The sequence below is a fragment of the Podarcis cretensis genome, assembly GCF_951804945.1.
Source record: "Podarcis cretensis genome assembly, chromosome: 1".
In the NCBI taxonomy this organism is placed as follows: Eukaryota; Metazoa; Chordata; class Lepidosauria; order Squamata; family Lacertidae; genus Podarcis; species Podarcis cretensis.
In genome coordinates, this window is record NC_137170.1 from 121,077,758 (window position 1) to 121,490,364 (window position 412,607).

At 44.4% G+C, this 412,607-nt stretch overlaps 4 protein-coding genes across 11 annotated transcripts; all 4 read right to left on the reverse strand.

The window, feature by feature from the left end:
* Positions 1-1,191: 1,191 nt before the first annotated feature.
* GAD1 (glutamate decarboxylase 1) lies at positions 1,192-63,166 on the reverse strand. Of its 4 annotated transcripts, none has more exons than XM_079978637.1 (17): positions 62,810-63,166; positions 60,518-60,679; positions 55,713-55,775; positions 43,758-43,916; positions 38,421-38,663; positions 31,959-32,049; positions 21,702-21,814; positions 18,849-18,964; positions 16,420-16,499; positions 16,179-16,233; positions 15,650-15,766; positions 14,528-14,592; positions 11,490-11,568; positions 10,144-10,293; positions 8,736-8,843; positions 6,010-6,099; positions 1,192-5,381 (listed from the first exon to the last, which is right to left on the reverse strand). In XM_079978637.1, exons 1-17 carry the CDS (start codon positions 62,874-62,876, stop codon positions 5,208-5,210), a joined length of 1,932 nt encoding a protein of 643 aa, XP_079834763.1. In that variant the 5' UTR covers positions 62,877-63,166; the 3' UTR covers positions 1,192-5,207. The 4 variants fall into 4 exon arrangements, with proteins under 4 accessions (XP_079834763.1, XP_079834764.1, XP_079834765.1 ...); XM_079978638.1 differs by lacking the exon at positions 62,810-63,166 and adding an exon at positions 62,269-62,787; XM_079978639.1 differs by lacking the exon at positions 62,810-63,166 and adding an exon at positions 60,905-61,069.
* Positions 63,167-69,929: 6,763 nt separating this feature from the next.
* On the reverse strand, positions 69,930-93,448 carry ERICH2 (glutamate rich 2). 4 transcript variants are annotated; one of them, XM_079982551.1, is made up of 14 exons: positions 93,304-93,447; positions 93,139-93,187; positions 87,984-88,017; positions 85,402-85,438; positions 82,395-82,428; positions 82,111-82,159; positions 80,517-80,553; positions 79,799-79,882; positions 78,438-78,520; positions 76,027-76,119; positions 73,124-73,314; positions 71,730-71,787; positions 70,464-70,535; positions 69,930-70,074 (listed from the first exon to the last, which is right to left on the reverse strand). In XM_079982551.1, the coding sequence occupies exons 1-14, from the start codon at positions 93,309-93,311 to the stop codon at positions 69,950-69,952; spliced, it is 954 nt and encodes a 317-aa protein (XP_079838677.1). In that variant the 5' UTR covers positions 93,312-93,447; the 3' UTR covers positions 69,930-69,949. The 4 variants fall into 4 exon arrangements, with proteins under 4 accessions (XP_079838677.1, XP_079838678.1, XP_079838679.1 ...); XM_079982552.1 differs by lacking the exon at positions 93,139-93,187 and having other exon boundaries at positions 93,304-93,448; XM_079982553.1 differs by lacking the exons at positions 82,395-82,428; positions 85,402-85,438; positions 87,984-88,017.
* A 15,008-nt stretch (positions 93,449-108,456) lies between these two features.
* SP5 (Sp5 transcription factor) lies at positions 108,457-112,345 on the reverse strand. Its single transcript, XM_079988522.1, has 2 exons — positions 111,232-112,345; positions 108,457-110,520 (listed from the first exon to the last, which is right to left on the reverse strand). Exons 1-2 carry the CDS (start codon positions 111,820-111,822, stop codon positions 109,411-109,413), a joined length of 1,701 nt encoding a protein of 566 aa, XP_079844648.1. The 5' UTR covers positions 111,823-112,345; the 3' UTR covers positions 108,457-109,410.
* A 3,233-nt stretch (positions 112,346-115,578) lies between these two features.
* Positions 115,579-409,702, reverse strand: MYO3B (myosin IIIB). Of its 2 annotated transcripts, XM_079981556.1 has the most exons (37): positions 409,679-409,702; positions 403,185-403,227; positions 368,773-368,956; positions 366,208-366,342; positions 357,863-357,967; positions 357,474-357,573; positions 347,934-348,010; positions 333,535-333,680; positions 311,049-311,114; positions 292,434-292,589; positions 275,379-275,475; positions 271,560-271,676; positions 270,547-270,651; positions 266,406-266,489; positions 265,091-265,293; positions 263,739-263,837; positions 261,748-261,862; positions 261,340-261,466; positions 260,854-261,064; positions 259,822-259,969; positions 258,130-258,283; positions 253,800-253,888; positions 253,000-253,129; positions 230,365-230,444; positions 226,563-226,583; positions 224,106-224,183; positions 223,020-223,225; positions 208,535-208,646; positions 206,693-206,855; positions 203,465-203,545; positions 191,217-191,331; positions 180,130-180,193; positions 178,630-178,765; positions 138,306-138,412; positions 137,852-137,898; positions 134,549-134,709; positions 115,579-116,225 (listed from the first exon to the last, which is right to left on the reverse strand). In XM_079981556.1, the coding sequence occupies exons 3-36, from the start codon at positions 368,917-368,919 to the stop codon at positions 134,583-134,585; spliced, it is 3,948 nt and encodes a 1,315-aa protein (XP_079837682.1). In that variant the 5' UTR covers positions 368,920-368,956; positions 403,185-403,227; positions 409,679-409,702; the 3' UTR covers positions 115,579-116,225; positions 134,549-134,582. The 2 variants fall into 2 exon arrangements, with proteins under 2 accessions (XP_079837682.1, XP_079837681.1); XM_079981555.1 differs by lacking the exons at positions 115,579-116,225; positions 134,549-134,709; positions 137,852-137,898; ... (21 more) ...; positions 403,185-403,227; positions 409,679-409,702 and adding an exon at positions 379,817-379,864 and having other exon boundaries at positions 275,374-275,475.
* Between the last annotated feature and the right edge of the window lie 2,905 nt (positions 409,703-412,607).

Genomic DNA, 412,607 nt, shown 5'->3' on the forward strand with positions numbered 1-412,607 from the left:
CCAAACCTGCTCATTGCGGCGGCTGTGGGCTTCACTGTAAATGAGCCACATCCTGCATAGATTTGCCATTCTGCCTAATCAGAATCTACTTGGTAGGTTACAGCTCATTCAGTAGAGACTCTTGATCAAGCCTCACATTGGGCAAAATATTTCTGCATTGCTGGGGGTTGGACCAGGTTACCCTCGCGATCCCTTCCAACTCAACAATTCTAGGATTCATCCGCAAAAATGTGGTGTATGGATACAAGAAAGCTCCATGAAGGTTTTTACTTGAGAAGTTGTGGTGAGGTTCAGTTCAGCTGAAGGGGAAATAGAGTTGACTCCTCTAATTGGTTTTCTGTGTTAGTCTTTCTAAAAAAACAACTATCTAAATCAGCAACATATATGTAGGGAGAAGGAGGGAGTACCGCTATAGCAAGTTAATAAATACTCATGATAGCAGTCTCAGGAGAAGCCCCAGAAATTAGTTTGGGATGTCAATTACCACAGTAAAGCTGCAGTCCCTACTTCACAGGATCTCAACAGGAACGCAGAAAGATAATCCACTAAATAATCTTGAACATGTCTAGTACCTCATCAAACGTATCCTCAAATGAGTAACTCTTACCTTCCTCATACATTCGTTATAACCAGTGTTATTTTTCTAGAAAAAGAGGTGCCGGAGCTCACTATGAACGCCTCCCTTGTTCTGTTTATAATGGCAATGGTACCCACCTGAGAGGGGTCAGAAGTGAGTTCTGGCTAAAAAAATGTCCTGATAATAACATGTTATTCAAATGGCAATTATTGTGGGGCTAAAAATGTAATCATAAGATGGGAATGATTAGAATCTGGAGGGTTCTGAGAAATGAAGGAGCTTGGAAGCTTGGAAGAGTTATTTCACAGTGGCAGCCAAAAGCAGGAAGAGTTTATTACAAGCCTCAGAAAATGCCATTATGGAATCTCCTTAAGTTAGGGAGAAGAGCTGGTCACAAATTGTTAAGTTAGGAACTCTGTAACAGCCTATTGCTGATTTTGCACTGAGGAACCTGAGCTCTACTACCATGGCAAAATGCCAATATTCAAACTTCTTGTGCCGGTTCACTTATTATTGTTCCCTTGGGGCAAGTGTCTTCTGCACAATGACTCTCTTCATCCGCACCTCAGTAGCATTTACAGTAGCTTTTACTGTGAAACAATGACATTATTGGCTTTAAAAAATGAATTTATTTTATTTTATTTATTTTATTACATTTTTATTTCACCCTTCCCCCAAGGAGGATAGGGCAGCATATGCAACCCCCCTCCTCCCTTTTTTATTTTTGCCTCACAACAACCCTGTGAGGTAGGTTAAACTGCTGAGGGTGTGTCAACATCCTTTGACGAGCATCATAGTTGAGTGAAGATTGGTACTTGAGTCTCCCTGGTCTTAGTCCAACTCGCGTTCCTCTAGGTCTTCGCCACAGAGGACTCTTTGTGCTCCTGTCTGGAGATGCTTTGCTGTTCCGCTAGACTTGCCTCCCAACTGCTGCAGGACAGGTGGGCAAGCTGTCTTCACACTGACTTTGGGTGGCGGGGCAAGGGAAATTGCACTATAATGCAACTATGGGAAAAATCTGACACAAGGGCCTTCTTGGCAGTGGCATCTTGTGGAATGACCGTCCATCAGATGTCAAGTAACTATATAACCTTTAGAAGACATCTGAAAGCATCCCTCTATAGTGAAGCTTTTAAATGTTTTATTAGGTTTTTATATGTTGGAAGCAGCCCAAAATGGTTGGGGCAACCCAGTCACATGGGTGGGGTACCAGTAATAGATTATTTATTATTATTAAGGGCCACCAGGTTTCCACATTTGGTCTGTGAGGCTCTTTTTGGACAAGCCACGCGTACCTGCTCATACTGGATGCCATATATAATGTCAGGTTTCTGGTAGATTGGTGATGCAGCTGCGCCAAAAGGGATTTTTCCACCTTGCACAGTGCTTTGCAACTGCAGCCCATCAGCTGTTCCTCAGAGCTTTCGAAGCACCATGCATGGCCTAAGGAGTTTTGAAAGGTAAGCAAATATCTACATGGTGGCAACGTTGGAACATTTGACTAGAGTCAAAAAAATATGTCATCAGTCAGTTGATTGGCATGCCAACCTTTTGCTTGGCAATTAGAAAAGAAATCAAAAGCCTAAGAAGAAAGTCTCCCATATTTCAACCAGAAGAAAAAGCTAGTATGGGCGTCACTGCCGATGGTTACCTGTGGTAGGTGTTCAGCCTTTGCACCACTGAGACTTGCACACAAAGTCCCAAGTGTCAAAGGAAGTTAGGCGCTACTAACAACAAGGCTTATTGACTTGTGCTTCCTTGTTTGTAGCTGAAGATCAATATAACTCCAAGTCTGAACACTGTGCAGGTAGATTGTATCTAAGGACTATAAGGAAGTGGTACCTGTCCTGTGTTAGGAGCTGCGTAAAACAAAATGATGGTTCTGAAGCAGAAATAGCAGGATGTCTACTGCACAGGACTGCAGAGTGGTTTTATGATCACTACGGCTCTGGATTAGATAACAAACATAGATCATCTCCTAGATGTTAAAGTCAAGATGCAAGAAGGGGGTCATAGAACAGGAAGAGCCCATTATCTTTACTGCACTGTCTTGGAAAGATTAAAGAGGGGAGCAGGAAGTTCCTTCACTAGAAACAGAACGAGAGACCTATCACACCGTGCCTAAAAAATTACAGATGTGGCTCTCTCTTTTTCATTTCAGAGCGAAACTTTCTATATTTGGAGATTAATTAGAGGCAGCAGATGTTAAGACTCTTTGCAAACGGCTTCTCTGTTGTTCCATCCAAATGCTATTAAAAAATACCATATGGACATTTAACACATTTAGGGCAGTCTAGACACATCTCGATCCAGGAGCGCTGATCGCAGAAGAAAGAACCAACCAGAGATAGAGAGCAAGAGAGAGGGCACCCAAAGCAGAGGGGGGCATGGGGGTGGGGAGCAACTTTAAAATTCTGTTCATTCCACACTTGGAAACCAAAAAGGTAAAAGCTACACATATGCCCACAAACATTCGTCGAAATATTGCTAATGTTTTCCAACAAAGCAATTGCTTGCTTTGTTTTAATCCAGGCCATAAAGTTACCTGTGCAAAACTTCAGTTGACGTATATACATTCCACTCCTTTCCATGGGACCCGCGTGTTGGTAACTTGGTGCAGGGCTGTAGTCCTTAGCATTTATTATGTGCTGGAAAAGCGAGGCCTTAAAACTGAAGCTAATAGTCATAGCAGCATATTTGGGAAGGCTCTTCAGTCAGAAGATGTTGCTTGAGTCAAGTTACTCTGTTGGCAGATAGTTTTATCGGTTCTGCAACTTTGTTAGCTCCTAGAAGGGCAGTTGACTGAGAATCTGTAATACTGACTACCTAGCAAATAAAATCTGAGGCAAATCTGATATCTTTAACAATGTGGAAATCACTGTGGCAAGAGAGCCATACATACGTGAAATATCCTGTGGCAAGCTTTTCCTTCTCTCTTATAAACTCCAAATGATGATGTGGTACCCTTCCGAGGTTCATGAGATCTGAGAGCATGTTCACAGAATCATCACCACTCTTTGGGTATCTTGCCACAGAATTTATCTAAATAAATTACAGAGTTTGGCCCTAAACTACCAGGAGTATGCAGCGGCCTAATGTAAGCATTCATGATTCACTAAAAAAGCACCCAGAACACAGAACGTACAGCCAGACTACAGTACAATTAGTAAAGGCGACAATTCTATTAAAATGAAAGTATTTCATTAGGCTAAAGTCTATATACAGTGTTAGGATTCCTTATAGACAGTAAAATCATCTATTAAGTTATTGTTTTAAGGGCACTATTATATAAACGTTTTGACTAATTTTTAATCTTCTCTTTGGCTCACAAATACACTAAAATACCAATAAACATTATTTAGAACTTTGATAATTATATAAATAGGATACATTACAAATGGAAGAAAATACAAGACAGCTCTTTAGCATGGTAAATCTTTGCATATAAAGAAAGCAAACAGTTCATATACCGAGAACTGAACAGTTATCTTGCTGGAAAACTATTACATTTAGTTCCTCCCTCCTCCCGCGGTCTAACAGTAATGTATACAATCTACACAAATCAAATTCTAAAAAATACAACAATAATATTATGGCCTATCACAACATCTCAGCTACTACTATCCCCTGATATGACAACTAATGGGGGCATATATACATCTAGTAGGTGGTTCTCTTTAAGAAAGCATTGCTGTTTCTTTTATACATCAGAGAAGCACCAGCAACAAAGTTTAAATAAGGTTAAACATTACTTCCTAAGAATCTACATCTTTAAAAACGTTTCCCCCATACATACCTAATTTCGTCTGGGATATGACGTTAGCCCAGTTATTGCATGATTTACCTTTTAGATTAAAACATTAGCTTCCTCCCACCCCAGTCCTAAATATTTGCACATCCTGGCCATGATCCAGTCAAAGCTAAGTCCTCTTAAGTTCCATTGATTCCAGAGGGGATTAAATGCTCACCTTTGGCTTGACTGCGCCCATTAAAAAATCAGGAGAAATTTAGGGAGGCGGATGGTGCCCAGTGCTATCCATTCAAACCAAGGGAGGTAACTCCCTAGCAATGAGGGTGGTGGGGTATAATCTTCCAAGCAATGCTCTAGTCAAGCATCATTAATTCAAATGGAGCTGTATAGGAGCGGTCCTTGACTGAGAACACCTCTGCACTGGAAAATATACTGTGAATTACTCTTCGGCTCACCACCCCTTTATTTATAATATATATATATATTCATTTATTTATATATTATATATATTACTGTACACATCTGTTGTGCAGAGTTCTTAATTGTCTACCTTAATACTATTAGCTTCCTGCTAACTAGATTTGCCAGGCTTTTAAATAAGGGCGGACAATGCATTTTAAGATAATATATTTTCCCCTTTTGGTAAAATAACCTACTAATACACATATATGTTTCATAATATACAGGAGTTTTTTCGTCATGGTTTTTCTTTTCTTTTTTAAGGAGGGTGTCTCAGAAGAATGGAACATTTAGAAAGGGATTACCTTAAAATGTGTTCCACAGAAGTGGTTACAAAAAAACCCAAACAAACCAAAGCCAGAAGAAGCCAGTACTGGAAAATAGTGCTGTTAGAGAAGTAAAACGGGTCATTTGAGGGGATTACAGATCTTGCCCCAGTCTTTCTATCTCCTCAATGAGGAAGTCAATGTCAGACTTGGTAGCTGCAGGGTTTGAGACAACCATTCGGAAGAAGTTTGCTTTATCTCCCTGTGGCTGATATCCAACCATCGTGGTACCTGACTCCATCATCAGCGCCTTGATTTTGGGTGCGACCTTTTTGATTCAAATAGAAAAAGGGAAATGTTTAGTCCTTTGTTTCTTTACTGGAGTAGCCACGTGAAAAATCTCCTTCCTTATAAGATTTCTCAGAAACTTATCTCTGGATTCTCACAGAGAGCTAGACCTCTGGCCTTGGCTTAGAGAAGGTTGAGCCATCTTCACAGAGGTCAACTATTGCATGGTTTTCTTGTATTTGTTTTACTGTGAGGACTTGCCCTGAAATGCTTAAAGGTAAAGGTAAAGGGACCCCTGACGGTTAGGTCCAGTCGCGGGCGACTCTGGGGTTGTGGTGATCATCTTGCTTTACTGGCCGAGGGAGCCGGCGTTTGTCTGCAGACAGCTTCCGGGTCATGTGGCTAGCATGACTAAGCTGCTTCTGGCGAACCAGGAAATGCCGTTTACCTTCCCGCTGGAGCGGTACCTATTTATCTACTTGCACTTTGACATGCTTTCAAACTGCTAGGTTGGCAAGAGCAGGGACCGAACAACGGGAGCTCACGCCGTCACGGGGATTTGAACTGCTGACCTTCTGATCGGCAAGCCCTAGGCTCTGTGGTTTAGACCACAGTGCCACCCGCGTCCCTCTGAAATGCTTAGGAGTAATTAAAATAGATACGATTACCCTATGTAGCTTTTCTCTCCTCTCCTCCGAGTCCGGGATCCCTCTGAGACTTGGTGGAATGTACCAGAAGCAAACATTTGTGTGTTCAGGCTATAAACACAGAAATGAAACAAAGCAAACTCATCAAAATTGTAGGTAAATGAAATACTAACACAAAAATTCAGATTTCTTTTTTTTAAAAAAAAAAATCTCACCACACGCCAAACACTTTGGGTGATGTACCCCAGTGTTACCCCCTGCTCCCCAAAGTTTAGGGATTTTAGGATTGGGAGTTTGGCTGAGCATGCAAGCGAGGAATAGGGAAGCTTGGATCAGGAGCTGTTGTAAGTCATCACTGTGAAAGGAACCTCCTCTCAACAACAACTGGAAATTTTGCTTGTTAATAAATAGCAACAGCCAATAGATGCAATTCTATATGTAGCTACCATGTTAAGACTCTCTCTCTCTCTCTCCAGATCTTTTTTTACATTAGTTCATAATGAATATGGAATACAAACAGCCCATTTAGGACTAAGTGGATGAGAACACATTCCTTCCCTCCCATCACTCCTGTGCCAGCAAAATCCTCAGTATATACAGAAAGGCACTCTCTCCTGTTAAAAGACAGAGAATCAGGTTTTTTTTAAGTTAAATAAGGAACTGGAGCACACTCAAGTGTCCAATCAGCCAAAGTTTATGAAGTGAAACCACCAGAAAGCACCAGTAGCAGAATTAACAAAAGTAGCAACCTTTGCAGCACAGAAAATGAAGCGTGGAATCTCAGCTAAGAGCAGATTACTTTAGGGTTGCCAATCAGTTTATGAGCCTTATCTTCCTAAGGAAGCGTGGCCTTTGGTTGCCAATGCCATTCGTTCGACTTGTGGCACATCACAATATCTTTTGAGGCGAAAGAGGGGAAGGGAAATCCACAGAAGGTGCTTACAAAAGCCCAGTGGATTTTCACACTTTGAACTTTCCTATTTGGTGGCTATGCAGGAAGAAGCACAGGATTCCTGCCTCTGTGGAATACTCTCCAATGGTCCTTAGAACGGGCAATACTTCTTTGTTAACTGTTTGTGGTGGTGCATAAAGCCCACCCAAAAGTGACTCCAGATCAGTAGTGGATAGTGCAGTGGGGCAGACCTCCCGGTGGTGAATCACTGGCTTACTGGGAGCAATTGGCTCCCCTCGTGCATTTGCGCTGTACCCCGCTACCTCACGGCTCCCTGTAAGCAGCAGCGACTCGCCTCCCAGGTAGTCAGGTAAGTGCTTCACCACCACCATGCTGTCAGCTACTGCTTGAGGTTTAGAGCATTGCAACGATGCAGAAATTCCACACATCCCTATGTTCATTTAGTAGCAGCTCCTGTATTTTCCAATATACGTTCTCTGTCACGTTCCAGTTGTTTACAGCCGAGCCCCACCCATATTGCAAACTGATTCGCCACCAACACCAATTTAAAAAGCGTTTTGTCATGTGGCATGGTGTCCTATTATTCGGCAAAAGGAAGTATAAAATCCTTCTTGGGCTCATGGAACTGGTTCCATGGTTTTTGGATTGTTGGCTTGTACATAGGGGTCACCAACATGGTACCTGCCTTCTATGGCATCTGCAATATCTTCTCTGCCTGCTGGAATTAGCCTTCTGTTATTGACAACAGAGCAAGTTGTGGGATGTGTGTGTGTGTACAGGGCCAGATTTAGGTTTGATGAGGCCCTAAGCTACTGAAGGTAATTGGGGCCCTTTATATGTCCAGCTGTCCTTTGTCAACAACAAATTGTCACTGTTTTTTGTGTTGAATATATGCTATATGGTAATTTATGGATCTAACAGGTATCTAAAACCATTTGCACATAACAAAATATGTATTTTATCAAAGTAATTGTTGAACTGAAATACAATTAAGAAGTAGTATATTAATAGTGAAATAATTATTAAGCTCTAACTTAATTTTTTTAAAATTCATAACAAACTTAATAATGCAAACGCATTAGCTGCATGCTACACATTGCCATGCAAGCAGTCCATGCAGAATGTAGGCACCCTATATATAGAAATGAGCAAACCAGTGATATTTTAGGGAGCAGGCTAGCAGGCGGGGCCCATTCCTTACACCATAGGAGCCTACACAACACAAAACACTGTTGCCGTTTGTAGGTTTTATTTTATTTGTTTTTTAGCTTATATTTTGGAAATGTAGATCCAGTTTTTTTCCTTTATTTTTTTTTTTGGAGCCCCCAAGAGAGTGGGGCCCTAAGCTATAGCTTGTTTAGCTTATACGTAACTCCGGCACTGTGTGCGTGTGTCTACAATGGTTTCTCCAGTTTTCAAATGTGTCCACAGACCCCAATAGAGTCTACATGCAAGCATCGTACAGTTCTAGTTGCAGCTAAGTACTTATACTACAGTTTTGTCCTTTAAAAGCAAGCAAGCAAGCAAGCAAGCAAGCAAAGAAAAACAAGTGACCATTTGCCCAGTTAGCTGAAACTGGGGTTGGGGCGGGGAATTACATTTCAAGGCTTTCGTTGGCAAAGGGTGCACGAAAACTTGGGGCCTGCCGCGAGCGAACCAAAGTTCAGCACTTTTACACCCCATTGACTTCAGTTGGTGAGTCAAACATGTAGTTAAATATCCCCCACTGAAAATAACACTGGCTTTAAAATACTTAACTCTGGGCTGGATGGTGCATTTTCTATTCCCCAAATGCCCATTTTTAATTGAAAGTATTTTGTGGCCCATTGCTTACCTCTCCTTCGAAAACCATCTCAAACTCCTCTCTGTTCTTAATTTTATTATAGAGGTATTCTGCTAATTCAAGACATTTGTTGATCTGACTTTCGAATCCCACTGTACCCTGTTTTGAAAAAAAGAAAGATATTTTTAAATTTCAGTTCTGTACTCTTCCTTGCACATAATTGCTCTGGTTAGCTTTGAGTATAAAATATTTGTGTTCAACTATATTTATTTTCCATGTTATTCTTTTAAATTCTGAAGGTTGCTAAACTGTGGAATATTCTTTTGAAATTTTGAAGTTGTATATCTTCATCTTTAGGGTCTCTATAATTTTTAAATTTTGAATCCACTATTTAATTTTACAAATTGCACCATGTTTTCTAGCCTGTGTGAAATAAAAATCTTTAAAAAATGAACTATAAATAATATGTCCTTCAAGCAGACCCGAATTTTCAATATATTCCTTTTTTTAAAGAAATACAGGTTTTGAAAATAGACTTACAAGCATATACACATATATTTAGTTTTACTTGAACAAAAACAACCATTAGTTTAAATGCCTTTACTTATAAGCATTCTTTTGTTGTTTTATTTTCCTGTTACAAAATTGTACACAAATGAATAATAAACAAGACCAGATAAAAATTAAATTCTTGTAAGCATTCTATTAAGCAATTGCCAAAATCTGTATTGGGAGAAGTTAGGGTTCTGGGGATCAGTCTATCCAAAAACAATCTTGTGGAAAGGAATGTAGTTTTGCTAAAAGTTTCCAAAAACCCCTTCCTCCCCCATCTGTGAAGATATAAACATTTAGGACTAACAGATTTGGGTTTCTGGGAACTTAAGGCTACAGTGATGAACCCTAATAATAATAATAATAATAATAATAATAATAATAATAATTTTATTATTTATACATCGTCCACTCTGGGTGGCTCCCAACAGAATATTAAAAATACAATAAAACACCAAACATTAAAAACTTCCCTAAACAGGGCTGCCTTCAGATGTCTTCAGATAGTTGTTTATTTCCTTGACATCTGATGGGAGGGTGTTCCACAGGGCGGGCGCCACTACCGAGAAGGCCCTCTGCCTGGTTCCCTGCAGCTTCACTTCTCGCAGTGAGGGAGCCACCAGAAGGCCCTCGGAGCTGGACCTCAGTGTCCCGGGTTGAATGATGGGGGTGGAGACGCTCTTTCAGGTATATAGGGCCGAGGCCATTTAGGGCTTTAAAGGTCAGCACCAACAATTTGAATTGTGCTCGGAAATGTACTGGGAGCCAATGTAGGCCTTCCAGGACCAGTGTTATATGGTCTCGGCGGCTACTCCCAGTCATCTGTCTAGCTGTTGCATTTTGGACTTAGTTGAACTATCTTCTCACATAAAACTGATATGCATTTTTCTGACATTTTATTGCTTACCTTGGCTTTCCACATCAACCAGAATTTGAATATGTCCACATGGCGACCACACTGTATTGCTTTATCCCCAGTGTCATAAGTTATATCGTATTGCTTGTCTTGTTGGAACAGATATCCTGCACACATCTGGTTGCAACCTTGAAGTATGCCCTGTTGGGAAAACACCCTCTTCAAATGTATGAAATCAGGCAGTAGATAAAATATAGTGTGTCGCATGCACAGAATGTATGTGCATGGCATTCCACTTATATGCAGCATTTCCCAAGGGAATCTAAGCTCGATTTTTCACGCCCATCTAGATTTTCTTCGTCCTTTCTCACTTCAGCAACTCCCCTCGTTGCATGGCCTGCTCATGGCTGCAAAACAGAAAGCAGCATCTGCTGCCCATGCAGTCCTTTTTGCATGCGTATTATTAGTTCTCCTGGATCTCGGACCAGTTTTGTGACTATTAAGCATGTAACTACAAAAACCGATGGCAGCGACTAACAGTGATCTTCCTATCCATGAGTTACATCATTCGGACAGGATAAACTCACCCTTAAAGCCCTCCACACCAGCAAAATGCGGCACTGCGCCAATGTGAAATATTACAGTGGCGCAGCAACGTCCTTGTGCCATCGGGAGATCTTCAACATGGCAGAAAAGAGGTGAATGGTGGGTGTAAAATGTGGCACAGTTAATGTATGGAGCCCTTTAAAAGCACATTGACTACTGTGGAGTCAGTTACACTAGACAACTCTACTTATTTGATGTTCCTTGGTTATCCTTTATAGTGGAGTTTTAAGTAGGCAAGAAAGCACAGTGGAATCACCAAATCCCATTTGGCAGCCATAGGAACCAGTTGTACCTACATCAACATAAGGCACTCTAGGTGCCACCAAGACTACAGGTGTGGCCTGCCAATGCCACCTGGAAACCTTGTTGAAGGGTTGGAATAAAAATACTTTAAACAAATAAATCCAGGGCTTTTTTTTTCAGCCCAAAGTCGGTGGAACTCCATTCCGGCACCTCTCAGGTGGGCGCCATTGCCATTCTAAGAGAATGAGGGAGGTGATTATGGTGAGTTCTGGCACCTCTTTTTCTAGAAAAACAGCACTGAATAAATCCAATAGAAAGAAGAGAAGAGTGAAAGTCTTTGGCCTTGTAGCTATAACAACCACAGACTTAAATTGGTTTAGTAATCAGGCTTTTTCCTCCAGGAAATCCTAAGGATTTGTAGTTCTTTGGGAGATCTCTCACAGAGTCCTCAGCTCCCAGGAATCTTTGGGACAAGCAGTAAAGGTAGAAACAGAACATAATTGTGTTTGCTCTGTACCATTTAAAAAGAAATTGACATGCAAGCAAACCTTTTCCCGAAGAAGAATGGCAGAACATTGTAATAAAACCCCCATCATCTTGTGTGGATTCCATGTGACAGAGTTGGCTCTACAAAAGAAAAGAATGTGCTTAGAATTAATGGAGTAAGAGATTTAGCCTTGCTGGATCCAGAGCAGGGCCATTTCCCAGAGCCTGGGCCCCAGTGGGACTTACTTACTCTTTGAGATGGTTGGGACAAAATATCTCCTGGGCTTACAAATACATCTCCTATCTGCAATATGCAGTTTGGGGCATATTTTCCCTCACTCCGATGTCAAGACCCTGCACCACCAGGACTAATAAGGTGAGAATGGTCTATACTAGGAATACGAGATGACAAAAATTGCCAGTAGTCTTATTCTGTGGGGCAAGCATTGCAGCCGAAGGTTGGAATTGCACTAAGGGAAGCTGTCTTTTCAGGATTAATGTTACTGGTAAAGAGAGAATACTGAGAAGCTGATAGCGTAATGAATGGTAATTAATTACTGTCGGGTCTATGCTGATTAGCTGATACTGTAACTTCATTCCTGAAAGAGCCACCTTGTAGAAACAGCAGCGTGAGAATTTCTATAAAAGTTTAGGCAAACAGGATATTCAGCTATATTTCCCACTAATTGTCCCCCCCCCCCTTCTAAAAGACACCATAGGCTGGTGTTTGAAATTTCCTGAGATACGTAATCCCCACATTATCACCAAGATGTGCTAGCAAGTGATATGCAAAATCTCCTCTCTAGAAAACCAGAAATGGGCAAAAGGTGGATCAGGAATGGCTGGTAGACCGGTCCCCTGAGAGACTAGCAGTACATCAGCAAAGGTTTCTGACCTCCAGTAGTTTAACAACACCAACAGTGTCTCTCTTCACCTCTTTTTCTGGCTGTTGAAATGAAGAAAATTTGGGAGAGATTTGGGCATGTGTTAAGATATACTCGGTGTCCTTCTTTAGATTTGAGTTTATGTCCGCCCCCACTAAGCTACTATGCAAGCACATCACACAAATTGGTGGGTCTCAGGGATATAGTAAGATTAAGTCGTTCCCACAAGTCTGGACTCTGCCGATTCCTGCTCTAAATAAACTACAAGGTGCAGTGAATGTTGTTCAGATATAACAGCTTCTGTGAGAAAGCTGACATTATGATCCTTCAGTTCTGTAGATCCAGCCTGTTAAAGATATGAATCTCATGCAATGACCAGGGCATTAAAAGTGTACAACAGTGGGACTGCTTCGTTGACCAAGATGATCAAGGGTCTGGAAACCAAGCATTATGAGGAACACTTGAGGGAATTGGGTATGTTTAGCCTGGTAAAGAGGAGGCTATGGCAGCCATCTTCTAACATCTAAAGGGATGTCACATGGAGGATGGAGCAAGATTGTTTTCTCCTGCTCCAGAGGGTAGGGCCTGAACCAATGAATTCAAGGTACAAGAAAGGAGATTCCTACTAAACATCAGGAAGAACTTTCTGACAGTAAGAGCTGTTCGACAGTGGAAAAGACTCACATGAAAGGTGATGGACTTTCCTTCCTTGGAAGTCTTTAACCAGAGGTTGGGTGGCCATCAGTCATGCATGATCTAGCTGAGATTCCTGCATTGCAAGAGTTTGGACTAGATGACCCTCGGGGTCCCTTCCAATTGTACAATTCTGTGATTCACCATTATTGGCACATATTGTTTGTGAGCATCTTCTTGGTCTTTCCAAAATTGGCAAGTGTTGCCTGTGGCAACTCTAGTTAGAGAGTGTGTGCCCTTCCCAACACACATAGATCAATGCAGTCGATTAATGCAAAAATATCATAAATAGCAGAACCACTGGGGCCAGTTATTGCCAATTACTGATGACAGCTCCAGCCTTGACCAGGGTGGAAGGCAGGCCACAAGCTGAGCGCAGTTCACAGAGAGTGTGACTGTGAAGTGACACAAAGCTAACAGCTGATGCAGGTCTCGCTAATTTTTGTCCCAAAGCATCTCACTCATGAGACATTTTATGGGCAATCTATCTGGAAGATAAATTGTATATCGAGGAGTTAGTGATCTAACATGGTTGCCCTACTTGCCTCTGTTCCTTCCCCTTCTTATCTCTTGTTAGGTTATTTGATGGCATGAGAACAGCCTTTAATGTCCTAATCAGTTGGGAGGAAGTGATAGTGCTAGGTACCTTCTTTGATGTTGAACATTGGTTTGAGAAAGTGGGAGTGAGTGGCTAATGAATAATCCGCACATAGCCAGTAATGAATGATCTGCATGTAGCCAGTCGGGCAAGCCACACAGGCTTGTTGTTGTTTAGTCATTTAGTTGCGTCCGACTCTTCGTGACCTCATGGACCAGAGCACACCAGGCACTCCTGTCTTCCAGTGCCTCCCCCAGTTTGGTCAAACTCATGTTATTAGCTTTGAGAACACTTTCCAACCATCTCTGCCATCCCCTTCTCTTTGTGCCCTCAATCTTTCCCAACATCAGGGTCTTTTCTAGGGAGTCTTCTCTTCTCATGAGGTGAATCGGATGGTTGTGGGCAGAGTTTTGGAGAAGCTCGTGCACAGACTGATCGGCCACAGGGCCCTACAAACTGAGGCTACCTGGGGGAGTCACTTTGCTGCCTCTTGAGGGCTTCCAAGTGGCAGATGGAAGTGCTTGCTTGGTATGTATATATTGCTTGCTGTTTTGAATAAAATCTTGAATCATCTCACTCACTTGCGTTTTGTATTACTTCTGACTCTCATGTTAAAAGAACCACCTTGCATTTGGCAAGATAGGCAACAAAGTCTCTCTTGTTTCATTCTGGTACGTAATGTAAATGTGAAACTTACACTGACATGAAAATTCTATTTTGCATAAAACTGCTTCTGTTCTACATGGACACATGGAATATTCCCCCCTCACATTGGACCTTTTATTCTTGTCAATTGCTCTTTTAAAAAAATTCTATAATATTTTTAAGATAGGGGTTTATCTTCCCTAGGTATTTGCAAAAACGGCATATGTACCATGGAGAAGTTGCTAACTAAATAAACATGTAAATGAGAATGATTCAATACCTTTCTATGCCACTCAGCTTATGACGATGCTTCCTGGACATTAGCAATCCTCCGCCCCAGGCAGCCTGAAAGTGTTGGAAGAAAGTTCAAAGGCTTAGGAGGAAACCTCTAAGTATCTGACACTCCACAGTTAGCAAAAGGATCAATGCTGTCAAAACTCTGGGCACTAAATTTCTGATGAAAACGTTCATGATTTCGCAAACAGGCACTCTTCTTAATTTTGCACTTTCACACAAGGAGAAGTGGCCACGTGTTACTACAATACAAACACTAACAAGCAGAGTTGCTAGGAGGATCCTCTTTTCCACTTAAAAATGGTAAAAAAAATCAATATTCGCAGTGCAATCCTAAATGTGTTTATTCAGAAGTGCTGCGTGTGAAGACCCCCACGACCTCTCAAAGAAAGACACAGTCGACACCAATATTATTTTAAGGTTATTGGACATAATTTTGGCCACAACTTTATTGATTACAGAATGTGAGTGGTTTGCTTAGGCATTGGTTGACTAGCTGCACCTACACCTCTGGCAGGGCAGCACTGATAATTGGACACCGACAGAAGTCAGTAAAGGTAAACAGACTGGGGGAGCACTGGTCCTACCACAGACACAACCTCACCCCAAAATGCTCCCAGGTGCTCTGGGGTGGCCCGAAATCCTGGAAGGGGATTGGACAAAAGCATGACGAGCCCCTGGATTCCTTTAACAGAATACCCTATCACACATTGGGAGGGGCAGGTGTGACAACCTCCCCTCCACCACACTTTGAACCAATGCCTAACCGCCAAACCTTACAAAGTTGTGATGATTTGCTACGCGGCAGGCGGAACCCAAGTGGCACCAGCCAATCAGCCGAATGGGAAAATTTCTACCGGGCCCCTGCCCCAACAGCCAGAGTTGCCCCAGCAACCCATTGGCCAGAATTGCCCCAGCAACTGAGGGACCCAATCGGGTTGTTGTGGCTATCCAAACGATCCCACCCACACAAACAGCGAGGCCAGTCTCACTGCAACACGTGCCCTCCGTGGTGAGGACATGATTTGTGAGTCCTCCTGCTTTCACTGAGATGTTATTCTTTGGCAAGTGTGTGTGTGTGCATAGGATTGCAGCTCGTCTTACTCACGTCCACATGGAGCCAAAGGTTGTATTTATCGCAAATGTCCGCCATCTCCTGAATTGGATCAAAGGCCCCATAAACTGTTGTGCCAGCAGTTGCATTCACATAAAGGGGAACATATCCCTATGAGGTAAGACAGAGGATAAAGTTCATGAGGAAACAAAAATGTTGGAAACCGAAGCTAACTTCAGTTATTGCAACTGATTAGAAGTTCTTTCATTAACTTTTCTGCCATGCATATTTTTTAACTGTCACACCTTCTTTCATTGGTTCCCCCAAAAGTCCATTTGAGGAGTTGATGCAATCACCAGTGGATTATAAGTTTCTCCCCTTGCTGGGGGCCTGGGGGGGGGCAGCGGAGCTCCAGCAGCAAAGGGTTAGTATTGCACTGTAAATTAGTTTATTATTTCTTCCTTAGCTTGTCTTACACTGTGTGGTATGCATTTATGTAGAAGACAAAATGTATGTTACTTATGTTCATCTAACTAGGAAATATATTCAGTTTTCCCCCCTAAAAAACAAACGTCAGGGTTACCTTTTGTTTGGCTTCCAGAATTTTGGCTTCCAAATCAGCTGGTATTATTTTGCCTCTGCAGTCAACGTGAAAGACAAAAACAAAGAATATTTTTAAACAAATGAATAAAGACCAAATAGAAGTGAACACTAACCATAGTTTAATTAATTAAACTGATCTAATTAGTAACAACATTGGCATCTTGTTGCACAGTACAAAAAACAAACAAACTCAATACAGCTAGTTTGCTATGGGAGCAGACCTTTCGTTGCACTTTATTAAAATCACATTTTCTGTTCCAAAACCAAGCGCAGCTCCAGCTTTCTTTATTGAGTAGTGACTCTGCAAAAACAACAGCAACAAAAACTTGTCAGTCCTTTTAGAAAGGAATGAAAGAAAATGAAGTCAAGTTTAGTTGTGTAGTAGCAACGGTTGCCAGCAGGAGATGCCCTAGCCGCTCATTGCAAGTGCCACATACACAAAAAAGGCTGTTATATACTTTTCTGTGGCAGCTGCTTCCAGGCACAAACCAACCATTTAGAGCAGGAGTCGGCAACCTAAGTCCCATGGGCCACAAGCGGCCCATGGGGGTCGTTTAACCAGCCCATGGACCCTCGCCGCCTGCTTGGTCGGCTCCCATGTGTAAACCGGCGTGGAGCAGAGCGGAGACCGTCTTCTGTGACGCTGGCTGGCTTCTCATTGGCTGCAGGAAGCTCCTGCAACCAATGGGAAGCTGCGCAAGCCTCCTCCACATTGGAAGGAGCGCTGGAAACAATATTTGTGCATGTGTGCTTGCGCGTGCAGACACTCCGGCCCACTGCGGCGCCTGCGGGACCCTGAACCGGCCCAAGCCACAAAAACTTTGCCGACCCCTGATTTATAGGAAGCAGTTTGAATGCAGAGGTAAAAGTCAGTGGGAATGGTCAGGAATAAGTGCTGAAATAAGGGTCAGACATGCTTTAGGAGCACCACAGCAAGCTATAAGCTCTAAACATTCCAGAAAATAAAATAAAAAATGGAAGAGAAGAAGCAACCCAGAATATTATTACAACTAGGTCCCCCAGCTTGCTATGCAGAAAGGTAGGAGCAGTGCCTAAAGATTAAAAAGAGAGATACAGTGGTACCTCGGTTTAAGAACAGCCATGTTTACGAACTATTTGGTTTACAAACTCCACAAAACCGGAAGTAGTGTCCCAGTTTGTGAACTTTACCTCGGTCTAAGAATGGAAGCCGAACGGTGGAAGGGCACTAGTGGCGGGAGGCCTCATTAGGGAAAGCACACCTCGGTTTAAGAACGGTTTTGGTTTAAAAACGGACTTCCGGAATGGATTAAGTTCGTAAACCGAGGTACCACTGTAGATACCAGGAATCAGATCTGTGGGGTGGGCGATTCTGTTCCTTGATTCTGTGCGGACAGGCACTTTGTACACACGCACAGGCATTTTATTCGTTATGTAACATTGCTATGAATGCTTCAAAAGGGAGCAGGGAAAGTGTTAATTAGTTGAGGACGTGGTAAGCTCTAAACAGGGATCAGCAAACTTTTTCAGCAGGGGACCGGTCCACTGTCCCTCAGACCTTGTGGAGGGCCGGACTATAGTCTGAAGAAAAAAAATGAACGAATTCCTGTGCCCCACAAATAACCCAGAGATGCATTTTAAATAAAAGGACACATTCTACTCATGTAAAAACACGCTGATTCCCGGACTGTCCGTGGGCCGGATTGAGAAGGCGATTGGGCCTCATTCGGCCCCGGGGCCTTAGGTTGCCTACCCATGCTGTAAGACAAATTAAGAGATATTTGGGGTGACTAAGCTTTGTAAATAATGTGAGGTATCACAAGCAACCACATCAAATGCTGCCAAGTAAATAAGACATCTTTTGTCTTCCTTACAGCCTCCTTGTCCCCAACACTGCGCTACAGTCTGGTTTGAGGAAAATCTCTGTCAGAGTGCGGCGAGCGGTTTTGTCACAATGAAACATTTGCAGGTGTGTGTGGGGGGGAATGTAAAACCCACTTCTGTGTGGCGGCCATGCCCGGCATACTGCCTCCAAAGTGAGCTTAGTGACAGAGACAGTGGCTAGAACCAACTCTAGGAAACAACTATCCTCCTGCTCAGCGGCGTAGCGTGGGTTGTCAGCACCCGGGGCAAGGCAAGTAATTTGCGCCCCTAACCCCTAACCTGCCGCCGCTGCCAGCTTCTTCTTGCTGCTGCCTGGTCTGGTCTGGTGTGTTTCTCTCCCGCGCTCAACACTGTGCTGGGCGGCCGCTGCACTGTCCCTCCCCCAGATAGTCCCTCCCTCGCTCTCTCTCTGCTCCGCACAGTGGGCGGCGACCCGGCAGCTCGGATCGGATTCGCACAGCCAGCACTGTGAGAGAGAGTGAGTGAGCCAGGTAGGGGCAGAGAGCTGCGAGTGCGCCCCCCAAAATGTTGTGCCCGGTGTGGCTGGCACCCCCTGCACCCCCCACGCTACGCCACTGCTCCTGTTCAACAGAACCTCCATCTAAAGTAGTTGGAGGTCATTTTCTGCGACAGTTTTAGGGCCACCCCCAAATATGCAACTGGTGGTGTTGAAATCAGGCAGTCGTGCCCCTTCAGAATTGGGTTGACGGTGATGGAATGGCATCTTCCTTAGGCCCCGCCCCAAACAACTGCAGTAACAACAGTTAATTAAGCTTGTTGAGCTCACATGTTCTGAGGTAAAGAGGACCAGTTTAGGCACTGCAGCCATGCCTTTGGTTTTGACTTCTGGGAAATATTTGTAGCGGGCAGCCATGATGCTATACATATTAGATATAGCACCACCTGTAACAAGAGAACATGATAATAGACTGTTAGAAAAGAGATAAGAGGGAGGGCAGGAATAATAATAATAATAATAATAATAATAATAATAATAATAATAATAATTTATTATTTATACCCCGCCCATCTGGCTGAGTTTCCCCGGCCACTCTGGGCGGCTCCCAATCAGTGTTAAAAACAGTACAGCATTACATATTAAAAACTTCCCTGAACAGGGCTGCCTTAAGATGTCTTCTGAATGTCAGGTAATTCTTTATCTCTTTGACATCTGATGGGAGGGCATTCCACAGGGCGGGTGCCACTACCGAGAAGGCCCTCTGTCTGGTTCCCTGTAGCCTCACTTCTCGCAATGAGGGAACCGCCAGAAGGCCCTCGGCGCTGGATCTCAGTGTCCGGGCTGAACGATGGGGGTGGAGATGCTCCTTCAGGTATACAGGACCGAGGCCGTTTAGGGCTTTAAAGGTCAGCACCAACACTTTGAATCGTGCTCGGAAACGTACTGGGAGCCAGTGCAGATCTCTCAGAACCGGTGTTATGTGGTCCCAGCGGCCACTCCCAGTCACCAGTCTAGCTGCCGCATTCTGGATTAATTGCAGTTTCCGGGTCACCTTCAAAGGTAGCCCCACGTAGAGCGCGTTGCAGTAGTCCAAGCGTGAGATAACCAGAGCATGCACCACTCTGGCGAGACAGTCCGCGGGGAGGTAGGGTCTTAGCCTGCGTACCAGTTGGAGCTGGTAGACAGCTGCCCTGGACACAGAGTTAACCTGCGCCTCCATGGACAGCTGTGAGTCCAAAATGACTCCCAGGCTGCGCACCCGGTCCTTCAGGGGCACAGTTACCCCATTCAGGACCAGGGAATCCTCCACACCTGCACGCCTCCTGTCCCCCAAAAACAGTACTTCTGTCTTGTCAGGATTCAGCCTCAATCTGTTAGCCGCCATCCAACCTCCAACCGCCTCCAGGCACTCACACAGGACCTTCACCGCCTTCACTGGTTCTGATTTAAAGGAGAGGTAGAGCTGGGTGTCATCTGCATACTGATGAACACCCAGTCCAAACCCCCTGATGATCTCTCCCAGCGGCTTCATATAGATGTTAAAAAGCATGGGGGAGAGGACGGAACCCTGAGGTACCCCACAAGTGAGGGCCCAAGGGTCTGACCACTCATCCCCCACCACCACTTTCTGAACACGGCCCAGGAGGAAGGAGCGAAACCACTGTATAACAGTGCCCCCAGCTCCCAGCCCCTCTAGACGGTCCAGAAGGATGTTATGGTCGATGGTGTCAAAGGCCGCTGAGAGATCCAGCAGAACTAGGAAACAGCTCTCACCTTTGTCCCTAGCCCGCCGGAGATCATCAACCAGCGCAACCAAGGCAGTTTCAGTCCCATGGTGAGGCCTGAATCCCGATTGGAAGGGATCCAAATGGTCCGTTTCCTCCAGGCGTGCTTGGAGTTGTTCAGCAACCACCCGCTCAATCACCTTGCCCAAGAATGGCAGATTTGAGACTGGGCGATAGTTGGCCAAATTGGCCGGGTCTAAAGATGTTTTTTTCAGAAGCGGTTTAATGACCGCCTCTTTCAGCGGGTCTGGGAAGGCTCCCTCACAGAGGGAAGCATTCACCACCCCGCAAAGCCCATCGCCCAGCCCTTCCCGGCTCGCTTTTATCAGCCAGGATGGGCAAGGATCAAGGAGACAGGTGGTCGGTTTCACTCGTCCAAGCAGCCTGTCCACATCCTCGGAGGTAACAGATTGGAAATGATCCCATATAACAGGACCAGACAGAACTCTAGCACTCTCCCGCCCTGGCCCTGCTCCCACTGTGGAGTCTACCTCCTTCTGAATCTGAGCGATTTTATCTGCAAAAAACTTTGCAAAAGCATTGCAGGAGATCTTGGGGTCCCTACCAGGCCCCGGTGGTACAGGTGGTTCCGATAAACTGCGAACCACCTGAAAAAGTCTCCTGCTGCTGTTTTCTGCAGATGCAATGGAGGCGGCGAAGAAGGCCCTCTTCGCCGTCGCCATTGCCACTTGGTAGGCTCGACGTTGAGCTCTAACCCGTGTCCGGTCTGATTCAGAATGAGTTTTCCGCCACCGGCGCTCTAGCCGTCTCAACGATTGTTTCATCACCCTCAGCTCCGGGGAAAACCACGGGGCTGTCCGGGCTCCATGCAATCGGAGAGGGCGCTTCGGAGCCAGACAGTCAATAGCCCTGGTTAACTCCGCATTCCAGCGTGCCACCAGGGAATCAGCTGAAAGGCCATCAACTTGGGATAAAGCATCCCCTACCACTCTCTGGAAGCCAATTGGATCCATTAAGTGGCGGGGGCGGACCATCTGAATCGGTCCCACCTCCCTGCGGAGGGGAAGGGTTGCGGAAAAGTTCGGTATTGCGAATGGAGGCAGAAAAGCATTGCTGCTGAAACGTGCTGTGTACATTTCATACAGGCATGGCGGAATTTGGAGCTGTGATGCAACAGAGTTGTTTGTGGTCTGCCCTCGACCCCCTAAGTTAGCCTGCCGCCTTGCTCTGCCCAACGGTAGGACCAATTGTAGGACTAATTGTTGTTTTTAATTGATCCTCTTAAAATGGCCTGGCAGATAGTGACTTTTAATGCTGTTTTTAAACAAAGTAATAGCATACAGTTAAAAGCATACTTGCTCAGCAGCTAGTTGTATTTTTGCAGCCTTAACCGACAACTTGGCATTTAGGGCAACATGTCAAAAATGGAACTTACCCGGTGAGAATATTCCATCTCCATCTTTATTTGACCATCCAATAATCTCTCTCATTTTTCGAAGCGTGATTTGTTCCATGAGGACAAAAACAGGTGCAATTTCGTATGTAAACCTGCGTATGTGAATAGACATTTGCAAAAAATAAATAAATTAAATGCCAATACCTGTTTCACAGGAATGAATATAAAAATGTTTATGCTTTCTGAATAGATATTATTGCTTTTACAACCACCGGAGCACGATTTCTGTTCTCATCCTAAAGCAAAGTTCTTAACCCAAGGTACTATTTCTGGGTTAGCGGAGTCTGTAACCTGAAGCATCTGTAACCTGAAGCGTATGTAACCCGAGGTACCACTGTATATGTATATGTATATGTGTATGTGTGTATAAAAAAAATGTTTTCTTTTTGAAAATATGAAAAAAAGAAACTCTGGGATTTATTGCTGCAAAAGCAGGGGTCAGCAAAGTTTTTCAGCAGGGGGCCGGTCCACTGTCCCTTAGACCTTGTGAGGGGCCGGACTATATTTTTTTTTGGGGGGGAAATGAACCAATTCCTATGCCCCACAAATAACCCAGAGATGCATTTTAAATAAAAGCACACATTCTACTCATGTAAAAACACGCTGATTCCCGGACCGTCCATAGGCCTGATTTAGAAGGCGATTGGGCCAGATTGGGAAGCGGGTGGCGCTGTGGGTAAAACCTCAGCGCCTAGGGCTTGCCGATCGCATGGTCGGTGGCTCGAATCCCCGCGGCGGGGTGAGCTCCCGTCTTTCGGTCCCAGCTCCTGCCCACCTAGCAGTTTGAAAGCACCCCTAAGTGCAAGTAGATAAATAGGTACCACTTTATAGCGGGAAGATAAACGGCGTTTCCGTGTGCTGCGCTGGTGCTGGCTCACCAGAGCAGCTTCGTCACGCTGGCCACGTGACCCGGAAGTGTCTCCGGACAGCGCCGGCCTCTGGCCTCTTAAGTGAGATGGGCGCACAACCCTAGAGTCGGACACGACTGGCCCGTACGGGCAGGGGTACCTTTACCTTTACCTGGGCCAGATCCGGCCCCCGGGCCTTAGTTTGCCTTCCCATGATCTAAAGATTGTCCTGGAAAGAACTGTGTAATGGGGTATATCAGAGTTTCTCTTGCCCCCTGATAAAAGCCACATTTGAAAAGAACGTGCAAAGGCAGCACCTGCTATTTACTGGAGCTTTGTTTCATCTGCCCTCTACAAGTTTTGAGGCTCAGGATTTAAAGCAGTCCAGGTGTGTGTGTGTGTGTGGAGCTTTCCTACATTAAGGAACAAATAGTCGGTTCAAACAAAGACCCCAGTCTTAGAAATGGAAACTGGCAAATGCAGTAACCAGGGGAGGGGACTGGCCCCCTGGGTTGCAAAATACAACTCTTGTATGTTCTCCCATGATTTAAACAATCTATGGCCCTTTAAATTGTAGGGTAGGGGGGGTGTTTGTGTTTTTATATTGTAAACTGCCTGATGATCCTTGGACGAAGGGTGGTACAGATATTTAATAAACAGATAAATAAATATCAATTAATCTGCGTTTGTCTTGCTCACAGTTTACACATAAACAGTAAGGAGGAGACAGCCACACCGAAGAAACCTTTTCATTTTTGGCAGCAATTCCTTCATCCAGGCAGACTGACAAGAGTCTGTCATGACCTGGAATACAAAAGAGCTGGGAGAAAGCTATGAAGCTGAGAGAGTGAATTGACTATATCCAAACCAGCCAGAATAGCTTTCAAATGAAGAGCAGCAGTGCGTCCAGGCTTGCCAAATATAAATCGAAGAAGGTAGGACTGAAGTCGTTCTAGAGGGAGATTTAAAATATGGAAACCAAGCAGGTACTCCAAAAAGAATCTGGGGTGCAATTTCAGCTTTAAAAACACAAGAGGCCACTGGGATAGATCTGCCACACTTTGCACAACGAAGCAAACAACTGTGTTCACACTCTGCTCTGCATTGGCTCTTGGCAGTTTCCGCTGTTGCTGCATCCAAAAGGCTCATGAAACGAAATGACCAAATTCTTTTATGAGACAACTTCATTGACTACAGTGGTGCCTCGGGTTACAGACGCTTCAGGTTACAGACTCCGCTAACCCAGAAATAGTACCTCGGGTTAAGAACTTTGCTTTAGGATGAGAACAGAAATCGTGCAGCGGTGGTGCGGTGGCAGCAGGAGGCCCCATTAGCTAAAGTGGTGCTTCAGGTTAAGAACAGTTTCAGGTTAAGAACAGACCTCCGGAACAAATTAAATACTTAACCCGAGGTACCACTGTATAGTTATCTGGGACTCATCTAAACATCTGACATGGTTTTGGGTGTATAAGGATTGTTGTGAGGATAAAAAGAGGCGAGGTGGGGGTGGGACTGCATGTTTGCCAACTTGAGCTCCTTTAAGGAAAGGTGCAATATAAACATAATTAGAAAAATAAAAATAAAACTTAAGGGGCAATTCAAATCCCTGGGGCTTAAATGAACAATGCACCCTTATCATCCCTGCTGCTCACAAGGGCCTCTGCAGAAGGTGGGGGGGGGGGAGCCTCTTCAATACACCACATCTTATGCTACCATAGCAAAGAACCTTGAAATTTGCCATCACATGACACTCAGAAATTCAGTGGATCCTAAAATCGTGATATGGAATTCTGAAAACACCGACGACAAGAGGCAGGACTATGATGATGTGGAAAATGCTTTGGAATTCAGACCAAATTAAGATTACAATTTGGAAGACAATTGGACTTTTTTATTTTAGTTTTTTTTTATTGGATTTGATTTGATATGTTCATTGGATGTTCTTATTGGAAAATGAATAAACACTTTAAAAAAAAATAATTCAGTGGATCCTCTGCCAACTCAGCTCTGAACCCTATTTTGGGGGTTTCTTCTGGCTATCACTACCAAGGATTCTGCCCACCAGCCATTTCAGAGGGTGCAATGGGGCAGGGGTCCTTCACTGACAGAAGCTGGTAGGTCCAGGAAGGGATGGACAGAGGATTACATACACCCCATCCAACCTCTGTCCAGCACAGTGCATTATGGATCGGGACTTCTCTGTTTAGCTATTTTTATATATATATACTACTCTATGATTCTATGACTTCTATATATAAATAATTTATAAAAGTCAATTTAATAAATAAGATAAAGTTCCTTGAACACCCCCTGCCCCCACAAATATCCTTTAATTTGTTTTCCAAACTTTTAAAAATTACAGTGGCCGAGGCATTTTGTGATTATACCACTTAGCCTTAGCGATTATAACTATATTGCTGATGCTGCTGCAAAGTGTTTTATTTCAAAGAGTGTCTTATTCCTATTTGGAAAACATGTAGCCAGAACGCAGAGAGAGGCTGTGAAAACTGTAAACATCAGAAGGCTTCTCACAAAGATAATTAGAAATATTGAACTTGAGCTTTAAGAAACACCAAAACCAATTATTTGTGTGGATTTATTCTGCATATACTCCCCAAGGACAACTAATTATACCATACCACACAATCAATACCTGTCAAGAGTAATTAAAAAGGATGATTTTCTAATTACCAATTACAGATAACAAGAGAGCAGTCCATGGCTTTAGCCATTTAATGGGAAGCAAGAATCACTGCATGTTCCAATTAATGCATTTCTGCCCCCGTGTACTAAAATTTCAAAGCATGTTCTATTCTTCTATTTCAGGACAAAGAAAAGTCTAAAGCAAAATTACTATTCACATCAAACAGGAAGTTGTTCCTTCATTAAAGTTCCCAGCAAAACTCTTCACTCCTCCACAGTAAAGGAAATAAACCCAAAGAGAATTATAGCTAACTGCCACAATAAAATTCTTCTACTGCAGTGGTTAAGACCAGATAGATAACTGCAAATTTTCTTGTAGCCCAATCGCATCAGTTGCAATAGCACAAGCTGCAGCGATTTGTGCCCAACAGCTAACTAACATGGCATCCCACGTCTCTTCCTCCTTCTTTGGCGACCACTCGTAGCTGAGTAAGATCGTCTTCCATGAACACAGTCTTAACAGCGAGTCCATAAGTGACTGTGGAGGCCAATCCTGGATCCACACATCCTTCCACAGTGGGGACATAGGTTTCCAGGCGGGAGTTGATCAAGGTGAGGGTTTGCCAAATTTCCCTTCTTCTTAGCTTGTTTTTCCCTTTTGTCCTGAGTTCGAGTGTCTTCAAAGTCCACGACACCTTTGGTAAAGGCTGTTCTCCAGTTGCAGTGCTCACAGGCCAGTGGTTCCCAGTTGTTGGTGTTTATACGTTCTTTTAGATTTGCCTTGAGAGAGTCTTTAAACCTCTTTTGTTGACCACCAAGATTACGCTTTCCATTTTTAAGTTTGAAATAGAGTACGTAGTTGCTTTGGAAGACGATAATCAGGCATCCGAACAGCATGACCAGTCCAACGAAATTGATGTTGAAGAATCATTGCTTTGACGCTGGTGATCTTTGCTTCTTCCAGAACACTGGAATTACCGTAGTTTGCCTGTCTTCCCAAGTGATGTTTACATTTTTTCAGAGACACCGTTGATGGAATCTTTCAAGGAGTTGAAGATGGCATTTATATGTGGACCATGTTTCACAAGCGCACATGTAGGGCTTGAGTTACTTTGCCTGGCTTGTTCCCCTGTCAAAAAAACCCAAACCCCTTCTCCTGCTACACTGAGGCTGGCTTCATACGTTTCAAAATGAATGTAGTGCCAAGATGGCATAGTGGTTCAGGTATCAGACTAGCACCTGGGAGACCAGGGTTCAAGTCCTCACTCAGTCATGAAGCTGAGTAGGTCCCTTAGGTCAGCCACCAACTACTGGTCTATCCTACATCAGAGGGTTGTTGTGAGGATAATATGGAGACAGCTCCTTGGAGCAAAGGTGAGATATAGAAACAAGCAAGCAAGCAAGTTGGCAATCAAATCAATCAATCAATCAATCAATCAATCAATCGTTTCTGTATACTACATGTACCTATTAGTATATCTTGTTTCGCATATATGTGCAGGCAACAGGGACCCCCAACCAATTTTATGCACTCATAAGGGAAGCAAAGGGAAAAGAGAGATAAATAATTAGCACTTTTCCATGTTTCGGAAAATGCTACGCATATACAGAGTAATTCCCATGGTGTGCCTGTTTTGATATCTTACCATTAAACAATTAATCAAAATATTTATACCCTGCCTTTCCCCCTGTACACATAGGACCTCCAGCACAGACCACAATTAAAACTGATAGAATGAAACAATAAAAAACAGCATATAAATAAAGAGCAAAGTAAAATGACAGCAGATAAAAGAGCATAGAAGCCGTGGGTAACATGAAACAAACAGGGGAGAGAGAGAAATAAGAGTATAGCTTTGTTTTAGCATCTGAAAATCAGCAGGGAGGGAACTAAGTGAACTGCCTGGGCTAGTGAGCTCTGCTGACAAGGTGCTACCACCAAGAAGACCCTATTTCTTGAGACCACTGGCCAACAAGGACAAGTGATTCCAAACATAGGTTCTGGTCAACTGCAGCATTCTGTACCGGCTAAAATGTCTCAACACTTTTCAAAAGTATCCTTCAAAGAGTGTGTTGTTTCTGTTCCGCTTGGACGTGACCAAGTCTCTGGAATACCCACGGTCTTCATAATGAGTCATAGAATCATAGAATCATAGAGTTGGAAGAGACCACAAGGGCCATCGAGTCCAACCCCCTGCCAAGCAGGAAACACCATCAGAGCACTCCTGACATATGGTTGTCAAGCCTCTGCTTAAAGACCTCCAAAGAAGGAGACTCCACCACAGTCCTTGGCAGCAAATTCCACTGTCGAACAGCTCTTACTGTCAGGAAGTTCTTCCTAATGTTTAGGTGGAATCTTCTTTCTTGTAGTTTGGAACCATTGCTCCGTGTCCGCTTCTCTGGAGCAGCAGAAAACAACCTTTCTCCCTCCTCTATGTGACATCCTTTTATATATTTGAACACGGCTATCATATCACCCCTTAACCTCCTCTTCTCCAGGCTACACATGCCCAGCTCCCTTAGCCGTTCCTCATAAGGCATCGTTTCCAGGCCTTTGACCATTTTGGTTGCCCTCCTCTGGACACGTTCCATTTTGTCGAGAATGTTTCTGGGGTCTTGTGAACAGTTGCATTCTAAAAGCAATAATTTGTTTAACTAATGCACTGAAGGACTTTTAAATGGATTTTTTTTTGGCTGAGATTGTCAAAACGTATTCAAAGGAAACACGAGCCAAGGGTCTGGTGCTGAGGATCCAACTTCCTTTCTTCAGGGAATTCCTTGTACAAAATCTTACTAAACTTAGGTTACTATTAGATGCATTTTCTTCTTCCCTTCAGGTATTTTGTGTCAAGTACATCGCACAGACTTTAAGTACCATCAGCGTGAGAAACAAAAAGTTTGGAATTTGTATAATAAATTGAATTTGTATAATAAATTGATGAGAAGATGGCAATCCATAAACTACCTTAGGTAGCTGATGTGCTAGGTATGCTATCCTACATAGTTTGTGGATTCTGATCAAAATAAGTCAAGCTATCTTCACCTGTACAACATCCAAGATGTGAAATTTTCCAGGGATGGTACATTTATAGGCTGCATGTGCATTCACCAAGCAGCTGGGGCCCAGAAAAAGACAGCTAAACAGCTTGAGTCATTAATTTGGGAGTCTATACCAAGGTCTGCTGAAGGCAGTGGGAGTTCTTCCATTGGCTTCAGTGCATTTTGGATTAGAGCATGAGTATCTGTAATGAATATTTGAGTATCTCCTGATCTTCAAACTACACACTACAGTGACTTCCCAAAAAGCCTCTGTTATTGTCAGGTGGCTGTTGCGGTTGCTCGAGAGTAACCATGCAGGACTCTGACCTGTGTTTTACAGGATTTATTTTGGTGCAGACCACAGAGCCTAGGACTTGCCGATCAGAAGGTCGGCGATTCGAATCCCCGCGACGGGGTGAGCTCCTGTTGCTTGGTCCCTGCTCCTGCCAACCTAGCAGTTCAAAAGCACGTCAAAGTGCAAGTAGATAAATAGGTACTGCTGCGGCAGGAAGGTAAACGGCATTTCCGTCACGGTCCTTCGTGCGCCAGTAGCGGTTTAGTCATGCTGGCCACATGACCCGGAAAGCTGTCTGTGGACACAGGTCGGCTTCCTCGGCCTGAAGTGAGATGAGCGCCACACCCCTTAGTCACCTTTGACTGGACTTAACCGTCCAGGGGGTCATTTACCCTCTACCATTATAAGTCAAGTGATCTGGGTTGTCACCAATATGTGGATGACACCCAGTTCTTTCACTCCTTCTGAACAAATGTAGGTGAAACAATGGGTATTATGAATCAGTACCAATAAGCTGAGATTCAACCCAGGCGAGGGAGAGTGAGTTCCATTGCACAACTGAGTAGTGTTCAATCTGTTTTGTAGGCGTTGCACTTCCAGGGTCATATAGGTTACGAACTCCTTTTAGGGTTGCCATATTTCTAAAAGTAAAAACCAGGACACTCCCAAAGTTGTTGAGCTTCTTTGTACAAAAACACCAAAACAACAACAACACATGATTTTTCAATTGACTCGCCTAAGATCCAGGACAAAGTGCAGCCTTTCGGAAATTTCCCCGGCTGTCAATTCTGTCTTTGAAATCCTGGTAATGTCCGGGGAAACGTGGACGTATGGCAGCCCTATATTTGATCCAGCTCTTCCTAGAGGCATAGGTAGCCTCTGTGGCTTGGAGCATTTCTCATCAGGTTAGGCAGATAAATTACCGGTACGTAGTAGGGAGCCACAAAAATAGCCTTGCTACCGTTATCCATGTTCTGGCATTCTCTAGTTTGGATCATTGCAATGCATTGCATGTGAGACTACACCAAAGTATTAGACCAGTATTTTGATGTCTGCAGTGGCTTCTAGTCCATTTCCAGGCCTACTTCAAAGTGCTCGCATGGCCAAAACTGGCCTGGGGCAAGATTGCTTGAAGGAGATACAATACACCTCTCTGGACCTCAATATTGTCTTCTGTGGCTGTTCTGTGGGTGCTTCTACCAAATGAGGGGTGGCAGGTGGCTATGAGAGAGAGGACCTTCTCTGTGGTGGCTCTCTGGCTGTGGAAAGCCCTTCCTTGGAGTGGTTTGCCTGGAAATGTCTTTATGATCTTTTTTACACTCGGTATTTCCATTTGAAAACATTCCAGAGCTTTGTAGAGCCATTGTATAGATGCCATGTTCTGCTGCTGATTTTACCCTGGTTTTATTTTGTTGTTGGAGTTTGTGTTTATTATGCATGTTGATTTTTTTTTTACTTGCAAATTGATGAGAGATTATTTGTTATTGGGCAGTATATAACAAACAAGCAAGGAATGACAGATGTTTAACTCTCCCATTGAAACCAACAGAGCATTATCAGTGGATGGTGCAAATGGCAGAAAGTTCGCTTTTCCATTTGCAGGAAAAGCTCCTTCATGCGTTGTCATTTTGCCCACAATGAACTTGCTTTTCCATCTGGTGAGATTTTTCAGCTGCTTATGAATGTAGTCATCACTGCACACATCTAACAGTGGTCTGAAATAGAAACCTGCCTTTTGATCGCTGATGAGTATTCGGAGTACTCTCATGTCACACTTTCTAAAGCCCATGCAAATCAATACACAATTTCAAACTGCCTCCAGGCGTGTCTCACACCCGCTTTCCATCCCTTTCAGTAAGTCTGGGGGCTGATACCAACAATCACCTTGAACTTCATTTTAACTCCCCCCCCCCCCGCAACCTCCGTATCAATAAAGATAATTGCATTTCATAAAATGATGGAATCTAACGCTAACTACAGTTGCAATTTCCTCCTCTGCTACTGAAAGTCCTTCTTTGCATTATGTTAAAGCATAACACGAAGACTAATAATTCAGCTGAGTATGTAATCATTCCACTTTCTGGTTCTTAATCCATTCTGCATCAATGAAGAGCATCTTACCAACTACTTCTATGGGTGATTAAAACATAACCTTAAAATCTAGTTCTGGTCTCTCCTCACCTTTTGAGCACAATTTTTTTTTTTTTTTACATCAATTCCAGTGGAAGGTTTTGATTGTAACTCAACTTTAGCCCTCCTTTTAATACAGAAAATATGAAAGTGTGACTCCTCCAGATATTCTGGTTATCTTTAAATCAATCAGTCAATCAATCAAACAGACAGACAGACAGACAGACAGACAGACAGACAAACAACTAGTTTCAGGTTTGTAGCCAGCACGCCTTCTAATTCCAAGACTTTGAACAGGGGAATTCCAAAAAGAAATCTTAACCACCCCACAACAACATTGAATATACTCAGGACAACTTCAAAGACAGACAGAGGTAAACCTTGAGCCAGGTTCAGATAAATGTTAATATGCCTAGGTTGTGTATTAGTTTAATTTCTCATGTGAAATGAACCTATCAAAGGAACCAGGAGAAATTTCTAAAAGTGGAGAAGATGGATCAGCTTTTCCCTGATTATCTCCCAAGATGGGGGTTAGCAGCAGCAGCAGCAGCTAGAGTGCTTACGCTACTTTTCCTAATGTGTGCACAGCAAGCAGTTTCAACCTCCTATCCATTTGTTGTGAAGATAAATAGATGATGCACCCAATGAATTTCTAGAACTATTTATTGTGGATATTTAACTCTGCTGCCTGTTTTCATCCCTCCACCTACCAACCTCCCATAGATTTATCCACACCATAGAACATGGGTGTAGCCGGGGTGGGGGTGGGGCAGATGTTTTACATCAAGTAAAACAATAGAAATACTTAACTAACTGACCAATCACGTTGGTTCTGCCCCCGCAAAAGTCCTGCTCCCCTAACAAAAATCCTAGCTATGCCCATGTCATAGAACAGCATGGCCCCACAAGTCCCTTAATTTTCTTGATATGGTCTAGGTGCCACAGTATCACAGAAGTTAAACCCCTAATTAATCTATCTACATACGCATACACACACCCTTAAATATCCTTGTCTACTTAGAACAGAGTCCAAACCCAAGAGGAGAAAAAAAAATAAACAGAGACAGTCTAACCAATCCATCTGTCTTTGTTTTTAGCACACTGAAGTGATGCTCTATCCCAAGGATAGCTAAGCCTTGTGCCCTCTAGCTTTGTTGGACTTCAATTCCCATCGGCCCCAGCCCACAGAACATGGTCAGGGACGATGGGAACTGTAGTCCAACATTTACAGGACTTTGCCTTCTCACCATACTGCAGAGAGAAAAGTCCTAAGGTACTTACATGTTTGTATTAGCAGTAGACGTCAGCCATTCTCCAGCCAAGCCAATGATATCAAGCCCTGTAGAAAGCTGGTTGAAAAAGCGAGGGTGACCTAGAAAAACAAATGACACCATCTAAAGGAGACATGCATATTATCTATGCATCTGCATTGCTTCTGGTTCTCTGAGGTTTCATATTCTTTTATCAGTAGCCCCCCCCCAAATGATTTTGCAATATGTGTTGCATAAAGTTATGCCTTCAGACTAGAAATGCTACTGTTTGTTATTACTATTTACAATAAGGAAACATGTTTATAATTTAGGTAGGTGGGAAATGGGAAATGCAATAGTTAACTCCATGCATTCATCTACTCCTTTTCAGAGAAGTGTGTTAATCTAGAATGCACCAGCATTTGATTAATATGCATTAAAATTAAGTCTCAATAAATAGGGATGGATCTGTGGATCAGGTTGCTTATTGTATAGTAGTTATTTCTTTACCTCTGCTCTTCTTTAAGACTGAAATCCCACACCCACTAATCTTGGAATAAGCACCATTATATTCAATGAAACTTACTTCCAAGTAGACATGCATAGGGTTGCATTTGTAGCCCTACAGGCAATGAATGACAAAGAGGTAGAAGCAACTCTGGGATGCCTCATTTTATATTTTGACTGCAGTTCTATAAATATTTTAATTATTGTATATCTTCTATTATTACTAACAAATTCAAAAATATAGCAGACACCTATCACAGCATCCTTTCCCTCTAGCGTCCTATTAGGAAAACATAATTTTGAGACCTTCCATTCAGGATGGCTGATTGCATATTTATTTAGCAGCTGATTAAAAGACTGCCAACCCCTTTCTTATAGCCAGATCATGGAAGCAAAGAGGCCCGTGATCCTGACCCACAATTTAAGGAGTATCTTTTGTTTCCTATTTTCAACCAACGAGCTTTATTCAAGTGACCTTCAGAAAGAAAATTAGTTTTTAAAAAGTATCAGTTTTGAGAGTGAGAGACAGAAGGTAATTCAGAAAACGTATTTCATGCAAAACCATGCTGACAACCTAATGGCTTGTTCTGACACAAGTTCATAAAGCTGCCTGATGCCCAGTAGCAGAGAAGAACACTGTCAGATCATATTAGGACTCGCATTAAGGTTTGATGCACACACTCAAAAGGCCCTAGAAAAATCTAAATCTAATCACCGAACTATTGTTTCATGACTTCAGTGAAAACAGGTATTCAGCGGCCACATCATCCCTCCCTACTAGCAAGACTTAACCCAAACCTGTTCATTCTGTAAGTATTGCAAAATTAAATCCTTCATACTGTGATTAAAACAACAACAAAAAACAAAACAAAACTGAACAACTGGATTCAACTAGCAAGACATAATGTTTACTCCAAGGAAATCAACATCTGGAGGTAGTCCAAGATGATATGATGCCCAAGGTTGAAAATCCAAATGGTGTTGCACCATGATGGCAAAAAAAGAAAATATGAAAGTAGAAAACTAGCATCAGGCATGCCCTGAACCCAGGACTCTCTTCCCCACAAATCTGATCGCCTGGGTCACCTGACTTTAAATAGGACCTTTGAACTGAGGGTGGTAGGCATGTCTGACTGGCACTTATAGCAACACAACAGTTGTCTTTTCAACAACCTGTTATGAAAGCAAAGCACAAGGTCCCAATCCAACTAAAGTCAGTCACACATAGCCAGGGCATTTTCCAGCCAGAACTTACCAGAACTCAGTTCCAGCACCTCTCAGGTGTGCGCCATTGTCATTATAAGAGAACAAGGGAGGTGTTTGTGGCGAGTTCTGGCACCTCTTTTTCTAGAAAAATAGCACTGCACATCACTTCCACTGCAACCAACCGGACTCAGTCAGTCACAACTAATCTGTCCTACAGGTACAAGTGCTTGTTGGGAGTTAAAGTATTCTAGGAACCTTGCCGTTCAGAACTGTTGTGTGTGATGGAAAACAACTTTTCCATTTGAACATGTGGCCCTCCCTATGTTCTTGGACTACAACTCCCATAATCCCTGCCTGTTGCTCAACAGCATATGAAAGGCCACACAAGTTATCTATCCCTGCATTAAATAATTGTGAAGGCTACAACTTTACGCACTCTTCCCTAGGAGTTAAGCCCCATTGAATACAGTGCGGATTAATTCTGGGTAAACATGTGTTGGTGAAAGCAGTGGAACATGTAGTATTGTTTTTAAAGGTCCATGATCTCTCCTTGATCTCTCCCATGACAGAAAAGACAATAACTAATGATTTTAAATTATGGAAGTATTGATTTTAACTTAAATATTAGGAAATACTTTCCATCTGCAATGGGGACAATCCATGGAAGGAGACGGTGGGATGTTCTTGTCATGTGACAAAGACACATGAGAGCAGAAGCAGCAAAGCAGTCTGGGAAGTGCTGGGACTGTACACTCATTTGGGCCTACTAAAGTTATTCAGGCCTAACTGCTAACTGTTGAGTCATTCTGACATGTGAATTAGCAGCCAGTTTCACTTTGTGCTCTCTGTAGGATGTCAGTGAGAGTCAGTCTGCTTCAGTTGTGAGCAGAGTCTGTACGTAATCTCAGTCAAACTGTTTGGAACCATGTTGTTTATGAAGAAGTTTATTTTAACTCAGTAAAGCTTTTATTCAATTAAAAACTCTGCATTATTAATTTACGCTGTGCGTCAGTTCTTTCACAAAGGTAGTCAAGTAAAGTTTGGGTAACCATCCTTCTGGGATTTATGTGTATTCATACAGAATGCAGTATGAAGCTATATTACATCTGGTAACTGCTCAGCTGCGAATACCCAGGTCTTAAAGGAGTAACAGCATGGAGAGTGTGCAGTGCCAATCTAGCCATAGCAGCAATGTAAGGCAATGGATAGGCCCACCATGATGTGCTGCACTGTATTACCTACCCATTTTAGCTCCCAACTATCAAATATTATTTGATCCAATGGGAGCTGGTAAATCCATCAAAATGGCAGGTGGCTGAGCTGCCTCATGTGATGTTCTGTTTCAGTGCTGAGTAGCATCATATGTGTTGACAGTGGCTGATTTCAGCCTAGGGATTCTGGCATGCTCTGCTGTCATTGCACTGTGTCATAATATCCAGGAAAAGGCACATGAGACTACTGCCATCTCACCAGACCAGGTCTAGGTTTGGTTATTACTTGAATAGACCTCCCGAGAACCATGTATATACCACCGTGGGTTCCATGATGGAAGAAAGCAGGTTATAAATGAAAAAAGTAATAAATACTGGAGCAGAGTATGGTAGCTGTTGCCCTTTTTCTAACACCTATTCTGTGATAAAAAGTAGTTTCCAGCTCAAAAATTACTTTTGCTTCCTTGCTCCACTGCTCTTTATAAAGAGTTGTAAAAGTGCATAGGACAATCTACTCAGGCTAAGTTCAGGGCATAGAAACATCATTTTGCCCCATTCTTTCCTGAACAAGATTCCCAAGGAAGAACTTTGAACAACTGGCTTTTAAAAATAAATTAAAAGTTGATGCCCAGACTAACTGCAAGCCTCTACCAGAGCCAGGCTGTAAAGGGGTCAGGGCACCCCAAGGGAGCCTCTGAGATTACACTCCAGCCAGAGTTCTTTCATAATGCACCTCAACTGGACTCATTCCTCCAGCTCTAGCTTCTTTGTGCTTATCATCAGAAACAAAAACGAAAATGAGTCCAAACAGTAAGGTAAAGGTAAAGGGACCCCTGACCATTAGGTCCAGTCATGGCTGACTCTGGGGTTGTGGCGCTCATCTCGCTTTATTGGCCAAGGAAGCCGGCGTACATGCTGTGGCCAGCATGACTAAGCCGCTTCTGGCGAACCAGAGCAGTGCACGGAAACGACGTTTACCTTCCCACTGGAGCGGTACCTATTTATCTACTTGCACTTTGAGGTGCTTTCAAACTGCTAGGTTGGCAGGAGCTGGGACTGAACAATGGGAGCTCACCCCGTCACGGGGATTTGAACCACTGACCTTCTGATCAGCAAGTCCTAGGCTCTGTGGTTTAACCCACAGCGCCACCCGTGTCTAAACAGTAGCTCATATCTAATGGCACAGCCCTCTTCTGAATGCATCACCTTAAGTATGATTAAGATCAAGGCTTCACCAAGAAGCGTGGGGTAGCCTGGCTCACTACAGAAACCCTCAGCTGCTTCCTGGAAGCTGCTGGTGTAACTGCTTCATGACTCCACACTGGTCTCCTGGACAGTTCACCTGCTATTCAGCACCAGAACTTGCTTGTGAAACTTTGCTGACTCTGCTGGACAGCTCCCTTGTGAGATTTAAAACACTCACACACCCCTTCTCGAAAATTACATGTAAATTGGCCTGAGAAAAACTCACACTCACAAATGAATAGGGGAAGATTACATTTGATACCTTTATTGGAAAAGACCTGGAAACCGGAGACTCCCCTTGCCCGATGAATTATCCGAAGGGCGGCCAGGTATTAATGATCCCAAGAAACCAAATTCTCCCCCTTTCCTTTCTTTGCTTTTTGGCATTAAATGTCTTGGGAACATAAAGAAGAAAAACTGCAAATTCACTGTCATTTATGCCCTCATTTACCTAATGATATCGTTCCCCCGAGATTCACGCCGCTTGCATTTCATCAAGTGAAAGGGATTACGACTTTTCAAATGTGCTTGTCTGCGCTGTCTACACCCAACACTACAAAAATGCCCATCTGAGTGACAAACGGAACTGCCAACAGTCTGCCTACTGCAGGCAACAAGGCAAGAGTCACTTCAGTCTGATCCTATAGGGAAGCCGTGTTGCCATGGTGGGCGGGTTTCCTTAGTCTGACAGGTAGGGCGGTGGGGTGGGGAGCCAAATTCACAGACAAATTTGAAAGCCTGCTTCTTGCATATATTCAAGTTAAGCAGCGGGGGGGGGGGGGGGGAAGCAGTGCATTTTAAAAGCATTTGCCACTGCTGCTTTTGATATGCTTCATAATATACCCAGATTTATAGACATTCCTGGAAAATAATGTAGTCAGAAATATAGGCGGGGGGGGGGGAACCTTATCCCCTCCTCCTCTCTCTGTAGTGCTCCTGTCAGAAGCCAGTCCCTCTGAGTTCAGAAGGAATTGCTCTCAGGAAAGTGTGCCAGCTAGGATCACAACCAGGGCCAGCTGAACTATGAGGCAAGGTGAAGTGACCGCCTCGGGTGGCAAGATCTACAGGGGCAGCAGATCCAGCCTCCAAGGAATGCACTGCCCACTGCCCCAGTATACTCAATGGAAGTTGGACCTGCTGCCTCCTTGGCAGCCCCCTGCCCAATACCACCTCCACGGTGGCTTTTTGGAGAATAGACCAGGCACTGCTGGTCTCCTCCCACCCTTGTTCCCAATGTAGATCTTTATTTCTCCCTTGTGGTTTACCCCAGGAACCAAAATGTCTTGGGCTGACCCTGATCACAGCCATTGCACTTTTACCAAAGTCCACAGAAACAACTGTTTGGTCCAGACCACCTCTCTCCAGCTAACTCGCACCCCAATCTTTAACATCTTTCTTGGAAACCAGGAAGAAAGGCATCAAAATTAAGTTCACTCAGTATGAGAGCATAAGACTCTTTTTCTTTCCTTTTTGGAAGTATGTGGGATAAGAGAAGTGTTTTTCTTTTTCTTTTCTTTTTTGACATTTATATTTGGGCATTTCTTCCATGATGGAACTGAAGGTGGTATATACAATACTTTTCACCCCATAAGACGTACCTGACCATAAGACGCACCTAGTTTTTAGAGGAGGAAAACAAGAAACAAAATATTCTGAATGAAACAGTGGATGTATGATTTTTGTGGTTCATGCTGTGGCCACAGGCATGATATGTGATTTGACGGTCAGTTTGGGGTAGCCCAATGCAAAAATCCTGCAAATCCATGTGGATCCATGCCATTGCGGCCCCACGAAACAGTGGATGCATGATTTTTTGATGCAGGCTATAGCCATGGACATGCTATGTGATCTGATGGTGAATATGGGGTGACCCAGTGCAAAAATCCTGAGGATCCATGTGCTTTTACCTCCCCCCTCCCAGGCAGCCTCCTTTATATCTAGAGTCCCTTATCCCTCCCAATCGCTTGCCGATCAGCTGCTCAGCGGTTTTGTTTCAACACCCCCTTCCCTCTTTCTTTAAAAAAAAAAAAAAGGCATGATCTGCTTTTCGCCCCTGGGCAATTTGGCTCCAGGGACCATGCATTCACTCCATAAGACGCAGAGACATTTCCCCTTACTTTTTAGGAGGAAAAAAGTGTGTCTTATGGAGCGAAAAATACGGTATTTGGCTCCCTGGTGGTCTGTCATCTGGGCACTAGCCAGACCCAGATGCTCTTGGTTTCAGCCAGGATGCCACAACTTGTGTGCCTTCAGACTCTGGCCTGGCAGAAGCCCTTGCCCACATATCCCTCACTTCTGGACAGGGCTCCAGGGCATTCTCTCACCTGTCCTGACTCCGTATTTCAGTGTGTCCCTGCAGTCCACCAGGATCTGCTCGAGTGACTCTGGGTTGTCAGACAGCTCAAGGTTGAAGCCTTCCATGCCCTCCAGGAGCTGGTGTGGGTGGTGGAAGTCCAGGACTTTGGTGGACCTGTCGAAGGTCTTCCTCACATACGTCAGGAGAATGTCCACCACCTCCAGGAGGAATTGCACCGTCTGCTCCTCACCATTCTTAGCTGGCAGCAGATCTGAGGAAGGGACCGATAAAACAACAACAATAACAGCCCTGTTAAGGGAGGCCAACAAGAGGGTGTGCAATATCTCCCCACCCCCCATGTCATCCTCTTTTGCCAAGCTACTCCTAAGTGCATGTTTATTGACAGAGTACAATTATACCCTGGTTTTCCTTCAAGGAGCTCAAGGAAGTACACAGACTCTTAACAAGTCACCTGCACTATCTTCACAACAACCCTGTGAGAAAGGAAAGACCAAGAGATGGAATGAGTGGACCCATGTTGCACCTCAAGCTTTTTGACCAATTGGAACTTTGAATCTGGGTCTCCCCAGCGGCCAACACTCTTTTTATCGTGTTTTTTAAATTATTTTTTGGATCAGCAAAACTATACAACTAAGAAGAAACAGTGCAACATGTTGCTGACCGACCCTCTTAAATGCAACACCACACTGACTGTCTTTTGCTAAAGGTAAAGGTAAAGGTAAAGGGACCCCTGACCATAGGTCCTGTCATGACCGATTCTGGGGTTGTGGCACTCATCTCACTTTATTGGCCGAGGGAGCCGGCATACAGCTTCCGGGTCACGTGGCCAGCATGACTAAGCCGCTTCTGGCGAACCAGAGCAGCACACAGAATGCCGTTTACCTTCCTGCCAGAGCAGTACCTATTTATCTACTTGCATTTTGATGTGCTTTCAAACTGCTAGGTTGGCAGGAGCAGGGACACAGCAATGGGAGCTCACCCCGTCTCAGGGATTCGAACCGCCGACCTTCTGATCGGCAAGCCCAAGGCTCTGTGGTTTAACCCACAGCGCCATTGGTTAATCCAGAATAGCTCCCACTAGCATACCAATATGCAAACTTAAGACCACTAAAGCCCTTCACCCTCTCTGTGCTCAAGAACAGGGTAGCTAAACAGGAAAATAGATGGAATTTCTGTGTTCTTTCAATGCATGCTTTGGGGAGATGTGAATATTCTGATCCGTGTTAGTACACACACATGTGAAAACAGGATGTGGTGCTCTGGATTATTTCCTCCCCCCTCCCCCCGGAAGCAAGAGTGTCCTTGTCTCCATACTCACTCTCCTCATCACCGCATCTAGGGAAGGTATCTCTAACCTATTTAGAGCCAGGGCCCACTTAATCCCAGGGTTGTAGCTTCAAGCCCCCACGTTGAGTGAAATCTTCCTGCACTGCAGAAAGTTGGACTAGGTGACCCTCATGGTCCCTTCCATCTCTACAATTCTGGGATTCTAGGAAGCTGCTCTATATTAAGTCGGACCAATGGTCCAGCTAACACTAGTATTGTGGGCACTGACTGGCAGTGGTTTTGCAAAAGAAAGAGAGAAAGTAACTTGCTGGATTTTTGCCTGTCACACAACTGTTAAATGCACTAAATCCCTAGATGAAAAGCAGTTAGTACACCTGTCTCAAGGCCCCCCCTCCCCAGGAAGGTAGCCCTTTAACTGGAGAAATGCAAGAAGGGTAGGGAAGAAAAGGATCCCATCTCAGTTCTCAGAAAGGTTGGTGAACCCTGATTTAATGGGGGGGCGGGGGGGGGGGGGCTAGCCAAAAAAGAAGAAGTGTGGTGTGAACCAAAACACACACAACTCTGCCTGCTTTATATGACCTGGGACTATGAAGAACTATGCAGAACAACACTTTGTGGCATCTTAAAAACTAACAGATTTACTATGGCATAAAATTTCATGAACTAACCAGAGCCTGCTTGGTCAGAGGCATGAAGTGTTATCCTCACTCTGTCAGATTATATTATATATTATATTATCTGGTGGGGAGGTGGCGACGGAGGATGATGAGGCCACTTGCTGAATTTCTGCTTCTAAGCAAGCTATTAAAAATACAGGGACCCGGTCAGAATAGTTACACAGGCTGTTGCTCCTGTTGAACTCTGGCCCCATTCTTTTCAATATTTCCTTCCATACTCAAGAACAGAACAAAGATAATATGTGTCTGATGGTAGAGTTTGAAGCCCACAAAACCTTGTGTTGTGACAAATCTAATAGTCCTCAAAGTGCTTCAGGCAACTAACACAATTGTCTCTCTGAAGAGCAAATGTCTCCGAGCATGTACAGAGTGCCTTTCCTGCATCACTGGGCAACTATAAACTATCCCCTTGTGTGTTGGTGGTTTACTTCCAGGAAGGTCTGTGCCTCTTAATGTTAGAAATTACTGAGCTCTTTCTATCTCAATCTCCCCTCCCCCACAAAAAAACCACTCATTCAAATACATTTATCTTACATTTGGGGTGTATTAACATTTGGGGTGTATTAACAGGTGGCGCTGTGGGTTAAAGCCTCAGCGCCTAGGACTTGCCGATCGAAAGGTCGGCGGTTCGAATCCCTGCGGCGGGGTGCGCTCCCGCTGCTCGGTCCCAGCGCCTGCCAACCTAGCAGTTCGAAAGCACCTCCGGGTGCAAGTAGATAAATGGGGACCGCTTACCAGCGGGAAGGTAAACGGCGTTTCCGTGTGTGGCTCTGGCTCGCCAGATGCAGCTTTGTCACGCTGGCCACGTGACCCGGAAGTGTCTCCGGACAGTGCTGGCCCCTGGCCTCTTAAGTGAGATGGGCGCACAACCCCAGAGTCTGTCAAGACTGGCCCGTACGGGCAGGGGTACCTTTACCTTTACCTTTAACAGCTTGCTATATGTTTTATATCTTTGGAAACCACCCACAAGCATGAATATAACTAGCTTTAGTGCATCTTTGCTTATATATAGTAGCTGAAGGCTCCTACTGTGTGGATTCAGATCTGCTGATTGCAGTGTGTGTTTCTGAAATTCATAAATTTAACTCCACATGGCAAGCGATCTGAAACAGTCTTGAATAATTAATGTCTACACCTTTTCAGTGTACATGTAGAATCATGACTGTGGTCTTTCAGCAGCTTCTGACCTACCTAAATGGTAGTTATTGTGGGAAGCAGCTTCTTGGACACCAAAAGCACATTGCCTGCTGCAGTCAGAGGCTACAGTATGACTGGCTGAGTTTGCTGTTTTATATGTTCCTAGGGCCCCAATAAAGGAAGAGGAGTACAGGAGAAGTGGATTGGAGGTAAAGATAAAGGTAAAGGGACCCCTGACCATTAGGTCCAGTCGCAGACGGCTCTGGGGTTAAGGCGCTCATCTCGCTTTACTGGCCGAGGGTGCCAGCATACAGCTTCTGGATCATGTGGCCAGCATGACTAAGCCGCTTCTGATGAACCAGAGCAGCGCACAGAAATGCCGTTAACCTTCCTGCAGGAGCGGTACCTATTTATCTACTTGCACTTTGATGTTCTTTCGAACTGCTAGGTTGTCAGGAACTGGGACGGAGCAGCTCAAAAGGCCACCTCCAGCCTTTGATTTTACATGCTGCTCTGTAGGAGCTCTCCTTGGTGCTGAATTTGAATTCAGCTTCGTCAAACCCTGAGCTACACAATCTGCATGCATGACTCAAAGCCGGAAACGCCTGAAAAAGATAGGAATGCCTCTGCTTTCGTACAAAGTGTGTTTCCTTTCACTTCTATGGAGTCATCACAGTATTACTGTCACGTCTCAGCTTAAATGGGGGCTGCTAGCTAAGAGCCCTGCTGCACCAGAATTAAAGCCTTCCTAGACTGGCAGATGAAGATGATGGATTTTTCAGAGCTAGCCGACCTGAATGGAAGAGTCCGTGACCAGAAGGAGGAGGATTACCAGGAAGAATGGAAAAAAATTAAAGACTATTTAGTTAAATATGTTAAGTTAAATTAATTGGAGATGCTTGCAAATAATAGATAGGCTTAGGATTTAAACAGGTAATGTGTTTAATTAATATGTTTAATGCTGAATTGGAATGAAAGAAAGATGTTAAGTGATTAAGTTAATTTTAGAAGAATATTGGTTTTGGAAATCCGTCAAAATGATATACATTGAAATTCAACCAGGGGGACACGAGGAAGTCACTTAACAATGTTACTAAGTTTGGTTTTAATACGGTTGAGATTTATGTTTGTTTGTTTGTTTAATTTCTTTTTGGAAAATTAATTTTAAAAAATGGGGGGGGGGAATGAAAGCTTTCCTAGCCTAGTGTGCTGTTACCAGCAGAAGCCTGTTCAGGCAAGTGCCCCTGGAAGCCCATATAAGCAAGTCATGAAGGCAACACTTCCCACACACTGTGTACTCTCCCCCAGCAACTGCTGTTAATGTCTCTGCACATGGAAGCTTTATATAGCTATGGTGGCTGACAAGCCATGAATTTTGTCCAAATCCCCACTATTATAACACCATCTAAAGCTGCTACGCTAACCCCACTTACCTGGGAGTAAGCCCCCTTGAGTTTAATGCAACTCACTTCTTGAGTTGACTCTAATACATTAATATACTTGGGATAGATAAAGACTCCCTTTTGCCTGTATTGGTGATTCTCCTGTCAATCAGCTTCAGTGGACGACTCCCATTTTAAGTTGTGTGAGAAAGCGTGTGTGTGTTGGGGTGAGGGGACACTTCTCTTTCTTCACTCTGTGCATCATTCCCCATCAGCGCAATCCCAACCAGAAGCAATCCTACTGAAATCAAGGGGGTTTACTCGCTGGAAAGTGGAGTTAGGATTGCAGCCTTTGACCTCTATGGACCATCTCTCTCCTCCCCCCTGTCCCCCCCCTCAAATATTAGGGAAGGGCCATAATTCAGTGGTGGGACATCTACTTTGTATGCAAAAGGTCTCAAATTCACCCAGCCCAGCATTCTCCAGGTAGGGTGGGAAATATCCCCTTTCTGAGATCAAGGCCAGCCAGGGCAATCACTGAGCTACCAATGGGCCAATGATTCTCTTAAGCAATGTGCCTGTATCTTTAGGAGAAGGGCTATAGGTTGAGAACTGTTTTCCATTAAGAAAGTCCCATGTTCAGTCCTCAGCATCTTCAGGCGGAAACTCTGAAGAGCCTTGCTAGTTCAGTGCAAGTAGTACTGAACTAGGTGGACCAATGATGTGACTCAAGATCAGACAACTCAACGCTTCCCCTTTTCTTTTGGGAAAGGAGCCCCTGTTAGTGGGAATGTGCCCTACCTGGGAAAGAAGAAGAATTAGCAGCAGCAAGAAGAAGAAGAAGAAGAAGGATTTATTTACCCCGGGCGTAGAGGTTTGAGAAGTCCGTCTCGGTCCTCCGGAACCGGGTTTCCTTCTCGCTGTTCTCGCAGGCCAGCAGGTTCTTGGAAGATTGCCTTTCCTTGAGCGCGCTCACCAGCCGGCTCTTGTCTTCCAGGCTGTTGTTCCTTTGCAAGAACCCTACATCGTTATTACAAGGCGGACAGGTCAGAGGAGGCTTGATCTCGCTTCCCAACATCTTGGCTTAGCAAAAGAACCACCGAGCCGCTCAGGAGAGTTAGCAGGGAGGGGAGAACGAAGGAGACCCTCCGTGCTGCTGATAACCCCACCCAGCAAAGCACCCAGCCACACCTGATCCCCCCCCCCCAAACTGGTTCCTGCTTTGCCAGACCCCACCGCCCGTTCCCGCAGTGGGGCTGGTTCTAGAGGATCTCCCCTATCGAGGTCGGAGAGGGAGAGTATTTATGGGGAGAGACAACTCGCCCCGAGGAAGGAGCGCTCAAAGGACATCAGCTGCAAAAAGCCAGTCAGGCAAGAAAAAAAGGACGGGGTGCGGGGGGGGGGGGGGCGGGAGAGAGACCGCGCGCGCAATTTTTCGTCATTTAGTGCAATGGCAAATCCTTGTTAAATCGATCGGACAGATGCCACTCCTCCAAAAGAGAGACAGGAGGGGAAAGATCCGGACGAAGTCAGTGGCATCCTGGCAAGAGGCTCCCACCTCGTCCCAACTTTCCTTCCCCAGGGGTGGAAGTTTTGTGGACTTCAGGCGAAAGGGGCCCCGTCCGGACTGCGTGGACTGTGATAGGGGCCACGGGCGGCCATCGAAGCCAAGCAAACGAAGAGGGGCTTTGTTTTTTGGAATACCAAAAAAGTAACCTCTCCGAAACAGCAGAATCTGGGAAACGCACACCCCCGCCGCTGCTTTTAAGCCTCTCTGGTTTCGTAGTCAGTCCTGGAACACACAGCTGGACGTGAACTTCAGTTTTCGGAAGTGATTTCCACTGCAGTCATACAGGGGTCTGTACGCACTAAGCGCAGAATCCCGAACTCCCTTGGAAGGTATGGCCTGCAGTCTGGCTTTTCCTTATCCAGGGTACACCACCACCAGTGAAACCGGCCCCATATGAACCACCTCGGACCCTGTGATCCTCATCTGAGGCTTTTGTGTGCTCCCTCCTCCAGAGGCAGGGAGGGTAGAAGCAGGAGAACAGGGCCGTTTCTGCAGTGCCTCCTCGTTTGTGGAATGCTCTCCCCAGGGCGGCTCGCCTGGTGCCTTCATTATGCACCTTTAGGCGCCAGGCGAAAACGCTCCTCTTTAACCTAACCTTTGGCTGATTAAACAGTCTATGGCCTTTTATTTGACCAAACTGCGGGAGGTAGTGGAAGACAGAAGCGCCTGGCGTGCTCTGGTCCATGGGGTCACGAAGAGTCGGACACGACTAAACGACTAAACAACAACAACAATGGCATTTTAAAAGCGTTTGTGGGAGGGTGTGTGTGATTGGTTTGCTTTTGTTTGGTCTTATTGTTATGCATTTTGTGTTCTTGTTTCCTAATTTTATGCGGTGAACCGCCGTGTGACCTTGGGATAAAGGGCGTATACAAATTAAATAAATAATAACAACTACTACTCCTGGAAGGTGGAGGATTGTGTGGCGGTGCTCGTTTTTCAAACCCGGGAAAGCAGAACTGCGAAAGGTTCAGGCACACCGCTGGCAACGGGTTGTTCTTATTTAGAAGCCAGTTGTATTGATTTCAAAGGCCGATCAGCAGCGCTGTTCAAATCGATAGCATTCAGCCTACGGGAGAGATATTGCGGAGGTGTCTATCGGACGGTTTAACAGTAAAGGGCCGCCTCTTTCTCTAAGTGTCTCTAAGACCCACTTTTCTGAATAAAGCTTTATTTCCATGTTAAACTGCAACCCTAACCCCATTTCCCCGAGAGTTGCCAACAAGGGTCCTTATAGTTAAAGCTATGGCTTTCCCAGTAGTGATGTATGGAAGTGAGAGCTGGACCATAAAGAAGGCTGGTTGTCAAAGAATTGGTGCTTTTGAATTATGGTGCTGGAGGAGACTCTTGAGAGTCCCATGGACTGCAAGAAGATCAAACCTCTCCATTCTGAAGGAAATCAGCCCTTGGTGCTCACTGGAAGGACAGATCCTGAAGCTGAGGCTCCAATACTCTGGCCACCTCACGAGAAGAGAAGACTCCCTGGAAAAGACCCTGATGCTGGCACAAGGAGAAGGGGACGACAGAGGACGAGATGGTTGGATAGTGTTCTCGAAGCTACCAGCATGAGTTTGACCAAACTGCGGGAGGCAGTGGAAGACAGGAGTACCTGCCGTGCTTTGGTCCATGGGGTCACGAAGAGTCGGACACCACTAAACGACCAAACAACAACTAAAAGCCCCATTTGAATTGAATTCTGTAGCACTTCTTCCTTCAGGGCAGAAACGGTTAGGATCGGAGCCTTAGCATAACAAAGGAGAGCAGCCTCACTGAGATTTCTTCTTCCTTGTTGCTGGAGGCATCGATTTAGGGGAAAGGTCCGTGACCCCCCCCCCAAAGCGGAGGAAAATGAGTGTGTGTGTGGGAAGCTCAATCCTCATCAAATGTGCTCTGAAACTGAAATGAGTGCGGCGCTTAGTACTGCGCACGCTTTGCCAGGGAGCGAGTCCCACTGAGATTGGACTAATTTCTAAGCTAACAGGCACATAGGACCAGACTTTAGGATGTGGCTCCCCATCAGGAAATCTAGTTCGGCGCTCGCGCTCTGAAATCCACGGCGAATGCGCGTCCGTCGGTCCCCGGCGGCTGCTGATTAATCGGTCTATGATTCCCGGCTCCAGTCAGACTCTACCCCAGCTTTCCGGGTTTGCTTTTCGTTGCCATGGGAACAGATGCCCTATTATGCCTGGCTTCAATGGGACCACCTCGGAGGCTAATCTATATGTTGGAAGGCTGCGCTCGCTTCACATCCTCCGAAAGAGAATTATTTCCTTCGTGGGAAGGGGCGGGGGTAGGGGGCGTGAATGAATGCGTGTCCCCCCCCCCCCGCCGCATCAGTTCGTCAGTATTAAGCTCGCAATGCACATAACTGCGATAGATTTCGACGCAAACGAATTCAAAATAAAAGGAGAACGACCTCTACTCTTGTTTTTATATAACCTTAAAAAAAAGAGACTTTCCGAACAGGATTCTCTCATCAGTTTGGTTACTTTTTTTTTTTTTTTAATTAAGACATAAAGATAAAGATCATGTTTAAGGCTCCCAGTCTTCATTCCAGAATGGAAGAATAGTATAAAGATGTGTGCGATATAGCTATTAATGATAAATTAACATGTGCCATTAAGGTAAGACGGGGGATATGCAGGAGAAATGATTTTGAGGAGATATGGAGGGTGTTTGTAGAATTTGTAGTTAAAACGGAAAGGGGTCAAAATCATCGCAAGAAGTGTTGAAATTTTGGGACGTTGGATAGTTGCAATGGAATGGTCTCCGGGAAAGGGGTGCACATTTTTATTCTTATTTATTTCTGATTATTACTTTTTTAAAAATCTATAATCATAATAACCATAATCAAGGCTTCCAACCTATGCACACTTCTACCTAGGATGAAGCCACTTTCAGCATAGTGCGATTTACTTCTGAGTAAACGTGCGTAGGCTGGCACTGTAAAAGGGGGATGGGGAAAGCTCCTCTGAGATCATAAATTAAGTCATAACGAAAGTTAGCTCCTATTCAGAAACGTTTTAGGTGCAAAGAAACCCGATGGAGGAGCAGGACACCCCACTCCTGGGAAACGTTTAATCCGAAGCAAGTCCCACTCGTGAGTGTAGAATGGGTGGCCCTGAGCCTGTAGCTCAGCGGCAGAGCCCCTGCTGTGCATCCAGAAGGTCGTGGGTTCAACTCGCAGCATCTCCACGAAGGGGATGGGAAAGAGCCTTTCCTGAAGTCCCAGAAGGCAGCAGCCAGCTCGTGTAGACAAGACAGAGGAGGTTAGATGTACCGATGCTGTAACACGGAATAGACACTAGCATTGTATGTTTCTGCCCAAACAAGGGTAGGGCTATTGAAAATAATGGGCGTTAGGTTAGTAGACTGGAGGGTCTACTCTGAGCATAGCTAGCAACCATCAGGCCTGATTGGAACCAAGTGGTTGCCTTCTCTGCTGTTGCCTTTTGTGGGGAGCCCGTTGCACGGATCCCATAGCTTCCTTCGAAGAACTGCGTCGTCAGTCGAAGAGGAAGACGTGCGTGCAAGTGCCGGTGCGGGAGGGGAAGCCCCCCAAAGCAGTCGCTATTTCTGTCTTCTCCTGTCACTTTGACTCAGGCTCACGATTTTGGGACGCGCTTCCTTTTCTTCCGGCTCACTCACGCCCTCGCGGTTCCTTCCTCGTGATGACAGCCAGGCCTCCCCCCCCCACCCCAATTTAAAGGAGTAGCCCAAGGCAAAACGTCCCGCTGACTTCAGTGGGAGGCAGGAGAGGGGGGGGGGTTTACAGAAAGGCACGTGTCAGCAGGCGCTCCCTTTCAAGGCGAAAGCACACGGTGCTAAGAATAAACTTGGGAGGTGTTGCGTCTTCGCTAAAGCGCGCGCGCATCGGACCGAAGAGAGGGGGGAGCTTGCTTTTTAAAATAAAGTTTTCAGCCGAGGAAGGCTGCAAAACGTGACTCCACTGACTCATCCACCAGAGGTCCCCGCTTGTGACAGGCAAACTCCCGCAATCTTAATTTTAGATTTCTGCTCAAAAAGCGAGAGAGGAAGGAATGCGCCGCATTTAGCAGCGATCGGGAAGCTACAGGTCCTCCCAATGTTTCTGGAGTACAACTCCCATCCACCATGACCCATTTGGCATGCTGGCTGCAACCGATGGGAGGTGGAGTCCCATAAATTTCTGGAGGAGCCACAGCTCCCCTACCTCTTGCTCTAAAAGTGGTCAGAGAGGAATTCTCCCCACAAAGTGACTGGGGAAACCCAGACAGATAAGCAGAGTATGGATAAAATAATGCTAATACTAATAATAAAGCCCTGGCAAAGGGAAGCTCAGGATCACCCCGTGAGTGGGGAAATTGAACCTAAGTCTCCCCCTATTATTTATGTCTCTCCAAGTTCAGTTTAGGTTTTTTTGGTGCGTAAAGAGACAGGAAGGGGTCGCTGTTCTCCAAAGAATACGGTTCCATGAGTGCGCGTGTGCTCTGTGTGCGCGCGCTTGATGCACTAGAGAGGACATCAACCTTCTTCAATTCCAAAAGGCACTGAGCTTGCCAACAACTGAAATAATGATAACGGGGGTCCCTTGAGCTGAAGCCCCCACAAAGCGTATTGGAATGGGGTTTGGCCTTTCAGCAAAGGATTAAAATGTGGAGCAACGCGTGAGCAATGGCATCGCGTGGTCGTGGCTATAAAGAAGGACGCAGGTGGCGCTGTGGTCTAAATCACTGTGCTTTTGGGCTTGCCTATCAGAAAGTTGAGGGTTTGGATCCCCGCAAGATGCTGAGCTCCCGTGGCTCTGTCCCAGCTCCTCCCAACCTAGCAGTTGGAAAGCACGCCAGTGCAAGTAGATAAATAGATATCGTTGCAGCAGGAAGGTAAAAGGCATTTCCGTGCGCTCTGGCTTCCCTCAAGGTGTTCTGTTCTGCCAGAAGCGGTTTAGTCCTGCTGGCCACATGACCCAGAAAGCTGTCTGTGGACAAACGCAGCTCCCTCTGCCTGAAAGCGAGATGAGCGCAGCAACCCCATTGTCCCCTTTGCGCTTAACCGTCCAAGGGTCCTTTACCTGTTTACCTATAAAGAGCCGAGAATTCAGCCAAAGTCAATCACTCTCAGATGGACTCCAGGAATTAAAGGGGGCTTCACTTCGTTAGATCGTGGCCCTAAGAATTTAGTAGACCCGTCGGTCTCCTTGAACAAGTGGCACAGATAACAGGAGCGTCCCTGTCTGCCGCATTGGATTTCTTCTATTTCTCCTTGGCGAGGCTTACTTGATAACCATCAACTGTACTAGTTGTGCTATTCTTTCCGTCCTTCGGTGCATCCAGAAAGGAGGGCGGGAGTCCAACGCTGCTCATTTCCAGAAAAGTTAATTAAAACGAGATCTAGCGGGGCCTGTCTAGAGCCAGCCAGGGCTGGCCCTCCCCTTTCCTCCTCCCATTTAAAGATTTAATCAGTTATTCTTGTTTTAAAAAAACAAACCAAATTGAACTTCTGTGAGGATGATGTATCAGGAAATCTTCAGCTAATAAAGTTAACCAGGTTGCTGCATCCACGCGACGTTGAAGTAATAGGTACAAATTGGGCAATTATTTTACAGTAGATTGTCTCTCCCTTCCCCACTCTCCTAGAAGGTAATTCGACTTGATCTGACGCTACTGGGCATATAAAAGGAAGCCAATTATTTTCAGGGCAAGATTTAAAGGCCTTAGAGAAAATAGTATTAAACTACTGAGAGGCATAGTTATAAAAAAATGGCAATTTGTGTGTTTGTGTGAGCGAGCGAGCGAACGAGAGAGACTCTTTAAACACAGCTCATCCCATTCTGGATTCGAACATCGAAAACTATAAGGTGTTTATTTAAATAATAATACTGCTCTATAGTCAAAGGGAGGGCTATGAATTTTGACTACTAGACCAGTCTGTCTCCATTGGGACCACAGGACTGGGTTGCTCATAAGATAGAGCGGAAGCAGGAAGCATAGCTTTCCCTTTTTTAAACGTTTCCCTTTTTAAAAAAAGGCAAATTCCCTTATTCCGAATAGGATTTCCCTTAAAAAAGGGGGAAAGTTGACAGCTATGGCAGGAAGGAATAACAAAATCCCAGCTCCACTATAGAGCTCTCTGACAGACCGCCCCCTAGCTTAAGGTCTTCATGGACCACCTTTGAGAGCAAGCGACCCAACCTTCCGCAGCCTTTTCGTTTTCGACCTCGCTCTATTACAGCGGCCGTGAGGACTAGAAACGAGAGCGACTGCGTTCTATAGTCCGCCCACCCACCGCAGAACCCCCGCAGAATTTTTGTGAATGTTCTACTGAAGCCTCATTGGATAAATCCGAGCGCGGCTCACATTACATAAAGGAGAGCATAGCCAATTAGGAAAGGAGTCCTACTTCACTCTGATTGGCTGATGGGGAAGGGCGTTGGGTTCGCTTCTTTCTAAAACAAGCAGCCTATTCCTTCCGGCTGCGAGTTGGGTCTAAGAGACAAAGGAACACGCAACAAAATACCAAAATGGAAGAATGGCAACAAAACGATTTGAATACTCGAATTAAATAATTATACCGGAAAAACAAGCACTGGGGGCAGCAGAGAATAAATTACTTTCCACTCTGATTCGCCTCAGAATAGAGAAGTTTCCCTAGTCTTTCTGTACCTTTGAACATAAATTGAACCAGGCATTTATTTCCATTGCGCATCATGAATGAATGCGAAACACCGAAACCGACCCAAGGGCACAAGCTTGGATGGTACTGAAAAGTTTTAAGAATCTAAACTTGCATAAAAGGAAACAGTTTTATGGGTCCTAAACCTAATCGCTCCCGTAAAACGCTTTCTATTAGTGTATAGCTTCTGGGATGCACTGTGGTAACTTTTGCGGTAGTTTTAAGATCTCTGCGGTTTCTACTGGGCTGAACAGAAGGGATATGTGTTGTGTGTTTCTTTTATTTTTCTTGCTTTGGACACTTCCGAATAAAAACTCTTGTGTCCTTCGAGAACTTCCCTAACTAGGTGTCAGAGTGATGTACCAAGCGGGGAGGGGCGGTTCAAATCTCCTTGACGTCTTTAGGGGACAGGTGAGATATATAAAAATACAATATGGCCTCATGTTCCCTGTTCTGTTCTGTTCTTTGGCACCGTCGCGTTTGGCAATTCTTCATCCTGCGCGCATTTACTTAGGAGTGATTTCCACGGGACGCAGCGCGACTTATTTCCCTGAATAAACATGCCTAGGCGTGGTCAGCATCGATCAAGCAGCACAAATCCTAAACCCGTTATATTTGGGGAAAATATATCCCGCTGGATTTCGGTGGCCTTTCTTCCCAATTGTGCGGCAATCCTTTGCACTCTTACTTTGGGATAACAGCGCAATTCTAAACATGTCTCTTCACTCAAGAAGCAAGTTCCATTGAGTCACAGTTCCAGGTAAAGGATTGCAGCCACCTAAGTCACACTGAGTTGGCGGTCGCAGTCTTGGCGAGACGCCCCTTTATCCAGACTTCGCGTCCCTGGAAACTCCACGGGGAGAAATCGGAAAGTCCGCTGAAATCAAAAGAAGTTGAGGCGAGGCCGCTTTGCATTTACTTACTTATTTATGTGAATAACTATTTTCAGAGTTCCAGTTACAGATAGGTAGCCGTGTTGGTCTGCCATAGTCAAAACAAAATAAAAAAATTCCTTCCAGTAGCACCTTAAAGACCAACTAAGTTAGTTCTTGGTATGAGCTTTCGTGTGCATGCATACACATACACACATACCTGAAGAAGTGTGCATGCACACGAAAGCTCATACCAAGAACTAACTTAGTTGGTCTTTAAGGTGCTACTGGAAGGAATTTTTTTATTTTATTTTCAGAGTGCGATCGCCCCCGCCAGGGTTTGTAGGCGCTAAAAGACAGTCAAGGCAAGGGAGCAGCGCTGTCTGACAACAAATGCTTTCTCAGAAGTAAATCGAATTCTGTAGGATTTGATCTCAATTCAGATCTCTGAATGACTTCGTCCCCCTGGTGGGATCCCGAGATCTCTTGCCCCTCCCTCTTTTTGCAGACACCAAAGGAGCTTGAGGAACCGGGATCCTCAAACAGAGTTGCTAGTTCTCAGGGAGGAGATTATAATTCACCGTAGAGGTGAGGAACCGGCAGCCCTCCGGAAGTTGATGGACCCAAAAGCCCATCCGGTAGTACGGTCAATGGATGATGGGTGGATGTTAGGCTCCAGCAACAGGGAGCAGTGCAGCAAGTTTTCCAGGCCTGGTTTATATAATATCTCAAACGGAAAATCTTGTATCCACGGGTGGTGTGGGCGCCGGAAAAAGAAATGCGAATATTCCTGCGCTTAAATACAGTAATTTTCTCACTTCTTCTGCCTTTCCGGTTAGACCAAGATGCACAGCATCACCTCCATAATAATTTATTCACGGCTGGCTTAAAAAAATAATAATCTTCAGTCCGCTTTTCAGTTAGGTCTGCCTTTCGCGAAAGTTACTTCGGCGTTGCACAGACATCTGGGTTAGGTGCCTCAAGTCCGGCGAGACGCCTTCACAACTCTGGACAAAACGGGTGATTGGTCCCCTATAAGTCGGCACGTTTTTGCTCCAGGAAGCATCCGCCAGCCAGCGCCTGCCTTGAGAGACCATAATACTCGCTTTGATGGGCTGGCTAATTAACTGATCAATCGCGCAGGGTAATCGACTTGAAAGTCCTTAATGGTCCGGCAACCGGCGACGTTTGCAAGCGCCAGACGCAGCGAAGGGATTTACATACACACACACGATGGAAATTTGATTCCCAACTATGAGAAATCAGACTCTTTTGAATTTAATATGGAAAGAATTAAAGTGGATCTAACTAATCTGCGCACACCTCACCCTGCCCTTTCCTCATAGGGAAGCCTGAAACCAACGAACAAATCTAACAGCGATCAAATGGCTGCAGCTTAAGGAGGTCCCGTTGTTTAAAATTTCTAAAGCAGCTTAGAAATGCATGTATTTTATTAAGTGGGAGGATGCAGGCGCGCTCAACTCCCCCCCCCCCCAAGCAAAAATAATAAAGACACGCAGGCCACAAAAAACTACCACGAAACGAGTCTGGGGACACCTTAAAGACTAACTGCTCTAAACCACCAGCTGGACTTTGCGGCTCAGTCCAAAACGTTCTATACGCTGCAGGTCTGGATTTAAAGCCTTTAACAGCTCGACCGGTTTGGGGATCGCGCTGTTGCCCACCGTGCTGCATTGACAACGGTCGTTGGGAGAGCGCGCAGCATTTTCAGCGGTCTGTATTTGTTTAGTGGTAGCAGAAGGGTTGCCCCTCCATAAACCCCGGTAGTCTAGCAACCAGAGGCAGCGGCGCGTTACTTTATCAGTTCTGCTTGCCGAGCTAAATTAAAATGATGATGAAAAAACCCTCGCCGCTCCAGCCACTGAAGGGACCAGCAAGGAAACGGCCCATTAAGCCCAGATCAGGAGCTATTTATAGAAGAGGAAGAAGTTAATAGCAGTCCTTGCTTCGGCTCCAAGGCAACCTCTGCTGGGCTGGAAGGGTTAAAGCAACCTCGGCGATGGTGCTTTTCAGACGCGCCTTAATTCCGGCTCCAAACTCCCGCGTGTTTTCGTCGTCTTTAAAATAGACCACCACCCTCTGGCATGCTGAAATATTAGTGAAAAACGTGTGAGTGAGTGCTTGCGTGCATGCAAGTGCATATTTAAGTGCAGCCCCACACACGTGATTTGATGAAAGCGCTTCTCTCTCAGCCTGATCCTATGTGTGTTTACCCAGAAGCAAGTCCCTAACCCGAGCCTTACTCCCAAAAATAAGCGCGCAAAGGGCTTCTGTTGAAAGGCCGGGAGTTTGTGCGTATTTTCCTGGGAGTAAACCCCATGGAGTTCAGTGGGGTTTTCTTACCAGCAAGCGCACACAGGATCGGGCTTTTGTTAAACGCATTTAAAACCTCCAAAAGCAAAACATGGACCAAGGTTTGGCTGGGCTTAGGCGACCCCGCCCCCTTCTTTCCTAGGCGTTATAAAGAAATCTAAAGAGAGGCAGACAGTCTCGTTATCCGCAAATGAATCTCTTGCTGTAGCGGGTGCAATCTGACGGCATATTATTTGCTCGCTTTCCTCCTCCCTTCACTTCAAGACACCCGAGCGCTGACTGGCTGCCAGCCTCCTATCTCCCGGACGCAGCAGCCTGACGAATGGCTCTTTAATAAGGCTCTCGTTAATCTTTCTCCCCCAGGAGATCCGTATTTTCTGGGCCGATAAGGTTGAAAAATTTCAGACAGTGAGATGTGGCAAAGGAGACCCAACTCGCCGCCTGGCAAGCTCTCCCTTCCTCCTGCTGCTCGCTCTCGCCTTCGGTCGTACGCCGCCGCCACACCCCCTTCCCCAGCCTTCCTCGACGGCCCCCGTTTCACAGGGTCGCCGGAGGGAGCTGGATACCCGGAGGCTTCAGGAGGAGTTACCCCCTTTGAGGTGGACAGGAGGAGCAGAATCGCGGAGATGCCTTCTTCCTAAAGCTAGCCCTGTTTAATCTACCAGCAGCATCGCACGCGCAAAAAGACCTGCAGTTCTTTTTGGACAGAGGATCTGCCGTCTAAGGAACCTCTTGCAAATGCACACAGGTGTCGCGCTATCCATCTGCTAAACGCCCATCTCGCTCCAAACGCCCTGGGGGGGGGGAGGCCTGTGGTGTATTTCCAGCAGCCGCAGTTGTTGTTTTCTAGCACCAGTAGGTCAATTTAACGGGGAACCAGTAAATTCTACCTCCAGCTGCGCTTTGCCCTGGCGGCTGACGGTCTGTGCTTGCGTCGGACAGTAGAGGGCGCAAGAGCCTCTAGCACAGGATTAGAGAAAAGCGCCAATTTCGCTCTTACACAGACACACAGCCCGCCCATCCCACCACCTCCTTGAAAACGAATTTGGGGTATTGCTGATGGTTGCCTCGTCGCACTTCTCCGTGGGCGGAGGAAGAGGGGAGGAGAAACGTTTCTTTGCGGGTTCGTTCCCGTTTCTCGCGTTTATCTGCAGATCAAAGAGGTGGCCTACTTTTTCTCTGGTCGGCCAACCCAGTTGCTTCAGAAAGGGAGCGATGATGGGCTTAAGCAAGTGATAAAAAAGCTTCGGGGATGGTTATGGATTCAAGACAAAGCCTGAAGGAGGGAAGGAGGTGAGAGAGAGAGAGAAGGAAAGAGAAAGAGACACAGACACAGAGAGAATATGACCGGAGCTACACGATTTTTTGCGCGCGCATTTTTTCACTTACCACATATCTTCAGCCCGATTTTCTTCGTGCAGCCATGAGCCACACCACACCAAGTGTCATAAGCTGAAAGGAACAGAGACGAGAGGTTTATGGCCGTGGAAATGAGCGGCACAGCCTACTTTGCAATCCCCAGCTGCTGTGCTTCGAAGGAGCGGCAGACCTGGCTCTAAAAAATATACTGCAGCTCTCAGAACGCAAACGAAATATGTAGCAGCCCCACTAGCAGACCATAATGTTCTGCTAGACAAAAGAGAGAACGGGTCCCAAAAGGTGACTGACTGATCGCACTGGCGATTTGGGGTAATGGGAGGACGGCAATTACACTGGCATCTCAATCTTAATTTACCTTATTGCAGCAGATCCCACTCAAAAGGTGAATGGGCAAACAGTTTTAGCCGGCCATAAGCAGAGTGCCTTCTCCACTGTCCTAGAAGGGGTTATTGGAGAGGTGTGGTGGGAGCGAAGACTTACGCAGGACAGGGACTGCTCCAAGCGGAACGCATTTTATCTTTCTGTTTTCTACCCTCATGGCAGCTAGAAGGCTTAACTCTAAAACGAAACGTCTTTGGGATCATCAAGAATGCCTCCGGTATGAATGTGAGTGCTGGTGGCGGAAAATGGCAGGCCTCCATTCTCAGCGTAGCTACCTGAATCTTTTCGCACAGGTGTGTTTGCTTTACTTTAATGTCTCCAGGTCAACGCAAGGACTGGGAGACATGCAGTCGTTGGTCCAAACAAAGACATAGTTCCACTTCCCCTGTGATATCTGGTACGAGCACAACAAAAGTCTTTGTTATCTAGTCGCAGCCCCATTAGACAACGGAAATAAACCTCATGCCGCCGCCCCCTTCCCCAGCTTTCTGCTATTCCAAGTTCCCCATCAAGCCTCCAGTTTGTGATTTCCGTGGTCTTTTAACAAAGTCGAGCACGCTCTCCTTTTAAGGGAGCCTTTGGGGCCAATGAAGGAATCACGAGGTGGGTGGTGGGTGGGAGGGAATAGCAGGTTGAGAGCGCAGGCGAGTCAGTGGTGAGTCGCTGGCAGTATAGGTACCAGCCGGAAGATGGGAAGAGACAAAGCTGGAGGAGAGAGAGAGAGAGAGACCTGACTATCTCCTAATAATTTATTGGCACTGCTCCAGGAAAGTGGCAGCTTAAAATAAACTGGCATGAAATGGGGTCATGGAAGAGTTCAGGAATTAATTGGGTGAAAAATAGTATTTGACTAGATGATCAGACTTGCATGACTAGGTTGCAGCCGGAATGACGAGTCAGGGAGACACATTGAAAGGCCCCTCACGTCCTCCTGCTCCCCATTTTTCGAGACAACCCCATTCATACTGCCCGCAACCCCTATCAGGCAGTTGGAACACGCATTGCGCTGTCCATCCCAGGCGGTGCTGAAAGTGCGAGAGGCTACAACGACCTTCAATTAGGTTTAGGCAAGTGTGAGTTAGTTTGGGGCGCTAACTGAAACGAGAGAGGGCAAATAGAAAGGGATAAAGTAGGGGAGAGACAAAAACAACAACAACTCACAAACAAATCGCAGAAGGAAGGAAACAGAAAGATAATTGATTGCCAACCATCAAAGCCCCAGCGGGCCGAGAGACTTCAAGAGGCCTGGAGAATTGGAAACGGCTCTGCCACGGTGTTAAGGAATACAGTAGTAAGCCCCACTGAACTCAGGGGGATTTACTTCCGAGTAAGCCTATTTGGCAGCTGGCTTCCATGCCGAGTAACTGCGGCTCTGCCAATGACTAACCCGGATCCTAAGAAAGGATACCGTGTGAATGTAACCCAGAAGGAAAAGCGTATATTCTGACTCTTTAATCTCTAAAGCGCTAGTGGTATTATAAAATATGTTTTCAAGTTTAAAGGGTATGCGTGCATTATTCAGGAGGCGGCCTAAATGAAACCTAAGCTGCATGTCCCAAATCATGGATACTGGCAATGCCTGAAGAAGACAACTAGCTTGCCTGACTGCCGTGTATTTCTGTGAAATTCAACTTGAAATTCCTAACTGGATTTCCAATGTGCTTCCCCCCGCACTACTCCTGGAAGAAATTAGAAAGAGAGGGAAATGGAGGAGCCCATCCGAAGCAATTAATGGAGTGGCGTGGGGGAAGGAAAGAGAAAAAAAATCGATTGCCAATAAATATATAAATAAGCAAAACACGGTGGGTGGAGTTAAAACCCTGCATTAGAATTGTGGAAAAAAGCACACCCCATTTCTCCAAGGGACCAAAAGCTGGGCCTGTAGTAAAGTCAGTGCTAGACTGAGGGACGCAGGAAAGAAGGAGGGAGAATAAAGGTTTTAGCTAGCGGTGTATTACTTGGCCATTGTTTTAGGTCCCAATACAAAGGGGGTAACTGCTCCGGAGTTAAGGTTTATGGCCTTTGTAGCTGCATCCTTTCGGGACCCCCTGGTTCCAACGCAACTTCCTTTCAAAAAAGATCGCCAGGCTTTCCATGCGACCCACACCCCTTGAAAGCAGGTGTCCGTTGGCATTCGTGGAGCTCGTTTCCTTTTAAGCATGGATGCAACCACAGTCTCAAACCGGCATGTCGGAGAGGACAGCAAATCCTCGCCCCCCCCCCCAGCTGCCCCTTGGGGAAAAAAGGGACAGAAATGTCTAAATGAAAAGGCTGGGCTTTGGCTCCGCCCGCAGTGCGCGCTGGGTCTCGCGCCTTTACTACCACCCCTTCCACGCTGTTTGAAAAAAGGCGCCTGTAGGGGGCGCTCTGGCCGGGAGGACCAGAAGAGGCAGGAAGGCGGGCGCCAGAAGGCGCGCCCAGGGAAATGGTGGCGGGGTACAGAGCGCATTTGAAGGAGTGGAAGGCATAGCTGCCAACGTTTTCCTTTTTTGTAAGGGAAATTCCCTTATTCCGAATAGGATTCCTCGCAAGAAAAGGGAAAAGTTGACAGCTATGGGGAAGGGGGGAGGGAGATTCCAAGCTTAAGAGTTGGAGAGGTTGCTTGCTGAGGTGGGAATGTATGGCAAAAAATAAAATAAAATAAAAAATGGGGGTTGTTGTTGTGGTGGTGGTCGAACTGGAGCCATCAAGCAGAGAGGGAAAGGCGCAGGGAAAGAGAGCAGAAAAGAGGAGGGCGGCAAAGGGAACGGGAAGAAGACAAATGGCGCGGGTGGAGAGCCCTTCGAGCGGGTCAGCGGGCTGGAAAGGCGCAAGGACGGCGAGGAGGCAGCGGGAGAAGGTCGCCTCAGGTGAAAGGGAGGAGGCCGCCCGGCTGCCGAAGAAGGACAGCCGGAGAGGACGAAGGACGGGGCGCCGGGGAGCCGAAAGGGAAGGCGGGACCGGAGAGTGGCAGGCGGGAGAAGCAGCTCTGACAGGACTTTTCAGACGCCTCAGGCGAGGTGGAGCATGACCAGAAGAGGAGGCCAAGGGACACGCGACACACACACCATCTCTTCCATCCCTTCCCCTCAATCACACGCGCGCTCCCGCAGCCGGACCAGGAGGCGGGAGAGAGGGAGCGCGCGCGAGAGAGAGCCGTCGGGAAACAATAGGCAATGGCCGCGCGAGCGCGGGAAGAGGGCGCGCAGCCCGCGCTGCTCCCTACTGTGAGGGAACCTGACAGGAGGCCGCATTCCTTGAAATGGTCGCGGAGGGAAGAGATTCTTCCTGAGGAGATACACAACACACGCACACACATACACAACCCCGCGCTCGACCCTTCTTTTGTCGTGTGTGTCCCTCCCCCCAATAAAAGCCCGCCACGGGTTTTCCTTTAAACGCCTTGAAACCATTAGGCGAGCTTTTGACAGCTCTGAGGCGAGAGGAAAGAAAATCACCACACAAACACAAACAAACAGGCGCCAGGCCACCACACACACACACAAAAAAGCTATTTTCGCCCGGTGGGTTTAGCCTCCCCTCATGTGGCCCAATAATGAGGGGGGTGTCCATGCTTCACAACCCCTTCCAAGGGGGGCGGGGCGGACCTCTTCCCCGCTTTTTGCCAAGCTTCCATTTATCGCCCTCCCCGCTTTGGGTGATTATGTCGTCCAGGCTTCTTTCAAGCCGCCGCCGCCGCCGCGCCCCCTCCTCCCGCCTTCCCCCCCCCCTCCGCGGGTTTGCCGAATGTCTGTCTAGTCGAAAGCTATAAACCCGGCTCCTTCGCGCCCTCCCCTTCCGACTCACACCTTAATAACTCCAGGCAAAACACGGGGCAGTTAGGGACAAGCAATGGGGGGGGGGGAGGGAAAGCCTCTCGAATAGCCTCCATTGGCCCCCTGGATCAGAGATTACCTCAGGGAAAAGAAAAAGAAAGGGCGGGAAGGGACTCGCGCCCCGCGTCAGAAACCACCGGTGGAACTTGGCGCCGGCCGGGTCTGTCAGCCCGAAAAACGGTCGGAGACCCCGACCCGCCCCTCACGCCCCGCTCCAGCAGCAGCCGCGTACAAAGTCCTCCTCAGCGAACAGGGTTTTTATTCCTCCCGCCCTTGCCACCCCTTCTCTCCTTTTTGTAGCAATGGCCCCAGATTCCTTGGTTCCTTTGTTTTTCCCCAAGCCGAACCCACGCCCACCACCCCACGGTTTCGGCCCGAATTCGTGTGTTTTTTTTGGGTGTGTGTGTGTGTGGAGGGAAAGGGGTTTCTGGTTCGAAGGCGAGCTTCCATGTCGGTCGTTCTTGGTCGCGGTGGTTTTTGTGGCGAATGTCGAATTCTGTGGGGAAGCCACCCACCCACCCGCCCGCCGAAAAAGGACGACGACGACGACGACGACGCGTGGCCGCCACAACCGCGGCAGCAAACGAAGGCGGCGCGAGACGGGAAGGCGAGACCTACTTGTGGGTCGCAAGTTGCTCGGATTGGGATCCGGAGCCGTGTTGGACGAGGACGGGTCCGAGGTCGCCATGAGGTGCTGAGGCAAAGCCCTTGGATCCCGGGCTTCTTCTTCGTCTTCTTCTTCTTGCCTTAGCCTTCCTCCGATCCCAGCGGAATGATTTACTGCAAGGGAAGAGAAAGGCGGGTTTAGAGAGGGTGTGTGTGTGGTTGTGTGTGTGGTTGTGTGTGTGTGTGTATCTCGGGCTGTGACTATCGGTCCCCCCCCCGCCCCCTCTCTTTCCTCTCGCTTCGGCCAAGGCGCGACCAGAAGCCATTAAACTGGGCGCCAAGTCGCAGGCCGTCGGAGGTGGGGAGGGCAGGGCAGGCACAAAAGGGACCTTGTTGCACCTCCAGCGGGGGGAGAAGGAGAAGAAGAAGGATCCCTTTCTTCCTCGGAGGTGCGCGGATCTCTCGCCCGCCTCCTCTCCTCAGACAAAGCGACGTGGCTGGAGAAATGGCTGGAGGCGACGACACCTCGTTGGTTTTTATGAGGCAGCGCTCGCTGGCTGGGAAATGTCTGGACGGGGCTGGCGAGCCGAGCACGATTCGTTTTCGCCCCTGGAAGCAAAGCGGCGGAGGGGAAGGGCAGGTGGGAGGAGGGAGAGGAGGGAGAGGAGGAGGAGGATGGCCGCCGCCGGCCACTCACTCACTCACTCCCTCACTCGACGCCCCTTCTTGCTCAGTGGGCAGCGAGGGAGGCGACGGCTCGGAGCGAAGGGGGAAGCGGAGAAACACGTCGAGAGAGGAAGAGGCGACGGCTCGAGGAAGAAAGATCTCCGAGGGATCCCGGTGGTGGTTCCCCGGGCGCCTTCTCCCTTCGCAGCTTTACGAAAGGCAAACGGAACGACGTCGAGGGAGGCGAACTGGGGGGCAAATATTGCGGGAAAGGAACAGCCAAGCCCATCTATTCTTATAGGGCAACTTGCGCCTCTGAATGCGCACAAACGAAGCAGAATGGCACTTCAGCTCCACGCGGTTAAAATGCCCAGCATTTCGGTTTTCAAATTATACAATGAATGAATGAATGAATGAATGAAAATTGAGATGTTCTACAGTGGCTGGCCTTTCTGGGGCTAGCTCTTTCCACGCGTGTTCTTCGCGCTGCTTTGGGAAGACATTTCGTTGCGCGTCCAGCAACCCTCTTCCGGAGGTTCATTGGTCGTCAGGAAGCAGAGGATCGATCAATACATGATCAGACTCAACCTCATTCGGGAGTTTGGACTTCAAAGCTGTTTGGTCCACGTTATTTAATAATAATGATTTTGTTTTAAAAAAAATCAAAATCTAAGCTCACGGGAAATAGGTTTAATTTTGGTCAAGATTTAACACCTGTCACCGTGGCATCATCACTAAACGAAAAAAGTTATCGTGAATAAAGTGCACCTCGGGGTGTTGGGTCAGCGGGGTGAAGGATTGCATCCTGTCTACACGCGTTCAATTTCGAGTCACAAACCTGAATCTCAGGAGGTAGAGAAAGAACGAGAGAGAGAGAGATGGGGGATACGTCCTGGGCCAAGGTGGAAAGTGAAGTAACAGGTTATTCCTCGTAAACATCAGCTTTCCAATACCGAATATCCTTTCCTCAATTCTAAGTACGGAGACAGCCCTACCGTCTCGAAAGAAAGCCTCCAAAATCCTCCGGGAACCCAAGAACGGAGGGGCGAGTTCTTTTTCGTTGGGGAAAAAAATAAAATAAATCAAGAGAGACTTACCAACCCAGGCTCCAACTCCAGGAACCCAAACGGCGGAGGATGGAGAAATCTTCGTTTTGGAAGAACTTCGCCGTTTATAAACTCCGCCACGAACGACGTCGGAATATCAATGGCTTCCCTGGCATTTAATTCGAGATGACCTTAGCGCCCCCCCCCCCAATACTTGAGATTCGCTTTTTTTAAAAAAAGCTCGAATCGCCGGCTGATCTGTTGCGACGCAGGCATGAGTCACTGCTTCTGCCAGCGCCTCCACCTCGTTTCCTCCAAGATGGGAAGCCAAAGAGCTGGAGTTTGGGAGGGCAGGAGTGCGGGTGTTGACTAAGGCGGCGAGAGAGGGAGGGGGTGCAAGAGAGAGAGAGACAGAGAGAGGAATCACGCGCCTCCAAGCGTTGCGCCTTCCCAAGCGAGCGTGATTCACTCGCAGGTGTGCAGGCGGTTCCCCCAACGAAGAGCGGAGTGGAAGGAGCGCGTGTGGTTTTGCACCTCGATTCTGAACCCAGATCACGGCTGACCCGAGAAGGGATTCTGTGCGCATACTTACCGCACTCCGATTGCTGGAAGGAGAGGCTGTTTGCCTGTTCAGACCAAGGTGTTCGCGTGATCTTCATGGGTCCAGATCAGCCACGCCACACAGAGCCTTGCATTCCTGCTTCCACGAGGGAGTTTTGCCGTCCTCTCTCCGACGAGTCTTCTTTATAAAAGTTGGCTCTTTAAAAGCCACCTGCTCAATCCTAATTTGGGTTGATGGTCGCTTCTCTTTGATAGCAACCTTATTAGCGCCCGGAACATGTTGGTCCTACTGTTGAGCAATCGTCTTAAAAAGGAGGATTGGGGGGTGGTGGTGGTGTGTGTCTTCCCTTCTCAATTCATTTGGAGGAGCTTAGAGAATTTTTATAAAGCCCACCGTCCATTTATTGCCGTCTACGAAGGGGGCGGGAATCCAAAGCTTGAATAATTATTTTGGATCTGTCCACTGGGGGGCACCAAGGAATCAAAGACGGGATTGCTCTGCATCTAGTCCGTTACAAAGCCGCCTTGTTGTTAGAAGACTCCGATTTAGCAACAGACACATGAGTATCAAACTCGGTTTCTTTACTGCACCCATCCACTAAAAATAAAATTGAAGGGGAGAGTAGAAGCCTGTGTCCCCCAATAGCATCCGGAGCTTTAATAAATATTCCACTTTCTGCCAATACATGAAGGACGTTTTATCTACAGCGCTGGAAAGCGACTAGCCCAATGAAAAAACAAGCGCCTGTCTAAGGGAAAATATACAATGTTGTGGACACACACACACACACACACGTGCTACGGGCGTGAAAGATTTCTACCAGAGGCCAAACAGCAACACTGTAAAGGTGTCAGCCATATCTCCTTTCTGAAAGACTCCTTCGTGAAAACTAAGTTACCACCTTCACCGGGAGATCTGCAGAACTGAGGCAAGATGATGATGATGATGATAATAATAATAATAATGATGATAATAATGATAATAATAATAATTTTATGATTTGTAGCCTGCCCATCTGAATACACTTTGCTATATAGGAGAAATGTCTGAGCACTTGGAGCCCTATCCCAAGTACGTATAATTACATATAGTGCTTTTTATGTGTCAAAGCTAGTCTTCCGCTACACAAACCCGTGTATTCATAATTTCAGGGTGCCCTCCCACCCAGCCTGGAGCTTAACTTTTCTCAAAATACCAAGATAGAATCCTGCCACCAGCGTGGTGTGTGTTACGACAGGTTCTCGCTAGCATATGCCATTTAGCAAGTGTGCTCACGCAATACTGAGCCCTACTTATACAAATCAAACGATGATTATTTTATCGAACATTCCTCTCTTAAAAGGAAAAAAAGAGAGGCAAATAAGCCGATCCCCTGATGTTCATTCCGCGGCAGGTACCCAAAGATAATGGCCACCGTATGGCTCACAGCAGGCTATTGTTCCGAAAGATGCAGGGCGATTGCACAGTGAGCCATCGATTCAGCACCTCGGACAGCAGCACTTAGCGCAAAGGAGGTCTCGGTAACCAAAGCGACTCTGATTTGCCGAAGGAAAAAAAAATGAAAGCTACTCCATGGAAGGGGGTTTGAGACGAAGGTGGAGGCGGCGAGTGCTTAACCTTTTGCAAAAGCGGTGTTGATCCAACCCAAGGGCCTTCTCTCACTGGACATTTATTACTTAGGCCCGCGGTAAAATGTCACCATTTGTCATAAGGGTCCATTATGGGAAGGATGTCAGACCTCATGGATAGGAAAAAAGGAAAAAGGCCACGGCCAGAGAAGCGCTGCGGACACAGCCACAAGGAACGCCCGTTTAATACTAATGCATCTGCAGACGGAAAGCGCCCCACATGGTGGCAGCTGGTCCTTCGAAACCAGGGGTTGTGCTCAGAGCACTGAGAGACACCTCCTTATCAAAGACTTCACTCACTAGAATACAAAACAACATATGCAAGATCCCCAAACTGCTCCCAACTGAAGGCTGATGCCCCCTTCCAGATTTATTTGTCTTTTAACCATGGCAGGAATGGGACATTCAAATAATGTTACAATGTACTTTTTTAAAGGAGTAATTATTATTAATAATTTTATTTTTGTCCAGGGTAAACACATGACACTTTGGCTAGAGTACTCGCAGACTTAGGGAGGAGCATTAAGAAAGCAGTTCTTAGATGTGAATGGTGGCATTTGATTCTGCAGAAGCTTTTAACTTCTGAGTAAATGTCTAGGGAAGGCCACAGCAGCCTATGCAAATAATATCCTCACCTATGGGTCTCCCAAAATAAGCAATTATTATGAAAACGAAACACCCAGAAATGCTATTGATAATTACAAATCACTCTTCATAAATAACAGTTTAAAGCAAAGCACTTTTGCTGAAACAGATTTCAGCATAATCCACGATAAAAAGTGGGACTAAAAACCAACAGAACTATTATACACCCATTATATAAGAAATAAATTTTTTAAAATAGTGTTTTCTTAGACATGAGCTTTCCCCCAGGTGGCGCTATATCTCAATATCAGATTTTGAACTCCTTAAATATTTAATTACTGTTCAGAAATTTGCAATACATAAGGTCTTCAACCAATTTGAAACATTACATTTCTTATTGCTGGAGAGTGATGATTCCTACCTCTCAGATTCAGGCACTTGAATCACCCTGAACACCTTGTACAGACACCAAGGCCCCATTATGTCAATATAAATATGCATCAGGACTATGTGGTCCTATAAATGTTATGTCGCGTTTGACATTTCCCCCAACATGAATGCATCCATAATGACCTCTCAACTGTCACACGCTGCAAAAGGCATCAGGCTTAGCTTGTGCACACAGCACACAATAATTACTGATTGGAGTAGCGATAACCTTCTGACCCTGCCTATTTACACTGAAGCAAGGGATGAGAATAGCAATTGCTGGCATATTGAAACAAGTTAACATATGGATCTTGCACGTATGGCTTCCATATGGTCAAAAGGTTCCAGGTGACTGTAGCAACTATCTGTTCCAACAGCCACCTTCCCAGCCCTCTCTCACCAATGCCGCCTGCCTGTTTACTCATCCAGTGTTAAGACCTTGCAACACCACAGAATAACAGGTATCATTGAAGCTGCACCAAATGCAGCAACTTCCAGGTTCCTTCTCTCCTGTTCCTTTTTTAAAATATAATTATGTTGGATTTCTATTCCACCTTTTCTCCAAGAAGCTCAAGACAGAGCATTCGGTATCCCTCCTTGCCCTCACAACAATTCTGTGAGGTAGGTTAATCCAGTAGCAGTGGTGTCCAAACTTTTTTCAAAGAGGGCCAGATTTGATGAAGTGTTTTTTTAGGATTGAGGATGTTGAGCTTTTTAAAATGATTTTAAAGTTGTTGAGCTTTTATTGAGGGGGGAATGAAGTTGTTAAGGGCAAGGCAGTGTTCCTCATTTGTTTTTCTGATGCCAAATGTCCTCGCTGTTTCTGCAAGATGAGAGAGGCGCAGGGAACTCAGCAGCCGATGTGCAGAATGGTGGAGCCCATCTCTGCTCCCACCCTGCACTGAGCTCCCAGACATCTTGCCCCTCACCTCTCTTGGTAATTCACAGTGGCTTAATTCATCTATGCATTTATTCACCATTCTGTTTGTTTAACACGGTATCTCTCTTGGCTATCAAGATGCCACAACTTGGAATTGGTACACATGTTCTCCAGGGACAAGTCTACATTTCAAGTTCAATACAATCCCAATTCTAACCCCCAAGGATCCTTTAAGTAGTATGGGGGCTTACCTTAAGTATTGCAGTGAGGAATGAAAACTGGAGTCCAACCCGCCCCATTTTCCCTGAGAAATGTTTCAGAGTGCCTACTTGTATTACAGGAGGAGGAGGACAAATAAATATTTTAAATTCACTTTTTACTCAAGAAGAAAGTAATAGTCTGGGCCTAATATTTCCTCATACAGTTGAGTTCTCTGGACATTCAGCACCTGTATGGAGGGAACAAACATTCACTCTGGTAGTTGCTAGAAATATTTGTTACCTGTGTAAAAATACACTGAGCACAATGACATTTATTTCCTTAACAAGTATGAACAATACTAATAAGCAGCACCTCCAGAATTCTAAAAGAATAGCACGGTTGAGAAATTTTAGTTTTATGTAACTATAGGAACTTTCCTGGTGGATTTGTGATGTTTCAAGAAAAATGCTCCACAAACATCAAAGAATTACAGGACACTTCACCAGGCTTCCAGATCCCACGCTGATCTTACAGCCATAGAAGTAAAAATAGACCCTTTTTATTTGAAAACTACCTCTGGCACAACGGTAATGCAAAGAACGCCATGCCAGTTTAAAAGTGCCAATCTCAGAGCTGACATTAAGTACCCTTATGTTTTAAATCTGAACATTCTTTTTCTAAAATTAAGCACACATTTATAAGATGATGGCAGTTGAAAAACTTGTACAGTGGTAGGTAAAGGTAAAGGTACCCCTGCCCGTACGGGCCAGTCTTGACAGACTCTGGGGTTGTGCGCCCATCTCACTTAAGAGGCCAGGGGCCAGCGCTGTCCGGAGACACTTCCGGGTCACGTGGCCAGCGTGACATCGCTGCTCTGGCGAGCCAGAGCCGCACACGGAAACGCCGTTTAGCTTCCTGCTGGTAAGCGGTCCCTATTTATCTACTTGCACCCGGAGGTGCTTTCGAACTGCTAGGTTGGCAGGCGCTGGGACCAAGCAGCGGGAGCGCACCCCGCCGCAGGGATTCGAACCGCCGACCTTTCGATCGGCAAGCCCTAGGCGCTGAGGCTTTAACCCACAGCGCCACCTGCGTCCCTTGTACAGTGGTACCTCGCTAGGAGGAAATTCTAGATGATAGGCCTGGTCTTCTGGGACAGTATGATCCCAGTGCACTCATGATTGCCAAATTGCCAGTGTAGAAACTTCATCAGGCCACAGATCGGACTTGCCTACAGGAGCAGCACCATGCACAGGTAAGGAACCATCTAATTTACAGTGGTACCTTGGGTTACATACGCTTCAGGTTACATACGCTTCAGGTTACAGACTCCGCTAACCCAGAAATAGTACCTCAGGTAAAGAAATTTGCTTCAGTATAAGAACAGAAATCGGGCTCTGGCGGTGCAGCAGCAGTGGGAGGCCCCATTAGCTAAAGTGGTGCTTCAGGTTAAGAACAGTTTCAGGTTAACGGACCTCCGGAACGAATAATGTACAGTGGTACCTCGGCTTAAGTACTTTATTCGTTCCAGAGGTCCGTTAACCTGAAACTGTATTGTTATTATTAATGTTCTGTTGGGAGCCACCCAGAGTGCTTGGGGAAACCCAGTCAGAGTAGGGTGCTGCTCCTGTAGGCAAGTCCGATCTGTGGCCTGATGAAGTTTCTACACTACATCTAGAATTTCCTCCTAGCTTTCAAGCTGCCACTGCTATACAACAACATATAAAGCTCTTACAGGCTGAGAAATGGAACGTCCAATTAGAATCGAAGAATGGGCTAAGAACAGACCTGCTTCAGAATTATTGTACCCAACCTATCTAGGGAAGGGAGGAAAAAAGAAAAGCAAATCTACCAAAAATACGCTGTGGTTTATCAGTGCCTTAAGAAACAGATTATATTATATAGCATTGTATGCAGAGCACCCCTACACTGAGATAGGAAGGGGACTCATTTAATGATAATAAATCAGCCTTCCTCAAACTTGGCCCTCCAGATGTTTTGGTCTACAATGCCCATGATCCCTAGCTAGCAGGACCAGTGGTCAGGGATGATGGGAATTGTAGTCTCAAAACTTCTGGAGGGCCGAGTTTGAGGAAGCCTGTAATAGACAATGTCTGGAAAGAGATGTGCTTTTGGTGTTACTCTGATCAAAATCTTGATAGCGACTCCTTCACAGATAAAATAACAACTTTCTATTGGTATAATTTTGCTGCTTGATTAATTGGGGTAATATAACACACACACAGAGAGAGAGAGAGAGAGAGAGAGAGAGAACCAACTGAAGTTTGCAGCTCCATTTGTTACTCAAGGAAATACATTGCCTCGTTGATAGAAAACCTCAAATACAGACAAGCCCCAGGAAAACTGCTGAAAAATAATGTGATAATGGATACTGCAGTCTCCTGGATTCTCATAACTTCTTGAAATTGTTGCATACAAATGCCCCCACAGACCCAAATATCCACCCCTCTGTCAGCACTGCTTTTACAAATGCCAGTGCTTTAAGAGAGTAGGGCAGAGAGGGAAGAGGGCAGAAATGAGAGTAAGAGGATAGGTGCTGAGCTGAGTCGTTAAGAGACGTAGAAATCACAGCAAAAAGTTGCACCTGGCACCCTCAGGAGTACCCCATTTACTCGAATGTAATGCACACCGTTTTTGCCCAAATTATGTCACAGAAATTAGGGTGCACCTTAGATTTGATGGCGCATTAGATTCGATTGCAAGCTTGAAAAACACTGCTGACGTAAGAAAATACTTTTTTGGTTTCAAAGTTTTGAAAACTGAGGTGCACATTAGATTTGATGGTGCAATAGATTTTGTGATGGGATGATGAGCTGCTTGTGCGTAAAGCTTAGTCCCTCAGAGTTTGCTCAACTCAGCAAGGCTCTGTTTTTAGCGGAGCCCTTAAGCATGTCTCCCTCAGTCGCTGGCAGAATCCGACAGTGGGCGTTTACGGAATCTACTCCAGCATAAAAGCTCCTTGATGGAAACGCGTCGTCTAGATTCTCGGCGCGACAGTTTCCGGCGAGGAGTGGGTGTACCTATGGGAGGACCTGAGACTTCTCCGCTGTTATCGCTGGAAGACTCCCTGAGCCATTCCTTCGTCTCTCTCTCTCCCTGATCTCCCACTCTCCCCCTGCTGCTGCCTTCCGCCGCTGCTGAGTCTCTCCTGACTTCTGAGAGCCCCTCCACCGCCTGTCTTTCCGATGGCAGTTCCCTGACAGATTTGCATGAATACAGTACTTTCAACACCAATAAACCTTCGGTCCTGTATGGCCAGTAACAATAACAGCTTGATGGAAACAGGGGAGCACTGATAGCAAGGTTAAGCATGAAAAAAAAAAAGTATTTTGGGGGTAGGATTCTTCTAATTAATCCAGCTCATTTTAATATGTGGATTTCAAAGAAAAGATGATTAAGAACACACTCGTTTGTGGTATCTTTAAATTTCTAAGCATCTTTATCAGAATCTCCAGAACTGGCTTCACTTTCAGTGTCGCTTTTATCTGTGTTGCTATCCTCTTCACTGCTCTCTTCACTGGTTTCTTCATCTTCTTTAGCAGCCCGTTCGCTTTCTAACATGGAAATATAAAAGATACAAAGGTAAGTCACTCTTGCAACTCCTTTTTCGGGGAATAATCTGTGCATTTCCTGGCTTGCATCATGGGCTCCCATCTTCCTTCCTCCTTCTCTTTTGGGGACAGGCATCAGCCACAGCCCTTCTGCATGCTTCCCATGTTACTTGCTAGTGGTGCTGCTTTCCTTGAATCCAGCAAGTGTTTATATCTTAAGGGAAGAAGAAATGGACAGGGACCTCTTGGAATGACTTCTTTCAATAGTGCCAAAAGGAGCACAGGGACAGATTCCTTGGCTGGATCTACACTAATCTGTAAAAACGCTCAACAAACATAATATAGTTCTCAATTGTATAATAGTATCCAGTATTTACAGTTTTAGCACTTACCCAATACTAGTTTTTTCTCAATAAGTGGAAGAAACTGCAGGGCCTCAGGGTTTTCTGGTTCATATATCAGAACTGGAATTTGATAAGGAGAAGACATTATTGATATCTATAGGATGAAATAGAAAATAGGACTCTATAATAATATCTCGTCCTACTTCATAGAAGTGCAAATATATTTCTCATAAAAGTACGTCCGATTCAACAACAAACTCTGATCTGGAAGCACCCTAGAAATTACTTGCCAGTATGTTTCATCAAGGCAAACCAGATGACAACATGAAATATACAAAAGCATTTCTCTCTTTTCCAGAATCATGAATATGACATGCAAAGTGGGAGTTAACTCTTTCCTCTCCTGTGCCACAGGAGAGGGCAAACAGTTTGCGGGTGGCAATTTTCATCAAGTCTGTGGTGAAGAGGAGGGGGTTTAAAAACCACTTCCCCATGTGGCATGGTCATAATCTTCATCAGAGCCCCCGTGCTGCTATTAACTTTTTTATATATAAAAATGAGAATAATGTACCTCATGCTATTATCTAGTTTGGCAAGTTACCATTCTGTTCATTTATACAGGAAGTGGTTGAAACAGGAAAACAGAAGGAACAAATTCTCCTCTGTGCCTTTCACTTTTGATTCATCATGCTTATTCAGTATTTAAACTTCTTATACACTCGGTCCAAACATTCTTGTTATGCGTGTTTATTTATTTGGAGTGTTTACTTTGAGATTCCTCCCCCCAAAAAAGAATTCCTGTGGATGCAGAAAGACAATCATATCTATAGAGAGAGTATCATAGCCACAGGTTCTTGATCTCTCTATTGCAAACCATTCCAGAAAGAATCTAGGAGATTGCAAGTCCTTGAGTAGTGTGGCAATTTGAGAACTTGCTCCTACATAAACACCAGTCCAAAATATATCAAGAGAATAATGTACTGTCGGCTGGTGGGCTTAATGAGGCCTGGCATGGGTCCCAATTTGGCCCGCGAGGCCATCTCTCCATACCACACTCACCTGCTCCTCATCCAACATCATGAGGCCGCAAGTGAACAAATTATGCCTTAAAGTGTGCTCCTGGTTGTTCCTTGCCAAGCGAGGCATCTGCCAGGGCTTATGAACAACACTATGGAGTTCTTGACTGTGACTGTCAAAATGGGCTTCCTGTTGGAGAAGGTTCCCCACCACTGTACTAAATGAAATGTCACAACTTAGGAAACAGATTTGGAGAAACAATGCAGGTCAGAAAAAAAACCCCATTGCAGAACTTACTCATCTGACAAAGCTTTTTTGCAAGGCTGTATTTCTGCTCCATTATTGCCTTCAGAAACTATAAAGAAAACGTAAAAGTATGCAGATTAATACAAATACGAGCCAATATGACTCAACTTGCACTCAAGTCAACTCAAGGGTGTTGATCCTGCGATGCAAAGTCCAGTTTGAACAGCTTCAGCATGACAACTTTTTCACACAGAGGACACATGATGCACGACACCTTGTCACGTAGATCCATTCCTCCACGCATCGTATGTCATTACTAACTCATCTGCAGTGACCTAAAGCATCACAAAGACTGTGCATATTGCAGATGATCTATATCAGGGGTAGGCAGCCTAAGGCCCGCGGGCCGGATCCGGCCCAATCGCCTTCTAAATCCGGCCCGCGGACGGTCCGGGAATCAGCGTGCTTTTACATGAGTAGAATGTGTCCTTTTATTTAAAATGCATCTCTGGGTTATTTGTGGGGCCTGCCTGGTGTTTTTACATGAGTAGAATGTGTGCTTTTATTTAAAATGAATCTCTGGGTTATTTATGGGGCATAGGAATTCATTCATTCCCCCCCCCAAAAAATAGTCCACCCCCCCCTCAAGGTCTGAGGGACGGTGGACCGGCCGACGGCTGAAAAAGGTTGCTACAAGCATCAATGTAGCACTGGGAAGGAAGAGTCTCTTATGTTCTAGGCTGTTTTCTTCCAGAGGCTACTTATCTAGAGTGGTAAGTACAGTCATACCTCAGAAGTCGAACGGAATCCGCTCCAGAAGTCTGTTCGACTTCCAAAACATTTGGAAACCAAGGAAGCTCCTGCAGCCAATCGGAAGCTGTGGAACCCGCATCAAACGTTCGGGTTCCAAAGAACATTCGCAAACCGGAAGACGCACTTCCGGGTTTGTGGTGTTCGGGAGCCAAAACATTTGATTCGCAAGGCATTCGACTTCCAAGGTACAACTGTAATAATAATAATAATAATAATAATAATAATAATAATAATAATTTATTATTTATACCCTGCCCATCTGGCTGGGCCTCCCCAGCCACTCTGGGCAGCTTCCATAGAAACCAAAAGTACACTAAAATATCACACGTTAAAAACTTCCCTGAACAGGGCTGCCTTAAGATGTCTTCTTAAGGTTTCTTTTTCCCTTTTATTTAACCAAAAAACCCCCATTTTAGATGTATTAACTGTAGTCATGCTTATTATGCTCTGTTAAGTATCAGTCTTGTATGCATCTAACCTCTTTTACAATTACCGGTATCTAGATTTTAAATAATATTTTGGTCAATGTTTATCACACGGAGAAGTATTCAAAACATTACTCCTCCTGTAGGAAAGGCTAGTTTTGCCAGAACATCTGTTTGCTTAATGGGGGGGGGGGGGGGAATTTGTACCTCTCCCATTAACTGTAGTGGTGCAATTCTCTTTTCAACTTCACAGTCACTTTGTTCATTATTTTCGTCCTCTGAACTCTCTGGCAGCTTCTTGTCGGCATTTTCTTTAGCTATACCTTCCCTTTGCTTCTCAGTACTGACCTCACCGTTGGGTAGTTTTTCAACAACTGCGGAATTTTTCATCTTTTCATCTACACAAAAAATTGTATTATAGATGAAGAGGCATTAATAAACATTTCTGTAAGCAAAACTGTGACCAATTAGATTACCTTTTCCAAAATTTTCAGGGGCTAGGCATGCAGCAGGGGAAAGAACCAGAGGGTCTTGAGACACCTTAGTGACTAATTCATTCTAGCGTAAGTATTCATGGTTTAGCATCCCCTTTATGAGATGTTAGTCTTTAAGGAGCCATAAGGCTACTTTCTAAATGACTGCTATTTTTCTGTATCCTGTGTTAAATAATATTTCAGCATAGATATGATTAGTAGAATAAAGAGAGCGTGAACAGACAATGAAACCCCCAGGGTACGATCTGGTCAAATCCATGCATTTTTAGATCCCACTGATTTATTTTATCATATTTTTATTTTGTCCTTTCTCCAAAGAGGCACCAACCCTAAGGGTTGTGCTACTTTATCTCCACAAGAGCCCTACACTTCATGCTTGAATTTGAATCCATGCTTCTTCACCTCAGTTGCAGCAGTCTACCTACCGTTCCACACCTGCTTTAAGTAGGACAACCACAATAATTAAGGAGTTGAAACCACAAAAACTAGTGTGTTTGGGGTTATTTGGCTTAGAAACCAACAGCTGAGGAGAATATGATAGAGGTTTATAAATATATCATTGTGTGGAAAGAGAATATAAAGAGATTTTTTTCCTCCTCCATCCCCCCCCACCCGTATTTTGTCATCTTATCAACATTAAATGGCAGTAGATTCAGAACAGACAAAATAACTTTTATACATAACACCATTTAAATTCAATCCAGGATGTGTACCCCATTAATCCTTTTTAGATGCCTAGTAGTGACATAATCCACATAATCTCTATACAACTGCCCTGAGCCCTCTGGGTATAGGGTGGTATATCAAACAAAAAACAAACAAAACAACTTTCCTCCTTTCTAGACAGCTCTGCCAAACCTGTACTGCTATCTCTTCCTCCAGTCTTGATCATGAAATTCACATACCAAGTATCTTTGGTTCCATTGCTTTGCTACACCTCTGCCAGCCTAGTCAGTCCTCACATGACACTCCTAAATTTTAAAATCCACATGAGCCTGGACTTTTATTTAGTAGGGTTGATGAGCCACGACATCACATACAATTTATGACATGAGAGTTAGCTCACAAAGATGTAATCGAAGGCAGCAAAAAGGGCTATATGCGTTGAGCAACTGCACCTTAAAAGTCAGAATTTCCTTAAAGGAAGGAAAAACACACCACTTGCAACAGTTTACCTGCCAGCTATTGATAATGATAATAATAGAAGAAATAAAGGTACAGTGAAACTGAAAGATGGTGGCCCAATTCATGTATCCCCAGAAGTCGCAGACACCATCTTAGAGAAGGCAATCCGCTTCCTTTTTCACATACTCAAAAGAAGAAGAGTTTGGATTTGATACCCCGCTTTATCACTACCCGAAGGAGTCTCAAAATGGCTAACATTCTCCTTTCCCTTCCTCCACCACAACAAACACTCTGTGAGGTGAGTGGGGCTGAGAGACTTCAGAGAAGTGTGACTAGCCCAAGGTCACCCAGCAGCTGCATGTGGAGGAGCGGGGAAGCGAACCCAGTCCACCAGATTACGAGTCTACCACTCTTAACCACTACACCACACTGGCTCACTGCTTCTTTTAAGATAAAGCTCTTTGTAACATGTATTAAGCTTCCCTTTGTTTATGTCTGTAATTAATAACAACAATAACCAGAACTATGAAAGTTGAGGTGAGTAATGCCTCTATATTGATTTATCTAGCTGTGATGCTACAAGAACAGCTCCAAAAATAGCAATGTTGCTATGGGCAGACCAGAATCTCTCCCGCCATACCATAATATCTGGGGGGGGGGGGAATCTTTCCTACAGACCATACTGAGCACTGAGATCAGCAGAGGGTGCCTTCTTGGGAGTTCCTCAGCTCCCAGAGGCTTGTGGGGAGGGTGACAGCCCGGGAGAGGGCATTCTCTGTGGCGGCCCCTGAGCTGTGGAACTCCCTCCCCACAGAGGTGCATCTGACACCTTCACTGAACAGCTTCTGGCAAATGCTGGAGATCCATCTCTTTATCCTGACTTTTAACACCTGAGGTGTATATTTTTAGGACCCACCTTATTTTTGTGATTGTAAGTTGTTTAAACTGCTTTTAATATTGGGTTTTTAACGCTGTAACCCACCATGGGACTTTGGGGTGAAGTGCGCGTCATTAATAAAAACATTCTTGTGTAGACAAGCCTACCCAGATGCTTAGGAAGTAAATTTTATCTACTTTAGTATTTTAACTTTTGTATGTTTTAAAGTACGGTTGTGGATTTTTCTTGATTTTGCTGTTTCACCTTTCGTAAACTGCTTGAAGTTTTTTTTTTATGGTCCAGCAGTGTATAAATTTTATGAAAAACAAACAAACAACAATATAACAAGACTACATTTTGGGCTAAAGCATACTTTAGTAAGGAGATCAGCACCAATAAAGACAAGGTTAAAAGTATTCCTTAGTAGTAGAACCTTTCATTGAAGCTTACACTATATCCATGAGGTTCGAATTAAGATGAAACACACAAATTAATGGCATCTATCAATCAAGAAAATGCCTTTTTGATATTATGCTTAACTAAATCTAGACATAATTTATAGCCAAGGAAGCTGAAAGAGATTAATAAATGAAATATATTTTCTTTGAACCAACCATTGACTTCCAATTCTGTCTTCACCTCAGTTATCTTAGTTTCATGATTCAGCCTCTGTAAATCAGTTTCTAATTGTTGATCATTATGAATTTCTGGGAGAAGAGAAAGCAGAAGTAAGAGATAAAATGCACCGCAATTCAACAGCAACAATATTTCCCCCCTCAAATTTATGTCTTTAGGGTAGAGAAATCCATACTATTTCATATTTCAACAACATGTTTGATAGTCTAATGAAGCTAGCATATAGTAACAGAAATGTATTTTTCCCTGCCAAGAAAAAAGTGCATGATGTCAGCTCATATTGAATTCAACTCAGAAACTACAATGTCCATACAGTCCTCATCTTCCTTCATTGAGGTCCAGCGCCAAGGACTTTCTGGCGGTTCCCTCGCTGCGAGAAGCAAAGTTACAGGGAACCAGGAAGAGGGCCTTCTCGGTAGTGGCACCCGCCCTGTGGAACGCCCTCTATAGATGTCAAAGAGAAAAACAACTACCAGACTTTTAGAAGACATCTGAAGGCAGCCCTGTTCAGGGAAGCTTTTAATGTTTGACAAGACTACTGTATTTTAATATTTTTTGGAAGCTGCCCAGAGTGGCTGGGGAAACCCAGCCAGATGGATGGGGTAAAAATAATAAACAAACAAACAAACAAATAAATATTATTATTATTATTATTAGAGAAGCACTTGTTGAACTGCATGCTACAATCTATAGGCAATTAGCCTATTATAGTCTGTAAAAAATTTAATCTATAAAAATATAGAATAATTCATACTAGATATTGTAATATGGGTGTCTCAAAGCAAATTAATCATTGAATACTTAGCAGGTATGAAAACTAACTTATGAAGTAAGCGAAAGAAAAGGAAAGGAAAGGAAAGGAAAGGAAAGGTAAAGGACCCCTGGATGGTTAAGTCCAGTCAAAGGCGACTATGGGGTTGCGGTCTTCATCTCACTTTTCAGGCCGAGAGAGATGACATTTGTCCACAGACAGATTCCAGGTCATGTTGCCAGCAGGACTAAAATGGTTCTGGTACAATAGGACACCGTGACAGAAGCCAGAGCACATGGAAAAACCATTTACCTTCCCGCCACAGCGGTATCTACTTGCACTGGCGCGCTTTCGAACCGTTAGGTTGGCAGGAGCTGGGACAGAGCAACGGGATCTCACCCCGTTGTGGGGATTCGATCCACCAACCTTCCGAACAGCAATCCCAAGAGGCTCAGTGGTTTAGACCACAGCGCCACCCGCATCCTACTCCTGTCTGATGTGCGCAGAGCTTTAGTAAAGGCGAGGGTACATAGAATAGTGCTCTCTCACTCTCTGCAGAGATTATTAGGACACCGACACACTTAAAAATGCTTCTTGGGAGCATCACTGCCACTGGGATATGGCCTATCAATGCAGGTAGAGAGAACACAAAATAAATGGAACTACAAAATAAATGATGACAAAGAAAAGACAGTTGGCGAGGATACAGAATGCTTGTTGCTCACGTAGATTCCACTTTATCAAGATGAATCATGTTCAGCAAAGGTACTTTCAAGTGTGACGGGGTCAGAGCTCAGTGATAAAGCACATGCTTTGCATTCTGAAAATCCCAGGCTTGATACTAAGCGAATACAGGAAAGGTGGGAAAGACCCTTGACAAACCATGGGAAGCAGCTACAAATCACTGCCCTAGATGAGCCAATGGTTTGACTTGGGGCCCTTCTAGATATCTTTTCTATGGTGCACTTATTATGATTTGTGCTTATGGTGGTTTTAGGGCAATTATACACTATTTATCTTTTAATAATGTTTGCACCTGCGAAGGCTACCAGGTGGTATGCTGCTTTTGTTTCTAATCTGTGCACCTCCTGTAACTTCCTGCTGAAACCCTGCAACTTTACCTAACACAATTTTTCCTGGGTTGCTGTTTCTCGTTCCACTTTAGCTGCATTACAGTGCAAGACTGCCCTTCCAGATGGTAGTAATGTGATGACATTAGGGAGGCATCACAGAACAACTAATAAGGCAGAGTAATTTATGGACAGCCCAGTCTAACTCTACCACTGATGCATTATTGTTGCATTACTGAAGAATACCATGGCTGATGACATTGAAAGCCACTGAGAGGTCGAGGAGAATTTACAAGGACACATTTCCTTTGTCTCTCTTCTGACAGAAGTCATCATGACCAAAGCAGTTTCGATGGCAAAACTGGGCCTAACCCCCAACTGAAATGGATCTAGAAAACCAGTATTCTCAAACAGTACTTGGATCTGGTCTGCACATGGTTGAGGGATAATTTGAACTCTACTCTCCTAGTTTGCAGTCTAGTAACACAGAACTGCATAGGTTTTTTATATATATATATATATATATATATATATATATATATATAAACATATGCAACATAAATCTCACCTGTCTCTTCTTCTATGCGGTCAGGCAATCTTACACTCATCTTTGGATTTTTATTTCTTGCAATTCTTTTTAAAGTATTCCCCCTAAATATTGTGAGTGTTATCCAAGGGGAGACAAAAAAAAGAAATCATACATTTTTGAGACTACAGAGATAATATGCTTTCAGGTATATGCCAGGTTCAATACAGCTGGAGTGGTATCCAGTAAAAATAGTTATCTGAAAACAAAATTAGGCTTGATGTTAAAGGCATCATTTGCATTTAATATCCATGTTTTTAAAATGCAAATAATAGCTATTAGGCGGGCTGATAATTACTGGAATCACAGGAAGTAGGGGAGGGACTTCCCTCCTGTTGCAATCTTGAGATTGAAAAACCACCCTTTTGAAGCTATTTGCATTTCCTCTTAATGCAAATAGCAGCTCCAGAAGGATGCTTTTTGAAATAAATAGGGACTACAGTGGTGAGGCAAGGGTTAAGCTCCTTCTCCTTGCCTGCACTGGTCTCTTATAACTATCAACTCCCACAGCAGTAATTTGCATTTTCAAAAGTGTGCGCTTTAGATACAAAAATGAATTTAACATCATATCTAATTTGGTACTGAGCTGCCTGATTCTTATGCCAGTGCAAGCATGCAAATGATTCCCTGTGCAGAGAACAAGCTCAAGTTACATGGAGTTCCACAAATGCTAGAGACCGCCTCATTCTCTTCTACGCTGAAACAATCCTAAACAATTCAGAAAAAACAACTGAGACAGTTTGATGGCAAGCAAACCTTTACAGCGCCACCCAGCCATATGGAGCTCCTGGATAAACGGCATAACCTCTTTGTTATGACTTTTCAACTTAGCCTGCCTTCTCAATATTCTCTTTCAACTTTATCTTTTGCTCATCTGCTGCCAATTAATCTTGAGTGACAAGAACGAATTTCGTATTTCCCAGTAGCTGACTGCAGGCTGCTGCACGTGTTACATTTGCCATGGAGAGACCTCCAAAAATATTGTGATAAAGAGATTCCTGCCTATAACATTTGGAAGCCCATCCCATGCAGAACACACCATCAATGTAGTACGTCACCAATAGCTACAGACGATCAAGGTGCAAAGGCCCTCAGCATGGCAACTGAGCTCTGTGCTTCTAAATGTCATAGCTGGAGCAGGAATAATTCACCATGTGTGTGTGTGTTTAGGCGGCACCCCATGATGAGCAAAATAACACAGACCAAGCCACACTTTCTTCCACACATGCCTCAAGAACTTGTTGGGATCTACAATAGGACAGTGGTTGCTTGTTTGAAAAAGCTTGTCAGCAATTTCTTCTCATAATGAAATTAATTAAGAACGCAAATGAAGTGAGACTTACTTTTCTACGGATTTAGCTGCACGTAACAAGATCTGCTTTGATGGAGTGTAAGGTCTGCTTATAGATTCATTTCCACATCCCATGCTGCCTTGGTTTAAAAAAATAATAAAGGAAGGAAGGAAAAGAACCATCACAAAAAAGTTTTGACATCAACTGCAGAATAATAATTCCACTAAAATGCAGATTCTAACCAACTGCTGCAGCCTTTTATTTATTTATTCTTTTCTTGTATTCAAGTACATTTTGAGAAGCCAAGATCAAGGGCTGATTTTGAATTAGGAGCAAGTCAAATAAGAGTATGTGCATAAAATAAATGATTCAAGCTGGGGAGCAATCAATACAACGTCTTCTAAAAACTTATTTTAAAACATGCAGCACTATAGAGCAAGGATATGTTATTACAGAACCTCAGCTTATTTAACAGTGAAACTCAAACTGAAAGAATTTGATTCAGCTAACCAACAATAATCAGTATTGGACTGCATCATCTGGAATATACATCCATGTTGACAATCAAAAGGTTAAAGTAGAAATATATGTGTTTCTAGTTATTTAAATATAAGAGAGGTTGCAATCCCATGTATACTTACTTTGAAGTAAGCCCCACTGACATAAGTGAGTAAACATGCAAAGGATTGTGTAATCTATGACAAATAATTACACTATCTGACTGGTTAAGAAGGCAGTTCATATACAAGCTGCACAATAAAGATCTTACCGTGGAATTGTTTGAACGGGTTCAAGGACTACTTCTTCTAAAAACAAAATAAATTGAAATATTTGGTTCAACTGATGCACATTCAGATTATCCCCCCCCCAAAAAAATATATAGAACAATAATTTTAAATTTTAACTAAGCAATAAATGTAATATAGTTTCTCATTTTTTTCTTAACACCAATTAACAATTTACAACATCTCTTTGAGCAAGTGGTTTTGTTCTAGCCTGTTCCCCCCACTGCAAGGCAAATTTTCCTCAAAAAAAATCACATGGAAAACCCTCAATTTTTGCTCATTAGCCCAATTCTGATTAAAAGACTATTGGCTAAGGGCTTCCAGTCACTGCTGGGGCTGATCAACATATAACAGTTGGAATGAATAGGTTAGTCTTAATATTTATTTGGGGGAATGGAATAAGGGCCAAATTAGATGTGATCTTAATTGAATGAATATAATTAGTGTGCAGGCATTTAAAATATGTTTTAAAAAAGCAGCAGCAGCAGCAGCAGCCCCCTGAACGGAATTGGGATGCTAAGCAGCATGGGTGACTATGTAAGGAGGGAGGCATTTTAGGGGAAAGGGGTTTTTTTGGTGGGGGGAGGAACATAGCTCTTTCTCCCCACCTTCCTGATTCTATCGCAGCCCCACATGGTTATTTACTTACAAAATGTATGTGATAACAGTGTTCACACGACTAACATACCGTATTTTTTGCCCTATAGGGCGCACCGGCCCATAGGGCGCACCTAGTTTTTTTTTTGGGGGGGGAATAAAGAAAAAAAATTATTCCCCCCCCCCAGGCGCGGGGCTGGGGCGGGGGAAGCCCGAGCTTTCCCCGACCCCAGCCCCCAGAACAGGCTGCTATCCGCAAGCTTTGGGAGCCTGGTGGGAACTCCCGCTGGGCTCCCAAGGCTTGCAGACATCTGCCCGAAGCCCGGGGTGCGCTGCTCAGCTCTCCAGGCTTCAGCGAAAGCCTGCATTTGCCCCATAGGATGCACACACATTTCCCCTTCATTTTTAGAAGGGAAAAAGTGCATCCTATGGGGCGAAAAATACAGTAATATCTAGCTGTGTACACAGATCAGGCAACAGAAGTGGCACACAGGTCAGGAAGCAACTGATGTTCCAACCACCATTGCTCATCTATGACCCAGTTTCTGTGCTGGCTTCTGTGTCTCTGATGCCCACAGACCTTAAAAAGTGCTGTAGGCTGGAGCAGGAGGGCAGAGAGAAGAAACTAAGGATTCTATTCTAGAGCAAAGCCATGTACCAGAAAGAGCAGAAATAGCCACAAAGTTCTCCAAGGCATTATTTTATGTAAGATGCATTGGGGATTATCTAATTAATGAAATTAGATAAATCAACCAAATAATTTACTAATGCTTACAGAAGAATGCTTTCTATTCTTTAACTGGCAATTTGTTTTGACATATAAATAAAGACTAGCTTTGTCCCTGGTTTTAATTATGATTTTCTAAACTACTAGCACCTTTGTACCTACATCCAGAATTCTAAGAACCCCCCCCTCCAGCAGTGCGGTTTGAAAGCAGTGGTTAAAAATCAGTGCAGTTTTGAAAAGCTCAGTAGATTTACCTTTTGGACCAAACACATGCAACCTTCCATTTTGTCTGTTCTTCTGTTCCTGTAATTAAGACAAAAGTAAGAACCAACCACAAGACCTGCCATGTAATTTTGCCTAAAATTCTTCACCGTGATTTCTCTGACCGTAAGTTGCAATAAAACACTGAAACACAGATATGACTCTTGATCAGTACAATCAACTGATTAAAACCAAAACATCAAGAAACCATTAAATACCAATATATCAATTCATTTTAAAGATAAGCATATATCAAATTTGAAATAAAAACTTTTACCTTCATTACATCAGTCCTTCCTAAGCCACTATGCCTATATAAGACAATAAAACGAGTTGCATATATAAGGAGCAGATTATTCAAGATGATATAATGCTTAAAAATCAGCTTGAATCCCAGCCTATTTCTCATATTTGACATAATAGAGTATAAGAATTCATCACAACCAAAGCATTGTAGACTAGTCCAGTAAGCTTTGTTACACTACAGAACACCATGCTACTTGTTTTCTGCTCTTTTTTGAGTATTTCTGACCATGAGATCACAACCAGCAGTTCATTAAGCTTTTTGAAATCATATTTCTTAAAGTCCAAAATACGTATCCACTACACTCAGCTTTCCTCTTCCTACATATATAGTGAATCCCAAGAGGATGTGATCTCTTCCTCCTGTGGTTCTCACTATTTCCACCTCTGCCTAAATGAACTCCTAGGGCATGTATCACACATAAAATGGCCTTACTTGATGCCCTAAGTATTCAGGCAGGATGATAATGAGAAAAGGCAGTCTCTTAGGTAAACATGCCCAAGGCTGTTAAGGGCTTTATACACCAATAGTAAAACCTTAAACTTGGCCAGTAGCTAACTGACAGCCAGTGCAAATCCCTAAACAGTGATGTTACATGCAGCAGGTAGGTTGCTCTGAACAGCAGCTTCGTCACAGCATTCTGCACCGGCCTGTAGTTTGTGGACCAGCTTTATGGGTCTACACAGAGCATGATGCAACAATCCAACCCTGAGGTTATCATTGTATGGACCTCTGTGGACAAGCTATCCCTGTCCAAGGACGGTTATGATTGGCACACCAGCTAAAGCTGCTCTGAGCTACTGAGGCTGTGTTGGTCTCTAGTGACAAATATGGATCCTGGCTCACCCATAAGCTACGTATGTGGTTCTTCGGGACTCTGTTCAGAACAGGCAACTGACCTTCACAGCTTTTCTTTAAAAATAGTTTCTACATGTGCTGCAGTATTTTCATGTAACATGCACTCCGGTCTTTCAGCTGTAGTCATAAGAATACTTCCATATACGTAAGTTCCATTCGATCAGCTGGATTTAGGCTGTGCACACGACCATCCTCACTGCACTGCCCCACTAGGTTTTCAATCCATGCACACATGGAATTAGCAACACTCTAGAGCTATCCTGTAGTTTCTTGTAAAAATACTGCGCTTTCATGCGATTCATTGCAAGCTAGCTTCATTCCAATTTGAGAATGATAGCAATACTGAAAGTGTAGTGAAACCCAGGTGTGCACATTTGAGGCTGTGAGTTGGGGCTGGTTCTACAGGTCTGAGGTCAGTATGGGTAGGGGGAGTTAGAGAAGTCTCTTTCCTCTGACAAATCCTCTTTACCTGAACTTTATTTTAATTTAAGGGTTTTATTTTATCTCTCCCTGTGTGTAAAACATAGGTAAAGGTAAAGGTACCCCTGCCCATACGGGCCAGTCTTGACAGACTCTGGGGTTGTGCGCCCGTCTCACTTAAGAGGCCAGGGGCCAGCGCTGTCCGGAGACACTTCCGGGTCACGGGGCCAGCGTGACATCGCTGCTCTGGCCAGAGCCAGAGCCAGAGCCAGAGCCGCACACGGAAACGCCGTTTACCTTCCCGCTGGTAAGCGGTCCCTATTTATCTACTTGCACCCGGAGGTGCTTTCGAACTGCTAGGTTGGCAGGCGCTGGGACCGAGCAGCGGGAGCGCACCCCGCCACAGGGATTCGAACCGCCGACCTTTCGATCGGCAAGCCCTAGGCGCTGAGGCTTTAACCCACAGCGCCACCTGCGTCCCGTGTAAAACATACCTACTCATTAAAAATAGATACCCACTTCAACAGTATTTTCGCACTACCCTGTAGTAAAGACCGCAATGAGTTTTCTGGCACTTTAGATTAATAGCATGATCCTAACCATGCCTGCTCAGACTTGTTGAATTCAGTTGGGCTTACTCTCGGGTAGGAGGTGTTAGGTTTGCTACCTTAAGATGTACTCCTACCCTGCTTGAGAGTAAGCCTCATTGAACTAAATGAGGAGTACTTTTGAGTAGTTGTGTACAAGGCTCCACCATCAGGCTGATTTCTTAAGCTTCTACACTTAATTTGGAAGTAGGCTGCATGAGGATGATTTGTAGAGGGACAGGGTTGAAGGGAGGAAAGCTTCATGACTAGGAGTTGAGGGTGGGTGGAGGGGTGGAGAAGTCAGTCAGGTGAAGACTGTGAGGAGAATCAGAACTTACAGGGTTAAACAGTTCTGAGTGACGTCTCACATTCTGAGGCGTGGCTATGTTCACATACGGGAATGTTTCTCTCTGTGTGTGTTCTCTTCCGCTTTTGACGGAGAAGCGGAAGGATGCCAGCCAATTCGCCGGGCTGATTTATGTTGTTGTGCTACTCATTAAAAACTGTTGGAGATTAGAAAGGAAGCCTGCTTTCAGTCTGAATTTATTACCCACACAAGGCAACAGTTTTTCCCCCGCTGCGTGAACTCTGCTAAGACATCCCTCCCCCATCTCTGCCCACTGGTGTGGATGCACAGGGGGTGATGTGGAAACAAATCAAAGAGTAGTGATGCTCACAATGATGTGTAAATTTGAACTGAACTGAAATATATAGCATACACAAACACCAAAACCCCCAACTTCATTTAAGCTGGCAGTGTGTACATGGCCTTATTTTCAACTTGTAGAGATGGTCAGGAGGACAGAGCTGCTGGTGTCTTATAAAAGAATGCAGGGAAAGAAGAGACCAAAATATCCTAGGACAGGCTTCCTCAAACTAGGTGCTCCAGATGTTTTGAGACTACAATTCCCATCATCCCTGATCACTGGTTCTGCTAGCTAGGGATCATGGGAGTTGTAGGCCAAAAACATCTGGAGGGCCAAGTTTGAGGAAGCCTGTCCTAGGATATGCATGTAAGGCCACCACCTTGCTGAAACTGGGAAGGTTGGGGTGTGATCACAAATTCTCAGAGGGATAAACTGAACAATGGCAAGAACCCATCTTCCTTTCCTTACCTTGGCAAAGGCAAACGTGTTTCTAGGACAAATCCATCTAAAACAAAAAGTTTGAGTGTATTTTGCATGATCTCCATAAACCAAATCTGCATGTTTTTAATGTATAAATTCAGCATGAATTAAATTGATAAACTTTTGATAAACATTAAATTGATAAACTTTTGAGATGCATTTAATTTTTTAAAAAATTCTTAGGAGACATATTGTTTCCCTCCCTTACAAGTTTTTATCAAAATGCTCTCCCCATACTCTCATGCTCCATGTCATGGATCTCTTTACAGGTACACACATCCTTCACATTCAACGCTACTTCTCTTTCCTTCCTGTTTGGTCTATTCCTTTTGAATAAGTTATATCCCTCAATTACTACATTGCAGTCCTGTATCTCATCCCACCAGTTTTCAGTAATGCCAGAGCTCAAGTTCATCTTGTTTATTCCCCATGCCCTATGCACCAGTATAGAGAAAACGGGAACAAGTCATTCCCTCAAGCTGCTTCCTTCTTGGTTTTTTTCTGCCCATAAGCAGGTTCCTGTACACCAATAAAGTTATTATCTCCAGTATTGGTGTCCCCCTGTCCTCTGAAATATTGTCTCCTTCCCCCTTGGGATTCAGTTTAAAGCTCTCCTGATAAAGTTTGTGATATTCCTAACACATTTTTGCCAACTGCTGTCAGGTGCAAGCCATCTCTTGCCAGAAGTCCTTCTTCATGGAAGTGGAGACCATGGTCCAGGAAGCCAAATCTTTCCCAATGACACTATCTGTGCAGTCAGTTATTTACTTCCAGTATTTTTCTTTCTCTTCCTGGGCCATGACCTTCAAGAGGAAGGCATGATGAAATAACCACTTGTGCCACAGGATCCTTTCAGCTTCCCACCCAGAGTCTCATAGTCCCTTGCAACACATTGAAGACTGTGTCTGTCAGTATCATTTTGTATCCACATGGATCAAAAGAACGGGGTAATGGTCACTGGGCTTGATGAGAGTTGGCAGCCTCTCTGTCACATGTTGAATCTTTGCACCTAGAATAGGGATGTCCAACCGGTCGACCACGATCGACAGGTTGATCCCTGGTTGATAGCAGGGCTCATATTCCTCCGCGGGGAAAAGGAGAATCCCCCTCTTGCTCTGTCCTTCATTTGCGCACGATTATAAGAATGTAAGAAGGAGTTACCGCTGCTGTAATTACTACTTGTTTAGCAATTTATGGCACGCGCCCCCCTAAAAAAGCCCAACAACTTTGGCTTGACGTCCCTGACCTAGAAGAAAGCACACCTCCTGGGACATTCTATCAGGTCCGCACATCACTATCTCTGTCCCCCTCAGCAGAAAGTCACCAAACACCACCACACCTCTCTTCCTCCTTTGGGAAGTGGCAGAAATTCTTCTATCCACTGCACCTTCTGCAGTCACCTCTGTGCTCTCTGAGGTCTATGACTGGTGTCCCTATTCCTCTGACCCAGAATCAATATCCAAGGGTAGGAAGTGGAATTAACTGTGAAGCTCCAATGGCACAGTATGGTTCCTGACAGCCCTGCTCCTGTGTTTTATGTTCTTCCAAGTGTTTGCCTCCTGATTAGGGATGGGGGATATGCACAATTAAGCCACATTTTTTTACCTCCACTTCTCTTCTAAACTTTGCCATCCTTGGTACAGCTTGACTAATATATTCATGCCTACCATAGAAGCATAAATCTTTTATTTGTTACAATTTGTGTCATGAGGCTAACAGTACCCTGTGGCTAAAAACTAATTTGGGAAACTATGTATATAAACCCTGGCTACATTGCATTTCAATATATGGAAGTGACTTGGATGCAGGGGAATTCCTGTGATTTAAAACACAACACAGGATGTGTGGCTCTTATTTAAGAGAAGGACGATGAAACATTTGCTGTGCACATGTTTTCATTGAGTAGCACAACTCTCCAGAGAACAGGAATAGCAATTTCACAATTCACAGGTGAAAATGGGCACATTCACGCCAATAACTTCTATTAGAATGCAATCCTCTACATGTGTACTCAAAAGTAAGGCCCATTGAGTTAAACAAGGTTTGTTTCCAAGGCAGTGACTATCCAGTTGCAGCCTGCTATAGTTCTATACACACTTCTGTAAGTAAGCACCATTTAACTCAAAGCTGTGTACTCAGTCCCATTTGCTCCGCATGCACAGCACTCCCATCACTGGTTTGGAAAGTGGTGTGCACATGGTGTTATCCACATATCTATCTTGTCATTTTTTATGAAATACTGCATTTTGATGCATCCCCCCTCCAACCCAGCTTTGATCTGAATTGAGAAAAGTAATGACACAGCTGCTTTTTAAGTTGGTAATGTATACACAGCCTTAATGGGACTTACTTCCAAGTGGACAAGTATGAGGTTGCTCTCCTAGCTCTGAAATATCGATAAAACCATTAAGAACCAAAAAAACAACAACAAAAAACCCTATTAAGAATTCTTATGACTTTTTTTTTTTTAAGGAAAAAGGCTTAAAAGGAAGAAGGTAGGGTTTGTTTGTTTTTTAGAATATAAGGAGCTATAAGAAAGTACTTTCAAATGCATTGTTTAATGCAAATACCTTCAGGAGCAATCACTTCCATCATTCCAGAAACCTAAAAAGATGTAGAGAAAAGATTCCAAATGGCATTTTTAAGAAGCTTACTAGGAGCAAATAAGATGAATATATTATATACAATGAAGTATGGCCTGCAAAAGAAGCCCCAGAAAGTTTACAAACACTGTTTCTTAGTTGACTTGTTACTGAAACTAAGTAGGGAGCATTTACAAAAGGGAGAAATATATAAAAAAGACACATCAAAGTACACTAGTGGCCAAAATTGTGGAAACCTTTTGAAAAAAAGTGTATTTCTGAGGTTTGATGGCTCAGAACACCTGATGGCTCTCTAAACACCCATGCTCTTTGGCTACATTCAAATGAAGGGAAACTACTGCATATCAACCTAAGCAAGCTGTGCTTCATTTTCCTGGTTATTTGGCTATAACTTTTGATAGAATACAGATAACTGAACAAACGTCGTTGCATTACATTTTTCATTAAATTATCTTTCTACTGATATATCATTTTATGGTATTACTAAAAAGGGGGGGGGGGTTGTTATGAGCCATCAAACCTCAGAAATACACTTTCCCCAATTTTCCCCCACAATTTTGGCCACTAGTGTAGTGATGAATGCCTTTCTCTGCAAATTGTGAGTTCTTCAGGTATCAAAAAGACCTGACTCCTAATCTCCTCCCCACCCCCAGCCACATGGTTGTTAACAACGCCTTGCATCTGAAACAATATTATATTTTTTGTTTCTAAATGTGAATTAGGGAGTGCTGGAAATTTGGGTGCAGCTCAGCATGCAGAAGAAGGGTTTGGCATGGTTTAAGACAGAAAGGGTTAGGGACCTCCAGATTTCCTGAGCTCCCTCCATCTCTTCTGATGTTACATTTAGACTGATATTCTCTGGTTGTGCTCTGTTTTGCAACTTCCTGTTACTTTCACTTCTCTCTTAGACCTCAAAATGAGACATCATGCTGGAACCATCCTCCAAGGGAACAAAGGAGCCACCACAGCTGCCTTGTTCTACTACAGACTAGTTAAACTAGAATTAGGAACTCTTCTATCCAAGTACGGTACGTATTTCATACCATAAAGTCCTTTTTTATGTTTCTTACCTACAAGCATCACTCTGTGTGTGATTGCAACTGGTAAAGTCTGCTAGATTCACTCCCTTAATGCTGCCTTACTCAGCATACTAAAAGAGTTTCAACAGATAGTTGGAACCAAATAATTTCAGTATAGAATATATACCAATTTTTAAGATAAGGTTACAATCAACAGAATTGTGAAAAAATGTAACTGATGCTGAAGTGCTGACAGTACACTTACTCTATACAGATAATTACTGGTTGAACAGAAAAAGACATAAAAATATGGAATACATGTCATCCTAATGTCAAATGATTTCAGTTAATATCCTTGGTTTTATCTTTGACTTCCTTCCTTCCTTGACACACAATTTAGGCCATCACAATACCAGGTCAATTCTCTCTTTACAGCATTACAAAAACATAGTCCTTTCTATCTGCCTCTTTGACAGAACACTGAGTCACATCAAGCGGGCAATATATTTTTTTGCCTTGACTACTACAGTTTTTCTCCTCTTTGGTCTTTCATTATCTCACTTTGGCCCTCTGCTTCTACCAATTGCTCTGCTTTCAAAATCATTTTGTTCATCAGACCATGGAAAGTCTTTCCTGAAATTCCAACACTGGCTGCTTGGCATGCTCCAGGATTGTGCACAAGTTTCTTGTCCTTACCTTCAAATTCCTAAATTTCAACAGCTTTATCATTTTTAAGAGAGAGAAAGAATCATAACCAGAAATGGCCTACTTGTTCAGCATTGTAGGCTGCCATGGAAACACAAGTGACAGACAGTTGTTAATTTCCATATTTAATTTCCATATAATTACCATAGCTAGCATAAAATGTGGGTGAACATAGCAGTAACTAGGCTGTAATGTATGTTGCACTTCTTCAATAATGCAATTTGTGCCATTTCTAGTGTGAAAGTGTTTGCTTATGCCAGGGGTAGGCAACCTAAGGCCCGTGTGCCGGATACGGCCCAATCGCCTTCTCAATCTGGCCTGCTGACGGTCTGGGAATCAGCATGTTTTTTGTGAGTAGAAAGTGTGCTTTTATTTAAAATGCATCTCTGGGTTATTTGTAGGGCCTGCCTGGTGTTTTTACATGAGTAGAATGTGTGCTTTTATTTAAAATGTATCTCTGGGTTATTTGTGGGACATAAGAATTCATTCATTTCCCCCCAAAATATAGAGTTCGGCCCACCACATGGTCTGAGGGACGGTGGACCGGCCCACGGATGAAAAAGGTTGCTGACCACTGGCTTAAGCAAAGAAAATATGATTGATCACCTATATCCCAACTTTTTTGTATGTGTGTGTGTGTGTCTGTGTGTCTGTGTGTCTGTGTGTATCTGATATATAACAGATATATTGGAAACCTCAAACAGCAATAATGCTTAATATTCTATTTAAAACATAGGGAAATAATTCTGCACAACTTTTAAAGGGTAAAACTTATGTGTTAGAAGGTAAAATGTTTACATCTAAAACAATGGAACAGAAAAACATTTACTTTTGATGTATGGCTCCACTGATATATCTGCTTTGCGAATGTATACTATGCAGCGCTCTATGTATGCTATGTGAATGTATACTATGCAGCACTCATCTAAGCACCTCAATTAAGGTATAGCATGTAACTGCAGAGGCATAATTTTTGTAGTAACAGCCGAAACAGCTTTTGTGAATGCTACCTCTCTGGGGAATTAGCATATATTCAGGGAAAGATAATTCTAGGATCCACTTAGTGTCACATTGCTCTGCATGGGTCAGGATGTTCTTCAGGAAATCAGACTCCACTTTGCATTCAAAGTAGAAGTAACCTCATTAATAGTTTGGATTTGATATTCCACTTTATCACTACCCGAAGGAGTCTCAAAGCGGCTAACATTCTCCTTTCCCTTCCTCCCCCACAACAAACACTGTGAGGTGAGTGGGGCTGAGAGACTTCAGAGAAGTGTGACTAGCCCAAGGTCACCCAGCAGCTGCATGTGGAGGAGCGGAGACGCGAACCCGGTTCACCAGATTACGAGTCTATCGCTCTTAACCACTACACCACACTGACCTTCCCCAGCTCTATTGTCACATCAACAGGCAAGCCATAAGATCAGAACTCTTGGCTGTAAGTCTTCCTCTCTCAGTACAGTGTGTTCAGATTTAAATTTGTGTAGTATATAATACGGTGCCCATCACGTGTGCAACAGCTGTTATTTCTACAGGACACTAGAGCCTCTGCTAATCATCATATACATAATCTGAAATCCATTTAAGTTGGCAAACTGAATTCAGCAAGCCTGGCTTGATTTCAAATGGGAACAAGCCAACTTAACTGCTTTGTAGATCATAACCAACCTTTGATTAATGACTCATGCGGCCCCACAGCCAACATTTGAATAGGGTGGGGGAGAATGCGAAACAGGCACCACTAAGGGTATTCTGCTATGGAATGGTATGCAAGTCTAGTAAATCAATAAATGTGTATATGCTTAATATCACCACAAACATATCACTTCCTTTTGACTGCAGAAGGTTTGGCCATTATCCCTAAGTCCTGGATTCCAAATCCATAACCACTAACAGAATTTCCACGCAGCCCCCCTCAGCATACACAACTAATTAAGTCTGTTTTTCAATCTCAAATATTAAAATGAATGAGATTGCGAAGAGATTATTTCCCATTACCACCCTCAAAACGGGACGCAGGTGGCGCTGTGGGTTAAAGCCTCAGCGCCTAGGGCTTGCCGATCGAAAGGTCGGCGGTTCGAATCCCTGCGGCGGGGTGCGCTCCCGCTGCTCGGTCCCAGCGCCTGCCAACCTAGCAGTTCGAAAGCACCTCCGGGTGCAAGTAGATAAATAGGGACCGCTTACCAGCGGGAAGGTAAACGGCGTTTCCGTGTGCGGCTCTGGCTCGCCAGAGCAGCGATGTCACGCTGGCCACGTGACCCGGAATTGTCTCCGGACAGCGCTGGCCCCTGGCCTCTTAAGTGAGATGGGCGCACAACCCCAGAGTCTGTCAAGACTGGCCCGTACGGGCAGGGGTACCTTTACCTTTACCTTTTACCACCCTCAACTGTCAAATAAACTGATTTTATTAGCAATTGTGTAGAAAACTAAAAAAAAATAAGATGTGTTAGTGGTATCAAGCCTTCACTGGAGCTAGAGCTGCAGCTGCCCACATCCAGGGGTGCCTATTCTGGAATAACAACAACAACAATATATGTATATGCCACCCATTTGACTGGGTTGCTGCAGCCACATTACACACTAAAAGCTTCCCTGGACAGGGAAGTTCTACACACCAGATCCACTAGACCAGCCTTTCTCAACCTTGGGTCCCCAGGCGTTGTTGGACCGCCGCTCCCACCACCCCTGCCTGCTGTCCTGTCTGGCTACGGATGATGGGATTTGTAGTCCAACAATATCAGGGGGCCCAACGTTGAAAAAGGCTGCACTAGACATCTCAATGTTTCTTTTGTTCATCGCTTGCAGGGCTGCTGTGCTTCTAACAGGGAGAATGTGAACAGACGGCGGGAAGAACTCCTCAGCATGGCAGTGCTGCCAACAGAGAGGAGGGCGGCACTTGCTGAATTTATTCTGCTTGTTGCTACAATAATTAAAAAACGTGGCATTTTCCTTGGCGGTGGTGGTGCAGCAGCAGCCATTTCCCTCGCGGAATTGCACTGTTGTTGTTGTCAATAATTTGTTGTTGTTGTCGTCAATAATTTGTTGTTGTTGTTACAATAATTAAAAACACGGCATTTTCCTTGGAGGTGGTGGTGCAGCAGCAGCCATTTCCCCTGCTGAACTGAATTGTCGTTGTTGTCAAGAATTTGTGGTTGTTGTTATTGCTACAATAATTAAAAGCACAGCATTTTCCTTGGCGGTGGTGGTGCAGCAGCCAGCTTTCCCACTGAACTGCATTGTCGTCGTTGTCTATTATTATTATTATTATTATTATTATTATTATTATTACTACTACTACTACTATTACTACTACTACTATTATTGCAGCTTTTATTAAGAGCTACAGGTTAAAAAGGAAGGGCACCTTTAAATACGTGGGGTGGGGTGGGGTCTCCTACCTTGGGGGCTGTCGGCCTGGGTATCCCCTGGCCCAAGACAATATTAAACCTAGATAGGGGGCGGAGGGAAGAAGAAGGAGAGGGTTAGACTCTAGAGACGCGCTGCGCCATATCCTCGAAACCCCCTCGACGCAAAACAGAAAAGCAGTGCTGGTGCTAGGCTACCTGTTCATGGCGCGGCCGAGCTACCTGGGCTCATTCAGCTGACTGGGGCAACGCAAAGGACGCTCCACTGCCAGCGCCGACGGAGCATCCACAGGCCGCAGGCAGGCCGCGACGTCACCATAGCAACGCGCAGCAAGCGCCGCTTTGTCAAGCCTCCGGGCCGCCTGGAAAAGGGGGCCGGGCGGGAACGGAGGGGCGGGGCGAAATGGTTCCCACCTGACAAGCAGCGGCAAAAGCAGCGTTGAACTAAGACGACGGAGAGAAAAACCCCCCACTCTCGTTGCTCACATGTCCCCGGCTTTCGGCGAGCTGGGTGGGCGTACACGTGTAATGCTCGTGCATACTGGATATATATATATATATTTGAATTTTACTGGTTTTTTATTTCATTTTGAGCAAAGTACATGGTCCCTTCAAAAGCTGTATGACACATACAACTGGAAAGTTACCTCTTGTTGGCACTATGTTTGCCTCGCCGGTGCATGTATCCTACTAACCACCATTAAAAACAGCACAATAAGCAAATTCACAAAGAACACAAAATTTTTAAAAACCCCAGAACTAAAAACCTAAACTTTTTTTAAACATGCAACTTTTAAGTTTGTTGCATTGAACATTCTACCTTCTAAGCATGCAAAAAAAAGGGATGGTCTGCATTTTAAGTTTGTCTTTTTAAAATTTTGCAGGGCAGCCTGACATCACGCAAAACACACAATATACTACAGCATAGTAAACTGCCCGAGACGTTTTGCTGCACACAGTGCTCGCCCGCCTGAGTGCCTGGGACTTGAGTATTGTTCTGTTTGTTGTTATGTTATGGGTTTTTGTACTGTAAACCACCCTGGGCTCTTCAGATGAACGGCAGTGTATAAATCAATTAGATAAACAAATAATCAAGGCAGGAATTGAAATGGGTTTTGAAATATACTCAGAGTCGCAAAGTGATTTCATGCTCTTTATTCAGCTCATAGTGGTGAGGAGGAATGAATGTCCCCTCAAAGTATCTGCTTTATATACATTATTTACACAATGGGCTGCACATGATTGGCTAATTCCGGAATTCTACTGTAAGCCAATCAGGTTGTGGATTCACTTCAATCTGGAGCATGATTGGGTGGTTCCTGCCAACCAATCATACTGCTGCATTGTTCTAGGACCAATCAGACTGCTGCATTCTGAATCCTATTGTTCTAGGACCAATCAGACTGCTGCAGTTTGGATCCTATTTGACTCAGTACATAACAGGTTTGTTGCAGTTATTTTTAAATGGCAGTGGAGATTATGGGCCCCTTGTCCGTTGGGTGGATTTGAATTCAGGCATTGTTGAAGAAGAAGAAGAAGAAGAAGAAGAAGAAGAAGAAGAAGAAGAAGAAACAGGATTCACATGTATGACAATTTCACTAGATTTCTCACATGTCTGATAGGTCATGTCCTTCAACTCATATACAAGATTAGGGCAGCGGGCAATTTTTTTCACAAAAACAGTATTCATTCGAAACTGTGCTTAGATGTAGCCAGAGGTCCACTGTAGGAAACAAAGATCCAGCATCAGGATGAAATGAACGTTTTCATACCTAGAAAATGTCAAGACTCAATCTGACAAGCTGATCTCTGGCTGTATTGAAAATAGGATGTAGGGTGGCGTTGAGAATTCCCTGACCCCCATCAATGCACATGCACTGTGAGGGCTTGGGATAAAGGTTTCAACCCTTTTTACCATCTGGCTTTATGACCACATAAAATAAAAAATATGTAGACAATTTTACTTGCATAGCTCTACAATGCAGTTCTGCTGACTGCTATGTCCATATGCTTTGATTTGGGATGGGCTCAAATGCTTGTTTATTCAATCTTAGGTCCTCATTAGGTGGCATCTAAAAAGGTTAAGGTAAAGGGACCCCTGACCATTAGGTCCAGTCGTGGCCGACTCTGGGGTTGCGGCGCTCATCTCGCTTTATTGGCCAAGGGAGCTGGTGTTTGCCTGCAGACAGCTTCCAGGTCATGTGGCCAGCATGACTAAGCTGCTTCTGGTGAACCAGAGCAGCACGCGGAAACGCCGTTTACCTTCCCGCAGGAGCGGTACCTATTTATCTACTTGCACTTTGACGTGCTTTCGAACTGCTAGGTTGGCAGGAGCAGGGACCGATCAACGGGAGCTCACCCTGTTGCGGGGATTCAAACCGCCAACCATCTGATTGGCAAGTCCTAGGCTCTGTGGTTTAACCCACATTGCCACCCGCGTCACTGAGGTGGTATCTAGAGTTTTACAAATTGCTTAGGCTTGGACTTTGGGAATCGTCGTGGGAGAATTGAGTGGCAGTTTCCCAATTAGCACAATTATTTCAAAAATTGCTTGAGTTTGGTTCACTTTGCAAGGAAACTGTTTGAGAGCTGATGGGGAAAAGATAGCCTAAAGAGTTAAGTTGGTCACTGCAGTGGAGGTAACGGCCTTTTGCAACCCAATCAATATGATCCAAAATTAGTTGTAATATATAGTCCTCAGGAGAGGAGAACGATGCTCATATTTAGGTCTAATCAAACCAGCTGTAAAGTGAATAATACCCTCTATCTTTACAAAAGAAAATCCTCTCACTTTGACCCTGGCTCATACTAAGTATAGGAAATAAGGAATGACACTTCAATGTTGGACTCTGCTTTGAAGCTTTGATTTATATGGCACTCCAGGCTTCAATGCAAAAAGGGTTCATTTAGCCATTAAGTCTGTTGCTGAAGCACTCATTCAGATCACACTTCATATGCGGAATATCATTCATAGAATCATAGAATTGGACAGGACTCTGAAGATAGAGGATCCCTGCAACTCCCTGCATTGTAGGAATATGCAGCAGTCCCTGATGGGTATTGAACCTGCAACCTTGGTATTATCAGCACCACGGTCCAACCATCTGAGCGATATGTCCCAGCTAGATGTCTGAAAGCCAGCAGAACCCAGGGCACTGACTCTCCTGCTTCTCCTTCACTATATTTGGACACTTGACTACTGAAACAGAGGTACTCACTTGCCGCAGCTGCCTCAAAAGCCCTTTCAGGAGAAGAAAGCAGAAATGAAAATATTGGGAGATATACTTCAGAGGTTCAGAGTATGGGAAGCCCGAAAAAATAATAATTTGGATTGTAATTTGGCTGGTTTTTTATTTTATTTTAAATGTGATTACGATTTGATGGATTTGTTAATTGGATGTTCTTATTGGAAAACTAATTGTACACACACACACAGTGGTACCTCGGGTTACAGACGCTTCAGGTTACAGACACTTCAGGCTACAGACTCTGCTAACCTAGAAGTAGTACCTCGGGTTAAGAACTTTGCTTCAGGATAAGAACAGAAATTGTGCGGCGGCAGTGGGAGGACCCATAAGCTGAGGTGGTACCTCAGATTAAGAACAGGTTCAGGTTAAGAACGGACCTCCAGAACGAATTAAGTTTTTAACCCGAGGTACCACTGTATATAAAAGCCCTTTCAGGGTTCCACTACGAGCACATAGCGTATTTTTTGCTCTATAAGACTCACTTTTTCCCTCTAAAAAGTAAGGGGAAATGTGTGTGCGTCTTATGGAGCGAATGCAGGCTGTGCAGCTATCCCAGAAGCCAGAACAGCAAGAGGGATTGCTGCTTTCACTGTGCAGCGATCTCTCTTGCTGTTCTGGCTTCTGCGATTCAGAATATTTTTTTTCTTGTTTTCCTCCTCTCCTCCAAAAACTAGGTGCATCTTGTGGTCTGGTGCGTCTTATAGAGCGAAAAATATGGTACATTTCAGCATGCATGCAAGTTTTGTGCCATTTTGAAAAAGAAAACGTTACCATTTAGTATTGTTTTTATTTTGAATTACATATGGGGGAGCACCAGAATCTTTTCAGCATTTAAGAGCCTCTAAATGTCTTGATCAGTCCCTGGGTACAGGGTACACTTATTTTCAAGCATGTTTGTCACATTCATAGGGCAGCTCCATCAGCACAAATGGGTATGTACACAAAGAAAGTCATTAATGTGAATGGGAAAATGCACTTGTTCAGTAGACCTTGTTATCTACTTGCAGATCAAATGAAGGTGTGGAGAAAGTGAATAGTTTTTTTGGGGGGAAATCTAATTAATTTCCTGTAGTAGTAAGTTCAGCATATTTTTTGGGGCTGACTTGGTGCCTGTGTTTTTGCACACGTGTAAGAAAGCAGCTACAGTGACTTTCCAGGGAATGAGAGGCAATGCTGGGGTCTGGGGACCAGAAGGGAATCTTCTGAGGAAAACATACTGAAAACAGGAAGGATCCAAGAATAGCGTCAAAAAAAGAGAACTGTATCTCACAGATGCCAGGAAAACCAATGGGTTCTTCGTTTTTGTAATATGGCCAGTGTGTTCACTCACAAATGCCTTTGTCAAAAGATAATAACCGTTTGTACCAAACCTGAGGTGCCCTCCCATGAGATTTTGCCCTAACAAAGCAAAATGTTAGGAACCAAGTATAGTCTTACTTTTTTTGTGTCATGGCTGGCTTTGGCTTAAAATAGGTTTCCCATTAAATACTTAATTTGTACAGGAATTTTATTACATGTTGGCACAGTCTGAGTTTTTAGAGAATTTTTAATGTGTGATTTGGTAATTGTATAATAAAGGTCTCATTGCTATATTTTTATATAAGCCCTTGACTAAGACATTTGTAGCTGAAATGCATTGGGCATACTACAAGAACAAAGAATCAATCTTTTATTCTTGGCACCAGTGAGATACATTTCTCTCTTTTTCGTAAGGGAATCTTCTGAAAATCATTTTGAGCTTCCATTTGCCTATCTGAAGTACAGTGGTACCTCAGGTTAAGTACTTAATTCGTTCCGGAGGTCCATTCTTAACCTGAAACTGTTCTTAACCTGAAGCACCACTTTAGCTAATGGGGCCTCCCGCTGCTGCCGTGCAATTTCTCTTCTCATCCTGAAGCAAAGTTCTTAACCCAAGGTACTATTTCTGGGTTAGCGGAGTCTGTAACCTGAAGCGTCTGTAACCTGAAGTGTATGTAACCCGTGGTACCACTGTATACACTTTAGTGTACAAGGAATGTCTGTTTCGCCCCCGGACATTGTATATCTGTCATCAACTTTAGCTACCCATTGTTGGCATCTGTCAGTCCTGGGAGATAATAGAGGAGTGAGCCTTTGGGGTTGAAGTCACTGCTTGAAGGTTGCAGCATCTGTAGAGACCGATAAAGGAGAGACATGTTTTGTTGCAGCTGGGGAGATGAAGGTGTCCAGTTGTGCTGCTGCAGATGGACCATGAAGTTTCTTCTCTCTTCACATTCAGCCGTGAACATACATGCGTGATTCTCATGTTTAACAGTACACACTCAGTATTTGCAAAGAAATTATATCAATTAAGTAAAACTAAGACTAGAAACAAATATTCATAATAATAAACTTCTGATAATTAATAGTATTAAGGGCATCTGATAATGCTTCCAAGGTGAGAATGAAGAAGAAATCAAACCATTATTAAGGGCAAGCCACCAGATAGAACAGAAATGCATTTGTAGTCACATTCTTAATACTAGGCCATTGGTAGAGGGACACCTTCTCTTTGAAATAACACATAATCTTGTCATTCTTGAAAGACACAAACTTAGTATAGACAAGTGATAAACACTGGACCACTGTTTCAACATTATATGAAAAAATACTTCCCCAAACTGTCCAGTAAGTATGAAGGAACGTGAACTGTTTGCTTCTATGAGGCACATCAAATCATTTTGGAAACCAAAACTTCAAAATATTACTTGGATATTTAATACAAAAAACATGCATTCCCATAAGCTGAATATTGGACATACTATAAATCTAACTCCAAAATACAATAGTTTTCAGAATTTATATTTTAGTGCATTTCTTTTATTCACTACTATAACGGGAAAGGTTACCACCTTTCAGATCAGTCAGAATAGGTCAATTTGGATAATATTTTACAAGAGTTAGGAGCAAATTCGGAACACACACACACACACACACACACACAGAGTAATCGGTGAAGAAAATTGCCTTCTGTACCTTTGTAATGGCACCACTTTTCACACTAGGTTAAACATTAAATAGGCCTAGTTGATGGGAAGGTGATAAAACAGGAACAAATAACAGCAGATTCACCCTTCAGGCCTTCCCTGACCAAGTAATACTATAGACCAGTAAAGGAGCTTCCAGACTGTTGCTATTTTAAGGCACAATTCAGTATTGGCAAATTCACCTTGCACAAATATAACTGATTAGGAAGTCTTTCACAACAAACTCACTTCCCCGAAGGACTGGACTTTTTGCAATAAGGAAAGGGACAGGAAAATGGCCTGCAAATTGTGGGATAACACAGTGTCTAACCTCCCTGCAGGGACACGGGTGGCGCTGTGGGTTAAACCACAGAGCCTAGGACTTGCAGATCAGAAGGTCGGCGGTTCGAATCCCCACGACGGGGTGAGCTCCCATTGCTCAGTACCAGCTCCTGCCAACCTAGCAGTTCGAAAGCATGCCAAAGTGCAAGTAGATAAATAGGTACCGCTCTGGCGGGAGGGAAACGGTGTTTCCATGCGCTGCTCTGGTTTGCCAGAAGTGGCTTAGTCATGCTGGCCACATGACCCGGAAGCTGTACACTGGCTCCCTCGGCCAATAAAGCGAGATGAGCGCCGCAACCCCAGAGTCGGTCCCTTTACCTTACTTACCTAGTTGTCCAAAGGTGAACTTGTGTCCATGTCAAAATACTTTTATCAAGCGCTAGTTCAACTTAAGAGTAGACCCACTAAAATTAATGAACCTAAGTTAGGTCTTTTAATTTCAATGGACCTGCTGTTCAATTTGACTAGCATTGGATACAACCTACTTATTTGAGCCTCTAATTGCCACTTTCCTGAGCTTCTCTCCCTCGTCTCCTTGCTCCAAACATGGGAGCCCCTTCCTTGTGTTCAAGAAGGCGAGAACAGGGTTTCCAAGTAGAGAAGACCTTGAAAATACTGATAAGAGCGGATGGATCTTCTGTGCTAAACCACAATGTGGAGTTTCCAAAAGAGGGAAAGGGGCATGATAGTGTGATGCAGACCACAATATTGTGGCAATGTGGATTGCAAGATGGCTCCAAGTTGTCCCCTCCTCCACATCTTTTACACTTAATGGTTTTACTCACAATAATCTTGGTGCCCTTTTCCATGAGTTTGTTTCAACAAGGGTTTATGTTCAAAACACTGGACACTGATGGACGAAAGCCAACTTGGCATGGCAATCGACCCCCATATTGGTGGCCATAATGTATAGTAAGATTTCTGCTTCCTTCCCATTTCCTTAGGATTACCACTCGTGTGGTAACCAAGGCCGACCCAAGACATTTTGACACCTGAGGTGAACCCCCCCCCCAAAAAGTGCCCCTCTTTCCACCAGTGAAGAAGGAGTGAGGGAAGATCTACATCAAGAACAAGGCAGAAGTAAAAATTGACATGAGGATCATCTGGTCCTGGGCTGCTGCCTGAGGCGGTCACCTTGCCTCGCCTCATGGGTGGGCAGACTCTGGAGGTAACAATAGGAAATTAGAAGCAGAATTTATCATGTGGACACTGTTTCCAGTGAACACTGGAACATAATGTGTAGAAATTATGTCTACACAGTAGATAAGGAATCTACTGCTGCCTTCTAGAATTTTTTTTTTTTTTTTTTTTTTTTGTAATCCAGAATGGAGTGAGGTGCATTTAAGTGATTTGGGCTACACTGCACCCCACAGGCATTATTAGACATCACATTAAAAGCACATTTGAGCATCTCTCAAATCTGTTGTTAATGCAGAAAATCAAATGGAACAGAAATTGAGTTAGATCCTATACGGCCTAGGACCCTCGTACCTACGGGACCGCCTCTCCTGGTATGCCCCACAGAGTAACTTACGGTCTTCAAACAAAAACACCTTGGAGGTCCCAGGCCACAGAGAGGTTAGGCTGGCCTCAACCAGAGCCAGGGCTTTTTCAGCTGTGGCTCTGATCTGGTGGAACGTTCTGTCACAAGAGACAAGGGCTCTGCGGGACTTGACATCTTTCCGCAGGGCCTGCAAGACAGAGCTGTTCCACCAGGCCTTTGGCCAGGGCACAGCCTGACTCCCTCCTTTGGCAATCCTCACAGAACTCTAGCCCAATGGTTGCCATTAATCTGTTTTGAATTAATTTTATAATGAAATGATTTTAGAATGTTTTATCATTTTACTGTTGTTAGCCGCTCTGAGCCCGGCTTTGGCTGAGGAGGGCAGGATATTATTATTATTATCCAGACCAAGGTTGTTCCATTTAGTTCCCACTGAAATCAATGCAACTTAAGTTATTACTAACTTTTCCCAGTGATTCCAATGGATCAAAATACAATTAGCTTACCCATCTGGATTCAAACCATATAGTATTCTTTATAGGTAACAGGCTCTCCCATCAAAGACTGATTTAAGCACAAACCTTTCAAATATCACATATAAATATGCTAATTCAAAGGCAAGAAATATGGCCATGATTATGCATGCATTTGTAGAGGCTTCTAACATGCAATTAAATCTTGGAAGTATGACAGATGATGTTGATCATTTGTTTTTAAGCAACGTAGAGAAGAATATATTGTAAGCCACCCCTGAAGCTAATCTTGCTTCGTAAAAGTATACCTTGTTAACAGCAGAAATATCAAATGTGCAAAATGAAATATTTCAAGAGACTAATGGAAATTGTGCTTTAACAAAAGGAAATGATGGAATAGCAACAAGTGAATCCTTATGAGGCAGAACATATAAATTGAAAGTATCCCTTATAACACAAACACATAACTCTATACAGTATCCTTATAGAATGTATCATGGGGAAAAAAATTATCTACTGCCTTCAGTAAAAGCACTTAATCACCTGTGCTACTGGTATACAAGCTTTTAGATTATTTACATCTCCCTCAGTGCTCACTCAACATTAAGTAAATCACTTTAACTCTTTATAGAATTTTCAAAATATACTTTACCTTTTAAATGTTTTTCTCCTCTAATAAATAAAAGTTACAAATAAAGAGTTATCCAAGACTTACTGTGCAAAGATATTCTCTTTCTCCCCCCCCCTCCCTTATGCACACACATTATCCTCCAGTTATTAAGTGTTTTATAAATAACTATTCTGAATCCTTGCTACTTGTTTGGGCATATTAAAGGTAAAGGTAAAGGTACCCCTGCCCGTACGGGCCAGTCTTGACAGACTCTGGGGTTGTGCGCCCATCTCACTTAAGAGGCCAACTAAAAAGTAGTGGATTAGCAAGCAGAGAGAAAGATGGGGTGCAAAGACAAACAGCCTTGTTTAGTCTGGGTTGAGGGTTTCACAAAACATTGATTTCACTCCTAATTCAATTTTAGGAATCATTCCAATAAATACTGGATTTACTGGTGCTGATATTGTGGTGATTACTAGTATGAAAGCAACATAAGAGAATCATTTAGCGGCCTGCTTGTCTTTGGCAACGTCACACCAGAAACAGGATTCCCTTTGGAATGGTCTCAATACATGGCGTTACATTTCATATTATCAATTCATATTGCTCATATTGGTGGATTGGCAGTTCTTGCTGCCGGCTTCATTCTTTAGCTCAATTCTTTATCATCTTTCCTTTGCTGTGTGCCAAATTGAGAATTGGATTGTTCCCCTGAAGCTAGCAGTTCTATATGCAATGATGTTGGTTGCATTTCCTACCTTGAAGCAAGTTGAAGCAAGAAAAGACAGCTAGGAGATCTGAATTTCAATTGCATAAAAGCAAGCAGAAAATATATGTATAGGCCCTTTTTGTTCCAACAAAGTTAGACACCCCCAATACTACTGAAATCAATACCACTTGGCAGCCTTATCCTATCAGAATTTACTTAGAAATAAGCATCATCACATTAAGTGGGACTTACTTTTCAGTAAGAAGGCTTAGGGTTGTAGCTTTAAATAGGGAGTGGGTAACTTTTGGCTCTTCGGACGTTGCTTGAGTATAACTTCCATCATCTCCAACCATCGGCCATGGTGGCAGGGGCTGATGGAAGTTGAGAGTCAACATTTAGAAGGCCTTAGAAGTCAGCCACCTAGATTTGCTGGAATGTGTGTCTAACTTTTTCTGGGCTGAGCCCAAAACAGAAATACTGAACTCCTTTTGAATAATGTGCCCATTTCAAAGGTGCATATTTATTGATCTACACTGTAAACTCACTGCAGTTCTAAAATACAAAGAGTATACACATTCAGCACCAATGTTTCCATGGTATATAAAAAAGGGAGGATGGAGAGATATGAAGCATCTGAAGTATACTACAGGCTTGGATCCCGCAAAAGATGGTGGTGATTGCCAAGAATAATTTCTAAGTTTCTTGTGACTAACTTCTTACACTGGTTTCAATGAGAATGCAGTTCCAAGCTTGATTCCTAGGGAGTAAGTTTCCATCACCTGGTTTGCACATGAGGCTAGCCCATGTTTTAACATTAGTCATTTTTAACAAACCAGTGTTACATATTTAGGCATATGGCAGATGATCACATAAACCTTGGTTTATTGCAACATCCCCCTTTAAAGAAAACACAAGCCAGGGGGGCCACTAGGTGGCGCATCGGAAGATGGCTGACAATAACATCTCTCCGACCCACACGAGGTAATTTGGAGGCTATGATGGGGGTAATTAGCCTCCTTAACACCCCCAGGATTATGGGGGGGACGGCCCTTGCCTGCTGTGCCATATACCACCCCCGAATTTGTGGGGGTGGGGGCACTAGGCACAAAGCCCTCCTGTGGGATTTTCGGCACTCCTCGACGCCGTCCCCGATTCGCGCTGCTGGTTGCAATGATCTTTAAAAGAAATAATTTGGACATGATTAATTGCACATACATCAAGGAAAAAGGGGAGTAAATACTGCTGACAGAAGAGATCTCTGATAACAAGACAACAATAAAATACGAGAAGAACGTCAAGATACGGTAATGACTGAGGGGGGAGGCAGGGAAAAACCTGCCTCTACCTTTTTATGTGATTTAACAAGAATCCCCCTCCCCTAATGAGTCAGAAATTAAGGACTTAAGCTGTGGATTTAAGGCTGTGTGGAGATAAACTTTCGATCCAAAGCAATGTTTCAAGATAAAGCTGGAAAGCTAAGAGTTTTGGAGTGACGCAGTCAGGAAAAAATGCCGTTCGCCATTTTGTGAGGCATTGTGGGAGCTCTTGGGTCTGGGAGGAGAAAGAGAGAAATAGAGTTGTTTACATATCGTGAATCAACTCCTCGGTGGGACTTAAGAGCGACAAATGCCAAAATTTTCGATGGATAAAGTGATGTTATCTACGAAGGAGATATATGGAAACCATCTGGACTTAGTGAAGGAACGGGAAATCCACACAGGATTATTACACTTGCTATCGGCTTAAGGAGACTAGCAGAAGAGATCGTAAAGGAAAAAGAGAAATTATACGAACAAGATATGATGTGGCAACACCAAGATAAGACTGGATAGAATTATGAACTTTGTTTGGACTGATTGGGACTGATTTGGACATTAACGCAGTAATAAGAAGATGATCTGAATTCCCCTTTGGATCTTGAAGTATGGGTTCCCCCAACAAAATTTAAAAACTTGGCTTTGTAATTCGGAATTTATATGATGTGATTTAATTTGATGTGATTGGCCAGTTAATAAAAATTATTTAAAAAAAAGAAAGAAAAAAAAGAAAACACAAGCCAGGAAGAGTCACTTTTCACTTGCATCTTTGTAGCTTTTGGGTGATGATGGCTCCTTAATCAATATTAAGGAGGCGGTCTGGGTTCACACATTAACACTAGGCCATGGTTAATCTTAACCAAGTTTTATAAGCCCACTGCAAGCCTTGCTTTATGTGTGACCTATAACCATACTTAATAAAACTATAATTAAATTGCAGGGTTGGGTTCATGCATAACACTAAGCCGTGGTTTAATAAGCCATGGTTTAATAAACTATGGTTTAGCATTATGTGTAAACCTGGCCATTGTATTCATTGGACTTACAGCTGAATAAACATGCATAGGAATGAACTTCTAAAAGTCTTTAGCTGGAAGGTGATCTACAACTTTTGTGGATATGTAATCCAGGTCTGTACAGTGATTTCATTATAATCAGGACATATAAAACAATCCCAACACTTTGTTTGTTGTTCTATTAAAGACTTGACTGAATGTGAAAGTAACTACAAAATATATGTCATTTTCAGATGTACCATTTAGTTCAGGTTTCAAGTCTGTAAACTGCATTTTTAAAAAGTGTACCAGTACACCTTTTGAGGAACTCATTGTTGACACAGATCTTACTACATTGCCTGGTTTCTAATCATAAACTAAAGACGACAACAATTTGCATGTAATCCAGTTACCAAAACCCCCCAATTCACTTGTACAAGAACTGGAGAATTTATATTTTATATTCACATAGCACTGTATATTTTTTTAAAATTGGTGTACAATCCATCTTCACACACCTAAGACCATACTTAAATGCTTAAGCATGTTCTTCAAACTTCCTGTTAAAAACAGAAAGTTTTAAATGTGGTTAATTTTGGGCTCGATCATGTCACTAATGAGTGATTTCCAGCACTGCACAATTCAATGCATGTTTACTCAGAAATAATGGGGTCTAATCCCTAGTGTATACATTTAGAATTGTTACCTTAGGTCCATATAAACTAATTATGACAAGCGAACAGAAACTGAGTATCACAATTTGACTATATCAAAAAAATAATTCTGTTCCCCATCAGCTTTGAAAATCGATCAGTTAATCAATCACAAATCAAACCGAACCGAATTTTTGATCCAATTGCAACCCATCCTTTACTCTACAGTCAGATTAGGAACAGCTATAGTACTAGCTAATTGACCTATTTTATTTTTGTTTGATTTGGCACAAAAGAATTGTATCAAATTACTTGGATTGAAAAGGGCAACTGTCCAACAGTACAGCTAATCTAATTAATATTCTACTATAGAATCAGAAATATTGAGGCCTCTAGTCCACATATTTATTTCTCCTACTCTTTTTATTTTTTAATTTACAAAAAATACTGCATTCTCTTTAAGTGATGCATCATCTTTTCTATGTCTGCTATCATAAAAAAAATACAAGTACTTGTAATTGGAATAGGAATCCAGTTTACTGCTTTCCCCGACAGATTTCTAATTAAATCAATTGTTATTTATAACACAATCCAAAACATGTCTGCTTGAAAATACACTCTAAAAGGAAAGATCAAACTCTGCACAAAAGAAAAAGGATTTCTTTAAAGAGTTTGAATAAAAACCTGACTCACAAACTTCTTCATCTAAAATACACCTGCATCTGAGATGATAACAATAATTCCTTGGAAGGCAATGCTATAAAATAATCTGAAATTACCCAGTTAACCTGATGTACATACTAGAAAGGGGGAAATCTTAAATTCCAAGCAGAGCGACACCCACCAACAGCTCAGCTGAAGGCATTTTTGTTGCTTATTCCATTTTTTGATCACCCATTTTTTCAAGGTTAACTTCCATAAGCTTAAACAGACTGCATTTCCAACTTCCTATTAAATCTCATGTTGTGCATAAACTATATTGCTGTGGTTCAATTACTTAATAATTAATCCCTGAAAGCAGATCTGTAAAAGTTATAATCACTAATTACATCTATAGAATGCAATTTTTAAGATGTGCAGTTGCAAATAAATGCAAATCCAGAAACTCGATTTGACAACAGTATTCCTGATAAATTGTTTGAATCGACTGCTGCTTCCAATTCATAACTTGGGGTAGACCATCAATCCAGCTTCATACTGGCCCTTAAAATGTGACCATATAATTTAGATTTAAAAACACACCGTATATTAAATTACAGTTACATAGGTCCACTTCAGGTGGAAATTTCTAATAACGGTCCAACCCCAAAACAATTCACTTTAAAGTTTGTATCAGTAAAACTTTCCAAAGTACAGTACAAATCAACTCTAAAATTAATGATGCAAATAATTGCTTCAGAAAACTCAGCGTGGATTACCCTGAGTTATAAATGAGTATGCATGTAATTGCAGCAAATTCTTAATTTTAGAAGGTAGCTGACAAAGTATTTTTTTCAAGAATATGGAATGTTAGTGTTGTACGGTATTTATATTTCTGCAAATACACAGAATTCAGTTCTGCCAGTGAGCTAACACATTTCACAGCATCACTTCTTTGATAAATGTTTAGAATGCAGAAATAAAACATGCAGCCTTTAAAAGAGGTTGATGCTGCAATACTTTATCACACACTTATCTGGGAGTTAAGTCCCATTGAACCCAAAAGGGCTTGCTTCTGAAGGGCTGCACTAAGACATGAAGAGAACAATCCTCTATGTATCTATTCAGATGCCCCATTGAATTGAATGGTTTGTCTGTATAGCAATGAAATGTGAACAGTGGTTTTAGTAGGTGAAACCTAAAAGACACACGAAATTGATGAAATGGGTGTTTGACAAATTGCTATGTGCTCTTTTGCACACATCCAGTAGTCATATGCAGGTTGTAAACATTATTGAGCATTCCCTATCTGAAATCCAAGTCCCACCAAATTCAATGAAGGTTAAAGATACTAAAAAAAAACTTTTGTTTGATAGTTCCCATAGAAGTCCTGTTTTAATAAGACGGACAGAGAAATCCCATGCACATCTACTCAGAAGTAAGCCCCACTGAGTGGAGTTTACTCTCAGGTTAAGTGTACAGTATATAGGATTGCAGCCCTTGTGTACACTTTTTCTAAAGAAACGACTGTGATCATAGTTTGCATGTTTCTCCCTTTTGGAATACTACAACTCTTCGCTTCTGTTGCTATATGCAACTAACAGACATCGTCCTCTCCTGCTCTATTTGAATGTCATAATCTCTGATCAGTCAGAGCTTCCAGAAATAATGAATGGAGCCACAAGGAAGTCAAGCTCTACCCTAACACCCCGATCACAATGGGGAAACGCAAGGGATCAGTTGCAAAAACTGGGAAAATTGAATCATGAGATACAAATTACTCTGGCGAGTGTTGACCAAATGCAGGAGGATTTGTTTGTTTGGGCCAGAAAAACCCCTTAAAACAGAAACAACAAAAAAAGATCAAATGAAACAAACTCAGTTGGGTCTTCTCCATATGACCCCAGAGTTAATGTATTTATTATCACGCTGCAGTTGCAGGTTGCTTTACAGACACATCTCATGCTATGGCCCCCATATGGAGCCAAGAACAAGGAGGGGGAGGGGGGAAAAACATTTTTTAAAATTCAAACAAAGCTATTAAATAAGCTGTACACAAAAGGTTGGCCTTTCCCCCGAAGAAAGGCATAAAATTATAATAATGAAAGGAGCCAGGCCCTCCACAGACAGGCTAATGCTGCAGTTGCTTTTATTTAAAACCGTAATCCAGCCCACTTTGACCAGATGTTTCCAAAATGGTATTTTGTGTGTGTGTGTGTGTCTGAGGTTCTGCCCTCTAGTCCGAGGAACTGTTGCAAACAGTTGGCACTGTAAGTCCTGATCCTTTGGGGGGATCCTCACAGGTGACTGGATCTGGGAGTACCAGGAACGAAAACGTAGAAATCAAATAAATCCACATGGCGGGTTGACGTAAACGGACATCTCTGACCCCCAGAGCACACAGTTCCAAATCTTGTTAAGATGAGAGCCAGGATTCACCTGACCACTTCTGCTCCCAAGGCAAGGATCACATCCTGCATCTAGTCGCCTGGGGCCTGGAATCCTGTAGGAAGCGTCACATCGGCCTCCATTCTGATATGGGATGATGCACCAACAACTGCTCCAAGCTCACTGAATACAGGCAGCTATGTTCAAAGGAGGTGTTTTTGTTTCCCCCCCTTTTCCAGGCTGCCCAGACTTTCAAGGGTGGGTCCTGGGTTCAAGTCCTCCTCCCAGAAATCTCTTCAAAAGTGGAGTTCCCAAGACTCTCCCAGGCCTCTAAGATCTGCAAGGTGGATCTGGAGAGGGAACACCAGGCGCAGGCCAGGGCGCCTGGTGGCCCAGCTTTTCAGCCAGGGAGCGGGCGTGGGAGGGCAGCTCAGGCGCAGGTCGTCACATGTCCCTGGGCTCCTCCCTTTTGACGGTGGCACAGGCGTGTCCGTGTCCCGGCGCGGCGGCGGCGGCGGCGGCCTTGAGGCGCTTGTTCTGGTGCGTCTTGACGTGCTTGGCCAGGTGGTCGCTGCGCATGAAGCGCTTGCCGCACTCGGCGCAGCCGAAGCGCTTCTCGCCCGTGTGAGTCCGCAGGTGCCTCTGCAGCTCGTCGGAGCGCGTGAAGCTCTTGCCGCAGAAGAGCCAGTTGCAGACGAAGGGCCGCTCGCCCGTGTGCCAGCGCAGGTGCGCCTTGAGGTGCGACGTCTTGCCGTACACCTTCCCGCAGCCGGGGATGTGGCACACGTGCTGCTTCTTCTTGCCCGGCTCGGAGGAGGCCGCCCCGTCGGGGCCTCCGCCTCCCCCTCCGGCTGCCGCCGCCTGGCAGTTGGGGCAGCGGCAGCGCCGGCACCTCCTGGCCGTGGCCGCCAGGGGCGCCTTGGGGTGCAGCAGCGCGGCTAGCTGCGTCTGGTACTGCGCCAGCTCCGACGGCGCCAAGACCAGGCCGCGCTGCAGGTTTCCCGCGAAGCGGTGCGCGCAGCCGCCCGCGCCGGGCGCCGCCTGCTGGATGCTCCACCAAGGGATGTCGTCGGGCGCCGGCGAGAGCTGGGGCGCTGGCGGCGGCGGGGCCAGCAGGTTGGAGTAGCCCGGCGGCAGGGCCGCTTGGGCGGCGTAGGGCACATAGGCGGCGGGCGGCGGGGCGCAGCTGGACGGCAGCGCGCCCATGGAGGGCGGCGGCGGCGGCGGCGGCAGCATCTTGACGGGCGAGAACTCGTAGGGGTACGACGGGTCGGCCGGCGGCGTCAGCGGCAGCTCGTGGGCGCTGCCGAAGGCCGGCTGCGGGGTGAGGCCCAGGCTGGGCGGCGGCAGGCCGCCCGGAGAGTGCGCCGGCATGTCGCTGCTCCACGGGTGGAAGATCCTGGACGGAGAGCCCAAGCTGGCCTCGTAGGACACCTGCAGGAAGTCCGACGGCGGGCCCGATGCGCCGGGCTGCCCGATGCGGCTACAGGTGGCGGCCAGTAAAGCCAGCGGCGAGTGCTTGGCCACGTCGGGGGAGGCGCTCGGAGTGCGGTCCTGCGGGAGACAGACACGTCGTTAGTCGCCCGTCGCCCAGCTGCCTCCCCGCCCACCAACAAGCGGGCACCGGCCGCCTTCTGGCTCCCCAGCGGTCTCTCCCCCCAAGTTCAGCAGCGGCATCGCTTGCCCAGCACGTGGGCGGGGAAGTTTCCCAGGAAACTTCAGAGAGGGGGCGGGCTGGAGTCTGCCTCGATCAGCCTCCCCGCCAAAGGCTGCGACCCCACTTCCTCCCCTTTGAAACCGGTGCCACCCCGGGGATGCTGCTTCCCGCAGCGAGGAAGCAAACCTCGCCCTTCCCCCGTCCCCTCCAGCGTCGCCCTCCTTGCGAGGCTTGGCTGTAACCGGAGAGAGAAAACTTTTCCCTCCGATTCCAGGGCAGCCAGTCCCTCGAGCGAGCGCTAGGCGCGTATTCCCAAGCCAAGAAGTTTCTTCGCCAACCCAGAAGCCTCTTAACATTTCTACTTCATCAGCATCATAAACCCAAACGGGTATGGGAGAGTAGCACCTTACAGCTCACTTCCCCAGAAGGGGCGCACAGCGATCCTTCAACTTTGGGGGGGGGGGGGTTCCCCAGCAAAGGCATCCCCTCCCTCCTCTCTGCCTCCTTGCGCCTGGATGTTCAAAAAGATGCGCCCAGTTTTTCTGCTCTTTCTTTTTACGCACCCCTTTCTCCTCCCCTCCACCTCCCGGCTCGACGGGGCGACTGACCTGGAGAAACGCTTGCAGAGAGTCGTTCCGAAGGACGGCCACGGCGGCCATGGCTACCGCGTCCGGGGCCAGGCGAGGCCAGGGGGGCGACGCCGCGGCATGGAGTCGCCAGGGGGAAGCCGGAATGCTGCCCAGTTTCCTTCTTTCTCCCACCCACCCACCCACTTTCAGATTTCCTCGCCTTCTGCACCCCCCTCCACTAGGCAGGCAGCCCCGGCTCAGCGCGATCTCCGCGGACTGTCTGCCTGCGCCAGGATCACCTCCAAGAATTTGATAAGGACTTTGCTGGGCCGCCAGCCAGTCAGAAGGAAGATTTATGGCTTTGAAGTTTGCCGCTACCCAATCATCAAAGAATAGCGGCTCTTTCAGAAGCGAAAGCAAATCCTTTGAATCCACAAAGCTCCTATGGTGTGTTTGTTGGTCTGGATAAAAGAGCTGATTATTAGGGGGGATGGGAAGGGAGGAGATAAAGGCGGGACAATTAATGAAGTAATCACTATGTGGGAAATGTATATACACAAATAATTGGATTTTCTTGATCAAAGGGTCCTTTACCGCCTGGAGACCCCTCTCACTCGACTTGCAAGACATTGCATCTCAACCCCGCCCAACCCCCAGCTTCCCATCCCTCAAAAAAGAAAAGAAAAAGTATATTAAGATTAAGGATTTGTAGCAGAGCCCTAAAAGGGACAATACTTCTTCGTAATCTTCAGTTACATCAACGCCGGGTTTCCCTGTTCGACTACTGTATATCGTTTGCCAATAGTTTTATTGTCACCAAATGACTTAAAAGTTCACTTATTTGTAAATAACTTTTGAGCGCGCTGGCAAGTCGCAGCCCGAAAGGAAAAGTTCTTACACTTTGTGGGGCCTGATTTTCTGGAGAATACAAGCGAGAACAGGAACAATCAGCAAACACATCATTTTGCGCCCCTTCCTTTGCTCTTCTGGAATCGGGGCTTTGCCAACGCTTTGTTATGCTGCAAACAGCATGATTTCTCCCCTTGTTAAAAACTGAGAGTGCAAGACCAAAAGTGTCGGGTTTTTTTCTTTCTCCCCCTCCCCCCATACCCCAGTGGAATGAATTTGGTTTAATGAATACCTTTGGGGGAAGAAATTCCTATTTTCTATGCAGGTGATGTGGTTTCTGGTGGTCTGCAAGAACTCCAAAATATAAGTTGAGTTAATTAATTAATTTTATAATGAATGGTTTTAGAGTGTTGTTTGTGCTGTACTTTTGTACTGTTTTATTGTTGTTAGCCGTCCTGAGCCCGGCTTCAGCTGGGGAGGGCGGGATATAAATAAAAATTTTTATTTATTATTATTATTATTATTATTATTATTATTATTCTGAACAGCTCTTAGAGTAGGAAATCCGACCAAACTTTAACAGACCTGTTTCTTATACTACCCTCAACCGAAACACGTTCAATTACAGCTCTTTCTCTTTACCATCTCCTGGGACACCCAGGGAGGGGGGAGGGACTTGCGGCAGCGTCGGGGGAGTCGACGTGAAACGCAACGCAATTTGAAAGTTGCATTGGAAGCACTGGGTCTTGCGCTTCCTAGGTGGTACGTTAAGGCTGTAAACAGAAGCGCATAAGCTTGCGAACCATTCCCAGCCAAATCCTCCGGAGCCCCTTCTTCCAAACACTTTCTCAGAACCCGAGAGCGCTTGTCTTTATATTTGCCAAGGAAAGAAGTGGTGCTCCAAAGCCTTTTCCAGCCTCTCTCTGCAAACGAAGCCCAGAAGAAGCAGCCTGGTGGTGATTTTGGGCTGCCTTTTCTCTACTCGATCCTGGATCCAGTGGCGTAGCGTGGGGGGTGCAGGGGGGGGGGGCCGGCCGCACCTGCCGCAACATCTGGGGGTTAGGGTTAGGGGGCGCAAATCCACGGGTTAGGGGGCGCAAATTACTTGCCTTGCCCCGGGTGCTGACAACCCACGCTACGCCACTGCCTGGATCGCTTAAAAACCTGACACTTCTGATCGGGCGCACAGAGAGAGAGAAGTAGTTTAAAATCACCAATGCTTTTTTGGGGGGGGGAGGGAGGGGGGCTTCAAAAGTTTGGCCGTCGTGTGCAATTTCCTGGGCGTCTGCTTGAGAGCTGTTGGGTCTACCCGGCCTCGGGAGATCCCAAGCGAGATCCCTTGACTGGGGAGATCCATCTGATGCTTGGCCACGTGCCAAGGCGGGCTTCCCAGGGAAGGAGGGGCGGGTCGGTGGTGGGGGGTCCGCGTGGCCCTGCGCCTCCCCCTCGAGCTGGCCTTTCTCCCACTTCCCCACAGGTAACCCGATCCCGCCCAGCAGCGGGTTGGATGCCATTATCTTCGCGTTGCCACTGAAACCTTTTTCTTTTTTAAACGCCCCGCACAGAGAGATCTTTATCTGGCCTCCCCGTACAAACACAACCCGTGGCCTCTCCAAAGACTTCCAAAGAGTTTTGCAGGGCCTCCAAACGCATCGGTGCCTTTGAAGGGATTAAAGGGCCGAGCCCCTCTCCCACGGCTCCATATGGAGTCCCGGGGAGAAGGGGAAGCCCCCTCCCTCTCCACCCAGCCTCCCCGTCGGGCCTCCGCCTCCCTGACGACGAATGCAGGCACCCACCGCATAGCGGGGGCAGCCACGGCCCATCCTTGCCTGGTGACTTGTAATTGCTTAATCGGAATCGATACTCCGGAGATGCCGGCAGACGTGGGAAGAGGAAAAGGAGAGGCCGATGCTGCCTGCCCTCCTCCGCAAAAAAAGGCCTTTTATCCACAATCCCAGCAACCAGACAACACAGTATTAGTATTTGAAAAGTTATACGCCCTATATCATACCCTCCAACATTTCTCTGGTGAAAATAGGGACATCCTGTTCAATTATAATTATACCCCACCCATCTGACATATAAAAACTTCCCTATGCAGTGGTACCTTGGGTTACATACGCTTCAGGTTACATACTCCACTAGCCCAGAAATATTACCTTGGGTTAAGAACTTTGCTTCAGGATGAGAACAGAAATAGTGCTCTGGCGGCGTGGCGGCAGCAGGAGGCCCCATTAGCTAAAGTGGTGCTTCAGGTTAAGAACAGTTTCAGCTTTAAGAACGGACCTCCAGAATGAATTAAGTTCTTAACCTGAGGTACCACTGTACAAGGTTGCCTTCAGGTGTCTTCTAAAGGTTGTATAGCTACTGATCTCCTTGGTTTTGGGGTCACATTACTCCATAAAGCTAAAGGGGCTCCTGACCGTTAGGTCCAGTCACAGACGACTCTGGGGTTGTGGCGCTCATCTTACTTTACTGGCTGAGGGAGCCAATGTTTGTCTGCAGACAGTTTTTCCAGGTCATGTGGCCAGCATGACTAAGCCACTTCTGGCTAAACCAGAGCAGCGCACAGAAACACTGTTTACCTTCCCGCCGGAGCGGTACCTATTTATCTACTTGCGCTTTGACGTGCTTTTGAACTACTAGGTTGGCAGGAGCAGAGAGCGAGCAATGGGAGCTCACCCCGTCGCGGGGATTCAAACTGCCAACCTTCCAATCAGCAAGCCCTAGGCTCTGTGGTTTAGACCACAGTGCCACCCGCGTCCCTTCACATAACTCCATACGCTCCACCAATTATCTGATGAAAATGGGGACGATGAAAAAGTGGGACATTCTGGGATCAAATCAGAAACCGGGGCAGCTTTCTGTAAATCCAGGCCTGTCCTTGGAAAATAGGGACACTTGGAGGGTCTGCTATATTATAGAATTGCAGAGTTGGAGGGTCATCTAAGTTCAACCCTCTGCAATGCAGGAACCATTTTGACCCAACCTGGGGCTCGAACCCACAACCCTGAAATTAAAGAGCCTCACGCAATGTTTCTGAATGATCATGGAATGAATGGGCGTCCTTCAAACGGCTTCTGGAGAGGTTTTGGCTGCAGGTGTTGCTTGGATGAAACCGGGATTCCATGTTGTAGAAAAGCACAGCTAAAGATGATCTGTTTCATCCAAAGTGAGCATACCAGTTTCAGTGGGATTTACTCCCAAGGAAGTATGGATAAGTTTGCAGTCTTACAGTGCAATTCTATACCTGCCTATTCAGAAATAAAACCCACTGAGGTCAGTGGGACTTAGTACATAGATGTATAGGATAGCCTTGTAAAATAGGATGAATTGGTGTGTATTGGTGTGTGTGTGTGTGTGTGTGTGTGTGTGTGTGAATTGGGTGTCTGGGCTTTGGACCAAATCAAATGAGACAGAATACCTCAGGGTGGCAATCATTTGCTGCCTGTTCAGTTAGTTTTGGAAAATAAGTGCATTCCACTCCTCTTAAATAGGGTCAAAATTAATTGCTTTTTAAAAAAAGGCCTTAGAAGATCACAATGCTATATCTTTATTTCACAAATTTGTTTTCTGTCTTTGGGAGATACACAGGTGCATCAAGGCCAAATATTTGCTCAATATTACACAAAAGCAGGAAAAGAGACACAGCAGGAATTAAAAAATAATAATTAAGAGAACATCAAGAGCCCAGACAAGTAACAGTGCAGTCCTATGCATGTCTACCGCAAAGGAAGTCCCAGTTACCATAAGTGTGTACAGCATTGCAGTCTGAGCTTGCAATCGTCTGCATACTTTACTTGACAGTGGAACTGAGTAGGCCTTACTTCCAAGTAGACACGCATATAAGATTGTGATGCACATGCAAGAGAGGACTGGGAGCAACCTTAACTCCTTGTTCTCTGGTCTAGGATACTCCACAAGTAAACGGCAGCCGCAGGTTGAGGGTTTCCAACTTGGCCACAGAGAAGAGAAAGTTATCTAGAAGCCCATGTTGTTGTGGCCTCAGCCTGGGTGGGATAAGAGGACAGCAGCAAGGCAAAGCTACTGACCTGTCTCCCTAGAGACAGCAGTAGTTAGAAGGTGATGGGTTTAGGCTTCTTGGCAGTCTTCCCTTCCCTGAAGAGGCATCTCCACCCACTTTCTTCTTCTTTACCCCACAGGGAAAGGGGGACAAAGGCAACCTGGAGATAAGGAGAGCAAAGAGGTAGTTAATTTTCCCAGGTCACTCAGCAAAGAGAATTTGGAATACTGCCAGGAAATTCATACGCAGTGCTTTCCCTAAAAGCTCAAACTCTCCAGAGTTGTTGGGTGTTTTTTTAGCAGTAGCTTTTACAGTTTTCTTACATTTATATTCCATTTTTCTTCTATTGTGGAACCCAAGGCATATGTGGTTCCCAGGCTGACTCTCACCTGGACACTGAGCAGACCTGGACCAACTTACCGTATTTTTCACTCTATAAGACGCACCAGACCACAAGATGTACCTAGTTTTTGGAGGAGGAAAACAAGAAAAAAAATATTCTGAATCTCAAGTGCAGTGAAAGCAGCAATCCCTCTTGCTGTTCTGGCTTCTGTGATAGCTGCACAGCCTGCATTCACTCCATAAGACGCACACACATTTCCCATTACCTTTTAGGAGGGAAAAAGTGAGTCTTATAGAGCAAAAAAATACGGTAAGTTTCAGCCAGGTGGAAGCCTCATGCACCTTCAGACTATGCTCTGGGAACAAATAATCCCACCTATTGGGATGTTACAGTAGTGGATTTCCTGCATTGGCAGAAGGTTTCATTTCATTTCACTTTTAATTGGTGTACCGCCTTTGTATATTACTACACACAAGGTGGAGTGCAAGCTAAAGAGACAACAAAGATCACATCCTTTATTAACAATCTGATCCCATTCAAAAAATAAAATACAATAATAAAAAAACTCTAAAATAAACAACTTATATCAAATAAAGCAATATTCAATAATCCATTAGAATGTAAGAGTACACAATAAAATTAAATATCAGCAAATAATAAACAGTAAGTGTGGGTGGATGTTAAAGAATCCCACCCCCTCCACAATGGCAAATGCAAAATGTGAAAACTTCGCAAAAAGACTTAGACAGAAGCCAAATACCAAGCACTCATGAAGAATTCAACAAGCTAAGCTTTTTCGAGCATGAAAATACAATTACAGTGGAACCTCAGTTTTTGAACAGGTCCATTCCCAAACGTTTCAGCTCCCGAATGTCGAAAACCCGGAAGTAAATGTTTCGGTTTTCGAACGTTCCTTGGAACCCGAACATCCGACGCAGCTTCCGATCTGCAAAAAGCCTAGCTGTCAGCCATCGGAAACGGCGCCTCAGAACTTGAACGTTTTGGAAGTCAAACGTCCTTCTGAAACGTATTACGTTCGACTTCTGAAGTTCCATTGTATGGGAACAGCTTCACCTCTTTGCATTCTGTCTGCCAGACATTTTATTGCATGTGTGGCCTCTGATTTATGTTGGAGCCCTCCAACTGCAAAAGATGCATATGACACAAAGGAAATACAATTTTTATACAAATTTGTGTTGTCTTTTGCAAGTGGGTCAGAGGTCCCGATCTACATACAGTGTACTGGGCCCAGAAAATCCTGATTGCACCTCTGCATAACCAAATTCCCAATTACCGCTTGCAACGTTTGCTGGAATATACCCTGAGCATCCAATCTAAAGTAATGATATGTATCTAGAGATAATATGTATATACTTCATTGGACGGGTGACATTGTACGGATGCCTGATTATCGTCCTCCAAAGCGACTACTCTATTCCGAACTTAAAAATGGAAAGCGTAATGCCGGTGGTCAACAAAGGAGGTTTAAAGACTCTCTCAAGGCAAATCTAAAAAAATGTAGTATAAACACCAACAATTGGGAAACGCTTGCCTGTGAGCACTCCAGTTGGAGAACAGCCTTTACCAAGGGTCTCATGGGCTCTGAAGACACTCAAACTCAGGACACACTGGAGAAATGTGCTAAGAGGAAGGCATACTTGGCAAACCCTCACCGTGATCAACTCCCGCCCATAAACCTATGTCCCCACTGTGGAAGGACGTGTGGATCCAGAATTGGCCTCCATTGTTACTTACAGACTCACTGTTAAAACAGTGTTTGTAGAAGACAATCTTACTCAGCTTCGAGTGATCGCCAAAGAAGAAGACGACTTTTGCACTGCAATGAATCTTTAAAAAATTTTTTTTGCAAGGTTGACTAACCTAAACATAGGTCACAACTAAAAACAAGCTAAAAACTGAAGCTATTCTAAGAGTTGGATGTTTCTGTGTATTGAATTTGCTGACTGCACAGTTACCCAACTGATTCTGAATGAGTCAAACTTCATTATGAACCTTCAAGAAAACACATGAGGTTGTCTCCAAGTAAGTAATGCCCACTAAAATTAACAGACGTAAGTTGGTCATGTCCATTAATCTCAATGCATCTACTCTGAGTAGTAATAACACAGGCTGTAACCCTTGGAATTGTTAAAAAACCACAATATCCTATTATGGGTATGAAGTGATTTGCTCTAGGTGAAACCAAACTGCTGCTGTGGTGATGTCCTCTAGTTTCATTCACCAGAGGTTCCCTTAAGAGATTGCATTGCAATTCTGTGTTTCCTACACCTGTGGGAAATGATCAGTGTTGAAACTTTGTTCAGTTCACGGGCGTTTTCTTCCAAAGCACAGCTGATGTTGGCTAAGGAGAGGAGAGCAGCACTGATTTGCCTGAATGCAAATAATTATTAAAGTTAGCATTCTCGCTGCCGCATCAAATATTTGCAACGCAGCAAATACACACCTTGTCGACAAATGGAGCGTTTCAGAAGGAATTTGCACGTGGTACATTTTGAAATGAAAACTTCAAGGAAATAAACAACTATCTGACTTTTAACAAGACATTTGAAGGCAGCCCTGCTTAGGGAAGTTTTTAACGTCTGATGTTTTATTGTATTTTTAATATTTTGTTGGAAGCAGCCCAGAACCTGCCTCACATCTGACTTCTGAAAGCTAGTTCACAGTGCTACAGCATTCAACAGCTGGGAATGCCTTTGAGAAACCGTTATATATCCATAACTTAGTAGAGAAAACCTTCTGTCTACCCTTGCATGTGGCAACAATTGGTACTTTGTCATTTACCATATTTTCCCACCTTGACCGAAATGTGTCAGCGAGGGGCGGGGGGAGCCTTTGGCCATGAATAACAGTAGAGACCCTGCACTGAACTTGAAGCTTGTGCAGAAACAAGCTGTTTCCCTTACATTTTCCTCTCTTTATCACTTGGATGAATGAAGTTACTTTGTCGCTTGTCATAAACTTACCTCCACATTCAGAGCAAGAGCATTCTTATTCTGGAAAAAAAAACCCTGTTACTGGCAGAGTAATCTATCATCCATAAATCAGGAGATCTCCAAAGGAACCTCCTGCTTTTAAGCTGTCTCAGCAGAGAAACTAATTTTTAAGATGTTCAGAGTCTTGTTTAAGCAGCCCTCTGGCATAAGAGCAGAACAAAGCATTAGGTTTAAAGGCTTCCTTCAGATTACTTTATCTCACAATCAGTAGAGATGAGCAAACTTTCCACCTCAGCCTTTTTGCCACATTGCTTACCTCCTAGCAGGAGGGTCTTCTCTTCGTCTTGTGAATTTACAGCCATTATTCTGGGCAGGCCACCTTTTACTTCTTGCTCTGTATTTTTTTTTTTTATGGTCCTCACAAAGGCTCTGATGTCAGCACTCATAAAAATTAGCCGCCTCTTCCCTCCACTGCTCTCTTTGCAGGAGAACTAAGCTGAAAAGAGTCTCATATGTTTCTGACATAAGCTTTGTTTATGTTTGTTATTAACCTACTGCCTGCCAGAGAATTCTTGCTTCCCCCCCGTAGGTTTCTTCTTCCATTTGCTCTTATGGGAGATAATTATAATTCGGGGGCATCAATCCAAAGCAAGTTGGTTGTCCTTAACTTCCACCGAAATCAGTGAGGTAATCGCAACTAATAGGTTCTGTTGATCTCAAAGGAGATTTACAGTGCAAATTTGCTTTACTGAAATAAATGTTAAACGTACAGGGTTTGCACTCATTCCTGATATGCTTCTGGAGCCAATTCAGAGCTTGCTGTATAAAGCTTTGCATGACTCGATACCTGATGGAGTGCCTCTCCCAGTAGGGTCCTGTCTGCTTGTTGAGTACAGTGGTACCTCGGGTTAAGTACTTAATTCGTTCCGGAGGTCCGTCCCTACCCTGAAACTGTTCTTCACCTGAAGCACCACTTTAGCCGATGGGGCCTCCTGCTGCCGCCGCGCCGCCGGAGCACGATTTCTGTTCTCATCCTGAAGCAATGTTCTTAACCTGAAGCACTATTTCTGGGTTAGCGGAGTCTGTAACCTGAAGCGTATGTAACCTGAAGCGTATGTAACCCGAGGTACCACTGTACTGGAGAGGCCTTCTTTGACGTCTCACATCTGGGGCTGGTGCAACACATTCTGCGTTGATATGAGAATTGGCTCTTTCAGAGGTGACATTCCAAATATGGAATAACCTCCCTTTGGAAGTTCAGCAGAACTGCTATCCACACAGCACCAACTCAGTATTTATTTCCCTAGGCTTTTAAGTGTTGCGATTTTACGGAGCCATCCACAGCTTTTGTTGGCTTTATGAGTATTGGTTTCATCTGCTCCTCTTGTGACATGTATTGCTTTTGTTGTTTTTATAGGCTTCTAACCCACCCTGGGGTCAAGAATGTTGAATGGCAGGGTTTTTATTTTTAAAAAAGTAATAAAATAAAATAAATCCTATTCCTTTATTGGGAGGAATTGCAAAACAACTAGACTATTGGCAGAGAACTGACACTATGGGGCATAACAACAACAACTACTACTACTACTACTACTACTACTACTATTATTATTATTATTTTATTATGTCACCCATAAGACTGGGTTACCCCAGCCAATCTGAGAAGCTCCCAACCCAAAATAGTAAAAACACAATACATCAAACACTAAAAACTTCCCTGAAGAGCACAGGCTTCAGATGTCTTTTAAAAAGCACACAGCTGTATATCTGCTTGACATCAGCTGGGAGGGCATTCCACAGGGCTGGTGTGACTCCTGAGAAGGCCCTCTGCCTGGTTCCTTGTAACCTAACCTCTCTCAAATGGAGACATCAGAAGGCCCTTGGACCTGGACCTCAGTGTCCAGGCTGGACGACGGGGGTGGAGGCACTCCTTTGGGTATACAGGGCTGAAGCAATTAATACATTTATATATTAACAATTATTGTTAATAAGAGAGATGAATGGCTGATCCTTGAATTGCTTTCCAAGAGAGGTCCCTGGGGCTCATATAGACCAAAGGTGATTCATATAGACCAAAGGTGGCTAACTCCCAAGAGACTGCGATCTACTCACAGAATTAAAAACTGGCAGTGATCTACAGTTGAGCTTTTTTTTTTTTTTAGGAAGGGAAGCCCTTTTTTTGGGGGTTGGGGTTGGGGGGGAACAGACACTCTCCAACAGAGCGCTGGGGGAACAAATAGCCTCACTGAGTAAACTCCATCTTCCGCAGGTCGTGAATCAATGGAGAGCAGTGCGAGGGGGCAGGGCTGGATTCTGTTTTACCAACGCTAAGGAAAGGGACCCAGTGATCGACCACGATCTACCAAAACCTCCCAGGAATCTACCAGTAGATCACGATCGACCTGTTGGACGTCCCTGATATAGACCAAAGTGACACTGAAATTGACTGAACTGGGCCTTCCTGAATTGTGGTTAAATATGCTAAATAACACTGTTCACCATTTTAAAGCATATATTCTTTCAAATGGCTATATATTTCAAAGGGCTGTATATTTTCTTTCAAATGACTATCACTTCTGTATAACAAAAGACATGCCTGATGTGTACATACCATCATGTATAATGAGCACACACGAGTATTTCACTGCTTGGCCATTAAAGGTAAAGGTAAAGGGACACCTGACCGTTAGGTCCAGTCACAGACAACTCTGGGGTTGCGGTGCTCATCTCGCTTTATTGGCCGAGGGAGCCGGCATACAGCTTCTGGGTCATGTGGCCAGCATGACTAAGCCACTTCTGGCGAACCAGAGCAACACACGGAAACGCCATTTACCTTCCCTACTTGCACTTGATGTGCTTTTGAACTGCTAGGTGGGCAGGAGCTGGGACTGAACAACGGGAGCTCACCCTGTCGTGGGGATTCGAACCACCAACCTTCTAATTGGCAAGCCCTAGGCTCTGTGGTTTAACCCACAGCGCCACCCTTAAACGTGGATAAATAGCTAAGTGTGTGTCTGTCATGTGTGCGACAATATATGTACGGTACTCTTTATCCAGGTAGGAAATTTGTCATGTGTGATGTGGTCCAAGGAATTGTTAGAAACCTGTAGTTTGCAAACCTTAGCACACTGCGAGAAATTGCAACTCTGAAAGCTATCACCCTGATGTAATTCTGATGCTCCCAGGACACTTATCTGCCTAGGGAGCACCATTCATTTCAGTGGAGGTGGAAACAGATTCACACATGCAAAGGACTGCATGCATCAGAGGTCCAATTCCCATAAGCAGCTGCTGAGCTAAATATAAATAATTCTGGTGGCACCAGCTTTCTTTCATCTCAGTAGCTGGCACATTAAGTGATACCGCTATCTTTTTTTACTAGCTGAAAAATTATAAACACATTTCAGAGTGATCCAAATGTGTCTCAATCTAGAGGTAATTTGTTATAAAATGCAAACCACTTTCTGCAATCTGGGAAAGCCCATGGGGAAAATAATTTATCCCAGCTGAGATCTGTGGTTTGCCACAGGAGAATGAGCTCCAGTAAAGGATACTTCTGTTGCTTCTCTTAAGAAATTCCAACTCTAGACACTAGAGTTATTTACCTACAACAAATGTGCATGGTTTGGAGAATGTGAGAAAGTATAAATGTGCAGTAAATCAATGTGCAGCTTATATGCAGAAACTATCTTCCACAGGAGATGCATGGAGTATATTTTTTATACATGTGAACAATATGTTACAAGCTTATAAAAGCTGTCATGAATTGCTGGATAGCAATTATTATTATTATTGTTGTTGTTGTTGTTGTTGTTGTTGTTGTTGTTGCATTTCTATCCTCCCCTCTTTCCTATTGTAAACGTAAAGGACCCCTGGACTGAAGTCCAGCCAAAGGCGACTATGGGGTTGCGTCGCTCATCTCGCTTTCAGGCCAAGGGAGCCAGCGTTTGTCCGCAGACAGCTTTCCGGGTCATGTGGCCAGCATGATTAAACCACTTCTGGTGCAACGGGACACCGTGACAGAAACCAGAGTGCCTAGAAACACTGTTTACCTTCCTGTCGCAGTGGTACCTATTTATCTACTTGCACTGGTGTGCTTTCGAACTGCTAGGTTGGCAGGAGCTGGGACAGAGCAACGGGAGCTCACTCCGTCGCGGGGATTCAAACCGCCGACCTTCTGATTGGCAAGCCCAAGAAGCTCAGTGGTTTAGACCACAGCACCACCCGTGTCCCTTTGCCGTCTCTTTAAAGCAGCACTCTCTCACGAAACTACAGGGGAAACCCCAAAATTTTACAAGGGAAGTAGGAGCAGGCTTGGGGAAGCTCCATGCTTTGTAGGAGTCCTAAAAATATCTGCAAAAGGGAGAATCCTCTCTGAGCAGCCTAATGTGGACTGAGCATGCTCAGTGCCCAAAGAATGCTATCTCACTGATAGCATAACTGGCACAGGGAACAGGACAGAATCTTCTGAAAGATGGCATGGTGGACAAGTAGAGTTGCTGAGCAGGAGCCCTCTGCACTATAACAAATTATCGCAGGCCCCACTTGGGTTTTTCCATTACATATCCCATTTTCTATTACTATTTCTTACACATTTAACCTTTATCAGCCTGTTTATCGGCTTTCAACAGATTAACTAAATGCTTAACAGTGTTACACTAGTATACACTAGTGGCCAAAATTGTGGAAACCTTTTGGGAAAAGGGTATTTCCGAGGTTTGATGGCTCATAACACCACTTAGTTTTGGAGTAATACCATAAAATTATATATTAGTGGAAAGGTAATTTAATGAAGAATGGAATGCAACAAAGTTTGTTCAATTATCTGTATTCTATCAAAAGTTATAGTCAAATAACCATAAAAAGGAAGCACAACTAGGGAAGTGTGTGTGTTGCATGCCAAAGGTTGCGGGTTCAATCCCCTGCTACTGACAATCAAATAACTGGGTAATGAGTGTCAGAGAGACCCCTCCCCAAGACCCTGAGGGCCACCCAGCGTAGATAGATAATACTGGGGTAATGGTGGTTGAACTAGTTAATATGCCAAAACAGAATGCTATGCCAGAATTCAGGATTGCTTATCACCAAGGTGGATGCAACACTCATCAGGTGTAAAACCCATATTACAATCCTTGTACGTCTAAACTTCTGTTCTGTAAGAATAAATGGATTTCTGGCTTCCCCTGGAAAGGCACATAGCCACAGCAGCCACCATTAACTCATCAGCCTGTCCATTTGTGGCTGGCCATCGTGAGAACATGTTACAGGAATAGATGGGCTGCTAGCCTGATCAAAGGGAAGCGGGTGGCACTGTGGTCTAAACCACTAAGCCTAGGGCTTGCCGATCAGAAGGTTGGTGGTTCGAATCCCCGCGACAGGGTGAGCTCCCATTGCTCAGTCCCTGCTCCTGCCAACCTAGCAGTTCAAAAGCACATCGAAGTGCAAGTAGATAAATAGGTACTGCTCCGGCAGGAAGGTAAACGGTGTTTCCGTGCGCTGCTCTGGTTTGCCAGAAGCGGCTTAGTCATGCTGGCCACATGACCCGGAAGCTGTACGCTGGCTCCCTCGGCCAATAAATCGAGATGAGCACCAGAACCCCAGAGTCAGTCACGACTGGACCTAATGGTCAGGGGTCCCTTTACCTTTTTAGTCTGATCAAGCAGCCTTTTCTTTATGTTCTGATTCTCCTGGCTGTGAGGTAACAGCACCATTTACAATCCGATTAAAACCCTCAATTTTAATCTGGAAGGAAACAGTCTGATGATGGACGATTTCATGCGCCCAGCCTTAAAAATACCGCTTCATGTTGTAGCACATGACGCAAACCGTTGCAGCAATCGTTGCTTTTACTAGCCTAGACTAATGCGGAGTAACCAACGTAGTTCCTGGATTGCTTCAGAAGTGGTCGGGGAGCTGGGCAAACGAGACTTGCAAGTTTGCCTCTGCAGCAAGTTTAACTGTTAGGCGTTCGGCAAATATTGAGGGGGGAGGAATATGTGCTGCACTGCACCCCTAACTTGAAAAGGAGTTTAGTTGCCTTGCTGCTGCAGTTTATTAAGGGCAAACAATCTAGGGCTTGTAATAGGCCTGTAGGCAGAACAAAGCCCTTGTCAAATGAAAGGGGTGGCCGCTCAGCTGGGGAGCATGTAAATGTGCAAAAAGAACCGTTCCCTTCAAAGACACCAGACATGCTTTTTAAATAAAACATCTCTCACATAATTGAGACTTGCCACTTAAACTGTTGCATTAAGAATATTAATTTAAAAAGAAAAAAAAAAGACACACAGAACCTCCCTGAAATGTTATTGATGAAAAAGCATATGGAAGGCTATCTCACTAGTGTCATCACTGGAAATAAAGAGGTGATGCATCAAAACTCTCAGTAGCATCTGCATGCTCAGAAAGGCAAGGTCAGCGGCGTTTCAGATGATTGAGTCCCATGAGTTCATTGTAAGATCCATTTTTTCTCAGTTGGTTGCCTGAACCTTAAAGGAAGTTCGGTCTTATAGATAAAAATAGGTCATTTTTTGACTATTATTTTGTCACATGCTCATGCCTTAGCTACCAGCTCAATTTTTCATTCCACAGTTCATTTAAGATTTCTAATTAGACACCTCCTTTGCAAAGGCTGAAATTGAAATGACATATAAAGATAACAGTGTATTAAGTGTTTTCGTACACTGGCATACTGGGCCTTTATTTATCAGTGGAAAATAGACATTTGGAGTTGGAGGTGGGGAACCTTGATAAGCAGGGCAACATCCTCCATTAGATTCTTTCTCCCTTTTGCAATTCTTTTTTTTTATTTTTTTTGTTAAAGGTTGACTTTAATACTTGGCAAAGACAACTGGGACAGATTTCTCGATTTTTCCCCTCCCTCTCCCCTCTAGCCTAAAACCTCTCTGCCCCCTACTTCCCAAACTGCTACCACCAAAGAGTTTATTAAATGGCTGAAAAGGACAGCTGGTCGCGCCATCTGTTAAACTGCTTTTCATGGGCCAAATGGAACAGGTTACACCTTCAGCCAGTGCCAAGTTCCCCCAATACTGTTCCTGCCTCTCTCTTTCCTCGCTCCCCACCGCAACAGCTCCTTCTGATAGCCTGTGGTAGCCTAATCTGAATTTCACGCTCTGGTTTTGCTCTCACTAATGTGTGAGCTTCTTATGTGTGCTTCTCCTACAGTTGCCGATATTACTTTTCAGTAACAAAAGCTATCCTCCTTTCACAGCCGAGCTCATTTGCAATCAGCAGAATCCTGGGCTATTGGCTTTTCCTTTGGCAGATTCTGTATCATAAAGGAAACCCACAGAGAACTAATATCGGACTTAAAATTGGGGGGAGGCCCAGAGGAGGCCAGGAGCGATATTAGTGGTTTTGCCAATGACTTTTCTATAAATGCTAATAGAGGTAATTCAGATGGACCAACAAAGGCAGTGTCTGATGCGCTGCAGGTGTGAGAGGTTTGAAACAAAAGGGATGCTAACCCTAATGGTATTTCTGGTCATTAACAATTCTTTGATGTTCACACTCAAGGCTCCCTTTTATCTGGAAAGGGTGGGATTCTCCCACCCCCTTTAGTTAGCATGCAGCACAACCGAATCCTGCTCTTCCTTCTAGCCTTTAAAGTCCTCTGCAAAATGTTTACGCTAAGTTAGTTTCTGCAGCCCCTTTTTCTTCTTCTTCTGTGCAACGATTTACAACCAAGTAAAATGGGAGAAAGCGTGCAAAGGTTATTATTAAAACATCAGTAAGTTCTAATCATTAAGCCAGAGGATCAGTCGATAAAAAGGAGCACTTAATGTTACTTTAATAAGGGTGAGTTTCTTGCACCAGGTTTTGGGGATGCACTTACCAGTGACCACAGTGGCGACCCTAATACAGCAGCTCTGAGGAGGTGCATAGAATGTTTTCCTAGCTCTCCTTGAGGAAAACTAATTGCAAGTGGGTTTCACACGTTTCAGATTGATGCATTCCTGTATTACAAGGAGCTCGTAATGGAATAATAATGATGATGATGATGATGATAACAACAACAACAACAACAACAACAACAACAACATATTTATACCCCACCCATCTGGCTGGGCTTCCCCAGCCACTCTGGGCAGCTTCCAAAAAAATATTAAAATACTGTACTACATCAAACATTAAAAGCTTCCCTAAACAGGGCTGCCTTCAGATGTCTTCTAAAAGTCTGGTAGTTGTTCTCTTTGACATCTGGTGGGAGGGCGTTCCGCAGGGCGGGTGCCACTACCGAGAAGGCCCTCTGCCTGGTTCCCTGTAACCTGGCTTCTCGCAGTGAGGGAACCGCCAGAAGGCCCTTGGCGCTGGACCTCAGTGTCCGGGCAGAACAATGGAAGTGGAGACGCTCCTTCAGATATACTGGACCGAGGCTGTTTAGGGCTTTACAGGTCAGCGCCAACACTTTGAATTGTGCTCGGAAACATACTGGGAGCCAATGTAGGTCTTTCAAGACTGGTGTTAAATGGTCTCGGCCGCCGCTCCCAGTCACCAGTCTAGCTGCTGCGTTCTGAATTAGTTGTAGTTTCCGGATCACCTTCAAAGTGTCTGGCTTAAGAATGCTTCACTTTTAGCAATTGGACTTTTACTGTAATCTGCTTCTGATGCAGATTGAACAGCGACGGGGAACCTCCAGCCACAGGCTCAGCCAGGCTTTCAAGGGTCCCAATTTGGCCTGTGATGCTGTTCTCCCCATGCCACACCCACCTGTGGGGCAGGTAAAGTGGGTCTGCGGCAGCAGGAGGCCCCATTAGCTAAAGTGGTGCTTCAGGTTAAGAACAGTTTCAGACCTCCGGAACGAATTAAGTACTTAACCCGAGGTACCACTGTATCTGACTTTTAGAAGACATCTGAAGGCTGCCCTGTTTAGGGAAGTTTTTAATGTCTGATGTTTTATTGGTTTATTATCACCACCACCGCCGTCTTCATTATTATCATTAATTCTGTTTGTGAGCTGCCCAGAGTGGCTGGGGAAACCCAGCCAGATTCGCGGGGTATAAATAATAACATTATTATTATAGGATCTAGGTGGCATTTCTCCATGTCCATCTGACTACCAAGTATTGGAGTGACTTTACCTACCTGGGCTGGTTATTGGCTCTCCTGAACAGGATGGGCTATAAAGACTTCACGTTCAGAGCTTTGCCTGGGTAATGATAGTGTCTCCTTCCTTGTTAACTGATTCTGAATTTCTGGCTCGATTCCCTCAATACCAATCTTTGACTTGTCCCCTGGTCTTGACAGTTGCACAGTTCTGACATTTCTGCTAAACAGGACCAGCCGGGTGCTTGGAGATTTTTACTTGCAAACTTGTACTTAAACAGTTTACCAGTAACTACTTTCTTGACAGAAACACATTGCCTTCCCCCCTTTGTTTTTCCTTTCTTTAACCAAAGTAAGTTTCTTTTCTGTAACCAAAGTAATATAATGTATTGTGAAACTTGGTTTGACAAGTATCCAATAAAGAGATTTGGGAAGTGGGAAATAAAATAAAAACCCCTTGTACTTAAATATTTCTCTGTCCTTTTCCTGAGTGGTGGAAGACCAGAGCGGTGCTCCTCTTCACAAGGTCTTTGGGGAAAACAATCCGTTTATTTGCAAACGATAGGCTGAGAAGGAATGATAAGGAATTGGCAGTCGGCATTTGCAGTGCCAGTCCCAACCACAGGGATCAAAACGCCTCTGAGGCTGCTTTTCTCTAGCTGTTTGCCAGCAATTAATAGTAGTACAAAATTACATTCAGTACCTCCACCCTTTAACTTCCACAAAGTGTGGGTTTCAGGAAAATTTGATCCAGTCTCCCAGTCAAAAACAGGAAGACAGCAAACCACCTTTAACTGAATTGCATCAAGCAGGTTTCACTTTGATACCAATGAACCAAATGGAAATGGAATTCCATAGTGTACAGGACAATTCATGTCACTAGTCCGTACTGGGTGCTGCCAGTGACTCTAAAGAGAAAGCATACATTGTAATGGCCAGGGGTCAGCAACCTTTTTCAGCTGTGGGCCGGTCCACCGTCCCTCAGACCATGTGGGAGGCCGGACTATATTTTGAAAAAAAATAATAATGAACGAATTCCTATGCCCCACAAATAACCCAGAGATGCATTTTAAATAAAAGCACACATTCTACTCATGTAAAAACACCAGGCGGGCCCCACAAATAATCCAGAGATGCATTTTAAATAAAAGGACACATTCTACTCATGTAAAAACACGCTGACTCCTGGACCATCCGAGGGCCAGATTGAGAAGGCAATTGGGGCGCATCCAGCCCCCGGGCCTTAGGTTGCCTACCCCTGGTATAGGCAATAGGAGCCAACTCTAGGGTACCGTGGGTGCTTGGACACCCACAAGAATATAATGCCGGGGGCCGGGCACCCACAAAGTTAGCAGGCGGCAGCAGCACTGCCCCCAAGTGAGAGGCAGCCAGCCAACCTCTGCGGTGCTGCCCCTGAGAGAGAAGCAGTTGAGCTCTGTCCTCTGCTGCCATGGAGCAAGGCACCCTTTTTCAGGGGGAGGGGGTCCTCAAATGCAGAGTTTGAGCCCCTCCCCGTGGATAAAGGAAGAGGAGCTGCTACCACTACCAGCTGCTGCAATGTGGATGTGCGACATAATAATAATAATAATAATAATAATAATAATAATAATAATAATATTGTACCCCTGCCCATCTGGCTGGGTTTCCCCAGCCACTCTGGGCGGCTTCCAACAAAGATTAAAAATACATTAAAATGTCACACATTAAAAACTTCCCTGAACAGGGCTGACTTCAGATGTCTTCTAAAAGTCAGATAGTTCTTTATTTCCTTGACATCTGATGGGAGGGCGTTCCACAGGGTGGGCGCCACTACCAAGAAGGCCCTCCGCCTGGTTCCCTGTAGCTTTGCTTCTTGACTTGCAGGAGGAGGAGGAGGAAGGGAAGACAGCATGTGGAAAGAGCATAGTTGTCAACCGTCCCTTATTTGGCGGGAAACTCCCTTATCCCAGCGCCGTGTCCCGCTGCTGTCCCTTATTGATGATGTCCCTTAAATTTCCTGGGTTTCAAAGGAAGCAGCTCCTCTGCCGGCCAGGGAGGAGGGAGGCTCCAACTTTGTGGTTGGATGCGTTGCTCACCCAATAAGGAGTCTAAGAACGACTGGGGGGTGGAGCTTGCATGCCTTGTGCCAATCAAATCGGCTGCATTGCCTGGGGACTCGCCTTTGCTCAGTGCTTCCCAGCAGAGAGATGACGGTGGTTTTCCTTGCTGCATCCCCTTTGCCAGGTTGCTGCGCTGTGGGAACCACCGCTTGAGGCTTCGTTTGGGTGCTGGCTGGGCTTTCTGCCTTTGGCTCGGAGGGGCTCAGAAGTTGAACATACCTGTGCCTGGAAAATCCCTTATTTTGGCTGCTGGTCCCTTATTTTCAAATCTGTAAGTTGACAGCTATGTGAAGGAGAGAGGTAGGCAGGAAGGCAGACAGACAGACAGACAGAATGCTGGAGGAGGAAGTGGATGAGGGGAAGCTGAGCCGAGCAGACCTGACCCTGATGGCTGTGGCTGAAGTGTGAAAGGAGACGGAAAGCAAACGTTTGGAGTTTTCTGGTCCATGGTCTCTCCTGGCTTTGGAGGCCTGAATACAGCTCCTTGCCAAGGGTGCAAGGGAGCCTAGGTAGGCCTTAACACAGCCCCACCAATTCAATTTTCCCACCACTCATTAAAGCTGGTGCCTTCCCATTAAATCAATGAAAGCATACCATCCTTATTTTCCTAGCCCACCATCAGGAACTGACTATCAGGGCTAAAATCAGGAACCCGTAGTGGGCTCCTGTCCATTTTAGCTGCCCACTGTTTCCCCCATACCAAGGGGTCAGGAGAACAAGGCAATGCACACCACTGCCCATTGCACAGTTTGGCTGAAAGGCGACACATAGCAACCTGAGAGTCCACATGAATGGCACCCAACAACAGACCATATAATTTATTTTCCCGAGGTGCTACAAAGTCTAATGATTTCCAACTTTGCATCATAAAATGCTAAATCAAGCGATTCAGTAATAGGCTCTTAACTGTTCTACCGCTTAGGCTTTTTGAAAATGTGTGCGTGTTTCTCCTCTGGGGAAACAAGAGCCACATGTTCTATCACAAAATACCGTTTGACAAGATAACGTCAAAAAGCACGCATTCAGCATTTTGAACGCAGGCTATACTAGATTCCTCCACTGTGCTAATTATTCCTCGCCTTATGAATCTACTCCAGTTTTCAGAGTTCGGCTGTGTCTTAGAATGCCTCCTCCAGTGCTGTGTCATGTTTTGTTTACGAGGCAAAAGCTGCAAGAGTCACCCTAACTCGTGCCATGCACAGGAACAGAGGAAGCTGCTCCATACAGAGTCAGGCCCTTGGTCCATCCAGCTCATTACTTGCAGTGGCTTGCTGAGGTTTCAGGCAGGTGTCTCTTCAAACCGTACCTGAAGATGCTGGGACAGGGGTCAGCAAACTTATCGCGCCTCGGGCCGGTGTCTCCAGCGCCGATCGTGTGGCAGGCCAGAGGCCAGAGGGCAGGGGAGCACGTGCCCATACACGTGCACACATGCTATTTCCGGCACACTTTTGGGTCGGAGGAGCACCAGAAATAGCTTGTGTGCATGTGCACAAACTTACCGCGCCTCGGGCCGGTGTCTTCAGCACCAATCACATGGCAGGCCAGAGGGCAGGGGAGCACGTGCCCATACACGTGCACACATGCTATTTCCGGCACACTTTCGGGTCGGAGGAGCACCAGAAATAGCTTGTGCGCATGTGCACAGGCCTCCTCCGACCTGGATGTGCAAAGGAAATAACGCTTGCGCATGTGCAAAAGCTATTTCCGGTGCTCCTCTGACCTGGAAGTGGGCAGCCGCGCAGCGCAGCACCGGTAAGAGTGGGCAGTGGCAGTCGCTGTGGGCTGGATAAATGAGTCCCTTGGACCTTATCTGGCCCGCGGGCCTTAGTTTGGGGACCCCTGTGCTGGGGGGAGTGAACTTGCCACCTTCTGCTTGCAAGGCAGTTGCTCTACCACTAGGCTATGACCCCTCCATTCCATTACGGTTAGCAAGATATTCTGTTATAGAAACAAGCCATCACTTTGAGACAAGGCTGCCACTTTGATGTTTTGATTTACCTTTTCTTGCCTTCTCTTGGACTGCATACATACCATATATTTAAAGCAAGTCACCCCCCTCCATTAAGAATCCTGGGAACTGGAGTTTGTTAAGTGTGTTGGGAGTTTTAGCTTTGTGGAGGCCTATGCTACTGTTTACAAGACTCTTTTTGGGGTAAAATTGTGCTTTAAATGGAAGGAAGAAGAAGTTCCCACCAAAGACGAATGGATAAGCAAGGCAATGGATTACAGTGGTGCCTTGGTTCTCAAACGGCTTGGTTGACGAACAAATTGGCTCCTGAACACTGCAAACACGGAAGTAAGTGTCCTGGTTTGCGAATGTTTTTTGGAAGCTGAATGTCCGATGTGGCTTCCTCTTGAGTGTAGGAAGCTCCTGTAGCCAATCAGAAGCCGTGCCTTGGTTTCCAAACGGTTGTGGGAGTCAAACGGACTTCCGGAATGGATTAAGTTCGAGAACCAAGGTACCACTGTATGATGAACTTGCAAAGTTAAGAGCCAAAATAAGAAAACCTAATGATGATTGTTTTGTGGAAGAATAAAAGCCCTTTTCGGAATATTTAAGGAAATATTACAGTACAGTGGTACCTCGGGTTACAGACGATTCAGGTTACATACGCTTCAGGTTACAGACTCCGCTAACCCAGAAATAGTACCTCGGGTTAAGAACTTTGCTTCAGGATGAGAGCAGAAATTGTGCAGTGGCGGCACGGCGGCAGTGGAAGGCCCCATTAGCTTAAGTGGTGCTTCAGGTTAAGAACACTTTCAGGTTAAGAACAGACCTCTAGAATGAATTAAGCATGTAACCAGAGGTACCACTGTATGATGAACTCGTGAGAAGGATTTGAATTATGAGCAACCGAAGGATTTAGAGAATACAGTATTTTACCTACGGGACTGCCTCTCCTGGTATGCCCCACAAAGGAACTTACGGTCTTCAAATAAAAACACCTTGAAGGTCCCAGGCCACAGAGAGGTTAGGCTGGCCTCAACTAGAGCCAGGGCTTTTTCGCTGCGGCTCCAATCTGGTGGAACGCTCTGTCACAAGAGACAAGGGCCCTGCAGGACTTGACATCTTTCCGCAGGGCCTGCAAGACAGAGCTGTTCCACCAGGCCTTTGGTCAGGGCGCAGCCTGACTCCCTCCTTTGGCAATCTTTACAAAACTTTAGTTTATGGTTGCCATCAATTTTGATTTTAATTAATTTTTATAATGTTTTTATAATGTTGCACTGTATTAGTGTTGTTAGCTGCCCTGAGCCCGGCTTCGGCTGGGGAGGGCGGGATATAAATAAAATTTATTATTATTATTATTATTATTATTATTATTATTATTATTATGGGATAAGAAATCAAAGGTAGTGTGCAGCAGAGGGGGATAAATAAAAACACTGTGGAAAATGAGGTGGGAAGTGGAAAAAAAGATTAATTTATGATGTATTGAAGATTATATGTTAAACTTTTGAAAACTTAATAAAATTGATTATAGAGCGTGGGGGGGGGGAATAAAATAAAATTGTGCTTTAAATGTATAGTGTGTATGCAGGATACAGAACCATGGTAGACACCAGCATTTGTTGAATCTCTTCCTGTTCTGCCTATGTTGTCAAATAGCGTACGTCAAGGTGCTCCCAAAATATGTATTTAAAGTATGTAAAAAGGTAAAAGTAAAGGGACCCCTGACCATTAGGTCCAGTCTTGGCTGATTCTGGGGTTGCGGCGCTCATCTCGCTTTATTGGCCGAGGGAGCCGGCGTACAGCTTCCAGGTCATGTGGCCAGCATGACTGAGCCGCTTCTGGCGAACCAGAGCAGCGCACGGAAACGCTGTTTACCTTCCCGCCGGAGCGGTACCTATTTATCTACTTGCACTTTGACGTGTTTTTGAACTGCTAGGTTGGCAGGAGCAGGGACCAAACAACGGGAGCTCACCTCGTCACGGGGATTCGAATCGCCAACCTTCTGATCGGCAATGTACATACCACATGCACACATGTGAACCAGAAATGAGAAGCATATGTTAAGTTTCTTACCAGCATTGTACCAAAAGAGTTAAGTGGTAAAAGTTCAGCTCTGAAAGGAGACTCCTCTGGAAGAAGGAAGAGCTTGGAATGTGTTTTCCTCCTCTGTGATGGAATCTGCGGCTGACAGTGATTTGTAATACTCATCCTCCCAATCAAGCACTTTTATTTGCCTGAGGAAAAAGAAGGAAACACAAACCAATCTGAATGGCTCACCACATTTTTTTTTAGAAGTTTATGTTTACTGGGTACAAAATGTGCTTTCGTATGGGTGGTAGAACAAAAACAATCTTGTGCTTGATGATTGACTGTTGGCTGGTGAAGTTAGGGTTGCCATGAATTTTCTGGACATAGCTGGTATTTGGCCCTCGTAAACAGTGTCTGGGCGGAAATCGCTGAAATGTCCGGGAAAATCTGGATGTATGGCAGCCCGTGTCAGAAGTGTAGATTTTGGCGAATTTCATTTAAAATAGCTCAAAAACTCATTTTTCCGTTGAGATTTTGCAAATAAAGCTCAACAACTTTTGTTGATTTTCACTTTTTGAAATATGGCAACCCTAGGTGAAGTATTTGGCTTCTCTGGGCAGAGCCTCAAAGAATAATACATCCCGGCTGCAATCATATGCACATTAACCTGGGAGTGAGTCCGGCTGAACTCCATGGGACCTACTTCAGAGTAGACATGCACTAGCTCCCTAGAGTCACTGGGATCAATTTAAGGTGTTGGCTTTGAGTTAGGACTCTTCCAGGCTTTAAAACCCAGGAACATAGTGTGATGGGATGATGAGCTGCTTGTGCGTAAAGCTTAGTCCCTCAGAGTTTGCTCAACTTAGCAAGGCTCTGTTTTTAGCGGAGCCCTTAAGCATGGCTCCCTCAGTCGCTGGCAGAATCCGACAGTGGGCGTTTATGGAATCTACTCCAGCATAAAAGCTCCTTGACGGAAACGCGTCGTCTAGATTCTCGGCGCGACAGTTTCCGGCGAGGAGTGGGTGTACCTATGGGAGGACCTGAGACTTTTCCGCTGTTATCGCTGGAAGACTCCCTGAGCCATTCCTTCGTCTCTCTCTCTCTCCCTGATCTCCCACTCTCCCCCTGCTGCTGCCTTCCGCCGCTGCTGAGTCTCTCCTGACTTCTGAGAGCCCCTCCACCTCCTGTCTTTCCGATGGCAGTTCCCTGACACATAGCATGCTACTTCCTGCTTAGGAGCTGTGTATGAATCATTCGTCAATAATACAGTTTGGATTTACGGTGTTTCAAAGTTTCTATAGTGTGGAAAGCCATGATTTGGGTTTCTGTCAAATGATTCTTACAAATCCATGCCACACGAAGTCAGTGCAGTCCTTGTTTGTTTTTAAGTGATCAGCCATACTTCTAAAATAACCAAGATGCTTCCTGAATAACTCATAGAAGCTTCACACAATGAGAATGTTCCACTTCTGGTGGATAGTTGATCAATGACAAAAATCCCCAGCAATTAAGCTGTGGCGTCGTGCACATAGTCAACGGATATTCATGTAATGGAATAGCAATGTTACGTATTCAGTGGTCTGTGTTTGCCTGAACTTGAGTCTGGACTAAGGATTCTGAGCCCCTGTGTTTTGATTCGATACATGATATCCAATCACAGAACATTTCAGGATTTGGGCCTCTGCCATTGGCCCTTAAACTCTGAGTCATGATTCGCAGCTTGGAAGTTTAGACAGCCAATGGCATTGGGAGTGGGAGTGGCCCAGGCCTTCAGAAATGTATAGAAGCAATTGCTTTGGCCCTGTTGTCCAGTTCTGTTAGTTCAATAAACGTTCTTGCTGTTATCACTGTGTCTTGCCTCGTGGGAACCCACCTACACTTCAAGCACCACTGCTTATGGGTTGCTTAAACTTTGTGGATGGATCCTAAGAACTGCAAGGGGAATTTTACACACGGAAGGTTTCCTGCCTCCTCTTCCTTGCTGTGGCTCCTTGTTTCCCTGCCCCAAGGGTAGGTCAGGAGACGCTCTGAAACAGTGTGGGGTGTGATGGGGTGCTTTAGGTGAGAGACACACTGGTAGAAATTGGAGGCCTCCTCCCTTGTGTGAATGGAAGTGTTTTCCACTTGCTCAACAAGGGTCCCTTGATCCTGCCCTGAGTGGTTATTAAAAATTGCACACTGAGATAAAAAACTGTTCCTATATGGCACTAGGAGAAGGTAACTGCATTGCTAGCGTGATTCTCTATAAGACAAGATGTCGTTCCCAGACAGCATACACAAAAAGTAGTAGTAATAGTGGTAATTTGTCAAACTATTATTTGTAAACACACACACAAAACAACAAAGGATCATAACATACTAAAGGAAATCTTAAATGAATGTTCACAAACAAATTGGGTTGGATTCAGACTCAGCTGAACCTAGGCTGCAGTGAAATCAAGGGGGCAAATTAATTAAGACTTGTGTTTCATTGATGTCAATGGGGACCAAGCACAGCTTTCTTTGACTGTATCCATTCCCTCACAACACACTTTATTTGGATTTATATACTGCCTTTCTACCAAGGCGCCCAAGCTGGTTTACAATTTTAAAACACCAACACAAGCAAGTTATATAAAATGCAGATATGTCTGAATCACATATGAGGTTCAGAAGCATCATAAGGTTATTTTATCCGGGATGGCTTTTGAGGGGTCAGGTGGTGGTTGTTGCTAGCATGCTTTATAACTGCTGTACTCAGTGGCTATCTGATCTAGGGATTCACTGGAAAACAAGAACAGGACACTTCATAATTGAGAGTGCACATGATTTTCCCTTTAAGGAAACTGAATCTGTGTAAGGGAAAAGGAGTCGCAAACAAAGCAGTCCATAGCCAAGAAAGAACATGGACCGCCTCTTTTGAGGAACAAATGCTTTGTTTGCCTTTTCTGCCTTTTCTCCCTTCAGCTGGTCCATGTCAGAGACCAGGAAGGACTTCTGCATTTTACTGCCCCTCATTCTGAGCCAGTGCAGACAGTTGGCGGACATTTGCTTCTAGGACTCCCAGTCCACTCCTTCTATCAAACCCATTACAAAACAAAGAAAGAAAAATCAAAACTTTGCAGAAATTTCGTCAAGAAGAACCTGCCCGGTTGCCCTCAGTCTTGCAAGAGATGGTTGCCACGTTTTAACAGACAAGATTAGACGCCGTTTTCTGTTTGCTTCTGTAGCAGAATAGCCAAGGTTGCTATATTGAGTCTGGCTGTTTATTTTTAGAATTCTCTCCAGAAAGTTTGTGCGTTTTCTGTAATATCACAAAGGACCTTCTTCTGTTTACAGTTGCTTAGAACTAAGAAGATAGCTATTTACCCAAGTTTTCTTGGCTTCCTCTTGCTCCCTTGATATTCTAGAGCTCCCTGTGGAGAGGGCCAAGAACACACAGTCAAAGCAAGGCAGCAAGTCGTTAATTTTTAATTCAAAGTGATTTTGTGTTGAATGCAAGCAGATGCTGATAATATCAGAAGTCACAGCATAATTTTTTTGATCAAAGGGCTCAAGCGAGCCTGATGAAGCATGCATCTTGCTCGTCTTTGATAAACCACATCAATTATTCACCGTGAAGGCAGACATCCTGACATGAAAGCAACAGATAAAGAGCATAAGCACATGTTCAAGACGAGAGCTGAAGAACGTCAGGGTGGGGTGGGGGCAAGGGGGTGGGGGCGGGGTGGGGGAACTGGAGGGGTTGGAACAGGTATCAATAACAAAATTATTAACTGGAGACAAAGCCAGTAAAACTGCTTTATTGCCACTTTGAACTCACATTTAACTGGTTATAATACACGTTGTCCTCGGGGCTATTCAGCACTTTAGGCTGCTGACACCTTCGACGGGGCGTTTTGAGCTTCTGTTCGAGGCAGCTTGGGGAACCTACAGGACGACAACACAATTTAGATCTCTGCTACACCAAGTGCTGTAAATGTCTCAGCATATTTTACAATCAAAAGAGCTCTGGCTTCCTAATTCCAGGGTTGATTCCCCCGCAACCTGTGCTGTTCTATGTAGGCATGTAGAAACTGGGATACAGTGTTGAGTTTGGAATAAAACTGAGCAAAAACTTTGAATTGTTTTCTAATCCCAGGGTGTGGTCTGAAGGCAAGATTCACCACCTTGGTCCAACTATATGTTAAAGGTGTGGATGGGCTCCTGGGTAAGCTGCCCCCCAAACCACCTGGGGTTCGATACTGAATTGAACAGGGGGATGTAGTAATCATGGAGTAAACAAATACAAACCCTCTATATAGTAAGTATATCTTTCAGTGTTGTGGCGACAAGCTAAGATATAACTGCTAGTAGTGGTGCCTCGGGTTACAAAAACCTCGGGTTACAGACTCCGCTAAACCCAGAAGTAGTACCTCGGGTTAATAATTTTACCTCAGGATGAGAACAGAAATCACGTGCCAGTGGCAAGGCGGCAGCAGGAGGCCCCATTAGCTAAAGTGGTACCTCAGGTTAAGAACGGACCTCCGGAATGAATTAAGTTCATAACCAGAGGTACCACTGTAGCAGTAGCAGCTGTTGCATTCTCCACCTCCCCAAATATAAGATATTAGCTGAAAGTACCTGGCTCTGCCCATAACTTCTAAGAAATTGCTTCCGTCGGGGCCATAACCCCAATGTTGAAATGTGACTATTGCCACTGGAGCCATAACTGTTTGTAAGAGACTGACCAAATTCTAGCACAGGGCGAACTTGGGGGTGGTAGCTGGTTCTTCTCTGATCCCCCACCCCAGTCATGGAATCTTTCTGCCTTTGGGCTTATGCAGTCTTGGTCACTCCCTTTTTAATTCCTAGCAGGTCACATGTAGGTAAAACACGGGTGGAACAGACCCCTGCAGCTACCAGGCTTGCACCCAGCGCTCACCAGCTTATGAGTAGAGGTTTCAATTCTGCTCAGTTTGACTATCAGGCACAGGCAGGGCATTTTGAAAGTCCTCTTGCAAACAGCCCCTGGGCTGCCCTTTGCAGATCCTTGGCACAGTCTTAGAACCGTCACACCAAACTGGGTGATGATATCTCAAGAGGCATCCAAATTGGTGCAGTTTGGAACATTTTGCTTCACCATCATAGATGAAAACGGGCTCTTCCACCCCCAGGAACCCTTATGCAAGTTCTTTTTTCCCTTTTTAAATAATTTTTATTAAGTTTACATTTTATCATAATCACATTCCATTCCATAATCTCATCATCAAAAGCATTGCTCAAACTGAGCTTCGACTTCCCCCCACCCCTCTCTCTGGCTTTCATAAATATTCACTTACATCTTAGCATTTCTTTAGCCACTTATTTACCTTCTTTTTTTTCTTAATAAAATTTACCTCATTAAATGTAAGGTGAAGGTAAAGGGACCCCTGACCATTAGGTCCAGTTGTGGCCGACTCTGGGGTTGCGGCGCTCATCTTGCTTTATTGGCCGAGGGAGACGGCGTACAGCTTCCGGGTGATGTGGCCAGCATGACTAAGCTGCTTCAGGCGAACCAGAGCAGCACACGGAAACACCGTTTACCTTCCCGCCAGAGTAGTACCTATTTATCTACTTGCACTGGCGTGCTTTCGAACTGCTAGGTGGGCAAGAGCAGGGACCAAGCAATGGGGAAACCTTTTGATCGGCAAGTCCTAGGTTCTGTGGTTTAACCCACAGCGCTACCCGCGTCCCTATATTAAATGTAAACCAGCTCCCAATATTAATATTACAAAATATTTCAACTCAAACCTACAAACGTTTTCAAATGTTTACAATATTCTTTCATATATTGTGTAAATTTACTCCAGTCCTTTTCAAACAGTTCGTCATGCTGATTTCGGATCTTCCCATCAGCTTTGCCAATTCTGCATATTCCATCATTTTAGTCTGCCGCTCTTCCAATGTTGGAAGTTCCTGCTGCTTCCATTTCTGGGCCAAAAGTATTCTTGCTGCCGTTGTAGCATACATAAAAAATTTAACATCTTTTTTAGGAATTTCATCTCCAATTATACCTAACAAAAACACCTCTGGTTTTTTTATTAAAGGTACAGTGGTACCTTGGGTTAAGTACTTAATTCGTTCCGGAGGTCTGTACTTAACCTGAAACTGTTCTTATCCTGAAGCACCACTTTAGCTAATGGGGCCTCCTGCTGCCACCGCACAGCCAGAGCACGATTTCTGTTCTTATCCTGAAGCAAAGTTCTTAACCTGAAGCACTATTTCTGGGTTAGCGGAGTGTGTAACCTGAAGCGTATGTAACCCGAAGTACCACTGTATATTTAAAAACCTTTTTCAATTCATTATATATCATATCCCAATAGGCTTTCACCTTATTACACGTCCACCACATGTACAAGAAATCCCCCTCTTTCTCCTTACATTTCCAGCATTCTTTATCTTGATTTCTATACATTTTAGCAAGTTTGGCCGGTGTCAAATATCATCTATACATCATCTTCATTAAATTTTCCTTGATTGACATACATGCTGTAAATTTAATTGTTTTTGTCCACAATTTTTCCCATTTTTCAAAATCAATATTATGTCCCAAATCTTGGGCCCTTTATGTCAAGTCCAGTGATGATATCTCAAGAAGTGTCTGAACGTACAGACAGACAAGCCACACCCACACAGAAACACCCACACCCTGTTGTTAAGCGTCATTTGTGGTGACATACCACAATTATAAGGGATGTGGGTGGCGCTGTGGGTTAAATCACAGAGCCTAGGACTTGCCGATCAGAAGGTTGGCGGTTCGAATCCCCACGACGGGGTGAGCTCCCGTTGCTCGGTCCCTGCTCCTGTCAACCTAGCAGTTCGAAAGCACGTCAAAGTGCAAGTAGATAAATAGGTACCACTCCAGCGGGAAGGTAAATGGCATTTCCTGGCTTAGTCATGCTGGCCATATGACCTGGAAGCTGTACGCCGGCCCCCTCGGCCAATAAAGCGAGATGAGCACCGCAACCCCAGAGTCGGCCACGACTGGACCTAAGGTCAGGGGTCCCTTTACTTTTACCACAATTATAGAAGCAACTGCCACTGTCAGCCTATAAGGTTCTTAAGGCAAGAGGGGATGTCAAAAGACCTTGAAATGCTAAGCTAATCTATTTATTTCATTGCTCTGTCGTTGTACACAGTCCATTTCTCACCACCAGCTGGACACACAACTCTCCTCTAGCATCCTAGGCTATTTTAAAATTAATATTTATGTAAAAAAGTTATCTCATGCCTGTTTTCACAATGGATTCAAAGCGCCTATCGCAGCTATCTGCATTCTCAGACTTAGCAAAGCCCTTTGCTAGCTTTTCAGCTTGATACCATCACTGCTGCATGGCTCTTGGGTGGTCTGTAGCTTGCATCCTCCAAAGGAAATGCCCTTTCGCTGAGCCCATTTGTCTTCCTTGTGTAAGTAGCCTAAAATACGATGGGTGGGTGTGTGGGGAAATCTGGTAGCGTTTATCACAGACAACCATATCTGGAGGAAACCATATTAACATGTGCTCTCTGCTGTGTCATTAGACAGATTTTGCAAATCATTTTCATACGTTTTTATCCACTCATAAAATTAAGGTTACGGGTAGGTCAAGCAACTCATTCACCTCTTGGCTAATGCTTATTTAAAAGACTACACAAACTGAAAAAAATTATTAGCGCAAGTGTAATGCCTCAGGAGTGGCGCTGTGGGTTAAGGTGGCGCTGTGGGTTAAGCCACAGAGCCTAGGACGTGCTGATCAGAAGGTCGGCGGTTCGACTCCCCGCGACGGGGTGAGCTCCCGTTGCTCGGTCCCAACTCCTGCCAACCTAGCAGTTTGAAAGCACGTCAAAGTGCAAGTAGATAAAGAGGTACTTCTCTGGCGGGAAGGTAAACTGCGTTTCCGTGCGCTGCTCTGGTTCGCCAAAAGCGGCTTAGTCATGCTGGCCACATGACCCGGAAGCTGTACGCCGGCTCCCTCGGCCAGTAAAGCAAGATGAGCGCCGCAACCCCAGAGTTGGCTATGACTCTGAGTCCCCGAGTGCCTGGGTAGCCTTGACCTAGCTCCTACAACCCCAGCTATGTCAGCTATCCACTGATGGCCATCTCCTGTGGGCTTACTCCCATTTGGTCTCTTACTGACTCCTGACACATACACACACTCTCCCTGTCTCTCCCTCTCCCTCTCTCAGATAAACCTCAGGTCTGGAGTGAGACAAAAGTCATGGGCATGATCCCATGTTGGTGGCAAGGAAAAAACAGGTATATAGAAAGGAGACTTCCTGGGTGCCAAGATCCAGGTTTTCCGCAAGTCCTCTTTGGTGGGATAACCCCAGCAGAGATTTAAAATCACAAAATATGCAGCAAAGTAAACCATGGAAATACAGACTGTTAGACCTTTGAAATATGCCATTGTGACTTCCAAAACTCCCCTCTTACCCTAACATAGAAAAAGACTACACATTTAGAAAGTTAAAAATGCTTTACTTACAAACTCTTCAAAGGTCATGTTCCTGTGCTTTTCCATACAGCATTCAGAAATAGTTGCACAGGCTGTAGAACTTGGCTTAGTTACAGTGGTAAAAATTCCTAAATTATTGATATAGGAACATTAAGCTTCTCTGGTAGACTGGAGGGGAACAAAGTCTTGATTGCCTAGTCCCTCCCTAGGTGAGCTAATCCTAGCAGGACCGCTTAAAGGTAAAGGGACCCCTGACCACTAGGTCCAGTCGTGACCGACTCTGGGGTTGCGGCGGTCATCTTGCTTTATTGGCCAAGGGAACCGGCGTACAGCTTCCGGGTCATGTGGCCAGCATGACTAAGCCGCTTCTAGCGAACCAGAGCAGCGCACGGAAATGTCGTTTACCTTCCTGCCAGAGTGGTACCTATTTATCTACTTGCATTTTGATGTGCTTTCGAACTGCTAGGTTGGCAGGAGCAGGGACCGAACAACAGGAGCTCACCCCGTCACGGGGATTTGAACCGCCGACCTTCTGATCGGCAAGTCTTAGGCTCTGTGGTTTAACCCACAGCGCCACCCGCATCCTTGCAGGACAGCTTACTCTATGGTAATAACCCATTCATGCATCAATTAGACTTAAGGATGTTGGTTATATGAGGCTGGTTATCCCACAAGGGTCTTGTGGTAACAGATTTATTATGGCATAAACTTTTGTGGACCAGAGCCCACTTCACCTGGGACACTGTTACCCTGAAAATAAAGGGGGAAGGAAAAACAGTGGCTTCTGAAGGCCAGGAAATGCAAGAACACATAAAACAATGCAGAATTTTGCAGCACCTTAAAGACTGCCATATCCTCAGAACAGAAATGCTTTCTCGAGAGGAGACACGTGGATCTTTCACGTTAAATTAGCAATTGTTCATATCTTGTGGTATAAACTGGAATGGCTCTACATCAATGGCTGGCCATGAAAGCCTGTGATTGAGAAACTATTGTTGAGCGTTCATTCTAAAGATGCCTAGCTAGATAAGCAGTTTATACAGAGCACAGACAAACAGACCCACTCCTATTTCCCACCCCCCCATGAGGTGAACCCTTAGACTACCACTCTTGGTTAGCTAGCTCCAGACCCGCACAGATCATATGTGGCTATATTAAAATTTCTGTCTGAATTTGCTGTATTTTGATAGATTGAGAAAATCATGCACCCACTGTTGCCTGGGGCTGCAACAGCGCAAAAACGTCGTTACAAAGCACCGATCCACATGGATCCTCAGGGTTTTTGCATTGGGTCACCCCAAATTCACCATCAGATCACACAGCATGTCCATGGCTACAGCCTGCACCAAAAAAATCACGCATCTACTGTTTCGTGGGGCTGTAATGGCACAAAAACGTGGTTACAAAGCACAGATCCACATGGATTTTTGCATAGTGCTACCCCAAACTCGGGGTAGGGGTACCTTTACGGGCCGGGGTACCTTTACCTTTACCTTTTTACCCCAAACTCACTGTCAAATCACATGTCTGTGGCCACAGCATGATCCACAAAAATCATACATCTACTGTTTCGTTCAGAATATTTTTTTTTCTTGTTTTCCTCCTCTAAAAACTAGGTGCGTCTTATGGAGCGAAAAATACGTGAGTTTCGATACCATTGCTGTACAAGGATTACCGATTCTGGTGGCGTTTTAATGGGGGTCTGTGCTTCTTCATTGCTCACCAGTGCCTCTGATGATGAAGAGTAGAGCTATCCCTGTTCGAACCATGTGGAAAATGGAGAAGGGTGTATCTCAGGCATGTCCAACAGGTCAATCGCGATCTACCGGTTGATCGCAGGGGTGTCCCAGGTGGATCGAGGTTACAGTGGTACCTTGGGTTAAGTACTTAATTTGTTCTGGAGATCCGTTCTTAACCTGAAACTGTTCTTAACCTGAGGTACCACTTTAGCTAATGGGGCCTCCCACTGCTGCCGCACGATTTCTGTTCTCATCCTGAAGCAAAGTTCTTAACCCGAGGTACTATTTCTGGGTTAGCAGAGTCTGTAAACTGAAGCGTATGTAACCCGAGGTACCACTATATATGATTGTAGGAACTTAGCAAGCAGTTTTGCTGGTGCTGTGATGGTGCAACTCAGCAAGAAGACATTGGTGCTGAAGGCATTCTTGAGCAAAACAGGATTGCATGGACCTGAGACAGTGGTGGCTCAGATACACTCTTAAGAGAGAAGAGGGTGTGAACATTTGCCTGCTGGGCAAATGTTAACATTTTAGGCTGGCAGAGCAAGTCAGAACACCAAAGCTTTCTGTTTAAGAGAGAGAGAAATCACCACAGCCCTTCAGTTCAAAAGAGTGGTGGCGGGAAGAGCAAAAATCCTCTCTCTTTACACGACATCTTTTGCCTCTTTACTTGTTTTAGAAATATTAAGTTCAGATGAAAGTGAGGCCCTGATAACAATGTCTTTAAAAAAACATATCATACCCCTAAGTAACGGGATTAGAATTTTATTCTAATAATTGGGCAGGAGTCTTATTTTACATTTCCCTGCTGCCTAGAGAAATTCTGCTCCTCCCAACAGCTAAAAGCCTGCAAAGATAGCCAACGGGGAATGTTTGAAATTACTGCAGTGAGCTCTTGGGAGCCCTTCCCTGCCCCCTTTGAAAGAGGGCATCTTGAAACTGACAATGTTGCTGCACGGTTTCCACATTGCTGGGGTGGTGGTGTCAGGTCGCGAGTTAGAGCTGCTTTCCCCTCGAGTTTTTGAAGTAAGTTGACCTCTTTTGATAGGGCTTTTTGATGGACTAACTGCACAACCCTATATATGCCTGATCAGAAGGAAGTCCCATTGAGTTCAAGGGGTTTTGCACCTGGGAAAGTGGCTACAGGATTGCAGCCCAGGAGTATGATTAAAACAGCAACAGTCCTGATACTGTATATTCAGTTCCAAATAAAGTGGTACCTCAGGTTAAGTATTTAATTCATTCCGGAGGTCTGTTCTTAACCTGAAACTGTTCTTAACCTGAAGCACCACTTTAGCTAATGGGGCCTCCTGCTGCTGCTGTGCCGCCGGAGCACAATTTCTGTTCTCATCCTGAAGCAAAGTTCTTAACCTGAAGCACTATTTCTGGGTTAGCAGAGTGTGTAACCTGAAGCGAATGTAACCTGAAGCGTATGTAACCTGAGGTACCACTGTATACCTCATTGGGGTATGTTCACAGAATGCTTGAGAAATCCCTTTGTCACTTTCATGAAAGGCCTATTATTTAAGGGTGTGCTGCCTGCCTAGCACATGCTCCTGGGAGCTCATCATAACATTTCAAGGTCCAAGTTCATAAAAATTTAAGCAGTGTTTAAAATCATGTTAATTTGTTCTTTGTTTCTTCTCCTACTAGTCTAATTTATTTCAAAGTACTTTGGTTCTCAAGCTCAGATATATTGATCGTGCCTGAGTAATGCATTGTTATAGCCTAGGGAGAAGATTTTTGTAGAAGAAAAAAAATAAAACATGTCTTTGTTCTCCTTTGATAATTTATATGTATTTGTATGTATTTTGATGCTTTTGAGAATTTCCAGTTTCCCTTTGGATTGCATCTCTTCTTTCAAGATTTCATCCCCCCACCCCCTTGAAGTCTCAGGGAAATGGGGGGAAATGTACTTCTTCTGTCTTGATACTACAAGAATGAATGGAAGTTGGTCTAGCATGTTGATTCCAAAGGGGGGAAATATTTCTTCAGCACCATATAAGTTTCTAGGAAAATCCTGATAGCAGGATCTCACTTTTATGGGCACAGAAACAGAGGCAGCTTCCTTGAGCATCAAGGTCTTTGCAAAGTCTTTACAAAGTCAAACTAAGGGCCTGTAAGTGCGATAATTCCGTGGGTTTCTCATAAACCTACAAGGTAGATGCTGCTATCTTGAGGTACTTGATGTAACATCTCTGCTGTCACTGACTTATCCCAAAATGAGTGAGAAGTACAGTGGTACCTTGGTACTCAAACAGCTTGGCTTCTGAACAAATTGGCTCCCGAACGCCACAAACCCGGAAGTGAGTGTTCCAGTTTGCAAACGTTTTTCGGAAGCCGAACATCCAACATGGCTTCTGCAGCTTCCGACTGAATGCAGGAAGCTCCTGCAGCCAATCGGAAGCCGCGCCTTGGTTTTTGAATGGTTTCAGGAGTTGAACGGACTCCCGGAAAGGATTAAGTTCAAGAAGCTTCCTGCAGCCAATCAGAAGCCATGCTTTGGTTTCCGAACATTTCGGAAGTTTGGAACGGAATGGATTCTGTTCGACTTCCGAGGTACAGCCGTATAGAAAACCCTTGTGCCCTTCCTACCTCCTTGAACCAATCAAAACAGTAGTACTAAGTTTCAGTTTCCCAAGGAAAGGAGTTTCTTTCTACCCATTCCCTGAGCAACATGTTAGCCCTTTTAGTTCCTACTCTTGACCACTGCCTCTACCTGCCCCTCGAAAAGCAGAGCTGGGCCCAGCAGCACCCCCAAACCTTTCAGCTGATCGTAACAAAGCACCACAACTCCTTATATAATCTTTATGTTTCTAGGGTTTCCAAATACAGTGGTACCTCAGGTTACATACGCTTCAGGTTACAAACACTGCTAACCCAGAAAAAGTGCTTCAGGTTAAGAACTTTGCTTCAGGATAAGAACAGAAATTGTGCTCCAGCGGCGCGGCGGCAGCAGGAGGCCCCATTAGCTAAATTGGTGCTTCAGGTTAAGAACAGTTTCAGGTTAAGAACGGACCTCCGGAATGAATTAAGTACTTAACCCGAGGTACCACTGTATTACAACATTTGCAGAAGCAGCATCATTCAATCAGAAGCTGCCTCATTCATCTGAGCTGCCTGCTGGATCAGGAAGACTTCATCAAAAACGTGCAGAGAGTCGGAGTCCGGTAGCCACACTCAGTTGGAATTGTTTCAGAGATCACTCTAAACATCCTGTTGACAATCTGAATGTGTGTGTGTATGTACATTAATGCATACATTTAGGATTGGGGGTGGCTAAGTGCCCCCTTTGCCCCTCCCCACAGACACCCATGTGCCTATCTGATAACTCTGAAGCAGTCAAGGGGAAATGTTTTCCTTTTAACTTCTTTTTTAAACATTCCAACTTTTCAGCTGCTTCAAATTCCCAACAACAGCAGCTTTGTTTACTCAGATGGAGCACATTTATAGAGCCAATGAATGCTAAGGAAATTCATTAGCGCAGTTGCTTTGATGTCACTTGTATCCCAGAATCTGTAGCACACACTCTACTACAACGGGGAGAGCTGCCTTTTGTTTATAACCTCTAAACAGAACCATTTGAATACACACTCGCACACATGCTCTCTGAAGGCGCTCATAACAGAAGCCATGCATCTCCCTCCGTGTGGTTTCATGACTTATGGTTTCACTTTGGACACCAGTTCTGTGTGGAATCACATGCTTCAAATTACAAAGATCACACATTTTTCAAGGTCCTTTCTTTCTATAGGCTGTTTCATACATGTTTATGAGGAGCCAAGGTGCCACAAGATGCTTTGTTGTTGGCCTCCATGTTTACAATTCTCTCCTATACACGGACATCTCCATATGATCTATTTATTCATCATTCGTCCCAATTTGCTTGCACAAAGCTTTCGTGGCTGTTCTGTTCAGTCTGTACTGAGCATTCGTTCTGATTTGTTTACAGGGCAGTTATACAACAACGAGCAATTCCTCTTGATATGCTTGTGGGGTAATCATACAGCTTCCCATTAATCGTTTGTTCATCCCATACTTTTCAGGGTATTTCGCCACCACATTTCTAATGGTAAAAAGTCCAAAAATGAAAAGTGGATTTATTGTGCTGGGGTGAAAGAGTGGTTTAATCCACCTTAATTGCACAAACCTAAATTTCAACCCCTCTCTCAAAACAGTGACAATCTGGAGGCACAATATGCAAAATCTACCAGTTGAGGATTTGATAAAGCTCATGGCGTGGGTTCTAGTCTACTAGCTTGGCTGTCAGTGGCAGAGTGGTAGGCCTAAGCCTGAGATTTGTCTGTTGACTGGAATAAGACACATGGAGTCTATGTAACTGACCCTATCATGCAAGTTACAGTGGTACCTCTGGTTACATATGCTTCAGGTTACATGTGCTTCAGGTTACAGACTCCGCTAACCCAGAAATAGTACCTCAGGTTAAGAACTTTGCTTCAGGATAAGAACAGAAATTGTTCTCTGGTGGCGCGGCAGTAGCAGGAGGCCCCATTAGCTAATGTGGTGCTTCAGGTTAAGAACAGTTTCAGGTTAAGAACGGACCTCCGGAACGAATTAAGTACTTAACCCAAGGTACCACTGTACAATCACGAGGCTCCTATACTTTCTCTAACGGAGTGACAACTTTTACTGGCCATTCTCCTTCTTTACCTGTAACAACCGGTTCATTTTAAGAAAAGAACAACAGAAAGACATTAGAAATAAAGTTCCCAACTTTTCCCTTTCCTTGCCTACCTGTCAAATTTGCTTTAAAGAAGAAATTCAGCAGGTGAAGCACACACACCGAGCTCCCTAAATCTCCCTTTCCCCTGTGCCTTCAAAAGTTGTCTGTCAGAAGTCCAGGGATATTTTCCTTATCGCCTCCATGTCCCTCAAACTATTTTTACACATCTCCTGTGATTTTTGCACCTTGTCTCATTTCATAGCCAACTTTGAACTTCTTGGCCCACCTGAACTGTAAAATGCTCATGGCTGAGAAGCCTAGTTTGGGAGTATGTCGTTTCTCTCATCTCCCCTCTTTCCTTGCCATTTTCTGGGTCTTACACAGCCACAATCTGTCATCTGCCTGTCCCCCAATGTTTTATTCCATATCTCTCCACTACACTCAGCCTGCTCTTACAATGGGCACCTACTGAGCATGTGCAGGGAACACCCTTATAAATCACACTGGCTAACACTGGTCACAAAACTGCCTTTCAAATTAAAAAAACGACAAACACGTCACGCAACTCATGGGTGATGTACATACTAGATGTCGACCCAACACAACAGTTTCAGAAAAGACAAAGTACAAATGGATAAATCTTTATCCCCAAAAAGGCACCCTTCCCTAAATCTAGGGAATAAAAATGCACACACTTGTTGACTTGCTGGAATCAAATGTCAAGCGTTTAATTCATTTCAAAATGGCCCCCTAAAAAGGGGGGGGGGACTGAAACTGCCTCGGCTCCTAGGAGCGGGCACATATGCTTGACTGTGGTGGTGGAATTGTCACATATTTCTGTTAAAGAGATTCTGCTTGCTATCATTTGAAATAAGAAGTTGATCTTAGGAAATGCCACTGTTGTCATTGCATGAATCTTGCAGAAGCAAGAGGGAGAAGGTATTTCTTGAAGGCCTGGCTTTACCTGTCTAAACACAGGATTATACTTTCAGTCTCTGATATCACACTGTGACCCCTTCCTACCAGGCCCATTCACTGAGTGCCTTGCCTTGTTTAGATTGAAGGCTTTGAAGATAGGGCCTGTTCTTGTCCCTTCATTTTATGTACAGTAGGCTCTCTAAAGGTAAAGGTAAAGGGACCCCTGACCATTAGGTCCAGTCGTGGCCGACTCTGGGGTTGCGGCGCTCGTCTCGCTTTATTGGCCGAGGGAGCCGGCGTACAGCTTCCGGGTCATGTGGCCAGCATGATTAAGCCGCTTCTGGCGAACCAGAGCAGTGCATGGAAGCACTGTTTACCTTCCCGCCGGAGCGGTACCTATTTATCTACTTGCACTTTGATGTGCTTTCGAACTGCTAGGTTGGCAGGAGCTGGGACCGAACAATTGGAGCTCACCCTGTTGCGGGGATTCGTACCGCCGACCTTCTGATCGGCAAGTCCTAGGCTCTGTGGTTTAACCCACAGTGCCACCCGTGTCCCTTGTAGGCTCTCTAGATATGAATAATAAACCCTTATATGGTAATTGGTTTCAATTGGATTTAAGTTTGCTTCATGTTTCTTTGGATGTATGCATTGAAATATACGCTCAGATACCCTTTACTGGGGATAAGAGCGGAGAGTTATTTCATCATTTCCATTTATGAAAGCTATCCCACCCTTGACTTATGTTCTTGACAACATCCTTCCTAACCATCCCTTCTAAATTCCAAACTATATTAGTCCTTGAAATGCAGAAAAGGCTTTGCCAAAAGTGGAACAGTTTGAGAGCTATTCATAACATATAAATGCTATACTTACACTTTGCTAGTATGCCATATTGTATTAATAACCACCCAACAAACTTGGCATAATTTAGTTCTCAGCGGTATCTGACAGTAACCAAAGGCTGAAAACAGAATGCTGGCAGCGGTAGCACTCTATTGTCTAACCATATCTGTCAGAAAAAGCCATAAATAAAAGATGACAATAGTTGCTTGATTTAATTATTAGTTTGAGCTTGGCCAGTGACATCATGGTAGATGAACCTATTGGCGTGTGGTTTGGTACTGTCAACTATCACATCAAGATATTGACATGTGAAGTCTGAGAAATTATCAGAATCTGAGCTGAGAACACATAAATTCATTTGTGAGACCACTGGGATTTTGAAACTCTACAGATAACAAAAGAAATCATCAAGCCAAAGATGAGCGCTTAAGATGGCAATCCCACTTTCTGGAGAGTAAGTCCCATTGAGCTTAGTTGGACTCAGTTATAAGCAGACATAGAAGAGTTTCACTGATTTCAGAAGGAGACAACTTAACCCTCTCCTTGAAATGAGTGCAAATGAATTTAATCAGAGGAAAGTCGTGAACGTTTGCTAAAGATTGGAAACATCTCATAGAGTTTTTATGTGAAAAAGGAAATGAAATAATGACATTTGGAACTGGGGATTGACGATAATGTTTGATTATAGAAAGTGGTTTAGTTGGGTATTGTATTAGAGTGAATTAAGTAAGTATTGTTTATTTTCTCTTTAAACTTTTTTCTATTTCTTCTTCTTCTCTCTCTTTTCTTTTCTTCCTGTTTCTTCCTCGCTATGTTTTTGTCTTATTAGACGAAAGTTGGATAAAAAAAGATATTTGATATTAAGTCTTGTATTGTTCTCTATAACCTCTAATAGAATTTATTTAAAAATCTGAAATCAATAGAATTTAAAATGCTTTACTTTGGTTGGGTTGGAATCAGAGAGTTTACCTTATTATGATGCCTAAATGGATATAAAATATGTATACTTGGATATCCAATCCCATGTCAAATCTGACTCAGTTCTTATTGAACATGATATATGACATCTTAGTGTAATCGTAGATGTTACCAAGCCTGTGGCTGCTTAATCTGCTTTTAAATGGAAAGATGTACGTTCTACATTGTAGAGAGGCAGAATAGACCAACTGAGATCCTTGGTTGGATGGTGACAAATGGAAGACACAAAGGAGAACAGCAGCAGCAGAAAACAAATCCTATCTCTTTAAAAGGACAACCTTCTTCCAAGCAGTGGAAAAACTAAATAGAAAGGTTATGCCTTTGTTAGGGCTGCCATACATCTGGGTTTTCCTGGACACATCTGGGAATTGTGCTCCAAAAATGGTGTCCGGGCAGATTCTTGCTGAATCAGCAAAATGTCTGGGAAAACCCAGACATATGACAAGTAGGGCAATTTTTAAAATAAAATAAATGCTTAAAAAACTCAAGAAATATGGCAACCCTAGCTTTGTAAGTCTACTTTGTACTTTGTACTTTTGTCTACTTTGTAGACTTACAAAGACCCAGAAGATGCACTGTTATGGTTCAGTCAAAGGTACAAAGTTAATTCTAATAATAATAATAATAGTAATAATAATAATAATAATTCATACCCCGCCCATCTGGCTGAATTTCCCCAGCCACTCTGGGCGGCTTCCAACAAAGATAAAAAACACATTAAAACCTCAGTCATTAAAAACGTCCCTAAACAGGGCTGCCTTCATAAAAGAAGAAGAGTTTGGATTTGATATCCCACTTTATCACTACCCTAAGGAGTCTCAAAGCAGCTAACATTCTCCTTTTCCCTTCCTCCCCCACAACAAACACTCTGTGAGGTGAGTGGGGCTGAGAGACTTCAGAGAAGTGTGACTAGCCCAAGGTCACCCAGCAGCTGCATGTGGAGGAGCGGAGACACAAACCCGGTTCACCAGATTACGAGTCTACCGCTCTTAACCACTACACCACACTGACTCATTTTCCAATGACCAGTTGTAAATGCCCTCAGTACAACATGATGGCCTATCCCTGCATCCTCTGCCAGGGGCGAAGGAACAGGAGTCCGGTGGGTATGGATTGCCCCGGGTGCCACCACTGAGGGGAGTGACAAAATTCAGGGCGGCACTAACCGCAGGGCCTGCAGCACACCCGAGCCACACGTCTCTCCTGGGGGAGACGCAGTGGCTTGGGCGTGCGCAGGCTCCTCGGTCCACCTGCTGCCTCCCCACCCCCAGGTGTAGGGTGGCTGAGTGGGAGGAGACAGGCAGACTCTGGGGCCCCTGCAGTGCGCCCCGCCCCGAGCGGCTTCCTCCGCCACTGTCCTCTGCATATCTGGTTAACAAGCAGGATGCACAGGGGATAAAACTATTTCATCGTATACAGTGGTACCTCAGGTTACATACACTTCAGGTTACAGACTCCGCTAACCCAGAAATAGTACCTCGGATTAAGAATTTTGCTTCAGGATGAGAACAGAAATCGCGTGGCAGCAGCGCAGTGGCAGCGGGAGGCCTCATTAGCTAAAGTGGTACCTCAGGTTAAGAACAGTTTCAGGTTAAGAACGGACCTCCGGAATGAATTAAGTACTTAACCCGAGGTACCACTGTACATGGCTTGGAAGGGACGAAGGGTTAAATATCCCATGTAAAGTTTCTTGTTTTAAAAAAAGCAAAAGCATTTCATAGCATTCAAGAGTTTATTTCTTGAGAATAATAGACATCTGGCTTGATTTCTCGCCACCATTCATTCCCACTGGCGTAATTAATAAAAGTTATGCATAAATCACAGGGAGATCATTAAATCCACTGGCTCACACTGTTAAATAATTGCCAAATGCACACAGCATATAAAAAACCAACAACATAGCCCATGTATGCGCTGACTTGAAGATTTAAGAATGCTTGAGGATTTTGTTTCTCCTTTGAGAAACCAGTTCCTCAGAGCTTGGTTTTTCTCATGCTGATCCTATGTGGCCAGCCATGTAGAAGGAGAATCAGTTATTGAAATCTGTTCTGGCTGCCCTGGAAGCAGGGGAGGCACGCTGCTTTATTTTCAAAAACTGTTCCACAATCTCGAGGGGTACCCTTTAAAAGTATAAATCACAGGTAGATGAAGCCAGAAATGGCAGGCTAAAAGATGACCTGGGAAAGAAAACTTCTTAAAGAAAGGATAATAATGGTTTGTTTGTTTAAAAGGCAACAACTCTGGAAACTGAGAGCCAGCAGTTGAGAAGATGAAGATGATGCAATTCGTCAAGGAAGCCGTAGTTAAGTAACTACCGCTTGTATACCTAAGTTTGGAAAGGTCTCAGTGACTAAGTACTATTGTTCAGATTCTTTCAGTGGTGACACTTTCCAGTGAAGAAAATGACTCTCTTGTCAGGCCAGAATGCTGTGTCCTCAGTTAAGAAGGCTGGAGTCACAACTTTATTGTTTACATTTCAACTGCCCATGGCCACTTGCAAGTCCTCAAATTTCTTTCTTTCTTTCTTTCTTTCTTTCTTTCTTTCTTTCCTTCCTTCCTTCCTTCCTTCCTTCCTTCCTTCCTTCCTTCCTAATTTGTTTTTTCTTCAAAAATATGGAAGCAATGAACAGATGAGTAACTCACGGTTAAAACTCAAAGAAACCTAGCAGAGCCAGTGTTCAAAGAAGTCACAAAACTCATTGAGTCTATATCTCAGCCTAAACCTACCTTGCAGAGTTCTTGTGAGAATAAAATGGGAAACATTTATCCTCCCACTTCCTGGTCAGTGAAAATGCTGAGATACAACTATGCTTACATCTTTTAGTTTTGTTGTTTTCAATTTGAAGTATTTGTTGCATACTTTATATTAGTAAGGTAAAGGGACCCCTGACCATTAGGTCCAGTCGTGGCCAACTCTGGGGTTGTGCCGCTCATCTTGCTTTATTGGCCAAGGGAGCCGGCGTACAGCTTCCGGGTCATGTGGCCAGCATGACTAAGCCGCTTCTGGCGAACCAGAGCAGTGCACGGAAATGCCATTTACCTTCCCACCGGAGAGGTACCTATTTATCTACTTGCACTTTGACATGCTTTCGAACTTCTAGGTTGGCAGGAGCAGGGACCGAGCAATGGGAGCTCACCCCGTTGTGGGGATTAGAACCACTAACCTTCTGATCGGCAAGTCCTAGGCTCTGTGGGTTTACCCACAGCGCCACCCACGTCCCATATACTTTATATTATTTATTATTATTTTAAATTGCATTTTTTGTTTATCACTAATCTTTTATACAGCACCTTCAAGGAAGCATGCAAGCAAGCAAGCAAACAAACAAACAAACAAACAGACCAAGCATACTGAAGTGCAAAGCTTCTCTTTAGTGCTGCTATTAGACACCAAAGCATAAAAATTCTGCATTTTAAATGGCACAAAGAAATTAACATAAGATGCTGGGAAAGGATGTTCTCTGCAGAATCTGCTGGCCAAAGCCTCTGCTTCATGTTGCTGTGTGTTGAGGCTGGCCCCAGCCACTTGTACTAGACTCCTCTACAAGGAGAATAGAGAATGTTGCACAATACCCTCAATATATTACGTATATATAATGTAGCATAGACGTTTCTGGAAGGTAACTGTCCTAATACAATTCAATATACAATGGCTTGGCTCCTGTGAACTGTGGGAGGAAGGTCCCAGAAAGTCATTTTCCTGTCCTTCCTCTTCTGAGAGAGGGAGAAATAACCCCAACCAGATAGAGGTACCTGCATGAGAGGCCAGGGGTTGCAGGGGGTGCGACTAGGACGTGGGTGGTGCTGTGGTCTAAACCACTGAGCCTCTTGGGCTTGCTGATCAGAAGGTTGGCGGTTCGAATCCCCGTGACGGGGTGAGCTCCCGTTGCTCTGTCCCAGCTCCTGCCAACCTAGCAGTTTGAAAGCACACCAGTGCAAGTAGATCAATAGGTACCACTGCGGTGGGAAGGTAAACAGCATTTCTGTGCGCTCTAGCTTCCATCATGGTGTCCTGTTGCGCCAGAAGTGGTTTAGTCATGTTGGCCACATGACCCGGAAAGCTGTCTGTGGACAAATGCTGGCTCCCTCGGCCTAAAAGCGAGATGAGTGCCACAACCCCATAGTTGCCATTGACTGGACTTAACCATCCAGGGGTCCTTTGCCTTTTTACCTTTTACCAGGGGTTTGGGTACTCCCGTGGTGCAAGCCTACTTCTGCTCACAGTTCCTAGGTCCCAAGCCAAGACCTTAATGGAGACCCATGCGATCCCTAAAATCCAGTAACCAGAGAGTGGCCAGACAGCAAATATGGCTACTATAGGCCTTTTGCGTGTGGTCGGGGTCAAACTGCCATGATTACATTCACTCCTGTTGGATTTCCATATTCTGTGTTTTGACCCGTTGTGCTAGGTATGGTGTTTCTAACCATGCAAGAAAAGGGGATGCACAAAGCATGGTAAATAATGCTTCTTTCCATTTTTTGTTCTGTTTTACGTCGAGTTTCTTGCTGGAATACCGAAGGAAGGCAGAGAGACTGCTGTTTTGCTGATGTAAGCAGAAATGTGACGGGAGAAAAGGCCTGGCCTTCTCTAGTAATAATAATAATAATAATAATAATAATAATAATAATAATAATAATTGTTGTTATTTATTATTATTATTTGTACCCTGCCCATCTGGCTGGGTTTCCCCAGCCACTCTGGGCGGCTTCCATAGAAACCAAAAATATACTAAAATCACACATTAAAAACTTCCCTGAACAGGGCTGCCTTAAGATGTCTTCTGAATGTCAGGTAGTTGTTTATCGCTTTGACATCTGATGGGAGGGTGTTCCACAGGGCGGGTGCCACTACCGAGAAGGCCCTCTGCCTGGTTCCCTGTAGCTTTGCCTCTCGCAATGAGGGAACCTCCAGAAGGCCCTCGGCGCTGGACCTCAGTGTATGGGCAGAACGATGGGGGAGGAGATGCTCCTTCAGGTATACTGGGCCGAGGCCATTTAGGGCTTTAAAGGTCAGCACCAATACTTTGAATTGTGCTCAGAAATGTACTGGGAGCCAATGTAGATCTTTTAAGACCGGTGTTATGTGGTCTCGGCGGCCGCTCCCAGTCACCAGTCTAGCTGCCGTGTTCTGGATTAGTTGTAGTTTCCGGGTCACCTTCAAAGGTAGCCCCATGTAGAGCGCATTGCAGTAGTCCAAGTGGGAGATAACCAGAGCATGCACCACTCTGGCGAGGCAGTCCGCGGGCAGGTAGGTTCTCAGCCTGCACACCAGATGGAGCTGGTAAACAGCTGCCCTGGACACAGATTTGACCTGTGCCTCCATGGACAGCTGCGAGTCCAAAATGACTCCCAGGCTGCGCACCTGGTCTTTCAGGGGCACAGTTACCCCATTCAGGACCAGGGAATCCTCCACACCTGCCCGCCTCCTGTCCCCCAAGAACAGTACTTCTGTTGGTGGTTGTGCATTTCTGAATATATAGCAAGCATGGGGGGGGGGGAGATGTTGTGAAACTGCTCCTCTCAGACAACTTGCCACTTACCAGTGCAAGGAGATCTGTCATCACAATAGCCAAATTTTCTCCACAGACTGTCAGGATGGAGAAAAGTATTTCCAGTTGAATTCCTGGCAGACTTTCAGTACCTAACATTGAAATATTTGTTTTTCTTGAGACAAAACATTCCAAATTCTGTCAGACAGTCTTCACTGTGTAACATCTTCACTCGTCAAGCAGTGTTCAGATGGACACTGAATGACCCATGTTTACTACAGTTCTACTGTAGTTTATAGTCATATTGCTTAGGCACACTAATACACATATGAGTGTATGTCTACATCTATAATACACACACACACACACACTTCCATCCCTCAACTTAGCACTGGATATTTTAGAATAGCTTTGGGGCTGGAGAGAAAATCATCCCTTTTCTACATTTAATATTTGGAAATGCTCTAGGGTTTGAGGAAAACATTTTCATTAAAATGTTTGATGTTGTAAAAGTGCTCCAGGGCAGTTAGATTGCTTCAGTCAACATTTCAGAATTGCTTCAGGACTGGAGCAAAGATTTGATGAAGTGTCTCTGTTTTAATTTTTTCCAGCTGGAGAATATATATATATATATATATATATATATATATATATATATGCAAAAGAGTTTCATACGAAAAGAAAAGGGATAAATGAACATAGCAATATTAAGCATCACTCTGTCTTTAACCAACCAAAAGGAAGGAAAAACCCCAAGAGAATTTTTCTTACCATTGATTTCTATATTCTATAAGTCTATTCTTACCATTGATTTCTATATTCTATAAGTCTTCCTGAGGAAATTTCAGGATTAGGAATGCCCTTTGGAAGAATATGAGAACAGAAATTTGTTTCCCAGAGGACATTCCTGGAGCATGTAGGAAGGGATATTCTAATTGCTCCTCCAGCAGTTGGGGCTGCCCTAATTCCTAGACCAGGCTTTTATACCCCAGGGATAACAGGGAACAGAACATGGGTACACTCTCTAGAAGATGAGACCAGCTTCTGGGGAGGGTAGGAGAAGACCTCTTGGAGGAGTGGGAGCTTCAGGTCCTTTTACATTTGTAGGGTTGCCATGTTTTGAAGAGGAAAAAAGAGGACACATCTGCCGACTTCTACTTCTACTTTTAAACAGGGACGTGGGTGGCGCTGTGGGTTAAACCACAGAGCCTAGGGCTTGCCGATCAGAAGGTCGGCGGTTCGAATCCCCGCGACGGGGTGAGCTCCCGTTGCTCGGTCCCTGCTTCTGCCAGCCTAGCAGTTCGAAAGCACATCAAAATGCAAGTAGATAAATAGGTACCGCTCCGGTGGGGAGGTAAACGGCATTTCCGTGTGCTGCTCTGGTTCGCCAGAAGCGGCTTAGTCATGCTGGCCACATGACCCGAAAGCTGTATGCAGACTCCCTCAGCCAGTAAAGCAAGATGAGCACCGCAACCACAGAGTTGTCCGCGACTGGACTTAACGGTCAGGGGCCCCTTTACCTTAACTTTAAATATAGGTTGCTATGACGACTCTACCCATGGAAAAGAGGATGTATCCTGGAAAAAGAGGACATATGGCAAACCCTAACATTTGTGTTTGGACTTTCGTTCTCTTGCATGCATGTTCCTCCTTCATTTCAGCTCGTGCTTCTTAGAGAAAGAGTGAAACCTAGGTGTCAGGGAACGGTCTGAATCAGAGGATTGGGGAAGGCACTCTCAGGCAGAGCAGCTCTTCTCTGAAGAGGAGCTGTAGGGGAAAGATTTGTTTCCCCCTTGTCTCCAGCGGTTTCAGAAGCAGGGAGAGACACAGAAACCAAGCAGCTTCCGCAGGAGTTACCTAGCTATGAGATAATGGAAAGAGAAACAGAAGGGAGGGAACAGCCAGCAGAGACATCACTCTCCCCACAAACTAGGAGGTCCATCCATATTAGAGAACAAAGAATGCAGAGAGGAGGAGGAACTTTCCATTGGCGCCCAGGTTGTTGCTGGGGACAGAAGGGGGAGGATTTAGAGTAGCCAGCTACTCTCCTTGTGGAGAGTTGTGGATCTTTGCTTGCAACCAGATTAAATAAATAAAAAAACACCCTATAAATTATAAACTGCTCGTTAATTCTTGTCTGTGAAGTCACTGAAGGGAGGGGAGGCACGCCTGGCACTAGGACTGCCCTTAACTCCCAAAAGCTGTTTCTGGCAGAGTTGCTTGAATCTGCCAGGACACAAGCATCTATGCTTGAAAATGAGTCACTGTCTCTTCTCCTGAGAGATCTGGCACCAAGGGCTGAGCATCTGCTTGCACCCTCAATGGTCAAAGCACTACCAAACCCTTTGTCAAGTGAATGCAAAACTGAACAACACACACAATGTGACAGGCTGTATATAATTATATGAATTCTATTTTTAAATTCTTATTTAATTCTTTTTAAAAAAATTTTAAAAAAACAATTCAACGTGTCATATCAAAATATGTGGTTCCATAGACCAACTTATCATATAAATAAAACATACTATGAGAAATTAGAGTCCAGCAGATTGACCAGGAAATACAATCTATTCCATTCTTGTGCTAGCAATATGCATGATGTGCAATTCTTATATCAATCTTGTAATGTTCCATGTGAAGATGCTTTTAAGAATTCTAGCGTTCTTTGTATGCAGGTTTCAGACGAAAGACTTAGAAGAAGCCCAGTTGGGTGAAACAAGGAATTATCCTGGAATCCACGTCTTATTTTGGGCATGTGCCATTCTCCTCATAATATGTTTTGTTTATATGATAAGTTGGTCTAGGTAAAGGTAAAGGGACCCTGACCATTAGGTCCAGTCGTGACCGACTCTAGGGTTGCGGTGCTCATCTCACTTTATTGGCTGGGGGAGCCGGCGTACAGCTTCCGGGTCATGTAGCTAGCATGACTAAGCCGCTTCTGGCGAACCAGAGCAGTGCACGGAAACGCCGTTTACCTTCCCGCCAGAGCAGTACCTATTTATCTACTTGCACTTTGTGCTTTTGAACTGCTAGGTTGGCAGGAGCAGGGACCGAGCAATGGGAGCTCACCCCGTTGCAGGGATTCGAACTGCCAACCTTCCAAACAGTAAATCCTAGGCTCTGTGGTTTAACCCACAGCGCCACCCACGTCCCAAGTTGGTCTACAGAACCACTTATTTTGATATGACGTGTTGAATTGTATTTTAAAAAGATTTAAAAAAGAATAAATAAGAATTTAAAAATAGAAAACATACAGCCTGTAAGCTTGTGTGTGTTGCACCCTCAATGGCACAGTCCACTCTACTGCCTCGTTTTTCTGGCACCTCCTTCACCTGCATGCACAGATCAGAACTATGTTAACTGCGATATGCAATGTGCATGCCACAATTCACAAAAAGGCGTTAAATGACAGTTGAATGGGAAGAGGTTAAGAGGCAGCTTGAAATGGGTGGTGGGGTGGGAGAATCAACCTAAAGTGGGGGGGGGGGAGGAGGAGGGAGGAAAATAAGTATCCTAGCAAGGGTACAGCAACTGACTTAATTGTTTTACATCTATTTAACTTATATTATTGACACTTTATAACGTACTGTGGTTTAGGCACTGTTTGAGATCCAAACTTCTGTTTTGGATTAAATTTGTTAATTTTGTGAAACTCTCAACAAGTAGAATGCATTTTTGTAAAAAAACACACCCAGATGTTAAGATTTTAATCAACTTATTTGTATTATCTGTGCAAGACTTTTTTTTTAATGGAACGTGCATTTCCTTTAATTAGTATTTGATACAGTATTAATATTCCTATTTATCTTTTATATGCCATATGGATTAAATTCTCATTACTTTTGATCTCAGTACTTTTAAAATATGTAAATCAGGAGGCATCCTCTTTAAAGCAATATTTGCTTACCACATCCATTATTGCCTTGGGCTACAGGAAAATATCTGAATTGCTAAAATTCCAGAGTTTCACAGAAAACCGAGATACCCAAGCATTCAGACGACTCATCTACACAAATAACTAGCAGGATATTGTTATGAGTATGGGCGGGGGGGGGGGGAATCCCCCTAAATGTGTTATGAGTTTGTACCAGCTCCTCCCCATAATTATTGGATTTAGTAAAAGTGAAGAATTAAGTAGGGTTTGATTAAGGTAAAAGGTAAAGGTAAAGGACCCCTGGACGGTTAAGTTAAAGGCGACTATGGGGTTGCGGCGCTCATTTCACTTTCAGGCCAAGGGTGCCAGCGTTTGTCTACAGACAGCTTTCCGGGTCAGGTGACCAGCATGACTAAACTGCTTCTGCCGTAACGGAACACTGTGATGGAAACCAGAGTGCACGGAAACACCATTTGCCTTCCCTCCACCGGCGCGGTACCTATTTATCTACTTGCACTGGTGTGCTTTCGAACTGCTAGGTTGGCAGGAGCTGGGACAGAGCAATGGGAGCTCACCCCGTTGCGGCGATTCGAACCACATACAGTTAGAGCTTAATAATTATTTAACAACAATAATAAACTTTTACAGTGGTACCTCTACTTATGGATGTGATCCGTTCCGGGGTGCCATTTGCACCCCAAAAAGTCAGTCAGTAGAGTGCCGCTTTTGCGTGCGCGTGTGACGAGATAGATTGCTCCTGCACATGCGCGAAGTGATGAACCCGGAAGTAAACACTTCCAGGTTTGCCATGTTCATAACCTGAAAGAACGCAAGGTGAAGCAAACACAACGGTATGACTGTATTTGTATCCTGCCTTCCCCGGCCGAGACTGGGCTTAGGGCGCCTAACATCAAATATATAACATTGGTATAAAATCAAACAATAATTAAATTACCTCCTAAAAACAAGTCAGGATCAAATTAAAATCTACTTAGATGGCTTTCCGCAGGATTAGGGTTGGGAACAGTACAGTAAGGTTGGGAAATAGTAAATTTCACTATTAATATACTTCTTCTTAATTGTATTTCACTATTAATATACTTCTTAATTGCATTTCAGTTCAACAATTACTTTGATAAAATACATTGTTATGTGCAAATGGCTTTAGATGCCTATTAGGTCCATAAATTACCATATAGCATATATTCAACACAAAAAACAGCGAGAATTTTGTTGTTGACGAAGGACAGCTGGGCATATAAAGAGCCCCATTACCTTCAGTAGCTTAGGGCCTCATCAAACCTAAATCCGGCCCAGAATACCATAGAACACCAGAAATTAACAAATCCTGCGAAACACAACCTATGTGAGTACAAAAAAGGTATTTTAATCTGCTGAAAGTCTTTCTATAAAGCCACTTCTTCACCAAGCACCTGAATGAATAAAATCAAGGGAGGGGCAATCTGAAACACACCTTACTTGCCCTTTCCTCTCTTTCTCAATGTTCAACCAAGCTTCCACTCAGATGCTGGGATAAGACATATATCACAAACACAGGTGCAATAACAGGCTTCCTCAACCTCGACCCTCCAGATGTTTTTGGCCTGCAACTCCCATGATCCCTAGCTAGCAGGACCATTGGTCAGGGATGATGGGAATTGTAGTCTCAAAAAACTGTGGGGTGTGAAACACAAGAGTAGTCCAGTACAACATTCCTAGAGTGAACATATTTACACATGGGGAGAAATGCTTGTCCAGCCAGCAGGTAAACTTCCTGTTTCCTTCTGGGCTGGGACAGACTTCCTCTGCATGTGACTAGAGGTGGGCGTGGCCTCACCTGTGCAGGTAATGACAAAAGCACAGGGCAAGGCAGCCATCTCTTTCTTTTTGACTACATGCATCAAAGAAGCAACATCTGCTTAGCCAAAGATGCTGTCTTGGCTCAGCCAAGAGAGGACAAAGGGACTGTCTTCTTATGAGATAATTTCCAGGTATATGTTACTTTTCTAAGCTAAGTCTGCCTTCTGGGATCCTATTGTGAACAGAATGATGTGTGAGTAAACCTTTTTATACTTTTATAGAAGACTGTGTCGTGTCTTATCTTTTATGAGGAAATAAGGGGAAAATACCAGAACAGTTATTATAGAGGCTTTAGCGAGCCTGAGCAAACACATCCGCTGCAAGTTTAAAAAGGGGAATGTTACTCTGCTAAATTGTAAACTTGTTGGAAAGGCTATTATCAGACAATATATCCTCTCCTGCATCCCTGAACATTCCCACAAAAACATCTGGAAGGCAGAGATTGAGGAAGCCTGTGAAATAAGCTACTCAGCTGTCACATGTGCGCTCTTAGGGCTAAGCTAGACAATCTGTTAGCTCCCTTCTCATGTGATCTTTATACTGCTCCACTGCAGTGTACACTAGTTTGACTGCCCTCTCCCTCCAGCTTTAAAAAAAAGTTTGGCTCAAGGAATGATCATGCCCTTTGCATTGATTAATGACATATTGTTAGTAATTGTGAAGCAGATAATTCAGGACTGGGTTTGCAGAATCTTTACTGCATTATAATTTTATAAAGATTAATTACCTTTCATAATACATTTAATATATTATCTATACAGGTGCTGTCTTCTAGCAACGCACAACTCTCAACGTAGGCCAGGCCATCAATGGGCTATTATCATTCTTTTTCATAGCTGCGTGTGATTATAGATTCACCGACGAGTGAAATTCTATATAGCAATTAATTCAGGACAGCTGAGAGTAAGGTTGGCAACATGCATAATAGCTTGGAATAAAGGGTGCCTAATAGCTCAGAATATGCCACAAATACGCTTTGTGGAACACAGGACTTGCAAAAACTTCCTTATGTATTGGCAGAAACAACTTAGAGGTTTTATTTATTTACAGCAAAATTTGATAAATAAATGAATAAATCGAAACAAAAAGATGAACATGAGATTTGCAAACTTGTGGCCTTCAGGCTACGGGAAGTGCATTTGGGACTAAATTTCTGAGTTTATTTTAGTTATTTATTTCATAAAATTTGTATAGCAAGGTAAAGGGACCCCTGACAGTTAAGTCCAGTCGCTAACAACTCTGAGGTTGCGGCACTCATCTTGCTTTACTGGCCAAGGGAGCTGATGTTTGTCCGCAGACAGTTTTTCCGGGTCATGTGACCAGCATGACTAAGCTGCTTCTGGCGAACAAAAGCAGCATACGGAAACACCGTTTACCTTCCCGCCGGAGCGGTACCTATTTATCTACTTGCACTTTGACATGCTTTCGAACTGCTAGGTTGGCAGGAGCAGGGACTGAGCAATGGGAGCTCACCCCATCGCGGGGATTTGAACTGCTGACCTTCTGATCGGCAAGCTCTAGGCTCAGTAGTTTAAACCACAGTGCCACCCGCGTCCCCAAAAAATTGAATACCACTTTGTAAAAAAACCATCAAAGAAGTTTATGAAAAGAATAAATGAACAACATTATCTATAGGTAAAGGGACCCTTGACCATTAGGTCCAGTCGTGACCGACTCTGGGGTTGCGGCACTCATCTCGATTATTGGCTGAGGGAGCCCGCGTACAGCTTCTGGGTCATGTGGCCAGCATGACTAAGCCGCTTCTGCCGAACCAGAGCAGCGCACAGAAACGCCATTTACCTTCCCGCCGGAGTGGTACCTATTTATCTACTTGCACTTCGTGCTTACGAACTGCTAGGTTGGCAGGAGCAGGGACCAAGCAATGGGAGCTCACCCCGTCGCGGGGATTTGAACTGCTGACCTTCTGATTGGCAAGTCCTAGGCTCTGTGGTTTAACCCACAGTGCCACCCATGTCCCTTTAACAGCTATAAAAACAGTCAAAAACAGCCATTTAAAACATTCAAGTGATAATTAAAACCAGCAATAAGCGAAAAACAGATTAAAATACATGCAAATGCCTCATATATCTGTAGATACACACACTACATATCTGCGTAGGCTTGTCTGAACAAAAATGTATTTAGTAGGCAGTGGACAGTGAAGCTGCCGAGTTAAAAGATCAGGGAATCATGTTTGATATTAATTGTAATAAAACTTTGATATAATCCCTATGGCGGTTCATTTGGTCATGAGATTTCTAAACTTGAAAAAGAATTTAGTTTAGTTTGCTGGTTGGACCCAAATAAATTGTTGCACTTATAGGGTGACGGCAAATGGAAAAACCCCAGGGGAGGTTATGCTTCCACTCACATGTTTTAAAACGAGCCTCCTCTGGTGAGCCTTAAATTTAGCAAAGGCTTTTCCTAATATTGATTATACTGGCAAATTTCCCTCAGCTGTAAGAGTAACCCTAACTATTATTGACTCATCAGCCTGCCTGCTCTGGCTGCTTGGGTGACCTCTGAAATTTATGCTTGATTTTTGCTTCAGAAACTAGAGGATGGGTAGGCAAACTAAGGCTGGATCCGGCCCAATCGCCTTCTAAATCTGGCCCACGGACGGTCCGGGAATCAGCATGTTTTTACATGAGTAGAATGTGTCCTTTTATTTAAAATGCATCTCTAGGTTATTTGTGGGGCCTGCCTGGTGTTTTTACATGAGTAAAATGTGTGCTTTTATTTAATGCATCTCTGGATTATTTTGGGGGCATAGGAATTTGTTCATACCCCCCTCCCCAAAAAACATAGTCCGGCTCCCCACAAGGTCTGAGGGACAGTGGACCGGCCCCCTGCTGAAAAAGTTTGCTGACCCCTGAACTAGGTTTGTATTGGTCCCCAGAGTACCAAGTACCACTGACAGATAATAACCATCATTTTCCATTATGTCATATTATAACTAAATATATTCATAACACCAAACACCAGGTCTATGAGGTCCCCCCCCCCCCGCACCTTGCCCATAGCCTCTGGCAGTATTAACAGGAAACAGCTGTGTGCATTTGTGTGTTTGTGTAGCTGATCTAGTTTGGCTAAACGTTTTGAGGATTGGTTTTTGCCTACCCAAATTCTGCTTTTAATTATGACTCTCCACCTTGTTCTAGGGACTTCTACCTGTGCTTTTGCGTTGCCACAAAAGTCAATCACGTATATCCTAGGCATCCTCCAAATTTATAAATACTGTATATAAATCTGTACAGTGATTTAAAGCAAGTAGTTGCATTTGTTGGCTTTACGAGAACATAAAGAGAAAATATTCTACAAATGGAAGATTGGGAGACAAATACGAAAACGCCAGTCTCTTATCTCTAATCACAAAGGAGCATGATTAAAGGAAGCTCAGATCTAAGGTGACTTGGCAGACAAAGAGAGCACAGATAAAAACCATCCTGCAATTTTAATAATTTCTTCAGCAATACACAAGCTTAAGCAAGCTAAAAGAGAGAAGTGAAGAGAAATTAATTGGGGAGGTACAATATTTCAGTGAGGGGACCGTCAGAGACATATGCAGCTGTTCTGGAGTGCTCACAGCAGTAGCTAAGCATTGGCAGAAAAGCTGTCAGAGGGATTCACAGAGGATATTTAGGAAAACTTTGAGCAATAATAACAGCACAGCGAGGTACAGTACGATAAAAAGCTTAGCCCATCAACAAAGACGTGGTAAAGAAAAAGAAGTACTTAGTCAAAGGCTCCATGTCAGGGATAGAAAATGAGAGAGAGAGAGTGGGGGGGGGGAACCCCACATAGACTGGAAACCGGTTAGAAACAAATTGCTAGTAACTTTGATTTCAAATGTGAAAAAGCATTTCTTTGCTACAATATTTTATGCATAATTGCTGCGCAAGTCTTCCTGAACATTTTAGTCTTTCTTTTTAACGCCACGATAATTAAATCTAATATTAAAAAGCACAATACTTTCACCTACTCTCCACCCCAAACCCCAAGGTTCAATTATATTTCTGCATGTTTTACCATCGCTAGAAGACCAAAAGGGATTTTTTGTGTGTGAAGTAGGCAATGATGATATGCAAATAGTACACAAATAGTGTGGTGTAGTGTATGTATGCAACATTATGTAACGTAACAATGACAAAGCTGCCATTCAAGGTAGTTCTTTCTTTGTCCTTCATTTATTTATATCTTGCCTTTCAAAAACATTTAAAGCCATTCAATTATGTTGGGGGTTAAGTGGCTCAAATTTGACTTTGGGGGAAAAAATCACTCTGATGCTAATGGATCATAATCAGTTATGCCTGAGGGAATCAACCTACTTGTCAAGTTATTAGCCGGATCCCCACAATACCCAACCTCTCGTCCCTTGTTTTGTCATGAATTTGGGAATCCAGGTGACTAGTGATGAAAGGCACGAGTAGCTGCTTAGGTTTCCTGAAGCACCCTGATATAAAGTTAAATATCTGCGACAGAGAGTGATAACCACGAAATGTGAAAAGCAGGGGGAGGTGAGGAGAAGGAGATTGCACTGTGACTTCTGTAGCTATGGGGAAAGATGTGAATTTTCAGTAGAAACAGTTCAGTCTAATTCACGTAGTTCTGCATAGACTGTACACCTCATTCTGATTTCCCATCTTTGAATCCTCACCAAAGGATTCAGGCATTAACCAGTTCTTATCAATACTGATAACTGGATATTTCCCCTGAAAAGTAGTACAGTGGTACCTCGGGTTACATACCCTTCAGGTTACAGACTCCGCTAACCCAGAAATAGTGCTTCAGGTTAAGAACTCTGCTTCAGGATGAGAACAGAAATTGTGCTGCAGCGGCGCGGCAGCAGCAGGAGGCCCCATTAGCTAGAGTGGTGCTTCAGGTTAAGAACAGTTTCAGGTTAAGTACGGACCTCCGGAATGAATTAAGTACTTAACCCGAGGTACCACTGTACACATAAACAGTCTGAAATGAAACCCACAGCCTAGACCCAGATGACAAGGCCTTGCTGATGTGGTTCAAAGGAAAGCAGAGAATATGTTTGGCACCAGCTTGGTGCAGGAGTTGCTGGAAGGAGGCATAAAAGGCACCATCCAACCATCTTAGGGACTCCACTCTCGATTTGTGTAAGGTTTACTCCTTAGCCTTTTCTTCTCCTGAAGATATCCCACAAGGCAGCAGAGGTTTAGGATCAGAGTTTTCCTCCTAGGAGGAGCCAGTGTGATGTAGTGGTTAAGAGCAGTAGACTCGTAATCTGGTGAACCGGGTTCACATCTCCGCTCCTCCACATGCAGCTGCTGGGTGACCTTGGGCTAGTCACACTTCTCTGAAGTCTCTCAGCCCCACTCACCGGGGGAGGAAGGGAAAGGAGAATGTTAGCCACTTTGAGACTCCTTAGGGTAGTGATAAAGCGGGATATCAAATCCAAACTCCTTTTCTTATTCCTATGTGGTCTACTTTCCTTGGTTGAATAGCCCCATCTGCCCCTCCCTTCTCTCTACAGCATGACCATTGGGCCCACTATTGGTTTTGTCTGCTCAATCCACTGGAGTCCGTCTTTGCATGCAGGGCAAGTTCCCAGCTCACCACGGTTTTGAGACTCATCGGCTACCCTCACCTGGTTTAGCCTGCCAGTCGAACAGCTTTTGGAAACAGAGCTGTGTTTTTGTTCTTTTTCAGTGGTACCTTGGTTCTCAAACACCTTGGTACTCAAACAACTTGGAACCCAAACACTGCAAACCTCGAAAGTTTGCGAACTTTTTTCAGAAGCCGAATGTGAGCGTTATGTTTCCGTTTTGAGTACCACACTTCCGTTTTGAGTGTTACGCTGGGGTCTGTCTGTTTTTGCTAATTATTTAGCATTTCTGTTTCTGCGGCTCTTTTTCATTTTGTTTTTGTGACTGTATGGAATCCAGTCCAGCTACTGATGGATTGATTGTGTGACCACAGAATATTGTTTATTGCTTTCATTTTATTATCAATGGTCTCATTAGATAGTAAAATTCATGTTAAATTGCTGTTTTAGGGGTTGTTTGTAAAAGTCTGGAACGGATTTATCCATTTTGCACTACTTTCTACGGGAAAGGGTGCCTTGGTTTTGGAATGCTTTGGTTTTGGAACGCTTTGGTTTTGGAACGGATTAAGTTTGACAACCAAGGTACCACTGTAGTTGAAATGTGAATGTTTTGTGATGGACAACAATCTCTTGTTGATCAGCTAGGCGAATGATATGTAAATTGAAGAGCCCCCCCCCCCTTTTGGGGCAAGTCGTGTAGCTAAGATGGATAGAATGTTGTTGTTTTACTTGCGCATTATTATTATTAAGACTATGCTTGACCCTCACCCAAATTGAATGAAGGGATATGATATATGCAATACAAAAGACAACTGATCCACAAAGTGGAGAGGGCTGTACGTTCAGCAGCACTTTTATTGAATGCTACAAGAAAAGTATTTCTGTTTTTGGTGTGTCACAGCTGCTAATCCTTCGGTCACAAAAGAGCTAAAGTAAATGATAATAACAATAAACCTTGAGACTTTGCCTTGAGGCTTCCACTGGACTTGCTGCTGAGATGAAATGGACAAGGGGCTTCTCTGCAGACTTCGTCTGTTTTTACCTAGGAAGCTTAAAGTGGTTTTTGTTTCCATTGATTTGTGTTTGCCTTGAGAATCTCTTGGTTTAACTTCATGAAGACATTGTGCACAACAGGAGTGCACAGACTTCCAGCAATTTTTGTGCGCGTGTTTTAAATTGTAAAAAGGGATCATAATATGTAATGGGAAGGTGAGAGAGATTAAAGTTTTACTCTGAATTTACTTCTGAGTAGGCATGCATAGGATTGCACTGCATAAATCCCCAAAGCAATAAAAGTGTTGATGCCTGCTGATCACATTCAGAGTAATCTGAAGTCCTCCCATGGACTGAAGAAGACAAGTGGAGATCTTGTCTCCTTTTGAAGTATCAGCTGAACAGTCTTTGCACAGGATACTAACAGTGAAATCCTACATTTGTTTACTCAGAAATAAGCCCCGCTGAGTTCAGTCTGGCCTATTCCCAGGTAAGTGACCATAGGATCATAGCCAAAGTCAAGAAAACCAGGCCTTTATGATGCTTCTCTTTTACAAATGAAATATTGAACTGTTTTGTTTTCTTCTCAAATGAAAGAGGGCCTTTTCACACAACAATCTTCTCATTTGTTGTACACAAGCCACAGGTTTTTGCCTTGGTGGTGTTGCACTATTCAAACTCCAATATTTCATCACTGATAGAGATGCAGGTTTATTGCAGTCGGTATTTGGTGGGTTTGTGTGTGTCATGAGTCCCAATTAATCATCGGTCATGAATGACACAATTCCTTTCACCATGGTGGACAGATGCAAAAGAGAACAGGGTTCCCAGCACTGTTGGGGAGAATGGGAAACTTCTGCAGGTGATACAATAGTTTTGCAATATTTTTTCCCCACAGATTGACTGCCAATTTTAAAATACTGTTCGTAAAGCCATGAGATGCGTGTTACAAGATTTGTTGGAGAGTTGTTAAAAATAACCCAGTTAGCAGCATGTTTTCACGAGTGACACTGCAATGGCTTATTTTGTCTTTAATGCATCACTTCTGAAACGTAATACAGAAAGTAATGCTGAAAACAGATGAGACTCATGTGTAAGATCAAATTCATCAACATTCTGATTTGCATGCATCATTTTAAAGTTTCAGGAAATGTGTGGGAAAGAGTTGGGAGAGATTTGCAGCTGAACCAATGTGACTTACTTCACCTTTAAAGCCCTTCCGGGTTGGCGCCATCGCCGAATGGCGGACTCCCTCCGAGCTCCGGAGGGAGCCTGCTCGGCAGGGGCTGGGTTCTACCGCGTCGGCATCGCGGGGACCCTCAAAAACCATGGGCGCTGAAACCCATGGGCATGGTGACTCGGCGGGCACCGTTTGTGCCCCCCCGACCCGCGAAGGAGCCTTTTTAAAGGCTGCGGAGCGGGTGCCGGGGGGGGGGTGTGGTGCTATGAGTCCTCCGCTTCCCCTGCCGAGCGAAGCCGCATGCCATTTGGCGGAGAGCACTGACTTCTTCCATTGAAAATTCGGATTAAAGAACAACCCGTGAGTAATTGGAAACTGGACTTAAAAAGGGAAAAAAAAATTCAAATTCGGAGCGAGCGGGGGAGGTGCAAAAAGGAAGTCCGTCTCCCCCCTGTCGTAGAGGATCTAAAGCAAAGGATTTAACAACTAAGATCGAGTGCTACCTTGGTTTGATAAAGTTACTAATTTCACGATGGAAAATTATAAGTGGGCTGGAGGAGAAAAGTAGAATGTGAGCTAAAATGCAACCCCCCCCCCCGGGAACCGGGAGCGATTGGCGAGAGTGCCGGGAGAGGAGAAATAGAGGCTTTGACAGTTGTCAAAGGAGCTGTCAAAGCTGAAGAATAAAAAGAGAACTTTGTTATGAGGACTTTGCCGGTTACATTTGTTACAAATTAGATATAAATTGTTTAAAACAAGGAATAACAAGTTATTTTGACTGTTGGGTGCGATCTGGAAGGAAACTGAGCTACTACAATCCCTCTAGAGGGGCTGTGGGACATTACAGGTATTGCTGGCATGGAATTTGAATTGGACCTTTTATCTCCTGGGAAATTGCAGAAATGGAACACTATTTTGTCTACAGAGGTCTCTACACTAAAGGAGACAATAGATTTATCTATTGAAGAATGGAAGGGACTTGACGTAAAGTTTTGTTCCTGAATAACAAAGCCTCTGTAGGGGATTTAGAAGCTTTTGGAATTGGAACATTTTTGCAGTGGAGCAGGGAAAGAAACCAGAGGAAAGTGAGGAGAGAGAATAATAAGAACAACATGAACAACAAGAACTGGATAAAGCTGGAAGTGGGAACATCTGGGACATCCAGATTTGAAAGGCTTAAAGAAACAAAATTGGAGTTTTTACTCTTAAATATAGAGATCTGGATGGAAAAAATGGACCTTTTTGAGACAGAGTTTTTCCAAGATTGGACGTTTGAAATTAAAGATGATCAAAAAGATGGCAAAGATTATTAAAAAGACGGCAAAGTGGACTTGTGAAGGATTTTGGCTTAGATGTGGGATCTTCAGGATGACAACAGGCATTGATGGACATTGGGGAACGCAACCGGGAAAGGGGGGAGGGAAATTTGGAATCCAAAGGGTGTTAAACTATATTTTATTCTTTTTTCTATTTTCTTCTATTTTAATCTATTCTGCATATTAAAGAGGGGAATTCGTGGAAGGGAGCGGGGTCGATTTTAGGGGAGGGAAAAATATTTTTAACATTGGGTTAATTATAATAAGTTCAAAATTTGGGGTAAGAACTTGTTGAATCTATTTGAAGGAATTGGAATACAAGAGGGGGTGGGGTGGGGAAGTCCTGGAAAGATGTCAACGAATATAAGGTTACAAAATGGATGTTTTATTTCATTTCTTTTTTCTGTTATATCTGAAAATGTTCAATAAATATTATTATAAAAAAATAAATAAAGCCCTAAAAAAAAAAAGAACCAATGTGACTTACTCCAAAGCAAGCATGCATACTGCACAGAGAGAAACTTTCAGCATTGCTCTTTCAGAGGCGAGGCCTGGATCCCTCACAGCAACATACTGGGAACATTATAATAAAGGGAAGCAGTGGGGGAGAGGAAGCAATCTGGAGTGGACAAGAGGCAGTTGTGAAATGGGTCACTTAGTCATATAGCTCTTTCCTAAAGCTGCTGCTTGTGGGAAAGGAGCTATCAGGGTGGCTTTGCCTTCATAACTGAAGGAGCGTGTCCACCCCCATCGTTCAGCACAGAAACAGAGATCCAGCTCTGAGGACCATCTGGCGGTTCCCTCCCTGCGAGAAGTGAGGTTACAGGGAACCAGGCAGAGGGCCTTCTTGGTAGTGGTGTCCGCCCTGTGGAATACCTTCCCATCATATGTCAAGGAAATAAATAACTACCTGACTTTTAGAAGACATCTGAAGGCAGCCCTGTTTAGGGAAGTTTTTCATGTTTGATGTTTTATCGTGTTTTTAATATTCTGTTGGGAGCTGCCAGTGACTGGGGAAACACAGCCAGATGGACAGGGTATAAATAATAAATTGTTGTTGTTGTTGTTTAGTCATTTAGTCATGTCCGACTCTTCATGACCCCATGGTCCAGAGCACGCCAGGCACTCCTGTCTTCCACTGCCTCCCACAGTTCGGTCAAACTCATGTTCGTAGCTTCGAGAACACTGTCCAGCCATCTCGTCCTCTCTCGTCCCCTTCTCCTTGTGCCCTCAATCTTTCCCAACATCAGGGTCTTTTCCAGGGAGTCTTCTCTTCTCATGAGGTGGCCAAAGTATTGGAGCCTCAGCTTCAGGATCTGTCCTTCCAGTGAGCACTCAGGGCTGATTTCCTTCAGAATGGATAGGTTTGATCTTCTTGCAGTCCATGGGACTCTCAAGAGTCTCCTCCAGCACCATAATTCAAAAGCATCAATTCTTTGGCGATCAGCCTTCTTAATGGTCCAGCTCTCACTTCCATACATATTATCTGTGAATAAATGTGAAATCGAGTCTGCAATCCCATGCACTTTCTTGTAAGGTGACCAGATGAAACAGAGGACGTGACTCCTGTATCTTTAACAGATGTGCAGAAGAGGGAATTCCAGGACGTGTGGTTTGCATGACAAGCTTCATCTGCTGAAATTCCCTCTTCTACACAGCTATTAAAAGGTACAGGATTCCTGTCCTCTTTTCATAGAATCACTGAATTGTAGAGTTGGAAGGGGCCACAAGGGTCATCTAGTCCAACCCCCTGCAAGGCTGGAAACTTTTGCCCAACATGGGGTTCAAACCCACAACTCTAAGATTAAGAGCCTCATGCTCTGCCAGCTGAGCTATCCCATCTGGTCACCTTCCTTGTGCAGGACTGGGCTACATGTATGGCACGTTGACATGGCAGCCCATTGTATACCCTTATGTGCTAAATTTATTCCAAAATAATAAACGGCACTGCATTTGCCATTTCATTTTAGCTCAAGCACTGTGCGCTCAAAACTACACATCAGGCATTCGGTGCAATTCAGGCTCACTGGGGTGTGAAAGCATTTGAATTTCCAGCTGAAGAGCTGCGCTTTCAAAAGCACTGGAATAGGCTATTAGTCTTCAACAGGTTCATATCTTTAACACTTACTCATTTAAGAGTGATTGATAATCACTGCTTCCCTTAAGTGCTTTAAACACATTACCAAGAAAGGCTGTGGCCGCCTGCTTGTTCCCCCCACCTACTTATTTCCTTGATAGATCAAGTCAATGGTGTAGCCGTTTCTTCATCAGAAACAAAATAATAATAATTGGTGCTCCTTTGACACAGGAGCTGTCGCAAAGCTAGCTTGTATTTGCTCACAGTGGACTCTCTATTGCCCCATTTGCAGAATTCTGCCACTTTCACTCAGCGTGGGCAATAGTTTGCTCTGGTAATGCATCTACCATCTTGTTGGGCTACCCAGAGAGAAAGGTATTATTCAGCATTAAAGAGAAAGCCAGGAGTGTAGAAGTGAAGTCTCTTACACAGGCTTTGTTGAGGGGGTGGGAAAGGTTTCATTTATTGTTTAATATGGAGTTCTTTTATAGTGTTCCAGTGTAATGCACACATCCTCAAAAGTCCTGTTCCATGAATATGTTGTTGTTTAGTCATTTAGTCGTGTCCGACTCTTCGTGACCCCATGGACCAGAGCACGCCAAGGATTCCTGTCCTCCACTGCCTCCTGCAGTTTGGTCAAACTCATGCTAGTAGCTTCGAGAACACTGTCCAACCATCTCATCCTCTGTTGTCCCCTTCTCCTTGTGCCCTCAATCTTTCCCAGCATCAGGGTCTTTTCCAGGGAGTCTTCTCTTCTCATGAGGTGGCCAAAGTACTGGAGCCTCAGCTTCATGATCTGTCCTTCCAGTGAGCACTCAGGGCTGATTTCCTTAAGAATGGATAGGTCTGATCTTCTTGCAGTCCATGGGACTCTCAAGAGTCTCCTCCAGTACCATAATTCAAAGCATCAATTCTTTGGCGATCAGCCTTCCTTATGGTCCAGCTCTCACTTCCATACATCACTACTGGGAAAACCATAGCTTTAACTATACAGACCTTGTCGGTAAGGTGATGTCTCCGCTTTTTAACCTGTCTAGGTTTGTCATCATTTTTCTTCCAAGAAGCAGGCATCTTTTAATTTTGTGGCTGCAGTCACCATCTGCAGCGATCATGGCGCCCAAGAAAGTAAAATCTCTCACTGCCTTCATTTCTTCTCATTCTATTTGCCAGGAGGTGGAAGCAGTGGCGTAGCGTGGGGGGTGCAGGGGGGGCCGGCCGCACCGGGCACAACATCTGGGGGTTAGGGAAATCCACAGGTTAGGGGGCGCAAATCCACGAATTAGGGGGCGCAAATCCATGGGTTAGGGGGCGCAAATTACTTGCCTTGCCCCGGGTGCTGATAACCCACGCTACGCCACTGGGTAGAAGATTGTGTCCTTGAAGTGGGGACTTACTCAATAAGGTAAAAGTTAAAGGACCCCTGGATGGTTAAGTCCAGTCAAAGGCGACTAGGGGGTTGCGGCACTCATCTCACTTTCAGGCTGAGGAGGCCAGCGTTTGTCCACAAACACTTTTCAGGTCATTTGGCCAGCATGACTAAACTGCTTCTGGCACAATGGAACACCGTGATGGATGTCAGAGCGCATGGAAACGCCGTTTACCTTCCCAATGAAAAGGTGGAATATAAAAATGGCGGCCAAATGGAAAAGAAAAAGAGGGAAGCTGTTCCTGCATAGAAGAGGGAATTTCTGCCAAATTTATTATTAAAAAACTGGCACAGCAACTCATTGCTTTACTTGTTACATGCACGCACTGAATATAACTCAAAATATTGTGGGGCTGTTTCGGTGGGTTGAAGACAATTATATGCAGCAAGATGTCAGGAAGAGGCATCAGATCTTAATCTATGAACGTTGCACTTTGGCTCACTGCTGCAAGTCATGTTTGTTCCCATCTTGCTGCAGATTTGATCTTGGACGTATCTGGTGCTGCTGTCACTTAGGTCACTGCTAACCTGCTGGGTATAAATGCTAAGTGTCAAGGCAGCCTAAAGTTGTTTGCCTGAGCAGCAGTTTCTCTTGGCTTGGTCTTCTGCTTCTCTGCATGCCCCTCCCTCTCTGAACCAGATGCAGTATCCTGATTCTGCCCTCCTTCACGCAAGGCCCTCCTGCTTCTGATTTCTACACACATTGCAACAGGACTACATCTTCAACTGTAGGCGTTTGGTTTGACCATGGCAGCATCCTCCTGCTCCCACACTGTTATTCTGACCTCAGCTCACTTGTAACAGTTAATTCCATCTCCCAGCTGGTTTTCTGCCATTTCTGTCTTGGCTGCCCACCTTCCTCTCGGCATTGTCCCAGATCTTCAAAGCACACCAGTGCGAGTAGATAAATAGGTCCTGCTTCGGCGGGAAGGTAAACGGTGTTTCCATGCACTCTGGCTTCCATCACAGTGTCCTGTTGTGCTAGAAGCGGTTTAGTCATGCTGGCCACATGATCTGGAAAGCTGTCTGTGGACAAACGCCGGATCCCTCTGCCTGAAAGCAAGATGAGCACCGCAACCTCGTCACCTTTGACTGGACTTCACCACCCGGGGTCCTTTACCTTTTACCTTACTCACCTGGGCTTCAAGCTCCAAGCCCTGATCCAGAAAATACACAAACCTGTAGCTAGCAGACACACACTGAGAGGTGGGGAGACTTCAAGAAACGAACAAACGTATTAACACCCAGTTAACAATTTTATTTTGAGAGTTTTCTTGGATACTATATGAGATCGTTGCTTTTAAAAGTTAAATCAATAAGCTTACTGAACTGCAGGGGGCCTGGGGTTGTGCGTTTACAAGATGCATGAAGTCCAAAGGGCTTTTTGTTTGTGCATTTACAGTCATACCTTGGGATAAATACGCTTCCGGATAAGTATTTTTGGGTTGCACTCCACGGTGATCCGGAAGTAACGGAGCACGGTCAAAATGACGTCATGCGCTTGCGTGGAAGCGGCGAAACGTGACCCGCGCACGCGCAGACGTGCTGTCTCATCTTACGTTCTGTCCAGGATGTGAATGGGGTTCCAGAATGGATCCCGTTCGCATCTCGAGGTACCACTGTATTTATAACATGCAATATCCCACCCTTTAGCTCCAACCAGAGCTCTTAGGGAGGTTCATGATAAAAGCCGGAGGCCTGCCCAATATTTTGTTCCCTTTTCACTCTCTTGTTTACTGTTTTCCCATTACTTGTTTTGAGGCTTGGGCAAGCTGGGTCGTCCTCTTATATACCCGCTGGGATTGACAAGGTATATGGCCCTCACCTGAATCTCATAGTTCTCCTGGCGAGTGCTTTGGTCTGCCCACCAGATACCAGGCACTCTACTATTCTAATTAGATATTTTGTTGCCATTTGCAACTGTAGCTGCCTCTGATTAGTTATCATTTAACTCTTGGGGAAAATAATTAGCATCACATGTCATGTGCATGGAAGTTGCCAAACCAATTAACCAACCAGAAGGATTACTGTTAATAGCATCAGTTTTCCTATAACTTGATACTGCTGGATAGTTTTGATAAACTGCAAAAGCATTTTTAGTTTGCTTTCTGTTGCCACTGTGGAACTTTTCTTTATTAGTGCCACTTTGTTTTGTACGATTCCTTGCAAATGAAGGAAAACAACTTTTCTGCTTGTATATGTTGATAATATAATTTTGCTTGCAGCCATACATCAGATGAAAAAACTAAGCAGACTTTGTAAATGAGAAGGCCTTTTGCTGAGAAGTCGCAATATTTGGTATGTCTGCTGGGGAAAGGGCTCTGCAAACAGAGCCACCACCGAAATTGTCCTTTACCTGGTCATCACACATCTCCCCTAAGAAGGATCTCAGCAGAATCCATGACATTCAAGACACTGGATAGAATGTATCCTAAGGCTACATCCTTAAGAAAATGGTACAACTGTGAGACCCTCTCATGTGATCAAAGCATGCCTAAAATGCACAGCAACACTAACAATGTAGAGATGATAGACAAAGATAGAGTAGATCCGCCATCATGGTGGGTTTCCATTCTTTGGGTGAAAAGCAAGGGAAAAGATTAAAAGGTAACTGACCCTCTGTTGAATTTGATGAATATTGCCCACCATTGCTCGACTGAGCATCTTTCACAAAGAACAGGTATTCTCAACACTAAAGGGTGTTGGGTTTTATTAGTGTGTTTGAATATGCCTTACCTTGTGTTTCATGCGACCTCAGTGGACAAGAGAACTTGTGATCTGTCACTGAATTGGACTGGCTGGTGGGCTGCAAAGTCTTCATTTGGTCTGAATGTCTTAGAACAATCACTGGCGCCGAAGTGTCAGCTGAACCCTTTATTTTTGGTGGGAGAAATGGGAAAGATTTCTTTTAGGAAAGAAAACAACGCAAATCAATATCTGAATTCCATTCAGGCAGGAAAACGAAGTGTGCGAATGGATTTGTAAGAATACAGCCTAAACGTCTGGACAGCTTTGTGCAAATGCCCCCAGTTATAGATTAGAACCATTTAGGATCCGATCTACCCAGTTTCAGTTCTGTCAAGGCCTCTGGCGCTCCACAGTATGTTGTTATCATTGTTATTTATTTACTATTTTCTTTTATCTTGCCCTTCCCCTCACGAGAACCCAGGATAGCAAAAAACAACGAAGCCGCAGCGTTGAAATATAAAAAGTTAAAGCACAGTACAATGTCAGCCTTAAATTACATTTTACAAATACAAAGGAGGTTTGAATTGTAAATCGTTCAGATAGTGCTGCAAAGTCCTGTCAGAACAAACAGGACTTGAGTTGCCATTTGAATAGTTATAATGTGGGGTGGATCTGGGTAGGGAAGAAGTTCCACAGATGGGATACCACCATGGAGAAAATCTTGTTTCATGTGGTAATCCCCCCGCCCCAACTCACCCTCCTCTGGATTTATACATGAGCACACAGCACCTGTATTTGACTGGATTGAGCCCTGTCTGTTCCCTGGCCAACACTGTTTTTACACCTGCGTCTCCGAATGTTTATTTCTTTCCTACCCCCGGTTCACTCCTGTACCCCGGCACAGAGGCAACTAATAATGGCATATACTGTATGCTGATTTCCCTCTCAAAGTTAATTTGTATCTTTAGAAGAAGAGGGGGAGAAAGCTATAGGAAGGTATTAATCTGCTTAACATTTCTAAGTACATCATCCAAGGGATTTTGTTTTTTTAATCTTACATATGCTCAGCAGAGTTACTGGCGAAAACGGTACATTTTCTTCATTTCATCCTTTCAACATCAAATGGTAAGCAGCAAAAATTGGATCAGACTTCAAAGACTGTGCTGTGCTCCCAGTCACAGAGCGACTCCTCCATTTCACATATTGAATTCAAGCAGGATATCAAAGTGCTACCAAAGAACCTCAGGTCCTTACTCAAAAAGAGGCTCTAACATCTGTAGAAAGTGAAGTGCACAGACAAATCACCTCAGGGAGCAGCTAGCATTTATTCTCAGCAGCAGATTTCCAGCCTTTTGATTCCCTTATTCACTGTACCTCCCTGTCTTTCTACAGAACTAAAGTTCTTAGCAAGCAGCCTTTTGTCTCAAAGACTTCAAAACACCACTAACGGTTTCATGTTCTGATGGTTATGCCAAGCAACCGTGAACACACTTCAGAACTGTAGATGCAGGGATTTCATGTCATTTTAGAGTTTGAGCTTCATAGTACCTTGCTTGTTTGTTTGTCGAGAAAACCCAGCTCTGTAGGAGAAGTTGTGCTGTTGCTTTGCTGCCTAAAACACAACAAGAAGTTATAATCATTGCCATTTTAATACTACTACTATTTCTCTCTTTTAAAAAAATAAAATAAAATTATCCACATGTACCCAGCCCATCAATCATGCTTCCTCATTAGGTAAGCAAATTACTGCTTTATTTTACTTTATTTAATTTCATTTCATGGCTCACCTACCATTCATCAAACAAATGATACCAGGGTGGGAAACACAAAATCAAACTCACAATACAACAATTCCATTATAAATAAAACCTAGTACAGTGGCACCTTGGTTCTCGAATGTAATCTGTTCCAGAAGTACGTTTGACTTCCAAAATGTTCAAAAACCAAGCCGCGGCTTCCAATTGGCTGCAGAAGCTTCCTGCAATCAAGCGGAAGCCGTGTTGGACATTTGGCTTCTGAAAAACGTTTGAAAACCGCAACACTTACTTCTGGGTTTTCGGCATTCAGGAGCCAATTTGTTTGTCAACTAAGCCGTTCGAGAACCAAGGTTCCACCGTATAATTATCAGGGTGTGTATGTGTGTGTACATGTATACACACACACACACACACTTCTGAATTTACTTTTTAAAATATTAAAAGCATGATGTATATATCATGATTGTGCATGGAACACATTTCTTTAAAATTAATAAAACAACAGGTCTCCTTCAGTAAGAACATTGGTTAGGATCAATAGTCGTGATATGCAGGGAAATTGCACATGCAGCCAAAACTTTGTTTGTTTGCATGTCTCTGCTACCTTTCGAAGAGGCAAGCCCCTTTTTTAATTCAATGCCCTATGTAGCTTGTCTCTTCAGGAGACAACTGCGAGCTCCCAAACACGAAAACAAGAAACAAAGCTCTAAGTAGCTTATGACATTTTCTTCCCCACCCCCGACACACTTATCACCTCTCTGGTTACCCTCATGTTGAAATTTTACTCTGTAAACATTCTCACATGCTCCCAACTTCGCTGAGGAGGTGGAAAAATCCAGGGGATTGGCTGGAAAATCCCTGGAGACTTATGGCATCTTTGCCATCTTTGCTGCATTCATGAATATACAAGCAGTGTATATACAAGACAAACAGGTACAGTGGTACCTTGGGTTAAAGACACTTCAGGTTACAGACGCTTCAGGTTACAGACTCCGCTAACCCAGAAATAGTGCTTCAGGTTAAGAACTTTGCTTCAGGATGAGAACAGGAATCATGCAGCGGCAACAGGAGTCCCCATTAGCTAAAGTGGTCTTCAGGTTAAGAACAGTTTCAGGTTAAGAACTGACCTCCGGAACGAATTAAGTTCTTAACCTGAGGTACCACTGTATTCCTAGAGCAGGGCCCTTAGCCCCCCTCTTCCAGGCATTTCAAACTAGTAACTCTCAGCTCTCATCTATTTCTGTCTCTCAGCTCAAAAATCCTCAACCCCCTAAAAATCATATCCCTAGATCGTATTTGTGTCTGATTCACAACACTGCAGTGTGTTGTCCATTTAGGAAACATCCAAAGCCATTAAAGGGACATTAATATGCGAGTTTCTTTGGTTTTTAAATCAAATTATTAACTTTTGTCAAGAAGCTCTTTAGGCAAAATGGTAACGACCACAGATCCATTCACAGGAAACTGGCAGCCAAACTTATATCAGTATTGACATATGTGCAAATATATTGTGTCTGGGTGAATTCCCCTCCCCTCCCAATGCCACGGGGCATTGCGGTGATTTTCAGGTGGGTGGGTAGGTAGAACCTGCAGAACTTTCAGGAGACTGGAGTGGATGAGGGCTTTTCATAAATTTATCTTTTTTTCTCCACTGTTACATTTTTACCTTTTTTGTGAGCAATACCTATGGAATTTGTACTGTGTGGCGTCTCATAAACACAAATAAAATCAAGTACTAAATACAGTGGAACCTCGGGTTACATACGCTTCAGGTTACAGACTCCGCTAACCCAGAAATATTACCTCAGGTTAAGAACTTTGCTTCAGGATGAGAACAGAAATCGTGCAGCAGCGGCGCAGCGGCAGCAGGAGGCCCCATTAGCTAAAGTGGTGCTTCAGGTTAAGAACAGTTTCAGGTTAAGAACGGACCTCCGGAACGAATTAAGTACTTAACCTGAAGTACCACTGTAGTAAAAATTAGAGACAAGGGAAGACACGTTGCCACTGCTGCAAGCAGCAACTTGGAAATGTGTCTGGAATGCCCCATGACAGGGCCGGCCCACCCATGAAGCAAACGTGAGGCGACTGCCTCAGGCAGCAGATCCCAATGTCAAACTTTCTTCCCGCCCCGCCCCCTCCATTCCTAATGTAGATCTTCCTTCACCCCTTCTTTCCTGGCAGGGAAGGGGGCACCATTTTGAGACCTGCCTTAGGTGCCAAAATGTCTTGGGCCAGCCTTGGCCCATGAGAATGATAACATGCAATGGTGTAGGGAAAACATGGAGCGGGAAGTAAGTCTGAACTTTTTCAGGGGCATATTTTCTGGGTGTTCCCCCACCCCCCACCTCATATCCCAGGGTTAAGTCCTGGTCTTGAAAACAGATGGTGGGAGCTGAACCCTATCACAAATTTAGTCCTGGGAGAAATGAAACAAAACTTGTTGTGTAACAAGAACACAAGTTATGGTTTCCTGGAAGCCTGGTTTAATTAAGGACAACGATGGAAAGAGCCACAAACCATAAAGAGGCAGTAGTTCCTCTCAAGTACCTATTTCCCAGTGTGTTGGCTTATGTAATTTGTGGCTTGTGGCTAAAAGGATTTCACTGCACCTCTGCTTGGCCACTTAATTCGTTAAGGCCTCATCCTGCGGCTGCTGAAGTCAAAGGGAACATTCATCACCTACAAATGTACCTTGCAGGACAGATTCTTGAAATGAATGGGCCACTTGACTGTGACACGTGTTAGTTGTTCGCATAGATCACACCTATGCCTGTCCTTTCCCCAAAACGTTGCAGCTTCTTTTTTTTATTGAGAAAAATGTTCCACCACCCATATTTGATATGTGGACTTATTATTTCTTTGACTGTCTTCAGCTGTATTATATCCTTCTGAATGTGGTTCTATCATCTGAATTGTGTAATGCACTGGCAGTGTTGATATGCTACTGTTGTGAAGGGACGTGGATGGTGCTGTGGTCTAAACCACTGAGCCTCTTGGGCTTGCCGATCGGAAGGTCGGCGGTTCGAATCCCCGTGATGGGGTGAGCTCCCGTTGCTCTGTCCCAGCTCCTGCCAACCTAGCAGTTAGAAAGCACGCCCAAAAGTGCAAGTAAATGGGTACCGCTGCGGCGGGAAGGTAAACAGTGTTTCTGTGCGCTCTGGTTTCTGTCACGGTGTCCCGTTGCGCCAGAAGTGGTTTCGTCATGCTGGCCACATGACCGGGAAAGCTGTCTGTGGACAAATGCCGGCTTCCTCAGTCTGAAAGTGAGATGAGCGCCGCAACCCCATAGTTGCCTTTGAGTGGACTTAAATGTACTGGGAGCCAATGTAGGTCTTTCAGGACCAGTGTTATGTGGTCTTGGCAGCCACTCCCAGTCACCAGCCTAGCTGCCGCATTCTGGATTAGTTGTAGTTTCCAGGTCACCTTCAAAGGTAACTGCCCTGGACACAGAATTGACCTGCGCCTCCATGGACAGCTGTGAGTCCAGAATGACTCCCAGGCTGCACACCTGGTCCTTCAGGGGCACAGTTACCCCATTCAGGACCAGGGAGCAGGGGGACTCTCCAAATGTAAACTGTAGTGGTGACTGCAAGGGAAAGAGTCCTTTGGAATAAATACAATAACTTACTTTTAAAAAATGTTTATGTTTATTGCATGTTTTTGGTTTATGCTGTGAGCCATCTCGAGTCCTGCGCTGGGAAAAAGGTTGAATATTAATCAATCAAATAAATAATCCAATTGCCTTAGCGGTTCGTGTTGGTTCTTGACCTTGGGTTTATAAAACAATGTCTAGAATCAAGGACTGCACTCCTGTGTGTGCTTTCTTAGAAGCGATCCCCAATAAAGTCTGTGGAACTAAGTAAACACCCATAGATTTGGGGTGCACAGTTTTTATAATTCTCATCAGCATCTAGTTTCTGTGAACATATTTGCTAATATAAATACAAAAAATAAGAATCAACCGATGAATTATTTTACTTGGCGTTACTGTGTTGCTACCAGAAACATCGTACAATCTACATTTGATTTCTTTATAAATATATAAAAAAAGACTCCATCAACCCTTTCAACTTTGTCAATGCAAAAATCAAATACAAGCACCGTTGCTCCCTTTGATCTGGTGTGGGAAAGGTTTTGCATGTGTTGAATGTATCATGTTCTTTTGAGGCATCCATTAGATCTTGACAGGTACAGTGAGTTGTATTGTAATACTTTGTTTAGAGATATTGTCAGATGAGTTGAAATGATAAATGGTGCCATCACGTGAATGTAAATCATCTGCTTCCCTTTTCAAAATGCCACTCAGACAAAAACTGAACAGCATAAGAGAGTCTTCTCTTGTGACTAAAGACTGCATATCAAGTGAGCGATTCAGCAACAGGCAAATTCTTAGGACTTCCTCAGCTAAAAAGTGAGGATTTCTCCTCAGAATCACTGCAAGAGGAGATACCAAGCCCATAGCGGGCCTCGGTCCTGTATACCTGAAGGAGCGTCTCCACCCCCATCGTTCTGCCCGGACACTGAGATCCAGCACCGAGGGCCTTCTGGCGGTTCCCTCATTGAGAGAAGTGAGGTTACAGGGAACCAGGCAGAGGGCCTTCTTGGTAGTGGCGCCTGCCCTGTGGAACGCCCTCCCACCAGATGTCAAAAAGATAAACAACTACCTGACATTTAGAAGACAACTTAAGGCAGCCCTGTTCAGGGAAGTTTTTAATGTGTGACATTTTAGTGTATTTTTGGTCTCTGTGGAAGCCACCCAGATAAATAAATAAATAAATAAATAAATAAATTATTATTATTATTATTATTATTATTATTATTATTATTATAGCTGTCAATGTTTCCTCACAAGAAAAGGGAAAAGTTGATAGCTATGACCAAGCCTCCCCCCCAAAAAAGTAATTTAGTATGGGGGACACTTCATCCCCCTGACCAAAACTCTGATTGTAATCGTAAGGGAAAGAGAAATCTGGAAGGCTGCTGAAGCAGATTTTTTTTTTTTGTAGTGATAGGTGACTTCAACTACTCTAGGTAATGGCCTACTTTATACTCCTCTATCTGAAAGGCTGTGGTGTCTGGATCAAATCTGATTTAAAGATAAGGATTCCTAAGAAGAGAGAGCAGGGGCCTTGAAGTTACCTATCAACATTTAAGGTCAGTCTTCCCCACTAGGATGACATGTATTTCTATTTAAATTATAGTAATCATTTCTAAATTTGCATCTTACATGTAAAGTAGCATTTGCAAACCTTGTCCCCTTTGCGGGGTAATACTTTTTCTTGTTTTGGGCAATGCATGATTGACTATCCTTGTAGCAGGAACCCCCCCACCCCAATCATTCTGTTTGTACAAACTTCACACACACTCACACTCACACACTACATACGCTATGCTTCTGTTATAAATTCATAGAAAATCAACCATACATTGGATTTGCACTGTTCCACTTTTATTTTACTCCATGAAGGAAAGACTACAAAATGGGGCAGACTTGATACAGGGCAGCCATAATCCCTTCAGCATCCCAGCACATACACAGGTGCCCTGCCCAGTTGCTATGCCAACCCTGATGGTCCCAGACAGAAGACAATCAAGATCACAAAGAACTTGCATATGGGAGTGGATTCAGCATGGACTGAAACAAAGGACACTGATCAGATCTTCCCTCAGGGGGCAGGAAACTGCAAACCCCCCTTTGTCTCCTGGAAGTGACTCATGGGGAGGGGGGAAAGGAGGAACCAGCCAGGTGACAAGACACTCAAGTTACCACCAACTCCTCCCTCAACCCCTCCTTTCTGTAATGTATGCATGATGTTTCTGGGGCTGGGCTAGACCTAGAGGAGGGGAATTTCAAAAGTTTTTATAAGGTCTTGCACACCATTTTTCTGTGTCTTTCCTCTCACCTGCAAGTGAGGGGAGCACCCTGTCGCGACAGTCTTTCTTCAATAAAGACCAAGCCTACAGGCTGCTGATTTGCTCCAATTTACTCTGGTTGGTGTCTTTACTTTTTGTCCAAGGGAGCCCTCAGATTTTTCCGGTAACATCCTGAACTACTCACACAAGTTACGACAAAGATAGGCAATTTCAAGATTCAATAAATACGTGTGTTAAAGAAGGAATTGCACTGAGTTGGCTAGATTTAATCTTACGTGTTGCTCAAGATTTGAGAAATGCCCACTTATAAACAGATCTGTGTAGATGGTCACGAATAAATGGAAATATTTTTCAGAATAGCTTTAATACTACATCCGAAAAGAGCAAAAAGCACTCCCAAGTAATGTAGTTTTGAGTTGTTTCCCATTAAAAAAAATAATCTTTTTTTTTTCTTTTTTAAAAAGGCTAAACAAAAGCAACATACTCTGTGGACAGTGGAATTGAGCCAAAGATTTGCCTGTGCTTGTAGATACGCAGAGCTCACTTTGTGTTCTGCAAAGCAAAGCTGTGTGAGGCTTTGCCCAATTTGAGCTCTCCATATTTTCCTTGCAAATATTGGTCATTACATGTGTTTCTGACAGTGGAGCTTCCTAGAACACATCTCTCTCCCCCATGACAGTTTTCCACTGCACAGTGCCAGCAGCTTATTCTTCCTCTCAATTCATTACAAGTCTTAAATATGGTTTTCACAAAAACATAACCATATTTTGACATTCATGTTGGTAGCCTGCTGACAGCTTTCAGATGTGCTTGGATAATCAAGCAACTCTTTCATCAATATAAGAAGCATTTAGCAAAACATAAAAAACCCAAAATATTGTATAGGTAGTGAGCTTTCAGAAAAATAATCTTTGAATGATTGATTATCTGTTTCAGGGATTCTTGTGAAAATTGGATAGCCCAGATACAGTGGTACCTCGGGTTAAGTACTTAATTCGTTCCGGAGGTCCGTTCTTAACCTGAAACTGTTCTTAACCTGAAGCACTACTTTAGCTAATGGGGCCTCCTGCTGCCGCCGCGCCACCAGAGCACGATTTCTGTTCTCACCCTGAAGCAAAGTTCTTAACCTGAAGCACTATTTCTGGGTTAGCGGAGTCTGTAACCTGAAGTATAAGTAACCCGAGGTACCACTGTATTGGTATCATCTTTAAAACATCAGCACCCTCCAGCACTTCGTAATGCCACCCAATATTTCTGTGTGACTTTATATTATCTGCTATGTTTGTCTCTCTTTTATGTTATATTGGCAGGGTTCTTTTACGCTAGAACTTACCAGAACCCAGTTCTGGCACCTCTCAGGTGGGTGCCATTGCCATTCTAAGAGAACAAGAGAGGTGTTCATTGTGGGTTTTGGCAAATCTTTTTCTAGAAAAATAGTGCTGTAATTTTTTTTTAAATTAAGAGTTATTCTATTGTATAGTTTTCATCACTGGAAGTCACCCTCAGTAATGCACTAGAAGGGCAGGATATAGATTCTCATATATATATATTTCTCAGTTTTGCCGTTGATGATAGCCAAGTGTAAGACCAGTTCACAGCATCTTAAAGTGTCAAGGCAAAGGATTGAATATGCATTAGCAATGACCACAGGCTTTTTGAAGCTCCACTGTCCAGCTACAGGTTGCGATGGGATATCAGCCCACGGATTGCTGAACCCCACCTTGAGCATTTGCGTGTTCAGACCCAGAGACCTCCCCCCTAAATAAATTCACACATGATTCAAATTTTGGTTTGGTTTTTGGCAGAATTTAGGCCACAACTTTACTGATTACAGAAAGTGAGTGGTTGCATAGGCTCTGGTTCGACTAGCTCCCTGCCATGCAGGTAGCACTGACCCAGGGTTCCAGCATAGGTCAGCCAAGGGTGAACACCTGGATAAGTGGAAAGCCGGGAACGGGCTAACTCTGCCACCCAAATGTCCCCCTGGACTCAGGCACGGGCACAACCCCCTCTCAGGGGTTGACCAAACCATTGAGTCCCTGGATTCCTTTAATGGAATACCCTTCACATAGGGATGGTGAGAGCATTCTCCCATCCCTATCACTTGAACCAGAGCCTATCCGCAACCTTGCAAGTTGTGACGATTTGCTATGCGGCAGGTCGAAACCCAAATGGCAACAGCCAATCAGAAAAGTGGGGGAAATTCCTGCCGTGCCCCTGTCCCAATGACAGACGACACACAACGGCATAGCAAGGTCAAGCGCAAAGCCCTAAAAGTAGGGAGAGGTGGGCAGGTGTTCTGAATGCACACGCCGAAAGAGGAAGCTCTGGGTCACGTACATGGGCATAAATAGGTCCCTCGAACCGTTTGGACTGCGTCCCATTGGCCAGATTGCACCCAGCTTCGAGGGACCTACCAATCGGGTGTTGTGGCTGACCAATCGTACCCACCCACAACACAGGGTGTCGGTTGTCCAGGTCTCACTGCAATACGTGCCCTCTTTAAGGGAGGACCCGATTTACTTGCTAGCCCTGGATATGTCCTGAACGACACAGAATTTTGGAGTAACAATACAGCAAGCCGGCATCTGTGGGACCACATGAACATACCAAAAGCAACTAAATTTAACACTGAAATATTATTTTTCATCATCCTTCCTGTTTCCTTTGTGACTCAACAGCCATATGGTTAGCAGCAGCAGCCACATGTGGAGGGGTGGGACTTTTATTGGGCCAAACAAAACTAGAAAATGGGCGTAGATCTTAATTTCCCATGGAACTAAGACTCTTCTTCTGTGAAAAAATGTTGTGATTCTCATATAAATCCAATGGTCATTAAGGCATGTGTCCAGCACTCTACAGAACCAATCAAAATTCATTGACCACAAGCTGAAGGTGAGCATTATAAGCCACAATTGGCATCTTAACACGATACATACGGCACGATACAGCTGCATACAAGATTGATTGAGATGACCCACGCACGCATCTAACAAGCTGTCTATCTCTCGCTGGCAGAATCAGCCAATCGCCAGCACACAAACAGCAGTGACAACCAATCAACTACAGCCCTTCCGCAGCTCTCTACTGAGTGACCATACCTTAAGGAGTGTCTTCACCCCCGGGGGGCCACCAGGGGGCACACTGGAAGATGGCCGACAATAACATCTCTCTGACCCACACGAGGTAATTAAGAGGCTGTGATGGGAGTATGCAGCCTCCATTGCCCCCCCAAGGGAATGGGGGGGGACTGCCTTGCCTGCTGTGCCCATAATTCACCCCCAGATTCGAAAGAATGGGGTGAGGGCACTAGGCACGAAGCCCTCGGGTGGGTCTGGCTCTCCCGGACGCTGTCTCTGATCGCACACTGGTTTGCATCAATTCAAAATATATAATTGGAAACAGAAGCAAATGCACATACTTCAAGTGAAGATCGGGAGTAAAGACTGCTGATTAATGGGATCTCTGTGAGCGGAGCGACGGGCTGGACAATAAATCAAGTGAAGACTCATCATTAAAAGATCGGTATGTCGGAGCGAAACAGAAAGGGGGGGAGGAAAAACTTTTCTTTTTTTTGTCTTATGTGAGTACCCAATAATCCTCCCTCCCAGAGAGAAAGAATCATTGCAAATTACTAATCACAAGCAGGAGATTAAGAACTGTGTGGAAATAAATTACTGATCAAAGAGAGGACTGGTGGGAACGTCTGATGGAAAGAAAGCTTTGTGACGCAGTTTCAAATGGAGATTTGTTAAGACAGGCCTGCTCACAGGAGGACGAGGGGGAGGAGGACCATGGTCATCGGAATGTGAATGTATGGTTATCGGAATGTGGATTTGACCTGGCAGGGCCCCCTGAGATACAGTTTCGCAGGCCTGTGAAAATCAACGGACAGACTGTGGGAATGTTTTTTGTGGAGGTGTGGAAATGGCGTCTGTCCTTTATGTGATATGGCTCTTGGAGAGTGTAAAATCCACACAGGATATGTTTGTTTTCAACCCGCTTGTGAAGATTATCAGAGATCACAAAGAAAGGAATATATGATAACAACAAGAAGATGAGGAAAATAACAAAGAGACTATCTGGACAGAACTGGATAGAACTGTGTAATTAAAGCAGCAACAAGAGTGATGTTTGGATCCCTTTCGGAGCTCGAAGTATGGGTACCCCCAATAAAATTTTAAAAATCTGGCTGTATAATTTGGAACTAATGTGATTTGGAATTAATGTGATTTGATTGGCCTGTTAATAAAAATTATTTGAAAAAAAAAGAGTGTCTTCACCCCCATCGTTCTGCCCGGGCACTGAAGTCCAGCTCCAACGGCCTTCTGGTGGTTCCTTCACAGCGAGAAGCCAAGTTACAGGGAACCAGGCAGAGGGCCTTCTTGGCAGTGGCACCTGCCCTGTGGAACGCCCTCCCATCAGATGTCAAGGAAATAAACAACTACTTGACTTTTAGAAGACATATGAAGGCAGCCCTGTTTAGGGAAGTATTTAATGTTTTATCGCTTTTTAAAATATTATTATTATTATTATTATTATTATTATTATTATTACAGTGGTACCTTGGGTTAAGTACTTAATTCGTTCCGGAGGTCCATTCTTAACCTGAAACTGTTCTTAACCTGAAGCACCACTTTAGTTAATGGGGCTTCCTGCTGCTGCTGCTGCACCGCCGGAACACGATTTCTGTTCTCATCCTGAAGCAAAGTTCTTAACCTGAAGCACTATTTCTGGGTTAGCGGAGTCTGTAACCTGAAGCGTATGTAACCCAAGGTACCACTGTATTATTATTCTGATGGGAGCTGCCCAGAGAGCCTGGGGAAACCCAGCCAGATGGGCAGGGTATAGATGATAAATGATGATGATGATGATGATGATGATGACAACATGGTTTGTTGCCATTTAATGTGCAAAGAAGCCCAGTGATTCAGAGAACAAGCATTTTTTGTTTCCACACGCTTTCCCTCTCACCTCTCTTTGGACAGACTAACCAAAACTCACCAGTTTTCTTCACAACTCAGACCGGAAGCAAAGCTCATCGGCTGTGTATCCGATGGGCAGCCACTGCTCTTCTTCATTCTGATGTAATTTTTGCGAGCTAAGTATCCCCTGAAAGCTAAGCAGACAGAAAGAAAGGTAAGGTTAAAACATGGGGCAAGAGTCCCCGTACTGTTGTGGCAGAAGAAGGACAAACATATTTGTCCAAGGCCTGAGAAACAAAATTAATTTGTTCATAGTGCTTACAAAACGCGTGGTATCTGTATGGAGGGATGGTCTCTATATGTCAAGGGCCCTGCGGTGGGAAAAACACCTTGGCATGGATTCAACTTTCATTGAGTGTGACGCTGCCATGAAATCCCACTTTCCTGAGAGATAAAAGGTAAAGGTAAAGGTACCCCTGCCCGTACGGGCCAGTCTTGACAGACTCTGGGGTTGTGCGCCCATCTCACTTAAGAGGCCAGGGGCCAGCGCTGTCCGGAGACACTTCCGGGTCACGTGGCCAGCGTGACATCGCTGCTCTGGCGAGCCAGAGCCGCACACGGAAACGCCGTTTACCTTCCCGCTGGTAAGCGGTCCCTATTTATCTACTTGCACCTGGAGGTGCTTTCGAACTGCTAGGTTGGCAGGCGCTGGGACCGAGCAGCGGGAGCGCACCCCGCCGCAGGGATTCGAACCGCCGACCTTTCGATCGGCAAGTCCTAGGTGCTGAGGCTTTAACCCACAGCGCCACCTGCGTCCATCCTGAGAGATAGGTAAAGGTAAAGGTACCCCTGCCCGTACGGGCCAGTCTTGACAGACTCTGGGGTTGTGCGCCCATCTCACTTAAGAGGCCAGGGGCCAGCGCTGTCCGGAGACACTTCCGGGTCACGTGGCCAGCGTGACATCGCTGCTCTGGCGAGCCAGAGCCGCACACGGAAACGCCGTTTACCTTCCCGCTGGTAAGCGGTCCCTATTTATCTACTTGCACCCGGAGGTGCTTTCGAACTGCTAGGTTGGCAGGCGCTGGGACCGAGCAGCGGGAGCGCACCCCGCCGCGGGGATTCGAACCGCCGACCTTTCGATCGGCAAGCCCTAGGCACTGAGGCTTTAACCCACAGCGCCACCTGCGTCCCTATCCTGAGAGATAGTCCCACTGAATTCAACAGGACTTGCTTCTGAGCAAACATGGTTAGGCTTGCAGTCTAAAATGCAGTAGACTCAAGCTGAAGCAAACAGTGGTGCAGGAAAGATTGTTATGTTACAAATGAGCAGAGTCTAACATAAAATAAAAATATCTATCTATCTGATCAGCAACTTATCTTTTTTTGAAATAATTTTTATTTGATTTTACAAGTGTAAAGTTATAACAAACAAAATACATCTCCATATTTAGAGATTTGTCCTAATCTCTGGACTTCCCACCATCCCCTCCATCAGTCCTTTTGTCAACCTTTTCAACTGCATATTATTTCATAATCCATGTTCTATATCTCTCCATATTGTCCATGACAATTGCTACATTATAAGTGTTATTAGAATCCTGATAATGTTTCCATCTGCTTACAGTGGTCTCCTAGATAAATTATAATCCCGCCCACCATTCTTTACTGAAGTTTTTGTCTTCTTGGTTCCTGAGTTTTCCGGTCAGTTTTGACATTTCATCGTACTCCAACAGCTTGATTTGCCATTGCTCTCTGGTAGGGACTTTGTTGTCTTTCCATCTCTGGGCTGATCAGCAACTTATCAATCCATATATATAACCTCGGGTTAAGTACAGTGGTACCTCAGGTTACATACGCTTCAGGTTACACACTCCACTAAGCCAGAAATAGTGCTTCAGGTTAAGAACTTTGCTTCAGGATAAGAACAGAAATCGGGCTCTGGGGGCACAGCAGCAGCAGGAGGCCCCATTAGCTAAAGTGGTGCTTCAGGTTAAGAACACTTTCAGGTTAAGAACGGACCTCCAGAACGAATTAAGTACTTAACCTGAGGTACCACTGTACTTAATTCGTTCTGGAGGTGTGTTCTTAACTTGAAACTGTTCTTAATCTGAAGCACCACTTTAGCTAATGGGGCTTCCTGCTGCTGCTGCGCCGCCGGAGCACGATTTCTGTTCTCATCCTGAAGCAAAGTTCTTAATCTGAGGTAATATTTCTGGGTTAGAAGAGTCTGTAACCTGAAGCGTATGTAACCTGAAGAGTATGTAATCTGAAGCGTATGTAATCCGAGGTACCAGTGTGTGTGTGTGTGTGTGTGTGTGTGTGTGTGTGTGTGTGTACACCCCCCCAACACTCTGCTGTGACCAAGGAGCAGAATCTAAGGAACAGTGTGTGTCTGTGTACTACATACATGATACACACTTGAGGAAGCCCCACAAGTATGGAGAAGACAGCCTTGCCTGCGCAGCATTAGATCAATGAAGCAATATGAACCATTCACTTAAAAGGGAAAAAGACAAGGGCCCATATGGGGATATGATTGCAACAGGGACTAAACTTACTCCTTCACTCTGGTCACTCCAGCCATTAAGAACTATTCCTAATCCTGTCTCACCACCTTTTGAAACCATCTATTCTAGGTTCTGCTTGTTGCTCATACTAGAATGTGCTAAACTTTGAGAAATTGTCTTTAAACACCCACACCTGTTGATTAGATAAACAGATGATTTGTTATTTCAGATTCTTAACTCATTTGTAATGTTGCCATTTTTCCAGCAGCGTTTACTGCTTCAGTTAAAAGCATGCAGCATTTTATTCTCTTAAAAAAACCAAAAAACCCCTCATTCTTGTCCTGGTTCATTCTATAGGCTAGATTACACAACTATTATTTGTCATTTTTATAAATGTTTCAAAGGTTGCAACTCTATGGAGAAACATAACATAAATGCAAACCAGCAGAACCAAACCCTCCAACATTTCTCTGATGAAAATAGGGATGTCTTATTCATCATCATAATTAGTTTATTTTATTTAAATGCCGCCCATCTGACTGGGTTGCTGCAGCCACTCTGGGAAGCTTTTAGCATATAGAAAAACATAACAAGTCGTTAAACATTAAAAAACTTCCCTATACAGGACTGCCTTCAGATATCTTCTAATGGCTGTATAGTTACTTATTTCCTTGGCTCGGGGGTTGCATAACTCCATACCCTCCAACATTTCTCTGGTGAAAATAGGGATGGCCTAAGAAACATTCCGGGATCAAATCAGAAACCAAGATAGCTTCTGTAAATCTGGGACTGACCCTGGAAAACAGGAACACTTGGAGGGTCTGCAGAACACTTTCCTCAATATTGGTGGCTACGCAAAGAACCACTGTGTTCACAAAGTCACTTTGGTACTGCAGTTTCACATGGCACTGTAGGGATAGGTTTGTCAGAGGCTATCATGCAGAGAAAAAGAAGCATTTGTTCCAGCTGTCTGTGAATGGATGTGATGGCAAGATCTGATGCTATGAAACAAAAGACTCAAGGCAGATTTGAAAAGGACACGGAGGTCTTGCAAGGCAGGCGTTATGTAGATCAGATTTACCAGTGGATCTGGTCCAAATCTGACCCCTTGAGGGGGATGATGAGGCTTGCTCCCACCCCCAATTGTGAACGCAGAAACATTAAGAGAGTTACTACATTGATTTTGATGTATTTTTAATCTTTGTTGGAAGCCGCTCAGAGTGGCTGGGGAAACCCAGCCAGATGGGCAGGGTACAAATAATAAATTATTATTATTATTATATTATATTATTATTATTATTATTGGGACTTGCCAGGGATTGCTAGGGATTGGCCCTAGCTTCAACTCCTTTCCCAAAGCAGCCCACTGGCAGAACTAGCTGCTGATGAAAGAGTCCTATGATCTTCCCTGCTTCCCACTTTGCTGAACAAATAATGCCAGCAGCAAATCAATGCAAATATGAATGGGTTTGAAACACGCCACGGTGCAGGAATACCAGGGACAGCTCACTCGCTGTAGCGTTTAGATAGATGCAAATCATTTCCCAGCAAAGATGTTTACAGAATATCCTGTTAGCGTAAGAAGGTGGGCAGGAGAGAGGGGTGGGAGGGAAAGCTGACGTCAGGTGGAGGAGCCATCACAGCTATTTGCATCGCTGACTATCCCTAGTTTTGACACTAAGCACTTGGCTCAAGGAGTGTGAAATTAGCAGGCACACACTGCTAGTGCCCCAGGAACAATCCCCACATCAATGAAGAAGAATGATTACCAGCTGCCACTTTATTTTCACCTTATGCATTTAATAATATTCTCCGATGCACTGCCATAATGAATTAGATCCCCATCTTCGCATTGCTAATGATGGGACTATTAAGACTCAGGGCCAACGGAGTAAGACTTGAAATGAATATTGCTATCGTTTTATTATTAGTCATTTGGGGGGAGGTGTATCTGGTGCACTGGGAATACTGATACAGTATTGACATAAAACGAGACTCCCCTCAGCTTCAACAGACAGCACATCAAGATTGCTGTTACGTACAGGAGATGGGTGCATTGCATTCCTAGAAAACGTGCTGAGGCGTATCGGTCATTCATGGTGTGGTTCAAATTTGGTAAACAAGAAAGAGGGTGCCTCCGACTCCACTCCCCAATTATCTCCAGGAGAAACCAATGCTGTAGGACCTGATTTAGGCAAGCCTACCGCAACTGGTAGGGACTGGTAGGGATGCGGGTGGCACTGTGGGTTAAACCACAGAGCCTAAGGGCTTGCCGTTTGGAAGGTCAGCGGTTTGAATCCCTGCGACGGGGTGAGCTCCTGTTGCTCGGTCCCTGCTCCTGCCAACCTAACAGTTCGAAAGCATGTCAAAGTGCAAGTAGATAAATAGGTACCGCTCCAGCGGGAAGGTAAACGGCGTTTCCGTGCGCTGCTCTGCTTTGCCAGAAGCGGCTTAGTCATGCTGGCCACATGACCCGAAGCTGTACGCCAGCTCCCTTGGCCAATAAAGCGAGATGAGCACTGCAACCCCAGAGTCGTCCGTGACTGGGCCTAAGGGTCAGGGGTCCCTTTACCTTTTACCCCAACTGGTACCCTCTAGTCTAGATCAGTGATGACCAAACCTGACCCTCCAACTGTTTTGGGACTACAACTCCCCTAATCCCCAGCGAACAGGACCAGTGGTTGGGTATGATGGGAATTATAGTCGGAAAACAACTGGAGGGCCAAGTTTGGCCATCACTGCTCTAGATGGTTTAGACTACAACTCCCATGATCCCTAAGGCAGCAGAGTTATGGTAGCTAGGGATGATGGAAGTTGCAATCAAAGCATATATTAAAACTAACATCTTTTTAGATGCCAGGTAACAGTAGATTTGTTTGTTTGTACTTCTGTTTAATGTAACTATGTTGCTTAGACTGATAATTCTCTTAATTGTTTGCCATTTTAGATTTTTTATGTGGAAAGACAGAGAAAGAGAGAGAGTTTTGATTCTATCAATGTTTAATTGTTTTACATGATTCTTCCCATGTTTTTAAGCTGTTCTTATTCTTATCTGTAAGCCACCTTGAGTCCTTGTCGGGGGAAAAAGATGGGGAATAACCATAAAAAAGTTAGCTGACTGCTTTTCACTGGCTAGGGTATGAGGGCAGTGAGTGCTAGAGGCTTCACCCATCTGCCCAGATTTTTTGAGACTAAGCAAGGGCCATTTTTTTCATATATGGTCGACATGTAAAAAAAAGAGAGAAAAGCTAAAGGTTTTTGGGAAATGATAAATAATGAAATGAAGATGTTCAAATGGGCTATTCCCAAAAGACCCAAAGCTTTTCTTATAAGGATAATAGGGACGGACATTCTGAAGAAAATAATCAAACTACTTATGGATGTGACAAGAGTAGCTAGAATGCTATATGCATTGAAATGGAAAGAATAGAAGGTACCAATGAGGAAGGAATGGCTTTTAAATGTAATGGACTATGCTGAAATCGCAAAGCCGACAGCAATATTAAGAGATCAAAATGATGAACTTTTTAATAGAAGAATGGAGGCCCTTTTGGGGACTGTTTGAAAAAGTACTACAATCAAATGAAACGGCGGGCAGGATTTGAGATACGAGCAGAGGATGAAAAATGATACAAGTAATCGTTATCAGAGGAATTTCTGGAAGAGATAAGCGTTTGGTATATAACACAAGAGAAAAGGGTTTGAACAAGAAAACTGGGGAAGTGGGGGTGGGAAGTCAGTATTTAGAATCCTAGAACTGTAGAGCTGGAAGGGACCCTGAGGATCATCTAGTCCAGCCCTCTGCAATGCAGGAATATGCAGCTGCTTCATACAGGGACGCGGGTGGCGCTGTGGGTTAAACCACAGAGCCTAGGGCTTGCCGATCAGAAGGTCAGCAGTTCGAATCCCCGCGACGGAGTGAGCTCCTGTTGCTCGGTCCCTGCTCCTGCCAACCTAGCAGTTCAAAAGCACGTCAAAGTGCAAGTAGATAAATAGGTGCCGCTCTGGCGGGAAGGTAAACAGCATTTCTGTGCACTGCTCTGGTTCGCCAGAAGCGGCTTAGTCATGCTGGCCACATGACCCGGAAGCTGTATGCCGGCTCCCTCGGCCAGTAAAGCGAGATGAGCGCCGCAACCCCAGAGTCGGCCATGGCTGGACCTAATGGTCAGGGGTCCCTTTACCTTTTACATACACGGATCGAACCTGCAACCTTGGGGTTATCAGCACCACACTCTAACCTAATGAAACAATGCGACTGTTAAATTTGAAGTCAATTTGAAGTCAAAAAAAAAAAAGGAAATTCAATAACAATTATATCAAAGCAGAGAGATACTGAGCAACAATGAGCAGAAATTATTAATCCTGCAGCCACCTCTTTACTTCCAGTTTAAATAAGTGCAGGACTTCAAATTCTAGGATCAGCTTTCTCCTTCCTCAACTCTACAGTGACTTGTTCTGTGGCAGCACTATGCAGTGGTACCTCAGGTTAAGTACTTAATTCGTTCCGGAGGTCCATACTTAATCTGAAACTGTTCTTAACCTGAAGCACCACTTCAGCTAATGGGGCCTCCCGCTGCTGCCGCGCTGCCAGAGCACGATTTCTGTTCTCATCCTGAAACAAAGTTCTTAACCCGAGGTAATATTTCTGTGTTAGCGGAGTCTGTAACCTGAAGTGTATGTAACCTGAAGTGTTTGTAACCCGAGGTACCACTGTATTTCCTCTCAGGGAACAGATGCTCAAGTGCATTTGGGTTTTTAAAAACATAAATAAAATTTCTTTCCCCACTGGAGGATAGAAACAAACATTTGCTCCCCACCCATTCCAACATTTCATCTGATGTCTGCTGCTGTTCTCCTTGGTTCCACTGAGAACGCCTAGCCCAGCCGCTTGGGTATGCGAAAGGCATCTGTTTATTTTCAAAATGCAAATGCAGCCCGCCTCAAAAGACCGCACTGCAAGGAAATGAGCAACCTGAACAAATCAAGAGGGGTTCAGCCCCCACCCTGATCAGAAGCCATATGTACATTTTTCTATCCGGCCAAGATCTCTTGCTGTCAAAACCACTCAGAGGATATCCTGAAATCTGAATGAAGGCCTCCCCCCCCCCCGCCCGCCCCTTGCAACAATTAAAATGAGCAGGCTAATCCTGGAAGAATTATTCAGGCAAATCATTTTTCACACAGTATGAAGCAATGATAAGGTCATTTACAAAAGAAACCACTGCCTTTGAAATGGCAACTTGTAGACAGGGGGACCTGCCTGCAGGAGGGCCATAGATAACACTGAAGACTGTGCGTCCCCCCCCCCTCCTTTCCCCACATCCCAACAACACCAGCCTCATAGTCTTTGGAACAGATTCTGATGAGGGAAGGGTCCAATAAGGTTAATACCCCCCCTTTGATCTCTGTCAAGGCAAGAATTAATTTACATTTCAGATGAAAAAGGTTGACAGCATGAAAAGGCATCTTGTTTCTGGTATGTGAATGTGCTGGTAATAGATCGGGAATTCTGAAAGGAAGTTCTGAGGAAGCTAAAGGGATAAGCCTCAGTGCTGCTTTTACTGGGAAGGAGATGAAAGGGAAACAAATCTCAGTATCAGCCGCGCTGTAGAAACAAGTAAGCCAAGTGCTTCCTAAATTTCAAGACCACCTTTCTTCCTCCCCACCCCCTGTAACATTCTCCTTTTCTTTTCTTTTCGTTTTTTTCCAGAGACATATATTTTAATTAGATAGTTCTTTGAATGCCTAGGTAACAAGTGCAACCAATGCACTTCGTAGAATCAAAATTCCTCGTGCTTTCAGTGTTAGGCTGATCATATTTCTTGTGAATGAAACATTGTCCCTTAATTACAACCCCATTGTGAGCACTGGGGGGGGGGGGGGTTGGGTCTTCGAAACACCAAGCAGTGTTGATCTAACACGAGCATTCCTGTGTTTTTAAAATAAATTATTTGACTACCCATCAATAAACATTCCCTGAGTGGTTTGTGAAGGCAATACTGAAAACACAGGATGCAATAATTAAAATCAACAGTAAGCGATAAAAAGGGGGGGGGGGACCAAAAGGGAAGCTTTCCTCATAACAAAGACAGTATAACTAGTAGTTTACGGTTTGTATTGAAAGCACACTAAGCCACAGCAGTCTACAGCAGATTCAAAATGTTATTTAGAAACTGGGATGAATAACAAAAGTCTTCATCTGGCACTGAAAGAGCCATAGAAAAGGCATCATACAGTGGTACCTCAGGTTAAGTACTTAATTCGTTCCGGAGGTCCATACTTAACCTGAAACTGTTCTTAACCTGAAGCACCACTTTAGCTAATGGGGCCTCCTGCTGCTGCCGTGCCGCCGGAGCCCGATTTCTGTTCTCATCCTGAAGCAAAGTTCTTAACCTGAAGCACTATTTCTGGGTTAGCGGAGTGTGTAACCTGAAGCGTATGTAACCCGAGGTACCACTGTACTCTGAGCATCGCACATCTGTAGTCTAGCAAAACCAGGCGGGAAATGGCTATACATAGTAATCGCTGCTAATATTTTGGAATTATGGATGTAGAGATAAACAAGTGGGACTTGCCTTAACCTGTTGCTGCGAAGCGTGCTTCTGCTCTTGGTTCCTCCCATTCCACTCTATTCTCCCTTTCCTGGTTTTCCATTCCGCATCCCCAACATTCGCGCAGCACCCCATGTCCAGGAAACACATTCACCCCCCCCCTCATAACAAAGCTGCTCTCCTCAAGGATAGAGGAAATGACACTATCTTATTGCTATTATTAGTGCTTTTCTTGGTTCAAAAATATATATGCGGCACCGGTACGCATCTATCGATAGACGTATTGTGTGTGCCAGCACAAAATGGCTGCTGAAAAGAGTAGCTGGCCTGCTATACCAGTGGTGCGATTTGTTTGAGGCAAAAGTGCCCATGAGTGCCCGATAAATAAAATGGTTAAGATAATATATAACTTGCTCTATTCGCAGGAATAAATATCCATGTTAACGCTATGTATTTGGTGATCTGTGTTTGCCTGAGCTTGAGTCTGGACTAAGCCCTCTGGATTCTGAGCCCCTGTGTTCTGATTCGATACATGATATCCAATCACAGAACATTTCAGGATTTGGGCATCTGCCATTGGCACTTAAACTCTGAGTCATGATTCGCGACTTGGAAGTTTAGACAGCCAATGGCATGGGAATGGGAGGGGCCCAGGCCTTCAGAAATGTATATTAGCAGTTGCTTTGCCCCTGTTGTCCAGTTCTGTTAGTTCAATAAAGGTTCTTGCTGCTATCACTGTGTCTTGCCTCATGGGAACACACCTACACTTCATATAACTTGCTCCATTCGCGGGAATAAATATCCATGTTAAAGCATCCAATCCGATACCATGACAAGCCACTTTTCTGGGAACTAGAATTTGATTTAGAAATGTTTGTTGTCCTTGCTACGCTTCATCAACTGTGGGCTGTCATGCCTAACAGGGAATGCACGTATTTGTGTCTTGAGGTGGCTCACGTTGCACTAGCCTCCAGCAGAACGGGAAAGGCTCACAGCCACAGGGCCTGGTTTCGCGGGCAGCACTGGAAAGGGCACATAAGCCTCCCCTCAAGCAAAGCACACCTCCCTCCACCTGCCCTTTATTGCTGAACTTCGGTCATTAACATACCGTTATTTTTATTTCAGAGATCTTAGCATACGGGACACAACTCAACTCACCCACCTGGAAATACACGTTGCCTCCTCTGTTTCCCCTCCACCCCATTTTTTTAAAAAAATTCTGGTGCTGTCCCTGCCTGGTTTAGTTATGGCCTGCCTTCTCAAGTGCTACGAGGAGGAACAGCTGGTGCCCAACCATCAAAACCTGTCCTGAGGCAACTGCCTGGCAACCACAGTATCAAACTTCAAAAACAGCTGTGCCTTCCTCTGGGAGCGGCGCTGCCTGCGCATCAATGCAGGGCACAGCGAGTGATAAATATGCCATTCCTTCTGAGCCTGGCAGAAATGTGGAGTCGTTTTCCAAGTGCCGGCTACAGAGGATCAGATGCATACATTGGCTGAATATGTGAATCGGTCCATTTGAGCATCAAAAAAACCTTTTTATTATTGAATGTGTTTCTAGAAGCAGCACATCCCTCCTCGTGCATGTGGTGGGGAGTGCCTTCTAAGGCCTCACACACCTGTGGCAGGTATGGACTGAGTGTCCCTGCCCTACAACCATGGGAGGCGATGATGAGCTCAGCTGAGCGATGGGAATTTCTGTGCTCAGAGGCAACCCTAGAGTATAAACACTGCAGTATAAACAAAGCTCTCCCAGAGTGCATGGTATATGATCCTAGGAAAAGCATTTCCTGATGAATATTACCAGGGAACCTGCATCCTCATAGCAATAATAAAGCAAGAGGGACAGGACTGGAAAGGAAAGGTAAAGGCAAAAAGGTAAAGGACCCCTGGACAGGTAAAGGTAAAGGGGCCCCTGACCATTAGGTACAGTCGTGCTCATCTCGCTTTATTGGCCGAGGGAGCCGGCGTACAGCTTCCGGGTCGTGTGGCCAGCATGACTAAGCCGCTTCTGGCAAACCAGAGCAGTGCACGGAAATGCTGTTTACCTTCCTGCTGGAGCGGTACCTATTTATCTACTTGCACTTTGACGTGCTTTCGAACTGCTAGGTTGGCAGGAGCAGGGACCCCTGCTTATGTAACCTGAAGCATATGTAACCCGAAGTACCACTGTATTGCCCCATTGGATAACGAGCACCTTACCACCTGGTTTGCTTTTTGTGAAGAAAAGTTTTTTAAAAAAACATACCAAGGGTTTCCCCCCAAAAGGATACAGTGGTGCCCCACAAGACGAACGCCTCGCAAGACGGAAAACCCGCTAGACGAAAGGGTTTTCCGTTTTGGAGGCGCTTCCCAAAATGAATTTCCCTATGGGCTTGCTTTGCAAGACGAAATGTCTTGCGAGTTCCTGCGGGTTTTTTCCCCTTCCCCCCCTTTTCCGAAGCCGCTAAGCCGCTTATCAGCTGATCCACTGATAAGCCGCTTAACAGCTGATCCGCTAAGAGCCGCTAAACCGCTAATAGCGCTAATCCGCTAAGCTGTCAATGGGCTTGCTTCGCAAGACGAAAATACCGCTATACGAAGAGCCTCACGGAACGGATTGATTTCGTCTTGCGAGGCACCACTGTAATGGTAAAGGGACCCCTGACCATTAGGTCCAGTCATGACCAACTCTGGGGTTGCGGCATTCATCTCGCTTTATTGGCCGAGGGAGCCGGCGTACAGCTTCCGGGTCATGTGGCCAGCATGACTAAGCCGCTTCTGGAGAACCAGAGCAGTGCACGGAAATGCCATTTACCTTCCCGCCGGAGCGGTACCTATTTATCTACTTGCACTTTGATGTGCTTTTGAATTGCTAAGTTGGCAGGAGCAGGGACCGAGCAATGGGAGCGCACCTCGTCGTGGGGATCTGAACCGCGACCTTCTGATCGGCAAGTCCTAGTCTCTGTGGTTTAACCCACAGCGCCACCCGCGTCCCTTCCCAAAGGGTAGCAATGATATAATAGAGAACGCTGGGATGCCTGTAAGACTGACAATAGGGCTGCTGTATTATGAGTTGAGTCATGTGGCCCCTGGTCAGAGCCAGCTTCTCCACCAGGTGCCTGAATGCTGAATTTGAACTTCAGGCACAGGGAAGCCAGCAGCCAGGAGAAGCGCGTTTAAGTTCCTTTTGTTTTGGCTGCGCTTGATTTCTGCCAGACACAAACACTGACATGGGAAGTTACCCACAGTAAAATAGGTGTCAGCTGTGAAAATATTGTTTTAATTACCTGCTTGAATATGAATAGCAGCATCAGTTCTTCTGTTCTTTATATCCTTGAACTTCCTGCGTGCATCATATCCTCTCCAGGCTAAAAATACAAAGCCATGTGTTGTGAATTACGTTCGCTTTAAAGGAAAGGCTGCCGCAGAGTCAGAAAAACGGGCCACCGTTTTGATCCCTTCTGCCCTCAGCCTTCTTCCTCACCCCACCAAAGCGCTCTCCCGGTTAAGTGGCCTGTTGAATGCTAGGCTCATGAGTGAAGTAGGTTTAAGCAGTCCCTACAGCTTCAAACAGTTCCCTCAGCCTTTCTGTCACAGCGTGGGCTCTTTGATTACGTTTCCCACCTCCCCCAGTGGGAAGAACAACAGTGGCCAAACGCTTGTTTGCATGGGTTGAGTTGTTTGAATATATGCAAATTCAGAACACGGCACCCAGCACTTTAGCAACTAATGGTGAACCATTGTTGTTTTTTAATGGTCAGGGTAGCAGCAACCTTTTGGCCCCCAGGTCCCTACACAGAACAAGCCGTTTTAATACAAGAAGAGCATCTGTTACCATCTTGATGTGATAAAGCACACAGCAGACCAATGCCACCCCTCATGTCTGTGCCAGCACAAGATGCTCTCTAATGTATTTCCAGCTTTTGGGATCTGAACTAGGCTACAATCTGCAGTAACATCTGTCTGCCTGCACTGGAGGTCAGCTGTGCAGCTGATGTAATGGAATGCATTCAAGAGCACCATCAGCTGTGGACTATGGGATGTCACTGTGTTCCTGTTTAAATAGGAACCTTTCCTCCCTTCTTAGCAAAAAAATGGACAGGGAAGAGAGAGGCAGAGGCAAGGCTGAGTAACAGATAGCCCACAAGTCTCACCGAATCCTTCTCCGCATCAGGTTAGAAGGCCTCTCCTCCTCCCAGAGGGGAGGGGTTGTGAGCGGGAGCAGCCTCCAGCCGACCAATAGGGCCAGCTGGTGGGCGGGGCTAGCCGCGTTTAAACAGCTGCGGCAGCGCTCAGCTCCCATTCAGTTCCTTCTTTCTTCGGATCTCCTGCCCTCCCTTTCTCTTAGGTTGGCTTCTTTTGCATATTGACCTTGCTATCGACTTCGGTTGGTTGCCTTGGTTGCCCAAGGGGCCTGGTAGAACTTTTTTTATCCATTTGGCAAATTGGCACCAGTGTCTTGGTTTTTCCGCCTACCTCGTAGCAATTGGCTTCAACTTTCTGGTATTGGCGGTTAGGCATTGGAATATGTGTGCTGTGTTGGAGGACTGGGTATGGGCCACCATCTACCCCTCCTCTTTTGGGTATTCCGTTAAAGGAATCTGGCGGTTGCGGATCCTGTCCGATGCCCTGCTGGTGGCTAGGGCCATGGCATGACCTCTGGTGATGTCATGGGGGAGCTTCCAGTTGTTTTTGCATCAACAAGCTCCTCCCATTGGTTGTTAATTGGTTGGGAGCCAGCATGGTGTAGTAGTTAAGAGCGGTAGACTCGTAATCTGGTGAACTGGGTTCACATCTCCACTTCTCCACATGCAGCTGCTGGGTGACCTTGAGCTAGTCACACTTCTTTGAAGTCTCTCAGCCCCACTCACCTAACAGAGTGTTTGTTGTAGGGGAGGAAGGGAAAGGAAAATGTGAGCCGCTTTGAGACTCCTTCGGGTAGTGATAAAGCGGGATATCAAATCCAAACTCCTCTTCTTCTTAACCCCAATATGACTCCCGGCTTTGCCGGGTGGAGTCTTTTATTGCTGTTTCATCCAATGCCTAAGCCAGTACTACTCACATGCTGTAACCAATAAAAGTTGTGGCCTAATTTTGCCCATTAACCTAAAATAATGTGTCTTTGTGTCTTACTATAATCCTATGCAGTTGGAGTGTCCTCGACTCACAAGTGACTCACGCTTGCTTTCAACCCAGCAAAGCACTTTCTCTCAATGTGAAAGGAGACAACCCTGGAGGCAGAGGCCTATAAGGAACAATGTTCTTACTTTTTTTGGCTCTGAGGGAAGGCACCTGCCAGGCCAGATCAGAAGCTGCTTTTGGCCTTGCACTGCTCATCAGCAGGCAAAAACACAGCATACAACTCTAACATCTCCCCCCTGTGTAAAATACAAATGATAAAATTCCTCTGTGAGGTCTCTTTCATGTGCTGAGAGACTATCCTTCTCGTTGACTGTAGCCTTTAAAAACATCTGAAAGGTAACATTTTCAAGGGCAGGGTATATGGAGTTATCCCATCCTGGATAGCTCATTCATGAGATCCTTAATCTCAGGGTTGTGGGATGGTTAAAAGAGTCCTGGGTTGCAGGAGGCTGGGCTCAGTGGCGTAGTGGGGGTGGGGCACAGGGGCGGTTGCCTCAGGCGCAAAATTGTTAGGGGTGCAAAATTTCAGCACCTGGTGCTGCCTCAATCCAGCTGAGTGTTTCCGTCATTGGGCTCCACTGAAAACGGCTTCTCAATAAGAACCAAGAAGTGACCTCTCCAAGCAACGGAATGACTCTTATCTCTGTGGCTGTGATCTCCTAGGTGATGCAGATGCCATTGGGCATCTGAATGCAGATGCATACTCTGTATGTTTCCCTCTGTGCGGCCCCGGGCGCTGACAACCCACGCTACGCCACTGATTGGACTGGATGAGCCTTGTGGTCCCTGCCAACTCTATGATTCTATAATACATGCAGAGCATTCAGTAGGCCATTGAAAAAAATGCAGAAACGGCAGGCAGTTTGTTGGGGATTCTTTTGTGTCCTTAAACAAATCCCTCCTATGCTGAGCATCCCAAGAAGTCTAACATAGCCTCTAGACCAAACAGGTTCTGCATTCAAACTGAAGGAATATATGGCATTCCAGAAACAGGCCCAGCAGACACAGCAATCATTTGGAATGTAGATGTGGGTACTCTTTCCTTAAAAAAATCAACATCACACCAGGCAGCCCCTCATTTCTCTTGTGTGCTTCATAGCCCAGAAGAGACAATTAACAGCACTGCTCTTCTTTTGTTTACAGGCAAAGCCTATAAATGTGTTTAAGCAAAGACATTAGCGATTACAAAGTTGATAAGTTAGCAATGAATCTGCGTAATGCTGGCATCAGTTAACTGGAGAGGAAGAACCCACCACATGTTATTTGGGGTTTAACATCCAGCTATTAAGAAAACGAATAGGCAATTTGTGTGCAATTTAACAGCTTGAAACTCTGGGATCATCTATGATATAGGGGAACTCGGGAACATTTACCTGACTGAATGGCAATGGCACTGTTTGTTCTTTTCTCTTTGAGTTTCTTGTATCTCCTAGCTCCAAGCCATCCTTTCGTATAAGCCTGCATAGTCACCACCCTGCCTATAACTTCACGCAGAAACAAGTTCAGTTGTTCAACGTGGTAATACTTCAAGAAAACCTGCAATGAAACCAACAAGGTCAAACGTGATGTGACACCTAAGTACGAGAAAATAATTAACGAGGGAGTTCTGGACTCTGGAGGGTGATAGCAAAAGGAACAGTGATGCTGGCTGTTGCATTGTCAAGTACATTGCCACATTGCTCGTAAATGAATGTGTAGCATAGCATTTCTTTATGGTGATGGCTGTTATTATTTCCTTGGCTGGGTTCTGGCAAGTTTGCATTTAAAGGCGAACATACCAAATTCACACTTTGCGAAACGATACGAGAACCAAAACACAGCCATCGTTCAAACTCCTTTAAATTTTGCAGCACGGCTACCCAGCCAATCAATGTGTACAAAAATGCATATGTTAAAGTGCTGGGCAGAAATGCGTATATTAGTGAAAATAATGCATGATGTATGTGTGCGGCAGGAAAAACTGCATACAAACATGTGTTTATTAGGAGAAATGCACACTAAAATCCTGGTGCTTCATGAGGATTAAAAAAAAAAATCTCCCACATTTCAGCAGCAATTTGTTAATCGAATTTATGATTGGCAAAATGAGAGAATGAGAGATCGAAATGGATAGGTCCATCCGTCCCTACAGCAAACAGGTTCTCCTCCACCCACCCACCATGAAAAACAGCTTTTTACTGAGCTCACTTCTCACTCTCCTGGTGGCATAACTGGGAGAATGACAAATCCCTCACTCAACTGACCTGTGAGTACCCCCAAACCTTATTACTTTTGGGAGTAAAGCAACAATACCTGTGGTGAGTTACTTGAAATGTGGGTGGGGGGTTGAGGTGTAGAAAGAAAGACAACCTAATCTTCCCTCAGTGTTTCTTTCTACAGTTAGTAAAAGGTAAAGGGACCCCTGACCATTAGGTTCAGTCGTAACCGACTCCAGGGTTGCGGCACTCATCTCGCTTTATTGGCTGAGGGAGCCAGCGTACAGCTTCCGAGTCATGTGGCCAGCATGACTGAGCCGCTTCTGGCAAGCCAGAGCAGCGCACGGAAACGCCGTTTACCTTCCCACTGGAGCAGTACCTATTTATCTACTTGCACTTTGACATGCTTTCGAACTGCTAGGTTGGCAGGAGCAGGGACCGAGCAATGGGAGCTCACCCTGTCACGGGGATTCGAACCGCCGACCTTCTGATCGGCAAGTCCTAGGCTCTGTGGTTTAACCCACAGCGCCACCCGCGTCCCTGTTGAATCAGCCCTTAAGCTCTGCTGAGAACATAACAGGAGCACCACATACTATTTTAAGTATTGGTCCTATTTTGCATTGCCAATGGAACATCCCTGATTGCAAAAGCTACTGCCCCAGAAGGTCCCTTGTTTCCCCAAATCTTATAGCAAAAGGAGCAGGAGGCAGCATTCCTCAAGGTTGGCGCATCTCCAAAGAACACTGTGCGGCCACAATGTCATCTGTGTGCATATGTATGCTTGAGAAAGTGTGTGTTGTGTGTGTGGACATCCCTTCTCTCCAAAAGCAGTGCTGTTGTCTGGGAAGAAAACAAGTTCACAATCCGTGGGAATCAGTTGTGAGAAGGACAGTCAGCTGTCAAACACAGAAAAGATAAGCGGATTCCTTCTCCCATCCCCTTTGCAAGCAGGTGTGTTACAAGGCTGCCATATTGAATGTACCTTTTGCTCTAAACAAAGTGGGATAGAACTTATCCTACCTTTGTTTTCCCGAGAGCCCATTTCTCCAGCTTGGCTTTCTGCAGAATAGCAACACAGCTTTCTTTGCTGGGCAGAGGAGTTTCGTGTGCTTTGAAAGCAATGTAATAATACCTACAGAAACAGAAAGGACAAAGAAAGCAAAGGCTGCTGTGCCGGTTGGTGAACAGTGCGTCTGTCTCTCTTTGTGTGTGAACCCCACAAAATTCACAGCTGGGTGATACCTTTATTAGCACCAAACATAATGTCATGAAACAGTGAGTTAGCTTTCAAGTTCCCCAGAACTCTTTTTCAAGCTAGATGTTACACAAAGCAGTCTCTCTCTCTCTCTCTCTCTCTCTCTCTCTCTGTGTGTGTGTGTGTGTGTGTGCCTGGAAGGAGAGATAACAATAATAACAATAATAATATAAAAAAGGACAAAATGAAGATGATTACAGTGGTACCTCGGGTTAAGAACTTAATTCATTCTGGAGGTCCGTTCTTAACCGGAAACTGTTCTTAACCTGAGGTACCACTTTAGCTAATGGGGCGTCCCACTGCCTCTGCGCGATTTCTCTTCTCATCCTGAAGCAAAGTTCTTAACCCGAGGTACTATTTCTGGGTTAGCGGAGTCTGTAACCTGAAGCGTCTGTAAGCCAAGGTACCACTGTAGTATTATAAGCAAATCCCCCCTCCCCTCTTTGCTTTGATAGCCTTAAGTCTCAATAAATGTAATAGGTGTTATTGTGAGCAACTAGGTGCAGGAGTTGGAGATGTCAGCATAAATCCACTCACTTCCTGTGCATGCCAGCTCCCAGCCACTTGGGGTTATATGCCACTCAGGTGCAGAGCTTGGTTCTGAGCAAACTGCAATAGGTACTCAGTGTTCGGCAGCCAATACAAATGACCAGCTGGCTGCAGGCAAGAGATGGCCCGCTTGTGAATTTCAAGTATTTTCCCCACCTTAGGTCCTGTCATCAGGAACAGGCCAAGTCAGGAGCAGCCTGCATGATGTTTTTCAAATGTTGCTGTACTACAACTCCCATGACTATGGACCATTGGCCGTGTTGGCTAGAGCTAATGGGAGCTGGAGTATTCAAAACTTCTGGAGGGCAATATGTTGACTATGTCTAATGTCTAATGTCAAATATCTTTGGACTGTTGGTTGATTGTAGGCTCTTCATAAATTTTGTTAAGTTTGTATCTAACCTTTCAACTAGTTGATAATTGTTTAAATAACTTAATTTAATAACTTTAAGTTATTTATTTAAATTAAATAAACTTTATTTATTTAATAACTTCGAATAACTTATTGAAATTTAATAAAGCAATGTCCCAGAGCCGCCCCCCTTTCACCCATTCCAAGATCAGTGGCACCTGTGTGTTACTTTCAAGCGGGGATTTTTTTTCCAGGTTCACCCCCCTCCCCAAATTCCAGCAGATAATTGCTAGCCATTTTTTTAGCACACTGACACTGAAATATGGCTAAGCTTGAGATTTTGTTAGTGTGTGTCAGGGCTACAATTACCGTAGCTTACAATAAAAATGACTTCCATATTCATCTTCATTAAAAAAAAGAAAGAAAGAAAGAACCACATATTCCCAGTGCATCTTGAACATGGCTCTAGAAATTAAGAATAATTGGAAAGTTAAAGGTAAATGACATTGTCCATCAAACTACTGGAGTGTTCTCTAGGTTCTAGGAAGGTTTTTGAAAATCCCAAAAGAGAGATGAAGATTCTTCCTCCCCTTGGCCTTGAAGTCCCTATTTCACTGGTACTTACTTCTGAGTAAACCTATATTGGCTTGCCCTGTCAACTTCCCAAGGCTAGGAGACACATATTAAGGACTTCTGACCTGTCTTGGCTTTGTTTGGGACTTCCAGGGGAAGTTGGGTTGAAGTTGTGGCACTTACAGGAAATGGGCAGAGTCACATTTAGATCAATAATCAAGTCAAGGTTGGCTATGCAGAATCATAACTGGCCAGGCCTTTCAGAACCTTGGACAGGTCACTGAGGCAGGTACTAGCCGGAACTCAGCCAAGGAAAGGTGCTGTTTTCACCAACAAGAGGCCTTCTGAAGGATGACTGGTCCGAACTTTCTGTTGGCCGTACCCTCTCAAGGACCACTGCTCAATTCAGTCACTGGTTCCTTCACTGTTGGAGTGGTCCCTATGGAATGGGGGTGATGACCCCCCAAGTGATGACTCCTCCTCTTCCATGTCTTCCTCTGAGCCAGAAGGGTGATTAAAGCCAGGCAGCGTGACCATTTTCTCCTCTGCAGAAAGGCTGCAGTGGTCAGAGAGATGTTCCTATTGCCAGGTCCCATTCTCAGCACCACATAAGGCAGAGAGAGCAAGTGGGAACTCTGAGTACTTCAGCCTTTCAGCAGAGAAAGCCTTTCCACAAAAGCTTATCTTAGAGCCTGCATTGCAGAGGATTGGACTAGACGACCTGTGAGGTCCCTTCCCATTCTATGATTCGATGATTTTATGAAAATAACACATGGCTTCTTCTTCTTCTTCTTCTTCTTCTTATTATTATTATTAGCAGTAGTAGTAGTAGTAATTATGCGGCATTTAATTCTGGAACACTGTCTTGCAATCACCAGCTGTCTCTTTCTCCCTCCCTCCCTTTAAAGCTACAGTTCTCTCTCTACACCAGACTATAGGCCACAAGGAACTTTGTTTCATAGAGGAACAACCCAACTTAACATGGTTCACCAACTACAGTGGTACCTTAGGTTACAGACGCTTCAGGTTACAGATGCTTCAGGTTACAGACTCTGCTAACCCAGAAATAGTACCTCGGGTTAAGAACTTTGCTTCAGGATGAGAACAGAAATAGTGCGGCGGCAGCAGGAGGCCCCATTAGCTAAAGTGGTACCTCAGGTTAAGAACAGTTTCAGGTGAAGAACGGGCCTGCAGAACGAATTAAGTTCTTAACCCGAGGTACCACTGTATACAGAACAAACTGGGTAAGACAAGGCTTATTCTAAACAGACACAGGATGAGCAGGTTTTTGTGCAAGCAAAGGTGAAAGGGGAAAACTGGAAATTCCCATTGTGAAGGCAAATGGGTTTATTTTTCAAGAAACAGTAACATCATGAAAGCTACTTTTCAGAGTAAGCTTGCAACACTTAAAACCTGGCCCCGTGCATGTGTACAGTGGTACCTCAGGTTACATATGCTTCAGGTTACATATGCTTCAGGTTACAGACTCCGTTAACCCAGAAATAGTGCTTCAGGTTAAGAACTTTGCTTCAGGTTGAGAACAGAAATCATGCTCCAGCGGCGCGGTGGCAGCAGGAGGCCCCATTAGCTAAAGTGGTGCTTCAGGTTAAGAACAGTTTCAGGTTAAGAACGGACCTCTGGAACGAATTAAGTACTTATCCTGAGGTACCACTGTATTTGAAAATGACTCCTACCAATTCCAGTGGAACATAGTTCCAAGTATTGGTGTTTGGAATGGCAACCTAATTTGTCAACAAGATGGTGTAACATTCATCATGGATCAAAGCAAAGCAGCGACTGCAAGCCTCCCTCTGCCCTGCCTCATAAACAAAAGCAAAACCACCTTCACCTGAAATAAACCACCACTTAGCCAGGCTTGTCTATCTTCCATCGCCATACACAGATTTCTTCTCTAGTCAGGTGGAGAAGAAGCAGGTTTTCCCCCACCATCACCCTCTCCTCAGGCATTATGGGGGACTCCTGCCTTTCATCACAGTTCAAGTCCTACAAGTGGCATCAAATCCATCTCTTGCTCTTCATTGTATCTGAAATTCAGTCCTTCCTTCACCAGTGATGAAAGACGAAGTCCACCTGACATCTGATGATGGTGGATTGACCCTTCCATGCTTACCCTAAGTGTATGTAGTAATTTACTAAAGTATGTTTGGTAATTGTGACCATGTTTGGGGTCCTGAAGGACCGTAATGTGACTCTTTCCCCCTCCCCACATTTATTTAGTTGTTTATTCATTCCATCTGTAAGCCAGCCTTCCTTAACTAAGTTCCCAGATTAATTTATTGCTTAAAATATATTAAAACGGTAAAATTACAGTTTATATTTATAAAGGCAAATAGTTAAGGAAATGTTGGGTTTTTTTAAAAAAAACAACAGCCATTCAAATTAATAATAATAATAATAATAATAATAATAATACCAATACTATTATTACTACTACTACTTCTAATAATAACGAATGATGTATCATACAAATGTTGCAGTGGTCACCATAATAACTTTCACCTAAACAATCAATCAAATCTTCCTGGCTATACATTAATATCCTTGTTAGAGGCCCTTCTCTGGGTGCTGCTTTCGACCCTCTGATGTTAGGCGGCCGGTGGTGACCATACAGAAGATCCTCTTGACTGTAGGGCCATAGCAAGATTCATTTCCCCAGGCCTTTTAAAACATCAGCCAACTTCTATTCTGTTCTGCTCCCCTGATGCTTGCATACAGCTGAAGGATAGGATTACAAAATTCATAAATAAACACTGTGCTTAGTTAGGAGCATGACCTAAGTAGCTCCCCAGAAGCCAAATTCCACCACCACCTTCCAATGCTAGATTAACACGCCCTGGAGCAGGGGTGTGTGACAAAGGGAGTTTGGCAAACTGCAGGTGTGAAGGTCTTAAGGAAATGAAGTAAGTTTTTAAAAAATAAAAAACCCACACACATTCCTATGTGTGATGGCCTGGGATTCGGACTCGGAGGCTGAACCTGAGGGATCCCAGCCTGCACAGGATTCCCCGCCTCCAGAACCAGCTGAGCCGGGGCTGGGGCCTGAGCCTGAAGGGTCCTCACCTGTGCTGGGTCCTCAGGTGCAGGCATCAGCTGAGTCTGCTCTGGCCCCTGAGGTGATGGAGGACCCATTGCCTGCAGGTGCTCCACTCTCAGCCCCGTCAGGGGAAGCTGAGGTTGCCTCTGGGTCCGGTAACCCGCCAGCCCCTCCTGAGCTGCAGAGGCTCAGGGCAGAGAGGCGGAGGGAACTAAGTTCCCGCAGGAGGAGTGCTCACCTCCAGGCCAGGAGAGGTGAGTCACCAGAGGATCGGGGCTGCCCTATGCCTCGGGGCAGATAAAAGCAGGCCAGCCCCAGTCCCAAGTTGCGGGAGCAACGTTGTTGGCAGCCAGTTCCTGCCTGCACCCTGTTCTGCTTCTCTGCCAGAGCCCCTGACCTCACCCGACTCCCTGCCTTGGACCCAGCTTCAGCTTTGATGGACTGTCTCCCTACTGCACCCTCGACCTCGGACTGGACTCGGACCTCGCCTCACGGTTAACCCTCAGGATCAGCACACTATGTCACAGCAAAGAGGGTGAATGCAGAGGTGTACCCAAATTCCCATGTGCCCTTGGCAAGGAGCTGTATTGCCTCCCACCACCCCATCACGCCTTTTGCCCTTGGCAATTGCCAGCTCTCTCTGCCTTTCTTCACAATTTTTGCACCCCTATGGGTCTGTACCCTTGGCAGGGGCCAACCTAGCCACCCCCTAGGGACACCCCTGAGTGAAGGCATACAGGCTCTGAATGCCTATCAGCGTAGAGAATTGATGTGCTCTTATAGTAACGGCTAACGGTTTGACCAATGGGCTTATCCGCTCCCAGCTAAAACCTCACTTCATCCATAAACCTACCAGAGAATGAATGAGATGCCTGAGGCAAACCACTGTCTCTCAACCTTCACCCCCCCCCCCGTCACCTGAAAGGCAGGGATAATAGCAGGGATCTCCCACAGCTGGATAGCTCGGTCGGTACAGCATGAGACTCTTAAATCTTGGGGTCATGGATTTGAGTTCTATGTTGGACAAAAGATTCCTGCATTGTAGGGAATTGGACTAGAATCGGGGGTCAGCAAACTTTTTCAGCAGGAGGCCGATCCACTGTCCCTCAGAACTTGTGGGGGGCCGCACTATATTTTGGAGGGAAAAAATGAATGAATTCCTATGCCCCACAGATAACCCAGACATGCATTTTAAATAAAAGTACAGTGGTACCTCGGGTTAAGTACTTAATTTGTTCCGGAGGTCCGTTCTTAACCTGAAACTGTACTTAACCTGAAGCACCACTTTAGCTAATGGGGCCTCCTGCTGCCGCCGCGCCGCTGGAGCATGACTTCTGTTCTTATCCTGAAGCAAAGTTCTTAACCTGAAGCACTATTTCTGGGTTAGCAGAGTCTGTAACCTAAACCGTATGTAACCTGAAGCGTATGTAACCTGAGGTACCACTGTACACATTCTACTCATATAAAAACACCAGGCAGGCCCCACAAATAACCCAGAGATGCATTTTAAATAAAAGCACACATTCTTCTCATGTAAAAACACGCTGATTCCCGGACTGTCCGCGGGCTAGATTTATAAGGCAATTGGGCCAGATCCGGCCCCTGGGCCTTAGTTTGCCTACCCATGGACTAGAATTCAGCCTTTCTCAACCTGTGGGTCCCCGGATGTTGTTGGACTACAACTCCCGTCACCCCTAGCTAGCAAGGCCAGAGCTCAGGGATGATGGGAGTTGTAGTCCAACAACATCTGGGGACCCACAGGTTGAGAAGCAGCGGACTAGATGGTCCTTGGGCCTTCTTCCAACTCTATGATTCTATTTTTCTAGACAGGCTTGTTGTAAGGATTACAGAGATTGACGTGTGTGGGCTCTGAGAAAGAACTGAAAGAAAGCTGGAAGTATAGTTCTTTAGCATTCAGCATTGGTGATGCCTTATGCCCTTTATTTTGAAAGCACACCACAGTTACACAGAACATCAGCAATGCTTCTTATTTGCTGCCACCACAATTCCAGAGGGATGCAGGTGGCGCTGTGGGTTAAACCACAGAGCCTAGGACTTGCTGATCAGAAGGCCGGCGGTTCGAATCCCCGCAACGGGGTGAGCTCCCATTGCTTGGTCCCTGCTCCTGCCAACCTAGCAGTTTGAAAGCATGTCAAAGTGCAAGTAGATAAATAGGTACCACTCCGGCGGGAAGGTAAATGGTGTTTCCGTGCACTGCTCTGGTTCACCAGAAGCGGCTTAGTCATGCTGACCACATGACCCGGAAGCTGTGCACCGGCTCCCTCAGCCAATAAAGCGAGATGAGCGCCGCAACCCTAGAGTCATCCGTGACTGGACCTAATCGTCAGGGGTCCCTTTACCTTTACAATTCCAGAGACCTTGAAAGAACAGATGTTACTAACTCCACAATATTTTGAGGTGGGGGGAGAGGGTGCATGCAGTCCCACAAGTAAGAATGCCACACTGTGGGTCTTCTCCAACCCAAATTCTGAGGCCGCCCCAGCTGCCAGCAGCTGCATTCCTTGCTTCCCTGGGGCCCAACAGTTGCATGAACCCATCATTTAAATGTTCTCTTAACATACTTGCTTGCATATGAATAGTGTATGCAGCACTCTGCTGTGTAATAAATGGCCCTTCTGAGAGATTTCACAAGCTGGGAAAATTTAAGCCAAGATCAAAGCTATGGGCCTTGTCTTGATGCACTTGTATGAGTCCCCATTAGCATTAGCAAATAAAAGGCAGAAATGCAAATCTGAGCGCCACCACTTTCACCAAAATGAAATAGGGAATAAGGACCCTAATCAGTAACAAACTGACTGCTTCTGATAATAGAATGCAGCAGCAAACAGAATTGTTTTTCCTCCTCTTCTGCATTTGTGGTTTCCTCTTAAAAAAACTTATATTCATAAGCTTATCTTGTAGATTGGGTGGAAGGAAGGAAGGCTATTGCATTTGTCTAACTGTGCTCAGCTGAATTTTTCCTACCGGTGTAGAACGCGACCAGGCAAAATTGTAGAAATGGTGTTGAATCTACATGGAATACTATATTTTAAACCATGGGTAGGAAAACTAAGGCCCGGGGGCTGGATCTGGCCCAATCGCCTTCTATATCCAGCCTGCGAATGGTCCGGGAATCAGCATGTTTTTACATGAGTAGAATGTGTGTTTTTATTTAAAATGCACCTCTGGGTTATTTGCGGGGCCTGCCTGGTGTTTTTACATGAGTAGAATGTGTGTTTTTATTTAAAATGCACCTCTGGGTTATTTGCGGGGCCTGCCTGGTGTTTTTACATGAGTAGAATGTGTGTTTTTATTTAAAATGCATCTCTGGGTTATTTGTGGGGCATAGGAATTCGTTCATCCCCCCCCCAACACTGTCTGGTCCCCCACAAGGTTGGAGGGACAGTGGACCGGTCTCTTGCTGAAAAAGTTTGCTGAACCCTGTTTTAAACAGTGCCAATCTCCAATGGCTGACTAGTGCTAATATATTATACGACGTCATATTCTAACTGTATGAATGAGTTAGAAAAATCTTGTTTTAGGGGGGCCAATAGGTGGCGCATCGGAAGATGGCTGACAATAACATCTCTCCGACCCACACGAGGTAATTTGGAGGCTATGATGGGGGTAATTAGCCTCCTTAACCCCCCCAGGATTATGGGGGGGACGGCCCTTGTCTGCTGTGCCCTATACCACCCCCGAATTTGTGGGGGTGGGGGCACCAGGCACAAAGCCCTCCTGTGGGATTTTCGGCACTCCTCGACGCCGTCCCCGATTCGTGCCGCTGGTTGCAATGATCTTTAAAAGAAATAATTTGGACATGATTAATTGCACATACATCAAGGAAAAAGGGGAGTAAATACTGCTGACAGAAGAGATCTCTGATAACAAGACAACAATAAAATACGAGAAGAACGTCAAGATACGGTAATGACTGAGGGGGGAGGGGGGAAAAAACCTGCCTCTACCTTTTTATGTGATTTAACAAGAATCCCCCTCCCCTAATGAGTCAGAAATTAAGGACTTAAGCTGTGGATTTAAGGCTGTGTGGAGATAAACTTTCGATCCAAAGCAATGTTTCAAGATGAAGCTGGAAAGCTAAGAGTTTTGGAGTGACGCAGTCAGGAAAAAATGCCGTTCGCCATTTTGTGAGGCATTGTGGGAGCTCTTGGGTCTGGGAGGAGAAAGAGAGAAATAGAGTTGTTTACATATCGTGAATCAACTCCTCGGTGGGACTTAAGAGCGACAAATGCCAAAATTTACGATGGATAAAGTGATGTTATCTACGAAGGAGATATATGGAAACCATCTGGACTTAGTGAAGGAACGGGAAATCCACACAGGATTATTACACTTGCTATCGGCTTAAGGAGACTAACAGAAGAGATCGTAAAGGAAAAAGAGAAACTATACGAACAAGATATGATGTGGCAACACCAAGATAAGACTGGATAGAATTATGAACTTTGTTTGGACTGATTGGGACTGATTTGGACATTAACGCAGTAATAAGAAGATGATCTGAATTCCCCTTTGGATCTTGAAGTATGGGTTCCCCCAATAAAATTTAAAAATTTGGCTTTGTAATTCGGAATTTATATGATGTGATTTAATTTGATGTGATTGGCCAGTTAATAAAAATTATTAAAAAAAGAAAAAAAGAAAAATCTTGTTTTAAATCAGAAAAATGTCACTAAAATACCCCCCCCTCCCGGTTTGGTGTACATATATCTGCATTACAGGTTTGTGTATCAGGTCTTTTAGACTTTATTCTATGTTGCTAATACAGTGGTACCTTGGGTTAAGTACTTAATTCATTCCGGAGGTCCATTCTTAACCTGAAACTGTACTTAACCTGAAGCACCACTTTAGCTAATGGGGCCTCCTGCTGCTGCCGCGCCGCCGGAGCATGACTTCTGTTCTTATCCTGAAGCAAAGTTCTTAACCTGAAGCACTATTTCTGGGTTAGAGGAGTCTGTAACCTGAAGCGTATGTAACCCGAGGTACCACTGTACTTGACACAGATAGACACAAAAAATTAGGCACTATCCACACAACATTTGTTAATGGGCAATATAAATGCTGTAAGCTAACAAACAAACAAACAAACAAACAAACAAACAAACAAACAAACAAACCCCAAAGGCCTGGAAGTCAGATTGTCTGCCTGCAAAGTCCTCTATTATGACCTCAAATTCATGGACACTCAGAGGTAAATAAAATATTCTTTCATCATGGTCAGAGGCACTCTGTCATTTTCTTCAAAAACAGTATGTCAGCTTCCAAAATTGAAAACTGGCAGACAAATCAGGTTCTAAACCCAAACTCACGTTTGATCCTAAATCTTAATCTTTTGAGGCTAACAAGCTGGGGAAGCAGTGGTAGAGGAACTGGTGACAGTTAAGCCTTCCGTTCCAATGCAATAAACAAACTTGCAGGTCTGCTGTATGAAGTCCTTTCCGTGCCATAGGGAAACAAAAGACAGCCAGAGCATTAGACAAGATTTTAGCTTTTGTTTACCTCAACCTGATAAACCTTGATCGGCTCTGTTTCCTGCCTTTGATTGCTTTGTTCTCATCTTTCCTGCTAAGAGTTTACAAAACAGCAGCTAGTGAACAGGAAGATAAGAAGCGTACCTATTTGTTTAATAACATCAAGGGGGGAAAAACTGCTGGTTCATATATTTTGTTGTTAAGTTGCTCAAAAGGATCAAAATACCAATTAACTAGCTAGCTTAGAAAAATCTTTGATATCCTCAGATTTACTGACATTTCAAAACTCTTGTTCATACTTGCCTAATGGCTTTTTTGATTAGGAACAAAGAAGTGCCAATCTGTTTAGCATTTGACCTGTTTTTCTCAAATGTTTTTATGTACCGTGCTCACTACTTAGTGTCTAAAGCACTTAACTTAGTCAGGGCTAAAAATCAGATTCCTGTGCCATGGGCAAATGCTTCCAAAGTTATATTATTTTATTTATATTTTGCAAGGTGGCTCACAATGACAATAAAAGTACTAAGTACAAAAACTGGCTAAAATGAAAATAGAGAAATAGGCTTCAAACTGTCTGCAGTTATTTTCTAGTACTTCTCATTCACATTCATGATGTCTGCATATTAATTATGTTTCAGTGAAGAACCCCAGAACCTCTTCAACTGTGTATTGTCGGATATATCACACTGAGAAGAATTGTTGGTACCATGCCTGCCAATTCCTGGTAAACTGCAAGGCTGACCTACATAAAGCAGACAATGCAGATTGAGAAATCTGACTGAAGGTGGACTTTGCCCAGAAGAGTGATATCAGATTAATCAAAATTTTAAAAATGACATCTTCTGCTTTCTATATGCAGTGTAGAATTGTCAGCTAAAACAACAGCAACAACCACAACATCCTAAAAATATAATAAAACCTTAGCATCATTAAATTAAGAAGGTGGGCTTTACTAAAAAAAAACCCATAGAATCATAGAATTGAAGACCTGGAAGGGATCATCCAGTCCAACCCCCTGTAATCCAGGAATCTCAACTAAAGCATACATGGCAGATGGCCATCCAACCTCTGCTTAAAAACCTCCAAGCAAGGAGACTCCACAACCTCCCAAGGAAGTCTGTTCCACTATCAAACAGCTCTTACGGCCAGAAAGTTCTTCCTGATGTCTAGGCAAAATCTCCTTTCTAATAATAATAAAGGTAAAGGTAAAGGTAAAGGTACCCCTGCCCGTACGGGCCAGTCTTGACAGACTCTGGGGTTGTGCGCCCATCTCACTTAAGAGGCCAGGGGCCAGCGCTGTCCGGAGACACTTCCGGGTCACGTGGCCAGCGTGACATCGCTGCTCTGGCGAGCCAGAGCCGCACACGGAAACGCCGTTTACCTTCACGCCGGTAAGCGGTCCCTATTTATCTACTTGCACCCGGAGGTGCTTTCGAACTGCTAGGTTGGCAGGCGCTGGGACCGAGCAGCGGGAGCGCACCCCGCCGCAGGGATTCGAACCGCCGACCTTTCGATCGGCAAGCCCTAGGCGCTGAGGCTTTAACACACAGCGCCACCTGCGTCCTTCTAATAATAATAATAATAATATTTTTTTATTTCTACCCCGCCCTCCCCAGCCAAGGCCGGGCTCAGAGCGGCTTACAAGCAATAATAAAAACAAGATGAATGATTACAACTTAAAAACAAAAATACAACATTAAAATAATGGAACATTAAAATATTAAAATGTAGCCTCATCGCAGGAGGAGAAGGAAAGGAAAAAAGAAAGAGAGGGAGGGAGGGAATCAAATTGGCTCCAAGGGAAAGGCCAAGCGGAACAACTCTGTCTTACGGGCCCTGCGGAAAGAAATCAGATCCTGCGGGGCCCTGGTCTCATGAGGCAGAGCGTTCCACCAGGCCGAAGCCAGAGTTGAAAAGGCCCTGGCTCTGGTTGAAGCCAATCTAACTTCCTTAGGGCCCGGGACCACTAGGGTATTGCTATTTATGGACCTTGAGGCTCTCCGTGGGGCATACCGGGAGAGGCGGTCCCGTAGGTATGAGGGTCCTAGGCCAAGAAGGGCTTTAAAGGTCAAAAGCAGCACCTTAAATCTGACCCTGTACTCCACCGGGAGCCAGTGCAGCTGGAAGAGCACTGGGTGAATATGCTCCCATGGCAGAGACCCCGTCAGGAGCCTCGCTGCAGCATTCTGTACCCGCTGGAGTTTCTAGTAACTTTCTAGTAACTGGAATCCATTGGTTTGGGTCTTACCCTCCAGAGCAAGAGAAAAGAAGCTTGCTCCATCTTCCATGTGACAGCCCTTTAAATATTTGAACATGGCTTTCAGATCTCCTCTCAGTCTGCTCTTCTCCAAGCTAAACCTATCAAACTCCCTCAACAGTTCCTTTTAAGGCTAGGTTTCCAGGCCCTTCATCATCTTGGTCTCCTTCCATAGCTTGTCAATATCATTCTGGACGCAATACTCCAGGTGTGGTCTTAACAAGGCAGAACAGTCCAGTACTTTTGCTACCTGTTATTGGGACACTATAAGCACTCTTTTAGTTACTAATCCCTATTGACTTCAATTGAATTTACTGTCAAGAGAAGGCTGGCGGTTCGAATCCCCGCGACGGGGTGAGCTCCCGTTGCTCGGTCCCTGCTCCTGCCAACCTAGCAATTAGAAAGCACACCAGTGCAAGTAGATAGATAGGTACTGCTGTGTTGGGAAGGTAAACAGCATTTCCGTTTGCTGCTCTAGTTCGCCAGAAGTGGCTTAGTCATGCTGGCCACATGACCTGGAAGCTGTACGCCGGCTTCCTCGGCCAGTAAAGCGAGATGAGCGCCGCAACCCCAGAGTCGTCCGCGACTGGACTTAACGGCCAGGGGTCCCTTTACCTTTACCTTCCAGGCCCTTGATCATCTTGGTCTCCATCCTCAGCACGAGCTCCAGTTTGTCAATATTGTTCTGAATTTACTCTCAAGTAACAGAGGTTGGGAGTGGGTTAGGATGAGGTGAAGGCGTTCCTTTGCTAGGTTCTACCAAGGTCTACTAGCAGAGCAGGGAGTTCCACCACCACAGAGGCCCCATTGCACCCATGGAAAATGTGGTACAACATGCACAACCAACCATGGGGCTCCCAGTAGTAGCCATCAGAAGGCCCTGAAACAAGGTGGAGCTGAGCAGCCTCAATGGTCCAAAGCTGACCCATTTCTCAGCTGAAATCTGGCTTAGTGAAACCATAAAAAGTCCTGCCGCTCATGTTGCCCAAGGTGGGAAGTGGGGAGGCCTGGGGCCTTCTTGTGGGATGTGATACATAAGCAGCAGTCAAGTGCAACATTCCTTGTTTTCCTTGAGTGGACATGCAAGGGGATGTTGGGTCCGGCCAGTCGAAACTTCCTTGTTCCTCCTGGGCTGGAACATCCTTCCTTTTGCATGTGACTAGAGGTGGGCGTGACCTTACCTGTCCACGTAACAAAAGGACAAGGCCTGCTGCCACACTCTTTCTTTTTCCATCTTCCTTTCGTCGTGTGGACTGCAGTGACTGCTAGTCTGCAGTCATTGGGATTAACCCCCCCATATGGGGTAGATCCACATGTATATACTTTGTAACTAAGTCTGCCTTCAGGGATCCAGCTGTGAACTGGTGACATGAGTAAACTTCTTTTGTATACAGTGGTACCTCGGGTTACAGATGCTTCGGGTTACAGATGCTTCAGGTTACAGACTCCACTAACCCAGAACTAGTACCTCAGGTTAAGAACTTTGCTTCAGGATGAGAACAGAAATAGCACGCTGGCGGTGCGGTGGCAGCAGGAGGCCCCATTAGATAAAGTGGTACCTCAGGTTAAGAACAGTTTCAGGTTAAGAACGGACCTCCAGAAAGAATTAAGTTCTTAATCCAAGGTACCACTGTACTTTAAACAAGATTGTGGTGTGTTTATTATTTTAAGAGGGATATAAGGGAACTTACCAGGAACCTAATAGTGAGAGGCTTAAACAAGCCCTCAACCAGCTATCCGCTGTGTGTTTAAAAGGGGAATGTAAAACTCTGCCAAGTAAAGGAAATTGCTAGCGCAAGTTTGGAAGATATTAATAAACAATATATCCTCTCCTGACTCCCTGAACGTTCCTACAATTCTGAATACTGCCGTCACAGGAGCCATGTGATTCCCTCCCTCCCAATTGTATAGATTAGAATGGAAGTTTCAGAGGTTCATTCATTCTGACATTACCCAACAATATACCGCTCACCTTTTCACAAACTCATCAAAGAGAATGCGGTGAGAATACCCTTGCCGACGTATGTTGATCGTCTCCAGAATGCCAGTGTAGCGCAGCTGAACTAAAACTCTTTCTTGAGAAAACCTCAGCGCCTCTCGGTCATCGTTGGGTTTAATGCAGCGGACGAAATGAGGCTGCCCAATCACCATTTTGGACAACAGATCCATCAGAGAATACTGGGGAAACACAAGCAAAAATAATAAAAAAATGAGGCTCAACGATGCCCCCCTTTCTTTTAAAGGAATGAAATTCTAGCAGTCTGCTCATTCCAGTCACGTCGCATCTAAAAAGCAGTATTAACAAACTTGAAAGAGTTGGGAGGGGGAAAGATGCATAACACTGCAGATCAGATGTCCAAGGTGAATTAAAGTATTCCTTTTGAAAGCAGCCTCGTTCTCTCCCATTTTCATCACCGAGTAAAGCAAAAGCTGCTGGAAAATGTTCTCTTTTTAAAATCTCTTCTTTTAAGGCTGTAATACTATACACACTCACCTGGAGGTAAGTCTCACTGAAGTCAGTGGGGCTTACGACTGAGTAGATAGGTACAGTGGTACCTCGGGTTATAAACACCTTGGGTTACAAACACTTCGTGTTACAGTCTCCGCTAACCCAGAAGTAGTACCTCGGGTTAAGAATTTTACCTCAGGATGAGAACAGAAATTGTACGCCGGCGGCACGGTGGCAGGCCCCATTAGCTAAAGTGGTACCTCAGGTTAAGAACAGTTTCAGGTTAAGAATGGACCACCAAAACGAATTAAGTTTGTAACCAGAGGTACCAATGTATATGATTGCATTGCCACTGAAAACCACTGATTTGGCAAAGAATCCCCTGAACCATTCTTGCCCTTGCACTACCGATGCTCACCTAACTCTCTTCAACTTTCCTTAAACGATGAGATCATTTCCTGAGCTGCCTTGTGCATCTACAGGAATCCCTTCAGGCTGGGACACTTATCTGCAATTCAGGGTCCCTGGCACACTGCCAGCACTATATAAACGACAAAGTGGGGGGTGTCAATAAAGTTATATTGCACTTTTACAATGCAGATTGCATACCCTGAAATAGGAAGCCACAGTTTGCCTCTTCATGTTGGTTGTTTCCTCAGGGTGCCTCATAATCTCCATGGTGTCCACCTGAAAGCACACAAGTCAGAAACACACAATGTGTACAGTCATTTACTACCCAATCCTCAGTATATGTTTCCTAAGATTGTGTCAGCTGTTTACTGCATCATCAAAGGTTCTGCACCCATCCTAAGACCCTAAGTGTGGAGGGAGGTTTCTGACTCCAAGAGGAATTGTCTACCGGGCAACAGCCAGGATGTGGTCAAAAGTTCTTGCTGCTTACCTCAGGTCCATGTCTCCTGTTAATGGACTCTGAGATAAACATGCCTCTCAGCGACACTTCATGGGTGCGTATCACAACGAGATGACAACATTGCAGAGAGGTGTTCTCAGTAACTGCCTGCCTTTCCCCAGCTATGTAATAATTTATCTCTGGAGACTCACCAAAGTCACAGCCTGAAGACCTATTGAAAGCCCTTCTCTCAGCCACACAGGAGAAAGAGAGGGAAGTATGCGTCTCCACCCCCATCGTTTAGCCCGGACATTGAGGTCCAGCTCCGAGAGCCTTCTGGTGGTTCCCTCACTGCGAGAAGCCAAGTTACAGGGAACCAGGCAGAGGGCCTTCTTAGTAGCGGCACCTGCCTTGTGGAATACCCTCCCATCAGATGTCAAGGAAATAAGCAACTATCTGACTTTTAGAAGACATCTGAAGGCGATCCTGTTTAGGGAAGTTTTTAATGTTTGATTGTGTTTTTAATATTCTGTTGGGAGCCACCCAGAGTGGTTGGGAAAACCCAGCTAGATGGGCAGGGTATAAATATTATTATTATTATTATTATTATTATTATTATTATTATTATTATTCTATGTTGTGCATGGTTTGGTAAAGGTAAAGGACCCCTGGATGGTTAAGTCCAGTCAAAGGCAACTATGGGGTTGCGGAGCTCATCTTGCTTTCAGGCCGAGGGAGCGGTGTTTGTCCCCAGACATGGTTTAGGGTAATGGTGAACCAATCTAAAACGTGTCACTTCACAACTATTCTTACCTACAGGTGGGCAACCATTTTGTACTCAAGGGCCACCTGAGATGATGGGTGGTATATTGGGGGCTGCATTTAGATGTTGGGGGGTTGACCCATCAGATCCCCCACCACCTCGCACACAGACACACGCAACCTGACAACAGTCTCCCACAGACAGACAGCCTCACAATCTGTGAGTTACAAAGTACCCCCCTCACTCACAAACACCCTAACCTTTCTCCCTAATATCATTCCTCAGCTCTTCCCAGCACCCACCAGTTAGGCAGCAGGAAGGAGAGAGGGATTGCAATGGGATCTGCATTGGGTTCAGGTGAAGACAAGGGAGGAAGCCTGTAGGCTGCAGAGAAGTCAGCTGACGTCCACACTCAGCAGTCCACAGTGCATTAGCCCAGTTTAAAACTACAGTGGTACGTTGGTTTATGAACTTAATCCGTTCTGGCAGTCTGTTCTTATACCAAAACGTTCTTAAACCAAGGTGTGCTTTCCCATAGCAGTGGGAGACTCAATTTACAAATGGAACACACTCAACAGGAAGTGAAACATGATCTGCTTCCAAGGCAAAGTTCACAAACCAAAACACCTACTTCCGGGTTTGCAGCGCTCTTAATCCCAGTTGTCTGTTCTTAAACCAAGGTACCACTGTATGCACTTCCAGAAGCAACACAAAAATGAACATGGGTCTCAGCAGTGATTGACGTGTTGCAGGCAGGCATGATAAGCATGAACTCAGCTATCACTACAGTCACCACATCACCCTTGTCACTGAACACAAAGCAGTATTTCCCTTTTTAAATTACTTTCTTCTTCATTACTTCACGGCTCTATTTGGTTCATGCCACCAAATCGCGAATGCTCTCCATTAAAACAAAGCAAAAACATTTTTGTGTGTGTTCAACGTAGTATACGGGTAACAAGTATATTGTTAATTACGCGCCTTACCTTAATTACGCTGTCACTACAGCTGTTCTTTATTTATTTATTATTTTTTTTACAAAAAAGAATCAAAGCTGACTTTGTGAATTAAAAATATCACCCCCCTAGTTAGTAATCAAAAGCAGCTTTGTGCTGTTGTATCACATAGTTCAACAAAATTAGAGAAAACAATCTGCCCTCTGTTCGCATGGTGCAATAGAAACAATTTAGCGTGTACACACACATACACACACACACACACACAAATGCTCTGTGGCAGTTCACCATCTGCTGTGAACAGGTGGCATTTGTGTATTAAACTAAGAACATTTGAACCAGAGAATAGCAGCTTTTGCACCTGCGTTATAAAGCAGTGGCCTTCAGATCACGCAGTGTGTTTCTTACTCCAGATCAAGGCTGATATTTTCAAAGGGGATGCAAGCAGAGGCAGAAAAAGGACTGCTGTTCCCAAGATAGCAATCGTGTGGTCTTACCTTGAGGAGATACTTGGGAGACTGCATGCAAAACAGAAAGGAAAAGAAAGAAATGCTAAGCAGCATCATAGCAGATACAGGCAGAAGAGGGTGGGAGGGAAAACAGGCTTTAAGATCAGACTTGGACAGAACGCACAAGGTGAGAGAGTTAAAACAGAGAGCCACTCTTTCGTAATCCAAAGCAGCTGCTGTTTCTTGCCCCCCAAGTGTTAAAATGCCCTTTGAATGACTACATGACAAAGAAAATGTATGGGGCTCTTTAAAAGGCGGGGGAGGGGGATTGTAAAGTGAAGTCCTATAATGTAGCACAAGGAAGAGGAATGCTGCATCAGCAGAGATCACATCAAACATTTCAGAAGGTCACATGACCAAGTAAATATCAATCCTTCTGCTTAGCGTTGCAGGGAATGTCCACAGGGAATGATGCAAAGGAGGTTTTTCAGAACTCTTCTGATTAGGCTGAAAATTTCAGCCTTTCGGGCTAATTTCCAGAGAAGAGATGGGGAAGGATTCCAGGGCTGAATCATGCTTGATGGGATCTGGGAGACAGAAAGGAGAAGGGATCTTTCTTTCTTTCTTTCTTTCTTTCTTTCTTTCTTTCTTTCTTTCTTTCTTTCTTTCCCTTGCTCCAAATGTGCCCACTTGACTGCTTCAAGCTGTTGAACTGGCACACTTACAAGCGCCACATATTGTTCATTCCCTACTTGCGGGAAATCAATTTTTTAACGTGGCAGCACCTACATATTCTCTGGAACCCCCTGCTTCTTGATATTAGGCAGACACCTTCATTGCGCTGTTTTTGACATCTTCTAAAAGCTTTTTGGGGACGCGGGTGGCGCTGTGGGTAAAAGCCTCAGCGCCTAGGGCTTGCCGATCGAAAGGTTGGCGGTTCGAATCCCCACGGCGGGGTGCGCTCCCGCTGCTCGGTCCCAGCGCCTGCCAACCTAGCAGTTCGAAAGCACCTCCGGGTGCAAGTAGATAAATAGGGACCGCTTACCAGCGGGAAGGTAAACAGCGTTTCCGTGTGCAGCTCTGGCTCTGGCCAGAGCAGTGATGTCACGCTGGCCACGTGACCCGGAAGTGTCTCCGGACAGCGCTGGCCCCCGGCCTCTTGAGTGAGATGGGCGCACAACCCCAGAGTCTGTCAAGACTGGCCCGTACGGGCAGGGGTACCTTTACCTTTACCTTTAAAAGCTTTTTTGTTTAGGCAGCCTCTCTAAACATGTAGTAGTAGTAGTAGTAGTAGTAATCAGTGCCTTTTCCCCCTAAAAAAATGCTTAGGGGGTAGTCTCATTTTGACTCAAGAAAATCACCATTTTATAGTTCAAATTGGGAAAAATAAATACAGTAAATGGACAAAAGTACATAGATTCACAAAATGTTTAGGGGTATGCGTACCCCTGCATCCCCCCAGAAAAAAGCACTGATAATAATAATAATAATTTTACTTATGCCCCACATTTCTCCCCGATAGGGAATAAAACACATTTTAGTATGCCTATTATGTTTTAAGGGGACGTGGGTGGCGCTGTGGGTAAAACCTCAGTGCCTAGGACTTGCCGGTCAGCGGTTCGAATCCCCGCGGCGGGGTGCGCTCCCGTCGTTCGGTCCCAGCGCCTGCCAACCTAGCAGTTCGAAAGCACCCTCGGGTGCAAGTAGATAAATAGGGACCGCTTACCAGCGGGAAGGTAAACGGCGTTCCGTGGCCTGCGCTGGCTCACCAGATGCAGCTTGTCACGCTGGCCACGTGACCCGGAAGTGTCTCCGGACAGCGCTGGCTCCCGGCCTCTAGAGTGAGATGGGCGCACAACCCCAGAGTCTGTCAAGACTGGCCCGTACGGGCAGGGGTACCTTTACCTTTACCTTTAAAAGCTTTTTTGTTTAGGCAGCCTCTCTAAACATGTAGTAGTAGTAGTAGTAGTAGTAATCAGTGCCTTTTCCCCCTAAAAAAATGCTTAGGGGGTAGTCTCATTTTGACTCAAGAAAATCACCATTTTATAGTTCAAATTGGGAAAAATAAATACAGTAAATGGACAAAAGTACATAGATTCACAAAATGTTTAGGGGTATGCGTACCCCTGCATCCCCCCAGAAAAAAGCACTGATAATAATAATAATAATTTTACTTATGCCCCACATTTCTCCCCGATAGGGAATAAAACACATTTTAGTATGCCTATTATGTTTTAAGGGGACGTGGGTGGCGCTGTGGGTAAAACCTCAGTGCCTAGGACTTGCCGGTCAGCGGTTCGAATCCCCGCGGCGGGGTGCGCTCCCGTCGTTCGGTCCCAGCGCCTGCCAACCTAGCAGTTCGAAAGCACCCTCGGGTGCAAGTAGATAAATAGGGACCGCTTACCAGCGGGAAGGTAAACGGCGTTCCGTGGCCTGCGCTGGCTCACCAGATGCAGCTTGTCACGCTGGCCACGTGACCCGGAAGTGTCTGCGGACAGCGCTGGCTCCCGGCCTCTAGAGTGAGATGAGCGCACAACCCTAGAGTCTGGCAAGACTGGCCCGTACGGGCAGGGGTACCTTTACCTTTACCTTTATTATGTTTTAAAAACTGCTTGTTCCGATCCATAGTTTGATCATTTCACTGTCTGCTGTTTTTAAAGTCTGTTTACTTACTATTATGCAAACCATTCAGATTAACTGACCTATAAATCTTGCTAAATAAATAAATTCAGTAAAACAAAACTGCAGCAAGCAGCAAGGCAGGGAAACTCTGAGCATGAAGACAGCTTTGCGTGACCTGCTAAGTTTCACCAGATCAGTGATAGGAGAGAGGGGGGAGAATATATCTGTAATGGGCTAGTTCAGCAGGGCTATTGAGTGAATGTTTGTATGCTCCAGGCAAGGCGATTCCTAAGAGTTAATGCTTGGGTATTCCCTGCCATAGTCAAGAGAACTAGATACAGGGGGAAGAGGAGAGGATCTTGTGAAGAAGCTGTAAAAAGCTTAGCGTTGTCCCTGGTTTCTGCCAAACTGCTGGTCTGACTCATAAGCAAAAACCTGATCCAGACAGGCATGTTCAAACCCCTATATGTTTGATGTGGACCAGGATCGGGGGTGAGACCTAAGGGCCTGTGTTTGATTGCTGACAAACTAATGTATCATTCCCCAGAGGAAGATTACAAATTAATCCTCCTGTGTGTGCAACTGAAAGGGAAGTGCTTAGGCAAAAGTACGGCGGGAAAAGATTATGATGATCAAAAGAGAGATTCCCCTATTAAATGGGGAGGGGAATTTAGCAAGACCTGTTTTTCAGAAAGTGAGCCCCCCATTTTATAAAGTTTATTTGGAGGGGGAGGGAAAGATGATTTGGATTTTACAAATGAACAGTTTCCAAGAAGAATTCAGTGAAAAGTAAGAAAACATATACAGTGGTACCTCGGGTTACATACGCTTCAGGTTACAGACGCTTCAGATTACAGACTCCGCTAACCCAGAAAAATTACCTCAGGTTAAGAACTTTGCTTCAGGATGAGAACAGAAATCATGCTCTGGTGGCGCAGTGGCAGCAGGAAGCCCCATTAGCTAAAGTGGTGCTTCAGGTTAAGAACAGTTTCAGGTTAAGAACGGACCTCCGGAACGAATTAAGTACTTAACCCGAGGTACCACTGTAATCTGAATAAAATATAATTATCTTTGTCTGTTTTGTAAACAAACAAACAAACTCCTGATCCCCTGCTAATGTAAACCAAGTGGACATGAAACAGTAAAGGATCTGGCATTTGGAATAATCGCAGTGCATTATAGATCACTTTTTCAAATATGCAGGCAAAGGCATTGGTTGTGTACTGACCTTGATACGACCAGCACTGAGCTGTGGAGGCAAAGACCTGGACGCCGCTGTCACTCTGGCTCTCGCCTGAGCCAAGTTGCCTGTTAAAAAGAGAGAGGAAGGAAGGAAGGAAGGAAGGAAAGCAAAAATTTAGACAATGGGCAAAAAGCCTAGGAAAAGCAATATCTGGAAGACACAAATGAATACTACCTGATAGCTGGAACAGGGCAAGAAGAGGAAGGTTATTGCAGAACATACTGTATTACATAGCAATGAGCTTTGCAGATACAGATCTATGTATACCACCTCTAAGGGGCTGGTACAGGATTGCACTCTCCGCAAAAACTCCAATATGCCATTTCCCCAGTGGGGTTGCCATATTTTGAAGAGCAAAAAAGAAGACACATTTGCCGACTTCAACTATGGATGTCTACAGGGCCGCATTTAGGTTTGTTGAGGCCCTAAGCTACTGAAGGTAATGGGGCCCTTTATATGTCCAGCTGTCCTTTGTCAACAACAAATTGTTGCTGTTCTTTTGTGTTGAATATATGCTATATGGTAATTTATGGACCTAATAGGTATCTAAAGCCATTTGCACTTAACAAAATATGTACATCACAGGAGCCTACACAACACAAAACACTGTTGCTGTATGTAGGTTTTTTGTTTGGTTTTTTATCTTATATTTTGGAAATGTACATCCAGTTTATTTTTTCTTTACATTTTTTGGGGCCCCCAAGAATGTGGGGCCCTAAGCTACAGCTTGTTTAGCTTATACATAAATCGGGCACTGGGTGTCTATGACGACTCTCATCATGAAAAAGAGGATGTGTCCTGGAAAAAGAGGACATATGGCAACCCTAAAAGGCCTCTGAAAGTACAGGCAAAGCACCCATATGCTCCCTACACTGTTATCGGTGCCTAACTCTCAATTGTCGTGGGATGAGGATCGTGCATATACATGCAGGTGTAGAGCGCATCTTGAATGTATGGCGGTCAGGAGCAGGCCAAGCAGGTATGATCCTAAGCCCTAAGCCCCATCTATCGGTATATGTGTGAAGATTATACCTGCAGGATTGCTAGAATCGGCATATTGCTGTTCAGAAGGAGCTGAGGCTGGGACCTAAACTAGTAGGCTCTTCGGAAGTGTTTGCTCAGGAGCCAAAGCCCTCTTCATGCAAAGATGTGAACCGTCACAACAGTGGAGTCTGAGACTAAGGCAACAGTTGATCAATCTGGAGGAAGTTTTGAGCCTCTGGTCCAGGGGTAGGCAACCTAAGGCCCATGAGCCACGAGCGGCCAATGAAGGTCGTTTAACTGGCCCACGAATCACCCCCGAACAGAGCCGCCCGCTTGGCGAGTCCCCATGCGCTGCGCTAAACCGGCGCAATAAGGTGCAGGGACTCACTTCTGCGGTGCCATAAATTGCGCCTGCGCAGACGCTGGAAATCGTGTGCGTGCGTGTGTGATCCGGCCCACGGAAGGATCTCTGCTGGAGTAAACCTTGCCGACCCCTGCCTGGACCCACCAGTCCTAGTATAAATAGCAGATCCAGAACCTGTGTCCGTTCCTTGTCAAAAGGGCAGGGCCTCATATCTGCTGAATCCTAAGTCCAACCCTGGGCCATGTCTTCAGTTCAGCTCCATTAAGTAACTGCAGAGATCCTGGTATGGCGAACGCTCAGCTCAGCGCTGTTTTTGCTATAAGGAAGCCTGCCTTGGCTCTTTGGGCTTGTCGCAAGCTTCATTCTCGAGATCTCCTTATACTGAGACTGAGTCATATGGCTACCATTTGGGACTTCTTTTCTACCTACACACAATAATTCTTGTAACCATGGGTGAAAACTGAGGTGGGGGGCAACTCCCATTTTGGTATGCTATGGAGTTTTAAACTTTTTACTTTCTGAAACATTTGCAGGGTTGCACTATATTTTCGAATGGCCCATGTTAGTGGGTTGCTTCCCTCCGTGGTGACAAAAAATAGCCATGAGTAGGACGGGAACTCTGAAAACTGGTAATGTGAAGACAATAATAAAGTTAGGAGGGAAGGTAAGTAGGTGATATGTCTCTCTCTAGTAGTAGTAGTAGTAGTAGTAGTAGTAGTAGTAATAATAATAATATATTATTATTTATACCCTGCCCATCTGGCTGGGCTTCCAACAAAACACTAAAATACAATAACCTATTAAACATTAAAAGCTTCCCTAAACAGTGCTGCCTTCAGATGTCTTCTAAAAGTCTGGTAGTTATTTTCCTCTTTGACATCTGGTGGGAGGGCGTTCCACAGGGCGGGTGCCACCACTGAGAAGGCCCTCTGTCTGGTTCCCTGTAACTTCACTTCTCGCAGCGAGGGAACCGCCAGAAGGCCCTCAGCGCTGGACCTCAGTGTCCGGGCAGAACGATGGAGGTGGAGACGCTCCTTCAGGTATACTGAACCGAGGCCGTTTAGGGCTTTAAAGGTCAGCACCAACACTTTGAATTGTGCTCGGAAATGTACTGGGAGCCAGTGTAGGTCTTTCAAGACTGGTGTTATATGGTCTCGGTGGCCGCTCCCAGTCACCAGCCTAGCTGCCGCATTCTGGATTAGTTGTAGTTTCCGGGTCACCTTCAAAGGTAGCCCCACATAGAGCGCATTGCAGTAGTCCAAGCAAGAGATAACTAGAGCGTGCACCACTCTGGCAAGACAGTCTGCGGGCAGGTAGGGTCTTAGCCTGCGTACCAGATGGAGCTGGTAAACAGCTGCCCTGGACACAGAATTAACCTGTGCCTCCATGGACAGCTGAGAGTCCAAAATGACTCCCAGGCTGCGCACCTGGTTCTTCAGGGGCACAGTTACCCCATTCAGGACCAGGGAGTCCTCCACGCCTGCCCGCCTCCTGTCCCCCCAAAACAGTACTTCTGTCTTGTCAGGATTCAACCTCAATCTGTTAGCCGCCATCCATCCTACAACCGCCTCCAGTTGCATAATAGTGGAAGGTTGCCTTTATTCAAATGATTACCCATCACCAGCATATTTTCTTCCAAATTAAATAACCCAGGGCATTTACAGAATAGCCAATACATTTTTAGAATCTGCTTCACCATTTAAAAACCACTTTACAAGGTGGGAGAGAGGAATCTCTGGGAAATGTTCTATGGGGCCTGGTTTAGACAGGACATGAGGAATGGCATGCACAAGGCCTTTACTCACCTACACTGCGTGCCCAATTGTCATTGACTGATTTACACATTGACATTAGAATACCAGTTATGTGCTGCTGACTTGCGCTGTTATGCTAACGTTACACACAAATGGACCAACACACAAGATAAGTGTATTTAAGGTTGAAAGAAAATTAAAAAAAATTCCTTCCAGTAGCACCTTAGAGACCAACTAAGTTTGTTATTGGTATGAGCTTTCGTGTGCATGCACACTTCTTCAGGTATTTATGGTTGTCATGCTAAACAGACAAGGGAGTAGCCCCAGTGAACAAAATTGGACTTACTTCTGAGTAAAATTGTATAGGATTTCACGGAATAGGGTGATTGGGCTTTAATTTACCATGGCCCATATAAATCCATCCATCAGCTACAAATTACACCAAACAAAAGTGAGCAAGTAAATTTGCAGAGTACTTTAAGCTGTCCCACTTTGGACTTTAGAAAAAGACAGATTTTTATCCAAAAAAAGTATTCTGCATGTTGTAAACTAGCACAGTAGGACAGGGGAGTTTAGAATAGTACTCTGCCCAATGTACTAGTTCTATTACATGCAAGGAATTTTCCCAATGGCCGAACGTTCAAAAATATGACCTAATTTACCCTCCTATCTGTACTACGATGTGGAAGACTCCAGATTCTAACCCCTCCCTCCCCATTTCTTTGTATAGTCGTACCTTGATACTCGGACATTTTGGCTCCCAAAACACCACAAATCCGGAAGTGAGTGTTCCGGCTTGCAAACGTTCTCTGAAACCTGAACGTCCAACGGGGTTTATGCAGCTTCTGATTGGCTGCAGGAGCTTCCTGCAGCCAATCGGAAGCCATGTTTTGGTTTCCAAACGTTTTGGAAGTCAAATGGACTTCCGGAACGGATTCCGTTCGACTTCCAATGTGCAACTGCATTATATAAAAAGGTTGTGTGAATATAGTCCATGGGGGCTGCTGCATCTTGGCTTGATAAGCGTTGGAGAATCTAAGTTGAACCTAAGGAGGAGAGCAGAAGTCTAGATAATGAACAACTGATCGCTCATCAGCACTTGCATGCACTGCTCAGAATCCACTGCGCATGGATTCTCAAGATCTCTGATATACTTAGGCGCCGCCTCCAACTCAAAGGTTATGAGAACATGATAAAACCATCATTGATTTTCTGACATTAAAACTTTGCTTGCTCTTCAGACGTAAGTGGCTTCCCCATTGTAGCAGGATCTAATCTGGATGATGTAGATTAACCCATGGGGGCGGGTTGACCTGTGGAGAATTTGCCTTGGGGTGGGATAAGAAGCTTGAACTTCATGACCTTCTGGGGCTACGATTTCAAAGGCCGCCTTGACTAATCGGTTAACAATAATGGGCCTGATCCAGCCCAAGTTAAACACTTTGGAATCCCATTGGTTTCAAAAAGGAAGATTAAGTATGTGCTTATGTTTTTCTTCTTGAAATCAAGGAGACTGAAAAGTGGCCAGCTTTGGTTGGATTGTGCCCATTTTGTGTGATAGATGTTGGGAGTCAACAGACATGTGTTGATTTATATGGAGAATATTCATTGACAACTTAAATATAGATATAGAGAGGGGGGGGGAGAGGCAGCTGGGAGGGAGATTTTTTTAAAATAAAACCTTGGAGAGGAAGAAAGGAAGTGATGTGGACCATTCATGTGCAAGCCATTCCAGATACATTTCAAAGTTTTTTAGTGAGTGGCGCACAAGATGTCCAAATGTTTTCTCTGGCTACATATCTTCAGAGGCTAAACTGTGATTAATAGCACTGAAAGAACCCTTTGAAGCAGGATTGGTGACATCAAAGTCCTAATCCATGGGTGGCAGGATTTTTATAATGAGTGGGAAGCATTTTAACACATTTCAAAGGATTTAGAGCATGAATAAACAATAGGCCTCTGCAGATGTGCCACACACCTTTCAGAAACATAACACACAAATAAGTTTCCATTTTAATTTAAATGTAAATAAAGTGTTAACACTTCTTTCAGATGTTAAAAGTGCCTTCTTTGCAGCAACTCCTGTTTCGCCCTCCCCTCCTTGCTTTACAGAAAGCATGTTAATTCTGAACAGCCTTCTTTATTCCAAAAATCACACCCCACGGTATATAACTGGAAAGAGGAAATATTAAATAAACAAAACCAGAGTCCATGTTTAAAATGTAAGTAATCACCCAGGAAGAAAATTCAATTAGCATAGTGGCTGTATTATACTGAAAGGACATTTGATATTCTCACTTGCATTGCTAGTAAGCATTTTCGTAACTCAAAATATAGAGATTTCAAAGGCAACAGTGGATCATCATTCATGTTCAGTTGTTTGTTTGTTTGTTTGTTTGCTGGCTTGTTTGTTTGTTTTTAAAAAAAACAGGCTATTGGGTAGACCGGAAAAAATGCTTCCTTTTGTTCCAACATCTGGGAACTAATAATTTCTTAGTAGGTTTAAATAGCCAATACCGATCCTCAACCCTTGGATGCTCTCCACGGAATTATTGCTTTTTATTGTCAAGACATGTTTAAAAGAAGATACTTTTAAATCATTTTCCCACCCCTTTGGTTTAAAGGTTTGAGGCCAGAACTATTCCTTTTTTGGCTAATGTGTAAGCAAGAGAAGGGATCTATAGAGGAATCTATAGAATCTGTGGAAGTATCATGCCAAAAATGTAGAAGATCAGGTGCAAACACACAATTTTGATAATGGATAAAATCATTTATAGTGCTTGTGGCTTCAGCCCAGCTGCTGAATCTTTTATATAAAATGTTTCCTCACTTAGGCCACTTATCAAAAGTTAAGCCCCATTTAACTCAATGGGACTTTTCCCAAGAAGACACATACAGTGGTACCTCGGGTTACATACTCTTCAGGTTACAGACTCCACTAACCCAGAAATAGTACCTCGGGTTAAGAACTTTGCTTCAGGATGAGAACTGAAATCGTGCTCCGGCGGCGCAGCAGCAGCAGGAGGCCCCATTAGCTAAAGTGGTGCTTCAGGTTAAGAACAGTTTCAGGTCAAGAACAGACCTCCGGAACGAATTAAGTATTAACCCGATGTACCACTGTATACAGTTGCAAGGACATGGGTGGCATTGTGGTCTAAACCACTGAGCCTCTTGGCTTGCCGATCAGAAGGTCGGCAGTTCGAATCCCCACAACGAAGTGAGCTCCCATTGCTCTGTCCCAGCTCCTGCCGACCTAGCAGTTCAAAAGCACGCCAGTGCAAGTAGATAAATAGATACCATTGCAGCGGGAAGGTAAATGGTGTTTCCGTGCCCTCTGGTTTCCATCATGGTGTCCTGTTGCACCAGAAATGGCTTAGTCATGCTGGCCACATGAACCGGAAAGCTGTCTGCGGACGAACGCCGGCTCCCTTAGCCTGAAAGCGAGATGAGTGCCGCAACCCCCATAGTCACCTTTGACTGGACTTAACCGCCCAGGGGTCCTTTACCTTTACCTTATATTTACAGTGGCACCATTCGCCAGGTACCCCAGGCACCATAACATTCCTGGAGTATGTTATGTAAATAATTATGTGAATACTTCAGAGCAATACCCAAGAAAAAAGACAGCAATAATTGGGTGCCTTCCTCAGTCTTGCACAGATTTCACAAATATACCGCACCCACCATCAGCTGTGCTGTTGTGCAACTCTCCTTTATTTCAGTGGGTTTGTTGTCGAGTGCTTCTACGCCACATTTTGTTCTAGGAGTATTTGCAATGGTACTTTTATATAGCACACAATAACAATATGATTATTTTTTAAAAAAAACATGACAGAGGGGAAGTTGCTAAAAGTTGGTGCTTTTTTCTACATTTAGGTCCAGATTCTTCAACCTTTTACTCAAGAAACAAGACATATTATTATGTCTTCTGCTCTTTTCCGAGAGGAGTGGAGTTTGCAAAAGAGCAGATATTCTAATTTTGCTACTTAACTACAAAGCTTGCTGCTGAAATCCCAGGAGGAGAGCAGCTTAACTTTTACAGACACTAGCATAATATATGTTGCGTGATAGAGGCTAAAGTGCCTATATATACCAGAAACACTTTCGATTCTAAATGGAATAGCTTGCAAAAAGATAATGAATAAAACACATTATGACTGTTGCTGCTTAGTCCACACGTGTTGCCAACCCATCCCGAAGGAGACCTGATACAGAACAGCTATGATGAATAGCTGAAATTGTTGATCTAACCACTCTTTCAAAATCTCCTTCATAACTAAGGCCAAATTAATTTGGCAGTAGTTGATACAGAGACCAGGGGGGGGAAAATCCAGAAACAGCTGTTGATACATTTTAAAGGCATTTGAGAACTCTGCAAAAATATTTCTCTACCAAGAGAACTGCGTTTACTGTGGCCTAAGTAACCAGGGCGGGCAGAACAATTCCTCTGACTTAGAGTTGTTGTTGTTGTTGTTGTTGTTGTTGTTGTTGTTGTTGTTAATCTTTATAGCCCACATTTCTTCCAAGTTGGTATTCAAGGCTGCTTACAACATTTTAAAATGTCATAAAATACAGAGCAACAAAAACAAACCGGTTAAAAACAATAATTGAAGTACAATTGCCCTGACAGCAGCCTTGTGATCAGAATCAAAACTGTAGCTTAGTTTTGAAAGGCTTGTCTGAATAGGAAGGTCTTAGCCTGCTGGCAGAAGGATAACAAAGAAGGAGCCAGCCTAACCACTCCTGGAATTCCATAATAAGGCAGCAGCCACAGAAAAGTCTCTCTCTCATATATCATCACCAATGCACTTCTGATATTGATGGAAAGTGGAACTTAGCACCCAGGCAAGTTCATATAAGGAGATATGATCTTTCAGACTATCATTGTTTCAAAGCCAGGAAACCACTGAGGTTGGATATCAGTTCTTATTTCTGAAGTAGCATTTAGGTTCATGTTGGTGAGCAGTTTTCCCCTTATATAATCTGAATTAGCTACTAGACAAACAAAAAGATTCCATTCCAGAAGCATACAGTTTTGAGGGGGAATAGTTACCCTTACGCTCCAACATTTCTCGAATGAAAACAGGGACGTCCCATTCCATAATGAGAATTTTACTACTTGTATCCCACACATCTTACTGAGTTGCCCCAGCCACTCTGGGCAGCTGCCAACATATATAAAAACATAATAAAACATTAAACATTAAACATTAAAAAACTTCCCTATACAGGATGTCCTTCAGATGGCTCGGGGATCGGATAACTCCATACCCTCCAACCTTTCTCCAATGAAAGTAGGGACATCCTAAGTAAAAGGGACATTCTGGGATCAAATCAGAAAGTGCGACAGCTTCTCTAAATCAGGGGCATCCCTGGAAAATAGGGATACTTGGAAGGTCTTGTTACCACCCCTTTAATTAGTTGCTTCCTAAAGTACCCAACCATGAAGCGTGAGTACCGTATCTTTTGCTCTATAAGATGCCCTTGACCATAAGACGCACCTAGTTTTTAGAGGAGGAAAACAAGAAAAGCCAGCAAGAGCCTCAGACACACTCACGCAGCGCAGCTTTTTAAAGATAGAGCGGCTCTTGCTGGCTTTTCCGGGAAGTGGGAGAAGGGACTGACGGGCTGCCCTCCATCCTTTCTCCCACCTCCCTGAAAAGCCAGAGCAAGCTGCGCAGCTATCGCTGAAGCCAGCAGGACAAGGGGCACTGTGCAACTCTCACTCTTGTTGTGCTGGCTTCAGCGATAGCTGCACAGCCTGCATTCGCTCCATAAGACACACACACACATTTCCCCTTACTTTTTAGGAGGAAAAAAATGTGTCTTATGGAGTGAAAAATACAGTGGTGCCCCGCAAGACGAATGCCTCGCAGGACGAAAAACGCGCTAGACGAAAGGGTTTTCCGTTTTGGAGGCGCTTCGCAAAACGAATTTCCCTATGGGCTTGCTTCGCATGATGAAATGTCTTGCGAGTTTTTCCGACTTTCCCCCCCTTTCCTCCCCCTTTTTCTAAGCTGCTAAGCCGCTTATCTGCTTATCCGCTAAGCTGATAAGCCGCTAAAAGCCGCTAAAAGCCGCTAAGCCGCTAATAGCGCTAATCCGCTAAGTCGTCAATGGGCTTGCTTCGCAAGACGAAAAAACCGCTAGACAAAGAGAATCGCAGAACGGATTCTTTTCGTCTTGCGAGGCACCACTGTACTGTACTATTCACCGCTGATGCTACTCAGTTTTGAGCAATTGAAAAGAGTAAAATTTGTATGTGTGTGTTGAGGTTTTCCCCAACAATATAATATAACAACAACAACAACAATTTATTATCTATACCCCACCCATCTGGCTGGGTTTCCCCAGCCAGTCTGGGCGGCTCCCAACAGAATAAAACATCAACCATTAAATACTTCCCTAAACAGGGCTGACTTCAGAGGTCTTCTAAAAGTCAGATATTTATTTCCTTGACATCTGATGGGAGGGTGTTCCACAGGGCGGGCGCCACTACCGAGAAGGCCCTCTGCCTGGTTCCCTGTAACTTCGCTTCTCGCAGTGAGAGAACCACCAGAAGGCTCTCAGAGTTGGACCTCAGTGTCCGGGCTGAATGATGAGGTTGGAGACGCTCCATAAAGCAGTATACAAATTTTATGAAATAGATAATAACAGCAATAAAGGGAAAAAAATTCCAAACTCAGTAACAGGAAAGCAGGCATGCACATTCAGAAGACCACTGACCTTTGGAGCTTGCTGTGTGGTGAAGGGGCACTGAAGGTGGACCTTGTCAAAGCAAAGTACAAAATCAGAGCACGGCCAGCACCACCACTATCCTCATAGAAAACACTGAACTGAGAATATAAATAAAATCAAGGCAGACATGGCAATTAATATTCTAGGCATCATTGTTTTATGCTTTACTAGGAAATTTTGTATCTATACACATACACAATCACAAACATACAGAATGGTTAAGCTGCCAGCATTTTCCCCTGGATTGCTAGGTTTCCCAGAGAAAAAAAATCACATTTTACTACATAGGCAGCAGCTGAGACAATGAAATATTTTGAAAGCGCAGACATTTATTGAATTGAAACTGAATTTATTACAAGGCTTGTCCTAGAAGGTATACGAAGTGCCTTAAAGTTAGGGAATCAAATGTATAGAGCACTGCAAAAAAAGGAGTAAGTTCCAAGAGGAAGAATTAATAATTCTCTTGTCATATATATACACCGTACTTTTCCGTGTATAAGACGAGGCTTTTCTTCTTCTGAAATTATGCCAAAAAGGGGATAGGGTCGTCTTATACACTGATAGTGCATCAGGGGGACTTAGGATTGGTTGCTGCCGTGACCCGGAGATTGTCAGCGGCTATTTGGAGTGTTATTGTTGGCTGTGGCAAGGGATGGTGTTGATTTGCTGTTGCTGTGGCAATTGGACGGATGATTGGTGCATTCTGCTAAGAAAAGCTCAGCAACTGTGGGGCACCCCCCCAAAGGAAACTCAATAACTCTGGGCAATCTCCTCCCATTTTCCTAATTTGGAGTCTGCCAAAATAGGGAGCGTCTTATACACAGGGGCGTGTTATACATGGAAAAATACAGTATATCTCTGGATGTCAGAGCAGCAAATTTAGATGCACGCATTAGATGGTACGTCTAGCAGCCCAGCTCACATTTGTGAATTGTGCAGACTACACAGGTTTGCTTTTTGTCTAGCTTACAAAGCTAGCCAATGGATACAAGCAGCACCTTTTTAAATGTTCCTAAATTTAAATGAACGGTAACCACTTGTTTCTCTCTGTCAGTCCAAAAATTAATACTAAAGGAGAGCAATGTCTTTCTACTGAGCACATTTGCTATAGTCTTAAAGCTGACAGCAATTTTGAATGCATTTAAGGTAAAATGGATAATTATTTTGCATCCTTTTTGGAGATGGGGATAACCTGACATTCATTTATTCATCCAATACAATGACTATCTTTCTTTTTATCCCACTAAGAGGAAAACCACAGTCAAGTAGAGCCTTGTTTGTTGGCACCGGGTGAGGAAATCCATTAGAATCCTAGAATTGTAGAGCTGGAAGGGACCCTGAGGATCATCTAGTCCAACCTCCTGCAGTGCAGGGATATGCAGCTGCCTCATACAGGGATCGGACCTGCAACCCTGGCATTATCAGCACCATGCTCTAACCCAGCCTTTCTCAACCTGTGGGTTCCCAGATATTGTTGAACTAAAATTCCCATCACCCCTAGCTAGCAAGGCCAGAGCTCAGGGATGATGGGAGTTGTAGTCCAACATCATCTGGGGACCCACAGGTCGAGAACTGCTGCTCTAACCCATGGGTAGGCAAACCAAGGCCCAGGGGCTAGATCCGGCCCAATCACCTTCTAAATCTGGCCCACAGATGGTCCAGGAACATGAGTAGAATGTGCCCTTTTATTAAAAATGCACCTCTGGGTTATTTGTGGGGCATAGGAATGCGTTCAATTTTTTCTCTCCAAAATGTAGTCCGGCCCCCCACAAAGTCTGAGGGACAATGGACCGGCCCCCTGCTGAAAAAGTTTGCTGACCCCTGCTCTAACCAACTGAGCTATCCAATGGGCAGCCTCCCTTCTGAGAGGTGATGTCTCTGCTTTTTAAGATGCAGTCTAGGTTTGTCATTGCTTTTCTCCCAAGAAGCAGGCATCTTTTAATTTCGTGACTGCTGTCACCATCTGCAGTGATCATGGAGCCCAAGAAAGTGACACCATTTCTTCCCCTTCTATTTGCCAGGAGGTGATGGGCCCAGTGGCCATGATCTTCGTTTTTTTGATGTTGAGCTTCAGACCATATTTTGCGCTCTCCTCTTTCACCCTCATTAAAAGGTTCTTTAATTCCTCCTCACTTTCTGCCATCAAGGTTGTGTCATCTGGTTCAATTCCAATGCCTAAGCCAATACCACTCACATTCTGTAACCAATAAAGTTGTGGCCTTAATTTGTCCATTAACCTAAACTACTGATGTCTATGTTATTCAATAAATGGGGGAGGGCTCGGGGCCTTGACACGCAAACACATGCTCATGTCATCTTTTGGAAAGAACTGAATAGCATATTTAAAAACAATACTAACTGCAGTCCTAGGCTACCTTTCCTGTGCCAACAAACCTTCTTACAGACAGACTAGATAACAACCCTCTTGGCGCATGGAGGGGATTTTCCCGATTTCTCTCTGCAGGAATTATTGCTCGAGAGATTTTAACTGTGAACATCAGCTATTTTCCAGTTCAGCTCAGTTTCTGACAGTTGTGAGGTAAAGGATAATTGCTGCAATCCTATGCACACTTCTCCTGGGAGTAAGCCCACCAAAAGCCGGAGGGATTTTCTTCTGAGAAAACACGTGATACACTGCACTAAAAAAAAAAAAAAAAAGGCACTACATGATGGAAAACAACTGGTCAACCAACTCAACCCTGAGTTTGAAGGGAGGCCCAATGAAAGCCCACTAAGTGTAATAAAAACTTCATATAATCCCAGACCCAGTTAATCTATATTTAATCAAGTTCGCTAATGTCCCACATCTGCAGACCAGTGTAGTTCACAAATGTTCCTTTGCCCATCTGTGGTTTAAGGCCTGCTCTTTGTGCACAAAGCATTGGCAACACGGCAAAATACAATTAATTTTTACAAGCTTTTTATCATATGGGCCAGACATGTAGAAGCAAGAAAAGCCCTTAAAGTTCTAAGGCAGGCACTATAGACTTTCAATTAACTTTACTCAATTCTTGGAAAATATACATTTTGATTTATCTATAAATGGAGACGTTATCATTGTAATAGCTTTGTTACTGGTCCATTATAATGGGGGGAAGGGGGGGAAGTCTGCAGTTATCTTTCAGCCAAGAAAGCATGCAATTCCAAACCTCCATTCCATTTTATTATGAGCAGAATTAATAAACTGTAAATAGCTTTGGAGTCGTTCTCCCCCCTCCCCGCTTTGATTATTCATGGAAATAAAAAAAAAGGAGAAGCATAAACTTAAGTGGAAGCATATTACATTTAAATGAATGTATACGATGCGTATCAGGCCACGGAATAAATTCTATACATACATCAATCACGTTGAGATTGGAATTCAAGTGGCACAGTAAAAAAAAAAAACCCCCGAACAATCTGTGATCTCTCTGAAAGTGCCATTTGCTAAAGAAGATGCTGTTAAACCAGCCTTCCCCAACTCAGTACCCTCCACATGCTTTAGACAACAAGTTCCATCAGTCCCAGGCAGCATAGCCAGGGATAATGGGAGTGATACCAGGCTGGGAAACGCCGTATTAAACCTTAACAGAAAAATAATAATTATGAATAGGCCACAGTCCTTCAAGATTTCCTTCTTCTGCTTATCAATACCTCTTCCATTTGCAGCAACACAACACTTCTGAGATCCTGCTTGCAGAATAGGCAGTGAAAGAGATGGGTGGGCACAGCGGTGGAGCAAGCCGATTCCGTGCCTGGGGTGGCGCTCATGCCCTGTGCCCAGGAGAGAGGCCAGCCGCCTGTGGGGTGGGGCCAGCTGGGGCAGGGCGCTCCACAGGCCTCCAAGAAGTGAGAGCCAGTGTGGTGTAGTGGTTAAGAGCAGTAGTCTCGTAATCTGGTGAACCGGGTTCACTTCCCCGCTCCTCCACATGCAGCTGCTGGGTGACCTTGGGCCAGTCACACTTCTCTGAAGTCTCTCAGCCCCACTCACCTCACAGAGTGTTTGTTGTGGGGGAGGAAGGGAAAGGAGAATGTTAGTCGCTTTGAGACTCCTTCGGGTAGAGATAAAGCGGGATATCAAATCCAAAATCATCTTCTTCTTCTTCCAAGACGTCAGCCTGCCCTACAGATAAGGGGGAGGCAGCGGGCAGACCATTTGGGGCAGCGCGGAGCCTGCGGGCGCCCAAGCCACCGTGTCACACCCAGGAGAGATGTGTGGCTTGTGTGTGCTGCAGGCCCCATGGTGAGTGCAGCCTGGCATTTTGTCACTCCCCTCAGTGGTGACACTTGGGGCAGCTCACCCTCACTGCACCCCCTTCCTCCGCCCCTGGGTGGTCAGGACTGGAGAAGTTGCTATGGCTTAGTCTCTTGTAGCGTTAAGAAGAAGAGAAGAGTTTGGATTTGATATCGCGCTTCATCAGTACCCGAAGGAGTCTCAAAGCAGCTAACATTCTCTTTTCCCTTCCTCCCCCACAACAAACACTCTGTGAGGTGAGTGAGGCTGAGACTTCAGAGAAGTGTGACTGGCCCAAGGTCACCCAGCGGCTGCATGTGGAGGAGCGGGCAAGCGAACCCGGTTCACCAGATTACGAGTCCGCTGCTCTTAACCACTACACCACACTGGTGGTCTCTTGGTTGCAACCAGTGGTGCAACTGGGACTGGAACTTAGACATGAAGCCCAGGAACCCGCAAATGGGACCCAGAGAATGGCAGGTGATGGGGGCACTTGCAAACAGATGGTGTTATGATTTAAGTGAGTTGAAATGGCAAGACTGCACACGCTTTTCTTACGTCAGGGTTGGCAAGCTGCATTTGCTTTTTTTTGCATTAATATATCAAAAATGTAGAAACAATTGTAACCCCCCCCATGAAGTCATGGGTCTAAAATTACCTAGCTGCACCACTGATTGCAACCTGACAGCTTTAACACTGTTGCCTTTACCGCCTGCTAGGGTGGCCCAATGCAAAGATAGACAGGACTCCTGCCCCCTTAATATTTGCACAGAAGAGGGAATTTTAGCAGCTTGCATGACCTGCTGAAATTCCCCCTGTTACATAACTGTTAAATGTGCAGGAGCTCTGTCCTCTTTTTTCATCAGGCCGTCCTATGCTCTGCCTGTAAGCTTCCTGTGGAAACAGAATGCAGGGCTAACTAGACCTTTTCCCTCATGCATTAAAAACCGTAAAGGACCCCTGGTTGGTTAAATCCAGTCAAAGGTGACTATGGGGTTGTGGTGCTCATCTTGCTTTCAGGCCAAGGGAGCTGGTGTTTGTACACAGACAGGTTTCGGGTCATGTGGCCAGCAATGGAACACCGTAATGGAAACCAGAGCGCACACAAACGCCATTTACCTTCCTGCCGCAGCAGTACCTATTTATCTGCTTGCACTGGTGTGCTTTCGAACTGCTAGATTTGGCAGGAGCTGGGGCAGAGCAACGGGAGCTCACTCTGTCGCTGGGATTCAAACTGCTGACCTTCTGATTGGCAAGGCCAAGAGGCTCAGTGGTTTAGACCACAGCACTACCCACATCCCTTCCTCGTGCATTAGAACTCTTTTCACACACTGATGAATTAACACACAGTTCAGTTCTAATTTGTGCTGCACAGTGCTATGTTTTCAGCTGTGAAACATCTTATCCGTTTCCCCTGAGAACCAAGTTCAGACCTAGACTGATTACTGTTGCTTTCTTTCTTTCCTGCTCATCTGTTACATTTATCTGGTCATGATAAATGCAAACACCTGGGGTGCTTGTGGTGTATCAAGCTAAAAATATCCCTGCTTCAGACTGGGGTCAGATGCACACAGTAGAACTACAGTGGTGCCTCGCAAGACGAAATTAATTCGTTCCGCGAGTTGCTTCGTCTTGCGATTTTTTCGTCTTGCGTGGATTCCCCGGGTATTAACGGCTTTAAGAAAAAGGAAGCAAACCCGCAAGACGTTTTCGTCTTGCGAAGCAAGCCCATAGGGAAATTCGTCTTGCGAAGCAACTCAAGAAACGAAAAACCCTTTCGTCTTGCGCGTTTTTCGTCTAGCGAGGCATTCGTCTTGCGGAGCACCACTGTAAAGGACTTTCAATGCACATTTCTTTTCCCAAAGAATCTCAGGAACTGTAATATCCTCCTGATAGAGCCATACTTCTCCAGGCCCTCAGCAAACTACAGTTCCCAAGATTCTCTGGGAGAAGCTTTAAATAAATGTGCATCCTAGCCCAGAACGGATCTCCAAATCTAAATGTAATTTTCCAGTGTGGAAATCCCAGGAGAGGTAGCTCTGCGGCATTTCACTCTGTTTTACTCACCTGCATATCCTTAGAGCTTAGGAGCACTAAATGATGCAACCAACCCAAAAGCAGGCCGATTGCTTCTTGTTCACGAGGAACAATGTGTTGCAATTTTTTTGCGACATTTGAAACACCATCTTCTCTCTTACATTTCAAAACAATAAATAAATGAACAATGGGCTCCTAGAACTAATATGTTTAATGTTATTGTAGAAGTTGTCACATTAGAATCTTACATTCACAGAACGAGTTTGCCTTTTTAATTTTGTTTACTGCTGCTTCAGTTCTGCTATTGTAAGACTGCAGTCCTGTAAACACTAACCTTGGAGCAAGTCTCGCTGAATCGAGTGGGTAAACATGCACTGTAAATAATATACTCACAAACAAACAAAATGTTTTCTGTGATGATGTCAACATGGTAGGGAGTACTTAAAAAACCCCCAGCACCTATCCAGAACGATATTTAGAAAATATATTTTGTTAGAGGCCATCCTTTTCAAAGTAATTCTTTGCTCTGTGATAGCACCACCTAGTGGTACATTCTCACACAGAATGGAGTTACTGGCTCCCTATCAGCTTAGAAAATGCAAAAATCCGCCCCCATGTATTTAACCAGTGGTATAATGAGGCCCTTTTTCTATTTTCCAAACTATCTATGCTGCACAGCAACAAAAAATGGTGCAATAAACTGAATTGCATCATCAGTTTTTATTATCTACTTATGTATGAAATCTCCATCCCACAGGGTTGGCCCAACTATTAGATAGAGTGAGGTGACTATCTCAGGCGGCTGATTTGGGGTGTCATGAAAGGGACAGCAAATTATTGTTGTTGTATATTTAATGGCAGGAAAGTGAGGAGGGAGGAGCTGGAAGAGCAGGGGAGCCCCTGGTCGCAGCAGTTCAGGGAGGTACGGAGTGGGAGGTGGGGCCGGCTAGGTATTGGGCACATGGTACAGGCAGTTAGTGACTGCGCCGCATGCCAGCCCCTCCTCCAACATGGGGAATTTCGGCTGTCCTATTAGCCAGCCCTCAGGACAGTGGCTGCTGTTGCTGAATGCCAGGTCTCATCCAGTAGACTGGGTTAAGGCCAAGAGACTTAAGATCAGTTCAGATGAGACTACAAGGGACTGTTAGTAGTTGGTTCCCTAGACTGGATAGGTAGGGTGCTGTCTGCTCTTAATGGGATCACACTCCCTCTGAAGGAGCGGGTTCTCATTCTGGGGCTACTCCTGGATCCATTGCTGTCGCTTGAGGTTCAGGTGGCCTTGGTGGCTTCCGTCAGCTTCGGCTGGTGGCCCAGCTGTGTCCTTATCTGGACAAGGATGGCCTAATTTTTGTTGTCTATGCTTTGGTATCCTCTAGGTTAGATTCCTGCACTGGAGAGCCAGTGTGGTGTAGTGGTTAAGAGCGGTGGACTCGTAATCTGGTGAACTGGGTTCGCTTCCCCGCTCCTCCATATGCAGCTGCTGGGTGACCTTAGACTTGTAATCTGGTGAACCGGGTTCGCGTCCCCGCTCCTCCATATGCAGCTGCTGGGTGACCTTAGGCTAGTCACACTTCTCTGAAGTCTCTCAGCCCCACTCACCTCACAGAGTGTTTGTTGTGGGGGAGGAAGGGAAAGGAGAATGTTAGCCGCTTTGAGACTCCTTGTGCCCTGGGGAGGCCACCTTGGTGCGACTAACACAGTGGTTTGGAATCACCCCTAGAGGTACACTCCATTGTCTCTCGAGACAGACAGATGCCAGCAACAACCAACAAGCACCATGTGAGCTTTGAAGCAACCAGAACTTCTAACCAGAGTGCAAATGGCAGAGGAAACTGAATATTCCCCACTGCCCTTGGCTCAAGATTGGCACAACCTTCACCATATCTATTTTATTTTATTTAAAAAAAATTATATGCTGTTTGATTGTAAAAAACAAAACCTCAAAGCAGTTTACAGTTTAGAAAACCATGGAAGCTGTAGCCTTCACAAAACTTCACAGACCTTTTAGTGCATGCTGATAATTTCAGTTGGGCATACATATAAGCCTTTAGCAAAGCTTACAACAGTAAAGGAAACCCATGTCTCTCACACATACCCCTTTGCAGGGGCAGGCATTGTTACGTGGGAAGCGGTCGGCCCCTCAATTTGAGGTGAAGGGGACAAATCCATCTACAGTGGTACCTTGGGTTACATACGCTTCAGGTTACAGACGCTTCAGGTTACAGACTCCGCTAACCCAGAAATAGTACCTCAGGTTAAGAACTTTGCTTCAGGATGAGAACAGAAATTGCGTGGCGGCAGTGGGAGGCCCCATTAGCTAAAGCGGTGCTTCAGGTTAAGAACAGTTTTAGGTTAAGAACGGACCTCCAGAACGAATTAAGTTCTTAACCCGAGGTAAGGTAAAGGTAAAGGTACCCCTGCCCGTACGGGCCAGTCTTGACAGACTCTGGGGTTGTGCGCCCATCTCACTCAAGAGGCCAGGGGCCAGCGCTGTCTGGAGACACTTCCGGGTCACGTGGCCAGCGTGACATCGCTGCTCTGGCGAGCCAGAGCCGCACACGGAAACACCGTTTACCTTCCCGCTGGTAAGCGGTCCCTATTTATCTACTTGCACCCGGAGGTGCTTTCGAACTGCTAGGTTGGCAGGCGCTGGGACCGAGCAGCGGGAGCGCACCCCGCCGCAGGGATTCGAACCGCCGACCTTTCGATCGGCAAGTCCTAGGCGCTGAGGCTTTAACCCACAGCGCCACCTGCGTCCTAACCCGAGGTACCACTGTACAAAATTTCTCCAGCAGGTTATTTCTCAGTCCCTTGCTGCATTCTCCATTATGTACCTGAGTTAATTATTTCAGACAAACTCATTGGCTATGCAATTCACTGAAGAAAGCATGCTAATCAGCTTTTAAAAAATGAAATAGGTTTGCAGCCCTATGAAAGTATTTGCGGTAGTCTGACAAGAGGGTCAGGCTCTAGCAACACAAATTAGAAAATCAACAGTCTGACATTAAGAAGGAAGTAGATTTATTGCAGAAAGGCATGATAATAAGCACAATACATTTCAAGCTATATCTAAGCTCTTCATCTGGGAAAAAAAATCTTAATCCAAAGAAACAAGCAAGACTCAACTGGCTCAGTTATATTTCACATACATCAGAGCTCTTGGGGTAAAAAACATCCTCTCTTGCTTCAATTACATTACATGTACTTCAGAGCTCTGAAACATCTCAGTCGTCTCAGTTATATTATGTGTAGTTCAGAGTTCTGAAGTGTGTGTAATGTTCAGGAACTGTTGAGACTTGTTTGCTTTTTTGGATTCATTCCTCCGCCCTAGAAACTTTCTACAATAAATCTGCTTTGCACACAGGAATTGATGGTCGATTTTCTGCTTTGCACCACAAATACTACAAGCCCTTTGGGTTAACTACACAGTTAAGAAAAATCTGGCAATACTTTGAAGATTTCTGTAAGCCCTGCATTGCTACAGCAGCAGCAGCCCTCAAATTCTATGGAAGAATCGGCATAACAAAGAGGCACCTGTCCTATCCAAACTGATATCCCCCAGCTTTCCTTGGCATCAACTGTTCTCAATGGGATTTCAGAAATGTGAAGGCTCCAACTGTGACAATGAAGACCGCCTTGAGAAATCTAGGGATGCATTCAGTTGATGCTGTCCTCTACCTTCTCCCAACACGTAGCAGGAAAGTGAAAATGTGTCTTCCTGCCTCACCTGTGAACCTGTCTTAATTTTGGCACCTCCAGATGCCCACGCACAGGCATAATGTCTGAACATGGAGTGCATGTGTGAAATCCAGGATGTGTAGACTCAAATCACGTGGTAGATAACAAGCAATTATAGCTCACCTGTACTGGCATTTGTGCAGTGACGTAGCGTGGGTTGTCAGCACCCGGGGCAAGGCAAGTAATTTGCGCCCCCTAACCCGCACGCCTGGCACCCCCCCCCCACAGTGGGCGGCGACCCGGCAGCTCGGATCGGATTCGCACAGCAGTGAGAGTGAGTGAGCCAGGTAGGGGCAGAGAGCTGCGAGTGCGAGCGCGCCCCCCCAAATGTTGTGCCCGGTGCGGACGGCCCCCCCTGCACCCCCCACGCTACGCCACTGCATTTGTGTATGCCCTAGGGTGACCAGGTGCAGAAAAGAGGGCAGGGCTCTCACTCTATTAAGAATAAGACACCTGGCTTGCAAGTAGTACATGTGAAAAGGATCTAGGGGTCTTAATAGACCACAAGGTGAACATGAGTCAACAGTGTGATGCAGCAGCAAGAAAAGCGAAGGCTATTCTAGGCTGCAACAACAGAAGTATCAAGTGGATCATGGGAAGTAATAGGTAACGGTAAAGGGGCCCCTGACCATTAGGTCCAGTCGTGACCGACTCTAGGGTTGCGGCGCTCATCTCGTTTTATTGGCTGAGGGAGTCGGCGTACAGCTTCTGGCGTCAAGTGGCCAGCATGACTAAGCCGCTTCTGGTGAACCAGAGCAGTGCACAGAAACGCCATTTACCTTTCCGCTGGAGCAGTACCTATTTATCTACTTGCACTTTGACGTGCTTTTGAACTGCTAGGTTGGCAGGAGCAGGGACTGAGCAATGGGAGCTCACCCCGTTGCAGGGATTCGAACCACCGACCTTCTGATTGGCAAGTCCTAGGCTCTGTGCTTTAACCCACAGCGCCAACTGCGTCCCACAGGTGTCCCTGTGTTCCACAACAGAAGTATCAAGTGGATCATGGGAAGTAATAGTCCAACTCTATTCTGCCCTGGTCAGACCACATCTGGAGTACTGTGTCCAGTTCTGGGCACCACAATTTAAGAAGTGTATTGATAAGCTGAAATGTGTGCAGAGGAGGGGGACCAAAATGACCAAGGGTCTGGAAACCAAGCCTTGTGAGGAACAGTTGAGGCAGTTTGGTATATTTAGCCTGGAAAAGAGGAGACTGAGAGGAGATACAATAGCCCTCTTCAAATAACTCAAGGGCTGTCAGCACGGAAGAGGGAGCAAGCTTGTTTTCTCCTGCTCTGGAGGGTAGGACGCAAACCAATGGATTCAAGTTGCAAGAAAGGAGATTCCGACTCAACATCAGGAAGAACTTTCTGACAGTAAGAGCTGTGCGATGGACTCCTTTTGGAGGTGTGGACTCTCCTTCTCGGAGTTTTTTAAGCAGCAGTTGAATGACCATATGCCATAGATGCTTTAGTTGAGATTCCTGCAGGGGGTTGGACTAGATGGCCATTAGGGTCTCTTCCAGCTCTACAATTCTATGATTCTATATTGCCATGAAAGCTACACCTGTTGAAAATCTGTTTTCTGCACAACTATTAAAGGCACAAGAGCTCTCCTTTTGCACCCAGCCACCCTGGCACATTGCGCATTGTCCCTGCAGAGAACACTGATGTCTAGCATGTCTGAAGAGGAACAGGCATAATCTCATGCCCCAAACATGTGCAGGAGGAGAACATGGAGGAAAATAAACTCTAAAACAGTTCTGGGAAAACGCTAGTATGCTATTTTCTTCAGCTTGTTTCAAAATATCTTGTGACATCTTCTGAACAGTGATCCTGAGATTGTCTATTAAACAACAAACACGTGAGATACCGTTCTCTCATAATCACAATTTCCTAGTAGGACTTGCCTCCATTACACTTCTCTAATCACAAGTGATTTACTTGGTCTTTTCAACTCATTAAAACAATGTCATGTTAGACCTACGAGCCATCATGTATTTTTACAAGTACCATATATCATTTCTATTATGCCACAGATAGGCTTTTACTGTGAAATGAACTATTTTTCTTCCATGCAGTGGTTACTGACAGACTCTGTTTGCTTCCAACAGTGAGCATATGTACAGGTTATCTTTATGTGGTGTGTGTTACAGAATCGTGCTGTCTAATCCACAGAGAGGAGAATTTTATTTTTTATTTTTGGCACACTCACAAGGAAGGGCTTCCCATTCACTTTCGTGTCCGAAAGAGCTCCATGGATGCATCAGGAACACACATGCTGAACTTTTTCCTAACACAGAAGTGAACTGACAAATTACTATTCACAGGGGATCTCTGCATGAGCATTGAAAGCAGAAATCCATCCTGCAATACAACATGGTAATGGACCTGAAATGGACCTCTGAACTTAAAAATGGAAAGCGTAACGCTGGTGGTCAACAAAAGAGGTTTAAAGACTCTCTCAAGGCAAATCTTAAAAAAATAGTATAAGCACCGACAACCGGGAACCACTGGCCTGCTAGCGCTCCAGTTGAAGAACAGCCTTTACCAAAGGTGTCATGGGCTTTGAAGATGCTCAAACTCAGGACGCAAGGGAGAAATGTGCTAAGAGGAAGGCAAACCCTCACTTTGATCAACTCCCTCCCGAAAATCTATGTCCCCACTGCGGAAGGACGTGTGGATCCAGAATTGGCCTCCACAGTCACTTACGGACTCACTGATAAAACCGTGTTTATGGAAGACAATCTTACTCGGCTTCGAGTGATCGCCAGAGAAGAAGAAGATAAGGAGTACCTGTTTTGGTTAAAGGACTTGAAAAGAGCTGCTGGAGAAGTCTGTTCTCTGAAGTCCTCAGGACCACCACTATGTCAGCAGGAAGGGTGTCTCTGTTCTTCTCAAGGAAGCCATAAGCATCGTACTGCACCTATACCATATTGGAGGTTAAAAGCAAAACCGGTCATTATAAAATTCTGCTATGTATTTAAAAGCTATAGTTATTTATTGTTTTATTTAAGGAATTTCTCACCTGCCCTTCATCACAAGGTCCCGGGGTGGGTTACAACCATATAATCTTGAAATCCATTTGAACAGGCACCCCCCAACTTGGCCCTCCAGATATTTTGGGACTACAACTCCCATCATCCCTAGCTAACAGAACCAGTGGTCATGGATGCTGGGAATTGTAGTCCCAAAACAGCTGGAGGGCCAAGTTTGGGGATGCCGGATTTAAAACAAACCAAGGAACGTACATAAAACAATAGAGGTGGCCCCACAAAAGCCACACAAATATCAAATGTCAAAAGCTAGTGTGTGTGTGTGTGTTCAGGTAGGTCAATAGCCAGCTGTAGGCTCAAAATGGATGCATTTCTTGCATGCATCCAAGAAAATGGGTATTTCTTGCCCCAGACCATGACAGTAGAGGTTAGAACATCCTCAAACACTGCTATCATGGTGTTTTGTTTCTTAAAAAAAGAGTTTGTAGATTTGTGAAATATGAACACATTTAAAACGTTAAAGAGAATCCGAAAGCACTTTAAGAGAAACTGGATCATATACTGCATTTGGACTTGTGTCAAGTTATATATAGCGCCTACCTTTCCAGCGTAGTGTTGAATGCCAAAACACAGCTCCACTCGCTTGGGTCTCCAGAAGTACTTGCATCGTAAATTATCTTCAAATTTATCTAACCGTTTAAAGAAGAGGAAACATAATTACTAGTCCATTCTCTGAACCACAGACGGGCCTTGGCAATTATGTGTGGATGCTTCCTGCCCACATATCCAAACTATGTTGTTTTTCTTTGCAGTAATGGCGGCAGCCCACACTTCTTTCCTTGACATCTCTCACGACTCTTTTGTTCTTTCTTTCTGTTTGCTTTGAAAAGGAATTATCCTAGCAAACTAACAGGTAAGTCACTTTCCCCTCGCATTTCTGTCACCCTCCTACCACTTCCCAGCTATTTATGGAAAGCTACAGGAGGACTGCCAGCAGAGATTGCCAATGTCCATCTTATTTTGCCTTACTTTTTTCTTTACAAAGCAAAGCTACAACATTTAGGATCTATCTCTAGAACTACTCACAGCCCTACTACAAGCCACAAGTATAAGATTCTGGAAATTCAGAGAGTCAGTAGTCGGTGATGCCTGAAGGGAGATGTGCTGGTCCTGGGGGCTAACTGAGAGGCGAGGTCCGAGTCCAGTCCGAGGTCGAGGGTGCAGTATGGAGGCAGTCCATCAAAGCTGAAGCTGGGTCCAAGGCAGGGAGTCGGGGGAGGTCAGGAGTTCCGGCAGAAAAGCAGGACAGGGTGCAGGCAGGAACAGGCTACCAACAATGTTGCTCTTGGGACTGGGGCTGGCCGGCTTTTATCTTCCCCGAGGCATAGGGCAGCCCCGATCCTCTGGTGACTCGCCTCTCCTGGCCTGGAGGCGAGCACTCCTCCTGCGGGAACTTAGTTCCCTCCGCCTCTCTGCCCTGAGCCTCTGCAGCTCAGAAGAGGCTGGAGGGTTACCGGACCCAGAGGCAACCTCAGCTTCCTCTGACGGGGCTGAGAGTGGAGCACCTGCAGGCAATGGGTCCTCCATCACCTCAGGAGCCAGAGCAGACTCAGCTGGTGCCTACACCTGAGGACCCAGCACAGGTGAGGACCCTTCAGGCTCAAGCCCCAGCCCCGGCTCAGCTGGTTCTGGAGGCGGGGAATCCTGTGCAGGCTGGGATTCCTCAGGTTCAGCCTCTGAATTTGATTCCCAGGCCATCACAGGAGAAGGTGTGTTGTCCTTGGGTTGGGTTGGTTTTTTTTTGCCAAAGTCCCTTGCTAAGCTTGAGCAAGGCCTGTAAAACAAGGTTGTCAACACTTGTGGTGGTGGGGATGCTGACACATCATGGGGCTTGTGGGTTCAGGAGCAAACCCCAGACTGGATTGGTGTGGGGGAAAGCCAGGGGAAAGAGCACTGGTGTTGATGCTACAGGATTAAGTCCCTGCATAAGAAAGCAGGGTCCAGCACAAAACCAAACGTTCAGGGTAAAGAAATAAAACTGGTGTGGCCCCTTGTTCTTCTAGACCTGACATGACTACAGGTCCTTCTCCCCCACTCTTGGTCAACTAGTTAACATATTATAAAAACTGTGAAACTTCACAGTATTTTTCAAGCTTTAGGGACAATTCCAACATCTTTAATGTCACTTTGTTTCCCTAGAAAGAGTCCTGATTTTTTAAGCCTTACAGTAGTACCTGGAATCCCAAACACCTTGGTACTCGGACATTTTGGCTTCCAAATGCCGCAAACCTGGGAGTGAGTGTTCTGGTTTGTAAATGTTCTTTGGAACCCCAATGTCTGACAGGGCTTCCATGGCCTCTGATTGGCTGCAGGAGCTTCTGCAGCCAATCAGAAGCCACAATTTGGTTTCTGAACTTTTTGGAAGTTGAATGGACTTCTGGAATGGATTCTGTTTGACTTCCAAGGTACGACTGTATTAGGTTTTCAACTGACCAGTGTACAATTATAACCAGAGCTGGAGTCCAGCAATATCTAGGCAGTACCACCTTGGCTCTCCCTGCTATGTTGCAGTCACTACAGAAGTCCTGGCAGATTGGTCAGTATTATCATCCCCATTGTACTGATGGTGGCAGTGGTGGGATTAAGGCAGAGAAAAAGAATGACTTCTCTAAGGCCCAGTTCATTGAATACATGCCAAAGATTAAAATAAAACTGCAAATAATTGTTTCACAATTCAGTCCTTTTAACGCCTATGCTGCTGTAGTTGCATTAAGGATGGCAAGACAGTTTATGGAAGGGGAGAGGCCTTTAAAGCTTAGAATAGCCAGATGTTTCACAAACTTGGCCTTTGAAGCTTAGAATGGCCAGATGTTTCACAAAGATCAAACTTTCTTAATTCTGCCAGCTTTATTGAATAATTTTGCCATGTCATATGCAACTGCATTAATTTTTTTCACCTGACATTTATTTCATATTTGATATACAGTTAGGTTTAGGACAACAGTAGACTAACATATATAGGGTAAGGTCAAAAAAAGTCAGCTTAGACATTAGCAGAAATAGCACCAGTGTCTATTTTCCTGCTATCACCACTGAAGCAGGAAGTCTAAGTAGAAAACAGAATTTGTTGTCCCAATATTAGCAGATGTCTAGGGTGGGCTGCACAAATTTCCCAGTGTTTGACCAGCTGGCACAAATTCAGTAGCAACAAACAGTTTTTGTTTAATTAGTAGGGAGCCAGCCAAAGCCAACAGAGTAAACAAGTAGCCAAAAATAATATCAATAAATCTCTGTGCTGCTCTCACAAATCCATTCCTGAATCACACAACCATTTTTGATCCAGAGGAGTCACTGCAAAGTGATCCACTTTTCACATTGCAAAATAGTTTCAGAGCTACTCTCAAATAAGCTCTGTATATTCAATTTTCATGGGAAATGCTGATTTTCTAACATTTTATTTTCTGGATGCGGCAAACAGCAGTTGGGCCCTCAAGGAGATGCTTTCACATGATCATGTCGTTTTCGGCAATGGCGACATGAATCACCCCATGTTTTTTCTTTAACTCACTATTTCCAACGCAATGGTCTGGTCAGAGATAACCATTCACATCCAGAGATGCTGCTGGACAAGCAGAATGAACTTCCACTGGTGGGGTAAGGTAAAGGTAAAGGGATCCCTGACCATTAGGTCCAGTCGTAACCGACTCTGGGGTTGCGGCGCTCATCTCACTTTATTGGCCAGCGTACAGCTTCCAGGTCATGTGGCCAGCATGACTAAGCCACTTCTGGCAAACCAGAGCAGCGCACAGAAACGCCGTTTACCTTCCTGACGGAGCGGTACTTATTTATCTACTTGCACTTTGACGTGCTTTCGAACTGCTAGGTTAGCAGGAGCAGGGACCAAGCAACGGGAGCTCACCCCGTCGTGGGGATTTGAACTGCCGACCTTCTGATCCGCAAGCCCTAGGCTCTGTGGTTTAACCCACAGTGCCATCCGCGTCCCCTGCCTTTTTTTGATTCTCTTTTCCTGCTATAGTCAGGGAAGGGATATCGTTTTTATTTGTTCCTATACTTTTTTTACAGACTGCTGTTTAAAAATTTGTGTGAATGTTTTGAGAGCTGCAGCATGAAAAGAAATAAACTGGTACAAGCGTGCAAGTCCCCTAACCCCCAGGAATAGGTTTTCAGGAGGGAAAGGGAAGCGAGAAGATGGAAAGTTCTGTTGTATCAGAAGAGTTCTGCTCCAAAAGATATATACACAAATAAAGCTGTACTCGATGGAAGAAAGGATATATGATTTCTGACATGATTGAGAATCGTAGAGCCAGAGACGGAGAACTTTAAAGCGTTCAAATCGAGATGTGGAAAATATGGAAACAACAAGGAGAGGCAGGATTGAGATTTGGAGATATGCTTCAAGGTCCAGACTATGGGAAGTCCTGAAAAATTAATAATTATAATTTGGATGATAATTTGGTCTTTTTTTTAATTTTAGTTTTTTATTTTAATTGGATTATGATTTGATATGTTAATTGGATGTTTTTTATTGGAAAATTAATAAAAACGATTTAACAGAAGAAGAGTTCTGCTCCATTCATGGGACAGAAGGTAGGATCCAAGCCAATGACACCAGAAACGCCTATGGGTCTTCAAGGTGAGCTAATATTAACAGTGCTCATAGTAGATAACAGACCCCTATCAATTAAAACCCAAACTGAAAATCAGTGATCTGTATGGAGAAAATTCCAATTGGCAAAGCTCATGAAGAGCACATGGGGACTTAATAGGCTGACCAAAGCAACAGAAATTTAATACACGGTCATGAGTTAAAGCAATATGAAAATATCTATGGCCTTCTTTCTCTCTCCCCATCCCCCCCCCCCGCAAGTATATATAAAATCACAGTTGAGGATTGCTGGACATGGCGTACCGACTAATGTAAGGTCTGTTGCCTGGGGAAATCGGCTTTCTTCATCAAGCAGAGAAAGTAGCCCCATTGGTTTCTGGAGGAACGTGTCTAGGAGTGGCCTGTTGTCTTCATAGTCAACCATAGGAGCATCAATTCCTTCATTCTGATATTCCATCTAAAGGAAGATTTATGAAAGTCAGCAAATTTAAATGTCACCTCTAACAGCTGTCTCTTCTCGCCCAGTGTGATTTATTTACAAAGGTGACAACAGAGCAAGGCAAACCACTGCAACACACATTTTATCAGATGTTTAAAGGTAAAGGGACCCCTGACCATTAGGTCCAGTCGTGGCCGACTCTGGGGTTGCGGCGCTCATCTCGCTTTACAGGCCAAGGGAGCTGGCGTACAGCTTCCGGGTCACGTGGCCAGCATGACTAAGCCGCTTCTCGCAAGCCAAAGCAGTGCACGGAAACGCCGTTTACCTTCCCGCCAGAGTGGTACCTATTTATCTACTTGCACTTTGACATACTTTCGAACTGCTAGGTTGGCAGGAGCTGGGACAGAGCAACGGGAGCTCACCCCGTCATGGGGATTCGAACTGCTGACTTTCTGATCAGCAAGTCCTAGGCTCTGTGGCTTAACCCACAGTGCCACCCGCGTCCCTTAAATGAAGGTAAATCCGCTCTTTTCCAGGCATCTTGCAGACATTTCCGCCCCATGGTTAATTTCCATATAATTAAAGCTTATACAACACTCATATTGTTGAAATATCGCAGAGATCAGTCGTGCTTGTGTTGTGCCCAGCAATGGCATTCTGTTTTCACAAACACTACATGTGAAACCTGCTACAATGGGCCAAGCCCAAATCGTTGGGGTCCAAGTTGTAGGATAAGCAGCTGTATATAACAAGCGTTCTGAAGATTAATGAATGAATGAAGGGGTTGAGACCATAGAGTAGGCTTAGCTAGGTCACCTTGGGAGGAAGGGTTATCAGACCTTTGTTCTTCCCATTCTACCAGGTGAACCTAACCAGTAAGGAAGTCTATGAAGAATGCTCCAAACTCAGACTGTGTGGCTTAAGCAAGCTATCTTTCTGCTTCTATACAAATAATTTAGAAACATTTACCACTTTGGAACCTGAGTTTCCCTACCTGTGTTTTTTATTACTGCTGCATGGAAAAGCACATGAATCTGACCTTCAAAGAGTTTGTAAGTAAATGATTTTTAACTTACAAACGTGTGGTCTCTTTCTATGCTAAGGGAAGAGGGGAACTTTGGAAGCAACTTAAACAGGGGTGATTTAAAGGTCCAACAGCCTATATTTCCAATACTTTACTTTGCTGCATATTATTTTGTGATTTTAAATCTCTGCTGGGGTTCTCTCACCAAAGAGTACTTGCCCCAAACCTGGATCCAGACATCTAGGGAATTCTCCTTTTATTATACACCATCTCTTTTATCTTTAACCAAATAAAAATACCAACACAAATTTCATTAGTCACCTTATTGCTTTTCTCTTAAGTTTATATGGGAAGCCCCCCAAGCAATATTTATCTCTCAAGATATACCCAATATCACTCTAACCATTTATAAAGGAGGAGATGAATTCGGAAGTTCTAGTCGTCTCCTATGGTTCACTCCTCTCACAAGCCCCAGGGTTTAGCCTAGAGACATTGATACAGAGCTAGCCAATGGTAATTAAATAAACCTTGCCTGCTCAAGTGCAAAGATGTGCTGATTGAAATAAAACTGGATCTGCTCATTTGCAATGTTTATGCACAGCTGTTCAAAAGAGTTCCTTGTGAAGTTCTCGAATCCGAAAATATCCAGTATACCAACATTCATTCCGCTTTCGGCATTGCTGGGTAGAAAAATATACAAAATTCATAACTGAAACACCATTGGAAACCAGCTTTATAAATGCAAATTCAGCCCTAGTATCTGTTTTATATTTTAATTGTGTTCAATTTATTGCTTTGAAAACTATTGAAAGGTATGACACTAAATAAAATAATTTTGGAAAAAGTTGTGCAAGACTCTCGGCATTGAAAAGATATAGGAAGAATGCCTTGGCAGAAATGCAAATCGCGTTTTGCACTCCCTGAAAGTGCAAAACTATAGTTATTCATTGCACACAAAGTCCTTGCATTCAAGCCTGTGTGAACTGGTCCACTAGATTATATAATTAAATGTTTCCATATACCCATAAAATAATTGTACAGCACAATTCCTTATTTATCAATAGCTCACTAAATGCCATTTTATTATTTTGGGGATCTTAATGCAATTGGCATAATTCACTTACCTTGCAGTCCACCACACAGCTAAGCTTTGTATATGAGCTGCTAAATCAGCTTAGGTAGTTTTTAGCGACAGTTTTAAGTGTGAGCGCATCATGTTAAACGTTTTGTACGCTATAGCCTTATCACTAAAAGGACTTCAGTAGCTTTTCACCATAAAACAGACAAACTTTAAAAACATCGCTTTGTGATGTATTTTCAAAGAGCTGAAGGGATTTTAACCCCACACTGATCCCCATTGACCTACTTGGTTAAATCCTAGCCAACTCTTCGAAAACACTGGAGTTAACGTCCTGGAAACAAAAAATGCAGAATCACAGCACGGAGGCCATTTAGAGGCATTATCTAAAACAAACAGTAAATTCCTCCCCGTAAAATAAAAAGAAATATATAGACACAGAAGACTCCACCAGCACACACGCTGCTTGTTGATGTGTGAACTTGCCATATATTTTTATCAGGCTGCAGCAGGGTATTAATGCGATTTACGATCCAGCTGAAGAGTCGGCCATAAAGTGCCTTTGACATGGCATCCCGTACATCGGCTGCTTTGTCTACAGTGTTTGTCCGGATAATAGTCTCGCCTCGTGTCACAACGCAGTGAGAGGTGAGAGCTTCCTGGAGTTCCTCTGAGCCAATACTCAACAGGGCAGCGGCTGAAAGAGGACACATAGACATGTCGGGATGAGATGGGAGCTGTTGGCCTTGGCAGACATCTTGTGTGAAATGGGTCTTTTCTTATGCATATTCTACTACTGCAGGGCTGGCTAACCTGTGGCCGTTGCTGGACTCCATTTCCCATCAGCCCCAGCCAGCACGGCTAACTGTCAGGAATGATGGGAGTCGTAGTCCGACAACACCTAGAAGGCCACAGGTTCCCCATCCCTGCCCTACAAAAGTCCTCTGAAGTACAATTCCCGCAAATATTTACCATTATCTAAGGCTTCGGCATTGGGCACTTCGCTTTTATCCGTTTGATGTTGTGAGGAAATGGCGGCAAATTCAATATTTCCTGTATTTAAGATCCCAGCCAGAATTCGGTACACTGAGTGCACTTCCTGCAAACAACAGGAAGGGCAAGAACTCTTCAGAAGTCAGAACTCTAAGCGTCAGCAGACTTCAGACTCAACACTTCAAAGCCCACCCACACTCTGCAGCTGGAGGATGTAACCGGTGGCGTAGTGTGGGAGGGCCAGAGGGGCAGTGGCCCCGGGTGCAAAATTCTGAGAGGGGTGCAACCAGGCACCCTGACAGGCTCCCTCAGCATGGATGAATTCCTGCCGCCTTCTGGAGCAAGACAAGTATCTTTGCGGCAGCAGATTGAAAAGTCACTACTTACCTCATCTGTAAACCCTATGATCCTGAAGCAATGCTGAATTGCGTCAAACTGTGTCCCATAGGATTCTTTACTAATAATGTCATGCATCACCCTTCCTGTGTCATTATCAATATACCTAAATAAAAAGAGATAAGATTCATTCTTCATTCCTGAAAAGGAAGGTGTTGATACTGGAGGCTGTCTAGAAGTCAAACCCAACAGGTACAGAAGTCCTTCTTGGGAACTCTACATTTGTAAGATCATTGGAAATTTGCAGTAAATAAAACACTCTGCACGCACTCTCAGATTCATCCTTGGAGAGCTGAACCACAAAACTGAAAAGGGGTTTGGGAGCTGAGCCTTGTGCTCAGATTAAGCCTTGATGAAAGCTTGATTTCAATTAAATTGAACTCAGGAGGTTGTACCCAATGGTATATTTGCACTAGTGAAAAGCACTTCTACTTGTGCAAGGCATGGCGCCCAATTTTCACTGACCTCCCTACACCATCAGCTGCAGTCCTCTTGCAACATATTTAAAATTATTCTGGGAGGTCTCTCGCTAAATTGTTAGTCAAAAATTTGAAGGAAGAGGGAAAAATGGAGTTAGAACAAAATATGGAGATTGAAGTCCATAAAAAGGTCAAGTATTTAGGGATTTGGTTAACATCAAGAAACATAAACCTATTTAAAAACAATTATGAAAAATTTTGGCTTGAGGTACCTCAAGATACCTGGAGATGCTGGAATTGAACATAGGACCTTCTGCATGCAGAATAGGCTTATCCACTGATCTACAGCCCTTCCCAAAAGGCTGATAGACACACACTTGAAACAGCAAGTGTCTTGCTGGTTTTCACTGAAAGCAAGGCTACAAACAGCAAGTTGGGGGATAGGCGAAACCTGCTTTCCCTTCCTTTCCTCACAAAACTAGATCGAAAAGTTTTAGCCACTAATAACATTGTTGAAAACTGCTTTTCTTACTCCCATATATGTGAATGACTCTTTCACTACGGTGAAGAGAAAAGCACTGCATCTGGGGTGAAATGAAAACCTATCTTCCTCTTCTGACACTGCGTAGCCTCACCGGGATTCAACATAACCCTATGTGCAAACTGAGAGAGAGAGAGGGGGGGGTTATCTCCTCTCTGCCTATCCTATAATGTTCAGCAAACTGGCCACTGTAGTTGTCCAAAGAGTTGCCATGATGCTGTTATTTTGAAATGGGTATTTCTAGACAATAAAACCAGACAAGTTCATAAAGTTAATGTAGAAAACAACAACAACACACACTTGAAAGTTGACACAATGGAATACGTAAATGCAACTCTGTCCTTATAGGCCAATTTCCCAAGTAATAATAATGTACAGATTTAAAAACAATTCATTTGGGTTTATTTGCATAATGTTAACACGTACCATTAACTCTGCAACCAACTATTTTGGAAAACAAAGCAGAAGCAATTCAAGAGAGTGAAAAAAAAGCTCTTAGTTTTATTTTTGATTCACATAGTTAAAAGGGTGGGGAATCAGTTTAGCCCAGCAGCCCAGATCTCGACCTCTTCTACCTGCCATGAGCAAACTTGACAGGTGGGAAGGACCAGCCACTTGTCAATCATCTGGGGTCACGGCGATTTCAGGTGACTGACATCAATCACATTTCAAAGGAGGACATTGAAGCACAACCTTATTTGAAGATGCTCTCCAAGTATTAGGCAAAATGGATCCCTTCAGGCAACTATCAGCTGATGGTCATTTAGGGGGAGAAGTCTCTTCAGTTGGGAGAATATTCTTAAAATTGTGGAATTGGAAAGGACCCCATGGCTTGGCCAAAACAGCATCGCAGGTCAAATTCCCATCTTATCTATCCGCTTTTACACATGAGAGGCTGACAAAGGTTCCTTAAGGGTTGGGGAAGGGTTAATGAATATTCTAACTCAAGCATCAAGCTGGAGGCAACAGCTAATCAATAGCTAATTACAACTGGTATTAAAATCAAATTAGTAATGGGTTACCTGGGAGGCTTTTTCTCAGGCAGCTTATATTCAAAGAGTTTTTTCTGGTGATAAAGGCCAGCATATATATAATAAAATATGTGGAAGTTTTTCTCCCCTCTGTTAAAGAGAAAAAAAAGTTACTTTGATGGCTTATATAGTAACGTATTAAATATGTCATACCTCTATACCCAACACTTTTATTACACGTGCAAACGTCTGTATATTACATATACCTACATCCATTGTGCATATGCCTATTCTCACAACTGCACTGTTTCTCTTGGGACAGCATTCCACAAATAGGAGGACACCTGTGAAAAGTTCTTCTCAGGTTGCTACTCTCTGCACCTCCCTCAGATGAGGAACATGGAGAATTGCCTCTGATGCAGACTATAGGATCTGGGCTGGTTTATGTAGAAAGAGGTGGCCCTTGAGGTATCGGGGTCCTGAGTAGCATAATGTGTTATAGATCGAAACCAGGACTTTTAATTCAGTCTGGAAACTAATTAGTAGCTGGTGCAGTCAGGCCAGGATCAGTGTGCCCCGTCCTGGAGGCTAGGAGATTGTTATCTGATGTAAGGTTTTATCAGAAAGCCTAAAGGGTTTTACCGCTTAGCCCACAGGATAGCATCTATTACTATAGACTTATTATACTTCTACGGACTTTCAAAGATTGACAGACGTGTGTTCACTTGATTTCAAATATATTAGAGAATTTACAAGTGTACACATTTTGTTTTTGTTGTACTAAATTGTGTATATTATGCAATAAGAATTACAGTGCTATCTAGTATACTGGTCATCGTGTTGCTTGTGTTGTTTGTTGTGTTAAGTTTGCAACACAGGGGTTTCTTGTTCTGTACCGGTGAGCAACCTGGCTGTGTATACAGTGGTACCTCGGGTTAAGAACTTACTTCATTCTCGAGGTCCGTTCTTAACCTGAAACTGTTCTTAACCTGAGGTACCACTTTAGCTAATGGGGCCTCCTGCTGCTGCGCTGCTGCCAGAGCACGATTTCTGTTCTCATCCTGAAGCAAAGTTCTTAACCCGAGGTAATATTTCTGGGTTAGCAGAGTCTGTAACCTGAAGCGTTTGTAACCAGAAGCGTATGTAACCCGAGGTACCACTGTACCGTACTTTTCCTTGTATAAGACTAGGCTTTTTTTACTCTAAAATAAGGTTAGAAATCGGGGGGGGGGGAAGGGGCTCTTATACACGGAAAAATACGGTATGCTTGATCTGTGATAATGCCTCTTGCTTGGAAGAAATTACATTGAAAATATTGCCCTACGTGTGTGTATTTTCTAGGAAAGTAAAATTGCTTCTAGCTGAGGGGCGGGTGGGAGCGAAATATTCAAATTTATACCTACACAGCTTGTTTTATAACTCTGGATTTTTCCAGTAGATATTCGGAAATCTTTGCTCCCATGACGGCTCCTGTTGGTGTAAACATCATTTCCAAGTATTTCCCAAAACGGCTGGAGTTGTCATTGATGGCAGTGCAGGCATTTCCAAAGGCTTCAACCAGGGGGTTCACCTGGAGAATCTTCTCCCGCAAAGCACGATTGCTAGCCTTCACAGATGGGAACAGGTTACAAGGGATTCCCCAGCTGAACAAAGTTTTCTTAAAACATGAAGATCTCTTTACCCCAAAGACGTATAATCATAGCTGTCAACTTACAGATTTGAAAATAAGGGACCAGCAGCCTCAAAAATAAGGGATCAGCAGGCAAAATAAGGGATTTTAGTCAACCAGCAGCTAAACGAAGCCTCAAGCGGTGTTTCCCACAGCGCAGCAACCCGGCAAAGGGGATGCAGCAAGGAAAACCACCGTCACCTCTCCGCTGGGAAGCGCTGAGCAAAGGCGAGTCCCCAGGCAACGCTGCTGATTTGATCGGCACAAAGCATGCAAGCTCCACCCCCCCAGTCGTTCTTAGACTCCTTATTGGGTGAGCAACGCAGCCAAGCAACACAGTTGGAGCCTCCCTCCTCCCTGGCTGGCAGGGAGGGAGGGAGAGGAGCTGCTTCCTTTCAAACCCGGGAAATTTAAGGGACATCATCAATAAGGGACAGCAGCGGGACATTTGGCTGGGACAAGGGACTTTCCCGCCAAATAAGGGGCAGTTGACAGCTATGCCAGGTTTTGTATGACATTGCCAATAATCCTTAAGATGCACCCCTCAAGTCACCTGTGTTGTTGCAACCCTATCAAATCTTGCTTTTCCCGGCCAGACCACTACCACACCTACTTTTGCAATCAGGCAGGATCTATAAGCGGAACTGCATGAAAGGAACGGTTGCATCTAATGCTAAACTGTGGCTAAGCATTATGAGATCAAATCTAATAGAGCACCAGGGTCACACACTTCCCTCCTGCTCCCCCCAGCACAGCGGTGTGGAGGACTTCTGAATCTTTCGCTCCCGTTTTTGACTAAGCGCTTTGCAGCTTAGTGTGACATCAAAGCCCAGGCAAACTGCAGTTAATGTTAACAATGAGTGACTAAAACAAGCCGACTTCAAACTGTGGCCAATTGAAAACAGAAGCAGACATTTCCAACCGTCTCCTTGCAGCCATGCTGGAGGAGAAGATGGGAAGGGGAGCATGATTTTAGCGCTGTGGACAAACGCAGGCAGCACTTTGCACTGCTGACAGACCTTCATGCTACCATGGCAGTCAATAGATACCTTTCCCAAGAAGGTCAAATGCTGCACAATGAGATGGGCACTTTCGGTCTTCCCAGCACCGCTCTCTCCGCTGATGATAATGCACTGACACACAAAACAGAGGTAAATATGCATCGCTTACCGCTCCAGTGGTTAACCTCCCCAGACATGCACCTTAACAGACCATTAAGAGCAGAGCATCTTCAATTTGGCTGCCTTTGCAGAGGTCAACCAATAATGCTCAACTTGATTTTAAAATATTGCATAATAATAATAATAATTTATTTATACCCCGTCCATCTGGCTGGCTTCCAACAAAATATTAAAATACAATGGTCTGTCAAACACTAAAAGCTTCCCTAAACAGGGCTGCCTTCAGATGTCTTCTAAAAGTCTGGTAGTTGTTTTTCTCTTTGACATCTGGTGGGAGGGCGTTCCACAGGGCGGGTGCCACTACCGAGAAGGCCCTCTGCCTGGTTCCCTGTAACCTCACTTATCACAGTGAGGGAACTGCCGGAAGGCCCTCGGCGCTGGACCTCAGTGTCCAGGCAGAGCGATGGGGGTGGAGACGCCCCTTCAGGTATACAGGACCTCTCTTGCTTCTTGCACAATGATAGGCATTGGGTTAAATAACAATAAAATCGGTGGGAAAAGCCAAAAGTATAGTCAGTTTAAAAGCACATATGATACCAAATGCACCTGCCACTACGTAATGCTACAACGTCATGTTATAGCATGATATTCCTCAACCATGAAGAATGTTGTTAATTAGTGTGATTAATGTGTGAAATATCAGGACTGGGAACATTTCAAGATGAACAATCATCATCTCTTGACCTGAACAGTCCTTCTGTCTTTGAATCTAACCTAGTATCCACCAAAGGTTTGGCACTACATCATCCATGACCATTGGCCTTGCTGGCCAGAGCTGTTGGGATTTATAGTCCAAAACACCTGGAAGAAACCAGGTTGGGGTATAGAGAAGCCCCTTTACATTACCTGCAAAAAACAATTACATTACCTGCAAAAAAAAATTACCTGCAAAAAAACAGAACCTTTCAGGTACTGGGTCTGGTCATTCCAGGTCAAGAGCTGGCACGCAAGTGAGCCAAGCAAACATAGAACTGTGAAGCTGGAATGGACCACATGAGATACTGTTGTTGGTCATCTCATTCAAATTGATAAAGATGGATGTGCCAAGTCAACAAGGCTAGGATCAGACTGCCCTGAAATCAACCTTTGTCAGATAGCTGCTATGGACTACCATATTTATACAGCTTGTTCCCTTTGCTGCAACTTGAGCTAGGTAGGGTTGAGTCATGGAAGTCAAGCTTCCATGAGATACATGAAAGTTTAAGGATCAAACCATTAAGTGCAGCTAGGGGGTGCATGTTGAATCTTGACAGGAATGCTGTTCTACAGAGCAGGGGCAGCCACACTGAAGACCCTGTTCCAAATTACAAGGGTGGTGGTCAGATCTCTTTGGAACTTGCAGGAGAAGTTTTCCGGCAAACATTGGTGTGACCTACTTAGGTAAGTAAGAAAGAAAGCAGTCTCTCAAAATTTGGACTTTTTGAAAGACATCCTGGGAATCCATTGAAGGGTACAGTATAAACCAAATATATATTTAAGTTTCGTTTGTTTGTTTTGAATTTATATACTGCCCTATACCAGGAGGTCTCAGGGCAGTTCACAGAAAAGATCCCAATATATAAAATTAGAATAAAAGAATAACCCAATAATAGCCGCACAAAAAGAGCCACATTTTAAAAGGGTATAGGATGTCAATCAGGTCAACCAAAGGCCTGGTTAAAAATGAAAATTTTTGCCTGGCGCCTAAAGTTGTATAATGAAGGCGCCAGGCGAACTTCTCTGGGGAGAGCATTCCACAGATGGGGAGCCACTGCAGAGAAGGCCCCGTTCTCGTTTTGCCACCCTCCGGACCTCTGTAGGAGGAGGCACATGAAGAAGGACCTCAGAAGATGATCTCAGGCTCCAGGTAGGTTCATATGGAAAGAGGCAGTCCTTGAGGTATCGCAGTCCTGAGCCGTTTAAGGCTTTATAGCTTAAAACCAGCACTTTGAACTGGGTATTAGGGTGGTGGAAGGAGGGAGACAAATGGCTGGTTGTTGTTTCTGGCAGCAGCCATACATTTGCTGTAGTATCTCACATGGTTCTCCTGGAGCATCTCAGAAGAACATATATCCCCATTCTTTGGCTGTGCTGCTTTTGAAAAAGTTGGTCCTCCTAAATGATCACTGTCAGGAAACTGCCATCGGAGCCAACGGTGGTGGTGAGGCTCCCTAATGATGCTGGAGAGGGAACCAGCAAAGAGATAGAGGAAGCTTCCTCTGGGGAAGGAAATAGACGTGACGCCAGGGAGAAAGGGGAGTCTGAGGGAGCTGCGGAGAGAAGGCTCCAGGACTCTTCCAGTGAAGCCAGTGGGGAGAGCACGGGACCTCCTCTGGGGACGCCCACTCTGCGCAGAAAGCTTTCGCGCAGAGAAGGCAGGCGTCGATTGGGTGTGAAAGAACTTCTATGTTGGAAGAAATTCAGGAAACGCCCACTGACGGATTCTTCCAGTGATTGAGACAGTCACGGTGTACTGACTGTCCAGCCTGGGGAAAGTTTTAACCAAACTACTCAGCTCGGAGCAGTTTGCGGCTTACGCACAAGCAGCCCCATACCCCATTACAATCACCATAACTAATGCATTCTGAAATCCTCACATGCTGTATATTTTAACTCTTTCTCCATTCTGGTTTAAAACTGGTTTCACCACTGTTTCTAAAGTGCCATATCCCTGTATTTATTTTCTGGGGGTTCTTTAAAATGCGTATCTAAAAATATTCCGACTCGGGATTATTGTACAATCCTGCGGCAAACCATGCCAAGGAGAAAACTGACAAATTAAAAGCGCTGCCTTTTGTTAGAGCTAGCAGCCATCTCTGCGTGCCATAGTTCATGTGAAAAAGTCTTGCAAGATTGCAATCTTTGGGATATAAAGACTCCTGTTTCTGCAGCACTCGACTGCATTTTCATTAAAATCATTGCCATATAATTGGATTTGTGTCCTCATTACAGTTATATTAGAAGTATCCCTATTGTGTTTTTACCATGAAAATGAGTGATCACAGAGTTAATGACTCTTACTTTCTTTGACTTATAGCCACAAGAGTCTGGTACTTCCTAGTCTTCTCCCAAAGTCCACCAACGCACATCTGACCTAAAGGGAGGCATAAATTGCTCTCTTGGCAGCATGCAAATTAATTATTACATGCCCTGGTGATTGAAACCCTGAGTCAGATTAGAAGCCTGCCTACAACACAGACTTAAACTAGGGAAATTAATTAGTCGTTCCCTTTCCTGAAAGAACTCAGGGAACTATAGTTCTTTTCATCCACCCTAGTCTACCTGTCTGACCCAGGTCTGCATCAATACACCTTTAAGTGTTCTAAATTGTTTTTAACAAGCTGTGTCATAGGTGGGGGCATTCACTAGTGCACTGCAGGTGCAGCAGCAGATAGCTTCTTGCCCCAATACAAGGAGCATTAAACATAATCCCATGAGTTGCTGTGTATGAATAATCTGACCCACAAAATGTTACCTGTGGGAATAATGAAGCTGAATTTAAAATCTCTTGATTTTGACTCCAGATTTGCCCCCAACTGCAGCCTCTAGGATACACGTTTTCAATTTTGTATTTGTTCAGATTCAAAATCATAGGTATACACTTCAAAGCCATGATGTTTGGAGTAGTGCTGGGATCTTCAAGGTTCTATTTTAGCTGTGTGAAACTTCAGAAAGCTCCACACAGAAAGTTTGACGTGAACTAAAAATTCAACATGCTCTTGCATTGTGTAGACCAAGGGTTCCCAAACTGTGGTCCACGAGCTTTGTTCAGGTGGTCTGCAGTGTCTGTGAAGAAGACTTACCATCCGAATACAATAAAATACAATATAAAGAATAAAAGAAGCAATAAAATACAATTAAAAATCACACAGAATCAGGCACAGTATATTGCAATTGCTACAGCAGGTGGGGGTAAAAGAATTAAGACCCTCAGCAATTTTCAAGCGGTCTGCGGGAGAAAGCAGGTGGGAACCACTGGTATAGACAACAGCATTTTAAAAATATTTATGCATTTAAAACATTTTCCTACCTGGTCCTTGTTGAAAGTTATCATGCCTTGATAAGCGGCGTCTGCAGAGGCAAATATGTGGGGTGGGTTTGAGGAGCGCTTCACGCCATGGTAAAGCTTGGAGAACTAAACGGAAAAAAAGAGGTGTCAAAGCACAACATGTGTGCCATTTAATAAGAAGCCCCACCCACCAGTTAAAAAAATAAATGAACAGAAACTTCCCGCCCAACTCCCATGTGCTGCTTGCATTTTTCAATGTGATCGCCGAGTCTGCTATATAAAGCTCAGATTATTTGTCCATCTGGCCTAGTCAGGTGCCCCATCACCTGATTCTTTTTAAGTGGAGAAACCAGAGAATGAAACTTCTGCATGCAACTCATGTGCTGTTCTACTGAGCTACAGTGTCTCAGTTTTAACATGACTCCCAACACTTCACAGTATAATGAAACAAAGGGCCTGAGGGCAAACAGATTACAGTCGTACCTTGGTTCTTGAATGGAATCCGTTCCGAAAGTCTGGTCGACTTCCAAAAATGTTCAAAAACCAAGGCGCGGCTTCTGATTGGCTGCAGCGCACAGAAACGGCGTTTACCTTCCCGCTGGAGTGGTACCTATTTATCTACTTGCACTTTGATGTGCTTTTGAACTGCTAGGTTGGCAGGAGCAGGGACCGAGCAACGGGAGCTCACCCTGTCGTGGGGATTCAAACCGCTGACCTTCTGATCGGCAAGTCCTAGGCTCTGTGGTTTAACCCACAGCGCCACCTGCGTCCCTAGCCAAAAGTAGTAGTGGAAGCAAATTCTGCTTGTGCAAGAATCCCTCCTGCCCAGATCCCTCCTGTCCATTGCAGTCTCCCATGTCTCCACACCCTGTCCCTTCAAACTGCTCTTGAGAAGTGAGGGACCATCTGGAAAGAGAATGGGACAAGGCACAGATGGGTGCAGTAGGGGAGAGGGGTGTGCCTTGCCTTCCAAGAGCAGTTCTTTCCAGCAGCACAAAGCTACCATCCCGGATACATTCCCAAGATTCTCTTACCTGTGGCGAATATATGCTGAGATTCTGGAAGGGGTTTAAGGCTATTAAGATATCTCCAACGTAAGTATAAATTTGTAAGTCTGCATAGCGCTTCTGCAACTGATGAATAATTGTCTCCTGAAAGCATTGCAAGTTTTACAGTTAAGCAGTATTTTGCAGACAGGAAACTCACGGTAAGTACATCAACTGCAAGAAGCAATAAGCGAAAATCTCAAATGTTATTTGTCACTTATGTCAAATATTGACTTTGCCGTATCCAACCATTTTTTCCAAGGCTCATATCTCTCTCCGAGATAAATCTATAACGGTAGGCCACATTAAAAGCAATAAACCTATCTATTACATTTCAATCATTGTTTGGGTCAGAGAAATAAACTGTACCACACCAGGAATGGAAAGAGACAACAAAAATATATTTACCGTAACTTCCTGATTTATTTATTTAAAAAATCTACACAATAACATAACATTCAGCTGAATTTCTTGCTATAAGCACAAAATGTACAATGATTTTGCTTACAATTGAGGCATTTTACCTAAGGCTCAAAGTGAAGCCCTTTTACGTGCAATTAATTTCAATTGCCCACTGAAATCAATTGCCACATAAAATGCACTTAGCGCTGGCACGGCTGAGTCCCTGTTTTCTTCTCAACTAAAATAATAAAAATAGTAAAACTAGACAGAGCTAACAAATCTAATTTTCTACCTTTATGCATGTGTGCCAGTTTTTATTAGCTGTAGGACCCTGACCACACTTTGATAAAAGGATCACAAACTATGAAAATAAAGTCAGCCCATAAAGTTTTATTGTGTCAAAGCAAACGAATACTTCCCTGATATGAAAATACAGGTTCACGTTCCACATACAGTGGAACCTTGGTTTTTGAACATAATCCATTCCAGAAGACCGTTTGACTTCTGCAACATTTGAAAACCGAGGCACAAAGGGCTGCCAGCAAATTCAGTTGAGAATACTGAAAAACACACCGTTCGACTTCTGAGACGCGTTTGAGAACGGAAGCATTTACTTCCAGGTTTTCGGCATTCGGATTCCGAAACATTCGTTTACAGAAACATTCAAGAACCAAAGTTCCACTGTATATACTGACAGCACCTAGCCCTACTTTTGTTACATGTGTGTGAGGTGGGGCTGTGTGGGTTTTGAATCACTGCCTGGGTGCAGTGGGGAGCAGGATAGAGACCAACAAACTGAAGCTGAACGCTGGCAAGACTTAGGCCCCTTACATGGGTGGGACCATGGTCTGGGAATTAGGCATTTTGTCTAATTTTGGAAGGGGTTGCACCGCCTCTCAAAAAGCAGGTACAGTGGTACCTCGGGTTAAGAACTTAATTCGTTCTGGAGGTCTGTTCTTAACCTGAAACTGTTCTTAACCCAAGGTACCACTTTAGCTAATGGGGCCTCCTGCTGCCGCCGCATGATTCCTGTTCTCATCCTGAGGCAAAGTTCTTAGCCTGAGGCACTATTTCTGGGTTAGCGGAGTCTGTAACCTGAAGCGTATGTAACCTGAAGCGTATGTAACCCGAGGTACCACTGTACACAGTCTGGCAGTCTTCTGGATCCATCATTTCCACTGGGGACCCATGTGCAAGGGCAGATTATCCCTGGTGTAACAGGAGCAATTGCGCCAAGGCACACACCTACACGGGGCCCCAGAGATTTATTTATTCAACAGCAAGTCTCTAGTGCTTCTGGAAGGCAGGTTAGGAATCAAAATGTGCAACCTGACCAGGATTTTTATCTGGGGGCAAGAGGCAGCAATGGAGTGGTGCATAGGAGCCAATTCCTAAGGGCCAAAGTGACCTCAACCTCGACCAATAGCGTATTTGAGAAGCTCCCACCCCCCAGTTGATGAGCACTGCCATTCAAATGGTGTGCATGCATCATGTCATGTGATCAAATATGTGGGGCGGGGCTTATCTGCCCCACCTATTTTATTCAACTTGGCACCCCTGGTAGTAGGGGAAGAAAGAAAGAAAGAAAGAAAGAAAGAAAGAAAGAAAGAAAGAAAGAAAGAAAGAAAGAAAGAAAGAAAGAAAGATCTATCCATACATATGTGGAATGTGGGTGACACTGTAGTCTAAACCACTGAGCCTCTTGGGCTTGCCAATCGGAAGGTCAGCGGTTCGAATCCCCGCAATGGGGTGAGCTCCCATTGCTCTGTCCCAGCTCCTGCCAACCTAGCAGTTTGAAAGCATGTCAGAGTAGATAAATAGGTACCGCTGCAGCGGAAAGGTAAACGGCGTTTCTGTGCACTCTGGTTTCCTTTACTGTGTTCCTTTGCGCCAGAAGCGGTTTAGTCATGCTGGCTACATGACCCAGAAATCTGTCTGTGGACAAACACTGGCTCCCTCAGCCTGAAAGCGAGATGAATGCCGCAACTCCATAGTCGCCTTTGACTGGATTTAACCATCCAGGGGTCACTTACCATACATACATACATACATACATACATACATACATACATACATAAAAAGGTAAAGGGACCCCTGACCATTAGGTCCAGTCATGGCCGACTCTGGGGTTGCGGCGCTCATCTCGCTTTACTGAGTCATGTGGCCAGCATGACTAAGCCATTTCTGGCAAACCAGAGCAGCACACGGAAATGCCGTTTACCTTCCCGCCAGAGCAGTACCTATTTATCTACTTGCACTTTGACGTAGGTAGGTAGGCAGGAGCAGGGACTGAGCAACGGGAGTTCACCCCGTCGCGGGGATTCGAACCGCAAACCTTCTGATCGGCAAGTCCTAGGCTCTGTGGTTTAACACACAGCGCCACCCACGTCCCACCATCACCAGTTTGCTTGCATGTATGTACCATATATACATACATACATACATACATACAAGCAAACTGGTGATTGCTTGCTTCATTGTGTTCCGCTGCTTTGGGCAAGACGAATGTGCACATAAAGAAGATCTAGCTAAGCTCTTCCCTGCTGCCTGTTTATGCTACACTGCCCCAGCGCCCCACCTTGTGGTCTTCCATGGAAAGGGTTGATCAGGTCTACAACATGCTTAGCAGTGCTGTAGCTCAAGCACTCCTTGGCCATTTCGCTTGGGCCCAACAAATCACACAGTTCAAAGCCAGTTAGTGGGTTCCGTCTATCACACTCCAGCATCACCAAGAAACACCACCAGCACTGGGTCTATGCAAACAAAAGCCAGCTCCTTTTACAACAGCTTTTGCTCAGTTTTATGAGACAAAGTAAACAGGCTCAAAGAGATGGATATGGGCAACAGGAAGTTGGAATATTTCAGGGCAGAGAAAGATGGAAGAAAATGGATCATTCAAGGAGTGGTGGTTAGATCTCTCTGCCTCTTTCCCTGTCCGATAAATTGCCATGCATTTGTAAGCGTGAAAGATCACTGGAGCTACAAGAACCAAGTTTATGTAAGGGGAAAGAGATGTGCATGGTTTGACTAAAGTCGCTATGTTTATAACAGTGATATACTTTTAATGCATAAGCCCCAATGGAAAAGTAGTTCTGAAATATACACCCCCTCTAATCTTGATGTTTGGAGCTGAGCTTCTCATTGCAGCAAGCACAAATAATAATGTAACCTACTGCCATCCATCATCTGCTTCTCCTGTGTAACAGAACAATCTAAATGCTCAGAATATAAATTAACCCCTGATAGGAGATCATAATCATATGACACAGTTTTCTCATTATGTCAGGACTATGAACAATTAACTTGGTGACATGGCGATATTGTAAGAAATATGAATAATGCCTGGAAGGCAAGAGCAAGCGGTAAGACCCAGTACTGAGAATTCATTAACTTGTCATACCTTACCTCATCCAGGACTTCAAGGTTTACCAGATCATCATCTGGAGAGTATTTGTCAGACGCATCAACACGATATGGTCTTCGAGTGTGTATTCGCTCATGCCTGTAAACAAGAGTATCTGTGTGAAATCTCTGTTCCCGTGTAGGTATTTGGCCATAGGCAATGATCATTGAGCATGTGATTGGCCTAACCCATGGGTTGGCAAACTAAGGCCCGGGGGCCGGATCCAGCCCAATCACCTTCTAAATCCGGTCCGCAGACGGTCCGGGAATCAGCGTGTTTTTACATGAGTAGAATGTGTCCTTTTATTTTAAATGCATCTCTGGGTTATTTGTGGGTCATAGGAATTCATTTCCCCGCCCCCCTTCAAAACATAGTCCAGCCCCCCACAAGGTCTGAGGGACAGTGGACCGGCCCCCTGCTGAAAAATTTGCTGACCCCTGGAGACATACCTGCACTACAGACAGGGCCGATTTTAGGTTTGATGAGGCCCTAAGCTACTGAAGGTAATGGGGCCCTTTATATGTCCAGCTGTCCTTTGTCAACAACAAATTGTCACTGCTTTTTGTGTTGAATATATGTTGTTGTTGTTGTTGTTGTTGTTGTTGTTGTTGTTGTTTTGTCATTTAGTCATGTCCGACTCTTCGTGACTCCATGGACCAGAGCACGCCAGGCACTCCTGTCTTCCACTGCTTCCCGAGTTTGGTCAAACTCATGTTGGTAGCTTCGAGAACACTGTCCAACCATCTCGTCCTCTGTCATCCCCTTCTCCTTGTGCCCTCCATCTTTCCCAACATCAGGGTCTTTTCCAGGGAGTCTTCTCTTCTCATGAGGTGGCCAAAGTATTGGAGCCTCAGCTTCACGATCTGTCCTTCCAGTGAGCACTCAGGGCTGATTTCCTTAAGAATGGAGAGGTCTGGTCTTCTTGCAGTCCATGGGACTCTCAAGAGTCTCCTCCAGCACCATAATTCAAAATATGCTATATGGTAATTTATGGACCTAAAAGGTCCATACACAACATAAAACACTGTTGCTATATGTAGGTTCTATTTTATTTGTTTTTTTATCTTATATTTTGGAAATGTACATCTAGGGTATTTTTCCCCTTTAAATTGTTTTGGGGGGCTCAAGAGAGTGGGCCCTAAGCTACAGCTTGTTTAGCTTATACGTAAATCCAGCACTGACTACAGACCTGAAGATGCTTAAAAGCCATTCCCTCTCCTCATGGGGTGCTAGTAACTGAAGTTCTGTGAGGGAAACAACTGGTCTCTCCCCTACAGATGATATATAGCACTCATCAATCTACTGTTACTAGGATCTTTTGGAAGAAAATAAAACAACTAGATTGGTACAAATATACATTTGTAGTGCAAATACACAAAAATACACGTTATACAAGAAAAAGGTTTATAAAAATCAATGGATCTACTGGGAACAACTGCACAAAACACACACACACGTTTTACCCAAGCAAATCAAACGACAATTCTTAAAAAGGAATAGTTAAGATATGAAAATATAGACTGCATACATTATCCATTGTATGATAGTAAGTTCCTGTGCACAACATGTTTACTAACAAGTGTCCTTGCATCCCAATAATTCATTCTAGAGTTCACCATATGTCTTTGGTGTCCTTGCTGCTGTCACTGGGACACTCATTCCTTCTTAATAGCATGCATTAAATCTTTAAATCGTTAAGGTGTGACCACCTGATAGATTATCCAAACGTTTGCAGTCTCCGTAAAATGAAATAAAATGAGATAAGGATATGTTGCAGCAGTCCAACCTGAATCCAGGAGATAAAATGGGCAAGAAGGTTGTGATCCTATGCATTCATCCTAGACAGAAAAGTCCCATTTAACTTAAGTGGGGCTTAGAATCATAGAATTGTAGAGCTGGAAGGGCCCACGAGGATCATCTAGTCCAACCCCCTGCATTGCAGGAATCTTTTTGCCCGGTGTGGGTGACTTGTCATCGTTCTACATATTGTGCAAATGAGATTGTAGAATTGTGGGCCATGCCGCTCTAGACAGCCGGTGTAATGCCATATTTTTAATGCCTGTGCCAACGTAAAAATATTATCTGCATATTGTAAGACCACACGCCAGGGAGAAGTCTATTCTAAAACTTTACCACTGATATGCTACATGCAAGAAAAATGTTACATGGAGGACTACTCACACGTTTCACTCCCACTTTGCAATCTGAAGTGGTGCAGCCCCAAATTTTGCCGCTTAAGTCTACTTGCCATGTAACTCTATGCAAGAATGGCTAATGCTGTCAATAAAACACTCCCAACACTACACTATGTAGCAGCAAGTCTTTCAATAGAGAACCAAGTATAAAATTCTAATTTTTTTCCCCCAGTCATTCCATCTTGGTGTAAGTTAGTTCCACTTCCGCATACACTCTTGAAGTCACTTCTAGCTAGTCACATTCCTTCTCCCTCATACATGCATTGTGCAATCTGAATGTGACCATGACCAGGGCTATAGTCAAAAATCAAGAGTATTTACCCTGTTACCTCTAAGTCTGCCAAAGCGTCGTCTTGCATGGCCCTAGAACTTGTCCAAGATGACATTTCTGAACCACAACTGCTAGGACATGCTAAATTCCAAGAGCGTTCAGCCAGCTTCTCCTTGCAGCTTAAATTATCACCTCTGAGTTACAGAATTAGAAGCAGAGACATACTGCCCCATAACCCCCATATAATCTGATTACATGGGAGGAATCTTTGGAAATGCCAACAAATACCTTTTGCTTTTAAACAGGATGTCCTAATTTATCAAACTGTAAGGCCAGAATTTTTTTTAACAGTATTGGTAGTACAGTATGGTACAACACAGTGTACCTGCTGTACATGCAAAAGCCCGAGGGGCTTAATTCCAGCGTCCAATATAACCAAAGCGTAGAATGCAGTGCACCCACTGAGATACAACAGCATCCTGCTGGGTACCATTTAGAATTGATCCTTAATGACACGCTGACAGATTGCTCCTGTGTACGACTTCCTGTACAGAAGGCAGTAGCAATCTGATAAGGCTGGGGTAATAGCATGCAAACCAAACAGAACAATGGTAAGTCCTTTCAGGGCATTGAAAGATATGCAATGTAATGCATAGACAATATACTGGCCTCATTTCCAAACAGAAAAGACACTCTGCTTTTTATAGTTGGGTTGGGGTGTGTGTGTGTGTGTGTGTGTGTGTACAGTGGTACCTCTGGTTACGTACTTAATTCGTTCCGGAGGTCCGTTCTTAACCTGAAACTGTTCTTAACCTGAAGCACCACCTTAGCTAATGTGGCCTCCCGCTGCCACCGCCGCGCGATTTCTGTTCTCATCCTGAAGCAAAGTTCTTCACCCGAGGTACTATTTCTGGGTTAGCGGAGTCTGTAACCTGAAGCGTATGTAACCTGAAGCATATGTAACCTGAGGTACCACTGTTTGTGTGTGTATATACATGCATACAGCGAATGACTTTAAAAATTGCACAAAGCAACAACAACTCAAAATAGTAACAAATGCCATGAGTAATTCAATAGAAAAATGAATGTTTTTTCTCTCTCTATTGAATTACTCATGAATGTATTGGGACAGAGTGATTTTTGCAGCTGTTGTTAAATCTGCAAAACAACGAGGCACGGGAAGGAGCAACAAAGAAATTTCTGAAACAACGGTGGGATATCAGCTCCGCCCAAGGCATGATGGAGAGCAGCAACAGCTGGGAAAGTATAGACATAACATTTTACAAGGACAGGTAAAAACACCACGGAGAGAATAATTGCCACACACAGGAAGAACAAGGATATAGTTTTGAGTGCCTCACTTGTAGTTCTATAAATCATTTAATGTATCAACACGAATGGAAGTTACTAATATTGCAGTTGTTGTATAAGGGATTATTATTTTGACCAGAATGTAATTGAAATTAATAAGATTTGGAACGCAGAAATAAAGCACATATGACTCTAAACAACTCCACATACATGTGTTGTCCAAATTGCATTTCACAATTTCCCCTTCATCTCCTACACCATGAGCAACTGTATGGCATCCATGCTTTATTGATCAGAAATTGCAAGTTGCCTTTCAACAAGGAGTGAAAGGGGAAAGAGTGGTTTTTTGCATTAATGGTTCTGAGTTTCTGTTTCACTCATAGTCGAGGTTTATTTCTGACCACCAAAGTGCCTATTAGCATCCCATTTGTTTCAACGGGCACATTTGAAGCATGATTACGTGCATAAAAGGTGTCAGGGAGATTTAAACAACAACAACACACAATCAATTAGAAACATTTAAAAGCTTTTTGTTGGTGGACCCTAAACCTCCCTCAGATACACTATGAAAAGCAAAGCAACAAGATAAGAAGCTTAGCTAATTGGCATAATGCAACTACTTACTGGTGAGCACAATTTTTAAAAAGATATAAATTCATGGCCAATATCTTTAAATAAACCCAGGCATTGTGTGTTCTCATCGATGTTGAACATTTACCAATCTGCAGGTTCTCGGCTGTGCGCAGGTCAGTGTAATGTGCTTAGGTTCAATGCAAAAAAATTTAAAAACTGAACTTGAGGTGGCAATAGAGCACTTGGAAGGAATTGCACTTTTGAGCCACATGGTCAGACACAGATGCTAGGTTTTTCTGTACGAAGGCCAGCCTGAGGTAAGAGGCTAGGTGTCAGGGACTGGACTGAAGAGGAGGAGGAGTGGTGGGGGTCTGCTCCCTTCTTTTCATCATCATCATCATCATCATCATCATCATCATCATCATTTTTTAATTTGTATACCGTCTTTCTATCTTACAATACTCAAGGTGGTTTACAACCTGAAGAAGCGTCTCCACCCCCATCATTCTGCCCGGACGCTGAGGTCCAGCGCTGAGGGCTTTCTGGCAGTTCCCTCATTGCGAGAAGCAAAGCTACAGGGAACCAGGCAGAGGGCCTTTTCGGTAGTGGCACCCGCCCTGTGGAATGCCCTCCCATCAGATGTCAAAGAGATAAACAACTACCTGACATTCAGAAGACATCTTAAGGCAGCCCAGTTCAGGGAAGTTTTTAATGTGTGACATCTTAGTGTATTTTTTGTCTTTGTGGAAGCTGCCCAAAGTGGCTGGGGAAACCCAGCCAGATGGGCGGGGTACAAATAATACATTATTATTATTATTATTATTATTATTATTATTATTATTATTATTCTGAAACAAAAAATGTACATCTTATAACAATCTAATGCAATACAAAAATGTGATAATAAAACTTTAAAACAGGCAACCTACATCAAAAAAGTAACATTCAACAATCATTAGAATAGTATAAAATAACAATAACATGTAAAAGTTGAACAGAATCCACTCAGCAGTTACAATAAATAATTTCTAAACTAGTAATCAGTAAAACAGCGGCAAGCCACAGTACATAAAATAATGCAATACAAATTGAGAAGCAGAGACTAGAGGGTGGGGCAAGGCAGGTCGAAGGAGGCCTTGCCTGATGGAGTCTCCCCCCTCACAGTTCTTCCTTCAGGACCAGCTTCCTAATGAGGAGTCCCGGGGCCAGGGGGTGGGGCAAGGCAGGTGGGGTAGCATCCAGAGAGGAGGAAGGCAGCCTTGATTAACAGCAGGGCTTGGAGGAAGGTAACAGCTCAGAGATAGATGAACATAGAGTTATGCAGTGTTAGGAGAAGGGGGAGGGGAGACAGAGCAGCTAGCTGACATGTCTTATGGACAGTACAGTGGTGCCTCGCAAGACGAAATGAATTCGTTCCGTGAGTTTTTTCGTCTTGCGATTTTTTCATCTTGCGAAGCACGGACTTTGGAAAAGCTTCAAAAATCACCCAAGTCTTCAAAAACCTCAAAAAAGGCTACCACACCGCGTGCTATGAGTTGCTCCTCGAAGTGAGTGCACGGTTTTAAGAAAAAGGAAACAAACTTGCAAGACAAAGGAAACAAACTTGCAAGACGTTTTCGTCTTGCGAAGCAAGCCCGCAGGGAGATCCGTCTTGCGAAGCAGCTCAAAAAACGAAAAACTCTTTCGTTTTGCGAGTTTTTCGTCTTACGAGGCATTCGTCTTGCGAGGTACCACTGTATAACCGACCCCCCCCCCCTTCTCCCAAAACATGGCGTTCATTAAGGGTGCAAGAACAAAGAGTGTAGAGACAATTGTCCATGAATGGATGCCGTAGAAGCAGGTGTTGTTGCTAGAGGGGAAGTGTGGTGATCACACAGGGTCCCCGGACATTTGACGGTCTATTGATCCCTGTGCCATCACTATGATCACTTCCCTGCTGCCACCAACCCGTTTCTCTCGGGTACACACCGAGTCCAGACAGTTGTTAACATTAAAACAAACAATCAAATTTATTTTATAAGCATGAACAAGTTTATGGTTTCAGATAATTTTTCATGTCCGTTTCTTATCCTTAGTTTCTATACCGGCCTATACCTTCCTAATAATTTCTAACTGATTATCCCATCTGACTCCTCCTAACAGTTCCTCTCACTCTCTCATATCAAAACTAGACCAGCCCACAGACTTATCCTCCCTCTTCCTTCTCTAACTCCCAACTGACTTCCACACAACTCCAACTCTATCTCCTCCCCTTGGGTTCCCACTGGCCAATCACTTCACACTCATTTAACCCTTTCCTTATGACCCACCTAGGAGGGCAAACGCCACAGGAAGGGGCAGGAGCTCAGTGCAAGCAACTCCATTATGGAGGAATGACCGGAATCCTTTGTCTTTACTATGATGACTGAATAAATCATATGTAAGAATCAATCATCTCGTTTCCTCCCTGCCTCTTGGTGCTATGGTGGGGGGGGGGGGAGAGGATTCCTCAAGCCTGACACTAGAGCTAGTTGGTCGCAGGAGAGACTATTTCAACAGCCAACAGGACTCTTTGCTCATAGAAGTAGGCAGCTTGGTGGCATACTGACCTTCCCAGGTTAACTTCCCCCTGAGTCCTGAGTGTGAAAGGGAACACAGTAATAATATCTGACCCCTCCATCCCGCGCCAATTTCACCAGGTCCCTGCCACAGTTATTTTGGCAGGAAGCACAAGAACATAAATATGAGACCTGCTGGATCAGGCCAAAGATCCATCAAATCATAAAAAATAGCTCAACTGGTAAAGCATGAGACCCCTTAATCTCAGTTTCATGAGTTCAAGCCCCACATAGGGCAGATGATTCCTGCCTCACAGGGGGTTGGATTAGATGACCCTTGTGGCCCCTTCCATTTCTACCATTTTGTTTGCACAGTAGTCAACCAGGTGGTTATAGGAGGACTAAGCAGGACCTAAGCACAAGCGCACTCTGTTAGAATTCCTGCTTCATGATTGCAGTCATGGGATTTTTGTCTTTCACATGACGGTATATGTTTTGACTCCACAGAGTGGGAAGTGACGGAGACAGGATGTCTGTGTTACTGTGAAGTGGGACTATTGTCCTTTGTTTTTTCTCTCTTTGCTGTCTGATGCTAGAGAGAGAGGGATCCATGTTGCAGTGCTCCGTGTGTGTATATATGTAAATAAAGTAGATTAGCCAAAATGCTGAGCTGCTGAGGTCTGTCATGGGAGTTGCGAAGACTCTCTAAGTGTGCCGGTGTCGGTTGGCATCGGTCGCTGTGATGTTTGGGCTGAAGAAAGCTTTTGAAGCTCCCAAACGATTGACCAGGAGGGAGAGAACATGCCAGTCGGGCATGTGTCTCTGCCAGGGTCCTACTCGAGTGTAGGGCTGAACTCCTGACACACTCTCCCCACGGGTGATTGCCAGCAACTGGCATTCAGAAACATACTGAAGATCCTTCACATTCAATGTAGAAGATAAAACATAACCATCATAACTAGTAGCCAGTTTTATCCCACCATGCATAATTTTATACAACTCTATCTTGTCCCCCTCTTACTCCTGTTTCTCTAAACTAAAAATCTCCAAATTCGTAACGTGAGTAGGTCTTTTTTTTTTTTTAAAAAAAGTTTTTATTGTTAAAATAATTCAGCATTAATACACACATATTGCGAATATACAAACATATAAACATACATTTCATACAATCCTTAAAAATGTTCAAACATACCTACACTCAATCCCAGAGATAATTCCTTTTCCCATCACCATCCACCACCCCTCACCCCACCTTTGTGTGAGACTTCCAATCTACTCAATTGCAATTTCTTTCCACTTCTATTACTTTCTTTCACACACCTTTAACCTAATTTCATGCTTCTTTTTCTATTACACATTGTTATCCATCTTATTTAGTATTCCAGTATTTAAAACGGAACTTGTTTATTCTAATAGGAGTTCTGATTTTTCAATATAGTTTTGCAAGTATCTTTTAAACACCTTCCAGTCCCTGTCTATCTTCTCTTTTGAGATCCTTCCAATTTCTCTCATTGTTTTGGATATATTGTAGTACTCCAATAATTCGGCAAGCCACTCTCTATTCTTGTAGGTATAATACCACTTTTCCAATTTTTGGCAATCAATAGCCTTGCGGCTACTGTTGCGTATAAATATAATGTCTTCTCTTCTTCCTTTAGACTTCTTCCTGAGTAGGTCTTGTCCTCTTGATCATTTCAGTTTCCTGTCTCTGAACAGCTCTATTCTCCATAGATGAAATGTTCTCCCAAACTGGGAGGGGTGGCTAACACCCCAGAGGACAGGATCACACTTCAAAACGACCTTGACAGATTAGAGAACTGGGCCAAAACAAACAAGATGAATTTTAATAGGGAGAAATGTAAAGTATTGCACTTGGGCAAAAAAAAATGAGAGGCACAAATACAAGATGGGTGACACCTGGCTTGAGAGAAGTACATGTGAAAAGGATCTAGGAGTCTTGGTTGACCACAAACTTGACATGAGCCAACAGTGTGACGCGGCAGCTAAAAAAGCCAATGCAATTCTGGGCTGCATCAATAGGAGTATAGCATCTAGATCAAGGGAAGTAATAGTGCCACTGTATTCTGCTCTGGTCAGACCTCACCTGGAGTACTGTGTCCAGTTCTGGGCACCACAGTTCAAGAAGGACACTGACAAACTGGAACGTGTCCAGAGGAGGGCAACCAAAATGGTCAAAGGCCTGGAAACGATGCCTTATGAAGAACGGCTAAGGGAGCTGGGCATGTTTAGCCTGGAGAAGAGGAGGTTAAGGGGTGATATGATAGCCATGTTCAAATATATAAAAGGATGTCACATAGAGGAGGGAGAAAGGTTGTTTTCTGCTGCTCCAGAGAAGCGGACACGGAGCAATGGTTCCAAACTACAAGAAAGAAGATTCCACCTAAACATTAGGAAGAACTTCCTGACAGTAAGAGCTGTTCGACAGTGGAATTTGCTGCCAAGGAGTGTGGTGGAGTCTCCTTCTTTGGAGGTCTTTAAGCAGAGGCTTGACAACCATATGTCAGGAGTGCTCTGATGGTGTTTCCTGCTTGGCAGGGGGTTGGACTCGATGGCCCTTGTGGTCTCTTCCAACTCTATGATTCTATGATTCTGTAAATTAAGAACTATTTGCTCTAATCTGCTCTCACCCAGACCATCCTGTGCCAGCTCAGTTGAAACAGAGAAACCTTGCATTGTTTCTGGGACATGGTTAGGCATTGGTGAAGTTTCTAGGGGAAAAGCATTTCAGAGCCAAGGGGTACACACTGAGAACGACTCCCAAGATGCCTTTGCAATCCTTACTTGGTGCACGGATGGGCTGCAAGTGTTGTGTTTGGATCGAGGGTACATTATATGCACAGCTTTTTTATACTAAGCCATTTCTAATTGCTGAGTTGGCTTGCAAATGAACTACTTTTCCGAATAAATAGAAAACTCCCACTGTGTTTCCCCCCCAGGGCAATGAGAAATGTCAGTTTTATTACTGAAGACTTAAAAAGAAAACCAACCTAAAAGCACATGCTGCTAAGAAAACTTCTTAGTCAAATATGAGAAAAGGGGGAGTATCTATCGCATTTGTTTCTCTGTGCATGTTGTACTCAGAAGGACAATACTGGAAGTATAACAACAAATTTGCTTCATGTTCATCTGCTGGTCTTATCAGTTTTCGCCTATTAGTCTGGCTACTGCTAAAACCAAAGAACCACCAACTCCAGCAAGCACCAGACCAGCCATGTTGGACCAAAATGGAAGATGAAGACAATAATGGAAAAATTCAGCTTTGTGCAAGCTGCTTCACTATTGCTGAATCATAATGTCACAGATGGTGTCTTAAGTGGTGATAAGATTAAAGAAGAAGAATTGATGCTTTTGAATTATGGTGCTGGAGGAGACTCTTGAGAGTCCCATGAACTGCAAGAAGATCAAAACTATCCATTCTGAAGGAAATCAGCCCTGAGTGCTCACTGGAAGGACAGATCGTGAAGCTGAAGCTCCAGTACTTTGGCCACCTCATGAGAAGAGAAGACTCCCTGGAAAAGACCCTGATGTTGGGAAAGATGGAGGGCACAAGGAGAAGGGGACGACAGAGGATGAGATGGTTGGACAGTGTTCTCGAAGCTACTAACATGAGTTTGACCAAATTGCGGGAGGCAGTGGAAGACAGGAGTGCCTGGCGTGCTCTGGTCCATGGGGTCACGAAGAGTCAGATACGACTAAATGACTAAACAACAAGAAGATTTAAGAAAGAGAACAACCAATGGGCATGGGCTTGGCAGCCCACTAAAGGGCTGACACCCCCTGATACACACACAGTGCCGCCACACTTTGTATTCTTCTTCTGCCACTGCTGCCATGGAAGCAGCAGCAGCAACACCACCTATCAACCTCCTTGCCAAACCCCTGGGTGTTGTTTTAGCAGTGGGGCGGGGAGACAGTGCCACTTTTTGAATGGGAGGGGAGCCAAGCCTGGCTTCTGTCCACAATGTCCCTGGCCCAACGCTGCCCTCAGTTCTGCCCTCTCTGTTCTCAACTTTCACATGTTGGGCAGAGAAGGTCTGGCGGGAGGGGCGGTTTGCTCACATTTGCTCAAACAGGAAGAGACATTTCTGTGCAATCAAGGATCCTTGGAAAGGGCTACAATTTTCTGTGAAAGTGGAGCTGTAATACACATGCATGTTGGGTGGGATAACAACCATACACACAGGGCTGTATTAAGATCTCCAGAGGTCCTAAGCCCCCATATAACTGGGCATGTTGTGCGGATGCCTGATTATCATCTTCCAAAGCAACTACTCTATTCCGAACTTAAAAATGGAAAGCGTGATGCTGGTGGTCAACAAAAGAGGTTCAAATACTCTCTCAAGGCAAATTTTTTAAAAATGTAGTATAAACACTGACAATTGGGAAATACTGGCCCGCGAGCGTTCCAATTGGAGACCAGTCTTTACCAAAGGTGTCATGGGCTTTGAAGACGCTCAAACTCAGGACGCAAGGGAGAAATGTGCTAAGAGGAAGGCACGCTTGGCAAAGCTACACCATGATCAACTCCCACCCAGAAAGCAATGTCTCCACTGTGGAAGGATGTGTGGATCCAGAATTGGCCTCCACAGTCACTTACGGACTCATTGTTAAAACCGTGTTTATGGAAGACAATCTTACTTGGCTACGAGTGATCGCCAAAGAAAAGAAGAAAAGAACAATTTTTAAAAGGTAAGGGAACTCAGTTCCCGCGTATATATATGACAACAACCCTGCCCACAACTCCCTGGAAACTTACTAACTTTACCATCTTGCTAACTTTACCACTGTCAACACATGGATATCACTTTTTCTCTCTCTGGTTGCTTCCACTAAACTGCCCTTTAATCTTCTGGTCTGGCCCAAACTATTCCCAATACTGGGTAGAGTAGAACAACACTTAGGAATGGGGTGAATAACAAGGTCTCAGACTAATTTCTCCTCCAATCAATTATGATTTTACTTAACGATTTGGGAAGACAACAAGGTAAACTTTTGACCCTCTTATGAATAGCTCCCTGTGTACTGGAAGAACTGGAGTATTGCCCTCTATTTTCTGGTGAAAGGAAATTTACTAAGCCACATTTCCCAAAGACAAACACATTTTGCCCCAGAGTTATTGCCAGCATACACCTCATTGTCCTCCTACCTACATTGCCTTTTCCCTATGCAGGTTAACAAAGAATTCTCTCTATTTAAATGAAGAATAGCAACAGTCTGATCCACGTTCTTTCTTTCGCTGAAAAGATGGAATTGCAACACTGAACAAGGAAAATCTTCAGCACAATGGGAGCAGAATAGACCTGGTGACCTCAATTACAGCAGCAATACCAAACTTCCAGTGCAGTTCAAATGCTGACTAGGTCCGTACAATCACGGCAGAGAGCTCTGTTCTTGAGTGTATTTCAGAGGAGTCATAATGACAACACTGGCACAACCTTAATTGCAACATCACACATGCCACGACTACAGTAAGAATCTGTGTAATCATTAGCATTTACAATGTAATCAGCCAGCAAAATGGTTGCTTCCTTGCCCACAGTAGGTTTTACAGGTCGGCAATCTGTCCCCTGGTATTTGCCCAGACAATGTGTGGAGGAAACTGCATTTTAAAACCACATTCAATTCTGCACACCCATCATTTTACAACCCAATTGATACTCCTTTTAGCTTTGCCTGGTGCTATCTCTGAGTCCTAACAGGGTGTATGAAGAAAATTACAAGCTGGGCATAAGCTAGTTTCTTGCAGCTAACGGCATTCAGATTGGTAATGGAATTGACTCCAGCTGCAATACTTCCCTGCTAGAGACAGACTGCTGTTCTTAAAAAAGCTGTCTGATGAGAGCCAGCCTAGAGAGCCAGCACGGACCAGCAGGTAGTGTTAGCTGTTGTTCTAGGGAGTCAAACTTTTGTTTGGCTAAGACTGAATCTTACTTGTAAGACCATCTCGCTAAGAGTTATATCTTGCAAAGCAGGTCAGAAGTAACTGCAATATTGCAATATAATATTGTGGATGTGGCCAGAGAATCATTTACTGTCTGTGGGAGAAACAGCTTTAAAGAGAGACCATCTTGGCTGTGAATCCTACAAGACCTGCTTCCTGCCTTGCAGGCCTTTTTCTACCTGGCCTGGGATGGTGGGGCTCTGACTGACTCCAGCTACAAAAGCTGAGGCTGCTGAACAGACTCTTGGTTTGGGATGTTGTTTAGGGGTTTTGTTGTTGTTGTTGCTGCAATTGGTATTTTTTTTTTTTTTTGCATCTTTATTTTTTAGATTTTATTATGATTTAATGTGGGCATTGTTCAATTTTGTTGAAATTCTTGATGTGTTTAATTTATTGTTTATGACTGTTTTTTGTTATATTGTAATTATGTAAGCTGCCTTGAGCAATATAACAAAAATAGTCACAAACAATAAATAAAACACTGAACAGCTCTCATGCGCTTGAATGTATCATGTATCGTAGTCAGCAGCATTGTATAATGTACCTATTGCTGGCCTCTTCTCACTTCAGAACACAAATGGCTGTTTTCTTTTCTCTTTCTTTCTTTCTTTCTTTCTTTCTTTCTTTCTTTCTTTCTTTCTTTCTTTCTCTGAACACTGTCATAATCACCCCTTACCATGCTAATTTTGTGATTGTATGAAATTACTGCAACTTTCAGTGCTCTCTTTGCAGTCTGAAATGGCACAGTCTAGCACAAATATATCAAGTGGAGTTTAGGACAATGTAGTTTGGCTCTGAATTCTAAAACCATGGCAGCTCTGTATTATGGGCCCAAATGCTCTTAGTGGTTCTCAAAGAGTGTGGCGCACCACACTTGTGTAGCAGAAGAGGATGGCAAATATGGCAGGAAAATTCAAGGGCAGTCATTATTATATTTTGGGAATGGCATGTTGTTCTGTAGCTGCAATGTTTAATACTTTCTGGGTGTTCCAGAATCATATTATAAAGCAGTTGTGTTCTATGTTATAAATCAAGCACTGCTAGGAGTTGCCTTTTTCAGTTTTTCAATGTATTTCTTATTGATAAAATAAATTCAGTGCGGCACGAGCAAGTTTTTAATCTGAAAATGTGATCCAAAGAAAACCGTTTGAGAATCACTGGGCTAGTGCATACACGATGAACCATTCATAGCCCTGGCCTTTAATGAACCCCGGTTCTGGAATGGAATAGGTCTGGGGTCAGCAAACATTTTCAGCAGGGGGCCGGTCCACTCTCCCTCAGACCTTGTGGGGGGCTGGACTATATTTTGAAGGGGGAAAAAACCCGAATTCCTATGACCCACAAATAACCCAGAGATGCATTTTAAATAAAAGCACACATTCTACTCATGTAAGAACACCAGGCAGGCCCCACAAATAACCCAGAGATGCATTTTAAATAAAAGGACACATTCTACTCATGTAAAAACACACTGATTCCTGGACTGACTGCGGGCCGGATTTAGAAGGCGATTGGGCCGGATCCGGCCCCTGGGCCTGAGTTTGCCTACCCATGGAATAGGTATTCAGCCTCCAATTCATCGGCTGGATTTCTAATGAATGATAATGTCTCAAACTGATCCTATACAGGAACAAAATCTCTGGTACAGTCAGCAGCGGTGGAGCATATGCCTGGACTGCCCAGGACAGGACCACTCCCGAGGGGAACGGAGCGTGCTCCCGAGGGGGGCAGGGAGCAGAGGGTGCCCTCGCAGGCACAGGATAGCCGCTCGGGTGCATGGAGCGGTGCAGCCGAGGGCGGAGCGAGCCGCCAATGGCAGACATTCGGTGCGCTGCCCGCCCGCGACTCCCAAGCCTCCCCTGAGCTGTTAAAACGAAGGGGGAAGGCCGCGGGCAAAGCGGTGCAGCTCCCGCCCTTCCCCCGATGGCTCAGGGTAGGCTTGGGAGTCACGGGCGGGTAGTGTGCCAAATGTCACCCCCCTCAGCGAAGACACCCGGGGCGATCCACCCCCACCACACACCCCTTCCTCTGCCCCTGACAGTCGGAGCAGAAGTCCAGGAATCCGTTCAGTAGAATGAGCAGGAAGGCCCCCAAACACAGCAATAAATATTATTATTATTATTATTATTATTATTATTATTATTAATAATAATAATTTAATTATATCCCGCCCTCCCCAGCTGAAGCCGGGCTCAGAGCGGCTAACAACAGTAAAAGTAACACAGCATTCTAAAATCAATTCATTCTAAAATCAATTCAGAATCAAATTAATGGCAACCATTGGGCTAGAGTTCTGTGAGGATTACGAAAGGAGGGAGTCAGGCTGTGCCCTGGCCAAAGGCCTGGTGGAACAGCTCTGTCTTGCAGGCCCTGCGGAAAGATGTCAAGTACCGCAGGGCCCTAGTCCCTTGTGACAGAGCGTTCCACCAGATCGGGGCCACAGCCGAAAATGCCCTGGCTCTGGTTGAGGCCAGCCTAACCTCCCTGTGGCCCGTGACCTCCCAAGATGCAAGCTTACTGTATTTTGAAGAAAGTAGTGGTGCACATTGCCATCTAAAGGAGGGGAGAATATGACTATTAAATGCGGAGTCTAAAATTCTAAAATTACCTACCTTTACCACTGAACAAGCTGTCCAGACATTGTATTCAGTATAGCACCTAGCTAGCCACAGACAACTATACTTCATTATAGCAATGATATTCACCCATTGCAGTCTGAAGTGACAAAGGTCACTTTTCCACCTCAGAGTTCTCTTTATTCTGCTGGTGCACAGACCAGGCCTCTTACAACAAACAAGTGGGCTTTTATCACCCATATAGGTATACTCTCAAATCAGATTATGAAACGAGAAATGTGGCTAGTGCACTCAGAGTCTTTTATTTTCTCTATCTGAGTGTGGAATCACGTGTCTATGTTTTTCATTAGTGTTTGGCGCAGCAGCCAAGTTCGCACCTATGGCAGGCTTTTTTCTTTTGAAATTGCAAACGGCAGCCATCAACAGGGAGAGAATTCATAAGACAGTTTACTTAAAAACAAGGAGGGGGAGATGGAAAAGAAACATAAAAGACCAGCCTCCTGGAGCAAGGCTGACCATTCTAGACCCTTGCTTTAGAAGCATGTGGAATAATTCCAGTTGCAGTGAAATTAGGAAAGTCACACTCACCTTGAAACTGCATCTATTACTTTGTTTTTAAAGATTTTTTTTTTTTAAAGGCCTTTGGTCTTCAAATAGCACATTCACTCTGGCTGGATATGCACATACATTTTTATGACTTATGAATCATGACATTTAATTTTCTTCATCAACATTAGCAGGTATTTATTTACAATAATGGTTTACAGCTTATCTAGTAGCCAGACGAATTTCATATTATGAAATGATTGCAGAGCAGCTGAAGAGCCTTCATTTGCATTTAAATTCACTTTGAAAACAGCGAAATCCTGCCACCCTCTGGACAACCATGAAACCAAGAGATATTCCCTGCAGCTAGCCCTAGATTGGACTGGAAAAGAAGGTTTTCCTGATGAATATTAAGTACCCAGCTATATATGAATACTAGTGGTAATATTAGGCCAATGGTGAACCAAAACATCAAGGTTTGGACTCTTAACGTTTCACCACTGTCACTTTATTATTCACATTTTGAATCTTCTGCCCTCCCGAAAATCACAAAACATGAGCATGTTCCCTGCTAAGAGTTCATTTATTAATTAATGAACACTTGCATGCCATTGTTTGTCTTAGCAGTAAATCCAAGAAACTACTGGAATGTGATGCTTCCATTGCGGCTGAATGCGATTAAAAGACATGAATGAGAAAGTTGTTTTCCACTGTCTGGAAACTCTCCATTTATATGGAATGTTGTAATTACTGTATGTAAGGATCCATAATAATTAGAACAGTATAGCAGCTCTAGTTATGGGTAAACCTGTCATACATAAGAACTGGTGGCTCCAGATGAGGCAATGCAGCCCCCTGGTCACCAAGATGCTTCTAGCTGATTCAAGGGCAGCTGAGATGAGCATCATCGACGGGAATGCCCATTGAGATGTTCCTCCGGTTGGGACACACTGATCCTTCTTGGTGGACCAGGGCGAAAAGCTTTAAGGCATTATATGATATCTGCATGAGCAATATATGTCTCACAATTAAAAGTCATAAATTTCTGGAACTTTGTAGTACGGCTATAGTGAAATTGAACAGTACCTTGTCTTGGCTACAGAGCCTAAATGTTGTTGTGCTTGAATGAGATCTGCCAGCTGTTTTTGGAGTGCCATGTCTCTGCCATGGACCTGTCTTATGAAGGGATGTTCCAAAAGGTGAGTGACAGATGGGCGTTTTTCGAAGTCCTTGATTAGGCACCTGAAAAATGCAGCAGTTAAGTTACTTATACATAGATGGACAGAAGCATTCAGTTCTGTTAGAAACTGTTTATTTATTTCATTAAAAATTACACACCACTTGATTGTAAAAGGTCACAAAGCAGTTTACAAAAGATAAAACAGTAAAAAAAAAAGGGGGATTTAAAAATATTTTTTTGCAACCCCCCTACTTTAAAACATAGAAGATTTAGGTCCAGAGATGGAAAGAAGATAAAGTCCCTATCAGAGAAGAATGGCAGGCCAAGTTGATGGATTATACTGAAATGGCTAAAAAGAATCAGAGATCGAGAAGACCCAAATTTTAATAAGGAATGGGAAAAAATTATAACTTATCTTAAAGACCATCATAAACAGTTAAGAGTGTTAGTAGGATTGGAATATCACTTGTAGTTTAATGGCACAATGGAGAGGTAAAAGATTTGGATTATCATAAAAGATGCAGGAGGAAATGATTAACAACAGGACCCACAAAGAGGAGTAGGGAAGTCCAGGAGATTCCTTGGAATCTTGCTTTTATGCTGTTTGTTGGCTATGTGTAAAATTTTAATCTGAAAAACCAAATAAATAAACTACCCCCCCATATTTTTCCATGTATAAGACTGTATTTCCCCCCTATTTTTTCAAATTTAAAACTGGGGGTCGTCTTATACACGGATAGTGCATATGGGGGATTTTTTTATTTGGAGTCCCAAAAAATAGGGGTTGTGTTATACACGGAAAAATACGGTATATATATACATATATATATATATATATATATATATATATATATATCACACATACAAAATCTAAAATACCCAAACAGATTACAGTTACTCTACTCTACTCCCCACTGTTGATTTCTGCTATTTTGCTTTTGCATACAGACTTTTATAATGTATGAAATGCTTGGGTGTCTTATACGTGGGAACAAGCATCTCAACTTCACTAAACTTCATGCAGCACTATACTTAAAAAGTACAAAACCTGAATAAAATATTGGGTGATTTCCAACATTCCCCAAGCAGAAGTCCATGTACGTGTGTCTTGAAGAGATTCTGGGAATATGGGATAGGCTACCGCAGGGAGGAAAGGAGGGGGGAGTTGGTATCACGCATACCCTTTGAGAATTCAGAGTGCAACATTACAGCTCATGTCATAGAATCATAGAGTTGGAAGGGATTTCAAGGACAGGAATCTCAACTACCGTATTTTTTGCTCCATAAGATGCACTTTTTTCTTCCTAAAAAGTAAGGGGAAATGTCTCTGCGTCTTATGGAGTGAATGCGTGGTCCCTGGAGCCGAATTGCCCAGGGGCAAAAAGCAGATCATGCTTTCTTTTTTGAAAGAGGGAAGTGGGTGTTGAAACAAAGCCGCTGATTGTTTGCCGATCGGGAAGAGAGATAAGGGACACTAGAGAGAAAGGAGGCTGCCTGGGAGGGGGGAGGTAAAGACAGCAAACTTGCAAAGGGGGGGGGGCGGGACAGGAAGACTAAAGCAAAAAGGAGAGAAATTAGAAGAAAAGGAGGAGCAAAAAACTGCTCCAGCTAAGGAAAAGACACTAAGGAAAACAAGAGGGAAGGGAGTGTTGAAAGGAAACAGCTGATCAGTGGGATCAGAAGAGAGATAAGGGACACTAGCAGAGGCTGCCTGGGAGGGGGGAGGTAAAAGCCCATGGATCCTCAGGATTTTTACATTGGGTCACCCCAAATTCATCATCAGATCACATAGCATGTCTATGGCTACAGCCTGCACCAAAAAAATCACGCACCCACTGTTGCGTGGGGCCGCAATGGCGCAAAAACGTGGTTACAAGGCATGGATCCGCATGGATCCTCAGGATTTTTGCATTGGGTCACCCCAAATTCTCCATCAGATCACATGTCTTGTGGCCATAGCAGGAACCACAAAAATCATACATCCACTGTTTTGTTCCGAATATTTTTTTTCTTGTTTTCCTCCTCTAAAAACTAGGTGTGTCTTATGGTCAGGTGCGTCTTATGGAGCGAAAAATACGGTAGGTCATACATGATGGGTGGGCCATTCAACCTCTACTTAAAAATCTCCAAGGAAAGATTCCACCGCCTCTTGTGGGAGTCTGTTCCACTGTTCAGCAGCTCTTACTGCCAAGACCATTAGGTTTAGAAACATTTTAGTAACAATTTTATAACCCATTGTTCACATGTATTATTGAATGATAACTGAGTGAGGTGACTATTGTAGGTGTTGGTTGAATGAAACAAGCCAGCCAAAACTGACCAGAATTATTTGGCATTATATTTTAAAGGAAACACAGTCACTGTGGACCAGCTGCATATTCCTGCACTGCAGGGGTTGGACTAGATGATCCTCAGGGTCCCTTCCAGCTCTACAGTTCTGTGATTCTGTGATGCTTAGCTGTAATTGCAGGCAGAGGTCCTAATCCTGCTAATGTTATCTGAGATAAAAGTGTCACAGAAAAGAATGTTAACGCGTCAGTCATAACTAACTTCAGGGATCACTAGTTTCAGCTCAGGCTTCTCAATTAGTTTATCAATATAAATAAATGGCTTAATAAAAGAAACTATCAGAAAAGAATAGTTCATTGCTAAGAAGAAATACAAGGCAGAGAGCTTTGAAGGTCTGAACACATTCTAACTATAAAACTTGACACTGCAATTGGCAAGGCATAAAAGAAGCTAGAATTCAGAATAACATGGCTTCAGATTAAGCAAAAATAATGTGTTATAAATATAGAAATGTACGGAAGAGTCAGAAAAGCACACACCCTATTATGTCTGATCACGTTAGTTTGTTAAACTTGATTTGGTTCAGTCGTATTAGAGAACCATTTGAGAACCAAGAGAATATAAGCTCTAATGTACCATGATAATTATTTCCTGAACCTACCCTATAGTTTTCAAGAGTTTCATATTAGTTCCAGCCTGAACTGAATTTGTTTGACTGCGCATTTTCAGATTCACATGTTTAATTCTGTATTTCAGATTTACCAATGCCCTGTGAAGCAATTGTTTTCACATAAACACTTTTAAAACTGCTTTGGGACAAACAATGAGAGCCATTTTACACAGCCGGGCAATAAAAACAGCATATTTTAAAAGTTCAACAGGTGGTCAGCATCAGTGACAATGTAGTGTTTAACACACACACACACACACACACACACGCACACACACACACACTCTACATAATACCTGTAATTATTTCATTAATAAGAAAAGGACAAAATATACTCACGACACTAAGCCCAGCCTCTGTTATCTTTAAGGAATCATCCTTAAGTAACACTTGCCTGTTGAAATATCTTTCAAAAATATTTGGTTGCACAGAGCTCTTCTGTATACTTCAAAGCAAAGCCTAGAAAACATTCTGTTTTACAAACGATCAAGAGACTCTAGTATCCCTTGTGAACTGGAGCCTCCTAATATCAAAGCTAAAGCAACAAAAACCACCTTATATCTATCCTCCTGCAGAGGTTATAAATACCACTCCTGCCCTCCCATGGAAAGAAATCAGTCGTTTGGCTTTTATAGGTTCTGTGTTTCTTTTGTTTTCTTACCCATCATTTTAAAAAAAGGGAAAAGTCACTGTGGCCCCATCTAAAAAATATTATGCTTGTCAGTCTCTCTTCCAAGTTTATCTCCCCCTTTGTAGAAAAGGCGAGAGACTCACTAAATACCAACCGCCAGCTACAGTAAGAGAAAACAGCAATGCAATTAAAAATGGCCCGTTCTTAATGGCGCAACTGGTTCTTTATGACGACGTCCTAGAATTAAAGGCCAGTACAAAAAGCGAACCCATTTGAACAGTGCTGTGCATACACATTTCAGCTATAGTTCTTCTCTCTAAGCTGCCTGGAGCTTAGAGAGTTTGCTTAGCATTGGAAACCACGAAGGAGGAAAACCAAGGAGCTTCACCTGCAGTAGCTGAGATCATAAACGGTTTCATGATGTGATACAAAATCTTGATTTCTCCATTACCATGGAAGGAATTCAACATCACACTCTTCCTTCATTTCTGCTTGCCAGGTGGAACAATTCCCTCTCTCCTCCTCCAACATGCTATTCTGTGGGTTCTTCCTGATTCTCCAGAGAGGGTTTGGGAGAGGCAGGGATGCACAGGGGAAAGGGGGAAGCCCTATTAACAGAAACCATCGCACTGGCTTCCATTAGTGGGCCAGGTTAGTTGAATAAAGCTCTAACAAAATGCCCATGAGAAGCGTGCCAGCAGGACCCGAGAGCAACCATTGTGGCTTTCCCCAAAGAATGTTGGGTTTTGTAGTTTAGTGAGGCTGAGAATTAGCAGCCCCTCTTCCTAGAAGACTACAATCTCGTGAACTCCTTGAAATAAAAGCAGTGGCAGCGGATCCTTTTTTGCCATTTGAGATGAATCAGGAAGGGCTTTGGCCCAGTATACCCGAAGGAGTGTCTCCACCCCCATCGTTCTGCCCGGACACTGAGGTCCAGCTCTGAGGGCCTTCTGGCAGTTCCCTCACTGCGAGAAGCAAAGCTACAGGGAACCAGGCAGAGGGCCTTCTCGGTAGTGGCGCCCGCCCTGTGGAACGCCCTCCCATCAGATGTCAAGGAAATAAACAACTATCTGACTTTTAGAAGACATCTGAAGGCAGCCCTGTTCAGGGAAGTTTTTAATGTGTGACATTTTAATGTATTTTTAATCTTTGTTGGAAGCCACCCAGAATGACTGGGGAGACCCAGCCAGATGGGCGGGGTACAAATAAATTATTATTATTATTATTATTATTATTATTATTATTATTATTATTGCTACTATTACTATTATTACTATTATCACTATTATTCCCTGCTGCTGCTGCCACCTGCCCTGCTGCCTATATCGCCAGGGGAGAAGTCATGCCGGCAGCAGCACCTATTTCAGGTGTGATCTCACACACTCCGCAAGATCTCACCAGAAATCAGGACCAACGCCAGTTTCTTTTCTCCAATGGTGGTGGAGGTGGCGGGTGCCCATGGGGACACTGCCTCAGGGGCTTCGGCCACCTGAGGCAGTGGGCTCACCTCGCCTAATGTCCGGGCCAGCCTCGAGCAAAAGGAATAGCTGCTATTTGAGTTAAAAGTTTGTAGATATCTTAAGGAACCTACTTGCACTGAGCTCTGGGTCCCCTTGATAAGTTCTGTAGCCCAGATGGTGGTTTTAGGGTGTCCTACTGAGGAGACTTTAGAACTCAGGGGTGGATCCAGAGAGGGGTGAACTCTTTCAATATCCAAGGCAATTTCTTCATAGTAGCTGCCACTCTTCCCCCTTAAACCAATCTAGCACCCAGTCTCCAGTTCTTTCAGAGGAGATCATTTTAATGTACCATTCTCAAACCAAACTATCCAGCATCACATCAGCAGTTGTTAAGGTTACAAAGCATGTTATTTTATGAGATGGCACTGCTAAATATAGGGCAGCACAACCACAGTGATTAGGAACTTTCCTCTTATTCAAAGATAAGCTGGACGTATTTTTTATATACTGAAGAAGCCCTAGACCAGGGAGATTTCTAAGGTTTAGCATTCTAGGTCTCTTAAAATGACGTATTTCCCAAAACCATTTCCCCCAAAACATATTTTGAAAGCCCACAGCATTGCTAGCCTTATAATGAAAAGTAACATATGGAATCAATAATATATAGCTCTAGAGCGGGCGCCCCCAAACTCGGACCTCCAGATTTTTTGGGAATACTGCTCCCATTATCCCTGACCACTGGTCCTGTTAGCTAGGGATGATGGGAGTTGTAGTCCCCAAACATCTGGAGGGCTGGTTTGGGGATGGCTGCTCTAGAGAACTATCCCAGATCACCTCAGCGACACCAACTGATGGGACTGTGTGTCAGCTCACAAAGGAGAAGTTCTGTTCCATCTACAAGGGAACAAGGCCAGCCCGAGGCATTTTGCTTCCTGAGGTGAAGGACACAATGGTGTCCCTACCATTCCACATACAGAAGCCAATTGGCCTGGCCTTCGATTCTTTCTTCAACACTGATGAGAGGATAACAACTTCTAATTGCCCCTAAGGCAGCAGGCTTAACAGTAGCACTTGAAGAAGACTTAAGGAGTTGCACCTTAACAGTCACTTTAACAAATGTTCCTTTTGACTAATATTATGGTTCTATTTTGCCCTAATGGTGGATGGCCATTGTTAATATGAGTAAAATATACTGAAAAGGAAACAAATGCTGTGCATATTGGCCTCAACGGATGCAAATCCATCACCTAATTTGAAATTCCAGCACCTTCCATCATGTTTTCCTAGCTGAAAAGTAATCCTCAGAATTCATTAGTCTCATTACGTTAAACAGAGGTGGCAGCCATTAGCTGTCTGTTGGGTTACTAGAATCTAGTATTACAGGTTCCTAAGCACCAATTTCATTCTGTCACAATTAGAGGCAGGCAAAGATGAAGCATTTGTTAAGACGGGAACAAGCAACACAGAGGCCTAATTCACAGGCAAGCGGCTTGCATTCGGATGATAACATTGTTGAGGCAGAGAGAGCTATGTGCACAATGTAAACTGCCATTTTTTTGCAGCCAGCAAATCGGAAGAATGAAAGGGGAACCAGCTGGTGTGAACAAATATTTACGAACGAACAAACGGATAGAAATAGATTTCACAACCGAAGCAGAGGTGGTGGCATATCTTGTCAGAAACAGATCTCCTTCACCAAAGAAAACATGATGGTGGCCAGAACAGATATAGGCAAGTGTTTGCATTTATTTCTTGAACTGGAGAAGGGAGAAACATATTAACCAAGGCAGCAGCTATCAAACTTTCCACCTTCCAGGAACAATGAGTCCACATTGAAAAATCTGGTAAGCTTCCAAAAGTATGTATCTGCATGCAGTGAATGAATGTGAAGGGCTCCATGCTAGTTATCATTTCATCGGATGTGGACATCTCCAGAGAGCAGCTCGCTTGGGTAGAGATCTAGGCAAATAGGCTTCCCCCTCATAGTATGCTTGGACATCAAGGAAACGGACAGGATACTTAATCATGTGGACCGCTTTACACATATAATACATGAAGAGGGCTTTAAAGGAAACTGAATAATCCACCCATCTGACTGGATTGGCCCAGCCACTCTGGGAGCCTTCAAACATATATAAAAACATAATACAGTGGTACCTCGGGTTACATACGCTTCAGGTTACATACGCTTCAGGTTACAGACTCCACTAACCCAGAAATAGTGCTTCAGGTTAAGAATTTTGCTTCAGGATAAGAACAGAAATCGGGCTCTGGCGGCACGGCAGCAGCAGGAGGCCCCATTAGCTAAAGTGGTGCTTCAGGTTAAGAACAGTTTCAGGTTAAGAACGGACCTCCGGAACGAATTGAGTACTTAACCTGAGGTACCACTGTAAAACATTAAGCATTAAAGAACTTCCCTATACAGGGCTGCCTTCAGATGGCTCAGGGATCACACAACTTCATACCCTCCAAAATTTTGCCAGTGAGACTAGGGACGTCCTACCATACCCCCGGGACGCGGGTGGCGCTGTGGGTTAAACCACAGAGCCTAGGACTTGCCGATCAGAAGGTCAGTGGTTCGGATCCCCGTAATGGGGTGAGCTCCCATTGTTCGGTCCCAGCTCCTGTCCACCTAGCAGTTCAAAAGCACATCAAGTGCAAGTAGATAAATAGGTACCGCTCCGGCGGGAAGGTAAACGGCGTTTCTGTGCACTGCTCTGGTTCGCCAGAAGCGGCTTAGTCATGCTGGCCACATGACCCGGAAGCTGTCTGCGGACGAATGCCGGCTCCCTCGGCCTATAGAGCAAGATGGGTGTGGAACCCCAGAATCGTCCGTAACTGGACCTAACAGTCAGGGGTACCTTTACCTTTAAACAAGATGTAATAGCAAAGCAAGTCACATCTGTAGCGGGCAGCTGCATGTCACAAAATCAGCTGCAACTCAGATGTTAATTTTCCCCTCCATTAAACACTTCAGCAGTCCCACCAAGGATTCTCCCGATAAGAAAGCTGAACCACTCTGTACTCCCCTGAGGCAAATCCCTGTACACTGAGGACAGACGGGAGGTGGATGGAATTATTTCCTCCTGCGCATATAAACAATAATAACAAATGTCCATCTCCAGTCTTACAAAGCTCTTTTCCGAATCTTTAAAACCTCATTGGAATTACAGAGACATTAATTGTCAAAGAAGGTCTTAAGATTATACCAGTCGCTCACAGAAGGGCGGAACAGCTATATCCTTCTATGTACACCACAGCCTCATCAGAGATGTTGAATCCATTTTAGTGAGAGAACGAGATAAATTCAAAATAACAAGCAATCCAGCAACACAACAACAGAAACTTTTATTATTATAAGCCACGTCTTTCAAAGGCTTAAAGGTTGTGGCAGTGGGGATGGGAAGGGTAAACAGGCACAGGGGAATCTTGCTGACTGAGGCAATGAACAAGTTACCCCTCCTATTTAATGTACAAAGCTGACTGTGGAACTGGCGGAAATGACTGGCAGAATCCGAGACCAGGGAGAAGAGTCGGTGGAAGAAGACTGGAAAAAGTTTAAAGATTATTTACAGAAATATTGTAAAATTAATGAATGTTAGAAAAATGATGGAATGAAGTTATATGGCTTTAGCAGAAATGTTATAAGGAATTAGGTACAGACAGATTGTAAATGTATTAAAGGGAAAAAACAAGGTTAGAATATTTTAAGATAAATTACAGGACAGAAAACAGAGGAAGATGGAAAGGAATTGCTGAAACAGTTAATTGAAGTGGAATACAAAAAGGGAGGTGTGAGGAGGTCGTTGAAACAAGTGAACGAAAGTTATGATACTGAAATTATTGGATGTGTTTTTAATTGTTTTTGTTTTGTTTGGTTGATTCAATGTTTTAGGGTTTGGGTTGTGTGGTGTTTTTGTTTTTGTTTTTGTATTGTATTGTATTGTTTAATTCTTTTTCTTTTCTTTTGTAATCTTTAAACTGTTAATAAATATTATTTAAAAAAAACAAAAACAAAGCTGACTGGACCAGCAGTTGAAAATGGATTCAACATACAGTGGACACTCAGGTTGCGAACGTGATCCATGCAGGAAGCACATTTGTAACCTGCAGCGTCCGCAACCTGCAGCACCGCATCTGCGCATGCACGGGTTGCAATTCGATGCTTCTGCGCATGCGCCAAAACCTGGAAGTAACCTGTTCCGGTACTTTCGGTTTGGCGCAGTGCGCAACCCAAAATAGTGCAACCCAAAGCATATGACTGTATTCCGTTACTTCAGAGGGCAGCAGGCTAGTATAGGAGCACAGGGCTTCTTCTTATGTGGCGAAAACTCGTAGCCGAGTAAGATTGCGTTCCATGAAGATGGCTTTAACAGTGAGTCTGTAAGTGACTGTGGAGGCCAATTCTGGATCCACACGTCTTTCCACAGTGGGGACATTGGTTTCTGGGCAGGAGCTGATCACGGTGAGGGTTTGCCAAGCATGCCTTCCTCTTAGCACATTTCTTCCTTTCGTCCCGAGTTTGAGCGTCTTCAAAGCCCATGACATCTTTGGTAAAGGCTGTTCTCGAATTGGAGCGCTCACAGGCCAGTGTTTCCCAGTTGTTGCTGTTTATATTACATTTTTTTTAGATTTGCCTTGAGAGAGTCTTTGAACCTCTTTTGTTAACCACCAGCATTATGCTTTCCATTTTTAAGTTCGGAATAGAGCAGTTGCTTTGGAAGATGATAATCAGGTATCCAAACAACATGGCCAGTCCAACCACGTTGATGTTGAAGAATCATTGTTTCGACACTTTGCTTCTTCTAGTACACTGGCATTAGTTCGCCTGTCTTCCCAAGTGATGTATAAAATTTTCCGGAGACACAGTTGATGGAATCTTTCGAGGGCAAGCTACAAGGCACATATAGCACTGTTCTTGAACACCTCACCACAACTCACTCTTCACACACCTCAACATATGCTGCCGGAGGCAGACGACACACACTGTCCAACAGCAGGGCTGGTCCTGAGGGAAAGGGACCACATTATGAGAATTGAAAAGCAAACCTTTGGGGAAATGGTTAGTCCCTTCACCCTACTATAAACAAGCACCTGCCTGAATGACTCACTTTTCTCCCACCACCCTAGCATTTGCCACCTAAGGCAACTGCCTCACTCTGCCCAACGGCAGGGCCTGTCATGAGGGAAAGGAACAGCATTCGTTACAGTGAGCACTGAAAGGTGAGTTTCTTTGGGAAGATGCTTCGTTTCCCCTCCCATTTTCCCTCATACGCAGCCATCTGCCTGAATGGCTCATCTCTTACTTCTCTTGTGTGTAGCTCTGACTCACAGCCAGTCACACGCTGCAGACAGGTGGACGAGAACAAGCACATCATGAAACCCATTTGTAATAATGATCCAATGATGCGTCTGCTCTTTCACATCTGCTCATCTGTTCCCGCTACCTGCCTGTCTTCAGACTGCTGCATGATATTGCTGTTGTTGAAAAGAAAATGAAGGAAAACGGGGATAGCTTTGCCTGCGGCCATTTTTTGCTTTCCTTTTGTCTTTCATCACAATTCCATAGGATCCCTGCCATCACTGTGTACCCAGGCAGTATTATCTCTAGAGCAGCATCGCCTTATAGGAAAATCACCCCCCACCACCATAACAGAGGTGCCTTGAGGACATGTGTCCAAAAGTAGCATGCCATGATAAACAACTGATTTATTTTTACTTTTTTGCTACCTACTGCTACACTCAGGTTCCACAAAGCAGGATTCAGTGTATTACACAGTATTCAATTATCAAGTGCATAATATACATTCTAGTACACAAGACACATTTATGTATCTATCGATCCACCCCTTAGAACCAGGTATCATAAATTTCTAATCCTTCCTGCTGGAAAGAGAAACACTCGACTATTGGAATGCCACCAAACCGAGCTGCAATAAATCCTCCGGCAGCAAAATTATTTGAGCACCTGCCCCCCCCCAATAGTTTTAACTTGCTGAAGGCACTGAGAAATGTAAGAGGACTCAGGTTCAGTTCTGAGGAAAATATAGAACTTACAAGTGAGTAAATTCTTAGCCAGTCATCCAAGCTTATGGGAATAAACTTCATTGGGGTGGGGAAGCTTAGCGTCATAGGCCAAATGCAACCTCCCAGTTCTCTCTGTCTGGTTCCAGTGTGGTGTAGTGGTTAAGAGCGGTGGACTTGTAATCTGGGGAACTGGGTTCGCGTCTCCGCTCCTCCACATGCAGCTGCTGGGTGACCTTGGGCCAGTCACACTTCTCTGAAGTCTCTCAGCCCCACTCACCTCACAGAGTGTTTGTTGTGGAGGAGGAAGGGAAAGGAGAATGTTAGCCGCCTTGAGACTCCTTTGGGTAGTGATAAAGTGGGATATCAAATCCAAATTCTTCTTCTTCTTCTTCTTCTTCTTCTTCTTCTTCTTCTTCTTCCTGGGACTCTTCCATGATCATCCCTCATTCCCAGGCCACATCCTCTCTCCACAAGTGACACTTTCTACAAGTGACAGTGGTTCTGCTCTGAGCCCTCTTCAAGTTCTTTTGCCCAGGTGAAATGTGTTCTTGGACTATGACAATTCCTCTAGCTTGTCTGGATGGAGGATGGAAGGATTTGGGGGTGGTAGAAGCTGTTTTTGGACAGCTGAGATGTAGCCTTTTATCCTAAGCTAAGAATCCCATTCATTGCTTCAACCACTTTTCAGTCTGCACTCAGCAGACCACATGGCCACACAGAACATGGGAAGTCTGTGGGTAATATATATGGGTTAGCCCCTAGTGGAATATCTTGACTCCAAATAACAGCTCAGGAGATGGACATATCTTGCTAAAGGGCGATGGGGCTCAGCCACAGTGCTGGGATTGCTGCTGCTGCTGCTGCTTCTTCTTCTTCTTCTTCTTCTTCTTCTTCTTCTTCTTCTTCTTCTTCTTCTTCCTCCTCTTCCTCTTCCTCTTCCTCTTCCTCTTCTTCCTCTTCTTCCTCTTCTTCCTTTTTGTGCTGCAAACTGATCTGAATGAGCACTCTGGTTTTTCATAACCAGATACTATCCATCCAGCAAACAAATGTTTTTCAAAAAAGAAAAAAAGGTTCAGAAAATGACCAGGCAAGGAGCAGAAGAAGGTGGCACTTTACTGCTTTTTAAGGCATGGCGAAAGCATAACAAGAATGTGTCCTCCAGTAAAACGGAAATCAGATAGGGGGGACTTCGGGAAACCCACCTAACAATGTTTAGAAAAAACAAGGATAAGACAAGAATCTATTTCTATTGTTTGTTTTCCTATTAGTGCTGTTTATTTGTGTTATAAAATGAATACAGTGGTACCTCAGGTTACATACACTTCAGGTTACATACGCTTCAGGTTACAGACTCCGCTAACCCAGAAATACTGCTTCAGGTTAAGAACTTTGCTTCAGGATGAGAACAGAAATTGTGCTCTGGCAGCGCGGCAGCAGCAGGAGGCCCCATTAGCTAAAGTGGTACCTCAGGTTAAGAACAGTTTCAGGTGAAGTACGGACGTCTGGAACGAATTAAGTACTTAACCCGAGGTACCACTGTAAAAAAAATTGGGGGGGGGGAGAATGTGTCCACCAATCAAAATTTTAAATTAAACTTACTAGTATAGAAAGTTCACAAAATGCCCTGGGCACAAAAGTAGAAGGTTGGATTATGTGAATGGTATGTGGTATCTGTCAGTAGTGACATCACAGGCATTGCCTAATAGGTGCAGTCATACACTTTACTATAGCAATAAGAGCAAGTAGATTGGGGCAAGTCTTATAATGACTTGCTGACAAAATATAAGGCTTCGGGTGCCGAAAAAATGCAATAACACACAGCAGAAGGGCTACTTTATGACAGAATGCCTACTTAGCTGTTGAATAAAACACCTACAATGATATTGTACTATATAAACTCTTCTGGAAAAGCCCTTGGTTCAGATTCCACAATGGGTGACCTCAAATATGTATCTAATCCACTTGTTAAAAAATTGATGCTTTTGAATTATGGTGCTGGAGGAGACTCTTGAGAGTCCCATGGACTGCAAGAAAATCAAACCTATCCATTCTGAAGGAAATCAGCCCTGAGTGCTCACTGGAAGGACAGATCCTGAAGCTGAGACTCCAATACTTTGGCCACCTCATAAGAAGAGAAGACTCCCTGGAAAAGACCTTGATGTTGGGAAAGATGGAGGGCACAAGGAGAAGGGGACGACAGAGGACAAGATGGTTGGACAGTGTTCTTGAAGCTACCAGCATGAGTTTGACCAAACTGTGGGAGGCAGTGGAAGACAGGAGTGCCTGGCGTGCTCTGGTCCATGGGGTCACAAAGAGTTGGACACGACTAAACGACTAAACAACAACAAATCCACTTGTAATTCAGTTGCAAGGATAGATGTGAACAGACACTGAAAAGCTGTATAAGAATACTTGTAGTAGCAGCAGTCGTTAAAATTTAGGTTAAATATGTATCAAACATATGTTTTGAACAGTTGCAGCCTTTGTTTTTCAACCTGCCCATGAAATATGTCATAGTCATAATCAGGAGGGTTTCAAGTCAATGTGAGATACCCTTTCCAGAGGTTGAATGATAATAAATTAGGATGCGCCTTCTTAATCTACTCCTCCACAGTAACACTTGATCAGGAAATGACCAATTCCAGTTACTTAAGCCTTTTATCTGTTCAGTTCTTCAAAGGGAGCAAACTTTTTAAAAGAATTTTGAACTTCAAAGGGATTGATGGCTAATTGCACGGCTCTCTTCTGCAAGGCTTCAGGGAGGCTTTCTTGAAAGTTTTGTTGTTTTGCAGAGAAACCAAGACAGAATTCGAGGTGTAGCTTAAGCAAGCTAACCCTTTTCATTCCATGGAATTAAATAAGTGAGAACTTGCTTTTGTCTGAGATTATCTGGATGAAATTTCTTTTGTAATTTAGACAAATAAATAAAGTTGGAGCCTCTAAAACCTTTTTGCCTAAGGTAACACAATCAGATGTTTTGTATGTCACCCTAAACCATGGTTTGGTAAGATTTTCATGAGCAGGAACAAGCTGCGGCAAGAGTTGGACTCATTATTCCTCTCTTCTTCTTGCATCACTGGGTGAAAGATTTTGGCAGCTTCCCCCTTACTATCTTCGACTCACATTTTATTGTGCCATCCAGATGTGAGATCCTGGTTTATAAAACAACATCTGGGCAGATTCAGAACAAGCCAGCTTAAAGCTGTCATTTCCGAAGCTGCTTTGGTAACCTAATCAGGGTTTGTTATAAACCACAGTTCCTGGTTTGTCACAACATGACAACCAAGTTTAAGGGAAAACAAATAAAAGCTTTCCTTTTTCTACCCTGCAGCTGTTTGGAAGGCGGTGTTGTAAACAAAAATTGCCCTTTTCCCTTATGGGGTATCCAAGAGCCATATAGAGCCCTTACATTGGTTCCCTATTGGTATGAGAAGATAACAGAGGCCATATTGAGAATATTGAGAAGCAAAGCAGCTAGTAAGCCTGATCTTTATTGAACTGTTGAAACAGGGTGCTCCCCTCACCTGCAGGAGAGGAGGAGGAACCCAGAAAAGTGGCAAGCAAGGCCTTATAAAGACTTTTGAAATTGCCACCCTGTAGATCAAGACCACCCCAGGAAACATCATACATACATCACAGAAGGGGTGTAACCTAAGACCACCCCCCAGATACATCATACCTACATCACAGAAAAGGCGGTCTAAACAGAAATTTGAATGTTGTTTTTCTCCTGTCATTGTTTATCTCCTGTCTGGCAGGTTACTTGATTGGATTGCCTGGGGAGCCTGGTCAGTCTTTTGTAGTGATAAATACTTAGTTCCTGGGCCAGGTCACAGGCTTACACCCTATTCATATCTTAAATGTGGCCTTAAGACAGGATTTGTGAGGAAAGAGACAATGGGGGGGGTTTCCCACTTTGACCTTGCAGAGAAAACATTTGCTCAGTTTAGGAGTCAAAATGGTTCCAGGTCGCTCTTCCTGTGCTGATCTATGTACGCGCTTGGTTGGTACGCTTATGAACACTACCATATATCTAAGACCTCAAAATTCCTATCACAGTGGTGATGGGAGAGGAGGTCGCATGCAGGATCAAGGCCCACAGCAACTCCTTTCTGCTCATGCACATCTCACTAAGCCATGGTTTAGCATGACATGTGTACTGGGCCAATATGAAAACTGGAACTGTTCACTGCACTCCTTATGTATATATGTCATATGATACAATATGTATCAAGACAGAATGACCACATAACCATGAATGTACAGCTAAGGAAAACCTGGAAGTAAATGTATCACGCTGTGGTTGCAAACTCCTTGCCGTCTCAGAAACTCAACCCCCAAGCCTTTAATAGCTGAGTGATGAAAAGTAATTCAGTGGCGTTCTTCTCCACACTGAGAAAAGGTAAATTTCTGCTTATTGAAAAAAAAATTTGTAAAGATCGGCAGCTGGCAGGCTGGAGGCTCAATCTTGCCTCCAGAGACTTCTTGTCTGGCCCCTGCTGTAGCACCCCAATCAAATCCTTGCCACCCCATTAGGCATGTCAGACATGCCCCTGTTCACACTTCCCCCCAGTGTGTCCATGGCTACAATTTTAAAATAATTGCTGACCAGGACTGTGTTCTCTAACTAAATATATAGAGAATCCACTGAACAACACCAGTGTGTCAACAATAACAAGGCAATTCTGCACAAGCTAAGGAGAATTGGCATATGGAGCAGAACACTTGCTCTGAATGAGACCCTAAAAGGATTTGGTGATGGCAGCTAGAGGGGGAGAATGGCTGTATTAGCGCTGAATTCAGAAATGCACTTGTCTGAAGATGCACGCTCCCTTCTATGTAGCTACATAGGTCTGGACCACAACTTGAACCAGATAAGCTTGTTATGCAAATTATAGTCAACATCAGGGAGGAGGTAGATAATGGAATTACTGAAAATTCAACCACTCGTCACAAGGGTGACGGGAACATCAGGCATGGTCCTAACATTTGGATAAAAGGAACAATGGACTTGTTACAATCATTTCTTTTAATTTATCAAAATGAAACTGTCACAAGCCAGGCACTGACAAATGCATAACTAATGCATATAAATGAGTCATTTATCACTAATGGCCAAAGAGTTCGATGCTGTATAGCTTGATGCTTTTAATTTTTTAAAAAATAAAATAAAATAAAAATAACTTTTTAAGTGGGAATCAAACCCTCTGTATGGAATGACCCATAACTCAAATGGCAGTGGTCACCATATATTAAAAGCTGCTTTGGGACTTTGGGACAGCAAGGGAGTCAAAGGTGTGCTAAAGGAGAAAAAGGAGAGAGGGAAAAAAGCAAAACTGAATGGATTATTTGCATCTGTCTTTACTGGAGGAGATGTAGAGCAGATCTTGATGCTTCAACTAAGTTTCTCAAGAAGGGAATCTGAAGAACCGAGGCAAAGAGTGGTGATACGTGAGGAAGAGATTCTTGGGGTTATGAACCAACCAAAACCAAACAAACCATCAAGTCAGGATGGTACAAAGCAGCAGCTGCCACCAGAGCACTCGGGGAGTATGGAATGAGAAGTGCATAACAGCCATGTGTGCTTCAATCCCAGGCGAGGCTGGGATCAAGGGTGCATGGCTGTTGCGCACTTCTCAAATGGCCTCATTGAGTGGCTCTACAACAGGGGTCAGCAAACTTTTTCAGCAGGGGGTTGGTCCACTGTCCCTCAGACCTTGTGGGGGGGCTGGACTATATATATATTGGGGGGGGGGGGAAGAATGAATTCCTATGCCCCACAAATAACCCAGAGATGCATTTGAAATAAAAGGACACATTCTACTCATGTAAAAACACGCTGATTCCTGGGCTGTCCGCGGGCTGGATTGAGAAGGCGATTGGGCTGGATCCGGCCCCTGGGCCTTAGTTTGTCTACCCATGCTCTACAAGGAGTGTTTCTTTCTCTTCTTTTTAAATTTTTTTATTAACAATTTCAACATAACAAAATATCAAAACATATCATCTTCATTATTTCCCCCATCTCCCCAATGAACCCTCCCCCCTCCCCCTCAAGACTTCCCTCAACTCCTCTCTCTGATTTCTCTGAATTGTTCTCTGAATACTGTAAAATTATATAAATCCTTATATTATCTGTCTACTGTATTAACCATCAATAAATTTGTGTATGTTTATTCAAAACCTGCCAAGGAGTCCAGTTCATTTTGTTGTCTTTTTAGATCATTTGTAAAAAGTTCCCATTCTTCTTTGAAGTCACAGTTGTCCTCTGCAAGGAGCTTTTCTAAGGTGGGGTGTGAAGGGCGAATGGAGGGCCTTTGCTGCCGAAGCAATACCAGCTGCTAGAGCAACACCTCACAAAGTGGCGTAGGGCTGGGTCAGGGAGGGCAACATGAGCAGTCACCCTAGAAGCCCCCCCCCCCACCATGCTACAGTCCTGGCACAAAGCATGTCCTACATAATTCATGTATTTGAACATTTTAGGGAAGACAGAGAACCAGTGTACAGTGAAACCTCGGAAGAGGAATGTAATCCGTTCTGGAAGGACATTCGACTTATGAAACCTTCAAATTCTGAGGCACGGCTTCTGATTGGCTGACAGTTAGGCTTTTTGCGGATCGGAAGCTGCGTCGGACATTCGGGTTCTGAGGAATGCTAAAAAACCCCCCAGAACACTTACTTCCGGGTTTTCGACGTCCGGGAACTGAAACGTTCATGGTTCAAGAAGAAGATGAAGAAGAGTTTGGATTTGATATCCCGCTTTATCACTACCTGAAGGAGTCTCAAAGCGGCTCACATTCTCCTTTCCCTTCCTCCCCCACAACAAACACTCTGTGAGGTGAGTGAGGCTGAGAGACTTCAGAGAAGTGTGACTGGCCCAAGGTCACCCAGCAGCTGCATGTGGAGGAGCGGAGAAGCGAACCCGGTTCACCAGATTACGAGTCTATTGCTCTTAACCACTACACCACACTGGCTCTCAGAACCAGTGATTCCACTGTGGTGTGATACAACGAAGTTGTGTCGGGTCTTTTGTGGCGCTGGCTGTATGCTCGACTTTATGCTCGACATCAGATTTGGGAGACTGAGCTGCAACGGTCACTTGAACTATTCCTCTCCTAAGGCCTTATGCTCCTGGTTCACAGACTGAGCAAGAGAGAATCAGGAAGAGGTATATTAAGGATAAGAACAACAACAGGAGGGTATTCAGACCTATAGCTATCAATAGCCAGGCAACTAATTTCAAATGCAGATCACACCACCACCTCTGCGAAACTGTAAAGTTTTCAGCAAGACAAAAGTTGAGAAGGAATTATGCAATGTAAACAAAAGCTAAAGAGAGCTCTTGTTTGCAGGAAGGAAATTTCATTGCCAAAGGTTTGCCGCATATCATTTTGCGATAACGGCACACAAGGTTAAGCTGCTTAAAATGGAAAAGGGTTGTACTCACTGGGAAATGAAGTGGTTGAATCCTCTGGACCAATTTTCTGGCTGAAACAAAGTAGGAGGAGGGTTCCTGGAAAATACAAATGTTTTATAAGAACAAAACTAGATCAAATGAATTTTCCTACAGCATCTGGGGTTTGACCTGCTGTTTAAAAGCAGGGAGAACAAATAAATTATTCCATCCTTTTGCCACTACTAAAGAAGGTGCAGGGACACGTGCCTTGTCTTTCTAAAGTGAACAAGTTTAAGTACAGTGGTACCTTGGTTGTCAAACGTAATCTGTTCCAGGAGTCCGTTCGACTCCCAGAACCATTCAAAAAGCAAGGTGTGGCTTCTGTTTGGCTGCAGGAGCTTCCTGCATTCAACCAGACACCACGTTGGAAGTTCGGATTCCAAAGAACGTTTGCAAACCGGAACACTTACTTCTGGGTTTGTGGTGTTTGGGAGTTGATTCGTTCGGGAGCCAAGGCATTCGACAACCAAGGTACCACTGTAAATGTAAACCGGATGAATGATTGCAGTGAAGCATTGGAGTCAAAGATTCCCTTGGTCTGGCAAAGGATGCTTTTCAAGAGAAGACCTCCTTCCATGAGAGGAAGGCTCTTTTCATGGAAGCACAGGAACCTTTGGCTCCTCAACAACCCTATGCAAAGTGGAAAGCAGCACACCTTACAGCAAACATACCCCAAAGCAAGTGACACAGCAACAGTAGGTGGTTAACAGACCATATAACACTGGTCCTGAAAGACCTACTTTGGCTCCCAGTACGTTTCCGAGCACAATTCAAAGTGTTGGTGCTGACCTTGAAAGCCCTAAATGGCCTCGGCCCAGTATACCTGAAGGAGCATCTCCACCCCCATCGTTCAGCCTGGACACTGAGGTCCAGCTCCAAGGGCCTTCTGGCGGTTCCCTCACTGTGAGAAGCGAGGTTATAGAGAATCAGGCAGAGGGCCTTCTCGGTAGTGGCACCCGCCCTGTGAAATGCCCTCCCTTCAGGAAATAAACAACTATCTGACTTTTAGAAGCAGCCCTGTTTAGGGAAGTTTTTAATGTTTGAAGTTTTATTCTGTTTTTAATGTTCTGTTGAAAGCTGCCCGGAGTGGCTGGGGAAGCCCAGCCAGATGGGCGGGGTAGAAATAATTAATAATAATAATAATAATAATAATAATCACAACTTCAGTGTCCCTGCTTGCAAGAACAGGACTGCTGATAAATATACCCCCCATTCAGTTCAGAGCAATAAATAGCAAGGTTTGAAGGCAAAAAGAGAGAGCAAGAATCAAAAAGGCAGCATAAACTGGAGAAAGTTAACGAGCAAATGAGAGTTGGGTTTTACCATTTCTACACATCCCATGCACACACGCACACACAATCAAAACAAATCAAGCCACAGTAAAGACATTATGGCTCCGTAATAAATGGCCCATTTTCATTCATCTGTATCTATTCAAAACCATTTCAGCTATCCTATTTCATTGCAGTTTGTCATGTTATCTGAGCTGAATGTGTTATTACTTTTCTCCTTTGGTATAACGCCAGCACAAAATGAGAAGGGAAAAATCCAAAATACTTGCAGGATATGCATCATTTATCACATTTACTATTAGGGAAGTAATGTGATGGGTTATATTCAGTGACATTAATGCCTACTCCCATGTTCCATTAAATGCACTCCTGCCACCAGCACCTGCATCACAGAACCAGCAGCAGTGCATACAAATCTCATCAGCAGAGGTTAATTCAGAAAACAGTGAACACAGGAAAACATCTACCTGCAATTTCTGTTTTAAAAAATCCACGTCGAGGTTAGAAGATTACTATTAAACAAGCAGGTGCTGATGAGGTCATGAATACACTGTACATTTAAAGCACATGACTTCCTCCAAAGACTCCTGGGAATTTCCCATACTATCTGATACCATTGGTCCATGCTCACTCCTGACAGGTCTCTCCAATGTCTGGTTATGATGATTCTGGCTGCTGAGAGCAGGTGGGTTATAAGCTCCTTGTGATGTAAGTGGGCATTATTGTCTTGGAAGGTGGAGACTCTCTGTTAACTCTACCAATCTCTAAGGGAGGCATCCCCAACCTTTGGCCCTCCAGATGTTCTGGCCTACAACTCCCATGATCCCTAGCTAACAGGACCAGTGGTCAGGGATGATGGGAATTGTAGTCCAAAACATCTGGAGGGCCAAAGGTTGGGGATGCCTGCTCTAAGGCAAAACCACCATATGAGATCCACCCCCAAGCAAAAGAAAGGAAGGAAGGAAGGAAGGAAGGAAGGAAGGAAGGAAGGAAATATAGCATATGAGCCTATCTTTTCCTTTTCCTTTTCCTTTTCTCTACAGTGGTCTGGGACCCTTTGTTATGCCCCTCTGGATGTTTAGTGAACTGGAAACGTTTTAATCTATTGAGTTTTATGTGTTCTCTGTCATTGAACCTGCCGCCAATGTCACAGCTGGTAAAACCAAATGGGTCATTTTTTATTTTATTTTTTAGCCATGAAGGCGAGCGCCATGGTTCAGTGGACACCATTTGTTCTTTCTTTTAAGCTGTGCACCTAATTACAGATCACAGCTAATAGATTTACAATGGGCAACAAAGGAAGAGGGAGTGAGTCACTGCATTGATCTTAAATACTTCTCTGATAGTGAGTTTTGTGGGGGGGAAATGGGACAAAGCTGGAGGGGGGAAAATATTTGATAGGCAAAAAACATACACTGTTTATTTCCTCAATCAATACAGCAATATATTTTCCCAAGAAAACAACCACCAGGCATACAGAGGTGTATTCCTGGAGGCAGCTGCATTGTTTTCAATGGGAGAATTAGTAACTGAGCATCAGGCCCAGGAGCTGACTCAGGCAGACAGAAGAGCCAGGTAGATGCATGTTATGAATTCGCTTTGAGGAGTATGGAATGTGGTGGTCAGAGATATGGCCATATGTCAGCAGTTAAAGGTAAAGGGACCCCTGACCATTAGGTTTAGTCATGACCGACTCTGGGGTTGCAGTGCTCATCTCGCTTTATTGGCCAAGGGAGCCGGCGTACAGCTTCCAGGTCATGTAGCCAGCATGACTAAGCCGCTTCTGGAGAACCAGAGCAGCGCACGGAAACGCTGTTTACCTTCCTGCCTAGCGGTACCTATTTATCTACTTGCACTTTGACTTGCTTTCAAACTGCTAGGTTGGCAGGAGCAGGGACTGAGCAACGGGAGCTCACCCCGTCGCAGGGATTCGAACCACCGACCTTCTGATCAGCAAGTCCTAGGCTCTGTGGTTTAACCCACAGCGCCACCCGCATCCCTACATCAGCAGTTACTGGGTCTTAAAATACATCCCACTTGAACTTAAAGCTAGTGTACTAAATGAGCACCTTTTAAAAAAATAGTGGGGGTGGGAGAGACTAATCATGTGTAATAACGAGACTTTACTACACACCTAATTGCTTGCATTAAGAAATGTAAATTCCTTAAATGGAATTTCATACTCCATATGTTCCCAGATAAAGCATACTGATGCAGAATAGTTAGTTGTTAATCTAAGGGGTTGTGAACACGTTTCATTTTTTTAATCTCTCGGTGGCTGCTGGCCAAGAGGCAAATGTTGAAATTACCTGTCTTCGTTAACTAAGTTCGTTATCCCTCTTTTTTTTAGAGGGGGACATCCTCTTCAGTATCTTTTCCATTTCCCCGTACCTTTTGGTCTTTTGGCACTGGCGAAACGTTCTTGGGAAAGCTTTCGTAGAAGATTTCTAGCGCGATTGTAAAGGCATGAAAAAGCGAGCCGGATTTGGAATAGGAGCAAAAGCAGAAAGACGTTACGGATAACTATTTAGGATGTATATAGGATGTATCCTATGTCCTTTTAAAATGAGGTCCAGCACCAAGGGCCTTCTGGCGGTTCCCTCACTGTGATAAGTAAGGTTACAGGGAACCAGGCAGAGGGCCTTCTCGGTAGTGGTGCCTGCTCTGTGGAACGCCCTCCCATCAGATGTCAAGGAAATAAACAACTAACCAACTTTTAGAAGACACCTGAAGGCAATCCTGTTTAGGAAAGTTTTTAATGTTTGAAGTTTTATTCAGTTTTTAGTGTTCTGTTTGGAGCCGCCAAGAGTGGCTGGGGAAACCTAGCCAGATGGGCGGGGTATAAATATTATTATTATTAGGGTTATTGTTTTTTATCTTGATTATATATTTTATGGTTTTGTGTTCTGGTTTTGTTGTGCCTTGAGACCTCCGGGTATAGGGCGGTATATAAATTCAATAAATAATTATAATAATAACTAAAAAGCTGTCTCTAAATAGCAGGCAGGACTAAGCGAAATTCTGCCAACCAAACACATTGGGTAAGGGATTAAAGATCAAACAGGTGTAGTTCTCAGGTACAGAAATACGTGAATGGCTTATAATGCCCCAGTCCCATGTCTAACATAAGCATAATGACCATCACCATTTTATCTGCAAGCCATTTTCCCATAGTTGAAAAAGTGATCAGGGTGGCTTGCAACATGAAAATACAGTGGTACCTCAGGTTACATACGCTTCAGGTTACATACGCTTCAGGTTACAGACTCCGCTAACCCAGAAATAGTGCATCAGGTTAAGAACTTTGCTTCAGGATGAAAACAGAAATTGTGCTCCGGCGGCACGGCGGCAGTAGGAGGCCCCATTAGCTAAAGTGGTGCTTCAGGTTAAGAACAGTTTCAGGTTAAGTACGGACCTCCGGAACGAATTAAGTACTTAACCCGAGGTACCACTGTATTTCCATAATACAGGCAACGACTGATTAACATGCATCCGAAAGTCATGTATTCACGCACATGTCCACAGTGGTAAACACAGAAGTGGCTGAAAATGTCACTAAATGCATCACTAAAGGGACACAACAGGGGGGGGGAACAGGGGTATGAGAACCACATCTTTCTAATGAACTGAACGGGGAAGCCAAGCGGAGCTCCATGTATGAACTGAAATTCCCACATTCACAAAGAAGCAAAGGATTTGGAAGGCTTTTTGTGCCTCCTTCTCAGATGTACATTTTCACACTTCATTGTGTCCCCTGAGTGTTTTGGGCCAGCCTGGTATTAAACTGTCACAATCAATGGAGCTTCCCCAAACCCCTTGAGAGTCATTTCCATAGTCTTTACAGGTCACACCACTGGGAAATCGTTATTTGCTTCATTTCATCCAATAATTTGTGGTTATACACACACAACCCAAAAAGGCTCCCTTGGCCTCAGACAGCAAATACGCAAGGGTGAAACCGATGACACGCTTTGCACCAATCTCTTTGCAATAAAAAGCAGAGGCTCTTCCAGTTGCCAGGACTAGAAGACTTTCAATCATCAGTGTCGCCTACAGATGTTTCAAGTAAATCATATGCCGTTATTTTCTCCTGGTGAGATGGGTAAATGAAAAGAAAAATGATTGACCTTCCAAAAGTGGAAGTCAGGTGTGTCTTTTTTAAAAGTTATTTTTATTGTGAATTAGCAGATTTTTCATTCACAACAGAAAGTGGCATTCTACTTATCTGCTTCTGTACAGGAAATGAAAGCCTCTGAGGATCCAGAAATTTATTAGATTTATTTTAGGTTAAGTGGGTGGTTTATGCATGGATAACACTGGTTTTACAAATGCATATTTGAATTCTTTTATACATTAAATGCGTATGTGGTTACATTCACATAATTATAAAACATATTTGTTATCCCAGGGGGCTCCTTCTTGTTCTTATTATTCATACTCCTGATTCAGAAACAAAATTAATTGGACTTTTGTTTACTTTCTCCTTTCCTGAAATGAATAGGAATGGCTATTTGCTGGGCACAGTGAATCATAAGCTTTCATTGTTTCGTCTCTTACAACCACCACCACCCTCCTCTGTGCATTTTTTTAAAAAACAACAACAGGTAAGTATTTTCAATTCTGTCAATGGTTCTGACAACTGGAACCTCTAGGGGGAAAAGTGGGTGATTGTGGTGTGGTGAGGGCGACAACTCAAGATGCTAAAACAAATGTTTAATCAGGAATGTCTGGCCGGTCTCCAGGACCGAGTAGTTTTCTTGCCACACTGATGAGCTATTTCAACAAATAATTCAGTCGCAAAATTATGCAGAAAACATCCGGCATTTCGGGAAGCCATTTACAAATCACTGCATGAATTCGTTAAAACACACACAGAGAGAGAGACAGCAGTGTGTTTTGATAAGGCAAACACAGACATTTGAAGTAATATTGAAGTTGCAGGTCATAAGTCTCTTCTAAATTCAGAAGAAGGTATGTGTTGCAATCAGAATATCACATTAGGAGGAAGGGGAAATCATAATCTTTAAGTAACCCGGTTAAGGCTGCAATCCATGTTTACCAGCAAGGAGTATACCCCATTGGACGCAGTGGGATTTAATTCAAATTCAGTGATTGGGACTGCCCTGACTGGCTGAAATCCTAGGAATGAGCAAGACTGAACATAATGGGGGCTTATAGTCTTCTGAGTAAAGATGCATAGGATTAAGCAAGCCATAAAATTATAAAATCAACACAATATGGGCTACCTGGTGTACAACGGGAAAGTATTCTGCTTGGAAACTTCTGGAGTGGTTTTCACATTTTTCCTCGTAATCCATGGGCCTTGCAGCTGCCAAAATCTTCCTGAAGATTTTGGCAGCTGCAAGTTTTTATTAGTCTTTTGCAGAATCTGTCATTTATTCCTGTCAATTTCTTCTCAGTTTTAGTTTCTAGCTAAGGTCAGACGGGGTGGGGTAGTCAGGGAGTGGGGTATGTTTGTGTAGGTGTGTGTGGAAAAGCTCATTTCACAAATGCAGGTGAATAAACCCAGTTAGGATTTCCAGTGGTCAAGCTTCATAACACATATTTAACCTGCTTAACTTTATGGTTTCCCCACAAGCCATTCTGCTTTTTCAAGGAGTTGAGAGGCAATGGGGATTAAAAACTGTCTACGACAGCAAGGAAGGAACCTGAATGACTGCTCGCTTATCATCAATGCGTGTCTTTGTTGCAAATTAATATGTTGCTCTTTTATCCTTTTGTTAGTATCGGCAGGCATGCAAAATACAAGCATTTGCCAAATGGCAAAGAAAGACAAATGAGTTGGGTGTGTTTCTGTGTCCGACTAAAATACACAGTCATCCAGACAATGCAATTTTGCAGTTAGAATATTGCCATTTCTATTGTAGAATAATGTATGTGGGCTTTTCTTTTCTTTGTTTAGTGTGAGGAATGACCTTCAGGGACAGCACTTGGCATGCATGATATAATAATAATAATAATAATAATAATAATAATAATAATAATAATTTATTACATACCCCGCTCATCTGTCTGGGCCTTCCCAGCCACTCTGGGCAAACAAACAATAAAATATCAAACATTAAAAACTTCCCTAAACAGGGCTGCCTTCAGATGTCTTCTAAAGTCAGATTTGTTTCCTTTACATCTGATGAGATGGCGTTCCACAGGGTGGGCACCACTACCAAGAAGGCCCTCTGCCTGGTTCCCTGTAACTTTGCTTCTCGCACTGAGGGAACTGCCAGAAGGCCCTCAGAGTTGGATCTCAGTGTCTGGGCTGAACGATGGGGGTGGAGACGCTCCTTCAGGTATACTTGGCCAAGGCCGTTTAGGGCTTTAAAGGTCAGCAACAACACCTTGAATTGTGCTCGGAAACGTACTGGGAGCCAATGTAGGTCTTTCAGGACCAGTGTTATATGGTCTCGGCAAGCCATGCATAGGATCAACACATCTGAGACAGCATAAAATCGTAGAGTTGGAAAGGATCAAGGAGAATCCTCTAGTCCAGCCTTTCTCAACCTGTGGGTCCCCAGATGTTGTTGAACCACAGCTCCCATCACCCCTAGCTAGCAAGGCCAGAGCTCAGGGATGATGGGAGTTGTAGTCCAACAACATCTGGGGACCCACAGGTTGAGAACCGCTGCTCTAGTCCAACCCAATGCAATGCAGCTGTCCTAAATGGGGATCAAACCTATGACCTTTGTATTATCAGCACCATGTTCCAACTGACTGAGCTATCCAGTGGTATATGATGTATGGAACATACATAAGCTAGGAAGGCACAGTACAATGGTGTGATCCCATGGGAAGGATGCACATTGCACACTCCTCCCTTGTGAGCTGTGGCTTCCAATTTGCTGGAATTATGCAGGAAGCAGGTGTACTGCAGTGGGCTCTGCGATAACATCAGGACGAGCCTGAAGGCGGCCAGGTGGCCAAGTGGCCATGTGGCCATGTGTGTCTTTTAGCACCCATGTAGCAAATATGCCATAGTGACGTGGGTGGTGCTGTGGGTTAAACCACAGAGCCTAGGACTTGCCGATCAGAAGGTCGGCGGTTCGAATCCCCGCAACGGGGTGAGCTCCCATTGCTCAGTCCCAGCTCCTGCCAACCTAGCAGTTCGAAAGCACGTCAAAGTGCAAGTAGATAAATAGGTACCGCTCTGGCGGGAAGGTAAACGGCGTTCCCGTGCGCTGCTCTGGTTCACCAGAAGCGGCTTAGTCATGCTGGCCACATGACCCGGAAGCTGTACACCGGCTCCCTCGGCCAATAAAGTGAGATGAGCGCCACAACCCCAGAGTCGGTCACGACTGGACCTAATGGTTAGGGGTCACCTTTACCTTTACCCCTAGCAAATATGCCAGCTTGGACACATTGGACCTGAAAGTTACAGGATTCCTATTCATTGCCACAAAACCAAGTAGGGACTTGCCTGTTTGAATGAAACATCCCAGATCAAATGCCACGTGCATTAAAAACAACCTGATATCCCTTCACATGCAATGCCTTTTGAAGGAGAGTCATTGCACTCGCATCGGCGGCCAAGTCACTGTACTGAGCAATCCAATCAATGGGCCAGGTTAGAGTGCTGTTTTAGCAGTCTCTTTAGCCATCTGGTTTATAACAGGGGTAGGCAACCTAAGGCCCGTGGGCCGGATGCGGCCCAATCGCCTTCTCAATCTGGCCTACGGGCAGTCTGGGAATCAGCGTGTTTTTACAGGAGTAGAATGTGTGCTTTTATTTAAAATGCATTTCTGGGTTATTTGTGGGGCATAGGAATTCGTTCAGTCCCCCCCCTCAATATAGTCTGGCCCGCCACATGGTCAGAGGGATGGTGGACCGGCCCACAGCTGAAAAGGTTGCTGACCCCTGGTTTATAACCCTCTCCCTACTCCAAGACATTCTCCAGCACTGCAAGCGGAAAAACTGGCTCTGGTTACCTTGGTGATAAACTAAAGCTAAAAATTACACATAATTGTTGCTGATGTCACCGCTCTCTTACTGTTTCCAAGGCTACAAAGTACCTCAATTAATTGTGATGTTTCATTCCATTTCTCCTCTGTACTTGGAAGCCTTTCCCCTCTTTTGCTCGGGCAAATTGTTTAGAAGAGGAGGTAATCTATCTAGGCCTTAGCTAATAAGGCATTCATAGCCTCTCAACCATCTTTGGTAATGATGGGGATTTATAAATTGAAAGCAGGGCTTCCTAAATTCTATAGAGCAATTTGATTCCCAGATTACCCCATTCTGTCTCCTACCCTGCAGAAAGAGAAAATCACCATCGCAGAGTCCTAAGAATCTGTTTTCATAAGCAGCTTGGTTTTTTATATGTTTACAGAAGTATAATATAAGCTATCAGCTAAGGAAACTGCTTTCATTGATGAAAGCAAAATATGGCATATATAAAAGTGTGTGTGTGGGGGGGGTGTTAGTCCATGTAGTTCATGAAAGCTTTATGCCAGGGGTCAGCAAACTTTTTCAGCAGGGGGCCGGTCCATTGTCCCTCAGACCTTGTGGAGGGCTGGACTATATTTTTGGGGGGAAATGAATGAATTCCTATGCCCCACAAATCAGCCAGAGATGCATGTTAAATAAAAGCACACATTGTACTCATGTAAAAACACCACGCAGGCCCCACAAATAACCCAGAGATCCATTTTAAATAAAAGCACACATTCTACTCATGTAAAAACACGTGGGCTGGATTGAGAAGGCGATTGGGCCGGATCCCCCGGCCCTTAGTTTGCCTACCCATGCTTTATGCCATAATAAAACTTTCACTTAAAAGCATTCAGCCTTAGATATCGACCTGGGACCCAGGAAGAGCCCTGCTGAAAGGAACGCATCAGCTCACATTGGGGTTTTTTTCTATTAAATGGAACCTGGTTGGGAATTTCAGGAGGTCAGAAGGTTAGCATATTGGCAGCCTGGCTATTCTCCTTCTACTTACTGCAGCTGCTTCGTGGTAATTTATGGGGTTCAGAAAAGCTCTAGGGTGCACTAATATCTTACGTGACGGTAAAGAAATGCATTTACCACCATCGCTACAGGTTCTTCAGCCTGTGTCTGAAAAGGAACTGTGCCGCTGAGTGAGAATGTAAATGAGTTAGCTGCTCCCCAATTTTACGTCTTCAGCTCCAGAATGCAACATGCTACTGCTGGGCAAGCTAACTCGAATTACCGTATTTTTCGCTCTATAAGACGCACCAGACCACAAGACGCACCTAGTTTTTTGGAGGAGGAAAACAAGAAAAACAATATTCTGAATCTCAGAAATCAGAACAGCAAGAGGGATCGCTGCGCAGTGAAAGCAGCAATCCCTCTTGCTGTTCTGGCTTCTGTGGTAGCTGCGCAGCCTGCATTCGCTCCATAAGACGCACATACATTTCCCCTTACTTTTTAGAAGGGAAAAAGTGAGTGTTATAGAGCAAGAAATACGGTAATTGCTTTTGTAATTCCTTCCTTGCCCACGTACCTGATGGAGTTGTTGATTCCTATGGGGAAAGAGAATTCTCTCCCCCCCCCCACCCGCCTCTTCTGTTGCTGCAAAAATGTCCCCAGACTAGAGGGCTATCTCCTGCCCCCTAGCGGCATGGCCTGTAAATCTAACAGGGTCACAAATGCATAGGCAGGCTAGCTCGGTGGGGAATAATTAGTGGCTGTCCACACTCCACCTCTTAGGTGGTTGGCTGTGTCCTTCATCACTTGGCTGCACTCAGACTGCAAGAGCCTGACCTTGTCAGCACGGAGTGTTCCACTGGAGCAAAACAAAATTGCAGTTACCGTATCCTAGCAGCTTGTGCTCATTTATGTAACAGCTTCTGAAGAGTGGTAATTTATGTAGGAACTGGGTGTCCCAAACAGGGTGTGAGAGTCTACAAGGCAGGAGAATAGCTACATATAGATTCATACAGCAAGGCCAGAGGGCAGTTGCCCACCTTTCCCAATGGATAAAGGTGTAAATCGGTGAATTCTGCACTATATCTTCATCAATACCACAGAGCTTAGGACTTGCCGATCAGAAGGTCAGTGGTTTGAATCCCCGCAATGGGGTGAGCTCCTGTTGCTCGGTCCTAGCTCCTGCCAACCTAGCAGTTCGAAAGCACATCAGAGTGCAAGTAGATAAATAGGTACTGCTCCGGCGGGAAGTTAAACAGTGTCTCTGGTTCACCAGAAGCAGCTTAGTCATGCTGGCCACATGACCCAGAAAAACTTTCTGCAGACAAACATCAGCTCCCTCGGCCAGTAAAGCGAGATGAGTACAGCAACCCCAGAGTTGTCTCGACTGGATTTAACTGTCAGGGGTCCTTTACCTTTACCTTTTTACTTACATCATCGTCGAGTCACTTTCTGGCTTTGCTTTACACAATTCAGCAGAAAAGAATATATTTGCTTAAAAAGTATGTTTAGAAGCAAACATTGGATACAAAGATACGCTTTGAGCTCGTAAATAAACAAACAAACAAATAAATAAATAAATAAACATTGCTGGGTGGAACAAAATTGTGAAAAGTGTTTATTCTAGGCATCACAGGCACCAACTCTAAGGGGCCCAGACCCCATTGGCACCCCAAAAAATATTCCACTCCCCTCGATTGACCACGCCAAGCCACCCCAGCCTCCTTCTTTGCCACCACTGTGTGAGAGTACAGCTAAGGTGCCTAATCACCCACATGCCTCCCTCTCTCCTGGGGTGCCCTTCCTTCTCTTCTCCCCTCAGGCGGCCTTGGCTTGCACCCGGCATCCCACGAGCCCCTGCCACAAAGGGGACTTGGCCACTACCTGCTGGCTTCCAGGCGGGGAGAGGAGGGGCTGGTGTGTGGACTGGGCCTACTGCTGACCCCAGTAACCGCCCAGATCAGCCTCTCGGCACCAGCCCCAGCCCCAGCCCAGACAGCTGAAATGTGCATAGCCCAATTTGGAAGTATGAATTCAGATTTCTCCTCACGTTTATCTCTAATACGTGGCTAGCATGATGGGCACAAGAATTCTTCTGCTGTGGTTTTAAGGCTAGGGAAGATCTCAGATTTTGCCTCCAATCTCTCTCCCCCATGCCAAACCTTTACAGTGGTACCTTGGGTTAGACGCTTCAGGTTACAGACTCCGCTAGTACCTCGGGTTAAGAACTTTGCTTCAGGATGAGAACAGAAATCATGCGGCGGTGGTGGTGGGAGGCCCCATTAGCTAAAGTGGTACCTCAGGTTAAGAACAGTTTCAGGTTAAGAACGGACCTCCAGAACGAATTAAGTTCTTAACCCGAGGTACCACTGTATATCTAAACACATTGCAAAATTCATTATTGCAAATAGATCCATCTACCTAGTTAAGATTGTCAGAGGCAAGTATCAGGAGGTGAGCCCTGCCACTTTCAAACTCCACACACACTGAATTCACTCAGGGTTGGAATGCACTGTAGGGACGCTGTTTTTCCCCATGGGGCTTGAACTGGGTGTTCTGCAGATGCACCCCTCCCTTATTTTCCATGCCACTGGGCTTGCTAACCAGAGAAAAGAAGTCCAGAGAGTTCAAGGCAGAACACAGACAGCATAAACTAGAATTGTCATGAAGCTGGAAGTCACGTGACCCAAGAGAACCAATCTCACCGTTGCTAAACCCATAGCACTCTCCAAGTATGGGCAATTTGTTGACAAGATTAACCAGTTGACTTCCCCAGTGCACTTAAAGCTTATTTAGCAGCAAACCCAGAAAGCAGGCAATGCTCTGGGCTCTGCTGCACACAAAAAAGGAACTGTCTGCGTTGTTCATGCACTAATTCACTTTTGTTTGGTCTCCATACAAAGTTGATCTGAGATCTACAATGCTTGTTGTTCTGTCAAGTCCGTACACAACAACCAGGGCGCAATCCTTTTAATTATATTCAACAAAAAGAAGGGCAGAAGTTACATGAACAAGGCTGGCTTGCGTAACTGATCGTGAGAAGGAAACCTAGTATTTAAAGCAAATGCTAAAGTTTGATTTCTCTCTCCCCCCCCCCTCCCCCAATAAACACACACATTCCATGTCATCAAAATAGATTTTGGGGCCTAGCTCATAAATCTCCCAAACAGGGACCTCCATTGCCTAAAGGTAAATATAAATCATACTGTGAAGACACTCAACCATGAAATGATTTTGTTAACATGTCATCTGTCTAGAATATTTTCAAATCTTCAATAGAAGGGTCTAAATTATGAAGGTGGTCATATCTAGCAAATTTGACAATTGGGTATTTGATATTTTTAACCTCATCCATCTCTGTGTGTATGCCTGCACATATAAACACCTCTCAGTGTATGCTTGCATATATAAGCAAATGATTATCCAAAGCTGAACTGACCATTTAAAAGAAAAATAGGGTTAATAAATTCTTCAGTGTTTATCTTGTGCAAAGCATTACATCAGGGAGATAAATATATTTTTCAGCTGGGATATGCTTGTGAAATTTTTAGGGGAAGGGTTAATGACTGAGGTATACAAAAATGATGGAATGAATAAAAACAACACTACGTTGCAGTAGAAAAGGCATAGAGTGTCTAATGTACAACAGCTTCATAATTAGATGTACTGGTGTTATGAATAAAACTTAATTGTTTCTGACAATGTGGAAGGAAAAAGTGAACTGGTCTTTGGTCAGAAGAAAGGATTAGTTGCTCAGAGCACCAAATCACATTTTAAAATCGATACAGCCACAAAGATGCATAGTTGCCATAAAAACCATCAAGACCTTGCACTCTGCTTGAAACTGATGCTACAAAACTGATGCTGAGCTTAAGACCTCTGCCTTCTGTTTGGTGTTACTGCCATCTTTGATTTATTAGAACAGCCTTTGCCAACCTAGGGCTCTCCAGATGTTGGTGCATGCTGGCTGACTGGGGTTAGTGGAAGTTGCAGTCCACAACATCTGGAGGTCATCAGGTTGACCTAGGCATGGATGTGGGGATCTGCAACATAGTTGCTGAAAGGAGCACAGGCAACAGAAGAGCCACAGCTTTCCCTCCAACTGCCATTTTATTTATTTATTTATTTATTTATTTATTTATTTATTTATTTATATCCCGCCCATCTGGCTGGGTTTCCCCAGCCACTCTGGGCAGCTCCCAACAGAACATTAAAAACTTCCCTAAACAGGGCTGCTTTCAGATGTCTTCTAAAAGTCAGATTGTTGTTTATTTCCTTGACATCTGATGGGCAGGCGCCACTACCCAGAAGGCCCTCTGCCTGGTTCCCCGTAACCTCACTTGTCACAGGGAGGGAACCACCAGAAGGCCCTCTGAGCTGGACCTCAATTTACATGGGGCAGCCAATGATGTTCTGAATAGCTGGCATCTGTCTGTCTCAAGAGACAAATGAGTGCACTTCCAGGGGTGAAGTCAAACCGCTGTGTTAACCGCACCAAAGTGACCTCCCCAAGATGCAATCCTGGGCAATTTGTATGAAGGTCCTGGACTGCCTGGACGACAAGACCCCATCTTGGCCTTGCTGATGTGATCCACAGAAAAGGAAAGCAAAACATGGAGGCATACAAATCACCATCCAACCGTCTTAGGGATTCTGCTCTAGATTTGTGTAGGGTTTACTCCATAGCCTTTTCTTCTCCAGAAGAGGCAGCCGAAGTTTAGGATCAGAGTTTTCCTTCTCCTAGATAGGCTACCCTCCCAGGTGGACGAGCCCCATCTGCCCCTCACCTTGCCTCTACAAACACGAGCAAAAACCTCCATGTTGACAGGAAAAGCCCAACCCTTCAGCTGTCCAGATTTTAAAGAAACATCTGGGTTTGTGTGCGTGCTATTGACACCACACACATGTAAGGTAACTAAAGCTGGAGCCCACGGATGGCTGGTTTGGGTAATTATGTAAATTTTTTTTGTTCATCTGGTGTGATTTTTACATCTGTTGCATTACGCGCAAATGCAGCGGGGCAGAACAATTTGCGTCTCTTTTGGCTGAATGGGATTCAATGCCATCTTCTGGAGGACAAATACTAGAAGGTGTGAATATAACATTTGCGATGACCCAAAGCTTGCTGTAAGGGACGTGGGTGGCGCTGTGGGTTAAACCATAGAGCCTAGGACTTGCCGATCAGAAGGTCGGCAGTTCGAATCCCCACGACAGGGTGAGCTCCCGTTGCTCGGTCCCTGCTCCTGACAACCTAGCAGTTCAAAAGCACATCTAAGTGCAAGTAGATAAATAGGTACCGCTCCGGCGGGAAGGTAAATGGCGTTTCCGTGCACTGCTCTGGTTTGCCAGAAGTGGCTTAGTCATGCTGGCCACATGACCACTGGCTCCCTCAGCCAATAAAGCGAGATGCGCGCCGCAACCCCAGAGTCGGTCACGACTGGACCTAACGGTCCCTTTAGCTTTTAAGGGGTCCCTTTACCTTTTAAAGCTTACTGTGGGATGCACAGTTCCAGTTCCTTATTATTTTCTACATATTATGGCGATTATTGGAATGGGAGCACGATGCCTGACTGTGTTTCACCCAAACAAAGCCTTGGGCAGGTTTCATCTGTAGTATGAAACCAATACTCTGTCTACTGATAAGGCTTTCCCCATCTCCTACTGAGCTCATTGCAATTTTCTTATTTAGGAATATAAGGAATTTCTCCCTGCCATATGTAAACATACTGCTGATACGATAAGTCGTGGGTCAATTTTTGGAGGTGCAGCAGTTTATGCAGTTTCCATTTACACAGAACTGTTCATTAGATCTGTGTCATGTCACAAAGAACTCTGCGTAGCTCCAAAGTATGCAGAGTGCTGTGCCCACTAAAATTGATCCAGGCCTATGCTCAAGCCTGTGGTTGATCATGATGGGAATAAGCTTATACAAACCTTGGACTCACGCATTCCCCCACCCTCATTCCCTATAAATCCCCCAAGCTTTACCCCTGGGCCACACCAGATTTCATCCTGAACAGCCTTAAAGTAAGTACTCATGCCCAGGACTGCCCCTATTTTCACCTGGCTAAGATCATATCCTCCAGAAATGGCTAGAAGTGTGCAAAATATAAATCAGGAACAGCTACTACCGTAAGGCAGTAGAGGTGAAATAATTTTTAGGTTGCTGAAAAGCATGGTGCTCAGTCCCTTGGCTTGTGATTGGCATTTACAGCCCCTCAATTAGAAGGCAGATCAGTCCAGTCAGCTAAAACGACCGTACAGAATTAATGAAGTCAAAATAATAGGAAAAGAAAATGCTTCGCAAAAATGAGTCAGGTACAGCAAATCAATACTTCATATTGTTGCCTGTCCTGATTCTGAACTCAGCTGCCTCCCTCTATTTCCAGACAAAATGATGCCCAACTCTATACTATGTTACTGTCATTAATGCAGCCTCCTCAGCTGCAGATTTCAGAACTAGCCTCATTTCTCTAGCCTCATTTCTATGTAAATATATTTTAGCAAAACAATTAGCACTTTTAAGAAATCAAGAGGTGGTGGCGTTTTGTTGGGGGGGAAGGAACTATTCTAAGGGAACAGGAGAAGTTATATCGAGGGGGACACAAAGCTGAACCCTAGATCTACCTCCAGTCAAAGAAATTTGTGAGCAAAAGGCCTGGACAGAAATCACAAAGAAATGTTTATGCTCATGCTATATAATAATAATAATAATAATAATAATAATAATAATAATAATAATAATAATGGCCCCTCTGGTAGCCAGGCTATAATGGAGAACAGCCTTTACCAAAGGTGTCATAGAATCATAGAATCATAGAATAGAATCATAGAATCATAGAGTTGGAAGAGACCACAAGGGCCATCGAGTCCAACCCCCTGCCAAGCAGGAAACACCATCAGAGCACTCCTGACATATGGTTGTCAAGCCTCTGCTTAAAGACCTCCAAAGAAGGAGACTCCACCACACTCCTTGGCAGCAAATTCCACTGTCGAACAGCTCTTACTGTCAGGAAGTTCTTCCTAATGTTTAGGTGGAATCTTCTTTCTTGTAGTTTGGAACCATTGCTCCGTGTCCGCTTCTCTGGAGCAGCAGAAAACAACCTTTCTCCCTCCTCTATGTGACATACTTTTATATATTTGAACATGGCTATCATATCACCCCTTAACCTCCTCTTCTCCAGGCTAAACATGCCCAGCTCCCTTAGCCGTTCCTCATAAGGCATCGTTTCCAGGCCTTTGACCATTTTGGTTGCCCTCCTCTGGACTTGGAGACACTCGAACTCAGGACGAAAGGGAGAAACGAGCTAACAGGAAGGCACGTTTGGCAAACCCTCACCATGATCAACCCCTGCCCGGAAACCTATGTCCCCATTGTGGAAGGACGTGTGGATCCGGAATTGGCCTCCACAGTCACTTACTGTTAAAACCGTGCTCATGGAAGACAATCTTACTCGGCTACGAGTGACCGCCAAAGAAGAAGAAGACCGTTGGGATATGTTGTGAGTATTTTCAAACAAAGAAAAAAACCATTCCCAAGGCATTTGTTTTTGAAATAAATTGATGTGCTGGAAATAAGTAACCCAGAAGACTTCTGTTTAAATAGTGTGAAGGTGTTTTGTTTAAAAGTGTGAAGGTGTTCAGATGCTACAAGTCCAAAGATCTGGAGACGTGGCGCCAACAGCTGGCTTGGAATCTTACTTGGCTACAAGAGATCGCCAAAGAAGAATAAAGGAGAATAGAGGCCCAACAGGTTCCAAGTGGGAGCTATCAGTGAAATCTGGACAGAAAGACTAGTCAGCAGAGAGAGACCAAATTCCTTCCCTCCTGAAGTCCCCCAAGATATCCAGCTGCATGGAAGCTTCCGGAAGCTGCCCCGGTTCAATATCCCAGTTGTATCCTTTTGAGGGCAGTAGATATTCTCTGAGCAACTTAACGTTCCTGAAGTCAGAGTCAGGATATTGTGAGGAAGCGGGGGCTACATTAACATTTTCCCATTGTAACACCCTTTCCCTCTTCCCTAATATAGTGGGCAAGGAGCTACAAAGGAAGAATATGCTCTGCGTGTTTTACTTGGAGACATATATAGACTATTGTACTGGTGGATGAAAATATGGCATCTGAAGGTTGCTAGGCAACTGCCAATACCTTCACCTGCAATTTCCTAATAATCCACTGGGGGCAGCAGGTGAAGTCACTGATGTTGTTGCTTCATTCCCCAACTCTTTGCCTGCCCTTCTTACAGAACCAGCCTGGTAATACTATGCAGAGATTGGGGGATATCTGGCTAGACAGGTGAGACACAGTTATTTTTCTCAGGGTAGAAGCATCTGTTCTGGAAACTGCGATGCCTCTGGCTACTAGAGGAGCCTACCTTGAAGCCAGCGATCTTTGGAGAACCCAGGGGAAAACATAATGTTTGTATTTAGCGTTTTTAATTTTAGCCATAAGTCTCTCCAAAGAACATTGTGGAAATGTGGTCCTTTGACAATTAATGCCTAGTCAACATGCCTGAGCCACGTCCTGGAGTTATCCTGTCTTTTCATGGATGCTCTTTTCATGGATGCTACTGATGGTTATTTATTCCGTTTCTAAATGGCCCTTCATCACTTAAGTAAAGGTAAAGGTAAAGGTAAAGGACCCCTGGACGGTTAAGTCCAGTCAAAGGCAACTATGGGGTTGCGGTGCTCATCTCACTTTCAGGCCAAGGGAGCCAGCGTTTGTCCACAAACAGCTTTCCAAGTCATGTGGCCAGCATGACTAAACCACTTCTGGTGCAACAGGACACTGTGATGGAAACCAGAGTGCACGGAAACGCCGTTTACCTTCCCGCTGCAGCGGTACCTATTTATCTACTTACACTGGCATGCTTTCGAACTGCTAGGTTGGCAGGAGCTGGGTCAGAGCAACGGGAGCTCACCCCGTCGTGGGGATTCGAACCACCGACCTTCTGATCAGCACGTCCAAGAGGCTCAGTGGTTTATACCACAGCACCACCCGCATCCCTATCATCACTTAACATCCTATAAGCAGTATTTATTCCTAGCTGGGATTGAGCTTCAGACATTAGAAAGATTTGGTGAAGAATAAAAAAATAGGATGGTTAGGGGCTTACTTAATAAATTCAGTATTTTGTCCTATGGAAATAATACCAGAATATATTATTTCGTCATGCAGATTTATATGCAGTTTTGGGGGAAGAAAGAGATAAATCATAGACTGAAAGACAACCATTCCCATGTCCTGTTCTATATTTCTTCCTATCACCTGCTGATATTTTACAGTACTTCATCATGACTGTTGTTCTTTAAAGCTGTTTACAGCCTCTATCTGATAAAAATTTATGGGTATTAGTTTAGAAACTTGAAGCTTCCCTCACTGCTTTAATTGCTACAGGCTGTTTTACACATGTGCAAAGGGCAAAAGAGAGAGGGGGAGAAAAGAGAGAGAGATGAATTGCTGCTTAAGTTTGAATAATTTTTGAAGGGGGGACGGCAGTCTGGGTTGTGCAACAGAGATAATACGATGCAGAATGTTGGAGAGCCTCATCTGCATATAAATAGACCTAATCAGAAATGCAAATAGCAATCAGGAGAATTCTTTTTTTTTTTACACCCCATGGTAATTGTGCGATTGTACAGATAATAAAAGGTCAAATATTTTTATTGCCTAAGCTTTCAAATTGCTAGTAGCAAGTAACTATCCTTCCCTTTGCACAATGGAATATGGAAGAAATTGGCATATACCAGCTGGCAATCAACCTGGGACAAATGCTTAAGAGATGCCATCCTGCTTTTGTTACAACTGTCCCTATCTTTCATTCATATTCCTTAATGGTCTTTATAATCCTGGGTCCCTCGGCCAGGGGGAAACAAGACAACCACCTAACAACATGTGAACTCAAATGCTCGTTTATATTCAGGAATGGCAAGAAAGTGTTTCATATTTTTCACGTGCAAATAAGCAGTAAGAGAAGGGTGCAACTGAACTGACACACATAACAGTTTCAAAATTGCCTTTGCTGCATAATAACACTAGACCTTTCCCCCATCAAAATAACCTTGTAATGTGCTGTATATTTTTGGTAGCGGCATTTACTTCTTTGGAAACAAATGGTATATCCAGTATGAGCTCATCTTAAACATTCTATGGCATGCTATGTATTCGTTACTAGGGGCTGTGCGCCTGTTCACTCTGTTCACCAATGCCACTGCCATTCCCCCCACACTGACCTCCTAGGGCTTCCCCTTGCAACTACTAAGCTTCATTGTCCCATTCCTGTTTCTAAAGCCATTTCTATGCCTCCTCTCCCTGCAGCGCAAACACTCCAGGATAATATACGCTACTGTCTCTTTAAGATGAATGGGATGCTAAGAGCCAGCCTGTCAGATACCCTGTTCAGTCAGAGAAGGTTCAGCTCAGCCCATCAATGCTGTACATACCTGGGGGGCACTGTGAGTTAAACCACAGAGCCTAGGACTTGCCGATCAGAAGGTCGGCGGTTCGAATCCCCATGACGGGGTGAGCTCCTGTTGCTCGGTCCCTGCTCCTGCCAACCTAGCAGTTTGAAAGCACGTCAAAGTGCAAGTAGATAAATAGGTACTGCTCCGGCAGGAAGGTAAACAGTGTTTCCGTGTGCTGCTCTGGTTCACCAGAAGCGGCTTAGTCATGCTGGCCACATGACCCAGAAGCTGTATGCCGGCTCCCTCAGCCAGTAAAGTGAGATGAGCGCCGCAACCCCAGAGTCGTCCTCGACTGGACCTAATGGTCAGGGGTCCCTTTACCTTTACCTTACTTGTTAATCAAGTATCTATTCTAAATTGCCACACTGAATCTGGAATGTCATATTGAAAACAACACTTGGTACCAGGAGTGAAATGCATGATTGTAGGAAGATACCATGGAATATTTGAGGACTCCGTGTTCTTTACCTTTCTCATAAGAGGCTGCTGAGAAATGGAAGGAGGAAAAGTTTAAGTGCAGTAAGAAGGGAGAGACACTGAAACACAGCTACTCCCAACTACCTGTACTCAAACATCTGCCCAAAGCACAATTTCCCTTTCAGTTTCCTCCATCCCTGCTTTATTGAAACCCACTGTTTTTTGAAATCACCACTTTCCCCCGCTCAGTGTCCCTCCCTTCTTGCTCCCATATTACAGGCCACTGCTGTTGTATACCCTGCCTTCACTTTTGCTCCCCTGCCCTGCAAATCCAGGATTGTGATCTGGCACTACAAATCCTTCAGTGGTGTGATGACAACCTTACATTTTTATTACATAGAGAAATAGAGAGAAAGCTTTATTTAAAAAAAACAACCCTATGGAAATATTATATGTTCTTATTCTGGGAGAGGGATGCGGGTGGCGCTGTGGGTAAAACCTTAGCACCTAGGACTTGCCGATCGCATGGTCGGCGGTTCGAATCCCTGCAGCGGGGTGTGTTCCCGTCGTTCAGTCCCAGCACCTGCCAACCTAGCAGTTCGAAAGCACCCCCGGGTGCAAGTAGATAAATAGGGACCGCTTACCAGCGGGAAGGTAAATGGCGTTTCCGTGTGCTGTGCTGGCTTGCCAGATGCAGCTTGTCACGCTGGCCACGTGACCCGGAAGTGTCTGCGGACAGCGCTGGCTCCCGGCCTCTAGAGTGAGATGAGCGCACAACCCTAGAGTCTGTCAAGACTGGCCCGTACGGGCAGGCGTACCTTTACCTTTACCTTTATTCTGGGAGAATGCACTACTTGCATGTAGATCAGGGCAAGCAAGAATCTAACAACAACAACAACAACAATTTATTATTTATACCCCACCCATCTGGATGGCTTTCCCCAGCTACTCTGGGCAGCTTCCAGCAAAATATTAAAATACAATAATTCATCAAACCTTAAAAGCTTCCCTAAACAGGGCTGCCTTGAGATGTCTTCTCAAAGTCAGATAGTTGTTTATTTGCTTGATATCGGATGGGAGGGTTCCACAGGGCGGGCAACACTACCGAGAGGGCCTTCTGCCTGGTTCCCTGTAACCTCACTTCTCGCAGTGAGGGAACCGTCAGAAGGCCCTTGGAGCTGGACCTCAGTGTCTGGGCAGAACGATGGGGGTGGAGACGCTCCTTCAGGTATATTGGGCCGAGGCCGTTTAGGGCTTTAAAGGTCTTAATAGTAGCATTTCTTAATCAGGGTTAACTTATGATGCAATGACGTACCAAATTTCACAGTTGCATTTCCCTGTTGAAATGCTGCTGTCTGTGTGAGGAATGGAAATCTAGCAAGCTAAGAGAGCCACCTAGTGCCATACCTTGGGATCTTGAAAAGTGTTTTCACAGGATGCATGTCGAATAAAGGCGGGTCCCCGTCACCCAGTTCAATGGCTGTGATCCCAAGAGACCAAACGTCGCAGCGAGCATCATAGGAGTAGTCATACTGCTGTTCACAAGCAATGACCTATCAAATACAAAGGAAGACACCATCAGAGTTAACAATTGCCCTATTGTCCAAGCAGGGCATACAAATGCACTCTATTTAGGCTACATCCACACCACACATTTAAAACACATTGCTTCCCCGCAAAGAATCCTGGGATCTGTAGATTTATGAGCACTAAACTACAGTTTCCAGAATTCTTTTTTGGGGGGGCAGGGCAGATTCTGCTTTAAGTATTAGTTACCAATTCCGATTCAAGTCTACCATTGACAGACACACCCATTCAAATTTTCTGCATAAATTCAGGGTGCAAGTGTTCTTAATTTTTAACGGTGGCCACAGAATGCACAAAAAAAATAATTCTTGCCATCGGATGCTAATTATTCCAAAATAATTACGGTCTTTGAAACCCTCTGGCAACATTTCCTTTTGAAAACAATGTTGCTTTTTATCCTCTTTAGTGCATACATTTGCAGAGCGAGAAAGAAAGCATGGGCATCTAAAGGGGAAATGTGGTCTTCCTGCAGGAATTATTGCATTTTGCTCATTTATTCTTCCACATTTACATCCCACCGTCATGGAATCCCAATGCAGCTTACATGTGGATCAAATCTCAGCATTTCAAATTATTAATATTCACATTTTCCTGACAAAAAGGCAACGGTTTATTCCTCACAAAAATATTAACAGAGAGAGCAAGAATAAGTACTTAAAAAGCAGCTCCTCCTTTTAAAGGCAGAGGGGGTGGAACAAGGCAGGTGGAATAGTTTGTCCCTGATCGTTCCAGCAGTCTCTCTCCTGTAAAGACTGACCAGAGAAAGAGATCTCAGTGGACAGCTCAGCAAATTAAGTGCCAAAGAAACCAAGCTAGAAAACCTATTCCATAGCATAGATCAGCCTTCCCCAAGCTTGTTACCCCCAGATGTTACTGGGTTACAGCTCCCATCATCCCTGATCACTGGAGGTAGTCCTGCCACATCTGGAGGGAACCAGGTTAGAGAAAGCTGGAGGAGAAGGTGCCGCCATGATGAAACCATGGTCCAACTGTCTTACCTCTAAGGGAATGGGAAGATACATACAGAATGAACTTCTCCCCAAGCATTAACACCAGAGGTTAAGTTTTTGTTTTTTGTTTGTTTAGTCGTTTAGTCATGTCCGACTCTTCGTGACCCCATGGACCAGAGCACGCCAGGCATTCCTGTCTTCCACAGCCTCCCGCAGTTTGGTCAAACTCATGTTCGTAGCTTCGAGAACACTGTCCAACCATCTCGTCCTCTGTCATCCCCTTCTCCTTGTGCCCTCCATCTTTCCCAACATCAGGGTCTTTTCCAGGGCATCTTCTCTTCTCATGAGGTGACCAAAGTATTGGAGTCTCAGCTTCAGGATCTGTCCTTCCAGTGAGCACTCAGGGCTGATTTCCTTAAGAATGGATCGGTTTGATCTTCTTGCAGTCCATGAGACTCTCAAGAGTCTCCATACATCACTACTGGGAAAACCATGGCTTTAACTATACGGACCTTTGTCAGCAAGGTGATGTCTCTGTTTTTAAGTTAAGTTTGAGGTGGCTGCAAATTGTGGCTAGGTAGAAGCCATAAGTGCCATAGGGCTTAAGGGTCCTTTCAAGGGAAATGAAAGAAAAGCAGAAACCAACATAACTAGTGATGGGGAGCATGTGGCTAAGCTGATGTTGAACTCCAACATCTGTCAGCTGAAGACCCATCTTTCCCAGTAGTCAAGGGAAAATGGGGTCATTGTTCTAACAACATCTGGGTCCCCATCACTGATAGAACCGGTTTCACGCCCAGAATCCATGGGAATCCTACCAGCTTGGGCACAGGTTATCCACCCCGCCACCCCCCACTTTAGATACCACTTTCAGTATGTGGCAATGCCACATTAGAGAGAGACAGAGAGAGAGAGAGAGAGAGAGAGAGAGAGAGAGAACCCAAATCCACAAAAATTCTATATGTTTATTTGGAAACTATAAGGATAATGGGACGCAGGTGGCACTGTGGGTTAAAGCCTCAGCGCCTAGGGCTTGCCGATCGAAAGGTCGGCGGTTCGAATCCCTGCGGCGGGGTGCGCTCCCGCTGCTCGGTCCCAGCGCCTGCCAACCTAGCAGTTCGAAAGCACCTCCGGGTGCAAGTAGATAAATAGGGACCGCTTACCAGCGGGAAGGTAAACGGCGTTTCCGTGTGCGGCTCTGGCTCTGGCTCTGGCCAGAGCAGCGATGTCACGCTGGCCACGTGACCCGGAAGTGTCTCCGGACAGCGCTGGCCCCTGGCCTCTTAAGTGAGATGGGCGCACAACCCCAGAGTCTGTCAAGACTGGCCCGTACGGGCAGGGGTACCTTTACCTTTACCTTTAAGGATAATGGTGATGATTATGATGATATATTTATATGCCACTCATCTGACTGTGTTGCCCCAGCCACTATGTTACTCTAAAAAAAAAAAAAAGGTAAAGTACCCCTGGACGGTTAAGTCCAGTCAAAGGCGACTATGGGGTTGAGGCACCCATCTCGCTTTTCAGGCCAATGGAGCCGGAGTTTGTACACAGACAGCTTTCTAGGTCATGTGGCCAGCATGACTAAACTGCTTCTGGTGCAACAGAACACCGTGACGGAAACCAGAGTGCATGGAAATGCCGTTTACCTTCCCGCCGGAGCGGTACCTATTTATCTACTTGCACTGGCATGCTTTTTGGCAGAAGCTGGGACAGAGCAACCCGAACTCACCCCATCACGGGGATTCAAACTACCGACCTTCTGATCTGCAAGCCCAAGAGGCTCAGTGGTTTAGACCACAGCGCCACCCGCATATGTTACTCTACTCCTATTCCAACGATATGTCTGGCTTTCATAGACTGATGACTGACTGTCATAGAAAATTAGCATTTAAATTGACACAAAACTATGAGAAACTGGCCAAATGTAGACACATGGTTCAAGAGGGTCTATATGTTTTGTATGATTCAAAAAACAACAAGGAAGCACAGAGAATACAGGATTGCTCAGCGACTCCTTTAAAAAGTATTACTGGATTCTACACTGCAAAACTATCCACCCGCCACCTCCTCCTCTCTCCTCAGAATACACAACACATGCATTCAAAAAAACATAGCCGCAGGCATACAATGTATAACACGGCGTGATTATGGCTGCGGCGCGAGACTAGCTGGAGACCTGAACCGGACAATTAGCACCACTAACCCACCAAGCTGGGAAGAAGCTGGAGTTTAAAAGGTCTGAGCCTCCTGGGGGGAAAGCTGGTGATGTTATTAGCTAAGCAGCTTATGAGGTATGCCGGCATTATGCTGAAAAATGGATCAGTGTACACACATTCAAAACCCTGAATATGGCACAATCTAGTTACCCTTGCTCCAAGGAGAGCAAAAGAGCCGGCCAAGCAAACAAAATTCACCGTCCGATTTTTGTAATGTTACAACACGGTTTAATTTAATTTACAGCACCAAGGCAAGATGCTATACATATTATACATGCATGCAACTCGGTTTTGTATGTTCTATAGAGAGCCAGTGTGGTGTAGTGGTTAAGAGCGGTAGTCTTGTAATCTGGTGAACCGGGTTCGCTTCCCTGCTCCTCCACATGCAGCTGCTGGGTGACCTTGGGCTAGTCACACTTCTCTGAAGTCTCTCAGCCCCACTCACCTCACAGAGTGTTTGTTGTGGGGGAGGAAGGGAAAGGAGAATGTTAGCCGCTTTGAGACTCCTTCGGGTAGTGATAAAGCAGGATATCAAATCCAAACTCCTCCTCTTCTTCTTCTTCTTATATGGATTCTGTGCTAGGGAGACTATCTTCAGATTTCTAACTTGCATGGATCATGAAAGCAAGTATGTGTGTGTGTGTGTGTGTGTGTGTGTGTGTGTGTGTGTTGAATGATGGTAGTGGGGGATTGACTGATGTAAGACAGAGTGGTTTACATTGCATTTTATATTTTAAGAGCTGGAGCAATGCTCTTTCAGTCAGCACACTGGCAATAGGAATGAATGGCGTTTAAATGGCGGGTGTATCTGAGCTAAAATAAATCAGCCTCATTTGCCTCTCAATCCAATCACTCTCTTGCTTTCCATTTGCCATACAACTATTTGAATATACATAAAATGCTCTGTATTCAAATACACAGGAGCTACGAGAAAATGTAAGGATAATAGGCATGGAAATATATTGCTGCTCTTTTCTAACCAGAAAAAGCAGGTACAAACACGAGGCTTGCTTAAGAGGTCAGTCTGCTCCACGGTAACTCAACATATAGCTCTGGGCTAGGCAACCTAAGGCCCAGGGGCCGGATGCGGCCCAATTGCCTTCTCAGTCCGGTCCGTGGACAGTCCAGGAATCAGCGTGTTTTGACATGAGTAGAATGTGTGCTTATATTTAAAATGCATCTCTGGGTTATTTGTGGGGCATAGGAATTTGTTCATTTTTTCCCCCCTTCAAAATATAGTCTGGCCCACCACATGGTGTGAGGGACAGTGGACCAGCCCACAGCTGAAAAAGGTCGCTGACCCCTGATATAGTTCTTCTTCCAGTTCAAGAAAAAGCTTTAAACAAGGTATGTTTCATCTACGGAAGAATACAGAGCTGGGAAATACCAGCCAGATTTTATGTTTTTAGAAATGGACACGATATGCAAGGATGGGGGGGGGGGGAATGATCCAGTTTTCATTTAAAAGCAAACTCATCTAGTTTGCACTTTCCCAAAAACATATGTGGATTGAAATACAGTGGTACCTCAGGTTAAGTACTTAATTCGTTCTGGAGGTCCGTTCTTAACCTGAAACTGTTCTTAACCTGAAGCACCACTTCAACTAATGGGGCCTCCCACTGCCACCGCGTGATTTCTGTTCTCATCCTGAAGCAAAGTTCTTAACCTGAGGTACTATTTCTGGGTTAGCGGAGTCTGTAACCTGAAGCGTATGTAACCTGAGGCACCACTGTACAGTACAGCCATCCTTTGACATTCACACAGAATTTTGCAACGCAGTTGTTCAGCCAAGTGATGGGCAGTGTGCAACTAAGTTTTACTTAGAGTAGATCCATGGAAATTAATGACTCTACCATACTCATGTCCATTGATTTTACTGGGTCTACTTGGAGTAAAGCTTGGTAGAATACCATCCAATGTGTACAAAAACGGATATACTAAAGTGTGCATTTAAATGCCTGCATTAGTGAAAATGGTACAAAAATATGTTCTATTAGGAAAAACTGCTTGCAAGAAGGTGTATCCTAGGGGAAACTGTGTGTGTAATCAGGAGAAAATTTTACTAAAACGTTGAGGAATTTTAAAAGGAAATCAGAAACTGATGCAGAACTGTAGAGAATTGAACTAAAGACGAGAAATAGAGAAACTCACCTGTCCTAAACCATATGCTTCTCCTTCCATCCCAGCAGTTCTAAGTGCACCTAAGAATCTGTAGAGCACCCAGCCATCAGCCCCAGGCAATGGTGGGGAAGATGGGATATGTCTGCTACTGGTTCTCACAAGCCCTCCTAAAATCGTGATTAAAAGCAGACTCTCCTCATGATTCCTACCAGCAGTTCAGCCTATACATGAGTAGGACCCTGGCAGAGACTCATGCCCGACTGGCATGTTCCCTCAGTCCTGGTCAATCGTTCGAGAGCTTCATAAGCTTTCTTCAGTCCGAACATCACAGCGACTGATGCCAACCGACACCAGCACACTTAGGGATCTGCAGAGTCTTAGCATCTTGCGTGACAGCAACTCAGCATTTTGGCTAATCTACTTTATTTACATATAAACACACACGGAGCACTGCAACATGGCTCCCTCTCTCTCTAGCATCAGACAGCAAAGAGAAAAAAACAAAGGACAATAGTCCCACTTCACGGAACACAGTAATACAAACATCCTGTCTCCGTCACTTCCCACTGTGGAGTCAAAACATATACCGTCATGTGAAAGACAACAATCCCATGACTGCAATCATAGATCAGGAATTCTAACAATTCCAGCATCAACCAGCTCCCCCTTGCCGCCATCTCCATTTTCTTTCCCTTCTAACCTGATGAAGAATTATGGAGAACTCAAACACGTTGCACACTTTTTTGTAACATTTTGCTTGGCCGAATATAGAATTGTGAAAATACAGATTCTGGAATTTTCTTCCAGTGTGCCACAGAACCCATGTAATAAATATGAGAAGTCCTCTTTCGTAAATCTTTCTTCTTCCTAGGTTCCCCAAATTTTCATCCACTGCCATATGCTATGGAAATTTAGGAACTGTTTAGAGAGAGCAATGAGTTGCATAGAGAGAATAACTCAAAAGCATTAGAGAACAGGCTGAAGAAGATATGGTGAAGTAAAACTGCACACAAATGGTTAATGCTTGCCATTATGAGTTATGCCTGGGCAAAATTTAAAGGAGATATAGCTTTTATTTTTAAAAATATATAATTTATTTGATTGTGAGGCGTCCTCCCAGAATGATGACTCAGCGTTTACATCCTGAATAAAAACCCGTCATATCTTGGCATTTACCATTAACAGAGACTGTCAAAATGCAAGGGGCAACACTATGGCAGGAAGCTTAACACATTTCAAGCTTTTGAAATTTCTTCATCCTCTTTCCAAAAACATCTGTTCCCAATAATGTCACTTCACTAAAATCATGTAAATGAACTCCTTAGAGGCAGTAACTCAGAAGGAAGTCACAGCCAATTTTGCTAGGCATAGCAAAATCAATTGCCTTTCATTTTTAGCCCTCCCATTTTGAAATATATATTAAAAAATAGCGATCGGCTCAGTTATAAGGCAGCAAAACAGTATCTATGGAGGCTGTCCAATCATTAAAACACATCCCCAGCCCTGAAAAGAAACCAAACAGTTTTATGTATAGTTAATCAAAGGATCCATAGAATCCATTTGTTAATGAAGTAGAATCATGTAGAATTGGAAGGGACCCTGTGGATCATTTAGTCTAAACGCCTACAATGCAGGAATATGCAACTGTCCCATATGGGGATCGAACCTGCAACCTTGGGGTTATCAGCATCATGCTCTGACCCATGGGTAGGCAACCTAAGGCCCAGGGGCCGGATCTGACCCAATTGCCTTCTAAATCTGGCCCGCAGACGGTCCGGGAATCAGCGTGTTTTTACATGAGTAGAATGTGTCCTTTGATTTAAAATGCACCTCTGGGTTGTGGGGCCTGCCTGGTGTTTTTACATGAGTAGAATGTGTGCTTTTATTTAAAATGCATCTCTGGGTTACTTGTGGGGCATAGGAATTCGTTCATTATTATTATTTTCTTTTTTTAAAAAATAACTTTTTATTCAAAATTAAAACGAAACATATTATCCAGAAACATATTATCCTTATTTTCCCATTTTCCCTCCCTTCCCCTCCCTCCCCCCACAGAACCCACCCACCCCCACCCCCCGACTTCCCTCAGTTCCAGTCTTTTATTTCTCTAAAAATGCTGTTTTCTGCATGTTACACAGTTGTATAAATCCTCAACCTATTTAGCTGATTATTATCAATAAAAAGTTTGTGAATGTTTATTCAAAACCAGCCAAGGAGTCCAGTTCGTTTTGTTGTGTCTTCAAATACTTTGTAAAGGGTTCCCATTCATCTCTAAAGTCACAGTTATCCTTGTCCCGTAGCTTGTATGTCATATTTTTTTCAAAATACAGTCCGGCCCCCCACAAGGTCTGAGGGGCAGTGGACCAGCCCCCTGCTGAAAAAGTTTGCTGACTCCTGCTCTAACCAACTGAGCTCTCCAGAGCTATCCGCTTCAAGCAATTCACACCAAAAAAGGGAGCTATGAAGATCAGAATTAGACAATGTCCCCCTTCAGACTTCGAACACAGGTACAAGCTGCCTCTCCCCATGCGTAAGTAATTGTGCGAAAGAGTGTACATTAGTTGATTTTTTAAAAACTCGGCTATTGTGTACACAGGCACACAGACGGCACACTTTTATTTATTTGTTTGTTTATTTAATTAATTAATTTCTATATCGCCCTATACCTGAAGGTCTCAGGGCGGTTCACATAAAATATCAAATACATAAAATCAAACCAAAACCAACAACCCAACTGAAAAAAACAAACCCAAAAGAGCCAGCATTTTTAAAAAGGGTATACGATGTAGATCAAGTAAGGCAAAGGCCTGGTTGAAAAGGAACATTTTTGTCTGGCGCCTAAAGGTGTATAATGAAGGCGCCAGGTGAACTTCCCTGGGGAGAGCATTCCACAGACGGGGAGCCACTGAGGAGAAGGCCCCGTTCTCGTGTTGCCACCCTCTGAACCTCTTGAGGAGGGGACACACAAAGGAGGGGCTCAGAAGATGATCTCAGGGTCTGGGTAGGTTCATATGAAAAGAGGCGGTCATTTAATTATTGTGGTCCTGGGCCGTTTAAGGCTTTATAGGTCAAAGCCAGCACTTTGAATTGGGCCTGGAAACTAATTGGTAGCCAGTGGAGTCGGACCAGGATCGGTGTAATATGCTCAAACTGTCTTGCTCCAGTGAGCAACCTGGCCGCTGAATTCTGCACTAGCTGAAGTTTCTGAACCGTCTTCAGTGGCAGCCCTACATATAACCCATTGCCGTAATCTAACCTTGAGGTTCCCAGAGCATAGACAACAATAGTTAGGCTATTGCTGTCCAGATAGAGGCGTAGCTGGGCCACCAGCCGAAGTTGTTCAACGTTACATGTGAATACCTGTGCAAGTGTACAACTTGATTGTTTACGTACTCAGATTGTACGCTCATTGAATGCAAGACGTGAACACTCCTAGGGAGAAGGGGGAAGAGGGACTGAGCCATTGATTCCCACCCCCAATGCTGCGCACATTGCCAGCACCATTCTACATATGTGGCATTCTTCTCTTTTTTGCTTAGCTTGTTTAGATTCTATTTAGCACACAACAAGAATGGCTCTTTAATCTTTTGGGGGATCACAGTACCTCATTACCTGCTGTTTACTCAGTAAACAGCATTTGAAGAGAAGCTGTGCTTGATTAGAAAGGCAAGGGCAAATCCCTGCCTCAGTTTCTGTTTATGAGTTCATCCTAAATATCTTCACACTCGTGAAGACAGGCGAACTAATTTCAGTGTATTGGAAGAAGCAAAGATCACCAGTGTTGAAGCAATGATTCTTCAACATCAACTTTGTTGGACTGGTCATGTGCGGATGCCTGATTAGAGTCTTCCAAAGCAACTACGCTATTCCGAACTTAAAAATGGAAAGCGCAATGCTGGTGGTGAACAAAAGAGGTTTAAAGACTGTCTCAAGGCAAATCTAAAAAAATGTAGTTTAAACACCGACAACTGGGAAACACTGGCCTGTGAGCGCTTCAGTTGGAGAACAGCCTTTACCAAAGGTGTCATGGACTTTGAAGACACTCGAACTCAGAACACAAGGGAGAAAAGTGCTAAGAGGAAGGCATACTTGGCAAACCATCACCGTGATCAACTCCTGCCTGGGAACCAACGTCCCCACTGTGGAAGGACGTGTGGATCCAGAATTGGCCTCCACAGTCACTTACGGACTCCCTGATAAAACTGTGTTTATGGAAGACAATCATACTCGGCTATGAGTGATCGCCAAAGAAGAAAGAAGAATGAGTTCAGACCCTCCAAGTGTCCCCATTTTCCAGGGCTGTTCCTTATTTAGAGAAGCTGTCCTGGTTTCTGATTTTATCCCGGAATGTCCTGCTTTTCCGTAAAGGTAAAGGTAAAGGGACCCCTGACCGTTAGGTCCAATCACAGACGACTCTGGGGTTGTGGCGCTCATCTCGCTTTATTGGTCAAGGGAGCCGGCGTACAGCTTCCGGGTCATGTGGCCAGCATGACTAAGCCGCTTCTGGTGAACCAGAGCAGTGCACGGAAATGCCGTTTACCTTCCCGCCAGTGCTTTCGAACACTGCTAGGTTGGCAGGATCAGGAACCGAGCAACGGGAGCTCACCCCATCATGGGGATTCGAACCGCCAGCCTTCTGATCGGCAAGTCCTAGGCTCTGTGGCTTAACCCACAGCACCACATGCTTTTCCTTAGGACGTCCCTATTTTCACTGGAGAAAAGTTGGAGGGTATGGAGTTATCCAACCCCCAAGCTGTCTGAAGGCAGTCCTTTAAAGGGAAGGGTTTTTTATGTTTGATGTTTTATTATGTTTTCATATATTTTGGAAGCTGCCCAGAATTCTGGGGCAACCCAATAAGACGTGTGGGGTATAAATAGTAAAATTATCATTATGGAATGGGATGTCCCTGTTTTCATCGGAGAAATGTTGGAGGGTATGCGAGTCCTCTCCCCTTTCTCTCAGGGGCTCTTATACAAACAACGGTTTATCTGAAGCAATGCCACCCACTTCCCAAACCAAACATGACTCCGTTCTGCAAAAGTACCAGCAAACTGGGAGAGGAGTGAATCTGCAAAATTATAGTTACAGCGAGACACTGCCTAGTGAGCATTAAATTTGCCTTCTGTGTTATAAATGGGACATGTATACAATCTTTCCTTACTGCAGAGAAACTGTCTTCCCCCATTCCAACAATCTGCATGTGCACAATGACTTTCAGATGCCTTTGAGCCATCAAAAAACCAAATGGATTTTGTACTTTATTTGTCTAAATGTGCATCTTTCCCCTAGAATTTGGCCGACATAAACTCTCCCTCTTATTTAAATGGTACTCGGGCAGAGAACAAAACGTCCGTCCGGATCAGGGAAGCTAATGTTAGCTAAATAGGAAGTAAAGAAACCTCAAGCTATTAAGCTGGGACTGACCTTGAGCCCTGTGATGCGGCCCACTGAACAGCAAATAGGAGATGCTGGAGGGGAGAAAAGGGAAAAGCCAAGCAAGGCCCTTTTTTAGACTGTTTGTATGCATTGGGCGTGATGTTTATTTCCAATGAATTATAAAACCGAGCTTGCTGTTTCCAATTACTGTACATAGAATCCTGCCACTTTTGCTAGGCATTTGCTTTTTTCATTGAAAGGTATTTAAAGCCTTTTAATTAAAGCTGCCCGGCACATTACAGTTGCAGCGTCATTTTGAACGTAAGATGGATATTGAAAGTTATCATTTAAATAGATCCATCAAAAGAAATATGTTTTGATTAGATAAGAAGTTTTGCTTTAAAGCAGCAGCCGGAGCTTCCAGCTGGGAAGGCTAGTTCAACAGGACATTTCTAGAATGCCATTGAAGATTACATTGTTTTTCAGTAAGAACGTTATTTTTGAAATCCCGAAAGATCCGCCTTATTTTTTAATCCATGCAGTTTAAAAATAAAAAGTTGTATTAAAATGCATTCGGATATTTGCTGCTCACTCATTTATTGCTTCTTGTGTACAGGCAATAAGTGTTTCACACAGGGGTGGCATTCTTGACCCCTGTGCACATCAGTGGAGCGCTAACAAGTAAATAATAATAATTAATAAGTAATAATAATAATAAATTATATACACACTGCCCATCTGGCTGGGTTTCCCCAGTCACTGGCAGCTCCCAACAGAATATGAAAAACACGATAAAACATAAAACATTAAAAACTTCCCTAAACAGGGCTGCCTTCAGATGTCTTCTGAAAGTCAGGTAGTTGTTTATTTCCTTGACATCTGATGGGAGGGCGTTCCACAGGGCAGGCGCCACTACCAAGAAGGCCCTCCGCCTGGTTCCCTATAACCTCACTTCTCGCAGTGAGGGAACCGCCAGAAGGCCCTCGGAGCTGGAACTCAATGTCCGGGCTGAACAATGGAGGTGGCAATGCTCTTTCAGGTATACTGGGCTGAGGCCATTTCGGGCTGTAAAGGTCAGCACCAACATTGAATCATGCTCGAAAACGTACTGGAACCAATGTAGGTCTTTCAGGACAGGTGTTATATGTAAATAGGTCCTTGTTTCAATCAAGTACAGGGGGATCAGTCCATCTCTGGTCCTTTTCCCTCTTGACATATTGATTCCATCCAATTTTGTGGAAACTTTTTTTTTCTTTTTAACAAAACTCCAAAAAAACCCAAAAACCTTTACATTCACAATAGTATACATTTCATATTCATTTCTGTATGTTTTCCCCAAAATATCAATTCCCTATGCATTTTCCCTTAAATATTCATGCATTGCATTGCCACCCAAAATATTCATTTTAATACATGTTTCTGAGCCGAGAAGTGCACTGGAAAATTCAAAGAAGTGTGCAGCGGATGTAGAATGACAGACCAGGCAGAGGTTGTTTGTGTGGTGTTTAAAATGAGGTGCTACTTGTGTTGAACATTGCATAGGCCCTGGTGTCGCATTTATTCTGGGTCTAAATGTTTTAAAGGGACCAGGTGCATCTCTCACCATCCTCCTCTTACAGAATAGCCCACTTTGTTCTGTGTTGAGTGACAGGCTCAGCAGGAAGAAGGCAAGTCTTCAGTGGCACCCTGGACAGCTCCATGTATGGCTCCGCAAGAGCAATGCTCAAATGTTGTTTCAGCGGCAGTCACCCTCAGACTGACCCTTAAAAAGGTGTTGCTGCATCATTTCAGTAGCTAGTTCTATCTTGCATGAGTGGAACCTTTTGATTTAAAGGGGACAAGTCTACTTTAGCAGCCATTGACCCAATGGAGGAGGTATAAATGTGTCTCTCCTTGGGCTCTGAGTCTTAAGAGTCAGAGGAAGAAGAAGAGTTTGGATTTGATATCCCGCTATATCACTACCCTAAGGAGTCTCAAAGCGGCTAACATTCTCCTTTCCCTTCCTCCCCCACAACAAACACTCTGTGAGGTGAGTGGGGCTGAGAGACTTCAGAGAAGTGTGACTGGCCCAAGGTCACCCAGTAGCTGCATGTGGAGGAGCGGGGAAGCAAACCCAGTTCACCAGATTACGAGTCCACTGCTCTTAACCACTACACCACACTGGCTCTACAATGTGACTTCCTAAGGCTAGAGATGTACTGGAACAATAGAACACTCTGGACCAGGTACTTCTGCTGCAGTTTTCTTTCTCCTAATCTGAATTCCTGACCTCCTCCCCTAAAGGGGGGGGGGGAATCTGACTCTATTGCCATGACACTGACACATTCATGACACTCACCATATGAGTTCACTGTTGGAGGGAGTGTTGCCAGATTAAAGAAACTGTAAAGGGAAAGGGAAAGGGACCCCTAACCATTAGGTCCAGTCGTGACCGACTCTGGCGCTCATCTCGCTTTATTGGCCAAGGGAGCCGGCGTACAGCTTCCAGGTCATGTGGTCAGCATGACTAAGCCGCTTCTGGCGAACCAGAGCAGCGCACGGAAACGCCGTTTACCTTCCCGCTGGAGCGGTACCTATTTATCTACTTGCATTTTGATGTGCTTTCGAACTGCTAGGTTGGCAAGAGCAAGGACCAAGCAATGGGAGCTCACCCCGTCGTGGGGATTCGAACCGCCAACCTTCTGATCAACAAGTCCTAGGCTGTGTGGTTCAACCAACAGAGCCACCTGCATCCCTAGAGAAACTGTAGCATTTAACAAATTCCTCTGATGACCTGCTATAGAATCAGGTTGCATGTAAAGCAGATTCAGTGGGAAACTGCCATTCACCATAGATGTGGGTTCAAACTTTGCTGCCCTGTTTTTGGCACATAACTTCGGTCACCTCAACTAAGTCCCAATCTTCTTACTCGGCTTATTCTTAAAGATGGATGGCTAGTATCCTATATATAAAGGGGGTTTGAGAATTCAGATCACATGTATCTCAAAGCCCTGAAATCTTAAAACTGGCTTTTTATTTTTGTATTTAATATAACTTATGTTCTACTTGGGGGACGCGGGTGGCGCTGTGGGTTAAAGCCTCAATGCCTAGGGCTTGCCGATCGAAAGGTCGGTGGTTCGAATCCCCGCGGCGGGGTGCGCTCCCGTTGCTCGGTCCCAGCGCCTGCCAACCTAGCAGTTCGAAAGCACACCCAGGTGCAAGTAGATAAATAGGGACCGCTTACTGGCGGGAAGGTAAACAGCGTTTCTGTGTGCTGCGCTGGCTCGCCAGATGCAGCTTGTCACGCTGGCCACGTGACCCGGAAGTGTCTCCGGACAGCGCTGGCCCCTGGCCTCTTAAGTGAGATGGGCGCACAACCCCAGAGTCTGTCAAGACTGGCCCGTACGGGCAGGGGTACCTTTACCTTTACCTTTATGTTCTACTTGATTGTCAAAAACACACACACCAAAAGAACAAATAACACGATAATGAAATTAGCAGTTTAAAAAAAGCAGTTCAAAGCAGCTATTTAATAGAAATAAGCGTACACACAATAAGCAAACTATAGCTCACCTCAGGAGCCATCCAAAATGGGGTTCCAACTGATGTGTTTCTCCTCAGCCTCGTGCTGGTAAGCTGTGCAGAAACACCTGTAATGATAAAATGCATTCCAAATATTGGCACAATAGCATTCCTTTTTGAAAACTGATCCTTATTGCCCTTTCAATACAATGCCAAAGAGGGCAATCAAGGTCATTAGATTTATACAATTCCCCCCACTAAGGGGTGACTTTATGCAAGTCAGGCAGTTCTAAAGTCGGTGCATTTTGGAATTGCCTAGCCAAGATGTCATTCCCAGAATCAATTGAGGCTTCTGTTTGAATAGAATCAATCACCTTCTATGGTGGCGCATCTCTGCCATTTGGACAGATGTCAAGCAAATTACATTTGAGATTGGCAGATCATTTGGCTCAAAGTACACCATATATATATATATAAAGGTAAAGGACCCCTGGATGGTTAAGTCCAGTCAAAGGCGACTATGGGGTTGCGGCGCTCATCTCGCTTTCAGGCCGAGGGAGCCAGCGTTTGTCCACAGACAGCTTTCCAGGTCATGTGGCCAGAATGACTAAACAACCTCTGGTGCAACAGGATACCGTGACAGAAACCAGAGTGCATGGAAAAGCTGTTTACCTTCCCACCGCAGCAGTGTCTATTTATCTACTTGCACTGGCATGCTTTCAAACTGCTAGGTTGGCAGGAGCTGGGACCGAGCAACGGGTGCTCACTCTGTCATGCGGATTTGAACCACCGACCTTCTGATCAGCAAGTCCAAGAGGCTCAGTGGTTTAGACCACAGCGCCACCCGCTCCCTTTTTACATTATATTGCAGCTGTGGAAATCACGATGGGTCCCTCTAATAATAATAATAATAATAATATTTTTTTATTTCTACCCCGCCCTCCCCAGCCAAGGCCGGGCTCAGAGCGGCTTACAAGCAAAATAAAAACAAGATGAATGATGACAACTTAAAAACAAAAATAAAACACAACATTAAAATAATGGAACATTAAAATATTAAAATGTGGTGTCTTATTGCAGATGTTTTTATTGACACATTCATAGTGCATTAGTGATGGATTTATTCTGCTTTAGTTTGATCTGCAATATAGTTATCCCCCCCCCCATTCATGTGCAATCGACACATGCACAACCGTGTACAGTGGTACCTCAGGTTACAGGCGCTTCAGGTTACAGACTCCGCTAACCCAGAAATAGTACCTCGGGTTAAGAACTTTACTTCAGGATGAGAACAGAAATCGCGCGGCGGTGGCAGCGGGAGGCCACATTAGCTAAAGTGGTGTTTCAGGTTAAGAACAGTTTCAGTTTAAGAACGGACCTCCAGAACGAATTAAGTACTTAACCCGCAGTACCACTGTATATGCATAGTGCCAGGAAATCATTCCATTCAAACCCGGAAATGGGAGGAGAGAGCTCATGTCTTGCGAGTGCACTCTTTTTGGAGCCCGAAGAGGACATCAGTGAGGGAACCCTGAAGCAACCTGCAGGCTCATTGTGGCTTTGTTTACACTGCTCAGTCTCCCCGCCTAACAGCTGATCTGCAGGGCTGTGTGGAGAGAGTCTCTTCCTTTAAATTCCGAGGAGTTCATCTCAGTGAAGACCTTACTTGGAAAATCAATACAACCCAGGTGGTTAAGAAGGCCCAACAGAGACTCCATCCCTGTACTGCGAAAGAACGATGCTGATCAACATTTGATGATCTCCTTCTACCGGTCCACAATAGAAAGTGTCCTTTCATACTGCATCACGGTGTGGTACGCTGGTTTGACATCAACTGATAGGAAGTGCCTACAGAGGGTGGTGAATACAGCACAAAATATTATGGGCTGTCCCATGAATTCGCTGGATGACATAGCGGAAGAACGTTGCCTCAGGAGAGTGAGGAAAATTCTCAGGGATGATTCACACCCTGGACGGCACTTTCTTGATCTCCTGCCCTCAGGCAGAAGATATAGAAGCATGATTAGTCTCACCAACAGGGTAAAAAACAGCTTCTGTGTGTGGGCTGTTAGGCTGCTGAATGAAAAGATAACAACAGGGCAACTGACTTTCGGGTTTGGTGGGTTTGTGCCAGTAAATGAGGGGAATTAAGACTAAGAGAGCTGAGTGGGAGGTGCTCGTGTAATCTCACTGTATACAAGTTGTACAAGCGACAATAAAGTATTTCAATTTCAATTTCAAGAGCAGCAGCAGCAGGAGTTGCTTTTCCACTTATCCCCCAGCCTCCTGCCAGCCCCAGAGCTTCAATGTCAGTTGTGGATATTTTTTACATACGGCATTTTGGGTATGGATTGAAGAGAGAGTGGTGGAGAGGGCGTTTAAAGGGTGCTCCCCACTTTACACAACTTCACTTACGCACACAGGGGCCTGGAACATAACCACTGCATAAATCGCCTGTACTCCTCCAATGCAACCATGTTATTGCTGCCCTGAGGCACTTTAACACAACAAAAGCAGGAAAATTATGGGATTTCAGGAGGATATCCACTGACTGGAAATGAAGCAGGTTGACCACCTCAAAATGCTTGTATTGGAAGTAGAATCACAAGTAATAGCATCGTAAGCACAAATCATGGTAAATGTGCAATAAAAAGGATGTCTGGGGGAGCCTAATCTCCACCTGTATTTGGGAACTGAAGACCTTATAGAGTCATCCAACAAAGAACAAATTATGTACTATAAGAGTGATAACTCAGAGAAGTTCGGAGTAATTTGGCAACCATTTACAGAATTTTTCACTAACTGAATATTGATCTCTGTAGTCCTCGCCCATGTGCAAAAATTTCCTTTTATGTAATTTGCTGTAGATCGCCTAGAATCTGTATTCAATTTTAAAATGGCTCTCTTGGGCTTAATAGCATGTATTGATCACAACCAAAAGTGACAAGTATATAAGAGTAAACAGGTATTCAGAAGTCATGTCTGCATCGGACTTAAACTAGAGTTAAAGGCCTTTCCCTTTCCTTGGGAATGGTAGTTTTCAAAGGGGAAGGTGGGGACCACCCCCCCCCAAACAGAATTTTCAGCACCTTGACCAAATTACAACCCCCAGGATTCATTGGGGAGAGCAGAGACAAATCAGTGTGTGAAACCAATAGGGTGTATTCAATGGTGGTTTTGTGCTGGGGGAAAGTGGGCCACCCTGTTTTCAACTTAACCAGGCTATATGGGGTGTTAGCGGAGGGGTAGTACCTCTGGCGGGAGACACACCATACACCTTCTGGGGTAGTTTTGCATCTTTGGTCCCCAACCCTGCATTCAGCTAACACCTGTGGCTCCTAGAAGCTGTTTGCATGTGACAGCAGCCACACCCTGGAATGGCTTCCACTGGCTGGCTAAACCAGGTGAGGGTAGCTAATGGGTCTCAAACTCTCAGTGAGTTAGGGACTTGCCCTGTACATGAAGACAGACTCTGGTGGATTGAGTGGACAAGACCAACGGTGGGTCCAATGGTCAAGAAGGCGCTTTCTGCACGTGCTGTAGAGAGAGGGGAGGCTTGTCAACCTGGGAGGGTAGCCCATCTATGGGTCCGCCTTTCCTGGCATGCCCCACAGAGGACCTTAAGGTCCATGAATAACCATAGTTTAGAGGTCCCGGGCCCTAAGGAAGTCAGACTATCCTCCACCAGGGCCAGGGCCTTTTCAGTGATGGCTCTGACCTGGTGGAATGCTCTGTCCCATGAGACTAGGGCCCTTCAGGATTTAACCTCCTTCCATCGGGCCTATAAGACAGAGCTATTCCACCTGGCCTTTAATTTGAATTCAGCCTGATCTTTGATTTCCCTTCTCTTCCCTCACCTTCCCCTTTTATGAAGATCACCCGCTCTGAGATCCCACAGCTAATTCTCTCCTGGCCTCCTTGCTGGCCCAAGTAGGACCAATTTAGCCAGCTAGCCCTGGGGATTATCTAATGCTTATTTCCCCTAAATTGATTTTTGAATTTTGAATTTTATTGTTATTCATGTTTTTATACTGTATTATATGCTGCTTTTATAATTAAGTGTTTTAAATTGGTTGTTAGCTGCCCTGAGCCCGATTTTTGAACCAAGAAGGGAGGGGCATAAATAAATTATTATTATTATTATTATTATTATTATTATTATTATTATTATCTAGTAGAAGAACTCTGATCTGAAACCTTTGCTGCCTTGTGGGATATCTTCAGGAGAAGAAAAGGCTAAGGAGTAAACCCTACACAAAGCTGGAGTGGAGTCCCTAGGACAGTTGGACGGTGCCTTGCATATCTCCTTCTGGCAGCAACTCCTGCAGCCAAGCTGGTACCAAACATATTGCTCTGCTTTCCTTTGGACCACATCAGTGAGACCAAGCTGGGGCTGTCATGTGGACAGCCCAGGGCCTCCATACACACTGCCCAGGCTTGCACCCTGGGGAGGTCACTTCAGTGCTCCTAACACAGCCATTTGACTTCACCTCCATCGTCTCTCAAGAAAAATGAATGCCAACAACAACAAGGTAACCTCACCATTTTTCAGGGTATCATTTAGGGAGTATGGGGGAAGCATTTTCTCTGACCTCTGTTGCAGACCAGATGTAATATCAGGAGCACCTGTATTTCTACCTACCAGGTTCTTCCTGCTGCACATTCCTTTGCATGTTTATTCAGAAGTAAGTTCATAAGTTCCACTGAGTTCAACAGGCCTTACACTCAGTTTAGTGGCCACAGGAATGCAGTGAAAGCCATTATTGTTTTGAATCGTATAATCATAATTGTATATATACTTGAGGTATAAAGATGAAATAGAACGGCTACAAATGCTCTGGAAAATACATGCTTTCATTTTGCTATGCTTTGTTGTTTTGCAATTCAATCTTGAATATATCAAAGAGCAGGAGAGACATTTGGATATACCGTATTTTTCGCTCTATAAGATGCACCAGACCATAAGACGCACCTAGTTTTTGGAGGACGAAAACAAGAAAAAAATCTTCTGAATCCCAGAAGCCAGAACAGCAAGAGTGATCTCTGCACAGCGATCCCTCTTGCTGTTCTGGCTTCTGGATAGCTGTGCAGCCTGCGTTTGCTCCATAAGATGCACACACATTTCCCCTTACTTTTTAGGAGGGAAAAGGTGCTTCTTATAGAGCGCAAAATACGGTACTTTGTACCTTCCTAAGAATTTTGGCCACTGCGTAAGTGCAAACACACTGAAATCTGAAATTGTACCTGTGTCATTCTGTGGACTAAATGGACAGCGCTTAGGTTTCCTCCAGTTTCAAAATGGGTTTGGAATGCAGGTAGATTTCATCTTAGCAAACACATTACATTTTGTGCCATCAAATATTTTGCAAGGTGTTTTTTTTGAGATGTCAGAAATGTATGTCAAAGGATCAGACAAAAAGCCACCTAAACTTATGGCTCTCTCATCCAACTCTTCTCTCACTAAAGCACAGCCAGAGTTGACAGCATCAATCGTTTGCCATTCTTGTTCTATTTTGGATTTTATATCCCACTGTGGGAGTGCAACATGGTGATTATGTGCAAAATATTGAAAAATGCTACTCAACCAATATTGTTCCCTTTTTTTTACTTCCTCCCTCCGATGTGCTCTTTTCTTTTGGCATTGACGGGTTATTTCCTGCAGCTCAAGCAAGCTGCTGGTGCTAATTATTGTCCCGGGAAGACAGCATCGGATAAAATGTGATTTCCACCCCTTACCCTTTAGATGCCAATGAGACTACTCAATAAGCTGTTGCTTTAGTTTAGTTGTTTGCCCAATTGGCTCCTCAAAACTGTGTGTTTCAACTACTCATCAATAATGAATTTCTGCACCTCCCTGCAATAAACAGGCATCTGCTCTCACATTCCTTGCACAAAGCAATCACAGAGCCTTTGCTCTTAAAATAAATTCAGCTACTTTGGAAGTACCAGGGAATTAGCACTTATTGAAGTGCCAGATGGGATGTATATAAAGGAGTTTATTCTGCTTGGCGATTGCTGCCCAGTAGGGTGGTTTTTGAGAAGCCACATTTACATACTGAAAGGTTCCCCCCCCCCAAAAAAAAATAGATTGTGGTTTCATAGAATCATAGCATTCTGGAGTTGGAAGGTACCGTATTTTTCGCTCTATAAGACGCACCAGACCACAAGACACACCTAGTTTTTGGAGGAGAAAAGAAAGTAAAAAAAAATTCTGAATCTCAGAAGCCAGAACAACAAGAGGGATTGCTGCACAGCAAAAGCAGTGATTCCTCTTGCTGTTCTGGCTTCTGGGATAGCTTCACAGCCTGCACTCGCTCCATAAGACGCACACACATTTCCCCTTACTTTTTAAGAGGGAAAAAGTGAGTCTTATAGAGCAAAAAATACGGTACCTTCTAGTGTAGCCCCCTGCAATACAGGGAATCAAACCTGAAACCTTGGCATTATCGTTGCCACACTCTAACCAACTGAGCTACTGACCTGATGTGAATTACTTTTCTGTCTTGTTCTGTTGGCTCAGTGTTTTCCAAACTTTGGTCTCCAGCTTTTTTTTTTTTTTTTTTACTGCAGTTCTCATCAGCCCTGACCACTGGTCCTGATAGCTAGGAATGATGGGACTTGTAGTCCAAAGACAGCTGGAGACTCCAGTATGGGAAACCCTGTGTTTGCTGGTTAACTCTCCCAACTCAGTATTATGCATGTTTATTCACTTCTTTATATTATTGCTGTAACCCTCTGGACAGGAATTGGGGTGGGGTGGGGCGAGTGAGTGTGGAGGTTTATTGCAAAATCCCCAGATAGGCAATACCTTTATAGGAGCAACCAAAAATGCCACAAGGTTGTGAGCAAGCTACACCAGATGTTAGACGTAAAAATAGAAGGGGTTGGGAGAACAGAGGGGAAACACACCATTGCCCAGCTATCTGATTTGTTTCTCCTGCCTGCAATCACATCAAACTCCATCAAATTCTATGAAGCTATCTTCTGCACATGTGCAATGAACATCTGTACTGCACACACCTCTGCCTAAGTGTGGCCTCCATTTTCAAATTCAATAGAAGATGGTTTGAGGGCAAATGCACCATATAGGAGTATTTCTCAAGAAGCTACAAGATAAAGATGGGTTGTTGCTGATGTCATGTGTAAAAAGGTAAAGGTAAAAGGACCCCTGGCCGTTAACTCCAGTCACAGACGACTCTGGGGTTGTGGCGCTCATCTTGCTTTACTGGCCAAGGGAGCCGGCATACAGCTTCTGGGTCATGTAGCCAGCATGACTAAGCCGCTTCTGGCGAACCAGAGCAGCGCACGGAAACACCGTTTACCTTCCCGCCAGAGTGGTACCTATTTATCTACTTGCACTTTGACGTGCTTTTGAACTGCTAGGTTGGCAGGAGCAGGGACCGAGCAATGGCAGATCACCCCATGCAGGGATTTGAACTGCCGACCTTCTGATTGGCAAGTCCTAGGCTTTGTGGTTTAACCCCCAGCGCCACCTGCCTCCTACCCGTGTCATGTGTACCTGGCTTCAAACACCAGCAGTGGAAGCACATTGGAGCAAGACTAACGAGTAATGTGTGCATAGCCTGTGTCCCAAGATGGCGATTGCGAACTGATTGCGTTAGTTGCTGCTAGGCGCTTGCAAGTACAGTGGTACCTCGGGTTACATACGCTTCAGGTTACATACGCTTCAGGTTACAGACTACGCTAACCCAGAAATATTACCTCGGGTTAAGAACTTTGCTTCAGGATGAGAACAGAAATTGTGCTCCGGCGACGCAGCAGCAGCAGGAGGCCCCATTAGCTAAAGTGGTGCTTCAGGTTAAGAACAGTTTCAGGTTAAGTACGGACCTCCGGAACGAATTAAGTACTTAACCTGAGGTACCACTGTATGGGGTGATGGGAGGAAGATGCAATGTGCTGACCCCACATAAAACTTGGCTGCGTGAGTCACATCTGCCTCATCTCTTTTTATTATTGCTATCGTTATTACTTGAATTAGCATCCTCCTCAAGAAATTAGCAAGCTTATTCAGAAGTCTACTGCAAAACCCACTTCCTCCCATCTCTCTTTAATCCTTTTATGGAGGCTTCCAATTTTTAGTCACACTCATATCTTACAGCTGTAATTGCAAATTAAATGGATCTGTTAGCTTTTGGACCCAGAGGACCACTTCAGCTTCTGCCGAGAGTGAATAAATATGCTAAAGGCTAGTCAAAACTGTTTTAGAAAGAACAGTGCCTTATTTTCATATGGAAAAGATAATATTTAAAATCTAGAGATTTCCTCTTTGCCTTCGCTGCACTGGGGAAAAAAGAGCCTCTCCCCAATATTATTTCTGTGAACAAATGCTCTGATCTGAATGCAGCATGAGGGAGAAGCATCTGAATGCAACATGAGGGAGAAGCATGGCCTGATTCCTGGCCTGATTCGATTGCTAGGGCTGAACACATATAGATAGCCCAAATCAGGTAACTGGTGTGAGTCCTGATCCCACCACCGACACAAAAAACCTGGTTGTTACTATTGACAATTCATTGAGCAAGATATGGGCACGTAGCCACAGCTGGTGTGCTTCGGATCAGGACCAGAGTTTTCCCTCTCTTCCTTCCAAACTGTTTTGTAATTTCTGGGGGTTCCATCAGAGCAGGTAATTTTAACACTCCTAATGTTTGGGGAGGCAGTCCTGCCATCTTTCTGCCAGACTCCGCGGGGAGAGAAAACGCCCCCAATTTATCCTTCCCATCAGCTCAGGAGCGATCTGGCTGGTTCATCCCTCAAACAGCAGCTTCTGCCTTCTCCAAGCTTCTCCTCTGCCTCCTCCCTCCCATGACTCCATCCAAGACTTATAAGCCACTGGGAGGAGGCTGGGAGCTTGTTTGACCTGATTGCTGGTCAGGCTTCCTGCGAGTAACCCGATAGACTAGCAGCTTCTTCCTCCTCTTCCCCATACCTGAGAACACAGGAGGCTGCCTTATTGTTATGTGCTGAGTTGAATAGGATCCAAAATGCAGCAGTCTGATTGGTCCTAGAACCATAGGATTCAGAATGCAGCAGCCTGATTGGTCCTAGAACAATAGGCTCCAGATTGCAGCAGTCCGATTGGTCCACAGGAGCCACCCAATCCAGCTCCAGGTGGAAGTGAATCCGCAACCTGATTGGCCTACAGGAGAATCCCAGAATTAGCCAATCACATGGGGCCCATTGTGTAAATAACGTATATAAAGCAGACATTCTGGGGGAACTTCCATTCCTCCTCACCACTATGAGCTGAACATAGAGCATGAAATCCACTCTCGACTCTGAGTATATTTCACTTATAGTGAGCAGACCTTTGGGTGCAGCTCCAGGATTTCAAACGAGGCCTACTGGGAGATTCTAGATATCAAACCTGGGCACTCTTGCCTGCAAAGCGTGAGCTCTGCTGCCTCTGAGCTACGACCCCTTCCCTAGCATTGCTACGTTCGTGCATTTTGTGCCTTCTCATTTCAAGATTCCACTCCGAAAGAACACTCAGGTGAAGAGACTTCTCTGCCTTCCCATGCAGTCTAAAAACCCAGACACCCTGGTCTAAAGAAAGAAGCTGTTCATTACCAAAGTCAACAAGCTTGACTCCTCCTTCTGTCGTCAGGAGAATGTTGTTCCCCTTGACGTCACGGTGAATGATCCGGTTGTTGTGTAAGTGCTGAAGACCCTGGTGCCAAAAAAAAAAGGAGGAGGAGGAGGAGGAGGGGAGGGGAGAGAGAGAAGATGCTAACTCCCATTTTGAAATGTAATTTCCCAAATTTTAGGGAGGGCAATCAAAACAATCTGCATGCACACTGTTAGATGGATCACATCCTGCAAACAGACCCCCCCCCACTGCTGCTATAACAAAATCCGCGTTTTACTGTCAGCCACGCCATCATTTATAAATAGAAAATGTCATCAGTTGGGTAAATTGCACCCTCTGCTGTCATTAGAAGCTTAATGAACATCCTTACCAGGAGAGCGCCGTATAAGATGTACGAGATTATAGCTTCATCCAACTGCTGGCCACACTTCAGCAAGCCTTTGACGAGGTCTGTGACAGAACCTCCGTTGCACAGCTGCAAAAAGCGGGTGGAAGAGAAGCAGAGCAAGACCCCCTGTTAGTCACTCAACAGACCTGTTTAGCTTGCAGATGTCTGCTTTCATGGATCAAGTAACAATATATACAAATAATAATAATAATAATAATAATAATAATAATAATAATAATAATTTATTTATATCCCACCCTCTCCAGCCGAAGCCGGGCTCGGGGTGGCTAACAACAATAAAATAATACAACATTCTAAAATCATTTCATTATAAAATTAATTCAAATCAAATTGATGGCAACCATTGGGCTAGAGTTCTGTGAAGATTGCCAAAGGAGGGAGTCAGGCTGTGCCCTGGCCAAAGGCCTGGTGGAACAGCTCTGTCTTGCAGGCCCTGCGGAAAGATGTCAAGTCCTGCAGGGCCCTTGTCTCTTGTGACAGAGCGTTCCACCAGGTTGGAGCCGCAGCCGAAAAAGCCCTGGCTCTAGTTGAGGCCAGCCTAACCTCTCTGTGGCCTGGGACCTTCAAGGTGTTTTTATTTGAAGACCGTAAGTTCCTCTGTGGGGCATACCAGGAGAGGCGGTCCCGTAGGTACAAGGGTCCTAGGCCGTATAGGGCTTTAAAGGTTAAAACCAGCACCTTAAACCTGATCCTGGACTCCACCGGGAGCCAGTGCAGCTGGTATAGCACTGGGTGAATGTGATCTCGCAGCGAGGACCCCGTAAGGAATCTTGCTGTGGCATTCTGCACCCGCTGGAGTTTCTGGGTCAGTCTCAAGGGCAGCCCCACGTAGAGCGAGTTACAATAATCCAGTCTGGAGGTGACCGTCGCGTGGATCACAGTGGCTAGGTCAGGGCGAGATAGGTAAGGAGCCAACTGCTTAGCTTGGCGGAGATGAAAAAATGCTGCAAGAGATTCGACGCTGGGCTGTAAGCTCATGGAACTGTGAGGAGAATCAGAACTTACAGGGTTAAACAGTTCTGAGTGACGTCTCACATTCTGAGGCGTGGCTATGTTCACATACGGGAATGTTTCTCTCTGTGTGTGTTTTCTTTCGCTTTTGACTGAGAAGTGTAAGGATGCCAGCCAATTCGCCGGGCTGATTTATGATATTTTTCTACTCATTAAAGACTATTGGAGATAAGAGAAAAGCCTGCATTCAGTTTGATTTATTTTCCACACACAGCAACAGTTTTTCCTTGCTGCGTAAACTCTGCTAGGACTAAGCTAAGAGAGCTGAAGTTGCTTTGATCGGCACGGACGGCCAGTGGCGCAGCAGGGAACGTGCCGGACGCCATTTTGACCCAGGAAGGTGACCGTCTGGAGGTGACCGTCGTGTGGATCCCAGTGGCTAGGTCAGGGCGAGATAGGTAAGGAGCCAACTGCTTAGCTTGGCGGAGATGAAAAAATGCCGCAAGAGATTCGACGCTAGGCTGTAAGCTCATGGAATTAGGCCCTCTTGATTCCCACAACACTTCCGTTTCCAAACAGAAGCCACAATCCAGAAGCCTGTGAACTTCATTGGCTTCCCATTCTCAGGAATGGGAAACATGTGGCAGCTTTCCTAAATGCCTGCACAGAGAATTGCTTCACATAGATGAAATCAAGGATGCTTGTGACCTGTTATTTACTGTTTAATTTCTTTCCTGCTCTTCACCATGAGATCCCAGGGTGGGTTATGGCCATTTTAAAAACACAGTATTAAAAACAGTTAAAAAACATTAGAATTAAGAGAGTGGGGTGGGTCCTAAAATATACATCTCATGGGCCAAAGGCTTTGTCATCATCACAAGGTTATTAATGAGTACAGTGCCTCCATGGATAAATGCAGCTCCCCTAGACATAAAACCTTCTCCTCAGGAGGGAAGAAAATCCCACTGCAAAATCATAGAATTGTAGAGTTGGAAGGGACCACATGGGTTGTTATGTATTCATTGGTCTGTTTTTGCTTGAGTCTGGACTAAGGATTCTGAGCCCATGTGTTCTGATTCGATACATGATATCCAATCGCAGAACATTTCAGGATTTGGGCCTCTGCCATTGGCCCTTAAACCCCAAGTCGTGATTCGCAGCTTGGAAGTTTAGACAGCCAATCACGTTGAGAGTGGGAGTACCCCAGGCCTTCAGAAAGGTATAAAAGCACTTGCTTTGCCCCTGTTGTCCAGTTCTGTTAGTTCTGTTATCACTGTGTCTTGCCTCGCGGGAAGCCACCTACACTTCAGGGGTCATCAAGTCCAAATCCCTGCAATGCAAGAATCTTTTGCCCAACGTGGGGCTATAACCTATGACCTCGAGATTAAGAGTCTCACACTCTGCTGACCAAACTATTCCTTCTTCATTGCCTTCCTTCCATTCACTTTAAAGGGTCAATGCATTGAGAATCAGAATGAGACCCTAAGGTTCCCTTAAACCATTGGGTTCCAACATCCATGTTAGGGACTAGGATGGCTTATAATTGATAGGTTCCTGCTTCAAGTGACATTTCGAAGTCATCTAACTTTGATACTGTTGTTGTTAATGTAAAAGGCCCATAGGATCTGATTTGCCCTTAGGCCTGGCAAAATAGGTGGAAAAATTAGGAATCTAAAAACATAAGAGAACTGGAAGCTGCATTATACTAGGTTAGACTATTTGTCCCTCTAGCTCAGGCATATGCAAACTCGGCCCTCCAGATGTTTTGGGACTACAATTCCCATCATCCCTGACCACTGGTCCTGTTAGCTAGGGATCATGGGAGTTGTAGTCCCAAAACATATGGAGGGCCGAGTTTGCCTATGCCTGCTCTAGCTCAGTTTCGGCAGCTCTCCAGGGTCTCAAGCAGAGGGTCTTCCTCTCTTTCTTTTCCTGGTTTCATGGACGGGTTGGACGCAGAGGAATAGCGGGAGGAACCAGCTGGAGAACCCCCAAGGGAAGAAGACTTGAATAAAACAGGGAGTAGTGGTGAAGCGAGAGAAGACTGGGAGTACGAGGTGTCAGAAGCTGAAGATGTAACAGGGTTTAGTGAGCAGGGAAGAGTCTGTGGCAGGTCAGAATCAGAGGCAGAAGCTGAAGAGAGAGGAGAGAGGGAGAGAGGGAGGCCAAGAGGCAGAGAAGAGTCGGGCTGGTGAAGAGTCACGGGTGTCTCCTCCTCCTACTGCAACAAGTTTCCCTCCCTCTTGGTCTCCCAGAACCAGAAGAGGCATGAAAAGGGTGGAGCAGGGACATACTGCACACGGGCGCAGCCTCCGGTTGCTTGGGGGAAAGCCCTGGAGAGGAGGGGAATGGGACAGCTGTGTGGAGATGAGGACTTTCAGTCTCGGCAACTGCTTTTCATGGAATAAGACCACCAAGAATGAGCTGCTCATTAGGCCTGACGTTGAACCAAGTCTGTGGAGATCATGGGTGTGGGTTTTTTTTGCTAATAAGGAGTTAACTCCAACTTTGAACTCTGTGATTACTGACCGGCATGCTTCTGTGACACTTGGAGAGGTGGGGGACCGAACATGAGACCTCCACCACACAACACATCACGTTCTCTACCACTGAGCTTTGGTCCTTGCCCAAAGTTACCTAAACTGAATTGAGTATTGTTGTTTTTAATGGGATTCATCTCTGTTTTAAAATATTGTGTGTGTGTCAGAAGTGGTATACTTTTATACTAACGTATCTTTTCTAAAACTGCTTTTTGTGTCAAGGAAAATCCAGGAGGGTGTGTGTGTGTGTGTGTGTGTTTAAGGGACAAGATTGATGGACTTGATAACTGGGAGGCCACAAATTACAGTCATTTCAAACCTTCACTCCATCAATACTCCTGCTGGCAGGCAATATAAAATAGATGGCAGACATATCTCTATACTCGGGCTTGATGGCGCATTCTGCCAACAACCGAGATGAAACATTCAGAATCCAGAAAAGCACAGCTTCTTGCAAACATTTTCCCCATCTATAGTTTTCCACACACTAAAACGGCGAGAGAAAAAGTAAAATTAAAACCTTTCTAAATGGATTTTTGCCCACATCATTAGTTCATCACTCATGTCTCTCCAGTAGCTATTTTGCTATCACTCTGGTGTCTTTTTTCTATGGCATTCACCAGTAGAATATCTCAGCTATAAAACCACATAGTTCTAGACGGACCAGTATATCTTCTTGAAGCAGCTCTGACCACCATATGTTTGCTGTTTAGATCCATAACAACCCTATTAAGATGAGGTGTGAGCTCAAGAAGAACAAGAAGAGTTTGGATTTGATATCCCGCTTTATTACTACCTGAAGGAGTCTCAAAGCGGCTAACATTCTCCTTTCCCTTCCTCCCCCACAACAAACACTCTGTAATGTGAGTGAGGCTGAGAGACTTCAGAGAAGTGTGACTGGCCCAAGGTCACCCAGTAGCTGCATGTGGAGGAGCGGGGAAGCAAACCCCGTTCACCAGATTACGAGTCTACCGCTCTTAACCACTACACCACACTGGCTCTCAACCTGAGTGGCCTAGGAACATATAGTATGGCATGAGAGGTACAGTTGTGGATGTTTCTTTGCTTCTGTTTTGGTGCCTCATACTGGGGTTAGAAAAAGGCTTGTAGCCTCACAGTACAAAGTGGCCTTCCTCAACCTAAGGCCCTCTAGATCAAGGTTTTCCAAACTTGGGACAGCAGCTGTTTTTGAACTACAGTTCCCACCATCCCTGAACACTGGTCCTGGTTGTCATGGTACTGCCAGAGAATGCAGAGGAGGAGCAGGAACTGGCAGAGGGAGGTGGGCAGGAAGTGGCGACTGAGGAAAGAGGGGAAAGCCAGGAGGCGGGACGGCTCTCAGGTGTTGAACCATAGCCTCAGCACCGCACAGGAAGTTCTGGCACAGTGAAACAATGCCTGTTCTGTCTGCCAGGGAAAGGAGAGAGTTAAAGAGGGGGAGGGGGGGAGAGGCATCACCTGAAACTTCCTCGCTTTTTCTGCTGGAGAAGAAGCCGGCATAAGCCACTCCCAGAATCTGAACCGGAGGATTCAGATGCATGGTTGTAATGCGCTGCCTGTACATATGTAAAATAAAGACTGTATATATGTATCTCTGAGTGAGCGGAGGTGCTTCTTGTGAAGAGCATTCACAAGCCATCACACTGGTATCTGGGAATGATGGGAGATGTAGTCCAATAACAGCTGGAGACCCATCAGCACCAACCAGCATGGCCAATGACATACCCTCCGACATTTCTCCATTGAAAACAAGGAGGTCCCATTCTAGAATGCTGATTTTCCTATTTATACCCCACACATCTTACTGGGTTGCCCCAGCCACTCTGGGCAGCTTCCAACATCTATAAAAACACAATAAAGCATTAAACATTAAACAAACCTCCCTATGCAGGATTGCCTTCAGACAGCTTGAGGGTTGGATAACTCCATACCCCACAACATTTCTCCAATGAAAATAGGGACATCCTAAGGAAAAGGGGATCAAATCAGAAACCGGGATGACTTCTCTAAATCAGGGACATCCCTGGAAAATAGGGACACTTGGAGGGTTTGCAGTGACTTGGGATCATGAGACCTGAAATCCGAAATATCTAGATGTAGCCATGTTGAGGGAGGTTGAGAAAGTTGGTGCATGAGGCCAGGGGGAGGCAAGGGGTTGGTGTGTGTGTGTGTGTGTGTGTGTGTGTGTGTGGTGCTCGCTTTTGTAAATAAGTGAACAGGGCTGCAGGAGTTCCTTTTTCCTCCCCTCACATTGAGGTAATAATAACACTTTAGTCATGACAGGTCCAAGTGTTCAAAGGAGCTCTGAGTGAGAAAGGTATTGCTCACAGAGTATAAGCCTGGCAGAATGAAGATGCCCCGAGGGGAAATAAGAACTTTTAATTACATTTTCACCCCCAGAAGTTAGCCACATCACAAAGAATATATGATTTCATCAAAGAAACAGCAACAAAAGCATTTGAGCCCTTTTGTACGAAGTTTCTTTCATTGAATTCAAGTGTTATAAATAGCAATTGCAGCACAACAGAGACAAAATTGGTATGCAAATCTTGAAGTGCAGGGTGTTTCAGTTGGGTCAATAATGCTAACATTTTGCTAACTTTCTCCCCGCCTGCAGTTTGATGACTGCAATCCAGAGGGGGTGTGAATTATTCTGAAGGGCAAACTGGATGTGATTCAGTAGATGCATCAACAGGGGCTCCTGCAGGCTTTGGAATTTTATCAAAAAGCAAAGCAGCAATACAGTCAGGAAATTAGTCTCTAGGGGAGGGGATGTTTTGACCCTTTCTGCTTAAACCTGCTTTCCTGTTTGAAATTGGGGGTGGGCAAGTGGTAGCTCAGGGATCTACTGGCAGATCTCTGGTTGATTTGTAATAGACAGGAAATGGTTCCTGAATCCCAGTTGTTTAACAATAACAGCAAATCAACTTTCCCCACTCAAATTGGGCTGCAGGACACTTACGCAAGAGTGGGCATCTGCCTGAAAGTGCTCTGAGCTCAGTTCAATTCTGGTACTGAAAAGAAATCAAATCCCTAATCCCCAAACATGACCCAAAGCCCCCTGTTCATAAATTCTTTTGCCACATGGCTCTGTTCAGAAGATTTGTGGGTTCCAGTAAAACAACGACAACCCACAAAGTAGATCCGACAGGCCTGAAGTCTGCATACCCGCCAACATTTCTCCGATGAAAACAGGAAAAGTGGGACATTCCGGGATCAAATCAGAAACCGGGATGGCTTCTCTAAATCAGGAATGTCCCTGGAAAAGAGAGACACTTGGAGAGTCTGAACCTGTCCACTCTTGATGTAAATCACTCTTCTAAGCTACTACCTGTCTCGTGAACAAAATCATACTCGGCTCCAATTGGAGCTTGGAGTGGCCATTTCAGCTAGGAGAAAGCATCAACCAAACCCTCTCTTCTCAGCCCTATTTTTCCAATGCTGTCTGGGCCCTATAAAGGAAACTAGGAAATCATCTTCACTGATTATGGTTTGGCACACAGAGCGCTTCCCTCTTGGAAGCCTCCTCTACCCCAAAATGGATTTTTCAGCTACCCTGAGTCTGCAGTCTAGCTTGTGGTGACACTTATTGCAAAGCAAAATGAGAGGGGTCTGGAGAACACTGTAGATGGCACCCACGGATGGTACTCCTTTCAACGACTCTTGCCACCGAAACCTTCCTTTGCTTTTGCATGCTTCTTCCCTATAAGGCTACAACCTGATCAGGAACCAACACCCAGTATGTCTTGAGAGGATGACATCCCAAGAAACATGATGCTGTATGATTTAACTGCCAGTCGGATCAATTGAAAGAATGGAATGAGCTTAGGAAAGCTAATAAGCTTAGAATGGAATGAGCTTAGAGTTTAGGAAAGGCAGTTGTTGTGGTTCAGTGGCGTCCTTCAAACTGTGTCCTCCTTCAAATTCTCACCCAATAACTTCATAGCCCACACATGAGACAAATAGTAGCTTCCAAAACCTGGGCATTAGAAATTGCACAATGAAGTTTTGTTTTGAATTTTCAGTGGAGAACGTGCCTCTCGACCATTTCAGATCAGCGTTACAACCAGTATGAAAGGCATAAGGGAGTCCTTCGTTGTGTTCAAAGCTAGTAAAACAGTAGGTGTTGGGGTGGGGGTTTTTTTGGGGGGGAACCCAATGGTTCTGCACTCCAGGGACAGGCAGCCAGAGGACATTATTGCTGCCATCTAAGTAAAAAAAACTTCCTTGACATGTGTGAAAATGGAGTACACAACAGAGGTTGCTTTGCTTGAATATATTCCTTCAGTGCCCCTCCCCAAAGTACTGTGATCGGAGAGCCCTTGCAGAATGATTCCCTGTGGTTAAAAGCTATATTTGTCCATCACAAAACTGTACCCCTTCCTCTCTCACTCCTCCCTCACAGGGGTTTTCTTCATTTGGAGAAGTTGAGAGAAGTATATATTTTCACAAATATGCTGACTGATTCCCTCACGCCTCCAAATCAGTCCCAGATCTTTGAGTATGGATCAACTTGCCATCCACCTAAATTTGGATGAAGCCAGATTCTCTCTGAAGTGGCCCACTTCAGTTCAGGCATATGCAGAAGCAAATATGCATTTGTAAATGTACAGTGTAAATGCTAAGTAGAGGGGACATCTGGCACTGTATTTCCTTCCCAAAGGAACCCTCCGATTAATAACCACCAGCAGAAAGAGACAGAATTCTTCAGAGAATAACGGTCAGCCAGTATTTCTGCTTCTACATTTTTGGAAGAAGCAGTTAGCTCGTAAAAAATCTCTTTTAATTAAGATTTAGTCTCACAAAATATCTTACCTCAAGAACAAGCCACAGCTGTCCGCCCACATATTGATCTGCTTTGTAAAACATTCCATAGAATTTAACAACGTTGGGGTGATTTGGAAGGAATTGCAAGATGTTGTATTCTGCTTCAATTTCTTCATCCACATCCTAAATTGGAGGCACACAGAGACGGGCACTTTACAAACATAACAGCTTTGTTGGGGATGGGTTACATGACATAACACATCTAGAGACTGAACAGCAGTCACATAAACATCGCTTTGGGGCAGCATTAGAAATATTAAAGGGGTAATAATAATAATAATAATAATAATAATAATAATAATTTATTTATTTATATCCCGCTCTCCCCAGCCAAGGACGGGCTCAGAGCAGCTAACAACAGTAAAAATAGCACAGTTTACATAAAATCACAATCAATTAATTGAAATACATTCTAAAATCAGTTCAGAATCAAATTAATGGCAACCATTGGGCTAGAGTTCTCTGAAGATTACAGAAGGAGAGAGGGGGTCAGACTGTGCCTTGGCCAAAGTCCTGGTGGAACAGCTCCGTCTTGCAGGCCCTGCGGAAAGATGTCAAGTCCCGCAGGGCCCTAGTCTCTTGTGACAGAGCGTTCCACCAGATTGGGGCCACAGCTGAAAAAGCCCTGGCTCTGGTTGAGGCCAGCCTAACCTCCCTGTGGCCCGGGATCTCCAAGATGTTTTTAAGACCGTAAGGTCCTCCGTGGGGCATACCAGGAGAGGTATGCAGAGGGGCCTTGGGAAGCTCTACTAGTGGATATGGGGAGTATGTCAGTGGGGCAATTCTCTGGCCAATGGAAATCCCCTAGCCCTCCAATGGGAAGCTTGTTCCAGTAATAGCTCATCTTCCAGGGATATTGTGCTAGCAGTGTAAAGGGGAGGCTGTGTGTCGGGGGCAATGGGCGCAGACACTGAGATGCCAACACACCCCAGGAAGGGACCCGTGGTTAATAACCTCCTGCTGCAGTCAATGGGAAGGTAAAAGGAAAAGATGCCCCTACCTCGTGGCCTGCTCTTAGCAGTGTGTAATGGTTGCATTGCCAGCAAATCTCCTCACTCACCTGTTAAGGTAAAGTACGACTGCTCTGCCTGCCTGCATACTTAAGAAGACCTGTTAGGTAATAAATTTCATGGAATGCAATGAAACTTTCTTCTGATGTTTCAGATTGGGCTCTTATTCCCATAAACTCTGCCACGCGGGTGGCGCTGTGGTCTAAACCACTAAGCCTCCTGGGCTTGCCGATCAGAAGGTTGGCGGTTCGAATCCCCGTACGGGGTGAGTTCCCATTGCTCTGTCCCAGCTCCTGCCAACCCAGCAGTTCAAAAGCACACCAGTGCAAGTAGATAAATAGGTACCACTGTGGCGGGAAGGTAAACAGCGTTTCTGTGCGCTCTGGCTTCCGTTATGGTGTTCCGTTGTGCCAGAAGCGGTTTAGTGATGCTGGCCACATGACCTGGAAAGCTGTCTGTGGATAAACGCCAGCTCCCTCGGCCTGAAAGCGAAGATGAGTGCCGCACCCCATAGTCAAATTTAACTGGACTTAACCATCCAGGAGTCTTTTACCTTCTTCTTCTTTTTTTTTACGTTATTCCCATAAACTCTACTTTTCCTCAAACCATTTAGGTTTCATTTATAAATCATTTCACTTGACTCTAGTTTTCTTGGATAACTATTTTTTCATTAAATAATAAATAAATTACCTGTGTATCTTCTTTTTTTAAAAAAAGTAACATTACCTATGCATGTCCTACACACAAACGGTACCAAACCTAGACACTTGTGGCATATTGAGAAAGATTATGGGTCCTTTGCTGCAATATGTTGAAACCTGAGAACTCCACCTATCTTCAGAGTTGACTTCTTAAGCCTTGCAATTGCAGAGGCACATGCAATTTGCGAATCCAGTTTAGTTTTCAGTACCAAACAAAGTGCGAGATCCCAGCACGGACAGAAGTCCAACCTTTGCACACAAACAAAAGCGCCTGAGTTCAGGTGGGATTAAATGCAACGTTGGAACAGCTATCTCCCTTAAAAAAGGTAAAGGGACCCCTGACTGTTTGGTCCAGTCACAGGTGACTCTGGGGTTGGGGCGCTCATCTCGCTTTATTGGCCGAGGGAGCCGGCGTACAGCTTCTGGGTCATGTGGACAGCATGACTAAGCCGCTTCTGGCGAACCAGGAAACTCCGTTTACCTTCCTGCCGGAGCGGTACCTATTTATCTACTTGCACTATGACGTGCTTTCGAACTGCTAGGTTGGCAGGAGCAGGGACCGAGCAACGGGAGCTCCCCCTGTCGCGGGGATTCGAACCGCCGACCTTCTAATCGGCAAGTCCTAGGCTCTGTGGTTTAACCCACAGCGCCACCCGTGTCCCTGTACTACCTCCCTTACTTTCTGTCATAATGTGATTTTTGTACACCTGAACAATTACCCACAAATACTTGCATTTCCTCTAATTACTGAGTATGGGCATCACATCTGTTTGTCCAGGGGGCCTTGGATCTGTTTGGAGGGGGAAAGGGAAATCAAATTGTTAACTTTCCTCTTTACTTACACTGATAGGATCCAGAATCTTCACTGCTGCCAAACTGCCATCCTTCTTATGAGTAACTTTATAGACTTTCCCATACGTTCCCTTTCCAATGGTCTCAATAATTTCCCAGGTATCTGAGGGATCGGGTAACGATTCCAGCCCAATCATATTCTGATTATACTGAAACAATCCATAGAGTGGCTTCCTGTGGAAAGGAAATGGTTAAAGCAAAATATTACTGGGTTAGCTTCACATAAGCAATTCTCCTTGCCTCAGAGGCTGTCATGAGGAAAACTATGTTAATTAAAGGGGGGTTGCCAAGTCTGGAAGCTAAATTGTGGCGACATCTAGGCTTCAGCTCCAATCCCTGCAGCCATTGACATTTAGAAGCCTTTATAACTTCTAATTTGGGATTTTATTGCAAGCAACATCTCACTATCCAGCCCATTCATTTCCCAACACAGATTTAAGTTCTTTACTTGGCAGAACATACTCTCTTCCACAACATAGCTGTCAACTTACAGATTTGAAAATAAGGGCCCAGCAGCCTCGAAAATAAGGGATCAGCAGCCAAAATAAGGGATTTTCCAAGCACAGGTATGTTCAACTTCTGAGCCCCTCCAAGCCAAAGGCAGAAAGCCCAGCCAGCAGCCAAACAAAGCCTCAAGCAGTGGTTCCCACAGCGCAGCAACCCGGCAAAAGGGATGCAGCAAGGAAAACCACCATCACCTCTCCGCTGGGAAGTGCTGAGCAAAGGCGAGTCCCCAGGCAATGCGGCCGATTTGATCGGTACAAGGCATGCAAGCTCCACCCCCCCAGTCGTTCTTAGACTCCTTATTGGGTGAGCAACGCATCCAAGCAACACAGTTGGAGCCTCCCTCCTCCCTGGCCAGCAGGGAGGGAGGGAAGGAGAGGAGCTGCTTCCTTTGAAACCCGGGAAATTTAAGGGACATCATCAATAAGGGACAGCAGTGTGACACGGCGCTGGGATAAGTGACTTTCCCGCCAAATAAGGGACGGTTGACAGCTATGTTCCACAACCTTGTGTTCCTGCAGCTTGACCACTGAAGGTCTCCTGCGCCATCAAAACCCTCCACCAATTTTGTCATACTGCATTTTATTGCATGCAACTCTCTTCTTGGATACATGCATGCGTTATAAGAAAATTTCCCTATTTATACCCCACACATCTTACTGGGTTGCCCCAGCCACTCTGGGCAGCTTCCAACATACATAAAACTTTTTTTAGAAACTTCCCTATACAGGATTGCCTTCACACGGCTCAGGGGTTGCTTAATTCCATACCCTCCAACATTTCTCCAAAGAAAACAGAGACATCCTAAGGGAAAGTTGGACAGTCTGGGATCAAATCAGAAACCTGGACGGCTTCTCTAAATCAGGGACACTTGGAGGGTCTGCAAATATCAGTATCTCAAAACCGTCAGAGTTGAACATTAACTCCCCTTCTGGCAGTTCCCTCGCTGCAAGAAGCCAAGTTACAGGGAACCAGGCAGAGGGCCTTCTTGGTAGTGGCACCCGCCCTGTGGAACACCCTCCCACCAGATGTCAAAGGGAAAAACAACTACCAAACCTTTAGAAGACATCTGAAGGCAGCCCTGTTTAGGGAAGCTTTTAAAGCTTAATAGGTTATTGTATTTTAGTGTTCTGTTGGAAGCCTCCCAGAGTGGCTGGGGAAACCCAACCCGATGGGCGGGGTATAAATAATAAATTTTATTATTATTATTATTATTATTATTATTATTATTATTATTATTATTATTATTATTATCAGCTTGAAAGGAACCAAATATTTACACAAATAAAATCCAGCTTCTCATTATTTTTATAACCAGCACTGGAAGTAGCAGTCTCCTCCTTAAGTGTCTATTCTGCATATGGACGCATGCTGTGGGTATAAAAAAAACATACACCCCTCATAATAAAATGCGCTTCAGAACAGGATAAAACCACAATTTGATTGCAGGATGGCAATGCTTCTCTTAGTATGGAAAAACCCCTCAGCTGATCTCCACAGGCTTTAGGCCTGATGATACAAGCAAGCTGGTTCTTCCCCACCCCCTTTTACTTTTTTAAAGCTCCAAAATCTATAGCTGTTATGTACTGAGTTGAATAGGATCCAAAATGCAGCAGTCTGATTGGCCCTAGAACAATAGGATTCAGAATGCAGCAGTCTGATTGGTCCTAGAATAATAGGCTCCAGAATGCAGCAGTCTGATTGGTCCACAGGAGCCACCCAATCCAGCTCCAGGTGGAAGTGAATCCGCAACCTGATTGGCCTACAGGAGAATCCCGGAATTAGCCAATCACGTGAGGCCATTGTGTAAATAATGTATATAAAGCAGACATTCTGGGGGAACTTCCATTCCTCCTCACCACTATGAGCTGAATTAAAAGCATGAAATCCACTCTCGACTTCGAGTATATTTCAATAACTTCCTGATACAAGATGAACAGGAGATAACTCTTTTAATTTCCACAAAGGATTTTTGCTCTTTCATTTTAAAAAAAGATGCTTAGAAGAAAACAACAACCCCAGATTTGCAACATCTGTCTTTGTGCTCTAAAAACCTTTTATCTGCCAATACAAATTAACCCAGGCCTGGCGCGACAGTTTTGCAAAAGTTGAGAATACAAGCCAGAACACATTTTAACTTCAGTTATATAGATAGCCGGTTCCCTGTCTAAGAAAGATGACGGCGCAGGTATCATTCATTATTGCATAGATGCACCCTCAGTGCCGAAGTCACGCTGCAGGCAAAGGGAGGAAAACTTCGAGTCAATCTCTCACTCTTAATAATCGTAAACATTAACTTGACAATAGAGGATCATCTATAAAATGAATAGTGCAGCCAGAAAACAAATAAAGTACTGCAAGCCTCTACATCATTATACTTACGAAGAATGTTAACTGGTAAGATTCAGACACAATTATCAGAATCAAAATTACAGTGGTACCTTGGTTCTCAGACGCCTAGGTACTCAAACAACTTGGAACCCAAACACTGCAAACCCAGAAGTAAGTAGTCCGGTTTGCGAACTTTTTTTGGAAGTCGAATGTGCTCCGTTTTGAGGTTACGCTTCTGTTTTGAGTGCCACGCTTCCGTTTGGAGAGTTACGCTGAGGTCTGTCTGTTTTTGCTATTTATTTTGCATTTTTGTTTTTGCGGCTCCTTTTTTGTGACTGTGTGGAACCCAGTTCAGCTACTGATTGATTGATTGTGTGTGACTGCAATACATTGATTATTGCTTTCATTTTATGGATCAATGGGCTCGTTAGATAGTAAAATCCATGTTAAATTGCTGTTTTAAGGGTTGTTTTTTAAAAGTCTGGAACAGATTATTCCATTTTGCATTACTTTCTACAGGAAACCGCGCCTTGGTTTTGGAACACTTTGGTTTTGGAACGGACTTCCGGAACGGATTATATTTGAGAACCAAGGTACCACTGTAGCACCATTGTTCAGGATTGTTCTCCCTCCTGCGTGTGGTGAGTGGGGACCCTGTTGCAACAGTCCTTTGAATAAAGACCAGGCTTACTGTTAGGTTGTGGGTGAACATATCAGACGACACAGCGATTCTTCAAACAGCTCTTGTTTATTCACAGGCCAGAACAGAAATGAACTGAAGGGTTCAGCCAGCCTGCATATATAGAGCAATATTAGAGTGCAACAGTAACCATTTTCTGTAACTATCCAATCACTGAACGTCACTTTCAATCCCTTATTTGCATATGTGGACCTGAACTATCTACAGTATCCCCCTGCTGGCCCAGGGTGAAAACTTCAGTACATAACACTTACTAGCTGCTGAGGAGATTTCACCCCTCCCATATCCAAGAATCTCCTGATGAGTCTGCTGATCCTCCAGAGAGGAGGAGCAGTGTTCTGCTTTCTACTTATTCAGCTCCAGCACCAAGTCAGTCAGTCAGTCAGTGTGTCGGAGAGAGAGAGAGACTGAGTGTTAGAGATCGTGTGTAGAGATAAGGTTGCTGCTAAGAGCAGCTGCAGACACTCAGTGTAGCATTCATTTATGCTTAGACCTATCTAGCTCTGTATATAGTTTTGTATCGTAGTTATAGAATAAAAGAAGATATTCTACAGAGCTGCTCTCCGAGTCGTCTATACACTGCTAGACTCTGCTATACTCTGCTGTGCGACGACTGTATTGTGGAAGTGAATCCGGTGCTCACAACTTTAAGCTGTGAGTCCACAGCACTTTGACCTGGTGGTCTCTGGAAGTGCTACCCAGCTCGCCTAGCCCAGTCGGGGTTGAAGCGCATGAGTCCAGTTGGTGACACTGGCTCAATGGCGATGCTGACAAACAGTAACCATTTGCTGTAACTATCCAATCACTGAACGTCACTTTCAATCCCTTATTTGCATATGTGGACCTGAACTATCTACAGTATCCCCCTGCTGGCCCAGGGTGAAAACATAACACTTACTAGCTGCTTTGCTTCTCAATATACTCTGGTGGCCTCTGTTATTTTCTCCTATCGATAGGGAACCCACTTAAGGACTATATAAGGGCCGAATACCCCATAAAGGAAAGGGAGCAGTTTTTTCTTATAACAAGGCACACCAGGTTAGTAAAGGTTGGCATAAGTCAACCCTGAACAATTTGCCAATAAGAACTTCCACCAAAATGTGAGGCAATGGCCGCAAAGCAAAACGTGCGTCGGAATTAGCAATGCCAAATGTAAACAAATTAGCCAGTAAAACAATCAACAGCAAGATTGCGTCAGCGTTGCATAAACAGTTTCCAGGGAATTCAAAGGCCCTCTTCTCTCACCAGTCCCCACTGCTCATTCAACACATAAGAGGACAGGATGTGTCAGACCAGTGAGCAAGGATAATAGAGCCACGCTAGCTCTTCCTGACTGATGGTGTTATTTCCAGCACAAGCCCTCTGAAACTGTAAATATCTTTACTGTTTTCAGCAACAGTAGCTGCCTTTCAGTGGAGAATCATTATCCAGTCCTCAGTAACATAAGCCTTCTGGACAGATCGGCCCCGAAATTAGTTCTAGGCTCAGCTCCAGAGCCGTATTTTATTGAGGAGTCGTGATGTAAAACGCTACGCGTTTCTGGGACTCTGCAATGGGTGGTGGAGGCAATCCTAGCACTTGCAGCAGATACACTTGTGCAGCAAAGCAGAAAATATTGTTTTATTGTTCCATATGCACATCTCCACATGGTGCTGAGAGCGTCTGCATGCGCAATTAGCTCTGGCACATCGGCTTTCACCACCACATGGAAGAGAGAAGGCTGAAGCTGCGTTTGTGGGATAATCGGCTGCGGCCTTTCAATGCCTCAAATAGAATAAAATTGCTAAAGAGAGAGGAGTGTTTGGCGAGATTGCAGTGCTTCCATGTTCATGCCCGCAAACAGGCCAGATACTTGGACCGCTGTCACTTTCCATGAGCCTATAGGCAGAGGCAGTCTGGAAACCCACGTAGAAGGAAAATGTACAAAACAAACAAACAAACAAACAATTTATTATTTATACCCCACCCACCTGGCTTGGTTTCCCCAGTCACTTTGGGCGGCTCCCAACTTGGCTTCTTGCAGCGAGGGAACTGCCAGAAGGCCCTTGGCGCTGGACCTCAGTGTCCAGGCAGAACGATGGGGGTGGAGACGCTCCTTCAGGTATACTGGACTGAGGCCATTTAAAAAAAACTGGGCAATGGCGCAACACCCGCCACTGTTATGTAGTGAAGTTTCACCCTGGGCCAGCAGGGGGATACTGTAGATAGTTTTCACTCAGGTCTGTAGATAGTTTTCACTCAGGTCCACGTCAGTTATTTTAGGCGGGAAACTCTGGGTTGTTGTTGCTACAATGTTGACAGCCGGCTGCCTATAAAAGCAGGCCGGCTGAGCTGTTTGCTAGTCAGTTCTTTTCCAGCTTACAAAATAAAGAGCTGCTTTGGAGAAATCGCTGTGTCGTCTGCTATGTCAACCCACAACTTAACAGTAACCACCAAGCCTTCCTCGATCTCCTTCCCCCTTTGTTTTGACAGATCAGGGAAGGCTCGGGAGTCACGGGCAGGCGGCCGTTGCCCAGGAGGGGCCATCCTGTTAGCGCAGTTGGCTCTGGCTGGCTTCAGGAGCTGCTCACTGCCGTGGTGCAGGAAAAATGGCGGGCGCCATGGCAGCAAGCAGTGAGCAGCGAACGGCTCCTGAAGCCAGCCAGAGCCAACTGCACTAACAGGCTGGCTCTGGGCTGCTGAGGCTGCTGCTGCCATGTTTCCCGGGGACAGATTTGCAAATCTGGGGACTGTCCCCGGGAACCGGGGATGTCTGGTAACCCTGTCTTAGCCTTTCTTCTGAGAAAGTCCACTCCAACTGTTGCATTAAATGTTCAACAGTATACCTGAAGGAGCGTCTCCACCCCCATCATTCAGCCTGGACACTGAGTTCCAGCTCCGAGGGCCTTCCGGCAGTTCCCTCACTGAAAGATGTGAGGTTGCAGGGAACCAGGCATTAATAATAATAATAATAATAATAATAATAATAATAATAAAAACACTGTGCATTTCTGTTTCACAGGGTGCGAAAGAAGGGCTTTGCACCTTTGTACAATATGCATGTGTGCTTGGGCCCAGGGTCTTTTGCCTCACCATCCCCACTACTGACTCCCTGTTGCTACTCAGCTTAAAAAAAATAATAATTAAAAATGTCCCTGGATTCATTGAAAAAAATCTGGTAATCATAGGCTAAGAGTGTAAACAAGCGTCAGGGATGGGGAGGAGCTTGAGGACTGGGCAGAGGAGACAGGCGGGCAAAAGAAGGATCAAGGGGAATGGACCAGTGATTTGTGGGTTGATGTGCCACTTTAAGGCAGCTGCTAGAGGAGGAGGAGGAGGAGAAGGAAGAAGAAGAGACCAGGCAGCTCTTCTCGGCACAACAGCACAAGCAGCCCTTCTCAGCCAGCGTTTCCAGGCCTCCTTGGCTGGCGCAGCTGCCAGAATTGTTTTTTGTTTTTTTTTAAAAAATAATATTTATTACTTTTAAACCTTACAAAAAAAAGAAGAAAAGAAGAAGAAAAAGCAAAAAAGCAAAAGAAATACAATACAATACAATACAATACAATACAATACAATATATAAACCATGCACAACACAACATTAACACATTAAACTAAACATAAAAAAATTAAAAAACACATCATACCGTTTCAGTGCCCTATCTTTCATTCCCTCGTTTCATCGACCTCCTCTCACCTCCCTTTTTGTATTCCACTTCTATTAATTATTTCAGCAATTCCTTTCCCTCTTTCTCTATTTTCTGTCATATAATTATCTTAACTTATTTTAACCTTATCTTCCATTAATACCATAATACTTATTTATACTTAACTCCTTATAACATTTCTACTAAAGCCATATAATTTCATTCCAACATTTTCCTAACACTCATTAATTTTACAACATTTCTATAAATAAACTTTAAACTTTTTCCAATCTTCTTCCACCGTCTCCTCTCCCTGGTCTCGGATTCTGCCAGTCCTTTCCGTCTATTCCACATGGTCCATCAACCTGGTGATCTTCTGTCCGAGGCTCTTAACTCTTTTCCAAGTCCCTTCTGCAGATCTTCTTCATATTTATACATGCACTTTACTTTGTCTTCTGTTGATCTTGTTCTTAATTTCCTTCCTTTGATGCCGAGGAGTAGATCTCGGGGAGGCTCCAACCTAGCAATGCTTTTATTCCTTCTCGACAGGTCAGCCAAATCTCCGTAGTTAGCGCTAAAGTCCAAAAGATGTTTCAGGATGTGTTTCAAAATCCCTCCAAAACTGAAAGTCCCCACAACTCCAATCTCCTCCTGGCCCAAGTCCAAATCCCAAAGGTCAATACATCCCTGCATGAGGGAATCTGCGCAGCTGCCAGAAATGGTGTGCCTGCTTCTGGAAGTGTGCTTTCAATCGGTGTGCCCGCTTCCAATGTACAGCAGCAGCGAAGGCTGCAGCGAAGGCCGAGGAGGCGGATGGAGGCAGAGGCTGGACACCCAGGATTTCAAACAGAAGCTGGGCCAGCTTCTGTGAATCCGGGATTGGGTGGTATGCAATTTACCTGGCTCTTTACGGTACATGTGGTGGTTTTGCCCCAAAAGCACCCCCTTTGGGGAACACGTTTCTCAAACAATCAAATGATAGATCCTCCAAGTGTCTCTATTTTCCAGGGCCGTCCGCGATTTGGAGAAGTCATCTCAGTTTGCTATTTGATCCCAGAATGTCCCGCTTTTCCTTAGGATGTCCCTCTTTTCATTGCTGAAATGTTGGAGGGCATGGAATTATCCAACCCCTGAGCCGTCTGAACAGTACTATACAGTATAGGGAAAGTTTTGTGTTTTTTAAATGTTTAATGTTTTGTTTTTATATATGTTGGAAGATGCCCAGAGTGGCTGGGGCAACCCAGTGAGATGTGTATAAATAGGAAAATTATCATTATGGAACGGGACGTCCCTATTTTCACCATAGAAATGTTGGAGCGTATGAAATGATAGGACAATTGCTACAAGCAGACCCCAAACTGGCCCTACCATCTTATTTTACTCCTCAGATCAAGAACATTCTCCATTTATTAAATGCAGTTAGATTAGTGATTGTCATTGTGCTTGCCAGTAGTGATTGCCATTGTGCTTATGGACAAATTAACCATCTCACAAAAGCAATATTGATTGGGGAGGAGGGAAGACTCACACCTTCTATACAACATGGCATCCTTTTATTAGCTTCGTTAAGACAATCGAACATGCTTTTCACCCTCCATCGACTCACAGAACCTTATGGAGAGACACTTCCATTTGATTGCCTTTCTTGGAACGTGTAAAACTACAACCAGCCACTCTTTTTCTTTCTTTTCGGTACAACTACTAAGCTCTGTTTTCCATGTATGGCTACGTTTCGCTACTTGACATTAAAAATCAATTTTTTAAAAAAGTTTTATTTATTTAAGGAGAACTTATGGCCTAAATTTTCACAGCAGGAAGGGGATGGACAGGAGGACAACCAAGTGGGGAGAGGAAGAAGGCTTTGTAAAAAGGATGAATACATAATGCACAAATGCCATTACATGAACTTGGGCTTAATTCTTACTCTCCAACATTTCTCCGATGAAAATAAGGACATCCTATTCAACATCATCATCATCATCATCATCATCATCATCATCATTATTATTTATACCCCGTCCATCTGACTGGGTGGCCCAGCCACTCTGGGCAGTTTCCAATATATATATATAAATAATTAAACATTGGGGACGCGGGTGGCGCTGTGGGTAAAACCTCAGTGCCTAGGACTTGCCGATCGTATGGTCGGCGGTTTGAATCCCCGCAGCGGGGTGAGCTCCCGTCTTTCGGTCCCAGCTCCTGCCCACCTAGCAGTTCGAAAGCACCCCTAAGTGCAAGTAGATAAATAGGTACTGCTTTCTAGTGGGAAGGTAAACGGCGTTTCCATGTGCTGCTCTGGTGCTGGCTCACCAGAGCAGCTTCGTCATGCTGGCCACGTGACCCGGAAGTGTCTTCGGACAGCGCTGGCTCCCAGCCTCTTAAGTGAAATGAGCGCACAACCCTAGAGTCGGACATGACTGGCCCGTACGGGCAGGGGTACCTTTACCTTTAAATAAACATTAAAAAGCATCCCTATGAATTGCTGCCTTCAGGTGTCTTCTAAAGGTTGTAGAATTACTTATCTCCTTGGTTTGGGAGTCACAATTACCAGACCCTCCAAAATTTCTCCAATGAAAATAGGGACTTCCTAAGGAAAAGTGGGACATTCTGGAATCAAATCAGAAACTGGGACGACTTCTGTAAATCCATGATTTTCCTTGCTCTGTCAAGTGCATGAGGCCACAACAAGACTTTCAAGCTTTGCAAATGTTTATAACAGATTGTCACAGAGAAACTCAGAGAATGATAACAAAACAAACAAGCAGAGGCTAGATACCGCCTTTCTTTTCTTTGACGGAGTTCCTACTTCACACTAGCCATTTAAATTGTTGCACTTCTTTGCAAGATTTTTTTTGAATTTCTACTTAAATACTAATATTTGCCCTTCAGTGAAGTTCAATGCGTTTCAGAAACTGAAGCAATGCACACAGAAGCAAGCATCTGCGTCCAGTCAAGTCCCATGCATATCCAATGCACAGAATTGCAGTTCGGCTGCTCCAAATAAATTGCACCATTGTTTTTTAGAAAGGCAGGGAGCACAAATAGGTCAAAGAGCAGCAGCACATAGCACAACCCTATACTAAACCATGAATCAAAATTATTCTGCCACAAAACTGAGAAATCATCTAGCCACCATTCTGAGGAATCAGAATGAAAAAGATATTGAAAGAGAACAATCAAATCATTTAACTAGTTGGATATTATACCCAAGTCCTGCAGTTGATAATGGGAGCAACCCATTCCCCATTGTACGGAGTATGAATTAACAGCCATTAGTCTAGCAATTCTATTAAGCAAATGAGATTTTTCTGCAGCCTCAAAACGTTGTACAGCTGAAGAACACGGTACCACTTAGGTGAAACGGCTGTTTGGGTGATTTAACTACAATTCCTGTAAGTTTAAGTAACAGCAACAGCACGTGCAAAAAGGGAAATAATCGCTGGCATTAGCTAGCAGAATTCAGCTCTGCCCTAGGGCATGGTGCTGAAATGAAGTTTATAATCTCCCGAGTCCACTCGGTTACAAACTGCAGGTGGCAAATCAAATAGCTATGAACTATGTTCCCTGTATGTGAAAATCAATACCCGAGAAGGTTCTTTTGCTACACCTCCTTTGACAGCAATTTAACAGCAAGGACAAAACACATGTGCCAGTGAAATGTGAGATGTAAGGAGGGCGGCCGGCTGCAGCAGAACAGTGACCCTGGCAAACCAAAATCAGTCTCTCTCCGCCTTCTGCTTGGAAGTGTTTGGGGGGTAGGGAGTGTGCACAGGTGAGGAAGGGAAATCCGAAAGGAAGGGAAACTGGAAAGAAAATAATAATAATATCACTGCAGACTTAGCAGGAGCTACCTAATTTTCTAAAGCCAGCTTACATGATGTCGCGCTTTTGTCCCACAAACAGAGGACCAGACTCCTTCAGCATTTAAATGGTTGCCTCCTTTCCCCCAAGGATGACTTTCCTAAGTGATACGGAAAACAGCTCCTTCTCCATATTTCCTTCCCGGCTTGTCCCCTGCAGTGCGCTGCGCGCACGGCTTGTGCTTCCAACTTAAGATCCTCGTCGCGGGGGCCACAGCTCAACTGGTGCAACCTCCAGCAGCTTCGCTTCATTATTGCTGCAGATTAATGTGACACTAATTGGTCCTGAGGCTGATCTATTTATCGAGTCTTTTACACGTATTGGGCTGCAGAATAAAAGCCACTTAGCTATTAAGCGACCAGCAGCAAGGGCTGGCTGTTTTATTCGCTCCTTTAATGCATTCGATTATGGCCTTCCAAGGCACCTTTTCGCTTTGAAGGGCAACTGGTCACCTCTCAGAATGTTTAAGTGACAGGTTTATTCGTTTTTCCTTTTTGAGGAGGTTTCCCCCCCACCCTTAAAAATAGCCATCAGTCTTGGGCCATTTAAAAAAAAAAGTGAATATGGACCAGACTCCTAAATGCAGATGATTGTTCTTGCTCAAGATGAAATATTTCGTCGTCAGGCTGGCTTGTTATGCATTCCCAGCGTGTGTGCAGAAGCCTAGCGTGACACCAATTTACATAATTTCTCTTCTCCAAGCGGCTTCAAACAATAATAATAGGCATCTGAGATAGAATCTACTAATTTTAAAGTTACTTTGGTGGATATCTTTATGGAGCGACTTATCAAAAGGAACCTCCCGTTAAGATCCATAAATTACAAATGCGTTATCACTTCCAGGCCATTTTGGGAGTGGGGGGGGGGTTAATTCCAAAGAGACGAGAGACAAACGTTTCCAGGTTTCCCCTATGGGAGCAGCTGGGAGAAAATGGCAGGAGGAGACGAGCATCCAATAATTACCTACATCAGCAATGAATTGGAAAATTAAATTAAGTCAGGACTGTCGTGGGTGGTTCATTGGCTGGGGAAGAGACAGACAGACACGCACATCAAAACTGGGTTTAGCTCAAGGCTGTCCTAGGAGATTGCCTATCCTAGAGCAGCCCATTTGCGAGCAGAGAAAAAAATACAGTGGTACCTCTGGTTGCGAACGGGATCCGTTCCAGAGGCCTGTTCACAACATGAAAAGAGTGCAACCCGCAGCGGCGCGTCTGCACACGCGCAGATTGCGATTAACTGCTTCTGTGCGTGTGCGTGACGTCATTTTATGCTTCTGCGCATGCGCAAGCGGTGAAACCCGGAAGTAACCCTTTCCGGTACTTCCGGGTCGCCGCGGGACGTAACCTGAAAGAACGTAACATGAAGCCGACGTAACATGAGGTATGACTGTACTACTGCTTTGCCCACATATGAATGGTAGCCAAGAAAGGTTAAGATGAATACAGTATAGATGTGGGGATTCAGCTCAGCATGCAAGAACCTACCAAATCTGCACCGTTCAAAAAATAAATAAATATGTGAACCAATGCAGGACTGTCCCTCAGAATTCTCTGAATCTTGCAAAGGAGTCCTCCAGCCAAGTAACGTGTCAATAAATGCTAATAATAATAATAATAATAATAATAATAATAATAATAATTTATTTATACCCCACCCATCTGGCTGAGTTTCCCCAGTCAGTATTAAGATTATTAAGATTATTAAGGGAAAGTGTGTGTGTCAATGTGGGGTGTATCTTCACTGTAGCAGTCAAATACAACATTTCCTATTTCCTAGAATGGACACACAGGGGAATGTGGCTCCAGACAGGAAGGACTTCCTGTCATACCTGCTCTGGCTCCTCCTCCCCCTGTGTGTCACCAGGTAGATGGGCATGCAGACCCTATAAAGGGGCTAGTCACGCAGCCATCTTCCTCTTTTGATGCTCTTTTGGCCCCTTGGTTCTTTTACCACCTTCTGCTGGCTCTTAGCCATCTGAAGAAACGAACCTATGCTGCCAATTCTCATAGTAGACCAGTATGAAGTAAGCAGCACATAAGCGGCACACAAAACACTACCAAACCATTCTACGTTCTAAATCTTATATTAATAATCCAAAAATTGAGGTTTTGGTTTATATCACCAGTGAATGTATGTAAATACACCAAAATCTTGAGGGAGAATTTCCTGACGAAAGAAATTAAATATTGCAGCTTAAGCCAAGAAGGAATGTAACATATGGACTGTAAGTAGAGACTATTGTACTTGTCCTGTAGCACCCTGCTTGTGGTTAACGCTTAGCTGGAATGAAATATTCAACGCAGCAATAGAGAAATTAAAATAGTAATTTATTTGTCAGACAAATAAATATGAGGCACAGTGGTATATGGTTACCAAGCTCTGGCCTGGCCTCTTGCCATTCTGGCCAGCACTTATATTTCCTTAATCCAGCCCCCTTGCTCCTCCTGTGGCTGCCTCTGTCCAATCAGCCTGGTTGAAATTCCTATTGGCTGTTTGCTAGAACCAATCACAAAAGATACACCCATTTCCTCTTGCCCTTTTATGGAAATCAAAAAGCTATATATTCTTCTATCTATAAATGACAAATAAGTAGTAATATATCTTACATGTGTCTCAACAAGGAATCTTAATTACCAGCTCACCTCTTGCCCTCCTTGCCCTATTGCCTTCCAAAACAGATAATTAATCTTGAATTTTTATCTTATGCATGTCAAGGATTGAGTTCACATCAACATTGAGATCTCCTTCATTTGAAGGTTTCTAAACAAAAGGCCTGACAACCATATATCAGGAGCGCTCGATTGGCGTCTTCTGTCTGGCAAGGGGGGGCTGGTGCCTGATGGCCCCTGTGATCTCTTCCAACTATATGAAATAAGAATCTAGCATTTCTTAAATCCTTTGCATAATTATATTTAAGCTAATATATTTAATACATAAATAACCTTTAAAAAGGAAAAGAAATCTTAAAAGGATCTTAGTTTAAGAAAGAAACAGCTTTAGAGAAGATTTCCCAAAATGTTCTTTTTCTGCCAGCTAGATGCTTTTTCACTGCTCTTGACCTTTTTTAACCTTAGGAAGAAGATATGGCTCATTTTACTATTTATCCACTCTTAATTTGTAGGGTCAGTGCAACCTTGGCTGTCAGCCTGTAATTCCCTTTTTACAACTTTGAGAATTGTTTTCTGCTATAAATCAGGGGGGCCCCTTGTCTAGGAGTAAAAATATCTTGCCAAGGTTTTTAGGCAACTGGTCTTCTAAGACGGGTCTTTTAAGATACAGGCCCTGATTAAACATATAAGCTTTAATAAAAATGCAGGCTTATGATTAGATGCCTCAGTCCGTTCAGATATTATTTAGAAATTTTATTTAAACACTAATAAGTTTTGGTTTGTGCCACCAGTGAATGTTTATAAATATATCAAAACCATGAGAGAGAATTTACTGAAGAAGCCTGAGACTCTTCATGGGTGAAACAGGTGACAAACACCGGCACCCTGTCTAAATGTCGTGCATAACATCACGGACACTTCGTTTGATCAAACTTATCTTCGTTGATATCTAACCCTTGAGTGTAACATCGACACTACGTTAAATCAAACTTACCTTTGTTGATATCTACAGGAGCCTGACTAAAGGAACTTTAAAGACTGAATCTTCCTTTTGGACACAGTTTGAATGAGTTTCCTGTTTGTGGCTTCTGTAGTAGATCAAGTACCTTGTTCTCTCAATTTTTGGATTATGAATATAAGATTTAGAACGTAGAATGGTTTGGTAGTGTTTTGTGTGCCGCTTATGTGCTGCTTACTTCATACTGGGCTCTTAGCCATCGGCACATGGCTCATCCTTACGGAGGACGGAAGCCACAGGTTAGAAAGTCTGAGGCCGAGCTCAGACTTCTTTTCTCTACAACTGTAACTGTAACTACAAGATAAAGCCTGCCTTCAGGACAATACTGTGAAATGAATGTAAGTAAACATCATCATTACTTTTAAAAGAAGACTGTTGTGTCATTATTGTTTTCAAGAGGGAACTAAAGGGGAAATTTACCAGGAACAATCCAATCTGGACAAGCCAGGCTGGATTGCTCAATTTATATGATGGTAATGAATCCATCTACTTGCTTCTGGGAATGTGCTCTGCTACTAAGCTCACTAGCATGAGTGAGGAAGGATAATATTTAATCAATATATCCTCTCCTACTAGCCACAACATTCCCACAGTAAATACCCAAAGTACCATACTAAAATTGCTTTTCCTGGCAGTCAGCCAGGAAACAGGAAGAAGAGTGAGCTAGAAAAATCTTATCTTCATATGGTTGGGAGAAGTATCATGCTCTGATGCCTTATATGGTCCAGATCCAATCATGGCCCAGCACAGGGTCAGGTGGCCTTGCAGTTGTCACAGTCAGCTGTGTGATCAGCATTTTTAACACACACATTGGCTTCACAGCAGGAAGACAAAATGGAAGGAAGCAGAACATAACAGACCATTAATCAGATCACTTGGCCGTGTGGGAAGGAAGCGGGAGAAGTCTATGATTCTTAGTGGAACAACTGACAGATCTTAGCTGGGAAACAAAAATTGCTGTCCCCTACCCCAATCCACGGACACCGCTCAAAGAATGGAATTTGCCATTTTAAATGCCTGTATATTGGTTGACTATAGTAAAGCCTAAGGCCTTATTGGCTACATGCCTTTAAAATAAATAACCCCAAGCAAATAAAAATATACTTCCTTCAAAGTACAAACTAAATCAGCAATTTTCATTTCACCTCAAGTTTCTGTGTCATCTAATATGCTCTTTTTCTTCATAAAATAGGCCATGATTCAAAGGGATAGACAGTACAATTCTGCTTGCACAAATACCTCCTTTTCCTCAGCTGCCTCACTGACTAACCACCCATGAAACTCTGAGGGTGTTTGGTAGCAAAATCTGACACAGCACCAGGAGCCATGGCCATGTTGGAGAAGCAAGGAATTAAAAAGGAGGAATGATTCTGCAGCAGGAGTCTTATCAACAAAAATAATGGGTGCGGCAAAGCCTTCGAATGTTAAAGTAAAATATTTGTGAATCTGGTACCCTACCTGTTTCACGCTCTCTCTCTTTCCTGGAACAATCTCTGAGCAACAGCTCTGATACATCGTCAATATGACAGCCAGAGCTGTAGTGGTTAGCGTGCTACACATCACCTCGGAAGACAGGCCAACTAATTTCAGTGTACTGGAAGAAGTAAAGATCACCTGTGTCGAAGCAATGATTCTTCAACATCAACTTCGTTGGACTGGTCATGTTGTGCGGATGCCTGATTATTGTCTTCCAAAGCAACTACTCTATTCCGAAATTTCAAATGGTACGTGTAATGCTGGTGGTCAAAAAAAGAGGTTCAAAGACTCTCCCAAGGCAAATCTAAAAAAAATGTAGTATAGACACCGACAACTGGGAAACACTGGCCTACGAGTGCTCCAGTTGGAGAACAGCCTTTACCAAAGGTGTCGTGGACTTTGAAGACGCTCGAACTCAGGACGAAAGGGAGAAACGAGGAAGGCACGCTTGGCAAACCCTCACCTTGATCAACTCTCTTTCGGAAACCTATGTCCCCACTGTGGAAGGATGTGTGGATCCAGAATTGGCCTCCACGGTCACTTGCTTTTAAAACCGTGTTCATGGAAGACAATCTTACTCTGCTACGAGTGATCGCCAAAGAACAGGAGGTGGAGGAGGAGGAGGAGGAGGAGGAGGTTAGAGTGCTGGACTAGGACCTGAGAGACCAGGGTCCTCTTCCCAGCTCATTCATGAAACTCACTGGGTGACCTTCGGCCAGTCTCTCACCCTCACAGAATCATAGAGATGGAAGGAACCCCCAATGGTCATGTATCCTTGGGGTATAAACGCGATGAATTAATAAAATAATAAATAAATGCTCAGTACAATGATGTTGTCCTGAACCCCTGGCCTACCTGGCGGCAAGTCGCGAAGTCGAATCCCCAGTCCAGGTTTGAGGCACGTGTCTAAAGTCCAGTCCCACAGAGATCCTGGAGCTCCCAAGCTGAGGTCCATCAATATGGGCATTTGAGCAGACACAAGTCCCTCAGCTCTGCTTCCCTGTTGCGCTTTGCATGCTGATTGCAGCATCTGGGCCTGATGAGGCAGGTGACCCTCACCTGTTCCAAGCCACCTCCCAGAGCTAGCGAGCCCCACCTGGACAGCTAGGGGGCTGGGCTGTGGGCCCTGCCTGCCTCAGCCTCCTAGAGCACCCTGCCTGCTTCTCCCTACACCTCAGAGCCCGCAATGTTCGTGGAAGAAGAAGAGGATTTGATACCCCGCTTTATCACTACCCGAAGGAGTCTCAAAGCGGCTCACATTCTCCTTTCCCTTCCTCCCCCACAACAAACACTCTGTGAGGTGAGTGGGGCTGAGAGACTTCAGAGAAGTGTGACTGGCCCAAGGTCACCCAGCAGCTGCATGTGGAGGAGCGGAGACACGAACCCGGTTCCCCAGATTACAAGTCTATCGCTCTTAACTACTTCACCACACTGGCCCCTGGAGACAGGGGACCCTCTGGCTCCTGCTGCTCTGCTTCCTGTGCACTGAACCCCCATCCCCTCATTATCCTCCATCAATCTGTGCGTACTTCCTACACCAACCTCTACTTCCCCATCTCCTGCTTGCCCCAGTGCGTCCCAGTCCCGGTGACACCCCTCACTGGGATCTTCCTCCTTTTTCTTCTCCCCATTATCCTGCCAGTTCATGACAGATGTCTTTCTACAATTCACGAGAAATAAAGCAATTGACACGAAATTAAAAAGAACAGCTCATAACTATACACAAATTAGAGGAGAGAGGGCAACATTTTATTAGCCTTGAGTGGGTGGATAGAACTAACTTTCCCCTCGTTTTTCTGTCAGAAAAAAAGTCTCCACGATGCATAAACATAAAGGGGGTTCTTTCGCTTGGAGCCAGAAACGCTTTGCCCTTCCAGCATAATAGTCGGCAAAAGAACCCGCCAACATCACAATATTCCACTGCTTTTTTCTTTTTGCACACATGAGAGTGTGTACTTGCATGGTTCTAGAATAAATACGCTGGCTGTTCTGTCACAGATTACTAGACTTCTGCGCCTGATGATTTTTCAGGCTCGGTTTTGATATTTTCGTCCTCGATGTATCAAACGGCGCAAAGGTAATTTTCTGCCATGAATTATTCATATTCTGTGCTTTTGTGACATTTGATATATTCTAAAATATTTAGAGAGCCATTTAATTTACTAATGATAAGGGAACTGATTCTAAAAAATGATAAGCTCCCTCAGAGGCCTGAATAAATAGCTGGCACCAAAACCTGCTTCTTTGCTTCCTTTTGTTGTTGTTTGAGCAATAAGCTCAAAATGATAGGGATTCCGTTCTGTTATCGACCGCGGGATTCAGAATAGGTAAAAGCTTTGCCCTGAAATGATCATCATTTCTTCCCTCACGAAGTCTGTTCAGATGACAAGACAGTATCTGTAAACATTTGTGCTAACAGTGAAACTGTTCTGTGACTGCTTTACATGTTTTTAGAAGCTCCTTAATGTTTATTAGCGGTTTTTAAAATTATTTTTTTTTGTATTTTTTTAGCACTATGGCATGTGCCACCCTGAGCTATCTGGGGAAGAATAATGAGATGGAGAATGTATGAACAAATGACTGTATGAAAAGATTGCTTGCCATCACTGCAGATTATTAAAAATTAGTCCTATGCTGAAGATTGCTACACCTTTTGTGGTTGGATTTACAGCAGGAGTTCCAAAATAGCTTGCCACAGGGACCAACAAAAGGTAAAAATAATTTTTTGTCCTTGTTTCGGATCCACTTGTCAGTTTCAACCACTGACCTGAATGTGGGAATCCTTAAATGTTACAAGAGGAACATTGCTGCATCAGACCAAAACCCCATCTAGTCCAGCATTCTGTTCTCGCGATGGCCAACCAGCTGCACACAGGACGCACACCAATAAGACAACTGCGCAACAGCGCTCCTCTACTTGCATTCCGCAGGAGCCTCTGACATGGGAGGTAAAGGTAAAGGGGCCCTGACCATTTGGTCCAATCGTGGCCGACTCTGGGGTTGCGGCGCTCATCTCGCTTTATTGGCCGAGGGAGCTGGCGTTCAGTTTCCGGGTCATGTGGCCAGCATGACTAAGCCGCTTCTGGCGAACCAGAGCAGTGCAGGGAAACGCCGTTTACCTTCTCGCCGGAGTGGTACCTATTTATCTACTTGCATTTTGAGGTGCTTTCGAACTGCTAGGTTGGCAGGAGCAGGGACCGAGCAACGGGAGCTCACCCCGTCACGGGGATTCGAACCGCTGACCTTCTGATCGGCAAGTCCTAGGCTCTGTGGTTTAATCCACAGCGCCACCCGTGTCCTGACATGGGAGTTACTGACCCTCTAAGTGTCCCTATTTTCCAGGGACGGTCTCGGATTTACAGAAGCTGCCCCAGTTTCTGATTTGATCCTGAAATGTCCTGCTTTCTCTTAGGACATCCCTATTTCCATCGGAGAAATTTTGGAGGATATGGAGTTATGGGACCCCTGAGCCCAGGAGAGAAGTAACTATAGAACCTTTAGAAGGTCTGCCTCTTCCCATATGAACCTACCTGGACCCTGAGATCATCTCCTGAGCCCCTTCTTTGTGGCCTCATCCTTGAGAGGTCTGGAGGGTGGCAACATGAGAATGGGCCTTCTCTGCAGTGGCTCCCTGTCTGTGGAATGCTGTCTCCGAGGAAGTTTGCCTGGCGCCTTCATTATACACCTTTAGGCGCCAGACAAAAATGTTCCTTTTTAACTAGGCCTTTGGTTGACCTGGTTGACATCCTGCAACATTTAAAATGTGGCTTTTTGGGGGGGCGGGTGTTATTGGGTTACTTATTTTTATTTTATATATTGTATCATTTCTGTGAACTGCCCTGAATTCTCCAGGTATAGGGCGGTATATAAATTCAATATAATAAAATGACTATGAAAAGCAGTAGAAGTATGAGATGATCAGAAGCCTCTGAACTTGAAACATGAGAAGTCCTATTAAAAATTTATAATTTGGCTGAATATTCGGACTATTTGATATGTATATGTATAATTTGGAATATTTAATGTGATTTGATTGGATTGTTAAAGTGGAAAACTTAATAAAAATGTTTTTTTTTTAAAAAAAAAAATCAATATAATAATAATAATAAAGAGATCCGAAGGCAGCCCTGTATAGGAAAGGGGTTTTTTTATGTTTAACTTTTTGTTATGTATTTATGTATATTGCAGGCTGCCCAGAATGGCTAGGACAACCCAGTCAAATAGGCACGGTATTATTATTATTATTATTATTATTATTATTATTATTATTGACATCCCTATTTTGATGAGAGACATTTTGGAGAATTCAGAAGTATAATCCCGATGACTTGTTGCTGTTAATTGTCTTATCCTCCATGTATTTGTATTTGCTTGAGTTGGCAAGCATCAGGTAGTCTATCTTTAAGGCTTCTGTGATTTCCTGGCGACTGTCACTCCTCTACAGTGGTACCTCGGGTTACATATGCTTCAGGTGACATACGCTTCAGGTTACAGACTCCGCTAACCCAGAAATAGTGCTTCAGGTTAAGAAGTTTGCTTCAGGATGAGAACAGAAATTGTGCTCCGGCGGCGTGGCAGCAGCAGCAGCAGGTGTTTCAGATGTGCTGTACCTTTGGCCCGCCAGACATTGCTGAACTATAATTCCCACAATCCCTTGCATTGGCTGTGGTAGCTGAGGCTAACAAGAGTTGTATTTCAGCCACATCTGGAGGACCAAAGGTTCCCACATCTGACCTACTTCCTACAACACTGGGCCTCTCCCCACTGCCCCCGGCATTCTGTGCCCATCAAACCCACTAAATGCCAAGTGCAATTTTGAAATACAGTGGTACCTCAGGTTAAGTACTTAATTCATTCCGCAGGTCCGTTCTTAACCTGAAACTGTTCTTAACGTGAGGTACCACTTTAGCTAATGGGGCCTCCGGCTGCTGCCACGCCGCCACTGCACGATTTCTGTTCTCATCCTGAAGCAAAGTTCTTAACCCGAGGTACTATTTCTGGGTTAGCGGAGTCTGTACAGTGGTACCTCGCAAGACGAATGCCTCGTAAGACGAAAAACTCGTTTTTTGAGCTGCTTCGCAAGACGGATTTCCCTACGGGCTTGCTTCGCAAGACGAAAACGTCTTGCAAGTTTGTTTCCTTTGTCTTGCAAGTTTGTTTCCTTTTTCTTAAAACCGTGCATTCACTTCGAGGAGCAACTCACAGCACGCGGTGTGGTAGCCTTTTTTGAGGTTTTTGAAGACTTTGGTGATTTTTGAAGCTTTTCCAAAGTCCGTGCTTCGCAAGACGAAAAAATCGCAAGATGAAAAAACTCGCGGAACGAATTAATTTCGTCTTGCGAGGCACCACTGTAACCTGAAGCGTATGTAACCCGAGGTACCACTGTACTTAAAAGCCAGTGCCCGTGTACTTTCGGTGCATCAAATCAGCAGGACTCAGGATGGAACACTGCAGACAGAAGCAGGCTTTAGTCTCAATGGGCAAAGGATCACCGGGTTAAGGAACCTGTTTAGTACCGATTTCAGCAGTGTGTATTCCCATTTACTCTCGCCTATACAGACAAGCAACTGCCTTCACCCCTGTGAGAGGAAATGGGAAGTGTTACACTAGACAACACTATTATGGCGAAAGGCATTTTTTTTCTTTCCAACACGGTGACACACGACACATGCACCCTACTCGCTTCCCGTTCCCTACACACACGTCCCATAAGGGCAGACAAAATATTGCCAGGGCTCATATACCGTATTTTTCTGTGTATAAGACGCACCCATGTATAAGACGCCCCCTATTTTTGGGGACTCCAAATTATGAAAATACCCCTCAGCACTACCTGTGTATAAGACGAGTCCCAATTTTAAACCTATTTTTTGGTAAAAAACAACAACCCTAGTCTTATACACGAAAAAATACGGTAATTGTCATGCAGTCAATGCACAGCAAGGGCAGACTTTGTACCCTCCTCCGACATTTCCCTGATTAAAATAGGGATGTCCAATTCCATCATCATCATCTTCATCCTTTTATTATTTATACCCTGCCCATCTGACTGGGTTGCCCCAGCCACTCTGGGCAGCTTCCAACATATATAATAAAACATTTTAAAACTTCCCTAGACAGGGCTGCCTTCAGATGTCTTCTAAAGGTTGTACAGTTATTTATCTCTTTGGCTTGGGGGTCCCATAACTCCATACCCTCCAACATTTCCCCAAGGAAAATAGGAAAAGCGGGACATTCCGGGATCAAACCAGAAAAACCGGGATGGCTTCTGTAAATCCGAGGCTGTCCCTGGAAAATAGGGACACTTGGAGGTTCTGCTCTTTCAAATTTCAGTGGTGCCCTGTGCGACGCCAACATCTGGAGCCCCTCGCCTTCAGTTTCCTACTTCATAGTTGTGACACCCCGTGGTAGCCTTAAGGTTCGGCGCCTGGTGCCGGGGTCTGTGTTTGTTTGTGTGTGTGTGTTTTGTGTGTGTGTGTGTGTGTGTGTGTGTGTGTGAACAGCCACGCTGCCCTAAACCCACCTCTGTGCAGACAGAAGAAGAAGAAGAAGAAGAAGAAGAAGAAGAAGAAGAAGGAGGAGGAGGAGGAGGAGGAGGGGAGTTTGGATTTGATATCCCGCCTTTCACTCCCCTTCAGGAGTCTCAAAGCGGCTAACACTCTCCTTTCCCTTCCTCCCCCACAACAAACACTCTGTGAGGTGAGTGGGGCTGAGAGACTTCAAAGAAGCGTGACTGGCCCAAGGTCACCCAGCAGCTGCATGTGGAGGAGTGGAGACGCGAACCCGGTTCCCCAGATTATGAGACTACCGCTCTTAACCACTACACCACACTGGCTCTGGAGATCACTTTGGAGAGATCACTTTTGCCAGCATTTCCAACACTTTTGCCTAATAAACATCACCTTCCAGTAATAAGTTCACCCAATTGCACATGAACGTTCCAGCCTGGAACCCATCAACCTACCTTCCAGTCGAGCTCTCCTTGACATTACATAGATCTCTTCTGCAGTCACGGGGGAATCCCCTGTGCCTTATGCTCTGGTGTTTGCAAAGAATTGAGATGTCTAGCAGATGCAAGCTCATAAGAAGCGCACCTGAAATGTAACAGGATACTGGCCTGGCTGATAAAATATTCATGCTGATTGTTGTCAATCAATTGCTGGTGTTTTTAGCGGTGGCTGTAAGCTTCCCTGGCCGCACTGTGGGCAGTACATTTTGTTTGTAGTGGTTGGGAATGAGCTGGACATGAATCTTCATATTCATAAAACTTGAGCTGCGCCTCCAAAAGGTGCTCAATCAGATTTTTTAAATATTAAGTAAAGACAATGGGTGAAATCACTAGACTCAGTCTGCTAGTGTAACAGAAACCACCTAGAAGGGCACACCAATAATCTTCTTTGGAGGATAGGGAAAACCCCAGAGAAGATTTGGGGAGCATGAGACTACAGGAGTGAGAAGAAGAAGAAGAAGAAGAAGAAGAAGAAGAAGAAGAAGAAGAAGAAGAATAAGAAGAAGAAGAAGAAGAAGAAGAGGAGGAGGAGGAGGAGGAGTTTGGATTTGATATCCCGCCTTTCGCTCCCTTTAAGGAGTCTCAAAGCAGCTAACATTCTCCTTTCCCTTCCTCCCCCACAACAAACACTCTGTGAGGTGAGTGGAGCTGAGAGACTTCAGAGAAGTGTGACTAGCCCAAGGTCACCCAGCAGCTGCATGTGGAGGAGCGGGGAAGCGAACTTGGTTCACCAGATTATGAGACTACCGCTCTTAACCACTACACCACACTGGAAGGGGGGGTATCCTATTAGGCGTGTGTGTGTGTGTGTGTGTGTGTGTGTGTGTGTATCTATATCTACCATATTTACACAAGTATAATGCACCATCAAATCTAACGCACACCTCAATTTTCAAAACCTTGAAACCAAACAAGTATTTGCCGGCACCATCAAATCTAATGTGCACCCTAATTTTTGTGATGTAATTTGGCCAAAGAAAGGTGTGCATTACATTCACATAAATACGGTATATCTGTATCTCAATCAAAACTGGACAACAGCAAAAACCAACAAAGTGAGCAGTAATCGTCATTGCCAGTAAAACCATCAGCGGCAATATTCAGGCTGCAAACTGCAAGTGATTATACAATGAATTTGAGAGCTTCTCTTCAAAAGAGCTGTCTTTCTCTGGGACCTAAAGAGCCACAGGGATGAAGCAAGATTAGCTTCCCCCACAGGAAGGGAGTTCTGCTAATTTGGTGCCACCGTGGAAAAGGCCATGCTCCCCAGTGAGTACTGAGCATACACTGACTTGAGCTTCAGGGAGGATCTTAATATGCACATGGTGTTTCCTTTTCGGCCAAGAATTATTGTTCATATTAACTTTGACTTGGATAAATCATTGATATATGTGTGCAAACGTTCATATATTCTTAAATTCTATCCCTGCGGTTTGGGGACTAACTGATGGACGACAAAAATGCATCCTGTGAACACTTATGGCGGGCAAGAGATTTACGCCGAAAGGTTAGAAGGGTAAAAACCCACCAGACCAACAGCCACCACCCACTATGCTGTAGTATGGAGATCTCAATGACCTTTCTAAGTTAGAACACATGGCCATCAACCTCGTTTATATACCTATTTGACATATGGACTGACTATATGAAATCTATATGTTTAAATGGAAATTGATGGAATATTTTTATGGTTAATGTCAGCTGTTTTAATTTTTTTAAAAAATTGCAAATAATTTTGAACTAAACAAGAAAATGAGAACAATGTGAACTTAATTTCTCTCCCCCTCCCCCGTTCCTTTTAAACTGAAATTACAAAAGGGGGGCGGGTGAGGAAAATCATGATTAAGTATGTTTTATCAGCTGCAGTCCCCTTACACAAAGGGCAAGAGAAAGTTCAGAAGAAAGGATACAGTTTCAGAAGGAAGGATACCGTTTTTTAATGCAAATCTGAGTTTAAAATAAATAACACTAAGGCAAGAGGTGATCTTAATGAGTAAGACAGTTCCAGGATAATGACGAGAGATGGGAAAGGGGCCACTATTATTCAGTAATATTCCCGACAGTGTTTTGCTCAGCTGCAAAAGTCCAGTCCAAGAGCCTGGGACACCCGCCAGCCGATCACCGAGTGCAATCTCAATCTGTTAAAATCCATGGGAGCTTTGATATTTTTAATGCGATGTAGCACATGTACACTGAGGGAGACAGGAGTTGATGAGCAGGGACAAAAGTCAATTAAGTTTGTTTCTTTATTTGTAAGGTCATAATCAGACAGGCCTGCCGAGGAATGAGGAGATAAACATTGCACAAATTCTTCAGCCTTCCCTTTGTACCGTGTTATGTCTCGGACGAACAGAACAGCCACTGAGCAGTCTCAAAGCTTATATACACATCTATATTAAGGCAAGCGCTCGTTGGACCCTTGCTGCTCTGTTATATGGCGTTGATTGCTGGTTCGTTTCCCAGCTGCTTCTGCAGCTGGAACTCTTCTTCTGCCAGTATCTTGGCTTTCACAAAATTTCCTTTTGTGGTGCCCCTGCTGTCTTGCAGGCGTGGTGCTGATTGCGCCTCCCTCCTGGCTCGCCTTGCTTGCAGTCCGAACAAATCCCCGCAACTCAGCTCCCTCCAGCGCAGTCTGTCAACCTTTGCTCTCAAAGCGGGGAGTGTATTTTTCCCCCTTGTGCTAAAAATGCAGACTTTGGCATTCAGAAGAAACTTTGTTTCAATACCCCGCCCCTTCCAAATAAATAAATATAAAGCTCCCCCCCCCCCCAGAAGAACACTCAGACACATTTGATGGACCTGCATCTATGTTGTGCCATGCAGTCAGAAGACTTGGAATTAAAAGAATAAATGAAAACCCCTAGAAAGCTCGTCAACAATCCAATTATCTGAATGTTTATTTTATTGAATCTCCTAAGTATTCTACTCATTAAGTGCCATGGCTGTAGCGTAACCTCTACAAAAATAGTGCTTGTATTTATGAGCTCTGCTCATCAAGATTTTTCAGCCGTCTTAAAGGCAATTTTGAAATTTAATTCTAGGAGACAGGAGTCCCCCCATCACTAGGCTCACTGGTTTCTAGCATATCCTGAAACTATGTCAGGGGATAAACTGAGCAGATTGCAATTGCTACAAATTTTGCAAATGTCATCCGAATCATTTTACCTCTCAGCATGAGACTGAAGCCATTTCATAAAGACCCCAGATTAACTTTTAAAATATCAGTCAGCTAAACGGTATAGTTAAAAACAACAACAAAATTATGTCTCTATAATAAGTATTACATTCTAGCCAACAGCTCTGATTAAAAGTAATGTGGTTTTATAGACCTTTTTTAAAATCAATTAAGACATCTACTTCATCTCCTGTAATCATCCCCTTTTCATGTCCTGCTACATAGCCATTAGGACTATACTCAGAGTGCTACAGTACCTGACACACCAAGTGAAGTTTATGTTAGCTTTGTCTCTTTGGGGGGAAAATGAATTGGAGGAGGTGTCTCACAGTTCTTTACTTCTCTGATTCCACAGCTCAGACGGTGCAAAGGTGTCAACTTCCCTCATGCAATTATGGCTAGAGAGCCCAAGCACAGGTTGAAAAGATATGCTTTGTTTAAGAATAAAATGTAAAAGGTAAAGGACCCCTGGACGGTTAAGTCCAGTCAAAGCAACTATGGGGTTGTGGCACCCATCTCGCTTTCAGGTCGAGGGAGCTGGCGTTTGTCTACAGACAGCTTTCTGGGTCATGTGGCCAGCAGGACTAAACCGCTTCTGGTGCACAGAGGACTGTGACAAGTTCCAGAGCACACGGAAACGGTGTTTACCTTCCCACTGCAGTGGTACCTATTTATCTACTTGCACTGGCGTGCTTTCGAACTGCTAGGTTGGCAGGAGCTGGGACAGAGCAACAGGGGCTCACCCCATCACAGGGGTTTGAACCACCGACCTTCTGATCAGCGAGCCCAAGAGGCTCAGTGGTTTAGACCACAGCACCACCCCCGTCCTAAGAAGAATAAAATGTAATCAATCAACAACTACTCAGCTGTTTAGATTGGCTCTTTCCTTGGGGGTGAGGGTCACTCAAGGGCGATAGCAACGCAACAAAACTACTACCCTAACACTGTTTCCTCTTGCCAACAAAATTCAGGAATTATGTGAGGAGTCAGCAAGTCATAGGGCTGCATCCTGCAAGACCATCCCATTAGTGCAAAGACTTATGTCTATGTAAAAGGTTTTTTTGTGAGAGAACTGATGGCAATGAAAAGACTGAAGAAACACAGACCCTGGTCCTTGTGATATACACAAATGAGTCCGAGGGACCAGGGATCCCTGGCAGGCAGGAATGGGGAAGCTATGGTTTTCCCAGATGTTGCTAGACTAAATCTTCCAGCATCCCTGACCATTAGCTGTGCTGGCTGAGGCTGATTGGAGTTGGGGAACACCAGATTCCCCACCCTCTCACTTAAAGCTTTTGCAGATGACCTAGTCTTGACCCTGCAGGAGCCAGAATCTAGTACGAAAAGAGTGTTACAATTGATTCAAGACTTTGGTCGGGTGGCGGGATTTAAATTAAACAAACAGAAAACTAAGGTGCTGGGAAAAAAATTGACAGATACAGAGTCAGAACGGTTTCAGAGACAGAACTAACTGTGGTTAAAAAAGTAAAGTACCTAGGGGTAAACATAACAGCAAAAAATCTGAGTCTTTTTAAGGATAACTATGAAAAATGTTGGTCTGAAATTAAAAGAGACTTAGACAGTTGGACAAAATTGAAACTTTCTTTGTTAGGCCGAATTGCTGCTATTAAGATGAATGTATTGCCAAAAATGTTGTTTTTGTTTCAAACACTACAGATTGTGGACAAGACGGAGTGCTTCCGGAAGTGGCAGAGAGACATCTCTAAGTTTGTCTGGCAGGGCAAAAAGCCCAGAATTAAGTTTAAGATATTAACTGATGCGAAAGAAAGAGGGGGCTTTGCCCTGCCAGACCTAAAGTTGTACTATGAGGCCGCAGCTTTCTGCTGGCTAAAAGACTGGCTACTTCTCGAGGACACTGACGTTCTGGATCTGGAAGGTTTTAACAATGCTTTTGGTTGGCATGCATACTTATGGTATGACAAGGTTAAGATCAATAAGGCCTTTAAGAATCATATTGTCAGAAAAGCAGTGTTTAATGTCTGGACAAAATATAAAGACTTATTGGAAAATAAAACTCCAAGGTGGCTTTCACCGCTGGAAGCTAAGGCCCGAAAAAGACCCAATATGGAGGCCAAATGGCCAAAATATTGGGAAATACTAGAAAAAGATGGAGACAATTGGAAATTGCAGAGTTTGGAGAAAATGAAGGATAAAGTGCGAGACTGGTTACACTACGCTCAGATTAAAGAAGTCTTTAAAAATGACAAAAGGTAGGGTTCCAGGTGCAGAAATCGAAGTTGGAAACAGAACTGTTAGAGCCTAAGACTAAGGTACTTTCAAGAATGTATAACTTGCTGTTAAAATGGAATACACAAGATGAAATGGTTAAATCGGCTATGATAAAGTGGGCACAGGACATTGGGCACAACATTATGTTTGAGGACTGGGAAAGGTTGTGGACCATTGGGTTGAACTTCACTGCATGTAATGCTTTGAAGGAAAATGTAATGAAAATGATATATAGATGGTACATGACCCCAGTTAAACTTGCCAAAATATACCATTTGTCTGATAATAAATGTTGGAAATGTAAAGAAAATGAAGGAACATTCTTTCACCTCTGGTGGACTTGCCCTAGAGTGAAGGCTTTCTGGGAAATGATATATAATGAGCTGAAAAAGGTATTTAAGTATACCTTCACTAAGAAACCAGAGGCCTTCCTTTTGGGTATTGTCGGCCAGAAGGTGTTAAGGAAGGACCGAACATTTTTTATGTATGCAACAACAGCAGCAAGGATACTTATCGCTAAGCACTGGAAAACCCAAGATCTACCCACACTGGAAGAGTGGCAGATGCAGCTGATAGACTATATGGAACTAGCCGAGATGACCGGCAGAATCCGAGACCTGGGAGAAGAGAAAGTTGAAGAAGACTGGAAGAAATTTAAGATTTATTTAAAAAAGCATTGTAATTTGGTTGAATGTTAAGAAGGATGCTAGATCATAAATAATTGAGCACCACTAAACTAGATGGAATTAGGATGACAAGTGAGATTGAGGAAAAAATATAAACCTTTGGGAGAATTATTAGATTATATTTTAAATGAATGGGATACAAGAATGTAAACAAGATGATAAATTGCGGGTAAGAATTGACAATGATGCAAGTGGGAACGGGAGACGTGAGGGAGTCCAATGAAGCTAAGAAAATATGTTATGATATATGTTTCATTGTTTTTTATTTCTGCAATTATGTTTTAAAATTTTAATAAATATATATATATATATATATATATATATATATATATATATAAAAACAGATTCCCCACCCTCTCTTTAAATAGCATAGGTCCTCCCCCTCTTCTCAAAATGAATGGTTGTCTTTTACATTTGGGGTCACTTGTCATTTGCATTGCTTTCATATATCACAGCAACACATTTGTATCATATAACTTTTGGTAGACCCTGCACAGTTTGCTAGTATATATGGTTTTTTTCTTTTCTTTTCGGAAGAGTAGGATGAAGAAGACATTGTTGTTGTTTAGTCGTTTAGTCGTGTCCGACTCTTCGTGACCCCATGGACCAGAGCACGCCAGGCATTCCTGTCTTCCACTGCCTCCCGCAGTTTGGTCAAACTCATGCTGGTAGCTTCGAGAACACTATCCATCCATCTCATCCTCTGTCGTCCCCTTCTCCTTCTGCCCTCCATCTTTCCCAACATCAGGGTCTTTTCCAGGGAGTCTTCTCTTCTCATGAGGTGGCCAAAGTATTGGAGCCTCAGCTTCACGATCTGTCCTTCCAGTGAGCACTCAGGGCTGATTTCCTTCAGAATGGATAGGTTTGATCTTCTTGCAGTCTATGGGACTCTCAAGAGTCTCCTCCAGCACCATAATTCAAAAGCATTAATTCTTCGGCGACCAGCCTTCTTTATGGTCCAGCTCTCACTTCCATACATCACTACTGGGAAAACCATAGCTTTAATTATACAGACCTTTGTCAGCAAGGTGATGGTTTTCCCAGTAGTGATGTATGCATAGCATCATAAAATTGTAGAGTTGGGTCCCTCCCTGAGGATCATCTAGTCCAACCCATTGTGCAATGCAGGAATTGGACGCTTACCCCTTCCACCCGGAGGACAGCTGTTGCAGATCCTCGCTCAGTCGCCATTCCGGGGGAAGTAAAAACATCAAACAAACAGAATGCATATGGCCAGGTGGCCATTGAAGGAATTCCACTTGGCTGCGTGGGCAGCTGGCTCAAGTTCCTGGCAGCTGCTGCATTTCAAATTGGCCAATGAGTGAGCTTCTCAGGGGGTGTGCCTTGCTGGCTGAAAGGGCATTGGCTGCATGCATGCCTGGGCAGCCAATGGGGCATAAAAGCTGGCAGCGCCATCCTATCTCAGCGTATCGAGTCCAAACCAGTGCATTGTGGGAATATGTGGCTGTTCCATACAGGAATCGAACTGGCAAACTGGTTGTGCTTCGAGCCCCAAAACCCATCCCGAATGGAAATAGAGACACAGTGAAGACAGAATTTAGTTTAAATGTTAATGGGCAAATTTTGTCCACAACTTTATTAAAATACACAAATGTGACTGGTATTGGCTTAGGCATTGGTATCAAACTATATCTGGCTTCTGCCCCACCCTGCAGGAAGGGTAAACAATCAGCAGGGGGATCTTCGTCAGTGTATATTGACTGGTGCTCACCCCTGGGGTTCCCGGGGGTCCTAGAATGACCCTAGCCCCTCTCCGGGCTTTGGACGAGATCCAGACCCCCAGATTCCTTTAACGGAATACCCTATTCATTGGAGGGGCAGGTGATGGCCGCACCTCCCCTCCCCACATTCCCCTAAACCAATGCCTAACCGCCAAACCTTACAAAGTTGTGACGATTGCTAAGAGGTAGGCAAAAACCAAGTGGCCACAGCCAATCTGCCACATTGAAAACAATTCCTACCTGGCCCCCATTCCAAAAACAGGCGACCAACCAAAGTCCAAAGCAAGGCCAAACACGACCTAATTAACGGGTGGGCGGGCGGGTGTATGGCAGTGCGAAGCAAAAGGAGTTCCCTACGTCATGCTGCCAAATAGATACCCCCAACCCCCAACCTTGCCACGCTGCTGATGGGCTTAACTGTGGCATAACTGTGGCAAGCCCTGCCCACAAGCCGGTTAGGGAAGAGTTTTAGGGCCAAGCACAACATGGACCCTCTGTTAGGAGGACCAGCACCATGCTCTAACCAGCTGAGCTATCCAGGAAGAAAAGATGTCCAACTGCTTCATGTTTCTATGCGCACTTGTCAAAATGGGCACCTGCTCGTCAAGTTTCTTTTTACATGCATTTCCAATGCATGCAACACATACCGTTTTCAGACTGGAAGCCCCAGCACCTATCATGAACTTGTGCGCAGCTGATATCCACATTGATCCCCAAAGAGCGCTTTGTCAAGGACAGAGGCATCTGCTACTTAACAGGACTCAGAACTTTCACACAGATGAACAACTTTGCCTAGCACTATAAAAATGTGCTAGTCTAAACTACATTCTGCCTTGCAAGAATGAAGATCACCTTAGCGCAACAGCCCCAACTGTCGTGTTTTCCGACTGCGTTAATGCACTGTGGTAGAAACTGATCAAGCTTCCTGCTAATGGACTCCCTCTGCATCTACAACCCCAGGCACATAGATTTGAAAGCAGTGGAAGTAATTCTGATCTAAACAGAATTTACGCAAGTGCGGTGATCCTTAGAGGTCTCCCCTCACTCCCCGCGAAAGTTGATTGCTTGGTCCCCGGAGGGTATGTGCAATGAATGAGTTTGATGTTGAGGTCAGAGGACAGGTGCAAGCGCCGGAGGCCGGATGGGAACACAAGGGTAAAAAGTTGTTTTTTGACTTATGAGTGTTTAGATAGTTATTATAAAGAGAACCCAGAACTCCAGCTGCGTCGAAAAGGGGGTACCCCTCACAAAAAACTTTTGCAATCCATGAAAATCACACAGCGCTTTAGTGATTTTTCAAGGGGAATGGGTGCTAAGGGGGGCAAAAATATTTACTCTTTCAAAATAAGAGTAAGACTTACTGCCCACAGCCTGAACTTGCCGCATATCATCACCACGTTGTTAAATCTGATTAGCCGCATAGAGCCAATATGAAGCCAATTCAAAATAAGCGCAAGAAATATTTCCGTTTCTCTGAATGAGCTTCGTGAGGGCCTCATGCCAGGGCAACACAAAACAAGTTCCATTATCATGGCAGAAGCAGGGGCGGGAAATCAGTTCTGAGGAGAACAGTTCTCAGAAGACCAAATTTCTCGGGAGAACAATTCTCACAGAGGCAAATTGGGCATTTCCAGATTTCATTCCATAAAATTTATATAGCGCTTGATTGTAAAACAACAACGACCCTCAAGTCAGTATACAGATATCCTGCTTATTGAGCATTCATCCTGATTTGTTTGTGGGGAGGTTAGATTATGATCACATCCAAACCATACATTTAAAGCACATTCAAAGCACATTGCCCACCCCCCGAATCCTGGGAACTGTACCTTACCCTCGCAGAAATAGAGCCCCAGCACCCTAAACAAACTACAGTTTGATTTGAGGGGGGGGGGAAGCAATGTCCTTTTAATGTAAGGTTTGAATGTGAAAAGTGTCATTCAACCCTTTCCAATGCATTTGCTTACTGCAAAAAGTTTGATCTTTTTTGGGGGGGAGAAATAGGTTTGTTGCTCAAGAGCTCCCAGTCAACTTTAGCTCTGCACCCCCGAATATGCTGGTCTGTGACTGAATCCCACCCAAACACAGCAACTGTCTGGAAGTTGCCCTCTCAAAACAAATCCAAGCACATCAGACACCATCAAAGAGAATGGAAAGAGAGAGATTGGGGACTTAAGGAAGAGGTTACTTACTGCACACAAAAAGATGAGTCAGAGAACTCAGCCAGGTAAGTTATTAGTTCTCACTCTGCAGAATACAAGCTATGTGTCCTTTTGTTCCCTGCTCCCCTTATAGCTTTTCTTATTATTGAGCACTCTTTCAGCTCAATCAAATGCATGTGTGTTTACACAGAAGTAAACCCCACTTTGAATTATGGTGCTGGAGGAGACTCTTGAGAGTCCCATGGACTGCAAGAAGATTAAACCTCTCCATTCTTAAGGAAATCAGCCCTGAGTGCTTACTGGAAGGACAGATCATGAAGCTGAGGCTCCAATACTTTGGCCACCTCATGAGAAGAGAAGACTCCCTGGAAAAGACCCTGATGTTGGGAAAGATGGAGGGCAGAAGGAGAAGGGGACGACAGAGGATGAGATGGATGGATAGTGTTCTCGAAGCTACCAGCATGAGTTTGACCAAACTGCGGGAGGCAGTGGAAGACAGGAGTGCCTGGCGTGCTCTGGTCCATGGGGTCACAAAGAGTCGGACATGACTAAATGACTAAACAACAACAACAAAACCCCACTGGATTCAGTGGGGTGTACCCCCCTGAATAAGTGTGACTATGATCGCAGGCTTTGAGTGAATGAATTCACCTGATTCCAAGATGAAGCAGGAATAGCTACTTGCTATTCGTCCGGATTATAATTATAACAATAATTTATTATTCCAGTCACAGACCAGTTCCAGCCCACATACAATATCAAGGAAGTCAAAAAACACGATAGGGATACATTTAAATTTGTGATTAGGTACAACAGGGACAATATAGATATAGCAACAGTTAAAAATATATATGAATTAAAACTTAGTCACTAACATATAACCTAAAATTATCATTTAAAACCTTAATCATTATGATAGCACAGCTGGTTCCCTAAGGGTTATGGCAATCACACAGAATTTGGCTACCCTCAACGTGATCTCAGGATCCTTGTCCTCTACCAGGGATTTTAGACATTGAAGTTCGGATTCATTTGGAGATTTTGCATAGCGGGGGTGATACTTGCTATTCGTCCAGATTATCATTATAATTTGTTAGCCGGATCAAACAAGGGCTCTCTGATCCCCAACCCTTGCGCTGGAAGCAAAGAAGCAAGTGGCTTCATAAAACACCTTTTCGCAAAGGCCACACACACTCCCATTTCTTCCCTTCCAAATGTCAGCCGACAAACTTTCTCATCATTGCGTCTTACCCGCTCAGATTCGCTTCAGGGCTTGGCACCTTCTCCAGAGGGGCTACAAAGGAAAAACAAAACAAAGGAAAGCAAATGTGAGGTGCAGGGGGGAGCAGAAACAGGACAGCCTTCAAGACATCTGAGACCTTTGGGCATTGCTCCAGCTGAGGAAGGATTCAAGGCGGCCCCCTGTATACATTGCTCTTGCACTCTAAAGTACAGACCTGGCAGGGGGGAAATATGGATAGTTTTGGGGAAGAAGAATGCATCTGCTTCCTACCTGCCATAGTTCACAGGCTACACTAAACAAGAGGCATTGTCCCTTCCCAGCAATAAATCTAGGACAGATAGAAGATTTAATAATTAACAAGAACTTGAGGAGGAACTTGAGTGTGTGGTTCAGTTTAGAAAGGGAGAAACTCAAAACTGGGGGTGGGGGTGGGGAGTCCAGTTCTATTGTGCAGGGGCTTCAGAGATCATGAGATCATGATTATTACATGGCTCACAGCCTGATCCAGCACACACTTTTGCTGGGGTGGGACATATTCCTGGATAAACACGTTGTACAGTTCTGCAGCCTAAGCTGGCGCATCCGAAAGCATCCGAAAGCTGACACCAGGGGAAGAGAGGGAGATTAATCGACTGCATCTTTGTGCAGACACATATGTGCGTAGAGAGACAGACAGACAGACAGACAGACAGGCAGACAGACAGACACTGTGATTCTGCAGGCTAGCATTTTAAGAAGCTTGATCACATCTCTAAACTTTATATCATTCCAAAAGCTTCAACTTTTATGATCACTTTCTCTTTTTTACAAGATTCCATTTCAGCCGTCACTCCTCTTCTTACATTGATTGGTAGATAATGTGCTTCCAGAATTACAGCTTGTGTTACTGAAGCCAAACCATTTTGTTTCCTGATTTATTGATACTGCGCTTGCAAAGCTGCCATTTGGCCCAATCAGACCTGCCTTGCGCTGCCATTAGGAAACTGCTTATATTTCACATTGGTCCGCAGATGCCACAAGCATCTAAACTTTACTGGGCGCAGTGACCACCCAGCCACAGAACTAATCTCTGGGTGAGCTGAAAAAGATTTTCTTCTGTGTTCTTTTCTGTTTGGAAAATCAGCCCCATTATTTTTAGCATATGGAAAACATACTTGCAATTATTCAACACAGGCGCTTTCTATCCTACATTCCTTCATCTTTACCCTTGCAGGCATCTGCAACATTTGCCCACACAACCAATTAATCCTAAAGGCTGTTGCAATTCTTTGTGATTTTGTTTATGAGGTCTCAATGCCACATTCAAAGTTACGTCACAGAAAGGGCTCCCCCCCCCCCTCCATCCCAGCCGGAGCTCACAAGAGCTCAGCTCTGGCACCTCTCAGGTGGGTGCCATTGCCATTCCAAAACAACAAGGGAGGGGTTGAAGTGTAGGTGGGTTCCCACGAGGCAACAAACAGTGATAACAGCAAGAACCATTACTGAACTAATGGAACTGGACAACAGAGCAAAGCAACTGCTTATATACATTTCTGAAGGCCTGGGCCACTCCCACTCCCACTCCCAACGTGATTGGCTATCTAAACTTCCAAGTTGCGAATCATGACTCAGAGTTTAAGGGCCAATGGCAGAGGCCCAAATCCTGAAAAGTTCTGTGACTGGATATCATGTATCGAATCAGAACACAGGGACTCAGAATCCTTAGTCCAGACTCAAGCTCAGGCAAACACAGACCACCGAATACATAACAGAGGTATTCATGGTGAACCCTGGCCCCTCTTTCAAGAAAAATAGCACTTGTGTGCTGGTCCTGTGGGTTACCCGAGAGGCGAGGTCCAAGTCCGGTCTGTGGTCAAAAGTGCAACGTGGAGGCAGACCGTAGTAGCTGAAGCTGGGTGCAGGGCAGGGAGTCGGGTGAAGTCAGGAACAGGCATGCCAGCAGGGAGCCAGGGCGGGTCAGGAGCTCCGGCAGAGAAGCAGGCAGGAACTAGCAACCAACAATGTTGTTCCCACAACTTTGGACTGGGGATGGCCGGCTTTTATCTGCCCCGAGGCATAGGGCGGCCCCAATCCTCTGGTGACTTGCCTCTCCTGGCCTGGAGGCAAGCACTCCTCCTGTGGGAACTTAGTTTCCTCCGCCTCTCTGCCCTGAGCCTCTGCCACTCAGGAGAGGCTGGAGGGTTACCAGACCCAGAGGCAACCTCAGCTTCCCCTGACGGGGCTGGGAGAGGAGCACCTGCAGGCAATGGGTCCTCCATCCCCTCAGGAGCCAGAGCAGACTCAGCTGATGCCTGCACCTGAGGATCTAGCACAGGTGGGGACCCTTCAGGATCATGCCCCGGCCCCGGCTCAGCTGGTTCTGGAGGCGGGGAATCCTGTGCAGGTTGGGATCCCTCAGGTTCAGCATCTGAGTCTGAATCCCAGGCCATCACAACTTGTTACAGATATGTATAAATAAAAGCAGTATGATTCTTTGTGTGGGCAGCAAATTGGGCTAAGGACTATGATGGCCAAGGGTTAGGGATGTGGGGAGGAGCGAAAACAACACCAAGAAGCAGCAGTTAGTGGAAGAGAATGAACTGCCCACATTTGCTGAAAAAAAGTTAAGTCTAAGAAGAGGCCAGAGAATGGAGCACAATTGTTTCATGTCCAAAATTTAGCATCCCTTTAATAATTACTTTAATGAGTACAGTAATTATGTGAATTGGCAGAAGGGCAACCTTCTCCAACTATTTGTTTCACTCAGTGCCTAATGTTAACATGCACAGTTACCATGGAAACAGGCCTTGCTTCACCTTTCACTTTCCATTCAGAAAAGTCCAATGCATATGTGCACATGCTGTTAGCAAGAAGAAAGGGATGTGATTGGCTGTGCTGTCTTTCACTGCCATGTGTATTAAAACACCCTCCTTATATTCAAGGTTGGCTGTGTGCAAAGCTCAGCTTTTCCTTGATGCATCAGCCAGGCAATCGTGCATAATGTCTGGGTGGGCAAGCCCCCTTTTTCTTGTTAAAAGTGTCACAAATTTCAGAGAAAGAGGTATGCATTTTAGCTGTGGTGGAAATGGTCAGAAGACAGTTCAAGGGAAGTAATAGTACCACTCTATTCTGCTTGGTCAGACCCCACCTGGAATACTGTGTCCAGTTCTGGGCACCACAGTTCAAGAAGGATGTTGACAAGCTGGAAGGTGTGCAGAGGAGGGCAACCAAGATGATCAAAGGTCTGGAAGTGAAGCCTTATGAAGAGCTGTTGAGGGATTTGGGTATGTTTCGCCTGGAAAAGAGGAGACTGAGAGGAGATATGATAGCCATCTTCAAATATCTCAACGGCTGTCCCATGGAAGAGGGAGCAAGCTTGTTTTCTCTTGCTTGGGTGGGGGGTGGACTTGAAGCAATAGCTTCAAGTTACAAGAAAAGAGATTCCAACTTAACACCAGGAGAAACTTTCTGTTTGACCACAGATGATACAACGGTGGTTGGTTTAATCACGGCTGGAGAGGGGGGAGGCGGCCTATAGGAAGGAAGTTGAGCAGTTGGGGGAGTGGTGCTGGAAAAGCAACTCACTCCTTAACTTAAAGAAAACAAAAGAGATTATTGTGGACTTTAGGAAATGTAAATTGAATACTCAGCCACTCATTATTGAGGGGAAGTGTGTGGAACAGGTCTCGGTGTTTCAATTTCTGGGAATGGAGTTGAGAGATGACCTAACCTGGGGAGAAAACAGTAAAGACCTGATGAAGAGAGCACAGCAGAGGTTATATTTTCTGAGACTCCTCTGGAAAAATAATCTCTCAAAAGATCTGATGATGGCATTTTACCATTGTACTGTGGAGAGTGTATTACCTTTAGGTCTCTGTGTGTGGTATGGGAGCTGAATGGTCAGGGGAAAAACAATGCTGTCCAGGGTTGTAAAGACTGCAGAGATAATAATTGGGTGCACTCTTCCCACCTTGGATCAAATCTATGCTGCCAGGTGTCACAAGAAAGCTGCAGAGATAGTGCAGGACAGTGCGCACCCCGGAAATGATCTATTTCAGCTTCTGCCTTCTGGAAGAAGGTAGGTAAAGGTAAAGATAAAGGGACCCCTGACCATTAGGTCCAGTCGTGACCAACTCTGGGGTTGTGGCACTCATCTTGCTTTATTGGCCGAGGGAGCCGGCGTACAGCTTCCAGGTCATGTGGCCAGCATGACTAAGCCGCTTCTGGCGAACCAGAGCAGCGCACGGAAACACCGTTTGCCTTCCCGCCGGAGTGGTACCTATTTGTCTACTTGCACTTTGAGGTGCTTTTGAACTGCTAGGTTGGCAGGAGCAGGGACCGAGCAACGGGAGCTCACCCCATTGTGGGGATTTGAACTGCCGACCTTCTGATCAGCAAGTCCTAGGCTCTGTGGTTTAACCCACAGCGCCACCCATGCCCCTCTGGAAGAAGGTACAGGGTTATAAAGACTAGGACTAGCTGCCTAAGAAAGGATTTCTATCCAAATGCGATTTTGGTTTTTAAACGCAGTGTAAGGAGTCTTTGTGGGAGTATACTGTATTTAAAAATGGGGTATCAGAGTTTTTAGGGGGCTAACCAGGCTTGTTGGTTTTTGAACGTCTGATGTAGATTTTTTCAATTTCGTTGTTCTGTATGGGACAATGATAATAAAGATTATCATATCGTATCGAATGGTCTCCCTGCATTGCAGGGGGTCAGCCTAGATGACCCTTTGGGTCCCTTCCAACCCCACGATTCTATTATTCTTCCAACTATTAGCTTCATTGACTGCCCTCATGTTCTGGTATTATGAGAGGGGAAAACGTTTATTCACTTTTTCCAGAACAGGACCAATGAGTGGCATTTTTTTTCTGGATTAATTAATACAAAACACATTATGTTCTTTGTGAATGTCTCGAAATACTCCTCCACAAAATGCTGGAGGGGGTTACCTTGTGGTATACTTCAATAAACACGTTTCACACCCCCTCCGTTTATCATGCAGTCAACAGAATGCTGCACAAGCCGTCCATGGCATCCTGATAATTTGCTGTGATCAGCCCTTCTTTGAAAAGAGCCGTAGTAAAGAACAGCAAAGCTCTCTTCTTCACTACAGTTCTCACCCCAGGAGCAGGTTCAGTTTAGCACCATCAAGATTGAGCCTCACATCTACCGTAAGGTGTTTAAGAAAAGGAAAACTCAGCGTTAAAATTATCAGAGGCTTATGCCACAGTAATGTCAGCGTGGCAGGAGCACGATGATTCAGCTTTCCCTCCGACGCTGTCACCGCAAGGAAGGTCAGCGTGGCCCTTACGCAGCGTCTCCACCTGAAAGCAAGCTGTTAATTGAAAAGAAAGAAAGTGCCTTGAGAAAATTGTCTCCGTTTGGACTCAAGCACAAAGCTGTTGGGGCAGGTGTCATTTTAACTCATTGCTGGGAACTAGAAGTGAGATTCACTGGGGTCTAATTAACAGGTAGTTCAACTTCTTATGCTTACAATGCCACCTCATCCCTGAAATCATTTTGTGCCTGCATGTCTCCTCCAAATCTGCTCTGGAGAGTGGGATGAACCCCCAGAACAGATGTGGGTGTATGGGGGAAGAGAGTTACAGGAGGCCCTGCTTCCTATTTAAAGAAGGGGAAGGGGAAGGGGAAGAAGTAGAAGAAGTAGAAGAAGAAGAAAAAGAGGAGGAGGAGGAGGAGTACATACCCTCTGAAGTAAACAAGATCCACTAAATAGCTTGTCACTTCCATGGAGAGCAAGGACCCTTAATGTTTGTTTTAAATGTACAGTGGTACCTCTGCTTATGTACTTAATTTGTTCCGGAGGTCTGTTCTTAACCTGAAACTGTTCTTAACCTGAAGCACCACTTTAGCTAATGGGGCCTCCTGCTGCTGCTACGCTGCCGGAGCACGATTTCTGTTCTCATCCTGAAGCAAAGTTCTTAACCCGAGATAATATTTCTGGGTTAGCGGAGTCTGTAACCTGAAGCGTATGTAACCTGAAGCATATGTAACCCAAGGTACCGCTGTATATATAACTAGACAATTGTCCCTGTGTTAGAGTGGTGATGTACAAAAGCCCTTGAAGAATCTGAATGGTTTTTAAGGTAAACAAAATTTGTAGCGTGGTACCAGCATCTAAGGGAAATTATTTCATAAGAATGCGACAATGAGAGCACTGCTGAATCAGACCATCTAGCCCCAGAGCCTGTTCTCACAGTGATCAACCAGATCTGTTTGGGAAGTCTTAATTGCATCCCATACGATGTCCAAAGAGGTCCATTACACCTGTGCAGCTTCCATGAAAATATCTGCAGAAAATATCCCATTTCCCCATGCAAACGTATTCTAGTCTGAACTGGGTTTCTTGCGGAAGATGTGCAGCCTTAAAGGTTGTCAAGGAAAGCGTGTGCAACAAATAGGGAGCAAAAGCATGTTGCATAATAAATGGATCACAAGGCAGATGAGTCTTTTGCAAGTGAGTAGAAAATAGCCAAAAGTTTAAAGTTCCAACACTCACCTGATCCCTGGTGTGTGAAACTGACACAATTGTTTCTCTCGCATCTTTCCCTTTGCTGTATTGTCTGTTTCCTTTTCATCATTCCTGTTTTCATCTTCCTTTTCTTTTCTTGATGAAACATTTATACTGTCATTTGGACATACCTAGGGTTCAGGAGCTTCTGGTCTTCAGCTGTCTCCCTAGATTTGAGTTATCCAACACACAAGACGTCAAAGCAGGTTTTAAGAGCGGGTTCCTAAATATTCTGCTTTCCTCTCCAGTATAAGTACTTTTATGGTGCGTGCCTTCCTTGGGGGAAACAAGAAGCCATTCTGAATGTCCTCATCCACGTGTGGATTCCTCCCTGTCCTTCACCCCCTCTTTATAAAATTCAGCTTTCTTTTGCAGTTTTCCAGTTCTCAAGACCTCCTTTTGGCGGGCCTCTCCAAGAGTAAGTAACTACACGCTGTAGGAACGGTCACCATTGTCTTTGTCTTATTAGCTTTTCCACTGCCATCTACATTTGGCAAAAGCACAAAACAAAACTGCTTTCTGGCACTTTCTGGAGTACCAGGACAGAAGCAGTGTCTCTTCTGGAAACTTTATAACATTGTTAACAGCAGACGGTCAGCAACACAAACAGCCCATTCTTGCAGTACATGATTTTGGCTGGTGAGTAATTAAACACAAGGAAATTGCAGGACCAGAGAAATTGTCCGCTAAAAGAAGGTAGAAATGAGTCACACGTTGTTTAATAACTTTTTATGTGTATCATCACTAGAGGTCATACAGGTGAAACTTGGAAAATTAGAATATCATGGAAAAGTTCATTTATTTCAGTAATTTAACTTAAAAGGTGAAACTAATATATGAGATAGACTCATGACATGCAAAGCGAGATATGTCAAGCCTTTATTTGTTATAATTGTGATGCTCATGGTGTACAGCTGATGAAAACCCCAAATTAACAATCTCAGAAAATTAGAATATTAAATGAAATCAGCAAAACAAGGACTGCAAATAGGGCAATATTGGACCTCTGAGAAGTAGAAGCATGCACATGTACTCAGTACTTGGTTTGGGCCCCTTTTGCATCAATTACTGCCTCAAGGTGGCGTGGCATGGATGCTATCAGCCTGTGGCACTGCTGAGGTGTTATGGAAGACCAGGAAGCTTCAATAGCTCTTCAGCTCTTCTGCATTGTTCAGTCTCATGTCTCTGATCTCTCTCTTGGCAATGCCAATCAAGCACAGTAATACCATGAGTACTGAACCAGGTTTTGGTACTTTTGGCAGTGTGGGCAGATGCCAAGTCCTGCTGGAAAATGAAGTCAGCATCCCCATAAAGCTCGTCTGTGGAAGGAAGCATGAAGTGCTCCAAAATCTCCTGGTAGACGGCTGTGTTGACCCTGGACTTAATGAAGCACAGTGGACCAACATCAGCTGATGACATGGCTCCCCAAATCTCTTTTCTGATGAGAGCAGCTTTTGCACCTCATTTGGAAACCAAGGACCCAGAGTCTGGAGGAACAATGGGGAGGCTCACAATGCCAGATGCTTAAAGTCCAGTGTGAAGTTTCCACAGTCTGTGTTGATTTGGGGAGCCATGTCCTGCATCTTTTAATGATAATCCAAATTTTTTATCTCTCCACTGTGTCCACAATTCACCATTAAACTACAAGTGATATTCCAGTCTTACTAATGCTCAGATGCATTGACAACTTATTGGAGGTGACTTTGTGAAGGATAACTTTCTTCCTGGTTCTCAGCTCTTCCCTCCCCCTGCCTTTTTCATGGACTCTTGCCAATGTTAGGAGCGGAACATTAGCAGGGTTTCTCAATAACAATTTTCTTTGCTTCTTGTCATTGTGCTTGATGATGAAACACTTATCCTGGCTGTCAAGCCATTTAATGCCTTTCTCCGTCTCCCTCCGGCTCAGACCAGAACAAGTCTCAGTTTTTGGGCTGGAGGCAGGCCTTTTCTTTGGCCGGAACCCAGTTCTGGCCCCTCTCAGGTGGGTGCCATTGCCATTATATGAGAACAAGGGAGGCGTTCATGGTGATTTCTGGCACCTTTTTCTAGAAAAATGCACTGGTTGGAGGTATGGCATAAGAGACACGTTTTTGCCACACACATCTCAAGGGGGTCACCCCACAGCAGGTATTTGGGGCAATTTTTTTGGCTGTACAGTGGTACCTCAGGTTACATACGCTTCAGGTTACATACGCTTCAGGTTACATACTCTGCTAACCCAGAAATAGTGCTTCAGGTTAAGAACTTTGCTTCAGGTTGAGAACAGAAATCATGCTCTGGCGGCATGGCAGCAGCAGGAGACCCCATTAGCTAAAGTGATGCTTCAGGTTAAGAACAGTTTCAGGTTAAGTACGGACCTCCGGAATGAATTAAGTACTTAACCTGAGGTACCACTGTACTGGTTTAGAGTAGAATTAAAAATGCAAGTCCTAGAACTGGGATACCCCATTAGGGCTTGTTAAATTTTTCAACATTCAAAATCCCAAAATAAGTGCTAAAAGGTTGTAACATTACTTAGGAATTCAAAAGGCATTTCGGTTAAATTAATATAATTTAGTTTTGCTTGGTAAGTAAGATGTGCGTAAGATTGCATAGAAACCATTAAAAATGACTGCCAAATCCTTGCCATCATTCATTCATTCATTTATTATTAAGCATTACCTGACATTTTCAGAAGGTAAAATTAGCATTCTTTATGTGCTTCTTCATCCAACGTAAACTTGCCAAGCTAAATGTTGTCCAATCACAAAAATAACAGCAGATTTGAATTCCCCACACCCAAAAACATATTTTAAAGATCCCTCACTGAAGAAATTTGTGTAAATTAAGTTTCAGCCCCTAAAATGGAACACCCTGCTAACCCATATAAGGTGGACATTTTGATCTTTATACAGTGGTACCTTGGTTCTCAAACACC

Bases quoted from the DNA above. Each gene is read 5' to 3' on its own strand.
- SP5 (XM_079988522.1), bottom strand. From the start codon at position 111,822: ATGTCTTGCAAGTCGAGTGAGAGGGGTCTCCAGGCGGTAAAGGACCCT. The intron at 110,521-111,231 runs GTCAGTCGCCCC...TGTCTCCCGCAG, and splicing joins CTCTGCAAGCGTTTCTCCAG to GACCGCACTCCGAGCGCCTC.
- ERICH2 (XM_079982551.1), bottom strand. The intron at 80,554-82,110 runs GTAAATCTACTG...TTTTGTTTTTAG, and splicing joins GCATGTGTTTGGTCCAAAAG to AAGAAGTAGTCCTTGAACCC. The intron at 76,120-78,437 runs GTGAGATTTATG...CTCTTCTCCCAG, and splicing joins CCGCATAGAAGAAGAGACAG to AAATTCATAATGATCAACAA.
- GAD1 (XM_079978637.1), bottom strand. From the start codon at position 62,876: ATGAAGATCACGCGAACACCTTGGTCTGAACAGGCAAACAGCCTCTCC. The intron at 38,664-43,757 runs GTAAATAAATCC...TCCCTTCCTCAG, and splicing joins CTCAAACCTCTACGCCCGGG to ATCTGCTGCCAGCTAAGAAT. The intron at 6,100-8,735 runs GTAAGCAATGGG...CTGTGTTTATAG, and splicing joins AGATGGTTTTCGAAGGAGAG to CCTGAACACACAAATGTTTG.
- MYO3B (XM_079981556.1), bottom strand. From the start codon at position 368,919: ATGATTGGGCTGGAATCGTTACCCGATCCCTCAGATACCTGGGAAATT. The intron at 265,294-266,405 runs GTATCTATTGAC...CCATCTGTGAAG, and splicing joins ATTTGACCTTCTTGGGAAAG to GCTAGCAATCGTGCTTTGCG. The intron at 226,584-230,364 runs GTCAGTACACAA...TTTTGCATGCAG, and splicing joins TCAGTGCTGGTCGTATCAAG to TCTCCCAAGTATCTCCTCAA.